At 39.6% G+C, this 536,910-nt stretch overlaps 53 protein-coding genes and 3 non-coding genes across 79 annotated transcripts; 25 read left to right on the forward strand and 31 right to left on the reverse strand.

Annotated features, from left to right (window-relative positions):
- Positions 1-17,534: 17,534 nt before the first annotated feature.
- Positions 17,535-42,345, reverse strand: LOC111593262 (dopamine receptor 1). 2 transcript variants are annotated; one of them, XM_023305930.2, is made up of 6 exons: positions 41,866-42,345; positions 29,308-29,368; positions 28,719-28,898; positions 25,338-25,467; positions 19,719-19,964; positions 17,535-18,072 (listed from the first exon to the last, which is right to left on the reverse strand). In XM_023305930.2, exons 1-6 carry the CDS (start codon positions 42,154-42,156, stop codon positions 17,535-17,537), a joined length of 1,446 nt encoding a protein of 481 aa, XP_023161698.2. In that variant the 5' UTR covers positions 42,157-42,345. The 2 variants fall into 2 exon arrangements, with proteins under 2 accessions (XP_023161698.2, XP_023161697.2); XM_023305929.2 differs by having other exon boundaries at positions 29,263-29,368.
- A 1,336-nt stretch (positions 42,346-43,681) lies between these two features.
- On the reverse strand, positions 43,682-46,052 carry LOC111593270 (serine protease gd-like). Its single transcript, XM_023305941.2, has 4 exons — positions 45,753-46,052; positions 44,968-45,133; positions 44,271-44,910; positions 43,682-44,207 (listed from the first exon to the last, which is right to left on the reverse strand). Exons 1-4 carry the CDS (start codon positions 45,969-45,971, stop codon positions 43,781-43,783), a joined length of 1,452 nt encoding a protein of 483 aa, XP_023161709.2. The 5' UTR covers positions 45,972-46,052; the 3' UTR covers positions 43,682-43,780.
- A 9,305-nt stretch (positions 46,053-55,357) lies between these two features.
- LOC111593271 (serine protease gd-like) lies at positions 55,358-57,810 on the reverse strand. Its single transcript, XM_023305942.2, has 4 exons — positions 57,478-57,810; positions 56,626-56,791; positions 55,936-56,569; positions 55,358-55,871 (listed from the first exon to the last, which is right to left on the reverse strand). Exons 1-4 carry the CDS (start codon positions 57,685-57,687, stop codon positions 55,460-55,462), a joined length of 1,422 nt encoding a protein of 473 aa, XP_023161710.2. The 5' UTR covers positions 57,688-57,810; the 3' UTR covers positions 55,358-55,459.
- A 900-nt stretch (positions 57,811-58,710) lies between these two features.
- LOC111593253 (tryptase) lies at positions 58,711-60,627 on the reverse strand. Of its 2 annotated transcripts, none has more exons than XM_023305912.2 (4): positions 60,299-60,627; positions 60,046-60,211; positions 59,240-60,002; positions 58,711-59,167 (listed from the first exon to the last, which is right to left on the reverse strand). In XM_023305912.2, the coding sequence occupies exons 1-4, from the start codon at positions 60,500-60,502 to the stop codon at positions 58,759-58,761; spliced, it is 1,542 nt and encodes a 513-aa protein (XP_023161680.1). In that variant the 5' UTR covers positions 60,503-60,627; the 3' UTR covers positions 58,711-58,758. The 2 variants fall into 2 exon arrangements, with proteins under 2 accessions (XP_023161680.1, XP_023161681.1); XM_023305913.2 differs by having other exon boundaries at positions 59,240-59,991; positions 60,299-60,431.
- Positions 60,628-60,823: 196 nt separating this feature from the next.
- Positions 60,824-62,710, reverse strand: LOC111593251 (brain-specific serine protease 4). Its single transcript, XM_023305911.2, has 3 exons — positions 62,474-62,710; positions 62,229-62,400; positions 60,824-61,993 (listed from the first exon to the last, which is right to left on the reverse strand). The coding sequence occupies exons 1-3, from the start codon at positions 62,681-62,683 to the stop codon at positions 60,876-60,878; spliced, it is 1,500 nt and encodes a 499-aa protein (XP_023161679.1). The 5' UTR covers positions 62,684-62,710; the 3' UTR covers positions 60,824-60,875.
- A 1,613-nt stretch (positions 62,711-64,323) lies between these two features.
- On the reverse strand, positions 64,324-65,640 carry LOC111593266. The gene is made up of 2 exons (XM_023305933.2): positions 64,572-65,640; positions 64,324-64,439 (listed from the first exon to the last, which is right to left on the reverse strand). Exon 1 carries the CDS (start codon positions 65,551-65,553, stop codon positions 64,666-64,668), a length of 888 nt encoding a protein of 295 aa, XP_023161701.1. The 5' UTR covers positions 65,554-65,640; the 3' UTR covers positions 64,324-64,439; positions 64,572-64,665.
- Positions 65,641-79,184: 13,544 nt separating this feature from the next.
- On the reverse strand, positions 79,185-88,307 carry LOC111593250 (methionine--tRNA ligase, mitochondrial). Of its 2 annotated transcripts, XM_023305908.2 has the most exons (6): positions 88,116-88,307; positions 87,768-88,048; positions 87,288-87,710; positions 86,954-87,218; positions 79,938-80,135; positions 79,190-79,752 (listed from the first exon to the last, which is right to left on the reverse strand). In XM_023305908.2, the coding sequence occupies exons 1-6, from the start codon at positions 88,207-88,209 to the stop codon at positions 79,274-79,276; spliced, it is 1,740 nt and encodes a 579-aa protein (XP_023161676.2). In that variant the 5' UTR covers positions 88,210-88,307; the 3' UTR covers positions 79,190-79,273. The 2 variants fall into 2 exon arrangements, with proteins under 2 accessions (XP_023161677.2, XP_023161676.2); XM_023305909.2 differs by lacking the exon at positions 88,116-88,307 and having other exon boundaries at positions 79,185-79,752; positions 87,288-87,705; positions 87,768-87,903.
- An 82-nt stretch (positions 88,308-88,389) lies between these two features.
- On the reverse strand, positions 88,390-89,655 carry LOC111593249. 2 transcript variants are annotated; one of them, XM_030224925.1, is made up of 3 exons: positions 89,641-89,655; positions 88,730-89,560; positions 88,390-88,524 (listed from the first exon to the last, which is right to left on the reverse strand). In XM_030224925.1, the coding sequence occupies exons 2-3, from the start codon at positions 89,489-89,491 to the stop codon at positions 88,483-88,485; spliced, it is 804 nt and encodes a 267-aa protein (XP_030080785.1). In that variant the 5' UTR covers positions 89,492-89,560; positions 89,641-89,655; the 3' UTR covers positions 88,390-88,482. The 2 variants fall into 2 exon arrangements, with proteins under 2 accessions (XP_030080785.1, XP_030080786.1); XM_030224926.1 differs by lacking the exon at positions 89,641-89,655 and having other exon boundaries at positions 88,390-88,644; positions 88,730-89,638.
- Positions 89,656-89,805: 150 nt separating this feature from the next.
- LOC111593272 lies at positions 89,806-91,255 on the forward strand. The gene has a single exon (XM_023305943.2). The coding sequence runs from the start codon at positions 90,358-90,360 to the stop codon at positions 91,162-91,164; it is 807 nt and encodes a 268-aa protein (XP_023161711.2). The 5' UTR covers positions 89,806-90,357; the 3' UTR covers positions 91,165-91,255.
- A 1,523-nt stretch (positions 91,256-92,778) lies between these two features.
- LOC111593273 (histone-lysine N-methyltransferase trithorax) lies at positions 92,779-113,555 on the reverse strand. 3 transcript variants are annotated; one of them, XM_030224958.1, is made up of 10 exons: positions 112,950-113,555; positions 106,789-107,249; positions 104,668-105,761; positions 103,364-103,914; positions 102,657-103,234; positions 102,407-102,589; positions 93,800-102,344; positions 93,608-93,741; positions 93,368-93,543; positions 92,779-93,298 (listed from the first exon to the last, which is right to left on the reverse strand). In XM_030224958.1, the coding sequence occupies exons 3-10, from the start codon at positions 105,640-105,642 to the stop codon at positions 93,125-93,127; spliced, it is 11,316 nt and encodes a 3,771-aa protein (XP_030080818.1). In that variant the 5' UTR covers positions 105,643-105,761; positions 106,789-107,249; positions 112,950-113,555; the 3' UTR covers positions 92,779-93,124. The 3 variants fall into 3 exon arrangements, with proteins under 3 accessions (XP_030080818.1, XP_030080819.1, XP_030080820.1); XM_030224959.1 differs by having other exon boundaries at positions 104,668-105,764; XM_030224960.1 differs by lacking the exons at positions 104,668-105,761; positions 106,789-107,249.
- Positions 113,556-113,860: 305 nt separating this feature from the next.
- On the reverse strand, positions 113,861-115,206 carry LOC111598071 (bromodomain-containing protein 3). The gene has a single exon (XM_023313105.2). The coding sequence runs from the start codon at positions 115,153-115,155 to the stop codon at positions 113,911-113,913; it is 1,245 nt and encodes a 414-aa protein (XP_023168873.2). The 5' UTR covers positions 115,156-115,206; the 3' UTR covers positions 113,861-113,910.
- A 1,205-nt stretch (positions 115,207-116,411) lies between these two features.
- Positions 116,412-120,501, forward strand: LOC111598072 (prolyl 4-hydroxylase subunit alpha-2). 3 transcript variants are annotated; one of them, XM_030224933.1, is made up of 8 exons: positions 116,412-116,591; positions 116,643-116,794; positions 116,852-116,999; positions 117,055-117,248; positions 117,315-117,841; positions 118,978-119,031; positions 119,120-119,285; positions 120,344-120,501. In XM_030224933.1, exons 1-8 carry the CDS (start codon positions 116,419-116,421, stop codon positions 120,412-120,414), a joined length of 1,485 nt encoding a protein of 494 aa, XP_030080793.1. In that variant the 5' UTR covers positions 116,412-116,418; the 3' UTR covers positions 120,415-120,501. The 3 variants fall into 3 exon arrangements, with proteins under 3 accessions (XP_030080793.1, XP_023168876.2, XP_023168877.2); XM_023313108.2 differs by lacking the exon at positions 120,344-120,501 and adding an exon at positions 119,420-119,797; XM_023313109.2 differs by lacking the exons at positions 118,978-119,031; positions 120,344-120,501 and adding an exon at positions 119,420-119,795.
- Positions 120,502-120,851: 350 nt separating this feature from the next.
- LOC111598073 (lachesin) lies at positions 120,852-165,692 on the reverse strand. The gene is made up of 11 exons (XM_030224934.1): positions 164,869-165,692; positions 123,830-124,215; positions 123,614-123,732; positions 123,437-123,537; positions 122,146-122,252; positions 121,909-122,082; positions 121,718-121,846; positions 121,454-121,652; positions 121,239-121,387; positions 121,109-121,168; positions 120,852-121,025 (listed from the first exon to the last, which is right to left on the reverse strand). Exons 2-11 carry the CDS (start codon positions 124,140-124,142, stop codon positions 120,916-120,918), a joined length of 1,461 nt encoding a protein of 486 aa, XP_030080794.1. The 5' UTR covers positions 124,143-124,215; positions 164,869-165,692; the 3' UTR covers positions 120,852-120,915.
- A 26,801-nt stretch (positions 165,693-192,493) lies between these two features.
- Positions 192,494-221,792, reverse strand: LOC111602731 (fatty acyl-CoA reductase wat). The gene is made up of 11 exons (XM_023319981.2): positions 221,682-221,792; positions 221,355-221,570; positions 196,539-196,649; positions 194,767-194,841; positions 194,572-194,684; positions 194,235-194,483; positions 193,823-194,078; positions 193,560-193,752; positions 193,259-193,498; positions 192,934-193,191; positions 192,494-192,876 (listed from the first exon to the last, which is right to left on the reverse strand). Exons 3-11 carry the CDS (start codon positions 196,621-196,623, stop codon positions 192,786-192,788), a joined length of 1,560 nt encoding a protein of 519 aa, XP_023175749.2. The 5' UTR covers positions 196,624-196,649; positions 221,355-221,570; positions 221,682-221,792; the 3' UTR covers positions 192,494-192,785.
- A 10,673-nt stretch (positions 221,793-232,465) lies between these two features.
- LOC115483355 lies at positions 232,466-233,137 on the forward strand. Its single transcript, XM_030224969.1, has 3 exons — positions 232,466-232,570; positions 232,613-232,930; positions 233,003-233,137. The coding sequence occupies exons 1-3, from the start codon at positions 232,466-232,468 to the stop codon at positions 233,135-233,137; spliced, it is 558 nt and encodes a 185-aa protein (XP_030080829.1).
- A 5,707-nt stretch (positions 233,138-238,844) lies between these two features.
- Positions 238,845-241,915, forward strand: LOC111602807 (SCY1-like protein 2). Its single transcript, XM_023320104.1, has 6 exons — positions 238,845-239,089; positions 239,160-239,759; positions 239,814-240,689; positions 240,753-240,972; positions 241,039-241,227; positions 241,290-241,915. Exons 1-6 carry the CDS (start codon positions 238,963-238,965, stop codon positions 241,837-241,839), a joined length of 2,562 nt encoding a protein of 853 aa, XP_023175872.1. The 5' UTR covers positions 238,845-238,962; the 3' UTR covers positions 241,840-241,915.
- Positions 241,916-242,193: 278 nt separating this feature from the next.
- Positions 242,194-243,528, reverse strand: LOC111602814 (beta-1,4-N-acetylgalactosaminyltransferase bre-4). The gene has a single exon (XM_023320117.2). It carries the CDS (start codon positions 243,389-243,391, stop codon positions 242,423-242,425), a length of 969 nt encoding a protein of 322 aa, XP_023175885.1. The 5' UTR covers positions 243,392-243,528; the 3' UTR covers positions 242,194-242,422.
- Positions 243,529-243,943: 415 nt separating this feature from the next.
- LOC111603044 (probable cleavage and polyadenylation specificity factor subunit 2) lies at positions 243,944-247,291 on the forward strand. 2 transcript variants are annotated; one of them, XM_023320488.2, is made up of 4 exons: positions 244,067-244,179; positions 244,233-244,508; positions 244,776-245,109; positions 245,160-247,291. In XM_023320488.2, exons 3-4 carry the CDS (start codon positions 244,961-244,963, stop codon positions 247,273-247,275), a joined length of 2,265 nt encoding a protein of 754 aa, XP_023176256.1. In that variant the 5' UTR covers positions 244,067-244,179; positions 244,233-244,508; positions 244,776-244,960; the 3' UTR covers positions 247,276-247,291. The 2 variants fall into 2 exon arrangements, with proteins under 2 accessions (XP_023176265.1, XP_023176256.1); XM_023320497.2 differs by lacking the exons at positions 244,067-244,179; positions 244,233-244,508 and adding an exon at positions 243,944-244,042.
- On the reverse strand, positions 247,290-249,474 carry LOC111603052 (pre-mRNA-splicing factor Slu7). The gene is made up of 5 exons (XM_023320510.2): positions 249,393-249,474; positions 248,663-249,324; positions 248,374-248,602; positions 248,129-248,312; positions 247,290-248,070 (listed from the first exon to the last, which is right to left on the reverse strand). The coding sequence occupies exons 2-5, from the start codon at positions 249,261-249,263 to the stop codon at positions 247,342-247,344; spliced, it is 1,743 nt and encodes a 580-aa protein (XP_023176278.2). The 5' UTR covers positions 249,264-249,324; positions 249,393-249,474; the 3' UTR covers positions 247,290-247,341.
- A 28-nt stretch (positions 249,475-249,502) lies between these two features.
- Positions 249,503-251,166, forward strand: LOC111603071 (histone H2A.v). The gene is made up of 4 exons (XM_023320533.2): positions 249,503-249,662; positions 250,038-250,115; positions 250,376-250,489; positions 250,737-251,166. Exons 1-4 carry the CDS (start codon positions 249,660-249,662, stop codon positions 250,965-250,967), a joined length of 426 nt encoding a protein of 141 aa, XP_023176301.1. The 5' UTR covers positions 249,503-249,659; the 3' UTR covers positions 250,968-251,166.
- A 216-nt stretch (positions 251,167-251,382) lies between these two features.
- Positions 251,383-254,926, reverse strand: LOC111603060 (SPARC). Its single transcript, XM_023320521.1, has 3 exons — positions 254,830-254,926; positions 252,323-252,498; positions 251,383-252,249 (listed from the first exon to the last, which is right to left on the reverse strand). The coding sequence occupies exons 2-3, from the start codon at positions 252,473-252,475 to the stop codon at positions 251,497-251,499; spliced, it is 906 nt and encodes a 301-aa protein (XP_023176289.1). The 5' UTR covers positions 252,476-252,498; positions 254,830-254,926; the 3' UTR covers positions 251,383-251,496.
- Positions 254,927-257,135: 2,209 nt separating this feature from the next.
- LOC111602898 (ribonucleoprotein RB97D) lies at positions 257,136-259,312 on the reverse strand. Of its 2 annotated transcripts, none has more exons than XM_023320247.2 (6): positions 259,142-259,312; positions 258,766-258,995; positions 258,427-258,671; positions 257,656-258,366; positions 257,436-257,595; positions 257,136-257,254 (listed from the first exon to the last, which is right to left on the reverse strand). In XM_023320247.2, the coding sequence occupies exons 1-5, from the start codon at positions 259,223-259,225 to the stop codon at positions 257,441-257,443; spliced, it is 1,425 nt and encodes a 474-aa protein (XP_023176015.1). In that variant the 5' UTR covers positions 259,226-259,312; the 3' UTR covers positions 257,136-257,254; positions 257,436-257,440. The 2 variants fall into 2 exon arrangements, with proteins under 2 accessions (XP_023176015.1, XP_023176007.1); XM_023320239.2 differs by having other exon boundaries at positions 259,082-259,312.
- An 80-nt stretch (positions 259,313-259,392) lies between these two features.
- Positions 259,393-263,410, forward strand: LOC111602912 (oxidoreductase-like domain-containing protein 1). The gene is made up of 3 exons (XM_023320259.2): positions 259,393-259,513; positions 262,998-263,101; positions 263,154-263,410. Exons 2-3 carry the CDS (start codon positions 263,009-263,011, stop codon positions 263,373-263,375), a joined length of 315 nt encoding a protein of 104 aa, XP_023176027.1. The 5' UTR covers positions 259,393-259,513; positions 262,998-263,008; the 3' UTR covers positions 263,376-263,410.
- On the reverse strand, positions 259,833-264,952 carry LOC111602921 (homeobox protein rough). Its single transcript, XM_023320271.2, has 3 exons — positions 264,514-264,952; positions 260,391-260,625; positions 259,833-260,166 (listed from the first exon to the last, which is right to left on the reverse strand). Exons 1-3 carry the CDS (start codon positions 264,950-264,952, stop codon positions 259,833-259,835), a joined length of 1,008 nt encoding a protein of 335 aa, XP_023176039.1.
- A 635-nt stretch (positions 264,953-265,587) lies between these two features.
- Positions 265,588-266,531, forward strand: LOC111602822 (transcription initiation factor IIA subunit 2). Its single transcript, XM_023320130.2, has 2 exons — positions 265,588-265,756; positions 265,976-266,531. Exons 1-2 carry the CDS (start codon positions 265,685-265,687, stop codon positions 266,225-266,227), a joined length of 324 nt encoding a protein of 107 aa, XP_023175898.1. The 5' UTR covers positions 265,588-265,684; the 3' UTR covers positions 266,228-266,531.
- Positions 266,532-267,044: 513 nt separating this feature from the next.
- On the forward strand, positions 267,045-296,308 carry LOC111602879 (protein pellino). 2 transcript variants are annotated; one of them, XM_023320227.2, is made up of 10 exons: positions 267,045-267,348; positions 268,167-268,302; positions 291,414-291,506; positions 294,202-294,433; positions 294,895-295,086; positions 295,152-295,340; positions 295,427-295,525; positions 295,588-295,741; positions 295,806-295,983; positions 296,056-296,307. In XM_023320227.2, the coding sequence occupies exons 2-10, from the start codon at positions 268,292-268,294 to the stop codon at positions 296,180-296,182; spliced, it is 1,275 nt and encodes a 424-aa protein (XP_023175995.1). In that variant the 5' UTR covers positions 267,045-267,348; positions 268,167-268,291; the 3' UTR covers positions 296,183-296,307. The 2 variants fall into 2 exon arrangements, with proteins under 2 accessions (XP_023175995.1, XP_023175977.1); XM_023320209.1 differs by lacking the exons at positions 267,045-267,348; positions 268,167-268,302 and adding an exon at positions 291,275-291,324 and having other exon boundaries at positions 296,056-296,308.
- Positions 296,309-297,487: 1,179 nt separating this feature from the next.
- LOC111603086 lies at positions 297,488-297,653 on the reverse strand. The gene has a single exon (XR_002751658.1). It is a non-coding gene; the product is annotated as a U1 spliceosomal RNA (small nuclear RNA).
- A 397-nt stretch (positions 297,654-298,050) lies between these two features.
- Positions 298,051-300,597, reverse strand: LOC111602700 (larval serum protein 1 beta chain). The gene is made up of 2 exons (XM_023319936.2): positions 300,388-300,597; positions 298,051-300,323 (listed from the first exon to the last, which is right to left on the reverse strand). Exons 1-2 carry the CDS (start codon positions 300,595-300,597, stop codon positions 298,167-298,169), a joined length of 2,367 nt encoding a protein of 788 aa, XP_023175704.2. The 3' UTR covers positions 298,051-298,166.
- Positions 300,598-302,843: 2,246 nt separating this feature from the next.
- On the reverse strand, positions 302,844-327,175 carry LOC111602707 (protein Skeletor, isoforms B/C). 2 transcript variants are annotated; one of them, XM_023319948.2, is made up of 14 exons: positions 326,480-327,175; positions 315,441-315,517; positions 315,226-315,377; positions 307,129-307,240; positions 305,763-305,896; positions 305,603-305,687; positions 305,314-305,514; positions 305,097-305,117; positions 304,688-305,012; positions 304,417-304,631; positions 304,080-304,351; positions 303,883-304,013; positions 303,655-303,818; positions 302,844-303,590 (listed from the first exon to the last, which is right to left on the reverse strand). In XM_023319948.2, exons 1-14 carry the CDS (start codon positions 326,691-326,693, stop codon positions 303,423-303,425), a joined length of 2,271 nt encoding a protein of 756 aa, XP_023175716.1. In that variant the 5' UTR covers positions 326,694-327,175; the 3' UTR covers positions 302,844-303,422. The 2 variants fall into 2 exon arrangements, with proteins under 2 accessions (XP_023175716.1, XP_023175726.1); XM_023319958.2 differs by lacking the exon at positions 305,097-305,117.
- Positions 318,050-318,215, reverse strand: LOC111603092. The gene has a single exon (XR_002751659.1). It is a non-coding gene; the product is annotated as a U1 spliceosomal RNA (small nuclear RNA).
- LOC111603082 lies at positions 320,150-320,315 on the reverse strand. Its single transcript, XR_002751656.2, has one exon. It is a non-coding gene; the product is annotated as a U1 spliceosomal RNA (small nuclear RNA).
- A 3,324-nt stretch (positions 327,176-330,499) lies between the features above and the next one.
- Positions 330,500-339,273, forward strand: LOC111602837. Of its 2 annotated transcripts, none has more exons than XM_023320160.2 (6): positions 330,500-330,578; positions 332,150-334,008; positions 334,289-334,450; positions 334,509-335,432; positions 335,502-336,637; positions 336,709-339,273. In XM_023320160.2, exons 2-6 carry the CDS (start codon positions 332,169-332,171, stop codon positions 339,028-339,030), a joined length of 6,384 nt encoding a protein of 2,127 aa, XP_023175928.2. In that variant the 5' UTR covers positions 330,500-330,578; positions 332,150-332,168; the 3' UTR covers positions 339,031-339,273. The 2 variants fall into 2 exon arrangements, with proteins under 2 accessions (XP_023175928.2, XP_023175921.2); XM_023320153.2 differs by having other exon boundaries at positions 335,499-336,637; positions 336,709-339,272.
- LOC111602853 (shootin-1) lies at positions 330,500-348,436 on the forward strand. Of its 5 annotated transcripts, none has more exons than XR_002751645.2 (8): positions 330,500-330,578; positions 341,010-341,216; positions 341,269-341,455; positions 341,522-341,819; positions 341,887-341,999; positions 342,067-342,256; positions 342,351-342,581; positions 348,073-348,144. XR_002751645.2 is itself a non-coding variant. In XM_023320172.2 (8 exons), the coding sequence occupies exons 2-8, from the start codon at positions 341,030-341,032 to the stop codon at positions 348,240-348,242; spliced, it is 1,548 nt and encodes a 515-aa protein (XP_023175940.2). In that variant the 5' UTR covers positions 330,500-330,578; positions 341,010-341,029; the 3' UTR covers positions 348,243-348,436. The 5 variants fall into 5 exon arrangements, 3 of the variants coding, with proteins under 3 accessions (XP_023175940.2, XP_023175965.2, XP_023175948.2); XM_023320172.2 differs by lacking the exon at positions 342,351-342,581 and adding an exon at positions 342,804-343,206 and having other exon boundaries at positions 348,073-348,436; XM_023320180.2 differs by lacking the exons at positions 330,500-330,578; positions 342,351-342,581 and adding exons at positions 340,334-340,943; positions 342,804-343,206 and having other exon boundaries at positions 348,073-348,436.
- Positions 348,437-349,295: 859 nt separating this feature from the next.
- LOC111602637 (dedicator of cytokinesis protein 1) lies at positions 349,296-372,051 on the reverse strand. 3 transcript variants are annotated; one of them, XM_023319810.2, is made up of 17 exons: positions 371,517-372,051; positions 363,700-363,811; positions 358,680-358,836; positions 358,350-358,619; positions 356,982-358,281; positions 356,619-356,907; positions 356,204-356,554; positions 355,957-356,131; positions 354,022-354,135; positions 352,532-353,375; positions 351,147-352,472; positions 350,844-351,075; positions 350,695-350,778; positions 350,416-350,494; positions 350,183-350,359; positions 349,974-350,118; positions 349,296-349,915 (listed from the first exon to the last, which is right to left on the reverse strand). In XM_023319810.2, exons 1-17 carry the CDS (start codon positions 371,560-371,562, stop codon positions 349,587-349,589), a joined length of 6,030 nt encoding a protein of 2,009 aa, XP_023175578.2. In that variant the 5' UTR covers positions 371,563-372,051; the 3' UTR covers positions 349,296-349,586. The 3 variants fall into 3 exon arrangements, with proteins under 3 accessions (XP_023175578.2, XP_023175570.2, XP_023175587.2); XM_023319802.2 differs by having other exon boundaries at positions 349,297-349,915; positions 350,695-350,781; XM_023319819.2 differs by lacking the exon at positions 354,022-354,135 and having other exon boundaries at positions 349,298-349,915; positions 350,695-350,781.
- A 234-nt stretch (positions 372,052-372,285) lies between these two features.
- On the forward strand, positions 372,286-379,659 carry LOC111602931 (nuclear pore complex protein Nup98-Nup96). Its single transcript, XM_030224970.1, has 9 exons — positions 372,286-372,947; positions 373,254-375,791; positions 375,848-376,375; positions 376,445-376,615; positions 376,741-376,928; positions 376,995-377,280; positions 377,351-378,362; positions 378,427-378,836; positions 378,901-379,659. The coding sequence occupies exons 1-9, from the start codon at positions 372,668-372,670 to the stop codon at positions 379,401-379,403; spliced, it is 5,916 nt and encodes a 1,971-aa protein (XP_030080830.1). The 5' UTR covers positions 372,286-372,667; the 3' UTR covers positions 379,404-379,659.
- Positions 379,660-379,907: 248 nt separating this feature from the next.
- Positions 379,908-381,062, forward strand: LOC111602655 (uncharacterized protein C11D3.03c). The gene is made up of 3 exons (XM_023319831.2): positions 379,908-380,051; positions 380,112-380,253; positions 380,316-381,062. The coding sequence occupies exons 2-3, from the start codon at positions 380,131-380,133 to the stop codon at positions 380,997-380,999; spliced, it is 807 nt and encodes a 268-aa protein (XP_023175599.2). The 5' UTR covers positions 379,908-380,051; positions 380,112-380,130; the 3' UTR covers positions 381,000-381,062.
- A 487-nt stretch (positions 381,063-381,549) lies between these two features.
- Positions 381,550-385,936, forward strand: LOC111602675 (helicase SKI2W). The gene is made up of 4 exons (XM_030224932.1): positions 381,550-382,357; positions 382,935-384,515; positions 384,572-385,639; positions 385,698-385,936. The coding sequence occupies exons 1-4, from the start codon at positions 381,632-381,634 to the stop codon at positions 385,899-385,901; spliced, it is 3,579 nt and encodes a 1,192-aa protein (XP_030080792.1). The 5' UTR covers positions 381,550-381,631; the 3' UTR covers positions 385,902-385,936.
- A 45-nt stretch (positions 385,937-385,981) lies between these two features.
- On the reverse strand, positions 385,982-387,950 carry LOC111602676 (dnaJ homolog subfamily C member 8). 2 transcript variants are annotated; one of them, XM_023319890.2, is made up of 4 exons: positions 387,872-387,950; positions 386,966-387,165; positions 386,494-386,814; positions 385,982-386,437 (listed from the first exon to the last, which is right to left on the reverse strand). In XM_023319890.2, exons 2-4 carry the CDS (start codon positions 387,032-387,034, stop codon positions 386,063-386,065), a joined length of 765 nt encoding a protein of 254 aa, XP_023175658.1. In that variant the 5' UTR covers positions 387,035-387,165; positions 387,872-387,950; the 3' UTR covers positions 385,982-386,062. The 2 variants fall into 2 exon arrangements, with proteins under 2 accessions (XP_023175658.1, XP_023175667.1); XM_023319899.2 differs by lacking the exon at positions 387,872-387,950 and adding an exon at positions 387,306-387,387.
- Positions 387,463-388,169, forward strand: LOC111602686 (probable oligoribonuclease). The gene has a single exon (XM_023319911.2). The coding sequence runs from the start codon at positions 387,484-387,486 to the stop codon at positions 388,123-388,125; it is 642 nt and encodes a 213-aa protein (XP_023175679.1). The 5' UTR covers positions 387,463-387,483; the 3' UTR covers positions 388,126-388,169.
- Positions 388,170-388,228: 59 nt separating this feature from the next.
- LOC111602791 (lipid storage droplets surface-binding protein 1) lies at positions 388,229-390,312 on the reverse strand. Of its 2 annotated transcripts, XM_023320068.2 has the most exons (7): positions 390,291-390,312; positions 389,928-390,226; positions 389,640-389,850; positions 389,175-389,368; positions 388,712-388,902; positions 388,471-388,648; positions 388,229-388,414 (listed from the first exon to the last, which is right to left on the reverse strand). In XM_023320068.2, the coding sequence occupies exons 2-7, from the start codon at positions 390,213-390,215 to the stop codon at positions 388,268-388,270; spliced, it is 1,209 nt and encodes a 402-aa protein (XP_023175836.2). In that variant the 5' UTR covers positions 390,216-390,226; positions 390,291-390,312; the 3' UTR covers positions 388,229-388,267. The 2 variants fall into 2 exon arrangements, with proteins under 2 accessions (XP_023175836.2, XP_030080801.1); XM_030224941.1 differs by lacking the exon at positions 390,291-390,312 and having other exon boundaries at positions 388,492-388,648.
- An 864-nt stretch (positions 390,313-391,176) lies between these two features.
- On the forward strand, positions 391,177-393,621 carry LOC111602778. The gene is made up of 4 exons (XM_023320049.2): positions 391,177-391,357; positions 391,457-391,875; positions 391,930-392,741; positions 392,800-393,621. Exons 1-4 carry the CDS (start codon positions 391,309-391,311, stop codon positions 393,380-393,382), a joined length of 1,863 nt encoding a protein of 620 aa, XP_023175817.1. The 5' UTR covers positions 391,177-391,308; the 3' UTR covers positions 393,383-393,621.
- A 148-nt stretch (positions 393,622-393,769) lies between these two features.
- LOC111602977 (succinate dehydrogenase [ubiquinone] cytochrome b small subunit, mitochondrial) lies at positions 393,770-394,727 on the forward strand. Its single transcript, XM_023320371.1, has 4 exons — positions 393,770-393,923; positions 394,010-394,125; positions 394,187-394,377; positions 394,440-394,727. The coding sequence occupies exons 1-4, from the start codon at positions 393,881-393,883 to the stop codon at positions 394,636-394,638; spliced, it is 549 nt and encodes a 182-aa protein (XP_023176139.1). The 5' UTR covers positions 393,770-393,880; the 3' UTR covers positions 394,639-394,727.
- Positions 394,728-394,811: 84 nt separating this feature from the next.
- On the reverse strand, positions 394,812-396,106 carry LOC111602970 (phosphatidylglycerophosphatase and protein-tyrosine phosphatase 1). The gene is made up of 4 exons (XM_023320359.1): positions 395,938-396,106; positions 395,554-395,697; positions 395,096-395,413; positions 394,812-395,025 (listed from the first exon to the last, which is right to left on the reverse strand). The coding sequence occupies exons 1-4, from the start codon at positions 395,947-395,949 to the stop codon at positions 394,897-394,899; spliced, it is 603 nt and encodes a 200-aa protein (XP_023176127.1). The 5' UTR covers positions 395,950-396,106; the 3' UTR covers positions 394,812-394,896.
- A 304-nt stretch (positions 396,107-396,410) lies between these two features.
- Positions 396,411-399,726, forward strand: LOC111602945 (protein sel-1 homolog 1). 2 transcript variants are annotated; one of them, XM_023320318.2, is made up of 8 exons: positions 396,411-396,678; positions 396,738-397,215; positions 397,269-398,014; positions 398,086-398,260; positions 398,340-398,488; positions 398,558-398,892; positions 398,960-399,164; positions 399,223-399,726. In XM_023320318.2, exons 2-8 carry the CDS (start codon positions 396,789-396,791, stop codon positions 399,646-399,648), a joined length of 2,463 nt encoding a protein of 820 aa, XP_023176086.2. In that variant the 5' UTR covers positions 396,411-396,678; positions 396,738-396,788; the 3' UTR covers positions 399,649-399,726. The 2 variants fall into 2 exon arrangements, with proteins under 2 accessions (XP_023176086.2, XP_023176077.2); XM_023320309.2 differs by having other exon boundaries at positions 396,412-396,678; positions 396,773-397,215.
- A 97-nt stretch (positions 399,727-399,823) lies between these two features.
- Positions 399,824-401,476, reverse strand: LOC111602962 (26S proteasome regulatory subunit 6A-B). Its single transcript, XM_023320345.2, has 3 exons — positions 401,109-401,476; positions 400,626-401,046; positions 399,824-400,575 (listed from the first exon to the last, which is right to left on the reverse strand). The coding sequence occupies exons 1-3, from the start codon at positions 401,316-401,318 to the stop codon at positions 399,920-399,922; spliced, it is 1,287 nt and encodes a 428-aa protein (XP_023176113.1). The 5' UTR covers positions 401,319-401,476; the 3' UTR covers positions 399,824-399,919.
- Positions 401,477-401,559: 83 nt separating this feature from the next.
- On the forward strand, positions 401,560-403,257 carry LOC111602955 (ran-binding protein 3). The gene is made up of 3 exons (XM_023320331.2): positions 401,560-401,642; positions 401,790-402,226; positions 402,283-403,257. The coding sequence occupies exons 1-3, from the start codon at positions 401,627-401,629 to the stop codon at positions 403,147-403,149; spliced, it is 1,320 nt and encodes a 439-aa protein (XP_023176099.2). The 5' UTR covers positions 401,560-401,626; the 3' UTR covers positions 403,150-403,257.
- A 562-nt stretch (positions 403,258-403,819) lies between these two features.
- LOC111602661 (3-hydroxy-3-methylglutaryl-coenzyme A reductase) lies at positions 403,820-426,040 on the reverse strand. Of its 2 annotated transcripts, none has more exons than XM_023319846.2 (6): positions 425,346-426,040; positions 406,744-407,293; positions 406,351-406,438; positions 405,714-406,289; positions 404,058-405,644; positions 403,820-403,990 (listed from the first exon to the last, which is right to left on the reverse strand). In XM_023319846.2, the coding sequence occupies exons 2-6, from the start codon at positions 407,165-407,167 to the stop codon at positions 403,918-403,920; spliced, it is 2,748 nt and encodes a 915-aa protein (XP_023175614.2). In that variant the 5' UTR covers positions 407,168-407,293; positions 425,346-426,040; the 3' UTR covers positions 403,820-403,917. The 2 variants fall into 2 exon arrangements, with proteins under 2 accessions (XP_023175614.2, XP_030080805.1); XM_030224945.1 differs by lacking the exon at positions 425,346-426,040 and adding an exon at positions 407,619-407,773.
- Positions 426,041-426,501: 461 nt separating this feature from the next.
- On the forward strand, positions 426,502-428,043 carry LOC111602771 (26S proteasome non-ATPase regulatory subunit 13). Its single transcript, XM_023320037.1, has 4 exons — positions 426,502-426,782; positions 426,838-426,951; positions 427,005-427,535; positions 427,597-428,043. Exons 1-4 carry the CDS (start codon positions 426,673-426,675, stop codon positions 427,988-427,990), a joined length of 1,149 nt encoding a protein of 382 aa, XP_023175805.1. The 5' UTR covers positions 426,502-426,672; the 3' UTR covers positions 427,991-428,043.
- Positions 428,044-428,205: 162 nt separating this feature from the next.
- LOC111602798 (SUMO-activating enzyme subunit 1) lies at positions 428,206-429,503 on the reverse strand. Its single transcript, XM_023320092.2, has 3 exons — positions 429,304-429,503; positions 428,791-429,219; positions 428,206-428,729 (listed from the first exon to the last, which is right to left on the reverse strand). Exons 1-3 carry the CDS (start codon positions 429,414-429,416, stop codon positions 428,252-428,254), a joined length of 1,020 nt encoding a protein of 339 aa, XP_023175860.1. The 5' UTR covers positions 429,417-429,503; the 3' UTR covers positions 428,206-428,251.
- Positions 429,504-429,888: 385 nt separating this feature from the next.
- On the forward strand, positions 429,889-432,161 carry LOC111602720 (MAU2 chromatid cohesion factor homolog). The gene is made up of 3 exons (XM_023319969.1): positions 429,889-430,231; positions 430,309-431,567; positions 431,628-432,161. The coding sequence occupies exons 1-3, from the start codon at positions 430,079-430,081 to the stop codon at positions 432,091-432,093; spliced, it is 1,878 nt and encodes a 625-aa protein (XP_023175737.1). The 5' UTR covers positions 429,889-430,078; the 3' UTR covers positions 432,094-432,161.
- A 239-nt stretch (positions 432,162-432,400) lies between these two features.
- LOC111602744 (zinc finger protein with KRAB and SCAN domains 7) lies at positions 432,401-434,706 on the reverse strand. Its single transcript, XM_023319999.2, has 3 exons — positions 434,479-434,706; positions 433,420-434,422; positions 432,401-433,349 (listed from the first exon to the last, which is right to left on the reverse strand). The coding sequence occupies exons 1-3, from the start codon at positions 434,596-434,598 to the stop codon at positions 432,685-432,687; spliced, it is 1,788 nt and encodes a 595-aa protein (XP_023175767.2). The 5' UTR covers positions 434,599-434,706; the 3' UTR covers positions 432,401-432,684.
- Positions 434,707-434,826: 120 nt separating this feature from the next.
- Positions 434,827-435,399, forward strand: LOC111602763 (transmembrane protein 141). Its single transcript, XM_023320025.1, has 2 exons — positions 434,827-435,125; positions 435,180-435,399. Exons 1-2 carry the CDS (start codon positions 435,011-435,013, stop codon positions 435,374-435,376), a joined length of 312 nt encoding a protein of 103 aa, XP_023175793.1. The 5' UTR covers positions 434,827-435,010; the 3' UTR covers positions 435,377-435,399.
- LOC111602755 (putative GTP-binding protein 6) lies at positions 435,387-437,182 on the forward strand. Its single transcript, XM_023320012.2, has 3 exons — positions 435,387-435,622; positions 435,677-436,565; positions 436,621-437,182. Exons 1-3 carry the CDS (start codon positions 435,411-435,413, stop codon positions 437,089-437,091), a joined length of 1,572 nt encoding a protein of 523 aa, XP_023175780.2. The 5' UTR covers positions 435,387-435,410; the 3' UTR covers positions 437,092-437,182.
- Positions 437,183-437,715: 533 nt separating this feature from the next.
- Positions 437,716-442,806, reverse strand: LOC111602829 (dihydroxyacetone phosphate acyltransferase). The gene is made up of 4 exons (XM_023320141.2): positions 442,714-442,806; positions 440,681-441,260; positions 439,338-440,617; positions 437,716-439,272 (listed from the first exon to the last, which is right to left on the reverse strand). Exons 2-4 carry the CDS (start codon positions 441,240-441,242, stop codon positions 438,943-438,945), a joined length of 2,172 nt encoding a protein of 723 aa, XP_023175909.2. The 5' UTR covers positions 441,243-441,260; positions 442,714-442,806; the 3' UTR covers positions 437,716-438,942.
- A 357-nt stretch (positions 442,807-443,163) lies between these two features.
- Positions 443,164-445,238, forward strand: LOC111602691 (fatty-acid amide hydrolase 2). Its single transcript, XM_023319924.2, has one exon. The coding sequence runs from the start codon at positions 443,560-443,562 to the stop codon at positions 445,135-445,137; it is 1,578 nt and encodes a 525-aa protein (XP_023175692.1). The 5' UTR covers positions 443,164-443,559; the 3' UTR covers positions 445,138-445,238.
- Positions 445,239-455,689: 10,451 nt separating this feature from the next.
- On the forward strand, positions 455,690-457,576 carry LOC111602937 (NEDD8 ultimate buster 1). The gene has a single exon (XM_030224971.1). The coding sequence runs from the start codon at positions 455,690-455,692 to the stop codon at positions 457,574-457,576; it is 1,887 nt and encodes a 628-aa protein (XP_030080831.1).
- The last annotated feature ends 79,334 nt before the right edge of the window (positions 457,577-536,910 follow it).

Below are 536,910 nucleotides of genomic sequence, written 5' to 3' on the forward strand. Positions count from 1 at the left end.
AAATTTTTATTGAAAAACGCAGTCACCAACAGTTTTTGTGTCTCATCAATTTAATGCTTACTCAGCTTTAAGCTGTCGAATAAACGTATTACTGTAACTTTTTAATAAATTTCTATTCGCTGAGCAAATGGTTAAAAGCAAAAATGTACATATGTATTTGAAAATTTGCAAATAAAACATATGAAAATATATAGCTAAGTGAGTGAGCTTACTATTCATGACATTGTTCAAACGTTGATTAATTAAGTTCGTAGTTATGCAGCTGCCCTTATGATATAGAATTGCCCACGAGAATCGCCAGGCTTTGGATAGCCAGCAAATTTGATTACATGACACTATTTGAGGGTATTGCTCATTTAGACGGCATCCACTTAACAGGGCGATGCACTTGGCGGCTTCGTAAATCCCTCGAGCACAGCCACAGCACAACACACCAGAATCCTAACCAATTTCTTATCGCCTTAGCTGCCTTTGATGTGCTCACAAGCTGCTTAGCGTACACCTTTAATGTAAAGGACTCTCGGGACTCTAAGCATGTCACATTATTTCACCTCATGTCCCTATCTAAATTAAGTTCATGTTAATTACCTTTTCCCCATTACTATGGCGTTTACTTCAGAGACATAAGTGTGCCAATTATATGTGCCCTGCGCATCTATGTTTCTCAAAACTGCAAACTTTAAGAATTCTTGCGCTGTCGTATCCAGGGAAACTGTAATAACCGAAAAATAATAAAATATAAATATATCTGATATATTTGCAAATGCTATCCGGTAAATGCATGATTAACTCGTTTACAAGTGACTTAATAGTTCAATAAGATTATATTTTTGATCACAAAGCTTATGACTGCCAAATTTGGAAAATGTTAAATCTTTGCCAACATAAAGGCTAGCGAGGATAATGATAAAAGCTTAATACTCAATCAAGGATAATCAGTTGACACAAAAAAAAGATAAAATTTAACAAAATGAAAAACTGAGATTTTACCGTAAAAGCTTTGCATAAAGAATAACTAAATAATTACAAACATATACATACATAAAACACACACGCATATATTATATATATATATATATATATATATATATATATATATATATATATATATATATATATATATATATATATATATATATATATATATATATATATATATATATATATATATATATATATATATATATATATAAATAAATATTTGCACTTTAGCTTTTGTAGTTAAGGTTAAATCATAGCTCGAAGCAAATGAATGAATAAAGCTCGGTCGGCAAACTCAATACAAATAAATACAAATATATTAAAATATTCAGAAAACTTAAATCATCACAAAAGCATAATGTTTCAGTATTCAATTGTTAAAATTTAGTAAATCACAGTGAAATACATTTTTTATAAATTATTGAGGCTCACATTTAGAGAAAGTACAGCTATTGACCAATATAATATGTATATAAATATATTATAACTTGTTATGCCAAAACTGTGTGGCACAGCAGCTAACAAACACTCTTCAAATCAGCTCTCCTCTATTCTGCCAGCTTATCTGTTAATCAAAAATGGTTTTCATGCGCAGCAGCTTTATTGGCCACGATCTTGCCTTATAAATCAATAGATCAATAAATAATAATCAAAATATACTTAATTAACTGAAGTCTTCCTATTCCTAATTTACTTACCTAATCATTATAGCTCTTTGAAAATAAGGTTTTACAAAGGTAACACTAGTTGGATTAAAAGTTGACTAGGGGGACATATTTTTAAAGACTTCAACAAATCGTAAACAAAAGCTTGCAATATTTTGGCCTGTTGTATGTGTTTACACCGCAAGTTAAAGCACCACAAATACTTTATTTTATATATATATTGACACATATATATGGCATCCGTACACCTTCACTCTAAGCAGTTCACTCTCCAGTTCTCGTTCGATAAAGTCCTGTGCGAATGGCGAAGTGCAAGTCTGTGGCTGTAGTTGTGGCTTTGGCAGGCCACAAGCAGATTCTGTTGCTGGTAGACAAATGAGCAATGCCATTAAATGCGTTTGAAATATGCTGGCAAATCATTTACAGCAGCCACAGCACTGCATGCCTGCCTGCCTGCCTGGCTGCTTGCTGGCTCCAGTAAATCTGAAAATGCTGAAACTGACATAGCTTAAGGCTGTGAACTAAATGAAAATCGTTGCAGAGTTCAATCGAATTTGGGTTAGGCAACAACGCGCACTTTTATAAATATTTTCTGGCTTTAACCTTTTGGACGATTCAATACACAAATATACTGTGTCTACATATACATATGTATATATATATATATATATATATGTATTGTGTATATATCATTATATTTAGCATGCACATGTTCGATTTAATTCTATTTGGGCAGGAGCCTTTATTGCTTTCTCGAGTTGGCAAATGCTTTTCTAGCATTTGCACGTTGTCTTTCCGTCTTTTCACATGAAGTAACATGAATCTGCCTGACGATCGAAGAAGCATTCTTTGCATGTCGAAACTCATCAAACTAACGAAATAGTTTATTTATTTTTACTTTTTGCCTGTCTAAATTCTAGCTAATAAACAGCATAAACTGAGTGAAATAATTTTAATTGGGTTGTAAGTTCTTTGCTTAACTGGGCTTAAATCTTGGACTTGACACACTGAATTGAAAATCCATTGGGCTTTAGTTAAAGGTCACAGAATTTAAATTTAAACTGTTTCTCTTGAAAAAGAGTATGTTATTTACATGTAGCTTAATTATTTTCTATAGAGATTTATTTTCTTAATTAAGTTTTTAATAGATCGTAAAGAAATGGTTCTAGCTTTCTAAGAAAGGCATAGTGTAGTTTTTGTGCTTTGACAAGGCAAGACGTTCTCCGTATATCACTGAGTGACAAACTTCATCGCGATTTGTTGTTTGCCAGTTGATTATATATGTTGGCTGCCCTCCAGATATGCAAATTTTTTGGGTAACATCTGCTGACTGGTTTTCAATACCCTGTTGAAAAATTGGTACACAGGGTAGAATGATTTCATGTCAATGTATGTAATTGTAATTGTTTAGTTCCAATATTTACCTAAATTTATCTGCTACTTTTATCATATGTGATGAAAATATAATAAATCTTAATATGTACAGGGTATTTACTAGTCGGTAGCGACCATTTATTTTTTATTTTTTTAGATTATGTGGATCATGTTTTTCATTAAAATTTTTTGCTCATTTTAATGTGTTGCGTTCTCGCATTGCCTTGAGGTTATTTGAACATTTTATTTGAATCCTACTGGCATTGCCATTGCCATTGCCGCAGTTGGTCTGCAAGCTAAATAAAAGTACATATAACATTAACCTTGGAAATTGGATTCGTGCAGACAAATATATAAAGCACATGTGAACCAGACAAAAAGTGCACAGTAGAGCCTTTGCTTGGGAACTAAATTTAAATAATTTCGATTTATTTTTATATATTGAAAATATATATATTATATATATTTAAGAAACCAGATAGAAAATGTGGGATAGTCGAATTATACTGAAGTAGACTTTATAATACATTACGGACATTGTGTACAATTAATTATAAGGCAGGTGAGATATTGCTTTATTAAAGTCAGAAAGAATATATATGAATATATTATAATAACTCCTGTGAAATGAAAGAAATCCCCAGCAAAAAATCGCACACTGTGCGATGGCCCATTAAAACGAAGTAAGTTCATTTATTTTTTATTTTTATCTGGCTTAGCCATATGCCCTCATAAATGTATATTGCTAGACTGCATGTAGACCCGGCCCATTATGGTTGGAAAAATATTCCTTTGGCTTTTGTGCGTTCGTTTTTTTAAGCACTTGTGCAATATACGGGCGGTAGACATTACGTCGAGGTAAACAAATTTGGGAATTGAATATTTATTAGAAATAAAAAATTGTTTAGATGCTGAGCGGGTTGCCATTGTTGAAGGCTTACATCTTGACAAAAGTATCTACATAGAGAGAATTGCAAATAACATTAATAACAACAACAATGCCAGGTAGAAATCGACTTGAGAATTACATTTAGCCAGTCAAAGCTTGGCAAAGCTCGTCGCCATAGAACCTATCAATAAGTATTTGCAGTTCATTCGGGCTCTCTCTCTGAAAAGCCTTAAACATATTTTAATAAACTCATATGCTGGGCCACATGCGGCGCTGTTAACAATGAACGTACAGTATGCGGCATTTGGGTAGAGCTTAGAAAATAGATAAGAAGTGCTTTGAGTCAGATATCTCATGGGGGAGAAGGAGAGACGGTGGCAGAGAAGGAGGAATGTGGTAGGGTTGATAATGGTTGAATGGTAAAATCAGATTTCTTTGATGCTCCATTGTGAGACAAACTTCTTTTAAATTCAAAGAGTTGTGGCAAAAAGTTGTGCGTTCTGAAATCAGTTGATCATCTCAATAATAAAAAGAAATTATAAATAGTTTTCAACTGAATTATGCCAAATACTTACCCAAGATATACGATAACGGACAAAGCCTCCCAACTCGGTCCGCTTGAATAGTAAACACTTCGTTTGCTTATTAATATATTCAGTATTTATTTAAGTAATGCTCAGTAGGTTTTTAACTTAACAATAAGTCTGAAATGTACAATTGATAATAATCAATAATTGAATTAATTAAGCGAAGAGAACAGCTTAGGCATATGCCAATAGGGTGATCCAAATTGTTCTTAAATAAATATGGATTATCATCTGTATCTGTATATAGACATTCACACATAGAACTAATCGCTAGCTCTATTCGAGTATTCTGCTGGGAGCTCTATTTATTTCATATATTTTTGTTGTTGCTTTATTTATCCGATTATACTACATGCTTTTATATATGAACGCACACATTTACGTCAATGCTATAGTAGACAGTAACAATTAACTATATTTTCTGGCTACATCAAAACATAACACACATATATCAGTAGTTGTATATACGTATATGTTGATAATCCATATTAAGTTCTTACTATGCTTTTGCAATAATCAATTTGAGTTGAATTATTTTATTATTTCCATTCCGCTTTAAGGTATATTTATACTATTAAATGCTTTTAGCATAGTTTTCACTTATGATTAGCCTGTGCATTGGTTTAAGCAATAAAATTCATTTCTGTTGTCAGTTTCTTTCAATTCATATAGTAGTATATAGTGGTTGTTGCTTAGACATATATATATATATATTATTTTATAAGTTATACTTAGCGCTTTTAGTTAGTTGTAGGGTTCATTAATAAATTCGAAAGTGGGAGTCAGAAGGTACAAAAGAGCTTTTGTTATACACATTCATGGGTCTAGTATTATACATACATTTATACTGATAAAACACACATTGATATTATTTATATATATATTTAGTAATAGTCTCTATTTGCGTATATTTTCTGCCATCAGTTTTAGTTAATATCATATAACATATTATGCAGATATATTTTTTCTGCTATTTCGAGTTACAATTTACGTTTTTTTTTTATTAGTTATATTTTCTTTGGTTTTCTAGCCAATTCTGGGCAAGTTTTTCAAGTACTTATTTACATTTTGCTATTTAGTTTGAAGTAATTTAATTAGCTTAAGTTGGTAAGGTGTAAGGGAATGTATTCCGTAAACCTATTTGAGTATGTTTGCACATCTGGGGTCTGTGTGTGTGTTAAAGATATGTGGCCAATGCTATCAGGGTAGCACGAAGAGTACTTCAAAATTGAGAGTCTTCTGATATGTCTCACAATGTCTACGTGGCATTCCTCTAGTGAAATTGTGTGTGTGAGTGAGTTGGAGCTGACAAACGTGTGTCGACACTACACCGCATTGTCATTTCCGCATCCGGCATTCTTATTGACATTTGCACTAATGGCACAGACGCTTGCCTTCTGCCGTCTGCATTTGCCATAACCCAGAAAAACAGAAGTCTATCCGGGGAGTCATGCGGTTCGTTATTTTATATTTTATAAAAGCAACATTGCAATATCTATTCGTCAGTCGTCTGTCTGTTGTCTGTTGGCTTTCCTGACTGTCAATGACTGTGTGCATCTCTCTGCCTGTCTGTCTGCATAGCAAAAAGTAGAGCTTTGCTAAGGGGAATATCCTATAATACTTTGGCGCTTCGCTCGCATTGGTGCCAACACTAAAATAAATATAATATATAACTGTATAATGGCATACACACTGTGTGGAATATGTCAACTTCTGTGCCAATTGTATGGCCATTAAACTATTGCGCTTCAGATGTGATGCTGGCTCAGCAGCGCATATCTCACTTCTTCTGCTCAGGTGGATATAAAATTCGACTTCTTCGACAATTTTCAGCAAATTTGACATTTGGCAATTTCATGTTATCTCCCAATGCAGGCATCTGCACGCCAATCGTTGAATGTTTTTGTGCTTTATTGCGGGTCAACAGGACCATTGACAGCTTAAGCTATAGCTAGTTTAAATTTTGATAGTCAGACACTTAAGTCGAGAGAAATAAATGCTGAAATTACATATTTTAGAGTATGAAAAGCTTGTGACTTGTCGATTATATTTTAAAGAAATTATTTGCTTGTGCCCAGAATAAAGGTTAAAAGGAAACCGAATGTTTTTGAAAGCAATATACTGGTCAAAAATGCCCTGAACTAGCTTGAAAAGAAACTCCTTTCAAATACTTTCAGCGAAAAGCAATTAAGCACCAAGTCTGCACAAAGGCTACGCAGCCCGTAGCATGTAGCGAAAGCTTTTTGAAAAAATATATATACAAACGGCTGATTGTTGCGGTTTAAAGTATATAAATATTTTACGAAATAAGAAAAACAGGCAAACAAACAAATAAAAAGACAAGAAGATTGGAAAAAGAACATGCTAGCATTAATTTATGTACGTAAAGTGGACGCAAACGTGTCGAAAGTTGGTGGCCGATGTCGAAAGGGGTGTGGCACGGTGGCAGACCGGCCAGAAATCTCGCACAGCATTGTTTGCGCTGCTCCGCTTTCAGTTTTTTACTGCGCCAATTGCAGCAGAAACACAAACAAAAATAACATCACAAAAAAGTGCGGCGCATATATTAAGCAAACAAAAGCAAGGGAAAATAGTGGCGCAAATGGTAGGCGTAGTGAGGCCTAGTGGGGCGCATAAGCAAACATTTCAGAATGGTTGCTTCCCCTTTTTTGTGGGTCGTCGTTAAATGAAAAGTAGTGCGAAATATTTAAGAGAAGTGTATGTCAGTAACCATTGGACGCCTGGCCCCAAGTTATAGCCAGCCAGCACAAGAATCTCAGCTAACTTTGACCCTCGAGTTCCAGCTCAGCACTGCAACTTGATCCGTTGCACTCAATTTGATACTTGTCGCAAAAGTTTTTCAGTTTCATTTAAGTATTTATTAGTTTTAAATTTCAAACAATAAATTCTCTATTTACTAGAATCATGACTAAAGAAAATAAAGTTAAATTCAAAAATTATTTCGAATACATTTTCATTCCTTATAATTTCTTAAGGTTCACATGCAGCCTATATAAACTCTTATACATCTGTAGCGCAGATGAAGCCCGAGCTGAACAGATATATCACTGATAGCGATTAGCTCGAATGATGTTGTATTTGATAAGCTGCCAGGGAAGTCAGCTAATTTATATAATCTATTTCAACCCACTTTCAACTACAGTCAGTGTGCCTGGGGTAGCTGCTCTATCTTGATTTAACTTCGGGCGGCATTTAATTGAATGTTTGGATGCAATTTATTTAATGCCAAGTGGAAAGCACTGGTTGCGAAAGTGCACGCGAAAGAGGAGAACGAGAGAGAGGGAGAAAACTTTTTAATGATGCTTATTGATTGGTTTATTGGTCAGCAAAGCCAAATCAAAATCAATATAACAAAGTTTTGTTAAGTTCGCATCTTCAAATTGGATAATTGAAGTAATGGCAAATGGTTTCGCACAGTAATTTGCGGACAATTAATTTATCATAGTCGTTGAATTGTCCTGGCTTCATTTGGGTTAATTACTTTAAGCTAGGGGAAATTCAAATTATTGGTTGACAGCCACAGCCACAACCACAGCCTCAGCACAAAATCTCTGATGAATGGGTAAAATCTTATTTAAGTCGGCCAATTAAATTTCTCTATGCCAAATGGCCATTGAATTGGGTAAATCAACTTTAAGTAAATGCCACATTCTGGCAAAGGTCAAGCGAGGTCTCTCCGACTTGAGGCATTGTTGCTATTAGCCGACTTGATTAATGATTGTTGCCTCAGAAGCAACAGGAAAAAACATTTAGACAACAGTTTCATGATTTATATCAAACAAATGATTCACACTTACAAACACATGCACACGCAGACGGACGGGGCGTTGCCATTGCTGAGCTGACCAGCAGCTAGCAAGAAGCACCGAGGCAGCCCCCAATTAGGGGCGCGTCAATTCGCAGAATTCGCTCAGACGTAGGTCTGGCCTCTGTCAGAAGAGTATTAAGGGACATTTTTAAAAGACGTCTTGCTGCTTAATAGGCAATTAGCCAAAATAATAAAGAAACGGTTTACATTACAATGAAACTTCAATGGGAATGCAGCGTAAACAGCGCTCGGGGAGCCTTCGCAGACATCCCCATTGAGCTGGAGCCTGCCAGCGCGTATAAATTACAATTAAGTGTAATTAATCATACGCCGATGGCCGGCCGAGGCGAGGCTGGGCTTACTGTCCTGCTACAGTTCAGTCAATGTCTACTTCTTGGTCCGCAGGCGTTTGTAATTTATTAGTCGAAGCCACGGTCAAGATATCAACATCAACATCAACATCGTTGTCGACATCGTTGCACAAGACGCAATATGCGGTCCAGCCGCACCTTGCCCACTTGTGGGCCGCGCGGGTTGGCGCTCGATTGGTCAATCACACGGCCACTTAGCAGCTTAGCAACAACAACAGCAACACAAAATGTATGGAACAGTGCAGGTGACTTACAAACGCTTTTAATAGCTGACCAAATGGTTTGCTTTGCCTGGGGGCGCACGTTCTTCTGCGCTAGTTGGTTCTAGCAAAGGCAAATCAATGAATGGATATTCATTCAGAATGACGCATAGCCAAAGGGTTGTACGGACTCTTGGGAACAATGCCCCTCACAATACTGTGGACTAGCAACACCACCACCAGAAGAACAGGAGCAGGAGGAGGACCAGCAGCAGGAGCAGGAACAGGAGAGCGACAGCATCAACAGCTCGTTCGGCTGGAAAACTTATTGCGCCAGAAGTAATTCTATAAAGAAAGCTCAGTTGCTATCTCTCTCTCTCTCGCTCTCTCCCTCTCTCTCTCTGTCTATCTTTGTCACGTGATATCTTTCCTGCTTTGTCTAACCAAACGGCTCGTTTAGTTTTCCTGCTGAAAATGATGAAGGCCAGTGTTTTGGTTGCTGCGGTTGTTGCTGCTGCAAACACCATGTTATTTTGGTTGCAAATACAAAATCGAAATATAGAATATGGAATACGTTCGCTGCATATACATATAAATATATATAAATATATATAGCTTTATATATGTGCATGAGCGATCGATTTTTTGAGCACTTGGGCTATTTACAGCTCGGCCAGCGAGCCAGCCCTGTGGCAAGAAATTTGACTTGGGGCAGTAGATTGAAAAAAATATTCGATTTCCAGCATCGAATTTTTTGGTAATTTGCCTTGCCTTGGTTAGGGTTTGGGTTTCGGTTTGAGTTTGATTTTGGTTGAGTTTGGTTTTGGTCTTGAATCTGGGCTTGGGCTTTGTTGCTTGGCTGTTTCGAATTTTTCGTTTCGTAAAAATAAACTTAATCTGATTAGTTGGGTTCATTCGCACGACTCAAGCGCACAGTTTGGCCGCAACCCGTTGGCCGTCTGCTCGAAATTGATTTTTCTTCAACAGTTTAATTTGACAACATAATTTAATAATAAACTTTGGCACTTTTAGCCATTACAAAGTCTGTAAATCGGCATGCAAGCGGAACTGCTGGCTTCGCAGCGAAGTCGAGTTGGGGCTCGCTGAAGCTTGAAATTCAAGCCGTAATGCCTGCATTGTCAGCCCACAGCTAGCCCAACACTCACTCGCTCTTACCCTCGTCCAGCTGCCTGTCAGCGCCATGCTCGTATCCACCGGCGGGCCTTGGCGTTAGACTGTGGCTACAACTGTGCCTGGGGCTGTGGTCGCACTCGCATATTTATGGCATTTGGTTGGAATTCAAATATTACTATGCGAGCAAAAAATGATTATTTAAAATAGTTTACTCGTATTTCATTCAGCTTAAATGCTACTCTTATTGCTTTATGTTGCGGTTGACGCAGCTGACGATTGTTATTGTTTAATTTAGGGACAACAGCAGCTGCTGCGGTTGCAGCCAATAAAAATATTTATCAATTAATGAAACACTAATGTGATCTGAGCATAAACACAATTTGTTCGCGTAATTTATGGGAATCTGTCAAATCTAATTTATGCTCAAATTGTCACGCGCACAGCAATAAATGCAAATTATTTGATATATACATTGCGGAATTATTTGCTAATTATGAATTAAGTGGGCGCAATTAGAATCAATATATTGGTGTTCATTCAAATTGATAAGTCATCGTTATTATTATTGCCCATTACCATGCAAATGTGTTGATTTTAAGATTATGAAAGCGTGAAATATGATTGGTTTCACTACCTGTTGTATGACATTCAGGTAAGCTAGTTGTCGAACATCTAAATTTACTATTTCGAATGGCTTTAACTTCCATGACCAGAAATTTAAATTAATTTACATAATATATATTTACCAAAAGCTGTTATAGCGTTAAGGCAAAAAATACTTTATTTTTTTTTAAATATTGAATAGAATTATAGATATAAGAGAAATTAGATGGAAAAATGAGAGAATGTTGTATACACAAATGTTGATTTAACTTTAGAAAAATTTTCATGGGTTTACTTTTTTATATTTTAATTCATTTTGAAACCCGTAATTTATGAGCTTTTTACTGAAAGTAACTCTTGGAGAACTCTTGTTATATTAAATAATAGAAAGGCATAAGCATATCTTTAATTTTGTCATAATCATCGTGATACATATGAAATTCATATTGAACGCCAATAATGTAGCTTATATAAATATTTTTTATTCCATACTACATAAATCGATTACTTAAAAAGTTACAAGGTTTGGTAAACAAATTGATTTATGAATATATAAAAAGCTAACACATCAACTATACAACTTTTTTGATTAGTGCATAACTTAAATTGTGAGTGAATATGGAAAGCTGCATCAAATATGCTTAACAACAGTTTTTACACCACGCAACAGAAGCCACCAAGCGCAAGACTGCAAAAATTACATATTAAAGGCTAGCAGATACCCTGTAAATTATGAGCGTGACTGCAGCTATAGGCTACTCAGCTGAAAATGAGATTTTAAATATATTGAGTAACAAAGTGTCCTGAGAACTCTATCTATATCTTGTGTTTGGGTATTTTCTACTTCTTTAAATGGAAATACCCATGGAAAGATTAGGATCGAGCGCCTTTATCAACACATTGTCTACTTCTTTCATAGTACAGGGTATGAAGAGGTTCGTTGTACACAACTTTGCCCTCAGGGACAGTGGGGGACGAGAACGATAACGCGGTAATTCAATTTGGGTTTAAAATTGCAAACTATATGTCGTTGGATGTCAAGGCGAGGTTTATGCTTACATATATATTCATATGTATCGGTTGATAACGTAAAATGGAAAGGCAAAAAGCAGTTGGTGCGTGGCAAGATATTCTCAGGATGCTTCCCCTCAACTCTTTGCCCTGCTGTCCCGTGGTGTGCTTGTCGCTTGCCACGGCCTTTTTAATTAAAATGCATGTCAGGCTACTGTCTGTGTACTATATGTACTTGTAAATCGATTGAGTGCAGTTTGAGTTAAGTAAGCCGTGACGTAGCCACGGGCACAGCATGCAGAGAGTGCTGTTATCCAAATGAAAGATTAATTAATCAATGTTTTTTTGTGTGCGCGCAACAATTAAAATAGCAAGAAACAGAACTATAAGGAAACTTGACTCGCCTTATAATTTACAATACATTTTTACTTAAAGCCGTTCATCAAAAGTTCATTCAGCCGTCAGTCAATTGTAGCGAAACGCCTAGAAAGCAGCGAAAACTTTCCATCAGAAGTAAACTTCGAAATTGAATTTGTTTTTCAATTAAATTGCCATAATTGAAATGGCGAAAGCCAAACACAAAATAGAAAAAAGATTCGAAAATCGAGAAACTAGCATAGAGAATCCATTCGAAATGTGCATTATGAAAATGTGCAGCAGCATTGAAAAACTTTCGGCTCTAGGCGGATGTTATGAGCAGTTTGTTTCCTAGATAATAGGTAAAGCAAGGTGTGGCCCGTTGGCCAGGTGGCTGAAGCTGACTAAGCCGCCAGCTACCCCCAAGGTGGGCTGAGGCGTGCTGTCAAAACTTTCTGCATTGTTATTGTTGCAGCTGGAGCAACTTTTGGCGTCGCAACTTTGCCACTGCAAGAAATGGTAAAAAAAAAGACACAACGAGCGAAACTTTATGTGGGAAACGGAAAGTTGCTGTAGCAGCTTTAAGCGCTTTAAGTTTTGCTAAATGCCAAAGATTGCGCATTCGCAGAATTGCCCTTGTCAAAAGTCAAAGTAGCTGCATTGCCAAGTCAATGGAGCAGCTGCCCTATAGCATCTGCCACAAGGTCAAGGTATAGGTCGGGCGTCTGTACTGCAGGCGGCCTTATCTAGCTCGAACATGTATGCAAAATTTGTGACATCCATCAAACGCTTAGCGAAAATCCAGGCGCATAAGCAAAAATTGTGATTAAAAGTGTGCTTTTATGAAGCATTGAGTCGTGACCCGGGGCAATAAACGGTGCCCGGTGCTTCTATGTATAAATTAGCACGACCCACAACTCCGGCAATAAAACGTTTCTGGGCGACTTATACGTGGCGTATACGTAATACAAGCGACGCTCCGCTCTGGCCAAAAAATGTAGGCAACAGAAGGACACGCGCCAACCGAATTTGTAGAAAGTCGTAAAACGAAATAAACACTTTAAGGCGCAAAGTCATAAAAACACCGAAATAAATTCAATGCCCGAGGCTAGGAGCTGCTGGGAGTATTATGAGTGGCGAGCATTTCACGTGGCTCTGCGTGCCACTAAAGTTTCACTAACAACAAACTACAGCTCCGGGCGACATTTTATGTTAGTTATTGGGCACACTGTTGACAACTGTTGCTTACAGTGCCCGGGGTGCAGAGGATGGGATTTGGTAGCAGCTGCAATTTTCTCAGCTCAGTTGATTACGCTTACGCTTCGCAAATGAAATGTCAATCTGGGAATCTGAATCTGGGAACCACTTAAAAAAAACCTCTCAAAAAACGTTCCAAATGTAACTGTCAGTCAGCGCTCGCCGGCACATCAGGCATTTATCCAACCATCAATCAATCAGTGCGTTTGGCGCGCCTGATGGCCAACGCTACTCGTCTCCTTGGCAATCGACATGCAATTTATGCAAAACGTTGACATTTATCGCCCAGCATTTGGAGCACTCAGCACTCGTCTTATTTGACTTTTAGCTTTGCCCAAATGGCACGAAGAGCGACATGAAGAGTGTAAATGTACCCAAATTGTATACAAACATTTAAAGGGTCGCAAAGGCCTTAGCAACTGCATATATATAAAGGATTTGTCAAAGGGCTGATGCTGCTGCTGCTGCTGCTGCTGGCTTGTTGGCTTTTCATAGGCTGTATTTAAGGCCAGATTTTGAATTAATTTTAAATCTTTCTTAAGCCACGATATATTTTTGCTATTATCTGTCTTAAAGTAAGCTTTTCGGACAACAGCAAGACCACAAGCATACGCATTAAATGAGTTTTTATCAAACAGATTTTAAAGCCAATAAATTGTACGCAAAACAAATAACAACAAATGGCAAAAACGGACATAAATGAAAAGCAATTTCTCATTTAAATGTGTTAAAGCCCCTGAATTCAATGAAAAGTGTTCTCAATTGTGTCAAGCTATAAACGCAGTGCAGTTTTTTTTAAATGATGCTTTAATTGGAGGTAAATGTTTATTTAACATTCATTTGTGCTGTTTTTTTAATCGAACACGCGCTGAATTGTAACTGAATTGTATTTGTATTTGCATTTGCTTTTTATTTGTATTGGAATTTTAATTGTTTGCGCTGGCTGTTGACACTGATGGTTGTGTATGTTTTTCTTTCCTTTCTCAACTTTTCTTTGAATCTTTGTGGCAAATAATTGAATTGCGAAAGCAATTACAAGAAATCTGTTTGCTTAAGCAGCAGCCAACGGTGCAACGGTGCGTATGAGTAATGCCCAATAGGGCATCGAATGCCGTCAGCTCTGTTCGCCACAATCTTGAAGCACGACCGATTCTTTGTTAAGCGATTATGGTAATGAAGGGGCATCTTTGGTATGTTTTATGCAACGCTGCGCTGATTTGGGCCTGAATCTGCCCAGACCATGGGAATTATTTGATTCTTGTTATGCACGGCACGTCGCTGAACAATTGTATATATATACAGAGATGTAGCTTGAAGCTTGGCTAATATAATTAAAGAGCACGCAACGTAGAATTGGTCGACTTGGTTCAAATAGGTCGACAAATGTTTCAATTAAAATACGCAAAAAGTCGATTCGTGACCAGACCGAAAAAATGCATTGAACGGAAAAAAGTCTAAAAAATGTTTTAAAAATTCTAACTGATTGGAATTGAGGAATTGCGAAAAAAAGGAATGGAAAGAATATGCAGGCAGGTGACGACAGTGTGAGGCTGTCTATCGGGCCCTCACGCCCCCTAATGTCAAATACATAAATAAAGAGTTTGGCAAAGACAAAAAGGCAAACGATGTAGCAAATTCGAGGAAAAGTGGGCGCAATGCAATATTGTATCGAATTCTTTAAGCATTGAGCACAGCAATGCGGCTTCTAAATATAACCACATATTACTGGCACGTGGCATTTGCTTGGAATATTTATCATGCCTTTTGTCATTTGCCATTTGCCATTTGCCATTTGGGCGGGCTGTAAAACACCAAAGTCAATGCCGATAGCAATGACAATGGCTCGAGTTCAAGTTCTTGCTGCCGCCTGCTTCTATGGTGCGTGCCGGGCACAGTAGGCGCAGAGCACAATTCAAGCCTTTCGTTGACTTAGAGCCACAGTTCCTAAGCCCCGATGCCGGAAAACTTGGCACGTGCGATCAGCATGCGCACGGCAAACAAAAGTGGAATTGATTGCGTGCCAGATGCTGAAAGGAAATGAGCCAAAAAGCTTGGGCAAACCTTGCCATAGGCTCACTTTCGGTGGGCGTGGCGGAATGAAAGAATGAATTCTGTCGCTCTGCGAGTCGGTATAAATAAGTATATTGTAATTAAAATGACGACAGCAGCTGCTTTGAATAAACTGCCAAAACAAATGAAAACCAAAAAAATGAATAAAAATATTTTAGCTTAGAGTGCACAACTAGAAGATACCCTAGTAAAAAGTTGGAATGCTTAGGAATAATATTTGAGTATTTGTTCAGAAGACTTTTTAAAATAAAACAACAATAAAAGTTAAATTGCTATTAAATCTATAGTTAAGGATATCATTTAAAATAAATGCTAAGAGAATTTAAAATTTTAATTTAAATACAGATCGAAGCCGAAAATGGTCTGAAATTGAAGAGTTTATGATTCTAATCAAGATACGTGAAATTAAGGCTTTAAAAACGTCCATTTGTGAACAAAATGATAAGCTCAACGATTATACTCGACTGGGTAATTTCAATGGGTATAAAAAGATTGATTGCGAATATTTGAGCGGATTGTCAGGGACTACACATAATTAACAGAGCAAAGAGTTGAGTTGCGGTAAGGAGATGGCTGAAGGGCGCCGCAAGGGATTTCAGCATACACAAATACTTAAGTGAAAATGTGTCTGAAGCCTCAGACCGAAAGCAAAACAAAGAAGCAAGAAGAAAGAAGAGAAGCTAAGGCAGCGTAATTTTTCATTATATGACTACGGATGGAGAGAAGTTGGTGTTGTCTTGGCATGAAATGCAAACTGTTTACATTTGTTTCCCCTTCAGCTCAGCGAATGGCAGCAAGCTGGGTAGCCGTAGCCAGCAGGGCCACATGTTCATTATCTGCTGGCTGACAGGCAGACACGGGGGTGGGAGTCGTTGAGCAGTCGAGGTGTTATCGCCGTCAACAAAGCGAATCCGCATTGCGGCGCTTCAGGTGCGGCTCATTAAATCATTCGGTAATCAGGGACCAATGCGCTCCCTAACCTTTGAGCAACTCGACTTTTTTATTACGCCTCAATTTCGCGCCTGTCAATCACAGTTGAAGGCCAATTAAAGTTCCAAGTCAGCTCATATTAAATGATTGTAGCTCTTTTTACCGGAAATCTGACATTTGAATTGGAGCAGAGTTTGTCCTTGTTAAATGAATATTAGTTTATGTTCAACTGGAGCCTTGCAGCCTGACAGCGCAAATGAATGAAGCAATAAATTTGCATAAATATAAATCAGATTGCGCAATTCGACACTAACATAAGCTGAATAGTAAACTTTGGGGACTTCAACATTTTACTTATAATGCTCCCAAATCGACATCATTTTTTGACTGATTTATGCGTGGGGTTGGCACGCTGAATGTTCAACGGGTACCACTTGGCCGCTGCTCAATGGCAAATAAATTCCCAGCAATAATTCAAATCAAATGCTTTGTTTGCTCTCCGTATGTGGGCAATGCGAGCGGTCGCTGAATTTGTTGCCAGTCTTGAATAAAACTCTGCCAATCCACGTCTCTGTGTGGGTGTTTGTATATTGTCCGATTGTGAAAGATATTTGACATGCGCCCTTATTTGGCTTAGTCATAATAATCATAACTTCAGTTCCTTGTTAAGATATTACAATGGTAAACGTTATCCATTCGAACTTTTGACCACATGCAAATTGTGTTTCATTGTTGTTAACGGTTATTGATTGTTGCCCTAGCTTGGCTAAATCGTAACAAAAACCTAACGGGTCAACTACTCGTATTTAGAAGCTCTTTGGTGTGTGTGGGATCTTAGACCTAATCACGACTCGGTTGCTAATTAGTAAGTTGTCTCATACATCTATGAAGTTGTAACTTAGAGATACGATTAAGTATAAACACTGTTACAAATTACGGCTTGTTAGTACATTGCTTAGGATACTGGGATACACTGATAATACTTACAGGCTCTTTATTTGCTTTGGGATTTCGGTAATCGTGCTTTGGGCTGGGATTGTTACGCACTGATAGATGCGAGTAGGAACCCAATTGCTGACCAATTTTAGACAAGCTCCGTTTCCATATGTGCGGCCTCCACGGTCTCCACGATGGTTGTTGTGGCCGCCGCGACCGAATCTCATGGAACGTATCTTGTGGTCAAAGCGCCATCGTCGTCATCGTCCACATTCAAGCCACTTCCGGTGCAGCAGCCACTGCACAAGAGCCAACTGGTTGCATTGCCGGTGCGTTTTGGTCAAATCGCAGACACCTGCTCCAATTCGGCACTGGAGCGGCCCGAATTCATAACCACCACATTCTTGGCGGCATAGTCTGTAATGAATCGATCGCTATTTCGTGGATGTATATTGCCCACGTCCTGGGCGCAGCACCATGGATTGCGCATGGTCAGTATGCGCTTGAACGCATCCCTGAACTCCTTGTTGAAAATCGAGTAGATGATTGGATTGAAAGCGGAGTTCGAGTAGCCCAGCCAGGTGAGTATCTTGAATGTTTGGCCGCCAATGCAGGTCTTACAGAAGGCAGCTGTAATGTTGACACAGAAGAATGGCACCCAGCAAATTAGGAAAACGCCCATTATAACGCCCACTGTTACGGCTGCCTTGTGATCGGATACGTGATATGGCGAACTGTGGTGCAGATTGCGCACCTTAAATTTCTTCGGCTGGTTCTTGGGCCGACGTATGCTCTTGTATCGTTGCTTCTCGGCCACCTCGCCAGGTCTTGTCACCGCCTTAATAGACTTCACATGTTTCTGAGCATAGCAATAAAGCCTGAGAAGTGAAGAGCACCAGGATTCAGGTAATTAAGTTGTATACATAATAAGTTAATCTAATATAAACTGAAATTAAATTAGGTCAATCAAATTAATTTATAGAAATTTTTGAAACTGCTCAAAGCTAATCTTCCACTTTATAGACATAAGTCAGCTTTTTACTTAGCTTCAATTTAATTGCTCCTCTTGGTGTCAAATCTATTGGAAATTGATTTGATTGGCCTTAGGCAACGTTTACCTAACGAAACTTTTCAAAATGAAATGCTATCCGCTCCATGTAATTGCAGTGAAAGGGAATTCGATTAGTGACTGCCTAGTTGTTGACCTGAGTGGTTCCTATTGTTGTAAGTGATATGATAATTATTTACTTTTCCAGCCATGCCAATTATCGGCCTGCCCCAGGGAACTCCCACTGGGTGGGCCGTACACAATCGACAACTGTCTGGGTCATACAGTGCGTATACTTAATATTCAGCGTATTTCCCATACCACAGGGCACGTTCTTGGTGGGTCGTTCAGTGAGCATATGGTCCGGATGGCCACATGAAAAGGATAACATGGCTACGTACAAATTATGACGATAAAAGTCCATTTATTCTGTAATTCAACCGAAATTTGATAGAACATTCCAATGACAGCCACTAGATACTTTAGTAGATGCCTTGAGCCCCACCCCGACGAGGGAACAGCTTGTCTCCATTTGCTGCCTAGCCCATTGGCCGCAAATCTCGTTAAGCTAAAATGGCAACGTGCCTTTCGCCGTCGGCTATTTTGCTGATGAGCGGCCATATCGCAATGCTTTTGTTGTTGCTTGCGATGTTGATGTTGGCATCCTGTGGCCGTCCTTACACGCATTGTCTAGCCCTTTTCGCACACGCCCATGTTCTTGGTCCGCCTTTGGCTTAGCTAAGGGATTACTTAGCCGGACACTAATGCGTTTGCTTATTTGTTTGCCTTATTTGCTTGTTTCAACCAACTCCTAGCCCACACTTATCCCAATGCAGCCGATCTCGTGTCTAGGCCACATGAGGGTCGAGGTCCTTGCGGCCTTTCAGCATTACGAAAGTAATTTCAAAAGTGTTCGCCATTATTTTATTATTTACGTCTTACAACTTTGCGCAGCCTATAAAAATATTCAAAATGTTATTAGTTTTCCTCGAGCCATATTTAATTGTTGGCCAAATCGGACTTGACCTTGTTCCCAACAAACTTGTGAGGCTAATTCGCCTAATTAATTATTTATAAGCTAGCTTCAATAAATTCTATCAGCTTGTTTTTATCAAGTAGCTTTGCTATTTATTTAATTATTATCGCAGAAGTGCGAAAAGATCTTGAGCTAGATAGAAAAAAAAATAAATAAAAAAGGCTAACAGAAGTCGACGTGGCTTAATGCAAATGTAGAACAGATAAAATTATAAGTACGCATATATAATAAATAAGCTCTATTTAGAGCTGTTGGCTCTACAGATATCTATGCATTGCTGTGCCGACCGTTTCCATTTCAAAGTTTTCGCATTACATTTACTTTTGTAGCTTTTCTTTTTGTTTTCACTGTCGCATTTTAGCGCTGAATAATTGTGCCGCAGCAAGTTTTGGGCCATGTTTCAGAGAGTTTTATGACGGTACTTATTTTCCCATACTCACCGACAGTAGATGCCAATCATGACCACGCACGGAAAGTAGAAACTGATACAGCTGGAGACAACGGCATACGTGGGTGTCAGGTCCAGTGCGCATGTGGGATACTTTTTGCCATTATCCTCAAAAATCAGCGGCTGGTCGGGTCGATGGATCCCCAGCGAGATGGGCACAAACGAGACGAAAGCGGCCAACAGCCAAATAGCTGCAATGGTTATAACAGCCACCCGGCGTGTCACCCAACGGCCGTATCTGTAATGAAAGTCACAAAGTGGAAAGAGGAGCACATCAATTTGGAGTAAAGGAAGTGCTTGTGATTGTCCCCTGCGGTTGCCTGCAGTAAAATGGTAAAACAACAAGAGCAAGAGTTGTTCATGGTGACAGCAGCAGCAGCAGCAGCAGCAGCAACAGCAACAATCAGAAGAAAAAGCTCCACATTATGATTGCGGCTTTGTTTGCTGAAGGCAGTTGGGGCGACATCAATTTCGGGCAGAGTGCGACAACTGTTGCGGTGCAGTGGTGGAAATTCAGCTGGCCAAAGGTGTGCATGGAACATTCGTGTAATGGTCACTGCGGCCTGCCTGCATGTCATTAATTACCCGAACAGAAAGGGCAGCGCCAAATCAGCCTAAGCCGAAACCCAACCACAGCACAAACCATTGAACATTACGCATTCTCTAAAGGCAACGTAGGGATAGGTCTACCTCGGCGATATACATATGCAAATCATCGTGTATGGATTTTTGTGCCACTTCGACGCTGACAGCGGACGCACAATTTACATTTACAGCAACGGAAATGAGCAGGCAGCAATGTAAGGCTGTTGGCATTTTATGCCCACTGTGGTTGTGAGGGTGTGCGTGTGTGTGTGTGTGTACACATTGGCATATGCTGCCGCATTTTGGCTTGTGTAAATGTAACCGCTGGCTGTGCGGTAGACACGGCCAGGAAATCAAACAAAATAATTCAATTTCAATTCAAAGACGCACTCAGTCAACGTGCCGACTGAAAATACTAAAGATGACAAGAGCGCCTGCAGTAGCTGGGAGGGTGGCAGGACAACAAACGGAAAAGGAAGTTTTGGTAATTGTATTCACAAACAAATTCGATTTCATGTGGCAGCAAAATTGATTTCTATTCTAGCAGCAACGACATCAGCCCGCACCGGTAGCCATTTAGTTGCCACCCAAGCCCAGTAGCCCGTTCAGTCTTTTGAGCCACAGGAACTGGCATAGACGCCGATTGTAAGTGCAAATACCTGACACCCGTATCACTCCAGAGACTCTGCTATGCAAGTGCCAAGTGGCGCCACACGCGTCCATTGATAGAGCAACCAATCATACCCCAAAGAGCTAATTGAAATCGTGTGACTCTCTGTGTGGGCCACAGCACCAGACCGAAGTCAGCCCGCATTTGCATTTAATGTTGCCCCTGTGTGCGTGTGTGTGGGTGTGTGTATGTCGCACGCACTTAAGAAATTAGAGTCAGGCACGCACAATGCGACGACGTGTGTGGGTTGGGGTTGCATAGCTCGACTAACTCTGGCGTTTATTTTGTTTGCCTCTTGTCAAATGTGGTTTTATGAGCGCAGTGAGTGCTTGAATATTGCAAGCACACGATGCTGCTGCCAGTGCTGTTGTTGCGCTCAAGTGTTGCAGGCATATGACAGTGTTGTTACCCAAACCCAACCAGGCCAAAAAACACAATTACAAACATTCCCCAAAGCGACATTCTCGTTGGCTTTTGTCGCTTAACTGTTATACCTCTCGCTCACGCATGCATATAACACCTATTTGGGGCCGTCTCTCCCCTCCTTCCCTCACCCCCTTTCCCACTCTTTCTCACTCTCCCCTCCTCAATGTGGATGACATAAAAAGTTTGCGTCGCTTTTTATTGCAGTTTAAAGTGAATTTTATGCATGATACGAGCATGCACACATATGTTATGTTTGCTCTGCGTCTGACAGTTACGATGATGACAGGCGCCACCAGATTCAACTTTATCGCATAAAACAAAAAATTGTGCCTTAATTCCGGCATAATTTTAACTTTGTCAGCGCCTGCTTCTAATTAGATTTCCACGCGCTTTTCATTCAAATTATTTCTTTTTTCGCCAATTTTCGCTGGCAGTGCACAAATCTTGGCAGGCGCAATTAAATTAAACGCTTGCAATTATTCTAAGACGCTGGGAAAATACGACAAATTTCTCAGCGTCAGAGGTGGGCACCCTAATGAGACGCCAGCCCAAAACAGTTCGCGAACTTTGACACGTCGCGCAACGGCAGGAAAAACTGACGAACACAAATGCTGTCCCTACTTTGACATGCAAATAAATCAGATTTGCATAAAGAGCAACGCCATCCAGCCAACGCCGTACCCGCTGCCAACGTTCTGGCAGGGCCGGCAGTAATACCGCTAGACACGCAGCATTCAGAACCAGACTCTGACACCATCATCCGTGAGCTTCTTTTTTTTATTATAATCTATCTTCAGACGAAGATTAAATACTCTCAAAACGATTCTACATGGAAATGCTTTCATTTCAGACTCATTGTGTTTGCTCGAAATTAGAGTAAATATTTCGAGTGCTTGCTCAACAAATGTTTAAGGTATATTTATTGAGCCAAGACATATAGACACTGCATTCCTTGACTTATTCTTGCATAAGATATGAATATATATATAAGATTTAAATCGAATATCTTGCCTGCAAGAAAGATACAACAGATTTGCAAAGCTTGTGAGAAATCTCCTTCCATTTCCTTTTCTATTTCCATTCAATTCCATTATATTTCCAAGTTCATATTAGTTATGCTACTTTAAGAATTATATGCAATATATTATTTACAATATGACATTGTTGTAAGGGTATACAGGGTATACAAGGAAAATAGTGTAAAGTGTGTTGGAATGAGAATTTTGATGCCTGTGAGATTCATAAGAGACTGGGCGTGGTATACTCGTAGGAGTGCTAGGCCAGAAGCTCGACGCTTTAAGTACGGGCGCAGACACACTTGGGGCTCACAAGCATTGCACGTCCAGCACTGTGTAGGGCAGAAGCCAAACTCAATTTGAATGTATTCAAATTGAACCACAGGACGCACGCAAACTTGCAGTAAAGTACCCAATGCTTTTGTTAGCGCCTACGCTAACGCTCTGAGATAATTTAAAATAATATTAAGTTTTATAAGCATTGCCAATGAAATTATTTCTTGGGAAGGAATGGTTGATTATCGAGCTAATCTACAATGGAAAATACGAAATACAATGATGTTGCGGCCAACCCAAGTCAATTATGCTGAAGTGGCAGTTACTTCCAACTGATAACTTCATGAATTTTCACTTAATATAAAAAACTTTTTGGCTACTGTGGCAGCTGTGAATTAAAAAGTGCAAGCAAACTTTTCGCATTCAAATATTTTTGCTACCTCAGTTCGCAAAATTTACGAGCACGTCAACTTTGGCAACTCCATGAAGTGTGCTGCTCCAGCATCAGCTCATTATGTTCAAACAGTCTTGGCAATAAACAAAAAATATCATGACTTAATTTATAAAGCGCTGCAGTGGTTGGAGCTTCAGTAGAAAAAATTCTGTAACATTTTTAATAAACAAATAAAGTTTCTAACTGGACCTGGCAGGTGCGACAGGTAACAGTAACCTAGAAACCGTGCACATAAATAGAGAGTTGACGGACAGCAAGCCAAGGGGTATGCTGCGTGTTGAGTAGAAAATATTTTTCCACTTTTGGCTTGCACTGAAAATAGCATCAAAGCATTTATTACGGCTATTTGCAACAGCAGCTGCTAGCATGACACTCACAGCCAGAAGTGTCTCGTTGTCATATGTGTACAGTAGCTTCGTTATATTTTCTTTTTCTTCTTCCTTTGTAAATACTACTGCCTGAAATCGCTCGCCGCTGGCTTCCCCATGACCAGGCCCTTCGCAGCCATTGAGGCACATAAATTTCATTTCTGTAGCTGCTGTGAATTTTTCTTTGGCTGTCAGATACTTGGCCAGCATCATTTTTAACAAGATCCACACACACACTCTGATATAGTAATATAGCTTGTGTTCGTGTGTGTGAACAATCTATTGCTCACTGTTTGACGACATGTTGCTGACATGTCATAAATTTTCGTTTGATTTTGTCCAAAAATTGTTTGGCTTCCTGAATTTGTTGGTTTCTTTTTTGTGGTTGCAGCATTGCCAAACAAAATTTAATTAACTCACAATTGTTAAGCCACAAGGCGAGACACAAACGAAACGCTGATATAGTTGTTTCCACTTGGCGTATTGTCCCTTGTGCCTGTTACCTTCTCTGATAGTCAATTCGGATTGCAGAGCCAGAATCTCGGCTGTCGCAAAGCAATCTGACACGCAACTTGCATAGTGCCCGCAGACGACAAAACTGACAAAATGCAGTAGAAGCGCCCAAATAAGACATTATGTCATGCCCAGCCACAGGGGCTGGCAGATGTTAAACTGAGTAGTTGGCACAATTTCATTGCCTTTGCACACTCACACCACACACACATGCTTGTCTACTAGTGTGTGAAATTAAATTGGAAGCAGGTGAATTTCGTGCGACTTTAAGAAATAATGGTCGTCGAGCAGTCCTAATGGCCGGAATTCTTTATTGCCTGTGCTAGAAGAAGCACATTAAAATTGAGTGGTAAATTATTTCAGAGCTCTTGCCACATACACAGCTTGGAATTTGCTATTGTTTGCTTTTCAATTTGAATCAAGTGACCGTGCAGAACTACAAGTTCTAATCAGATTTGTCTTAAAATCAACAAATTTTAACACAAATAATTGACAATCGTTAATTTATTACTGGAAATTACAGTCGAGCGACTTTAAGCAGAATGACTTGCTGAATAAATTTAAGTATAGACTAAGCTAATACTTTGCCAACTAAGCCAACAAGTCAGTGTCTGTGATGCAGCAAAAGTGCTTAGCAAAGTTTTGCACGCAATGGCAAAAAATGAAGTCAGAGCCAGGTCCGGGAAGTCGGCAAAAAAATGAGAAGAAAATATCGTTAATCCCCAATAAATCTGTTACTAATGAAACAATTATGTGCTGCGATTAATGAGAGATGGCGCCATAAACAAGTCGAGTGCCTGTGGAGCCACAAAATGAACGACCAAAACGCTGGCAATGAGGAACGTGACGTGCATGACAACGTGGCGGATGAGTAATATGCATGAGACAGGATGTTGCTTTTCTGCAAGTTAATGGACTGGAGGCAAGTTGAGGGGATAGGAGCGTTACTTATATCGGTTGGCAGGTCTGTTTTTAATAAATCGATATTTAATCGGGCATCCATCGAGAGCGTCAATGTCACATCAATAATATTTTCCACTCATTTGCTGACAGACAACAACAGCTATGTATAAAACTGAGAGTCAATGCTAAACTAAATAGGGTTCACGCTCTGCTTTACTCTAGTGTACTCCACTCATATTTTAGATTCTACTGACCGAGACACTCCATGCACAATTAATTTTGGTTAGGCTCATGTGAAGGGCGCGATGACAGCCAGTTGGAGCTATTGATAAATTGTGTAATTCATGCATGTGACAGTGTCATCAAAGTTATTGTCGTCATGATTAGTTACGGCCCTCACCTGAGTGGATCCTTGATGTGTATGTAACGGTCCATGGATATGGCGCACAGATTCAAAATGGATGCTGTCGAGCACATGACATCAAAGGCCACCCACGTATCACAAAACTCGGCGCCAAAGATCCAATAGCCTGTAATCAAAGAAGTAAAAGATAAATTATTGATTGAATAATTGATTGATTGGCGTATGATTGAATAACTGTCGTCCTGATTGCTTGTTTAAAATACTTAATAACTTCTTGAATAAGACCGAGTCACTGTACAAATGCAATTTAAGTGACTATGCATGAGCTGGAGCGGAAATTGCCACGTTCCGGCCGACAGGAGTCGCAGGAAAATTCTTAATTTACCCGACAACCAGCAGACGATGTAACGAGCAAAAGAAGACCACAGAGCCATATAAATGTCAAAGCTCCTCAATCAAGCTACCACAAATGGGTATGGTCAGCAGACATAAGTGCTTTGCGTTATGTGAGAAAATATGTTTATTAAAATCTTGTCTTATTTATGGCAAGCTTACATCAGGCAGTTTAACAAACATGGGGAAATGAAACCTCTTCATATAAGCCGCAGTCTTCTGGGAAGAGAAAGTTTTAAAATGCTTTTCCAGCTTTCAGCTTAAAGGAAATACATAGCGGATTGCCGCATGGAATGCAGCTCACTTGCACTTCGTAACTGGCACTAGTTAAAGCTTAAAACAATTTCATAAACTCAATCAAGTCAAATTGCTCTCGACATAGTATATGGTATCTGGCTTTCGATCATGCTTTCACAGCTGGAGTGCTCGTGCTAACATGAGTGCTTCTGTTTACTTATTCATAACGTAAATTGAGTTTAAACGATTTCATAAATTAATTTCCGTTTCCTTTTTCGCTGCAGACTTCGGATTGCTGTCTGCAAAAGTATGTCTCATGCGTTATTCACATTTGATTTTAGCTGACGATACAGCGATCCCTTTTTGATAGCATTTCCGTAAATGCATTGCAATTACAGGAAAGGACTCCGAAAAAGCCCATCGAAGGAATATACGTGCTCTGAACCCATAACCCGTGCGGATGTCCGGTGCTGTGTCCACTGAGCGCGTGAAGGAAATCAGCGTCGCACGCAAAAAATATATGTTGAATGTGTTGCTATGATAAATTTAATATCAGATCTCAAAGCCAAACATATTTATTTACGATGCGTGTGTGGGCGCTGATTCCATGCTATCTGATGGAAGACATACATCATGCCTATGCTTATGTTCGCTTTTATGCCACATCAGCCATGTCACAGGATATAGCTCTTTAGCGCACAGGATGTGGTGTATCAGCAAAAAGAGCTTTGCTCATCTTAAGCGATTATCTGCCGTCGCTCACTGCAGTGAACGCAAGATATCGATTACGTCATGATTTCTCTTTCTGACTGTGTCGTTGCCCATAACTCCGACTACAGCCATTAATCCATCGTTACTTTTTAATATTTTACTACACAAAAGTAAAGCTCATTTCGTGCAACAGTAAAAACAGCTGCCCGAAAGTTTGACGAAACTAAAGTTTATTGCTTCTATCCATTCATAAAGTCTGCTCACTATAATTTTACTGATTAATCCATCTACTAAACGTAAATCTCGCGCAGTAAGCCAATTAGAATTATATTCCTTTCAGGTTATAAAATATATTGAATGGACGACGATGTGCAAACTTATTTCCACAGTTCCATATGCTTGAAAGCTGCATATAAAAGAGAGACAGTAATGCTGGCCCAGCCAGTAAGTACTATACAGAGTTATATGCTTGACAATGTCATTGTGCGAAGAGCGAAGAATCGTCAAGATATTCATTCAAAGTACTACTGCAAAGTATACTGCAGAGCCATACATATTTATAAATACTTATTGGTTATGCGCAATCTGGTATAGCACTATATATATACATGTATATATATATATATATATATATATATATATGTATATACACACATCTTCAATGACTTGGCGTGTGTATTTTTGAGCTGGCGCAGCTGTTGCCACCTCGCAGAGTCCCTGTGGCCTGTGTTGTTGCTCAAATTTGTATAAATATGCTGGAGTTTGTGCGCTTATTTGCTGATTTGCCAGGGCTGGAGTATGCCAAATGTTGTTTTACTGGCACCAACACAGGTTCATGTTTGCCGGCACTTTGTCGAAAATAATTTGGTTCAACAACTCTCGATTCACATGTGTACTTCGGCATATATGCTGGCCCTTAGGCACCTCTGCTGGCACTCCAGATGCTGTTTGTCTTTAACACTCTGCAGCCAGAGCGATTTTATTTATTTTTTCACACTTTGTGCTTACGCAGCAGCAGCAGGAGCGCCGCCTGGATTCGGAATCAAGCTCTGGATCCATCTCGAAGTAGCAAAGTCGTTTATTATTTTCACGCACAGGCAGACAAACGGAATGACACACATACATCGAGCCACATATATGGAGCACACATCGAAGGCAGCCTGTCTGCCTGTTCCTGTCAGCGCTGTTACCGAGGTAACGCATCACTAGACCTCAGCACATTTCCTTCAAGATGCCTGGCCTGGCCAGCTGCTTCCCATTTTTCTTTTTTTATTTACATTTGCTGTTGGTGTTTTGCCCTCCCCATTGAATAAATACTGAACAAGCATTGATGTCAGCTGCATGCGGAACATTTCGCTTATATGGGCAATTATAGCTACCGGCAAGTAGCAGGTCTTCAAAGTGATTTGACTGCTGCTTACTTAGCATTTGTACTTTTAATTTTCAGCTGGCGCTTTTCATACTTCGTTCTCAAATGGCCAACTGCTGCTGCTGAGTCCTGACGTCAATGCCAACTACTTGGACGGTTTTATAGCTATGTCAACGTCGAAAAATTCTACAGCTGCGCATCTCTTCAGCTCCACAGTTATGGCCAATAATAATTCCTGCTGGATGTATTTATGGCAGCAGGTGCATTTTCTGTGTTGGCTGAGAGCAATGAAACTCGGCCTGCATATGAAACACATGAAATAAACATTCGTGTTGGCTGGGTAGCTTCACCTTTTTGCCGAGCGAAAGTGCATTGTGCACTCAGTGGAAGACAGGCTAATACTCGATGTGCTTTGCGACCACTCAACCGACTCGCCCGAGCAGCCGTCACTTTAAGAATGCCTCTTATCAAGCCGTACAAGGAACCCGCTTTAAGCGCTGCCAGGCATGTCAAGTGAGCTCGTATGAGCGCCTCTTCTACCCAACTAACTATATTTCCATTAGCCCCATCGAAGCATGCTTCGCTTTTGCATATTGTCGTGGCGTTTGTTTGTGCGACAGCCTGCAGCATTTTACATAAATTTATTGCTCGACAATTTCAATTGCAAATTTTGTGCTCAACTGTCTGCGTATGATATTCATACTTACCCAGCAAATCGTTGACGCCCGCGAATGTCATCACCAGAGAGGCCACAAAGAGATCCGCAATCGCTAATGAGGCCAGAAACAGATTGCCAATGCGGCGCAGGCTGCGCTCCGTATAGATGGCCAGGCAGACGAGAATGTTGCCGGCGACCGAGAGGAATATCAGCACCGATAAAAAGATGCCTACGGCGGGATAGAGAGTGCCAGATTAAATGTATATGTATTGGAAGGAAGAAACGTGAACATTCATAAACATAGCATACTTATGGGGGTCGAGCCAATGACAAGCATGTTTGCGTGGGCGTAGGCGTGTGCGTGTGCGTGTGCCTATACGAGTATACATGTATATGTGTATACGTGTGTGTTTGTACAATAAGCCACATGCGTTTCTCTGCACTAATTGAAGAGCAAATATTTTGCTGTCTGTATACTGTGAAAAGTGGACAAGTGTGCGAACATGTGGTGATGCTACGAGTGGTGCGGATGGTGTGGGTGGCGATGCTGGTGTCTGTTTCGCTGGTTACACGTTCAACGACATTTACTTTACCAACAACTACAATTGACACAAGTGAGAGCTGTTCCGGTTCCTCACCAACTATTGTATCCATTTCAGAAGCGTTAGTCCAGCTCGTTTCATTGTAGTACGATGTCAGCTGCAATAAGAAAATGAAATTTATGTGATCAAAATAGAACCATGAAGATCTCTCAATTGGCAGCAGCTGCCAACATATTATCCTTTCGCTTCTAATTACGTGGCGTTTAAGTTGCCACATAAAACATAAAGCAACGCGAATTCTGAAGCATAACGAGAGCACGGGGCTACGACAACTTTTAATTAACATCAAAGGCTTTGACTTGTGCTTACGCTAAGCTAATTAAATATATAAATTCTGTGCATGACACGAACTGCTGCAGAATGAAACATTTTACACTAATTAAACTCCAGACATTAGTTTTCGCATGCGTCCAATTTTCAATTACGTCGTGTCTGTGTCTGCCTCGACTCTGGCCCCGGCGTGCAGGGCAAATTCTTTGACAGCTCGAACCCTGTGGCTTGTGGTCTGTGCTCCACATGCATGCTGTTGTTTCTACTGTTGACTTGGCCCACACAGCAACTATCAATCATTTGGCACATGCGGTTGCCCAGGAGCGAATCACTTTGCCGGGGCCAAGACATAGGCCACAAGACGCACTAAGCCGCATTATTCATAATTAAAATCGACAATCTTGTGCCGCTGTTTCATCACGTTTTAAATGATACATTTCTGGGCTATTCTATAATTCATTTGTACTACTAGTTGGAATATATATGCCTGTCAGAGCGACTTTGCTTTGGGGTTTTGTGGCAAGTGGGCTAGTTGTCTTCTCTGTGTGCTTGGCATTTGGGCAATGGATTTGCATTTGGCTCATCATCGCCCTTGGCTAGCTGGCCTATGTTGTGCCTGCTTAAATTTAATTCGATTGCAAGCCAGAACAGAGTATTTTGGCAACATGTGGATCGATGTGAGTCCTTTTTCGACAACCCGATATGAAATACCAATCCAAAAAAATGCAATTAAAATGCCAAAAACATTTGAAAGCTCAAGGATTCCGAATTCCTAGACTAACCTGCAATGACCACTCGATGGCATTAATATGCATACCAGACAAGCCCAGTGAATAATGATTCTTGCGTTTTCAGCACCAGACGAGGGCGTAATATTTTTCATTAAAGGCTCATAGCACATTGCGATAATTTCAGGTTTTGCTATCCACACTGAGCATCCCGCCGGGTAGCATATGCATGAAATCATATTAAAGAATTCATTTTTTATTTATTTTACCCCTAGAATATATAAGGGAAGTTCATCCAAATGCGAATGAAAGTTCGCTTCTTAAGTGCAAAAGTTAGACTCTTTGCAACTTGCAGAGTATTCAAAGTTGTCTTCGCTTAAACGTTCCATTTAGCGCTTTCTGTTGGCGTTGAGCCCACGCGGCGTATGCGAAACATTTATTTGCCACAGAAATGCTCGCACACAACATAAGCAACGAAAATGCAAATGAGGTTGCTAAAAGCCAGCCTCAAAACCGCTGACATATGCAATTAATTAATTTCAACATAAAAGCGCTGTTGCTGCAAAAGTATATTTAACTTGCTGCCAGCTGAAAGGCGAACAGGTAGGCGGCGAGTAGGCAGCGGCTTACGATTTTATTAAATTAATTTCAGGTTTTTGTTAATACATATTTTAAGCGGCTTAAAAGCGGCTAATTAGCTTAAAATCTTAGCATTTCTTACACGATTCGATCGGCATTGTACCTATATTGAGGGCATAAACAAAAAATGGACATCGTATAGTTCAAGTGAGCACTTTGTATGTCTACGAGGCTCCTTAATTAAGTTCAATTAATCACAAACTGTGTTTCAGCTATTCCATTCAAGCGCCAAAAGTACCAGCTTTAAGTGGACGATATGAGCATAGGAGGACTCATTGAATTCCACAATATTGAATATTAAATCATTATGATCTGTTGAGTTGGCGAACATGCTAAATGGAATTTGATTTGAATATTTCATAAGCATAATTTCAATTTCAATATTAACACAGGCATCTTGAGCCAACAATTGCCGCTTTCACAATGCTCGAGTCAAGTGCATAATTATATAATTACGTCCAAAGGAGTAATTGACCAGCTCAGAGTATGCCCAATGGCATCTTCAGCGACGACTTCATATCGTTGCTCTGCATGCAGGCAATAAGAGCAGGCCACAATTTATTGCCTGGCAATATATATTCAACTAAGTCGGCTAACAATATAAAAGCTTTTATACATCATAATAAATGCTAATGGCTGAGATATTTGAGGATTACGCATGCATCTGCCATAAGCAAAGTTAATTGGCGCACACAGCTTTAGAGATTCACTCCCTTGATTATTAAACCATCGTGTGCCTTATACAGGCACTTAAGATTAAAAACAAAATACATTAAATACTTTTCTGTTTCATGGGCTGACAGACACATATCCATTAAATGAGCAGATTTTAAATGATGCCAGACACAACACCATTATTATACCCTGCACACACTGCGTGTGCTAAGCGGCTGTTATCAATACTTTGACACGCAAAGGGCACAATAAACGGTATTTTTATGATATTGCATATTTCATATTATTTTTTATATATTATAATTTTATAGCTGATATTCAGTCACATTATTAATGATGAAAAATTAGTATTTCGTCGGCTATCTTGCTGCTCTACCTTTTGTCATTGATAATAAGAACTTGACAACCTTGTCATAGCATAAGCTGTTTAGGTTCTTCGCACCATTTAAGTCAAGGACTTTTAATTAATATTTAAATTAAATAAATATTTCATAGACACACGAATCACATAAAGCTATAAGGTTCAACGCTTGGGCTTAAGTTGCAACACACTCAATCACTTCAACTTTGTCATATATTCACCTAGGAGATAACAATAAGCATCTACTGGGAGTAACACTTACTATAAAGCTTGAAAATATACTTAAAACTTAAAACAGGGCAACGCATAGTCGAGCAGTGTATTGCAGTTGCTTTTAATTTGCTGAATTCGTTTTTTCTTTTGACAACATGTAAATGCCATCAGCAATCGATGCCAAATTAAAAATAATTGAAGTAGCCAAGTTAAATACCCCCAAAATGCATGTAAAGTTACACTTGATGGCATTGCATGTTGGTAATTAAATTTATATTTTTAACTATTTTGCAATTAAAACAGTTAGCAATGTGCAGAGTTTAAGCCAAATCTGTTTCATATACGACACAGCATTTTGTGAGTGAATGTGTAATAGAATTAGAAAAGTTGGATTCCAGAGACGAGAGCTAAAACAGCAGCTGCAGCGTTTAATTGCCAATAAAAAGTGAACAACAAATGTCATGGAACAGCAAGAGAGGGTCGCCCTTAAAGTATGTGTTTTATTTCTATATGAAATTTTAAAGCAGCTTTTAAGCGTCTGGTAATTCTTACAGAACGAAATGAAATTGAGAAGACGAGCCAAAGCATGGCAATAAAAATGCTTAAGACCGTCTTTTTTAAATAAAATTTTAAAATTTAAAGATTTGTTTATTGCTTTCGAATAGGTTTTATTAATTTCTTTTACGAAAATAAATGATAAAAAATCCTTCAATCTGTAAACAAATTAGATTTAGTGGTAGAAGCTCAAGCCTTCTTTGGTTTCTCGCGGCTACATAGATATTTATTAGAACATCTCTGTATGGGGCAATACAATTAATAATTAATAACCTTAAAGGTAGGTAGCATGAAAGAAAGAATAAAGTATTTTCCTTTTCGTTGTATCTTAACACCCAAAAAGTTAGATATCAAAAATTTTTTTTATTTTTATTTTATTTTTAAATGTATATGCCGAATGAATCGAAAGCAAGCCGTTGAAAGACTTTGTTGTTTTTCGGATAAATTTTTAGCAACAGTTCCGAAGAAAACGAGATGTGAAATGTCATACATTTTTAAGGAGCACTTTCAAGTATTTTTATGTGGCCGGATTGTTATTAAACTGCTCCCGATAAGGCAGGCAAGTACGTATACGAGATAAGCAAGAGACAGAAAACGGGCACAAAAGCAACACGCCGCAGGATGTTGCTTTGAATTGAAGTGGGCGCTTAGGTTTTGCTTGTAAAGTTAAATGGTACAATGCGTTGATTAAACGCATACCCACACCCACACACACACACACTGAATAAAAACGGACTCTAACACTTACGCACACACAAATTGCCCGATGGCGTCGGCCAAGCGAGCAACGCAACAAAGTCGACTACAATAATATTGCGCAAAAAGCAAGTCGCAAAACCTGTGCACCCAACAACAATGACAAAAACAAAACAATAACAAGGAGAATAACAGCAGCAACAACAACAGCAGCAACAACAACAGCAGCTTCTGTTGGAACTGTTGCCCACGGCAGCACGCCTCTGTTGTCTGTCTGCCCAATTGCCTGTCTGACTGTCGGCTGTGTGCGTTTACTTGTAGGCGAGTGTATAAGTGTAAATATGAGCACCCGACGCGTCGGAAGTAGTGTGATTTACAAGCTCGACACGACAACAACACCCGAACGCGCATAATAAGCCAAGCCAGCAGCGACATCAAGCTCTGCAACTGGGCTCCAATTTTCATTTCATTCGCCAGCTTAACGGCCCAATGGAGCCTGTTTACCTTAGTCGTTTTACAGTGTCACCAAAGCAGTTCCGCCACTTGAACTGCTGTTTTGTTATTTCCAGCACAAACAGCACCAAGAATACCAAAATAGTTGCTTAGGTTTCAAAAAGCTGCTTTCAAGTATTTCATAAGAATGCAAATATTTTAATGAAAAATTACTTTGATGTCGGCTCATCGAGCAATTTACAAATAGCATAGAAATATATTAAAGTAATGTTTATTAAATCAATTTTACTTTGCTTTATTATAAAAACATACATAACTAAAGTAAATTCTGTTGTCAAGCTGCAGAGTAGCCGAAGTTTGTTCAGGATATTGAGTAGTATCTTCTAAATCATAAGTCAACAGAATACTAACCAATATCCGGAATGAATGCCTTATAAATCTATAAGATACTAGCCAATATCCGGCATGCGAGCCTTGGCTATCTGTATTTGGCGCATTTCTCACATAAGCAAATATCCTAGCTCGTGACTCAAGTGAGATGTATTTGTCTACGATAGCTACTCGATATTTTCATGTGTGTTGTTGGCATTTGCAACCATTGCAAAGACACAAATTGTGGCTTGTATTATTAACACAATCAACATCTCCATATAAACAGTACTTGACATATACTTCGTAAAGCAGTTATCCTTGTATTTATTAGCTGAAGTTCGTTTATGTTACTATAAACTGTACTAAAGCATGTTAACTCAATCCATAGTTTCTCTATTAATCTTAGTAGCTATCAATTCATTTGTATTTCTTGCAGTCAAACACAGATATGTGAAACTTCATAGCAATACAAGATGTTCTTCATCAATATCTGAGATAGTCCCAGGACTGCAAAACTACCAAGGCTAAAGAATAGATACAGATAGAAACAGTGTTTGATGTTTACAATAGTAATATAATAAATATATTAATAAAACGAGCTTTGACTGAATTTAAGTCGGTGCTCACGTAGCAGATATATACAGATAAATAATACTTAATTTTATTTATATTTTTTGCATACTTGTGACTAGAGAATTTCTTAGAAATCAGACAATAAATTGCAAAGCGCAAAGTATTTCCCTTATCGAGCGAGAGCTATCGCTCTAAAAGAATAATTGAAAAAGCAGCTCAGTCGGTGACAAAGGGTATTCTGAAGTCACGCACTCCTGACTCGAGCATTGTTAGGGTCTCTATTTTATTTCTCTTGTCCTTTCGCTTGACACCGCTGCAACTAAGCTCGTTATTTAACTGGCTGCTTTCAGTCGACAGTTTTATTCGAATTGACTTCTCTGAGATTACATTGGCACATTCCGAACGAAGTGCTAGATTTCCTGTGCATAAGCAATTTTTTTCAGTTGGCTGACTGCGCTGAGCTTAATAGAAATCAGCTAACAAAAGTTTGCAGCTTCTGCCAGCGATGATTTAAAGAAGTCTGCAATGCCTGAATAGTTCTGGTTTCATGACAAAACTCTAGCCCATGTGGAAGGCTACATATGCATTCACAATATGTATTCAATATGTATTCAGTGTTAAGCTCACAAGCCGCAGGCAGTTGCTATAAATTGTGGCATGGTTAGCTTGCACTTTACGATCAGACAAGCCACAACAATGATTAGCATAAATTTAAATTCACATAATAAACATGAAAATTCGTAGGAGTTTCCTCCTCAGCTCTATTTACTATACATACAAGAACACACACACATAGGGGCGCACTTGAACCACGTATTTAGTTTGCCAAGTCGGGAAATTGGGCAGAAGGAAGTGCCTATATATGTATAAGTGTATGCACAGCATGGTCCTGCTCGACTTGCTTATAGATATGATAATAACCGTGCTAACATGCTGATTTATGCGCTGCTCAAATATTTGCTAAGGCAGCCCAAAGTCTGAAGTCGACTTTAAAAAGTTTCTTAAACTTGAAGTCATCTCTTGGCTTGATTGTTGGCTCACATATAACACATATGTGTGTATGTTGACATCAGAAAATATTCAATAAGTAGACACTTGAAGTTCATCTACGACGAGATACCCTGTATTAAATTAGAACAAAAATGTGACCATAGTGATGATAGCCTCTTCAGCGATATCACTCACAACTTGACTGTGCAAATGTTGTTTTCAATATATAAATAAATATACATATATCAGAAATTAAATGGCAAAGCCGTGTAGCTTACCTGTGGATAGCCTACATTTGAATGAAGACATTGGCTTCTTTTTCTGTTCAAATGTCTATTCTTATATTTTCGCTTCTTCTTTCAGAAGCCTTTCATTCCGACTCCACCCACTCATTTAAAGAAAATGTATGCTGCAATAACAATTGTCAGAGTGTTCGTTGTGCCATTGTTGGGGCTGTCAATGGCTGTATGCCAGTTGACAATTGCATACAGCTGGCAGGCCAGCTCCTTATTCCATGTTCTCGTGTTGCAGACCGTCTCAGTCTGCTTTGTGCTGTCCCTGTTTGCATTTGTCTACGATTGTCAAGGAACAATTTGTGAGTGTGAGTACATATGTTTGCCTGACACTGTCTGCGACTTGTTTGTGTTCATTGTTGGCATTTGGCATAATTAAACGCAGCTGAAAGTCATGTCAACATGGATGAAACACACTGACAGCAGACACAACGTTGTAGCTATTGTAATTACGCAAATAGACACTGCGACACTTGGCCTCTCGTTCTCTTGGGCTCTCGGGCACGCCTAAAAGTATGCAACAGCCGCTCCACATGTGCTGCCTGTCAAATTTAGCAGCTCATCATAATTGAAGCAAAGCATCTATGAAATTTTCAAAAGACTTAACGAGCTTCTGCATAAATGCAAATGAGCATTTAATGGTTAGAAATGCCATGGCAAAAATACGATAACAGATTTTATAGCCAGAAAACGAAGGCCTACAAAAAATGTATGCGCTGAAGGCCTGATAGCAATTTCAATTATTAAAGCATTAATTTGATAAGTTTCGCACGCCAACTGAACATTATCTGCTCCCAGGACACTCTGCTCTGATTTGATCTTGGACTCAGCCAACTTCCGAGGCGGCAGCTATCACGCCCAGCATAATTTCGTTTGCACATATCAAATTTTTGCACTTGATAAATAATTAAAAAGGTTGTCAGCCCTACGTTTGGGTGACTGCCCCAATGCTTGTGAATGCATAAAAGTTATTAAGATTCCTCATGGCCAGTGCTACTGCTAACTAAGCATATTCCTCGGAATCTCTCCCTCTACACATCGCCCTCTCGCCCTCCTGCCCTATCGCCCTCTGAGCTTGTGAACTTTGCAGCTGTCAACTGACCCAGTTTGCAGCTTATCTAGAGGATTTGTTATTTTATGCAGCCTCACATTGAATATGTTCTAAATCAACTACTAGCATGAGCCAAGCATGATAATTGTGTGAGTGTCAATAATTGGGTAACGTGCGCAAATAAATTTCCATATATACACACATACACATATATATTTATATCAGTGTGTATTTTGGTGTGTGTGCTTGCAGCAGCGAGGCTAATTCATCAACTTCTGTGTTGCGGTTCTCTACCTACAGAGCTGCTGCGGTAAACTGTCAATTAGCTGCGTAATTGGTTAGCTCTTTACCTGGTCTAAGATGAAGCTCTAGATTGGTGCGCAGATTTCAGACTATCAACAACACAATAATTAGCTGCTAGAGCACTTGGGCTTCTTGCACGCCACTCGAATTGCCAAAGCAAGTTGACTTAAGCTGATTGCGATTTGCAGACTATCAATCGACGAGTCGACTGCAGATTTCAATCTGCATTTCCTGCTGCTGGTGTTGCTGGTTCATCACACTTTAACTAGAAGTGAAAGCCAATCGATTTTATGCCATTTGCCGTTTTTTGCACTTGCCATGCAAGTGAATTTGAGTGGAAGACGTGTAAAGCGACTGGCACTGGCTGGCTGTGCCGCAGCGCGCTAAAGGCTTGGCAAACTGCGCTCCACTGATACATCACCAAAACACACACCCTCGCAGCAGCAAGTCTTTTTTGTGAGCTTCAAGCCGCATATGTCTGCTCTTGCCATTCTTTATATTCGTCTCTTGCTAAGCTCTATTTATTGTTGTTACCCAAAACACACCTAAGGACTTAAACAACCACAGACTGTGCTACAATAAGCTTCCATTGAGGCTGCCCAGTGGCAAATTATAAATAGTTCTCGATTTATTTCCGCTATCAACTTTTTGAAAATTATCAGCATCAGACTCGGTTTTATTGCAAATTTCTAGTCCAAGTTTTTTGTGCATCACTGCGAATGTCTGCCTGGATGAGAGCGCTCATTGTTGTATCGCAATTACATGCTCAACTTGCAGGGCTTGAGCTGCACTTATCGATCCCGGCATGAATAGAGCAATGGCTGTAAGTCCACAATAAAAAACGTAATGAATGTAGCAAAAAACCGGCTCTCGTTTTATGGTCAATAAAAAGAGAGCCTTTCGGTTTATTGAAACCCTTGGACTGTGCCATTGAAAAATCTTTTCCTGCCATCTGACCCTCGTCAAAAGGAGACGACCTATCAGTGAAAACTGAAATGCAGACAACATAAAAACAACAGGGCAGCGAGAGAGAGAGAGAGGGAGAGAGAGAAAAAAGCAGACAGATATATAGAAATATATATGTATAGTGGCAAAGGACATAATGTTCTGCGCAATTATATGGCAACATCTATACAAACGTTGCGGCTACTGTGGCTGAGCTTAATGGGTAAGTAGAGGTGTGAAAAGACCAGAGTCGCTTCCCCTAAGCGGCTAAATGGCAGTCGCTAACATTCACACCTACACATAGATGAACAGAATTGCAACTGGCCAACGAGCTATGTGTGAGTGTGTGTGTGTGTCTGTTTGCATTCCCTTTTGCGGTTTATATTTGTGACCCAATTTATGGTCAGGCTAGAATGAACGCGTTGCACCCAAACATGGTGCTCATTTGTTCCCATAATGATGCCAGGCATCTGCCAACAACACGCACACACACTCACATGCACACACACAAATGGTGAGTCGTATTTAAATCCAGCTAATTATATTCAATTGCAGCGATTTTTTTTCACATTTTGTGATTATTTAATTCAGTTGTTTGCATGTGTGTTTTAAGTAAACATATAAATTAGATGAGGTAATTTTTAATTATAGAATGAATAACTCTATTGGTATTCAGCTGATTAGCTTGAAGATGTACGACGAGCAATATTTCTGGCCTGAATTATGTGATGGATATGGATATTCAGTGAGCTACGTAACTAATAGGCCAGCAAATTACTGTCACACAATTATAAGTGGTATGTGTTATTCCATTCACACTCTGATTGACCGGTAATCAATGCCATTTGTCACGCCCACTGGCAGTGATACAATCCTAATCGAATTCAACAAATTATTGGCGGAAATGTTTGCCCATTTCAATTGGTACGAATGCCCATGGTGTGTGCGCTTCTGTTTGCATTGTATTGGATAAACAACAGCCAATGGCCTGTTGGCATAGCAGGGCAAATATGGAACAATAAGTGCGATGTTATGCCATATCAACAATGCCTAATGCTATTAATATTTTATTAGTATTATTATTATTATTTCTCGGCTATGCAAAGACGCCGAACAATGGGGAAAACTGGACATTTCCTGCACCTACTACCGGGTAATGAAGAATATGGAATCAAGTTCAACACAGTATCACAGACAAATAAGAATGGCAACAATAGCGCGATTTGCTTGTGTGGGTGACTATACTCATCCCAGAGCAACTGAAAAAGTCGGACGTGTGGATTAATAATTCAATTGGATTGCACAATGCGTCGCATGCGTTTTGCACTCTAAATGCAAAGTGCCTGCCAGCGCGAGAGCTTAGATAAGCATAAGCAGAAGTCGGGAGTGCTCAGCTAGCAGATTGCATAACCAAATGCCAAAGCACTAATATAGTAAATGTGTGTGTAATAGAATATAAAATGTGGATACTATGTATCTTATATGGCTTCACCTTTTATAATTTCATAATTTTACTTCAAAATTTTAATTTTTCCTGCCTTTCATTAATTTCTCTTATATTATTTGCTTAATTTTCATAAGCGAATATACCCTTTTCTCTTCAAGTTCAATGGGCTAAAAATTCATATACATGTAAATTTAATATGAGCAATTTCTGTTCCTTCGAATGATTATGAACAATGTTGCTCCATTGCAATACCAATATCAATGGGAGTCTACTACAAATTGTTCATCAAAAATGTATGCAGACTGCAATTTATCGATTAGATGTGCTTTTTGAAAGTTATGCAAATGTTTGACTGACAATTAGGTTGACAACGTTGCAAAGCAAATTGACACAAATTTCGTTATAAACAATGTTGGCATAGTTTATAATGTTGTTTAGGGCACTTCCACTTTTTACTTATTGCCTACATACATATATAAACTAGTTAGTAGTCTATTTAGACGTAAACTGTTTAACGACAATATTGCTCATTGCTGGCTGTTTGGACTTGGGCAGGTGCCTAGGTGGGTCGGGATGCTCTAAGCACTGAACGTCAACTTGGTTCTAATCATTATTTACATTCGATTGAAAGTTAAGCGTGTAAACAGTTCAACACAGAGAAAACTTTATCGTTGTGTAGCCGGGAATCGGGTTACGAGTAAATACTATATAACGCTTGCTGAATTCGTATCTGTGTGCCAGCTTCTATATATTCTGAGCACTTTTCATATCCTTTACGTGGCACGTAAATTTTTCGTTTGCCAAATTAAGGATAAAGTTTGGCGCAACCGAGCATTGCTCCTGCCATCTGTGCACCCTTTTCAAAAGTGGATTATGCATCGATATACGCAGACATTCAACTATATATATATATATATATATATATATATATATGACATTGCCCATATCTGAGCCGGGCAAAGTTTCGCTTGTGCGTGCTCTGCTAATGAGTCCCGCATTCATATCCATTTAGCACCTGCTAACTGAGTAATGAAACAGCAAAGACACAAACTAAATATATATTTATATAAATACATAAGCATTTCCCAACTATATTTCATAATTATTGCAATAAACTATATTAGGAGTAACTATGGCAAATTAACTTTAACGTGTGTGGATAGCCATAATCTAGCTTAAGCGAATGCTTACTAGAAAATAAAATATTAAATTCATTTGTAAAGCACTTAGACGTGATATCAAATTTATTGTACAACAGTCAGCTTAAAAAAATACTTTATATCTTCATCAAGACTGATTGCACTTTCCAGTCTAACAAAAAAAAATGTCACTGGCATTGACAACAAGAACTTTATATCACAGACCGAGTTGATTTCCTATTCATACATGCCGCAAGAATTCAAGAAAAACGAACAGGTTTTCATGCCCAGCCTCTGAATGTCCCAACTCTTATCAGTTTTATTTTCGAGTTTGTCTTGGCAAGCTAAAGCACAAACTGAAACAATTTTAATATAAATTTTTTAATTTATGGATACATTTCTGATGGACTGTGATCAAATATCGGTTACTCATACAAAACGTGTCACAAGGTCGAGGTGACGCAACTTGTTTTGTGTTTTGGCACTTTTCTATTCTTCGGGCTTTTCTTGCGTTTGACAACTCGTACATCATACGAGGTTAAAGGCTAGTGCAGATATTTATTACATGTACGCTCCATAAACCGCATGCAATCAAGCTACAATGTCTAAGGATATGCGCGCGCGTAATAAAAGTGAGTTCATAAAAGCTGATGGCTGAGGGCTGATGGCCGATGGCGGAGGGTGGAGGGGGCTGCCTTAGTCATGTAGCCGATCAAACAGTAAATTACAGGAGCATCTGAGTCAAGCAGTAACAGCAGCGAATACCTGAATCTTTTGTGCGGCAAAGGATAATTTTACGAGCATGCCAAGGACATAAAGACCCTAAGGCAAGCCAATAAACCCATTCACAATCGATGTGCAATGCAACGGCATAAATGCCCATTAACTTACCGTGGTGCCGTCATAGCCATTTGTCAGCAGTTGAATGTCGATTTCCAGATCCAGGTCCACTTTGGCGGTTGTCAGTTGCAGCGGCAGGTGATCAGCAGCCAACAGCAGCCCACTGTGGTTGCGGCGGCTACCAGTGCCACTGTGATTGCTGCTGCTGCTATTGCTGCCAGATAGCAAAGTGTCCTGGTCGAGGGTTCGGTTGCTGCCGCTGCCATGATTTGATGCAGCCGCAGCCGCCACAGCGGCGGCCAGAGCCGCGATGGCCGTTGCGGCACTCACGGCATTTGTCATATTGCTTTCGAGGAAGGTAAGGGCAGCTAGGTAAATTGGATGAGGGGATTGGAAAGCAATAAGCTGGCTGCTTCTTTTACAGCCGCTGCGTGTGGTAATGTGTGCTCGAAGTGAAGTCTCAGAATGAACAATAATTTGCCAGGCGACTGTGGCATGGCATTTCGGCCTCGATTGTTCTGTCTAATTAATCCGTCCGTTGGCTGAGTGGCTTGACGTGTGCTTATCGGCTCTGTGCATATCCTGTAGAAAAGCATTGGCTGCAGCTGCTGCTGTGCGCGATTGTTCTATTCATTAGCCCTATGCTCACATGAATTTGCCATTTTGCAGTTGCTAGCCGACGGTACACACATGCAACACAATGTGTATACAGCATAAACACTATGTAAATCTACATGTCCTAGGCGTACGTTGAGCTGTGCCCAGTCATCGTCATGCCACATTTCCCAAACGGAAATTGCATATTTTCAACAGTTTTTTTGCCGTGTGCCTCCGACTGCAGAGTCATTTATTATTAGCCACGACTATAACATGGCCAAGACGTGACCATTCAGTGGCAACTGTGCTTCGCTTTGTATGTGTAACAGTTCAGTGGAACGTCAGTTAGGCCATTGCCTTTGCCACGCCTCGCTGTAGTCAAGCAAATTATCAAATTGTTGCCAATTGCTGCAGACCGTTTGAGCTTGAGTTTGAACTGGGCCAACAGGACCATGCAACGCTTTAGATGCCTTCAATTTGTTATCGCACTCGTATTTTGCACTCGGTAGTTTAGTGCTTGCACTTCGCGCGCTGTGCAAGGCAATTGACATTTACGGAAACAACTGATCAAGAGTCACTCACGCATACGCACTCATACACACGCACACAGGGACTGCTTTGAGTTGTGCGTCGGCTACTGTTTCGGCTGGTGGGAGCTGGTGCCGCGCCGAACTGCGCGATTTGAAGGCTGAACGTTGACTGCCCGTTAACAGGCACGCACGAGCGACACGTTGCTCTACGGCGGACACACAGGCGGACAGGCAGTAGGCAGGCCGTTAAACGGCGGGCGGAACGCAGGCGAATGCCGTGCGTTCATTTGCCAGTGCCGCTCGGTATGCAACAAATTTGAGGCGATTTCTAACGCGACTAGCGGCGAAGGCTCCGACGATTCAACAGGATGTGCCAAATGGCTTGTAGCATAGGCGAAATATGTGCGCAGCGCACAGCAGAGCGAGCTTTGCCGAGCGAAAGAGAAGCTAGAACACGAGAGAGCGGCAGATAGGGAGCGCGAGGCGAAGATAGCGGGAGGTGCGCAGAAAGCACGCGCTCTTATCGGCTAAGCACCTGTTGTACTTCACTTCACATTTGACGCGTTTTCCGCGCGTTTCATACGCGATTCCCATATATGCCTGCGTCCGCAATTTGGGCTCGTTGCCGCCTGTTCGGCTCAGTGCGACAGTGTGAAGTGCAAGTGTAATGAAACTAAATTGCGACCTCTGACAAATTGCACTTGCCCAGCAATTTTTCAATTTCATTTAACCTAGGCTGGCATTTATTGTGTCATACAATTTAAAAGTTATCTCTCTCTCTCTCTCTCTTTCTTCTACTTATCACAAGTTAACTTAAGCCTTAAAAGAAACGAGTCGACTCAAATCCAGATGTGCTGGCGCAGCCAACTAATATGCCTTGCCAGATCCGTATAAATGACGGGCTGCGTCAGGTCGCAGCGATTGGTGAACACCTGGCCAGCCGAGACGACACCGCGCAGCAGCCAGACATTGTTCTCCTGGAGCATGAGGCCGCCACCGGAATCGCCGCTGCAGGGTCCCGCTGCCTGCTTGTTGCTCGCACAGAGCGTATTCGGCGTGACCAGTCTGATGCCCTCGGTAGATCTCAGATTGCGCAGGCACTCGGCTTCAGTGATGATATCCGTATCTGTCATCTTCGCCACTCGCGTATTCGGGTTGCCATGCTCATCGGATCCCCAGCCAGCCACATAGGACTTGTAGCCAGACGGCAGCTGCAGCAAAAAGTTCTCATTCCACAAGCAAATGGGCTTGATGTATTCGCCAAAGCTGCAAACGAAAATCCAGATACAATTCGATTTTTCAGAAGCTGTCGCCGTAGATAAAGCCTACCTCACTGGAGACGAAAGCTTGAGCAGAGCTATGTCAGCATTCGAATAGTTTCTGGGCGAGTACTCCTCGTGTACCATCAGCACAGAGACCTCACCCAATAATCCGTCCGACACTAAATCCAATGTGTTGCGGCCCAGCGAGACACCTACTCGGCTAGGCGGTAAGTTTCGCTCAGCGTAAACGAAACAATGCGCCGCCGACAACACCGTTGAGGCCGAGATGAGCGTACCACCACAGAAAAAGCGAAGACCGTCAGGACCACGTTCATACAGGGCCGCCATCCAAGGAAGCTGGCCGCGACGGACCTGACTACCAAAATGGAGAAGCGGCGATGTGACAGGCCCTTCGCGTCCACAGATTGTTGAGAGCTGGCCAAGTCCCTGGCCACCACTACTAGGAGCTGGCTGTGGCCTTGGGCGTGGGCGAGGTGCAGGTTGGGTAGGTGCTTGACGCGGTGGTGCTGGCACAGGATTAGACACTTGTGGTATAGCCTTCTGAGGTTGGACAACATTTCCTTCCCAAATTGGTCGCTGCGGCCGTCGGTTTGTTTCCTGAAGTATCTGAGGATTTTGAGTGAAGAGCGGCACTGTCGTAGAGCGCAGCGAATGGGATAGAGTAAGCGTAACACTGCTAGGAGGATCTGCAAAGGAAACGGATTAAGCTCATGATCGTCTTCGATAAGCTTTCAGGCACTTACATGGCGAAGCTCTGCATAGGACAACATCGTTGAGCATAAGCAATGTCAGCTTAGGTAGCACACCGGGTGTGGGAAAATCAACGCGATATTGTATAGGACGTCCATAGCGGAGATTAGACTTGGTTACCTCTTCGCCATCCCACAGAGTTAGGCTGCCACCGTAATTCTAAATAAATAAGATTATTATTAGTAGATGTTCGAAAAAACCGGAAACATTGCTTCATTTCGCGATGCCGCTCTGAGCTCCTCTTTCATTCCCTGAAGTTTATATCGATAATGATGTTTTATAATTGAGCTCTGTCGCAAACACAATAAAATAATGTCAAGCTTGGTCTTTTCTAAATAAATCTATTCATGAATACATATATAAATAATTGATTTGGTAAAACCAACACCTCTGCGGCTTTATTATTGAAGCAGCAGGCAATAAGATTTATGACAGCAAAGTAAATTAAATGATACAAGCAGGTGGAAAGAAACCGGTCACACAACTTCTGAAAACTAAGTCTCACAGCAAGAGAGCTGCGTAGTATCATCTAGAAGCCTTTGTATTATTTAATATTTTTATTGGCCACTATCTAATATGAAAAGCAACGTGGAAACTGAACACTGATCACATTCATATACAGCAAGCAATAAAAATAATAACAACATAAACAATGCATTTGCGAGGTCGCTGCTGTGGGAAAAGCTCAGAAATCTAATCTTCAGTTGGGGTCAGTTGTGATAAGCGCATCGAACAAATCAATATTACTTAAGCAGGGGTTTTAAAGGGGTTTTCTTACCGAACTTAGAAATCCTGGTTGCGAGAACTCGAGTCGGAGCGTGTTTTCCTGGTACTGTGCATCATGCCGTATAGAAATACGACCCACGTACTCCTGATTGTATGCCAGATACTCAAAGTATTCCGGACAGGCGACAGGCGGCACTTGCTGTGCTGAACTGGGCCAAGGCAGAAGCAGCAGCTTTAAAAAGATGCCGAACACTAATAAGAAATGTTTCATTTTCTAAATGATCGAAGACGCGAAACCAATTGAACAAGCGCAGTCACGATTCAGACCTCTTTGAAAGAGCGCCAAGCGGTGACTATTTTTTTTTTTTTTTTTTTTTTTTTTTTTTTTTTTTTTTTTTTTCGTTTTTATTTCTTTATTTTGTTGCAGCTTATTGTCTTAGACTCTATAGCGCATTTAGCTCTAAACCTTAACTAATGGGAGGGCAGATATGCCAATTATTCTGCACTTGTAGCTACTATCTTAATTAGTTCTAATATTGTCTAGAGGATGCAATCTCTTCAGTCTTCGCCTATTGTTGTTTATAGCCAGGTTGCTTGCGAGATGGTTAGGATGCGCTGCAAGTCTGTCCGCGTATCTTGAACTGTGTCGCCCAATGAGTTCAGCAACTGTGGGAATTGCTAAATCCCTATGTAAGACTGAGTTTCTTACAAACCAGCTGGCTCCAGTCCATCTGCGTAGTGCTTTATTCTGCAGGGTCTGAATTTTGTTCCTTGTAGTCTTCGCCGAGGAGCCCCATAGAGAGATACCATATACGAAGGTTGGGACAACTATTGCCTTGTAGATGGCGGCCTTGCTGCTGTAAGACAACTTGCTTGAAGCTCTCAGCATCCAGTCGAGGGTTTTTAGCTTGCTTTTGCATTTTGAGGTTACTTGACTTATGTGCGCTTTAAAAGTCAGCCTTCTGTCAAGAGTGATACCAAGGTACTTTACTTTTGAGGCTTTGGGAATAGTGGGCCCCAATGCAACGCTTGGGCAATCTCCTCTTCTAGTGGCGAAGGTAGTATGTACAGACTTTTGTGCATTAATGGTGATACACCACCGTTTTGCCCAGCGTCCGAAAGAGTCCAGATATTTTTGTAGTGAGTCTGAAGCTTCTTGCGCAGATACGTGACGTGATAAGATGGCGGTGTCATCTGCATAGGTCGCTATGAGTACTGCATCTGTACTTCCTATATTTGGCTCGGGAGTTGGCATATCTCCTGTGAATAAAGTATAAAGTGTTGGGCCTAGAACACTACCCTGTGGTACTCCAGCCATAATTGGTCTAGTCAAGGATACTGTTTGCCCCCTTGACACTTGGAAGGTTCTTCCAATAAGGTATGAGGATAGCAACGCGAAAAATGGGGCTGGAAGGGTGGTCCTCACTTTCTGCAGCAGTCCCAGGTGCCAAACTCGATCAAACGCCTGTTTGATGTCTAAAAAGACGGCAGAGCAGTACATCTTTTCTTCAAAGGCTCCAAGGATATGGTGCACAACTCTGTGAACCTGTTCCGGTGTTCCATGCTGTCTCCTGAAGCCAAACTGATGGTTTGGAATGGCCTCCTGGCGTCCCAGATGTGTCAGTACTCGTTCCAGAAATATTCTTTCGAATATTTTGGAGAGTACTGGCAACAGGCTAATTGGTCTGTACGACTCAATTTCTCCCACGGGTTTGCCAGGCTTAGGAATCATCACAATCACGGCGCGCTTCCAGCAGGCTGGAAAGTGCCGGATGCGGAGCATGGCGTTGTACACCATAGTTATGTAGTCTATGGTGGAGTCAGGCAGTGCTCTAAGGACTCTGCCGTTTATTAGATCATATCCAGGGGATTTTTTTGCCTTCACTCTTCTGATGTGTTCAAGAACCTCTTCTTTTGTACATCCAGTTATCTGGTCTTCAGCTGGGAGGGGCGAGAGAACGATGTCTTCTGTTGCTTCGATTTCTGAGGCCTCTGCGGTAATCACCGGCGTGAATTGGTCTTGAAGGTGGTTTGCAAAAGCCTCAGCTTGAGCTTCGTCTCCAATGTGCCAGGAACCAGAAATGCTCCGAATGGGATGACGTCGTATTGGCTGCCGTTTGAGCTTTCTTGTAAATTTCCATAATTGAAACTCTGCGTCAGTGGGCGATTCAGCTCGTACCAGCGCATCGCTGATACACCTCTTTTGAAGCAGGGCGAGAGCAGCTTTAAGATGCCTCGTGGCTTCGTTGTACATGGATTTGGCATCAGGCGTGCGTAATCTTAACCAGCGTCTCCTGGCCCATCTTTTGTGTATTAGTAGGTGTTGGGCCTCCAAGGTGAGGGGGATGTTGTACGGAGACTGTTGTCTTGTTTGGCAAGATGGTGGGGCGGCTTGGTGCGCAGCTTTGACTATTTCTTCCTGCAGTTTGTTTGCTGCGTAGTCCACGTCTTCAGGAGTGTTAAGTTCCATTTCTATGTGCAAAGAGTAATGGAGCTCGCGCCTAAAGACTCCTAAATCTGATCCTGCTGGCAGTAGTTGTTTCCTAATGGGCAAGGGCTGTGGCTGCGCGTGGATTGTGACTATTAGTGGCAGGTGGTCAGAGGATAGGTCCAAGGATTCTTCAATGGTCAATTGCCGGTCACAGATGCCTTTGTAGACAGCGAAGTCGATTGCCGAGGGCCTGTGTCCATTAATTGGGTAACGGGTGGGGGCTCCAGTCGCCAATATGCTGAATTGTAAGTTTTGAATCGCCTCAAATATGACTTCTCCGCGACGATTCGCACTATTGCTTCCCCAAAATGGGTGCCATCCATTCCAGTCGCCGCCGATGAGGGTCTTATTCAACCTTTGGCCTAGAACCTGTTCCATGTGATGATCACACAGACCAGTGTTTGGCGGAAGATAAATTGACGCAACTTCGATCGCTCCAATAGACGTAGGCAGGGTGATGGCTGAGACCTGCATTGTTGCGTTGCAAATTGGCAGTAAAGGTGTATGCGGTATTGTTGCTCGTATGAGGATTGAGGATCCACCAAAGCAGTTTGCTCCTTCACCATGAGCCTGATAGTGTTCGTATCCGAAAATTTGTGTAGTGGGGCACTCATGAGTTTCTGTTATTAACATTATATCTATGTTTTCTTGTGAGAGAAACGCAGCCAGTTCCTGAGTCTTGTTTCTCAGGCCATTGGCGTTCCAGATACCCACACGTAAAGCCATTATTTGTAGGCAAGCTTGGTTATGATGGCCATTAAACTGTTTAGCATGGTTGCTTGTTGGGATTGTACTTCTCGCATCGCTTTGAGCTCGGCATTAATTGCGTCAAACTGACGTTGTTGTTGCTGAAGCATTTCAGTGAACAAAGTGTCACTTGTGGTATTCTTATTTGACGGTCCACCTCTAGCGGCCTGTGCGTAAGAAACACCACTAATAGGCGTTGCAAAGCTCGTGGCTTGGGTAATGCTCCGGGGCCTTGTAATTTCGGAAGCAGTACTCGGACCCGTAGACGGTGTTTGTGTGGGACTCCTTTTTTGTGCTGGGGATTGCAATTTGCGCAACCGCTTGTATACTTGGCAGCCCTTATAGTTGGCTGGGTGCTGTAACTCACAGTGCACACAAGTTGGTGCCTGGTCCTTTTCGCGGGTGCAGTCTTTGGATGCGTGTTTCCCGGCGCAACGCACACATCTGGGAGCTTTGTGGCAGTAGCGTTGTGTGTGTCCAAATTCTTGACAGCGATGGCATTGTGTCAGGTCGTTGTATCTTCTTGGCAGTTCCACTGTGCAGCGTTGCCTGCAGACAACTCGAATGTCCAAAATTTCTTTGTTGTTGGGGGCCTGAGCCACGTCAACAAAAAATATATTTAGCGGTGTTTTGTCCATACGGCTCAGTGGGTTGTGCACATTTGTAATTGTGTGGCCTTTGGTTTCCAATTCCTTTTTAATTAGTGTTGTATCAGTGCTGGAGTGAAGCCCTTTGAACACGACTCTATATGGTTTGTCCTCCTTAAGCTGGTAGCAGTGGAACTCCAATTCCAGCTTAGTAAAGTGGTCTATAACTCTGCGATAGTCCTCACTGCATTGGGTTAATACACCTATGTTATTCTTCTTTGGCTTAATTACGTATGATTTAGCATCAATTACTTTATCTATTATCTGTTGAAGTAGGGCCACAGACTTGATGTTTGGACACCATATGGGGGGCGGACGAGGTTTCGGTGTAGTTTGCTGGTCGGTCAATACTGGGGCTTCTGGAGCTACAGGTGATTCGCTGTAGTCTTCATCTTCTTCTACGAGCAGTGAAAATCGATTTTCTGATATTAATGCTGCATTGCTGGTGCTTGGTTCGTCGAAGATGAGCCTTTTCTTGATGGTTTTTGGTGAATTTGGCTGTTTACGTTTCGTGTTTTTGTTGTTAGTGATGCCTTGCACGGAGGCGATATCTATTTTTGAGTTTATTGGCATGATGGAGGCTTGCCTATTTGCCATCACAACGTTAAGCTGGGCTTGCATTTCTGCATTTACCTTTACAGCTGTAGCGAGGTTATTGACATTAGATGTCATCGCGGATTGTGCTTTTGAGTGCAGGCGCACTCGCGCCAAGCGACGAAATTTCGTAAATTGCAATTAAAGCAATTGAGTTACGCGGAAGCAAGCGATAAGAAAACGCTGCGTGTGCGGTTTTTGTTGCTGTTGCGTTGAAGAATGCACCGCAAAGTTCTATTTTTAGAACTCTGCAGCAGTAGAGCTTAAGCGAAGGCTGTTCGAATTCACGTCTTTACAGGTCGAACGACTGATCGCGATTGCGGTGACTATTGCATGTGGAGTTCTGTTCCGACAATCAGTGGTCAGCAGATCGATGAGCATCGGTGATCGGGGTGAAACCCGTTTCATTTCGCTCTGTCTCTCCCACCAACAACAAAGCTATAGCTAGACGATCTTTCGGTCGCTCAGTTGCTCGGTCTCTCGTGCTGCTGTCAGACTGATTTCATTGTATTAATTTCTCTTTTTTTTTTTTTCAATCGCGATCAGTTGTTCGACCTGTAAAGACGTGAATTCGAACAGCCTTCGCTTAAGCTCTACTGCTGCAGAGTTCTAAAAATAGAACTTTGCGGTGCATTCTTCAACGCAACAGCAACAAAAAACCGCACACGCAGCGTTTTCTTATCGCTTGCTTCCGCGTAACTCAATTGCTTTAATTGCAATTTACGAAATTTCGTCGCTTGGCGCGAGTGCGCCTGCACTCAAAAGCACAATCCGCGATGACATCTAATGTCAATAACCTCGCTACAGCTGTAAAGGTAAATGCAGAAATGCAAGCCCAGCTTAACGTTGTGATGGCAAATAGGCAAGCCTCCATCATGCCAATAAACTCAAAAATAGATATCGCCTCCGTGCAAGGCATCACTAACAACAAAAACACGAAACGTAAACAGCCAAATTCACCAAAAACCATCAAGAAAAGGCTCATCTTCGACGAACCAAGCACCAGCAATGCAGCATTAATATCAGAAAATCGATTTTCACTGCTCGTAGAAGAAGATGAAGACTACAGCGAATCACCTGTAGCTCCAGAAGCCCCAGTATTGACCGACCAGCAAACTACACCGAAACCTCGTCCGCCCCCCATATGGTGTCCAAACATCAAGTCTGTGGCCCTACTTCAACAGATAATAGATAAAGTAATTGATGCTAAATCATACGTAATTAAGCCAAAGAAGAATAACATAGGTGTATTAACCCAATGCAGTGAGGACTATCGCAGAGTTATAGACCACTTTACTAAGCTGGAATTGGAGTTCCACTGCTACCAGCTTAAGGAGGACAAACCATATAGAGTCGTGTTCAAAGGGCTTCACTCCAGCACTGATACAACACTAATTAAAAAGGAATTGGAAACCAAAGGCCACACAATTACAAATGTGCACAACCCACTGAGCCGTATGGACAAAACACCGCTAAATATATTTTTTGTTGACGTGGCTCAGGCCCCCAACAACAAAGAAATTTTGGACATTCGAGTTGTCTGCAGGCAACGCTGCACAGTGGAACTGCCAAGAAGATACAACGACCTGACACAATGCCATCGCTGTCAAGAATTTGGACACACACAACGCTACTGCCACAAAGCTCCCAGATGTGTGCGTTGCGCCGGGAAACACGCATCCAAAGACTGCACCCGCGAAAAGGACCAGGCACCAACTTGTGTGCACTGTGAGTTACAGCACCCAGCCAACTATAAGGGCTGCCAAGTATACAAGCGGTTGCGCAAATTGCAATCCCCAGCACAAAAAAGGAGTCCCACACAAACACCGTCTACGGGTCCGAGTACTGCTTCCGAAATTACAAGGCCCCGGAGCATTACCCAAGCCACGAGCTTTGCAACGCCTATTAGTGGTGTTTCTTACGCACAGGCCGCTAGAGGTGGACCGTCAAATAAGAATACCACAAGTGACACTTTGTTCACTGAAATGCTTCAGCAACAACAACGTCAGTTTGACGCAATTAATGCCGAGCTCAAAGCGATGCGAGAAGTACAATCCCAACAAGCAACCATGCTAAACAGTTTAATGGCCATCATAACCAAGCTTGCCTACAAATAATGGCTTTACGTGTGGGTATCTGGAACGCCAATGGCCTGAGAAACAAGACTCAGGAACTGGCTGCGTTTCTCTCACAAGAAAACATAGATATAATGTTAATAACAGAAACTCATGAGTGCCCCACTACACAAATTTTCGGATACGAACACTATCAGGCTCATGGTGAAGGAGCAAACTGCTTTGGTGGATCCTCAATCCTCATACGAGCAACAATACCGCATACACCTTTACTGCCAATTTGCAACGCAACAATGCAGGTCTCAGCCATCACCCTGCCTACGTCTATTGGAGCGATCGAAGTTGCGTCAATTTATCTTCCGCCAAACACTGGTCTGTGTGATCATCACATGGAACAGGTTCTAGGCCAAAGGTTGAATAAGACCCTCATCGGCGGCGACTGGAATGGATGGCACCCATTTTGGGGAAGCAATAGTGCGAATCGTCGCGGAGAAGTCATATTTGAGGCGATTCAAAACTTACAATTCAGCATATTGGCGACTGGAGCCCCCACCCGTTACCCAATTAATGGACACAGGCCCTCGGCAATCGACTTCGCTGTCTACAAAGGCATCTGTGACCGGCAATTGACCATTGAAGAATCCTTGGACCTATCCTCTGACCACCTGCCACTAATAGTCACAATCCACGCGCAGCCACAGCCCTTGCCCATTAGGAAACAACTACTGCCAGCAGGATCAGATTTAGGAGTCTTTAGGCGCGAGCTCCATTACTCTTTGCACATAGAAATGGAACTTAACACTCCTGAAGACGTGGACTACGCAGCAAACAAACTGCAGGAAGAAATAGTCAAAGCTGCGCACCAAGCCGCCCCACCATCTTGCCAAACAAGACAACAGTCTCCGTACAACATCCCCCTCACCTTGGAGGCCCAACACCTACTAATACACAAAAGATGGGCCAGGAGACGCTGGTTAAGATTACGCACGCCTGATGCCAAATCCATGTACAACGAAGCCACGAGGCATCTTAAAGCTGCTCTCGCCCTGCTTCAAAAGAGGTGTATCAGCGATGCGCTGGTACGAGCTGAATCGCCCACTGACGCAGAGTTTCAATTATGGAAATTTACAAGAAAGCTCAAACGGCAGCCAATACGTCGTCATCCCATTCGGAGCATTTCTGGTTCCTGGCACATTGGAGACGAAGCTCAAGCTGAGGCTTTTGCAAACCACCTTCAAGACCAATTCACGCCGGTGATTACCGCAGAGGCCTCAGAAATCGAAGCAACAGAAGACATCGTTCTCTCGCCCCTCCCAGCTGAAGACCAGATAACTGGATGTACAAAAGAAGAGGTTCTTGAACACATCAGAAGAGTGAAGGCAAAAAAATCCCCTGGATATGATCTAATAAACGGCAGAGTCCTTAGAGCACTGCCTGACTCCACCATAGACTACATAACTATGGTGTACAACGCCATGCTCCGCATCCGGCACTTTCCAGCCTGCTGGAAGCGCGCCGTGATTGTGATGATTCCTAAGCCTGGCAAACCCGTGGGAGAAATTGAGTCGTACAGACCAATTAGCCTGTTGCCAGTACTCTCCAAAATATTCGAAAGAATATTTCTGGAACGAGTACTGACACATCTGGGACGCCAGGAGGCCATTCCAAACCATCAGTTTGGCTTCAGGAGACAGCATGGAACACCGGAACAGGTTCACAGAGTTGTGCACCATATCCTTGGAGCCTTTGAAGAAAAGATGTACTGCTCTGCCGTCTTTTTAGACATCAAACAGGCGTTTGATCGAGTTTGGCACCTGGGACTGCTGCAGAAAGTGAGGACCACCCTTCCAGCCCCATTTTTCGCGTTGCTATCCTCATACCTTATTGGAAGAACCTTCCAAGTGTCAAGGGGGCAAGCAGTATCCTTGACTAGACCAATTATGGCTGGAGTACCACAGGGCAGTGTTCTAGGCCCAACACTTTATACTTTATTCACAGGAGATATGCCAACTCCCGAGCCAAATATAGGAAGTACAGATGCAGTACTCATAGCGACCTATGCAGATGACACCGCCATCTTATCACGTCACGTATCTGCGCAAGAAGCTTCAGACTCACTACAAAAATATCTGGACTCTTTCGGACGCTGGGCAAAACGGTGGTGTATCACCATTAATGCACAAAAGTCTGTACATACTACCTTCGCCACTAGAAGAGGAGATTGCCCAAGCGTTGCATTGGGGCCCACTATTCCCAAAGCCTCAAAAGTAAAGTACCTTGGTATCACTCTTGACAGAAGGCTGACTTTTAAAGCGCACATAAGTCAAGTAACCTCAAAATGCAAAAGCAAGCTAAAAACCCTCGACTGGATGCTGAGAGCTTCAAGCAAGTTGTCTTACAGCAGCAAGGCCGCCATCTACAAGGCAATAGTTGTCCCAACCTTCGTATATGGTATCTCTCTATGGGGCTCCTCGGCGAAGACTACAAGGAACAAAATTCAGACCCTGCAGAATAAAGCACTACGCAGATGGACTGGAGCCAGCTGGTTTGTAAGAAACTCAGTCTTACATAGGGATTTAGCAATTCCCACAGTTGCTGAACTCATTGGGCGACACAGTTCAAGATACGCGGACAGACTTGCAGCGCATCCTAACCATCTCGCAAGCAACCTGGCTATAAACAACAATAGGCGAAGACTGAAGAGATTGCATCCTCTAGACAATATTAGAACTAATTAAGATAGTAGCTACAAGTGCAGAATAATTGGCATATCTGCCCTCCCATTAGTTAAGGTTTAGAGCTAAATGCGCTATAGAGTCTAAGACAATAAGCTGCAACAAAATAAAGAAATAAAAAAAAAAAAAAAAAAAAAAAAAAAAAAAAAAAAAATTTCTCTTTTTGTTTTTTTTTTGTTTACTCTCTTATTCATTAAAGATTAACAATGTTTTGGATCGTAAATAAGCTAGAGCTTCGACTCAGCATGTTTTTAAAAGCGTGCTTGACAAATAATTTGCATATGTATTTATCGCCGATGACGTTCATAACTATAAGCTATACTTCTGACCGCGAATCATCCCGTTTGGGTATCGAACAAATATGCATATAAAAATTTGGTTTATTTATAAATTATTTACAGGCAGAATTTGACTTAGAACTGAGTACATAGGTTGAGCGAAATGCACCTCTGGCACTATTTGGAGTTTGGCTATTCCCACATGTTCTGACGCAGCCAGGTAATGTGCTTGGCCACATCTGCGTAGAGGGAAGGCCGGGTGAGATCACAGGTATTGTTCTTTTGCAGGCCGAGTGAGATGACTCCACGCAGAAGCCAAATATTGTTTTCTCTCAGCATCAGTCCGCCGCCACCATCGCTGGCGCAAGGACCAGCCCCCACGCGTTTCGCACAGATCGTGTTCGGCTGCACCAGAGAACGCACACTCTCGCGCAGGCAGTCAGACTCGGTCACAATGCTTGTGTCCGTGATTTTCGAGTACTTCGTGTTGACGTTCCCGTTCTCATCGGCTCCCCAACCAGCCACGTACGTTTTGTAGCCTGACGGCAGCTGCAGCGCATAGTTCTCGTTCCACAAACAAATGGGAACAATATAATCGTTGAAGCTAACAGAGAAGCCAAGAAGAATTAGGTAATCTAACAGACGTGCATCGGGTATTATCTACTTACATGATTTTCTTGGCTAGTCTGATGAGCACCATGTCTGCATTCGCGCTGAAGTGTTCGTATGCTTCATGGAAGAGCAGCTGCGTTACCTCGCGCAGTTCGCCCTGCGAAATGATATCGATGGTGTTGCGACCCAGAGAGACAACAGTGCGGTTGGCCGGCAGATCGCGGCCAGGCAAACGGAAGCAATGTGCCGCCGACAGCACTGTCGTTGACGAAATTAGCGAGCCGCCACAGAAGAAGATCAGACCATTGTCTGTCGCACGCTCGAAGAGACCAACCAACCAGGGCAGCTGGCCCCGCTGCAGCTGCTCTCCCTGGAAAATGAGAGGCGTTGTAACGGCTCTTTCGCGGCCACAGACTGTAGTCAGCGTTTGATCTATCGGCTCAGGCTTTGGACTCTCTCTGGTGTTCACATTAGTTTGCTGCTGAATGACGGGACGTGGCCTGGGAGTTGTTCTCGGCACCGGCACTTGAATCTCCGGAATCATGTAATCCGGTTGCTTCACGGCCGAAACGGATGGTCTGAAGTCCCACTGTGGAGCGTTCTGAATACGTCTCGAGTCCAAAAAGGTAAGCGGCACCGTTGTGGACAGCAGAGAATGCCTCAATGAGATCTCAGTTTTTGGTGGTAGATCTGAAGATAGACTCGAAAGTTTGAGCCAGGAACTAAGCGCTGCTGAAATTACTCACATTGTGGTGCACTGCAGAGCACCTCATTATTGAGAGTGATTTTTGTCAATTTTGGCGGCTCGCTGGGTATGGGGAAGTCGACGCGATAGTTAATGGGCTCGCCATTAGCTATATGAGACTTAGTGACTTCTTGGTTGTCCATTAGTGAAAGGCTTCCAACATAGCTCTAATGGGATGGAAATGCAAAAAAACAAATAAATTATTGATAATCGATATCAACATCTTTATGAGCTACATGTGATCAATATACAATTTCTTTTTTTATGGCGATTCATACATTATATAGAGCCGGGGATCCACGATTGGGTTGGTAAAAACCAAAACAAAATCTTTGTATAAGCTGGTCAAAGTTGTTTGTGTAAGCAACCAATACATGCATAACTAATATCACCTCGGCAAACCACACAGAGCGTAGCAGAAGCAAGCACACAAGGGAACTACATCAAATTGCGAAGCTTGCTCTTTGCAGCTATTAATAACTGTTCTCTAAGGTTTTTGCTCTCATATTGACATAGTCAATTAGACATCCCATTGATTGACTACTCATTGCACGCAAGCTAAGAGCAATTATTCACCTTTGTTTTTGCACTCTCTGACTGCTGCCAATTTCAAAATAAATGATTCTGGAAAACTTGTTTTTGAATGGGGGTTTACCACGCCTATTAACTAACACAATTGTACGTTATCAATTGCCATATTCGCATATGTTGCCATCAGTATTCACAGCACATAAAGACATTTGTTGAGGTCAATGTGTGATAAGGCCAGAAAAATTAGCACGAGCAAAAAAAAAACAGCTACAAATGAGATTTTAGTGATGCGCGGCTGATCTGCAGCAACCCGTTTACCTACCCATTGATAAGCTCCGTACTGTGAGAATTCCACAACGAGCTCGTTGCTCTCATATTGAGGGTCATGTCGTACAGCAATGTGCCCTATAAACTGCTGATTGTAGGATAGATACTCAAAGAACTGCGGACAAGCGATATTCGGCAGGCGCTGAGCCGACATAAGTCCAAGCAATGACAGCAAGATGCCGTATAAGAGCAACGCACTCTCCATATAAATTGCTACTATTATTGATTTAGCAAAAGGAAAATAAACGAACAACTAATCGTAAACTACACACGCGATGGACACTAAAGCGAATGTCTAAATGGAGCACAGCCGCACCTCGCGCTTTGAACATCGGCAAACGAATGATTTGTGTTTACTTCTGAGCATTAAATACGAATCTCAATCACGTTCGCTGTCCAGCTACACCTCAGCGAGAATCGATTTCTTTCACTCAGACATCTCGGGCGAAACCGGATAGCCAGCATCACTTGCGAGCATCGACTGGTAAAACTCTACTCTTTCAGCTGGAGTCTCCCAGCTGGCAAATGATATTTCCCTCTATGAGTTTATAGCTCTTAAATTTGATAATCCGCTTACTATTACTTAGCTTATAAAGAGTTTTTGGCTATAATATTGTCAACTTTTTTATTTTATTGCATTTAAATTAATGAATTTGAAGCAGATTTATTTTTCATATTTAGTTTCAGATTTTTGTGTTATTTCTTTGGTTGAAGAACTCTATTCTATTAAAAATATTAATATATATATCATTAAATTATATTCTGACAATAATCGTTTATACATTTTCGATTTTATGAATTTTCTATTGAGCATTAGAATATTTTTTATTTAAATTGCCCTTGACCTTATTAGAAATAAAAAGGAATGAAATGTAAACAATTAAACAATTGAAGAAACTAATTTCACAGACTAAGGAAAGCACATTTTCCTATACCTTCTCCACTAAGAGCTGAGTTAATCCATCAATATAACAGTATAAGAATCCATAGTAAACTGATGTAAGCTAGCATTATAGATACAAATCTTTTTATTTTTTATTTCATTTTTTATTATTTTTAATAATTTTGGCTGTCAAATTAACAAATAAAGAGCATTGAAAAGTCGTTGTATAATTTTTTTAACAAATTCATTCTTTACAAAAATTATTGACAAAATAAATAATTAATATGCATATTTAATATTATTTAATTGCATATTTATGCTGATATTGAACTGTAGCAGCTGTAGCATAAATTTACATATTGTGTTGATTTCTTGAAAACAGTTTGATAGGGACTAGCTTATGTATTGCCTAATCCAAGTCATATGCTTGGCAAGATCGCAGTAGAGGACATATTGGTTGTTATTGCAGTGGTCCACTGTACTTCGCTCGCCTAGGGAGACAACTCCACGGAGCAGCCAGCGATTGTTGCGTTTAATCATCAAACCGCCACCGGAATCGCCGAGGCATGGCCCAGAGCCATCCAGATTGCCAGCGCAGAGCGTGCGATCAAGAATCTTCTGCACCTTCCAACGGCGGGCGCATTCCCCCACAGTGGCAATCTTCGCGTCGACGACACGCGGATAACGTGTCATTGAGTTGCCGTTCTCATCCGTGCCCCAGCCTGCAATGGAGCCAATTTCGGCCTCAGTTTCCGTCTCAGCCGTCTCCCACAGGCAAATTGGACTGATGATGTCATTGAAGCTGTAAGTCAAGCAAAAGATCAATAGCCAGACAATGGATTATGAATTATAACAAAAAGTCGGTTTAACCCACATGACTGGACTATCTAATGTGATCAGCGCAATATCCGCATCGGGCTGTAGCTGCAGGCGCGAGGAATATTCTGGATGCATAACAATGCGCCTAGCGTCTCTCATCTCTGCACCATCCTCGCTATAATTGTCCAGGTCATAGCGACCCAGGGCCACCAACACGCGATCCTCTCTTATTTTGTACACACAGTGGGCAGCCGTAATGACTAAGCTGGTCGAGACGAGCGAGCCGCCGCACTTGAAGGCAAGTGAAAAGGACTCTTTGTGATACACAGCTGTAAGCCAGGGATATCTACCACGAGGAAACTCCATGCCTCGCTGAATATAAGGTACGCCCGTGCCTTCTTGGCCACACACAAATGAAGGCCAGGGTACACTTGATGGAGGACTTGCACGAATCCCATTTGGAATGAAAGGCGAGGCAGGCGTTGCTGGCTTCCAAGGTGCGGGTGCAATGCTGGAAATTGTTGGTACTGAGGAAGTGGGCCACCTCTGACGAGGCACAGCCGATGAGCTTATGCTAGTTATTGCCGGTGACTTGGGCGCCCAATCAGCAGCTGAGGTGGCGGTCTGTTCATTGACGAAATCGGATAGAATATGGGAAATCGACCTTTCCGAGCCATCGAAGACCACTGTCTTAATCTGCACATCAGTCTGTCCCTCTGGGAACTTATGAATGACAGGTGTGGGCGCCACACGATGAGGTGATTGTGGTCCGTTTATGTGCAGCTCGAAGAAACGATTGAAGAAACTCTGGGGATTATCTACAAATGCAATCTAAACTAGAACTCAATAAAGATTACTCACATTCGCTGGCTCGACACAGTTCGTTGTTATTGTATACCAATCTCGTGAGCTTGGGCAGCACAGCCGACGCATCCGCCCAGAGGCTAACTCGAAACTTAGCGGCCCGCAAACTAGCTCGCACTGTGACCTCATCGGGATACGGCAGCAGGGCGCCCACAACAGATTGCTGTCGAATCGTTTTGGAATTTTGTGGCGCAATCAGTTCACTATTTGAATCGCAACAATCTAATCAGCTTATAGAGTAACTACATACATCGTGCGCGCCGAGCTGCGAGAATCGCACATCAATTCGATTGCGGCCATTTTGCAGGCCGAGTGTCAGCTCGCCTTGAAAACTGCCAATGCCACTCTGGACATACTGGAAATACTGAGCACACGAGTTTTCCGGGAAGCGCTGAGCAACGGAAGCCATTAACACCATGGCCAGTAGCAGCAGCAGCAGTAGCTGCGTGTCCATTGGAATGTTAAAAAAAAACTGTAAAAATACAAATTCTAGTTAAAGTCTCGTCCAATTATTTAATGCACACGCGACAAGCGCCAGTGGGCGAATATAACTGCATTCGATATTAGCAGCTCAATTGGCTGTGAGTGTTGAGCCAGTATGCTAAGCAACTGGAAATACTGCATCGTGCTGAAGCTGATAAAGCCGAGATCTCCGATACGGAAGAGTACATAGAGAGAGAAAGAGAGAGAGAGAGACTACAGAGGGCTGAGTGAAAACTGAAAGCAGAAAATGCGAACCCCTCCGGAGCGTAAACTATACATAAGCGTGGCTCTTACGAGATAAGCAGGCAGCTTTTTGTTTATTTAGTTAACTTATTTGTTAGCGCTCATCTCACAATATTACGTTCTATCCAGCCGAGATGTCGGGCAACGTCACAGTAGATGACGTATCGCGACAAATCGCAGCCGTTGCCAGAGCGTTGGGCTAGCGAGACAATGCCGCGTACGAACCAACGGTTGTTGCGCAGCACCATTAATCCACCTCCGGAGTCGCCGAGGCAGGGGCCATGACCCTGGCTGTTGCCTGCGCAGAATGTGCGAGGCGTCAAAAAGTCCTTGGCGGTAACCATCTCACGTAGGCATTGCTCCTGGGACACTTTCCTCACGTTGACTGTTGAGGGAAAACGCGTTGGCTTGAAATTCGCATCGATTCCCCAACCGGCGACGGCAGTCTGTTCGCTGTCATCGATGCCAAGCGCTGTTTTGCTGGTCCACATGCAAATGGGACGGACATAGGTTGAGTATTGGACCCGCTCGGTAAACACCAGCAGGCCCACATCCAGATCAGGCACCAGATTGCCCACAAAGTCGGGATGCGTGTGCACGGACTGCACGGCCATCAGAGTGGCGTCCTTTTCGGGATGCATGCTTATGTCATGGCGTCCCACATAAACCCTTAGTTGTGCCGGCGTCATGCCGTAGATGCAATGCGCCGCTGTTATCACGGTGCGTGCCGAGATCAGCGTCGTCACGCACTTGTAGGACAACTCAATTTTATTGGGATCCACGTTGATGTCGTGATAGAGCGCCGCCAGCCAGGGGAAACGGCCCCTGGGCAAGGTTTCGCCTCCAATCTGTAAGCCAACGAGACCCTCCACGCCGCACTCATACTCCACTGGCTCATGACGCGTGTCCACCGTAACAATAGGCTTTATACTTGTCAGCGGCTTCAAAAATGGATTATCATTCGATACCCATGATGTTCCCGGACTAGCTGCGACCGGTCTAGTGACAGTCGTGGTAGGCCGTGGAGTCTGTTTGGCTGTTGTCGGCGCTGGGACCGATGCATATGTCACTAGCTGATTGTAGAAAGATTCTGGATCAATCGAATCAAACAGGGGAATTGTTCTGGTGGGCAGTGGCGGCGACTCGTACATTTTATATGTGGTCGTTGACGAAACAGCCATGTTCAGCTCTCGCGTCGATGTGGTGGAAGACCCTTCATCTGCGAAACAAGAGTATATTAATATTAAAAGTGAGAATTTCAACTAGAGGATTCTAGCACATTTGCATTTGATGTGTAGGGTGAATAAAGAGCTTTGTGCAAGCCACAATTCAAATTTCGTTGCATATTGTTAATTACACATATCAAATAGCATACCATTTGTCCAATAATTGCGTTTAATGATACTGCTTAGCCACGTAATTGCAACCCTAATCAATTTTAGTCGATTACTCACATTCGCTGGCTGTGCATAACACTTGGCCGTTCAACTCGATGCGCACTATCTTGGGCAGCTCGTCGTCGAAGTCAGTAAAGCGGACAAAGCATTCGGCACGGCCACCGTCGTGCATATTTTGCAGAGCAGTCTTCCTATTCGGATATGGTGCCATGGAACTTATCTTGCCGGGCTGTAGGCGCAATCAAAGACTGTTAGAAATGACCTTTGCCAATGATACTCGGTATGTCTACCTACATACGTACCCTGTTAACGCCATGCGAGACAAACCGCAGCGTCCAGCTGACGCTCTTGAGGCCATCTTGCGGCGGGGTGACATGACCAATCCAATGATCCCCCTGGCGCCGATACTGAAAAATGTTTCCACAGCCATTGGGTGGCAAGCGTTGGGTCAAAGCAATGCGTAGACAAAGTGCTAGCACAGCGAACCTCAGCGTTTGGCTCACGATTCCCATTGAATGGCGTTTCAGAACTGTAGCTGATAGCAGTTGAGCAAGAACTGAGCATCTCAATTCCCCATGAAGTTGAAATTATCACAAAATTCCCGCTCAGCGCTCGCCAGCATTGCGCTCTCTGCGTAGTGTGAAATACCCGAACGTAAGAGCGACTGACGAAGCGCACAGCAGGACAGGTTTTCGGGCTTTGCCCGGTAAGCCCCTCGGCAGTCTGAGCTGAAGTTGATGGATCATGGGTCATGCCAGAAGTATACATAGTATTTTCAAGACTAAAACACATGTTATGTATAATGTCTGATTAGACTGATGCTTGAATGAAGGCACTTTGTTTACGTTTACATTACAAAATAAAAACTCTCTTCTCTCTGTCTCTATCTTGACTGCAATTTCAACCGGTTTAAATTATTCTAACCCTCAGCTGTGCTGTGCTCTCTGATTCGCTCTCGACTGCATTTGAGCGAAACGAGTTTGACGGCAGAGGCAAAGGCAGATGCTACCTGCATATTACCTACTTTTATATAAATAGAGTCAAACTGACAGGAATCCCCTTATCGAGGCATTTCCACCTTAAAGAACATTTCTCTGGTTTTTACTAAAAACCTGGCACTGATAAAACTTTGCACTGGTGCCACAATTTTCACTTATTATACGAAAAGTTATAGATTATATCAGACAAGTTTGTATGTAAGTACAATATTGAAAATTGTGGTACACGCAACTGTCAGTATGTACTTGCTAAAGTAGCAAAACTTTTAACAACAATAAACGCACCCAATTCCAATGGTTAGCTGGAGGAGCGAAATTCCTACACCTTTGGGGATGGATGACATTGTTGTGGCTCTGGCTTGCAGAGGGCTTCTTTTTTTCACACCAACTTTTATAATCAGCTCAAGTTTGTTAAGCTTCTGTGGTAATTTGTTGGGATTTCTCGTAAATTTCATTCGTTTTGCCAAATATAATAAATTGAAAATGAAATATGCCTCGTCTTGGCTGGCAACTTGCTGCCAACTTTCGGGGCTAATGGCCGACAAAGTTGACGCCGCTGGCATTCGTGACAGCCGCTAGCATGCCCCGAATGCTTCCACAAGCACATTGAGACATCTATATCCGACCAATTTGACTGCTCCTCAAGGCGAACTGCTTCCGCAGCGAACAGCCAAACAGTCAATGCCAGTTGCCCATTACCAGCTGCAGGAAGTGCATGCGCACTGTAAATTGTGTGCACTCGAAAGACTTTGATTGCCTTTGCGGGGTTATGGCATACGTTAATTGGAGCATTAGGCAGCCACTACAAAACTACTTCGACATAAATACCTAGCAATGGGTCGCTACGGGCTTGAACACTAAGATCGATTGACGTTGTATGCGAATGTTCTGTATTTTCTACTGAATAATTGCCAAGTGAAATGGCTTATATTAGAAAACAACTTACACTTCTGCACTGTATAAAGACGTTTTCCCAAAAATTCACAAATTAATTTATGACATTTGATTAATCCCATTATTTATTTATCAATTTTTACAATTCCTTTCAACATCAATTTTATTACTCAAGTTAAAAGTCTTTAATTTCAATTTTTTAATACATATGAACACTTATTGAAAAGTTCAAATATCTGTTTGAAATATACGAATATGAATTGTGTAGTAAAATCACAGTTCCAGTAAATTTATACCAAAAAACCAAAGGAGTTCTTGTCGTCTGCTTAGGTATAGTAATTTAGGTCCTTACAGTTCTGTGTATCTTCTTTGCCTTCTGATTAAAATATTTTTTTTACAGTTTTTGATTTATAATTAATTAATATATTATTTATATTAATAAAAAATTTGCCTGCTCAAACATGAAAATATATATATTAAGCCTTGAAGACTTCTGTAGTAGACTTACCTTATCAGACATAGGTTAATTTTTATTTTGGACACCACTCGTGAAATGAATTAATATTTGAAATAAGTAAATTTTTCAATTAGATTTCCAGTAATCAACTGCGGCGTAAAACTTTGAAGGTGTCGCAAGTGCAAATGCCGCGATAACGCGAGAAAATAAAAACAAATGCATCGGCGCAGTTTTTCAAGAGCTCCAATTTCCTGGCCTCTTTGAGTCCCGAGCGGAGCGAGCAGTTCAGCTCCTCGTGCCAAGTATTGTGGATGTTTTCCTCTATTAGCATAGTGTGGAAAACATTGAGCAGCTGCAGATGTCGCTGGACACGTGGACAGCGCACAAGGCACAACATCTGGACATATGGCCGGAACTTAGTCCAGCGCAGAAAGTCGTCGGCGCAGACTTCAGTGCTGGCATCAATTATCATTAGCTTGCAGTCATAATGATAGACACCTTCCAGGATATCACGCTCCATTGGACACGGAAAATCTAAGCATACCTCATCTGTGAGAACAAAGCTGTTCTCATGGAGCGGAGTTTGCATGGTCCATGGATATACACGATTGGCAAAGGAGTAGGCCAAGCGTTGGCGGCGCTCTTGCTCCTCGCATAGATGCTTAACTTCGTTGTCAATACGCCTGATAGCACGCGAGCCACATGGTTGATAGTCGCTAAGTGCCTTATCGTTGAGTTCTTCAACGGCCTTGTTAGTTGCAGCTTCGGCCAACTGCTCGGACTTTTCTTCATCCTCGGCAGCCTGGCAGCATCGCATATCATGCGGCTTCTCGTACTGTGGATAGCCTACCTTGGCCAGAAAGGTGTGCCAATGCAAATAATCAAATTCAATGCGAGGTATAAAAAATCTAATCGATTCGCTTTCCACCCGACACTGATTGTCATCCAATATCAGTGGCCAAAGCGTCTCGAAAAACGAAGTATCTAACGATTTATTGTCGTCCCGGCCATTGCTGTCTGAGTCTGAGTCCATGTTGCCGCCTTTTCCAAAAATAAAAAACTTGGAATTTGTATGATTGTTATTTAGTACTTTGAAGAATGTAGTCGTAAGTAGTGCCTATCTGACAGGCAATGCCAGAGTGCCTTACTCTAGTATACTATTTGATAGTCCGTACAATACGCACACTTGTTGTGCTCCCGTTCAACGAGGCGTATGAGCAACAATTTCCTTTTATTATCAGCTCATAAATCAGCTGCTGACTCGCATTCTCTGGACATTTGTTTATATTTGTCTCAAATTTATGTACGCCCATAGCAATAACAGCATCAACAACAACAACAACAACAACAGCAGCAACAACAACGATTTGCGTACATTTTATGCCATTTCTGTCGGAGGTAGCCGCCGATCGTCGTCATTTTATGGGCTCGCCTGTGCCTGGGCTGTCCTGATTTTATGAAGCAATGTATGCGCGGCAATATGCCCACGATTTTCATTATGTGATGAAAGCAGCGATGGGCGTGGCTGCTCTAATAACACCCACGAATTTGTGTTTGTTTTTTTTTTCTGTTCGGCTCATTAGCTTTAATGCCTTGGATTTTATTGCCACGCACGCACAGCGACATTTGGAGCATGCCATTTGATGCGACGTATCAAGCATGCAATGCACATTACAAAAAAAAACAAACAAAATACAACAGATAGCAGACGGATGACAGACATGGGCTTGCCGAATTCGCCCTTGACAATGGACATCAATAAAATAGCAGTTAAAAAGAATACATTCATCATTTTGATTTCAAGCAAATGCAAACAAAGAATCGAATAAGCGAATATATGTTTATATATATCTAAAGAAAGAGCAATAGATTAACAGATTAGATAGATAGTAAAGATGCTTTCAAGTGGTATAATAATAAAGTAAGGAGCTTTTAAGGTTATTTACAAGAAAACCTTAAAAGCCTATTTCACTCAATAATTTTCGAGATTTATAAGAAAGCCAATTAACATATAGTCCAGTAGCTTCAACATTGAAACAATCAAGTCGTCATATACCGCAGCCTTTTAACTCCATCGCATCGTTGTTGCCGTTAATTATAGTGTTTTGGGCTTGCTGTGGTGACGTGTGCATATCCTGTGTGCCACACCACAGAAATTGCGTATACGCCACATGTGTGCAATAAATTTTCATAAATCAATTGCGCGTGCTGCTCTTAACGCGCCCCACTGACTACCGACACGCCCCTTGTCCGCCCACCTGATGCCCACCAGCCAAATTGAAATCAACATCAGATCCGAAACCTCTTACACAGTGATTGTTGTCGTACCTTTTTCAATACCCTGTACTTTATTGTTGTCGGGAGACTATCACACATTCTGATTGTGCTTTAAGCATACAGTGTGTAGGGTATATTCCAGTCGATTATTCTCGTCTCATGCGCTGGTATCAAATTTATGTGCACACAATTATTTCAAGTTCGTTGCGGCAGCCAAATGTAAAGAATAAAATTTAGTGACGAATGCTTATTTTACGCTTCAGTTTTCGACAACTTACGGCAAATGCGATTTCGTTTCCAAATTCTGTTATTCATTCGTTTTCCATTCTTTTTTTTGGCGTCACGGTGCGAAAATTTGATTTGTGCTCTGAAGCAGAAGCTGCCGTTTTAATTTAATTCTGTTTGGATTCTTATTGCCTTCCACATGTACGAGGGAAGATTTATGGCAGACCGTTTTACCAACGCCGGCTGCTATCGAAGGCTGTGGCGGGATAGAGAAGAAAAAACTTGTGGCATGGGTGGGTTTCGAAATGTATTTTTAATATTTAAGCCAAGTTCCCCTGAAATAGCTGAACAGCAGTTTGCTCTTGACCTTCTACTTGGACTGACTGAACTGAAAGTTGCAGCAAAGTCTCTCCATTTAAGCTGAGAAACATCCCCAAGCCAAATTACGTGAACCAACATGTCTGAGCGCTATTAAAATGCGACAAGAATTTCGCGACATTCGCCTAAAGGCAGCCAAAACGAATAAAAATTATTTGTATGTTTATTGTCTTCTATTGAAGCACTCAAAATTCAAGCTGCCCGAGAATACACAGCAAAACAAAAATAAAAATGTGAGAGATGCTCAAGCGGAAAAAAAAACAAGGAAAACAAACGCCAAAACCAGCAAGACAAGCGAGAAAGACAAGTAAGATCCATATTGACATAAAAGCCAATCATTTTAAAATAGCTTTAAGCAGAGTCTACGAGCAGGCGGAAAAAAACATCAAAAGGTTGTTGCCAGAGCGGAAAACAACAAGTACACGTCCAATTTAGGGCCACTGAGAAGAGTTGGTGTTGGGTAGCACGGTCTCTGCCTGGGTGGCTGGCTGAAAGTGTGTCGTGGAAAAAATGTATGCATTTTTCTGCATGAGTACAAAAGCCACCGCAACGCTGACAGCACCAGCAAGCACCACATCCGCTACAAGCAACATTTCGGTTGCAGTCAGCCACAGCCTTATGCACTTTGAACTATCGCCAGTCCTTGGCCGTTGGTCTCTTTGCCAACCAAGTCCCACGGCATATAAAATCAAAAGACAATATTAGCAAGTGAAATTCACAACTCTGTTAGCAATTCATGGCATAGCTGGTTGCAAACTTAAGGCCGTCAAAACTGTGGGCTATGGCAAATCAATCAATTATCACTGGAGCGTAAGACTTGATGATTGCTGTGCCCGACGCCCAACATCAATCATCGTACAACTTAAGTGTAATGCTCTGTGTCGAGTAGATAAATCAGTATCAATACGTTAGTCAACTGAGCTGCCGTTGCAGCTGCAAATGCTATTCATATATTGCAGATTCAAATGATAATGCTGATCAAATAAGAGTCATCTGTCTGTCTCTTACTCTTACTCTTACTCTTACTCTTACTCTTACTCTTACTCTTACTCTTACTCTTACTCTTACTCTTACTCTTACTCTTACTCTTACTCTTACTCTTACTCTTACTCTTACTCTTACTCTTACTCTTACTCTTACTCTTACTCTTACTCTTACTCTTACTCTTACTCTTACTCTTACTCTTACTCTTACTCTTACTCTTACTCTTACTCTTACTCTTACTCTTACTCTTACTCTTACTCTTACTCTTACTCTTACTCTTACTCTTACTCTTACTCTTACTCTTACTCTTACTCTTACTCTTACTCTTACTCTTACACTTACTACTAGTCTTTGCTGTATTTTGAACTCTATAATGCTTTTCGGAGGCTAAAAGAAAACATTAAATCATTGTTATTCAATTGGAAGTTTTTTATAAAACCGCGCAAAACCTCCAAAATTATTTGTTTTAAGCTGATTATAGTCTAGAACACAATAAATATGACTTCATATTCAGAGACAAAGTCTAAAATTAAACAAAACAAAAATTAATAAGTAAATGCCATTCCGAGCTTTAGCAAATTTAAGTAATTCCCAAAAATATCGTGTTTTGCTAGATGTTAAGTGATTAAGATATTTCTAGAAATATTTTATGCAAATAAAGTAAATTTTGTATAGTATTTGTACGCCATTTGAGTGATTGCGTATCTATAGCTATTATCCTGATAATCGCTTACACAAAATAAGAAAACAAAATTTAAGCGTCATTTTTCTTACCTGCCTCCGTGTCTGTTCGCTTGTGCATATTCAAAATGATTTGGCAAGGTTAAACGGCTTCCAAATTCTGGCAATATTCCTAGGTAAATATTTGATGTTTGCTTGCTGGTGCATAAAAATAGCTCAGCTTTTGCAGCATTAAATGCATTCAACTCGAGCATATGTGAAAGGTCTTATTGAAATTGTAAGGCACCACTTAAAAGCTGTATAGATAAACAGTTCAAGTCCTGGGCAAGTTGAATTTAACTGTATATTTAACTGTATATATTGTAAAAAATGGTGAAGCTGCAAGAAGCATTTGGTGGCAGGTCGCTAACGATGATTTTAGCGCATAGTTTGCCATGTGAAAATAATTTTATCAGTATTTTATCTGACTGACTGACTTGAAGAGTGTTCGTCCCTTTGGGCAAATATAAACTTTGTTTCAGTTGCGGCTCAGAGTTTATCGATCTTGCGTCTAGCACCTGGCAATCAGTTTTCGGAAAAGCTGCCCGCACTAGTAGTAAAAGTTACAAATATTTTATCAGCTGGCAAATTGCTTCTCTCGTTGCACAGATAATGACCACAAGTATTTACGATGGCAGCGCAAGGAAGCAATCAGCTTTGCCAATTGCATTTAAAAGTTTCATTGCAATTGCTTTTCGCTTTTAAGTCAATCGGCTTTAAGGTCAGCTGGTCAGCTGCATTGGCCACATGCTCACGTTAAGTGCACATCAACTGGCGAGCAGTAATTGCCGCAGGCATCTTTGCTCAATGAGCTTCATTATGCTGTGTTTGTGCTTAGCTTTGCACAAGTCCAAGTTTGCAAGCTCGTGATATTGTTGCCAACCAGCCTAAGGTGCCCACAGAGCGCACAAACAGTTTCTGGTCTTGTCGACTTCGCCCATATCGAGAGCAGCATAGGCCACAGCTCTGCGGGCTTGTGGAGATCCACTGCACTAAAGCTCGATTTCTGTTAAACGAATTATAAACGTTTATAATTACGATTCACAAATGAAATTAGATTAACTTTTTATTTCAATTTCAAATGCACTTAGCTCGATTGATTGCCTGCATGCATATGTTATTCATTTTTTGCATTTTTATTTCTATAGAACTGTGAATTTCAACAAATATTCACGCCTTGCGCGGATCAAACTAGAGAGCATGCTCAACTGGAAGATACCCTGTAATTCGAAAGTAAGCCCATACAAAGTTATATATGTGAGTTCGAAAGAAGTGAGCTGCATTGGCAGCGGCTCATGTCCGTATGTTTGCCTAAGTATTACGACTAGCTATAACTAATACGAGTCAAATGTGAAGAAGGTATATACATCTTACAAATGAGCAGCTTGTCTATTGTGGTATGTCTAGAACCTCTCGCTTCTGCGGTGTCGACCTCTCATGAACCCACCCCAATTGTAGTACTAAACGAACTTAGCTACTGCTAGATAGAGTTTATCTCCACGTTTACGATTACAGGGTATACAAAAAACAAATTTCAATTGCATTTTTTTGTGTTTTTGCCTTTTGCTTGCAGTGCTTGTTGTCAATTTGTGTGGTCGCCCTCAATGCTTCTGCATTTGGATATTCGTGTGTGCGCGTGTCAATTTGTGATTGTGTGTGTGTGTATGTGTGTGAGGGTGCGTGTTTGTCGCTGCTCGGAAATCAATATTTAAACAGCGTATGCTCGTTTAGTCCTGGCTGCCGTTGCTTCAGCCAGTGAGCGTTTAAAAATAAAATCCAAACTCATTCAACTCGTTCAACGACTCAATAAATGTTGCAAATGTGCTCGTTGTCGCTGTGGTTGCTTATTCCAGTTGTTGTTGTTGCTGTTGTTGTTGTTGTTGTTATTGCTGCTGTTGATGCTGCTGGTGTTGCTGCCTGGTGAGCGTGCTGTACCATTTTATTTATATAGAGGCCAGGGGTATGAGGAGGCGAATAAGAAAATATCCTAACATGTCTGCGTTCTGCGCTTCACTCGAGTGTGTAACAAATTTTGTTTCAGTGAAAAGCAACAGCAACATTTCAAACGTTATTTATCTTGATTTCTCTAGCTCTGGCTGCAACTCCGGCTACGGCTCTGGCTGTTGCTTTGGGTCCTGCTCGGGCTGTGGCTCGCTCTGATATTTGTTATTTGCTAACCGAAATGATATATACATTGCTGGCCACAGTTATCATTAATCATGCTTTGTTTCACAGACAGACACACACACACACACTAGCACACACACATTCGCAAACACATCCTCTGGGACGTTTAGCCAGCATTTCGTATACTTGATATAGCGTATTGTTCGTGCCCCGGCGTACGTCGTTTATCGATTAGTAAGAACTTTGCATAAACTTTCTGCATAATTCAAGCGAATTTTGAACTTTCTGCACATTTCAATGTTCAAGTCTATAAATGTACTGAGCCCCCGAGAAGGCCGTCAACAAACGTTGCCGTTAATTACTCGAAATTTCAGTTGTTCAAGTGCTTTAGCTAAATTAGCAACAACTTTTCAAAATATCGACAGCACCAAAAGTTTTCTTATGGAAGGTTCGCCCACAGCATTAAGCGTTTTATTACCAAGCATCTACGGGTGGATGGCAAGCGACAATCTAGCCATTATTAGCGACTCGGCGTGGCTTTAACTGCAATTGACGTTGGCCCAACGTTTTTAATATTTCCTAGCACACAAATGTCAAGTGTCAAGCAGCAGCTTGTTGGGCTATGATCAAAATCTATTAACGTCAGCTCAGCTGTGCCCCACTCAACGTAATATTGACACAAATCGACTCATAGCTCAGCTAAGTAAACCAACTGCTCGGCGCTCGCGTTACTAAATAATCTTAAAGCCATCTGTCGGTTCATAAATAATTCACTTACCTAAAAGAGCGCAAAGGATGCGTGGCCAAATTACGTTTGTCAAAGACTAATGCTTTCTACTTCATTTAAGATTAAGCTTTAAATTTTTGCGCATCGTCTGATGAACCCATTTAAACATAATATATAGCAAACAAAATAACTAGCTAATATTAGTTAGAAAGCATAGACTAAATAATGAATGAATATAAATTGAATAAAACTAAATTTGTTACTGTTGCTTTAGAGTCTGGCAATTGGCAGTGTGACTCGAGTTGCAGCTATAGAATTATTATTATATAATATTAATAATATATATATAACTAATTGCTTCGACATTATGAATGAAGTATAATGTTTATAGAGCACAATCGACAAAGTATTGTTAGTGCCTAGATAAATCTTTAATCTTATATAAATTCTTACGCAATTATAAATATTATTTTGTACTCGTGAGGGATTACGACAATCCCTAGAAGCTCCGTATACTGGGCAACGCACAGATCGCTGTATCAACGTCTCGTGATCCGAACAACTACAAGAACTGATTCTGTTCAAACTTACAATGTTCATTTGCTTTTTTATTTATATGTTCACTTCGACATTTGTCTTTAATCCTAGACCTACTGCAAAACTGCTATTCATTTAAATATGATTTCTTTTATTAGTTTAAAAACTATATTCATAAATATTTCTATTTTTTTTTAAATATATTTATATAAGTGCATTAGCAGCACACAATAGAAATACAAAACAAAGCAAACTAAAAAATGGCATAAATATTTGAATCGATGTTTAATTATGGACCACAGATTGTTACATATAGTTTTAGGACTACAATAGACTTTAAAATGCATAAAAAAATGTTGAAGCATTTGTTTTTATGAATATAATTTGCACTCAATGGACTCTGAAATTGTAATGGAAGAGCGAAAAACAAGAAAATAAAACAAAACAGCCCCAAAGCTGCCCCAATGCTCGCATTGCATAAAAATATACAAGTCACATGTAAAATTTAGTTATAAGCCCGAAACAAAGCTGGTTTTACAATACGATTCCGGTTGAAGGCCTGCCGGGGGCCGCTTTAACTGATTGTAACAATAAACGAGAATAGTCCCAAAACAAAAAGGGTCGAACCCTGAGAGCTGGTCGAGGCACTTGCAGCTTGGAGTTTAGTTGAGCTATCTGCTTTAAGCTGAGCCGATAACTTTATGCGCACAATTCCATTTGATTGATGAGATTTATGCTCACTACGCCCACTCCGATTTGTAATTTATTTTTATTCTCATTTTTATGTAGTGGTGCCTCGAAATGTAGCTACAAATTTAAGGCTGTTGCTTGTTTTTTTCTGTGCAACTTTTATTTCCCGGTGCCCAAAACAAAGCGACACAAATAAAAAACATTTAAAGCGGCTCAGCGCCAACTGTTGAAGGGCAAGTCCTTTATTCCGGTCGCCTTACACGGCAAGTCAAGTCTGTCTGGAGCGCCATACGAAAGGAAATCAAGTGGATTTACTGTCAAAAGACGTATTAAGGCTTTGTCTTTATGTCATTGTCATTTTTAATTGGCTTCATTGTGCTCTTTGATATGAAAGCAACCCGGTACCAGGTGGAGTGGCATTAATTAGTAACTGCAGCAACGCACCTCTCGGTCCAAGGCCCCAACATTTGGCATTGCTGACATACCTCATACCTCATGTCGAATGCCATGGCAACTAGGCTCTCTGTAAGCGATACTCAATCATATTCAAAAATACCTCGTAATACGCCGACTCGCCTCGCCCTCGCACAACCCCATAGATTATAGACTGAGCGCGTGGTAGGCAAACGTCTTAGTTCGAGTGCTCTCACAGCTTCCTATTTGTCCTTTAGCTGGATATGCATTGTGTGCCAAGCAATGCCTGCATGCTGCCTTTGACAGAACGCGCTCAGGATTCATTCTCGGAGGGGGCTATAAATCGAACTGCCATAATTCTGAAAGTTCCCAAGGTCTTCCATGTATTTCAACATCAAGCCCAGCCAGACTAATCTAATCTTATATTATTTCAAATATTCACAATTATCAAGCACATATTTAACTTACTGTTCCCAAGATAGTCAAGCCAACTCTTATACATATTTGTACCTTACTATTTAGTTTTTGTTTTTTTTTTTTTGTATATTTTTATATGTAATATAATTATTTTATATTATTTTTAGTTTATATTATTTTTTGTATATATAATACAATTCTGTATATATAAATCAGTTAATCAATGAACAAATTGATTCTATACATATAGATAAGGATATTTGCTCAAGCCCTGGCGGAATATATATGATGAGCTTTGATGCAAATATTTGGTTTAATGAAAGTAATTGTTGCAGACAAACCTTGACATCGCACAAACACGCAGCACAGTTCTACAGCTAGACATCTACACACACATACACTCAAAGCTGGAGAGAGAATACTGCAGTTGAAATTAATTTTCTTGCGCTCATTTGTCGACTGTCGGCGCCTTTGTCCTTGTCGTCCTGCGCGTCTTGAGCTCAAGCTGTTGTTTGCCCACGCTTTATATTACAATTTTGCATAGCATTTTTGCTGCTCTCTTTGCTGTTTCCCTGCTGTTTTCCCTGCTCATATTTATTGCATTGTCATCCACGCCAGCTGGCAAACAATCAAACAGAACAAACTCCAACTGCAAAATGCAAAATGCTGCAAATTGATTCACCTTAGTTTATCAGCAAGAGTATGCTCTTGACTAATAGAAAAAAATATATAATATAAGATTATTTGAAAAACATAAAATCCATATGGACATATTTAAAGTCGTAAAAAGTGTAATTAATTGCACAAGCAAGCAATAGCACCTATTACTGACCCGATACCACATCCGACGAGAGCCAACACTTAGCTGCGTTTAGTGTTTGGAGTAACCAGACCAAACACCAATACTCGAGCAGCACACGCAAACAGACACCCTTTCGGCGTGAGGTTAATAAAAGTTCTACGACATTGTGACCTGAAAAAAATATTATAAAATAAAATGGCTACCAGTCTGTTGCTTCCGCAGTGTTGGTATTGTTGTTGTTGTTGTTGCTGCCGCTGCTGTCGACTCTCCAGCTGCGCCGACAGCCTGAAAGTATGCTTCAAATAGTGGCATAGTAAAATATTTACTTTGGCAACGGCTGCAACGACAAGTGGGCCACAACCAGGCGGAGAGCGGGGCATAGGCAAAGGCAAAGGCAACGGCAACGGCAAAGGCAACGTGCGGCTGCCACTGTTACCCACTATAAAATGAAAACCAAAAGCCGGACAAGCAGAAAAAATTCATTAAAAGGGATAATGACTCACATAGTTTGCAGCGCTCGTAGTATGTGTGTGTGCGTGTGTGTGTGTGTCTGTATCTATGCTAACGGATTAAGGATTTTGGTAGCATTTTTGAGCGAAATTTAATTACAAATTATGTGAAGCGGCAAAACAGTTAGACAGTGGACGATTCGGCTTTAAGTAGGCCAACCAAGCGGTTAAGTGCCATTCAGCTGAATATCCAACTGGCTAACATAGTTCACAAAAAAGGCTTATCCTGACATTCCTGCACACTTGAAATTGTCCATGTTTTGGAATTTGTTACTGCTCTGGCCGCATTGTCCACACAAAATGCTGCGCTAATTAAAGAGCTTTTCTAATTAAAAGTCAAATATGCTTTATTTTATTTACATATTTAATGGGTTTTTTTATTAAATTACATGGCATTGACTCGCTAACCCTTGCACATTTTGTTACAATTTAACTGCATATCCTCTGATAGCATTTTTGCTATATTTGCACTGAAATTATAAGTGTAATCGATAGCTCGAGTTTTGCTAATGACTTGTGTGAAAAATAAAACGAATATATAAATTTATAATTGTTGCGTATATTTATATTTATATATATATTTTAAATATATCATGCAGCAGTAATTTCGCATCTATGCAATTTAAAATATTTACACTTTTCATATAAACATTTGCAATTTAATATTGCTTTGAATATCAGCTTTATATTTTCATTTATCTTAACTAAATGCCTTCATATATAACACAATATATACTCGTATTTCTAAACGAATTTAACTAAAATAATTCAAATTCAAATCTTAAGTATTCCAAAAGAAATGAGCTTAAAAAGCTCTCTTTAAATTAAAATTTAATAAAAATGCAGCAAACAAATAGTTAAAAAGTTTGAGCATAGCTCGTACAGTGCACATCACCTAAGTCAAACAGTTGAAGCTATACAAATTTTAAGGTAAAACTACATTCAAATTTCATTCAAAGCATGGCTGCAGAACATATTGTGGAAACTTTTGAATACGATGCACATTCGACTCAGTTAACTTTCTATACTACTAATGTTCATTTCACAGATGCCTGACTGTTAATACAGTTGAAATAATGTATGCCCTGCTTTCCATTTGTTTCATATTTTAAAGATTATTTTCGCTGGCTTCTATAAGAAATCATTCATGAAATTAAGCTCACTTCATAACGGATGTGCTTGAGGCACACTTTAGTCATGACTTGCCACATGCAGCCCATGCAGCTGCTCAACTTGCCGCATCACTCCCTCAAAACTGCAGTCAGAGCAGGCCCCAGAATGCTGCTGACTAAGCAAAGCAGCAGAAGCACCACGAATACCACGGCACAGCAAATGCAGCAACAACAGCAGCAGCAAGAGAATACCACAACAAAAACAACAACAATGTTACTTTAATCTCTGACAGTTGAGCTGAAATTAAAGTGCTAGAGAAGCTCTACGATTTTTAATCAGAGCGCAAAAATGTACTTTTGAATATTAAAGAAGGCAACGAACGGACAACTTAACTCAAAGCAATCAACGCTCTATAAGTCAAGCGGCGTCTCCCATTTGCTGCTGCTGCCGTTTCTGATTTTGCATCAGCAGCTCGTTCCGCTGCTACTCCATAAGTTGTCTGTGTGCACTCCATTCAAGTGATGCACGTGTATTTTTTGGCATTTGCAAGCGAATGCAGCGCACAAAAGCTCAAGGATACCGTTGCCATTTGCCAGCATCCTTAAGGAGCAGACGGAAACGAAATCAATTTGTGCTTTGATCTCGTACTGTAGCTCAACTCAATCAGCGATTGTAGTGCGACTCAAGCCCGAAGCACATTATACCTGCCCATCTCAATTAATTCGTAGTATCGCGTATACGCCGTGTAAGACCTGCACGCAATTAAATTATGCACCACACTCAAAGGTAATGGAAGCGATAGCAACATCCACGCATACATATCCAATTAATCAAAGTGAATCGACAACAATAAACCGTTAACGCTTCTGCTCAAGATTAAGCAGCATTAAGCCTGAGCACTCGTTAAACGCATTACCTACTGCAGCAACCACCAGTGCTCGGTGTCCTGCGGCTAGCGCTGCCCGTCTGCTGCCACTTCATCCGTCATCCACTGCCACAGCATCCAGGCTGCCGGCTGTTGTCATAATTAAATTTATTATGCAAAGCCAACAAGTCAAGCATGTTGTTGTTGCTCTCGCAATCAGTTTAAACTAGTCGCGCTTCCGTATTCTATCATACGCCTTTGGCATTTTCTGACCGCTCTGACGCCTCTCGCAGCCGACATCTGCTTCAAAAATAACTGGAATATTATAATTTTATATATAACGCCCTTACACATACAGCGCATATTTATTCACAGGAGGCGCCGAGCTGCAGAATGGCGCAACTTATGTGAAATACTCAAGATGCCAGGCATTACACATGCCATGCAGAGCAGTTACGCATAGCTCATGGCAGGACATCCTGCATGAGACAAGCTTTATAGGCATAGCACCTATTGCTAGCCGATGCCAAACAACTGACCTTGCACACATTCCACTTCATTGAAACACAAAAGCGCTTGAAAGTTGGCGGAAGACCCATCACAGAGTCTTAAGTTGCTCTGAGCTGAGCTGCTCTTCTGCTCTGTGCATAAGAGCGAAGAATGCAGAGGAGAAATATTGAATACTCTATGAAAAGTTAGTCATCCACTTACATCATTTTTTGTATATAGGCCAAAGCTCCCTCTTCTTCCTACCTTTACAACGGGCACCACAAATGAGACTTCATTTCGGCTCTTTCCACGAAATCTGTTTTGTTTTTGTTTTAATCTAAAATATCTCCTGAATTTAAGGCATGTAAAACACATGCGCTACTCTGCGCCTGTGTGTGTTGTGGGCCTGTGTCTATCTCGCTAATTAGACTCACTTCATGTTGTTGCCAGCGCCTGGATGCAAACAAACCTGAAAGTTGCAAGAGCCCTTCAGCTGTTGGCATTCTACATACACGCGGCGGCTAGCTGGCACAGCAGCCGTGAGCTTGCCGCAAATTGTGCGACGCGTTAGGCTTATTAATTGGCAGACTGAGCGTATGGCCAGCTTGGCTGCAGGGACTATTGGCAGGCAGCGGCATCGACTCGCATTATTGTTTGCAGGAACTTTGTTGCAAGAGGTACATGAAACGTTTACACCCAACACTCTCAAGTTGCAGTTATTCAGGTGCGTAACACTAGGCGTATACGTAACGTTTGTTTATTGTTCAAATGGCAGCATTGGCCAGTTGCCGTGTTGCGCTATTACCTAGTCATAGCAGCTACTGAAGCTCAACTAAAGTGCGTTTAGGCCATCTCCTGCTGACGCCATTGTGTGTTAAGCTGTTCTTTGACAGATTTGAAAGTCGTTTGGCTCAACTTTCTATTAATTGTCTTTTGTTTCAGTCTCAGCTTTTGCAAATTAAAATATATTAATAGGCACAGCGACTAGCCAAGTAGCTGGCAGACCTGCAAATGAAACCATTTCCCCTGTAGCTTATATCATTAACGGCGCAGCTGCTTTATCACTTGGCCCAACTGCCCATAAATAAGGCTCGAGCACCTGAACGAATCTCAATTATGTGCAATAAATAACAAAATATGCCGCTGATATGAGACCGGAATGCGACTACAAGATAGATTCTTGTATCGGACAACGGAGTTCCGCTCTTGGCGCATAATTAAGTGGATTTTAATGAGCGTCGGGCCAAGCGGGAGCCTTGCCAGTCGCCAGTAAATGGAATGGACTCAGTTGCGCGCTGCTTGGGTTTGATTTGTGGCCACTTGGGCTGGCTATTTAGATTAAGCATACGCAGCGCGCCACGAGTCCCAATTCATAAATGTCACTGCGAAACCAAATGAATATATTCAGTGGAGAGTTAAGAGTCGAGTTGAACTACTCGAGCTTGGCTACAGTTTATTACAGCTACGTGCCAGGCTAACTCAAGACATGGTCGCCGATGTCTTGCGCTCTTTCTTGGATTTACTTCGCTTGGATTGCGTCTGAGACTGTGCTCGCTGCTCGGTTGGTTTATCCGGTTGCTCTACAATTCGTTGAAATAGACGTGCACTGCTCTGCTCATCCAGCTGGTGATTCTTAGGCCCGTTGCCTGGACTGGCAGTGGCGAAGCTCTCGCTCAAATGGCGCCAGCTGCGCTGTGAAATGGGCACGTTTAGCTTATCGAGCAGGCGGCTGGTCAGCTGCGGCATCATTGGCTGTAGCACAATGCCGCAAAGCCGCAACGCGTCCATTGTCATGCTGATTATTGTCTGGAGGCGTTGTGCATTGGGTGAGCTGCCGCCAGCCTTCAGCTCCCAGGGCTTGGCGCACTCAAAGAAATTGTTAGCCGCATGCAACGCTGCGATGGCCGTGTCCGCCACCAAGTGGAAGTGATTGCCTTCGTAGTGCTGCTCGCAGCGCCCTGTAAATGCAAATGGAAATGGAGGGCATTACTTCGCTGCTTTCTGGCTGGCCGCACTCTCAAGTGCACTTCTCGCATAGTTATTGCCCGGAAGTGTGCTTGCCAGCGACATCCCGGCAACAAACTTCACTCAGCCACTGCGGAGCGGCTGCTTAAATATTAAAATGACAAACAAGCTGACTTACCAGCCAGGTGGAAGAGCGTCTCCTGCAGCCGTTTGGCAGCATCCAAGTGCTGCAGCAGCTGCGACAAGTGCTCCACATGCGGCTCCGGATACATTTGATGTGGGTTTAGCGACTTGGCACAGGCACGCGACAACAAATTGCCCAAAGTGTCTGCCAGCTCCGAGTTTAAAATGCGCAGCGCCTTCACGTGACTGAAATCTGCAACGGTTTAAACAGTTTCGTAGCATCAGCAAAGCCTCTCCATGCAGCCTTGTTGGAGCACATAATGCTCGGAAATCAAACTGGGCGTATGATTGATGTTCCCTTATCGACTGCTAGCTAAGCTCCAATGGCCAACCATTTAGCTTTTAACTGCCGGCAACATGGCCTCTGCTGTTAAACTTGTTCTCCATTAAGCAGATTATAGCAACAACAAATGCCAAAACAGAATAATGTTGTCTGCCACGCTCAAAGGTTGTTCGAGAGATAAACTCATGCTAAAGCAAATACGACAAGGGCAATAAATATGTATGCGAATCACTAAGCGAAGGGGTGGCCACAGACACTTACATACTTACATATACATACATACATACATACATATTCTTATGTACAGCTAGAAGTTTACAAATGTTGCCACAGCTCTAACAATTTAGCTTGAAACATCGCATTTCTCAAATCTGCGACAAATATTTTAAGTCGTTTTAAGTCGTTCAAGGGCGCGATTTGAAATGAAGCTGGATCAATGTATAACTAATACTAGTACAGGTAACGAACCGTAATGGATTTGATTATAAGTTAATTAAAACAGAGATAGATAAATAGATTAAATAAATAAATAAAAATTGTAGAATACTTGCTTTAAATGACTTGGCTTTACGAATATCATTTTGACTAGTTATCTAAGCTGATACAGCTTGACACAACAAGAGTGATACTATTTGCTATAACTATTTGGTGGCAGCTGTTTAAGTTATTATAAATATGCAGCTATTCGAATACAGAATGCCACCCAAACAAAATACATGTATTAGAGGTCTCAGAGCTGCTGAGTGTTGCCTATACAACAACATATGCCTACAAACTGTTCTCCCTTCCTAACAAACTAACCAGAAGAAACAGCCACAGAAAACGACGCAATAAGATCAAGAGGATATGCCCATCACGGTTTCCAAATCACTTCATTTCATTTTCAACTCAATAATAAAATAACTCTGCAAGAAGTCTATTTTTTCTTTCAGCTTAATTTAAAAAAAATAATTTGCAAATGTTGCCGAAATTTCAACTCAGTTGCGCAGCATAAATCCGAAAGCAACGCAGTTTGATGAAAAGGGTAAAAAACAGCCGCCGTAGCAACCAGTATTAATGAGGATCCAAAAAGTGAATTCAGCAGCAACATTCGATATGCTAATGCCGGAATAACAATGCATAGATTGCAGCAAGGCAACCATAAAGCGAAGTCCATAGAGGCATGTGATATTCCATACATAACGAATGAGAGTGAGAGAAAAGTTTAAATAATTGTTTAATGAATATTCAATATTCAAAGCTTTTAAATTTGAACAATTCTGACTCTGATTTATTGTGATATTTTCGATAGCAGCCATATAGATTAGCAAAGGCGAACAGCCCAAATAATGAAATTGATAGCAATTAGCAGTGTTTCGGCAATGCTCACCTGTTCACTGAAAGCGACCATATTAGTTACGTTTAAATCCCAATTAGCGATGCTCATAATAACCGAAATCATTATCTGGGCAAAAGCATCAGATTCGCTTAAGCAAAACTTGCACTGACAGCTGGCCACTGGCTGCTAGCTGCAGGCTGGGGGCCAACTGATAACTTTGGATTTCGCATGGGGCGTTAATTAAAATACATGAAATTTGATTTCCATGCGGCAGACGCGCTCGTAGGTCACAGCACAGCACGAACAATGGCCGCCAATCAAAGTTGGCCATTGCATAATTTTGGGCATTGTCGTTGCAGCAACGCGCAGTTGTTGTTTGTCGTTGTAGTTGTCGGATTGGCAACTGTTGTTATAGGTAATTACAAATTTGGCGCAGTGGACGTAGCGATTGCATGAATTGCACCTGGCATGCGGACAGTTGCTGCGTCAATTGATTGACATTGGCTTTTTCAATGCAAACAAATTTCAGTGCTAATTAGGTGTAGCCATTTCAAGCGGGGCAACTGCGTGCAGCGCACTCGAGTTCTAAGCTGCCACCACAGCTGTAAAAACAATGGCACTTGTTATTCAAGTATGCATAAAACTCGATGTGGTTGTACAGTACAGGGAATTGCATTTCCATGTCAAGAACTTGAGCCCAGCCACCGGAAGGTGAGCAGCTGTCGTGTGTTCCAAAAACAACAATAACAAGAAATGCATATGCATTACACCTACACTAACGAAGGTGGGTGGTGGGTGTTTCCCCATCTGTAAACAGTGTTTTTTTTGGCCATGCAGCTGCAGCTGCCAAAAGTGTTGCCTGCTTCTGGGCGCTCCACATCATTAATGCAATTGTATTGTCGCTGCCTGCTCAACCTTTGACTGCAGAACTCTGCTCCAAAGTCAAGTTGCCAACCTACGGAATTTGAATGCCAAAGCACACGAGCGTGTATTCACATGCATAAATACTCTATATACATATACATATATATACAACATGGCTCTTGGTGCGGAACAAATGAATAAATGTTGGCTAGCCAATGGCTTGACTCTTGATACCCTGTACAGACAGACTGTATGTTTCTTGTAGTATTTCATTCTATCTCGCTCTCTCGCTCTCTCTCTCTCTCTCTCTCTCTCTCTCTCTCTCTCTCTCTCTCTCTCTCTCTCTCTCTCTGACAGCCACTTGATATCATACTGTTTCTCCCGACTTTCATCTGTCAGGAATAGCAGAATTTTATATTATATATTTTTGGCTCAATTCTTTTGCAGCTTCTCTCCTCCCCATGAATTCTCTCTGACTCTCTCACTCTCTTTCAGAAAGAGTGGCTGTCTGTATGTCCCTCTCTTCTTCAGGGAAAATATCATTTAGTGTCCTTCTCTCAGAGGAAGTGTGTGCATGTCTCTCTCTTCTTCAAAGAGAGTATCCGTCTGACTATTTCTCTCAGAGACAGTGTATGTAGATAGTCTCTCTCTTTCTCTCTCTCTCTCTTTCTCTCTCTCTCCATTTCTATGTCTCTCTCTCTCTGTCTCTCTCTCTGACAGTAACAATATGTGTCTGCAGAGAGAGTATTTAAGTTTCTTACTCATAGAAAGTATCTGTCTATATCTTTCTATCAGTCACAGTGTATATCTGTCCGTCTCTCTGTCTCTCTCTCCCTCGTATATCTTTGTCTCTCTCCCAGTGATCTCTCTCTGCTGGTATCTTTTTACCTCCCTCACTTTCACTTCTCCCACTCTTTCTATCCCTTCCGCTCACTCTCACACTCGCTCTCCTGCTTTCCCACTGATGTTCCTTCCTTATCTCTGAGTGTATCACTTAAACTTTAGAGCAGCAGCTGCACCAAGCACACGTACTGGAACAGTATTATGCTACAGTCTGGTATACCCATTTGAATGATGAGTATTGCAAAATTTATGCAATTTGCTTAAACGAGTGTTGAATTGAATTCAATTGAATTTTCTGTTGAGCAGCATTTGATTTTCTATGCATTGCATTGTGAGGGCCATGGCATTGCCGGCTGCAAATCAATTGCAGCTGCGATTGGAAATACGAAATACGAAATACGAAACACGAAATGCGAAATGCACTTAGGCATTGGCTGGCCCAGTTTACAGCATTTGGCTAGCAATTATGCCGATGCAGGTTAGTTTTTAATGCGATGGAGCAAGCCAGGAGACTCGCAACACGTGTCCCAGCAGCGACGGCAATCGTAATCACAATCGCAATCGCCATCGCAATCACAATCGTAATCGCGCTCCAGCCAACTCAGTCTGCCGGCCGGGCCATGTTGCTCCTAACTGCTTACGTGTGCAGCTACAAATTGCTAAGCCGGCAACAGCGGCAACAGGGGCAACAACGGCAGCTCTTTGTTGCTGGCTTCTGGCGACATGCAGCGCATTTCAGTCCTCGGGGCACATGCAGTGGCAGGTGCAACAGCAACAGCACTCGCCGCCACAACAGCCGTAATTTCGACAAAGTTTTGCACATGTTGCACAATGGAGCACGTGACTGCCGCACTAGATGTGGGTCGGTGGCCCATAGACAAATGTTGTTCCATTTGTTGGCCATAACACACAAAATGCTTTTACCCTACGCGTTTTTGTTTTTGTTTTTTACTTTTAGCCAACTTCAGGCGCTGCAAATCGCTTAAATGACTTGTCGCATGTTTTTCGCTGTCACCTACCCAACTTCTTGGCCTTTTTTCTGCCTGCCACTGCTGCGTGCAGCAGACTATCCATGCCTCAATGTCGCTGTCGCTGAGTATTTTTTGCAAACTACATCGCAGTCAAACTTGCAGCTCCGCCCGCCGGAATTTCGGCTGACCCCAGGGCGTGGCAAAGCCAACCTGATAAGTGTCGACATCAACTATTTCAGCACTTTCAAACCGACCAGGCCACCCACCAAATGTAACGTCGCCCACAGCGAGTCTAACTCAAGCAGCCCAGGTTATTGCATCTGGAATATTTATGTTATATATTTACTTAAGGCCCTTATGACATCGTAACTCTCCTACTTTTTCTTTACTATTTACTTCAGTTTACTTTATAGAGCTGTCTAATTTCGCTCTTAGCGATGGCTTTGAAGCAAAGTATGCAGACAAACGGAAATCAAGAGATTAGTTATTATCGTTGCAGTCAAATTTTGAAGTATTTATTATATTCCCCAGGCAACACGTATATCTCCGCTAACTTTGACAATTTTGTACCTATTTTAAAGAGCCAAACCGTGTCTATCTCTACTAGCAAAGCTGCATGCCTTTCTCTTTAACTGTCGCAGAATTAAGTAACTTTGCTTTCTAAATATATTTCGATATAAAATCCTGCCCTAAAAGATTTAAGTATTTTGAGCATTTTAATAGCAACTTTATCAAGCTATCATCAGACGGTTGGCTGCAAGAGGTAACACGATAACTGACATTGAGCACATATCATATTTATTTATAAGCTGTTGAGGCGCTATTCCCATGGAGTTGGACAGAATTTAATGCGGGCAAGTGCTTCGGTCCTCAGATAGTTGTGCAAGTGCTTGATATTTAAACTGAATGACGCCTTTGGGGGCTGCGTCAGTGGAGCTTTCTTTATTTGCGCGTGTTCTTTCATTTCCATAAAACTTGACGGGGGACCGGCGGCATATTGGAGTACTCCGTCAACAGGCGCCCGGACACTTTCGCCAAATGCAGTTCCAGTGTCACGACAGCTCAATAGTGGCGGAACGGAAGTGAGCCGGCGGCACTGATGCAGCGACCGCAGTGACAGAATTTCAAAATTAAATTGTTGGTAATGAAAAGTTGCGCACTTAATGATGTTGCCTCTAATGCGGACGATGATTGCGCCGCTGTTGACGCGTGTCCTCGTCATAAAAACTACGCTCAAATGCCGTTAGCTGATGGAAGCGGATGTCGCCAATCAGCGCCGCCGGGAATAAACGAACGCAATCCAAAAACTTATTGAAATGAGGCGGAAATGTTTGCCCCCTGCTCAGTGCCCCACATTATTCAATAGTTGACGAGTGAGGGCAGCAAATCTCATCTCAAATCATAGAACCAATATCGAATAAAGGTAAAAAGTATATAAAAAAGCACCTCAAATGCGGCCTAATTGAATTTTGTATGCAGTGCGCAGCAAATTTGCTGCTTTTCTTTTGAATATGCGCAATATTAACGAGAAGCGCGCAAAATGCAATAAAAATGCAATTAAATTAGCCGCAAGGCAACAGGCCAAACAAAAAATAACCCGGAGCCGAACGGAGCGCCGCTGGTCCATAGTCGACACAAAAATTCATCAAGCATAAACTGTGGAGGTAAATTGAATAAAAGTGGGGGTGGGGGCGTGGCCGAGCATAACGGAAAGGCAAAGTCGGTAATAATTGAAAATTGAAATTAAATTTAAATTCCTGCCAAACAAAGCAGTCGAAAAGCCATTAAGCTTCAGCCTCAGCAGCGGCCATTTATGCAAATTGAAAACCAAAAAGGTTATGGAATCAATCAAATCGCATCAAAAGTGGGCGTGACAAAACAACAACAACAACGTCGACGACGACGACGCACGCAGCAGCAACGACAGCAGCACTCAAAGTGACTTTGATGACTTCTGGCAGTGCGTCGAGCCGTGTTAATTGCTTTAGCAAAATGTTGTGCGTGTCTCTGACGGCTGAAAGGTGTCCGGCAGGCCCTTTGGTAACAAAACAAATGAAATTAGTTGTTCATGGTGCTGCACGGCAGGCATGCATCCATGCACAAGTTGACATTGGATTCGAGATCGGCATCCGACTATAAAATCATTTCACAATCCATTGTGCCACAGGGTCTGCTCTTGAACGAATTTTACGGCTGAGCGAAGAGCAAATATTAAAGTGCGGTGGAGGCAAATGACAAACTAATCATATCTAGCATAAACTTGCCCTAAACTTTCGACAGCCAGCCACAATCTCGAGTGGGAGTCAGCCCCAAGAATTAGCCAGCGGTGCTCTTATGCAAATGCGCAAATCTTAAACCGAGTTCAAGATACAAAAACTTTGCAGGCAAATAAACAAAAGTCGGCAGCAACAGCAACAGCAACAGAAGCGATGGCGCCTGCAACAAACCAAAAGTTTTTTCCTCCTTTGGCATAAAATTGAAATGCAAATTCAACTAAGGTACAAGCAAAACTAACGAAATCAGCAAAGTGACGAAGCAGGTTCATTCAAACAGACATATTTGCATGCACAGATGTGTAAGTGTGCCAGCCCTAGAGGGAGATGCTCTGCTCTCCTCTGCTGATAGAGGAAAGTAAACTCTTAAAGTAACCGCGGGTGGGTTTTGGTCATTCTGCTTGACACATTGCATTAACTTGCACAGCTCAGAAGGTTGTGTGCGTCGTTTTTACTTACTGCCATCGCTGTGTGCCACGCCTTCGCGCAGCAGAAAGTAACGCAAGCCTTCCATAGTATACTGTTTGGCTGCCTCTACGGGGTCTACGACATTGTGCTTGCTCTTGGACATCTTCTGACCATCGACAGTCCAGTGCGAGTGCACATGCAGCTGCCGTGGCGGCTCCAGGCCAGCGGCCATTAAAAAGGCGGGCCAATAGATGCCGTGGAACTTGAGTATGTCCTTGCCAATGACTTGCTGCGCTGGCGGCCATTGAGCTAGATACTAGATAAAGGTAAAAGACAACATTTAGTCAGCAATACGTTTAGGATTGGCTTTGATAGTTGTGCTTACCTGCTCATTAGGATAGCCGAGGGAGCTGAGATAATTAATGAGAGCATCTAACCAAACGTAGACCGTTTGCGTTTCGTCATTCGGCACGGGTATGGCCCAATGCACACGATTCGCTGGACGGGAGACGGACACGTCGGGCAGCGGTTCGCTTAGCGTGTCGAGCAAAATCTTTTCAAATTTGGCAGGGCGGATGCGTGCTTCCTGCTTAACCCAGTGACGCACATCATCCTGAAATTGGGATAACCGAAACATGTAGTTCGTCTCCTCAGTCCACTCGACGGGATGACCAGACTCCAAGGAGTAGCGTGTTTCATTGGTCTCGTCTAAGCGCAGCTGTGAGTCGGTCAGAAAAGTCTCATCAGATACACAGTACCAGCCGCTGTATGCCGCCGAATAAATGTGACCACGCGATTGCAGTCTGTGCTGTGGAGGATGCAAAACTGATCAGTGAACTAACAGTTAGCCACGGACTCAACCAACCCAGAAGTGAGACACAGCCAGTTTGTGTCGCTGCTCGGTGGTGCGTATGAAATCATCGTATTCTATACGCGCCGCCTCGAACACTTCGCGATAGCGCGACGAAATCTCATCGCAGTACTGCCCCACGGGCACCTTGTGCGCAGCTGCCGCCTGTTGAATCTTTGTGCCGTGCTCATCTGTGCCGGTGCAGAGGCGCACTTCAGTGTCCGGATAGCGCAGTCGCTGATAACGGCAATGTGCGTCGGCTATGACTGCAGAGTAAAGATGTCCAATGTGTGGAGCTGCTCGAAAGAATACGGTTTAATTCCGCCTAAACTCTTATTCAATATCCACGCGCCTCACACATACCTGCATTAACGTAGAATATAGGTGTTGTAACATAATGGGAGCTTCTGCAACGCACTCCAAGTAATTGTATATGCCTTATTTTACTAAATAACATTTTAAAATAAGCATTTAGCTTATAAATTTATGATTTTATTAAATAAACTAACATAACAATTCGCCGGCTGGTTTGGTTACGACCAGCTGATTTGGCAGTGCTGCCCATCGCTAAATTGAGCCACCAGACATTAGTGGGCAGCACTGGCAGATTTAAAAGTGAAATAATGCAAGTGCAGTTGTAGTATTTATTTCGCATATATACAAAATATATATGTAATAGCATTGCGTACTTGACTATGCTTATAAATTTGTTCGTTTCAGTATGCCAATTTTACTGAGAATTGTTCACAGCGCGCATCAATAAATTGTTTCGCTGTTTATAGCAGGTAGATAAATGTTATTTAACAGCGCTGCCAGTAATTCACCACAGGGGAAATGTATAGTTGAACAAAAATCCCAAATGGGAAATGTAACATGAAATTTAAATTTAAAACTAAAAATGAAATAAACAAATGCCAAATAAAAAACGAAGAGAATAAAGAGAAGAGAATAATGGAGAATAAATACAGTTACATTACCTTTGGCTGATGCCAACGAGCGCTCATCCGACGACTTCTGGAAGCCTTCTGCTTGGCCTCGACTGCCGCACAGGCGGCTTTGTATGCAGCTTTCTTCGTCTTCTCACAGTCCTGGCTGGCCTCCGTGAGTTGGCGATTCAAATTCTGCACACGATTTTTGGCAGCCTCCAAGAGCTGCGTTTTCTCAGCCAACTCCAGCTGAGCACCGTTTGCCACATTCTGGATATTGACTAGATTCGCCGTAGACGAGGCTACCAAACGTTTCAACTGACTGAGCTGAGCTTGCGCCTCGGCGACAGCTTCTGCTGCGGTGTTGGCATTAGCCTGTGTGCTCTGTAGGGATGAGGTTATCTCCGTGACAACGGCGTCCGCTTCGCACATTTCGTCTTGCAGTTGCTCCACGATCTGCTGTTTCCCGGCCAGTGCCGCCTCGGCGGCACGCGCTGATTGCGCCGCCCTCTCGGCAAGCTCCTGCTTCACCTGCGTGGCAGCTGCCTCTGCGGCGGACATTTGGGCATCGCTAGCTGCTCTCGCCTCCTGCGCCGCCTTCTGCGCAATATTCGACGCCTTCGTCTGGGGGTCACTTTTGTCCAGCATATTGCCGACCTTTTTGTTACGGCCGTCCGTCGAACATCCCATTGCATCCTTATCGCCATCCTCTCGCCCATTCCTCTTACCAGACTCGTCGTAGCTGTAGCTGTCCAGCTTCGTGATCGCCTGCAGCAAAAGAAGCAACAGCAGCAACACGGTCCGACAAAACATATTCCTAGCAATTCAGTCCAGTCAAACTCATTTCGACACATGGCGCTATATTGACTACGTTCCTAAAGCCTGAGAACAGCAAAAAATCCTCATATCTATAAGTCTATGTATTCCTGTTCAGCATCAAAGTTGAATCGATATTAACGTACTTTTTTATTCACAAAGTTACACAAATTCTCAGCGATCGATGATCGTATTTTATCATGTGTCTTATATCGCATATCGTATGGTGAAATTTACGATATTTTTCAAACTTAGTCGCTGCCTCCACACGCCTTGCTGCTATAGTTTCTTCTATAAATTATTAGGCTTACGAAATCAGTCTGTATTTTAGAGGCATTGGGTGATTATAGATAAAAATACATAGAACGTGTTCATTGAGATAAATCATCAAGGAGAAGAGGATTGTGGTTGTCCGACTCTTCGTCGATTCCTATGCGCTTTTTGTTTGGCCAAGCTCAACTCTCCACTCGATGCTTAGCCGCTTCCAGCAGATGCGCCAGCTGCTGTGCTCCGCCTGATACGATGGATGGCTGCACCTGTTCCGAGCTAGTTTTTCGCTTCGCTGGTTGCATAGTTGGCCGGCATATTCAGTAGGGAGTTACTTACATCACGAACGATAGGCTTCGCTATGCTCCGTCTCCAGTTGATCCATGATTTGTTTTTATTTTTATTTGTGGCTTTGGTTTTGGGATCGGTCACGACAAGTCTTGGGTTGCTTGCAATCTTCGGGCACCTGAGTTTCTCCAACTGACCACAATTGAGAGCATTGTTCTGTCCTTTGCACATTTATTATTATAGGAAGCAGCTGTCAAGTGGTACTATGTTTCAAAACTGTGAAAGTTAAATCTTTTTTAGTAAGGAAAATGCGACTATACTTTCAAATCATGTGGTTCATTATATTGTGGTGTGTTACACAAATAGAATTCGCTTGGGGCTACTCATCTCGCCGGGATCTGTACAGAGCAGCGCATCAGGGTCGAGCTAGGCGGCTGTTAAACCACAACAGCAAAGTCGTCGTTGACAGAGGAAGATTTCAAGACGTTGGGGAGGGCGATCAGTCAAGCTGTGATAATGATCGCGCTAGAGCGCCGCAAGTACCTAAAGGCAGAAGGATCAACTCGAAGTCCTACGGCATGGGCATAGCGATGAAAGCAGCGATAGAGGCCAAGCAGGCGAACGATCATATGGCTGTTGCGGTGAAGGAGGCATCCGACCGGATTAAGATCGAGTATTCGGAAAAGGCGTCCGCAGCTGCCAGAGCTGCAGAGGCTGTGCTAGCGGGCAAACGGCAGGCGCTCAAACAGCTGGAGATGGAGGTGCGTGAGGCCGAGGTGATAGTGCAGGAAGAGTCTATGGAGCTGAACTCAGCTGAGGCCAACATCGAGTTGGCACTCAAAGCACACCGACAGTCTCAAGAAGAGATGAAGCTGCTTATTGCTGGGCTTAAGCTGGCCAAAGAGAATTTCGATAGCGCAAAGCAGGTCTCCGCCGCCTGCCAGCATTCCATGGCGGACAAGACCAGCCTTCTCCAAGCTGCCCAAAAGCGCGTGGCCATTCTGCTACGCCAACTGAGTGAGGCCCGTAACGACTATGCCAAAACCAAGAAGGCGGCCCACTCAGCGTTATGCGCGGCCAACGAGGCAAGGCAGCGAGTTGACCACGTCCAATGAGTATCATTTAAGCATACTTGTATATATATATATAAATATATCTATATTTTTGTACTGATCAATCTGTATAATAAGAAACAATGTAATCCCTTGATCACATCTTTTATTCTCCTCCTATTGGCATGCCTCAAGCTGCCTCAACATGGAACACAGTTTTTCCCGATCGGCCACGCCCACTTCACTGGGTGACCCTCATATACACATCTATATTTTCGAAATGCCAGAAAAGAGAAAAGCACATTGTTTAAAATAATTTATTCTGTAGTTTATTAAACTTTTTTCTTTAGGGAATAAAAATATAAAATTCCTTGACGTCGGACAAAAAGTGCCCGCGTCTGAATGGCTGCCAAAAATGCTGCGGAACTTTGCCTGTACATTCGTTTGCTTGCTAGCTTTCGTATGATTCCGAACCGAACTATGTAAGTTATATAGATAATGTGGTTGAATTTCTCAAGCCGACTTTCGACAAAAATACAAATATAAAACGAGCTAAACGTAGGCTTAACCGAATCAATACATATTACAACTAATAGAATACAAGGGAGCTGCTTATCAATTAAGGTTTACTTGTAGAAGCCGGCAATAAGAGGCTGATGTTACGCAAAAAAAAAACAATTTTACATATTTAAACTAATTATAAATTTAGAACACAATCTTTTGTTTTTAAGCGATTACAAACGATTTATAAGAATTTACATAGACACAATTCAAAACATTACAAATGGATAAGAGATACATAAATTAAAAGCACGAATACGTGCGTGCCTCAAAATTATAGCATAAATATGCGTTTGTGTATCGCTTCTTTACAATTACATTAGTGTTTTCTGTTCACAAAATAATTTCAAAGGTGATGCTTAGTTACTTTTTGTTTAGCCAATACTAACATACTCATGTGTATGCGTGTTTGTGGTGTGTGGTGTGTGGTGTATTGTGTGTATGCATGTTTAAGTATATATATATATGTATATATTAGATTAGGCCAGTGGATTATTATTATTTGTAATAGTTAGTAAGTTCAATTGCAACAAACGTAAATACTCAATTTGCATGTGTGCATATATCTACATAAAATAGTTTAATCTGCTTTTTGTTTTTATATAATTAGAGATTTGTTGCTTCTTATGCATAAATATTTAATTACCTAACACTTTATATCCTTTCTTTTTCTTTTTCTTTATTTACAATCTAACACAAGCCCCTGTAAATAATCATTAAATGGTTGTCCACCGATTTGGCCATTAATGGGTTGATAATCTGACCAAACAGCTAACATATCTAGTAACAATACATATATATACATAAATATATATATATATATTGATCTTGACCGTGTGATGTGCAACATAGTTATTAATTTTGTTAAAATATATAGAATCTGTCAAGCCTTAATATACTGAATTCCATATATGGTAGCTAATACATATGTATTTTAAACATATTTCATATACACTTAAACCATCTTCGCCGAATACTGAAATCATCGAGTTTTCCCATGTTATTGTATGTGTTTGTGTTTGTATGCGTGTGTGAATGTGTAAATATACACTTTTAGTAACAATATATATATATATATATATATATATATATATATATATATATATATATCGCACAGGTTATATCAATGGGTTTGCCATATACGGAAGTCCTATATGAGCACAAGTCGCGTAATATTGTGGTGTTATTAGTTGTTTATATACGAATATGTATGGGATATATATTTTATATAATATCAACGTTTTAACTCTTACATCTACAACTGTTTTATCTACGTCTACTTAAAATATATGCTATCAAATGAAATGTATCACGATTGACCAAAAATTAGATCGAAATAACCGTTAACTACACATGTTGCTTGTTTCTTCATTGAGTATGTCCTGGACAAGCGCACTGCGCCGTCCACTTCTGGTATTATATATATATATATGTGCTTATATATATGCATATTAACTTTTGCCTAGTTTAAGTACTTGCGGCATCGCTTTGAGCCGCATGAACAGGGTATTTTCTCATCTTCAAATGGGAATTTGTAGTCATACGTCAGCTCCTCGCCCTGCACGATGCGACGCAGGGCAAAGATTATGATGTGCTTGTGCCCAAGTATATCAACGACTTTCGAGTAGCAATTCGGCTGCGGAGGACGGAATCATTAAGATTATAATATCGATTTACAGACTCAAACTAATGCTCTGCTACTCACCTCACAAGAGTGATTGATAAAGCGTGCCGCATTGCCACGCATTGTGGCATCCACAACGAGATTGTCGTCAATCTTGAACATATAGCAGCCAATGCCGCGGCTGTCATAATACCGTTCCCGCTTGTCCGTCAGCGTAGATCGTATCAGTTCTCCGGCGTACTCGATAACCATTTCACCTGCGTAAAAATAGTTACTTAACAATTAGCTGGAGTTGACGGCAAGTTTAGGGACTTCACGTACCCGCTTCAATATCCTTAGTGCAGTAGAGACCTCGTCCATGGATGTGTGAGCGAAATACGCCAACGTAATCCTTGTAGGTCTCCTTCAGCGTACGGTATTTCATGGCCATGGGAAGATTGCTGCCAGTTCCACGTCTACAAAGTCAAACGTGAATTAGTTAAGTTCGCCAATCAGTCAAAGTAATCAACCTACCTGGGCACCAGTTCGTTATCTGAAGGTTGCACAAACACCTGTATGGGCTGCTTGCGATGCCTGGACGCCAACCAGCTAAACATATCATACTCGGAGCGACTGCTGTACGGCTCGCAGCGAGCACATTCGTATGCGTTCTCCTGCAGGTCCTCCTGATCTGAGCCGTAGTCAATAAGCGCCTGACCATCTGTTCCAGCGCCAAGAATTTCCGCATTGTTGCCAGCTACGCTGGCCACATGTCCAGCTCCGGAAGATGTGGATACATTACCATTGCGCTTATGATACTTGGGCGTGTATTTGACGCACTTTTCGACCCCTGGTAGCTGCTCGATTAGATACTTCAGTGCGTTGGTCTTAAGGCCAATCATTTGCACACCGCTCATATCAGCCAGCGGACCCTCGGGCAGCGGCGTGAGACCGTGAGCTCGCCGTGCGACTTGCACAGCTTCGAATACCTTTTCCCAGATCTCGGCAATTGAGCTCGACTTGTAGGTAAAACCATCTTCGCTTTGAATCTCGTACAGCAGATGTGGCCCGCTTATCCTCTTGGGGTCACGCATTGACGGCGGTTGCTGTGGAGCAGCTGCTGTAGGCACCACATTAGGCTGCACGGTATCCGGCTGCTGTGGTAGATCTAGTTTGGGTTTCTTCAAATCCAGCTCAACGCCCGCCTGTAGCTTCAGTTGCAGCTCATGTGCTTCGGCCATTTCGTTAATGTAGCTGGCCGCTGCTTCCACTGCTGCCGTCTCCTCTGCGGTGGCTGTGAAGGCTTCATCATCCGTAGCCACTGACCCAGCGCCAGTCGAGGCCAGCACATCCTCAACCATTTGCTGATACCCAGCGCTCGCTTCGACTGTAGTCGCCGTGGCTATTGAATCGGCACAATCATCGTTTGTCAGATTGTCTAGAATTTTGCTGATCTTCTCCTTTACCGCCGGCTCCTCGCTATCGGACATCTCGTGGTCATTACATGCTGATGTTGCCATCTTTAAACTGAAATCGTCATCATCTTCCTCATCCTCATCGGCATCATCCAGCTGACTGAGCCCCTCATTACCGATGCCGTTCTTCAGACTGCCATAGTGATCTTCAGTCTCCATAGGCACCTCTTCAACATGGAAGCCATGTTTTTCAAGCAGGCAATTCTCATTAGACGTTAGCTGGAAGCCATTATTTACTATATCCATATGCTGTTGCTGTTGTTGATGTTGCTGTTGTTGGCACGATGTGGACTCCATGAGCATGAGATCGTTGCTTTTGGGCTTCTCCAGCTGTTGCTGTGCCTCCGACTGCTTCTCGAAGACGTGTTCGCTGTAGATAGGCTCCTGTTGCTGCTGTTGTAACTGCAGCGTGGTTATAGAATTCGTCTGCACTAGACTATCCAATGTGGCGCTCGTCTTGAGTTCCGTATCGTAGCCAGGAGATTTCTGTTCCTGCTGTGCGTAACACTTGACCACAGGTTTCTGGGTGGATGCCACCGAGGCAACTGGCTCCTCTATGGGCTTAGGTGGCGTTGGCGACTGCACCACGATGTCGCTGTTCAGAGACGCCGGCTCCTGACGCTGTTGCATGGGCAACACCCGGTTCGTGGGCCGGCTATTTATTGTTATGCTATTCTGCGGCGCCACAGTGGTGCTGTTGTTAGCGTTAACGGCTATCGGCTGCTGCTGCTGCAGCGGATTGACCACATTCGTGGGTAACGAATTGCTGACATAATGCTGCAGCCTTGTAGGATTACCATTTATGAGAAGATCCGTCTGCTGCTGTGCCTGTTGTTGCTGCAGCTGCTGCGGCTGTTGCGACTGCTGCTCAAGCAGCTGTATGGGCTGTGCCTGCACCGTCGGCGTCATCACGAACTGTGTGGTGGCCTGTGGCTCCGATGCGCCCACTATGCTGATGATGGGCTGCTGTGTGGTCAGCAGTTGCGGTACGGATAGCTGTTGCTGTTGTTGTTGTTGCGACTGCAACTGTTGTTGTTGCTGTAACTGCTGTTGCTGCTGTTGTTGCAGTGGTGCGGGCAAGCGCTGTTGCAGCAGCGACACCTTGGGCACTTGATTGGCCACTGCTGGCGACTGTTGCTGCTGCTGATGCTGAATTGCACCTGCTGCCGTGGGCAGTTTGGATGCCGGCTTCATAAGCTTGGGCTTCACCTCCACCTTGTGAATGGGCCTGATCAAGTTGGTTTTCTTCTGCAGCGGCTTCGATGCTATGCTGGGCGGGGCGCCACACGTGGTGCCCGTCTGATGCACCGCTTGTTGTTTGCTCTTTAACTCGTTAGTCAGCTGTTGCCGCTGAAATTGTGACGTAAGTTTCGCACTAGCATGTCCCGTTAGTGGTTGCTTTGACTGTGTCTGCTGTTGCTGCTGGTGTTGCTGTGACTGTTGCTGCTGCTGCGTAACCACGTTGGTGGGCAGCACCTTGTTGACCACTTGGGGTTGCTGTGACTGCGGCTGAACCTTACTTAGCACCGAGATATTTGCTTTTGTCGCATTTGTATTACGCTTCATCTGTGCCACCGGCGGTATTTTTGCTGTAACCACCATTGGGGCCACATAGTCCGACATGGTCTGATGCGTGGATGTGGTGGGCGTAGTCTGAAACTGAAAGCCAGCATTCTGCAGCAGCTGTGTAGTGGCGTCGTCGGTTGTCTGCGACTGGCTCTGCTGCAGTACACTGGACGTATTCCAGCCCGAGCTGCTGCCCGCATCCACAGCATTGTTGAGCACCACATAGCCAGCGGGTAGATCGACAATCGGTTCGATTTTGCTGGCCTGGAATACCTGCGTCGTCGTGGCCGAGAAACTAGCGTTCTGGCTGAGCACTCCCGGCATGGCTGTAGAAACGAACTGTTGGGAAGACATCACCGTGTTTTGGACTATTGTTTCCAGACCGTAATACATGGGCTGCGTGGCCAGTATGACCTGTGGCGTCGTTGTGGCGAACTCCAGACCCGTGGCACCACCATTAGTAGCGCCGCCCAATATGAGCGGCTGCTGTCCTGTGTTACTCTGCGTTCCATCCGTTCCAGTGGTTAGCTGCAGAGTCTGCGGCTGGATGAGCGTGCCAATGACCTGAGGTTGTGTCTGCAGCATCTGCAAGCCCGAGTTGGTTGGAGCGGTGGTTAGCATTAGATTTCCACTTGCATCTGTTTGCAGAAACGTTGCACCACCGCCTGGAGCTGTCAAGAATGTGGGTGTAGCCGTCGTCTGCTGTGGCTTATAGTCGTTTGCAGTGGGTATCGAGATGTATTGCAGCGGCTGGTTCTGGCTGCCATCTCCGGTCACAAACGAAATGATGTTTTGTGCCTGCGTTTGCGGCAACAGCAACTGCGATGTTTGCGGCTGTGCGTTGCTCTGGAAGAGCAGCTGTGGCTGCAACAAGTTCTGGCCAAGCAGCTGGGTGGTGCCAGCGGTGACTGTGATGGGCTGCTGTTGCTGATGCTGCGGCTGCTGTTGCTGGGGCTGCAGCTTCGCCTGAATGGGCTTCACGCCTTGCGCTGATTTCAGCTGCTTCTGTTTAGCCGCCGCCGTTGCCTGCTGTGCTGCTTTAGTGGCCACCGTCTTGAGCGGCTTGCCTGTGCCACGCAGCGGCAGAACGATTTTCTTATCGCTATTGGTCGCCTGCAATGTTTGATATGTGGTCGTCGGCATTGCAGTCGGCGCAGTTGTCTGCAGCAACTGTGTCGCACCTCCATTGCTCTGTGGTATCTGTATGAACTGCTGCGTTCCATCCGGATTCGTGGACAGGGCTATCAGCTGTGGTTGCGCTTGCGTGCTAACAGTTGGCTGTGTCAGCGTAAAGCCGCCGCCCAGGTTGGCCGCCAAATTTTGTAGTGAGTTCGCATAGAGCTGCAGCTCATCGTTGCCATTGGACGTGGCTTGTGTGGCATTCGGCTGGGAGAGAAAGAAGCCATTGCCCAGAGACTGTGCCTGCAGTTGCAGCGCTTGCAACCCCTGTAGACCTCCGAACTGGCCCAAGGTGGCCAGGTTCTGGACCTGAGGAAAGGATGTCTGCAAATAGTTGAGTCCGCCAGTGTTGCCTAGCGTGGCAGCGGCAAATGCCTGTTTCTGCAGTTCATTGAGGCTCTCGGCGCTAAGCTGAGTGGTGCCCGCTGCCGTTTCGGACTCCGATTCGCTGGTGGACATAGGCTCACAGCTGGCCAAATGACGCTGAAAGGAATCGTAGTTGCGATATGTGCACTGGCAACGCTCGCATTTCACCTGACCCGTGAACTGAGCCGTGGACAAGTTGCCATCGCCGCCAATTATACGATACTCGGTGATCGAATCGTCCACGCCATCCATTTGCATAATCTTCAACTTGGCAGCCTCATCGCGAGATTCGCTCTTCTCGAAATACCGCTTTGCTGCACTCCACGTAAAGCTCTTGGTGCGCATGGCTGCATTTCCTTCCACGGGCAGCTCGTTGCTGCCGCAGATAGACTGACGCCGCGTGATGCCGGCAACGGTGGCCATTTCCTTTTTGTTGCGCTGATTGAGACTGAGGAGCACGCCCTCTGCAATGTTTTTGGAGAGCTTGCGCCGTTTAAAGACCGCAACACTGCTGCCATCCATCTTGGGCCAAGAACGAGTCTGGGCCGTGGCTGTTTTTTTGAGCGCTTCGCTGCGCTGCTTCGCCTGATTGGAGCAGCGTGCAGCGGATAACATGGCATCTTCAACGGGATTGCTGGCTGGCCAGCAATTGCTTAGCTCCAGTTGCTTGCTTAAGCTATTTGAGTTGCGCGTATCATCGTCGCAGATGCTCACTGAAGCACCCGTCGCTTGAGATGTCCCCGTTGTGCCATCCTTGGATTGCTCGCTCATGGCGAACAGTTCGGTCTTGTCGCCCAGATCCTCATACATAAATATGTCCAGCATGGAGATGCCGTCGAGCAACTCGTGCGGCAAGTCCTCGAATATGGCATCCTTTATCTCTGGCGGCAAGAGGTCCGTATTCTGTTGAGGTTCCTCTTCGGTGTTCTCATCGGGGGAAACATAGGAATTGGGGAACTCGGCCCAATCCGTTTCCAGCAAATCGCTACGAGCTAGACTGCTATGCCAGCGCGCTATCTGCGCCAGTCCTAACTGCACTAGGGAGCAATTGGGATTGGTGTGGTCCACAGTGAAGTTTCGCCCCGCATCCAGTGTCAGCGTCGTCGAGTAACTGTTCTGTATCGTGGTGCGCACCGTGTATTCCACGATCTTCCAGGGCTCCTTGGACGACCAATAAAGTCGGCTGCACAGGAAGTTGATCGGAACAATGGCTTCAAAGGAGTCGGAGAAACGCGGCACAATCGAGCCCAGTTGTCGCACCTCTAGCGATCCAATATGGAATTGCACTTTAGCGGGCTCAATCAGCTTTTTGCGCTTACGATCGAGCTCAACATAAACTGGACGCGACACCTCGAAGTTCGTTTCAAAGGTAACGCCCGGAGAGCCATTGGCTTTCAGCGCATTGCGGGCATGTGCCGGACAATACATAGACTTGTCGGTGAGGAAGGCACAGTCGATGCTGCGCGCACAAGGATAATGATAGTGCTCGCCGCACGACTTCACATTGCAACCAACTGTGGCGCCTCGATTTCCGCAAACGGTGCACTTAATCATGCGACCACGTGCCACAGCGCTGTGCACATTCTGCAGCGAGCCGTCAATTTCCTCAAACACCTCGGCGGACCACATGGCGCAGTTCGTGTGCACCCAGCAGTCGTGACCACAGTAAAGCAGACGCGCTTCCTCTCCAGAGAGTCTCTCGCCGCTCTTGCGGCAGAAGAGGCAAACGCGCGTATCAAGTCGCGTCTTGACTGCACAACCGCCCAGATCATCTACGTCATCCAGTGGTATGTCCAAGAGACCAGCACGCGATGGCTGCGTTGCTGTATGATGGTCGGCATATGTCGACGGTGATTCCTCCAGTTCCTCGTAGCCGCACGACTCAAACATATCCTCTTCGAGCGCATCTGTGCAGGCTTTGGTCTCATTCTGGAACCAGGGAAACTGTTCGCTAAGCAGCTCCTTGTAGGCTATGTCTAGCTCATCACAGTTGCTCTGCTGTATTACCTGGCTCATGTCGTAGTTAAACTCAGCCAGCGAAACGTATGCATTGCTTGCGATCTTTTGCTTAATGTCAACCAAACTGAACGATTGTGACTGGCTCAATGACTGCAGGCAAGTGCATGGCACCGGCGTCGACGGCTTTGGATTGGCACAGTGCTGCTCCTTGAACTCGTAGACGTCATCGCTGTTCTGGCTCTCACCATCGCTGCCCAGCCCGTTATAGGTAAACTGTAACGCCTTGGGCTGTAGCTTGCCTTGACTATGAGCCTTGCCGCCCGCACTGCCTACTCCATTTGCACAGCTACAACGCAGTTTCTTGCGTGGACTGAGTTTTAGCAGGGCGCAAGCTTGCCGCGATTTGCTGAGCAGCTTAAGCACACTGTACAGACTCGACTTGAATTCCTCCATAACAGCTTGTCGCCATTCGTCCGCTTTGTTGCGGGAGACATCGCAACGTCGAGCACATTTTTTGCATATGAATTCAATGGATTCGGGCAGCGTGCTCAGGAGATTGTACTGTTCGTCGCTGAGGCCCTCGCACTTCGAGTGCACCCACTGGTTGCAGTCGCCACACTCCATCATCTTTAGGTCGAAGTCGTTGTCGTCATAGCACTTTTGGCAGATTGGACAAAAGTTGCCCTTCTTGCGCAGTTTAAAGCAAGCGGTGCACATGGGCAAATTGCCCACAAACTTGGATACCTTGGTGGTGGCGCAGGACTTACACTTTAAACAGTTCACGCAGATGAGAGGCCGATCAGCCCCCAGGAGCCGCTTGCTGGTGCCCAGGCAGGTGCTGTGATAGTTCTTCTGGCACTTTTGGCACTTCACCTTCGATCCGGACGACATGTTGCACGTATAGCATACGGTACAACGTGGACACAGCCAGTTAAGCCGTTGCGTCAGCTGATTCAGTGCCGCATTGGAAGCCGCTGAAAGGGCGCAAGCATTATTGGACGTATCCAACAAGCTGTTCATCAGCGTATCCTCAAAGGAGCTGTGCTTCAGATTGTACTCGTCCAGCACACAATACTGATGATAGGGCTCGCAGCAGCAGGCGCAAAAGATAAGGGGATCCAAGCCCGTTGAGCCGCACAGAAAACACAGTGCTCGCTGCGCAACTGTTTCCGTGACAATCAACCCAAATCCCGTTTGACACACCTCAGCCGGATCATAGTTCTCCCAGAAATCGATTGAAATCAACACCTTCAGCCGATTGACCTCCTTGGCCAGCGCACGACGACTTTGAGGAGCAGCCGCTTGACTGCCAGCACTGCTGCTTGCCTCGTAGTTGCGCTGCTTTTTGTTGGCCACCAGACCGCTAGCAGCTGATGTCACAGTTGCCGTCGCATTCCGCGTGGTAACCTTGCCCTTAGACGAGCCCGATGTAGCTGTCGTCTTTTTAGCCTCTGTTTGCGTACTTGATTTGCCGCTCTTCGATTCTAGCACACTCTTAACAACTGGTTGGGCTTCCGCTACGACTTCATTAGCTGCTGGTTTGCAGGTGGCACAATTATCGTTTTCGTCGATGATCATTTGCACGGGCAGCGGCGACTTAGGCTTTTTGACGTTGGCCTCTGATGCAGTGGTTGGTGGTGCTGCCTCTACCGCAGCCAATTCATCTTCCTCGTCGCCAAATGTGGCTAGCGGCTGCCCAAGGACTATGGACGCACTGCGACACACGTGTTTTACACGTGGCCCCTTTAAATCAATGCGTTGCCGCTTCAAGTTATCCGGCGCCGTCGTTGTGGAGGTTGCCTCAGCCGTCTCCATTGCACTGTTGGTGGTCGTGGCGGAGTTAGTTTGAGATGTAGAAGAGCTATTGACAGGTGTTCCAATTGCAGTTGCTGGTTGTTGTTCATCCTTTTGAGTCTCTGATGTGTTGGCCTCAGTCGCCTTTTTGACGCTAGGGCTGAGCTGCTTATCACCTTCCTGCTCCTTTGCTTTCTCCTTGTCCTGCTTGGCTTTTCGCGTTGTTTTGTTTGGCGCGATTGCCGGTTCACTGATGCTGGGCCCAGGACTTACACGAACAGCCTCCGTGGATGCGACTTTCAACTCTTTCGGTTTTTTATTATCGTTGGCAATTTTTAAGAACAGCGGCTTTTCGAGTATTGCGGGACGAAGCAATGGAGTACTGCCAAAGGTAACATTATTCTCTGCAAGAGGATTCGACTTGATGCAGTTAACTGCAGACTCGCCACTGGATTTCCACATGATGGTCGAGCTTGAGCTTGCAGACGTTGCTGAGCTAGTCGGCGCTGTAAAGCGCATGCTTGCCGTTGGCGACAACAGCTCCGTGCACTTGTCATCCTTGGGTGCAGTCTCTTCGCGCATATTGGCGGGCAAAATGGCACTCAAGCGGCTTCTATGCGCCGTGGGCAGCTGGAATGCTGACATGCACTTTTTTAGCCAGCACGCCGTGCAGCGCTCCTTGTAGAGCTTCTTGAAGTTCTTCAATTGGCTCTTGGTCGATTGTATGCTGCAGTTGCCACCTGTATTGTTAGGGTTAGAAATTATTTATTTGCTTATTACAACGATTTCAATAGCTGCATACCGTCTGTGCCTCTGCACTGTAGCTGCTGCACGGGCTGTGTGGGCGTTGATTGCTTGGATATCTTTGTCATTCTGGAGTTGAACTTGCGACAAACCTCACAGGCAATTGCACCATATTTTCGCGCCAGCGCCGCCTCCTTGTTATTTACTGGTGCTGAGCAAATAGCACATGACGTAGCTACGGCTACACGTACGAAAACGAAATTTATAAATCATATATCACAAGAACTTTGATGCCATGATTCCCATACCTGAATTTGCATTATTGAGAGAGCCAAAGGATAAAGCATTTACTGACGAAATGGCACTTGATGATGCAGGCAATGGCACCGCTGTGGCTAGCTTAGCGCCTACAAACGATCCACTCTTGTCAGTTTGGAATTGCAGGCGCGGCTGACGCATCACAAAGCTGCTGTTGAGCTTCACGGAGCCAAAGCTAGGAAATGTTTCCTTCAAAAGCTTCTGGCCTAAAGCTGATGACGTTGATGCTGACGACGAAGACGTCGAGGCGAGCGTTTCGTTGGCAAAGTCACCAAGCCCAAAGTAGTTCTTCGGTTTGGGCTTGCTAATGACATCGCTGGTGCTCTTCTTGCTGCTTATCCCGCCCACGTCCAGCAGACGCTTGTTGGGCTTTATGATGCGAGATGAACGCGTGCTTCGTTTGGGCAACACGAAATGTTTATCCATGACCAGCTGCCTATCCTCGTCATCCTTTTCTTCCAGGCTAGCCGTTGTTTCGGCATTCTTCTCCGACGGCGCCTGGTCGTTGTCGTCCACCTCTTCATCATCAACGTCCTCATCATCCTCGATATTATCGCTACTTGCCGAGCTACAAATGATAATTAATGTTTGTGTCTTGTTAAGTATTTCATAATATTTGATACGTGTTTACGGAATTCATATTCCGTTAAATATTTCACTAATTAGTATAAAGTTTTATATACTATTAATTACTTACCCATCATCGTCGTTGTCTTCAGATGTTTTGGACGGAGGCTCCTGCTTTCGAAACGTGACACCCCCCGAAACGGCGTCCTCATCGTCGATTGGGGCGCCAAAAGCTCGCGACAGGCCAGAGCCAAAGAGACTTGTGGAGCTGGCTTCCTGTACGGAGGATGACGACGCATGCACCGAGCGAAATTTCAGCGAGTTGAGCTTGTCGATGTTGGAGTTCTTGTTGAGTATTTTGGACAGTATGGAGGGACGCACAATAAACTCGCTGCCTCTGCAATAAGTGAGCGGTCGATTGAGGCTATCCTTCTTCATGATCGAAACGAGCGGCACCCGATTGTCCGGATTATAGAAACGCTTCACGACCGACTTGTCATCACTGGTTTCGAGTATGTTCTTAAAGGTGACCGTTTTCTTTTGCTTTGTCGCCGTTGGGGCCCCTGGGGCAGCGCTCGTGCCGGCCACGACATTGGCATTTGGACTGGACCCATTCGATTTGACTGCAGCGACAGTGACTTCTGGGCCGGCCTCATTGCCCATTTCGATTGAAGTCTTTAGCTGGAAAAACGTAAACGACAGGTTAGTCATAAAGGTTCCACTCGATGTCTTTTAGCCAATCAATAATGCATGCAAGTAAAAACAACTAAAAAATGAGCAAATAACAACTACATGCATGCTCGTAAAAACTAAAGCAGGCGAACAAGCATGCAAAGCAAAACAAAGCAGAACAAAGCAGGGCAAGGGATATGCGAATAGGAGTATGGGATGCAGATACAGGGTACAGGGTACAGGGTGCAGGGTGCCGGGTGGGGAAAGCAGTAAGCAAGTGCAAGTTTTGGGGGAAAAACGAGTTATGTGCAGGTACAGCCAGGTAGGTAGGTAAGTAGATAGGTAGGCAGGCAGGCGGGGGAAAGCGCGAAAACGTCATAAGAGCCAATTAAGCAGGTAAGCGAGCAGCTCACAAGCAATAGGCAGACAGGCAGGCGATAGGGTAACCACTAGTTAGTTAGCAAGTAAGTACAATTCAAGTCCGGGGCGCATAATTTAGCGCCCGACTTGACGGGGTTCTTATTTACATTGCCTGAAATGGGGCAGAATAAGCAAATAACACGCAACACACAAAAGACGAGACACCAAACAAAAAAACAACAAAAAATCACTGAGTTAAATCGGCTTTAACTTATTTATATACACACATATATATAAGTATATGTATGTGTTGCATGTAGGTGTATGTGTGTGTGTTGCATTTATAAAGCGGGCGCGTATCGTGTGTGTACAGTACAACATGATCTAAAGAAATCCACTTACCATTGCAACATCTTCGCCAGCGCCTGCTGCTGCTGCTGATGCGGCTGCTGCCTCGACCACTTTTGTCTCGACGCTGGCAAAGGGGTTCGCTAGCAGGCCAGTAGCTGTGCCTCCCCCGCCCCCAGCAGTTGCTGCCAGTGACGTCCCAGGCATGCTTGACGCCGACGTCGACGTTGACGTCGTTCCCGCTGTCGCCGCCAGCGCAGCTATCGCTAAAGCCGTCGCCTTTGTTGTCGTAGGAGCAGATGATGATGAAGACGATGAAGGGCAATTAAGTTGCAATTGCTGTTGCTGTTGTTGCTTGAGTTTCGACGTTGAAGGCAACATCACCTCCGCTCTGGCCAGATTCAAGTTTTTGAATTTTTTATTGCCTCCTTTGCGTGCACGCTGCAACGCACCGAGCCCAGGCCCAAAGGCGGCAGCACCAGCAGCCGCAGAGACAACGAGGGCAGCAGCGCCGGCTGTTGCCTTCTTGTCATTGCCGCTGTCATCGTCGTCATCGTTATTTGTGTCCTCGGCCTCATCGGGCCCAGCGGCAATGCAGTTGTTAGGCTCGATATTGTTGCCTTGATTTTTGCATTCCTTGACCTCAGCCGGCCCTGCGGATGCCGCTGTGGCGCTCTTGTGGTGACTGCCTCCATTTACATTGCCACCATTTGTAGTGCTGCCTCCGCTGGATCCATTCCCGGTGCTGCCGCCACCTTCGGCTGTGGCACTCGCAACTCCACTTGACGCAGCGCTGTTTCCGCTGGTCGCCGCGCCGCTTGGCGCATTATCATCGTCATCGTTATCACAATTGTTGCCTTTCTCCCGCGACGCTGAGCCGGCGCTCTGTTCGCCCTGCTGATGCTGCTCTGTTGCCGCTGTGGATGCAGCGCTAGCCGCCGCCGCTGCATCATCCTCCAATTGCAGGACACTTATCCGTTTACGATTGATCGACTTCGATGGTTTCCCGGGGAACTTAGAGCGGCCCATAATATACGCACTTGCTGATCTTTGATTTTTTGCATTTGTATTTGCATTGGCAAATCGTTTATGTTGACCCGGCTGTATTTGCAACGCGTTGTTGGCGGCACAAACTTTCCTTGCAGCGGCTGCTGGGAACAATGCAAAATACGAAATAAAATAACAACGTTCACGTGAGTCGAAAATACCGGTATTAGCAACGCGGGACTACAATATCAACAAAAGCAGCGGCAACAGCTACAAGAGAAACAACGTCAGCCAATGCCTGTAACCGAACCGCGTTTGGAATGCGTCAATTTCCCCCTTGAACACTCACAAGCACTCTCTCACATACACGCACACAGGCAAACACCCGTGGGCCGTTGTTGCTGTGGTTACCGATTCCACTCTACTACCCTCTGCTCCCCTCTTCCAAAAGCGCTTTACTCGTTTCGTTAGTTCGTTCCTTTTTCGTTTTGTTTAGCTCGTTTTCGCGCGCGTTCCTCGCTCCTTGCTTTGCAAATTACAACTACTAAAGCCGAATGGCCGAAGGTGACGTCGCTACGCGCGGCAGTCGCTTCGATTGCTTCGTTGTTTTGCTTCGGGTCTCGTGTATGCTCTCTGCCGCTCGGCACACACGAAAATATACACACAAACCGCTCTCTCGGCTGTCGCTCTTTGGCGCTCCTGTCGCTGTCGCTGCCGTTACCGCTGCCGCTGCTGCTAAAGGTGCAATTGCAGCTGCCTTTGTCTCGCTGTTATTATTGGTTCGGCTCCTGCAGACGATTGCCACGTCTTGCGTGACCACCAGCACACACACCACCTTTTCACTCAGCTACCACTAAATATATAGTTTACAAAAAAAATCGTCGCAATAACAACAACGGCTGCTTCTTAGCTCCTTAGCACGCGTTCGTCTTTGTCGTTTGCAGACTCCTGTCGCGCCCTCCCTTCCTGCTTCTCCTAACACCTTTTTACGCTCTCGCTCTAGCTAGTGCTCGCTCTTGCGACGCGTTAATCGCGCCGCTCTTCCGACTCCGTCAACTTCTCATCGATGTTTTAAGTGGTTTTTCTACTTCGGACTTGAACTTTTTTCTACTTCGCAGGATTTTCTTGTTATTCGCTGTTGTTGTTGCTTTTGTTATTTTTTTTTTAGCTAGAAATTGAAATTCTTACTGTTGTTGTTGGTGTTGTTCTTGTTGAAGCCCACTACCCTGTTAAGTGGTGGGTTTTCCTTTATGACTGCCTTTTTACGACAGTTTTTCTTTTCTTTATGATGTCTTATGGTGACGCGAGCATGAAAATTCTTCTTTTTGCGCGTTTAGTTTTTCTGCGTTTTGAGTTTTTGGTCGTTGTATTTACAATTTTCCACATTGCTGTACTTTCGCGAAACGTTGCTCAACTATGTTAGCAGTTCGGTCGCGTCTGCCACATCAAAAACATCATCATCATTATTATCATTATGATCATTTTCATTATCATTGCAATCATCTACATCATTACATACTAGCAACACACTCACACTTATACTAGCACACTTTTTGCGCATTTATATACTTTAATGTGTGCGCGTATGCGTATGCATGTGTGTGTGTGTGTTTGTGCGCGAATTTTTGTCTTAGCGCGATTTCTTGAATCTGGAAAAATTATTGAAAAGGGGGAAAACAAAGTAGAAATTTATTAGTTCGCTTCGTCGCAGTTGGCAAACAAGTTCAGATTTTTACTGTGTGGGTGTGCGATGACTGTATGAGTGTGTGTGTGTGTGTTTGTGAGTGTGAGAGTGAATGAATGAATGGGTGTGAGTGCACGGGTGAATGTATTTTATGTGCTACTGTTGTTGTTTTTGTTGCTGCTGTTTGCAGGAGCTGCATGTGACGGTTAACCAGGTTTGCTGCTGAACTACTTAATGGCTGATGGAATAAGAATGAGGTGAAAAACGCTCAACTGCGTGTGCGCCACTCCACTCCACCCCCACCTCTATACCCATCTCACTCTAGCGATGACTTGTTATTGCAGTTTTCCTCTTTTTTCCTTTTTTCTATATATATATTATTTGTTGTTTCTGTTGTTTTAACTAGCTGCTGCTGCAATTGAGTTGAGCCCGAGCATTGGATGCATGCATGCATGAGTCAGTTCGTCAGTTCGTCAGTTGGTCGGTTAGTCTGTTGGTCGGTTCGTCAGTTCGTGCTGGGCTGATTGTTTTTGTGCAAAAAGGTGTTTGTATTTGCCTAGAGACACACGACACGGCACGACACTAGACGACCCGGTAGCGGCACCAATTACCACAACAGTTACTGCTGTTTCTGGCACCACTGACTTGTCGGCCTGGCCAAAGCTGGTTAGCTGTTAGCTAGTTAATTATGCAGCCAGTCGATCATGTCAACTGTACCCCAAGTGCAGTTTTGCTTTATAGTTTGTTTTTCTTTGAGTACCCTGTATGCAGCAAATTGCTTAAGCAGGGTATGTGCCTTTAGTTAACCATCTACAATTTGTTAACTTGGAGTTTAGAAAAAAATAACTTCATTCCATATTATAATATTATCTAAAGATTCCACACACAAATATTATTTGAACATTGTAAAGGCAGATATCCAACTCTTATTAAGAGACTTTTTATATACTATACAAATTTATATATGTATATACATATGTAGTGTTTTTCATTGACTTCTCATTAGACAGAATATATTTAAGAAGTGCGTTACAGACATGTTACAGGATAGCTTCTTAGTTGATCAGTCTGAATCACAGCACTCCAGTTTTATATTTTATATATATATCTGGACAGTCAATAATTTAGCTTCCCATATACATGCATATATACATACATGTGTATGTAGATAGTCTACAAGCAACTGTATCTGAGATTGCAATTTAATTTGAAGCTTGAATTGCTCGTAGTCCATTTTCTTTTTATCTGCGACATGTAAGCATTAAGTTCAATACGATCGAATATCGCTTAAATGTATATAAATACATTCGATATATATGTGTAATTATATGTAAATGTGCATGCACATTGCGATTGCACTAATTGCAAACCGAGATTGATATGAATTATATTTTAAGCGATTTATAGTGTGATATATAGAAGTTTATCAGGTTTTTACATGCTAAATATATTCAATCCATGTAGTGAATATTAGCAGTTTATTTACAGCTGTGATTTGTTATTGTTCTTTATACGAGATAAGCACATCGTATTGCATTGACTTCTTCCAAGTTTCTGCTGAACTGAACATGATGAAATGCATCTAAATGTGCATTCCGATTGAGTTGTCTGATGATGTCATGATGGGCGCATGCAAATGATTTTAATTGTGAGACAGAATCGATGGCAATTAAATAATAGGTATTTTAATCTATGTGAATATTGATGCACATATTCACATAACATGACAGATGACATAACAAACTAAAGGTTAATTTGCTCAAGCTCAAAACAATTGTCAACAATTTAATACTCTCCAAGTCGTTCGCACACAACACAAGCGTAACAAACTACAAACTACGCTTTAAATTGCAAATTGAATACAAAGTGACACATAAAACTTTGCCTACTAGAATTAATAACAACGCGGCGTTGACATCAATTAAGTAAATCGCTGTAATTAGACATACATATAAGCATATGTATGTTTGTATATGTATGCTACACTGCACTGGGGACCATAGTGGAACGCTGCAATATTGAACTAATCAATAAAATTTCTATAGACGACAAACTGCGATTGAATGACATTCAAAAATGTCCACAAAACAGCAAGCGAAAGCAAATCAAAATATTGATAGCCGAGAGAGAGTGGGAGAGCAACGACTAAGATATATCCTGTTGTGCTTATGGTTACAGGAGGAAGACACCGAATCAAGGAATTATCTCTCGAGAAAGACAGACTCAACTCGGGTTTGATTTTTAAACTTAATAGTTCACTTGTCAACAGCATTTACATTTACTATAAATGCTAATAGGAATTCAATAAAATGAAGAGGCTTAAGCTGAAGTTTATTTTTCATAATCTAAATACTGGTCTAACTCGGTCGAGCTCATCGTCTCATCATCAACGCTATCCAAAGAGCAAGCCCTTCATTAAAAGTGTATAAAATAAACAACTGATGAGAATAATTTGAATACTACAAATAAATAAGAGTCACGCGAGTTGCGTGGCTTCAGGTGGAGACAACAAGCAACACCCATACACACACATATGTATGTGTATGTGTGTACGTATTTGACAATCTCCAGACGCCGATTTACGAGCGAGGCAATGTATGCACACGAATCGAGACGACCGAAGCCGAATCGATACGAAGTAGGAGCCGAGCTAAAACGATGGCAACAGCAACGACGTCAAGGCGCGAGGCCGCACACACACCTTTAATTTAATTGCCATCAATTATGGTAAAAAGATTAAGAAATCAAAACAAGCGCAAAACGTACAACACAACATGAATAAGGCGAATGAGAAGCAAAACGAAACGAAACATGAAGACAGACTGTCACAGAGACACGCACAAGCACAAGCACAAGCACACGCACACACGCTCAGACAGGTAGGCAACAGCATAGACAGAGACAGAGACAGCGACAGCGACATACTCAAACAGTCGCACACACAACTTGCAAATTGCGAGTAATTGAGCAGATTAAAGTCAAGCAGCGACAGCGACAGCTACAGAGGAGGGAGCAGACCAGACAGTCAGGCAAGCAGGCAGGTAGGCAACAACAACAAAAACATCAACAACGATGCCAGCGAGATGTCGATTGAAAACCGAATCGACTGACGAACGATTAAAAACGTGAGCACGACAATCACAACGAACTACTAAATAGATACATACATACATACATAAACTCAAATATGTGCACAAAGAGCGCGACAAAATATGCACACACATACACAGTATGTTAATTTGCATGAAATTATGCAAAAGTGCCCAAATTATGTGTACGTATGAAGGCATGTGCAGGCAGCAAGAAAACATGAAAAATGAGACCAAAGACCAGTGTAAATAAAGAGCGCAATGGAGCCGAACAAGAGAAAGCCAAACAGGCCAAGCGGAGCAGCTGAAGATGTTGAATTAAGCAACAAAAGACAACAAGCAACAAATGTGTCCCGTCCAGAGATTAAAAGAGAGCGGCTAATACCAAGAGATAGAGATAGAGAGAGCGCGCGACAGATGAGAGATGGAGAGTGCCGAGGCCAAAACGAACCGAAGGTGGGGGCCAATTAATGAGCCTGAGAGCACATTTGCGGGGGTGTGGGAGAGTCTGAAAGAGAGAGAGAGAGAGAGCAAAAACTTGTATGTGTGTGTGAGTGCGGCAAAAGCGATTGAGGAGGCCAAAAAGACGTTCAAATCAAAACACGCAGTAAAGGTGAAAGAAAATGTGCGCGCCAATATGTGGGAGCGCAGCCCAGAACTGCTATATGTATGAATGTGTGTGCCTATGTGTGTTTGTGTGTGTGAGTATATGAATGAGCATTAAACGCTGAGCGCGAACTGATGTTTGGTGCTCAATTGCCACGAATACGAAAGCAACAACATCAACAGCTGCAGCAGCAGCCAATTTTAGCTGTTGCTCTGCTACTGTTGTTATTCGAATTAAAGATGGGTGTTAGATATTTTGTTGGCACGATATGGAGGCACACCTCAAACGAGATTTTCGTTTCGTGATTTTTCTATTCATTCAAAATGGGAATTTGCGCACATTAAATTGGTTTCAAATATTAAGCGCAATCACGCAAATATTTAGGCATCTCGTGTATGCCCGTGTCACGACACTCGCCCAACTCTAGTTTGATTTGCTTTTGTTGACGTTAGTAATTGGTGGTGTTGGTGGTGGGTTCTTTTCAAGTGGCAGCAGCTGCTGCACGTAATGCAAAATTTCGGCACAAAATCTAATAGAAATGAAAACTAATATTTGGCCAAGCAAATGTGTATTTGCGAGAGGTGTTCATAAAGTTGTCGCTAGTTGCTGTTGCCGCTGCCCCAAACTTTGCGTCTGCTTAGCAGAGCGTAAATATAGGCGGCAACATACTTGCGACGTTCCAATAATTCAGGCATTAGCCTATGGCCCACCGGCTGCGGCTGTTAACTTTTGAAAGACAAAATGTTGCATACATTCAAACCTGCACACACACATATCCACATTCAAATGCAAATACTCAATATGAGCAATTACTCATTTCGCGCATAGTTCAAATGCTCACAGATTCGGAATTCGCCGTTTTATTTTTTTTTTTGATCGACAAAAAATGCCAAAGCTAATATGGTGTCAAATGAGAGCACGCGTGAGAGCGAGAGAGGGAGGGACACACACACAAACAGGCATACACACACGCATACATGGCATATGCAAATAAATATAATAAAAACACGTAAAAAATATTTCGTAATTATTCATCAAAAAATGATCATCGGCGACCACAGCGGCGGCAGCAGCTATCAACGCGGCCGGCCACGACTCAACAACAACAATAAGAATAACAAAACAAAACTGAGAGAGCAATAACAACAATTTCGTATTGTCGTAAGCACGACTCGGGCCAATCGATTTGCCAGTTATTCATTTTATTCTACACACACCCATAAAAATATATATTGTACATGTATATGTGAGTGTGTACATAATTTATTAAAAAGCTTTAACAGCAAGGCAAGCGATCAGCGCATTTTTAGTTATAAATACAAACACTTGACCGCATTGGTGCGTGCGAGATGCAAAATGTGGTAGACAGCGGGAGAATGAGAGCGAGATAGCACGAACATTTGATTTCAAATGAGAGCTTATAACAAAAACAATTAACTGTAGGTACTCACTAGACACATTAAACTGTTATTTATTGATGCTGCTTTATTGCTTTGTTTGTTGCTCCTAACTGCAGCGTTCTCTCTCGCTCTCGCATATACTCACACATACACTTAACACTTAAATGTGCTGTGTGGTGTTTTCCAACATGCTTTCTATAGTATTTAATAATGCGCGTATATTTGTAAATAACTAAACGACGTAGATACAAAAATATTGTATTTAGATACAGGTAACAGTATAATTTGTAGACTTTTGCTATTGGGCGTCGCGTCGCGCCTTCGGTTCAATGTAAACTAACTACAACTACACATGACAATTATCTAGCTAAGTACGTTTGTATATGTATGTAAATGAGTTGTTAGTTTAAGTGTCAAAATGCATTTGTTAGAAACGATACGATTTGATGACTACATTAGGTAAAAAAAAAAAACAAAATTAAAAAAAAAAAACAAAACTCGAGCGTCTGACTCATCGACCAAAACAAATGCGCCGACAACGCCTGGATGTAGCCTTATTTTGTATTTACCTTTCTCTTGTTCTTCCAATATGATATTACGTTGTATCCAACTATTTTGGGTTTATGTCAAAACATAATTCACCTTGCAGAAATGCACAGAAACTCACAAACAATATTTAACATTCAGCATTCAACATTTAACGCACACGACTTGTTCGATATTCGGTATTTTTCGTTTTTATTTTCGTTCACTTATTTGTTGGTTTTGCTTTGCTCTCGCATTCGCCTGCTTGGCGCGCTGCTCTCTCACCGATACGAGCACACAAAACAGCGCAACAACACTCACGCATACAATTGCACATTCGACTCTACTCACGCTCTTTCTCTCTCTCGCGCCCGCGCGTTATTTATACATATATACAGCTGCGTGTGTGTGCGTGAGAATGTCTGTATGTATTTTACGACGATGAAAAAAGCCTGCCTCTTCACAAATCAGGTTTGCAGCCTTTTGATTTCACATTTTTATGCATTTTCCAATGCAATTTTCATTTCAATACACTTAATAGATCACTTGTAAACACTTTTTACAATTAATTATCAATTTATTGCGACATTTTAACCGTTTTCTACGAAATTTCTCGAGGAGCTTCTGAACGCTCGCAGTTGCCAGATATCTTCGCGTATCGATATTAAAATGTCATCCCTGCGCAGCTAACATGTAATCGGCATAATAAATACGCTAATCGGAACACATAACTATCGAATTTATTGGAAGTGAAGTTAATCCTAAGTTCCTCCAAGAATGAAAATGAATGAATGAATGAAAATAAACTAAGCTATCAGGTATGATTTACGCTTTTGTTAAGACTTACTGCAAACTACATTGATGTTAAGCTCATATGGTAATGTTACACGAAACAATTAGCGACACCTGTCAGAATTAAATGGAAACATTTGAAGCGGTTAAGTTCGAATGAAGGGAAATTATTTTACATTTGTTTCATTTAGTGTTTTCAATAAAACAGTGTAATTACTTGTGGCTTTCAACTCCATATGAAAAACTCTCTTCAGAGTTAATAAAACTCTCCTGTTGCGAAACAATCAAGTTGTAACTCCGAAGACTTTTGTTTACCGAATGCCGAAGTCGCGTCTTCTTCTCAGCCATCGAACTACGCAAATCATCCAAGCGCGACTCCAGCAATTCGTTTATCTCATTGACCGCTGAGATCACGGTCTCATCAATCGGAAAACACGTCAAGGCGTTCTGGAACATTGTTCGCAACGTCTCCACAAACTCCTCGAAGTTATCGAATTGATTTTCCTCCAGTTTGATTCGCAGTGTTTCCCAGTCCAGTTTCTCCTCGGCATCGTGGTCGTAGTGCAGATTCTGGCCATATTCCCGCCACAGATCACAGCACCGGAAGGGCCAGTTGATGCTGCTGCGCTTGCGCTTGGTCAGGCACCGGAGCAGCCGCTCCGCGTGGCTCTTCTCCACGAGGTAGTTTTGCCACTCGAGCGTTATGTTTGGGTTCACCTCAAACTCAATGGGCTCCGAGTCAAGCAGTGGATCGGGCTCGGCTTCTGGTTCCGGTTCGGGTTGGCGCTCAGACTCCGCCTCGGCCTTCCACTCGGGCTTGCCTTCAGCCTGGGGTTGGGGCTCATAGCGAATCGCAGCCTCGACCGGCGCCATCGGCCACACAGCTTCCTTGGCCACCTTGGCTGACTTGGCTATGGCTGGCTCCACATGCTCTCGGATTGTTTGGATCTGCTGCGCTGGCTCCGCCTTGCGCTTCCTCATCGCCGCCTGCGGCACCAGCTCCGTCTCGTTGTTCAGGTCGATGAAGGAGAGGCGCGTGTAGAAGGCGCTTCGCAGCTCCTTGCCAGCGCTGTGCACCTCGGTGCCCTCCAGATTGTACAGCATGCAGTTCTCGAAGATCAGCTCGAAGTCGTCCAGCGCCTCGGCCGCCTGCCAATAGTAGTTGTTGTTCAGTCGCCGGCGTATGGTGGTCAGGTCCATGGGCTGCCTGATCACGTTGTGATAGTCCGGTATGCAGAGAGCCACTGCGTCCACGGGATACCTGAAGTAATACGACCAGCGGCTCTTCCACAAAAACTTCAGCACGGACTTCAGGCTCTCCAGCACATTGGTGCGCCGGCCACGCCTACCCGGCGGCGGCATCACTGGCGGCTGAACGATCCCATTCACCGGCTGCACGTACGGCTCGAAGCGTGGCGGCATTTCCTCCTTGCGTGGCGCACCCAGCCCCAAGTCCATCTTCACTTGATTACTTTATAAGCCTTGAAGAATAGATAGAACTGACGCCAGCTAAGCATTCGCTCTCGACTGACAACAAAAGCGAAGTCACCAAAAATTGTGAACAAATTTTTGAAATCATTTTGAATTTTAGAAATCTTAAGAATCTGAGAATCCAATATGCGGACTTGGCTAAAAAAGTTAACTCTAGGCGAAAGTTCAGCTCTTCTAAATAGTATTTTTAAACATTTTTAGACACTTTAGGAGTTTTAAAAATAATAAAATAAAAAATATAATAAAAAACAAGTAACAAAAATATTAAAATTAAAAATAAAATTTGACTTAAATTCACAAGACGCAGTCTAAATCATAAATTAGAACTTAAATAAAAAAAGTTAAATTTAAATCTTATATTCTTTAAAACCACTTAATGCTAATATTTATATATTTTTAGAATAAATAAAAATATTGCCAATTACAAATTTTGTAAAGCAAATTGCTCAGAATCCTTTTGAATTATATTTTTTAAATTAATAAGTTAATAATTTAATTAAGAATTATTAGCTTAATTTTAATTCAAAATAAATAATGAAATAATTTATATAAATAAATTAAAAAAAAAGTTTTATTATTTATGTGACTAATAAAGTTTTCGTAAAGAGCAACGCTTAAAAATGTTTGACCCCTAACAAAATTGAAATGAGTTCAAATTTCTGAAAATTTTACTAGGCCATAAAATTATAATTAAAATATTTGAACTGTTAAAAAAAAAAAAAAATATATATATATATATTATAATATTTAGTATTTTATTTAATATTTAGTTTTAAGTATATTTTTTAGTTTTTTAACATTTATTTTAGAAACCCAATTTTTTTACAAAAAAAAATTTTGTAAGAATTGTAAGTTAAATATTTTTAAGTATTTGCATATATTGTATTTTAGTATTTTATTTAGTATTTTATTTAGTATTTTATTTAAAGTAATTTTTTAATTTTTGAACCTTTAGCTTAAAAGGCTCACTTCATATATAAACAAAACCAATTCAAACACTCAAATGATTTGCTCTGAGCTAACCGACAGTTAAATAGATGTAACATCCAGTTGACAGCAGGTCTGTGCCGCTTTAGCCAAAGCAAACTTAGTTTTAAATGAACTTCAGATAGATTTGCAGTCTAGCAGCTAGGCAAATTGAGGTCGCGAATCGATTCGTTAGGGGTATTCCACAGCGCAGGGACTTCGCTTAATTTATATTATTTATATCAGTTCCAATTGGCTTGGAACATGTTGCCGTTCTGCCTGCTGTTACTGCAGCTGCTGCCACTGGCAGCTGGAAAGAAGAACGTGGCCACGTCAGCTCATGATATGATACGCGTGCTGGAGGGCGAGGACGATCTGCTCAAAGATTTGAGACTCTATGTGTGGGCGCTGGAGCGCAAGGTGACGACGACTCGAGTGTGAGTGAAGCAGTCCAAGTGAGCTCTCTATGTACATCCATGTTCTTATAGGATCCTCGACGATGCCATCGCAAGACAGCAGCAGTCGCTGAGTGATCCTGCGACTTATGTCGCGAATCCTTTGATCAGTTTGCCACTGGTGCGACGCATGCACATGGATGCGGGCAAGATATTGAAATATCTGAGACAGGAGGCGGGCGCAGGTTGAGTAGTTGACTAAAGGCCACATCGACAGTTACTCGAGACTCAATGCCCCACAGATCTACAACGCATATCGGACTATCGTCTCGATGTCATCACTGAAGCGGATCTGGAGCAGGCTGCTCAGGGCTTGCTGCGCACACAGCAGTTCCATGGCCTGAGTGAGCGGGACTTGGCACAGGGTCTGCCAGGAGCGAAGCAATACAAGTGGGTCTCTAGTCTGTAGATCGCATAACTGAACAGCTCTAATCTTGCTTTGCAGCGCCAGGCTGAAAACCCCGGACTGTGTGGCCCTGGCGCAGCACCTGTTCATGAAGGGGGAGGATGAGCAGGCCAAGCAGTGGCTAAGGCTGGCACTAGATCTCTATGGCGGTGTGCCGGAACGCGTCAACCAGCTGCTGCAGATCGATCGTAAGAGCATTTTACGCGAAATAGTCGAGACGCATGCTTCCAGGGGTTAGTGAACTGAATAAATAATGAAGCAGACTCGACTTGATGGGCGACTAAGTGACTTTCTTGCAGAGAATTGGCAGGGCGTTCGGGCGGTGCTTGAGCAGATGTTAGAGCTGGGGCAGGACAAGCAGCACGTTTCAGTCCTGCTGAAGACCGTGAATCATCATCTCAGGCACTGGCAGATCTGTCGGGGACACAGCCAGTCGCTGGTGAGCGATTCGCTGCGCTGTCGCTATAATACGCAGAGTGCGCCTTTCCTCCGACTCGCTCCACTCAAGCTCGAGCAGCTGAGCATCGATCCCCATGTGGTGCTCTGCCACAATGCCATCCATGCCACTGAGCTGGAGCACATCATCCAGCTGAGCAGACCCCATCTGAAACGTGCCCTCGTTGGTCGCGGCATTGTGAACGAGAAGAGGTTCACCATGGATGCGGCAGTCGACTTAAACGCTACACCCCAGGGCAGGACTCTGCGCCAGCGCCTCGAGGATATGTCCGGCTTCGATCTGAGCAACAGCGATAAACTGGCCCTCATCAACTATGGCATTGGCGGCCAGTACTCCATGCACATGGACTGCTGGCATAGCAAAGACAATGTGAGTTTTGAGAAGGTCTCTAAGATTATAGAGGGAATTTCAGTGATTGACTGGATAGTTGATTGATTGATTGAAAGAGAACAAGCTTTTTAGCTTTAAGCTTTCATTAGTTGACTGCCTGATTGGCAGAGTAATTGAGACCCTGAGTAACTGACTGACTGACTGACTGATCAGTTTGATTGATGGAAATAGATAGAGTGACTGATTGGATTGATAGCTTGGTTGACTGACTGATTGACTGACTGGCTTATTTTCAGCCTGATTGACTGATCTGCTAAGCGTTGAGTGATTGACTGACTGATTGATTGATTGGCTAACCAGTTGACTGACTGATTGCCCCTATCATAAATTGACTGATTGACAGATTGATTGGGTTGACCAATTTATTGACCGAGAGACTGATTGAATAACTGATTTGCTGATTGACAGACTGATTGCCTAACTAATTGATTGACAGATTGATTGACTGATTGATAGTAAGACTGATTGATATCATGATGAACTGATTGATTGATTGACTGATTAATAAGCAGACTGATTGATACCTTGCTTGACTGATGTACTTATTATTGATTGGCAGACTGATTGACAGATTATTTGACTGATTTATTGAGCAACTGATTGGCTGACTGAGTGAATGATTGACTGATTGTCAGACTGACTGATTAGTTGACTCATAATTGATTGATGATTCTCTGAGTAATTGAGTAATTGATCTGCTCTCTTATTGACTGACTCGCTGACTGAATAACTGCGTGACTGATTGACTGATTTAATCGACTGATTAAAAAGGGTTTCCTTGACTGATTGACTGACGGCATGACGTACAGATTGAACTGATTGACCTGTTCTAAAAATCAAAACTAAATAATATTTACCATTTGAATCTTAAGTGTTGTAGCTAAATTTGCGAGCTAAATATTCCTTTTAGACTAACCTTTGAAAAGGCATAAACGTTACCTCTTCGTCTTGCTTAATTATTAAACTAAAAAGCTTTTAAGTTTTCAATGTAAGTTTGAACTGGGAGGTCTTTAAGCAGAGCCCGACTTGTCAAAGCCCCACGTTGAGCACATCGTAGTGGAACAGCCGCTTATGGATGTTCTGTACTTATGTATGTAAATGCTCCTTTTTGGCAGGCAGCCTACGAGGCTTACATCAGGAATAATCGCATTGCTACCATTTTGCTCTACGTAAGTAGACGGCTTAAAACGCATATTGCGCGGCAGCACCTTGCTTACGCCTGTCTTTGTCGACTCCTCCTCTGCTCTGCATTTCCAGCTGACCGATGTGCAGCTCGGCGGCATTACCTCCTTTCCCGCTTTGGGCCTGGGCGTGCAGCCAAGCAAGGGCTCGGCCCTGATCTGGCATAACATGGACAATGAGGCAGAATGCGACCAGCGAACACTGCACGCCGCCTGCCCTATTCTGCTGGGCAATCGCTGGGGTAAGCTAATTAATTGAAATGTGCACGAAATGTCTCCACGAGGGCAGTTCCCAAACTAACGAATCAGCCCAACAGTGAAGACACATACAACCTGCCATAACAAATTTTTATTTGTCAACCAAGTCCTTTTGCAGCTCGATACAGTTTTCCCAGCCATGTTCGACTGCTTCAATTTCCTGTCTATAATGAGAACTGTCCACCTACGCTTGAAAGGCATTCGCTCCTGGTTCTACTTCTTCATTGTGGCAAATTTCTGTTCGCCAAGTTTTTTAGTTCGGGGAAAAGCAAATATGCCGAGGGAACTTCAAATGATGAAATGGCCATGGAGAATCAATTCCAATTTTAATTCCTTGTTTTCATCTCGTTTATGAAGTGAAAAGAGTCCATGGGGCATGTGCCGTGTTCTTCGTGCCGTTCGCTCGCCTTGCTCTGACTCCGTTCGTCTTGATGCTCGACCATCCTTTTGTCCATCCGTCTGGTCGTTCAGATAGACGTCAGTCTGATTGAATAAACGACATTTTGCTTTGGTGTTTGACTTACCAAATTGTTGATATCATTATTCTATAAAATATTCCGATTTTTTGGAGACACAACTAAGGCACGATTGAGCCTGGATTCTTGAATCGGGAATAACTGAGGCTTTCGCTCTTTAATTCTTTTATACATCAATTAAAAAATATATATATATTTATATGTATTTGCCTCATAGCTAGAATCACCAACTTTTGCCGATATATATCGACTGCAGTCGCTCTCAGATGGAGCTCTAAATAATTTTGTTTATCCAACAAGGCCTGGTAATACAACTTAGCGTAGCTCATGAAATTCCAACTCGAGTCGACTTCAATTTTATACCAGCTCCACATAGTCCATACCTGTCATACTCACCTCGTCCACTGCGAACCTAAGTGCACTGCGATAATCTTTGGAATAAAAGCTTTGACATGAACGCATTGAATTCACGTGTCTCTGTGCTGGTGGCTGCCTTTGGGAAAACCTATGTGTGTCCATATACCTTTATATAACTCGCATATCTCGTATATGTCTTATGTATGCAGTGGCCACCCAGTGGGTTGACTTGAACGGGCAATGGCGTAAGAAGCGCTGCCTGCGCAGCCCCGCGAATTGAGAGGAGAAAAACGCATTCGTGTAAGTTTTGCGATAATTTATTCAATAAGTTTTCGGTAATTATATTTATGCACTATTTTATAGTTTTCGTGTTTAATCATATGCAATGTAACATTATGCGACATATTTACTTTTATTTTGGCTTCGTTTTCCGTTCGCCATTTTCGTTTGCATTCCGATATTTGTGAGGGGGAAAGGACTTTGAACAACAATTTTCGTGATACGTATTTAAATGATATATGCGGGGTGGGGTAACCTGGTGCCCACGGCGCTTTGGCAATATGTTTAGCAGTACGTAGCATATCAAAAACATTAAAAAAACCAGAGGAAAAATTGAAAGCTTTAATGAAAACAAACAACACAGACGCCGGTGTGGAACGATTGGGGTTGGGTTCGAGCTTGGGGCTTGAGCGGGAGCGTAAGCGGGGACGGGGGAATCAGCTCAAGGGCTGGGTAACACCTGTAGGAATACTTGATTGCCGGCTCTCGCTCAGTTTTGATATCACGCGTTCCATGCGCACAGCAGCAGCAGCAGCGGCAGCGGCAGCGGCAGCATTAGCCAGGCTGCCTGCCTGAAGGCAGCAGCCACATTGCGTGCCGCATCGTCCAGTCCTGCCAGCGGAAATGAGAATTCGGAAATCGGCGTCAGTAATTGGCTTGAGAATTGAGGAGCGTATGAAAATTGTTGAGCTTACCGCCTATGAAATTGAGACTTTCGTCGTTGCTGGCCGAGGCGCCCGGATGTAGCTTGATTTCTGCAACATTCGCAAGGTCAAAGGTTAGACAAATCACATGGGGAATTGCAGGCAGATAACGCATACGCACCGTATAGCCGCAGCGTGCCCTCGGCACGGCCCAGCGAGTTTGTGCTGACGCAGTGATAGGTGCCCACATCGGAGGCAGAAAAGGAACGCACCACCAGCAGCATGACGCCGCGATAGCCATCGCGCTTTTCCGTGATGCCATATTTTGGCCTGGATAGCGATTCGTTAGATTGTTTGACTTGTGCAGGGCTAAAAACATTGGGCTTAACCACTCACCCATCCAACAGCATTTCGGGTCCGGGCGAGCCGGACTCCAGGCTGGACGTAGAGATGCTGGCAAAGCCGTTCGAAGTGCGTGCACCCTTCAGCCAATATGAGACAGGCGATGGCGATGCCTCCACCTGGCACTCCAGCTGCACATCGGAGCCGAGCGGTGTGCCCAGCAGCTGGCTGGGCGCACGCACCATGGGCGCAACTGTGAATGACAAATGCAACATTTCAATGGCTGATCCCACAGACGTCGCGGCGATGGAAGCTTACATTGCACGCTTAGCGAAACGCGTTTGCTAACCGCCGGCGGCACATCATTCGAGGCGATGCAGAGGTATGCGCCCATCTGGCGGCGCTCCAGGCGCAGCAGCCGCAGCGAGGAGCCATTGTACGTTTCCACTATGAGCGAAGATTTGTGATGGAGCTTAAGCTGTCGGATGGCATGTTCATGTGACACTCACCTTTCATGAGCTCGCGGCTGCCCGGCTTACGTATGAGTATCATTTCGCCATCCTCACGCCTCCAGATGACACGCGGCTGCGGATTGCCCGTGGCCTTACACGTTAGCGTCGCATCCTCGCCCTCCTGCACGGCCAGATCTGCCGAGGAGTCCTCGTTGACGATGTCCGGCGGCACTGCAAGCAATCAACATTACATCAGCACTATTCCACTCAATTCAGCCACACTCTACTAGGCACCTTGCACGTCGATGCAGCCCACTTGCTTCTTCATGGGACTCGTGTTTATCTGGCACATATAACAGCCACGATCGCTCTCCCGCAGCTTGCTGATCTTCAGTTTCCAGCTAAATGTGTACAATTATATTCGATTATAATTAGGTGGAAATATGCAGACTCATGTCCATCTGCCTTGCTGTCAAACTTGGCATAGATCATACTGAATTGTTTGCATTGATTTATACGATTAATGCTAAGGTAAATATACAAAGTGAAGTCCAATTTCATTCTCATTGAAAGAGGATTGACTTTACTTGAGATTTCCCACCGATCACAAGTGGTAAAAACTACTAAAAATTGTCGCAGCACAAGTCATGAATAGTTTCGAAATTAGCTCAGCATAATTAGACAGTTGGACTATCTACAAGATCAGGCTTGTTCTTCAGAAAGTTCGGTCTGCCTCATAACGAACAAAATTTGGCTGAAAGCTGACAGAAGAAGACTTTCTTTGTAGGAATAGAGCAAGGCTTGACGTTGATACTAAGAAAATATATATGAACTAAAAATAAAATGTTTTACTTATTTAATTATTATTTAATTATTTAATAACCACAATTTGTATATAAACTATGTACAAAACTCTTTGCACTGCAAACAACTTTAAACTTCTCTGGCGATTAACCCTGCGCGTCAAGCTACTAAGCTACAATACCATACTGAAGCCCACTTGGACCTATGGAATGCCAATCTGGAGCACTGTCAGACGTTTTAACTGTAGTATTATATAAAATATATCATAATAGTGTGCTTAGAATGATCATTAAGGCATGCCTACTCCACTTAAACAGGAAAATCTACGAAGAGTCGGGAATCTCTTGAGTTCATCAAGAAATTTCCAGGCTAACTAAGACTAGAGACACACTCAAACCCACTTGCCATTAACTGTCACCTGCTGGACCATCCACACCTTTACGATTGAATTCCCAAACTGCTCTAAGTCAACTATTTAGCTAGACTGCCCGCTTAGGTTTATCAAAGCTTAAAACTAAAACTGTGACCTAGAGCTATACATAGCATATTTTTCGTCCACATTGGTAAACGATCAGGCTAGCACTTAAGGGCCTGCAACTTCCAGTTCACTTGCTCACTACATTTCTAACTCTGTCTCACCGAACTCCGAACAAGAAAAAAAACAAACTTAGCGAAGTGCTCAGCAGCTCAGCGATTATCAAACAGCTAACATAACCTGAATTAAATACGTTATATATACATATATATATAAGTTAGTTCTCATTGTATGCCCCGCACTTACGTGTGCATATCCTGATGCATTACGCTGATCCTGGCATTATGCGTTACGACACGTCCCTGCAGGGCAAGAACCGTTTGATCGGATGCGCGCAGCCAGCCGACCTGAGAAGCATAGCAGAAAAGCAGATCAAAAGCAAGTTGGAGCTGAGCACCTGGCTAAGCTGAATTGTTGACCTACTTTATTCTTGCCCAGATTGCGCACGGAACAGGCCAAAACGGCCTCACGACCAGCCGGATACGTGACATTGTTGATGAAGCCAATAAACTCCGGATCGGGATCCAGCTGTGAGTTTAACTCTGTGCACAGCACGTGGCATTAAATTGAATTAGAATTTGATGTTGGGGCCAATGGGGCAATTGAATGCTTGCCCCCACCTCTCAGCTCTCTACTTACCATGATGCTGACTCTGTGGATTGCCATTGGCGCATTTGGCGGCCATTATCAAAATGACAAAGAGCAGGCCTAAATGGCTTTTCATTTTGTTAGTGTTGTTGCTGCGCTTGCTGTTGTTGTTGATGTTGCTGCCGCTGCCGTTGCGGCTTGTTTTTGCGCTCTGCAGCTGACGTTTGTTATTCGCAGCAGCTGTTGCTCGACTCGCTGTTGCTCCTGTTGTTGCTGCTTTTGTTATTTTATGGGTATTTTTTGTAGCGAACGCCACAATTTCTATTTGCATTTGAATTTCTATTTCTATTGCTATTTGCCGCATGCGTTGTTTGTGCAAATTGCGCAAGGGGCTTTGATTTCACTGCATCTGCATCATTCCCAAGTGCTGTTGACATCTGCAAGCAAATAGGAAAAAAATAAAACAACATCAGCATAAAACACCCAAAACAAAACATCAAAAATTTCAACCAAAATTTATTTCACAAAACAACAACTGCAATTGAGTTTAGTTTAAGTGCTGCAGCAGCAGCAGCAGCAGCAGCAGCAGCGGCGGCAACAACAATGCTGCTACAATAGCAATCAAGTGCTGGGTTGCTGGGTTGCTGGGCTGGTTGTTTGTGGAGCTCGCTGGGGCGTGTTAGGGGCTGCGGCTCTGTTAACTTGATTATGTGCGGCGCACAGTTTAACAATGTTTCGTTGCCTGCTTTTAGGCGCGGCCAATATGGCCCCGAGTCCTGCTCGTGGCCCGCTATCGTCGCTATCTTCTTTAGCAGCCGCTCAAAGTGAACGCAAATGCAATTTTCAACACAAACACAAATTTATGGCATGGCCACCGTGCCACGCCCATGTCAGGCCCTATTTACCAACCATCCACCCAGCCATCCACCGGGCAATAAAAGCTCTGGCAGCGAGCAGAAAAATAAAATATAACAGGAACAAAATAAGAGTGCGAGCTGTGAGCGCCGGCTAAGGCCAAAGGTGCAAAATATGAATGTAAATATTAAAAAAGTTTCAAGACGCAAAAACTAACGAGGTGTTCTCTCATTTGCCCAGCTCCCACCCAGCCACTGCAGCCAGCAAACCAGCCAGCCAGCCAGCCAGCCAGCCAGCCAGCTCGCGCGTGTTGCTGCACTTTGATGCATCTGTAATTTAATTTCTGGGTGAAATTGAGCGCTGGGCTAATACTGAATTTGCACTAAACCAGTTAGCAAGCCAGGCCGAAGTGCATTCAAGTCAGCTGCGAGGCGCTGGCGGGCCAAGGGCGTGCCAGGCGGCAAACTTTTGACGAGGTGTCAATGCGATGCCACGGGGCTAAAATGCGCGAAATGCCGTCGGTGGCTGCGATGCCAAGGAAATGCGATTTGCTTATTGAATTACCCTTTGGCTGCACAGAGTGGCGACAGTGCAGCTGCCACGACCAGGACCGGAGCTCTGCTCGTGCACACCACCATTGATTAAATAATATTGTTCGCCTACTCACATAATTGAATTGCTGAACAAAGCACTGAAGAGCTTTGCGACAGAAATAGCTGCGATGTGCACTGCTGAAAGAAGTGACCAGGTTCAGCATCGAAATAAGTTAGTTAAGATGAAATAGGAACTCTTGTCTTCAAATCGATATTTATCGATACTATTTTAAAATTAACTGACTGCAGAGGCAGTGATGGCAGCTCATGACAAGGAGCCTTATATCACTCGATCCTAATGAAATTTTCTGCTCATAAATTTGCCATTCAAGATAAAAACTTCAATATTTGAAATTATATATTAGAAGAAAAATATTAGAAATAATATTGGGCGAACTGGTAAAAATATCCAAAGCAGAATCACGTCTAAGGTTCATAGCACTAATAAGCAAAATTAACTTATCAATTATCAATTATCAATTTTTATCGCTAATTGGTGTGATGAGAAAGATAAGACAAATTATAAGACTTTTCATGGTATGAGTATGTCTTGTTGTGTTTGAAAGTCGAGAAACTTGAAATTTATAATATATACTCGTAGGTATTCTCGTTTGCTAAGCTCTTAAGATATTCTTCATATCTCCACTAGGGGCGTGGCACATCGGTAAATACTACTTCTGGTAAATCGCTACAGACTTGAAATATATATATTTATGCCCACAGTGGGCGTGGTAATTGGCGAATAACTGTCACTCTAATTTCAATCATACATCTATATACAGTGCATAGTTGCATCGTATAAGAAATATATTATATTATATTATATATATATATATATTATAATCTGAACTATTTGCAATATATAAAAATAATAAAATAATATAATAAAAATAATTTCTTCATATTATCCTTAGGCATTTAGCTAATTAGAGCAACTGACAAATGAAAAATATAACATAATATATAAATTATCTACATATATGCATATGCTTAAATATTTATAGCTAATTCCAAGAAGGCTTCGCGCAGCTGTCTATAGAGTCCTTAAGAGCATAAGCACAAAACTTTTTTGTTTTTTTTTTATGAATATAAAGCAAAACTAAATGTTGCCTGCAGCTCATCCACAAAGTTCTATATGTAGGTGTACGTATGTATGCGTGCATACACGTATGTGTGGGGGAACATTTAATTTTTAACTGTGGCGCATCGTCCGAGGCAATGCAATTTATGAGCGAGCGAAGTTTTTGTGAAACTGCCAGTGGAATTAAAACTTGAAATGAAATTTCAACTCATCAAGTCTAACAATTGTGTTTGTTTCCATAGCTATTTCGGCGCTTTCGCAGCTGTCAGGAAAAACAAATTTGCATCCGCACTCAAGAAAGGGAATATTTAAGAATGGGCCCCAAAAAATGTGCCACAGCGCGAACATAAATAAATTTGCCGTGTAAACAGAAAATATGGCGAAAAAAAGAGTGCGGCAAACAAATGAAAAGTAGAAAGTAGAAACTGCAAATCAGCGCAGTTGCAGCTGCAAGGTAAGCCAAGAGAAAGTCAGGCAGCGAGAGCGATAGAGAGAGAGAGAGAGATGAGACAGCATTAGAGTGAGAAAGCGCTGTGGCAAAGTGGCAGCTGAGCCGGCGGCAATAAAAAGAGCAAAGGCGAACTAACACAGCGCCAAATCCTTTGAAGTCGCACAGCTGGCAAAAAGAACACCGAACCAAGTAACAAAAACAACAATAACAAGGCCGTGCAGCATGGCGCAGGCAAACACTTGAGCGACAAGCGTCAGCAGAACTTGTTCGCTGACAGCTGAGCCAGGTCGTGCAGCCAGCCAGTGGCGAATGTCTCAAATGCCTATGCCCTGAGCCATGAACGATTCCCTGGCAGCAGCTAACACAAAATGGCGGGTCAGCGGCGCTGCCAGCTAACGGTAAACGGCAAACGGCAAACGGCAAATGGCAAATGGCAAACGGTAAATGGTAAATGACCGACGCTTCTAAGCGGCAAAGCAATTTGACTTAAAAGTGCTGAGCACTTGCTCGGACAGCACGATGGGAACGAGCGTGGGCGGGACTCAACTTAACTGAGCTGCTGTCACAGCGACAACAGCGATGCCAGCAGCTGAGGCAACAGGCAACAGGCCTTAAAGGATCAGGCTTAAGCTCATTTATTTAAATTAAAACAAACACGGCTGGGCTAAAAAGCCAAAATCAAGTTGCAAAACGGGCTGCTGGGCTGGATCTCAAACAATCCCACAAAGTCACGACTGAGTGCATGCAACTACACACATTGTGCGCTCGACTCCACGACTGTGTGTTGCCATGCGTTAGTGTGTGTTTTAGTGTGTGGTGGTGTGTGTTGGTGTGTGCGTATGGGTTTTGTGTATGCCTGCAAGGCGTCTGTGTGTGCGGGCATCTCTGTGTGTGACTGCCATAGAACTTTGGCAACATTTCCGATTGCTAACGCTGGCTTTAGTCGCAATTCTGGCATTGTCCTTTGTCCTTTCGCTGTCTGCCCAACCGTCTGTCTGCCTTACTGCCTGCCTGCCTGTCATTTGTCCACTACACAAACAGGGCAAATTGTTTGCAATAATACGCGTGCCAAGTGGGTGGCTGCTCCACCCATTAGCCAACGCCCCCGTTTCGCCTCCAGCCACGCCTATTAACACATACACCACCATTGAGATGACAACAGACGCCCGCTGCAGTCATCCCACCTGCCTTTCAGTTGGCCATTGGCACTAATGAATTTCGCTGGCAATTGCATGGCGACAACAACAACCGCAACAGCACTAACGACACTAAAAACAATGATAACAACAACAACAACAACACTGACAAGTGAAATAAATAACAGTGCAAAGTTTAAGCAGAAAATCACAAAATGAAAATGTTAATTGTTTGGCTCACTTTTGTATTGCTTTGTTTACGCCTTATACCCACGGCAAATGCCATAAGGTAGCATATACACTTAGGGAGAGCGAATGCAACAAAATTTTGAATAAAGTTTAAATATAAATTTTAGCAGAATTCCCAAACAACTCGTTGAAGTCGTTTTTCTACAGCAATAAAACTATTCCAATTCTTTTTTACTTTTATTTTAAAAGGAAAAAAAAAACATTTTTTTTATATTTCAAATTCTATAGGTTCCAAGACTTTGTTTATTTTTTTGCTTATTGTAAATTTCCAACTATTCAACTACCAATTTAATAAATTAAGTGAAGTTAAGTTCATTTAATTAAGTTAAGTGTAGTCAGCAACAATGATATTTGCTTTCGTTTAGCAAATGCTGAAACGCGTTGCGCTTGATTATTTTATTTAAATGACAAACTTAAGTAAAGCTAATGAAAGTGCTTTTCACAATAGCCTTTCTAGACTGCTAGTAAGCGCCGGCAAAGGAGTCATGAAGTGGAAGAGTCTGGAGTTAATAAAGAATACTTTAATACGCTTCATTTTCAAAAAGTTTAAAAATATAGAAATGATAAACTTATATAATGACAAAGTAAATAAAAACAGATATCTATTAATAAATTTTTAAAAGTTTAAAAAATATATGTTTAAATATTCTTATTTATAAAAATAATTTTAAAATAAAATGTATAAACATATTATTAATAAAATAAAATGCTATATTTGTATATATATTTACTTTTTTAACAAATTTTAACAAATATTTTTTATTGTAATAATTTCTTAAAATATATTTTTCAAATAATTTGAATTTATAAAATATTATAAACTTTACTTTAATTATATGCAAACAAACATGTAAGTTTTATAGCCATTCGCAAGCAGCCTGCGCGCCGATTACAGGGTATCAAGTAGTCGTGCACTTTACACCAATTTTGTTTGTTTGGTTTTTTTTGTATGCAGAAAAGTTTTGCAGCATTGCTCAATGAGATTTTTTATTGCAGTCGGCGAAAGTTTTTATGTGACGCCATTAGTAGCCAATTATTGGCGACTTTTTACGCCCGAACGCTTGAAGCTTAGAGCTCTGGCTGACAGAATGGACTTACAGCATGGCAGGCTGGAGGCTTGGGAGCCTGGCAGCTTTGCAGCTGGGAAGCCAATTTATATTCGATGTCAGCGGCTGCAAACTATTCGACTGTCTGCATTAAAAAGTTCAATAATTAGCTACTAATAACTCAATTTGCGATCCGACCAAAATGGGAGCTGCTAATTAAAACCGCTGTCAGAGTACAGAATGTCGTTTAATTCAGTTGCACAGAGCGCAAAAGAGTGCGACGTTGCATTTTAGCTTAATTAAACATTGGCGCCTCCGTTTTAATTGATTGTGAACAAACTGAAAAGCAGACATGGCTGATAGAACGACGCAGCACTAGACAGCGGACTGGATGAGTGAGTGGGCGAGAGGCGGGGAAAGATGTAAATAAACAATTTAACTAAATGCGCCGCAAAGTAGGCAACGCTGCCGACGCTGACGCTGATGATGCTGCCACAAAAGCCTTCAGCATTAGACGTGGCATAGAAATGATGCTTTCAAAGTGTAAATGTAAACACAGCTCTGGAACAAAAGGCCGGCAAGGAGTCGAGCACGAACAATGCGTAGAGCCAAATGAATGCGATGCGAATGGGTGTGCGTGTGCCTGTGAGTGTGGCTGTGGGTGTGGAAGATGCTAGTGTGGCTGTAGGCTGCTAGCTAGCGGCGGCTGTTCGCTGCTGCACGACTGAATGAATGAATAGCAATGGCTATGATTGTAGGTTTGGTTTTCACGGCTGCCGGCGTCGACTGTCCCTGCCCCTTGCCTCAGACAACAACAAAGATAACAATGGGAGCGGCGCAGAGGGTGCAAGCGCAATTGTGATAATTGCCGTTGTCTCACACCTTTTGCCAGCAGCAGCGGGTCGTGAAATGATGACAAGCAAAAGCTCTTCCGCTGCCTGTTTGTCTGCCACTCGTAGGCATAGCAAATAAACGTGTGCCCCGCTGCCCCCGCTGTTTATTTTATAATTTCATTGTTTACATTTATGTTTTAGCTTCAGTACACATACAGACACAGTCGAGCACACACCGAGACAGTGAGAAGCGTGCATAAGCCTTGGCATCATGTGTGTGCCACGTCTATGCATGCGGCACAAGTTTCTCAGGCTCCTTGCTGCTAGTCGCATTTTCTCTCTAGTCGAATTTTCTTTCGTTTTGGCGCTTTCTCAACTTTTTTCGCGCACAATTTGCATGCGAATTTGCCGCTGTCTGTTCGCCCAAAACTTTGCCCCGTCCGTCTGTTCGGCTCGTCCTGCACATCTGTCTGTCCCTGCCTTTCGTCCGACCATTTGCTGTCCCCCGGCTTCATGCGCGTGCCTTTTACTGCACGACTGCCACTTGGCAGTTGGCTGTCGCCCCTGAACCTCCTCAGCCATCCCCTGTCAGCTGTGGCCCCCAACTCTGCATGGCCGCCTGCCTGGCCTCGTGCAGTTTTTCTTTCATTTTTTATGCGCCGTTAACAACTTTTGCTCGGTTTACTTTTTCCGTGTCGGGCGGCGACGCCGGCGTTGCTTCTTTCAAACTTTAATTGTTGTTGCATGTCCTTTAGCGCACTCCTCGACGGCATCGTCGTCGTCGTCGTCCTCCCTCCATTCCTCTCTCTCCCTTCCGCACCATCATCGGTGTTCTCATAGCTGTTACTTTTGTTGTTGCCCATGTTGTTGTTTTTCTGGCGTAAATTGTACGCCTCACGTTTTTACGCCTGCAGCCAAAGGACACCCATCTGCATATGTGTGAAAGTGTGTGTGCGTGTGCACGTGTGTATGTCTGTGGCGACGGAAGTGTGAAACTGAAATTGAGCAACTAAAGGACCGAAAGACTCTGCAGGTTGCCTACTTGCTGAGGCTTAACACTGGTTTTAGCTCTGTTTAAATTATGTTCAACAAATATCAATTAATTAAATAAGTAAAAATTGTTTTTCCTAAGAACAATTATCTTTGAAGATTCGCTTTTTAATTCGTATAGTATTATATAATATATTATTCATCATAAAATATTTAAGTTTTTCAAGAGATTATTTTCACTTCCGACATTTGCAGTTTTAAATTGATTTAAATATAAATAAATAATTATTTATCTATTTATATCTATTAAAAATAATATAATTTAATTTAAATGTAATATTTTATATAAAATTCAATATCAATGCAGCCCAAAAAAAATATATAATCGAGATTTTGGTCTACAATTCCGAGTAATTTTCTGACTTGAATTTCTGAATATGGATATCGAATCAATAATTTCATTGGCTCATATTTTTGTATATATTGTAATTTTCTTATGTATTACAGAATATACTTAAGCATATATATTATTCTGATCTAGTCTAATCTACAGTTTCTTACTTCAAATACTCTGAGTTAAGTTAGTAAATATAGAAATAGAAATTATTTTTATTTTTAAATTATTTGAATAAAAATCTATAAAAATGTAATTAAAAAAATAAATAAAATTTGTATTTGAAAATATTTATTAAATATAACAAATATAAATACAACTAGTGTCATTGATTCAAAAATAAACTAATAAATTATATTATCAGAGGCATAAAAAAAAATATGAAAATTCCCTAGAGTTCCGCATGAATTGGCCCACTGTGCGTGGCCTGTGCATTTGTGTTCATTGCCAACGTCTGTTACTGTTAAATGTGCGTGCGTGTAAGTATCTGTGCGAATGTATAAGTGCTGCGTGCGTGTGTGTATGTGTATGTGAGTTTGTGTGCATGTGCTCGACTTTATTTGGTTTTGCGTAGCACTTGGCATTTATTTGCCCACACCGAGACATGAGGATGCCGTCGCCCTGCCGCGCGCCGCCCAGAAAACAGAAAAAACTTCGTTTTGCCGTTTTGTGTTTTTTTTTTCTGAATAAAAGTTGGTTTCGAAATAGCTTTAGGGAGTTTGTAAAACGCATTGTGCTGAACGCTTTTAGCAAAAGCCCCATTGAACTGGGCACGCGTGTTTGTGCTGTCTCCCTCCTTATTTTTTATATCTGTACAGCTAGGCAAGCTGGAGTAGGTCGCTGCGATAAGATAACTCATATGGCTGTGTAAAGGGCTCCATTTGTTTGACATGAGTTATCTAATAGTCGTGATTGCTCAATCAATTCGCAAATATCATTATAATTGAAAGCTACTCGTAAAGGATGATTGAGATCGGAGTGTTTCCATTAGATACTGGAGAAGTTGACATACGAGAAGAATTATGGCAAGTTGTCAATGAACTCGGCACACAGGTTTTCAATTGAAGCACAGCTGGTTGCTGTTTGGGGTTCAAAGGAACGCGCCATTGTGTAGGAGCCAGATTGTTTGCGGCTTTAATGGTTGAAAAATTCTTAACAACTGCTGGATTGTAATTGCCGCTGCTTGCTGCATTCGTTACCATAATTGCTGTTGGCTTAATTTCAACTGCTGACTTCCGGACCGGCAACTTCAACTGCTTCTTCTTCTTCGGCAGCTGCTATTGCTGTAGGCAGCTTCAGACAAGCCAACGATGGCGACAACGACGACAACAAGAAAACCCATTTGACTTACAATCTTGTGAATGTTACTTATATGTGCGGCAGCAAATGTTTGTGTGTGTGTGTGTGTGTGTTGCTCATTTGGTTGGCTTTCTCGGACTGCAGCACTCTCCTCGGCTGCTTGGCTTGGCTGCTGCAAATGAACTTGCTTTCAACTGCGTTTGCTTTTGTTATTTTTATTGTTGGCTTCTGGTCGACTCCGTGTGTGGGCCTTGTCGTTTGGTCCCATTGAGTGCTCTGTGTGCATTGCCTTTAGCTTCGTGTGTGATTCTGGCTGGCTTGAGTCCCGCTGTCCGTTGTCTTAAAACTGCGGGCCTCTTCGTCCAGCTGCACCTTGCAACCTTGCATTCACATTCAACGCTCATCAACGCCACATTTACTGGCCTCGCTCTCCACTCGTTTCTGGTTGCAGTCCTTGGTCGTTGGTCCTTAGTACTTGGTCTTTGGTCCTTGCTCCTTGTCCATTACCGTGTCTCTCTGTCCGCAAGCATTTCAGCTGCGCATTTGCCTGCTCGCTTGAGCAGCAATTCAACTGTGCTTTGGTCACAGCCAGCAAACGCTGCTGGCGCCACCCAGCTCCCCCCATTACCATAGCTCACCTCAGCACCCCTTCCCCCACTGCCCCTGCGTCTGGCTTCTGCATCCTTTTTGCATAAATGACTGCGCCTGTATATTTGGCATGACTCTTGAATTAATTTTGCAACATTTTAAATTGAGCGCAATTAATTGCAAAAATGTTTTATTTTTACCCACTTGCGCTCGTTTTACCACTCACGAACACCCACACATAGAGTGTGTGTGTGAGTTTGTGTGGGTGTTTGGGGTTTTCAATGGGCTGCTGTGCATTTGGTGTAGTCGCATTCGCTGCTGTTGTTGATGTTGTTCTTGTTGCTTTTTGTGTGCAAGTGCGAACACGCGCATTCAAGCATATGGACGTCGGCCCGACCAAACACTATATGCATGCACACATTCACACTCAGACACACACACTCACACTCACATGCATACATACAAATAAATTTGCATGTGTGCGTCGTAGCTTTTTGTGCTCCCATCGTTTGGACGTGTTGGCTTTTTGCATTTCTTTTCTCTTTTATGCATTGCTTTTATCGCGCTTTCCATGCGTCTCGCATACATTCACGTTCACTTACCCCCCATCCATTTACTAGACACACACATACACACACACACACTTGCCAACTTGCAGCACGCATCGCCTAAAAGTATGCAGCATGCATTGAAAGCCTTTTTACATGAAACTCTCCCTCACTCAGCTGGCGGGCCCAATTTTTTGTGCCCAGTGTATGTCGCCATTTCTGTTATTGTTTTTGTTGTTCGGCCTGCAGTTGCTGTTGTTGCCGACGCTGCTGCTATTGCTGTTAATTTTTGGGACGCTTCTGTTGCATTTTTGCCATTTTGTTGCCTAGCGCATTTCATTTTGGTCTCACTTTACATCCGCCTGTGCCCCTCTCTCACACTGCCCCACTCTGTCTCGCTCGCTCGGTTAGTGTGTGCGCTGGCGTACAGTGTCGCTTATTTATATCCAATTGTTCATTTGTCTTTGGTTTATGTTACGCATACGTCATGTTTGCCCATATTTTATATTTATATATATATATATATATATACACATGCATTATAGTTGCACGCTTCGCTTCAGCAACAACTGACTGTCCCTATGAGTATTTGTGTGTATGTGTGCCTGTGATCGTGTTTGTATATCTGGGTCTTACAATCAGAGTGGTGGACCACAAATGTAAAATATTTTTCGTTATATTTATGCGTGTTTTCAGTTTTCCTTTATAAATTAAATGTGTCAGCCTTTTGCAAGGAATTCCATATCGTTGATGCCGTGCATTGGAAATGCATTTCAGCTTTCGCCATGCTCGCAGCTTTAAGCAAATGGATTAAAAATTGTATATGCAATTATTGCGAGTTTTCATATGTAGCATGAACAAGCATGAACAGCCCAAATAACACACTCGCAAATTGTTGTCATTAAAATGTTGTTTAAAGTCGTTTGACAATTATTTATGGTCATCTCTTAATAACCAATAAATTAGTTAATTAAACCCTTGGCTAACAAATGTCTGTGGCGAAGTTGAATAAAGAATTAAATCGGTTTATTTACGAAAGTTTTCAAATCCAATATTTCCATAATAAATTCAATATCCAAGCAGGCACACACGAGCAATTCATATATATATTGTGCGCGTGTGTTTACTTAGTTCGACTGTCAGACATTTGTCAAAAAAACACTGACAGCTGTACGTATCTATCGCATCTGTCAATCCGTACAGTCAGTGCTTAATTCTATAGGGTATATTCACTACGCTTCGCTTCGCCAATCTCGTTACACATGCATACAATTTTGCACTTTCGCTACGGTATAAAATACAACAACAGCAACAAAACGAAAAAATAACAAAATCAATGTAATTTTTCTTTTCTGCATGCAATTTTTTATTTTCGTTAGCTGAATGGGTCTTATATTTCGTTTTCGTATATTCGAAGGTTGATTTTTTAGTTTGTTTATGGCTTGTCCTTTTATGTATATATATTTGAATTTTTTATTTAGCTTATACTTGGCAAAAATGACAATAATAAATACAACAACAACAACAAAATCAGCAACGACAACAAATTTGTCTTGCAAAAAGTTTTATTTTGCTTTTTTTGTTTGCGCTTTGCACAATTTCTTATTGTAGCTGATAAACTTCCTACTTCGTGCCCCAATCTGCAGCAAAAGGCCATGTCCAAGTGTCTATGACTGTTTATGGGCCGTCAGTCAGTCTGTCACTCTGTCACGCTCCCTGTCTGCATGTGTGTGTGTCTGTCTACATGTTTTCGTTTTTTATTATTCAGTAAATCAAATCAGTTTCCTAACAACTCAATCCAAACACTTGCAGCACGCTTCATGGACATGGTCCGAACACCTCGCTTCTCGCTACTCGTCTCTCGCTCCTTTCTCCTGCCTCCTTTCTCTTACCTCACACTCTCCACTCCCGCACTGTGCTGGACTCGACTAAACTTACTCGCAGGACAGTTCGCATTGCCTCATCTTTTTTCCCTCATTGATTCACTCACTCAGTCAGTCAGCTGCAGCATGTATTTGCGATATCTTTCTGTCCGCCAGCCTCTGCCTGTCATAGCCATGCTTCTTGTTGTATCTGTTGGATGTTGTTTTTGTATATTTCTGTTGCTGTTGCTGTCGCTGTCGCTGTTGTTATTTTTACAGTTAAGTCAATATGCAGCCGTCAAAAGCAACACTTGATACTTTCATGTGCTACTTGGGTTGCCCAAGTCCGATTTCGTTAGCAACCTCCCGCATAGCAGCTCGCCTCTTTGATGACTGTCGCAGTTATTGCGACTTTTTCTTCGTTTTGTTTGCGAAAGTTCTCTGAGCACAGACATGAACATGGCAATAGAGCAGCATAACAAATTTATGCTCATATGAACAAAAAAGATGCACACAACTAAGTACACACACACACACACACGCACACAGATACATTTACTCACATCCACTCATTCAGAGAAGAAGCAGTGGTTAGGCAAAGGGTGACCATAATCGACTTATGTGCATAAGCCATCGCCCAAAAAGCTTGAACTATCAACCTAAAAAGTTAGTGGACTCCTGGTCCATAAGCGGCAACAAGATGCCGTATCAGACAGGATTGCCAGTCGGATAGCCAGTCGGTCAGTCAGACAGTCAGTGATGTGGCTTTGATGATAGAGTTGCTATTTTTTTGGTTTTTTTCTGCATTTAGCTGCAGCTACTGCAATGTAAATATCATGACTTAAATTCGTGGAAAGCCGATTGCTATCAATCAACATAAGTCATAAAGGTGAGCATACCGAGCTCCGATAAGAAATGTAGACCATTTGTTCCACGTTGTGTATGAAAACTTTTGTTAGACTTAAGCTGCCTTAAAGACTTGACGATTTATTAAAGTATTGCCAGGCAACGTGTGGTCAAATTAAACTAAAAATGTTGCAAGCTAAACTAAAAACACTTCAATGTTTCACTGAGTTCAACATATTTCTTATTATTTAACAATATATGGTCCTTTTAATTAAGCGCAAATATATTTACTTTTCTCCAATTTCGAACTTCAACGAGCTGGTCAGATTTTCACTATTTCCCAACTTTTATTAAACAATTGAAGCCCATCAAATATTTTAGCTAAATCAAATCATTACGAAATTTGAAACTAAATAAATAGTTTTAGCAAAAAATTAAATATCATAAATAACAAAATATTCTCTCTTTGTAATTCTGATTTAATTAATAGTCTAAAATAGCTGAACATCAGCAAAACTTGTAAATATTTTTTGACATTTAAATTGTTAGAGCTTAACCGGTGGCTGTGGTCAGTGAACTCTAATCTCTTCTAAATCCATCTGGAATCCTTCATTAGCTAAACAAGTATCAATTGATAGAGCATGTCAGCATACTAACAAGATATTCGTCAGTGAATGATGTGAGAATCAGTGTGGATTTGCTTATTTTCTCATTAGAGTTGAACTCTGTTCACAGTGCTCCATTGTTGACACGCTGAGGCTCTTATTGATAAATTGATGATAGCCAAAAGCAGAGTTCTCTATCGACATGGCATTTGATTTGGAAAACACTAGTGCAAAGATGTTAATGACTGGCGAGGTCTTTTTTCAAAAACAATTTGCCGACAATGTCTAGGCGGAGAATCCACAGTGAAGTGGCTGCGTCACGTAGCTGCCGTCCGCCATGGCGTTTCGTCCTACACCTATCGTCGTTGCTGCCGTTCGTCTGGGTATTGTTCTGCTGGAAACCTTTTTTTACGATTTACGTGCCGTTTCCTCAGGCAGCGGTGGCTGGGCCACTCTCAGATGTCCGTGGCTCATGCATGGCTTTTAATAATGCTCATATTTTTATGGCTCGCCCGGACGAGGCGACGGGTGGAACGTGGTGGAGTCGGGGACGTCATCACATTTCGTGTGATTTTCTTCTTCTATTTTTTCATTTTCAGTTTCAGTTTCATTCTCATTTTTATTTTTATTTTTGTTGACTTTTTTCCAGTTGTTTGCAACTTTTGTTGCTTAAATTAACAAGTTCGTCCGGCGCTTTGCCACGTATGGGCCAATAGCAAACATTGATGTTTGTTCAGTTTAACCTAAATCCACTTTAATTGAACTCTCCAAAGCCGCAAAACATTTAAGTTATTAATGCAATGCAATTTTAATTATCAAATGCGCATTTGTGTTCCCATTTAAAGTCATGGCCGATTTGCCAGCCATTGGCAACGAAAAAAATCCACAAAACCAGCAAACGAAACTCATTCAAAGCGTTTGCTTGCTGTGTTTATACTCTTTCTTATGCAGGATACTATCGGCTGATCTCTAAGCTACATTATATAACTGCGTTTGCATCAGCAAATAAAGTTATGAAGGCCTGAAGCTAGTCTAAAAAATATTTCTGCATTATATTTGTCTTTAGAATTTTGGATTTGTAAAACTTTAAGTAAATTCTGAAACAAAATATTTTTTTTAAATTATTAATTATATATTTTAAAACAAAAAATTCTTAACGTCTTTTTTGTGAACTATTTAATTAAAATCTGATTTAATTATAATGTTGACTGTTGATAGCCCAAGGAATATTTCGAAGTTAGAAAATATTTCAGGTAAATTTTCTAGACTCGAGCAGCTATGAAACTGAAGTTGAAAGCTTGCTATTCTAGTATTTAAATAACGAAGTCTTAGGTCAATAAATAGGAGAATTCAATGTATTGAGGATAATTATGTGAATATTCCCAAATGAAATGCATATAATGGTATGACTTCACAGTTTCCAATTGAAAGCAAAATTAAGGCCAAACAAAAACTTGTTTTTTTTTTTTAAATTTCAAATGAAGTTTTTAAAATATGTTTAGTCTTAATATTATTCAGTTATACCATACAAATATAGAAACAAACGATCTAAAATGAATTTATTCTACAAGAACCCGAGCCATTCATTAAAATCGCTCTACTTCATCCCAGACCTCCCACGCGTGCTAGGGCATCGGAGCTGCGGCATTTCAAAAATAAATGTTGTTATTTCTAGTTATTGTCGACATTGTTATTCATGCTTTTGTGTGTGTTGTTGGCGTGGATGTTTGCATGTGTGCACATGCCTTGGGCCTGTGTGTTGTAATTCAATTTGATTAAACAAACTTTGTGTTGATCAGCTCAGTTGAGTGGAGTTCAGTTGATTATTTAAGCAACACCGCATCAGCGCATTACCTGCCAGGCTCATTTGCTGTTACGCTGCATATTTAATGCAACAAATTTTTATTATCCTTATGCGCTCGTGTTTATATCCCTGTGTTTGTGTGTGAGCGTGTGGCAAGGCACAAACAAAGCCAAGAAAGTTTAAATAAACTTTTAACTTGAAGGCATCAGCGTAAGTTCGGTTCGAATGTCAAGCATCAGACAGGAGGCGGCAGAAGACAGGAGGCAAGCGGCAGGCAGCAGGCAGCAGCGTCAGCAGCACCATCAGCAGCAGCATCAGCATCCATCTAGGGAGTTGTCAGTGTCGCTCTGCTTCCGTTCCATGCTTTCCTATGCTCGGTCCTGACTTGCCCTGTGTCGTCCTGCAGCGCCACGCCAGTGTCCTGTGGCCCATTTGCCACTTGCTGCCGAAACAGAGGCGTCATCATCTTGCCCCCGCCTGGCCATTGTTGTTTTTGTTGTTGTGGTTGCTGCCAAGGGTTGGCAAAAATGAAGTTTTTCTCTTGCCATGAATTGATAATGTACACATGTTCATATATGGGGAGGTGCTGATACGATGCTGATATTTGCATAACCATATACACTCTAGCATCTATGTGGGTGCGTTACTGTGTGTGGGTGTGTATGTGTGTGTGCAAGTGTGTTTCCAGATTATTTAGCCAAAAGTTGAAAGGTATTCGAAATGCTGCAGCTAAACTAAAACCAAAACAAACAAAAATAAACCCAAAAACTTTTATTAAGTTGAAGATATTTTGTTGAAATTTATACACATTTGCCATTTGCCATTTTTCTTTGCACATTTTCCCGTTTTTCCGTTTGCCCATTTTCCACTTTTCGTATTGTTTTTGTTACTGTCGCTGCTGCTGCTGCTACTTCTTTTGCCATTTTTTGCAGTTGGCCGTTAAAAAACTACAACCAAATGGCTGGGTACAACATTTGGCATTTCTTTCGCGTGCATCTCGCTTCAAGGGGATTTATATTTTCAAATGGAAAGTTAAGCTTATAATAAACTGTAACAAAAAAGGAGCTGCTTATATTTGTGCTGGGCATTTCTTTTTCTTGAGTTTTTATACGGTGTCATTGGTTGTTCGTTTCGCTTTTGTTTGAGCTAAGCCGAAATATTTGCCAGTCCATCTGGCCCCCAACAAAAACAAAAAATATTGTGTTCGTATTGCAGGAAAGTTTAGCTGCTAACAAGAATTTGCTGGTATTGCCCTAAACCAATAATGAAATCGTAAAGGATTTTGGTTTTTGGATTTAGCTATCCATTTTCAGTCCACCCACAAATACATGCTGAACTTAAAACTGCATTTGAATTCCTACATGCTCGCCGGCAGTCGAACTTTTCAAATAGGCAATCAAAATGCGCATATTATTCACAAATGACACTAAACAATTATATTTTCGATTTACATATAAATTGAATAATAGAACAATTAAGAGTGCTCCAGTCGCTATTGCCTGCACAGTAGATACCCCCGAAAGCTGCCTTCCATGTATATATCTACTGTAGATAGACCATAAACCACATACATGAGCACACGTGACAACATATGCCATAAACTGTGCGCTTTATGCTGCTGGACTGGGCTTCTTCTGCTCTTATCCTCACACTATTTGATATGAGTTATTGAATATAAGCGGGGCTTCCTTTACGAAATATGTGTGTACAGAGACATGCATATGTATATGTATTTATATGTGAAAAGTGGTAAATATGTTAAAAATTAATTTATTTTTTATTGAAGGAAAGGAGTTCATGTACAAATTTGGAATTTTGTGAAGATTGCTTCAATAGTGATCGATTCTTATCAATTTTTGTTTACTTCAGCTGAAAACTATCTTTAATTGAATGAAGTCTTTACCTCTGACAACATATACAATATATATGGAAACAGCGGAAGGTACTTCATACTAATATATTTTATTTATGAAGTATGAGAGATTAAGTTCAAAAAGATATGTAAGAGATATCTACGCCATGTAAATCGTGTAAAACTACATCTTCCACAATTTGAAAGCTAAAAGCCAACGAGGCACATGAGATTAAGATTCTCAACAGATAGACGACCAGGAGGCATGACATATCGGATCTACTGGCGTGAGAGACTTTTTAATTTGGATAACATATTCGTGCGACCAAAGCCATTTCTAGATAGATTTTCTCTAAATGCTCATAGGCGGCGCATTATTATTATTATATATTATTATTATATACATAAGATTCATTTGAAAATTACTTTTAAAGATTTATATATATATATATAAGAATTAAATGACATTCTAGAATTCATATAACTTACTGCACACAACTTATAAATATAATAAATAATAATTATTTTAATTTATTTGTAAAAAGTTAATTAATTTTTTTTTTTGTGAAATTCTAACTAAAACAGAAATACTGTTTCTGTACTTTCAGCAGTATTAGTGTTTTAACTTTACTATACGATCAAACTAATTCTCTTTTAATCTCAAATAATTATTTAGCAAACATTTTGATTTCAGTAAATCTTTATTTACAATGTATTTTATGTTTATTTAATTTTATCTGCTGCATGATTTGAGAGATAAAAAAAATAAGCAAAAAATCGATGGTTTCTAAAGTAAGTTTATCACAGATACCATAGAAATGCAGAATAATCTGTTTTTTGCTGATAAAGCAAGAAGAGATAGAGTCTTGACAGTCAACATAACTTTAAGATAAGAAATAAAGTGAGAAGCCCATAGAAGATGGGACTTTTAGTAAAATAATACATACTCTGACCTTGGTGAAAAATTAAATCTTTAAGGCAATAAGCAGCCTAACCCAAGCTAGATTTATCTCAAATACGAACAACTTAATATCATTTGATAATACTGATCAAAATCATATTCTGCATCCCATTTCGATCTGTGGCAGAACTTTCCTTAAACGTGCGCATTCCCATAAATTATGCAGGCGCAGTTTGCAGGGTATCGAAACATAGCAAAATATCTAAATCAGATGAAACAAAATTCATTAGGAGAAATCTGAATAATATTTTAGTCAAAGCGAAAATCGATAATGAAAAGCGGACAATAAATTATAGAATTATTATAACACAATGTCGCAATTCCAGTTGCAAGTGGCATGGAGTGGGCAACATTGGCGCTTGAAAAACATATTTATAAATAATTTCCATGCTAATATGCATTTTATGTAATTAGCGGTTAAAATAATAAATACACTACATAATTATCGCCCATTGGCTGACCGCATAGCACGGCAGCGATAAAAATGAACTCGACAGAGAAAACGGCAGCAGGAGCACAACAGACACATTGGCAGGGAGCGAGTGGGGCAGGGGATGGGACACAGATAGATACACATACATTATGTACATATTATATCTGTAGTCCGACACTTATCGCTACGTGTGCACCACCAATTTATGTTTGTGTGTGCGGATGGGCGTAGGCATTAGCATTAAGGCATTAGCACCGCAAAAACATCAACTAATTGTGCATTTTAGCGATAATAAACATAGGCAACAAGAGTTTATTATTTCAGGCTTCGCTGCGTATACGCAATGTGTCCCAACGAAAGCTGAGAGCTCAACTATGTGACAAAAGTTTGACGCACGCAGACACACACACACTTACACAGGAGTGCGCGCGTAGGGCCAAATTAATAAGCATCGCATTTATTAGCAGTCAAATAAAGAGATAAATGTCACTCATACGCACCGTATGATGCGCCCAACAGCAGCTGCTGCCAGGCCCCAGTAAAATATTAAAATATTTAATTTGAATGGCAACTGTATGGCATGCCACCCAAATACCCAAACACCCAAAATACCACCCACCCAGCCAGCCAGTGGAGCAACCGGCCATCCAACCACGCCCATACGGCATATATTTCAAGTAGTTAAGCGCATTAGCGGCACTTTTGGTTGGCTTTGTCATGAGAGAAAGCGAGCCAGCCAGTGGGTGTGGCAAGTGTGGGCCCTTTTTGCATATGGCAGTTATCGTACATCGCGCATACGCAGCGGGTGTCGCAGCCAATTAAAGTTCTTAAGCCCCTCGGTGCCCATAGAGCAATCTTGTTACATTCTCTCACCCTCGTTCTCGCTCGACACTCTACACTATTTACGCCTCACCTCCAACTCGAGGGGGGCACAAACAGAGTTGGCAACTTGTGCATTATCCAATGCGATTGTTTAATGAACTTTTGCACGCTCTAATGACTTCATTAACAAGAATCAAAAACGAAAAACTTTCCCATTGAGTCAACGTAATTTTGTTGGCATGTTGCAAAATGTTTTCCATACATTTTTAATTTGCCCATATGGCATGTGTGTGCTTGTGTGTGCTTGTGTGTGCTTGTGTGTGATTGTGTGGGACATCAAATTGAAGTCAGCCAACGAAATGCACTAAATGCTTGCACACATTTAGCTATTTTAATAAATCATTTTGTGTTTTAGTGATGAGCCAACAACTCTCCAGTGTCGGAGCGCAGCTCAAATATTAATGTCATGTCAAACAGCAATTACAACATGTAACAACAACAGCAATAGCAACAACAACAACAGCAGCAACATGCAGCCAACAAATGTGGCATTCATTCTTTGACATACGTACACTTGAGCAATTTGACAAATAAATCATTATTATTTCATCAAATTTGTCATTGATAATGTTCAAATATTAGGCAAGGCTCTCTGTGAGTGTGTGCGTATGTGTTAGATTGTGTGCACTGAGTCGAAGAGAGCTAAAAGCCATTTGAGTAATTCATTGAAGCAATAGATATCATGCGTCTTTAATTTGGCAATGTTTTGGAAATTTGCATATTCAATGCATTCTATAATGCATTTCAAGAGTCTTTATCAAGCCGGACGCTATTGCCAAATCTTTGTAGCTATCAAATTTGCACAATGAACCTGCAATGCAATGACAACTACAACAAGCCGCAACAGCAGCACCAGCGGCAGCAAATTCAGATAGCAATGCATGTTAACAATATTACTGACAATTATCAGTGTACATACATACACACGCACACACACAGTGGCCCAGATGGGCCCATACAAATTGTAATTTAATATGAAAATATTTTGGACTCCAGCCAGCCACAACTACAGATTGAATTAGAGGCAATGGACGCACAGGCAGACACAGGCGACTGTTAATTAAATTTATATAGAGCTATCTTTTCGGTTGACTTTTATTAGCTGATTTAATTTCGGTTAATGCGCATTGCACATTTGCATTCGCTATTGCCACATTTGTTACTCAAATTGTCAGCTTGATTATTGCATATGACAAGATGGCTTAAAATATTCCAGCTATCTGCCGACCTCAATGGACTGACGTAGCTTTAAAGCAAATTTCAAGCACTAAATCAAATTAAATTAAATTATCAAATGGCCCTGTGCATGCACGAAATTCCATTAGCTTAGCATTTCCAATGTAATTGGCCAAATAATATTTACAAACGCTGGTCAAAAAACAAATATTGAATACCACCAAATTTGTCATAATTTATTATGTGGCTTATTTACTCTTACCTTTGTAAATGTTTTAATTATAATTATAAGTTTATTAGTCCTATTAGATCTCCTCAAATAACTGATTACTCTCATAGACTTAGATTCATTTATTACTGACTTTAGATTAACAAAGAGGATATAAATGTTGCCTCAATTTCTATGCTAAGCAAGAAAATATTTAGAAATAAATTATGATCAATTTATATTTAAATCTTTGACTGGGCTGCATGCCTTAAATTAATTGTAGATGTTGAAGTTTGTGATTCAACCCAACTGGCCTGAATATGCTATTACAAAGCCTTATTTTCAACTTTACATACACTGCTCGTCATTAGGTTAGCGCTGCCTTTTTACTCTTCGTTCATGTTCTAATATTTTTCCATTCAACTTCTATAAAATCTTTTTGAAATAAAATATAATTGGTTGCTTTAACTCTCAACATAATATTAAAACAATTATTTTTAGAAGCAGTATAAAGCAGTATAATCATTTTTCTTTTCGAATAAATAAATCTGAAGAACGAGCAAGCTTAACTCGTTTCAAAATTCAATTTTAAATATTAACAAGTATGTACTATTTGGTCAAGAAGATCACTGATTAGCTTTAGATTAGAAAGCTTCATTAATTGCCAAGCATTTAATAAGATGTTCTCTATGAGATTTGCTTAGATATGGAACTTGAGCTCTTGACAATTCGTTTGGCTCATATAGCTATTTCATGTTCAGCCTCAACAGTCGTCTCAGTAAGTTGTAATTATATTTAGTTTAAAACTAAGCTAATTGAAGTTGTTAAATTTATATGCTGCAACCTCAAAACTGTTTAACCTTAAGCTATTTCAAGTCTTTACATGCATACAAAAACAAAGCAAATCCATCTCAAGTGATCCAATTATAAAATAAAAATATATAAAATGACGCTGCTTATCTTATAAAAGTCAGCACAATTTCTATTCAGCCTTTGTTCGAACATCAAGAGCAGCATAATCGAAGTGCATTACGATGCAAATGAGCCAGAAACTAAAAACAATTCAAAGGAAGCAGAAAGCAATAATTTATTTGCTTTTGGAGTACTTATCAAAATTTATGATTCATCGATTTGTGCATATAATAATAATGATAATAATTTTAAAAATTAACTATGTGAGTGGCACAGGTGAGCGCAACTGCTTGCCGGTTGCGTCTCATTATGCAGTACGGCCAATGATTATCCACGCATACACACAAATGTGTCATTTGCATAATTCATGGATGCCATTAGTGTGTTTGTGTTAGTGATAAAGTGTCAGGACATATAGCTAGCAGTGGAATACAAATCCTTTTCACTTACCCACACCGCAAAGCGCGACACAAACGGATTTCCGTCAATGCCAGGCACTTGAGAATTAATATCAATTTGTATTCATTTGTGAATATTACAAAAGGATTATACAAAATTAATTAAAATTTGCACAATTTACGTTCGAAGGCAACGGCTACGACATCGGCATCGGCTGCGGCAGCGGCAACGGCAGCGGAATCGGCATCGGCATCGGCGTCGGCATCGGCTACAGCATCGTCTGTCGCATCCACAGCGACAAAGATAACGCGAGTATCGCTGATGCTGATGCTGTTGCTCGTCGTTGGAATCTGTGGGAAAAGTTTTGAACAGCTGGCGAGGCGCGAGTGTTGGCGCTTAATGGAGTTTAATCGCATTGATGAGCATCAATTAATCATGCCTCAAACGCAAATGACAACGCGCACAGACCAATGCGCACACCCAATTGTCCTAATCCTAATCAACGCCCACTAAGCCCGCACATTACGCATACGACACGTACGCCAAGCAGAAGCAAAATCGAATTGCCAATTAAAAACTGAGCAGGCCGAGCCAACACTTGGCAATTACAACATAATCGAAAGCAAACACCGACTGCTAACTGCACAACCCCTGCCTCAAATCACGCACACACACACACACACCCATTCACCCACACAAAGCAAGTCAAGGAGAAACCGCACAGTTAAAGCACTCAATAAACGGCATCATTTGTGCTGGCTGTCAAGGAACTGTGAGCTGAGCACTGCTCGCCGAGGACTTAAAGCCCGGCGCACCTGTCGCCAGGAGAGGCAATTGCCAGCGATTGTGACTATATACAAACGAAACAAGCCATTATCATAATGCGACGCAAAGATGCCGAAGGAGTGTGACAGCCAAAGTCGACATCGATGACGATGCAGACTTCCACCCAAGCACACAAACCTTAATATATATATAAATATATATATATATATAGAAAGACATGCACGCAAACACCTTTAGCGATTCTGGTTAAGTGGAGCACGCGAAATGACGGCAACAGTTCGTGTTCGCATAACTGAGCATAATCGACGCCTTTCGGTTATAATTAACTCATTAAACTGAAACGTCAGCCGCAGGATGTGGCACCGCTGACAGAAGGCAAGCCATCAAAGCGCACATGTAATCCTACTCAGATGAAGCCGATATCGACAACGGCAGCGACGGAGACGGCGACGACTGCGACTGAGCAACAGCTGCTAATAGTCGCAAAAGGTGGAAGCTAACCAAGCGTAAGCCACACATACTCGTAAATAAGAAATGAAATCAAAGTAAACATTTTGTAAATCGGGTTTTTATAACTTTTCCTTGCGCCACATACAAATACAGGTTTAAGACGAACACACACACAGAGGTGGAGAGAGTTCTAAAGCACACGAGATGTGAAATTGCAATTAAATTAATGTCACGCATACGCCGCGTATAGCACGCATGCTCTCACTCTGTCTGCCACGCTGTTGCGCCCAAGTGAAATGGTACAGGAATTGCGGAAAAGCGGGCAACATAGCTCAGGTTTTATTGCTGGGCCACAAACAACAGTAGCAACAACAGCAACAACAACAACAGTCGCAACAATTAGTGCGTGTTGGCAACCAGCAGCAGCTGCTACTCCCGCTTGTTATATGTTGTGGGCGTGAGGACGCGGCTGAGTGTGATGGGTGTCATGCGGCTCGGGATCGGGCTCGGGCGGCTTGTGTGCTGCATATAAATCGATGCTGATGCTGTGAAAATTTGCCAAAATAACTACAGACATACACTTGCCAAAAGCAATTAAACTGCTAAAACCACATTTTGTGCGAGAAATAATTGCAAAAATGCCAAAACATAAGGCCAAAGCCAAACAACAAGCATGCTATTGGCAAAAACAGCCCAAATACATATAACAAATCCAACTCCAACAAAAACAGAACAAAGCAGGCAATAACAAAAACAGTCGCCAGTTGCCAGTTGCCAATCGAGTTGCCAATTACAATAAAGTATAGATGCGATGCGTGGCACTGATCGACGTAGCCCACAAAAAGTCAAGCCAAATAAATAGGCCGACAAAAAAATAATATATAAATATATATATATATATATATATGTATATCTGCGTATATATCGAGGCAAAAAGAAATAAACAAAACGACAAATTCCAACAACAAATCAAATATATTATAGCACAAAAATAAACGAAAGTCAACGCCACTTCCAATAACAATAACCCAGCCTATGCGTTGTGGCGTTGGCTAGAGGCGGAGCAGCGGTGCGGCGGTGCGGTGGTTGCTCTTTGAAAGGCAGCACTGGTGCCACAATTCACTTGCGGCGGCTTTGTTTACACTTTACAAGAGGATTTTGTGGGCATTTTCAAAAGCAAAAACATTTTTGTTTTATTCATTTTTCGTTAGCGCAAAGCTAATGCGATGATCGCGTGCAGCTGGCAAAACTGTCCAAAAATCATATGCAATTCATCAAAAACGATTTGCAGAATAAATAAAAACTTGCAATTTTAATGAACGTAATTGAAATGTGATGGCTCCTTTACACTTCTATGCAAATGGACTAGGAATCAACTCTTTAGGTGTCTGTCATAGTTGATTAAAAATGTATGAAAGATGTGAAAACAATGCCTTTGTTCACAGAATTTCCTTTCTTTTTCAATTGAATTCCTAAAACAGCTTTGAATCGAAACATTAACGTCGTTCAGTGTTGTTAGTTGCATATTAAAGTGTCTTTGCCAAAGTCTCGCCTGCTACACAATATCCATGAACTTTTTGCTTATACAATGGGCAAGGATTGTATTTCAATCTTTATAATAAGATGGAAATGGGAGTGTCAAAATGTGGCTAGGGTTAACATGACTTAAGCAGGGAGGCAAGAAACGAAAAGGATCCATTACAGTTTGACAACACGGAAAAGTGGGCAACAATTTATCAGGTGTTCAGTCGGTTATTGGACAGACCGACAGACAAACAGACAGATAGAGAAGAGATATAACCTGAAGATGTCTCAGCTGACTGAGAAATTCCAATTGCCGCGCATGGTAGAGCACAAGAAAAATCACAGCAGCGAAGAAACAAAAACAACAACGACAACAACGACAAGTACAAAAACAACGAGAGTGAAAATGAAAACGACAAAACAAAATGAATGGCAATCGCGGTTCAGTCGGCGCCAGTCGCGCGAGTGAAAGACAAATTAAGATTATAAAAAAAATAATAAAAATACACAACGGGGGTAGAAAAAAAATCGAATTGATTGATTGATCTATCAAAAGTATATATGTATAAATATACATATATACATATATTTATTTGGCTTTGTGCGTGCGAGTGTCACTCAGAAGGTGCGTGAAGGGGAAGTCCTGCGGCACTCCATTGTGAGTATCTGTGCCTCTAGCGGCACGGCACGGCGCGCGCCTCGCCTTTGTGTTTTGACAGACAAACTGACAGCAAGACGCGGGCTAAAGGCAATGCCGCGGGCAGTGCCAGACAAACAGGCACAGGCAAGTAGCGACCTGTGACTGACTGTCGCCGTTTATGTATTCGCGCAATTCCCTGCCCAGCCGCCTCTATGTACCGCCCGCACCTGCTCAGCCAGCCTACGCATTGTGTCAGTGTGCGTTAGGGCCAGTGCGTCGGTATGTGCCTATGAGGCTTTGTGTGTGTGTGTGTGTCTGTTTGCGTGTTTGTGTGTGCGACACGTAGCACATTTTATTTTCCAAGTAATAAATCAATTTTCCGCACCACTAAAAATGAAAACGAAAAACGAATTGAAGCTGAAGCTGACGCTTCCTATCGACTGAAGTGTGTGTATGTTGGGGGCGTGGGTAGGTAAAATTTAGCCAGGGATGAGTCTTGGATTGAGCCGGCTGCCAGGCGGTCACAGCTGCTTGGGCTGCTTCGATATATCGGTGGTTGGGGGCAACAGTCGGTGCACCTGAGGAGAGCGTAAATTAAAGTCACTAAATCAAAAAATTCCCAAAAACACAGCACAAAATGAAACGGAGCAAACGAGAAAGTTAACATTTGTTTACGTAGTTCTTGGACGGCCGCGCCTGAAACTAAGATTAGCCATGAGAACAGCATGAGGCAGGTGGGGTTGCCCAAAACTTGGCACGGCCAGCTAGCTCCACGGCTGTCCAGCTCGAGTCATTTATTGGCCAAACTTGGCCAACAAACACAGCGCATAAAGGAACGGGCTCCGGCAGCAAATGAGCAACTTGGCGCACAACAAAAAGTAAGCAAAACAATTTGCTGTTTGTTTTTTTCTCCTATTTTTTTTTCTTGTTGCTTTCCTCCTTGACTTCTACTTTGCACACTTTTGTTGCCTTCAGCTTGGTGCGTCCAGTGCGGCAATTTGTTTTGAGTGGGCTGTGTGGGTGTCCAGATGGGCAGCGGCACAACTTGGAGGCTGGGGCGGCGTCAAAGGCAGCAAAACAAATCAAGTCAACAATCAGCAGAACACACACACTTACACACAGAGAGAGAGAGAGAGACACACAACACATATAGACGTTAAGGTAGACACTCTGTAAAAGTTAATGTAACGGCGCATTTAATTGCACGCACGGCACGAATCTAACGCGCCAGACTGCCCACAGTGTGCCCCTTGGCCTCTCTCCGTCAGCACAGGCTGCTACAGCCAGCCCACGTTGCCCGTTGCTTGAAAAGTGGACAAGCGTAACTTTTTGCCCAGGGCACTTACTTGGCTTTTTGGCCCCGCCATTTCAGGTGAGACTTGCTCTCGCTCAAGTAAGTAAAAATGGCTATTAGCCAAAGCATTTTATGTGGCTCCTTTTACTTGGGCACGCCCATTGGCTCGGCGGCAGTGCAGTGCCAGTTGGCCAGACAGTGGAAACTTGAACGGCTGCCACAGGCAGCTTTTGTTGCCTAATGCGCTTTGCTATTTTTTTGTCTTGTTCTCTTTTTGTTTTTTAATTATAACGCAAGTTACCTGCGAATGAAAAGTAAAAGGGCTGCCAAGACGACAGCAGTGAAGACGACGTCGACAACAGAAAGGCCGCATCCCCATCCGCAGCCGCATCCGCATTCGCATCCTGGCGAAGGAAGTGGAATCAGCCAAGACACGAAAACGCTGTAACAGACACACTTAAATGCCTTTTAGCTGCAGCAACAGCGAAAAAATCGCTGGCAACAATTTTAATTGCGTAAAGTGTGCATTCTCCTCGCACACTCGCAACGCCCCTAACTGCTATTCTCTCTTTCCCTCTCTCTTTCTCTCTGCTACTATCATTCGGTGCACTACGATTTTCGCCGTCTGTGCTGTGTCTGCGACGCCAAAGGCCAAGCTGCAACAAAATTAAATTACTCATTCGCTCAGTTGGTCAGGAACGGCAACGCCTGCACTCGAGACTGCAGCGGATTTATTGTTAATTGGAAATGAGGCATGCTCGGACTATTTGATGCGCAAAATATTTCCGCCACTCAACAAGAGACCAAAACGGCTTCTCATTTCTCCAATACCAAAAAAAACCAGCAAAATTACAACAGAGCACAGAGAAATCCGAGAAATTCTGAGACCAGAGACGAAGAAAAATGCTGACAAATAGCACGCGTAATTAGAAATTAAGTTGCCGTTGCCGTAACCGTGTTTTCGATGATTAAGAGGAATGATAATCGAAATGTGGCAAGCACAGACTGAAGAGAAATCCTAATAGGTTAACATTCAACTGCCTTCACTGGTAATCAATAGTGACTTTGATATATACCTAAATACAAATATAAATTGAATTATTTACTATTGAAGCTGGTATTTAGATGCAAAGATTGACATGGGTTCTAAGGAAGTTTACTTTAGAGACTCGATTTAATTTTGTCGTAATAGAATCTAATTTATTATTCGAACAGTCTAAAATCAAAGCTACTTCAGCTTGAGGTAAGCTATTTATAATGTTTCAATATCTATGTATAAGTGTATAAGTATAAGAGTAAACACTTTACTCTCAAGTATTTAACGGCCTGGTAGATTTTTTTCAAATAGTATAAAATATTTCGGTGTATAATTAATTATGTATTTACATTTATTACTGTGTGCGAGGTGTTTTTTTTTTTTTTTTTTTGCCGCGCGAATCAAGAAATTGGATTATAAAGAATTTTTTGCCCAGATTGCCGAACTGAAATTCGTTTTATATATAAATAAATTACAGAAGTCGGAAGCTAATTGAAATGCGATATATTTTTTTACGGGCTTTGAGAAAGTCATTTTTTTATTTTTATTCGTTGCCAATTGGATTTATTGGACAGATATATATATATAAGGCTTTATCTGCAAGCTGTAATTGAAGCCTAATTTGATAATGTTGAACCGTTGCATTCAGTTTTTACGAACCTTTTTGATACTTTGTCGTCCGTCATACGATTGAGCTGCAAAAGTGCATATTTAAGTAGCAATGCAGGGCTTCACAGTATCATGAGCTCGTTTATTCACATTGAGTCAAAGCCAGTCAGTCACATGCAGTGAGTGTTTTTCTTACTTTCAATTAAATATGGTAGATTCAATAAAAACTATATCAATTTGTCCCATGAAATTCAGTTTTTTACAATCAAAGGGCAAACATATCATTGAATGCAATTAAAACGTAATTATAAACGAAGCAAAATGTGCTAAAATGTGGAAAAAATATGTGTTTTTGGAAAATTTGTTGATGTTTTTTATTTCTTATGTGTGTTGAAAATTTCAGATAATCTATAAGTTTGTGTCTAAAGTGATCAACAAAAGTTTGTGTCTAAAGTGATCCATTCATATTTGATAGGAGTTCAATAGAACAGAATTTGTTTTGCAAAATAACTACGAATTCTTTTCACTTTTATCACATTTGTTGAAAATATATGGAATATATGTTTCACTCATTCGAATAATAAACCCTAAAAATTAAAAAAAAAAACATCTATTCGAGTCTTAAACACACTCAAGCAAATGTTATTTTTATATTTGCAAAAAAATTCAATAAAAAATTTCCCATAGAGTAAACTCAAAAAAGCAAAGGTGTCCGAGTGCACTCATGTAACAGAAATGTGTTGTTACAAAAGTGTTTACGGTTTAATCCGCTTTGCTGTTAACTGAAAATAGACAGAAGTTTCTTTGCTGAGAAAACTAGTAAGTGTTTAAATATTGGTTCGAAGTTTTCAAGCAATAAGTGTAAATGACTTTTTCACTTTGACTTTTAGTCAATTAGTTTTTAAGCTATGGATTTATATTTTCTCGTAAAAACACTTCACTTTAAAGTTTATAAAATTAGAAATTAAAAACTATATTACTTCAATTTGTATATCAGAATATGACAATTGTGGTCAATCAATGCTCAACAGAAAACAAAGAAACTTTGTCAACATGTTTACAAAACATTTCCCTCTCTTTTGCTAACTGGGTTAGTATTTTTGAGCAATTAGCTCTATAGCCGAGAGAATGACCAATTGCTGACTGCACACATTTTGCCTTGTTCAGTCCGAGGCAAAGCAAAAAACAAAAAAAAAAGGGCAGAAGTACTCTCAGCCCGTGGCAAATGGAACTTTCGAATTTGTACAATGTCCTTGTAATGGTGGCAATAGTGACCAGCAGTTAAATTACTTCTCGTTTATTTTAAATTGTGAAAAATATGTGCGAATGTTCGGCCAGCAGCAGCAGCCATTACAAGATGATGTCGAACGGATACGAATCCGAATGCGAGTGCCAGTGCGAATAGTCTGAATAGAAGTGCGAATACCAGCACGAATACAAGCGCCGAGACAAGTGCCGATGAAAGTGTTTTGCACAATTCGCTGCGAAATTTGCGCGCTGTATTTTCAAATAATACGAAAACTTTTCGACTATGTTATTAGGGGTAGAATCGGGTGTTCCAGTTGCACTTGGAAGCAACCAACCGGGAGCTTTCAATATACTACGCTTTTGTTGCCTTGCTCCTATTGTCCTGCATTTCAGCGTTTCGGTTGCGTCAAATGCAATTTCTCATATTTGCATAACTGCAGACAGCAGATAGCTCAAAATAAAGTTGCAATTTTAGTGCAGCGGCTGTGGTTGCAGCCAACATAGCGGCAGCAGTAGCAGCAACAGCAGAAACAACAAGAGTAATAACAACAACTTTAATATCGCCAGACTGTGCTGCGTAATTGCCCCCCTTACGCCACGCCTCCTTTGCAGCCGTAGCAATGCACGAACGGGCCAACAGTGGCGTAATCCTTCCGCTTGGCTCATGTACGCAGCGCATTGCTTTCCGGCAGCAGTTCCAACAATACGGCACACGAACTGCAGCGGTATGGCATCTAAATTCAAATCAACGGAGTTACGCACACTCACAATGGCAGCTTTAATACACACACAGCCGCGAGTCACATAGTCATACACGGGACGTGTAAGACAAAGCATACTTTCGAGCGCAAATAACAGGCGGAACAACGAAACAAGCGAGAAAGCTAACAACTGCGCCACCCCCGCCGGATATCGAGCTCGGAACTGCGGCTATTCTATTAGGACATACACACACATACACACACACACATGCACACCCATTTACACACAAATTATAGCAGCAGCTAGCATTCCAAATTATACGCACAAAAGCAAACAAGTGGACCAAGCGATGTGCTCTGCGTCTAGCGTCTAGCGTCCTGCGTCCTGCGTCCTGCGCCCAACAGCCTGTGTCCTGCCTCCAGTGCCAACATCATCGATGGCCAAAGCAAACATAATTGATATCGTAATCAATTCAAAAATCCAGCAAAACTAAAAACAGCAAATGCTGTGAAAACAACGTCGTCGTCATCGGCGTTCTGCCTGGCAGGATGCGGAGCACATGGCCACAAACATGGCAGCGTATGGCCACAGGCATGTCAGCAATGCGCACGTAGCCCTCGACACTTTACCACGCCTCACGCCCCCGCTCAACAAGCGCCCCCGCCCTCTTTTCTATCCCAATCATATATGTATGTTTATATATGTGGACATTTGTGTGTGTGTGTGTGTGATGTGTGGCAGTGCGTGCCACTCAATCAACTCTGAAAAAGTCTACAAATATTAGCCCCTAATGCCATTGAGACCAGGACCAAGACGTAGCCGAAGACGGAAGCTACTGCACACACATGCCCATGCCCATGCTATGCCCAAGTCCGTGGCCATAAAAAACTGGAATTGTGTATAAAAATGAAGCAGCAAAAAAAGTGGCAGCTTCAAATAAAATTGTTGCGACAAAGGCTCAAACAACAACAACATCGACAACGACAGCAGGCGCGGCAGTTGAAGGAGCAGCCAAAGAAGCTGCATCGGGCACGACGATAACATTAAGACGAAGTATCGAAAAAATGTGTAGTGGCATACAAAGAGAAGCTGAGGCAACGGCATCGGCATCGGCATCGGCAACGGCAACGACGGCGACAAGGACACAAAAGCAGAATAACAACACAATCAAGCGAGGCGCGCGCCACAGCCAGGACATACAGGAGCGGGAAGCGTGTCCGGGCATAGGCGGCACTGCATAACTTGGCAGTGCCAGCGCCAGCGCCAGCGACAGCCTCAGCACCAGCGAAAGCGGCACGTAATAACATTTTTCTAAAGAAAGCAAAAAAAATACAAAAAAAAATAAAGAAAAGACCGTTACACTCGCCTGCCAGGACGGCGACACAGATGAAGACGCAGACGTCAAGCGAATCCAGATCTAAGGCCGAAGCCGAGCCATGCCGAGCCCCGAAGTCGTGCAAAAACGTGCGTGGGGTGTCCCGGCGCTTGTGGAATGCTGTCAGGAGACAAGTTATTGTTTTTGATTTCATTTTTCTTGCGTTTTTTGTGGCTCCTGCTCACTTTACGGCCAATCCAAGGCTGGGGCCCGAGCATGTGGATTTGACTGTGGCTGTGGCTGTGGCTGTAGCTATAGCTATAGCTGCAGCCCCGGCTGTGGCGGTGGCCGAAGATGTGAATGAGAATGTGAGTGTGGATATGAGTATATGCGAATATGTGGAGCTGCTTATTTCCATACAGGAATGTGTATGCTCTCTGGCTGCTTCGCCCTCCCCGCTCCCACGAAATTGGCTAGTTTGGCTAATCGAGGCATTTGCCGGAGGCATAAGCTGGATTTTTTGGATTTATATTTTTATGACTAGATGGAAAATTGCCTCCGGCTGCGTTCTTATTATTATTAGTATTATTATTATTATTATTATTTTTATTAAAAGTGCGCATAATCCAAATGGACCAATATTTCCAAAGTCAGCAACTTGGAAATAGTTCCAAATGGGCAGGTGGAGGATTAGAGTTGAGCCGACTTAAGCTTTCCAAGAAAGTCTTATCTGCTTATCATATTGAAATATTTAAATTTAGTATTTGCTTTAAGCTGGTCTATATATAGATAGCAAAGTTAATCATTTTGACATTTTAAGCTTATCGACGCCTTGTGTGCTCAGAATTTCAACTCTAGATGCCTAGTCACAATCGTAATAATTAGATGAACGGCTAGGAGTGTCTCGGTATACAAATTTTGATTGAGATATATTAAATAACGTGCAAGTTTTATTAAATTGCTTGAATATAGTTCATAGATAAGAAGACTAATCCCTCTATAGGAAAGATAGTAATCAAGAAGAGGAATGAGAGCTATATTAGATGCTTTAAAATTTTAATAGCTTGGCTCAAAAACTGTACAACAAAAGCTAGATTGGCATAAAAGGGAACTTTAAAGCGAAAGAAACGAATATAAATTGTGCAAGAAGAAAGAGAGAGAAAGGGAGAGGGAGCGAAATAGAGGTAAGATTTAAGTTAAGAAGGAAAAGCAGGGAAGAGGGGAGACAAAAAGGAGAGGAAGCGAGATATCAGAGACTTTTAAGAAAATGAAAGAAATATACAGAGAGAGGGAGAGGAAGAGAAATAAAGAAAATGTTAGAACAAGAAGGAAGAAAAGAAAGAGATCACTGATATTTAAGATAAGAGAGTTGCAAAGCATAGCAAATAACGAAAGAAAGAGATCATGGAGAGGTAAGTAGTAGGATATAGAGAAAGCAAGAGAGAGAGAGAAAGAGTGTGTATGTCGAGAAGAAAAATAAAGAGCGAGAGATAGAAATAGAGAGATCGAAATCATAAAGAGTTAAGATGGCAGAGAAAGAGAGAAAAAGCTCATGGAGAGAGAAAGAATGAGAGTCTGAGATGAAAAAATTGGAAGCAAGATATCGTAGACATTTTAGATGACAGAAAGTAAGATATGGAAAGATAGAGAGAGATAAAGAAAAGAAAGGGCAACAGAATACAAAAACAGAAAAACCTTTTCTATGCTTCCATTCCGCATTACCAGCTTTGACAAAAACACACACACCCAGTCGAAGGGTCTATACGAATTCAATCAAACTTTTAAGTCAATGAAATTGGCAAGCTGTGAGTGGAGTAGAGTAATATACACTGTAATTTAGAGCCATCTATAACAATCAATCATTCCGCTGGCAATATAACTTGCGCTATTTCTCTTGTCGCTTGTCTGTTGTCAGACAGAGCGGCATCATTAGGCTTGCAGCATTTCAGAATTTTGCCCGCTACTCTGGTTGTGCAACACTCTCAAACTAACTTTGAAACTTTCTAATAAAATAGCCCTAGACCGCTATAACGCTACTTGACGCCAAAAGGTCCAATGTACCCAGGACCATAACCACGATGACGATTCAGTAACGACTCAGCCTCTCTGTAGCTAATGTCGTTGCTGGCGGCAGAAGAAACGACCAAAACCGCAACAACGGCAGCAGCAGTAGCTGCAGCAGCATCAGCTAAGGCTATACTCCTTCGAGCGCAACAGACAATGATGCCGCATTAAACCAAACCTGCAACACAGCGCAGAGCCCAAACTCCAACTCTGACTACTCTCCCTCTCACTCTCCATCCAGCCAGCCACCCAGCCACCCACTCGCACAGTCACTACACACGCAACAGACTTAAATGCAGTTTCTAGTTACAAGAGAGCACAACAGAGAAAAAGCTTTTTTACAGTCGTTTCTCTTTCTCTTTTGGTTTTGCCTTTGCTTTTGCTTAACGCTCAGCGCTCCTTTGTTCGTTTCCACTTGTTTCAGTCGGTGTGCGTGCGTGTGCCCGTTTGTATGTGTTTGTTTGAGTACAGCACATATACATGGCCGCAACATCCGTTACAATTTTTTACGACTACGACTCCGTCTGGTGCTGGTGCTGACGTTGATGTTGATGCTTTTGGCGGCGTCGGCGGCGGTAGCAGCAGCCACTGAGATGCTTTGTGGTTGCTCTATGGCTGCCCTAAGTATGCGTGTATGTGTGTGTGTGTGTGTGTGTGTGTGTATGTGTGTGTGTGGAGGGGATGTAGATGCATGGGCATGTCGTATTCAAGGATTGAGTAAATTTTTGTGGGTTGCTTCAGTAATGATATGGAATGTGTTGGAATTTCAAGAAGTTACTAGAGATTTCTTTATTTATTTAAATGAGCAGCCACTGAGATGCCACTGTGTCTGCCCCGCCAATGTCTGTATTTGACTTCAGCTCCTCCTGTGGTTGGGCAGCCAGCCAACCAGCTAGCCAACATCTTCAATTGACTGACTCGCTGTCTGTGACGGACTAACCGACTCCCTGACTGAACAGCGTGCAGCTAAATGAGCGTGTTAGCAGTCTGTGCTGCTCCCCATGCAACTGTCGCTCAGCTGGAATGTCTCTAAGCGTGTGTGTGTGTGACTGTGCGTATAATTGTAACGGTACGAGCAGCGCTGAGCCAGCAGCCGGAAACGGCAATCGCCTAAGAGAAACCCCACCAGCGGCGTCATTGAAATTTATGCGCGTTGTACATTCGTGTAGTGATATTTGTATTGGGAATTAAAACTATGCCCTCGGGATTATAGCCTAATTTTTGGCGTTGTGCGTTTTGGCTCTTCATTTATGGCACGCTCCTTCCATGCTAAAATCCCTCCTGGCCGCAAGCCTGTTTGCCTGTCTGCCTGTCTGGCTGTCTGTCTGTCTGGCTGCCTGGCTGTCTGTCTTCCCGTTGCCATTTTTACTTTTCATTGCTCTTGTTGCCGTGTAATTAAAATAAAGGCGTGGAGTAATTGCTGAGGTCAGTGAGCAGCAGCAGCAGCAGCAGCAGCAGCAGTCGTCGAGTACTTTGCAACGTACTCCTACATAATGCTAACTAAGCGCACAGCGCAACGCTGAAATTAACACTTTTTTCTGCCAGCTACTCGGTTTTTGTGTATTTTTTTCTCTTCTTTTTTTGTTTTTGCCTGGTCAGTGTATTCCTTGGAGCTGCCCCTGAATTACCGAATTGCAGATAAAATTCTCAGTTTAACACTTTGTTAAAATGCTGCCCAAAATGCCATGCGGTGCGGCCCTTCCGACCATAAAATGTGCCCGTTCTCCATTAAATGGGTAAGTCTAGCCTTGGGTCAAACTAGCTGGCCATTTGGTATGGCATCGCATCGACTTGGACTTGGAATTGGAATTGAAATTGCTACCGGGCCACACTGATTCTGGCAATGTTACGCTTCTTCGTTCTCGGTAAATTTCATTTACAGGCCATCAATAGAGCATGGCATTTAGACCCAAAATTTCCATGCTAATTGGCTATCCAATGCATACAAGAGTTGCAAATCGTAAAGCCAGGCTTAACAAGTCTTAATTGGTCAGCAAGCTATGGAGTTAGCTTCTCCTCGCAGTCCCTTTCAATCACTCAAAAATTATGAAATGTGATTTATGCAGAGCATATCATAACTGAGCACTTGCTTCTTTCTCACTTTTTATTGCTTCAATTCTAACATTACCATTACCAGCATTAACCAGTCTCCCTAGCTACTGCGAGATGTGAAAGTTTTTTATGCTATTCTCAAGCTTAATTATCTGAGTTATGGTTTTTTGATTTATACAAAGTAACATTGCTAAGCTATATAAGCAAATAAAATATATACAAACTCACCCATAATAAGATAGGAATAAATTTTAGAAAGAGATTTGTTTGTTGTAAATATTAAAATATTAAAATATTAAAATATTAAAAATAGAATATTTTAATAATTGAATTTAATTATGATTTTTTTAAAAATGTTTGCAGTCGTTTCTAAATTGTTATGTATATTATAATCCCATATATATTATTATAATCCCATATATATTATACATAACAATTTAGAAACGACTGTAAACATTTTTAAAAAAATCATAAACAAAATCAATTATTTAAATATTATTTTTTATTTATATTATTTATTATTTATTGAAATTGAACTAATTATATTAATTATGCATTATTCATTATGATTAGGACTACTATTATTATGAACAAGCTAAGCAATCTGGTTGTATAAGTCAAGATTGTCATAGAGCTGCATATTGATGTATGAAACGTGGCACATAAACTGCTCAATCCTATACTTTGTTCATATAATAATATTATAATAATTATATTGATTATTTATTTTATTTATAAGGATTAATGATTAAATAATTATTATGAACTAGCTAAGCAATCTGATCTGGTTGTCATAGACATGCACACTGATGAAAGTTTGGATCCTTGCACATAAACTACTGCAAATTAAAAACAATTTAACACTTTTGTAAACAGTTTAAAGAAACTTTTACACAACCAGCAAACGTTAATTTATTCATGTATTCATAATAGCAAAATTAAATTCGCAACTTCGTGTTGCAAACTTTTCTAATGCTGAGCAATTAACAATTTTTAACTAAATGCAATTATGCGAAACAATAGATATTTAAGTGCGATGGCATGACTTACTCGTTAGGGCTGCCCAAATATCAAAAATAGAGAACGATGTGTAAACTATTAGGCTAATAGGATTGACTGCAAGCTGCATGGACTTTACAGAAAATAATATCTAGTATGTTGCTGGAAATGTAATATTATTGAAGGTGCTAGTGAGCCAACCACTATGCAATTAATCTGTTTCATTATCATTTATGACCATGCAAGCAGCCCTGAATCAGCTCAATTACAAATTGCCACGAAAGGGACCAGTGGAGGATACCCAGTGGAGTGAATAGCATCTGCTGGCGACTGGCTATACGTCTTGTGAATGGGAATGGTCACTGCTGAAGAGCTCAACTGCTAACTAAGCCAAATTGTACGCTCAAGTGCCATAAAGCCATAAAGTAATCAAAGTTGATATCAAAGTACCAAACTGCTAACTTATGCTCTCATGTATTCAATTAGGACAGATTTCAAATGGGGCTGTCCTCGTTCATTTTGAAAGAATTAAGCACTTTTGTGGAGCGCAGCTGTTAAGAAAATACCGCAGTTCCAAAAACCAGTTTCAGCTGCAGCTCCTGGTCTGCAGGTCGCCCTTAACAGAAGTTTCAACAACTTCCTATGCTCAAAGTTTCCACAAATTAGTTATGCAAATTATGTGAGTCGCCTCTACCTCAGCGGCAGCAGTCAACCGCCAGCTACAACGGCAACAGCAACAACAAGAACAACAGCAAGAGCAACAACTTTAGAAATCCGTATTTAAAACAATGAAGACTCAGTCCATCTTCCCATCCACATCCATCCAAACGTGGCCCTAAACTCAAAACTCAATCCTCAGCCCGATTAGGGCGCATAACAAAGCGGAATTTGTGTAAGTTCCTATTTAACATGCTTTATGCATTCCTCAATTATAAATAGATTAAAGTCCAAAATAGAGTAAAGTTAAATGTTAACTTTCCGGCCGAGCCGGACACCATTCACAAAGCAATTAACGCGCCCCAAGGAAGCAACGCCAACGGCAAGGGCGCCGCCAAGGGTCTACGGCCAACGGCGGGGGCTAAGGGCGACGCCTAAGCAGAACTCAATTTAACTGACTGCCAACTTTCACAATCACTGCCCATCATCAATTTCAGATTTTGCTGTATGTTTTATGTAGTAGCTGAAGAAGGGGCCGCTCCAATTCGTCTCTCATTCAGTCAGTTAGTCAGTCAGCCAGTCAGTCAGTCAATCAGCTAGTCGGATTGGGGAAAAAAGTGAAAACAATGCCGAAACAGAAAACTCGCAAATGGCTGTGAATGGTTGCCCAGGGATGCGACCGTCGAAGAGGCCGTAAGTGTGTATGTGTGTGTGAATGTGTGTGTGTGTGTGTTGATCTGTGTGGCTTGGTGTGTGTTTACTTAAGCGTAAGTCTCGCGCCGCCCCTGGCACCAACTTGCGCTAAGCTTAAACCACACAACAATGGCAGCCAGATAAAACAGCGAACGGACAAAAAGGGTTTGCTGTTCAGCAGCGTCTGCCTGGTTGCGTCTTAAAGGATTGCTCAAGTTTTCGGTAACCAATATGTAAATGTGCGTGCTGTGATTAAGCACAATGGACCTGATCAAACCTTGCCAAGAAAACATAGACGCACAAGCAGACAAACAGACAGACCGACTGAGGTACAGACAGGGCTTTGCTTAACCTAAACCTAAAACCCAAACCCCATCTGAAACCTAAACCTAAACCTAAACCTAAACCGAAATCTAACCACAATTTGAAGCGCACAAAATGTGAAACCAAAACAAACTGAAAAACGCAGCCAAGTCGATGGCTGGACAAGGCCAACTTTACACACCTCAAGTGTTTGTTTAGGCTGCCAAAAGTCGGACCGCATAGTGCGATGGGAGAGAATGGGAGCATTTCCATGACCATTTGCTGTCTTGCTGTTGTTGCTCTTGGCCAGCGGCAACATAAATCTTGTCTTGCCAAACAAAGGCTCGCACCAGAGTTAGCGATATGCCACCTCGGAATGATGCTCCACCCGCTCCCCGCAGCACCCAATAAACGGCGCTAAAGACAATGCCGGACTCGTCTGCAGCACCCGAAACTATTAGCGAAGTGCCTTCGACTCGAGCTCGCATTCCGAACCCATATCCACCAGCAACTTGCAAGATGTGTGCGAATTTTTAAGGAGCACGCACATAAATTGCAACCGCCAGGTAAGCAATGGCGCCACAATGTGTAGGTGTGTGCCTGCCCCGCTGCCGTTGCGCACCTTGATGTATCACACAAACAGACACAAATGTATTTATGCTGCTGCTGCTCAGCTTTTTGGGGGCAGCAAGACCCGCTTCTTATGGGCATCAGCCGCGTTCCAGCCGTAATAAAAACTAAAATCCGCACAACAATATGTGCGAGGATAATGCCATTTCCGTTTTATGTGAAATCCTCTCAGCAGTCCGTGTCCACATATTCGCATATCTGTCGCCCCTTGCGCCCACCACTCGCTCACATGTGTGCGGGCGGCTTCAGCTCGAAGGTGTGCTACGTTCGGCCTTGTCCAACCCGTTGGCTACACAGTGCCGAAATAGGAGTACGGCCGAAAAACTTTTTTTCGTTATGGCACTTTTGGAATGCGGCTAGCTAAATGGATAGGGCCAGCTTTTATGGATTGACACGCCTCTTCAGGTCAGGCACACCAGACACCATTGAAGAGCCCCGACTGCATGCGGCTAAACAAAAACTTTAAGGCAAAAGATGATGATGATGATGGCTATGATAAGGCGAGCACATTATAACTTTATCAAACACATTTTTAAAATTGTGAAAACAACTGTAAATATTACTATTAATGTTGTTAACAATTTGTAATTATCAAAAAACTTTTTTAAATATGATTATTATTTTTGTTGTTCTAGAGCAAAAAGGACTCTCTTATAAAATAGTAGATCACGCAATATGAATCAGATTTATGAAGAATTATTAAATTAAAGCAAGATTTTTAATAAATGAATTAAACTGTTCATATTTTTAAGTATTTTCTATATTTAATTAAACAATTTCTGATTAATTTCATGCAATTCATAAGTTTTGTGAAAATAATAAATTTCAATTAAAATATTTATTGTCATTTGTCACATTTTAAATTTATTACAATTATATTCAGTGATTTATAAATGAATTAATTTTTATTGTAAATAAACAAATGTACAAAGTAATACTTGTGGTTGACGCTTCACAGTTCGTTTGATTGTAAATAATGAATTAAAATATTATTATCATTAACCAGTTATTATAATAAAAATCACCAAATATAATACCATTTCTCAGAAGCATTTTTGATAGTCCTGAGTCTAAGATCTCTCCATATAACCAACTTTTTGAGGGGCTTCAATCAAAACAAAAGCAAAGAATTTAATAGGCAAAAAGATTTTTTGCTCTAGACATTAATAAGTCGAACTTTAACTTCTTTTCTTCCATCTTCAATCTCTAAAGGGTTTATGTGACAGTTTTTGCATCGCATTATAATGGCCCCTCATTTGCTACATTGTAAACTTATGTTGTAATCAACATGAAATGGTAACCTTGGAGATGCTGTAATCGCTCAGCCCTGCCATAACCGAGTGTAAAATGTAAATGTGGCACAGTTTTTGCTCAGTGTGCGAGCGACAAGATGAAACAAACGTGCATCTTCGAGTGGTAAAAAGCGCAGCCAGCGTGCGAGACGGCAGAAAATGTAGAAAACAGAAACGGAAGAAGAAATACCATAACTAAATCCATTGCCATACCCAAATCCAAAGCAAAGTCTGCGATGCAAATAGTAGAGATTATGGGGCTGCCGCTGCTGCAGATGAATAAGAACAAGGCAGCCGCAGCGCTGGTGTTGGATGAGAGATTCTATTCGCTACTTGGGCAGCGTTCGAGCTTCAGTAGGTGTTTACTGTAAGTCGCTACGTGTGTGTCGGTGTGTGTGAGTATGTAGCAACGTGGCTATGTGTGGCACAATAAATCTTACAAGGGTGCCGAATGGCCGGGCCTGGCACGATGTCGAAGCCATTGGAGTTGCCACCCAATGCTGGAATAGAATTGCGACCGAGTGCCGCCAGTGAAAACCAAAACCAAATAAAACTGACATTATGCGAAAAGCGAAAGCCATAACTAAAAGTTGGGCTAACGTGGCATGATGGAGCAGCACTAAAGTTGATACCGGCGCAAAAGGAGAGAAAAAAAATATAGCAAAATAGAAATGATAGCTGAGATATCCAGCAGGAGCTGACTTTGGAAGTCAAAGCAAAGATAAAGAGGCCATGCGGGCGGGCAGGCGGAGCATGCGATCGCCCCCAAACGGAAATCGACTTTGGCCCTTACCTGACTGTGTGTGCCTGCGTAAGTTGAACTTGCTGCAAGTTATGCAAATGCCCTCAGTTGCCACCAATTCACTGACTGCTGTTGCTCGCTGTTGTTGTTGTTGGGGTTGTCGTTGGTGCAGTTGTTGCTTTTGCTGCTGCTACTGGTGGCGCTATCAATCGAAAACAGCGACGTTGACGCTGTGTCGTGTGCTAATGACATTTGCTTTGATTGCGACCAGAACTTCAAACTGTCATTTTCACTGGCTGAGAATTATTTCTTCTCCTGTTCATGCTGTTGTCCTTTGCAACTGTGTTGTTGTTGTTGCGTCTGTCTATTTATTTAATTTGCATGCAATTTTCAATTTTTATGTGAAATACTTTGAATTGACAGCAAACGACGCGCGCCAACACACACACACACACTCGCACACACTCGCTTGGCCCATGCACAATAGAAATTGAATTGCAAAATTTGTTTGCCAGTCAATCGATGGAGCAGACGGTGAGGCTGATGGAGTTTGTGTACTTGAAAGGGGGGAAAGGAGTGCCACAGACAGCACAGGCAGCGGCAAAGTGCGCCACGTTCATGGCAATGTCACAGCCACAGCCTGAAGAAATCGCACAATTTGGCGGCGAAAATGTCAAGTATTCAGAATGCCACGACCGCCTCGTCTGGTAGGACGGGAGCGACTGTCACTACAATGGGCGCCAGCAACAACAATGATGCCGGCAAACATGCACAACCACACACACTCTCACTGGCACACAGATACTGCAATTCACACGTACTGAACCAGAGTCAAGTCGAAACATATATTGAAAGCAAATGAGTCAGTCAGTCGTAAGCCTCTGAAATTTACGCAACTTGCACAAAAAGTCAGTTAAACAAAGGCGCGAAATCACGGCACTAAACTCGAGACACGTTGTCGCTGCGTTCAACTGGATGCTGTCTATAGGTCGGCTTGGTTGTTCCGTTAGTGCGACCGACTGCAACGACGAACGCTCCGAAACTGAAACACAAGTTGAAATCTAAAACCCTGAAAGGATGCTGAACAAGTCGCACAGATGCCGACGACGACAACGGACCCGATGCTGTTGCCGACGATGCTGGTGCTGCTGGCCATAAGAGAGTGACAAAGCGACAAAAGAGAGAGCGAGCAAGCTAGCATGAGAGCCAGTCAGCAGCTGTTGGGATGCTGCTGCTCTCCAAGCAGCGACAAAGTTGGCGACGGCAGCGACTAACGTGCGACTTCGTTAAATTTCTGCGGCGACAGCACACAAAACGGATTCGGAAGCGGAAGTAGCAAGTAAGCGAGCGAACGAACGAGCGCCAAAGGGAGGGAGGTGCACAGTCAGTGGGCTTATGAGGACGCCGATGCTGTAGATGAAGCTGAAGCTGAAGCTCAAGCTGGCGAGCAATCAGAAAGTAGGCGAAGTAACGCGAAGTGGCTGCCTCTAGTCGAGTGGCCATCGCCAGCGACGCACGCGAGGAAGCATTTCTGATTTTTTCTTCATGTGGGCAACCGGGAAGCAGCTACTCGAGGAAGAGAGAGAGGGAGATAGAGAGGAGAGTTAGAGTGTGGGTGGGCGCGTGCAGCATCAATATTCACATTCGCACTTGTGCGAGTATTTTCTGATTTGCTGCAATCGTATTGCCAACAATCTTTACAATAGCAACAACAACAAGGACGAATAGAACAAATTTTCTAACGGATGCTTAGCAAATCTTTTCTGCGCCGGATACTAACGGTGTCTTCGACACAGCCAAACACGGCCATACACCCATGCACACACGACATACATATACATATACCTATACCTATACCTGTATGCAGGCAGGTGTGCCTGTTTGTGTATATCGATAACTAATAATGGCATTACATTTATGTTGGCCAAACACACGACAAGCTTCTCTACCTGTGCACTCCGCCTTGGCTAGAACGTTTGGCTCGTTAGTCCTTTGGCTGAAGCGTCGCACAATATTTCAGTTTTTAGTTTTCCGTTTTCACTTCTCTCATGCCCATTTTGTCTTCCCGTCTCTTCTCTTGGCAGTTGTTATTCTCTCTGTTTTTGTTAGTTTCTGCAATTGCAGTTGTCCCTTGCCCACACACACACACACACAGACACACACAGAAAGACACCAGCAACTAATTAGAAACACTTGCCATACGCTGCAGTTGCCATGGCCAGTGTTTTTGTCCAGCTCATTCTGTGTATCTGTGTGAGCTATGAGTGAGAAGCTTTAACTGGTATGGAATGGGGGATTGGCAATTGCTTAGTTGATTTTCATTGACTGCCCTTTGGCCGTGTGGACAGATATTGTAGTTGTTCGCTGTCATTAATTGGCTGTTGGTTGTTGTTGTCATTTCCTTTTAGTGACAGCTCCAAATGATCCCACCATGGATAGAGCTGCCCATTAAGCTAATGGAACTAACTATTTTCTGATTATCTTTCTATATGCTTTGCATGATTTTTAATTAAGTTTCATTGAATTTTTGCATTTGACAATATTAATTATCGTGTACCTTTAGCAGCTCAGTGCAGCTGAGTGCAACTGTTGGTTGTCTTATGAGAATCATGGTCCTACTTAATTTCCTCGCTTCACTGGCAGCTCATAATCAGCTTCCGACGGGGAAATTTCAAAGGCATTATCAGACTTAACGTCTTCCGGTCTCTGGTCCTGTCGGACCGCTTTCTTATTCACAAATATTAAAGTTCTTCAATCGAGAACACTTCCGGTTTTTCAGCCGCATATTGCAGTTCTTGCCCATGGTGCACTGCTGCCCTACTCCGGAGCGGAGTGGCCCAAAACAAGCACTAGCACGAACATTGCCACAACCACAGCCACAGCCACATACACAAACACAAGCACAGACAAACAGGACATTGAATTTGTTTTGGGTTTTGATTTTTCGATTTAAAATTGTCCGTTTCAATGGTCTGGTCTGGTCTGGCCAAAGCCAGCTGGCAATGGGTCGACCCGATTGGTCGACTGGTCGACTGGTCTAGTTGCCTGGTCGAGTGGCTTGATACTGGGGCGATTGCTTTTTCTCAAGTTGAGGTGTTGCTTTTTACACATTTATTTCGAGACTGCACTGCTCGCTGCCCATGATATTTCCATTGACAAAATATTTAAAGATTCCATCGCCCAACGCTTAGCTCCCAGACTCACTTATATAGGCTATGCAATAAAGTAATTAAGTTGTATGGCAACTTTCTATGAATTTGAGCTTGCTGCCAATATTTGCTCTGTCAAATTAAGTAATTATAAAATTGCAACCAGATTCTCTCAAAATTGTAATTTTAATAATAAATAAATGTTTTTAATGCAATTCATCAGCAATATTTGCATTCTATATTGATATCGAATCGTATAATTCTTTTCGAATTACAGCTGCAGCCACAACAGAAAGATGAAGCTTGTGCGTAATTCGATTAATTTACATAATCAACACCATGAGAATTCATTCGGTAGCTGTCTATCGCCTGAAACAAGTAAACTGATTATGAATGTGTAATCTAATTATGCCGTTTGATTGCAAAGTTAATTTTCACCAGATTATATTACAGGCAAATAGTATTGAAACAAACTTTTATATGATTTTCATATATCAATTTATGCATATATATATATGCTATATATTCTGATCAAATTAACTTTTCAATCAAACTGCAGAATTTGATTTGGTTGTAAAAATTTACATATTTCATTTAAAAATTGAACCGATGAAATTTCTTGCATAAAGCATAAACAAATGAAGTATTTTTTACATTTTTATTATAAAACCTATTAACATATTGATATATGGTTAATGATATATTTTTATTATATACAAATAATTGGAAATTAAATGAATGTGCTCTCGCCGGCAGTGCCCGACCAGCTGATACCCTGAACCATGCCCAGATTTGCTATTCCAATCATATAAAACAGAGCTAATATAAATTATTTACCTACTTTTATTTGTTGAGTAACTTCTTTTGGCTGGACTTTCTTAATGTTAATCTTTTCAAGAATTTGAAATTAATGAAGGGAAGTAGCCAATACGAAACAAGCAAAATCTATTTAATCATTAAACTCATATTGCATATTCAGAAATATATATTTAAAATTTCAAGTCTATAGCTTTTGTTGGGTTCATATATTATTTGTCACATTATAACGAGTTTTGAATTTATAGTTAAATGGCAAATTGGCAAGACTATCTGCTATATGTAAGTACCATTTTTAAAGTCTTTATTTTTTTCTATTATAATTTTGTCTTTATCGGCTCTTTGTTAGTTACTTACTTCTAGCTCTAGATTCTAGTTTCAGCTGCTAGAAGTCAGTTACTTTTACCATATTGCTGAAGGAGATAGGCCTGGCCTGCATACTGCACTCAACTCTACAACAAATGATATAAATAATACAAAAATACAAAATGTATGTTTTCTGGTAGCTTTAAACTGTAATTAAAATGTAATTTGTGAATCGCTTGAAAATGCATTCAGTGAGTTGATGATCAGTGTAATGCCAGTTCCAGGCATGTTATGAAAAAAAGTAAATGAAAGCAAGGATTTTTACGCTTTCTTTAAATTTAAATGTTACCTAGTAGTTAAACTGTGCTAAGCTCTGCCAATGAATTGACAGATTGTGTTTAAAAATGCAGCACTCAAAGCTGTTTCCGTAGCATTGCATTGACTCTTACCATAATTGTAAATGACGTTGGCATGGCGTTCTTTAGAGCCTGGCATGTTATTGCTGCAGCCTTTGGCATTAAGCGTTAGGTGGGTCTCAAAGTCGACTGAGGTTGGGGACTGAGACTTAAATTAAGGTTGAAAGTTGGTTGTTACCGCGACTCAAAAAAAAACGAGCTGCGCGTGGCAATTGAAAGAGAAATGTTTCCAGTTGCAGTTGTCGCCGCCACCGACGTCGCACTTGTCGATGCTCTGTTGTCCTGTGCTTGTTGGTTACGCTAGTTGCACTCGTCATTGCTAGCGCTGTCGGCTGCCTTTGAGCGGGCGCTTTGACTGCCACTAACAACGCTTTATTGTTCATGTTGTTGTTGTAAGCAGAGCTGGTCACGCTCATTTGCGCTGTGCCGTGCCATGCCGTAAAAAGCAAAGATGAAAACTTGTTTACCAGTTTCTATTGCTGGCTGCCTCTGGCTTTGCTTTTTGCCATAGTTGGTGTTATTGTTTGTTGCTGCATATCCGAGACTATTTGCTGCATTATGGGTATAATGCGCACCCACACACGCATATCCACACACACAGACACCGACACACACCATACACAAATACCTAATACATATACAGAGCTCACAATGCGACTGTAATACATTTAAACTTCTTAGGGCTCACTCTGCCTGAAGGCAGGCAGCCACAAAGTTTCGAGCTGGCGAGCTTAGCAGTTGGGCTTAGTTGGGGCCAAGCGCTCTCAGCCGCATCCTCATGCAGCAGGCAAAGCTTGAGCCACAGCCATAGCCGCAGCGTGCGCCAATGGACGCAAGTGAGCGGCTTTTGGAGGCAAAGGATAAATACGGATTGAAGTGAGCTGCATCGACTTCTGCTGCTGCTGCTGTTGCCACTGCTGGTGCCACGGCAACTTTTGTTGCCTCTGCTTTCGCCTGCTGCTGTTGTTTACTAAGTTCTTTCTTTGCCTTTGCCGCTTTGGTGCTCTCTGGACTAGAGACGAAGCGCAACGCCTCAATTCGCCTGGTTTGAATTCGGGTTCGGGACTTGTTTGTTTGTTTGTTTGCCTGGTACCCGGGCGATTCGGCGTTTGGCTGCCTGGCCGCAATCTGCCCTCCCTACCGGCAGCCCTGCACACAATCTGCGTTATCGAGTTGATTGATATTTTTAAATTATGTGCCGCAGTCGGCATAAATTTAAATTTTCGGCTGCTGATGCTGTTAATCCAGAGCGGCTCAAGGCACCGTCGCAACGGGCACTGTCCAGGGCATCGTGTCAAAATGCCAATCGAGCGTCGAGCCCTGATGTTGGTAATGATGACGCTGATGATGATCCCGTTGATGTTGATTGGTATTGGGCAGCCCCGTAGCCGCTGCGGTTGGGCTGCGCTGCCATTTTCTTGGTTACATTTTCCCCGTTGTCGATTTTAGCATAAAATTAACATTAATTTACTTGCGGTCTTTGAAGTTATTGTCGGCTGCGTCGACTTCTTGTGCTTTGCTGGCACAGCCGCCACAGTCTTGCTTGCTTTGTTCTTGTTTTTGAATTATGGAGCATTTTTGATATTGGCCTGAGATTCAGGGCCGACCAAACAATGCGCTGCCAGCCATTACGCACCATGCATTTGGATTTCTACAACAAAATTCACGTTGGCGCCGACGCTTATCGAAGCATGGCACAAACGTTATCGGCCATTTCCATTAAGAGGCGGCCGTTTAATGAATTCTAAAGTGCTGCCAACGACAACGCAGCCAACGATAGCAGCGCTCTAGACGATGGAGACGGCGACGCCGTTGAAGGATGCTCGTCCGGCTTTGAAAAGATTCGATTTTGGCTTTTCAATTGTTCGCACGGCAGCGCGGCCCAAAACTAATTTGCGGGTAACGTTTTTGGGTGCCGGAAATGGCTGAAGCCATTAGGCTCGGTCTCTGGTTGCGTTAAGGCCCCTGTCTCCCGCTAGAGTGCCGCCATCGAATGGCTTATGTGGAATGGATGCCATTGGCATTGGCATTGGCATTGGCATTGGCATTGGCATTGGCATTGCCGTCGTCGAGCACATGACGATTCTGAAATTTTGATAAGCCAGCGGAACAAATTTAACGCTTCGGGCTAACTGGCGGCTGGCATTGATTAACTATTTCACCGTTGCCACTCCCCCAAAGCGTAGGTAATGGTTTTTGAAACCTGATTACGTGATGGATTCGAGTCATTATGACTTGAAGTTAATTTGCATTGTTTTTGCTTAGCTCTCCGTTTCAAGCCTTACGTGGCGTATACGTTATGTACTTAGAGAGGGAAATTCTAAGATTCAATCGTTTCAACTTGACATAACACAAGCTCAAGTGCATAAGCTATTCATAAACTGACAGGAATCTGTCACATCCAAAGAGCTGGTGCAAGCGCACGTCGAAGACAGGGGGCGTATGCGTAATATTTGCACAACAGCATTTCCTAGAGTTTCGCAACCAACATATAATAGCTCTGCATGCTGCCACAAAATGCATTCAAACGTACGTATCAAATTCGATTCATAATCGCACAGCCACACAGACACAGAAAGAAGGAGTGAGAGAGATAGAGAGATAGAGAGAGAGAGAGAGTGTCAGACGGTGGCAATGCTACTTACTTATTCAAATCAACAAAACAAGCCAATGCAATTAAATCAAGTGTGTCGTATGAGCACTGCTCACATATTAGCCAAATTAAAATGTGCTTCAAATTATGAAATGAAATAGTTGACGTTGTTAAGCACATTGTTGAGATAGCTTTTGTTACTTATTAGCAATGGGTGCGATGGGCTGGGCCAAGCAATGCCAAATAAACAGTTCAAAGTTGGCCAAGCCACGGGCCAAAGCCATGGGCCATTGCCGAGTGCAGTCAAACAAATGGCAGTTCAAAAGCGATTTGAAAATAATGCCAAAGACAAATAACATTAACTGTTACATACGTTCACATTCACAGCTCACGCACACACGCACACGGGCAGACAAATATTTTGGAAGAGCCTTGGGCGATGTCGGCTTATTTATTTAATCAACACTCCACAGTTGGCTTAGTCAGGTTTTTTGGTGTGCCTTTAAGCCAAATAAAGTGCGGCGCTTAATCTTTGCCACATTTTATCAATTTAATTATTTCAATTTGAGCGTAAGCAGCAACAGCAACAGCAACACCAACAGCAACGACAGCCACCGACAATTTCAGTTCCAGATGCGGCACACACCCACACACACAGACACCACAGGCACATACTATATAGACAGGCAGCCAGGATGCGGCATGGAGGCATTCACTAGCATCCTGTCTGTCCTGCCATGCCCTGCCCCGCTAGTATTCCTCCTGGCTAAAATGCGCGCAATCTGCGCATCAATAAACGCTTTAATCTCTACTTGCCTGCCATGTTGCTGCTGCTGTTGCTGCTGTGGCTGTTGCTGACTTGTTTCGTGTTGTTGTTCCTCTTGTTGTTGGCTGCCTAGCTGGCTGGATGGCTGTCTGGCCGGCTGGCTGGCTGGCTGTCTGGTTGTCTGACTGTTCGTGAGCTTTGACCTAAAGCGATTCAATAATCAACTGCCAACAATTTTACCGTACTTTACTTTATTTTCACGCTAAACTATCTCAAAGATGCGAGCTCAAAGATACGCTACAGCGATTTTTTGTGCGGATTGCGAGCACACCCTCAGTACCATCCACACAAGACACACACACACAGACACACACACGCACACAACCAAGTGCTGGCTGTGTGCAGCCTTAGGCCAAAAGTTACCATACTAACTTGTTTTTAGTTTCGAGTTCGTACGACATCATTTTACTTTAAGCACTTAAATATACTTTGTGCCCACACCCCGAAAACAGCCAGCGGCCAGGGCGGCAGGCTGGCAGCCAGGCAGCCAGCCAAACCGCCTGGCTAAGCTATTCCGTTCTATTCTATTCTGCTTTGCTCTATTTTATTCTATGTCTGTGAGGCGGCCACTCGAGCAGTCCACACTTTTTATATCGGTAAACTTTTGTTGCTCGCCGGGTTGTTTGTGTTTTTCTTTTGCAGTTTTCAGTTTGTTTTTCCGTCTCTTTCAGCAACTCTACTTCTATTTTTCTCTCTCCCTTTCTCTCTCTCTCTTTCTGCTCTTTATATACATATATCTTTATACATATATATATAAATATCTCGCTTGTCCCCGTGTTTGCCTTTGGTTGATCTAGAGATTTCTGTGCAGCTACCTAGAACCAATGTGCCTGCTCCTCCAACTGAGCCTCCTGCTCCAACTGTTTATAGCGGGGGATATGGGAATGAGAGTGGTCCCTGTGCCTCGCCAAAGGGAGGCGTATTGAAAATGGCATAAAAATCGCATTTGAATGTAGACGCCTTCTCGGCCCCTTGCTACTGCTGTTGCTGTTGTTGTTGCTGTTGCTGTTGCGTATGCCGTCCAGAAGTTGCTTGGGGGGAGGTTCTGGTTGAACGCGCCACTTTGGGCAGCGCGTTAAGTCAACGACGCGGCCGGTCGACCCTTTTAGAATCTGCAGCGCATATAAATTTTTGCTGGCGGGCAGCCCACACGATGTTGCTATTGCTGTTATTGTTGTCGCAGTGATTGTTGTTGCTGCTTTTGCTGCTGCTCTTGTTGTTGATGCTGGCGACATCGGCAGAGCCATTGCCATCGCCAGCGTCGTTTTCGGCCTTGTGGAGCATTAAGGCAAATCGGGCTTAATTGAAAATAAAAATTCTTAATGGTCTTTAACCCAAGATTATGGGGCTGTATTGCTTGCGCCTTTTAGTGGCCTCTTTTATTAAACGGATGAGTGTGTGTGTGCGACTGGAGCAACCCTTTGCGCCCCAACTGCCAGGATGTGCCTTGGACTCCGCGCTGGTCAACGCCAAGCGCCATTTTTATGTCGCCGGAAGTGGCGTGTAATCGTTTTTATTTTGTAATTGTTTTAGTGGCACTTCCTTTCGTGTTTTTTATGTGTCGCCCGCTTGCCGCATCTTTCGGCTTGGTCCTTTTTTCATTCTTGGCTGCTGTTGTCGTCCAACGATTTTATTTTTGTTGTTGCGTACTTTTGGGGCAAATAGGTGGCCTCATAAATCAAATATGTCACAGCAATTTAGGTGTCAGAATTTTTATTTTTTATTTTTATAACGTTTTCTGGCCAAGACGCAGCCCATCGTTCCCAAAAGGGGCCACCACGAAAGGCCAAGCAAAATGCGTAAAACCCACAAGAAAAATATATATATATATATATATGTATATATATATATATATATATATTTACCCTGAATGTATAGCAGTGGGTTAAACCAAACGGGGTGGGCGTTGGCCATTCGGTTAGCTGGCACAAATATTTCTAAGGGTTCGAAACGCCGCACAAGAAAAACGCTAAATTTAATGAAAAAAGTTTCATAAATATCGCAATGAATTTAATTAAAATACAAAAAAAGAAGAAAAAACAGCGAGCGAAAAAAAGCATGGAAAACATGCCCGAAAATGTCGGCGCACTAATTACGCGAATTAAACGTCAATTTGCAAAAACAATTCGTTTACGAAACGAGTCAGAAAACAAGTTGAATTTGAAATGTGCCTAAAGTTGTAAGTGCCGTGCTGCAAATACTCTTTATCCCTATTATTATTACTTTAATTTCCATGCCCACAAAATTTCGGACCATGAAAGACCCCATTGATTATTTTACTGCTCTGTATACTCTTTATGTATGTGCTCTACATATATATATATACTATACTCACTCAGCATATGTATAGAGTATATTCATGATTAAATGTTCACATGATACAATCAAAATTATATCGAGATATTTATTTTTAATTTTTATTTTTATTTATAAATAAATTTTTATTTATAAATATATTTTAATCTGTAACTGCGTTTCATTTGCCCTTAGAACAATAACAATAAAAAGAACGCTTTAGTTCATAAGTATTAATCCTGAAAGACCCAAAGAACAGAGACAGACTGTCTCAATGACCAATCAATCATTAAAAAGCCTTTTTATGCAATAAGCTTAGTAAAAATATATAATACACAGTTCGTTTAATTCAATTAACTTATAAGTGCTTTATTATTGTTAATAAGAGATTATAAATAAAAACATATTTGCAAAGTCAAGAGCTTTTTGCGCATAGCTCTGATTTTTTACATTTTAAATTAAATATATAAATATTACCTACATAAAAGTGCAAATATTTGGTATAAAGGTATTTTTTAATACCGCAAGCACAGACAAATATATTTATAGTAAGTCAAACATTACCGTACTTTAGTCTTGCGTTGATAGTTTGATGCGTATATATTTAATCTTGACATATCGTAAGATTCGAAGCATTAATTCGCCTTAACAACCCTCAGATTAACCAGAGCTATTTAAAGAAATTCTAATTCCTACTTTTTTATATAAAATTTAACATATTGACAATAGAAATTTTTTTCAGTGTTCAATATTAAACAATTTTATTAGCAATTCAATAAACTTCATTTTCTTACTACAAAGGATATATTGTTTTTTTTCTTCTCTTTTTTGTGGAATGTAGTTAATCTGGCTGTCCGCTCGTCTGCTGAGATACGATCGGAAGCTATTTTTGCTATTAATAAAGCTTCATGTTTAGAATTTCCATACTCATATCTCGTTGATAAGAACGTATAACATTTATTTGAAATTATTATTTTTTTCGAAGGGCACTTAACATACTCAACAGACACATTGATTCAGTAAATGAAGTGCATAAAGCCCTGATATGAATTAAATCGACATAAGCTCTTTTAATTAAGAATCATTGTTGAATTTATGTAACTTTTTAAACACCTTCGCCAATTATGAAAAACACTTAACACGCATTTTACAAATTGAAATTCAATTGTTGAGCTTTGCGGCACTTGAAAGTTAAAGCTGTTGTTGATGTTGCTTCTGCTGTTGCTTTGTCGTTGGGGTCGTGCCTGGAGTGAATTAAGGCGAATTATCTTTGAATATCTTGCCGTTAATGTTGTGGCAGACGCCACAAACACACGATGCGAACGTGAGCAACTTAAAGCAGCCAACAGGCGAAAATCAGCCGCTTGGATAGAGATTCATTAACTGAGTACCATCACAGCCACGTTTTGTTGTTCTGTTGTCGAACTTTCCTGTTCTGGCCGTGGCAAAATGTTAATGAACGTACACGGACAACATGGCCCGTTACTAGGGCCAGTTCGAATGACTGTCTGACTCGCTGGCAGTACATCATTGTAATTGAGTGTTCATTAGCGGGCGGGTCGAAACAATTTTGGCATATTGGTTGCGGCCAGAAAATCGGCGCTACAATGTCATTAACTTACAACCCAGTCATGTGGGCGGAGCCATGCCATGCCATGCCGTGCTACGCCCCCACATCAAGCCTCATTATCGTCATCAAGTCATCATCTTTATTCGCTAATATTTGTGATGTACGCGCCAACTTTGGCCAATTTTATTGTACATTAAAGCCAACTGGGGGTGGGGCGCTCTGAAACGACAATGCGGGCAGGGGCTGAATTGGGCTGGGATGGCAGAACGTGGCAGAGTCGTGGCTGGGTGTCGAGAAGTTTACAAATATAATTTTGTAAATGTGCGTTATGGCAATGAAAAAGACGCTAACTCTTTGGCTAAAACGTTGCCGGGTGAATGCCAAGTGGACGAGTGGCTCAAAGCAACCACGGGACTGGGGCCCAGCGCTTGTTAAGGACCGACTGCCGAGAATAACAACAACAAATTGCTGTCGCTGTTGTTGTGCTCAAGTTTTTTGGCAGCGCGCAACATCTGACTTGGATTTGATTAATTCTGAAGTCGGTTTAACGGCAATGCCACCAACTGAATGAGGAGGCGCTGGTGGCGCTGGTGGCGCTGAGGGGCGGTCGGCTTCCGGGTCGGGGAGCTGCTCATTCATTTTGCTGTGGCTGGTGCGCTGTCTGTTGGGGTAAACTTTGATGAGCAACAAGAGGACGCCAACAGACGTTAAACCGAAGTAGCTCGAATAACAACTTTGATTATAAAATGCAGCAACTGTAAATGTTATCATAGCGAATATGTACGTGCAATACGGGCTAAAGCAGACTAAACTGACAGCTGAGACATCTTAGTCCCACACTTATTCACGGCATTGCTCTATTCTTTTAAAATTCTCTTGCTCAGCTGTCAGGTCAAATTAGCGCCGTCGAGGTGCGTCTGCCATGCAATATTACATCTTACACAATTCATTCCAGCTTTTCACACAATGGATACCGTTAAGATTTAACCATTATTAAGTGCAAAAGAAAAAAATATGAAAGTAACAATTCTTAACCTAACACAAGTATGTCAACTCGAATTAATTCCTTATATATTATTTATAGGTATTTATCACTTCATTACATTAATCACATTAATGAAGAGCTGGAAAATTCAACGTAACCCAATACTTTTCAGAAGAGAATTCTAATTGTAAAGTAAATGCTTCGCTCCATAAGCCATATTTTCGAAAATATTTCGAAACATATTCCGAACGTAATCAATAACCAATGGAAAGTAAAACGTGCTAAAGAAAGAAAGACTGCATTTAAAATTAAAGAAAATTAAACTAATTAAAATAAATTCTGTCAAAAATTCAAATTTATGAATGATTTGATATTTGCAATTCATGGAAATTTAATTCTGGACTTTCATAATGTTAAACGTTTCCTAAGTTTATTATTCACCAATTTAATATTATCTTATTTTATTCACAATATTTTTGTGCCTGCTCAGAATTTCCAATACACAAATTAGACTTCGATTGAATTCTCTTTTAGTAGTATTAAAAAGTTCAAATCACTCACACAAGTTAACTACTTGAGTTGAAATGCGATAATGGCAAATGTGGGACAATTCAAATGCAAATTGCAAAAATCGCATCTGACACCGACTTTTGCCACAAGAAGTTTAGTGATAAATCCACTTTGAGAGTCAGATAATCAAAAACAAGTTTTAAACTTGCTAAAGCTCTAATGCACTATACGAATAAAGAATTATATTGCTAAGCTTGACATGAGACAGACCCTTGTGATGCTTCCGCTGGTGCTGCTGTTGCTGTTGCTGTTGCTGCTGTTACTGCTGCTGCTGCTGCTGTTGTTGCTGATGCTGCTGCTTCCTGCTACTGTTTGGATGTCAATCCACAAGCAGCTACAATAGTCAAGTGGGAGCACAGCTCGAGTGGCAGCTCAGCCATTGGGCAGACCACTCTGCTGATAGTTAATTTCAGTCATTCACATAGAACTGGCTGCATTTGTTGCTGTTGCAAACTTGAATTATGTGCATGTCATTGTGTAACTACACTCGCATAAAACTCATTTGCCATTGCCACCAACAGTAGGACGTACGGCGTACGGCGTACGGCGGCCATACAGCTCAGCGTAGTTGGACGCGAACCCAAAGTTGTACTTCAAGTTGTAGTTGATGCTGGAGTTGGAGTTGGTGCTCATCGTTGTCCTGGTCATCGTCATTATCATTCAACTATCTAACTGCGACAACGATCAAAAAACACCAGAATATTTCCCTTTTGCAAACAAAATAAATTAGAATTGAAATAATTCGTAGCAAACTTTGCGTTTTTCCTAGTTTTTAATAAAGCAAACGGCGCGCTCTGCAAACTTTTACCCTGCGGCAACGTTGCGTATGGGCAATATGCAAAATGCCAGCAGACCAAGTCCTCTTACAATCTATCTACTCCATCTATCTCGTGCTCTCTCGCTCGCATTTTGGCTGACTGTCTCTCTGTCTGCTGGCTCGTCAGCGCTACCCGACTGGGGCCGGATAGATTTTGCGGTCGGACTCATAGCTAACAAACAAACAAGCATTACAAAATGAAGGAACAGCAAAGGCAAGGAAGCAGCAGCAGCAGCAGTAGGAAAAAACAAGAACCCACGACTCGGGACAAGCGGGCAGCTGGCTAGCTATAAATAAATAAAATTTCAAGGATGCGTGCGCTTTTATCTTCGCAACTAGGTTTTGCCTTCAGTGGTTTTTATTACATTTTGCTGTGTGCACTTTTTCATATGTTGTAAATAGCTGCGTTCCAAAAAAATTAAAAAATAAAAAGGAAGCGAATGCGGCTCCCCCCACAAAACTTTTTGCGGCAATTCAAACAAATGATTAAACATTTTCAATTCTGCGCTTTGTGTTTGTGCTATGACATTTCAGCATGCGACCGTTTTCTATTCATGCCTTGGCTACTGTCCTACTGTCTGCAGGACATCCCTGCACGACTTGTTTTTCATTTTCTTTCTTTTTTCTTTTTTTTTTGTTGTAGGCGTCGCTTCATTCATGATGACTGTCTTGTTGTTCGGTCAGCAACCGCAATTTGAATATATAAATACATTTTAATGATGTCGCCGCTCATTAATCATAATCTATTCATTAATTTTTGACCCATCTCTGACTCTGATTGCTCCTCTACCCAGCCGCCCAAACGCCCAGCCGAGAGGCCGCCTGCCTTAGCTGACATGCCATGCAAATCTTAAACAAAAAGTGAAATGTGTTCAAATGTTTAGACCTTTATTCTACATGGAATTTAGATAGCATCTCGGTCGAAAAGGAAAGACAGCGGCATGGCAAAAACAAATAGAACACGTCATGCCAGCTAATTAACGAATATTTTTCGCCAGGCACCAGACACCAGCACCAACACCGGCTCTAGACCCTACACCTGCCCAATTAGTGAAAAACGAGCTTCGCGCTTTGCTTAATGGCAATGACAAATTTTGTTTGTATAAATTATGTATTAGCTGAAGTCGCTAAACGCTTTTCGAGACAGCCGGCAGAGCCTCTTAGCACCAAATACTCTTAAATATTTCAAAGATAAGTAGAAGCACAGCCGGACCAGCTAAGGAGCCAGAGCCACGACCAAGGATGACGCTCCAGCTACATAGAGTGTGACCCATTAGCCGGATTTTTTATTTTCTTTTTTATTAAATTCAAGCACAGTTGTGTTCGCTTGGTGCTTGATTTTCCCCTTCTTGCCATTTTGTGTGTGATTTGATGGGTCCCGAGAAATCGAAGCGAGATAATTTGTCACCAGAGAGAAAATGGTGAAACATTAAATTTGCCAAATAAATGGACACTTGTTTGTCATAACGTTACAAATGCTTCCAAATACGAGAAGAAATAAAAATGAACAGCCGAAAGCAAGCAATACCAATGCCAATGGCAATGGCAATGGCAATCGCAATGGCAATGGCAATGGCAATGCTAACGGCAACGGCGACAGCTACGATGCTATCCTAACAGAGAACATTTTTTTAAAAAATGAAAAACAAGACCATTTTCATTTTGTACAATAAAATAGAAAACAACAACAAACGTGAGTGTGTGAGAAAAAATAATAAATGACTTGCCATGGCCAACTACTGAAATACACTAGCTGACAATGACTTAGAGCAACTGCAGAGATTGGTAAGAAAACTCTGAAAAATCTTTAAAATTTATATGAGAAAATCGAATACTGAACTATATAGAAATATAATGCTTCCTTTTGCTGTCAATTTATGATGTAACAATATAAAATCATCATACATACATCGTATTATCTTAACAAATTTAATTTTTTATGCTCTCCAATGAGAATATCATTTAAATCAAATAATTCAATAAAAAAGTATATAGAAGTTTCTTAAAGAAATTCCTTAAATTAGATCAACTTCATACGATCATTTCACATTCGAATCGTTCCAAAATGATAGTCGCTATTAATATATAATCATACGAGTGAGTAAAGCAACTAAAAGCGATAAATTCATATAAATATCTAAATAAATTCTACGGCGTGGAAACGCTTAAGGATTTTCGAAAATATACAGAGCATAAAATCCAGATTAAAATTTTTTTTTTTTTTTTTTTTTTTTTTTTTTTTTTTTATCTTTATTTTGTTGCAGCTTATTGTCTTAGACTCTATAGCGCATTTAGCTCTAAACCTTAACTAATGGGAGGGCAGATATGCCAATTATTCTGCACTTGTAGCTACTATCTTAATTAGTTCTAATATTGTCTAGAGGATGCAATCTCTTCAGTCTTCGCCTATTGTTGTTTATAGCCAGGTTGCTTGCGAGATGGTTAGGATGCGCTGCAAGTCTGTCCGCGTATCTTGAACTGTGTCGCCCAATGAGTTCAGCAACTGTGGGAATTGCTAAATCCCTATGTAAGACTGAGTTTCTTACAAACCAGCTGGCTCCAGTCCATCTGCGTAGTGCTTTATTCTGCAGGGTCTGAATTTTGTTCCTTGTAGTCTTCGCCGAGGAGCCCCATAGAGAGATACCATATACGAAGGTTGGGACAACTATTGCCTTGTAGATGGCGGCCTTGCTGCTGTAAGACAACTTGCTTGAAGCTCTCAGCATCCAGTCGAGGGTTTTTAGCTTGCTTTTGCATTTTGAGGTTACTTGACTTATGTGCGCTTTAAAAGTCAGCCTTCTGTCAAGAGTGATACCAAGGTACTTTACTTTTGAGGCTTTGGGAATAGTGGGCCCCAATGCAACGCTTGGGCAATCTCCTCTTCTAGTGGCGAAGGTAGTATGTACAGACTTTTGTGCATTAATGGTGATACACCACCGTTTTGCCCAGCGTCCGAAAGAGTCCAGATATTTTTGTAGTGAGTCTGAAGCTTCTTGCGCAGATACGTGACGTGATAAGATGGCGGTGTCATCTGCATAGGTCGCTATGAGTACTGCATCTGTACTTCCTATATTTGGCTCGGGAGTTGGCATATCTCCTGTGAATAAAGTATAAAGTGTTGGGCCTAGAACACTACCCTGTGGTACTCCAGCCATAATTGGTCTAGTCAAGGATACTGCTTGCCCCCTTGACACTTGGAAGGTTCTTCCAATAAGGTATGAGGATAGCAACGCGAAAAATGGGGCTGGAAGGGTGGTCCTCACTTTCTGCAGCAGTCCCAGGTGCCAAACTCGATCAAACGCCTGTTTGATGTCTAAAAAGACGGCAGAGCAGTACATCTTTTCTTCAAAGGCTCCAAGGATATGGTGCACAACTCTGTGAACCTGTTCCGGTGTTCCATGCTGTCTCCTGAAGCCAAACTGATGGTTTGGAATGGCCTCCTGGCGTCCCAGATGTGTCAGTACTCGTTCCAGAAATATTCTTTCGAATATTTTGGAGAGTACTGGCAACAGGCTAATTGGTCTGTACGACTCAATTTCTCCCACGGGTTTGCCAGGCTTAGGAATCATCACAATCACGGCGCGCTTCCAGCAGGCTGGAAAGTGCCGGATGCGGAGCATGGCGTTGTACACCATAGTTATGTAGTCTATGGTGGAGTCAGGCAGTGCTCTAAGGACTCTGCCGTTTATTAGATCATATCCAGGGGATTTTTTTGCCTTCACTCTTCTGATGTGTTCAAGAACCTCTTCTTTTGTACATCCAGTTATCTGGTCTTCAGCTGGGAGGGGCGAGAGAACGATGTCTTCTGTTGCTTCGATTTCTGAGGCCTCTGCGGTAATCACCGGCGTGAATTGGTCTTGAAGGTGGTTTGCAAAAGCCTCAGCTTGAGCTTCGTCACCAATGTGCCAGGAACCAGAAATGCTCCGAATGGGATGTCGACGTATTGGCTGCCGTTTGAGCTTTCTTGTAAATTTCCATAATTGAAACTCTGCGTCAGTGGGCGATTCAGCTCGTACCAGCGCATCGCTGATACACCTCTTTTGAAGCAGGGCGAGAGCAGCTTTAAGATGCCTCGTGGCTTCGTTGTACGTGGATTTGGCATCAGGCGTGCGTAATCTTAACCAGCGTCTCCTGGCCCATCTTTTGTGTATTAGTAGGTGTTGGGCCTCCAAGGTGAGGGGGATGTTGTACGGAGACTGTTGTCTTGTTTGGCAAGATGGTGGGGCGGCTTGGTGCGCAGCTTTGACTATTTCTTCCTGCAGTTTGTTTGCTGCGTAGTCCACGTCTTCAGGAGTGTTAAGTTCCATTTCTATGTGCAAAGAGTAATGGAGCTCGCGCCTAAAGACTCCTAAATCTGATCCTGCTGGCAGTAGTTGTTTCCTAATGGGCAAGGGCTGTGGCTGCGCGTGGATTGTGACTATTAGTGGCAGGTGGTCAGAGGATAGGTCCAAGGATTCTTCAATGGTCAATTGCCGGTCACAGATGCCTTTGTAGACAGCGAAGTCGATTGCCGAGGGCCTGTGTCCATTAATTGGGTAACGGGTGGGGGCTCCAGTCGCCAATATGCTGAATTGTAAGTTTTGAATCGCCTCAAATATGACTTCTCCGCGACGATTCGCACTATTGCTTCCCCAAAATGGGTGCCATCCATTCCAGTCGCCGCCGATGAGGGTCTTATTCAACCTTTGGCCTAGAACCTGTTCCATGTGATGATCACACAGACCAGTGTTTGGCGGAAGATAAATTGACGCAACTTCGATCGCTCCAATAGACGTAGGCAGGGTGATGGCTGAGACCTGCATTGTTGCGTTGCAAATTGACAGTAAAGGTGTATGCGGTATTGTTGCTCGTATGAGGATTGAGGATCCACCAAAGCAGTTTGCTCCTTCACCATGAGCCTGATAGTGTTCGTATCCGAAAATTTGTGTAGTGGGGCACTCATGAGTTTCTGTTATTAACATTATATCTATGTTTTCTTGTGAGAGAAACGCAGCCAGTTCCTGAGTCTTGTTTCTCAGGCCATTGGCGTTCCAGATACCCACACGTAAAGCCATTATTTGTAGGCAAGCTTGGTTATGATGGCCATTAAACTGTTTAGCATGGTTGCTTGTTGGGATTGTACTTCTCGCATCGCTTTGAGCTCGGCATTAATTGCGTCAAACTGACGTTGTTGTTGCTGAAGCATTTCAGTGAACAAAGTGTCACTTGTGGTATTCTTATTTGACGGTCCACCTCTAGCGGCCTGTGCGTAAGAAACACCACTAATAGGCGTTGCAAAGCTCGTGGCTTGGGTAATGCTCCGGGGCCTTGTAATTTCGGAAGCAGTACTCGGACCCGTAGACGGTGTTTGTGTGGGACTCCTTTTTTGTGCTGGGGATTGCAATTTGCGCAACCGCTTGTATACTTGGCAGCCCTTATAGTTGGCTGGGTGCTGTAACTCACAGTGCACACAAGTTGGTGCCTGGTCCTTTTCGCGGGTGCAGTCTTTGGATGCGTGTTTCCCGGCGCAACGCACACACCTGGGAGCTTTGTGGCAGTAGCGTTGTGTGTGTCCAAATTCTTGACAGCGATGGCATTGTGTCAGGTCGTTGTATCTTCTTGGCAGTTCCACTGTGCAGCGTTGCCTGCAGACAACTCGAATGTCCAAAATTTCTTTGTTGTTGGGGGCCTGAGCCACGTCAACAAAAAATATATTTAGCGGTGTTTTGTCCATACGGCTCAGTGGGTTGTGCACATTTGTAATTGTGTGGCCTTTGGTTTCCAATTCCTTTTTAATTAGTGTTGTATCAGTGCTGGAGTGAAGCCCTTTGAACACGACTCTATATGGTTTGTCCTCCTTAAGCTGGTAGCAGTGGAACTCCAATTCCAGCTTAGTAAAGTGGTCTATAACTCTGCGATAGTCCTCACTGCATTGGGTTAATACACCTATGTTATTCTTCTTTGGCTTAATTACGTATGATTTAGCATCAATTACTTTATCTATTATCTGTTGAAGTAGGGCCACAGACTTGATGTTTGGACACCATATGGGGGGCGGACGAGGTTTCGGTGTAGTTTGCTGGTCGGTCAATACTGGGGCTTCTGGAGCTACAGGTGATTCGCTGTAGTCTTCATCTTCTTCTACGAGCAGTGAAAATCGATTTTCTGATATTAATGCTGCATTGCTGGTGCTTGGTTCGTCGAAGATGAGCCTTTTCTTGATGGTTTTTGGTGAATTTGGCTGTTTACGTTTCGTGTTTTTGTTGTTAGTGATGCCTTGCACGGAGGCGATATCTATTTTTGAGTTTATTGGCATGATGGAGGCTTGCCTATTTGCCATCACAACGTTAAGCTGGGCTTGCATTTCTGCATTTACCTTTACAGCTGTAGCGCGGTCATTGACATTAGATGTCATCGCGGATTGTGCTTTTGAGTGCAGGCGCACTCGCGCCAAGCGACGAAATTTCGTAAATTGCAATTAAAGCAATTGAGTTACGCGGAAGCAAGCGATAAGAAAACGCTGCGTGTGCGGTTTTTGTTGCTGTTGCGTTGAAGAATGCACCGCAAAGTTCTATTTTTAGAACTCTGCAGCAGTAGAGCTTAAGCGAAGGCTGTTCGAATTCACGTCTTTACAGGTCGAACGACTGATCGCGATTGAGATTAAAATTGCTTTTAATGTCCATATGCCAGTGTTTGTTGCTTGCATTCAAAGAGAGAGAGAGAGAGAGAGAGAGAGAGAGAGAGGGAAAGAGAGAAGAGAGTATTTGCCAAAATATATACGACGGAAAATGGCAATGGCAAAAAGTAAATAAATCGCTTCAAATTTTCGCATGGGTTGCGAGTCAGGGGAACGGACCAAAACTGCTGAGCACAACGCTCAACTGAGCTGAGTCCCCATCGGCGGCACATAGAGAGAGAGAAAGAGACAAAAATGTAGCCTAGAAGCGTGGAAGCGTAAGTAGAAGAAAAAGCCGGCGTAACTGCAGTGAAGCAGGCAAAGGGAAGTGAAGAACTGGGAAACTAGGAAACTGGAAGATGGGAACTTACACCAAGCCCTCTATACGACTTGGTCCTTTATTGTTTTTGTTGAATGTTGTTTCTTTTATTTTTTGCTTTTGTTGTTTGCTGGTTTTGTTGGTGTCGTAGGTTGTAGAGGTTCTGCCTTTGGTTCTGGTTAGGGACATTTTCTTCGTAGTATGTACCAGGTGCAATCTATCGATTCACTCCTTGGCCCCGCAACAACTTCCTAGTCCTAATGCTCTGGCGCTCGCTCGCTGCTGCTGCTGCTGCTCGTTATTGCTGCTGCTGTCCATGTTGCTGGTTGCTGTTGTTGTTGCCTCTGCTGTTGCTGTTCCCTAGTTGTTGCAGTTGAAATATTTACGATGTACGTTGGGCTATTTCACTATTTGTAACACCCCAACTCGCAGTTAAACTCGCACTCGTAGTCTCGGAGACACACGCACAAGTGTTGCCATCCATGTTGCTGTTGTTGTTGTTGCTGTTGCTGGCTGTGCGTCACCTTTTTTATTGTTTTTTTGGCTTGTAACGACGAAAATGAAAACAGTTGCAGTAAAATATATAAAATTATCAAATAAAAGCTAGCCAAAAATAAAAAAAAAGACAACAAAAAATTTCAAATAAAGTGCTTAACGAAATTGTTTCAATTCAGAATGTTTGACTATGTTATACTCTATTGACAGTATTCTTATCAGTTAATAGTGAATTCGTGTGATCAACAGAAACTAGTTCTAATTAGATTAGAGCTACAAACCAGTTTAACATTATTTGATAGACTCAGCGGCGCTGCAACTCAGGCCAGTTTTCACAGTTTTACTGTGCAAAATTTGTTTACGTTTTTTAATTCTTATTTTAAAATTTGACTATTTTAACTTTTTACCAGAATAAACAAATATATCGCTATTTTTTAGATTATATATATATATATATATATATATATATATATATATATATATATATATATATATATATATATAATCCATACTGTATGTTTGGTTATTTAGTTAATCTCAGTTACTTACCACTTCTGTGCGTAAGAGTATTCTGGAATTTAGCTTAGAATTTTAGTCAAAATAAAGCAAAAAGTAAATAAATTCGCATTCATAAAATTTCGTTTTGTTTTCTATTTTATCAACGTTTAAAATACAATTAGTCTAAATGTTAACCAATGTATAAAAAATGCATTAATAAAAGTAGCAAAGGAAAAAATAGTTGGGCTTAAATGGGAAAGAGCTGTTTTTTATGGAATAACAAAGCACTGTAAAAGGATAAATAATATATATATATGACATATATTTGGCATGGTTATTTTATGAACTTGCCAAAGTTAACTATATTTGAAATTTCCCATAGCACGCCCGCCTGATTGGCTTGCGAAGTAAAGCGAGTATGACTCCGTCTTACTGTGCGTTCGCTCCTCTGCTTCTCCGTTCTTATGAACGCAATTTATTTCGCTGTTATTGAAGCTAGGGAATAAGAGTTTTCATGATATATGCTCGTTTGCTACCCTTTTCTTTCATAAATTCATATGGCCACAATTCAGCTCAAAAGTATAAGGAGCTCAGTCGATTCTTATAGATCTATTCTATTGTTCAAATCACAAAGCTTTAAGGACAGACATTAGACAACCTTCTTGAAGGATCGACTGATTAATTATGTATCCTCTTCAGCTTGAATTTAGATTTATATAATATTTTAACTTAAAACAATAAAGACTTCAAGAATGATTGATAATTTAAAGATCCCTTTTAGTATTTTTAAGACTATTTTTACTTTCATTATTTTCACATGAATTATTTTGATACTTAATCAATTTAAAAGTTGAAAATAAGAAAGACTGCAAGTAATCTCGTGTTAGCGATATACCCCTTATTTGAGGAGCACCGTAGAGGGTATATCGTGGAGCTGCACGCGTTGCTTTCATTTATAATTTTGTTTATTTTCTCAATGCATTTTGCGCAAATAAAGAAATAAAATAAGCGCAAAAAATATAATAATTTGTGCAAATTTTATTTGCCGGCGCTTTTCATTATTTTTATTCGCAGTTCCAAACGGCGAAGGGATGAGGGAGTAAAGCAACCGCAGCGTCAAACAAGAAGAAGGAGTAGGAGTATTTTAATAAAACCACAAACACACTTACACACACACATACACGCATACAGTCACACACTTTGTCAGGGGCAAAGAAAGCAATTGAGTTGCGTTGAAGTGGCATAAAGTAGTAGCAAGTGGCGGCTGGGCTGGGTTTGGTGTAGTTGTTGGGCTGGTTTGCTTTTTAACCATTTTGTTTGGTCTATGAGTTTTCCCTTTGGAAGGGCATACGCGATGCTCAGGTGAAAACACAGCCAAAGCTCGAGATGGTGGCAATGAATGCGGGATATCCCCAGCGCTGGGCTGTGCAAATGTAATGGGAAATGAAATGAATGAATGAGCATAAGCACTTCTTTGTTTGTGTGCTTGTCTCTCGGCCCGGTCTATCAGTCTGTCTGTCTGTCTGTTTGTTTGTTTGTTTGTGGTCGCAGACGCATGCAGCAAGTGCAGCGGGGTATAACTGAGATGCTGCACTTCAAATTAAAATGCGAATGCAAGCGAAAACTTCAAAAGAAGCACTAGAACAGAAAACAGGAGCGCAAACGAGATACTAATAGACAATGGCAAAGCCAAGAGCTGAATAAGCAGGGGATAGCGGGGGTTAGACCTGCCAAGGGCGGTAAGCAAGAGGGGGCGTGTTGCCAGCAACGTATACGCTGCAATTGAAAAGCACATAAACACACTAACACACTGCGATAGCGAAAGTGTCTCTAACTGTGCATGTATATGTGTATGTGTATGTGGGTAATACCAGCCAGCCAAGGATAAAGTTAGCGACAGCAGCAGCAGCAGCAGTAGCAGCAGCAGCAGCATCAACAGCATCAGTAGCAGCAGTAGCAGAAGTGCAGGACATACAAATGCACTTTGGACGTGGACGACGCGCACTAAATTCGCTTTAATTCACTTTTCATACAAAACAGCAGCAGCAGCAGCGGCGCCGACAGTCGAGGCAGTTGAGCCACAAGCACAAAAGCACGCGCCACACACACAGCCAGTAGCACAGGCAAACACACTCACACGTACACACACACACACACATACACCAGCGCATGTTTGTTGTAATTAATTTAAAATATTATTATATGCGCGCGCGAGCGCTAAACTAAAGCTACGAAACTAAGGCAAAGGAGCTGGCAGCACAGAGGCAGAAACACAGCCAAGGAACGAGTGAAGCAGAGAGTGCGAGAGCGAGAGCAAGGGAGAGGGAGGGAGCGCGGGTGTGTGCACTGACAAGGCAGGGCTAAATAATTATAGCCCACGCGAGCTGCACACGGAGCGGCAGTCAAACAAACAAAACAACAAGCAAAACCAACTATGGAATTACAAGCAGATGTGCAGAATGTGTATTAATGTGTGCGTGTGTGTGTGTCCGTATGCTTGTGTATATGTCTAACCTATGAAGTTAAATAGAAAACCAAGTACTCCAGTCAAGTTTTTTAATTGACGTGCAAAACGCGACTAGGGCAATGCCGCCGTCCCACTAATAACTAACAACAAATTAACAACTGACTGCAATGCACAGCACAAACACAAAATTAGTTCAAAACAACAGACACTCACTCACACAGACAGACAGACAGACAGACAGACATCGTATACGTAGAAGCTCGACATGCCAGACTGTGCGCCAAATGCCAAAAATACCGAAGACGACGAAATTGAAAAAAGTAATAAACGTAAAGCTATTACAAAATCTGATAATGGTCTACTACTGGCAATAGAGCGAAAATGCCGGCACACGGGCGCAAACACATAAGCATAAGCAGCACACACACACACACACACGCACAGTAACACAACAGAAAGAGCATGAAATGGAATTGCCTAAGAACTAAGAGAAGGGCATAGAAAGAGAGCAAGGAACAAGATGGAATCGGAACACAACAACTTAGCGAAGGGCAACGCAAATGCTACAGTATGCAGGCAGCGAGAGTCGGCACATAAAGAACTGTTACAATATGCAGCTGCAGCGCCAACGCTACAACAACATGCGATGTCAAACATAAACATTGTGGCGCGCGTGCTGCTGCTGCTGCTGCCAATGCCGCCGCCGTCGCTGCTGCTGGCTTGAGTCGTGGCTGGCGCAATATTAATTTCACGAATGAACAACCCTTGAATAACCATACACTTCATGTCCCGTTATTATGGCATTGCTACGTGAGGAAGAGAGCCGCAGCGAGAGCAACGAATGCACTGAGAGCCGATACTCCAAAAGCTTTCAATTTACCGAATACTCACGACGTAAACAACGACAATGTTGCTTCGTTTTGTTTGTTCGGCTTTGTAGAGCCGACAGCTTCTCGGTGTATGTGTGTCTGATGGTATTGGCGTATCTGTGTTTTGTGGGTGTGTGTGTGAGTGTGTTTGTCCGTGCTTTTTCATTGTGCATTTCCCAGAGGTGCATTTTTCTGAAAATCTAATTTGAGAGATTGAGATTGTTTGGTCTTTCAATGTTCTGCTCGCTCGTTCGTGTTGCGACGCTTGCAATTTTAGCCCCAGCCACAACAGCAGAAACCATTCTTATATTTATGTGTGTACACATACATACAGACATATGTACATACATACTTACATATATGTAGGAATGTACACACAAATGTATGCAACATATTGGGGAGTTATTACTCAGCTACCGCACATTCCGCTTGTCTGTCTGTCAGTGCTTATATACACTCTCACACACACACACGCATGTGTGTGTACCGTTTGCCGCTTACTTTAATTGGACGCGCGGGCGTTACGCTGTCGTAATTTTTTGAAAAATTTACATACTTGGCTTCAGTATTCGCATCCGCATTCGCATCAGCATCCGCATCTCAACGATAACGATGCGACGCGTCGCAATGGCTTCAATCATTGCGCGCAGCGCTCACTGCGGTTTGACAAACATTTTTCACTGGCTGCGCAACGGTAACTTTGGGACATCGGGACGTCGGGGACGTCGGGGACGTCGGGGACGTCGCGTCCTTCCACAACATATCTACCGTACACATGCAGACACGCACACACACCCCATCCGACGCTACGTGTATGTTTGATGAGTGTGCGAGAGTTTTATGGCTGTATTGGGAATGAGCCGTCCAGGCTGAAGCCAGCGAATAGCTCCAAGCAGGGGCTGGGCCATTGGGGCTACGGCAGAGTAAAGGCTGGGGTGATTGGGTTATGCTCTGATTTTAATTTTGAAATCATACAAGTGCAGCAGTGCAAAGTGATACATGCGGATTTATTTATTTATATACGTAAGTGCCCATTCATATATATATGTGTGTGTGTGCAGATACAAATGCGTTTGCTTGTATCCCTCACTCCCAGCCTCTATCTCTCTCTCTCTCCTCTATCTCTCGTTTTCTCGCTATGCATGTGTGCGCGCGATACGATAAAGCGACTTACAGGATTTGGATGATGGCTGAAGGCAATGCCGCTTCTGTTTGCAATTTGATAAGCTCTCTGGCATTATTTTTACGACATTTCTTTCTGACAAGCCGCTCGCCTGAAAGTATGCCATAAAAATATCAATGCTAAGTCAATGTGTAAATCAGTGAATCTTATTGTTTAAGCATTTTCCATTTTCCTCCTCTATTGCTGCTATTTGCTTTGCCAATGCTAACCACCTCTTCCAATAGCAACTTCGCCTGTCCATTCAATGCATTTCATCTGCAGCACTAAATCGTAAACTGCCACAAAATTGCTAAGTGTAAAAAAAAAAACAAAAAGTATACAAATCGGAATATCCTGTACTATTAGTTGCTATCGACGTTTTGTTCTTATTTTTGTTCAACTTTAATCCCATAATCTTTAATATCAAAATATGCTCTCTGTAAAAGTAGTTTAAGTTATTTTCATGGCACTTAAAAAGCTTTGCATATGCCAAATGCCACTGAGTATTTCAAGCTTAGATTAGTTTCATCAAATTAATACCTGAAAGAATTTTGAACCTGAATTTTATTGCTGATTATTGAGCTTCAGTTAAAGAAAGTTTTAGATGAAATAAATAGTCATAGCAAGCACAGAAAGCATATCAGATACCCTAAGGTGTCGATATTTTGATCAGCAGTCTGAGGTCTGTCCGTTTCCGCAAAATAAATACAGTTAACATTTACAATTAAATAGAAGTAATCTGGGATATTTTGAGAAATGAGTCTAGAAGAATACCAAAGTATCTCAATAATGGCAATCTGTTTTCCCTCCAGAATAAATAGTTGTAATTTGGATATAAATAAAAAGCAAATTTTAATTAACATGTCCCAAAAAATATAAAGCGATTTTTATTGCAATTCGATTAGGTTCGTACATAAATATATACACAGTATGTGTTACATGATCGATCAACTTTAGTAGTAGTTGTACTTTTACAAGCTAAGACTAAACAGAATATCGGATAGAGCGCTTTAACCATAGGACTAAACGTAATCAATGTGTCGAGATGCACTACAAACTAGAACTAAGCTAATCCGAAATTGAATTGTTACAAAGACGATATAAGAAGAGAAAAGTTAACCTCGATATACACATAGATGCTTTAAGAAATTCCATAGAAATTAGAAGAACATTAACTTCACCAGTCCGTAGAGCGCCCAAGCTGTTAACGAGTAGACGATGGCCAGTGTGCTATAGTGCAGAATCATCATGCTGCAAAATCGGACGGCATATAGAAAACGATATATATTGAAGAACCTATGCACTTACCGCTTAATGCGCCTAATGGATTCAGGTAGGTTGTTGGGATCATCCTTCACAACATACAAGCGCAGCCCATATAAGCTCACCCGGAATAGATTTGTCCAGTCCAAGTCTCGCATATCGAAGGCGAATATTCGCTTGTCTCGCTCATCTAGTTTATCCACCAGTCGCCGCACATTGTCATTATCGAAACGGAACTCATTTGAGCTGAAGAACTTGAGCACATTGCTGAATTTGTGTATCTTGCGATAGATTTTCATCATTCTAAAGGGAATAATAAGGCATTAGAAAATTAAATGCAAAGCAGAAAAGTTGCCACGTCACGTCTCACCTTGGTTTCTTGCCCATCAAAACCATAATTAAATCCATGAACATGGCGGGCAATGTGTGATATAAAAAGCAGAGTATATGATACTGCCACATGTGGGGCACGATGGTGAAGCACGGATACCAGATGGACTTTCGCATGGGTATATCGTTGACGTGCTTGAAACCCGTTTGCATATAGTTCCGCCAGGTGACCATGTTATCCGCGTCTGGCACATAGTTATATATCGGCGGTGTTTCGTATCTATTTCAAAAGACCTTTGAATACCACAATGTTGACACCGCATTGATGCTAGTTCACTTACGTATTTCGTGCCACATCCCAGGCACTGGCCAGCAAAGCATTCACACACAAGTCCACTGGCACGATGTGAGCTTTGTTGTCCATGTTTCCAGTAAAAACGCGCAACACGCCCGAGCCAATGCCCACGATGACGCCGCAGGGTCCATACATATTGTCAATCCAGCCAGTCACTGGCTCCCGATAGCTGGTAATCACTAAAATTCGAACAAAAGTCGCCATTGAAGCAGTGCAGCTGGCTTGATCCTTTGCCAAATTTCAACTTACCAATGCCCGGTCGAAATATGGTTACGGGCAACTTCTGTGCATCTTGCTGCACCACATTCTCTGCTAGCACTTTGGTGTAGGTATATGTATTCGGATATCCCTTTATAATCGTCGGCGTCAGCGTATTCAACGTATGCTCGTCCAGGCACTCAGTCAGCTTGAAGGCATTGTCGCCAGTCATTGTGCCGCTGTAGAACTTCTCCTGGATGTAGCGCAAATTGCAGTGAGCAAATGCGGTCGAGACATGCACGAGAGCCTAAGAAATGGAATTGTATTAATTAAACTAAATTACAACAATCAGCTTAGTCTAAGATCAGTCTAATAGTCTAAGATCATATGAGATGTCTTATCTCCGACTCTAGATCTAAACTAGATGATCTGTCTTTACTCAAACTAATCCCATTGAGCTCACCTTCAAGTTAACAATCTCTTTGGCCAGCTTGATTATCTCCTTTGTGCCGTGCACATTGATTGCAATTGCCATTTTGAGCTTCTCATCGAAGCGCACTGTGGCCGCACTGTGTAGCACGATGTTGACATTCTCCTTAATGGTCTCACGCTCGTTCGAGGAGATGCCCAGGCCAGGCAGCGAGCAATCACCGCTGATGATTGTGATCTGACAGCGATACTTTGGATTGATCTGTTTCATTTTGGCAAAGACCTAATTGAGGCAAAGCAAATGCGAGCGATTAATCGGAATTGCATATTAGACAAATCGGTGAGTTATCTATATTGGACAAATTATTTACCGGATCGTTGAACAAATCCTCAATGCGTGCATGGGCATCCTTGCCCTTTTTGGTGCGTATCAGCAAATATATTTGGGCCACCTCCGTAACGCGCAACAGTTTCTCAATAATAACTGCGTGCGAAATCAGTTCGAAAGTATTCAATTATTCAAGTCACGTTCGTGTTTGCGTTTGGGTTTGTGTTTGCCAACTTACTTTTGCCAAAGAAGCCGGTGCCGCCAGTGAGAAAGACGCCCTTATCCTTGTAAAACATTTGCATGGGCGACTCATCTGCAAAGATCAATGCAAACAGCCATTAAACAATTAGCCAATTTGATGCGCATCATTGTGCCACTCGTGGGCCTCCACTCCCAGCTCGCCATGCTCAATGCTTGTTTGCCACCCACTTGACGCGCGTCACGAATTTAAATGCGCGCCCCAAAAGCCACTTCAATTGCGCATAATTCACGCCGTCAGACACACACACACGCACACACAGCACGTACACAGTCACATAGAGAGTAACACCCAGTCGCACGTAAAGAGCGTTTGGCATGTGGCTGCATTTTGGCCATATGTCAAAATGGCAACAACAACACTCAAAGTTAACGCCAATGCTGACATTGTTGTCGGCTGCTGCTGCTGCTGCTGCTGCTGCTGCTGTGGCTGGCTGCCACTTGTGGGCCACTCATAAATATTTGCAAGTTAGCAGCTCGTCGAGCTATTCATCTATCGTACATATCGTACAATACACACATTTGTATGCACACACTCACACACACACACACGCATGCATGCATGAATGTAGATATAAATGTGTAGAGCGTGTAGGCACATTCCTGTGTCTTCAAGGTGCCCCTGCTGGTCTGGCCTAATTGCCAATCGACGACGTAAATCACTGTCACTGCATGGGTTATACAGGCTATGCACACACACTTAAACACATTGCCCACTCGATAATTGCATAATAAATGCAACATTGTTAAGGACTTAAACTGGCCCATTGGCTGCTTGGCTGCGGCGTCAAACATAACAAGCTCACTCACGCACACACGTACATTCATATTCATACAAATACTGACACTTAGTGGCGTTGACACCTATACACCGTATAGATGTATAAAATCCACCCCTAGCCCCATCTCAGGGCGCCTCCCGTTCAGCAGCAGCACCCCAGGGGTCGCACTCAACCAAAAGCACTTGGCGCGCTCACTCAAATGTTTTGTTTACCTATGCTAATTGGCTTAAATGCAACTCAAGCGCACTTCTCATCGCGCCAAGCCGAAACTGAGCCGCCGCCAAAGCCAAAATGCCTCCACCCTCCTCTGCTAGCCATCCAGCCACCATTGTTTATGAGCGCTTCGGAATTGAGCTCCAGACCCCAACGCGTGGCCTCACTTGGAGTGCGGCATGCGGCATGCGGCATGCGGCAAGCGGCGTGCGCATTTAAAGCTTTTGAGCGCTTTGGGGCATTTGTTCAGCGACAACGCCAGCACCAACAACACCAACAGCAACAACAACAGCATTGCCACTTTGAGTGAATTGTCAACAATTGTGTTGGCTCTTTGGATTTGCGCGCCACCGTTGTCGACGTCGCTGTTGCTGTTATTATTGCTGCTGCTGTTGTTGTTGTTACTGTTGCTCGTTGTCTCTGGCAGACAAAAAGTCTGTCACATAATTTGTCAATTTCAACAATTTTGTTTACCACCCCCGCACACACCATGCAGTCTCCGGAAGACAAACGCAATTCTTCATGAATGCTTATTGTTTTTAAGAAACACAGAACGAACTGCTTGCTTGTTTGCTTTGTGTTTGTATACATTATGTATTTACAAAGTAATTTCGTATATTCACTTTTTGCGGCCATGTCTGAATCTGACTCTGACGCTGACACTGACTCGGACAGCGACACTGACACTGACACTGGCACTGACACTGACCCTGAGCCTGACCGTGGCAATGCCCTTTAGACTCAACCGGTCACTCACCCTTTGTGCCAGTAATAAGCTGACAATGATCGTCCAATGATTTCGTAAATCCATTCCTCAGGTTCATTAATTTTGCCTCGTCCATGTTAGCCAGACTAGGAGTTTGCCAGGCTGCAAAACAAAAATTGAATTTAATTCAATTTTATTTAAAATGTAAATTTGGGAAATTTGCGGCAAAAGAAAGAATATATATTTAGCTGCAGTTTATTTAAAAAAATTCAAAGCAAAATAATTGACAAATTAATTTTAATTACTTTTAATACGATTTAAATGTCAAACAATCTGATTATGCCATTTTTAGAATATTTATAAATTCAACTAATGTATGAAGAGACTAAATATATAAGTATCAATAGAGAATTGTGGACTTGCATGCTGCACTCTTTTTCTGCGTAAAAGCTTGTACTAATCCTTCACAGTGTAAGCCCTTAAAAGCTTTTTAGTTATATTTAACATAAACATATTTGAAAATAATATTTATTTTAGGGAATATATTTAAAATTATTTAATCAAAGTTTATAATATTAAATGCTACCTTTGCATGTGAGTAAAATTCATATGCAGCTTCTTCTTGTTAAGTTCTCTAAATGATTTAAGTTGTAAAATAACTTTGAAAGCTAGCAAATTACGAACTAGTAATATCTTTAGATTTCAGTACTCTGCAGAGTAAAAGCAATTAAGAATTCATGTTCTCAATACTGCAAGCTCCAAATATAATATAGCAAATATAACTTTTACCGTTTGGCCACGCCTTCAGAGAGCATTACCAATCGATAGAGGGAGTCAAAAATAACGTAACGTAAATTTTAAGACAGGATATATCGAAACATAACACGCTCCGAATACGCCGTCAAAATTTTGTTGTTTCTAATTTTTAAAATGTAATAAAATATAGATTTTTGTGGTTTACCATGCCCATTCAGTGTCTATATATTTTTAGATGCCTATTGTACTCATGATAATATATTCTAAATTTTATTTATCTAAATACTCTAAAAAAATGCTCTAACAACTTGTCTTAAAGAAAACCCCTTTCTGCTGGTCTAATGAGCTATATAAATGCATATAGACTCTGAAGCTTCTTTATTTTATCCTTAATCGAGAGGTATACAATATGTATTTTCAAATATTTGGTTTTTTATTATATTACCCGATTTCTTCAGTGATATAAATTCCGGCTTGGAATAGTTTTGCATTTGAACAATTTGATGTTGCGCCATTTTTGTGCTCAAAGGTTGAAATCCTTTAAAGCAATTAATTAGTTCTGAAGTGTCCCTCCAATTAGGAAATGTTTCAATTGAAATGGCAAACTGTGTTGAGGCAATTACAAGACCGACGGCGGTCTCTATGCGACTGTTTCGTGGCGACTAAAAATCAAATATAAGTGAATTTCATTACAAATTTAATTAAAACTTTACTCTGTCTTCTTGTGCTCGACAAAAATGCCACAAGAGTATCGCTACACTAAAAATTTATAATGAAGTGCCAGACGCACCTGTTGACAGAGGGCGACAAAAATAAAATTAAAAAAAAAAACAGAAACCAAAACGAAAACCAAACCCAACTCGGGTACAGTTTTAATAAAATTCATATTAAGCGGCAAAGTGAAAGGCAAAAAGAAAGTGGATATCCTCTATGCAAAGGCAAGTACTGAGTGCGTTGTTCTTGGATTCTTTAATTAATGGTCAATCCGAAGTAAAGCCATTGAACGCTTTAGATATACAAAACTTTTTATTGAAATTACGGGAATAGAAATAAATTAGAATATACATATCGCAGAACTATTTCTAGATAATCATATTCAATGGAAGGCATAAATAATACATAAAAAAAGCTGCCTTAAAAGTGAGATTGGTTTACGAATCGATTTATAGAATAGAATTAGAATATACTCCATTTATCATCTCTCTATATGGTCTTTACTCAATATAAATGAAAATGCAACAAGTTCTATTTACTTCGTTGACATAGTAAATAAGGCATTATTCTGTGCAAAAGAAACCCTTTGAAAGAGTAATGCGAAACACATTTCGCTTAACTTTAGTAACCTAGAATAAGTCTATATGTTTAGTATAGACTACGACTATATCTCAGTGATAAATAATAATATGTTCATAATTTAATAGATCAATTTATCGAGCAGAGCAATTTAAATATACTCAATAAAACAAGTTGTGTAAAAAACCAGACTTGATTTTTCTATATTTGTTTCAGCTTGAGATTGAGCACGGGAAATTCTTTTGTTATAAATTAATTATTGGCTACTGAAATAAGAAATGGCTAACTGCTAATCAACTCAACCAATAATTATTCTTATGTTTATATTTATATTATAATTCACTTTTAAATCTATGATACGACAAAAATAAAAATAATAAACATAGTCTAAAATCTTTTTGCCAATTCATCTACATCGATTAAATATTTTCCAAAACTTTATATATCTATATGTATGAAAATATTTCGAAATATTGCTGAATATGCTTTAAGTTATTCTATGGTTTTTTGTCTGGAGTAAGATGACCACAAAAAGCTGTTCATTGTAACTTATTGGTAAAAAGCTGGCAAATCAATTGAGGCTCATATTAAATTATCATTGCTTCAAGTCAAGATCAAGTCGAAATAGTCAATTGAAATTTTTAATATTAAATTTGTTCAGTAATAAGAATAACAATAAATTAATGCTTCATCCCTAATAGTCTAGCTTACAGCTATATTGCCTAAAAAAAAACCAGTATGTTTAACTAATAAGAAATTAACTAATAAATAAATAAATAATAAAATTAACTAATAAGTGGTAAACTTAGTCCCTTTAAGAAATTTAATTACTTCAATTAAAAAGAAATCCTTTATAGAATTATTTTGCACCAAAGGAACTTACCTTAAATAATTTTATAAGTATCTGAAATTTATTTCAATCAGAAACATGGGAATATATTTATGTATGCACAACATTTTAGAACCCTTCAAAATGTATTAAAAATAAATAAAAATATTAGAAATAAATTTTTTTATTCACTGACATACAAAATGAGGCAAACAATTATTGATTGATACTGGGATTATCAGTCCCATATTTGGCTATGAACATGTTATGGACACATCGTCTTGGGCTTTTCCTTAATGGAACGGCACACAATTGAAACTGATCAATCATTTTACTTCATGCGTAACATTGATGCTAATTATATTTGCAAAATAATAATAATAACAACCAATTACATTGCTACTGTGCGTAGCCGACTTCCTAATACCCGCTCAAGGCACAAAAATAATTAAAATCATGCCTAAATCTATATTTTCCACTCAGGCACGACTGCAATTTGACTTTGTCTACCTTGACTTGTGCTACATAATTGAAGAAAATTCAGATTTATCGTAAACATAGTAGCTCTATTCAAAACTTTTTAATATTAGACTAATCTCGAGTATTTAGAGAATATTTCAAAACTTATTGAATTGAGATTATTTAATGCTAATATACTCAAAAGTCTCTTCAAAGCTAACATATTTTTATTTAGAATGCATATTAAGTTTTAATTAAATACTTCTGTTTCTAATAGATTTTTGTATGCATATTTTCCACTGCTGTTTGGTCGCGCTGAGCGAATAATTAGACAATCAAGTTGAAAAACCAGCCAAACAGAAACAATGCACGGACAGCTGGGTAGCTAGGCAGCTAGGCAGCTGGGCAGCTGGGCAGCTACTCTGAAGTCTTGAATAAAATTTAATTGAAGTGCTCATGTCGATGACGCTGTGGAATTTCAATTGCGCACAAATTAAAAGCCAAAAAGTCATCACCCAAAAGCAAAGCAAAAACAACAACAGCAGCAACTAGAAAAAGTATAATGACAATTACTAATAATGAAAATTACAAATTCGATGACAACGAAATGATTTAATTACTTGATTATCGACGACTAGCTGACAAGTTCAATGAAAATCTGTATGTAAACTGTATGTAAATGGCGAGCGTGTAACAATGGCAGCGTTGCCAGACTCGTGCAATAAATGTAAAGAAACGCGATTCGCTGCACACCAGACAATGCAATCTAAAGTGTGGGCCGGAGCAACGGGGACGATATGATACTGGACATTAAATAATTTGAGTGTCGAAGCCGCGCACAATTAACCCATATTTGCAATGGAAACCAGCCAACAAGCCACCCAGCCAGCCAGCCAGCCAGCCAGCCAGCCAGCCAACCAACCAGTCAGTCAGTCAGCCAAGTAGCATGTTGAATTTCACACCAATTGAGGGAATTTTCACCCGCTTGGCTCGGCGCTCACTCAATCGTATGAATGACGAAAGCACTGGAAGGTGAGGGGACATCGCATAGGCAGGTGGATGCCTGGGCAGCTTGCCAACCTGACTAGCTGACTGACTAACGGGCTAACTGACTCACTGACTCGCTGACTGACTGACTGGCTGGCTTGAATGGCTGGCAATGTCGGCCAAAAAGCCACAGCAACTGATTGCACCACACCGGCAACCACAACGCCACCAACGCCAACATCAAAATTGGAGAACGCACTGCACGAATTCTCGGCTACTTCAGCTATGATCGGGGCTTGATGGTGTCAGGGGCAGTTTGTATCTAGGGGTTGGGGTGGTTTTTGTATGCGAATTTATACATTGTTTAACTATAGGCCACAGCTGCAGGCACTGCCTGCGCCTTTCTATTGTTGTTGTTGTTAACTGTTTTTTGTTGACGTTGTTGTTGTCGTCGTTGCCTGCGTCTGCTGCTGCTGCCGCTGCCGCTGTTGCTGTCGCTGTTGCCTGTTGTCGGCGATGCACATCGAAGCGCGGCTAATTGAAACATTTGGCACAGTGTGTTAAAACTATGCAAATAAATTTCCAATCATAAATATTTATTCAACATGCATAACAATCTGCTCGATATTTATTTTTCTCTGATTTGTTTATTCTTAAAGAAATTTAGCGCGTTAAATGCTATGGCTTTTAATAATATTTAGATTTTTTTAAAATTATTTTGCTCCATGTTTACATCAAACAAAATATATTTTGATCAATTTTTAAAATAAATAAAATGCATTCAATATCTGAAAATTTGATTGTTCATTATTTTTATTATATTTTATATGAATTTTATTTTATTATTATTACTATTCATTATTTAGCGTTCACATTTTCAATTCTATTTACTTATTCGTTTTATAAAAATTATAAATTTCTGTATTTTATTATTCATTACTTTGATTTTATTATATATATATTTAAATTTATTGCTATTATTTATTATGTCATAACTAATTTTTTATACTTTTTTTATTAAAAATATTACATTATTTTTTATTTTTTTATGTTTTATTATCTTATTATAATTTTTAATAATTTCTTATTTTTTTAATTTATTTTGGTATGTTATTATATTTACTATGTTATTAATATTTATAATTGTGATACTAAAACATTTGTAATTAAAATTCAGTTATTAATTCAGTTTCCAATTGAATTGCTGCCTATGTATAATAATAACATAATTAGCATTATGGTAAATTTCCCATAATTGCAATTACACTTATTTATTTTATTGCAAGCATAATGTAAGCATGCAATATTATTAAATTATAAATATAAAGATTGAATATTAATTAAAGTTAATTTAAAGTTTCACTAAAAGTGGTTGACTTGACAGATTAGATTAATATGAAGCCAAAATTTTAGCTCAACTGTAAGCCTGATCTTGTCAGCTAGTTTTTAATCTATTATTAATACTTCAACTACCAAGAGCCCTTACTAATCTGGACTGCTTCTAGATCCAACACACATCGACACCGTGACCAATTCTTTTATATGCTTTTGTGGATTCTATAATTTCTGCCACGACTTTCAATGACTGGAATTACCACAGACCTTGTGCGACACTGTTGAAAACTCTTATCCCAGGGTTTTAATGCTTATGGCACTTTTGATACAGATACTTGGTTGTGGTCCTCGTACTTTAGCGCTTGTTTACCGCCGATGCTGTGGCAACAGCAAAACTCCAAACAATGGCCCAAAACAAAAGACAAAAGTATGAACCGCAACAATAACAGCAACAGCAACAACAACAACAACAATGGGAATAACTGAAAGCAATGCAACAAACATTGCAACGTCAACGACTGCGCCTCGCATATTTCAATGAACCCAAATGCGAATCGAAGAGGCAGCTCCTTGCTGCCCCGTAAACACCGTTTACCCCCACAGCCACATGCCTCTTACAAGGCCCGCATTTGCGAGGCTCATTCGCTTTGAATTTTATTTAATGCTTTTGTAATAAAGTGTAAAATGGTGAAAAAGTGCAAACAAGGGCTTTGGGAGCGGCGGTGAGGCAGTGGGCAAAGAGCAGTGAGCAGTGAGCAGTGAGCAGTGAGCAGTAAGCAGTGCACAGGGAAGCCCCATTGCATAATATCAACAACATCATCATCAAACGCAACAACAAACAACAACTACAAGCAACAAGAACAAGGCAACAGCAATAAGAACGACGGCAGCAGCAGTGGCCACATTAAAAGAAGAAGAAATAATTAACAGCAACAGTTTGAAAGTCCATAAAGCGAAAATGGTTGTCGTTGCCATCAGCAGCGCAAAGCCTTCCGCTGCGTCCGTCCGTCCGCCCCTAGCCTCCAATGCATACTTCATCCCTCATTGGCTCCACCGCATGTGGCATGGCCATACAACTTCCGACTTCCGACTTCCAACTGGCTGACCGGTCGCATCGGCCAACAGCTACAACAGCAGCTGTATAGCCGGACTACGGTAGATTGTTTGTTGTTCTGTATCCTGAAAGTGGGATTGGGATTGGCGTATGGATTGGGTGGCTTTGGTACTGAGTCCGTGCCGTGCCGTGCCGCCCAAAGTAGAGTAAGGACACAGGCTAAAGTCAGTGAGAAAAATATTCGTTAAATCTATTAAAAGATAATTACGTGAAGACAAATGAACGGTAGGTTGGGCTTGGGACCGAGAGCCAGGGACCGGGACCGGGACCGGGTCTGAAGCTGTTATCTCTGCGGTTGTCTGCGGTGCACACAGACATATGTACGCTGTTATTATTTGAGTTCGTTGATACGATAACGCTAATGGATATGGATATTGATTATAGTTTTTTTGCTGCTTACTGAAGCTGTCTGCCCGTGCTGCCACTCCCCACTGCCCGGATAATGATCATTTTGATTATATTGATGCGTCATTTTATGAGCCGCAATGGTATTGAAATTGAGTGGCTTGTGACAGCTTCTAGTTTATGGCGACCCATTAATGGTCCAGGCTTGAAACAACATATTCATGGTGGTCCCTCGCGCAAGGGAATCTCAATTATTAGCAGCTCTAATATGTCTATGTGTGTCTGGGGGCTGCTGCTGCTGCATGTGTGAGTGTGTGTGTGCGTGTGTGTGCTTAGCTTTAATTAATACAGCCAAATACGTATGCGTATACGTAATTATTTGTAGAGACTATGATATTGACTTTGCTCATTTGACGCACATAAACATTTCAATTAGAATGCGCATAAAGTGTGGTGGGAAAACTTTTTGAAAATCTTTAAACAAAATAAGTTAATAAAGACGTATGCTTAAACAAATTATTAAGTAAATACATTGAACAAATAGCACAATAGTTAAGTGTCGTCGAATGTGATAATGTTTATCACTAATTGCGAGAAACATCTTTAGCCACGTCGTTAGCAACGAGGTGTGAAAGGTTGGGGTCAGCTGACAACCGTGAGACCTTCTCAGCTACAATTTATGTAGAAAGTGTGTATGAATTATTTGGATTGCATAAGCAGAATGCACTCAAATCGAACTGTGAAAGTTCTTGTCATGCTAATTAGTTTAGCTAAGCTAGTTATGGGGGCACGTGTGAAAGCTTGTATATGCCGTTTATTATCCAATTAAGAGTTTCATGCAAAGCAGACAAAACATTTTCAATTACAATGCTACGTGTCTATCGCACTCTGGTTATTCCCAATGCCAACTTAAAGCTCTTATCAGCTTTGCATCTGTCGAGCTAAAGCCAAAGTGTTGCGCATGCGTAAAGCGTTGAAGGGCCTGCAACGGTGGCGGGGTGGACTCAAGCTAATGACCGTTGGCGTCAACGTCACATGGTTGATATGCCTCATTGATGCCATTGCGGTTGCGGTGACTGCCACACCTCTCTCGCTCTCTGCCCGCACACGCATATGAAGATACATGTGTTGTGCGCACCTGAGTGTAACCAAATTGTTGTTGCTGGCTAACTGACTATGTTCGCATTGCTATTGCTGGTAATGGGCCTGGCCATAACATTTATCTATTAGTTAGACAAATATTCATAAATATGGCCAAGCTTTCGCATTACCACATGCTCCATAGCAATGATATCAAAATACTCACATAGCTGTCAAACGTAGTGATTGAGGCAAAGCCTGACACGTTTAGCCTGTAATACCTAATTATGAAACTGTTCAATGATAACTAAGCGACAATTGGAATAAGACATTAAGTATACGCGGCATTGCACAATCAATATGCACGTATTACATTGTAATCAATTGCATTCAATCTGTGTGTGTGTTTTTTAACCAGCTTACGCTGGTGCAACTATAAAAGCAATTTAATTATTGCTCATTATATCATTTGAATTATATGCCATGTTCATTTCGCAACGCAATTAATTTCTTATAATTTAATTTCGCTTTAATCAATTCCGCGACGCTTGAGCTGATTCAATTTTTTTTGTGATTTGTGCGAACATTTTCTAAATCAAATTCAATTGTTTCGTTGCGCCATTATTACACCAATTAATTTATTGCTAATATTTCAACATTGAAAAAAGCCCACGCAAAAAAAGAGAGAATCACAAAAAAAATCCACATAAGTCGCATACTGAAATTTTAATTACATAATTCGCGCATTATCAATGACAGCGCCAAAAAAAAAAAAAAAAAAAAACACAAGTACATACACACACTATAATTTAAATAACGGCAACAACAAACACGAGACCTTACAAAATCTATTTGCAACAATAACATGCAATAAACATGGCCCGTTAGACTCGTAATTTATATTAATTAATAGGTTTTTTAGCGCCATTATTTGCAGCCAAAAATCAATGCACGAATGACCAATAGGAAAGAGAACCAAAATAACAAATAAAAAATATGCAAATAAACAAATAAATAATAAATAAATAAATAAATAATACATAAATAAATATCGAGTCGCTCTTAACCTGAAGCAATTTGATTTGCAGCGCATTTATTATTATTTCTACTTTTTTGTCGTGCTGCGCTGCTAATATTTGTTTTGTTAATATTTATTCACGAATAAATATACATAATTTAATAAAATCTACACTTGACTTGTTGTTGCTGCTGTTTTTTTTTATTTTTTGAATTTTATTAATCTTTATTCGTTGATTTGTACTGTGGACGCCACTGACTTTCCGCAGTTAACTATATTTTGCTTTAATTTACATAAACATAAATACTAAATGAAGGCAATGGATAATGGCAAGCAAATGAGAAAATTGTATTGCAATACCAGAAGCTGCAAATATTTAATAACAAATTTTAATTACCTTTGCGATCTGCATAGTTGTAGTTATAGTATTTTTAATAAAACATACTTTTGGATGGAAAGGGGAGAAGCATACTCAATCCAAAATATACAGAATCTTTATAGTTAATACAGAAGCCTACGCAATAAATGTGAAGTCTCCAGTATTTACGGTATTCAAGCTACGTTTTAAAAACGAAGACAAATTAACGATTTTTATTGATAATAAAAGAATAAAGTGAGTTATCGAAAAAATAATAATACATTTTCAATTTCCAAGTCTCCTAGATCGACTTCGCAATATATATTTTTCCACATGGATACTCAGAGTTTACGAAAAACTAAATAAATCTCTCATTGAAAGAAACTTTTTTAATGAAAATATTTTAATTTATGATATTTAATGTAAAGTGTAAAAGAGTAAAAATATATCAATTAAATTAGTTGTTAAGGGCAGAAATAAAAAGATGTTTTCAATTTACCTCATTACAAAGAACATGAGAAACAGAATTAAAAGCAAATTATATATCTAGTTACTGTAATAATCATTAACGTTCTTTAAACTTTAAGCGCATGTTGTCGTTGACCCGTGAACTGTTTTACGACCTTTTTTTTTTAATTTTTCTTATTGTTTTGCATTTTTCGAATTACATGCAATGCGGGTTAAGACACAGGCTATGTAATTAGCAGAGGTCAAAGATGAAATATTACAGTAAAGTTGTGGTAGACGTCTTAAACATTAATTATATATAAACAATTTTAGAGTTCTAGCTGAGAACGGCTATTAGGAATTATTCACGATTGTATTTAAAATTTAAAAAATTGGTAAATATTACGCCTTTCATCACTTTCAATTGCATCATCTATACAGATAGTCCCACCTCACAATTCTTGAGAATTCCAAATTAAAATGGAGAGGTTTTATAGCTTAAAATTACTATCAAGATGTATGCATATAACAATATTGGTCCTAATGTAAGAGCTGACAAGCAGAAACCTATATAAGCACTTTTTGTTTAGTAGAAAGTTTTAGAAAGTAAAAAAAGATGAGATATTACATTCCCAGAGTTCAGCCAAATGCTTAGTGAGCAATAATCTGATTAACTCCGATACAGTAACATTCTGATTGTGCTAAAAGCATGTTATGCGATGCATCCTTTTTAATAAGTACTAATTCCTTTAAATCCTGAATTCCCATTTTATTATTAAAACCCTGCTAGCTGAACAATATAAACTGTGGCTCGCCCGCTTGCTAGACAAACAGTGGGAAGCCTTCCGCCCACTAGAAAGCTGAAAATTTCATGTTGCTGCTACTGAAAAGAGAAAAATTAACTCTAATTTTGTATTAAATTATTTTTAACAAAGTTTATTGCATTAAAGATCATTCATGCCATCCTGAGCGAGCATTTAATGATTACGGTATGGATGACTTCTAATGCAACAAAATTATATCTTGTTTAGCAAAAACGTTGAAAAGTAGCGCGATACATAATACCTTTATATATATAGTAATAATATATATATATACATATATACATACATTTCTATGTTCGGGTATGCGATGCGTATTATTTAACCACTTTGTTGTATCCTCTTACACTAGTCATGTTTGTCTTATCTGTCTTACTAATTAGTATAACATAGCAAAATCTTTTCAATTTCAGTCAAGCGCCTAAAATGTAGCCATCTACTTAGTTTTCAATTTTTTTTAGTGTAATGCAAAACCAGAAACGAACCAACAGCCGTTACAATATAGAAACGTACGTAAATATATATATATATATATATATATACATATATACATAAGTGTGGGGAGGTGTGAAGGTGCATGAATAGCTGAAGAAATCACGTCATAAACGTGGCGAGCACGAATTATTTACAAAGCAAGCGAAAGCCCAAAAGAGGTCCCAATAAAATAACAATAAACTATGTCACACTTTGCTGGATAGCCTGGAGGTAAGTGTGTGTATGTGTGTGTGTTGGTGTGTGCGGCAAACCATAAAAACACAACAACAACAGCAAGAACAACAACAAGAAGCCGCAAAAGCAAGAGCATAAACAATTGTATTACAAATGCGACTACAAATGCATAAAGCAGCAGCGCCTACAAAAGCAACAACAACAAATAACAAAAAGCTCCTCTAGACGATTATTTATTGTTAACGATTAATATTTGCTATTGTTGCTTTTGTTGTTGTGGATGATGTTTCTGTTAGTGTTGTTGTCGTTGTCGCTACTCAAAGTGCTCAGATTTCAAAACTGGCAGCTATAAGTACGATACGACTAGTTATGTGTGGGTGTGTGTGTGTGTGTGTGTGTGTGTGTGTGTGCGTGTGCGTGTGCGTGTGTACGTGCGAACGTTTGAGTGCGAATGCCAGATTGCAAGCTACGGGGGTCGATTGTAGCGTGAGCGTATGGAGGAGCTCTTGGGGTTGCCTACACATCAATTGAGCCCGATTGCCGGCTCAAGTGTCAGCAGCGACGCACGGATGAAAAGACTGCTGGGTGTGGCATGAACACAGTGGGTGTGTGGGGGCAGGGCTGACATTTGGGTATTTTGCGTGCTATGCCAACGCCTGGATAAATAGATGAGCTACCTCTGCAGCAACAAAACTGGCCGACTTGACTTTACTAGAGCACACCCGGGCTGCCACGGCGTGGCATGGCATGGCATGGCATGAACTGGCCGTAAGGCGCAAATGTTACAGATTGTTTTCCCACACGTTGCCGCATTGCGTTTCGTCATCGTCAACTGTGCGGCATGTTTGACAGCAATGAGGGCTTGACACGTACAAAGGCTTTTGTTTGGCCAAAGTGTTCTCCTCCTCATTGTTTTTGTTGTTGCTGCTCATCTGGCCGTTTATCTTGCCATTGTGCATGTTATTTAGTGTTCACTGTTGTTGCTCTCGCACTCGAATCAATGCTGGCATTTTCTGCAGACGCATCTCTCCGTGGCTTTATCAATCCACGTCGAGTGCTTGTTCTGTGTGGCTGTGTTGACAAGATTTTTTTCGAAATTCATTTGCTACGCTCGCTTAAAGGGCAATTTGTTGCTGTTACGCCCAATTCATTGAGAGTACCACCCAATCTGGGCCGGCGTTCGTCAACAACTGATCAAACAACCAATCTGGCAACAACCCCATCGGCTGTATGAACGACCGACTGACCCAGACAAAGTAGCACAAAGATGTTTTACTGCCAGACTTTGTTGTTGTTACAATTTGCTCATTATTTTTTATCACTAGTACATCACCGCATAGCCACACCCGCCCATCGAGAGACAGCCCCACCATTCAGCCAGGCAATAATAGCCTTTGGCCCCAAAGGAAATTGTTGCCCCTTTTTATATGTATATATATATATATATATATATTTTGGCTGTTTGTTGGCAGTCTCATCTCTTGTATTTTTTATAGATGTTTCACTGATTTTTCCATTGTTAATTCCAATGATTGCGTTGCTTCTGCAGCGCACCCTCAAAGCCAACAACGAACTGCAAATAGACCAGATTCAGCCAGCAAGAGCCAACAACAGTTGCTGGAGTTCGAATTTTGGCGTGTGGCATGTTTTGTGGCTAGAAGCATTTTGCTGCTACGAACATATAATTATACATTTGTGCATCCGGATACTTGATACGAAATATGAACAGACTAAGCTGGATATGGGACTCATATGCATTCGGTCAGCCGGTTGGGCGCTTGGGCGGTTGCCTGGTTGGCTGACCGGTAACTGGATTTATGTTGCTCATTTTTATGCGGCCCACAAATTGCATGCAATTTATTTTGCTTGTTGCAAATCAAAAATTTCCATAAAATCAAATGCTTGGCACAATGTTTGCGCAGCGCAAAAGAACATATATACATATTTATATATATACATATATATATATATATACAAACATATGCACATATATTTAATGCAGCATAAAAGTTATTACTTCATCCATTTTGAAATGCAAATACATTTATTTGTGGCCTTTTGATTTCATCATTTGTTTATATCTTTTCAAAATCGAGCAGCATATTAAATAAATTAGAATGTTGCGTTCGAGCAAATAACATTAATCTTCAGTTACGCCATACTTGTCGTATCTCTTCCCATACAAATACTTTCCTGTTGAAATTGTGAATTCAATAATGCCCAATTGATTGTTGTTCGTAAACAATTTTCTTCATGTTCATAAATATTTCGATATGCAAATGGAATATTATTCGAAATTAAATTTGACTTTATTTCCATCAAATCTATAGACGAAACTGCCTCAGCTACTTTGGCCACGTGTAGCGTAATTGAATATCAATTGGCTGCAACAGCAAAAGTAGAAGATGCACAAAAATAATAACAATTCACATTGTAGTTTACAATTCAGATTCAGTTTTATAGGACCTGTAAAATATGAATCATAGAGGAAGGCCATAACTATTTCAGTGGCCAATTATGTAACAGGTAGAGAGAGATATTCTAGACGACGGCTTGTCCAATCGACTGTCTTTCCTTCTATATGAACTGTCTGAATAACTGAAAGGAAATCTAACATATATATACAACTTAATATTCTTGATAAAAATATGAAACCATGAATCTCTTCTGCTTCTTCAATATTTTTATTTTTCTATAACAACCGCTTGGCTTAGGGTATTTCCCTCGTTGTGCACTCCCGACTCAAACATTCTGATTTCCACTTGATTTCTTCAAGTTATATTTTTTAATAAATACTAAAATAAAATCCAAATAAGTGCTTATCCCTAGCAGTAGCTTTAACTCAAACAAAACTCGCACACACACACAAGCACGAGAGCAAGTCAAAATAGAAAATGCTTTGCGTATTTGCATAAGAAAACGAAGTTGAACCGAAATCAATGATTGCTCAAGCAATACTTGTGAGAACTACAAATGCCACGCCTCCTGCTTCAATGCAGCCGCCCACCCGGCTGCCCGGCTGCTCTGCTGCCGCCTCTAGCTAGACATATACATATATATATATATATATATATATATATATAGTGAAACACTGGTAGCTGCTGTGCTGTAAGTTGTTATCGGGGAATGGGTTTGGGGCATGCCGCTTTCATATTATTACTTTATGGTTGCCTCCAGTTATGCATACTATAACCATAAATATGCCCCAGCAGAGGGCATGCCAGCCAAGTCATGTGGGCGTCCAGCGACAGCAGCAACAAAAGCATGTGAATCATATTTTGTGCTTGTATTAATACATCCCCATATTTATACTATAGCTCAAAACAATAAATAGTAAAAGCTGGATTATGATTAAATCGATTTCATGGTGCCTTTGCGATACTTTCATGCTTGCGGGATGGGCCAAACGCTCGTCTTGCTTGTAATCCTGCGAATACATGGCTATATATATACATAAGTATAGGTATGTGTGTGTGTGTATTTATATGTGTGTGTGTGGCCATTGGTTGCTTCCCTTTGACTGCAATTCGCCCAAAGACAGGCACCGCCCACGCACGTTTATCGATTTCACTTGCAACAAAATATAAAAAACAATAACTGCAAAGTGCAAACAAAACGGCGTAAGAAACCATAAAAAATAACTGAATCGTTTGTGGAAGGGCAGCCTGGAGTTCAGGCTGTTGGTTAAAGGGCGCATCTATATATTTATATATATGCATATACATTCATAAATGCAAAACAAAAATGTATGTGCGTACATACAAAACACTTTGTGCGCAAAATAAATATAAGAACGCAACATTCAGGCTTCATAAATGAATTGCTTGGTCGCCGCCAAGCCATTGGCCATTGCCCATTGGCCGTAGCCCCCACCGCGCCCAATGCCCCCATCAGTTGAGTAAGGGACCAGACAAATTGAATGATTGAATCCAATCGCATGCAAATGCGATTGAAGTGCTGCAACAACTTCCGCTCCCGCCCCCTGTTACTCTCTCTCTCTCTCTGGAGCTTTGTAGATGTCCACTTAGCTTTTGACAGATTTTCATTTGAAATTGTATATTGAAAAAACGGAGACTTTAATATGCTCGGAATTCGTTCGTTTGGGGTTCGCAGCAGTTTTCGTCGAAAGAAGTCGAGAGAACCACAATTAGCACTAAGCTTGTTGACATAATTGTTTGCTCAAGTCATCCGAAAATCAGGTATCTATTATATATTTATACATTTGCCATCTCATCTGGCCATGTATTTATATTAATGTCGCTGCTTATTTACTCAACTGTTTAAATAGCCAACACTCACGTTCATTTCAGACATGGCCATTAACCAAGCGGTGAATGCCATCAACTCACTTTATTTTTGATTTTAATACAGACGGATGTCCTTCTCTTGCTTCTGAACCCACTTACTTTTCCACGGAACGCTCTTTGATTTTGTGATTTAGCAGCGAACTATTTTATATATATATATGTATGCAATACGTATTCCTTTATTTAACTTTTTTCTCACTTTTGTTTTCATTTTATTTTCCACACTTTTACCCCAGAGCACTTTGCATTGCGATATGATCTGTGTGTTATCCGCCGCAGCGGTTTCATTTCCATTTATATACACTACTCCAGAGAGTAGTTTAACTACTCGATAAATATTCACATTATAGAAAAAAAATTTAATATAATTAGTTTTATCTGTTCAAGTCACAAACAACACTTAATGTGACAGATTTGTGAGGAAAAACCCTCTGACATATATATTAAAAAATATTTAAAAAAAAAAAACTTTTTATTATATTAAAAAAGTTAAATAAGAATATTATATATTTTAAAATTATGTTTTACTTTTATTTATTTTTTATCAAGTTTAAATATATTTTTAAAAGATTTTAAAAAATTTTGAGATTTAAATTAGAAAATAAAGTAATTTCTTACATTTAAATTAAAGAACCTTTAACTTTTTATTGGGTCTCCGAGGTGTTTGAAGTGTTTCTTGTATTGTATTATTGTGGCTTTTCTCTTTGGTTTGATGTACTTCTGCCAAAGGCATTCACTGCATATAATAACTTAAACCGTTATACCAATCAGCTTTGGCTTACCACATATAAAAACAAATTGCTCAATGTCTAATAGAGTAAGGAAAAATTGCTCTACTAGTTGAAAAAAAACCTTGAACCGGTATAAAAATACATTATAAATAAATTATACGCGCTTATGCAAATTTCGATTTAAAGTAAATGTAACTGCACTTAAGATAAACAGCATTAAATACGAGTGTGGAGAACTTATCAGACAATGATCAAATCTATTAATATATACAACGGATCTGAATATGCTCTGAACTCAGAATTGATTTATTAAATTAATTGAAATAGAGGCCAGTTGCTAAGCGCGCTGCGAAAGTAGCCCACAAATTATATCACGTATATTGACGAAAATGCTGAAACGGAAGATTTTGAAACTGGGACTGGGCCGCGATTGGTAAGCGAAGCACAGGAAGAAAACTCGCGCACACGCTTCAACATCACAGCGCTGCGCAATGCATAACAAAATTTGTATAAAACCAAAAACAAAAAACAACAACAACAACAAACAAACAAATTAATGGAAAGCCCAATCGCAACACGTTTTGGGGAACCGTTAAGAATCACCTATGTACGCACCATGACCGCTTGTTATGGGCATCTCACTCTGGTCAACACAACAACTTTAAATAGTGTGTGTGTGTGTGTGTGTGTGAGTATGTGTATGTGTATGTGGGTGTATGTGCATGTCTGTGTTCGGGCGTCAATGGAAGGGCTTGAGATTTAGTGGGCAGTTTATTTTTTTATTTTTCTCTTTTGTGGTGAGAACCCCGTGCAAGCACCACTCCTAGCAAACAACTTTTATTTTCACATATATCTGTTAGATACCACGTACAACTGTGTACGTGTGTTGTCGTGCGTTTTGATATTTTAAACAAATATTTAAAACAAATTACCAAAGCGCAAAGAAGCACGCAAACGTATATAAAAAGCTAAGGGAGGCGAACGAGCCAAGCAATGTACAGTGGCTGGGATCCAAGATGATATATCGAGTATATTTGAAAATTTAATATAAAATTAGTAAGGTTGTTCTTCAAAAATAAATTAAAATTGAGATGCATTTAGCTAATATTGTTTAGATTATATCAGTCAATAAAATAAATATATTTTCTAATCATTTTCTGTCTCTTTCCACCAAAAGCAACAGACAAATTACTTAGATCAGCTACTTGTTCTACAAGTCTAGTCAAAGGCACTCCTATTTCTGATCTGAGACCATCCAATTACCATGAATTGTTGTCAGTTGTATTAGGAATTCATATTTGCAAATAGCTCTCAAATTGTGTTCTCTAGCTGAAAGCAAAATATGATTCAATTAGAATTTGTGTTCATTCGATTTCCTTTAGATTTGATGTTCAGATTTGTTCTCAAGTCTAGGCAAACACATTTTATTTCATTTGAGAACTTAATTGGCTTAAGCTTTAAAGCAATATTTGCTTTATTATGCCAGATACTTTGTTGTTTGTGCCCACTGTGCGCTTGGCATTGCTTTGATTTATTTACGAGCTGAAAGTTGGTAGTCACTATGGTGTTGGGCTTTAGTTAGTATCAGTGCTACTACCAATGCATACATAGACACATAGTTTTGGATGTGGTTTCTGTGGCTAATATGTGCACACACAGATACGCACGTCGGTTTGGGTTGGAAATTCGAAAAAAGATACAAACTTTTTGGCTGGCCATTCGACTGTGGACATGGGACAGCTGTGCGTGCGGCACTTTGTGGGAAGTAAATGATGTGGGGACCAAGGGGAGGGGCAACGGCAAACGACTGTGAACCGACAGCATTGGCGACTGTTGCGCATAAATTGTGCAAACAAACTGAAACTGAACCGAAATGGTAGTGGGCCAAAGATATAGCAAAGCCAAACAGACAAATGTGAAATGCAACACAACGTATCCATGAGATACAAATAGGCAATGAGATTCAAGCAAGCGGCTAACTGGCCAAAATACACTTACTCAATAAAACGCCGCTGCCATGCGTATGCCATACGTTTCGATTCGCGAACGGTTAGCAGTCTTAATCAGGTTGGAACCTGTCGGACGACGCGCCTCTCTAGCAGTCAGTCTGCTCGGTCAGTCAGGTGTTTGAGCGGCCAGCGTCGGTTGTCGGTTTGGCCACATTTCGTGGCTGCGAAATGATGTCAAGCCAGCTGTTTGGATAGAGACTGCAATTGGCTCGCCACACGATTGAAACTCAGAAATTGTCTTGGAAATTGTTCGCTCGCGGTATTTATTGTGGTGCAACCGACTTGATCTAGCGTAACGTAACCAACAGCCGGCAGGCCGCCAGGCAGGCGGGCAGACCAACTCGCCAACTCCAGCCGTAAATAATGCTCAGTGAAAACTTTTGTTTGCGGAAGTTGCCGTTCAATGGCAGGTTTCAGTACTGTTTTCTGGTTCTCAAAACCGGCTTAATCGATCGCTCATATAAGAAATAAGCATAGGACAATGCGCTTGACTCAATGCTATTCATGCCGAAATAAAAATAAACTCATATTAAATTTCCATTATTGAAATCATTTCGCTTATCAGTGAATCTACGATTGCATTTTTATGTCGTTGACACAAGCCAAAAGAAACAAGTCCGGCTCTCTACATGTTCATGACCAACGAGCAGATGCCCTAAGTATTTTACAAATTGACTAAAGTTCATGCAGTAGCCAAAGATCGAGTTTTAGCTTTGAAAAAGATTGAAATTTTTACATTAAGGTCTTGGACTAGTTATACTAACCAACATGATTTAATAGTAGAGATTATTCTGAAGGTTGAATACAAATCTATCACACATTCACAACTAAGACAAGTTATTATAATTTAAAAATTATTTTTGAAATAGGTTAACAAATCTTTGTTTAGAATTTTATTTTATTATGTAGACAACTGTCTAATTTCTACTCTCTCACTCGACCTCAATTTTCTTGGCACTTTGAAATATAATATTGAAAGTACAAATATATAATAAATCTAGCTCTTTTTGAATATAACAAAAAGAGCAAAATATTTACATAAAAATAAAAGTAATATATATATATATATATATTATATATATATATATATGGGTAAGATAGTCTATCTTACCCACTTTATAAATTTTCAATATTGTCAGTGTATAAAAAACCTACGAAAATTGGCGACATCATGTAAAAATATATACAAATGTATGTAAAGCTGTGTATGTAAGTACAAACTGTATAAATGCTTCCTGAATGGAATTTAATTGTATTTGTTACTCCATATGCGAGTGTATCTTTATCTGCGGACGTATCTATAGCTGTATCTGTAACTGTAATTGTAGCTCTGACTATATTCGTATGTGTATCAGCATGCTTGTCCATCCATCTGTCAGGCTGTCTGGTATTTGCATCCGAAGCTGCGGCTTTCGGGTTTAATTGGCTGCGGAAATATTCCATGTGATTACTTAATGAGATCCAACTCATTTTTATTACTCCCGGACTCAATGCGGCTCTCGGCTAAAGTGCACAAAAGTTAAAAGGTTAACATATTCAACACGCAACAGCAACGCCAACTACAGCAGGAGCAATGACAACAACAACAACACCAACTCGGTCAAAGCGTATCTAGGTACAAATATGTATTCCCGCGGGGGGGCCGCGTGTGCATGTTGTTTATTATTCAATTATGCATTCATTAAGGTACAGAATTATTAATTAAATAAAAGGAACAGCAACATGATTGCCTCGATTTGATTTGCTGCCCACTTAAATTACGGAATTTTTTGTGTGTTTCGTTTAATTTCACTATTCGCTAGACGGCAGCTACTTTTTAATTGCCTCTGTGGTATTATCTAGATACTAACCACATGACAGATAATGCACATAAAATTAAACAATGTCAGTGAATCTGTGATTAAAGCCAACACATAGTCCGCTTAAATAACGTCGAGAAACCCATAGAATAATATTTAATAACTAGAAAAATCAAATTTGCCAACCTGTGTAAGGAAATAATGAACTAATTAAATTTATAAGCACACAGTATAAAATCCATTAGAGTAATAATATTAAGCCAACCTCTTTTAGCTCTCGAACAACTACAGGAATATTCAGTTTATTTCACAAGCTTGCTGAATTACATGAAAATGAAGGGGAATCTCTCATTTACATACTCGTTCGGATGTCAAAAGAGTATATTGATTTTTCAAATGTGATGTCAGGGCATATTATTAATGAAGCTAAGCAATTAGAATTTTAAATAGTTATATTTGGATAAAGCAACAAATAAATTTTATTTAACTCCAGCTCCAGGAGCGTAAATATAACTCAGGCCTGCAAAGCCTCAGAAGTGATTTCCTTTATAGATAAACTTAATCTGGTATATAAATTGAAAAGACTCAGTCTATAATATCTATAGATAATCACAACGTTTTGCAGATGGCTCACTTTTAAGATGTACTACAAATCGAACCACATAACTTAAAGCTTCCCTTAAGCGAATAACCTATATGAAAATATAAATTTTATCAAAATTTAGCTTTGCAAGCAGGGTGAACGAGTATAAAATAGTCGATTGCACCCGACTGTCGTGTTCTTTCTGCTTTATAACCACAATGAGAGCTATGTGCGCAAAAAGTAAAGAAGCTTAAAACGAACTCATATTAAGCAATGTTAGTACAAATGAAAAGATTACAATTTATGTGCCCACGCTGCATAAAACCAGTTTGACTTTAAGAAATTGCACGGAATTCAACATTCAAAAACTGTTAAGCATTACATGCAATAATAATATATAAAGAAAATATGTTTATTATTATAATAACAATAACAAAAAAAAATTTTATACAATTGATAAACGACTTCAGATGATGCAAAAAATACTATTAAACGAAATAAACCGTGAATTACTGTGAATAGTCTGCCCGTTAAGCATGATTCCTTGGATGCACGTAAGTTTTAGCACAGTGCTCTACACGTTTGATGACCTGTAAATCTGCGTGTTTATGTGCACGTTAAGTCAAGGTCTCAGGCAGCAGCAGCAGCAGCATTAGCCAGCTGGGCTGAATGGTAATGACCCAATTGCTTATGCTGGCAGACAAAACGTGGAGCTGGCCAAAATGTTTATGGCCAAATGTATAATTAAGAAGCTATTACGGGCAGTAAATGCTCGCTGGCCTATTAAATGCGGCAGGTAAATGCTAACCAAAAACTAGTTGACAAAGGAAAATACAACGAAATTGAAAATCTGAGAGACACTTTAGCAATTGAACGTGCTGCATGGATGCATTTAACACGTTTAACCTTTCATAGGCCACAGCCAAAGGCATAAATAATTTAATTGTGAGTGCGCTTTTTGGCCACGCGATAGCTGGTCAATTGTGGCTAGCAAGCCATCGAAGTGCCTGATTTCAAAAGCAAACTAACCCAGAGCTCTTCACAATTTCAATGGATCGCCATGTTCAAGCTCAAGCTCAGGCATCGCATAAGCATAGTCAAGGTATTCCGGTGCATTTATTGCAATTAAACATTTGTTAATGCCAAAGCTGTTGGCCACTAAAAACAAAACCACATCTAACAAGAAGCTGGCTACACACACATCTCTGTGTGTGTGTGTATTTACTACAAAATTAATACTTGGCATTGTGGAATGAATCAACGTTTCGTTTAGAATTCATTGGCGACCAGCAGAAGCCCCAAATAAACGCCAATGTGCTAACCTTGTCACTAGCAGCAGCTACTTGCAACTGCTGCAGCTACAAATGCAGCGGCGGCTGCTGCAGCTCGAGTGGTTTTCCTTGTATTTGATTTTTCAATTTTTACAGTAGAAATAGGCAGCGCGACCAGGCAGAGTGCATGAGCACGGCCGCACGTACATAATTAAAGTGCCAAAGAATTGGCGTGGCAAAGTTTTACCAGTTGCTAGATAGACATATAATCTATATATATTTATATATATAGAGAGAGAGAGATGTATAATTGTATCTTTTGGTATCGTGTGCATGCAAAATCGACAAATGCCAAATGTTTTGATTGTTGATTTAAACGTATGCGCAATATTCGCACATTTATCGATTACAAATCAATTTTATACTATTGCGCATCTCACGTAGTAGCTGCGGGAGCAGCTTGGCGGCGACCTCGACTTGGACTCTGTTGGCGTTGCCCAAGCAACGGAGCTGGGGCTGGGGGCTGTTTGCCAACTTTGTGCAACGCATTGCTGCTGCCGGATTACACTATTAACGCCAGTTGCATACAAATTGGCGCATTTCAGCATTTCAGGTGTGTGTTACCTGAGCTGAGCTAACCGTAAGATACAGATACGCGGCTGCACTCGTTAGCGTTGTTAGTCGGTGTCGGTGTCGGTGTCTGCCTTTGTGTTTACGTGTGTGTGTTTTCCATTACTGTTGCTGAATCTGAATCTGAATCTGCATCTGCGCCTTAGTCTGGGGGCATTGTGCGCCCATTTGCTTGCCTGTGGTGTGCGCCTCGAGTCGCAGCTTGCATAAACAACAGCAGCAGCGGCTGCAAACGAGCCAAACAAATTGAATGCTGCAAAAAGTGCACAAGGTGCGATATATAAATTACACCTCGATTAAATTGCAATGCAAATTTCAGTTTCGTTTTTGAAACTCCACCTTGGTCAATGGCAAACTGGAAATACATGCAATACATATATGCTTGTGCATGCATGTGCTCTCATCTAAGAAGACTTTCGGCTTCTGCTTCAGTTACAGCTTTATGCTGTCAGCCGCAGCTTCCAGCAATCCTCATCAGTATGACTGGCCGGCAACCCATCGAATTCAGACGTGACGACAGCATAAGTAAGCAGCGCATTCGCGGGATTTGTCAAATATTTGCGCTACGCTGCGCTCATTCATAAAACCTTTGGCTAAAGCCTTGGCTCCACACCTCCACAGCTCTGACACCAGCCACAACCTTAGCCTGCCAGTCTATGTGTCTCTCGATCTCCCTCACACTCCCTCTCTCGTTCCCTCTCTGCCTCTCGCTCTATCGCTCGTCTGTCTGCCTCGCTGCTGATGCAGTTTTTTACGCCTTTTGCAAGGAAAAACAAACTTTTTCAGACGCTGGGTAAAGTTCGGCAAGTTTAATGCTGTTTGACTTTGATTCAATATTTGCATCGATTAAGCTTTTCAAGGTTTTTACTTAGCTGAAAATCAAAATGGCACACACAAACATGCACATATAACTTGATGTCTGTATGTAAGTACTTGATAGTTTTACGTGCAAAATATTAACATGCTTGAATTAGCCTCAAGAGAACGGCAACTGCAAAAATGCGCGTCAAAATATTTTCATTTTATGAATTCAATTTTAAATACACATTGCTAAACTGGTCAATTGAATTCAATTTACGATTGCAACTCCATTTTGATTCTATCAATAATATTTTTAGTATCCAAAAATATTTAATGTTTAGCAATAGAATACTCAAAGCTAATCAAATTAATTTGTAATATAATAATAATAATAATAAATAATAAATATAATTTTAAATTTAGAATTCATAACAAAATATTTATTACAAATTATTATTGAAGTATAAAATATATATATATATATATATATATATATATATATATATATATATATATATATATATATATCATTTACACGTAAATTATCTTATTGTTGACTTAAAACTTCGTATAATACGTATACGCCATGTAGCATACCCATAGACTGAATGCGTGGAACAATTTAGGCATCAAGTGCTTTTTCGTATTCCCACTAAGCTTCTTTGTTCACTTAAAAAAACACAAAATTATTTAAGTTTGTACAAATTTGGCTGAGAAAACTTTACTTTCCTAGCAAAATCTTCCAGAGAAAACATTTGCTTTGGTAACTCAATATTAGAATATATCAATTAAAATATGTAGAATAAAGTAACTATAATTTTCACTAAGTGAGCTGGGAAAAAACAACAAACATTGTGCAACACGTCGTATGTGTAGTGTGTTCCGAATGAATGTTCATATACCAGAATTACTGATACTCATAATAAAAATAGTGTTCAAGAATAATTATTTTTTAGTTTCACAACAGGTTCTGAAGAATAAAAATGCCATAACGATAGAAAATTGATTTATCTAACAACAAGTTTGCGTTAATAACAAATGCTGAACTTTAAATTTCATCATTCAGCAAATTGCGAGGAAAAATTTTTCTTTACTCTATTTCTGATTTACAATAAAAGTGTCGACTAAACTCTCATTGTAAATCAGAAATAGAGTAAAGAAAAATGGTTCCTGACTGTATTTTTATTTAGTAGTAGTAGTAGTGATCATTTTGAAGTCGGCTTACTCAGTTGTAGGAATTTCAGAAATCCAATCCAACGACTTCAAACGAAACTACTAATTATACTTGATCTTTAAGTTTCGATCTGACCAAGTGAATCAAAACTTCCTGTATGCAGCAAGTGTGTGTATCCAAATTCGTGTGTTCGCTGCAATCGGTTGCGCACTTTCGAAATTTTCACGATTTTCACGCAGAGCCCCGATGTTACACAATTGAGCTGGCCTGTGGTAAAAAAAATCCAAATTCCCGAATTAGCAGCCAACTCAGCGTCGAAAACGTATTTCAGGAAAATCAACTTGGAACTTTTTCTTGGCATTTAGTGCGACAGCTCACCACCGAAACCACCGAACCAGCGAGCCGAGCTTATTTTCCAACGAATTGAACGCGTTTCAGAACCGCGCTGCCAGGCAGACGAAAACCGACTCAGCTCGAGTGCGGCTTGCAAAAACGACAACACCTGAACAGGGGCCCAAACGGTTGCCTGAACGCTACTTGGTAACAATTGACGCTGCTGCAGCCGCTGCCGCTGTCGCTGCGTTTGCTTATGATGTATAGCATCGACTGCAGCGTCAGCGAAGCCAAGCCTAGCTTTGGGGTAGTAAGCGTGCGCCTCAGTCAAGATTCAACGACTCTGACGCTCTCTCTGTTACAACCGCAGACGCCGTCGTCGACTCCGTCAAATTGAGTGGCACTGTCAATAGGCAGAGCAACAGCAGTCAGCGTCGCTAAAACGAAACTGTTAATTAAAAACCTGAGTAAGCCTGCAAATGTTATTCGGCTGTTGGCTTGATGTTTACTTTCTCAAGCGTGAATTAAACGAAGCTTTTTACGCCCCGAAATAGATTTAGTAAGAAGAAATCTTTCAAAGCTATGCAGAAGATTATATGCTGATTCTCATACAGAGGGCTTTTTCCATTTAGCACTCTCGACTACTTGTTCTCTTCCAACTTATGTTGCTCTATGTTTTTGTAGGTCTATTCGAAGCTTACATTTTGGAAACTTGTAATATTATTAATCTCTTGTATAGAATATACCTAGATTTGGCATTCTCGTTTGTTAGTCGTTTTACTTATATGTAACAGGCTACAATTTTGGTTTATCCAGCAGCAGGGGAACGCCAAGTTGAGCCTGTGAAGTGATTGAATCATCGCCGTACATTGTCCAGTTCACATCCGTCAATTGATCCTAATTGGTATGCCTGCATTGTCCGCCCGAGACGTCGTTTGGAGTTGTTCGCTCATAAATATACCAGCTCAGTAAAATTGTTTTCTTTTTATTTTTCTTGCCAATCTGTAGACGGCAAAGTGAATATTCTACAGTACACTCACTCTTAGAACCTTAATCGCGGCGCAGCCATCAATCACGTAATTGCCAGCGTATTTGTTGTGCTTTTTGCATCTGTATCTTGCTTTTATATCTTTTCGCACAACAAAAAGCTAAAATCTATTAACTAAAATACAAATGTACAGAGAATACATAAACAAACAAAAGACGAAATAAATCATGACGCCTCACAAGCTACTGATTATGCTTTAATGATGTGTGTAAGAAAACAATCTTTTAAATATACATTCATTTTATATTCTTATAAAGCAGGTATGACTTTAACATTAATTCGTTATACAGAAGTAATAATTAGAATAAGGAAGAAATTATTAATAACAAATGCTCGATCGATGAGGCATTCACTCATATATCCCCAATTCTCAACCATATATAATTTATCCTCTATCCTCTATCCTCTATCCGCTATCCTCTATCCTCTATCCTCTATCCTCTATCCTCTATCCTCTATCCTCTATCCTCTATCCTCTATCCTCTATCCTCTATCCTCTATCCTCTATCCTCTATCCTCTATCCTCTATCCTCTATCCTCTATCCTCTATCCTCTATCCTCTATCCTCTATCCTCTATCCTCTATCCTCTATCCTCTATCCTCTATCCTCTATCCTCTATCCTCTATCCTCTATCCTCTATCCTCTATCCTCTATCCTCTATCCTCTATCCTCTATCCTCTATCCTCTATCCTCTATCCTCTATCCTCTATCCTCTATCCTCTATCCTCTATCCTCTATCCTCTATCCTCTATCCTCTATCCTCTATCCTCTATCCTCTATCCTCTATCCTCTATCCTCTATCCTCTATCCTCTATCCTCTATCCTCTATCCTCTATCCTCTATCCTCTATCCTCTATCCTCTATCCTCTATCCTCTATCCTCTATCCTCTATCCTCTATCCTCTATCCTCTATCCTCTATCCTCTATCCTCTATCCTCTATCCTCTATCCTCTATCCTCTATCCTCTATCCTCTATCCTCTATCCTCTATCCTCTATCCTCTATCCTCTATCCTCTATCCTCTATCCTCTATCCTCTATCCTCTATCCTCTATCCTCTATCCTCTATCCTCTATCCTCTATCCTCTATCCTCTATCCTCTATCCTCTATCCTCTATCCTCTATCCTCTATCCTCTATCCTCTATCCTCTATCCTCTATCCTCTATCCTCTATCCTCTATCCGCTATCCTCTATCCTCTATCCTCTATCCTCTAACCTCTATCCTCTATCCTCTATCCTCTATCCTCTATCCTCTATCCTCTATCCTCTATCCTCTATCCTCTATCCTCTATCCTCTATCCTCTATCCTCTATCCTCTATCCTCTATCCTCTATCCTCTATCCTCTATCCTCTATCCTCTATCCTCTATCCTATATCCTCTATCCTATATCCTATATCCTCTATCCTCTATCCTCTATCCTCTATAGAAAATTGATTTATCTAACAACAAGTTTGCGTTAATAACAAATGCTGAACTTTAAATTTCATCATTCAGCAAATTGCGAGGAAAAATTTTTCTTTACTCTATTTCTGATTTACAATAAAAGTGTCGACTAAACTCTCATTGTAAATCAGAAATAGAGTAAAGAAAAATGGTTCCTGACTGTATTTTTATTTAGTAGTAGTAGTAGTGATCATTTTGAAGTCGGCTTACTCAGTTGTAGGAATTTCAGAAATCCAATCCAACGACTTCAAACGAAACTACTAATTATACTTGATCTTTAAGTTTCGATCTGACCAAGTGAATCAAAACTTCCTGTATGCAGCAAGTGTGTGTATCCAAATTCGTGTGTTCGCTGCAATCGGTTGCGCACTTTCGAAATTTTCACGATTTTCACGCAGAGCCCCGATGTTACACAATTGAGCTGGCCTGTGGTAAAAAAAATCCAAATTCCCGAATTAGCAGCCAACTCAGCGTCGAAAACGTATTTCAGGAAAATCAACTTGGAACTTTTTCTTGGCATTTAGTGCGACAGCTCACCACCGAAACCACCGAACCAGCGAGCCGAGCTTATTTTCCAACGAATTGAACGCGTTTCAGAACCGCGCTGCCAGGCAGACGAAAACCGACTCAGCTCGAGTGCGGCTTGCAAAAACGACAACACCTGAACAGGGGCCCAAACGGTTGCCTGAACGCTACTTGGTAACAATTGACGCTGCTGCAGCCGCTGCCGCTGTCGCTGCGTTTGCTTATGATGTATAGCATCGACTGCAGCGTCAGCGAAGCCAAGCCTAGCTTTGGGGTAGTAAGCGTGCGCCTCATTCAAGATTCAACGACTCTGACGCTCTCTCTGTTACAACCGCAGACGCCGTCGTCGACTCCGTCAAATTGAGTGGCACTGTCAATAGGCAGAGCAACAGCAGTCAGCGTCGCTAAAACGAAACTGTTAATTAAAAACCTGAGTAAGCCTGCAAATGTTATTCGGCTGTTGGCTTGATGTTTACTTTCTCAAGCGTGAATTAAACGAAGCTTTTTACGCCCCGAAATAGATTTAGTAAGAAGAAATCTTTCAAAGCTATGCAGAAGATTATATGCTGATTCTCATACAGAGGGCTTTTTCCATTTAGCACTCTCGACTACTTGTTCTCTTCCAACTTATGTTGCTCTATGTTTTTGTAGGTCTATTCGAAGCTTACATTTTGGAAACTTGTAATATTATTAATCTCTTGTATAGAATATACCTAGATTTGGCATTCTCGTTTGTTAGTCGTTTTACTTATATGTAACAGGCTACAATTTTGGTTTATCCAGCAGCAGGGGAACGCCAAGTTGAGCCTGTGAAGTGATTGAATCATCGCCGTACATTGTCCAGTTCACATCCGTCAATTGATCCTAATTGGTATGCCTGCATTGTCCGCCCGAGACGTCGTTTGGAGTTGTTCGCTCATAAATATACCAGCTCAGTAAAATTGTTTTCTTTTTATTTTTCTTGCCAATCTGTAGACGGCAAAGTGAATATTCTACAGTACACTCACTCTTAGAACCTTAATCGCGGCGCAGCCATCAATCACGTAATTGCCAGCGTATTTGTTGTGCTTTTTGCATCTGTATCTTGCTTTTATATCTTTTCGCACAACAAAAAGCTAAAATCTATTAACTAAAATACAAATGTACAGAGAATACATAAACAAACAAAAGACGAAATAAATCATGACGCCTCACAAGCTACTGATTATGCTTTAATGATGTGTGTAAGAAAACAATCTTTTAAATATACATTCATTTTATATTCTTATAAAGCAGGTATGACTTTAACATTAATTCGTTATACAGAAGTAATAATTAGAATAAGGAAGAAATTATTAATAACAAATGCTCGATCGATGAGGCATTCACTCATATATCCCCAATTCTCAACCATATATAATTTATCCTCTATCCTCTATCCTCTATCCTCTATCCTCTATCCTCTATCCTCTATCCTCTATCCTCTATCCTCTATCCTCTATCCTCTATCCTCTATCCTCTATCCTCTATCCTCTATCCTCTATCCTCTATCCTCTATCCTCTATCCTCTATCCTCTATCCTCTATCCTCTATCCTCTATCCTCTATCCTCTATCCTCTATCCTCTATCCTCTATCCTATCCTCTATCCTCTATCCTCTATCCTCTATCCTCTATCCTCTATCCTCTATCCTCTATCCTCTATCCTCTATCCTCTATCCTCTATCCTCTATCCTCTATCCTCTATCCTCTATCCTCTATCCTCTATCCTCTATCCTCTATCCTCTATCCTCTATCCTCTATCCTCTATCCTATCCTCTATCCTCTATCCTCTATCCTCTATCCTCTATCCTCTATCCTCTATCCGCTATCCTCTATCCTCTAACCTCTATCCTCTATCCTCTATCCGCTATCCTCTATCCTCTATCCTCTAACCTCTATCCTCTATCCTCTATCCTCTATCCTCTATCCTCTATCCTCTATCCTCTATCCTCTATCCTCTATCCTCTATCCTCTATCCTCTATCCTCTATCCTCTATCCTCTATCCTCTATCCTCTATCCTCTATCCTCTATCCTCTATCCTCTATCCTCTATCCTCTATCCTATATCCTCTATCCTATATCCTATATCCTCTATCCTCTATCCTCTATCCTCTATCCTCTATCCTCTATCCTCTATCCTCTATCCTCTATCCTCTATCCTCTATCCTCTATCCTCTATCCTCTATCCTATATCCTCTATCCTTTATCCTCTATCCTCTATCCTCTAACCTTTATCCTATATCCTCTATCCTCTATCCTCTATCCTCTATCCTCTATCCTCTATCCTCTATCCTCTATCCTCTATCCTCTATCCTCTATCCTCTATCCTCTATCCTCTATCCTCTATCCTCTATCCTCTATCCTCTATCCTCTATCCTCTATCCTCTATCCTCTATCCTCTATCCTCTATCCTCTATCCTCTATCCTCTATCCTCTATCCTCTATCCTCTATCCTCTATCCTCTATCCTCTATCCTCTATCCTCTATCCTCTATCCTCTATCCTCTATCCTCTATCCTCTATCCTCTATCCTCTATCCTCTATCCTCTATCCTCTATCCTCTATCCTCTATCCTCTATCCTCTATCCTCTATCCTCTATCCTCTATCCTCTATCCTCTATCCTCTATCCTCTATCCTATCCTCTATCCTCTATCCTCTATCCTCTATCCTCTATCCTCTATCCTCTTCCTCTATCCTCTATCCTCTATCCTCTATCCTCTATCCTCTATCCTCTATCCTCTATCCTCTATCCTCTATCCTCTATCCTCTATCCTCTATCCTCTATCCTCTATCCTCTATCCTCTATCCTCTATCCTCTATCCTCTATCCTCTATCCTCTATCCTCTATCCTCTAGCCTCTATCCTCTATCCTCTATCCTCTATCCTCTATCCTCTATCCTCTATCCTCTATCCTCTATCCTCTATCCTCTATCCTCTATCCTCTATCCTCTATCCTCTATCCTCTATCCTCTATCCTCTATCCTCTATCCTCTATCCTCTATCCTCTATCCTCTCTATCCTCTATCCTCTATCCTCTATCCTATCCTCTATCCTCTATCCTCTATCCTCTATCCTCTATCCTCTATCTCCTCTATCCTCTATCCTCTATCCTCTATCCTCTATCCTCTATCCTCTATCCTCTATCCTCTATCCTCTATCCTCTATCCTCTATCCTCTATCCTCTTCCTCTATCCTCTATCCTCTATCCTCTATCCTCTAGCCTCTATCCTCTATCCTCTATCCTCTATCCTCTATCCTCTATCCTCTATCCTCTATCCTCTATCCTCTAGCCTCTATCCTCTATCCTCTATCCTCTATCCTCTATCCTCTATCCTCTATCCTCTATCCTCTATCCTCTTATCCTCTATCCTCTATCCTCTATCCTCTATCCTCTATCCTCTATCCTCTATCCTCTATCCTCTATCCTCTATCCTCTATCCTCTATCCTCTATCCTCTATCCTCTATCCTCTATCCTCTATCCTCTATCCTCTATCCTCTATCCTCTATCCTCTATCCTCTATCCTCTATCCTCTATCCTCTATCCTCTATCCTCTATCCTCTATCCTCTATCCTCTATCCTCTATCCTCTATCCTCTTCCTCTATCCTCTATCCTCTATCCTCTATCCTCTATCCTTTATCCTCTATCCTCTATCCGCTATCCTCTATCCTCTATCCTCTAAGCACTAAAGAGTTTTTGTTGAATATCTACATATTAGCTCATGAGCCTTTAAGCTGGGCTTATGCTTTGGTTCACGACCAAATGTCGTTTGGAGTCTCATGTTTGAATCAGTTTTATCAACTTTGATTAAAAAAACAAATAATAATTCCGGTTTCAACGTATAGCGCATAATCAAAAATATAAAATTAAATTCTCACTTCGTCTCTGCCGCCAATTATAGGCATTTGCATGATGAAGTTGAACTATTTGTGTGATAAATAAAGGTACATCCCGTTTTGTGCTTCGAATTTAACTAGCTTCATTTTGCATTCCCCCTTTGCCACCCAAGTTGCCACTTGAGCTAAGCACACTTGCCTATTACCTGTAATTATGATGAATAACATTATATTTTTCGGCCAGTCATGGTGTCTTTGGAATACCAAACTCGAGCTTTGCCCAGGCAACCGAATGTACAAAACGTAAACAAACAAAATAAAGAAACATATAAAAGTCAATGTCTAAATTAGCAACATTTCTCAGAGGTAATTGCTATTGCCGATTTCGATGGCACAGACATGTGTGTGTGAGAGTGTGTCTAGTAGCAATGTATAGATATCCGTACTACGAAATGGCAACAGGGTGGTTCAATTGCCTGGAACCCTCGATATGCCATTGACGTGATTTAACATCGACGCTTGTGTCAAGCTCTCTGATTTATTTTATGACTCAACACATCAGCCGTGCGGCGTACGACTTTAATTCCCTCCATATAAAAATACCTGTCATGATAGAACGCAGAAATTACCCGCACTTGTCCAAAGCGTCCACACACAAAATCCATTGAAATTCCGGACGAGTTCAGCATGGGCCACAGCTACAAATCGCGTAAACAACTCCACTGCATTTCGTGGCAATGCCATCTCTCACCAGGCGCTCAGAGCGAGGCTAAGCTTCGAAATACTGTTGTGTGGGTATGTGTCTGGTAGCGTGTGTATGGCAGCCACCAATAAAGCCCTAAATGCAATTTTTCTAAATGCATTCGAGTGTTTTATTTATTGAACTGCTTCGCGTGTGTGCCTGTGTTCAGGTGTAAATACCTCGATAACTATTCATTTTGCGCGTAAACAAATATATTTCCAGTGTACTTAAGCGCTGGCAAGATAGTTACCGTTTGACAAATTATAAGGTAAACATGCAAAGAGTAGCCTCACGGCTAATCGATTACTAGAAATACATATTTAAATTACTCATCCAACTTCTAGACGAATATTCAAAATTTATTCTCAATATCTTATTTAATGTTACTTCTAGTTTTCCTTACAGTCATTTTTATTGCTGAATATATTAATGTTTAATTCCTTGTGCATTTCAAAAACGCATCACAAACTTTTTGTTTACTTTAAAATTTCCAAGCTAAGTTCAAAATATTTGCCTTTAAATGAAATGGGCAAACATTGTGTTTATACTTGATTGCACAAATTGCTACTTTATTGAATATTTACATTGCAATTCGAAGAAAAATTAGCTATACTCTGTACAGATGAGAAAATTGGGTATATAAACAAACAGAGTAAAAATTATGAATTGATATAACGTATATAAAAGGATGTAGTTAGCCTTTTTCAATATCAAAGAGACATGTGTAGAGTCTTGTTTAAAATGAGTTGTCGGTCTGTAAGACAATAGTTTTGGATTTCGGGATTCCATTTTTAATATAAGCTATAAGCAAGACTGGGCTAAAGATGGTTTCAGACTTTTTTCATCATAATAAAAATCAGTCTTTTTCATATTTTTATATATATTTTGATATTTTTTACGCCTAGATGCAGAAAAACGTTCAAGCTAATTACTGCTTTCATATCCAAAACTCGATTATTTAAAGCTAATCAAACCAAGCACTGAAGTGCAACTAATGTGTAGAATTTCGCAATACAATAAGAATAGAATGATATTTTTATACGTAGTTACGAAAATATGTTTAATACTCGTTTACTTTTATCAAAAATAGTATAATGGCTTTGTCCACCTATCAGCTTGAGTACATGTCTTTTAGCTACATCGCCGCAATATCGATATTTTAAAATTATTATTAGACTTTGAACGAGTATTATGAAGTCGATTGTTACTTGTTTTCGCTTTAAGTCTTTTTATAGAATTACCATTAATAAATTTATATATAAATTAAAATGTTGCTACAATACTAAAATACATTGTTTTGATTTAATTTTACATTGATCAAAAATACATTTTTCAACCTAACGATAATAAAAAATTGAAGCAAGTTGCGAACAATTAAGTTTACTGAAGCGCAGCTATCGTATTTCTATTTGAAATTAATTATGAATGCCCCGACGAGGAAATACCCTGGGCCAAAATACAATTAAGATAATTCTAACTAAGACGATTTCAGCTCGCTATGAAAATCAGTTCTTATTAATAGTCTAAGTGTAAAGGCTTTACTCCATATGCAAAATGCCCGATGGATAGTGTTTGATCCAGTCGTATTTTAATCATAAGCACAGAGATTAAAAATTAATTATATAACTATTAAATATCGTTTAATTTCGAATAAATGTAAGGTATAAAAAGGTAGCATAGCGTAATCAATAAGCATTTATAAACATACACCGATCGCTTACGACATCAAACGTAATGTATAGAATTTATTGGAATAATCTGCTTGTGTTAAGTGTTCTACTGATTTTAAACACAAATTTGAATGTAATGAAATCAAATGAAATATGTGCGAACTTAACTAAATAAACACTCTTCACTTTCCAGCATGGTGTTTCCATTAAAATGACAAATGCAGTCTGTAATTCCTATAACAAATCTTGGATCGTTGTAAATCATTGCCGACTGAAGGCCGTGCAACGAAATAAAACCATATTTAACGCTGACCTGGAATTTTTACATCCGGCTAATGAAATCGATATGAGAGTGCAAATCCAGAAGAAAGCAAGTGGCTACAAGCCTTGGCTTATCGATATCTCATTCGATGCCTGCAAATATATGCGAAAGCCCAATAATCCCGCTATTAAAATGATTCATGGAGTTTTCAACGGTTAATCATACATGTCCATATAGCGTAAGTAAAACTAAGACCTCAAATGTCGAAAATCGTAATGTCATTTTTTTAACCAACAGGGATATCAGGAAATAAAAGATTTTTATCCTACCGCCGAGGCGCTTCCAGTCCAATTACCAACAGGAGATTATTTACTAACACTCACTTTTATATTTTCAAAGCAACGAACGTTTGATGTAAAAGTTTACTTTTCATATATTGAAGATTTAATATAAATTCTTCAATATAATACAAAATAAAGCATATAATAAAAAAACACTTATTAATATCATTTTATTAACAAAAGAAAAGGCTTTGGTTATCTGTGTGTGGGTGTAAATGGACAAGTAGATCTGATGAACTATCTCCAAGTAATTTTCTTCAATATAAAGTCATGCAGGGATATCAATGAGAATTCCTATTAACGTTGCCTTTAGTGATCATATCACCTTTGTTTTGATGGTGGTCTTCATCACAGTAGAATTTTATAATCGTTAACAAAATAATTATATTTTGCAGTCCATTTGTTTCGGATATATATATATATATGCCATTATATAACAATAAAGATCTGATACAAATTTCAGATTATATTCCGAGAACTACTTAAGCATGACATGCAAAACAATTATATTTTTTAGGAAACAATAAAAATTACAATATTTGCCCACCTTTGTATAAACTTTATAGAATTAGGAGCGAATTCTACAATATTATTAATGGGAATCGAGTAGAAGTTGTTCTTGTGAGCCTTGAACTTGAAGATATTCTTAAGCTATTAAGTAACAGATCTACATATTATTATGCTAGATTCTTTTAAATTCTATAATGCTTTTCTGTGCGATTTAGAGTGAACAGCTCTTAAAATTGCTTAAGTCAACTCAAGCATGTACATTTTCAGGCAAATGAAAGGAAAAGACGGGTGAACCGACAATCCAATATTCCTCGATTATATAAGTAAATTATATCACACAAGCATTTCCAAAAAACCATTATACCCTGATCTGAATAGGTTCGCTGTATAAAAGTAAGTGTTCTTGAAGGAATAATGAAGGAAGGAATAATAATGACAAGCAGTCATGGACAAAATTTCATGGAATTGTCTGCTTTTGTCAAGTACTCTACTGATGTTGAGAACAAATTTGAACGTAACCAAATCAAATCAAATCAAGTGAGTTAAGTGTTAGCTAAATATAAAATCTTATTTTTGCAGTATGGTGTTAGCATTAAAATGACAAATGTAGTCTGCATTTCTTATAACAAGTCTTGGGTTGTTGTAAATCATTGCCGGCTGAAAGCCGTGCAACGAAACAAAACCATATTTAATGCTGACCTGGAAATTATACATCCAGCTAATGAAATCGATATGAGAGTGCAAGTTCAGAAGAAGGCAAACGGTTACAAACCTTGGCTTTTCGATATCACAATAGATGGCTGTAAATATTTGCGAAAACCCAATAACCCCGCTATTAAAATAATTTATGGAATCTTTAAAGAGTTTTCAACGATTAATCATACATGTCCATATGTTGTAACTATAAGACTAATCTAAAGTGGCTCATTTAACTTTATTTCTTCGCTGTTTGATGCTTTATATTGACAGGGTCATCAGGGAGTTGCAGGCTTTTATCCTACCATCGATAAATTTCCAAACCCATTACCATCTGGAGACTATTTTCTAATTCTAACCTTTATACTTTCAAAGCAACGAATCAAAGCAACGGATCCAATATATTAAATAAACTTATTTACAAAACTCCAGATAAAGCATATAAATGTAAATGTCTACACCTAAATAAATTATTTATTCTGATTTAATAACATAAGAAAAGAGGTCATGTGACAATATCAAGTATTACTGTGCTTGGACTATCTATGTGTGGGTGTAAATGGAGGAGTTGATATCATGAACTCTCTAAATAATTTTCTCCAATATAATGCCATGCTGAGAAATCAATGAGAGTTTATGTAACGTTGGCTTTGGTGATCATATAGCGTTGGTTTTAATAGTCGTTAACAAAAGTGAATTTTATACTCGAATATTGAATTTTATACACAAAACAATTATATTTTTTTCAGTTCATTAGGTTAGAATAACCAGGTTGGTATTAACCAGAAACACGAAATAATAATATTTTTTTGGGAACAATAAAATTTAGAATATTTGCCTACTTTTGTATACACTTCATAGATCTATAATTCACTCCTCACACTTGCAAATTAAAATCGCGTGCAAGTAGTTCTTGTGAGTCCCGAACTTGGAGATATTCTTACACTATTAAGTAGCATAGATATACGTATTTTTAACTAAAGCATTACTTACTCAAGTCCAAGCGAATCCACATTTCAAACTATATTTGCTTATTGTACAGAGAGAATGGCTCTGACGATCTATAAGGATTTTGATCTTAAGAGAAATAACTTATTAAGTCCATCATACATTCACTTTTATAAACCCATTGTACCCCATTTTCGATAAGTTCACAATATAAAAGTGAGAGTCAATAAAGCAATCATGAATAGAGCGCGGCTAACAATCGATCGATATAGACGAGTCGTTCACATTTGGCTTCAGAAGTCATGCATAAGATTTATTGGATTTATTGGCTTTTGTCACATGCTCTCCTGATGTTGAACATAAATTTGAATGTAATCAATTCAAATCAAATCGACGAGGTAAAGTCTTAATTAAGTATACATTCTTATACTTTCAGCATGGATTTACCATTAAAATGACAAATGCCGTCTGCACGTCATGTAATAAATCCTGGATTATTGTGAATCAATGCCGACTGAAGGCCTTGAGCCGGAACAAAACCATCTTTAATGCTGAAATGGAAATTATACATCCAGCTAATGAAATCGATATGAGAGTGCAAGTTCAGAAGAAGGCAAACGGTTACAAACCTTGGCTTTTCGATATCACAATAGATGCCTGTAAATATTTACGAAAACCCAATAATCCCGCCATTAAAATAATTTATGGACTATTCAAAGAGTTTTCAACGTTTAATCATACATGTCCATATTCTGTAAGTAGAAAATTGAGCTGAAATGGCTAGTTTAACTATATTTTTTTCTTTTTTTGCTTTTAATTACCAGGGTCATCAGTTATTAAAAGATTTTTATCCGGCCGTCAATAAATTCCCAAATCCAATGCCATCTGGAGACTATTTACTAATTCTAACCTTTAAATTTTCCAAGCAACGAACCATCGATGTAAAAACTTACTTTTCATTTATTGAGGATTTAATATAAATTATTAAATATTTCGAGTAAAGTTATTTGTAAAACTCCAATAAAACTATAAAATTAGTAATGTCCACAGTAATAAACACGTCATTATTTATTTATATATTTATGTATAGTTTATATAAAATAACAAAACAAAAAATAACAAAATCCATTCATCCATACTGGATTCCCAATCCTAGCTAAGTTCCTTCAAATTCTGTAGAGCTCACATGTAAAATAATATATATATATATATATTTAAATATAATATTCTTCTATGGACACGAATTTTGATCTTGAAATAAATACATAATTTATTCTAGCATACGTACAGCAATATAAAAGCAATATACCCCATTTCCAATAGCTTCCATGCAACTGGACAAAACCGTATGTAATGCTGATCTAAACTTTTGGTCTTTTTTTTTTGTCACTTTGTTTTAACTGGCTCATCAAAGAGTAAGAGATTTTTATGGCATGACCCATAAAGTTCCCTCCTCATTATCAACTAACCTTTGTTTTTACGACTACATGTAAATCGATCAATATATGGAATAAAATTAAGTACAATATTTAATATTTATCGAGTTCTTATAGTTCCTGAGATCGACGATATCATTCGCACTCTTACTCTATGTAAAAGCTTTTACACAAAACTATTCTATTTCGAAAGTAAATAAAGATTTTGAGAACAATTATATATGTATATATATATATATATATATATATATATATATATATTTATACATTATATATCCTTTGATGCTTGTAAGTATTTTCGAAAACCCAACAATCCCTCCTTCAAGATGATACATGGAATTTTCAAGGAATCTACAACTTTCAATCATGCGTGTCCATATAGTGTAAGTAAAATATCATCATACATAATTTACTTGACTCTGCTTATTTTCTTAATTAAAGGGAAAGCAAACAGTTAAAGACTTTTATCCTCGCACCGAAAAAATTCTGATTCCACTTCCAACAGGGGACTATTTACTAAATCTAACGTTTATATTCAAACAACAACACACCATTGATGTCTGTGTTTACTTTACTTATGTCGAAAACTTAATTTAAGTAATTAAGTAATTAAGTATGTTCAGCATTTTAGTTCAATGTCATTTAAAAAGTCACTGAAATAAATAATAAAAATTGCAGACTTATGATTAAAATCATCCTATATTAAAAATCATAATTAAGGATCTCTTTTTTTTCTAAATCGATATTTAATAATCTACCGGATAATTACAATCGACAATTAAATCAGAAAATCGCATTGTGCCGACTTAAAAACTGAAGAGAAGCAGAGAGAGAAAAAATGTTAAATATATATATATATATATATATATATATATCACACAGGGGCCTCGAAGTATGACCAACTTCAGATAGTTATAGCAGCTGTTGTTTGACAGCTACATAATGATGCTTAATGACAGTTTTGAATACAGTTTATCATGAATGAAGCCGAATGACAGTCACAGTATTGTTTAGAAACGTGTAAAAGAATCTTCCCAAAAAATGAACATAAAAAATGTATACTTGTGATTGCATTATACTTAGCTAGAAAATCGCAACCATTTTTAATCTAAAGATTCTATGTTGTAAAATTTGGAGCTTATATTTACATTAGAGGTATAGTTTAGATGTATAAATGGAATAAAATAAATGTTATTAATGTTATTACTTATTAATGATAGCTGTAAAAGGGTAGCAGATACAGTTTCATCTGATTTACTAAGCCCGAATCTATGTATATATATAACAGACATTTCGATTTTGGGATTGCTAAGCACGTGTATATATATGTTTATTTTAAATTTAAATCTCTATTATTATCTATCGGCATATCCAAAATACTACTCGTGTTATTAAACTCCAAAAGAAAATGAGTTCAACAAATGTGCTACAAACTAAAATTAAAATGTTGAAAACTGATAAAGTTATCTACGAATTAATAAAGAAAAAATCTACTCAACAAAATACTAACTGTTGTAGAATCCAAAATCGCCTTCTTCTGCCCGTTACATATATTTTAACAAATCCATTATACTCTGTTCTCTAGTTCAGAGTAAAACTAATGTTAAATACCAAAGCAATTGGCAACAGATTATCTAAATATACATATTTTTATTTTTTGTTTATTGTAATATTCAATAGCATAAGTTAATTCAGTCATTTACATCAAATCATACTCTTTGGTCTTACGGACACCGCAATGGGAAATATATCTAGATATTTTGTGGTATTGTTGGCACTTCTGTTAATATTTAAACTTAATGTGAGTGCTTGAAAATTTACTTTGAAATATAATTAATTCGTTTAATATGACAAATTTACAGAACGGCGTCGTTATTAAAATGACGAATGTCGTTTGCGAGTCCAAAAACAAGTCGTGGGTGATAGTTGAAAAATGTCGCCTTCGTGCATTGCAACGCAACAAGACCGTTATAAATCTGTTCATAGACGCGCTACACCCTGTATATAATATAATCGTGGGCTACGAAATACAAAAACGGGCCAACGGCTACAAACCTTGGGTGATAAAAGGTGCATTTAATCTTTGCAAATATATGAAAGGATTGAAAGGAAAATTTGAGAGTATAGTTTTTGATCAAATCAGAGAATATACAACGTTGAACCATACTTGTCCTTATGTTGTGAGTAATACGTGTTATTTTACCATATTATTATTTGAAAGCGGTATTATATATATACATATATATTTAGGGCAAGCAATACATTAAAGATTTTTACCCGAATACTGAGAAGTTTCCCTTGATTTTTCCAACTGGAGAATATGTCATTCTTGTGAATTTCAACGCTTCTGGAAGAACCCAACTTATTACAAATATTTACTTTACATTTGTAGAGAATTTACTAACTGCGTCTTAGTATTTTAAATATTCTAATTGCATTACAATTATCAATTTGTTTGTGCTGGTCTATGTTTGTTCACACGTAACTAATAAATGTTATTCAAAGTAAAGTCTTTTGTATTTAATATGATAAGCAAATGAGAGACTGATATCCCTATTAAGTTGTATATAAAGGAAATCATATCTAACATATATATTTATATAAATATTGAGAGTAAACACAAAAGAGAACCTTGCATAGAACTAAATACTATAGAACTATACTATATGTCGACTGGAAAAGAGTGCAACAGATAATTTCAGATAAATTTCATATGCATATATAAATATATATATATAAAGAGTACAAAAAATAATTATTATACCATCAAGAAAATTTCAGTATGGCATATCAAAATAATTCAAATGCAGTCAAATCAAACCATCGCGATAACAAACACATCTCAATATTTGTTGGTTCTATAAGGAGTTCTTAGTTTACTAAAGTACAATGTAAGTGCCGACAGTTTATATGGAAAATGAAATAATTGAACATTTTTTAGAGTGGAATCGTCTTTAAAATGACGAATTGAGACTTGTCGCCTTCACGCATTGCAGCGCAACAAAACCGTTTTAAATATGGTAGTAAATTTGATAGAACAAGTCAATTATATAATTCTGGAGTATGCATTTCAGAAAAGAGCCAATGTCTACTAACCTTGGGTGATAAATGGCGCATTGATGTTTGCAAATTTATGCATCACCCGAACGATAAGTTTGCAAGTTGCTTTTTGATCAAATTGAAGAACATACAATGCTCAACGATTTCTTTGTTGTGAGTAATGAGTTTAATTACCATAACAATATTTCAATAGATCATTTTTCGAATCTTTATAGGTCATCAAATCTGTTCAAAAATATTACTCGAAAACTGATAAGTTACCGCATTTTTTTCCAACTGGAGAATATGTATTTTTTCTTAAATAGCAGCTTAAAGGAAAACTCCATCTGACTACTAACATTTATTTCATATTTGTTGAAAATCTAAAAATTGTGTTCCAAAAATATTTTAAGTATTCAGATAGTTTCAAGTGTAACTAATGCAAATTTATTATTCAAACCCAAAATTAAAATCTTGTGTATTAATTTAGTATTTTTCTTTGCAAATTGATATCCCAATAAAATTTTGGCAATCATTAACTGCAAAACTGACAAACAAACAAAAAAGTAAGATCAACGACTTATTTGAAAAAATGCGCGAAAGCTACAAAGCGTAACTAATTTCAGTAGTTCGATTATTCATAATACTTGGTCGATAACAGTGCTCAGCTATCGAGAAGACGAATGAACGAGCCGGTTCTCTTGTGAACTAACTCTATTGATTACTAAAACAAAAAGAATTTGGCAAAAACATTTGGGATTGCTGCAAAGCTGCTGAAGAATTCTATTGTAATCATTATAAGCAGCAAGCATGGATGTGATTAACAAATTCTATTCGTCCGCCGTGCAAACCGTTTCGCAGCTTTCAGGCGTGTTGCCTGGAAATAATGTTACACGGGAATATGAAGTGTTGGACCAGATATGCACAGCGGGTGTGGGTAAGATGCAGAAAAATTCGCTAACATATGCGCATACTGTCAACCAGTTATCAATATTTTAATTATTTAGGACTGATGTGGAAGGTTTACAATGGCCACAAGAAAAGCACCAAACAAGAAGTATCTGTATTTGTGTTTGAGAAAAAGGTACTAGAACGCTGGTCCAAAGACGACCGAGAGATTATGCTCGAGACGTTGCGCCGGGGCGTGCAGCAGCTAACGAAAATTCGACATCCACATGTGCTCACCGTTCAGCATCCGCTGGAAGAGAGTCGGGACTCATTGGCTTTTGCCACAGAACCAGTATTTGCATCCCTCGCTAATGTTGTTGGTGACTCGGTGCGGTCGGAGAAGAAGCTCTACGATGTTGAGATACGGCATGGCTTGCTTCAACTGTTTGATGGCCTCCAATTTCTGCACAACGACGCTAAGATTGTGCATCGCAATATCAGCGCCGAAACGATTGTGATCAACAAGAACCGTAGCTGGAAACTGTTTGGCTTTGATTTCTGCATAGCTAATCAGCCAGCAACAAATGGTACACCTCACTGGCCTTGCAGGGAGTATAGCACGTCACTTCATGTACTGGCACAGCCCAGCTTAGAATATACAGCCCCAGAGTTGGCATTGAACAGTGTAAACACGCCGGACAGTGACCTTTTCTCATTAGGTATGTTCATTTTTATATGACTTCAATTTCGCTCTGTAAACAATTATATTTTAGGCGTGCTCATATTTACTATTTACTCGGGAAAGCCGTTGAAAATGTTTGGAAGTGATTACAGTAGCTTTCGCCGTTACGCAAATGAGTTGAATCAGCGAAAGTACCCACCAATGAATACAATACCGGGCGAACTGACAGAAAGCGTGAAAGCCCTGCTGCATCCCAGCGCAAGCTTGCGGCCAAAGTTGCATGAGCTAAAAACGATTGCGTATTTTCAGGACGTTGGCGTAAAGACACTAAGCTATTTAGACTCCCTTTATCAATGGGACAATCTACAGAAATCAAAGTTCTATAAGGGTCTGCCGCAGATTATACCTACCCTGCCCCATCGAGTTAACTTACACTCGATATTACCCTACTTGATAAAGGAGTTCGTCAACTCTCCCATGATACCATTCGTTCTGCCCAATGTTCTGCTGATTGCCGAAATGAGCAGCCAGCGAGAATATTGCGATCACATATTACCGCATTTGAAGCCCATTTTTAAGCTAACGGATCCCATACAGATTCTTTTGATATTCATGCAAAAAATGGATTTACTTCTCAAACTAACGCCGGCAGAGGAGGTAAAGCAGAGTGTGCTGCCGCTGCTCTATCGATCACTGGAATGCGACATGCCACAAATACAGGAGCTCTGCCTGGCTGTACTACCAACCTTTTCCACTCTCATTGACTACAATGCCATGAAAAACTCAGTAATTCCACGTATCAAGAAACTCTGTCTACTCAGCAACAATGTTTCGGTGAAGGTTAACTGTCTTATATCCATTGGCAAACTATTAGAGAACTTGGACAAGTGGCTGGTTCTAGATGAGATTCTGCCCTTTTTGCAGCAAATACAAAGTCGCGAACCTGCAATTATAATGGCTATAATAGGTAATTATATTAATTTAATGATATACGTTCCATCTTCGTAACCTTATAAACTCATTACTACAGGTATTTATAAAATCGCTATGACGAACACAAAGTTGGGCATCACAAAAGACGTAATGGCGCACAAATGCATACCGTTCCTTGTGCCACTGAGCGTGGAAAATGGACTAACCATAGCCCAATTCAATACGATTGTGGCTCTAATCAAAGAAATGTTGGGAAGAGTGGAACAGGAGCAGCGTGAAAAACTGCAGCAATTGTCCACAATTCAGAGAGACAACAAGTATGCGTCAAATACCAAAATATTACAATTTATACAATATAATATAAATATAACTATTTCAAATAGACCTAAGGATGCTTCCGAGATACTGGCCAATGAAATGGACAACAGTACGTTGTCACCTGCCGGCAGCAATGGCAATAAGAGTGATGATGATATGTTCTCCGGCTTCAGCGTGGGTCAGACATCGCGCACTGTAACGCCAAAGCCTGTCGCTCCGGCACTTGCTCCTGTCAAAACTAAGGAACAGCTCAAGTAGATGATAATTCAAGCAACGCTAAATTCTGTAAAAACTTTCTCAATTATTTGATTTTCAGAATAACGCACAATACAACGACGGAGACAGCACTTAAAACGGATATGCTCTCATTAATGCAAAGCAACATGAGCAGCTTGAGCACTGTCCAGAGCCCACCAGCGGCAGCAGTAGCTACTCCACCTCAACTCGCGTTGCCCTACAATGCCTGCGGTAATAATAGCAATAATTGGCATAGCGCAAATCCATTGGTCATGAATCATCAGCTAGCCTCGCCGCAGGCTAGCAGCAACAACAACTTCTCTTCGTTGGACGATTTAGATCCATTTGGATCCGGCGGTGGCGCCAGTCAGATTGCCAAACCGAATAATGCTAATAGTGCCAATATGTATACGTTGCAGCAACCCACTGTCAACTATATCTATCCGACGGGTTACAACTCGATAAATAGTATAAACAGCATGCAACCTGGCATCGGTGTTAGCAAGCCAATGAATCTGGGTGCAGTTGCCACAACAACGCCCACATTAATGCCACAGATGACTCAGTCTGCGGATAGTAAAAATCTAAACACTTTGTCTCAACAGGACATACTCAACTTCTTGAATTAGACACATCACAACGGCCGCATGCAGCCTAATTGCCAAATGTTTTAAATAACCATTCCATACTATATATCCATATATATATTATTATAAATTATAAATGAATGTATGTACGATTGTGTGTATGTATGTGTTGTGTGTGAGTTAACGTTTCTAAGAAGTTTTGAAGTTTTTTCTCGACAAATATCAATTGAAAATGTGAACGTGCATAATTTATTGTTAGTCTAGGCAAACAGTCAAGCAAACCTATTAAATATAGATTACATTTAGATGTGTATTGTGCAATTTGCTCCTTGGTGTAACTCAGCGTACACAAATTAGTTAAAATATATACATATAATCAATTAAAAATACCAAACTTTAATTTATTATTATTTATTTGTGTGCGAACTCTCTTCAGTTTGGTGTGAATAGTTTATGCTACAACAAGATAATTAATGCAGTACATTTAACAAAGCGTCTTTCTTCCTTAAACATAAATGGATATTTGCATTTGCCATTTGCTGGGGTCGCAGAGATTCACCTATACCTAAAAGCTAAGTAACAAGCTTGACAAAGCTGTAGCTAAGTATTTACTATCGATCGTGAGCTATGTCTCGACTAGGATGAGCGTAAAGAGGCTATGCATTTTGCGTTCCACTTCCTTATAAGCCAGCGAATTGAGACCATCGGTGTGCATGCGCAATGAGGCAGATCGAAGTAGCGCCATTCGATTTTCATTTGGTATTTCGTGTTTGTGCTTGAGCATTGTATATTCACTGTAAGCCGGATCAAAGCGACAGATTTCTATACTTAGGACTTTCAGACGCTCGTACAAATCATCATCCTCGCCACCCCAGCCATGATACAAATTTGACATGCCGTTTATCATTTTAAACTGGGAGGTGCTTATTGCCACGACGCCGCCAAAGAGTGTGCGATACGGCAAATGGAAGCGCCAGCTGTCCAGTGCCGAGCTCATATGTCTGGGCAGAGTTGTGCATGCATAGATCTGCCCGGAGTTGAGTGGCATCAGGTCAACATCGTGCAGTATTAGGCATGGAAAACCATAGCTGTTGGCCACTTTGGCGCCAATATTGAAGAGCATGGCCCGGTTAAAAGGTTTGCGGTCGCTTTGCTCCACAACAAAAATTCGATAATGGATTTGCTGCAGACGCAAATAATTGTGCATATAGTTGAGAAATGCAGCCAGCTGTTCCTGACGATCCCGATAGGGCACAATAATAGCTGTGCTGTATCGTGCACGGCATTCTTCTGGCTGATATTCACCGCCCAGTCGTATTTCCTCACCACGAAGAATTTTTTCCCGATGGAATGCATCGTAGACGAACTTGCTGTCAGCTAGCGTCTCCTTGTATGTGCAATCGATCGCCTGTTGAGATGAGATGTTTGAAGTGGTGACTGCAAGCAGCGCATCCTCCATTCTCTCCTTGTCGATGTAGTCATAGCGCAGGGCAAATCGATGAGGCAGTAGAATATAGACGAGTATCGTTAAAGCGGCACTGAGAAGAAGCAAGTCAAATATATGAAAGCTGTGCTGGCATAGCCGTACAAACATTATTCACTATTATAGTATTAACGCTAGTGGAACGCTACGGCTCATAGCTTTAGTTTAAATATTCGTTTGCAAATTGTATGTGAGAGCAGAAATGAGCAAAATTGCAGCCAGCGGAGCAGTGCAGAGAAACAAAATAAAATCTGCAATAGCATAACAGAATATGAGAAGCTGTTAATAACATTTCGATACCTTAAAATTGCTGTTTACTTTTGAATTAAAATAAAATATGGTGAACATATAAGTAATATACTTAAAAAAATTGTTTTTAATACAATTTGTTAGTCTTCTGCTAAATAAATGGCAAACATAAATGCAACTTTGAGTTAAATTAAGTTTAATATACAGCATTTAACATGACATAAACGCTCAGCTGTTTAATACGTGAACTATTGTGAATGGCTACAGTGGTTGGCAGTAAGATTTATTGGTATGTATTCTTACACTTTTGAAATATAAACATCCAACCGCTTTGACTTTTTAACAATTTTTTTTTTAATTCAAATAATTTAATATGAAACTGTTCTGCATCAGATGCTTGAAAAAAAAAGATAAAGAAGAAGAACAACACAAATAGCTTCATACATATTTTAGTTGATAACGCTGTGGCTGATAAGAAATTCACTTTCAACTTGTGGCAGTTATTCATCAGAGGTAAACCTGTGTACACTTATCCCTATTTGCTTAACAGGAATCAGCGGAAATGTTCAACACATATAAATATTCTGTTTACCTAGTCATATGTTGTTACTTTTTTGGATTGCGCGCTGACAGAGATCATTCACTGCGATGTCAGTAAAATATATTTCGATATAAAAAAGTTTCTTAATTATATCCATAATAGTTAAAAACTGCACAACGACAGGGGACTGCCCTGATCATTCCATATGTTCTAAAGTCGATGGCAACTACAATTGCATCTGCGGGCAGGGATATCATTGGAATCCCGACTGGTCAGCTGGAAACATTGATATGAGTGACGCCGACTATTGCTACAGCGAGCCGGCAAATAAAACCGGTACAACTGAACACAATCGCCTACCCGCTAAGAGCGAGCATCTGGCAGTCGTCGTTCTACTCGTGTTATTTGCAGTCATCATTGTCACTCTCATACTATACGGTATTGTCGTACTTCGCCCAATTAGTCGAACTCAAGCCATTTATCATCGTATAAAATTGAAGCGTTCGAACCATAATCGGCTCGAAGAGTTTTACGATATTGACATGACTTTCCGAGGCACGCATACAGCGGAAGAACAAGCTTGAATTAACATTTCGATATTATATCAATTTGAAAGACTGCAAATATATAATATTTACGTGTGTAATACATAAACATTATAAGCAATATATAATAACTAATTTTTCTTTACAATTTAATTTCTAGTGTGCCACTGTTAAGCATTCTTTCATTTTTAGTGCTAAATGCACTTTTAGTATATCATAAAAATATCACCATAAAAATACCAATTTAGATAGGTCTATCGTTTCTACGGTATTAACGCACAGAACCGGCTGAGATATAATTCCTCATTATTTACAACAAATGATTAAAGACCCAAAACTTGCCAAATGACATCAATTATTAAATTACACACCATATCGGGTGCAATGGATGAATCGCCGCCGTGCTACATTCTACAAATAGACGATGTCCGAATATTGCTCGACTGCGGTTGGGACGAAAAATTTGATCCAAATTTTATAAAGGAATTGAAAAGGTAAGGGACAAAACTGAATAAATATTAAAATTGAACGAATTTTATTTCAGGCAAGTGCATACACTGGACGCCGTACTGCTCTCACATCCAGATGCATATCACCTGGGCGCGCTACCATATCTCGTTGGCAAGCTGGGCCTCAACTGTCCCATTTATGCGACGATACCTGTCTTCAAAATGGGGCAAATGTTCATGTACGATTTATATATGTCGCATTTCAACATGTACGACTTCGATCTATTCTCATTGGATGATGTAGATACAGCCTTCGAAAAGATCACACAATTGAAGTACAACCAAACGGTCTCCTTGAAAGGTAAAGGCTATGGCATTTCCATAACTCCGCTCAGCGCGGGCCACATGATTGGCGGCACCGTTTGGAAGATAGTGAAAGTTGGCGAGGAGGATATTATCTATGCCATAGATTTCAATCACAAGAAAGAAAGGCATCTCACTGGCTGTGAGCTGGACAGATTACAAAGACCATCGCTGCTAATCACCGACGCATACAATGCACAATACCAACAGGCGAGGCGACGAGCACGCGATGAAAAATTGATGACCAACATTTTGCAAACTGTACGCAATAATGGCAATGTACTCATCGCTGTGGACACAGCGGGTCGCGTACTGGAGTTGGCGCACATGCTTGATCAATTGTGGAAGAACAAGGAGTCTGGACTAATGGCCTACTCGTTGGCACTGCTAAACAATGTCAGCTACAACGTAATTGAATTTGCCAAGTCGCAAATCGAATGGATGAGCGATAAGCTAACGAAAGCCTTTGAGGGCGCGCGTAACAATCCGTTTCAATTCAAGCACATCAATCTTTGCCACACGCTAGCCGATATATATAAGCTGCCCGCGGGTCCAAAAGTAGTGCTGGCCAGTACACCTGACATGGAGAGTGGATTTACCCGCGACCTATTTGTGCAATGGGCGGGAAATCCAAATAATAGCATTATTTTTACAACACGTACCGGTCCAGGTTCCCTCAGCATGGAGCTGGTGGAAAATTTTACGCCTGGCAGACAGATTGAACTGGATTTGCGGCGACGCGTTGAACTTGAGGGCCCTGAGCTGGAGGAATATCTGCGAACGCAGGGCGAAAAGCTAAATCCGCTTATAGTGAAACCAGAAGCGGAAGAGGAGAGCAGCTCCGAGTCTGAGGATGACATTGAAATGAGTGTGATTACAGGCAAGCATGATATTGTGGTGCGGTCCGAGGGGCGCCATCATTCCGGTTTCTTTAAGTCAAATAAACGGCATCATGTGATGTTCCCCTACCACGAGGAAAAGATTAAGTATGACGACTATGGCGAAGTTATCAATTTGGATGATTATCGCATTGTGGATGCTGGCTATGACTACGCACCCATGGATGAGCAAAACAAAGAGAATATCAAAAAGGAGGAGCCACATGTCGAACAGCAGTCCAATGGCAACTTAGATAACGATGTCCAAATGCTGGAGAAACCCACAAAATTGATCAGTCAACGCAAAACCATCGAGGTCAATGCTCAAATACAACGCATTGATTTCGAAGGACGATCTGATGGCGAATCTATGCTAAAGATTCTCTCACAGCTGCGTCCGCGACGCGTCATTGTAGTGCACGGCACAGCGGAGGGCACACAGGTAGTGGCCAAGCACTGTGAGCAAAATGTAGGCGCTCGCGTCTTTACTCCACAAAAAGGCGAAATAATCGATGTGACAACTGAGATTCACATCTATCAGGTGCGCCTAACAGAAGGTCTCGTCTCCCAGCTACAATTTCAGAAGGGCAAAGATGCGGAAGTGGCCTGGATTGATGGTCGCCTCGGTATGCGCCTCCAGGCCATCGATGCACCAACTCAATCGGAAGTCACTGTAGAGCAGGATGTGGCAGCGCTAGAAGGCAAAACTCTCACGTTAGAGACACTTGAAGAAGACGAAATACCCGTTCACAATTCGGTGTTGATCAACGAACTGAAATTGTCCGATTTCAAGCAGGTGCTCATGCGCAACAACATTAACTCGGAATTCTCCGGCGGCGTCCTCTGGTGCTGCAACGGCACTCTGGCGCTACGGCGTGTCGATGTTGGCAAAGTGGCTATGGAGGGCTGCCTATCCGAGGAATACTACAAGATACGCGAACTACTCTATGAGCAGTACGCTATTGTATAAAGAATAAAAAATTATTTCCAAGTTTCTGCTTTTTCATCTATTATTTAGTATTTAGTGTTCTATTGTTTATAGAAATTGTAGCATGGGATCATCGGTGCGAGTGCGTTTTCTCTTCCATTCCTCGATTTCTTCCTCGGTGGGCGCCTTAACGTCGTACATGCTGTTGTATGGACGCTTCCTATCATCAACCTCTTCAGATATATGCTTTGATTTGGACGTGGACGTCTCTTTTTCTTTAATTTCTTTGTGTTTCTTTTTGTTTTTTCGCTGTTCCTTGGCCTTCTTTTTCTTTTCGCGTTTCTTGGATTTTTTCTTAGATTTTTTGCTCTGCTTTACTTCCTCTTCAGATTCGGAAGACTCTTCTGTACTGTGCGCAGAGTCTACTTCGGAGTCAGCTGCTTTATTCTCAACATCCTCTTCCGCCTGTATGCGTGGTACAGCATCTACAACTGGAGCTGCAACAGAAGCCGCACTCGATATGGTATGCTGCTGTTGCTGCTCTGAGTAGCCTTCCGGTTCTTGCATACCCACGCAATATGAGTTCTTAATGAAGGATTTGCAGCATTTGTAGCCCCAACGACCGGCATTCCAAAAACTACCCCATATGGTCGTATGATTGTTAATGTACACATCCTCCTCGTATATGCTGCGGGCTTTTGGTTTCTCAATGCCTTTAATGACCTTGCCGCTACGCGAATACTCTACGTATTCCTCGGTCTGGGCGAGCAGCAGCGATTTTGGCGGCGCCTGTAAGTGCTCTTCGCCACCGTACTTTTCTACAATATCCGTTTTGGTCTGCAAAAAAAAACAATATTAGTTTTCACTTGGTAAAGTTTAGTTGTATTTCACTCACACTTGACTTGAACTGTTCCTTTTTCTGTTCGTATTCCTTTTGGAGCAGCTCCAGCTTTGTGGGCTCGGCCAGCAAGTGCACATCAACACCCTTACCATGCGCCTCCCATGCAAACAATTGAGCAGTTGCTTGTGCTGTGGTGTCCCCAGAGAAACGAACAAAATTCTCTCCGGCAAATTCCGCTCTACAAATGAAATAAAATCATTAGTTAAAGATTTTAGAAATGCACAGATAAATTCACTTACTCCTCCGCAGGTACGGCTGGATTGGGATTATCTCGCATAGAGCGTGTCTTCGGGTCATAGTAAGCTGAATTCGGATCCAAATTACGCAAATATTTTGCTGTATCCTCGCGTATACGCAAATTACGCACCGTAATACGCTGCTTCGAATCGACTTTTGTGCCAGGCATGTCCACCTCGTCAACGTATTTATCTTCGTTACCCTCATCACCAGAGATTTCAGCATCAGGATCTGTGACAAATATATGTTTTTATGAGATGCTAGAATTTAGATTAGATTTAGATTACTAACCATTCTTTAGTTTCTCAGCCTTTAGCTGTCGTTTTGCTTCCTCTACTTTTTCATACTCCTCGATAATTTCTCGATGGTTAGCCGGATCGTAGGAGCTCCAGCGATCTCTCTTCTCATCGTAGTTAATCGAGGAATCGGTCACAATATGCTCGTCGTGCACCACAATCGATTCGGCGTACTTGGCCTGGACTTTTCGCGGCCTTTCCAAGCAATCTTTTTTCTTGTGCGTCATGGCGCCACAATTTTCGCAGGCGCCTTTACGAAACTTCGTTACGAATTTGGTCGTGTCCAGACCCTTGGGTGCTATGTTGTCCAATTGGCCACGTTCATCCTCATGCTGTGGGCGCTGATGTTTCAATGTGGGCCCCTGTGAGCCATAGTACCAGGGCGCATTGGAAATGTATTGCGGTATATGTGGATTTATGTCACGACCCTCTTCGTCGACTGCGGCTGGTGCAGTACCCGCTTTTCGGGCCTCTTCCAGCTCCTTTGCCTTGCGCCAATCTTCGCGTGACTTCTTCTTTGGCTCGTCATCGACATCCTGATCATCTTTGTTGTGAATTATTTGGGAAACAGGTGTCCGAACAGCACCAGAACTCATATTGGGCGTTGTTGGTAATTATAAATCGCATAAACAATCAAAAAATATTGTTTTCATATCGCTGGTACAATGGAAATGAGAGAAACGTACAGCGACAAAGTAAATTAGCAGATATATCGATAAATTTACCCAAATGTCATGGATGGACGATAAGACATACATGCCATTCGATATTAACGTCGACACATAAATAGCAATACGCGACCGTCAAGTGACTGGCAACCCTGACGGCGTCTCATTCGTGTAAAAATTATACTACAGTGCGGACGCGTCTAAATTCTAAAACTACTAAGTTTCAATTTAGTTATTACAATCATTCCACGCATAAACAAACAAACTACGTGCCTTGTGCGATTTTTATACTTTAACCACAACTGAAAACTCAATTAAATAAAAATGGTAATATTAATAACAAAAATAGTGTTGCGGCCCATCGCAATCTGCTTAGCGAAAGCAGTTTGACATATATTATTGCGCGTGCCTTGCCAATAGCGAACTGAAATATTAATGCTACCACCGCGAGCTTAGCGTGAATATTAGGAATTGTGACTGACGTTCGCTATTGGTGTGCGGTAATATTTAAATTATGAGAAATTTAATGTGTTATTTTGTGGCGGGGCGGCAAAACGTTCAAACTTAACCTCAAATTTCTGCTCTTAAGTCGATTTTGCCGCCACCATTTTGTGTGGCGCATTTCGTATTCTGTTTGGCTTATGTTCTTTGTGTGCGTGTTATTTGTGTTTTACTAATTCTGTGCGTAATTCTGTTCTACAGGCTGGTGGCAAAGCAGGCAAAGACTCTGGTAAAGCCAAAGCGAAAGCGGTTTCTCGCTCAGCGCGCGCGGGCCTTCAGGTGAGTTACTGTTGTTGTCTGTACTAAATAAATTTTGGCGCCTTTTTTACCATCGCACATACATACATATATATATGCACACACATTGTAAACAGGGTGCGTTTCAAAGTACCGTATATGCGTGTATTTGTGTGTTCGCTTGTGTTGGTGCGCTGAGAGCTGAGAAGTAAATAGCTTATGATACATTGGGGGTAGCAAAACATAAACAAGAGATGAACTTTCCTTCTAATGCGATTTTTATGTTCCTTAATACCAAACAGTTTCCCGTTGGTCGTATTCATCGCCATTTAAAGAGCCGCACCACATCTCACGGGCGAGTTGGTGCAACTGCTGCCGTCTACTCTGCAGCCATTTTGGAATACCTAACTGCCGAGGTAATATTTTCGCGCCATACAGATTTGTATTTCGTTTATCAATTTCCTATTAGCAAATGTAACGGTTTTTTAACCTATCAATGCAAATGCAGTGCGTGTGTATTAGTAAACGTTGACAACTTTTGTTTACATATGCTAAACTGTTAACATTGTACTATATTACCATATCAGTGCTATGTTAGTTAACATTCTTATTGGATATGATGGTCTTATGTGATACTTTAATCTATTATGGTTATTTTTGCAGGTGCTGGAATTGGCAGGCAATGCATCGAAAGATCTAAAAGTAAAGCGTATCACGCCGCGTCACTTGCAGTTGGCCATTCGTGGAGATGAGGAGCTCGACAGTCTGATCAAAGCAACCATTGCCGGTGGCGGCGTCATTCCGCACATACACAAGTCGCTTATTGGCAAGAAAGAGGACTCCGTGCAGGACCCACAACGAAAGGGCAATGTCATTCTGTCGCAGGCCTATTAATATATATTTTCTACTTTTTGACCATTTCGGAATAAACAAAATTCACATCTATGTTTAAAAATAAATTACAAAACTTAATGACGCGTTGTAACATTTCTGTGCGAAGCTTCGAGGCCTAAGCATAACTTCTAATTTACAACAATTTCAAACTAAGCCACTTCTACCGTCAATAGGCAACATAAATAAACATTCAACATAACCTACACCCACACATACACACGCATACACATACACACACACACACTCACTTACACACAAATGTAAACTTAATTGTCAAGCAAAATGCAATGTTAAATGAGATACGAAGATTAAACAAATACAAAACTTAATTTAGAGCAAAGTAAATTACACAAATAAATTTAATAAAACTTTAAATACAAAATAAAAACATCGAAATGCCCAAATTGTTATTGGAACATTTATTAGACAATTATTTGTTGAAATAAACTTTGTGCACAAAATAGTAAAATTATATTATTTAAAATAACTGGGCATCCATGAAACATGGGGCACGCGGCATGGGGCACGCTTAACCCAGCAAATGTGGCACGGCATTTTGCACATCGTCGCAACGCTCCTTGAGGTCCTCGGCATCCAGTTCCAGGCAAGCGCCCCACTCAATCAATGTGATGCGATGATCTTTGTTGGAGTCGCATGACTCTAGGAATGGTGCGATGCAATGCTCCAAGCTGACCAACGGTGCGCGTATGGGGAACAGCTCGTGGCGGGAGACAGAGCGATCGGTGTCGCCATCCAGATCGCACCATTTCCACACGGCTGCGTTGGCCCAACGGCGCGAGTTGTTCGTCTCGGCTTCCAGCTCCATTTGCATGTAGTGTTCGGTCAGTTCGTCGCGCTCGGCCAGATCGCGCATCACGTTGAACAGCCAGTCGCGCATGCGACGCGGGAAGTCCTTCAGATCTTCGCCATCGCACACACGTGACTCATGGCAGGCGCCATAGTAGTCGATATGAAGATGCGAGTTGTCCGGATGACGGCAGCCGGGATTCTTGATGTCGCACCAGCAGCGCTGCTGATAGACAGCGCAATCGGATGGCCACGTCTCGTTCTTGTTGGTGCACACATGACGACGCGTGTCCGATTCGTCGGGGCAGTCGGGAATGCAGATGCACTCAGGCTTGCCATCGCTCAGCTGGCAAATGCGACCAGCGCCGCAATGCATGGTCTCGCAGGGATCAACCTCGACAACCGGATTCAATAGATTGTGCTGTACATCCGCCAATTTCTGGGCCAGCTCATTCTCGCGCTCCAAATCCTTATTCTAAGATCAGATAAAACTTTCGGACATAAAAAGTTTCTGCAACTGAAGTGAGTTGAAGTGAAGCAGTACACACCTTGGCCTTCTCCTCCAGCAGCATGAGAAACTCTTCATCGTTTTCGTCGAACTCGGCTATGTCCTCCAAGTCGAGATTGTCGTCGGACTCCTCGGCGCGCACTTGCGACAGCGCCAGCAGCCCCAAACAGAGCAGCAGCCAAACAGAACGCATCTTGCCACGAGTTTCACTCAAAACTAAAACAGGTCCAGCATATTAATTATATATATATGCTATAAGAATATATATATATATATATATATATATATATATATATATATATATATATATATATATATTCTTATATATATATATATATATATATATATATATATATATATATATATATATATATTTCTAGCTAATCTCATGTGCGACAGGTCGTAAAGTTCAGCGATTATGCTGAGCCTTTATTGGCAAACGCAGCTGAAATTTATTTTGGAATTTAGCGCCAATAAGAAATTCTTGAAGTTCTGGGACTGTACTGCTGCTGTAACGGTAAGCAACCCCCTTATTGTATTGGGGTGGCTTCCAAGACATTTCATTACATGTATATATACACTTATATATATATAAGTATGTGTGCATGCTTATATATGTGTGTGTGAAAGGTCAAATTGAAGAAAGTGAAGGAATTTAGTGGAAACAATGCGCTTTCATTGTTAAGAATTATGAAAAACAAGGCAAATGAAGCCTATAAATTATACGCACTGATATGTGTGATTCCAGAACAGATTTCAACATTTTGTTGGTTTTCAATATTAGGAGTAAATTATTTTTAGAAAAACTAAGTTTGATAGTTGCCAATTTAAAAAAAAAGCAGTTAGAAAACATTAAAATCTTTTGTTTTTGCAATTGAACAACTCAATACGAAGTTAGCTAGAAACAAAAAGTGCATGAAATATTATAATATTTTATAGTAGTTATTTATAGTTTTTTTGAATTTCGCTTGAGGGAATTATAAAATAAAATAGTTTTTGTTCAAAACCTTTACAATAGATTTATAATAAAATTTTTTTTTATAATTCCTTCAAACGAAATTAAAAAACTTAAAAAAAAAATATTCTACAAAAATATCAAATAATTTTAAAAAAATTTGTTAATTTTTTTAATCAGTTTTAGATCCAGAAAATCAATTTTGAAGTCATCAATTGTCAATCAGAACTAAGACAAAATTTGCAATGAAAGTTGATTCAGTTATAAACCTACGTCTTCCTAAAACCCAACCCCAATTTAGCTGCAATATAAACATCTTTTGGGGCATATTCAAGCAACTTTAATGAAACATTCGCAAATTTCGAGTACAAATTATTTGGGGGCATGTTGAACACATGTTCCACAGTTCAAAGCATTTGAAATTTTTTGTGAACGCAATTCTGAAATCATTTCTATATACGAAATGCTTATATGCAAAACTCGCCTCTCTCTTCATCTCTTTTCAGTTAGTTCTGATTAGACTTGACCTCAATGCTGGGGTAACAAAAAAATTGTGGGTCAATAGTTTTGTGATGAAGCAATATTTTAATCTGTCAACTAAACTTTATATAACTGTAATATATATATATTTATATATATATATATATATATATATATATATATATGTAAATCTGTATATTTATATGTGGGCTCATAACGACAATGACAAATGTGGAGCGTGTTCTGTGGCTTATCTCTAGCCTGAGCTTCCGTTTTGGTACTTGAGATTTGCTTAATCGCCGCCTTTTGAGCGAAGCAAAACGCGCAATGGTTTGATTGTGCCACATACAATTCCTATATACACAGTCAATTCATATCTATATATACACATGCATACAGTATTCATACACACACACACACATTCACACACGGAGCATATTTAGATGCATCTGGACAATGCAACAGTTTTCCAGGAATATTTCCGCCGATGCTGCGTGGGTGTGAGGGAGAGAAAAAGAGTGTATGTGTATTTGTATGTGTATGTGTGTGTGTGTGTATGAAACGATGCAGTTTAATTAGAACATAAACCGACAAAGAATGACGTGATGCAGCGCATATATCCACAGATATTTTTGTTTGTGTGGAATCCAGCAATTCATTTACACTGCAATCAGAAGCTACACTGAGCAAAAAACCGATGCTAACAACCGAGACAAACTGAACAGAGACAATTTTCACTTAAATTTAGATTACTTCATGCCTGAATTCATTGCTCGCTAGTTAATAAACTCAACTGAAATCAACGCAAATTTCTTCAAGTGTTGCAAGGGAATTGAATTTACGGAACTGCACTTAGATTGAGGCACTTCTACGGCGAGCGCTAACCTTGGAATGGTTAAAAACTAAAAACTTTCGAGCAATTCAATGAAATCAATTGGCAATATTTGCTATATATGCCAGAAAATTGAGTTCAATTAACTGTTACTTTGAACCTGAATATCGGAATACGATTTAAAGCTGAGGCACGCAGAAAGGCAACATCACTCGAATTTCAAAACTTTTCGATCAATCACATTTTCTACCAGAATTGTTCTTTTGCCACACATACTTACAATTGCCAACGAATTTGCTATTTGAATTCCTGGACGATTTGGAGAATTCGTATGTCCGAATGCGTCGACGGCAGACGTATGACTGTTGATTGGGGCAGCTGTTGGTTAGGCGACGCGGCGATTACGGATCGCGCATTAAATGCCCACATATCACTAAGCTGGCCAAACTTGTTGGCTGCCAACATGTTCGGTGCAATAACAACACAGATTTTTCTTACTCAAATAGGTTTTTGATTTTATTCATAGTCAATGGAACTTAAGCAAATATACTCTATTTAGTGGCACGCCAAGCAGAGTGCCGAAAGTCAATCGTAATACAAGTCAAATATAATAGAATAACTTACCTTCACAGATCTATAAAGATATTCTGTTCTAGCTGTGTTTGGCTCCTCATATCCAGCAGTGCTTAAAGGAAGTTTTTCATTTGGAAAGAAATATTTTTGTGATTCTCTTAGAAAAGCTGCATAAGTGTTTTTTTTTTGTTTTTTGTTTTGGTTTTTTTTTTATATAAATAGCGATACTTAAGTAGGACTACGAACTAGATAAATGTAATTAATTAAAGCTGTGTTCAACTAAAATTGTGCCCAACTAACTTACCTTAAGGCTTGATGGAAGCTCTTGCAAACAGGATCTACGCAAATCATATATGTATATATACATATATACATTCTATATACATATATACATACATACACTTAACATAGATTTAACTATATTTAAAAATGTTAATTAAATTAATTGTTGTTTAAACAATTCGATTTTTATGTACTTAGTTTGCTTCCGTTGTTAAACAAGACTTACTTAAAAGATTTCGACTATATCTCAGCGCAAATAAATATTAAGATATACATAGTGTGGGTTTTAAGAATTTATTTATTTAAAAATAAATATATATTTATATAGATTGATATTTGAATTTCATATTGTTATTGTAATATAATAGTTATAATAGGCTAGAGCTAAATTAAGTGGGCAAATTAAGGACTACGCTCTCTTAGTTAATCCATACATAATTTAATCCATATCTCATATAACATATATAATAAATTGAAACCAAAAAATGTAGATTCAAGCCTTTGGCGAGTGCTATGAAAAACGTAGAAATATAAACAATACATATGAAAATATATATGGTTATAACATCTGTATCTGTAAACTAAAGCTAAACTTAAAGTTCATGTCGTGGTTGAATTCTTAACAATAACAAATCATCTATTCAATTGCTTTGTTCTTCACCTGTTTTGTTTTGTTATAATTGTATATTGTATATATACATCTATAAGTGCTAGATCTGAAAATTGTCGGATGTGGGAATAATGCGCTCTGCGGCAACAGTAAAGTGAGTTTCAGTGTAAGGAAACCGTTGACAACTTAATACAACTGTGGATAGAGTGTATATCAGACATATATATATATATATATATATTTATATACATGTATATATATAGATATTTCTGTTTATAAAAATTGACAGTAAATTTGATATCAACTCGTTTAGAATTATGCATATAATATGTCTATCATAATAATTAACTTTTCTATATATTATATTAATCGCAGCCGTGCGTTGCCTAACAGCCTTTCGATTTGATTTGATTTAAATTTACTATTACTGGACGTATCTTGTCATTTGTTATTATCCCCGATGGCCAACATTGGGTTAGGCGAGCATTAAGGCGTCTAGTAACTAATATACTATTCGAATATAAGAGAGCTATGCGAGCTAGCTCTATAAGCTCTGGCTAAAGTTTGAATTAGGTTTTAATTCGTTTACAAAAATACATGCTTACGATTTGTTTGCAGTTGCTGAGCTACGCACGGGCGACAAATTTGATTTCCGTTTACACACTGAGTTACATTTTAAGCATAAATTATTATAATATTTTAAGCTAGATAGAGAGAAGGTAGAAGATGGAGAAAGAGAGCTCTAATTGATTAAATTCTAAATTGGAGTTTACAATTTGTATTCGCCGAACGCAAATATATTTCATATTTTTTGTTTTTAAAAAAATAAAGCATGGCAAGTTAACACTAAATTAAATGAAACGCAGTTGACTACAACTCTCAGTTGCATCCAGCAAAGATCTTAAATATTAGTTTCATCAGATTAATTGTCTTATTTATAAGCAAAATAAATCGCTTTAATATAAACATAAATTTGTCAATAAATAACATGAGAGCTTAGTTCCAAGAATTAAAAACATTAGTGAGTTGTTGTTGTTTGCTCAGTTAGATATATATGTATATATAAAAAAAGGAGCAACGCAGTTAATATATATATATATATATATATTATATTATCCTGTTTTTAAGTTACTAAGCGAGTGTGTGTCCTAGCTTACAACAAGCCTATTTAATTGTATCTGTATTTGTATCTTGTTTTCTGAGCTTTTGTGTTACACTTAAGGCACACACAAAAAGGTATCTATATTAAAGAGAATTATAAAGATTAGTAATTTGACATAACTTATAAGAATGGGGCACAATTGGAGTCAGTATTTGGTACCTTAAACTTCGCTTTTATTACCGCATACTAGGTATAAACGTACCATAACAATGACCGCGCAATGGTGGACAGATTTATGATTGTCTCGCGCGTTACTTACCCGAACTAACGACGATATTTGCTGTTCGCACTGGCACAGGTAGCTACCGATCCATTAGAAACGTTTTTAGGCACAGGCCCCGAGGCAGGACCATTGCCACAAGGCGGCGGTGCAGCAGCATTGTACGGCGCATAGCCGGGTGCCGTTGGCTGCTGGTTATCTGCAAACAGACAAGACTTGATGCTAAAGCACAGGATTGGAAAGAAATACCACTACTTACGATAGCTGCTGGGTGGTGCAGCAGCGTAGGGATTCATGCGGTTGCCATTCATGTTGTGCTTGGTTGGGCCGCCGCCATAATTTTGTTGATAACCACTGCCAAAGTTTGGCGGCGGCTGCTGCTGCTGTGGTGGAGGTGGCTGATGCGGTGGTGGACCCTGTGGCACCGGCATAGAACCAGGTACGGGTGGAGCCCCAGATGGCGGCATATTCCAGTTACCAACCGCCGGTGGCGGTGGACCACTGCGATGATGGTTAACGGGTGGTACGCCAGGTGTAGGCGGCTGTAAGTTTGGCGGACCGCCCCACTGATTGCCATGCCATTGTGGAGCACCTGGTGGTGGTGGCGGTGGTGCATTCCAGCCATTCTGAGCAGGTGGATATGCGTTCCACCCATTCATTTGCGGCGGCGGCGGCTGCTGATAATAGGGCTGCATAGGCGGCGGCGGTCCCCAATAATTGTAGTTTGGTGGTGGAGCTGTCATTGGTGGTGGAGGTGGTTGATGTTGATACGGCGGCATTTGCTGCGGCGGAGGTACTTGGGGACGGTAGCCAGTTGGGGGCATGTTGGCCTTAGGTGGAGGCTGCTGTTGAGGCGGCATCTTGTTGCCATTGGCTGCAGGATTCTGAACAATTCTGTCTTTCTTCTCCAAATTATAAATTGACTTTTTGACGTCCACCAACACATATTTGATAGAGTGCTGTCTCTGAACTGTGTGGATTCAATTGTTTGTCATCAACGGCACGTATTAATTGAGTTTTTTATACTTACGAATGGCCTTGTCTACGGCATCGTAGTCATCAAATTCGATAAAGGCAAAGCCTCGGCGCTTGCCGGTTGTTTTGTCGGTGAGCAATTTTACAGACACCACATTGCCGAACTGCAAGAAATACTCCCGCAAGCAATCTTCATCGTGATTGTCTTTTAGTCCGCCAACAAAGAGCTTCTTAACAGAAATATTTGTCTCTCGTGTTTCGCGCTCCGGACGCGGCAAAGCGCGCTTTGCCTCCACGGTTCTAGAACAAGATTCAGAGATAAAAGTAGATAACAAATAATGAGATTATGTCAATTACATCTAATCATACGAATATCATTGCATTGAAAACATACTTGCCGTCTATGATATGCGGACGATTCTCTTGCGCCGTATCTACCATGGCGGACTTTGTATAGGTAATAAAGCCAAAACCACGTGAGCGCTTTGTGGCGGCATCTCTCATTACAACAACATCTACCACCTTGCCCCACTGAGAGTAGAAAACTTTGAGGCTCTCCTCTGTGGTATAGGGTGCCAGGCCGCCAATGAACAGCTTGCGCAAGTGCTCCAATTCACAAATGTCCTGCAGAGCAAGTTTCAAATATATTTGTATGAGTGAATGTGCTTATTGTTTTGCGAGCAAAATGAGCTCAAATTTTTTTTATGTACCACAGCGTGCGATTCCATGGAGTGAGTGAGTGCAGGCGCCGCACTTTTAGTGATACTTACATCCTCATCTTTGATTTCGAAAATTTCGGGAGTAGTTTCCTCTGAGGAATCCTCTAACTTAATTGACTGCGGATTGTTTGCCATAGTTGGCTCACGTTTAATTATAGTTAATAAAAAAAAAATCTAGTACCGCTGCTCTTTAGACACGCACGCCAAGAAAAAGTTAAGGATGTGCAAAATATATCGTTACACGTAACTATCGATGAGTGCATATTACCGATATCTACTTTTAACTTACTCATGTTATCCAGCCCTAGTTTGTTTGTTGTTTTCATTACGTTTGTTTTGTCAAAATTGTAGCATTCTTAAACAAAATATTATATTCATTTGGTTTTAAAAAACTGGCAGATACCACAAATGCAGTAATCTGAGGTAAGTGCATTAAAGCACTTATAGCGCAGAAACCAGCTCCAAGTAAAAAATAAACTGTTGCCTTAGATATTCATAACCAACCACTCAGAGCTGCGAGCTTTGACTTTTTTATAGCTAAAACAAACTTAAAACTCGCTAAAAACACCCACAGATATGTAGGACTCAGAGTCACTGCTGTCCGTTTTGGTAAAGCTAAAACTGGCCAAAAAGACCAGAAACTCTTGTAATTAACCTTTTTTTATTTTATGATTTTTATCAGTTAAATAAACTTAAATTGTGAATTTGCTTAGATATTAAATATATTAAAGTTGGTTTAATGCTAACACGAATTTATAAGCGTTGGCGGAGGCACTAAACGGCTGCGGCGGTGCTGCTGCGGCTGCTGCTGTTGGTCAGATGGCACATGGTCTTGATGTTGTTGCTGGTGGTGGTCCGCGATGTCAACATAATTACCATTTGCACTGTGTGCGTTATTTATGAGCCTATCCTTGGGCAGCGGCGTAGGCAGCAGGGACGGCAATGACGCCGGTGCTCCATAGTAGCTACTGCCTAACATGGCCGCTGCCGCCGCTGTGCTGTTAGCCGGAGCAGCCGTCGCGTAACTCGTTTGTCCCATGATAGTGCTCATAAAACCATTGGCCACGACAAAGTTCCTGCAAATTGATTGTATCTGGTATTACATAAAAATGAGCACAATTGAACCCAAACCCAAGCCCCAGCCCCGATTAGACCCTGGCATTGTCTAATTGGCCCGTAAATGTCGTAAAATTAATTTCGTGTTAATTTTATGTGAGTACATCAATTAAACTTGTGACATTTCTTTGAATTACTTCCGTTACAAAACGTTCAGCCCACCGCCTCATCCCCTTTGCCTTACCTGTAATGCTGATCGATTTGCGCCTTCTCAATACGCTTATCCTTAGCGCGTCGATTTTGAAACCATATTTTGATTTGTGTTTCAGTCAAGCACAACGTCTCCGCCAGCTCAAAGCGTCGGCTTCTTGATATATACTCGTTCCGATGGAATTCCACCTCCAGCCGCAACGTTTGCTCCGTGCTAAATGTGGTGCGCTGCCGCCTCTGTCGCCCCTCCTTGCGTCGACGTCGTGCCACTGCCAAACAGAGAGCAGATATTCAAATTGTTACCACACAATCCACAACAATGATATATGTTTGTAAGTGGGTCACACGCACACACAGACGTGGCAGGCGCTAGAGCGAAATTAATCTTACATTAATAAACCATCAAATTGCCCACAATCTCTAGCACTATTTGTATCCGCTAAATATCCTTGCGTGTGCATAAGTTAAACAAATAATTAACCATGCTGATGGACCCTTTCCATTGCTGCTCAACGAAAATTTTGATCGCGTTTGTAGCGCACATTAAAATGCATTTTACACGTGTTCCTAGACTGTCCATCACCACCGCCTCTTAATAGCATCATAGCATTTGCTCCTTTTTGGGCAATCTGAGCCGGGAAATTTTCAACAATGCCTGCAGCTGTCTTCCAACCTCCCATTGTTATATTTGTACTCATAATTATACCCTAACTTGCAGGATATGACGAAATTTTAGTACGTAGCTGGCCAAAATCTTATAGGATAATGTTGAGCTTGTTTATAGTTGATAAAAAAGGAATTAAATTCCATTTATATAAATAAATTAATTAATTATTTTTATTTAATAAAATTAATATAATATACGACTATGATTTTTGAAAGATCTTTATGTAATTAGAACTGACAAAAATAGTTCAAAAAATCAGTTCTCCAATATATTTATATACATATACATATATTTCTTTCTAACTTTATGCGCTTATGTTAATTTCAATATACGGAAATTTTTTACATCCACAGTATTGGAAACTATTTTGTTCAAAACATTAGAGTATTTATTTTTCGATATGCTGCAGCGTCTGTTTATTATTTGTTTGCATTTCACTGTAACGGTAACGTCAGCCAAGCGCATATTATGCTACAGCCACGCCCACTTTCAGAATGAGTACTCTATTTCTCTTGCCTGTCCGACTAAATGTTCATTAATTGTTGTTTTTTGTGCTCCCCCTCGCGATGTACGCTCTCCATCTCTTTCGCGCACATTGACCCTTGCGAAGCTGTGTAAAGTTTTCATTTGTAGGCAATTTCGTTGTGTGCGAGCGAGCGGGCAGGCGACTTAATCTCAAGTTTTCGCCTGATTACCCTTTGGCTGACTAACTCACAAAAGACTTAAGCTCCGCTTGCGGCTTATATATGTGTATGTATGTATGGAGATATGTATATTTTTGAAATCACGTGTGAAATTCAATACGACAAGTGTCCTTTGAGCTGGCGCAAGTGTCTGCCAATGTTTTGTTGTGTGTTTTTTAGGTTTCCTGTTAAGCTCAATTACAATGTTAATTTTTTAGATACACTTTTTTCTTTTTTTTTAGCTAGCTCAGAGAAAGTTATGTTTATTGGGGTGCCAAACAAGTGAATAAAGCCTCATGTGGCTTGCAATATCATCTCCCCTTATCAATCTTGTCTGCGTTCTTAATTTCAACATCATTTTTCCATACATTTTGGAATGGAACAATGGGTATAACGTTTTGCATACATTTGTGTAACAATCGAAGGGAGACATAGGCGACTTTGAGTCGATCTATATATATATGTATATATCATATTGATTACTATCATAATATCGACTAATTTAATAGCTCGCTAATAATAATATCTCGTATATAAAACACTTCATCTCACATTGAGCGAGTCAGAGATGCGTCTAGTCGTGCATTCACCCAAGGAACACTCACACTTGTTCCCTCCCTTTCGCTTTTGCATTTATTTGCAACGACCTTTAAGCGAGATTACCACAAGTAAATGAAAATGTTTACGGCTGAATGAGTTTTAATATTTTGTTAATTTTTTCTTTTTTTTTTTTTTTGCTCTTTCTTCATCTTATTGCTTCCCTTTCCCTCACTCTATCGGCATTCTTTCGCAAGTTGCTGCTTCGCTTTGCAGTTTCCTTTGGTTTTTTGCTTTAAGCGTTTGGGGCAAGTGCAAGGATATTTAATAGCCTAGCAATAGGTATTTATTGCATAATTTTTTTCTCAGTTCCTGCGGAACTTATTTTTTCTTTAATTTTATATTTTTTATGTTAATAAGCTTTTGTACCTGCATGTGACAGCGTGAGAAAAATCTTAAATGATTTGTTTTAATTGCTTTTCGCTACACACACACACACACACACATGCATATGTACATAGAATAGGCCGTGGCGGATTGCTAATTGCAATATCTAACTCACTCGCGTCGTCTCGCTCTAACTTACATAATTCTCCGTTCAAGTAATAATTGTAAAATTTAATTTAAAATTGTCACGCACAGATATGCACTTGTATTTAAGAGAATTTAAGAGAATTATGAAAATTTAAAAGAAGACAGATGGTTTAGTTATTGACAAAGTTGATTAACTTACAGATCTTTGCTTAACTTACAGATCAATTACCAATGCCTGTTCCTCTGCGCCTGCTTGGCCGTGCCAGAACACAAATAGCCGCAGCCTATCAGGCCAGATGTCTAGCGAATAACTCCGACATTGAGGTAAGCCCTGCCTATTAATCTCGTGTTTAAAGCTCATAATCTGCCAATTCAGCTACCACCTGAACCTACTACGTGCTGCATGTCCGGATGTGCCAACTGCGTTTGGGTGGAATACGCGAAGACTGTGGCCAAGATCCTCGGCGACAACGATGATCGTGCACGTGAATTAGTTTTGGCTAAGATCAAAGATCCTAATTTGCGCGTGTTTTTGGAAATGGAGCTGCGAAACTTGAAGCAATTGAGAGAGAGCAGGCCAGAGGAACCAAAGAAATGAAGCCAACTAGTCCAATGAATAACATAAAATTATTTTAGTAATATAAATTAGTTTGTTGAAATACAATTTTGAAAATGAGAAATGTTTTTTTTTGCTTTTTTTAAGATTTGTTTTGAAAAGTAGCTGAAGTAAATAATCTATCAGTTAGTTTTCATAGAGCTTTCGAGCTTCATATAAAGTAGTACATTATACCAAATATAGCAATAAGGAATACTAATCCTAACTTAAAGAATTTTTATAGTTTATGCAAGTGGATCCTTTATCCACGTTATCAGATCTCTGGAGTAACTCAAGGAATCTCCTTTTAACTACAGGAGCGAGTTAAAATAGAGCTCCAAACAAAATATTCAAAGGCTAATTTTGCTGTTACCGCTGTTATCGCTTAGTGTAGCTAGATACCCATCTAGTAATCATATTTCTAAAGACTTTTCAGTTTTGAATGCAGAATTAGTTTAATTAGTTTGTTATTTGCTTCAGATTGAAGAAAGCTTATAGAATATACATAGATTTAAACAGTTCTTGTTTCCTTTCGGTGTTGCTTTTTGCAGAAATCGGGGCTGCCTATAGTTTGGTCTTTAACATTTAATAGATTGGTTTTCAATTAAAGCAGTTTGATCTTAATTAACTAATAATGTAAGCATAACTATCAAAAACTACTATTTTATAAATTTCAATAATAATATTAAACGAATTCTATCCATATCAATAAAAACTTCTTCTGGTTTTGTCCTCATCATCCCCACAGCATAATGAGTCCCTGGTCGTAGAATCCTTTCTTGCGTAGATTGTACTAGATGGCTAACAAATTGATAATTACTTATAAGCATTAGAAAATAGTAATTCTTTTCCACAAGTAAAATTACTCTAGACTAGCTTCATTTCGATGTACACTGACCTATTATGAGATCCAAATGGGCCAAAGCCGAAGACTATTTGTAGACTATTTGTAACTAGAAAAATCTAATCATCTGAGTTTAGAAGTTTAGGTATATGCTTAATATAGCCGATCAGTCCTGATGTATGAATAAGAAGATGCATACATATGCACTTTCATACACTTTTTTTACACATTTCAAGGAATTTTTTATTTGACCTTTGCCTTTCCCCAAACTATATAAACTCTATATAGAATACTTACGAAATGCTGAAAATCCAGCGTTGATTTGAACATCAGCAGAAAATGTCGGATATGGTAAAAGGGACGGTGAAGCTTCATTTGAAATGGTTCTATAGCCATTATATTCCGGCGGAGGAGCGATTAGTTCGTAAGACGGAAAACTGATAAATGAGCCGCGTTCGTCACTTATCGAAATATCTGGAGAGGATGCGCTGCCAGCATCGCTCTGGTATAGCGTCTCATGGTGAGTGCCCACATCGATGTCATCGCTTTCGCTATTGTGTGTTCGTGTCTCGAGATGACCGTAAAGACGTTCGAAGAATTGACGAGGCGATGAGGGACGCTGCGGCGCGGGCAGCGCTGTCATCTGTGTGGGTGTGGGTGTTGGTGTCGGTGTGGAGTTGGAGGACTTAATAACATTCTTCACATCGAGTGACATTGATTGGTTTTGCTGCAGCATTTTGTGCGCCCGTCTTGAAACGCTATTTTAAAACAGAGGCTATAAACTTATCACTTGAAAAATCGACGTGCGACTGAAACTAAAATTTGACGTTACTTCCGACTTCGTGGCTGACCAGTAGCAGGCGCCTTGGTCAAGCGTTAGCGCTTATCCTGCGCGCGGCACAAATTATGCGTCGCATCAACAATCAACAAGAAGGTGCTTAAAATTGTCGTTAATAAAAAATATTACTAGCGCCACACCTGAGTCGAAAGTGCGCTGATTGGTTGAAACTCTGCAACCCTTAGGCAACTTCCGCTTCATATTGTTCCTTAAGGGTAGCTATGAAGGATAAGCGCCGCCCATATCCACAATCATAGCAGCTAGCTTTTTGTCAACAACATATATGACAGTTAAAAGCTACTTGCTACATAGTTCAACTACTTTAATGACATGGTGTGAATACACCACTATTCATATCGGTATTTTTAAGAACAAATAAGGTATGATTTATAGTTATAAAATTGTCAGCAAAAATTAGTTAAAATAAACTTAAAATGCTTTACAATTACTCACAAGTGATTTCATTTAAACACCGTTTGAATTATCAACATATCGAGCCAGCATAAATTACTCAAAATACGACAACTATCGATAGAATATTCTGACATAGGCATTTACTGACATCGCTACATTAAATTTTGGCTGCTCAATAAAATAACATTTTAATTTCAACAATTTAGCGACTTAAATATGTCTTATCAATTATATCGTAACACCACGCTTGGCAATACACTTCAAGAAAGCTTGGACGAATTGATTCAGGTGAGTACCGTAAACGGAAGAATTCAATATTCAGTTGCTCAAGGGTGCACCAGCTGCGTCGTAGACATACGCAGTCTTGTCAAATTACGATTTACCTACATACTTAAATTCTGCAAAAAAATATGATTAAGATATAGGTATTGCGTAGTTAAATTAATATGAATGAATAAGAATGATTATATAAGGATCTGCAGTAATCATATTAATTCATATTTGCAGTACGGACAAATAACACCTGCATTGGCCTTCAAGGTTCTCTTACAATTTGACAAGAGCATTAACAACGCCCTTAACCAGAGGGTCAAAGCACGAGTTACTTTTAAAGCGGGCAAACTGAATACATATCGATTCTGTGACAACGTGTGGACCCTGATGCTCAACGATGTGGAATTCCGGGAGGTGCATGAGTTCGTTAAAGTTGACAAGGTCAAGATTGTGGCCTGCGATGGCAAAAGCGGTGATTTTAATTAACATCTAAGGACAGCAAAACAAAGGATACAAATTTGAACGCATTATACTTTTTAAGTTTCTAATTAATAAGTCAGTTGGCTGATGTTCGCTGTAACTACAGCAATTCGGGGAAGTAAACTGTTAACACATAAATAATATAAATATGCGATGGATTGTTTTAATATATCTTAAAATATGTACAATTAACTGATCTGACTTACGTCAGACCTCTAAAGATGCCTTAAATCATATGTGTGAACATTTTACACCTCAATTCATGTTATTGTATTTATGCCCAACAAAAAAAAGAGAATTGAAAATGACTATATAACTTTAAATTTGCTGTTTAACTGACGGATTTCCTCGCTCTAACGATTTCCTTATACGCACTTTTACTTTTTAAAGTCCCACCAACCACGTCCGTTTTATTTTTAGTAAAAAAAACTTGCAATCAAATTTGTATGTAGAATTATTTTTTAAATTTCACCAGTGGCCGATAATGTGTGATCGATTTATTTCCGATAAACGAAGATTTAGCATAATGGTTAGTTAAAGTTCTCTTTGAGTATGTAATACTACATTGAAAATCGATAACAGCTGTTAGTTTACAAAAATTATATTAAAATAAACTGATGATTATATAGAATAGAAGTTAAATTTAATAATGAATATAAAATGACAAAAATTTATATTCAATGCAAACTGTTATATTTAAAAATTTTTAAAACATATTTTAAAATTTTTTCATATCAATATCGATATTTATGGTATCGTACGCAGTATGATGCATATAATTAATTTTGTTTGGTATATCGATATAATGCTATAAAACCCACATCCCTCGATTCATTGTACAAAACGCAACAACAGCGCGTCGCGTTCGCACGGAGGCCGCTTTGATAACAAATTTGATATATTTTGAAACGGTCAAAGTTATTATTATTACAATTCTGGGTTATTATTATTCATTTCGAATTTGTTCGTGGTAAACCAAACAAGGGCTAAGCGCGAATGCATATCACAGGCAAACTCGTGAAATGCAGAATAAATTTAACTGCGACAAGTGAATTAAAGTGTAAAATCCTATGAAAATACGTTGTCATTTTGCAAATAAAGCTGCTAAATAAATTATTTTTTAAAAGGTAAAAATACAGATTGTGCTCGTAAAGTCAAATCACTTGCCACTTGGCTTTGAGGTGTGCGTACATTTATATGCATATAGCTGTGTGAGTGTGTGTGCGAGTAAGTGTGAGCGGATGAATGTAGGTGTTGTATGTGGAAATATTATTTGCTGTTGTTGCTGTTGCTTCTACTGTTGGGCTGACTGAGCGCAAAGAAAATAAAAAAAGTAAACGCGTAAAATAGGAATAGTGCACTCATCTCCAACAACAGCGCGTGTTTATTTAGTGTTTGGTTTAATCGAAAGCAACCAAGTTGCAATAACAGTGAATCAATAAATGTTACTCTTATTGTTATTGTGGCCTTTGCTGCAAAGCCCTTGAAGTGTTGCAGAAAATAAATTACAAACATACATAGAGTACGCCGAAAGCTAAAGACGGAAAACAAAACGCACACGAGGTGGCTTTTGTTCTTGCCTATTGCGATTTGCAGCTAACTGAAACTGAATGATTAAGCCATATATAAAACGTGAATAACAAACAATATAATAATATGTATATTTATACATATATGCATGTGTACTACGCAGCACTGTAGAATAAAGTTCTCCATTTTTTGTTTTTGTTTACAGTGCGTTTTATGGCATTCGTTTATTTTTGTTTGCGGTTTGCTTTTGCGTTACCGTTAAGTCTTTAATGAGTCCAATTGGACTCTCCTACTGAGAATTAAAGGAAAAACAAAGTATTCCGAAATGATTAATAGAAAAACAAGAAGAAAACAAAAATGTTTTTGAGTTAATAAATAAAAGTAATCGAAATAAATTTTATTAAAATCTAAAAAGGTTAAACCAGATACACCGCCAAAATTGATTTCCGTCGCATCAAAATCTTTACCTCAAAACTGGATTATAATAAATCCGTTGATATTGGAACGCAGCAGGAAAACAACTCTGGGGTAACCAACAAAATGGTCAAACGGTAGGTACACACATATACATTTATTATTCTTTTATGATATATATTTTTTACGATCTGAATGCATTTTCTTATCAACCTCAATCGGTTCGTTAACCTGTGGCTAAGAAATTAGAGCTCGGCGCTGCGCTAATCCGTCGTAGAAATATTTTAAGAGTATTTTTAGAATGGAATTGGATTCAATTACCAGAGTCTATTGAACTTGATAAAGCTGAATTATAACGCAATTTATTTCTGTTAATTGTTTTTATCAGAGACAGCGGCAGTGGATGGAGGGGGAGGGAGAGGGCCCGATACGTAGGGTTGCTTTTAACTGCGTTGCTGCTTGCATTTGAATGTTGTTTTCTTGTTCCTTTATGTGAGCACATTTAGTGCTCCAACAACAACCCCCAACGCTGAAAAAAAAGCAAAAAAAACACACCCCCTCGAGTGCAGCCACCACCAGCACATGACATCCAACATACAACAACAGTGTTGACAAGCGGCATCGCATAAATTTGTTGTGTGCGTTTGCCCAAAATCAAAATGTAAAAGCACTACAGCAACAACAGGAACACGTACAGTGGCAGCAATAACAACGATGAAAAGCCCAACGCGGCATTTGGCTAACGCATGCGCCTTGAACCATAATAAATACAACAACAACAGCCGCTCCGTTTCTGTTTTGTCGGCATTTTGCTTTTCTACATGATTTTCTTTCTTTTCCTTTTTATCTCATCTGTTGGGCATTCCAAAATAGCAGAACACACTGACAACGCTCTGTCTCCACCTCTGCCTGCATAAATAACTGCATACGCTGCGCTCTCATTCTCGCCTTACTCTAGCTTGTGTTCACGTTCTATCTTCATGATTCTTTTTTGTTTTTTGTTTTTGCTTTGTCTCTTACAGTTTCATGCTGTTATTTTCGACGTTGGCGGTGCTTTTCCTTTGCGCCTGACAATATTTAACATTACTTTGTGGTGTTGTTGTTGCTGTGGTCCCCGAGTCTTAGCAGGTTCTTTCAGTTGCATTTTTTACAGTTGCTTTTTCGTTTGTCGCGCCCCCACAGACACACATACACAAACACACTCAAGGAGAGTGTATAAACAACAACGTTTTTCTCTTCGTGTATTTATTGTTTTGTTTTTTTTTTTTACTTGCTGTGGTTCGCCTTTTGTTTTGACTAGATTCTGCGTTCGCTGCATCGTTCATATATCGATATTTATCAGAATCCGTTTTTATCGTTGAAGCTGCCTCGTTCTTGCATTGACTTCCTGTTGCTGTTGCTTGTGTTTACCTGATGCTGACCTGTTCTCCTGGTTGTTGTTGTTGCTGCTGTGCTCGTTCTTGCTTGTCGATCGCCTCTCTTTGCTTACAAATCTTTAGCCTTGTAGGTTTACATGCACAGACACACATACACACACTTTTATATATATATATTTTATTTATATATATATATATATATATATATATATACATACATGCATACGCATGTGACTGTGTTGGTGCTGTTTCTGCAGATCTCGCTGCCGCCTGCCTGCGCTGTTTTGTATATTGTGTTTATTAAATTTTCTTTTCTTTATACATACATACAAATGTATGTATGCGTGTATGGCATGCATGCAGTTGCCCATACGGCAGGCAATGTTGCCCTGCTTGAAAATTTATTTGTCTGCACGCCATTATCCATTATGTATGTAAGTAGATATACATATGCATGCATTTCTGTATATATGCATTTATGTTTGTTTGTATATTGTACGTCTGTCAGTGTTGGGGAGTGTCTGCGTAGTCAATGGATAGGCTTGCTGGCCCCCTCTTCCCATCTCTCTCTCTCTCCCTATCTCTTTGCCTGCCTCTGTTGCCGCTGTTTGTTCTTTTCATTTCATTTTGGCGATTAAAATTAAATTTTAATTCCGTTGTTGTTGTCTGACTGCTGTTGCTGTCTGCTCATCTCTTTTATTGAGCATTGCTTTGTTTCACGACTTCCTTGTTGCCTGGCAGCCAATCTATGTACATACACATATACATATGTGCATATGTATGTACATTGCTGTCCCTCCGCAACCGTTCACCTTAAGAGTTCAGTATGCTGTGTATATGCCTGTTGCGCTTAGTAACATTCTCTTCATTTGTTAAGTGCAAATTTATTTATGAAATAACCCTAACACGCACTTACTACGCTCACAGACACACTCACATGCTCATTAATTAACCGCTTTTATTCATGTTCATGATTCATGTCACTGTTTGGTGTGTGGCTTTTGTCAAAGCGTGGGAGAGACTATAAAAACACACATATGTATGTGTGTATGTGTGCATGCATACATGTTTGTATGTATATTTAACAAGATTTTCACACTATTTTGTTTTGTAGTGTATTTAGGTATGTTAGTTTTCCCCCAACATACATACTAATTTACTCAGCAAATTAAATATATATATATATAAATGAGTCAAAACTCGTTATCAATTCTGGAATAGTTTCAAAAATTATTTTTGGCGAGTTTTGTTTGTTTTCTAATAATTTTATTAAGGTCAATAATTGTTTCAACAGTTCAGAAGTTGTGGTACTTCACAAAAATTTAAGCGTATGTTGTATAATTAATATATACTAAACAGCTTAAAGTAATCATCTAGAAAATGGCTTCCTTTATCTAAGAATAAATATTTTTATATGAAAATATATGAAAAATTATCTCTTTGTATACATACACACACATACACAGACTGAGAGATTGCAAAGCCGCAGGAGACATTCAACTTGATTTAATCTACGCGTAGCAGTTCTAAAGACCAAAGGAAAGTCAAACTCATGAACATGAAAATAAAAAAATATGCTATAATCTTTTCAGTTTTTACCATTAAGCTATACTGTGATTAGTGAAAATACATATACAGGATATTTTTTGGCCGGGTACAGCCACCTCAAATTATTCTAGACCATAAATTGATAGACAGAAAGCGTCAGCAAATTTAATGCATGGCAGACAAAATCAGGTACAAAAACTGATAAGAGATCTACAGCAGCATCAGCATATAAAGAGAAAGAGACAGAGAGTAAAAATGAGGCAGTGAAATGAAAAAGTAAATTTGAAAATAAAAAGCAACAACTGAAAATAGTTCAAGTTAAAAGACACGTGACCTGGTTTTAAAGCTAAATGCACGTGGACCTAAATTACGACTGATAAATGCAACATGTTATGTGTGTGTGTGTGTGTATGACTGTGATAAGAAATGTGAACAGGAAACGTCAACAGCAGCAAGTGGAGGAGGAGGAATAGACAGCTTTTCATTTCAACAGCTGCAAATGCGAACTGAGGCAAAAAGTAAAGAAAATCTTAAATAAATTAATCAACATTCACTGTTTACTCCGTCAACTGTTGTGAACAGTTAAGCCTTGTCTAAGCCCCTTCTGCGCCTCGACCGCTTTGCTGTCAAGGTTCATTGTCAGATCAGCTGGAATATTGGGTACTGACCGAGCGACGGTTCAAAGTTCATGTAGTGCATCTTTTATCAGCGCACATCTCAGTCAGAGATTATTGTTTTTGTTGCTGTTGTTGCTGGGCGCCAATTGGCTTTGCGTGCATTGCCATTTGAACCCAAAGTTTGAGATAAGCCCAAAGATTTTGCACAGCTGCTTCGGGCGAGCTTTTTGACCCAAATAGGGCAGGAGCTGATTTTGATGCCTTTTAGCTGCTTCGCAAGTGAAAGTTTTTTGGTCAAATTATTGTTGTTGTTGCTGTTGCTGTTGTTAAGCCACTTACAACAATTTACGACAAATTTGCATCAGGTCGGTAATTTGTGTGTAAGTGTTGTTGATGTGTGCCTGTGTGTGTGTGTGAAAAATGAAAGTGAAAATAGAAATGAAAATGATTTTAATAGGCGATTGGATAGTTAAATTCAAAGTTTTGCTGTAGCCAGATCAAACCAAATTGGAGATTATAAAATGTGTGCGTGTGTGTGTGGGCATGTTCATTGGGGGTGGTTAAATAAAACTAGTTTGAGCAAGATACCACAAATATGAGTTGGAATATTAAAGAAACTAAACTCAATTGTTAATCCAGCCTTTTATTAGCTATATTATTTAATCAGCAAAAGAAGCAAATAAACAATTTTTTTAAATACAAAAAATAAAACTTCTGCTCAATTGTTACACGTACAAATAAGTTCCCTGACTTATCCATAAACTGGAAAAGTCCAGTTGAGCAACATCAATTTACTTCTGTCTTAAAATATACAAATTGCGAACTAGACTTAATTTGAGATATAGAAACTATGAATGTGTATAGGTTGCATTCATTGAAAATGTATATAGTAGGCAAAAGGGGCGCGGCATATGATATAACCTGTCCACCTGTCCAGAAGCTAAGCTGTAGATCTTCCTATAGCACGCCCCTATCAATTTTCTCTGAAATCATTTGATATCTTTTTCGTTTTCATGTAAAGTAATATCGTTGTTAAATTTTAGTTATTTGAGTATATCTTGAAGAGCGAAATTGAGTAAGTAATTGAAGTAGAACGCAGAGGATGCCTAGTCGGGTATGTCCTGATTCCTAGTCAACATATTTCCTAGTCGGATACTCCCCACTTCTTTTGAATAGCATAGGAATAATATATAATATTTACTATCATATCTCTTTTAGTCTTTAGTCAGATATATATTTGTAATTCTACTAAAATCTAAATATATATCTGTTACAAAAGTAATATTCGCTTGGTGCATATGACGAGGGCTGAGCACCTGCAGGATATGTGCGTCACTAAGTTGCAGCTGCAATGAAAAAACTTACTCACATCCTGTCTTGCAAAAACAACAACAAGATGTTGTCATTAATATGGTAAACTTTACCAGGATACGGACGTCGCGTCTTGTCTGAGTGAATCGGGTTTGGGGCACCGAACTGGGGGCTGGGGAGCGGCTGTGCTTGCAGCTTATGTGCCGCATTTGACCTTAATTCGCTGGTGGCACATTGCGCCTTAAATGCATACGCACAGCCGGTATATTCTTTAAGAACTTGCAGCTTTTGTTGCAAGTGTTTCCGGTTTCTGCGTACTTCGGTCCGAGCGTCTCGCATCCTTGTGGCCACTTGCCGCAGAGCTGGAGCAGAGCTTGAAACGCCAAGCGCCTTTTGTGCTCTGCTAGTTTGCTCGGCTACAAAGCGCCCGCAGGAAAGTGAAAGAGCGCGCCACAGACGGGCAGAAGGATGCGAATGGCAAGTTGGAGACGGCAGGATGTGCAATGTGTGGCATTGCCCGCAAAGTTTTGCATGTGTGTGGGTGTGTGTGCGTGGGGGTGTTTTATACTTGGGTCATTGCTCTCACTTTATGCTATTCGCTGTTTGCCATTGTCCCAAATATATTCTCTATAAATTTTCTTAACTTATTTCCTTTCTTCTTCTTTGCAGGTAAGTTACGCCTGAAAACTTCTGAACGCAAATATAAAATTGGAATTGGTCTTGATTACTGAAAAATGACAAGTTATTATATTAATTTAGGAGTGGACTTTTGTTAAAAGAATCTAGAGGCTGAAGAAAACTAGAAATTGATCAATTTGAATCGTGGACGCGTATTATCTAGTCGACTACGGCTAACTGCAACTTTCTTGTCTTTTTCGTTGCGCTTTTGAAAACTCATTTGAAATAATTTGTGTTGTTTTTTTTTGCAAGTTTTAAACTTTTGTTTAAACAATTACTTTCCCACACACTGAAAATGCCAAACAACACAAAAAAAACTCATAAGAAGCAGTCAACACGTTCAGAAATGACAAAGCGCCAAAATGGGGAAATTCCTAGCCCACAAATAGAGACGAGAGACAAAAGTACATAGACATGCGGCTATACATAAATATATATTGTTTTTTCTATGTCAGTTATAAATATGTATGCTCAAACAATGTTGGGTACGTTCGGCTCGTTGGCGACGTTGTGGGCTGTACTTTGCACCGCCAATAGGTGTGAGAGTAGGTGCCACTGTGTGTGTGTGTGTGGGGGGTATTTGAGCAAAAGCTCTTGGCTCAACTCAAATAACTGAAATTGGCCTTGTGTGTTGTAGCTGGGTCTCCTTGTACTGTTAGCTGACCGAATTCAAAATATTGAATCATGGGAAAATCTTAGATAATGCCAACTTGCGTGTAAGACTTATCTGAGGAGTGAATAGCAGGAAATGTGCTGAAAAAATAAAGATTTATTTTGTGCAAAGTAAACTAATAGTCATACAAGTTATTTGTTTACAGTTAACATGGATATATTGAAATACTCAGGAAATAACAAGTTATGTGCATTCGATTCTACTCAAATTATTATTAATTAAAGTTTAGTAATACTTAATTATCACTATGATGCAGTCAGGCAAACAAGAATTTGTGCTATGCTATTCAGAAAGTTGCTTAATTTTGTATAACTATATGCTATATTATAGAATATAGTATTAGTATAAGAGTCTAGGCAGGAAGCAAGTGTTCATGCTAAAATTATCAGGTTTTAAATATAAATAATTCAATTTCAATATGTTCTATTCGATTTCCTTATTTGGCAACTTCCTTCTTTTCTATAGAAAAACATATTTTTCATCTAACCATTTAAAGTGCTTTTCGAGTGGCTTAAAACACTTGACAACTAATTAAAAGTGAAAACAATTTGTTCTTATCAAACCTCTTTAAATGGGATTTACTTCGCATACTAGTTCGAAAATTGAAACAAAGTATATTGGTCCTATGAAAATTAGGAAATAACTATACAAAATATTTTACTTAATATCTTTCCATTTACATTTAAATATAATATATATTTATATATTAAATAAACTTAATTTTGTTGCCAATCGAGCGAGTATTAAACAATTTAATTGCAATGCGCAAGTTACTTTAAAAAAAATGCTTTTTTATCAAGTTTTTTCCACTTAGAAACAGTTTGCATAGCTGAATAAAAGCGGTTACTTAAAAAGTTTACCTGAATCATGGGATGTATATAGTCTTTAGTATTTGTATGTTAACATCTTAGTCAACCGGATGTTATCTACTACAGATGCATATAGATATTCCTGTTTTTGCTGAGGCTGTTGATAATTACAAACACTGAGGAAGCCAAGCGGCTGGAGAGAGAGAGAGAGGGATATATATCCCTCTTCCCGTTGCAGCTTATTCGTTAACTTTGCTCTGGTTATTATCGTCAGCTTCGTTGGCGGTGTTAACCTCATTTGTTGACCCAATTAATCTGTTTACTTGCATAATTTCCACGTTAGTTGGCGTGTAATTGCATGTGTGTGTGTGCCTGTGTGTGTGTGTATAATATGCGCGTTACATTTCGCGCTGTTTTTAAAACGCAAACAAAGTTGATGAGCAACAGAGGCGTGTCTCTGGTTTTTGGCTGGGCTTCGTTGTGGGTAAATTCTCTAGATGGGGGACTTCGATTTGTAACTGCAAAACAGGCGCATACACACTCCATACATACATACACACACACACACGCAGTTCATACATACAGACAATGCTTGATAACTATCATTGTTGCGTTTATTGGGTGTTATTGTTGCGGTTGGCTGTTGACCCACATTTTTGCCAATATGTTGCATAGTTTATGCTGCTTAACAAGCCATCCCCAGCACAGCGCATTCGAACGTAAAGGTACTCATTTCATTTCATTTCAGTTCATTTATTTATTTCAACTTTTGCTATTGCAATGCCTCAACACAAAAGTGGAACAACTACAAAGGATTGCATTTATTATTTATTTATTTATTTGTAGTGCAGCCAAAGTGGAGGAATATACAATGTATCTTTATAGTAGTTACCCTCACTTACATACTCTTGCACATAGTTACAGAACTGGATACTCTGAACCCATTGGAAATTTTTGTTCAGGCAGAAGAAGGCGTGGCAAGCTATTGCCGCTCAGATATTCTCCTGTGTAAGCACTTTGTAAAGAGAGCGAATATATTTAATATAGATTAGTAAAGATAAATTATCAAGTACGTATCTTACAGATGCATTCTTTACTAAATGCAACAAATAAGTGAAGGGTAAAAAGGAAATTAAGTTGTCAGCTTGCTCGACTGGCCTCGTTTTCATGACATATGTATGTATGGGCATTGAGGTATATTGATTACTTGTGTATTTGTCTTGACCTTTGCGAAAATGACGCCTATACAGTGCTCACGTTGGCTGCTGCACGATGGAGGTGCAGCAGATAGTCGCGTCATCGCTGAGAGTTATTATTTTCCACTCTTAATTTAATGCAAAATGCATAAAAAAAGAAACACATCATCAAATTGCCGCAATTAACTAACAAATTGTTGGGGCAGATCAGTAATTAAAACACGAAAATGCTTTTATTTTAAGTAAAGCAACAGAAAAAACAAACAATGAAACCTGATTACATATTCAGTTTACCAACAAAATGTACATGAGTAAAAGTTTTAATTTGTATTAAAAAAAACAGAAGTGCAAAATTAAATTGAATATAACATTAAAATGCATGTATATATAGTGGGAATATTCGTATAATTATTTAAATTATTTACAATTTACAGAAACGAAAAAAAAAACGTATCCTTTTTAATTCATTTGATAGATTTTATCTAAAATTTAATTTAGGATGCAAAATATAGAAATACAAAATTTTATTTTAAATATATTATTACTAATATTTGATGTATGTTATAAATGCTGACGCTTATGAATAATGTATTGAAACAAGCTGTGTCATTAAGAAACTTTACTTTTAAAGTTTGATTGATTCAGCGACCCAATTTACAGTTTTTTGTCTTTGAACTCAAGTGTGAAATGCTGGAACAAAGCAGGCATCAATGCCTGTTGTATAAGTCGCAAGTGGTAGCAAATCAATTGAGGCTCTTCATAAGCGTTATAATCAATGAATCTTTTGGCATACTGGGAACTGAGATGAGAAGAATGAAGTAACAAATACTCAAATGCCTTCTTTATGCAAAAGCATAGTTAAATTCAACTCCTAATAGCTGAACATTAAGTGTTAGTTGATTATTGCAGCTGACGTTTTTAGTGATAGTTTTTAGTTGCTTTGTTGCGATTAAATCATTTGAAATAAAAGAAAAGAAAAGAAAAACAAATTAAAGGCCAGCAACGCATGCGTCATAGGTGTAGAGAAACTGGTTTTCTTTTGCTGCTCGATGAGGCAATGTTAGCTGTTAAGCTTTCAGGTGTGCCCAGCTCCACATTCGCTCTTACAACTTCACAAGTAGAGAGAGAGGGAAGCTACACTATTTGCTCACTCTCTGACTGGCTGCATGAAAGTGATGCCGCCGTAATCGTCGCTTGGCCTTTGTCTTTGGCTTTTTGCACTGATTATGGCAATTGGCGCTGCAAACAATGCGAAAATGAAAAGCTCGACGCAATAGCAAAAGTAATGTAAAGAAATGCAACTTGTTTTGCTCTGTTTGCTTGCTATTGTTGTTGTTTGTTGTAGTTGCTGTTGCTATCGCCTTGAGACTGTCTGCTGCTGCTGTGAGTTCAGCGTCTGATTATTGACGACGTCAAACAAGAGCGTCGCCAAAGTGTTGTTGACATGGCCGCCACGCTCTGTGCCTGTCTTCCAGCTATATCCATAAATCCATGCAAGCAAAGGTGCAGTCGTTGCCGCTGTCACAGTCGCAGTCGCAGTCACTGTCGCTGCCAACGTCTCTGCTCGCTGTGTGCACTGCACTTGTCAACTGAGTTTGCGGCTTCAAAGCCGATCGGCTACTTGTCATGGAAGCTGTGTGTGTGGCAGGCAGCTACCTAGCCTAGCTGACCATATGCGTGGTGCCTCCAACATTGGCTATACAAATCCCAAACATGAGAGAATGTAATTGCTTTTTTTGCTTTATCTTTGCCTTTTTCCAATGTCCATGACAATTAGATATGAATTATCTGCACGCTTTGACGATTTGAGTATTCATTGAACAGTGGAGATACGAACGGATAGTTATATGTTCGATTGTTGGGCGTCGACGGACGGCATGTGGCTCTGAAATGTGTCAATCTCTCTGTCTGGCAAGTGTGTCATAGATTTAATTAGATTTGTTCCATTTGTTGGCTGGGAACGAGAAGCGTAATCTCCCGAAATAGACAACTCATAAAATTTGACGCCCTCCGACTGTGGATGACATATCCGTTCATTTGTTGTGAATCCGCCACGATAAGTTTAGAGATATGAGAATTTATGGCCTGCAGTTCGGGCAAGCTATGGGCTTAACAAATTTGCACTTTTTAACAAAATCAAAGTCTCCTTAAAGAATAGTTATGCATATCCATAGACGGAAAAGTGATTCCTGATTCGGAAACTGAATATCAAACAGAATTTATTAATCATGAATTACATTAATATGTTAAATACATTTACACTATAAGCATATTATAACAAACACGCAATTCTCTCGATACACAATCGAAAAAGGTAAACTAAGCAAAGAAATCCGAAATATTCATTGCGAGATCTTGTATCATGATACTAAAGCTATGCCTCGAAAGCCAATTTTAAATATTACTACTTTATCGATAATTGGGAAATAAGATTAGTTATCGAATAACTATCGATAAGCATGTTTCGTGTATTCTATTTGAAATTTCAAGTCTCTAATCTAAATTGATTAACAATATATCAACTTTATAGTGTCTGCCGTGCCTTCTTCTGTCTGTCAGAAATATTTACACAAAAGCATAAAAAGTTATATCGTCATCATACTAAATATATTGTAAATTTGATTGGCCACAATATATATAATTCTTTATGGTCTCTATATTGATGAAAGAAAAAGGTTTTATGTTAATAAAGTTTGCGATTCTTATCGATCTTGGTAATTTTCATTGATGAGAATCGCGTAGCACACCGGAAACATGCGCTAAAACTAAATGCTGCTTAACCAAATTACAATTCAAATGCTTGCGATAAGCCGCTTCCGTTATATTTGTGAATAGTTTCCAAAAAGCAACCTGCCTTGGATATTACTTTTAGTTTCTTACGTACTTAGAGGCAAACGAACGTTTCTGTAGCTTTTCGTCAATATCCGTTCCAAATTCGACGCAGGCCAACAAAAGAAAACAAAATTGAAAGTTCGCTTTCGTAAAATTTCAATAATACTTTTCTAACAGTACCATTAGGGTGCGCCGACGTCCACCCAAAAAAGAAAGAAGAAGAAAATGCTTGTGTACACTCTTGATAACCTTTGGCACTCGTTCAACGTAATCGCATCAACAATTTCTTGGCATTTCGTAAGTCAGCCGTCAGCCTTGGTAAACTAGAACGGAACTGGAGCTTTAAGAATGTAAAACGGTTCTTGCATTAGCAAAATTGAAACTGCAACAGCAGCAAGTGCGACACGAGCACACAAGCAGGCTAAAAATATCATTCAAATGTATTAAATAAGAGAACGGACAGGCAAAGCGAGTGCGACAAGAACAGCAATATCAGTGTGATTTAAATATTTAAAATATGGGCGGGTGGGTAGTCAGCCAGTGGTTGGTGTCGCCAGGGGGCGCCACTTCAAACTACCATCCGCCAACAATTAAATTTATGACTACCCAAGCGAGCGCCATCTTTTGACATTAGCACTTAAGTTTGAAATGGGGCCGGCCGTTAGGCAAGTGTCAACTTTTCTTCTTTTTTGATCTTACTGGGTCACTTTACGTTTTTGGAGTCTGAGCTTTGACGGTTTTAGAATAATTTCTCACATGTCACTTGACGCGTCTTCATTTCACTCATAGGTAAGTTCGGGTCGTTGAGAAATGTTTTAGTAAATTGCGCCTCCGACTCGGCTAGCAACTCAACCCATTTCTGTCCAGATGCAGGGCGACATAAATGCCACAAAACACGTAATGCTAATAGTATGCAGCAGAAAGGGCACAGGCAACACAGAATGTCGTCGGCCGGGTTACCTGGGCTGCTTGGAGTGTGCGCGCGTGAAGACAGACTTGCTGCAGCCCGTGAAGCTCAGTGACATAATCGGCACAGTTGCCCTGGCAACAAATGTTTTGCAATTTTCAATGGTTGTTTCTCTGTAGGTTGACGAGGCTCTTAAAGCTGTTGCTAAATAATCCAAATTTATTTTTCAACTTATGTAGAACAAATCTTAAGTATTAATAGTAGTCTAGCTTTTTCTTTCTTTAAGGAGACATTGGTTTTTCCAATCTTTGATTAAATCCATTTTCCATTAAACTATTAAAGCGATTAGTAGGAAAATGGAAATTGTGCATTTATCTCTTAAATAGACGATTCTTTTTATTGACGTTTTTTCTTAGGAATTTTAAATTTAGATTTTCTTTATACTTAATTCAATGTCTATTAGAACCTGTCATTTTCTGACTATTTCGCTTTGTGTATTTGAAAACATTTGTGTTTTAATCTTGATCTCAAATCAATAGTTTCTTGAAATATATACAAATTAACAATAAATTTAATACAAGCAACAGAGTTTATTTATTGACAAATTTATTAAAATCAAAATCAATTTAATTTATGATTTTTTGTTTGTTTTTGATTGTTTGCGTTGCTTACTATAAATAGTAATATAGATTTGTATTGATTTAATTTTTTATTCAAATTTGCTGCTTATAAATATATAAAATCTTGATTGGCATTTATAGGTATTAAACGAAATGTATGTATGAAACAAGTTTATTGCCAAAAGGGAACCCCACAATTTCTTCTTTCAAAATAGAAAAGTTAAAATTTCCACAAATAATATGAAATCGTTAAGTTCATTTTTGCAGTACATCTCGCGCACGCAATCAAAACTTTGATTTGCTTAACTTTTCTGAATATTTGTGCTTATTATAAGATGTTGGGTCGCTTCGTGACTGACCCATGATTCCTTTTTTTAGCACTGTAACCTTTGACATTTCTGACCCTTGACTTTTGTACGTTTTATTGCTCGGATCTGGCTTAGTTTGATTTGATTGATATGTTGGGTACATCAAGTAAATGTCATACACAGCGCTAAGTGTCAGTGAACCAAACATATATATATACAAAAGATATATATATATATCTTTTATGTAAAGATATGTGTACATATTTCTAGCCATGCGGGTGTCCAAGGGTTTGAGTTGGGAATTCACTGAGTAACAGCGGGCCATGTACATATTTTATGGCTTTATATCAATTCGGCATTAATTGGCGCACGAATTTGTGAATGTTGCTTTTGTTGTTGTTGTTGCTGTTGCTGTTGCTTGTATACAAAATGTATTTCATATTTTGTTGCTTTCCTGCATATTTATGGCTTTCGCTGGCCCGCGAGCGTAATCAGCAATAGCAACTGAAGTGGAAGCCTCAGAGTTGGCTTGGATTTGGCTGCAGCAATTGCAAAAAGAGTAGCTGGAACTGTAGCTGTAGCTGGAGTTGGAGTGGGAGAGTCATGCTTGAGTGACGAACGCAGCGGCTGGCTGCTTGGTTTGCCTTGTTTGGGCCCGGGCTTGGGCTAGATTGCTGCTGGGCTATGCAGATTGCCGGCTGCAATTTTTAATGCATAATCAGCAGCAAAGACAGCAAAGCAACGTTTTGCTACGTGACGAATTACATGCAAAATAGCCTGCTAACAAATAGCCAATGCGGCATCTACATAGAAGTTTGCGCTCTTCAGTCAAGTGTGCTCAGCGAAAGGCAACCGTAATTAGAAAAGTCCCGAACACTTTTTACAGCAACTATGTGACAAAAGTAGATTTCAATGTATTCAATAAATAATTTATCGTAGGATTCTCTTGACCAGAAAGTTCGGTATCAACAGTCTCTCTATTTTGTTTCATAATCATAGTTAAAACAAAAGTAATCAAAATAAAAAAATGCTAAAAATTGATTATTTATGATAGCAAAAGAAACGTGACAAATATAAATCTTTAAATATTAATGACAAGCATAAGATATTTTTAACAATTTTATCTGTTAAATTTAACAGTTTCGCTGTTATCTAACTTTTATATAGCATTAGATAACGTTGGCTTTTGTTCTATTTTTTTTTTGGTGAATATAATATAATTATCAATGTTGTTTTAATGTCAATTTCCATTTATTGTCCCTTTTATTTGCTCAATATTCAGAATTATGGACCTTGGAGTCAAACACCTTTCTAATGCGTAGATTCTGAAAGCTGTATTTCTAGCTGATGTAAATTCAGCTACCGAAAGTCACGTAGGCCAGACATTCGTTGTTATGCCAAATGTTGTGGTAGCCGCAATATCTCCGGATATCGCATTCTCCCTCTATCTCTGTCTTTCTCTCTCTCTCTTTATATATATATATATATATATATATATATATATATATTTGTGGGCACGCATGCGCTGCTTATATACACGAGCATAATTTTTAATCAAATTGCAATTTTGGTCAGAAGATCAGCCATCTCTGCTGCAATGCAGTTCGGCATGGTATGTTTGGGTTCGGTTAGGCTCGGTTTGTTGAGTATTCCTGACCAAGGAGCTGGATGGCTGACTGGTTGCCTGGCCAGCTGGCTTTCAGGTGAAATTGTGTGCAGCGCAACGTATTATTAAATTGGCTTGATTATGGGCATGGACAGAGCAACGGCAAGAGCAACACCAGTCGCAGTCAGTCTAGGCGGTGGTGGGCGTGTGCCATGGGCACGAAATTGAAAAAGCGAAAAAAAGAAACCAATTTTTAGTCGGCTCGAGCATTTCCTGTCGTGCCATGCTGCTGCTGCTGGTGCTGCTGCTGTTGCTGTTATTGTTGCTCTGGCTGTTCCACTCTGAGCAATTAAAGTGTGTAAACATGGCTGAGTAAGCCGAATTGACTGTCGGAGTGGCAGACGTTTGGCCATAAATCTTCCAGTTCAGCCAGAAATAGAACCGCAGCTTGCTCAGCTTTTGGGGCATCTCGCCCGAGAGTGCAGCGCGGTTGTGATAAAGACCTAAAAGAGTCGAATACAAAATAAAAGCAACAACAACAACAGCAACAAATGCAACGCACCAATCAATAAAAGCACATAAAAAACAAAATAAATAAAATGTCTTGAGCGCATTTGTGATTGATCTACACGTCGCCGAGGAGCGTCACAAAGGCCCTAGCGAGACTCGCATTCCCCCAAAGTGCCCCTATGGGTGCCTAACTGGGTCAATACTTGGTTCTTTACGCCTCGCCGGTCCAACTCAATGCTACATATCGATAATGGCTGTCTTGATAAAGTTTCCACGCCCGTTCCACTTTCGACTGCCGACATAATATATATTCCAAAGTCTATAAATATATTTTCTTGTGTTTTTTCCTACTCATAGAACTCTTTGCATAAGATTCGTCTAGTTTTATCTAGATTCTGGACATTTTCTTAGTTTCTGGTTGCCTAATCTGGCTGTTATATCATAATGATTTCTGGTCACGCATCTAAAACGACATGTTTATAAATTTTGTTTTGCTTTTCGCTTTTCTTGTGCCAGTTGTGCAACATTTATAAATGATGTTCGCTCATTTTCTTACAGTTAAAGCTAATGTGCAACAATTATGTCACCTACCTTGCTAAAATATATTTTTGTTTTGGTTTTAAAACTCTGCAGGCTTGAATTTCCGCTTGGGGCCAACAAAAAACGACTTAATTAAGTGAATTTAACTAGGGAGCAAAGCAAACAAAAACTGACCAACACCCACGCAATAAATTACCAAATGGCTCATGAAGTCAATTTCGTTTGTTTGCCTTTTCTGCTCATTAAACCGCGATACCCATTAAAAATGCGTCAACAGTGTATATTGGTTCTGTTTAGTATCTAATTGAAAGAAATCTATTAGTGTCAAATTTAATATAATTTAATTATATTTCATATATATATATTATAGAAATTGCCTTTCAGCAGACCCGAGCTTCAATTTACATATCAATATCCATATGCAAATTGAAGCTCGCATCTGCTGCTAGTCTGAAATGCCCGTCTAGTGTATTTGTTTATTTATCGCTTTTAATTTGACTTTGTGTGGTTTCGAGCTAATGAGTTTAACAACCTGTCGTCATTTGGTTTCCAAAATATATAATGCTATATTTCTACTGTTCAAATAATCTACTGAACCTTTGACATGGAAGATGCTTCACGGTTCCACTTCTTCAAATTAAATTTACAATATTACATATTTCAATATATGAATGTTTCAATAAAGTTTTCAATGTATTGACTTCTTAATCTAAGAAATATATGATTTGTAATTTTATTTATCATTCATTCTGTATCCCGTTGATTCTCTGATTCCACTCGTTCACAAGTTCTTATTCTAAAATAAACTGAATGATTGATGTACAAAATAAAGTAGTTCATAGTGTCCATAAGTCCATAGTGCGCAAACATATTAAACCCTTAGTCTATGCAATTCGATTTGCCGGTTCAGAGTCCGAAGTCATGTTGTCAACTACATTCATTATCACTTGATTTACGATAGATATCGTAAAATAATCTATTTCCTTTGTGCTCAAACAAAATTTAACATATCGTGACCTAATGAATTGCTTTAGGTTTTAATCAATGAAAAATGCCGAAAAATAAGCGAATATAATACAGATATATATATATATATATATATGTTGTGTGCATGTGTGTATATGTAGTTGTCTTATCTGAGCTGTTGTTAATTAAAATGCCATCGATTTTCGTAGCTCTATATAATGGCATATGTCCATTACTAGATGACAGCATATGTTAATTAATTAAGTAAAAAGTTTCAAGCGCACATGAAAATGCCACAAGTAATGCAATTGTCTAGCGCTGATGATGCCCTACCAAGTAAAATTTTTAGAATTATATATTTATATTTATATATATCTTTTTTTTTTATTTATATATATATGTATATATATATATATATATATATATATATATATATATATATATATTTATATTTATTATTTATATGATACTATTTGTATTATATCTAAATTATATTTATTATTATAAATTTTATTTTTTAGTATTATTGCTGTGTCCGACCCATATGAACCTTTACCTCCTTTTTCATGCGGTTATATCTGGTTCTAAAAACTAGGAAAGCATACCATCATTTAATTAATAATTTTCACATTCCCTTTTCATCATTAGGGATCATTGCGTAAAGGCTTAGCCAGTCAATAAGTTCGTAATCACGCGCAGCGCATCGTCTGTCATTGTTCTATGGCCCAGCCCAGTTCAGCACCAGACCCCAAGTGGCATTTGTATATTAAAATTGCGACGTCGTTGGTCATAAAAGATGATATTTGCATATTCATGTTTTCATAGAAAACAACAAAAGTGCAGTTGCGGTTCGATTGGCGTTGAGCGTTTGAAGCTCGGGCAATTTCAGCGAGTAGTTGCCCATTAGTTCGTTTCAATATGGCTTTAACTCTTCCGCATTACGAAAACGAGAAATTGTGACAGTCATTGGCCCAAAAATATATATATATATACCTAGACAATGGCGAAACGTTGACAAAGCCTGCGCCTGGCAATGCTCCACAATGAAAAGCGAAACTATTACCACAGCAAATGTTTTGGTTAAGCAGAGCTTTGTGCGAGTGGCTTCGATTCAATTGGCGTTTTCTGAGCTTATTTCTAGTCCGAATCGAGCAACAAAACAGCGAAAATTGTCAGCTGGCAAAAGAAAATGCATAAACAGTGACCAAAATCTCGCTAAGCCCAAAGAAAATAAAAATAATATAAACAACTTTATGATTCTCGTGGCTGCAACGACTTTTCAATGCTCTTTGAAAATATTTGATAATTTGAAAAAATTTAAGGTTTTGTTATTAATAAAAAATATTTTGGTAGATAAAAAATGTTTATTAAAATTAATACAAAATATTTTCATTAAAAAAAAAATTTAAATAAAAAACAATTCTATTTTTATACCAAAATTATTTTAAAAACTTTTATATTTTTTATTTATTTATTTTTTTTTAATATTGTTATTGTACAATTTTTTTAATGTTATAAATATAAAAAAAAGGTTTAAAAAATTATAAAAATGATTTTAAAAATTAATTCTTTATGAATGTACATATTTCCATTTGTTTTGACTTGCAATTGCAATGTGCATCATGCAACATGCCCTGCTCGTGTGAGGGTATCAGGTCTAACGTGGCAACAGCTAGAGCGTGCACAAGAGCAGTCCTCAGTGTGGCAGAGTAGCGAGTCATGCTTGGCTGGCTGCTTGTTGTTGTTTCTCTTTCGCTTTGTATAATTTTAGCCCGGCTTAAATGTTGCTGTGTAGCTGCTGGAGTACTTGCAAATTTGTTGTTTGGCACAAAACGGCGGAGAAAATAGTTTGAAACGTGCTGCTGCATAGCCAAACGAACAAAAAACAAACAGTTCAAACCAAAAAAGCTTCTGCAGAGCAAAAGCCGGCCAAAAACCAAAGAGTCTCTGGCTGCTATTGTTGTTGCTGCTGCTTGTTTAACATAAACAAATGTTGTGCAAAAAGATATTGACAGAGAAATATATAGAAATGTACATTTTTAAATGTTTAAAACAAGCAAGTTAAACCGAACCTGCGTTGCTTATGTAAGAAACAACATCAAATGCAACAATAATACAACTATTTTGTTTGTTAGCCAGGCGGATGAAAAGTTGTTTAGAAATTGACATGGAGATTTACATAAACTAAATTAGTAAGCTGTTGCTAACAAGTCTCACAGCTCACAGCTCACAGCTCAGGGCAAAGGGCGTGCCAAATGGGCGTGTTAGACTGACTGATAATGCTGTTGTTTATCTATATATATATATACGTGTGTATATATGTAAATTTGTAGTGTGCGTCTGTATCTTGAAGACGATCTTTGTGTATGTATGTGTGTGTGTGCATGCTTATCTGTTTGCGCATCTGCATCTTCAAAGCATCTTAATCCGCATTTGGCCTGCAAAGTTCTAGCTGTTTCGTTGAAAACAATCTTGTGGCCTGTGAGTTTTTCGCATTATTTTTGGATTTCAGCTGCGCATATTTTATGCTCTGCAATTTGTTACTCACTCCACGCTTTCTGCTCAATTTTCGCTGGAAGAACCAGTTTTTTCCCGCTGTCTCTCTGTTTGGCTATTCGCACGTTGAGAATTTCATTCTTGAAATGTAAACAGCTGTGCCAAAGGCCGCCAGATACACATACACACACACACACAGATACATAATGCCCACACATACAGATACAGATACATTTGCAAATACACAGATAGAAATATATACAGCTGCTACACCTTTGGCATATGAATGAAGCAGTCGTCTGAAGTGCCATCAGCCAAACGAAGCACAGCCACAAATTTGGCCATAAAATATGGTAACGAAACACCTGCCATACCATGCCATGCATCAGGGCAAGGTGTCCTCTTCCTCCGTCTCTTCACCTGTGTTGTTGTCTTTGTCCACTTGGACGACCCTACGATGCCATTGTTTCCTCTGCTTATTGTTTAATCTTTCATTTGCACTTTTGCTGACAAGCGGCGAACTTGCAGGTTGCATATTTCAGTTATTCAGCAGGCATTTGACATGCTCACACTCAGCTCGAATTACAGCTACCCAAGCGAACACTAAATACACATGTTATGCATTTATTTTGATTGAAAAACTATAGCCCACGGAGGCCAATCTCAGCTTGTCAACTCAGTTCTAAGAAACCAAATATTAATGCTCGCATTTACCTGTCGAAAAATTCATAAAGAAACTAAAGTTTGTAGCTTTTGTGATTGCATTTGGATTTAATCTTTTGAACTGACTTGTAAGTTAAATATTAAATTATCATAAATTTTCGTATACTTTGGTGGCTCAAATAAAAGGACACCCATCGAGTCTGTTTAAATGTAAGAGCATTCAAAAGCTAAGTCGAGGTGTCTATTGTACTTGGAATCAAGCTGAACCGCACATCAGTTATTTAAATTGATTCTTAGTTACTGTCGCTGACGCGTTGACCTTTAGAAGGTCTAAAACACTAAACTAAATTAGCTAAAAGCCCTTCATAAGGTCAATTAAAGGTAGCCATTAGCATCTAAATACTCAGCTGTGCGCGTAACCAAATGAATATATAAGCAATAATAATCTATTTCATTTACATAAAAGGCATACATATATATGCTTATACACATATATATATATATAAATATAGCTATATTGTGTGCTTGCACTCGTGACATTAAAATCAGGCCAAGTGAAGCACGACCGCGTTCCTTCAGTGCACTGATTTTCTGTATCCTTTGGCCTGTTCCTGACATTAGCTCAGAGAAGGGGCCACAATGCACTTGTTAGTTTGGCATGCAATGGTCCGCCTTTGAGAGCTGAAAAGGTGAATATATTGTAATGCGATTGCCGCGCCATTTGCGTTGCATGTGGCAATACACAAAAAGCAAAAGCAAAAAAAAATATCGATTGCGGCATGTTGTCAGGCAATAGCTAAACACGCGCGTGTGTTCGGGAGTCTAACGTATATACTATATACATTTGTACGCCTTTCGAACCCACACACAAACTTGGTTAAAAATTGATTTCCCTTCAAATGACGCTGGTGGCAACTAAGCAGACACAAATACGGATACAGATACAGATACGGATACAGACACACACAGTTATAGATACACCAACAAGCAACGTTTCGGTATCTAACTGTGCGCCGTCGTATCTCTTCGATACGTGCGGTCGTCTGCGTGTTAAATTCTACTACTTACTACACAGTTCTATCGCAACATATACTCTATATATTTATGTATATATAGATATATATATACAGTTTAAAGAAGAAAAAACCAAATGAAATGTATGCAAAATGCCTTCACAGTTTCGTTGCCAGTTTGAAAATCGATAAGCACTGTGGCGATACAAACAGCTGATTGTGTGTGTGAGAGTGTGTGTGTGTGCGCTTGTAGCTAACAAGAAACGCAAATAGTTTTTCCATTTTGTAACGGAAAATTCTGTTAAAGCTTTTAAGCATTTAGATTTATAGCTGTGGCCCTTTTCTTTTTTTGGGTCCCGCATACTCCCTCCCTTTCAATTGACAATTGTGCCATTCGGGCAGCTGTTATGAAGCTTACATTATTCTACTCTATACGCATATTTGTGGCAATTGTTATGTGTTGTTGCCCAAATATTTACTTTAATTTAAGTACTCTACATGGATGAATACACTCAGAGTTGATTGTTTATGCTGCGCCATGTGACAAAAACTGCTTTTATTCTTGCTCTTTGTGCGCTTTTTTTCAAAGAGATTTCTGTGTAGTGTGTAGTGCGGCTTTTACACTTTTTGTTGGTTAATTAAATTATTATACCATATGACTACTAGATAACGGTGCTGCAGCTTTACAATTTAGAGTAATGCATTTACTTAATTAAGTAAATTAATTTAACCTAGATTTATTTAACTTTGGCGGCGTTTGTAAAGTCCTGAACTTGTTTGCAAAGTTTATTCAATTCAACTCAGATAAAAAGAGTTAGATGAAAATTGGACTTGAAATTTTAAAGAGCTTTTTTCATTCGTCAGCTAAAAGTATAATAATGTAAGAAGCTTCAAAATGTTTGCTTAAAATGTCAATTTAAATTTGATCGCAATTGGATTAGAAGTATATTTAATATACTTAAGATACTTTTAGCATTCACAGCGAATACTTACTCTACTCTTGTCATGATACCCAGTTTTAATATAATTTTTCCTGATACACTTAAGTGAAAATGTCTCTGATTTCAAATATTCTTATATATCAGTAATCATTTCATTTCTTTTTTTTTTTTAATATTTTACATATTGATATTGTCTCAAAAGTCAGGCACGATTGCAGTTAGCTTAAAGTTACTTGAGACCTATGTATTTTAAAGATATTATTTAAATTATGAGCTTAAATGCATTTTGGCCAATTGTGTGAAGTAAACAAGTCTGCAGGCAGAGCTCTGTTAGGTAACAGCGCTGCAGTTGGTTAACAGTCAACTGTTAGCAGACATTGAGGCACTGTTAATAAGTTTTTCATTTGATTTACGGCCTCTGGCTGAGTGAGTCAACATTATGTTTGGATTAAGCGGCAGATCAGACTGTACACACACACGCACACACACACATATATATATATATATATATATATATTTACATTTATATTTATATACATATATTTATATATACATCTACATCTATCTGTTTAAATGTACACCTTTGCATCTAAACAACGCTGGAGCGCTAATTTGATGCCAGCAACATGTCGACAGTCATACAGCATTTCTATTTACCTTGCACACGCCACAGTCTGTGTGCCCCGCCACCGCACACACTCTTTATGCGCACAATTTCTGTCTGCGCTGCACAATTTGAAGTGCCTACACCCCTCACCTTTCGCCTCTTGACCCGCTGCTTGCCAGCAGGCAAAAAGGGGAGCAAGTTTAAATGCAACGAGCAAAAATCAATGCAACCCCAAAGCATTTCGTCAGCCAGGCGCCCAGGCCACCCTCTGGCCCAGTCTAGTCCAGCTGAAACCGGGGTAAAATTCATTTGCCCGTTGCCAGTTGCCGGTTGCCACGTGGACTGGTTGCAGGGATCGGGTGAGGCGTGTCTCTTGTTTGTGTAGGCGTCAACCGGCGCCGAGCTGCTTTATTAGATTGCAGTAAATAATTATATGACGTGCCCCAAAAAAAGAGAGCTTGCCGGCTCTCCAGCTAATGAGATACAGAGCTATCTATTCTATTGCCTTTTCATTACTAACACTTTGGCCCCAAAAGCGTATAACTAGATATTAGTGTGGACTGGGCAGGTAACATGAGGTGTATGGAAATTTCTATGACTTCAGCTAACAGAGTCAGTGTCAAATTTACACATTTATGAGTTGAACAAAAGGCAAACTAAAAACGCATTGTAATGCATGTTGCACATTGTGAGAGAGATAGAAATACGGAGGGGACTAGAGATAGAGATAGAAATTCTCCAACTGACAGCGAAGCAAATGCTTGGAAATGAGCAATTTCTTTGGCATTTCTATTTCGACTTTGAAATTGTTTTGCCTTCGCTTTGCTTTACAAAACAAAACAAAAAAAGTATCTTTTATTATATTACTTTTATTGTGTTTGTGTTCCCCTTCAAAGCCCTAAGCAAAATGGCGCCGGCTCATATTATATCATATGATTTGAGGTCAGCCTCAGCAGTTACTTAACTATTTTGTGCACTGAACATTTCATTAGATCTAATTCAAGATTTATATTCTTTATTTGCATCAACAGCACCGACGGAACAGAATCTCCCATACTGGCTGAAGATGCTGGCGATGGGCATGACAAACCCCGATTGCGATACGGTGAATTAGTTATACTTGGGTAAGTACAATGATTAAACGGTATTGACAAGATAAGTTATAATATTGATAATGCAGTTTCTATACCCTTGCACTGCTACAACAGGTTTAATCGTTTTTTTTTTTACAGATTAAAGACAGTTAAATAGGGCTTTATTTAATTTCAGCTTAAAATCAATTGTGTAGATGGGAAAATAGTTGTACGGCTTAAGCGAAGTCCCTAGCTTAAAGTTCTGCTGATTAATTTTTGTTTTAGATTACATTTATTTAAGCAAAAGTAAAATTTCAAAACAAATATGTCTAGCTTAGGACTGAAGTTATAAATCATTGTAATCTGGTATCTCTTAAAGTATTGTACTACTGATGCTGGGTTTTCGTTCAATTGATCTATTGGTAACTTCAGCAAGGCACTGATTGACTCACCATTTAAAAAAATATCAAAAATAAAATAAAATAAATTAAAAAAATAAAAAAAAAACAATAAAAAAAAATAACAGTAAAATAACCCAAATCCAAATAATAAAAAATAAAATATAATAATAATAAAAAATAAATAAAATAAAAAAAAAATAAAATAAAATAAAAAAATATATAAAATAAAAAAATAAAAAATAATAAAAATAAAAAAATAAAAAAATAAAAAATAATAAAAATAAAAACAAAAATAAAAAGTAATAATAAAACTACTCAAAATCTCACAAACTATAATAAAATTTATCTTTATTGTGTACTTCATTATTTTGTTTTTGTTAAATTTTCCCATGCTCTTGCCCCAATGTGCGCTGCCCTGACTGCCTGCTGCGTACAGTGTTGCCTGACCTGTGCAAGTCAACCGTGTTGCCGCGTCTTTAGAACAAAAGGCTTAACTTGTGCTCTGTAACGTTGTAAGCCGCAACCAGTTTGGTTTTGGTTAGTCAGTCAGTCAGTGGGAGCAGCAGCCGGCCAGTTAGCCACATAAATTAGATTCACGCTGCAGAGCCGGCAGCGGGCTGAGATTGATGATTTCAGCCGGCAGCTGCGTCGGCCGCTTGTACATCTTGTTGGCGGTCCAGCTGTCTGTTTGTCTGTCTCGTTGTCTGATTGTCTGACCAAAACGCTTGACATTGCGCTGATTGCCCGGCGCGCACGCGTTAGCTGACTCACACGTGAGCCAAATGTGCTTGAGCCTGAGTCATTGTCATTAGCTCTAGCTTATCGTTGTGTAAGTGCTGCAGTGTGTCTTCCTCATTTACACAGGTCTAGGCTCAGCGGAGCCTGGTCTACAGCTGCTCAATTTTTCATGTGCTGCGTACTGGGAGACAGACAGATTATTACCCATTTGCTGCCCATTCTAATGTCTTCTTCCCGCTGCATAGTGAAATATGACATAAAGACAATTGTGAAGGCATTCCATATATAGTATTCAAGAGCAGTCAAGGCATTTGTCTGATTTTTTTACCAAGTCTTAATTGTGCCCGTCAAATTTGAACAAAACAACTTTCATTTCTGTTTAGGTTTTTGTTTTGTTGTCTTTTCGTTTCGCTAATGCGTTAAATATCATTTACAACTTCTTAAATGTGCCCATTAATATATCATAACATCACAAGCATTAGTGTCCATATAATTACGGGCCTCAAATGTCAACAATTCCCACTATGTTCAGACCTTGTTTATTTTGTTCGAATTATTTCTGTTGTTTTTTCACTTTGATTTTCCAAGAACTTCATGTGTAGGCTTTTATATATCCCGTGTTGGATATACTATTCCATAGAAATAGCCTAGTAATTATTGTTTTTTTTTATATATATTCACAATGTTTATGCCGTGTCTGTAAAGGCTTGGGTTCATCGGCACGTTTGTTAATAAAATCGTATACATTATTATTGCTACTTTATGTGGGCTGTCAGCTCATTAGATTGTCAAAACTTAGGTAGAAATGGAACTGTTTTTATGTGCTTAGGTATTTATGTGTTCTGTTAGCTAATGCTTTGGAAATAAGTGTAAAGAAATACTTTAAAAATAATAGAGAAAAATACAGTTAATACCTAAACATTTAACAATAAACCATTCAAGTTCCATGCTATGAAAAAGAGCTCAATTTGTTTTAATTTAATTAGTGAATATTATTATTTTGAGCAATAAAAACTATTTTTTTGAACTCAGATAGACATAGACATATCGAAATAGTTTCTATTAGCGAGTGTTCACTGTGTTAATAAACTCTTCGATCTAACCCTTTGATGGGCAGCGTGCGTGTCTTTTGGGTAATCAAAGAGCGATGTGTGTGCGATCGACAGCCGCAAATGCTATTAAGAGATCTTTTATAGCGCAAACCATTTGACAACTTAAATACTTCTGCCTCTATGCCAGAGAAGCCCATAGAATTCCACTAATGATCTGGCAATTAACTTATTGACTCGCCAATGTACTCTTATATACAAAGTTCTCTTGTGGTGTTTCAACTCATTATTCGTGCCTTAGGCAGGGGCTAGGGCTGGGGCTGGGGCTGGGGTATGACTGATTCTGTATACACATTGCCGACCGAGGCAGAACTTGACCCATAAACTGAATGAAACAAATTGTTCTCGCTGTGTTTCGTAATAGTCTAGGTCCCAAAATGGAGGCTGATGTGCTGACTGGGGCCGTCTCTCTAACGCAGCAGGCATGCATTGCCTTTATCATAAATCAGCCCCAAAACTTCAGACTCATTCAGTGAAATATTGTTTCGTTTCTTTCAGCTACAATGGCTACTTACCGCAGGGCGATCGCGGTCGTCGGCGCTCCAAATTCGTGCTGCACAAACGCACGGAGCCGAGCGGCGTCAAGCGATCCAAACACTATATCGTACAATCACCACAGACATCGAAAGCTATACTGGATGCTAACCAGCACTCAATATCGTATACACTGTCGCGCAGTCAGGCCGTCATTGTTGAGTACAAGGAGGACACAGAAACGGATATGTTTCAGGTGAGTTTATAAAAAAGGAATAAAATGTCAATAAATTAAAGCGATAAAACTCTGAAAGAATCTCTCCTTTCTCCTTTGACTTTGCAACTGAAATCTGATTGACAAATATTTAACACTCCTTCTATAACGGGGTTTAAAGCTCAATAAGAAAACGGACATGTAAACTACGAACACATATTTGTTATTTATATTGATTGCCTTTTCGAGTCCGGCATGGCAACGCGTCCAATTTCATTTGCACTTCCTTACGAGTTTCAAGTGAAATACTAATATTGCATGATTTGGCATTTATTTGAACATTGATAGATTGATCAAACGACGGTTGAGTGCTGCATTAAGTATGCGTGTGTGTGTGCGTGTGTGTGCGTGTGTGTGTGTGTATAGATATATACTAGGTCAACCAAAGGGGGCCTAATCAGCGATTGCTTTGACTAATCAGACCTTTGTTCAACTATTTTTAGGTGGGTCGTTCGTCAGAATCGCCCATTGATTTTGTTGTAATGGACACGTTGCCAGGTGATAAGAAGGATGCGAAGGTAATGCAGAGCACGATTTCACGTTTCGCGTGCCGAATTTTGGTGAATCGCTGTGAGCCCGCCAAGGCAAAAATCTTTGCCGCTGGATTTGATTCGAGCAGAAATATATTCTTGGGCGTAAGTAAACTGAACTAAACTAATTATGCAACTTTCATACTAATGAACCTCTTTTATTGTGGCAGGAAAAGGCCACCAAATGGCAAGATAATGTGGAAATCGACGGTCTGACCACAAACGGTGTGTTAATAATGCATCCCAAGGGCTCGTTCTGTGGCGGCAACGCCAAGTGCGGCCTATGGCGCGAGTGCTCCGTGGGTGGCGATGTCTTCAGCCTGCGCGAGTCGCGTTCGGCACAACAAAAGGGTCAGCCTGTACGTTGATTATATATATGAATATATATGTTTATAGGATAAAAATGAATTGTATCTAATCTATATGTATGCTCTTTTTTGCACAGATCTATGACGAATGCAACATTTTGCAGGATGGCACACTCATTGATCTCTGCGGCGCAACGCTGCTCTGGCGTTCCGCCGAGGGCTTGCAGCATTCACCGGTAATAAACAAAAATGAGCCTTGATTTCTATTGACTTTAATAACAACTCGTCTTATTTGCAGACCAAACACGATTTGGAAAAGCTTATCGATGCCATTAACGCTGGTCGTCCACAGTGCCCGGTGGGCCTCAATACATTGGTTATACCACGTAAAGTAAATATTAGTGATCAGGTTAATCAGCCTTATGTGTACTTAAACTGCGGCCATGTGCAAGGTTTGTTAACGAAACATTTAATAGACAATTTTGTATTGAAAATCACGAATCGCTTGTCCAACAGGTCATCATGACTGGGGTCAGGATGAGAATACTGGTGCTCGCCGTTGTCCTATGTGCCTAGAATTGGGGCCTGTTGTTACCTTGTGTATGGGCCTAGAGCCGGCCTTCTATGTGGATGTGGGTGCACCCACATTCGCATTCAATCCATGTGGACACATGGCGACTGAAAAAACTGTCAAGTTCGTACAATTCACATGTCAAACTACCCAAAGAAAGAAATCATTCTAAAGTGACTATTTGTTTATATTCAGGTACTGGGCAAATGTGGAAATACCGCACGGAACTAATGGCTTTCAGGCCGTTTGTCCATTCTGTGCGACACCGCTGGATGGCGCGACTGGCTACATTAAATTAATTTTCCAGGATAATTTAGATTAAAGTTGTATATGTATATGCACATCTTTATAGTAGATATGTATTTGTAGTAATTGAGCAATGTCGAAGTTTGAAGCAGGCATTAAAACTAGGCTTTATTTATTATAATTAATTAATTATATATGTATTAATACGAAAAATTCAAGAAAATATAATTTAAAACGAAAGTAAATTGCATATATATATGTATTTTGCGAAAGTTAATTGCTTTAATTGCTCTAATACAAATGTTTAGTAATTATTTAAACGCAATCATTTACAATATCAATTATATGCAACAGACCCCAAATTGCATGTCATATATACAAACATCCACACATTTTTTAAAAATATTTTGTTTCCTATTTAAATATTTGCCTGTTGTATAAATTATTTCCGTAGCGATGATGAAAATTCAATTAACAAATTCAATGTGCATTCAAAAATCGAACTCATAATTGACTTGATTCGTTTAATTAAATTGTACTCGTTTAAGCTTATATCTGCCTAAACTGTATATGTAATTCTGTATTAGATTAAATCATAATTTCAACATAAACAAAAACAATCGCAGCAAATATGGTATCCCCATTTTGCACAGACAAGCAACTAACAAATTAATTTATGTATTTTTTACCAAATCTAGAGCTTACAACTAAAAAACAAAACAATTACAAATACCACTTCACACACAAAAAAAAAAACGGAAAATTCTAAAAATATGTACAGTTTAAAAAGTTTGTCGCCCGACTTTAACAAATATTAGAAGGAATTGGAAGAAACAACCATATACAAACAAAATTTCTGCCTACACACATTATAAATTATTATGTTACATGAAACAATTATTTGTATTATAATTTTGTATGCAAAGAAAAACAAACAAAAAACGAAAAGTTCAACAAAAAAACACACTGTGTTCAAGAAATATTGCGGACGCGATAATGTTAACAAATACCACATTACAAATAAAATTCAATAAATATAATAAACTGTAAAATAAAAATCTAGCGATACACATACAAATTACATACGCGTGTATATTTTGATTAAAGCGTGCATTGCATAAAAATTTTATTTGTGTTTGAATTTTGGGCGCCAAGAAGTTTCGCCAGGGTTGCGCAGTGCTTTCGATTACAGCCAAAACCTATCGCCTAACCGCCGAACAATTGCTATCGAAGCGCGTATCAAGTTTGCCAATGTAAGCTGTGTCTGTAAAACATAAGTAACTCTGTTAAGTTTAAACTAACTGACAGCTGTCTCTATATTATTGTTGTTTTAGTTTACAAACATATTCCAGTTCTTTCTAACACATATTGATTAAAGTATGTCGGGACGGCGCGTACGCCATTCCCGGCTACCAAAAATTACACGCACGAGTTATTCACATTAGGAATAATCGCAGAGGTCAACTCAGCCGAATGTGCAATGACCAAGCCTCACTCCGGAGGAACCGCCTTCGTGATCACGGTTAACCTCTACGCCAGGTAAGTATGCTTAACTCAGCTCTCACTTCGGCATACCATGTTCTTATTGTTAAAACCGCTTGAGAATTATAAGTTCATTTTTATCAAATACATTCCCTCAAAGTATGCAACACAATTTAGTAGTGTGAATGGTGGTGAGTTTGTGAACGCAGAAAATTATTTATGCAACGGAATTTTTGACTTTTATAAAAGAAAATACATCTGAGTTTATAAAAACATAATTGTGTGCAATATTTTTTTGACATATTTTGGTATGTAAGTTGTTGAAAATAATCATTTACTTGAAGATCTTCTGGATAGTCCTATTTTATCTTCCTGCAGTCCGTAGATGGGTACAATGTTTGCTATTCTGTTTCTACTTGGAATATTAAATATATTAAAAATAAAATAGTGTTGTTTGTGTTTTTCGAAAGTTTATTTCACTTTTTGCTCAGCTTACAATCTAACATTTGCAATCATTTCCACATATGAATTCGGTCGCTGTCATCAAAAGTGTCTCGTTATGTCGTCTATCGTTCCACTTAAAACTTGAAGTACTTGGTGTAGTAGTCATGGAAGAAAGTGTAGTCGAATTGACCGTAGCTGGTGTAGCCCTTGTACTTGTAGTACTGCTCCATGCTGTCGACGTGGTAGATGGGGACATCCTTGAAGTACATGTTGGGCACGTAGAATTCGTACTCATCGATCTCGCGATCGAAGGGATATCCGAATGGCATATCATCGATGAAGCGAGCGCCGGATCCAATGCCGCAAGAGTAGGTGTAGTCAAAGGTTGAGAACTGTTCGTGTTTAGTGGGTGCGTTGTATGGCATAACCATGAAGAACATTTGCATGGGCATGCCCTTCTTCCAGCCCATGGGCAAGATGAGACGGTCTGGGAAGCCGCAGTGGGCCTCGCTGATGTCCAGAGGGAAATCGTATTTGCCATCGAAGGCCATCATTACGTAGTAGTAGAGTTCGCTGTAGCTGGTGCGGTCCTTGACGGTCCAGTAGAAGTCGTTGGACTTGCGGGTGATCATGTTGGTGCCAGCCTTCAGTTCGTAGTAGAACTCATCGATTTCCATGAAGTTCATGCGGTTCTCTGTGAGCGAAATGATGCGGCCGAATTCGTCGAATTTGGGTCCAATGAATGCGCGCAGAACAACCTTCTCGGGCTTGTCGGACTCAACAGTGTAGGTGTAGGTGAATGGCTTGTGGTTGAGACGCATCTGGCGAGCGTATAGCGACTTATCCCAGACAAACTTGCCATCATGGAAGACCATTTTGTCGTTCATCAGGTTGGTCACATCAAAGTCAACCAGATCGAAGTAGGTGACCAGCTCGGTGACTTCCACATGCTTCAGAGCGACGCCGGGCATCATCAATTGCTCCTTGGTGTATTTGGGCAGGTAGTGCATGAACTTGAAGTAGATCTGGGCGATCGACTTGTAGAACATGTAGTACATAGGATCACGCATCATTGTCTCGAAGTTGAGCATCACGTTGGGGTAGACCTCCATCTGGTAGTAGTCGGCATCGGCGAAGTACATATGGGCAAACATGTACCAGAATTGATAGAACATCTTGTCCATGCTGTCAACATTGCCCTGCATAACGCTGCCAATGTATTCAATGGATTCGGGCTTGCGCAAATCGATCATGTGTCCATCGGCGGTCTTGTAGTAGCCCATGTCAACAATGTCGTGTACACGCTTCATGAAACCGGTGATCTTGTCGAGCATCTCGAAGTTGCCGTAGGTCTCCAACTCGTAGTAGTTCTTGCGGAAGCTGTAGCCAATGCCGTTGTAGTAGATCAGTTGAGGATCGTAACCCATCTCGATCTGGCTGTACCATGAGAATTCAGGAATTTCGCCATAGCCATGAGACAGGCGCTCCATGTAGTAGCGGGAGAGCAGTTGGTGGACGGTGTACAGCCACAGCTCACCACGACGATCGTTCTTCAGTCCAAAGGTGTTGCCATCCAGGAAGAAGGAGTAGTCCAAGTTCAGGTAGTACCAGTATGCGTTCCAGCCCAAATCCTCGGTAAAGTAGGACAGCTTGGATTCCTCGTTGTACATATTAAGATCGCGACTGTAGTCGACTGGCATCCACCAGACCTGCAGATCCTTCATCATCTGTTGCCACTTGGTGTCCTGGTTAAACTCGTAGATGTTCTCACGGAGGATGAACTTGTTCTCGCTGTAAAAGTGTTCGCCCAAACCCATCAGCTTCCACCATTGCCACATCTTCCAGTCCTTCATGTACATGTAATCGCTGGTCTGATACATGTGGGAGTGTTTGTGATCCTTGTAGTAGACATCCATATACTCCTTCTCGTACATGTTCATCTTGGTCCACATTTCATAGTCGAATTTCTCGGCCTCGTAAACAAACTTGCTGTTGAAGAAGAACTGTGGGAAGATCTCGTAGATGGAGGGCAGCATCAGGCCATGGAAGTCCTGACGGTGGATGACGGCCAGAGTCAGAGCATAGACAAACATGCCTTCATTGACATGCATGCGTGCCCAGCACACGTTGTGGAAGAATGTCTCGAAGTCCTTGGCATAGTAGAAGAAGTTGAAAAGACCGCGTGCCTGCTTGGCGTGAGCCTTGACTAGCTGGCCGAAGAACTCGCCCTTGGGCAGCAGCGAATGCGCCTTGTAAGCTTCATAGAACTTCTTCATGTAGATGTCATAGTGCTGTGCCCCGGCAGTTGAACAATGTTAAAATATAGTGATCGAGAAGGATAGCCGAGTTACTTACAGTATAGTAGGACTCATCGAAGTAGAACTTATCGCCCTTCTTGATATACTCTTCAAACATCAAAGGATCCTCCACACGGTAGACGATCTCAAACAAAAACTTCTGTTTGGCTAGGAAGGCTTTGTCAGCGATCTTCACCTCGTGCGTCTGATGGAAGCTGGCCGCAGCGACCAGACCCAAACAGGCCAGCAATGCAATAGCAATTTTCATGTTGAAATGTCGTAGGTACTCCTGCTCCTTCTCCTTCTCAACTGCTCCGGATTAGACACACAACTGGGATCCAATGCCTAAAGACTGTTGCTTTTTCGGCACCCAGCCCATGGCTTATATAGCCAAAAAAAGAACCTGAACGCTGACGCAGCTTTCAGAATCTAGCGCAATTGTTGTGGGTGAAGGTTCACAGTGTCACCTGAGTGTATCTCAGGTGCTTCGAGCATCTGTTGTCGAAATTGCTGCGCATCTGGCGCATCTTATCAATCGCCCCGTTGCCATGCGATAATTGCAAGAAATTTGAATAAAGCAACAACGAAGAAATCCGGTGTGTCTGCTCTAATTAGTATAAAATTGAATGCAAATTTTATTTGTTTTTGTTTTAGTTTTTTTTTATTTTCAAGTTTATTTCTAGAATATGTTTTGTAGCAGTTTTGAATTAAACTTTGTTGAAGCTGCTTATTGACATCAATGTTTCAATTGTCTACCACTTAGTTATTGTTGTAAGGGCTCGCCTCTATTGAAGCAGTTTGTTAATGTGATTTTTGATTTTTGATTTTCGCTTCCACTTACAATGGATTTACATGATTTATATTATTGTCTGAGGCTTAATAACGTTTAAAATGGAGTAGTTCTTGCATGCATATTATCTATTAGTTAATTATGTCTGGAGACTTCAATGCAAGATTATGAAAGTTTTCTTTTTATTTTGAAAAATGATTTTAGGTTTTTTATTTTTATTCTTTTTTGCAGAAAAATGTTGCTATCTAAGTTTACTTAAGTACAGAATGAGCTGTGTAATTGATAATCGACATGAAAATTCTTCTATAAACATATATATGTAAATATATACATATATGTATATTATATAGAAATGTTTGTATGTATTTGGATTATTCATTGCAAGTCATAAGTGTGTATATTGATATTACATTTATGTAGATTAATTCAATACTATACGAAAATGTATTTATAAATTGAGTTTGCTTTTGTTTTTTGTTTTTTTTTTTGTATTTTTTTGTTGGACTTTTTGTGCGCTTAGCAGCAAAATAATCTATACAAATATTCAATTGCCTTACAAACTCAATCGAGCCCCAGGTCGTAAGCCTATTCCTCTGTATATATATATACGTAAATCTCAAATGTTGTTATCAAAATCTCTAATAATTTGATGGCTCTGTTGCTCTGCTTTCGCTATTCACTTCAATTTCCATGCAAAATAGTTCAAAATAACGTTACAAAAATCGGGTTTAAACAAAACCATATAACGGAAACTTAAAATACTTTTTAAGGATTTTATGTACTAAAAAGTTGTTGATTTTTTAATTTTTTCTTTTGTATTTTATCGAGAACTAGAAATGTTTAGTATATATGTTTAGTATATACAATTTTTATATATATATATATATATAGTATATAGATTCTTTTCTTTGTCTTGTGTATAACAAACCCATGCCCAAACTTGCGTACAGCTACCAAAAAGGTATTTAGTACAAACGTTACTTAATTGCAAAAACTTTTATATTGTCTAATATTCCATTTTGATACACGTATTCAACAATCATCAAGTGATTTGTTGTTAATTAGCATTTATTATTTATTCGACATTTGTTTATTGTCCCGAAGTTGAGATGATCTTTACATAATGCATTCATTTCATAATTGCAATGAACCAAAGTTATGTATACATTTATTCATAAAAAACATTAACTAGTCAAAGAGTTTTTAAAAGTTACAAGAAAAACATTCGATAACAAAAGTTGGAATCCTTTCCATGAATTCCGATCGTAATTATTATTATTATTATTCAATACTCCCGAATATTGTCAATGATATTATTACATGAAGCACCACAGTAGTCAGTAGCAATAAAAATAAACATCATTCCATAACAAAGTGTCGTAATTATATGAAAGTATTGTGCTTTCTTTTAGTAATACATTTAAAATGTGTAGAGTTTTATATGTGTTTGTGTGTTTGTATTGTCCTTTGAGATTAATATATATGAATTACTTTTATTGTCATATCTCTCGTGTTAGCAAACTCTTAACATTATTAATTCCTTATTGTACAACATTAATCGAGCCTTAGTCTCGGCCCAACAAATTGTTTTGCGCACATTTATTGTCATTTATTGTCATCGTGTCGCGTTTTATTGTCGGTTTACATTTACATAGAACCGTCTTATTGAGACATATATATATGTATATATATATATCTATATATATGTATACGTGTATGTGTATAAGTAGTAGTTGCTTCTAGAAAAATTACAAGTTTTACTGTAAATGTAAGTGTATAAGTAAGTTTCGTATTCCCGTTGCATACACGTAAAAAAGTAGAGTTCCATATACGTAAATATACAAAGAGTTCCCTCTGCGCTTCCCGTTCCATTCCATTCCATTCCAACCTAAGCACAATCTACTGGCCTTACTGTATGTGTCTAGAGCTACAGCTACAGTTGGCGCAGTAAGTAGGCACCACTGCCATTTACAGTAGTTCTTAACAGTTTTGCACCTTAAAAATTATGATGAAGATATGTTTTTTTCTCAGATGATATTAGCCTGATTGTAATTCTCGTGAATGCATTGAAAGTGTTCCCAGGACTTTAGCAAGCAATAAGTTGTTGGAGCTTTTTGAATTTGATATTGCAATAGTTGATGAAATTATAAATTCGTTTAGAAAACTTGTTTAAAAAATACTTTCAATATGATTCAGGATATGTAGACTGAGTATGATAGATATGCGTAAAGCAACCAATTTGTCAAGTTGTGCCAAAAGATCTGGGAACACGCCTCAACAGCAGTTTACTGACGATCTGGCTGTCAAGCCAGCAAACCATTTGTCAGTCTAGAACTTGCAACCAGGCTCAAAACTGTTAGCATAATGTAGAAGAGCCATTGATTCCGACCGAGTTGACGATGCACAGGTGCGGTACTTGCGCCGGCATCCACCACGTTTATCTTCCAGCCCAGATTGTTGTGGGTGAAGCACTGAAATAAGCAATGATTCCCGTAAGTAAAAGAACCTCGGCATACTCTGAGCAAGTGGATCAACCTGATAATATAGTGTGTCAGGCGCATTCATGGGCACCGTCCAGTTCATATAGCCTGGCTCGCCATCCTCACATTTGAAGACCAGTGTGCTCTTGTATTGCTCAAAGTCATCGAATTCAGCAGATCGATCGACAGTTCGATGCTCCCATTCACAATAGCGACCCACTGTAAATTGCATCAGTCTCAAGTTAAAAAAATCTCAAGGATTTGCTGGTTATTGACCGCTTACCGCCTGTGGGTATCGCATTGCCGTCTTCGTCATATTCAACGCCCGCGTAGGCCTTTTGCTTGCGCGCCTCTAGGCCAGTCTTTTGGCCCAGGCCACCCTCCGGCGAGTCCGTGATGTAAAATGGATGATATCTATGGAAGATCACATGACAGTTGACATTATTGAAAAGCCCAAGCTAAGTCAGAATTGCAACTTGCCTGGCTGGCTGTGCAGGATCGTTGCCGCCTTCGATTAAGAACTCATAGGTCAAGCCACGTTCCACTGTTATTTCCGGAATTAACAGATCGTTGATATACCAAGCAATACCCCATGACGGCACGCCCGTAATGGCTGTATAGCCACGTTTGCCCCCTGTGGCTCCGATGCTAGCGCGGAACTTCTGCTCCCCTTTGATCTTGCGCGTAGGCCACGGCTTGGGACCGCTCTCGTCCTTGACGTCATACAGCGAGTTCTTGCACGAATGATCGTTCTGCAAACATAGTTAAATGCCTGAGTTAAGCTAGCTTAGTTTTTGTAGACTGACTTCCTGCTCACCCGCTTCGAAAAGTTGATGCGTATGTCGTCGGGATTGTGATCGCTGGAAGTGTGCGAATGCGCGTTGGCTTCCTTTCGGGCATTGAGTGGTCCCACGGCAGCTATGATCGACACCTCGCGATCAATGGGTATTGGCATATCGTAAATGGCTTCATTGGTTTGCAGCAGCCGCTTGTAGCGAATGCTGGTGACGCCGCCTTTGCGATCCCCACTCACTGCATGTTCGAAATCTAAGTAAGCTCGCCTGAAGAAATTAGCTTGAATAACATACCCACAACCACGTTGTTGCGCGCTCCAAGCCGCTCATCCGGACAGACACCGCGATGGCCGTCGCACTGTGATAAATCTGAGATGAAATAGTCCTCAGCGCGGAACACTCGAGCATTCGTATCGTAGAAGGCCACCACAACGTCAGACTGGGCCATTTGGGCCCGCCCGTTGGCACCGGACAGACCGAAGGCCATATACTGATCCTCGCTGATGCGACCGAAGAGCTCGATCTGCACATATTCGCCTTGCAGCTCCCACTTAACCTGCAGCTTATTGGGCAGAATCTCGCGGCAATTGGAGTAGACGGGCCGCGGCGTTGTTGTGGTCTGAAATCAGCAGAAACGAAAACTAAGTTTAAAGGATTCCTCTAAACAACTTGCAGCATGCATGTGGCCAGGGCTAGTACTTACGGGTGAATACCACCATGATGGCTAATGCGGCGCGAATGCGTTAAAGAGATATACAATTATGAGTTGTGTGGGAACGAGCATATGATTAAGTACAGGTGTATGTTAGTGTGCGAATGTGTGAATAGTTAACATATATATGTATAATTATATATATTTATATATATACATGAATGGCATTTGAATTTAATTTCTTGATTGATGACCACTTGGCACCTACCGTAATTTTCGTTTGACCCAATGCAGGCGGCACATCCAAGTCCTTGGGTATGAAGACGTGTCCAAAGTTGTGCCTGAACTCCACGCACCACACTGCCAGCCAGTCAATATCGTAAACGGTCAAACTGCCGGGCAGCTGAATCTCGATATCCTCACCCTGGTAGCCGCGCAACGGTTCCAATGATCCAATCTCATTGGGAACCTAAAGCATAACAAAAGTATAAATTGCAATGCAAATTCAATGATTCGTTCAGCTGTTCGGTATATTTGTAGAACTCTTTAAAACACACCTTAATGCCCATAATGTTAGGTTCGCTGCCATTGCCAACCCAGAAATAGGCATCGGGTCCAGCGCCGTCATAGTGCAGATTGGGACTGTAAAATGAATGATATACAGATAATGCCAATCTGGTAATAAAATCTAAGTCTAATTGTACAGATTAAGCTTACATATAAAATGTTTTGGCGTCCAAAACGCTTATGTTGCTGGAGCGAAGTCCGTGGGCCAGACGTCTGAACTCTGGCAATACACGTGGCTTGGGCACATCTATGCCAGGCGGTATAAAAACCTCACCAAAATCGACCTGAAGAGAGCATGCAATGATAAAGAGTTTCCAATGAATAGTGTATGTGCAAGGTCGAATTTATTTCAGTTTTCCCTCTGCTGTTGTTGTATACCAAATATTTGTATATAAAACCTTATATATGTATATGCAAGGCATCGGACTTGCGAAGCCCCCCCAAAAAATAGGTATGCGCGCGCAGAACTCCATAAAACCACACATACACACAAACGAACAAACCCCCAATCTGAGCAGCCAGCGCTTGTGTGAGTGCCAGCCCCCAAGAACTTTTTGGCTGTCAGTCAATGGATGCGGAGAAACAGAGAGCGTGCGTAACACAAATACAGCTACACACACACGCATACTTATACTCATATATATCTATATGTGTACGTATACGTATTTAAAACAGTAACAACTCGACACCCTGTATAATTCGTCTCTGTATTAGTGTGTGTATATGCCAGCGTGTCTGCGTGTATTTGTGTGTGTTTTTGTGTGTACATGCAACCACTTGAGTTAATCAAAAATGTCTGCTGTAATTTATTTTACTATGGCGGCCATCTTTGGCTTCCACAGCTCCACCCGGCCACATGCAACGGCAACCTCAACTCCACGCCCTCAACGTCCCAAGCTCCAATCCCCGAGTCCCCAACCCCCAATATGATTAACCAGAAAAATGTTGCTGAACGAGTGCTGATAGCGTTTGCAGATTTATTTCACAATATAAATGCATTTTATTTGCCGAACTTAAACAAAAGTAAATTTCAGTTCGGCTCCAAAGAGAATTTCATTTTTGTGTATGTACGCCAGGACGTGGATAGAGGCAGCATGAAATGAAATGGGGTGCGGCTAGGCTCTTGGCTTTCGGATGCGCATTTGTCTATGCAAAAATGTAATTACAAATCTAAAAAGTCTAATGAAAACAAACTTTTCACTTGGCTAACAAAACTGACCCACATTTAGCAGCAGTAGCAAAAGAGCAAAAAAAAAAGAAGGGGGAAAATAATAAAATAAATTAAAGTGAGAAGCAAAAGTAAATCGATGCCTGCAACTTTGGTCTGAAAAAGCGTAATGCACACAGTGAGTCGGATAAGGAAGGGTGGGGAAAAAACCTTTATCCAGCTGCAGTTAAATTACAAAAATGTAATTACAAAATGGTCTTGGTCCTCACTAACAACATACATAAATCTATTCGGACGGCGCGTGCCGTTTCGAGCATCCAAGAAAAGCGGCAAAATGGAAGGACTTACCGTAAAGCGTCTGCACCATACCGAGAGCCATCGAATGTCCTTAATCCTTTTGCCCATGGGTAAACGCAGTATGATGTCCGTATTGTTGTGCGCCTGCAGAACGGGCGGATCACTGCGGGCCACCATGAAAAGAGAAAGAAAGAAACAGTAGATAGTCTATAGAGTGTAAGCTTTGTTCGAAGTGCACCAATAAAGTCCTTCAAAATCCACCTAAGAAGCACTTCGCATATATATCCCATCCATTTACGTCTATACATGTGTTCATATCTATTCAGCGAGAGCTGAGCTTAAGCAGCGTTTATTAAAAGTGCGCAGCTATCAGCACAATGTCCTGCATGCCAGTCTGTCCGCCTGCCCACTGCCAGCGATTGCGAATGCAGTCCTGTGGCCTCAAGGCTGGACTTTGATCCAATAATGGACAACAGAGCACGCCTCCAATTTGCACTGTCAATATTGACGAGTGCTTGTAGTTGCAGTGTCATTAAAATTAAAGCAAAACCAACCGGAAAATTCCACAATGTCAACCATGTACATGGCCTGTCTATGGTTGTGCAGCAAGCCTCTATTCCCGTCGCTCGCGCCATCTTCCTCGGTCATTTGATACAGGCGAATGCACAGCCAATTAATGCATGCAGTATCCAAATGCCAGTATTCTGTGAAATTTCTCTCCTTTGATCAATTAAATCCACAGAGCACAAGATATTAGGAATTTCAAATCAATTCAGATTGCTTGCTTTGCCCACAGACAAAGCTAATTCATTTTTATATTTATATTGAAAATGCTCTCAGCAGGTATAAAATTGTCTTTTATATCTGTAAATATGAGTCTAGGCTGTGAAACTAGTTTTAATTAAAATTTGCATGGACGCAATATTATTTATTTATTTCTGATGCTGATTTCATTTTTCATTTCTTTCGGAGAGCAATAGAATACCATTGAGTTAATAACAAAATTTCATCGTTTTTCTGGCCTTTTCGTACTCTGATAAAGATTTATGGCCAATTCAACGATGCGAGCCATGTCACAAAGTTTGCACTGCATATCCGAATAAACGTGTTTGACGCTGCACAGAAACACATATTGGCAGTGGAAATGGAGTTGCAATTCAACTGCGATTCATGGCAAATGAAAAGAATCCGTGATTGGCTGTTATTTCGAAATATCTGAATAAAAAGCCAACTATGCAACTTGTGAAACTGAATAATTAAAAATTGATGCCAGCTTTCGAAAACTATCTGAAAATGTTTATTTATGTATTTTTAATTTACAAGGAAAGAACAGCCTAACGTTTTCTGCTTAAGGAAAATTTTTTATGCATTGAAATACAAAAATCCTTTGAAACTAGAAATTGAAAGAGAAATCATTTTTTCTTACACCTCATTCAGCGAGCCAACAGTCGGCATAAATAGACTTATACTTGTACTTGTTCTCGCTCTATCTGAACAGTCGAGTCAATAAGTCTAGCCTGTGCTTCTGTACTATAACATAAAACCTATATACTTAATGTGTTGAACCTCAAAACCAACACATGGATTATTTATGAAGGATAGGTCAATAAAGTCCTAAACTTTGAAACTGAGAGAAGGAGAAGCACAGCTAAACGAATGCTTGAATAAGGCCAGCATATTTGAGCTCAGCTCAAATTAGCTTATTTGACTAGCAGAACTCAAACTTGATTCTATTCTATATATTAAGAAGGATGTCAAAGAGATAAGAGTGTCGTTAAAGTGTTACTGCCTGCCACTTATTATTCCACAGGTCAATCTCTCCTTATACATATACACATAATTATCTATCTTAATATATGTAATACAAATGTTGACTTCAATTTAAGAAATTTCAGCCGTTTCAAAATAATACAGATAATTTTATTAAAGACTGTTGGAGTTCATCTAAAGCCTATTATTAATATTTTCAAATTATGTTGAAATAATGCAAACTAACTTAGATTGCATAAGCGATAACAGCAACAATAACAACAACGCTCAGTATCTAGTCATAAATCAATATATTTAACCTTATATAAGATGAAAATTTTCATCATAGTTTGATTCATAGCGCGTCTCGAACTATTATACAGCTCTCACTAAGATTCCACTGTAATTATCAATTTGAAAGACTTCCTAAAGTCAATTGTATTAAATGTTTGCTATATTTTGTTAAAGCTCTATTCAGATCATAAACCTCATCTTAGTTGTAGTTTGCATGCAAGTAGAACACATATCAAGCCCATAAAGTTTCTGAATTTCATCCTAAGTTGCTCTTAAGTATAACAACAACTGACCAAATGAGGGCGACAAGTAGTGCCAGTTAGTCAGTCCGTCAATTCGTCAGTTTGTGTGTTGTGTAACAAGTGTCAGACAGGCCGCAATCGACATTAAACATTGGACACGGCTAAGCACTTAATTTACACCCTCGACAGACCTTTCAGGCTGAGGGTGTGGCGTTGCTTTGCGTTGCGTTACGCTGACCTTTAATGAGCCCAAAATAAATTGAATGGTTCTATGTCAACAGCGCAACGAATGTGTGTATCTGTGTGGCTGTGAGATAGATTCATTTTGATTTCGTCCGGCTGTCAAGCAGCCTCAGCCTCAGATGCTGCCTCCCTTGGGCTGCTATTTGCCTTTGACTTTGGTTTTCGCATTGCAAATATGTTTGCTTGTATCGTACTTTATTTGAGTTACTGAGTTCCTTTTGCTACCGCTGCTGCTGCTGCTGCTGCTGTGTGCGGGCTCAAGATTCAGATACATTGATGCACTCAGCACACAAATCCATAAGGATTTATCGATTTTCTTATTGTTATTTGTTCCCGATGTTGGTACACAAACCCACACACACCCACAACCACTCAGAGAGAGACGAACTTTCGCCCAATTAGTTTGAAAGCCTGCGAGTGTCTCGCAGGCAGGCATCCATGTTTGTTTGTCTAGAAACCAAACCAAAGAGCAGAGCCACTGCGAAACGAGCCCAGAGTTCAGTGTGTCAATCACTAGTTATTGACTTGGCTGCGCTCACAATTTTCGTTGAATATTTCAACAAGGCTCAAGCAACTTGTTGCTCTGTCATATTTTTGCTTTTTCGAATTCTTTTGGCTTCTGACTGACATTTCGCATTTGCTTGCGCTGCAAAAACGCACAACCATTGCGCCTGGCCACAATCCGGGCAATGAAACGAGCCAACTCAGCAGACAAACAGTAAACGGCAAACGGCAATCGACAAACAGTGCCCCCACGCAGCGTAGCTCAATCATCCTCCCCCAAACAAACGTCAGACTTGTGTACATGTATATCTACATATATTCGCAGAGATACACCCATCTATTTTACAAATTATTATGAATGTTTAATTTTCGGCGGTGATGCTGCACCCCAACTACGTCACGAACAGCAACAGCATCAGCACCAGCAACAGCCAGATGAGTCCGGGCAACGACCACTCAATTAAATTTGTCTGAAAATATAAGCCGTGCTGTAAGGGCGGAATTCGAGGAATGCTTTATGAGTCACGCCTCTTGGTGGATACCCTCCACCCCAAGAGCTGCACTGCATAATGCTGCTTATTCAATAACATTATTTTGAACTACTCAATTTTTATAGCAGCTATATAAATAGTCACCTGACATTTCAAATATTATGATTTAAATTTAAAAGTGTTCAAATGTTGGCATAGATGGTTAAATTATGCCTTAAAAAATATTTATATTGTTCAACCCTTTGACGACATATCTTAAAAGAAGATTTGAACAGTTTACTTTATTAATGTTTCCGTAATATTCTATAAAATATTGAGTTGTCTAGTTCTACTTTCGTGCTAAGCACAAATCGAACAATTAAATTTTCAAACTGAATGTTAAATATTTGACAAGCAGTTAAGCTGCGACAGTTTGTCAATTAGTTTGAGTCAAATAGTTATGAATCCAGTGTCAAACGTAGGTTTTCCTATAGTCTTAATGACTTTCTGTAAAGCCTCTTTGAATGATATTTCCATGATATTTAATATCATATCACTTTCGAATCCTCTCTTCATATACTGCTTCATAAATTCAAATTTGAAACGCGCAAGTCTTCAGAGTGAGAACATTTTCGAAGCGGATACAGAGTGAATTGCTTAGTTTCTTTTATATTTCAGCTGGAGGATGGCTAAAAGCGTTGCCACTTTTGAAGGTGCCAAAGCGAAAAACTGCCAGCAACAGGCGTAACTACTTGAGGCATTTGCCCGCTTTGGGTCTGTCGGCGCCATCGAGTCATTTCCAGGGCTGAATATAATTTTTTTTCGCTGTTGATTAATTAAGTTAAAGGCATTAAAAGCGAACATCAGCCGTTGGCAGATACAGCAGAAAGCATTTTCGCGCGTTGCGGCTGCTTTGTCAACGTTGATTAACATTAACACAATGAGTGATGGGCCTTGGCGCTGCCATGTTCGGATAACAGCCGCTGCTGCCGTACCACCAGCCAACACTTTCGCATTGACAGTGCTTGACAATGGGCATAAAAACTAAAAACTTCGTTTTGCCACTTTGCATGCAACACATTTTAATGAGATCAGCATAAATCAGTATCAGCCTCATCAACAGCATTGCGCAGTGTCAGGTTTAGAGGAGGGTGGAATTGCATTGGCCATTGTACAATTTGCTGGAAATGCAAATGAGCAAATGAGCAAATGAGCTGCGGAGCAGCAGCAAACAGGCGCCGTCATCGTCATGGTAATGGGGCGTTAATCAGAAGCGCGTCACAGCCGCTTTTATGCTTCTCAAAAAATTCTAATTTAATTACTTATGCTCGGTGCATCCATTGTGACACACACACACACATACACACAGCTGAGCATAAAAAGAAGTGAGCAGCGCTGTCAGGAGCTCTTCAACTGAATGCTGTGTTATATAATTAAGGCTGATTGGCAGGCGTTCAAGTCCAGGCTCAAGGCAAAGTCGTAGAAGAGGCTTCACTCTTAGCTCTAGTTTGCAGCTTAGAAGTCAGCTCACATTATAAAAAGCTGACAGGCTGCAGCAAAGCAGCTTCGGCAATTGCATTTAGCTTGGTCTCACTCTCTTTTCACTTTTTATGTATCTATATACAAGTATACATGTATATATTTATATAGAGTGTGATATGTACACATCTTTATATATAAATAAGCTTCTAAATGATTACACACAATAAATGCGCGCAATTAGTTCGCCCAAATGTATGCTATGGTTAGCACTTAGTAACGGCGCCACATAATACAGCAATCATTTGGGCCCACCTGCCACCCCACACACATGTACACACACACACACACACACACGTACGTCAAAGAAGGTGCATCTGGCCTGTGGCATGGGTAATGTGTGTGTCTGAAAGCGTAAAAGCGTGCAATCGCTGCTGCGGCGCGTCTCATTCCGGCCAGGAACTACGGTGCCACCCCATATTTATGCACACACACACACACACACATACAGTAGTGTCGCCTCATGAGGATGAGGCCTGCCAATGTTGTACATTGAACTAATAAAGCTCGGCACGTGGCATCAACAATGAAACGCATTAAAGTCGATTACAATACGAAGCTGACGACGGGTGTGGGCCGCAGGGTTTTTATTTTCAGTTCGATAGAATGAGGTAGCGATGGGGTCCATAAACTCCCTATACTCGTATGCCCGTGCACATCATCAAACAGGAACACAAACCGCGTGACAATCTCATAGGCAGGAGAAAGGTCTAAGCCGGATGTAAAACGCGCTTCAAAGGCAGCGAAAACAAAATTTCAAAAACTTGTTCATGCCTTAAAATTGAATTTAATTAAATATATGGAAAAGCGTCACATAAAAATATGGGAAATCTGTCTGATTGTCTTGCTCGAGTCTGTAGTCGGAAGCGGCTTAAGAAATGTTTCTAGTTTCAGCTTAGAGTAGAATTGTGAAGAAAGATGAGAATGTGGCCATCCATCCCATGGTTCTGCCTTGATGTAGCTTTAGCTACAGGTTCAAATTGTAAACGTAGAATTCTGTTTATTGAAAAGCCAAATTAAAGATTTCTTTTCCAATCACAGCATTTTCCAATAGGATCTTCAAGAAAGGAAAGTCATTATTGTTATAATAGGATCAACAATTCAAAGAATTTGTTGACCAGATCAGTTGACATTTTTCATCATATTATTAAGTTGCATCAATCTTTTACTTTTATTTATATATCTCTATTAATTACTTTTATATGCGGACTCCCAAAAAATATATGCAAATATATGTATTTGTATATAACTGTTTTTATAATTTTCTTTCTTATATTTTAACATAATATTTTTCTACTAAAGATGTGAAAAACTAACTAGATTCCTTCAACTAACTTTTTGCAAAGCAAATTTAAAAGAGCAGCAACTAAGAGTGTTACATTTGGGAGACGAACCGGCAAAGTGATAACCTGGCCCTGCTCCAAGCTGTTGTTACAGAATTCTGCTTTCTTTCCACATGTTTGTATATATACAGACACACACACGCACACACACGCACTCACACACACAAGCCAACATAAGCTTGTTGATAACTTCGAATCCTATTTTGCTGACGTCCTTTAGACAGACACTATACAAATGCAAATATGGCAAAAAACTTAAGCATTTACAATTTTAGTGAAATTAAATTTGTTTATTTAATAATCAGATAACTTTTAGTAAAGGCTAATTTTTTATATGTTAGAATAGCACTTATATATTGTCATCAAGCACAGTTCAAAGGTTCAGGAATTGATATTTGTCGATATGAAGAAGATGTACTAAGTGCTACGTGTAGTTTACGAGTTATTTAAGGAAGCACACACATTTTGTAGACACGCTTAGAAAGGGACACAAACTGACGGAATATATATATATATACATAAATATATATATATGTATGTATATATATATATACATAAATATATATTCTTTATGGACTCAGACTCTTGGCGGTTGCACACATTTGATTTGCCATTCTCAATGGGTTCAGGGTATAAAAGGCTTTGTTATATACGCATGTATATGTATTTACGTGTTCGTTGTACACAATGATTGTTATTTTATGGTAGTTCAACAAGAGTTTCGCTCTCGCAGCTTGGTCTGACAGGTAAGCGATGCATTGGCATGGCAGCTTTAAATATGCTTAGGGCACGGGACTGAATGTCAGTGACAAGTGTGAGTACTTTACCTTTACCTTGGTATAGGATGAAAGGTGACTATATTCGCAGTGAACATTAGAATGATATCTAAATGATAATAATTAAAAATATGCAGCAGCTAAGTGCCCGATGCTTAAGCAGGCATCAAATGACGTCAAATTGTGTGCGCTGCGTCAGTGCACGGCTCGGAGCAAGCTCAGCAGCTCAGCACGGCTTAGTGCAGTTCAAGTAGCCGGCAATTCTGGTATTCGCTAAGTAGGATGAACAAGGGCAGAGGCAGAGGCAGAGGCAGAGGCGGGTGAAGAAGCCGCTGAGAAGAAAGCAAGGTAAGTAAAATTCGCACTAGTATGACATAACCTTGTGGTTGGAAGGACTTAAAGTAAATACACACAGAATGCGGCTAAAATGTGTTCGCTTTTTCTTACTTTCTCTCGTCTCTATCCAACTCGCTCCCAAACACACACAGCGGCTGTCTCGCTTGGGCCTGCACTTGCGGCACCGGCTTTCATTGTTTGGTGTTGTTGTGGGCTGTTGCCAATGCCACAAGCTTTCGAGCACACATACACATGCTCGCAAAATACAATGCATACATATGACCGCAGATCTAATGTAAAGAAATAAATGAGTTTTTCGCATTAGGAGGCAACGAAGCGACAACAGCAACAACAGCAACAACAATAAAGCATTAAGCGAACGGAACGAAGGCGACTTCGCAAATGGCAGCCAAGATGAAAAATGTTTTTTAATTTTTAAAAGTGGTTTCATTGTCAGGCGTGCGTAACGTAAAATCTGTAAGGATATACACACACACATACATATATATAGACACACACACACACACATGCCTATGCAGACGCTGAGTGTTAGGAAATGGCCCGTTGCGCTCGAGTGGCCGCCGTCGAAAATATCGCCCAATGCTGAAACCCCAAATATTTCAACCAATTTCATTGCATCAGCGATACATACGAGCCGATATATTCCTCCGGATAGGGTATTATATAGCCCTCGGGCGATGGTCTAGCCGTTTTGCCCACCCAGAAGAACGCATCCGGTCCGGTGCCATCGTAGGCGAAGGACTTGACAAACAGCGTTGACTCGTCCACGGCATAAATGGAGCCCTGCAAATGACAAAAAAAACCCAGCTTGTAATTTATATAGTGGAAGCCATGCAGTTTACCTACCTTAATGCCATGCGCAAAGTTCGTAAACTGTCCAATGTAACGGCCAAAGTAGGGTTCCGGTGGTGCTCGTCCTGCTCCTAAAGTAACAAAGATATGAATGTTAGTCAAAAAACAGTTTGTTGGCAACAAAACAAAACCAAATTAAGTAACTTTCATGTTGCAGTTTTTGCATATTAATCCATCCACACACACGCGCACAGACATTTACTCAGATACAGATACAGATACAGATACAGATACAGATACAGATACAGATACAGATACAGATACAGATACAGATACAGATACAGATACAGATACAGATACAGATACAGATACAGATACAGATACAAACACAGACACAGACACAAATACAGATACAGGTACAGGCAGCTACATTTACATCGAGTCAAAGCATTGTAGCTGTAGTTGGTTATTCATAATCCTGAAGCTCTTGAAATACGCCAGGCACGAACAAAAAGCGTTAGCTGCTTTACAAATTAATCTGCTTGCCGAAACTTTGCCACACAAAATGTGCACGTTGCAGAAAGTTTCAGTTTTAGTTTCAGTTCCAGCTTCAGCTTCAGCATCAGTTGGAAGTACAATTCGTATCTCTCCATGCCCTGCGCTGCTTGCTTACCTTCAAAAGACTATTATTTGCTTTAAATAAAGCAGCTACTGCTTATGAGAACAGCTATGAAAATGATGCTGCTGATGCTGATGATGTTGTTGATGATGGCAGACTTCTACTCTGTTTGCAAAACTCTTGACAGGTCCACTGGGAGTTGCTGCTACCCCGCTGTGACTTCACCATGAAATTGATTGAAAACCATGAAATATATTGAAATTCAATGCTAATGTCGAAGGGGCATCACGCCGGGAATTCTAACTCAAATGTTGCCTCTGCAAGCAGACTTCATTAGAAATTTAAATTTACTGCAAGATGATAAGCAGAACTAATTATGAGCTCAAATTGCATGCGAGCATATCTAGGCAAGACATCGCCCAAGTAATAAGGAGGAGATTAACTCTCTTTGTTCATGTCGCAAGCTGCAGCTAACTGATAATCGAATTTAACTAGAATGCTATGAAGTATAACAAGAATATAAGACGGATTAAAACTAAGCCAAACTGCATGCTCTGACAAATTTCTTACCACGAAATTCAATTAATACGCAACACTCAGCGAAGTGTATACGCAATTCGTAGTGCCTTAGTGCATCTATTCTTTCAAGTGACTCCTACTTACACAGCTTTTATGCTTCTCGGTAACAGGGACAAGAGGTAGCTGAACAAATGAATGCCAGGGTATTCCCCAGAATGTCTCAATTGTATCGACGACAAAAGCGACGATGGTAGCCAAGACGACGGCGCCAGCGCCAACGCCAACGCCAACGCCAATAGCAATAGCAACAGCAATGGCAATAGCAATGGCAATACCCATTCAAATGGCAATCGCAACAACATGAACAGCGACTAGGACGACTAGGACGACGAGGACGACGCGCGCTCAGCGTTATATGCATTAAATCTACTAATGCGTGCATTAATCTCTGACGATTTGGACCGGCCCGCAAACATGCAGCACGTGTCTCCATGAAATATACGTGCTCGAGGATATTTATACAATGTGATGACGAGCACGTTGATGTTACTGTTGCTATTGCTGTTGCTGTTGATGTTGTGCCCGCCTTCGTGCCAACACCCGCTCTCAATGAAGCACTCATAAAGGGCTGGCGACTGGCCCTGAGGCTGGAACAGAGTATCAGCTCGACTTGGACTTGTTGTTGTTGTTAATAACGTTGGGTAGCCTTTAGGAACGGATGGGCATTGACAGCGACAGGAGGCTGCATGCCGAGCAAATAATAGTCAACTGGCCATGTCTATCTTTCTGCCTGACTGCCTGAGTGTCTGACTGCGGCTGTCTGCTGATGGATATTTCATCATTGAGATTGATAAGATGTTCCACAACTGATATGGTGTATGAGCGTGGATGTTGCCAGGCAAAATGTCTTTTTATATTTCGTTGCTTGACTGTGACACAGATTTCAAACAAACCTTAAAGGAAAACTCTGTATATCTGCCAGGGAAAGCTACATTTGGGGTAAAATATTCGGGTTGCCATAACAATAATCACACTTAAGCCCGAAGCAACTCCTGCATATCGCAATTGCAACAAATCTCTTAGCATTTGCATCTTTTCATCAGACAGTTTAAGCTCTATAAATTAACTGGTTACCATGGGTGTCACGCTGGCGAAAGGGGTGTAACCGCACGGAAGCGGGGACGCACGCAAAATCCGTATATGTCTAGAAAAAAATGAAAGCTGGTCAAACAAAGGGTTGGCATTCCCGAAAACATCCCCCTCATCAACTTGCAAAAGCAAGTGCGTCGTCGTCTCGTGTCCTCGTCATCGAATCGAATTTGGCCATGACAATGACGACGAGCCCGACATATGACGGGGCATATCGCCGAACGCCGTAACCACAGGCTACCAGCAGCGCAGCATTCAATCGGAGCTAAGTAGATTTACAGAAACCTTATTGACAATGGCTCGCAAGGTAACGAAACAAAATGACATAACACAAACAGATGCTAAAAATAAAACAAACTCATATTTATTAATATATGTCGGGACGGCGCGTACGCCATTCCCGGCTACCAAAAATTACACGCACGAGTTATTCACATTAGGAATAATCGCAGAGGTCAACTCAGCCGAATGTGCAATGACCAAGCCTCACTCCGGAGGAACCGCCTTCGTGATCACGGTTAACCTCTACGCCAGGTAAGTATGCTTAACTCAGCTCTGGCCTGAGAACTCCAATGCTGGACTGCTAGAACCGTTTGGAAATTGCAGCTCACAGCATTGCTATGATCTAAAAAGTAGGCAACACTTTCATTGACTCTAGACTTTCTCGACATGCACAGATATGTATCTTGAGTAAGTTATAATCCAGGGTATTTATTGCAATTTCCTCGCTGAAAGGCGAGGGCCACGGATAATGAGGTTATAAATGCCACGCCGGGAACTGCTTCCTATAATCTATATGCACGGTATTTATTCTATTTATTTACCCATAGCTACATCAAAGGAACAAATGATAATTAAATTCGCACTAATCTGCCCGTAATTTATTTTATCACATGCCCATCTTCGACTTTGACGTCGTCATCAACATTATCGTGAAGAGGGGATCTTCATGAAGCACAACGCACGACGCACGACGCACAACGCACACGAAATTCCAAATCAAATTTTCATTTACTTCCCAAATAGACTCTCGGAAAACAGGTTACCCGACCAGCTCCGAACCACCGTCTGCACCACTGCCCAAGCCAAAATGCCTGAGAAGCCGGCGGGTTCATTGGTTGGTCGCTCAACATCATTAAAGCTCGAAAATATTCCTCCCCCACGAGTGTTGTTGTCTATGCTGTACAGCCCTCCTGTCACGGGGGATGCGTGACTGTGTGCGTGTGTGTGTGTGTGTGTACAAGTATTTGTGTTTTGTGTATGTGTATGGCTGGCAAATCGAATAAAATTTAGCTGACTCAATAAAAATCAAAAAGCGTTAATGCTAACGATATGACTTTAACCTGAAACCGAGTAAATTGTTGCTTGTGTCAAAGCCAGAAAAAGGGGGTCGCACGTCGTCGTCGTCGTCCTCGACGAGGTCGAGAACGACGTGAGCTTAGGCGGAAAGGCAGCAGGATATGGCAACTGGAAGCAATATTGCACCGTAATCTGACAGCGACAATTTTCGGACTCCTTTCTTTGGGCACGGGCTTTAAGGCGTGCCACAGCAGCGAATCGCTTAAATAAATGATGATAAATAAGAAAACGCGCAAGAGGCAAGCATGAAGGAAAAGAGCTAATGAAGAGTATCAAATGAAATCGCTTGAATGGCATTGGGTTGGCTTAAGATTGCCTTCGATTTCTAGCTGCATCTCTGCCGCTGCTATTGATCGATGAACCAGTTGGCTCAACTGTTGCCAATGCTAATTATTGAGAGATCTGATTTATTATATATATTACTATGAATCGCTTTGATTCTTAAAACTGATTTAATACAAATAAAAATTGTTTTTAAAGAGTTTTGAGTTGGTTTTATATATGACAAGAGCATAAGCACGGAATATGGCAACTCTTTTGTATGAATATTTTATTATTGGACTCAATATTAATCAAAATATATGATATCTTATCAATATGTAATTAGATCCATTTATGGAGGATTACCTAATGTATTATGCACACTTGTTGATTGTAATAAATTATATAAGTATATAAGAAACTTGCGAATTGATCTGTATTCCTTGTCTATATCCGTACAAGAGTTATTCTTACTTGCAAGTAGTTGCCATTGAAATAGTTTATAATATATTATAATTATTAATATAATATCTATATTGGATTGTTCCCTTACTTTCTTAATAACCCGAATATACACTCCAAAAGCAAACCCACAAAACAATCGTGCAGAAGAAAGTAAGCGCACTTCAATTCTCAATGTAAAGCTGGAGTTGGAAACAACGTTCAAGAAGATTTCCCATTTTCTAATTACAATATATATTTAACTTTGGAATAAATCAATCCTTAAGTAATATGTAATAAACGCAATTCTATTTTAATTCCTAAATTATGATGAATTCTTCCCGTAGTTCGTCTACAATTTCTATAGTTTCGACATCAAATTTCTCTATTATCTAATTTAAATTTATTCACATATGTCGGGACGGCGCGTACGCCATTCCCGGCTACCAAAAATTACACGCACGAGTTATTCACATTAGGAATAATCGCAGAGGTCAACTCAGCCGAATGTGCAATGACCAAGCCTCACTCCGGAGGAACCGCCTTCGTGATCACGGTTAACCTCTACGCCAGGTAAGTATGCTTAACTCAGCTCTGGCCTGGGGTTTCCATGTCGAAATCGACAAAACTCTTTGAGAATTACATGTGAGAACGCATGTAAACTCCCTTAAATATGCTATACGTGGAACTTTGTCATAGCTGAACTCAGGTAGAATTATGAAGACGTCTGAAATTCAAGGAAATAAAACTCAGGATATTTATAAAAGTATCTTTCGTAAGGATTGGGAACATGTTTACTTACGGATACAGTTCGCAGCTGCAAGAAGATATATAATTATATTCTAAATATATACTTCTCATGAAATTGCTTTTCATTTTTTTCAAGTCGTTTTCTCTTCCGGGTGGCTCAGTTTTATTTCTGATCCGATTAAGACATACTTATATATATCATACCTTGGGAGAATCCCATTGAACAATGCAGCAATATTTAATCTTTGCTCCCCAACATATCATTTCCTTCTTTCCGGATTTGAGCTTCAATTGTTTCTTGGTAAGCCAACACTCGTGGGAGATTTGTAAGCTACACGCCAATCGCCCCTGTCCCCCACCAATGCTTAAGAAAGGGGCGTGGCTGCTCAGTGGAAAGTCAGCGTAGCTGGCATTTATATTTATTTCAATTTTATGACTTCATGTTGCCTAAAAAGCAAACCACAAACGAAATGAAACTCAAATATGTGCACAAAGTTTCACAGCGGTCTACGGGGGGTCCGCTCGTGGTCTGAGAATTGAGAGTTGGGAGCTGGGAGTTGGGAGTTGGGAGTTGGGAGTTGGGAGTTCGCAGTTGGCAGTTGGAAGCTGAAACTTGTGTAGCAGAAAGCTGTACAATTCCTAAATCCAGAGTACAGATTAGAAATTTGGAGCGGCAACAGCACACAAAATGCGAAAGAAAGGGAGAGAGCGATAAGTGCTTTGGGTTTGGGCACAGCTGAGCCGGGCTCTGGTGAGATGAGGGCAGAGGCGTGGCGCATTAACACCCACACAAAAGTTGCGCAGACATCGCTGTCTCAGTTCTACACGCAGCCAGTGTCGGTGGTGGTTTCGTATGCAACCACAGGCACCGGCATGTAGCCTTCACGGCTACCAGAAGCAACAACAACAAGAACAACACGAATAAAACGTCAGGGATTGCTTCTTGCTTGGCAGCGCACGCTTCAGCTAATTTAATCTCTGCAAATTGCTCAACAATCTGCGCGGCATTAGAACTACACACGTGAAAAGTGATACATGCCCCGACCGAAACCCAGTCCCAGACCCACAGCATCCACCGACCCCGTGCCCCAAGCATTCTCACTGGCTCACGCTGAGTGAGTGGCTGGTGCGAATTAGATTACATTGGATGCTGAAAATTTGCGAGCTTAGTTTTATGGCCATCGTTTGTTAAACGCCGTTGACTGCAAATACCCGATAAGACTGTCAGCGCATTGCCACAATCGCCAAACCCCATCTCAATGCCTAAATCAGAGCCCAACCATCTCCCGTAATAACTACATTGGTACGCCATTCGAGTAATGGGCCACGGGCTATTTTGATGAATTTGCCACGCAGACTCGTCAATTGGAGCTGCCGTCCTATCGCCAAGGCAACCAGTTTCAATAGACCTAATAACTCCCAAATTATAATCAAAACCGCGCAATGAGCTCAGTGTCAATGGGCCGGCTTCAACAATAGAATAACCTTAAGCAGCTAATTAACATTCAATATGTTTGTAATTAACTACATACAATGTCTTTTGTCTGATGACTACAGAGCTAAGCTGCGGTTGCATATACTATTGATATCATTTAATATATATATATATATATATATGTCTGAATCTTCTGTGAACTTCGTTATTTCGAGCAATTCAACAAAATCCAAGTCCCAAGCTAATATAGGGATTCAGATACATTTGTTTTGCAAATATGTCATCTTAAACCCACTAGCAATATCTCTATACAAACCTGGGAATTATTAACTAAGCCTAAAGTTATGCAGGACATTTTTTAAATGAATTAAAAACTTAAGTAGAGAATCGAGATGACTTGAATGAACATCTTAATTTAGCAATTCAGTGTCTATATAAGCCTTATATATTATAATTTTGAAAAGTTTATACATAATGTATATCTATTTAGCGAAACAGTAAGAACTCGCATTATCTTATAAGAAAAACCAATAGATATGTCTATATAATATGAGGTTGTATTGATTTTGATTCTTATACAAATCGTTTAGCTGCTCAACTTTGGGACTTGCTGTAAATGTGTAAACTGAACCGGCCTCAAGTTATTGTGTGAAGCGGCAGCCCTGATTACGTTCACTTGACTAGGTGAACGAGTTCTGCAGTGGCTTCAGCAAAGTCAATACAACATTTTGAATTTGAAAGTCTAAGGCTGCTCAGCATTTATAAATCTGTGCACACTCAAAGCAATTTCAGTTGAGCTCATGACAAGCCAGCATTCAATTTATATATCTATATATATATACATACATATATATTTATATATACGAGCTTGAATATGTAATGCCACATACGCACTTTCGCTTTTTGCAAGTTGTTACCTGCTGCTCATATGTGCAGCATGATAATTAGCCGCCAAGATGAACAACTGCATGCCAATGCAGTTGAGCTCAGCCTCAGCCGCAGTAGCTGCGGACTGCGACTGCGCTTTTCATTTTTTTTTTTTAGTTTCGGGCTTATGTTTATCTATATATATATACATATATTCTCTCTCTCTCTCTCTCTTAAAAGACTTGTATTACGTAAGCGGCATATGGACTGACTGACCCAGCTGCCGAGTCACTTCTGTTTGTGGGCCGCTCGCTAGCCGCAAACAGCTCTTGCTGTCTTACTTTTGGGCCAAGTTTTCAGCATGTGTGTCTATGTATGTGTGTGTGTGTTTGTGTCAATGCTGGGAATAGTGTGCCAAGTATGAGTAGACAATCGTCAACCAGTTTTCCATATCACTCCATTCGCTTGCTGGCAGTACGCGCAATTTGTTGTCTCAGGAAAGGAAACGCCAGCTCGCAACGATATGAATGATTTAGCTTGTTGCGGTTCATTGGCCTCTCTAATGTCTTATCGCAATGATTAGCATAATGCGAATGGGAATACGAATGCGAATAATTTGTGGCCATAAATAAAGCTTGTAGCTAAAATATATTGGGCCAAAACATCAACAAATGCGGCTCATTTAATGATTATTGGAAATGTAAAAGAACTGAAAGGAACAACACAAATATCAATCAAGCTTTTAAATTATTAATCTAAGTTAATTCAATGCAAGAAGTCAACAGATTATCTGTTTGAGTACACAAATTTCTTAAAAATGTTACGAAAGACCCTATTTATCTTTTATAAACTGTTTAATAAAACTAACTTTGAAACGGATTTCGAAGTCCCTGAGTTTGAGTTTGTCATAGAGCTTCAACGGAGCAGTTAATGTGGTTAAATGACTAAGAACTCTACAACATCTCTCAGAGGATCTTTAAAAATTAAATTGAACAATTATATTTTGTAGTCAACAATTGTATTTTAGCCTGAGCTTTGACAGCATCTTACGATACCAATCGATTGGAAAATACTTTAAGTATTTGATTTAATTTGAATATAATTCAATTTACTTCGAAAATTAAATTTGTCTAACTATATAAACATTTTTCTAATCTATATATAAAGCAACACTGGAAGTATTGCTTTTCTGTATTTTTCTAAATTATTAAAGATAAATATATAAAGAAAAATTACAAAACAGATGTGAATTATGTTGCTAATTGAATTATTTGTTATAAACTGAATAAAGGCCTGAAGCGCACTTGTTCCCTAGATAGGAGCCAAAAAAGATTTTAATTAATAAAAAATATATTACTGTTAATATTCATTTCCAAAGTGTAGTCCAACCTCTGGTGCACAGGCGCATTACTATTTTTGTTAACACAACTGGATGTTCTTTTTGTGTGTTTCCATCTTACAGCAGAAGCCTGAAGGCCAGATAAGAGCTAGATAATTTGCATTTATTAAAATACAAATTAGTTGAAGACACATACATATGCATTATGAAATCGAGTTGGAGTTAAGCTTTCAGGTTGTAGTGATTACGTTTTTACATTGATACAGCTCAAATGCTCAGCACATAATGGCATGGAGGAGGCCAATAGCGTGACCAGGCCAACGATGTCAACGGTTCAATGAACCAAAATTGTCTCCGTTGGCTGTTGGCTGTTCGCTGTTGGTTGTCGGCTAATTATGATAATTAACTAGCCCAAGCCCAAGTATTACCTGAGTTTAGAAACAATGGCTATTCTTTGAGCTCAAAATTAACATTTAAAGCCTTTACTCATAAATGCTAAATGCACTTAAGAATGGAAATCTTACACAAAGAGACAAAAAGTCCATTCATATATATATATGCATATATTTATATAAATATATATTATATTATATATTATATATATATTATATATATTATATATATTATATATATATATATATATATATATATGGATATTGACTATGATTGTCAGCTCAGCGAGCATGCAATATGCTTCGATTTTGCTAGATGAATTCGGCTCGTTACACCCAATTATGCCAGCTTTTACTCTATGAAAAATCACATTTGGTCGCATCTATTCGCTAAAGCCTAGTAACGCTTTTTAATTGGCTTTGTGTGTGGCTCTATGCATTGAGAGGCAAAAAGTAAAAGCGCTTGAATTGGGCTTGCTCTAAAGCATATTAACAGTGCATATTTCAAGTCCCTGACTTTCACAGAGCAAATATACTTTTCGCATTTATTGAAGAAGTATTAAAAGTCTAAAGTTAATTATTTTATATTTATAATCTTTCAGTCCAATAGCAACTTTGCTTTAAATTATTTTCAAATATATATAAGATTTAATTTTGATATTTCTCACATTTAAATTTGTTTGCTAAATACTTTTTAATTATTTTGCTAATGATTGTTTCGTATATTTATAATAATGTTCTCAGGCTTCAGTTATTTATAGAAACTCACAATCAATGAATATTTGAACAATTAAAAACTTGCGATTCGATTCAATAATAATACACAGGCCAACACAATTCAGTGTTCAAAGAGTTGACAAAGGTTTTTGGCAGATAAAGTTCATATAAAGATAGAAATTGAAAAGTTTTTCTTTTGCATTTTAGTCTCTACAAAAGTAAAAATATTAAGGCACTCGCAATGAAATTGTTTTTATTAAAAAGACTATTAGGGACACCGATACGATACTAAATATGAAAAATAAAACGATCTCGGTCTCCCCGAGATATCGTCTGTTGAATCTGTTCTGATCTGTTGCCCTACAAACCCTCTCAAATCTCTTTTGACAGACGATATTTCAATAACGAAATAAATAAACATATTAAGATGGAAGAGATAGTAATTGAAATTAATTAATTATAACAATATATTGAGAAAATCAAACATTAATAAGTTATCCTTATTGTACCCGAAAGGACTCAAAAAAAACACATTTTCTGCCTTTGAGCTGAGAAACCTCAAACTGACAGATTTGAGATATTCTAATTTCAGATTGGATGCCTGTCAAAAATGTCAGAAAATAAAAATTATTAATTACGCAAGCCTGGAAAACGATCTGCGTATTCTACGAATCTGGATTCGGATATACAACACGAAAGCCCTCTCAGAAAAGCATAATTCGATACTTCAGTTTTGTTGACCAGTCTATTGATTATATACACACAGACCCATTCAGAAGAAGCTGTTAAAAAACATTAAAATAGTTAACTATGGAAATGACGCATCATTATTTTGCTAAAGCGTAAACAGAGCTGAAATCGTTGAGTTTTGGGTGTTCATAATTTCGTGGAACTCACACTCGACGGCGGCTTCAATTGCACTTGAAGAGCTGAAGACCTTGAGCTGAGCTGAGCTGAGCTGAGCTCAGTGGAGCTGATAGATAATTGTTTTATGTTGTCAATGTCTAAATTATGTTCAACAATTAGTTGAAGACTCTTCAAATATTGTCTAGACTCTCGTTGCGTCTGCTGGCTGAGCTCAAAGTATTAAATATTTTCTCAACTAAGCGACTGAAATTCTCTTTCATTTGTTCATAATCTCCGACAACAAGGATTTAAAGTTTGCATTCCGTTATTTAAACACGCCCACCCACAAGCACACTCCCACTCATACATATGTACATATATACGCAATGTGCTACTCACCTTGACAGACCTGGCAATTTAGCAGCATTGCAACAGCTACAGCAACGACAAAAGCATAGAAATGCGACCAAATGCTGTTTAATCCATGCGTTGTTGTGGCGTGTGTTGTTATCCTGGATCGACTCATGGCTGCAATTGTTGTTGTTGCTGTCGCTGCTGCTGTTTCTGTTTGTTCCTGACGACGCGTTTTTATCCACATTGAAAGCGTTTCCATTCCGAAGTTTTGGTTTTTTCTTTAGTGATATTTCTTTAATTTCCAATGCGACCAAAAATCAAAAAAAAAATATTGCGGAGAACTTGGCGGCTGCTGCTGTTGTTGTTGTTGCCTCTGGACTTGCGCTTGCGTGGGCGTACTTTTGGATATAAATATTTTTGGCAGGTGTTATTGGGTTCGAATTTCAGGTGGGCTCGGCTTTAAAGCAAACTAATTCCGTGTCTGCAAGCTGCTGCCCCTCTTGCTCTCCTTCCCTCTACTTCTCCCTCCCTCTCTCTCTTTCTCTCTCGCTTGGTGGGTGTTGAGATATTTTCGAGTTGGCGGCAAATTATTTGAAGTTTTTCCTGTCCAATTCAAAGTCTTAAATAGTCTTCGTATTGATTCAATCTTTTTATGCTTGGCTACAATTGTAAGTTTGGTCTACGAACTGTTTTCAATTTGTATTCGTTTCTTATTTGTTTAATTTTGCTAACTACATTGTATTAATTGATATTGATTAAGTTTTTCTCTCGCTTATTTAATTTCTTATAGAAATTTTTCTAAATTATTGCACAAATTTCACTTTGTTTGATATTGTAAATTTTAAATACATTTTTTAATTATGTAAGGTTTTTATTTTTTATTATTAGCTTTTTATGTTTTTGTAAAGTATATGTAGAAAAAAAAGAAAATGTTTTTAATTGGGCTATGCCCATTGCAAGGGAACGTTTAAAACGTGCGATTTTTTATTTTGTTTTGTTCATTTCACAGTTTTTTATTTGTTAAATTTGTAATTGAAAAAAACGAAAGTCTTTAACTTTTAATTATAAACAATATGACTATCGTTGTTGTAGTTGTTTTGTTGTAATTTCTTCAAAACTCCAAATATGTGTGCGTGGAAATGAATGAAACGGAAAATAGCGTTTTGAACGCCGCGGCTCATGAAACGCGCGTCAGGAACAAGCTTCGGCCTCAGACTGAGTGCCGCGCAAATTCCAATAGGCAATACTACTTGGCAATAAATTCTGGTATTTTTTAGGGTGTTTATATGCTTAGTATTTTTTACACTCAGACAAAACGGGTACGCTTTATTATATTACAAATGTTTTAACAATATCATAAAAGATTTCACACATCTTGAGACGCTCTATCTGTTGATGTTACCCTGTAACAAAAAAAATAGTACTTACAAATTCATACATTAGCAACATTCAATGTTGGTCACACTGAAAATGAGCAAGGCGCCTAATATTAAAGATAGATGGCGCTTCAAAAGATGTCGTTATATTCAAAAGAATAAATAAATAAATTAATAAATTACGTTCTCTTATATTTGCAGATCGACATCTAAAGCAATGCTCCAATAAACAAATAACTTTTGCTAAATACATGCAATGTAACTTTCCCAAAAAGTGTGTGACTTTGTATGTGGCTTGCGGTTGTGTTCCCTGTGGTTACTTTCTGAACTTTACATATTTCCATTTGCGGTTAGTAGCCTTTTGTAATGGCTTTGGTAATAGGTTTATTTAGATATGTGCTTCGTCTGTTTTGTAAATAGTTATAAATTGAATATATGCGTGACCAATGTCAAGGCTCAAAGTGGAAAGACCCGCAATGTAATTCAGCTGATAAATACCTTCAACAAGAGCAGCCAGAAATGCGACAAGCCTTGTGACAGCACAGACCGGGGATATAAGATATATACATGCATACACATATAGATATATATATAGAAAATGGAGGCCGGGCTGGACCGCAGCAATGGCCCTTCTGGCAGCACATCCGGCAAAATGCCGAAATGGGGAGAAAACAGTTTTTACTATGACCCCAAAGAATTGGGCGCGTAAATACTGCAAGCCTTCCAGCTCAGAGTTTCATCAAGGCCATACAGGGTGCTTACTATGCAATGGAAGCAGCAACAATGCGCATGCGCATAAAAATAAATATGTACAAATTATACAAACATAAAAGTACATACATATACATATGTATTTGATTTGTATTTGCCGGCATTTTTTACGTATGCAAGGGCAATAAATCGTTTAAGTAGGCGTTACTTCTAAAAAACTGAGTGATAATCAACAACAATCATTTATAACAAAAACGGGTTTTAAAATTATTTGTTATTTTTTGCCATTAGACAACTTTTAGAAAGAAAAAAATTTAAGCATTTTTATAGCATATTCAATGTATGGTATGGTATTCTATCTAAATGATACTTGGGAGTGTTATAGCAGACAGAATTTGATTACTTGTTCAGCAATGGCGCAGTCTCTTCAAAATAATTTCAAATCAACACAGTGTAACCGTTTGTTCATTACAAATATCGATTAAATCGAAATGTGTTGTACAATAATATATATTATTATCACTTTGATCTATTTCAGTTCCAAAATTATTTACACTACATACGTATATGACTCTAAATAAATATATACACATATGTGTATAATAAATGATTTAAATTATAATCATTTACAAATTAATTGTTTGTGAGAATGGATAGGAGTTCGACTATGTTATGACTTAACTTGCAGTCATTAAAGAGAAATTGATATTAAAATTAATTTCAAGTCACATTAAATATTTTTGTAAAAATAGCTTGACAACCATATACTGTAAACATATTATTAATTATTTAGTTATTTTTTCTACTATTACATGTATATGGAAAAATTAAAGTAATACTGTCAGATTAACAGTGAGCTTTCTGTTGAAAACAGTTCCGAACCTGTTAGCTTTTTGATGGCAAAACATATGTTATTCGAATAACAATCGACTTAATCGATAACATTCTGTTAGTGAAGTTGTCAAGAGCGGACGTGTTTCTGTAGCGTTTTTACATTTTACAAAATTATTTGTAATAGGAAGATATACAGATTATACTAAACCGTAAACAAAAGAAAAAACAATGAACTAATGTAAAGACACACCGCGAGTACCTAATCGGCGTGTTCCCCACGTGGAACCCAATTTTTTCATTTTCGTTCATTTTATGATGTGTGCCTGTGTGTAGCAGCTTTGGGCGGCGAGTAAGTACCACCAAGAAACCTACCGACCGACAGCCGAGAAGCAAACGCATCAGAGGCAAAAAAAAAAACAACCAACGCCTCGACGAAAGTCTCTGTGTGGAAGTGTGTGTGTGGCTATGTACGTATGTATGTGTGGAAGTGTGTGTGTGTGTGTGTGTGAGACAGAAAAACAAATTCAATCGAAAACAATATAGTAAGCTCTGCCTAACAGTTCCATGAATTGACCAAATTGTACATGCAAAATTAAAACAAACGTTTATCTTTTTCTTTTAATTATAGAGAAAATTACCGTGAAATTTTAGCAGTACTTATTTCTATATTTTGAACGTATATATGTGCGTGCTCGTTTTTCGTCCACTTAAATGTCGATGTGCGTTAACATTTGCATTTCGTTAATTATACATGCAAAAAGTTTATAATTCAACAAAAAATCAAACGCGGCCACGTAAAAAGAAAAAAAAAGAACGCATCAATTTTCGCAAAAAAAAAAGCTAGAGTCTGCACTTCGGCAGCTCGCAAAATTATAAACAAAGCGAAACAAAATCGAGAAAGAGTTGAATTATCATTTGAGTCTGCGTACTACAACAAATTGCAGTCACAGAGCCAAAAGAAATAATTGTGAAGGCATCGTGGAACGGTACTCCATACAAGAAAGAAACGCACGTCGCTTTGTTTTGCGCCCTCGTGGGGCTCTGCAACGGCAACAATATCAATAGCAATTGCAAAAGCAAAAGCAAGCACGAGCCTGTAGCAAGCAGCAGCAACAACAACAAAAGGCAATAAGAGAAAAAGGGACAAACGCAATTGCGGTAGGCGACAACAATAACGTAAACGGAGGTGCGAAGCGGTAGCAATAAAAATAGCGCAGGAAGCGGTAAGTAAATATAGCCTTTTATCAAAAATAATTAAATTTAGAAAATACGCTTTCTTGCTATTGTGCTGGTCTTAATCATACCCTATTGTAATGTGCTAGAATATGGTCAGAATCGTTTTTATCGCCAATCAGAACCAAACTCCAATCAGACACCCACACATTGAGGCCAGAACTGGTTTTTGTTTACAAACAAAGGCAAGTGCAAATCTTTGGCCAAACGGGTTTCCATTTCGGCTTTTCTTTGCTGGCAGACACGTAGTGAAAATATTACAGTAACTGTTGTTCAGAAACAGGTTTTCCACCAAGGGACACCCGCGAAAGCCAGTTCAGTGGCTATTTGTGCCAGTTATTGCCCACATCCTCTGCTGAAGATGGGGAAACACTTGTACAGCAACCGAACTTCCCACGCCAAACGACTTTTGCTTTTGCGTTTTGCTCACATTTTTCATAGTGGTTGTTGCTGTTTGACATGTCGCTGACTAAGAACGCCACCTGTTGTTGTTCCCTGTGTGTCATCCCGATGGCTCTCTTTATATTAAATTTTATTTATTGTTGTTGTACTGTTGTGTATGGCCAATATTTTTCAATACTATGTGATAAATTTTGATAAAAGCAACCGATAAGTGAGTGCGCCCCAACAGCTGTATGTATTTATCTTTGTGTGTGTGTGTATGTTTGCCTACTTCACACGCCCATACGTGACATCATGCTAATGCATGAGCTCAATTAACTGCAAAAATTAAAATAATAAAGGCTACCTTTTGTACTTTCTATATATATATATATATATATATATATATATATATATATATATATATATATATATATATATATATATATATATATATATTTAAAAAACCAACGAAACGTGCATTTTGAACTATTGTAAATTCCAATTCAGTTAGCAAAATTGGAATTTATTGATTCCGTTTACAAAACGTTTGACACTCGTTAGACATTCTGAAATTAAAAACAATTGAATGCAGAAAACTTGATTAATATCGTTGTCTCTTGGTCTTTGGTTAACCTGTGAAAGCGATAGGTACAGCAATCACTCGGAAAACTATAAATTGGAAATGTTTAATGAATTATAATAAATAAACTTAGAATTATAATAAAGAACACTTTTAAAGGAAAATGATTTTCTAAATTCCTAACATGACAGGATTCCGAACAGTCCAAAGCTCTTTCACTTGATTTACATTTTGAATCCCTTTAGTTCTTTATATTTTTCTCTGTTAGTTTTAAGTTGTTTTTATTCTATATAATTTGCATGCGCTTTTTTGCTTAAATTTCGCACGATCATTCACCACATTCAATGACCTATGGCTTTTATTTTAATGCTTTTCATTTTTTCCCATTTTCATCTTACTAACAATAAAATTTTGTACATTTTGTTCTGCTCCACGGCGCAAACGATATTTGTGGTTGTCTCCACATGATCGTGTGCTCCTCTCTCCCTCTCTTTCTTTCTCTCTACCTCTTGGCTTGCGTAACACACACACATGCACACGCGCGCACAATTAAACACACTATTGGTGTGTGTGTGGGTTACGTGTGCTTCTGTTTAGATTCTACGAAGGTCCTCCTATGTTCATGCCAACGGGAGGGGGTGGGAAGGGAAACAGACCACAGTCAACACACCAGCAGAACCACAACCACCAGACCCAGCACCACCAGACGTCACACGGACACTCGCATTCGCACCACCATCATCAAAACCAGTCGCAGCAACAGCCGCCGCAACAACAGCAACAAGCACGCATCTCCCATCTGCATCAGCAACAGGATCAGCAGCAACAGGCGGCGCACGCAGTGTTTGTTCCACAGCAGAGCGGCGTATCGAATCTCGGTAATCTTCATCATCACCACCACGCCCTACCGCAACAGCAGCAGCTGCAGCAGCAGCAACAGCAACAGCACCAACAGCAACAGCAGCAGCAGCAGCAGCAGCATCTTCAGCAGCAGCAACAGCAGCAGCATCATCTACAACAACAGCCGATTATCTTCTATCCCAGTCAACCACCGTCGGCATTGCCATATGTGAACCACGCGCAGCATTCGTCCAGCAGCAGCAGTAATGGCAGCAGCGGTGGCGCCGCTCTTCAACTGAGTGGCGCCGCCAGCACTAGCTCGCTGGGACATGCCCATGGCCATAATCATCATAGCCATGGTCATGGTCACGCGCATGCCAATGGCGTCCTTACGCCAACCAGCAGCAATACAAGCTTGGTGTGCGCCCTTAGCAATTCGACGCTTCCGCCGCACTATACGCAATCAGCTGGTCTGATCGCGCCCCCTGGCAGTAATGGGGCTGGGGCCGGCACCACTTACATTTCGACAGCCTACTTGCCCTTCAAACATCCCGGACAAATGGCCATGGCGTTCGCATCTAACGGAGGTTCTGCAGCGCCCGCTGGCGCATTCTATGCGGCATCATCTCAACAAAAACAACAGCTGCCCGCTGGCCAGCAGCACGGCGTGACCGCTGGGCCGGCAGCAAATACAGGGCAACAGCAGCCCATAGCCTACTATCACACGGCGTTGCCGCCAGCGCCGCTCAATAACAACAACAGCAACAGCAGTGCGGTAGGCGGCGGAGGTGGCAATGGCACACATCGTGGTAATATGCGTGGCGGGCAGCGTTCGACGCCGCCCCAACAGCCCTACTTTACTTACGCAGTACCCTCGGCAGCGCCTCAGCCGCGTCCTGCTTTGGTCAACAACGCCGCAGCGGCGGCTGTTACGCCCATTTTGAATCCGCGCAGCACTCCCCTTAACGGGACAGCGGCATTTCACATTCCACCGGCATACTGCTCGAACATACCGATAGTACAGCAGCCCAGCTTAAGTACGGCTCCAATGCTAGCGGCCGCTGGTATGACAGCAGCTCCGGCGGCTCCCACAACCGGGCTGCATACGTATCCACCTCATTTGCAGAGCACCAGCGCCACAGCTGTGGGTGCTGTTGCGGGTGTGGCTGGAGCTTTTTCGTCAACCTCGCTGACGACGGCCGCCCAGCTGGCTGGCGCTGATAAGGTGAAGGAGCGCAAGCATGCGATACCCATCATACATCCAGACACAAAGGAGAATGTCCTGGATCCCAATTCATCGGTTTTCATAAAAAAAGACTCCAACTGCACACTCACATCAAGCACGGGAAGCGACAGCAGCCTTCCTCAATACCAAACAACCGGTATATCAGATTCAGGCTCCACAACTGCTTTAATTACCGGCGTCATGGTGGATCATCAAATGCAAACGGAGAAAGCATTGCAACCGGTGGGCACCTGTCATTCAATTGCAGTTGCAACTGCAACTGGAGCACTCCCATTGACTGATGAAGACAAAGTCAGCGTCATTGTCAAGGACATACTGGCCCACTCCGGCAATCCGGACGAACACCTTAGCTTTTGGCAGTACAATGACGGTAAGATAAAATGAAATTGAGTAAAAAGTATGTAGTAAATTTAAGGTTGTCCTACATTATATCCCTTTCAAATCTGGAAGCTCAAGTAAACAAGACTATAAAAGATTTAAACTAATACTTTCATATGAAGTTTATTAGATTTTTGCAAATTTATAAATATTCATTGTCTTACTTACTACCTAAAGTCTGGGAATTTTAAACACTCAAGATATGCTCTATCTAGTTCTAAGTGCACAGTACTTTATAAACTAATTCAAAAATGTTCCATCTATTTTTGTAGTGGATAACCCCTCAGAGAATGCAACTGAGTCACCTTGCGGCAACTTGAACGTTAATTTCGATGATTTGTCAACTGCAGCAGCTGGCAGTACAAACGTCCCAGTGCTATTCAAGGAATCGCTAACGACCAAGAAACAGCGTCCCAAGTCGGCGAACAAGCAAAGTTTGTGTATATATCATATCGGATTAAGCCTTTGTTTAATTGGCGAATTGTTTTACAGGTACAGCCACGCCCACATCTATAGCCAATGCTGTGGCAGAAGCATCAACCAGCAGCAGCAAGAGTATTAGTATTCTAACTAGTATCAAACCTACTTTAGCGCCACAACAACAGCCGCACCAGCAACCGCTCTTGCAGAATCCAGCGAAACCAATGAGCATTAACTTAGGATCTGATACGACTCCGGCTAGTCCCTCAAAGATGATGAAACCGAAACCTGCTGGCCAGTACACCCAGCAGTTGCAAGCAAAAGTTGAACTGCCGCTTTTGCCTTCGACTTCTTCATCAGCAACGTCGACGCCCACGCACCTGCCGAAAGCACAACCGCTTCAACTGCCGAAGCAAGTTATTAGCGTCAGAGGAACACCAGCAGGATCAGGCACAGGACGACCGCTAAGTCCAAGTCCTGCACGCGCAGCTTCGTACAGTGCAGCGTCATCTGCTTCAGTGTTGCCTCCAAACAATATGAGCCGGAAGAGTCAGCGAAAGGCTCAGAAGCGCAAGGAGCAGGAGAAGAAAAAGCAAAAGGCTTCAGCTAACATCACAAGCACCGCAGCGGCCAACAGCGGTTGCAGCGGCAGCGGTGGCGGTGGCGGCAGCGGCAGTAACGTGACCAACAACAATAATAATAATAATGGCAGAAGTGGCGCCACAAGTAGCTCAAAGAGCAACGGCAGCAATAACAACAATGCTGCAGGTGGCGCTGACACCATCATCACATATGTGACAACAACTAAAGCGACGGCCGCAGTCGCGTCCGCAATGCTGGACAAAGCGGCATCAACGATGACTGATAAGCTTAGTGCAACTAGTAATAATTCTAGCTTAAGTTCTAGCGTAAGAGACAAGAAACCCAAAGATCAACAGCAGCAGCAGCAGCATTCAAGCAACAACAATGACGATGCAGCTGCCTGCGAACACAGATGTAAGTTAACATAATCCAATTACACTCACTAAACTTGAATTAATTTCTTGTCCATTGATATTTCAGTAGACTACAAGGATGATGCAGCACAACAGCTAGACAAGCACATGGCCAATGAGGACATTGTAGCAAAGTTTCTTCAAAAGAGTTTTGACGATGCACCCAGTCCACCAGATACGCAGCTGGAGTTTCTTAATAGCAGCAGTTCCATGTGTGAGGATGAGGACTTGATAAGTGGTGCTGTTTTTGCCGATAAGTTAACAGAGAGTAATGCTGGAGGCGAAGCGGACGGCAATAATACCAGCAAATGCGTTGATAGCAATGTGGGCGAATTAAAATTTGGTGACTTTAATGAGGAGCCGCCAGCTCATAATACCAGTTTCATATGCAGCTCCACCTGGTCCAGCTCACAACCAATTGATGCGACTAGCTCACAAAGCACTATGTCTGAAGATAATGTAGATTGTGCACCTAAAAGCAGCACCCAAAAGATTGAGCCACCCATTAAAAAGAATTCCCCCATTCATCAGACGAGCAAAATACCTGGCTCAATTCAGAAGATCGCAGCCGTTAAATTATCGTTGGCATCTTCAAAGAGCGCTAGTGTTGGCAAATTTATACGGTACAACATTGATGAGCTGCGCGAGCTGTCAAAGCTCAGTGATTCACGGAAGCCTCCGTTAGTACCCTGTCAGAAGGGCGATTGTATTGCACAGTTATTTGTCTCGCGACAATCGCAGCAACAGCAGCAGCAACACCATCACGGACACAATCCGCATAGCCAGCAGTATCAACACGCACATGAATCGATGGAGTATGGCACAGGAAAACGCGGTCGTGGTCATGGCCATGGACCGAATAAGAAACATCATGAGGGGCATCAGCCAATGGGCGGTAACTCGAGTGCAAATAGTTCTGGTCCTGGCGGTATGAGTAGCTCCAATCAGCGACACATGGATATCATACGTGTGCAGCTATCTCTGAAGGAGGAAATTAAGTTATCAGAGTGCGAGAATGCCTGGCAACCGGAAACGTTGCGTCGCATGTCCATGTTCAGCACAACGGAGGTAGATCAAGATGATGATATGGATGTGGTACTGAAGAAAGTTCGTGGCATACTCAATAAGTTGACTCCTGACAACTTTGAGGTGCTACTGAAAGCAATGTCCAGCATCAATATGGATACCCAACGCAAAATGACAAATGTGAGGAACGAATTCTTACTTATGACATTATTTTAATTTTCTGAGATGAAATGTATTTTTCGCATTAACAGGTTATGCTGCTTATCTTTGAGAAGACCATCAGTGAGCCCAATTTTGCGCCCACATATGCTCGCTTCTGCAAGGTGCTATTTCATGAGATCAAGGCAGAGAACAAATCTCTGTTTACCAGTTCGTTAATCACGCGCATTCAGCACGAGTTCGAGTCGAACGTGAATGATGCAAATGCCAAGGCCAAGAAACTGCAGCCCACCCAAGAGCGTATCAATGCGTGCCAAGATACGGCCAAGAAGATCGAATTGCGGGCTGAAATGGAGGACCTTGAGTATCAGTTCAGACGTCGTGCCTGGGGCACTGTGCGGTTCATAGGCGAACTTTTCAAGCTACAATCACTGACCAGCGATCGTGTGCTGCACTGTGTTGAGTCGTTGCTGGAACATGGCTGTGAGGAGAAGCTGGAGTATATGTGTAAGTTATTGACAACTGTTGGTCATCTGCTGGAAGCCGGCCCGCCCGAACAATACCAAAGCGGTGCGCGCATCGAGAAGATCTTTCGCCGCATACAAGATATTGTTCAACGCTCACGTAGCAGCAACAGTAGCAGTCGGCAGCATCAGTTTAATATTAAAATAAGCAGCCGTGTGCGATTCATGATGCAGGATGTACTTGATTTACGCTCACGTAACTGGGATCAACCAGTGACAACTCACACGGCCTCTGGCAGTCGACAGCGTCACAAGCAACACGACGAACCCAAGGCGCAACAACAGCAGCAGCAGCAGCAACAGCACAGCTCACGTAGCAGTCATTTGCCCCAACAACAACAACAACAACAATCAAACTACCAGTATCAACAACAGAAGCAACACCATCACCATCATGGTTACAATGAGAGCGGCAATTACTTTATGCAAAAGCTGCCTAAGGCTCAACAGCATGAAAACCAATCTCTTAGCATAGATCCCAATAAGCTGCGCTTTAGCAGCAGCAACAATGACGATGCAGTGACCGCCAAGCTGGGCAATTCCTCACATTATCAGTGGCGCAACGCTAGCAATCGTCCGGTCAGTGGTACGCCAGCGACACAACCCAGTTTACTTAAACGCTTGCCGCCAACGAGCTCCTTTACCTATTCACCTTATCAGCAGCAAACGGCGACACCGCCAGGTGTACCTATCGCAGGTACCAGAAATCAGAATGCAGAACCGATCGCTTCGGAAGTTGAATTTGATAGGAAACAGTGTCAGGAGCTGCTCACAAAGCTTGTCGAAGAGGTGCTCAGCACACGGGAGTGGCAGCCAGAGGTGCTGTTTATTTGGCGTAATTCTAATGCCAAGCAACAGGCGGCAGCAGCAATCATACACTATATCCTGATGGATTATGTTCATCGTGCGGAAGTCAAGCGACAGCAGCGCTTGGCATGTGCCAATGCTTTTTCGTATCTAATGCAACAGGAGGCTTTGGGCAAATCCGCTTTTGCCCTGGCGTACAGTCGCTTTGGCGAGGAGTTTCCCGATCTGCTGGTAGATGTACCTAATGGCTGGACCTATGTGTTTGAGTTTCTCGGACCCATTATGCATGAGGGGGGTATCGTGTTGAAAGATATTTGGCAGCAGCACTGGTTGGAGGATCCTCAATTCACCGAACGTTTTGTACGCGCCTTTGTCAGCTACTTTGTGCAAGAATTTGGCGCCGGATACACACACAAGCTATGGCATATAGATAACAAGCTGGATCGAGGCCAGCTGTTTTGGAGCGATGCTCGCAAGTATCGCGACTTTTTGCAGTCGAATAGCTTTCAATTTCTGGAGCCCAACAGCACAGCGACAGTTGGTATGCAGCGGCAAAAGGTTACACGTACCCAGGCGGAGCATGTGGAGCGGATAAGCTATCTGCTGCGGCTGTCTAGTGACACCGCCATTGACTATATTAATACCAATGTGCATATAAATGCGAATTTTGTGCGCCATCTTACCAAATACCTTTGCTGCGATTTCGCGCTAAGCAATCCATCAACAAAAAACAATAACAACAATCATAACACAAACCAGAATAAACTACAATTGCAACTGAATGTGGACAGCTTCAGGAGGCATTGTACTCCGCTATTGCGGTTATGCATTGATGCGCAGGAGGCGCATGAGATCGCATGCATTGAGGAGACGGTCGATGCACTGCAGGAACACTTTAGTCTCGAGTTGGACGATGAGATGGCTGCGGGTGAAACAATCTGTAGCACCTGGAGTGTGCTCTATGATTGCGAGGTGATATCCCGAGACACCTTTGAGAAATGGTTCAAGCAGGAATGTGAGCATTCCGCTGGATATCCTCGATCTCTAATGGACAGATTGCGTGCTTTCATTGAGGAAATGTAACAGCCCCACTACCAATGCACGAACAACCACAAGAACAACATCGAAGCAAATCGCAGGCAAAAAAATAAACAAACCCCATATTTATATGTATATGACAATTGAAACGGCGCCCTTGGGCCTTTCAATCATACACCACGCGCGGTCGTATATGCATACACATCTATAAACCATAACACATACAAACAGAAACAGAAACAGAAAACACTTCAAAATTGCAATCTAAACAAACAAACAAACAAATGACAAAACGCAAATATTATTAACTATTGCAATAAACAAAAAGCATACATTAAACAAAAAAGCAAATGGAATCTCGGCGACAAAAAGTATTCTCAAAAATCAAATATATATATATTTATAAGCCAGGGTACATATATGAATATGTATATATATATACTCACATATATCTATATATATAGAATCTATGATTTTTTTTATTTATTTGAAAAACAAAACACTCGACAGTATTTAATTTACCTATATTTCCTTCAAGCAAAAGTCAAAAGTCCCATAGTGGATCTGTCCAAATAGCCAACTATTCTTTTGTTTAAACTAAACAAATGGCATATTTTACCTTTCAGTACAAAAATTTGTGAATTTGTATTGTTTCTCTAATTTTATATTTACTTATAAAAACAACTATTTATTGTGAAATTTGATTTATGTAATTTTCTCATCCGAAATCCGAAAGCAGACCACATTTATTTTCTCCTGAAGAAGCTAAAAACTATTTGAAAAAGAAAAACAAAAATTTCGAGGCTTAGACTCAAAATAAATACATGTATACAAAATTATATAATTACTTAATATATATGTTATACTTTAAAGAATGTAAGTTTAGATGCAAAAAAGAAAAGACATGTAAAGTATGTATGTATTTAGTATGCATGACAAAAACAAAAATTATCCAAAGATAAAATTTAAAATTAGTTGTAAAAAGAAAGAAAAAATACATAAAATATAATTAAAAACAAAAAAAAAATAGCAATTCAAACCAAATTGAAAACTATATTTATATATTCACATCATAAAAAAGAAAAAGAAAACGAAAAAAACAAGGAAAAGCAAAAACCAAGAGCTCTAAGCCGCCTTGAATTAGTTATTTTTATAAGTATACAAAAAAAAGATAAAATTAATTTTAAAAATTAATACTTCAATAGCAAACAATTTTCACAGCTCAAAAATTTTTTTTATGTTAATATTTTGATTTTTGATTTAAACACTGAAAGTGGCAAAAAAATGAAGAAAAAAAGTGGCGCGGCAAAATGCAAACGAAATCAAATAAATTAAATTAATACAAAAGTAAAATAAGAATAAATTATTTAGCATGAAATACAAAAAGAATGTAAACAAATAAAAGGAAAAACCATTAGTTAAGGAATTGTCGAAACGCTTCTGCACTGAAAAGCGAATAGTTTAAAGCCAAGCTAAGTAAATTTTGAGAACTTCTAGCATTCGTAGCATATTTGCAAGCATTTCAAATGTGTAGCCAAATTCTGGGATAAATTGAGACAAAATAACTGTGAGCATTTTAGCAAGGAAGCAAAAAAAAAAAACAATAAAAAATTAATAACAAATACAATTTAAAACTAAAAAGAAACGTTAATGAATTAATAGAAAAAAATTTGAAATAACAAAGACCTTAAGCTAGGGGCCGCAATGGGGACGTCTATAAACTGGTATCAATTATAAACAAAAAATAATAATAATAAATGAAAAACAAAAACAAACAAAAAAAAAACAAAAGAAAAAATAAAATTGAAAGGCGTTTCAATGTGGGGCCAGCCAATAGGACAACCACAAAATCATCCATTCACACATACATAGCACACACACTCACAGTCACAGAATTCATGGTGTTGGCAAATCGCATCTAGCATAAGAGGTTTAGCATAATGCTTTAAGTCACGAGCGTAAGCAGATTTAAGACAATTACAACAAGAACTGTTCTAACTTATGATCTCTTTCTGATCCCTCAGATACTAGGTACTAAGTCATCATGGAGCGACGTGGACGCATTCCAGTGGCAAAGTTTCGTACGCAGGAGGCCAAGACGCGCAGTCGGAGTCGTGTGAAGGAGCCAGATTACAATGAACAGGATCCAGAGCATGATATGTTTACGCTGCTGGAGGACAACATTGCACTGAAAGAAGAGAACAAGGCGCTCAAGCTTGAGATTGAATCACGTAAGTTATCAAGCTCTCAAAGAAAAATCAATTAAACCAATTCCATATCTAGACAAAACCACGCAGGAAGAACAACAGGCACAACACGAAAAGCTATGTGTTCAAATGGAACTGCTGCAGAAGCAGCAGGTAAAATTTGAGTCAGACATCAAGGACCTCACTGTCAAGTTCAATAAAACATTGAATGAGCGCAATGCGCTCGACAAGCTTCACAAAATGAAGGTCGATCAAATAAACAAGTGAGCCAAGTCACAGCATTTGAGTACACAAAATGAGATATCTAAATTTTTTATGCCAACTAACAGTCTCTCAACCGAACTGGATCACATGCGCGAAAAGCAGGTGGGACAACAAGGTGGTGCCTCACTCGTCGGTTCTGTGGAGCTAAGGCGTAAGCTGCTAAAGATCTTACAACAGGACAGCGGCGACATTGCTAACGATTTGGACAGTCTGGTCGATGTTGATGCTAATCTGGATGTGCCCATCACCAATGGCCATGTGGAGCGGCTAGTGTCTGAATTTTTTACACTCAAACATGCCACCAATGCCGTCGAGCTGCAGCTGTATGAAGCCAACGAGAAGATAGCGGAGCTAGTCGAGCACGTGAGTAGACCAAGAGGTCCTGGCAGTAATAGTTCAAGCTAACAGTTCAATTGCTTCACCTACTTAGCAACACCTACTCGAGGAGGAGAACGAAACGCTGCGCACCGAGAACGGCAATTTGACTAAGGTGGCCAAGCTCCTGACCGACAACATGAAGGAGAGCGTGGAGACAAGTCAAAAGTAGGGGAATCTTTAATAATTTTATGATAAGATCAGTCAACGAGAATCTTTGGCTTTTTGATTGCAGAATGGAGGCAGCTTTGATAAGATTGAAGCAGAGGAATGATGAGCTAACTGCCAATGTACGCGATCTTCCCGATGGACAGCCACAGGCAACACCCTCGCCTACAACTTTGCAGTCGCAGGTCGAATTCGAGGAGATTACGGATCAGGTACAGCATCAGGCGCGCGAGCACAACGAGCGCATTGTGGAAATGGTTAGTAAAGAGTTTTTAATCGAATGCCTACTTAATTTGGTGATGGTTTATCAATCTATCTGTCTATTTGTCTATCTACCCAACTATTCCAAAGCAAACACGTAGCGTGTTTAACATATTCAAGCCATTTTCGAGTATATTTAAGAGCAACTGAAATTGGCACAAATGGCACAACTCAAGGCAAAGTTTATTCGATTTACACAAATTCTTAATTTTACCAACACCTAATATTAAATATAATAATACGACAAATGCATGGAATGCTCCAACTGGGTTTTAGTTCTGATACCTTTCGATAAATTTGGTGATGGAATCCGAGCAAAACGTAAGCGCAACTCGCTTGCATTATGCTTCAGCCATAATCTTTGTCTCTCTCTCTCGCTCTATACTAAAAAAAAAAATATATATATATATATATATATGTTTACCTATATATATTGCTAGCTGCACTAACACGCAACCAACGCGTTGAAACTAATGTTTGTTCTACTAATTTTCGTTACCTTTGACCCCGCTCTGCCGTCCACGCCCGCTCTCATTTACGTAGAAAAACCTTATGGATGCGGCTATTGCAAAAACTACTAACGATGAACTAAAAAAATTACAACTTAAGTTGGAAATACTCGAGGAGCAGCTGCATCAGGCGCTAACACGCGCCGATCTGGCCGAGGAGCAATTGGCACGCTACCAGCAAGCAGAACAACACGCAACAAGAGTTGCAACAGCTCCACCTGCACCAGCACCACCACCACCACCACCACCGCCCCCACCCATGCCCGCCAAAGCGCTTTATACAGCAGCGACGGGAGTGGGTCCGTTTGGTGCTGCTGGTGAGCATGGGGATGCTGGCAGCTTCAGTCAGCACATAGCCGCGCATAATTTGCACAAAGGCCTCGGCGATAAGATTATCGACAACGTCAAGCAACAGGTACAGGTGCAGGCGGCAACAGGTATGTCATACAGCTATCAACATTCCCATAATCCATCCATTAGCCCACTTCATACAGTTGGAGTCGCTGCTTGTGTGTGTGTGTGTTTGTGTTACATTTTCCACGCAATGTCAACACCTGCAACAATAGACAGGACGTGCTCTGAGGAGAACTTTTACTTTTTGCTTGGAGTTTCTTATGCCATAAAACCTTTTACGTTGCCAGCCTTTCCGTACACATTTGCACGGAGTTTTACGGGTGTGCCAACTGTATGCGTGCGTGTCTCCATCTACCTGGCGTATACGCAATCTGCCAACCATTGTACCCATGCACACATCACGTATACGTACGTCCACTTTTTGTGCGTTCTTGGCTTGGTTCACTCCTCGCATTGGCAATTTCGTAACAAGATTTAAATTTTATAAACTTTTCATTCTTCCAATTTAACCCCGATGTTGAACAGGCAAAACATGAACCAGACAAGAGCTAAAAGATGTGCAGTCTTTAAATTGCATATAAATTATTTTAAAGTTCTTGGGAAAAGTATGTTAGTAGATATTGCAAGGCTTCAAGTAATGGAACCGATGCTTAGCTTCACTAGCTTCTAGAAGCTCAAAGCTTTTAGATAATAATCTCTGTTTAACCATTAAATGATATCTGCTCAGTAAAGACAAGCATAGCCACATTTAACTAAGTACAGAAATGTTCAGCCTAAAATTGTAAATTCAATTGATAAAATGCGACAAAATATGTATGCTTGCGTTAAATAATCAAAGAAATATTGAAGAGCTGCAGCTATTGATGAATTACTGCTCTTGAGTGACTAAGCTATATACTATACTAGATCATGTTTCATAGATGATTTCATTTTCGTCAATATCCATGCTCTCTATCTGAGCAGCAGATACTGTGGCTAATCCCTGCGAAATCCATTCGCATGCAAATCCTGTCCTCGTCGTCAACTTGTTGCTGTCAGTTGTCAGTTGTCAGTTTTGTTCCACGCAATCTGTCCTTGGCACTTACGTTTATAATTGATTTTGTGCGTTTTTTACTGCCGGTGATGCTGCTGTTGCTGTTGATTTTTCCTAAGCGCTGCTACGCCAACCGCAGGCACAGGGAAGTTGCAAGTAACCATGCCAAGCCATGCGCTGCTCACTGGTGCCCAGTTTGGCTGAGACTTGTTGCAACAGGAGCAATTTCTTAATTAAGTTTTCCACGACAAACCACAGGTTACCTGCTGCCACCATGTACATACACTTACAAACACACACACACTTATTTGAGTGTGACTGTGTGTGTTTGCTGGTTGTAGCACGCCTGTAAAAATCTAATTAGCGACGGCTTTACACTCCAGGAAAAGGGCGCAGAGCGTGCGGTCGGAAGCTGAATTTCTTTTTAGCCATAATACACTTTGCAATCAATATGAAACCGCCATATTTTACTCTGTATATGTGTGGGCGTATGCGTATGTGTATGTGGTCTATTTGTTGTTGTTGCTGCTGTCGCTGCTCATTTTTCTATTGTACTTGTAGGCCATCTTTGGCATTTAATTTCCGCTTTTATGCCTTGAAACAATTGTTTGATATTGATTTCAGTTTAGATTCAAATTTGAGCTTCAGCTGAGGCCTGATGAGATTTGCATATAAATTTACTTTGAGCCTAGCACCAAAATAAAATTAGTTCAGTTGCTTAAATAAAAGCCTTACTAGTTAGAAAACTTAACTTCAGCTTGAAGCCAATTAGCATGAATATTTAAAAGTCAAATATCGAACATAAATTATAATTATACTTGGAATTTACGAAATTCACATTTTAAAAACTATTTCGATAGTAGTGTCTCAAATATAAAATTAAAGTTAGCTTTGTATTATTTATTATATTTCTATAATTTTATGATTTAAATTCTTCCAGATTAATTATTTGTATCAAACTAGTGGAAAGCGTATCTAGCTTCTCTGTGAAATGGCATGTTTCAATTGTGAAGAAAAAAGTGGTTTAATTTCAATATACTTTTTCTCTCAGTTTATTATTTGATTCATAATGCTTTTAAGGCTTTTATAAATATGCTGTTATTTAAGGATCTGTTGACATTAAACCTCACATTGTGTATCACATGATGACTCCCAGCAACCACAACATCATCAAGCATACGCCATGTAAACAGCATGAAAATGAAATCAACTAGTTGTAGAGTAGAAAGGGTTATATTACACACACAACTAGACACATAATTCACATATGAAACAAGCAAGAGCCCTCTTGGCGGGAGTGACCGACTAGACGCTGCACTGATTGCTGATTCGGGAAACTCGGGAAACTATTGAATAAATTTTATTCTAAATTAATTTTATTAATTCTCAGAGAGTAATAATGAAATCCAGATGTTTATATTTGCCTTAGCACAATTCTTAACTATTCTTAACAATTCTTTTTACTATAGATTCCTATAGTCAACATCAGCCCGAAAAACAAAATTAAATATTCGACTATTATCAATAATAAGGAAATATATATTTAAAATTTCCAGCCTATAGTTCGTCGTCCTGGTCAAGCATATATGTACGTATACACAAAACTAATATGCTCTGAATGGGCATTTTCAATGGGTTCAGGGTATACAAATATAATGCAACCATGTCGCATATACTAGAACAGAAATGTGCAAATGTCTGGTTGTGAAAGGTACTCTGTGTGTGCATGTGTGGGTGTCTGCTGGCAAAAGAAGAGATGCGTATATCTAGCTGAAAATACGTTTAGTAAATATGCATTTATAAATGTAAACTATCGACCCATAATAAATGAATACATTTCGTTGCATTCCAGGCAAAAAGAATGCAATACATTAGAAACTCTTCAATTTCAAACATTGCCTGGTAGATTCGAGGGCTTATGTCGTATAATCAGCTAAGTTAAGGCTGATTATCAGTTAAGCTAGGGGGAATATAATAACATTCAGAAAAGAAGAACCTGCATAAGCTTGGCACATCAAAGGAACTTGAGCTCTCATGTCCATAACAACAATAATGCCAACTAATGTTGCATAGCTCCGTGACAACAACAGACACTTTCACTGATTGACTTACGCGCTTACTCAATTACAGGAGCCTCTCGCACACTGTCGCACTAAACACATCCGTTTCCGGTTGGTAGAGTTGGCGTTGCTTGCTTTTTGGCGCGCGCACATCGCGACGTATGCGTAACGAGCACACATTGAAATCAATCAGGATGCATATTGTGCGAGCCGCGAACTATTAAGAGACGTTGCTACAGTCGTAGCACAATCTATATGCTGCGTGGTTGTTATACCATAACCTGTTCGATAAACGCCGTGCGATGGTTGCGAAAAACGCGCGCGCGTCACTTGAAGCTCATGAAGCGTGTGAGCTGGCAGCCAAGTGAGCAGCAAGTTTACAGCTAGCCAGCATGCTGGCATTCGTGTCCTGGCGCTCGTCCTCGTCATGGGCAGATACACCAACAGCAACAGCAGCAGCAGCAGCCTCTCGTCATCGCACTCGGTACAACAACAAATGAAGCGAACTGAGCGAATAAGTTTCCGACAATATTGTTGTCGCTTGCCAGCGAAGCCAACCTGTACTTGTTTAAGTGTGTGTGTGTGTGTTTCTATGTATGCCATCATGCTGTAGAATGCCATGGCAATGTTTGATACATCAGCAGTGGCGCTTGGCTTGCATCAGTCACTTGTCTTTTTTCTGATCATTATTACAAGCTCTTCTCTCGCAGGTTTCAGGGAAAGGCACTTAGGCCAATTTCCGCTAGTGTAAATTAATTGACTTTGAAAAAGAACCAGACCAGTTTATACGTAGAATTTCCGATTCCAAACGATACGTAACACACATCATGCATATGTGTGTATTATGCTTGGGACGTGAATTGATTTAAGTTTGTGCTGCTGTACGCGCTGAAGCCGGAAGCTAGGGAGCTGGCTGCACGCTATTAGCTGGCTTCCTGGGCAAGGTACGTGGCTACTGCCCTGGCAACAACCACAAGGATGATGCGGAGCGAGCAAGAGAGAGAGAGAGAGAGAGACAGAGCTTGAACGAGCAAGTAGACATTGAGAGAAAAAGGAGGCATGTTGCCATTGTGGCCGTCGTCTATGCGACAGCTTCAGCTTCAGCTTTAAACAACCATCGGACGTTTACATGTTTCAGTCACAGTTTACTGCGCTTTATGTTATCCAACGCTCGACGGTCGCCAGCGTATCAAATTCGATGAAGGCAAGGACTATGCCATTTATTATTTTACGAGTAAACTGAACAACAGACCAAACGGCGTTGCCGCATTCCAAGCCCAGCCAAGCTAACTCAAGTCAAAGTCTGCCACCTTCAAGTCACATTGTTGTTTCCGCTGTTATTGTTGTTGGCGTGCTATGGCTTATTATTATTATTATTTGTGCGTTTTATATTTCCGTGTTTTATTGCGCCACTTTTCTTATAAGCAGACACACACACAGAGCCTCCTCCCCCAAACATACCTAGAGACCATACATTTTCATTGACTTCGTTTGGCTACCACAAGTCGCATACGCAACGTGAGCCACTTCATTTGTTGTCGCTGACAGTTGTTGAATGCGTGGGCTTAGTTCATACCCCTTTCCGCTGTAGCTGCTGTTGTTGTTGCCAATTGACAGTCAGATGTGATTTATGTATTTTTGCCACAGCATCAAAATCCGCAATTTAAAATTCTTAGCTCCCTTGATTAAGTCGCTTGCAACTGCCTTAAAGGTAGGTGCTATATTTTCGCTTGGGCAAAGGTTATTATCAGTCTAATAAGCTAACCGCATGTCGTTTAAATTTCTACAGTTGGCTTAACATCAACAAACATAAGAATAATTTTATAGCATGCGTTAATTTCGTGTCAATCTTTCAGGTCTTGACGCTATAGTGCGCGAATTTAAATCTGGACGCGTAACGCTGCGCCGCAACCGTCGCAAAACCAATACGAGCGAAGCTCTGAAGGAAATGTTCCAAGTACTCGAGATAAGTCAGAAGCAGAATCGCAACTCAAAGATATGTGTCGATCTGAATACAACATTATAAGACTCTCTATGTCTCTTTTACTTTGGTCTCAAATCTAAAGTCTACGCTATGCTTTAACAACGAAACATTCCGTGCATTTGAATATTTATTTATTAGCTGCTATTTAATTCATTAATTGTGCCTTTCCCTGGGGAAAACAAAAAACAAAAAGCCATTCTTTATCTGTATCAAATTGTCCTATTACCTAACATGTATTTTATTTTTGATTTTTTTAATGTGTTCATGTACTAATAATTATTATTATTTATACTCAATTTACAATGCAACCCAACGAGATATTTTGAATAAACTTTATAACCAAATATATCAAATTAACAAATTATATTGTTTCAATTATGTGGGGTCTACCTTTTTGGAATGTTCGCCCATCGGCAGTGTTCTGTGCACAAATAAATATTCATATGATTATCAGGCTTATTGTACTTTATTATTACTTAATCTTTGGCCGATGCACAGATCGAAAATTACGTGAAATTACACATAGTTCTTATAGCTAATTGCAAGTGTATACATCAAAAACATTTTTGTATATCTTATAACAATATTTAAAAAGTTATTTGTTCATTTTAAAAGTACACGAGTAAAGTTTACGTATTAAAATTTGACTTTATGGCTACAGTAAAATATGCATGTAAATATATTTTCTTTATTAGATTATAAAAATTTGGCTAATTGTTAACAACGTGTTCAAAGATTGTGTATTGCATGCACTTTGACTTTAATTGCATTTTGTGGTTTAAAATGACAAATTGACAAACTTTTTGTTATAGATTGTGTGGCACTTGTTTGCGTAAGAAACTCAAAAAGTTGTTTTTACTGTGATTAGAGCTTAAAACTAATTAGATACGCTTAAAGTATTAAAACAATAATGTAAAAATTTTGATTTTGTATAGCAGAATACAAACTTGTGGAAGACAAGAAGCATTTGAGTGCGTATTGCATTTTGTTCGAAAACAAATTAGAGACATAGATTTCTCTTTTAGATAAATAAACTATCAACTTAGATAGAAATGATGACATGTTCAACATAATATCATTGCAACATTTAACATTAAATATAATTAAACTTTGATTCTTACAATGCTGATTAAAGACATTTATCTTAAATTTAGTGCGATCGTTTTGTTAAGACACTAATGCCATTTAGTATTTGGTAGTCGGTCATGTGAGGCTATTGTTGTGTGTGAATTTCGCTCAATTGTTGCTATATACATTTATATATGCATATAGTAACACAGGAATATTTGGCACTCGATGCTTGCTCGTTGACAACGGATTTTGTTATTTTCGTTTCAATTATGGCGCACCGCGGGAAGCAACAGTTGCGACTTCTTTTACTTTTGTCTATGGAATGTGTTTACTGTGACGCGATGGCTTTGGCGGTGGAGTCGGGGGACGCGGTTTGCTTGCATCGTTAATGCCCGGCAAACTGAAATTGGTCGCTTCCACGTACTCATACGTGGCGTTTGTAATACTGGTCTTTGTCATTGTAGTAGTGCTGATGCTAATGCTGCTGTTGGTGTTGGTGTTGCTGCTCAGTACATTTAGCATTGTATAGCCATTGGGGTTCCAGTCTAGACTGTGGGTTAGACTGCTAAAATCTGTGGAATCACGTGTCTTGGCGGGCAGAGGCGGTGGTCGTATGTCCTCCTCCGACGTGGAATCGGTTGTTTCTGTCAAATTAAAGCTGAATTATAAACAATTCAAAACCAATTCCCTTGCAGTGCTTACCAACTGAATTGCGATTGCTGCTCTCGGAGAGGGATCGTATGTCCGCAAAGTTCTTAATGCTAGCCGAAGGCGTGGGAATGCTGACTGGCCGTGAGAGACGGCGTTCCTTTTCTTTTTCAGAGCGCAGTGGTCGTTTTGGCGTCAACTATTTGAATATAATGTGAACATCAAAATTGTTCAGCATGAAGCGGTGGACTAACGTCACTTACCTCTTCTGTGAGCACGCGTGGATCGGGTGTTTTTGGTCCGCATAGAGAGCTATTCGAAGCACTTGCCAGTGAATTGACAGAGGTGTTGATTTCCTTTTCGGGCGTTGAAGTTATGGTGGTCAGTGGCGGCGTATACCACTGGCAATTGGCTACTGGCAGACTTAATACATCACGATCCTGCATAAACAAATTACTATATAGTTGAAAATTATATAAAGAAATAGTTCAGTTACCTTTTTCATAGAACGCCGTTTGGCGGGCTTCTCTTTGTTCTTGTTGCCTTTGGTGCTGGGCGTGTGTCCCAAGCTAGGTCTAAGTGAGCGTAAAGCAACAAAGGTAATGTAAACAAAAGTAAAACAAATAAACCAAACATGCATCAAAATAAAATTAAATTAAAAAAAAAAAAGAACTTAAAGTCTCAAACTAAAATCGGCGAGCAAAATTAAAGTGTGTTAAAAAGAAGTATTAGAGTTAGTATTAGTTTAGATAGAATAATCTCAACTATAACTCACCTGGTGTTAAAGCTTAAACTCGCCAGCGTGGACTTGATGGAACTTGTTGGTGGTCGCGGCAGGAAGGTTGACTTTGACAAGCCGCTGCTGCAAGTAAACCAAAGATTAGACTTCATTTACTATATATGGCATCAGCTCTTAGGACTTACTCTGACGAGCCCATGCTGGTCTCGGAGTGTCGATTGTTGCTGCCATCGAAGATTGCGGGCAGAAACGAGTTCGTGCGTCGCATAATCACCGAATCTCGTTCGACTTGCAAATCGCATGATTTACGTCCATAGCGCGATTCCACATGATGCTGCATATCTGCAAAGCAACCCTCCAAATGATCCTGCAGCGCCTTTAAGCTCTCCGGCGCCTTTTGTCTATGCAATCGTATAGCTAAAGATTAAGAAAATAATAAGAATTAAATAAATAATAAATAAAATATACATAATAAGAGGCTAACATACCACAATGCAGTAGCGGTATTTGCAACGCTATCAATTCCTTTAGCTCCTCTACAAGATCTTTGTCATCCGGATGCTGCACCAAATACTCGTCTGTTAGGAATGCTTCCTCATATTTGGCAAATCCGCCCATAACGGCAGGATCCACAATGCCGTTTAGCTTCATGCTTAGCGGGTTTATGTGTAGACTATGATCGTTTTGATGCAATATGACCAGCTGTCTGATATCCTTATTGGTGTCTTTCATAATCTCCACGGCTCGTTTAAGTGGTGAAATTTTAAACGTATGTGAATCGATAACGGGAAACCAGCGTAATATTCCAGGCAGTGGGTACTGCGTGATGAGCTCGGTGCGTTCCAGCCATAGATTGCGCACATCGTCCATGTTACCACCGCCGGAGCTGTCGCGGAATGGACGCGAAAATTGAAACTTTTGCACATTGTTGAATGTAAAATACTTGACAATCTCATTGGAGATGATCTTATCATTAAACTTGGAGAAGGCCGCGTCCATTATCGGCTCCACCTTATTGACCTGTATGTACTGGCCGTCGCTGTTGGTTATATCTTCTCCAGGCGCCTCCAGCGTTTGCATAAGCTCTGCCTGTGGATGCTGCACCAGCATGCGTGAACAAAAGTCGCTATGGCGTTCGTACTCCTTGCCCCGAAAGATATACACTTTGTTCTGCAATAGACGTGGAAAGCCGAGTCCATAGAAGCACACACGGAAATACTCGGAGGTATGGCGCAGCTCCTTAACGATCTTCTCAAAGAACTGAGCCATACGCTTCAGCAGTTCCGCCAGCTTAATGTAATCATAGACCTCCTCCTCGTACTGTTGCGCTAGTATTTTGCACATAGTAATCGCACACTCCCACTGCTTGCCCCTATCAAAGTAATCCATGATCTCAAAGTACAGGGCCTCCTTTAGTTCGCGATGGGTTCGACAACTGCCATGGCGATAGCTGCGCAACTGAGGCGACAATTCAGTATCGGTCCAGTGCAGTAGGTCCATATGCAGCTTGAGTGTAAATGCCGCTTCCGTATAGTTCTCGAATTCCATGTGTAGGGCGCACAGCTTGTAAACGTAGCGTATGTACATCTCCTTGAGGTCCACCTCCGAATAAAACTGCAGCAGCGAGAATGTACATGCCATGCGATTTTCCTTGCTTTCGTCTTGTATGATGCAGCGATACTCGAGCAGTTTATCCATCAGCTTAGTCACCATGTTCACAAAGGTGGTGCCGTCCACATTGAGCGTGCTGTGGGCGGCACAGAATTCCAACATGATCATTTTGAACAGTTCCTTATACTCTACATCGCCCTTGCCTGAGAAAGAAGAAGAATTTTTTTACTACCTAACAAATGGCTTCAAGCTAAGAACTTACCAGCGCCTATCAGTATGTCTAGCTTTTCGATCATTGCGGTCTTGAACTCAGAAAAGTTACCCTTGTAGTGGGCGTTGTTTTGCTTGGTGTCGCCGTAGCTTTCCAGCTCGAAGCGCGAGCTATAATATTCGCATTGCATCATATCAAAGAAAATGGGTATAGTCTCGCGTCGGAGGTCAGTTTCGGGTATCATGCTCATCTCCAATATGGGCTCCACTAGTTGCGGCACGAATTTGGGCTTGTGCTTGCCCAACTGGAACCACATCTTGCGTATCTCCTTGGCCGTATCCTTTCGAATGTCTCGATAACGCGCAAAAACTATCTGTCGCTTATTGTCATTAAAGTCGTTCAGTTGCAGCGGCGATTGCACCAGGAACGCAATCGAGCACTGGAAAAAGTTTGACCAGATTTGTTTATCGAACACTGGGCACAGAAAGTAGTCCGTGATGACCATGCTCAACTGCTGCAAAGCGCCGAGTATGACCGTATTCTGGTGCATGATCATGTCCATCCAGTCGCGCGGAAACACTGCCTTCTGATGCGGCGAGACCAGCTCCTCGAAGACGAGTAAAATCTCGATGACAAAGTCTTTCAACTCGCCATGCTGATGCAGATCGTTGACAAAGTACTTGTAATGCTGTGCATCCAACCGCTGCAGTATACCAAGCATAATGGCAAAGAACTGACCCACCACGCCAGTATCCCGATCCAGAGAGTGCGCCGCCTTCATTACGGGACGCAGCAATATGATCATAATGTCGCGCACATCGTTATGTGTGGGTCCCACGTCCTTCCGATAAAGCAACTTCAGTATGTTGTTCATTATGTTGATGCATTCAGCGATCTAGCGACAAGAGTTAACAGATTAGAATACATATTTTGTTTATGGAGAGGTATCTGGAAATGTACTGGAAATATTTAATTTGTATCAAAAAGCTCTCAGCTGTTGACCTAGCTATGCTTCGCATAAGAAATTATATTTAAATTAGTTCATTAAAATAGAAAATAACACAAAAACATATTTAAATAAAGTTAAGAAAAAGAAACATTGAGGGCTGCATTAACGTAAACAAACGTGGCGTACACCAACACACGAGCGGTGCACTAGTATTCGTGAGCTTTCAGAACACCCAAATTGCAGCGATACACAACAGAGCAGCATGAAATCTGCGTGCGGCTGTGTGTGTATGTGTGTGTGTGTGTAAAAGCTCGCACACTGGCACAATAAAAAAAGCTTAAAAAATAAAAGCCATCGAGTGTAAAGTGCGCAAATCACCAACAATGCAAAATGGCATAAAAGAAGCTAAACATAACTTAAACTAAAATAAAACAATAGAAATTTATAGATAGGGCAGCTGATGCTCTGTTTTGGACGTGCGTTACATAGGCCTGATTTGTATTTGGTGTGCAATTTGATTGATAGATATTCGTTTTGTTTTTTTTTTTTGTACTTTTGTTTTGGTTTTGTCTTTTCTGTTTTGTTTTTTTACCTTTTTATTGGCAGTCGTTTCACGAGTGTGCAGGTGGGATTTTTTTTGTCCGAGCACTTTGGCGGCTTTCGAAAGATTCTTTTCTTGCTGCCAGATATCGGTTTTCGAGTCACCCTATTTGTATAACACAAGTTATGATAGTGAACCAACAACAACAACAACAATAGCAACAGCCAAAAACCACGATCTCAATGTCGGATTTTTGGGGTTTGAAACACGCACATGGTAGAGACATAGGAGATATATTGAGAAACATTTAGTTGATCATGATTTCAAGGCATTTTTAAGTATAATTCAAGATAATACGATTAAAATCATAAAGCCAAAGATATTACAAACAAATGAAGTGTGACAAAGAGAATAGAGAGAATTAAAGAGCGATATACAGTAGAGAGACGGGCGTTTCAGATGTGCATACATACATTCGCATTATATACGGTGCGTGTGCATGTGCAGTTGAGTGTGGGTGTGGGTGTAGGTGTATGTGTATGTATGTGTGTGTGTGTGTGTGAAATCTTTACACATACAATTGTGTATGCAAGTATGCATGGTGCGCGTAGAGCTAGAACCATTTTGATCTAGTAAGGTGCGTAATCGAATGGGTGCGGTATATGGAATATGTATGTATGGATGTATGAATGTATTTATGCATGTATGTCTGGTGCTTTAGTCAGCTGCCATACGTAATGGCAATTTACTACAGATATGACATCAGAAGTTGAACGAGCCCTCAACTAACATCTTAACCACACAGATATCTTGCACGATCATGATGTATGTACGTATAAACACATAAAATGTCTAAGCGAAATAACTAAACGAGAAACGACGTTGATGATCGAGAGATCTTCTCGCTAAACACAAACAAATCGAATGCTAACTAAATAATACTACACATATATATGTATGTATGGATGTAACTAGCACGTGGCACAATACTATAGTTAAGATAAAACACATATATATAGTTCAGATATGAAGTGTTTCGGCATTGCTGTGCGGCTACTTTAAAAAGTGCTTAAGACTAGAACAATCGAACACAAACACAGACACATAACAAACAAAATCAACAAATAAATAAGTCAATTGGATGCAGAATTAACCAACATACTTAAAGTAAAACCCAGATAATATATATGTCTCTTCGGCGGGCCGAATTTTAAATACCCTTGCAGAGCCTTTGGCAATTATACAATACAATAATCTAATCACATTAAGAGTAAATTCAATTTTTATTATAAACTAAACAGTTTAAGAGCTTTTCGGACCAATTAAAACTGAGGAATGTTTAAGATTTTTAGTAAAGATATCAGAAATTCAAAGATGTGTGTTAAGGCCAAGCCATAGAGCGCTCTGCAAGTGTATAACGAACACATATGGATGCAACATGCCAAAGACTAAACTAACATATCATATCAAAAGCTACAGATACATATGCATTTATACTAGAAATATATGCTTAAACATTTGCATACATATATCTAACCTGAAACATGGCAAAATTAATACAGGTCACATGTCAAAAAGGTAGATTTAATGATCTGATGCATCAGATGGTATTTGATTGCTGTTTATAATTTATATATATATATATATATATATATATATACATATATATATATAAATATCATTAAGCAACATTACAATGACAATTAAGTAAATTGAGTGTGTTTGAAATTGTTTAAAGATCAGCTAATTACACCATTGCACGAATTAACGCAGAGCATTTGCAGTTAATTAAAATTAGTTACTTTTGAGCAATTATTGACTTGAACATGTGTTGGGTTATGTTTTAATTTTGAGCTTCAGTTTTGCATTTAAAAGACCATTTCTTAAACACATATTAAAACGATGCAATAGATTAAGAACAATATGCAATTTCCGATGGTTAATTAGCGGTATAAGCAATGCATTATGCAATGGCATAAAACATACCTCCTCCTTGCTTTCGAGATGATCTTTAATGTGCTTGCAGAACACCGGCAATAGGATAGCACGGCAGTTGGGCGAGCTGAACAGCTTCGTTTCCACAAAGTCCTTGATGCACCCCATTTTCGACTGGGTGAGACGACGTGGCGGAAACTTCTCCAAGATATCCACTATAGCAATGCTGTGAGTATAAACAAAATAAATTTTATATTTGTAAACATTTTTAATAATCTATAAAGCAATATTCACGCACCTGAGATGCACTTGATCGAACACCTCCATCAAATCGGTGGCTATGATATGCAAATTCTTCAATAGCGCCCCCTCCGACTTGAGCAGATTGCTGGGGCAACCGATCATATCGATGAACATTTTTAGCAGCTCCTGCAGACGCGTCGCAAAGTCCACGTAGTCGTTATTGCAATTCATCGCCGCATACAGAACACGCGATCTTATGACAAACTTCATCACATAGTGGAGATAGCGCGTGGTCTTATAAAGACGCCTCACTGCAGCGCTCTCCTCATGCTCAATGCCATCGGCCGATTTTTCCCTCGGTGTAATGGCATCGCTTATATTGCGCTGTAGCACATCCATCAGTTTCCTATTGAATACAAAATAAAAGATGTTTAATTACAGGCGTCACACAATATGATGGCTGCACTTACGTATAGGCCAACGTAGCAGAGAAACTCTCATTGATATACACATCGAGAACGGTTAAAAAGTGTTGGTACTTTAGGTCGGACACCGTTTCAATGAGATGAATGATGCTCATAAAGACCAATTGATCGTACTTCTCCGGGTTATCGTTCTCCACTAGGATGTTAAACAATGCATCCAATATATCTTGCAGAAACTTGACGACCTCCTCACCGGGTACCGTGGATAAAGCATTTAGCGATTGCTCTAACCTCTCCTTATGCGCCGACCAGTGCAACAATCCCAACAGGCTTACTGAAAAAAGCCAAGGTTGAAACAAAAATGAATTCAATATAATATAAATTCATAAAAAATAAATAAAGTCTTACCGCTCTGCGTTAGCTTAGTGCTGCAAAGATTGACATCTATGGTAAATTGGTCTTTGGGCAAGAGACTTAGGCCAGTTATTGATGGCTTGGTGCCCATCAGCTCAGCTGTGGTGGCTGGCAGTTCCATGTAACTATTGGCCACTGTTTTATCGAACTTTTTGTGGTCAATCTTATAGACAGCAAGCACGTGCTGTCCCTGTGGTATGGTAGTGCCATTTGCCTGCATGAGACGCACATAGCATAGACCGAATGGTTTCTCGGAGCGATCCTTTTGCTCGTTGCTGCTCCGATGCTTGAGCGTGAAGCGCAAATGGCATTGCTTGAACTCTTCGATTGGCACGTGAATCTTGAACGTCTCCTGCCACTTGGGCTTGTCGTCGTGGTAGTACACCACCGACTTGTACTCATCGATAGGCGGATGGCCGGCGCCAATGCTCATTACGCCAGGCACCAGCTGCCCCTGTTCGTTGGCAACGCATATGGTCACCTCCACGTTCTTCTCTGATGTTTTGGCAATGCGTGCAAATTCGCCGCTGCAAATGGTCAAATAGAGATCGTTGCGCACGTCGCCCGGCAGTATAACCTCCGGGAAACCCATTTTGCGGGCCACGGGTACATTGGTGTGCACGAGACGTGGAAAGTCCTCCTTGATCTGCTTAATGTCGCCGCGCAGCACCTCAAATGTTACAGCCATTTTGGATTCGATTTTGCCAACGTCTTTGTCAATCAGCTTGCGTAGCGTGCCATCCAGAGTGTCCTTCTCGCACATTATGAACGGCAGATCGAGATTGCCCCGAAATTCCTCTGGCTTGCTAATGATAGGCGTTAGATCCTTGCAGGCGACACCAAACGGCCGACGCATCAAGTACTCAATCGTGCTGCCAGAGGAGCCATTCGAATTAACCGACAACTGTGAATGCTTTCTGCTGGCCGCCGTAAGGACACTGTTTGCAATGTTCATGCTGGTGCGTTTCGAGTCCATCGAATCCTTCATTTCCATGGAGCCAATGCGTATGGCATAGCAAACTAAATACATCTTTGAGATACTCAAATCACTGCGGCTGAGATCGGTAAATAATACACGATTATTATCGAATTGATCGATGTCTCTCGCACTCCCGGTACGCGACCACTTCACCACATAGTTTTCGCTGATGGGTTTGTGTGTGTCGCCATTGAAGAGCGTAAAAAGCAGATCCGAATCCTCTTGAAATTTGCATACGAATGCATTCACATGCAGCAGTATGTTGTGTGAGTATTTGTTGTGGGAACGCATCGTCTCGCGATCATTGGACAAGCGCTGCATATGGATAATGTAGATAAAACTTAAAGAGCTTCAAGTAATTGTGTGAGAATCCTTCAACTTACATTGGCCTTTTCTATTCGCTGCACGGCATGCACATGGTTTTCGTACAGCTCGGTGCTGCAGATGGAATTGGTGTCCAGTATATCGCCGCTCTCGTCGCGCACGACCATGTCCAGACCCAACAGCCTGTTGCCGGTATCAATCTGTGCGGTTGCCTTCAGCTTTACCTTGCGCATCTCGTCCAGCGGCAGATTTCCAGAAATCAAGGCAGCCCTATTATTATTCAGTTCATTCATTTTACGTCGAATCTTCTGAAAGTCTGGATTTGTGGTCTGCAGATGATAAATTATATTTAGTCAGTTTGCAGTCAGAATCAATATTCATCAACATACCAAAAAGTATCTCTTGGCAATGATGCCCCACTCCAGCATCACTTTGGTGATCTCCTCAACGATGTCAGTGCGCTGTATACAGTACTCGCCATTGACAATGATGAACTCACACAGATGCACATAGCTCTTGGGGAAGATGCCGCGTGTTTGCTTCTCCCTGCAGCGGAAACAGAGCCAAAACAAAGTCAATATTAAAATGTGGCCTGCACATGGTGGCTAAACCAACAAAAAGTTATGCATTCGTAATTATATATATGTATATAAAGGCATGTTTATATATGAAAATATGTATAAAATATATATACAGAAATTAAAAAATAAATTGGGCAACTACAAAAGTTTTATTTAATATTAGTTTCATGGAAACTTTTATCTAAAAAAAATAAAAAATTTTAGAAAAATAAATTTTAGCAAATTGCTGCTTTCGTTAAAGTTTGTTTATATATATCTTGATTAAGATCTTAATTAAATTAAAAATTAATTAAAATATTGCTAACATTTTTACATCAATTTTCTGAAGACTTAAATGTTAAATATGGTTTTTTGACAATGAGATAAAAACTCCGATAACACTATAAAATGATTAAATTGTATATCAAAGTTCTAACTAAATTGCAATTTTATATGAACCTGAATTTCAAATTGGGAACTCTCTATCTCATAAATATATATATAAGTTAACACATAACATTTAATATAGGGTATTTCATAAGTTTATAATCAACCCTCGCTATCGCGTGTTTCGTAAGTTAAGAAACAGCCCTCGCAATTGCGACACTGCATACTTTGTATCAGCGCGCTATAACTGCAATGGTCAGCGGCGGTAACCAGATACTTTTGTTTACTGCAAGAGTTTCCGTTATTGCCTAAGATTGCTGAGTCGGCTTGCCGACCATGACATTGTGGTGTGATGCGAGTTTTGGCTTAGCTTAAGTGAAATATTCTATGTAGCTAAAAATCAGTTTTGCATTGAAGTTTGAAGAATAAACCCGCACTACTCCGGCACACCGCCGTAATCAAATTGTTATATTTCTGATCATTGCTGAGCCACAAGGCCAGTTAATAGAAAAGGGGGTGAAGTCAAACCCTCCAACATAATCATCATAAGAAGATTATAATTACCCGATCAACGCTGGACCTGCCACCGACGCCTAGCTCATAGCTGGACCAGCAACTTATTGATTAAGACTATAAATACCCGATCAACGCTGGACCTGCCACCGACGCCTAGTTCATCGCTGGACCAGCAACATATTAATTGGCGCCCAACGTAAAAAAAAAAAAAAAAAAAAAAAAAATTTTTTTTTTTTTTGGAATTTAAATCATATTAAACAAGCTTGCAGAAAAATTACGATTTATCCTGTCATTCACAAGAATTTCATATTGCGATTGCCTGACAACGTCATAGCCGAATGCGATGGAAAAACCCACACACTGCAGAGTTGCACCGCTTCACCTGGAGCCACCTTTTGTCGTCTGGCATTAGAGAGTTCATGTGCCAAAGAGCTCCATGCAGGTGGCACGGCACACTGTGAAATCCAGCCGAGCAACCTGGAAATAATCACCCACGTAGATGATGGAATCATCATTCTTAACGACGGGTCCGCAAGGATCCAGGTGGATAACGGCACTGAAATCCAAGTACACGGCACGCATCTCATTACGTTCGGGGACCGAGTCGCGATCAACGGGACTCTGTTTTACAACCACAACAACGTACGCAATAGAGTCCCGGGCATTGCCAACTCTCCCTTGCTGAACATCACTGCCAGCCAAGATGTCCTCAGCCTCCCTTATCTTCATCGTTTAAATGAACGTAATTTGGAGGAGATACAGCAATTCAAGAAAGACGCCGGAACTGATCAAGCTTATCGTGTGGCATTCATCATTGGAGGTATATGCTGTGCTTTAATCTGCATTGGCCTCACCCTTTGGCGGTTCATCGACGCAAGGAAGTCTGCGAAGCAATTACGAGAAGTCGTCGCCGGAATTGGGTCGGCCGAGGGCGGCCTTACACTTGAAGGGGGAGTAGTTAACACATAACATTTAATATAGGGTATTTCATAAGTTTATAATCAACCCTCGCTATCGCGTGTTTCGTAAGTTAAGAAACAGCCCTCGCAATTGCGACACTGCATACTTTGTATCAGCGCGCTATAACTGCAATGGTCAGCGGCGGTAACCAGATACTTTTGTTTACTGCAAGAGTTTCCGTTATTGCCTAAGATTGCTGAGTCGGCTTGCCGACCATGACATTGTGGTGTGATGCGAGTTTTGGCTTAGCTTAAGTGAAATATTCTATGTAGCTAAAAATCAGTTTTGCATTGAAGTTTGAAGAATAAACCCGCACTACTCCGGCACACCGCCGTAATCAAATTGTTATATTTCTGATCATTGCTGAGCCACAAGGCCAGTTAATAGAAAAGGGGGTGAAGTCAAACCCTCCAACATAATCATCATAAGAAGATTATAATTACCCGATCAACGCTGGACCTGCCACCGACGCCTAGCTCATAGCTGGACCAGCAACTTATTGATTAAGACTATAAATACCCGATCAACGCTGGACCTGCCACCGACGCCTAGTTCATCGCTGGACCAGCAACATATTAATTTATATATATATCCATATTCAGACTTAGCTATTGTAGGAGTAACCCTCGGATACTGTTCTATATATGTATAACTATAAGTTATGTTCATAACTGCAGAATGACACAATTCATCGTCAACGCTGATGAATTACCCAACTCAAACCGAACCCTCGTGTGGAGCTGCGTCTGTGGCTGCTATTGTTCGGGATGCCCTCGGGCAGAGGAAGTGCGCGCAAAGTGTGACACTCGCAAATGAAATGGAATGCTTCAATTTGGCTCAATTCAGCATTTGACATGCGGGGTGGCCGCCTTAATTGTGAGAGGCAACTGCAGAGAACTCGGTAGCCCATCAATCAGTAGGCCTCCGAGCATATTTAACCGATAGTTAACCGACTCTTCGCTGCTGTTGAAACTGTGACAAATGATACCATTGAACTTCGGTGGTCAGGTATTGGATCTGATGTGACCTTCGTCGTTGAGCACCGACTGCTTCAATTGATTGGCCATAAACGGGCGGCTGAGAACTCATTCGTTTTCGTATTGCTTATCGTTTGAAAATCGTGAGAAAATGCACAATTAAAATTGATATTTCCATATAAATAAACAAGCGCTGGCAAACGAAAACAAATACGAATTTCGGACCCAAGAGGTTATCACACGACGCATTGAATTTCTTTTTAAATGCCTCACACTCACAGCACCCGTTTTTTTTATCGCTCAACATTCTTAAGTGTAGCAGCTACAGTGGAAACCTGCGTGAGCGAACAGCTACAGAAACTATAAAAGAAAACTAATGCTCTACTTGATCTTTTAGCATTATATCATTGATCGATATTTACTTTAGCAATTGCTTAATTTGACGTTCCTCTTGGGCTTCACTGTATGTTCGACAGTTTGTTTACTTCACTTCTTGTACTTCACTCATTCGTCTTGTCTGGCTGTGGCTGTGGGTCTGGGTTACGGGTCAGCAGAAATATGAAAAAGGTCAGCGAGACAATCATGATATTGTTGCTGTAGATTCTTATGGCTACTGTATCTCAACTGTTGTTTTCTTCGCTCGCTTTGAACGATAAGGCACATCAGCGCTGACTCAAGCGAACGTCCAATCACAGACACCATAGATAAATAAAAATAAAAATAAAAATACTCTACGAACCTCTCTCGCCCATTCGGAAAAGAAAAAGAAAACAGAAGCACACAGTAAACCCACCACGGCAAAAGGGTCAATCGAATCGGACACATATTTTATCTTAGAAATTCTTGGAAATTCCTATGAAAATTTCTGCCACATGGCCGCATCTGTTTTCGCCTGGAATAGGGTTGAACTAGGAGGAATGCATCTGGTTTGTATGCTTTGTACATTGGGCAACGTGGCACAGATTCCAACGGATTGATTCAGTAAACAATACCCCAAGCGGGCAACATATTGGCCAACAGCTGGTTACCTGATTTATGCATGTGAATAATTCTGGTCTCATTTCCGTTTTCTGCTCCACAAATATAGGTTTTGTTATAATTATTAATGTTCTTGTGTGAATACAAACAGAGACGCAGCTGCAACGTGCAGTCTCTGTGTAATACTCGCTCCCTTTACAGCACAGGTGGTATATCTTGTGAATTTTCCAGCCGATTTGCAAAGTTCAACAATGTTTCAAGAATTTCTACGACCCCACGGAATGTCTTGAAATAATGATAGTATTTATAACTCTATGGATTAAATATATATATTAATATATTCCAAGTCTGTACACAATTGTAATTGAGGAAATTGTGGGAAACTTCAACTATGAATTATCAAAATTATTTAGATTTTGTATGTAAATAATCTGAACATTGCGTGTTGCCTATGAGAGTTTTTACTATAAAAAAATTATTTAATAATCTATCTAGCATAAATTATTTAAATTCCTTTTCTTAGTGTTCAATGACAAATATTATATTATTTACATCAATATCTATTTTATTTAAATTTTGATGAATTTTGAAAGAGGTCCAATATTTTTTACATTCACATTCGTCCGTGTAATTACAAATGTTGTAATCCAATATTTAATAAATGATAATACAAATGCATGTAAAAGTTGTTATCGCTTGTTAATCTAGAGTCTATCAGTATTTAAAATAAATATTTAAGTTTAAGTCAAGATAAGGGGCCTCAATAAAGAATCGTGTATTTGCCGCAAATTTGGCACTGTCACTATTAAAGGGTTTCCTCTTGTTGCTTTGCAGTAGACACAGACCTCATCAACTCTACAAATTGCTTCCTCAATTACAACTGTATAAATAATTTGATCTATGCCGTTATATACTGAGCTAACATGACAAATACACGTGTGCATATTCATTAGATCGATGTGAGCAAAGTGAAAGTGCAGATGCGCATTTTCGATTAGAAGAAAATCAATTTACATAATCAGTTTACGTACTTTTGCTTGTAGCCGTAGTACCAGTGTGTGGTCTCCTTCAGTATTATGACAGCGTCGCCCACATCCAAATTCAAGCGATGTGGCTTCCGCTCCTGATCAAAATTGCATTTGGCTGTAAAGAAAATCAAATAAAGGGGAATCATATATAAAATAAATTTAATTTAAATTTTTATAAATTTTATTAGACTTTTGGCTTTTTATATACCGACATCACCTGTTGCGACTCAGTGGCTATGCGAAACTGAGCAGCGAACTGGCAAATTCAAGCTCACTTGCATTAAAGCTCAGCCAAAGCCCCGTGCTCACATTAGGTGAATCTCTCGATGGGGCATTTTTGGGGTGAGGGTTATCAATTACCTAGTTAGCACAAATACAATTTCTCTATATACTCTATATAGATGTGTATATGTTCCCTCAGATGGAAATCGGAAACTGTGCCCGGCGGATGGGTACGCTGATAACGATGCCCCGTTCTACGTGAGATTTATCTAACTATACGCTTCCTACAAAACCAAATCCAAAGCTGATAAACTTCTAGCTAAATGACGCACTTTAGATCACAGCTCAGAGAAATGAAGAAAGGCAAAGCACAGACGCAATCAGTGCAGCATTCGGTGGGAGGCGAAAGGAGATGAGGGATCGAGACAAAGCCGCATTCACAGTCTGACGTGCAGCCAAGTCGCTGGCGACATCGTCATCACTTCCTCGCCCGATAATGAAAGCAACACACAAGCATAAATATATATATATATATATGTATATGCATGCATATATATATATATATATATATATATATATACATATATATATATATATATATATATATATATATATATATATATATATATATATATATATATATATATATATATATATATATATACATGCATTTATGTGGACAAAATTATGCCGCAGCTGTAGGCAGAGACAGCAGCAACAACAACACTAAAGTTGCCGCCATCGCGTAATACGGCCCGGGTGGTGCTGGTGATGGCTTTGTCGCCGTTACCGTCCCGGTCCAATGACCGATGTGCGGTCCCTGCGGCTGATGAACAAGCATAACCAGCGAGAACGACCTCCACAACACATAAATCAACAACAATAACAACAACAATAAGTGGCAACAATTTGCAAAGGTATCTTTATACTCTGTAAATGTTAAATACATGAGTTGTATGTGTTTGTGTAAGTGTATGCAACAAGTACATACAGATACACAGGTACACATATCACTCTAGTAAACATAAGAAGTTTGTCGTATATTAAGTCAGGTATTGTACCGTAAATTTAAGTTCTTGTGCTACTTAGGTAAAGCCAAATTCGTTTATCGAATTGCAGCTAATGTAAACTCAAGGTATAATGTATAAAATAATATATACTCGAGTACAGTTATATATTAAACAAATGTAGAGTATTTCTCCTTAGGTTATTACCCTACGTATGCATATATTACATTATTATACATTATTAATTGTGAATAAATAAATCAAATCAGACTAAATAAAAAAAATAGTTGTGCATACAAGTCAGGGTATTCCCAAGTCGAACACTTCTTAGCTGAGCACTTTTACTTGCTTACTTCACTCGCATTTGTTGGAGAGTGAGAAAGATTTTCATTATCTGCCCAATTGCACGGAAAGTTAAGCCCGGAGTGGGTCAATTGCAAAAACCAGTCGAGCTTAGCGAGTTTCATGCGAACCATTTTATTTTTTTGGATATTTGTTTTGTTTTTAGTCTAGAGTTCCGTGCATGGCGCGCGAGTGCAAATGCGATGTAATGCTCATTTAACAAAAGTAATGCAAAAGTAACGCTTTGGGAAAACTATGAGGAAATTGGTGGTATTTCAACTGCCTGTGTATTAAATTGCAGTGGACTAAGCAAAAACTTAACTTGCGACATTCGTTTTAAAAAGTTCTTAAACGCCAATGCGTACGGCTCGATTTCTGAGAAATGTCGAATGATTCATGGTGATGTTGATGACGATGTCGACGACTCGGATGCCGATCAAGCAATCAGTCATCGGGCGTGGTACACACCTTGCTTCGAGACACTGACTATGAAGGGGCATATTAAATTAAACTCATTTCCCTTATGATGCACGCGATAAGGCAGGAGCGATCGAAACTATAGCTGAATACATGCAACCAATAACTATCTGGAAATTGTTGAGCTAACGGAAACAATCGTGAATAATGAAATGCAACCGCTGGGCTATAAATAAACGCGGCAACTGGCCAAGTCACGGCTGAATGGTGTGAGAAGAAAGGGTACACTGCACACACACATCCATACAGCGAGCCAGGTAGACGAGAAGGAGTACCACTCTAATCCACACTCAATGGCCTGCCAGACTGTGGACAAATTGTGAGGCAGCAATAACAATGGCTAGAATTGTATGAGAGACATTGTTGGCTGGCGGATGCAGTTTTGCCCCGCCACCCACAACCGCTCTCCCTTTGGCTAAGGCGGGGCAGCACGTGCACATTGTGTGCCTGGCCGAGGGTCGTAAAGGTAGCAATGCAAATGCAAACAAAACTCTGTGTGAGCTGCTGCCAATATTGCCTAGCAAATGCAGCAAAACAATCATCATAATAATAACAATAACAACAAATTGCCAACAAGTAAAAGCGACGACGCTTCGTCATCTTCCCGCTGACAGGCCACAAACATACACACATACACACACACAAACATACTTATGCACACAATCGTGACTGGACGCCCCAACGACAAGAGCGACAGCGGCTTGGCTCAGCTCATTTGGATATTCAGGTTTATATGGCACGCGGTTTATATACGTTTATACATATATACATATATGTTAAGTATATAAGCAGATAAGCACAATAGCACACCTCTAGCACGGGTGATAGTGTGCGACTGTTTCCGACTCCCAGCAATCATAATTGTGATTGTTTACTGTGAATAGATTTAACGTTTTCAACTATTCTCCATTTCTACAGGGAATCATTTTTTAACTAGTTCATAAGTACTTGCGTCTTAATTAAGCACTGAAATTTGGTTTATTACCATTGGGTTCATTAATAATGCAATTTTCTTTTTGTTTACTTATGGTTGCAGCAAACTAAAAGCTATCAAAAATAGGTTTTTCATTAATAAGTTTTGCTATCAAATCTTATTTTGATTCAAATGCTGGATGTGTTTTATATTATTATTTCAATACAAATAAAGTAAAGTAAGCACAAAGTTAATTTCAGCAATGAAATATATTGAGGCTTCACATGATGTTTGCGGTCAAATAGTACAACACAAATATTTTTTCAGTAAATTGTGACATTGATTCCAAATGATGTTCATCTCTAGTTGATCGTGTACTCTAAATTGATTTAGTCGTGATTGCTTAAGTCAAGTTCTCTTAGTTCATTTGTTCTGTGTCGACTGTTCATCACTAGTTTTCCTTTAGTTGTTTGTTTCCTCAAAGTTCACTTATTTCTCATCTCTAGCTTAGATCGGTCCTCTTAGTTTAATTGCTCATCTCTAGTTACCGTGTTCTCAACATTCATTCACACTGTGACTACTGCTCATCCCTAATTCTGTTTTGTTTTAGTTTTTGTTGTGGCGCATTAAGTCAGCGTGTTCTCCAAGTTCATTTGTTCTTGGCGCTCCGTTCTGTAAGCTGTGAGCTCAGCTATGGCTAAAATATATATATATATAAATATATACATGCATACATACATATATGTATGCATATGCTTGTGAGCATGCGTATAAATGAGTTAAGTTTTGAGGGTCAATTATAATGGATCTCAAACGGTTAAGTCGCAGCTTGTCTGGCTAATAATAGCTGCTTTTTTTCCATACATACACATATACCAACATACACGCGAACGCGTATGTATATGGATAGATATGTATATAGTATATTAGATTGTTAGCTCTCTCAGAGCTAAGCGAATTGCTTTTTATGGGCTTGTCGAAACAGAAATTCCATTGTGTTCTCTTCTGTAAATTTTTTCTGCTATTTCGCAAAAGTTATTAAACAAACAAAATATACACAGTGAGACAGTACGGCAAAAGAGAAAAGAACAAACCCTATTTGTAGATAAGATTTTATGGCCAGTTGACAGTTACAGTTAATGGCGCCGCACTCGTAAAACCCACTAAAATGACTCCAAAAATTAGACACGGTAAAGAAACAAAAAAACATTGTTGATAGTACTAACGAGCCATAAAAACTGACAATGTGAAAAAGTAAACAAAAACTTGACCCATTTAGGTCAACAGATTTAGAGAACATATTTCTAGGTAATAAGGATACCAGTTTCATAGCTATAGTAACATTATTCGTTTAATGTACTGATTGCCTATAGTGTTTTACGGTGCTACAATCTAAAACACTTACATCAGACTGTCAAAGCGTTTGGAAAACATTATTAAGCCTATTTCTATATATATTCTATAAGTAAACTTCCAGAAATTTAATAGTTCAACTAATAATAACTAAAGAAAGAATTTTTATTATCAGCTCATAGTTCTGAGAACTTTATTTATAATTCTCAACATTTCAAATTGCAGCAATATCATTAAAATTTTGCTCCACTGAAATGCAAATAACTAAAGATATATATATATATATATATATATATATATATATATATATATATATATATTTCACCTCTGAGTCATGTGTAGTACTTAGTCTTGAGCTGAGGAACATGGACTTTGACCGCGTGCTCGTAATACTAGAAATTCAATAAAACGAAACCGATTTCAACTGACTTTTTCGAGAAATATATGCATGACTCAGTCGATTTGGATGCAAAGACCGCCTTCAACTGGAGCTCCATTACTTTCTACTTAGATGTAATTCGCAACAGAAAACAGAAGAAAAAACGCTCTACACAATTTATGCTTAATTAACAGCCATTTTGCTTTCCACGATTGGAAAATGTCAATTTACAACGAAAAGATGCGACAATCTTTTGACATTGGCAATTTATAGAGCAATAAAATCTTATAGCAGGAGGGGGCTTGAGTGATGGCGATGTCTACAATTAAGTTTCAATTTGAATTACAAAATGGAAAGCGCAGATTGGCTTTCGACTGATACTGCAGAGTTTATAGGGAAGTAGAACTGGAAGTAGATATCTTTAAGTTGCTTGCACAATTGTCTGGGGATATGCGCATGAATGTGAATGGAGATGCGGACGAGGCCTACTTATACTCGTCCACTAAATGAACGGAGTATATTGGCTTTGTGAATTTTGTATTTATATATTAATGTTAAAATTTATTTTTATATAGTGAATGAGTATTAAGTAGTCGGCTAGTTCTTGTTGTTGTATTTGATGCTGCAGCAGTAGATGGTTTCAAGCGTTCCTTCAATGAGCGGAAGGGATGAAAAACTATTTGACAACAACTTTGGATTCAGCAACATGAGATGTATCTTAATTGTACATACGTACATACATACATATGAACGTTGGGGTCAACTGCATTAAAGTTTGCTTTATCATGTTAGAAAAATGGAAAGCACTTTCAATTATGCAAATGAAAAAGCATTTCATGCACCACAAAAATTAATGAACAAGAAAATTTTAATTAAATAGAAAATCCAAATTTGAAAACCAACAGAGCAACTCATCAATTCGACTCCAACTCAACGCAACTCAACTCTTCTCCCTCTCTTTCAGTCTCTCTGGTCTCACTTTTCAATTCAGAGCCTCATTAAGTTTTACGTTTGCTTTGCTCTTGTTGCTTTTGTTGTTGTTGCTATTCAAATTTAGAAGTAGAATGCTTGGCTACCTACTCCTACTCTTACTAAAGAAAGTGGCGCATAAAGCGCTGAGTCAAGTGTAAATAGGAAAAGGAGTAAAAACAAAATGTGAACAGGCATGACAGCAAGGCAGACCGAGAGTGAGCGAGCAGGGGTAGCCGCAGGTGCAGCAGACGCCCAACTAATGCCAATGAACAGTGAAGTAGCAGGGCAAATGCCTGGCAGCGACTGCATGTCACAAATCATCACAAAAAGAAAGACGTCGAAAGAGAGTGAAGAGTGTGAGAGCCATGGAGTACAAGTGTGTGACTGTGTGACTGTATGCGTGTCCATGTGCTCACGCATTGGTCAGCGAGGGCGGCAAGTGGGACAGTGTACGCTCTTCTGCTTTACATTCAAATTGAAGTTTTTTTCAAGCATCAAATGACAAATGAACAAAATAAATGAATAAATACAAACAAAAGCTTAAGAAATTTTTCTATTATTTGCTCAAATGTGGGACAGCGAATCGCATTTTTATCGCATTTCGAAATGCGTTGCATTGTTGTTGCTGTTACTGCTCACCACACATACATGCATATGCTAACAATAAATACACATACATACATATTTACTGAGCGTTTAAAGTATAAGACGCAAGCGTTAAAATATATAAGCCGGCGATAAGACAACAACAAACTATAGTTGATAAGGGAACAGTTTGCGCTCTTTTTTATGGACAAAATTTCATGGCTAGAAAATGCAGCAAGGATAAGTTAAATAAAGGATTAAAAACCAGTTTTTTGCACGTTTACGATTTGTCTACTACACTTACACATATGCATATATGCATTTGTATAAGTATATGTATTTTTACACATATACTAAGATATGTATGTTTGTATGACTTGTGTTAATTATGTGAGCGATAAATGTAACTAAGCTCAATGCCGTTTGTAATCTAACGTTATATCTTTATAACATTACGGACCGAAATGCCGAAAATGTTGATTAAATTTATGACAGCCACGCCCATTGCAGAGACATTGGGTGCATGCAATTATTAAAATAATTTCGACAGTGCAAAGCAGGTAGAAAGAGCAGGCAGCGCGGAGACGGAGTCAAGCACGTGTAAATATTTAGAGTAAATAATGTGAGTGTTTTGAATGAGCAGCTATAACTCGATTACGAGACAGTGAATTACGCGAGTAATGTGTAAATACATCACACATATACTCGCACATATACACATATGTATGCGCTCTACCTATCTATTGAACATCGAAAAGGTCAACAAACAAAAGAGCCGACAATTATTATAAAAAAATAAAATAAAAATCACACGTATACAAAGGTCGATGAGAGCATTTCAAAGATATTACTATTGCCATTTCATGGTCATTGCCAATGAATACACTAGAATTTGTTGTGCATGAATAATGGATGTTTGTTCTCTCGCATTCACACATCTGTAGGTGTGTGTATATGTGAGTGCAACCAGGCGATAGAAAACAGGTTACAGCTACACGAGGTCTTAACGCAGACGCAAAATCTGTGTTTTTATGCCTGTGTCGAAAAGTGAAGCGAAGAAATGCAATGGAGGCTGGAAAGAAATAGGATGAAATTGAAAGAAAAACGAAATTAATGTGACCGAAGAGGAAGAGAAATGTCTGCGTCTGCTGCATGTTGACAGCGACCACATGGTCGGCGAATGCAAGGGAGTGGTGCAGCAGCAACAGCAACAATAACAAAACTACCGTAGCATCGCAGCAGGGGAACTAGAGCCTAGAGACTCACACTTGAACCGCAAGGTAAGAGTGAGAGAGCGTAAGATAGTGATGTTGTTGTTGTATACAGTCTTCATCCTCTCTTGTTGCTTTTTTTTGGAAATGAGCAACACGCATCTCACCCACACAGCATGAATTGTTTGTTGTTCTAGGAAAATGTAGGTACTAAATAAAGCACATTGTTTAAACAATTTTGTTGCAGCGTTGAAATTTAAAAGAAACAATGTTGTGGTTGTTAAAATTCGTTCGACAACAAATAAATTTATATTTAATATAGTTTTTGCTTCTTTTTTTTTTGCTTAATTTACACTCACCAATGCCAAATGACTGCTTAGCATTGCAGTCGCTCCACACAGCCATTGTGAATGCTTGTTGTTGTTGTTATCGTCGTTGTTATTGTTAACTTTTACCACACTAATAAACACTTGCTCACATACATATATACTTTCGTTTGCGAAAAAATAAAAAGAAAACGCGTCGCAAATTATGAGTATAGAAAATAAAAACAATTAATGTTCACTTATAAATGTAAGCAACACGTAGTTGAATGTGATTTAGATGTTCAGAGCCGACAACATTGGCACTTTCTTGTATTATTTGTATTATTTATTGCACAATTCTCTTGCCGTTTTATAATTAATTAATTAATTTTTTATTTGCACTTGTTTATTAGTCGTTTCAAATTGTTCTCATTTTGGGAGTTGGCCGAACATAATCTCTGCTTACGCTCCCGCACTCGTACGCATACACACTCGAGCGGGCATATTTCCACTTCGCTGTCTCGTTCACAATTAATTAATTAACCGGAATGAACCCCGCGCGGAGCAATAGTAGTACTCATTTCAACTGTTGCTCGACTTGTACTGGACAATGTGACCAGCCATGCGAAACTTTAAAAATACCTAAAAGTTTGATCATTCAAAATCAAGTGTAAATAATAAAAAAATGGTTTAATACATTAAAGTTACAATTATTATACATATTTTGAATGCGATAGTCCATTAAACATATTTTTTAACATACTAGTATTTTAGTTAGATAGTATTTTTGCTATTTCAGGGCTGCAGAATACATATACTCGCATTTATAAAAACCTTCGAAGGTTGATACGAACGGTCGCATTGTTTTCCGCCAGACAAGACATCGTGAAAAATATTCGGCGCGCCATTACTGTGTTTGTGCTTCCGAAATAACTAAACGGACAAATTATATTAAATTTGTATTATTATTGTTGCTCAATCAATCGTTCGATATTGCACTTGTGTGCCTCACACAGAAAAACAACACAAGAAACGCACTCACAAACACATATATGTATATATACATATATATATATATATAAACATATATTTATTTGCGCAACCCGAGCTCGTGTTTCACTCCTTTGTGAAATCATTTGACGATTTGCGATTAGTGTTTAGTGTATGTTTGTGTGTACCAACAGCTAGCCGGCGGATCAATCAAGATGTTTGGCGGCGCTAAACCCACATTTGGCACGGGTGCCGGCACCACGGGCTTCGGCACATTCAGCAACAGCGCAGCTGCAACGCCTTTTGGTCAATCGGCGTTTGGAAAGCCAGCGACGCCAGCTTTTGGTGCCACTTCCGCTTTTGGCGCGCAGCCGACTCAACCGTCGATGTTTGGCACTACGCCGGCAACAAATCAACAAACTGCCGGCCTGTTCGGTGGTTCAACAACAACCAGCGCATTTGGCGGCACAACCACAGCACCCACATCATTTGGAGGTTAGAGACGAATAGAAAAGCCGATTTAATACCCTTCGAATAGGCCACGATGATTTTTTAGTGAATTATGTTACCATTTACAGACAGTCGTAAAGTATAAACACATGAAGCTCATCTGCTATAAATAGAGCATTTTCTGCTCTTGCAGATATACAAATTTATTTGTTTATATTTTAATAATATAATTATATAATATATTTTTGTACATATACATATTTGTGATCTGTAGAGTCTCAATGGATGTCTGATGGTATATATTCCATTCAACCTATTAATACTTTTCGTGATTTTGTTTTTCATTTCCAGCATTTTCACAAGCTCCGCAAGCATCCAACATATTTGGCTCCACACAGGCAGCTCCAAACACTTCGCTGTTTGGGCAGGCTGCTACCAGTGCCTTTGGCGCCGCAAAGCCCGCAACACTAGGCATGAGTAGCTTTGGACAAACTCCGGCAGCACAGCCACTGTTTGGTCAGCAAACGACTGCTGCGAGCACTTCGGGCTTTGGTAGCTTTGGTCAGGCGGCGCCAACTACGACAAATGTGTTTGGCAGTGGCGCTGCGTCGGCATTTGGACAACCGCAGGCAGTGACCGTAGGAGCTGCGGGGGGTGTTAATCCGGGCACCTCTCTGGTCAAATATCAGCCGACCATTGGCACGGATACGCTAATGAAGGGTGGCCAGGCGAACAATGTGAATACCAAACAACATTGCATTACCGCAATGAAAGAGTATGAGGCTAAGTCACTGGAAGAGCTGCGCATGGAGGACTATCTGAGCTCACGCAAGGGGCCACAGGCCGGAAGTGCACCGGGTGCCTTTGGCTTTGGGAGTCCAGCTGCCGCTACGCAGCCGGCAGCTACCGGACTCTTTGGCTCACCGGCACAGCAACAGCAAACCACTGGCTTATTTGGGCAAACAGGCACTGAAAACAAGAGCCTATTCGGCAACTCAGCCTTTGGGCAGCCAGCAGCAACTAGCGCCTTTGGCGCACCAGCCCAACAGAACAATTTCATGCAGAAACCGTTTGGAGCTACCACGACCAACGCATTTGGAGCAACAGCTACAGACGCTTCGAATCCGTTTGGTGCCAAACCCGTGGGCTTTGGTCAACCCGGCGGCAGCATGTTTGGCCAGGCGACTGCCACGAGTGCAGCTCCAGCCTTTGGACAAACAACGACAGGCTTTGGGGGCTTCGGCAGCACCGCTGGAGCCACCACCCAGGCAACTCCGCTATTTGGAGCAGCAACTGGTAATGATCCGAATAAAGCTGCCTTTGGCCTAGGCGCCTCGGTGTCGGCACCCAACAGTGGCTTTGGTGGCTTTGGTGCGCCGGCAACCAGCACAGCTGGCGGCGGCCTCTTTGGCTCCAAGCCGGCTACGAGCTTTGCAGCGCCTGCCTTTGGTGCCAGCTCCACAGCAAACACGGGCTTCGGAAACTTTTCATTGAGCAACACTAATGCGGGTACCGGAGGCGGCTTATTTAACTCTAATCTCAACAAGCCAGCAACCTCAGCGTTTGGTGGTTTCGGATCCACCACGTCGGCGCCGCTCAACTTTAATGCCGGCAACACAGGCGGTTCTCTCTTCAGCAATGCTGGCAAGCCGGGTGGTCTTTTTGGCGGTACTTCTACCCTTGGCGCGGGCACTGGCGCGGCTGCCGGTGGTGGCAGTCTCTTTGGCACTAGTAACCAAGGTTGTTTCGGGTCGACATTAGGCGGCGGCTTTGGCACTCTTGGCGGTGGCGGTAATACGGGGCTCTCTGGATTAGGTGGGCTGGGAGCGGCTCCAGCTGTTGTAATGGTGCCTATACACCAGCAGATTTTATCCAAGGTAACATCTCCATACGGTGATACGCCTATTTTTAAGGACTTGAAGCGCAACGATGAAGTGGACGCCACACGTGCCACAAACCCCGCTGCTCAGCAGGCGATGTTGGATCTGAGCAGTAATCAGTATAAGGTGACCAATAAAGACAGTCCATCCAGCATTCGTGTTAAGGCGCTGGGCACATCAAATAATCGCAAATCCATGTTTGACGGCCTTGAAGAGTTCGATGCCAGTGTGGAGGGCTTCAATCTTAAGCCCAACGTCAAACGGCTAGTGATAAAGCCCAAAGTGAAAACTCAGGGTCCAATTGCAGGCGAGAGTAACAGTCCTGCCACTGGCAGTAGCAACAGCAACAACAACACCGCAATAGTGGGCATAGTGCGTCCGCAACGTGAATCATTCAATGGTGTCATATCCAACGAGCCAACACAAAGCGGTAATGCTCATAGCTCACCAGGAATTGTCAAAGCTGATCAGGACAGCAGCCGACGTGAGTCGTGGCTGCATCCCAATAATTTGGCCAAGGTGCGCCAGCATAATCTACAGTCGGGCATAGATCAGGCACCTTTAAATAGCACCCTCACGGAATTAGTGCCACGCAAGCCCTTGGAAACCTACATAAATGCAGCACCAACACGTCTGTCGGTGTCGACCATACCGGAGAATCCTTTTGAGGATCAGGCCAGCAGCGTTTTGCGACGCGACACTTTCAACTCAGAGCATGGAAATGATACTACACTCTCCATACGTTCCCTCGACTCGGAGCAACGTTTGGCCATAGAACCAACTTCGGAAGCAGATGGAAATGCTGACGCTGACCAAGAGCCCCATCCAACGGGTATTGTGCTCCGACGTGTGGGTTACTATACCATTCCTTCACTGGAGGATCTCAAGTCGTATCTGGCAGAGGATGGGTCCTGCGTGGTGCCCAATTTTACAGTTGGCCGCGAGGGTTACGGCAACGTTTACTTTGGCAAAGAGCTTGATGTGGCCGGGCTTAACCTGGATGAGATTGGTAGGTACACTACACACTTGTCTCCAAACACAGTAATTTAACCTTCTTTCCCGCAGTACATTTTCGCAACAAAGAGGTCATCGTATATCCCGATGATGACAATAAGCCGTCGATTGGCAATGGCTTGAATCGCGACGCTCAGGTGACATTGGACCAGGTGTGGCCGTTGGACAAGACCAAACATGAGGCCATTAAGGATCCGCAACGTTTGCTCGAAATCGACTGGGAGGGCAAATTGCGTAGAGTCTGTGATAAGAATGCAACGCGTTTCATTGAGTACCGGCCAGAGACAGGCAGCTGGGTGTTCCGCGTCAAACATTTCTCCAAGTATGGTTTGAACGACAGTGATGAGGACGATGACGAAGTGCCCACGGATCCTAAAAAAGCCAAAACAGTTGCCATGGATGCGCAACGCATTGCTGCCGCTTCAACCGATAAAATGACTTTGACATTGCTGCACAAGGCGCAACGGATTTCGGAAGAGGCTGCACGCAGTATAGATCCAAAATCGTTGGCCGCTGGAGTTGCCAGTGGTTTTCGCCCCATGGACAACTCGTCGGAGTTCCTTATGATGGACAAGACTCGTAAGTAGTTTGATAATCGTTTCTATAATGAAAGGAACTGAAATTGTATTGTTGTTTCCCACTTCTTAGAGTTCTTTCAGGCCGGCAGTGGTACGGATTTATCCATGTTTGATGCCCCACGTACTGTGACTAGCCCAACGGCCGCTCTGGCACAGGATGTTGTAGGCAAAGAACCGCACAAAATGCAATTGATGAAATCATCGCTGTTTGTAGAAGATCAAGGCAGCGACGAAGATATAGGTATGCATACGTTTAAAGGATTTCAGTATATAATGAAATTCCAAAGAAAGGATATGAAGAATATGAGATCGTTTTTGTATCCTATATTGGCCAATCTCATGTCATAATATTTTCTATCTCCAAAGACTCACAGCGAACGTGTATTCAACCACAGTTGAAACGTTCACACAATTTGTACACCCAAGACACACATATGTGGAAGGATGCTCCAGTATCGGAAAGCTCAAGTGATTATGGTCGTCAATCACCTCTATTAGCTGTGTCTTCATCCGCTTCTGTTACCAGTATAATCCGCGACGTACAATCGGAAGAGGTAATACAGTCATATAGATATATATCTAGTTATTTTTTATATCTTTTTGATTTCTTATCCTATCAGGCTTCATCTGTGGCAGCTGAAAGTATTAAACCAGCTCAAAAGAAGAGTCCTGCGACATCTTTAAGTGGACTCAAGCCATTCGATTTTATTATAAAACCCAAAGTAGCGCCTATTAAAGTATGCGGCTTTTCGGTACCGTTGTCGCGTTCCATAGCACGTGATCTCCACGAACACTGGGTTGCAGATCTGGGCTTCTATAAAGGACGGGGCTTCAAGCTCAGCTTTGGACCTCAAAACACACTCATGGTTCCAAACACGTTCAACAACTTACGCAGCGCTCATGAAGGTAACTGACAAAATTATATTTTACTCTAGATTGTGAAATTCTTATAATGATAACTATACATTTTTTATAGTCAATGAACAGGTGTTGCCTGCAGCGCTTGTGTTTGCGCCACGAGCCTCCAATGACTTCTCACCGAATCTGTTGCAGCGTGTAAAATTCAACACCGTGGATATGTATACACATTTTGCTGAAAGCATTGTGCCACACTTGACAGTGCAACTGCAAGACTGTACCTCAAATCAGGTAGAAGGTAGCGGCTGTCCTTGGCTGCAGTCGAGCAACGGAACAGAACTGATTGCGAAGCATCTGGCTGAAGCCATTAAGTTGAACAATACCAGCAGCATGGCTGACTATGGCGTGTCCGTGTGGTCGCTTCTTTTTGCTCTGTGGGGAGAGCATGAAGAGCTCATTGGACAGGATGTCAACTCACACTATGTGATCATGTGTCGGCGCAATCTGCTATCGGAGTGGCTGGAAAATACGCTGGTTAGCAAGGACCTGTTATCAAAGAAGGTCAGCAGCAATAGCTATCTGGAGCACATGATCGATTTGTTAAGCTGTCATCGTGTAACCGAAGCTTGTGAATTAGCGTTTAAATACGATGATGCGAATTTGGCTTTGATCCTGGCACAGCTGAGCTCAGGAGCTGTGGTGCGTCTACTCTTAGAAGAGCAGCTCTTTGCCTGGCAGCAAAGCAAATCCGATAAATATATCAGCCTGGAGCGTATTAAAATGTTCATGTTGGCCGCAGGCGTGCCATTAATGACGTCCTCACATGGCCCCATTAATCTGCTTGAGGACGGTAACTGGTTGAACGTTTTGGCACTGCAGCTATGGTACTTTACTGCGCCCACGTCTACCATAACAGATGCCCTGCTGGAGTACGACAATGCCTTCCAAGCCGAGGAGCTCTACGCGAATGAGCCAAAGCCCAGTTACAATAAAGTCCCCTACAAGAGCAAGAAGCCTGTATATGATCTACGCTATCACCTGCTACAGCTCTTCTCAAAGCGTAAGCATTCCCTGGAGCAAACATTGAACCCAATTACACATACATCCGATCCGATGGACTTTCGCCTTAGGTAAGCTCTTTACAAAGCAAAGCGTAATTGCAAGACAATTGAGTAATATTTCTTGAATTTACAGCTGGATGCTGCTGCAAACTTTGGAAGCTCTAGGCTATCATCATTGCAACTCATTGACAGAGGCGCAGCTGCACGTGGACTTTGCCAGCCAGCTGGAGAATGAGGGCTTGTGGCAATGGGCAATATTTGTGCAGTTGCATATCAAGGATCGTAATCAGCGCGAACGTGCTGTGCAGCACACACTACAGCAGCATGTCACCATAGACACTCATGTGGAACTGAGCGAAGAAGAGCAGTTTATCATTCAGCAGCTTGGTGTACCCGAGTCTTGGGTGGACTATGCCAAAGCGTTGAAAGCGGGAGCCCAGGGTCAGCGCCACATGCAAGCAAAGTATTTACTAAAGGCCAAACATTGGGTGCTGGCCCACGAAATCATATATCAATATATTGCACCAGATGCCGTTATAAACAGTAATTTTCACATATTTTTTTATTTGAATTTTTTTTAATATATGAATATAATATTTTCTTACAGGTAATTTGCAGTATTTGTATAATCTGTTGAGTCAATTTGAGTGTGCGGACAGCAACAACGTCAAGGTACCAAATTGGACAAATCAGGGTCAAATATTTCTGGATTACATTGACATCAATGAAAAGTTCAAGCATATACACAACGTCAATAGCGTGGAGGATATACAAGCACGTTGGGAAAATCTGAAGCCGCAGCTTAGTGAGATTTGCTCACGTATCAGCCTGCTCCCATGTCCCACATCCAAGCATCGTCTCTGCCAAAGCGAAATAGCAAAGAGCTTAAGTTGCCTGGTGAATGGCATGTGCATCGTCTGTCCTGAACTGGAGCCATGCGTTGTACTAAAAATGGCTTTAGAACGCTTGCCCATGCCCCAAGAGTTTTCCACCAAAGAGCTGAACAATCTGCTCGATGAGCTGATGTACAAGATACAGAGCCAAGGGCCCTTCACAGGATCAGAGCCAGCGCCACTCCGCACCACCGAGCGCATAATGATGCAAACCTAAATAATATGGAAATATTCATAGCTATCTAAGCAGGGAAAACTAAAAAACAGACGATATATAGATTAGCCAACCAACCACTTCAATTAGATGTATTAATATATATATATAGATATACGTATACAAATGTGCATGCAGTTAACTGTTATGACCAAACAAACATAAGTAATAATTTAAAAGAGAAAGAAAAAAGAAAACTTGTAAAATACGTAACGTTTCGTTACAAACATAAACTATTAATTCCCACTTGATATGTTGTTAATTTGTTTACCATTTAAAATTGCTGAAATGTGTGTAATTATTAACTACGTATTCTTGATAAATAATAAAATTGATATTTGTTTTAGTCGGTTAAACTATGAAGTGAATTATTCATTTTTCAGTAATGATCAAATTTAATTTACCTGATATCAACTATTGTAAACAAAGCGGTTTCATTGTTAATCGATAACTCCTTTTTTTTGCAATTGAATATTTTTAATAAAAGCGGCACGATGATCATCGATATCGGACAAGCTTGAAAGCCCCGACTATAATCTCACCTGTTGCTGCCGCGGTTCATGACTTTATCTTAAGCGGTTTGATCAGTCGACGATGGACTTTTGATGGGAGTGCAACTTTTATAATCGGTAGATCATTACAACGATTAGAGTAGGTGTAACTAAAATTCCGTTCAAAGAATTTCTCATTAAGTTGCAATATATTGCTTAGAATTCAGCAGGTGAACATTATGGAATCCAAACAAAATTCCTGGTGTGGACGCGGCGACAAGCCACGCGAGTTTGCTAAGCACCAGCCTATCATATGTTATGACAAGCCGGCGGCCTCCGTTGTTTCCAAAGATGAATACGATGTAAATATGTAGTAAATGGAATGCTGTTAAATAAATTAAAGCGATTGTCTTTTTCTGTGCAGAATAAGCGCTTCCAAGCGTTGACTGGCGAGCTGGTAGAGACACTGGTGGTGCCCAAGCGTGAAGCACGCACCTGGACCATGCAAACAGGTGATCTCTGCCGTATTACAGTGCACGAGGGCGCACAGGTGGGTGATGTCAACTTCTGGAACTTGGACAATCGCCAGGAACGTTTCTACTCGGGCAAGACGCGCCAACTGCACGCATCCCATCTGAAGGTATATGACAGATTGTGGAGCTGTCTACCTTACCTTCGCCCCATGGCAACCTTCGTGTTCGACACCCTGGCCAAATATGGCATCGATGAGGACGGCGGTGCATTGCACGATGTTATCGGCACACGCTGTGACGACTACACCTACAAGCTGATCACCGGGCAAGAGCGTGTGGGCAGCTGTCACAGCTCCCTCGTCAAAGCTGTAGTAGAGGAGCGCGGCATGACCGAGCAGGATGTACATGATGTATGGAATATTTTTATGTGCACTGGCTTCACCAAAGATACCCACCAGTATTTCTGTAAGCCCAGTCCCGCTCAGAAAGGCGATTTCATTGAGTTTATAGCCGATATGAATCTATTGGTGGCACTCAGTGCGTGCCCTCAAGGTGACGTCTCCATTCCGGTGGGTACCCAAGTGCCCGATGAGAAATGTCACCCATTAAAGGTTGAGATATTTCGCAAAAAGTAATTAAAAATATAATTGAATATATGAAATAATAAAATATGATGAAATCAAGTTCTTATAAACTGGAAACTAAATCTCTTATTTATGTTGATAATTAAAAGTATTCCTTATAAACATCAGATTGACTTTATTATTTATAATAAATATAATTATAGCTTTATTAAAGTTGTTAAGTTTATGTATACATATTTATATATATATATATATATATATATATATATATATATTACACATATAAAGGTCGTTACCTAGAGCTATTACTAGTTTCTTATTTCATCACAGAAACTACAAATTTCAACTTTTCAATTTTTTTTCTAGAATAATGGCTTATATGGCTTAATGGCTTTTTATATACAAAAAATATCACTATTGTAAAATGTTTGTATTTTCCCTGAGAATTTTGTAATTTTTATTTTTTTATGAATTAAAAATTTAATTCAAATAAACTCATGTTTACACGATGAAATTCAAGTAAATAGTTTTCCCAAGTGAGTGTCACTACAGCATTTTGGGTATTTTAGCTTTTGGTATTTTATAAAAATTGATATACATTGCATGGTCACACTGACTAGTACGCAAATATTCTTCTGTCGCTTTGTGTTAATGTTAGAAAAATAGATTTAAGTCGCTGCACAATGAATGACATTCGCGGCGACGACAACTATGGGAAGCTTCGCAATTATATACTTAATCCAGATATATCCATTCATGATCCACTGCCCGATGTGGTGCCGCGTAAATTTAATGAAATGCGCCTGTTGCACATTCCCAAATGCCCGGGAAGTACAAAGCTAATTCCACGTAGAGATTTTGTTACCGGCGAAATACTCGAGTTTATCGAGGTGGATGTGGAGGATGTGGGCGCCAATGCCAATAACTCCATGTCCATGCAACGCGAACCGGGTCTGTTGGAAGAAATAACACGAGGATCGCACATGAACTATCCCTTCTGGCCAGGCGGCTTTAATGCAAAAGAGCAGCCACTGGAGATTGCTAAGCTCGTGGTGGACAACTTTGAACTGGGCGATAAGTTGCTAACCGTGCCGCCAGGCTTTGCTAGTGGTCATGACTTCTCATTGGATAAGAAGGTCAAGGAGCCGGCTGACACAAGTAGCAATGTGGATTTGCTAGAGAACTTGGAGGAAGACCTCGACGTGCAGCAGTGGCTACAAATGACGAGAAGCGACAGCGAAGCCGTCAGCACAAATGCGCCACAGAAAGATCTCCAATTTCCAGCAGAATTCAAAGACGTTGATGATGATATAATGAACGCGGATCTGAAGCCTATCCTTAATATATCCACCACAACAAAAACCTTTAGCAGCGACTGGGCAGAAATGGTGGACATCAGTCAGCCCATCCTCAACTTCAAGGAGCAAATACTATATCAATAATCCCGAGCGAGGCCATGTTTGGGAGGAGGAAGTTATCATATTACTGCCAGACATGTCAATATTATCATGTAGCGCCACTGTTCCTAACACCATGGAACTTGCCGATTGGGTGGGCAGCACAAAGAAGCGTAAGGTATACGTCATAAGCACGCTGAAACGTCCAGTGCCACTGATGCATTACCTTTATAATGGCGCCGGCGGCAAAGAGTCGTGATGATATCTTTCTTTTGGTCGATGCTCAGGGTAAATTTATGCAGGGCAACTACGAGAAGGTGGAGCGTAAGAAGGAAATGCAAAGCAAATCTAAAGCGGGCAATGCCAAATAACTCCATGTCCATGCAACGCGAACCGGGTCTGGTCTGTTGGAAGAAATAACACGAGGATCGCACATGAACTATCCCTTCTGGCCAGGCGGCTTTAATGCAAAGAGAGCAGCCACTGGAGATTGCTAAGCTCGTGGTGGACACTTTGAACTGGTTCCAGCAGATATCCAAAAACCTTTAGCAGCGACTGGGCAGAAATGGTGGACATCAGTCAGCCCATCCTCAACTTCAAGGAGCAAATACCCTGTCCGGCCATGGAGTTTCCCTTCGAACTGGATGTATTCCAAAAGCAGGCCATTCTCAAGCTGGAGCAACGTCAATATGTATTCGTCGCGGCTCACACATCTGCGGGCAAGACCGTGGTGGCTGAGTACGCCATTGCATTGTCGAAGCGCGATTTAACGCGCACCATTTACACGTCTCCCATAAAGGCGCTATCCAATCAAAAGTACCGCGACTTTCGCAAGACATTCAAAGATGTGGGTCTCATCACAGGTGATCTACAAATTGAACCAACCGCCTCGTGCCTTATTATGACCACCGAGATTTTGCGTTCTATGCTGTATTGTGGCAGCGATATAACACGTGATCTGGAATATGTCATTTTCGATGAGGTCCACTATATCAATAATCCCGAGCGAGGCCATGTTTGGGAGGAAGTTATCATATTACTGCCAGACCATGTCAATATTATCATGCTTAGCGCCACTGTTCCTAACACCATGGAACTTGCCGATTGGGTGGGCAGCACAAAGAAGCGTAAGGTATACGTCATAAGCACGCTGAAACGTCCAGTGCCACTGATGCATTACCTTTATACTGGCGCCGGCGGCAAGAGTCGTGATGATATCTTTCTTTTGGTCGATGCTCAGGGTAAATTTCTGCAGGGCAACTACGAGAAGGCTGTGGAGCGTAAGAAGGAAATGCAAAGCAAATCTAAAGCGGGCGGTGCTAAAAACTATGTCAGCAGCAAGCAGGATCAGTGCACCTGGATTGGTCTAATTGATTTTCTTAAGCGCAACAATAAGATGCCAGTGGTAGCCTTCACTCTGTCTCGCAATCGCTGCGATGCCAATGTGGCTGCCCTGCAATCTGTGGATCTCAATACGGCAGTGGAAAAGGGCGCAGTGCAAAAGTTCTTCCTGCAATGCCTGGCCAAGCTAAAGCCACCCGATCGTACTATACCACAGGTGCTGTCACTGAAGGACGCACTGGAGCGTGGCATTGGTGTACATCATAGCGGCATTTTGCCAATTCTCAAGGAGATCGTTGAGATGCTCTTCCAGAACGGGCTCGTCAAGCTGCTTTTTGCCACAGAAACTTTTGCCATGGGCGTGAATATGCCGGCTCGTACAGTAATTTTTGACTCGCACAAGAAATTCGATGGCATTGAGATGCGTAATCTAAAGCCGGGCGAATACATACAAATGGCCGGACGCGCCGGAAGACGTGGACACGATGAGAATGGTACCGTCATCCTGCTGTGCAAGTCTCAAGTCCCACCGTCTATGGAACTGCGACCTATGATTCTGGGTCTGCCAGAAAAGCTACAGTCGCAATTCATTCTACGTTACGCCGTAATACTAACATGTCTGCGCATTGAGAGCATCAAGGTGGAGGACATAATGCAATTCAGCTTTAAGGAGTTCAATCAGAAATTGCAGCTACCTACGCAGAGAAAGCTTCTGCAGCTGGCCGAGGACAAATTTGCTACGCTACCCAACCTCGCCGAGCACCTTACACCGCTGATATATTTCTACGACAAGTCCGTGGAATACTGGAAGGAGAAGCATCGCATAATGGTGAGTAACAATCAAGCGATTGGTTAACCTAATTATCTACTTGCTTCCATTTACAGAAATTCATTTTAAGCCAGCCGAAAATTCAAAAGGAACTGAAAGTGGGCCGCATCATTGTCATCACGCAGGGCAAGCACTACAATAAGCTAGCCCTATTGCTTAATGTCAAGTCCGTGCTGGGCAAGGATACCGTGTACAAGGTATTGGTGCTGGACCATCAATTCAAGAGCAACGACTGCGAGAACGTCAATCGCGGCGAGCTTTATTACAAAATTCTCTCGTTGACGCCGCAGAACAAGTTTTTCCATCCAGAGGGCATTGGAGGACATACCGTCCTGGACATCAGAGCCATTGATATCTTAACGATTACAAAATCAACAATTAAAGTGGACGCCGATGTCATCATACGGAATTGGGAGCAGCGACAGTTGGAACGCTTTAAGGATGCGCCTCTTGGCGCAACAGTCGTTAAAGCCGTCACGGAGCTACATCAGTTAAACGAGGCGTACAACGCCAATCCGGATAGCATTAAATACATCAACATGTCCAAGGAGATAAACGTGAATGCGGAAACCGAAGTGGCCATGCTGAACTATGTGGATCATCTCGCACGCCAGGTGGGCGATGTACTCCCCCACACTAATATTGCCGGCTTTGAGCAGGAGTTCGCCAAGGTGTACGAGCGTCGTGTGTTGGAGATCCACATTGAGGAGTTGCGCTTCAAGAATTCGGCTAAGAACTTAACCCTATATCCGGATTACTGCAACAAGCTGCAGGTGTTGCGGGCTCTCAACTATATCGATGAGCTAAACGAGGTGACACTTAAGGGGAAGGTGGCTTGCGAAATGGGTCAAAATGAGCTGTTGATTACTGAGCTAATACTGTGCAATATGTTTAATGATCTGGAGCCAGCGGAGATAGCTGCGCTATTGTCGGGCCTGGTGTTTCAGGCTAAAATTCAGGGAGAACCTGTTATCCCAGAGCCGCTTAAGAAATGTGTTGCTGCATTCGAGCAAATCAACGACACCATCTTAGCCGAGGAACAACGCTGTCAAGCGGCAATTGAAGCAGAAAATAATCTGAACTTTGGATTGCTCGAAGTTGTCTACGAGTGGGCCAAGAATAAGGTGAGATTCAGAGCTTGACTCAAATTTTGTTTACCAATTCAAAAATCGAATTTTGCAGCCCTTCGCCGAAATCATGAAATTAACCGAGGTACAGGAAGGCATCATTGTGAGATGTATTCAGCAGTTGGACGAAACACTTCGCGATGTAAAAACTGCAGCCATACGAATCGGAAATCCCGGCTTGCAGTCTAAAATGGAAGAGGCCTCGGCGGCTATAAAGCGTGATATTGTATTTACAGCCAGTTTGTATACGGAACTCTAAAAGAAAGAAAATCGAATGAAGACATGAAACCCAAATGTTTGTTTTACCTAAAACTATAAATTATGATCATGTCAATTATTACAATTCCAAAGGATACTTATAAAAATGTAAAAATATATGGGTAAAATAATGAGGCGGCTGACGACAGTCGCAAACGGATTTCATCGTGTCTCCGGCTTAAACTTTGGCGGCACCATCATGCCGGTCATATGCTTTTGTTTTTTAGTCTTCTTCGATTTGCTAGCGCCAGATTGGAAGTCGTGCCAGCTGTTGACTCTACTTTGACGGGATTCCTCAAAGTTTTGCTGCCACTCACGATCTGCTTTGACGCGTTCCTCTTCCTCGATTTCGGTTTCGCGCTTTCGCTTACGCTCCTCCTGATCGCGCTGATCAAGCTTTTGCCGTCGCCGTTCCATGTCGGCAAAAAGTTTCATGACCATAACATAAATTGCATGTTTATATTTTGCAGGATCGTCTTCAGGTATTAGTTCAAACGATCTACCTTCTTTTTTGAGTTTTTTACGTTTTTCGGCAATCTAAAATACGTAAGTTTCGATAAATTTTCTTTGAAAATATATATGAAAGTAATTACCATATGATCTGTACGGCCCTTAGCTTCCTCATACACCTCCAAACACTTTTTGCGTGTTAGGTCGTTTTCCAAAATTTTCCAGGAACGAGCAACAATGTCGAATGCCATTTGGGCGCGCTCCTGGTTATCGTGATTCTTGTCTGGATGTACCAGTATGGAGAGAGTACGATAACGTTTTTTTATGTCGGCCACCTCGACGTCGGGCTCAATCTGCAGCACCTCGAAAGGATTAAGATTGAAGTATGTGGAACCTGGACGAAGTAAACGATCAATTTGTTGAGTAGGAGTTAGTACTGAATCGCGTTTTTCAATTTCTTTCACCTGCGAAAATAGTCACAAAATCGTTTATTTATGTGTATAACAAAATTCTTTTTTTTTCTGTCTTTCGATTAGCCTTTGCCATTGCCGTTTGCATTTGCGTTGGCGTTGGGTTTGGCGCTGGCACGGCATTGAATAGGATCACGAAACTTACTTCGGTGTAGAAGTCCTCAAACGATTCTTTTGAAGTGCCGGGTTCATCTCTCAACGTCGAGGAGGACATTTTGTGTTTCTTGTTTCAGTTACGTTGTATTCCTTTCTTGTTACAATTTTTCGATTTGCTTTTTGTTGAGAAAACGCACAATGTACGGCCAGTGTTAACAAATTGTGTTTCAATTTCAGTGTTCTATAATGCTGAAAAAATATGTAACTTTATATTTTGCTAAAATAATTCAGTTAATTATAATTTTATTCAACAATTAACCTAAACCGAAACTAATAATAATTTTTCATACAATAAATATAAATAAATTTATAAATATATACATATTTACATATATTTTACCACACGCCAAGTGCCCACAAGCAGCTGTTTCTGTTAAAATTTCCCCAAATTAGAAAAAGCATGGATTGTGTTAACATGAGAGTTAACTAACTCCGAGTGATGCCGGCGTTGACTCGCAAAGTACAGCAAATATAACTAGAGTTTTTTAAATTTAAACTCTACCTGAAATGACATTTAAGTTCAATCGGCTGTGTACAATACTCAGTAAACGAACTGCATCGTTGTATCATACTCAATATACCAAAATGAGCACGTGCAAAAATCCTGTTGGCGAACCATCGGACATTGTATGGATGGATTTGGAAATGACCGGACTGAGTATAGAGAAAGATCAGATATTGGAAGTTGCATGTATTATAACGGACAAATATTTGAATATTAAATCTGAAGGACCTTGTTTTGCAATAAAGCATGCAGATCATGTTTATGAGAGCATGAACGAGTGGTGCATTAAGCATCACAACGAATCTGGTCTGATAGACAGGTGTAAGAACTCAGATGTGACGCCCGATCGAGCGGAAAATCTGATTCTTACGTACCTGAAGGAAAACATACCAAAGCGAAAGTGCCCATTGGCTGGCAACTCCGTCTATATGGATCGCTTGTTTCTACGAAAGTTTTTCCCCGTTGTCGATGAATATTTACACTATCGTATCATAGACGTTTCTACTATAAAGGAGCTGGCAACTAGATGGAATCCACAGGTTGCTAATAGAGTTCCACGCAAACAGCTCGCTCACCGCAGCCTCGAAGACATTAAAGAGAGCATATCAGAATTGAAATACTATAAGGAGCATTTATTCAAATGAATTTGTTGTTATAATAAATCTATGAACTTTAAAACAAAAATAAACAAACAAATAAATCTGTTTAATTAGTACGTAAATGAAAGCAAAAGCAAAACTCTATAATTAGAAATAAAAATACGACAACAATAAAAAACTCGGCTTCTCAATAGACCCCATTTATATTATTTTGCGCGGGCGAGAAATTATTTGCCTCTTGACGTCTTCTCGAGGATCGGCTAACCGCGTTGCTCTCGCTACCCGTCACCTTTTCCGCTTCAATGCGTCCCGACAAAAAGCTCGCGACACGTTCCTTTAAAGAAGTTCAGATGAAAAATATAAAACTCAATCAAAATCAAGCTTATTTACCAGATAACCATTCGAGAGTACCTGCAGGTTGCCATAGAAGGCGATCATACGTTTAATTAGAGATTCGGCTTCTTCCTTGGATATATTTTTGACCTTGTCCAGGCGAGTTATTGTTATAATGCGATTATTAATGCATATTATTTGATGTATAACCTCATTGGTGGTGTGTGCCAAATTTCTAGAATAACAATTATTCGTCAGTCCCTTCTAAAAATCGTCTATTTGTTAAACGTCCACTCACCTGGGTAAATTGTTAGCAACATGCGCGCTATAGTTGACGAAGTGAACAACGCGTCTGGCTGACTCTCGAGTTAGCAACACAATCAACTGTTCCAGGGTGACTGGCCGAGCTTGATTTTCCGGCTCGTCAGCACTTAGATATCCCCACAGTTCCTTTGCCTTTTGCATGGCCTGCTTCGGATCGGTGGCAATCTATGAACAATTTAAATAAATATTTGTATAAATTAATCAGTATTCATTTTCTAACGTGATTTTCATGTCATAAATAATTATATTGAATTATAAAATATTTTATAATTAAATATTGTCTGACACAATTGATACTATATTGGTGTACCAATACGTTTTTGACACACTGTACTTACGGTATGCTCGTGATGGTGCAATAAGCAGACCGATTAGTCTTGACGATAGTAAGCACGACAATAGAGTAACCGTAAATTTGGCATAATTTCTCCACTTACCAATTCGGCTGCATAGATAAGCACATGGATCGCTTCTTTGCTTTGTTTCTTAAGGGCTCTCGCCTCGGCGAAAGTTCTTTGCGTTAGTCTGCGTGTGAGCTTACGTGAGAAGCGTTGACCGTGATGAATTGCTTTAATCGCGCCCCGCTCGTTCGACCCTGCGGCCGCTGGTTCGTTATCATCGTCTTGAGGCGCTGCAGTGCGGTTAAAACAATTTTTAAATATAATTCTAGGTACCTTTTTTGTTTTTTTGGTAACGTTGAACCGCAACAAAGCCGCGTCTTATCGCACGACTTATTTGCGGTCGGCGCTTAGGCAATCGACAAATAGAAAGTCAAATATATTCAAAATTCAAATGGAACACGCTTGATAACCTCGGTAGATCACATTTTTTACATGAATGTTGACTACATATTTTAAAAATAAGCCATGAGCGGCATGGCATCATCATCAAACTATACTCACCATCTGTCTGATCCTGGTCTGTGGGAATGGGAACAAGGTATTTGTCGACGAATTTGTCGCCTGCTGTAAAGGCTCCATCGATACGATCTGCTGCGTAGGTTGTCAGAGAACTTTCAAGCACCGCATTGCCAATTTGTTTAACGGAGTCTGCACGCTTGAGCACAGGTCGCACCAGATGATCCGACATATACTCCTTGGTATTCCAATACATCTTTAAGCACAAAATAATAGCCTATGTCAGCGAATCTCAAGTCACATTGGCATCTATGCTGTCGCAGCTGAACTTACCATTTCGGGTGGCAGATAGACAAGTGGTATGCGTTGCTCCAATATATCAAGGCTTTTGCACATCACATTGTCCAGTCGTTTGATGGGCATTTCGAATAGCTTAACAGCCGGCTGGACCGTTTCGTAGGCAGCACTAATTGTGGCCTCCGCTGTCTCAAAGTACCAGTTGAAGAGCCTATTGTTATTCTTGACTTTGTCGTAGATGTGCTCAACACGCTTAACGCTCGACTCCACCAAGGGAATTGATGTAATTCGATCGATAGCCTCCATTCGTAGTCCAGTGACCATGGTTGCAGTTGCTTTAAAGAATTGAACACATATCAAGTTCCCACTTTATTGGAAATTGTTAAACAGGCTCCCTACCTATAATATTATAAGCAAGTATATAGATTTAAAAATATTTAAGGGCACAATAGGGTTTCCTTTTTCAATTACTCGTGTAGTTTTTTACCACTGGGAGAGCGCACTTCCCTTTTAAACGGGCTATGAATTGAGACTGCGCCAAATTTGCATCGATCGCTTCATAGACATTGTGGATGACGGGTGGCTTGTCATGCACAGTGTGACCTTTACCACCTAGTGATAAGGACGGCGCGATCCGCATAGAGAAGTGTGTACCTAGACTCTACACTTATCAACAACATGCCATTTGTTGAAAGTTAAATAAGTTCCAAAGTGCGATCAGACTCGGATTCCAATAATCCTAATAAAACTAGGGACTCCATAAATGCAAGCATGAATCATTTCGATGATACAAATGTTCTTTTATCTGAATCCATATTACAAACTGAAGCAAAAAATGATGCTGAGGTTTAAAGTCTAGCTTAAAGGTATTTGTCACTGGGTGTCTTAGTCATGATTGTCGGGGGCGTTCGGGTCGTTAAGCGTGCGACAATTGGACTACCACAGATAGCAGCTGTCTGTTTACATTAGAAGCAGCAGACGGCGTTAATTTTAGCGCAATTGTATTGTTTTCCCACAGGCGTGCATGGGTTGCATTTGTTGCTAAGTTGTGATTACTGTAATCAGCCAGACATTTTTATTACAGCATAAAGCGGTTAAACGAAAATATAATCAGAGAATATGTCTGCAGCTTGTCTGTTTTGTCAGAAAAAGTTGAAATTTGAACTTCAGACACAGTCTTCTAATTTGAATTTTAACTGAATATGTAAATAAATCGATTAGAGCTAGTTGAAAAATGGTTTAAGTGTTGTAAAGCACTAGACTGTGACTATAGTGCTGTAAAACGCAGACTTAGCATTTAGGAAATTTGTTTCTTGCGTGTTTTTATAAACGCAATTTGTGTTAATTTTATTTGTTTGATAGTCTCGTTTAACTAATATAATGTTTGCAAAAAATTAAATATATTAGCGGTTTTAAAATGAATAAATACTTAAGTTTTATCTGCCTTGTAGGCCTATCCAGCATTGGTTAGTACATCGACTACAGCTACAGCCACACCCAAGTGTCTAAGCGAGGCTTAAAAATGATTCATGAAGAATTTAGTAATACCATAATTTAAATTACAGCCCAAGCACAATACAATGAACTAGAGCAGCGAAACTGTATTATACCGAAAATACTCCAAGGTTCATGGTTTTCATGGGAAGTGGGGTTGCCCACTCAAACGATCATCGATGCTACATCAATGTCGAGGCGTGGCTACTGCATCAATTACCAACGACATCACGGTGATGAATACTCGTTTGTGTTTAAAGAACGGTCCGTAAATTGTTATCATTGCGTGCGTACAATAATACGTACGTTGAACATCTTTGAGAAGTTTGAGGGACCGTGTGTAGGCTTGCCAGCTGGACAGGAACCCACAGTCGAGAATGTTTGCAAAGGCATTAAGGATGATCAGCAGCTGATAACATTGTTCAATGAAAACTTTGTGCCAATTAACTGTCGTTCATCACTGGAGGGCGTTTGGCATTTTACTTATCAGGCAAGTTTTTGTGCAGTTGTGTAAATAATTAACTGTAATTAATTCTGTTTCTAGAATCGATTCCGCTTCACGGGCGTCTGTAACAAACCAGATGCACGCATCCAATCATGCCAAACTGCTGGCACACAGTTTCTTATCCAGAATCAAAAGTTTAATATTACTTATCAGAAGTGTGAGGGAATGGAAGGCACGTTTACCGGTACAGTGGAGTTTAGCTGTCTCGGTGATTGGTTTGTGGGAAAAAATCATTATTTTGCTGTTGCCAATACAAAGGAATCACGTAAGGATGAAAAATATCGTTGCTTCCTCAAGAATCGGGATGATGATCTTTATGTGGGTGTTTCCATCACTGCTGAATGCAATACACTTAAGACACCAGAAAACTCGCCAGAGCGTCTTAAACTAACACCAGTTAAGGCCGAATTCGTTGAGCCTGGCTGCACACTGCCCCAGAATTTCTCTGGGGAATGGGTGAACACGGCCAACATTGATGCCGATGTGTCCATTAGTGAGACACACATCAATGAGACATATTATCCTGATAGGGCTCGATACCGAAAGACGATTTACGTGTGCCGCGAGCGTCGTGGCAATCGTGTTATGATGGCGCGTCTCACTGTCGACGGTTGCCAAAAGGATTATGTATGCTTTGACTTTATGCCCAGACACCACAATATCATACGTTATCGCAAGGGCTTAGCTGTTATTAAAGATGATTTCAGTACAGTTTGCTCCTGGGTACAATTCCCAAATTCAGAGGCATGGAAATATGATTTGTTCTTAGCAAGAAACCCGGTTCCTGTCCGCTGTCCAGTTGCTGGAAAGTTTAATTTCACACAAAGGGGCGAGCATCCCTTTAAAACAAGGTTAGTTTCTTATTGAATAACAATTAGAGAAATGCGACTAATCCGAAAAATATTTCAGAATCCTTGGTGGTGTTACACTGAGTCCTCGTCCCGATATCCACTGCAAGCAGAACATATCCGATTTATCAGTCTGTGACACAGACCAAAAGGAGTTGGCTGTCGATGAGAACTATTGCTTGTCTGTGGATCATTTGGGACGACCTGTTGATATTTACAGTGATCCCGATTACCGTATGAAATGCATTGGCTTCTGGAAAGAAAATCTAAAATCATACCTAATCACTTACGATGACTTGGATCCCTTATCTAAATATCGCTGCTGGGTATATCAACGTGCAGACCTAAACCGCGTTCTCATGTCCCAGGCAGTAGGGGCATTTTGCAAACTGAACCAAGACGTGACCTCATGGAATCACTCCGAAGGCGCTGCAGTCGCCATTGATGCCGTTGAGTATGAACGTGAACGCGACGACTGCCCTATGTATTTCGACGATGGACTGAATCCTTGGAAACCGTCGGATGCTTCCAATATTGTCTTTGAATGGGACTTTTACAAGGCTGGAGTAGATCGTTTGGCTTTCCCAAGTGTTACCTTCGCCATTGTCGGAATTTATATGGTATCTAAATATTTAGTCGCTTAATGAGTGTAGTATAAGTTTTACAGTACCGTCCATATTTGTCTAGAAAAACTTTTTAGTAATATGTAATAATGTGCCTTTGATGTTCTGTAAAATTATCGACTTTCTTAAACAAATTTACAACATATCGATCTAGTTTATAAGTACAAAAGTAATAGAATGACAATGCAGCTCGAAAATCTCGACATCATTTTAACATTCCGTCCGCAAACGAATCTCAATGTTGTGTACAAACAAATAAAGCAGCTTAATATATCTTAAATGTTTTTTTTTTATAATATATATATTAAAAATATAAATACATATAAATGATCAAATATTATTGAAATTAACATGAATGTTGGGCGGAACCCAACATTCGATAGCTTTTCCCATCGATAAATAGTAGGCATCAACAATTTCAGTGCTGTAAAATACTCTAAATGTCGGTAGTTGACTGTTCGAGCCAATAAGTGTTTTTATATTTTCGACGAAACAATATTTTCAAATACAATAAGAAACATGTTGTCTACTGTGCTTCTACGTGGTGCAGCTCGCGGTAATGGTAAGTATTGTATTACAGTGTAAAATGACTTGTTTTAGCTGACAAATGTTCTCATTATATAACGGCATCATACGACACACCGACAGCTGCAGCACTTCTTAAATCCGTGCGTCTCACGTCCTTGAATTCCTACTCCACAATTGTGGCCAACACGCAACGCCAAGCTGTGAGCAAACCTCTAGCTCTAGCTAAACAAATTTCGGTATTTATTTAAAGAATCGTTTGTGAGATTTTGATTTGATCGCCTTATCTAAATTTTTCAGCCCATCGTAGTGCGTAATATTTCAGTAAGCACCCCAAGAATGGCTTCGGCGACAAGCAGTCACACTCGTTTATGGACTATTGAACGCATAGTGTCGGCTGGCCTGTTGGCAGTTATTCCAGCAGCGTTCATAGCTCCTTCGCAAGTCTTGGACGCTCTTTTGGCTATATCTGTAGTTATTCACACCCATTGGTAAGATGCTTAAGATGGTAACCATTTGCGATTTAATTGAACTAACCGTTTTACAATTTTAGGGGTGTTGAGGCTATGGTGGTGGATTACATGCGTCCATCAGTTGTTGGTAATATTCTACCGAAAGTTTCTCACATTGCTCTTATTATAATGTCAGTTGCCACGTTGGGAGGCCTCTTTTATTATATCAAGAACGATGTCGGTCTGGCCAATGGAATTAAACGCTTCTGGGCTATCAAGGGCAAGGACTCCAACCAGTAAATGGATAGCCCACTTGCTTATTGTGTATACCCACTCGACGTTTGGGTCTTAGTCATTAGCAGTAAATAAAAGTAACTTGAAACAAAAAGGAAAAAGGGGCTCACTTACTCAACAAACTTGTATTTAAAACTTTTACTTAACACGAAACTGCACTAATTGGTTTGGTAAAGGCAACAAAAAAATAAAAAACGTGCACCATATGTTATGCTTTGAATAAACATTCAACCGATTGTATATCAGATTTCAGTCCGGGCTGGGTCATGACTGGGGCTCCACATTATTTGCATAGAATATTCTCAAAGCATCCCATTGTTTGGTGTGCAGTAAGATATGTGGACGACATTGACGCATGTGCTCGACGGCTTGATCTGGTGTCCATCCGTTTTTCTAAAAATAAATACGCATTGTTAAACAAAGGCTTTAATGCGTCATCGGACGCAATTTTTATAAAACGTACCAGCATTAGGTAGCATCCCACTAAAGTGGCACTGCGTGTTCGCCCCGCTTTACAATGTACATAGACCGAACCAATATTTTCGGCATATTGCGACGAGTCTATTTGCGATATGCGCTTCGACAGTGGTAAAAAGCGATTTATGAACTCTACGCCACGGTAGAGCTTTTCTTGATTGGGTGACTCGAATATATCTGTGGTAGCCAGTTGTAAAAATTCAATGCCAAGGGCCTTCCATTTAGGTAAATCGTTAGAAAAAGCGGTAAGTTCGTAGTCTTCATTCATTGACACGACAGCTTTCATGTTCTCTTTTTCAATTAGCTGTTGGCCACAAACAATTTTTATAAAAAAATTTTAAAGTTACTTGGGGTTTACACAGTTAAAATTTTTTTAAATTGAACAAAAGTACCAAAAATTAAACTTTTAATAAATTTATTTTTATCTTAAATCACATAACTTACGTCATTTGCTTGGCTTCTAAAGGGCAGCGCTCCCAGTATAACATTTTCATCAATACGATCGTACCAATTCCTTGCCGTCGCCTTTTCCATTAGCACATTGTAGAGCAGCGTTGGATAAAAGGAGACACGCGCAAGCATAGCCGCCTTGAATTGACACACAGGTGGGTGGGGAGAAGTTTAGGATTAATAATCGACGCTCTACGTTTTCGAGCCTAGCGTGTATGCAGCAACAGCTGGAAACTTTCACCAGCTTACGAAGTTAAGCATGAATAACTTAATGCGTGACTGTCTGAGTCGTTTGGAGCGCGGCTTGGAACTGGTTTCATTGGCGTCGTTGAACGCAGTGCCAGTACCTGATACCTTGCAGCCGCTGCCGTAACTTACACTCATTTCCATGCTTTTGTGTAGCTTCTTTGGTTCAAAAGATCAATGACTCACAGCCTAACAATGCTTCCTTGTATATTAATTAGTATATTCATAAATTATCACTATTGTTTTTGTGCTGCTGCTTTAGCAATTTGCATTATGAAATGGAACAACAAAAATGGCTAGATTAACTCTGTAAAATTTTCTAACACTAGAAACGTCGTAGAGGTGTGCATGCCGGTATGTCAGTTGATGTTGTAAGAGACAACAAAGCCAACTATCGCGAAGTGTTATCAACATCAACAAAAATACTAACCCAATAAATTAAATTCACGTCAGAATTTCTTCAATTTACTATCACAGAAAATATATAAAATGATGGATGATAAGTTTTTTAAATTGGTGTGTACTTATGCACACCAGACTATATTCTAAATTTAGGACAAAAACTAATTTAATAACATTTTACAATTCAAGTTCTCACTCATTCATAATAAAATCAGCTGTGACAGTTCACTTGACATTACAATTTTGCTCATCTCTGTCATTGCGTCGTTGGTAACACTGGACAGCAATTATTGTTGCAACAAATGAAAGGTTCTTTAATCTTACGTGTGAAAATAATTAAAGCTGTCAAAAGACAAAAAAGACTACACGTAAAGTTGTTGCACTGTTAAAAAATGCGCCAGCAATAAAACGGATTGGAAGCACTAGGCCCTACGAAACGGTGAAAAAACAATCAGTGTGTGCACAAAAAAAGTAAATAACACAACACGTCAGACTTAAAGAAACAAGAAAAATATTACCGAAATTTTAAGTATTCATAACATTAATATTCTTACCGAAAATCTAGAGACACGTTCCTCACGATGAGACTGCCAAGCATGATGAGCATATTGTTGCTCCTTTTAGTCCAGAGCAGCCAGCTGTTGCGGGCGGAGCTACAGGGCCCACTCTCTGAAATCGCCAGCGCGACAGCAATGAACGAGCCCACGGAGTCCCATAGTCAAACCAATACTGAAGCCGATGAAATAACGACAGCCGAGAAAGATGCTAAAGCCCCTCCCATTGACCCGTCATCGTCAGCAACAGCACCAGGGAGCAATGACCGGAAGGCGTCCAAGCTAAAGGACACGGAATTTGCGCCGCGCACAAAAGTAATGCCTGCTGCATTGTTTGAGCGCCTATGGAATGACAGTCTAATGAAACAGCAAAAGCTAAAAGCTCAGATCGAACTCATTGAAGCGAGAACAACGCCCGCTGCCGTAGCCGATTTAACCCCCGAGCAGATGGAAGGTAATCGATTCGAGTAATATAACTATTCGTGTGTTGCAATATTTAAATTACAGCTCAAGGGCTTTACGAGAATGCCATGGAAATGCTGGCCAAGCCGCGCAGTGATAAACGCGTTGCATTAACACTGCTTCGCAAGGCAGCCGCTTTTAATCATCCCAAGGCACGCGCAGAACTGGCCTGGTCCGTGCTCTTGGGTCATTGGATGCCATTTGATTTTCACCATGCCGCCGACGAGTTCGAGAGCTTGGCAAATGAAGGTGTTCATGAGGCTCATTTAGGTCTGGGATTCCTATACTCGGCGGGAGTAGGTGGCAAGAATGTCAGTCAACCACTGGCTCTACTACATTACACGCTTGCTGCACTTGGCGACAATACGCTTGCCCAGATGGCCATGGGCTATCGGTATTTGTATGGCATCAATGTGCCAACTAGCTGTGAGAAGTCCTTAATTCAATACAAGCGTGTGGCTAAGAAGGTAGCATCAAAGATTACGTTCGCCAACGGGCCGGTTGTGCATCGAGTCCGTCTGCTAGATGAGCTAGAGAATCCAGGCAGTCATGAAACGGAAATTGTAGACTATTATCAATTGCTCGCCGACAAAGGCGATGTGCAGTCCCAAGTAGGCTTAGGTCAGTTGTATTACCAAGGCGGGAAGGCTATTCAGCAAGATCACCAAAAGGCATTGGAGTATTTCACGCTTGCAGCCAACGCAGGCAATGCCATAGGTTTTGCATTTCTCGGCAAGCTCTATTTGGAGGGTAGTGAGCAAATCAAGGCGGATAACGAAACTGCCTTCAAGGTAAAAGAAACATAATGAATGAATATCTATTCGGTTGCTAAATATAATTAATTTTTTTATTTCATTAATAGTACTTCTCCAAGGCTTCTGAAATGGGTGATCCGGTGGGTCAAAGCGGTCTAGGGCTAATGTACTTGAAAGGTCTTGGTGTGCCCAAAGATTCCATCAAGGCTTTGTCGTACTTTACACAAGCTGCAGATCAAGGCTGGGTTGACGGACAATTGCAACTGGGCACCATGTACTTTAGTAAGTTATTTATTTCAAAGTTTACAAAAGATTTCGAAAATTTGTAATAATATTTGTTTTTGCTATTATTTAATTCTAGCTGGCAATGGCGTTAAGACAGACTACAAACTTGCGCTTAAATATTTTAATTTGGCCACACAGTCAGGCCATGTTTTGGCCTACTATAATTTGGGTATTATGCATGCTTATGGCATGGGCATGCTGCGATCCTGCCCAGCTGCTGTTGAGGTGTGTTTGGCATATGTTACAGTGTTTGCAATTATAATTCTAAATATCCAATATTTTTAACCATTCCAGTTCTTCAAAAACGTCGCAGAGCGTGGCCGTTGGAGCAGTAGATTGATGCACGCCTATAGTGATTATAAACAGAATCGCATTGATGAGGCGTACATGCAGTATTCCCTAATGGCTGAAGTTGGCTATGAGGTGGCGCAGAGCAATGCAGCATTCCTTTTGGATCGAGAGGAGGTTCATGTGTTTAACGATCGACATGAAGATTTGATTCGTGCATTTTATTATTGGAAACGAGCTGCTGGCCAGGGTTATTCAGCGGCTCAAGTGAAGCTAGGCGATTACTATTACTATGGCTGGGGTACTAAAACCGATTTTGAAACTGCTGCAGCTCTTTACAGGTGCGTAGCTATGAAATCAACTAATTTCGGGCATTACAACCTTTTCCTTATTATACTTGCTGTGCAGAAAAGCTTCAGATCAGCAATACAACGCGCAAGCTATGTTTAATTTGGGTTACATGCACGAGCAAGGATTGGGCATGAAGAAGGATTGGCATCTGGCTAAAAGATTATATGATTTGGCAGCAGAAACAAATTCGGATGCCAAAGTGCCTGTCGCTATTGCACTATTCAAGCTTCAGATGTTAGCCAAGATTGAGTCAATAAAACAGGTAAGAATTATTATACATCCCACCTCGCCCTTGATCAATTCTAATCGATGCCATTCAGTCGCCATACAGATTCATCTTTTATATGGATGAAAATATTGCTGCCAATTGGGATTTATATATGATTACCGTACTAACCCTGCTATTGGGTATAATAATGTACACTAGACGACCATTCCAACAGCCAGATCAACCTGCACAGGCACCCCAGCCATTAGGTAATGATATAGCAGCTGTTCCCGTGAATACTGCACAAGCAGTTCCATTAGCACCAGTAGGAGCCACAGCGACAGCAGCAGCAGCTTCCGCTTCCGGTTCTTCTACTGGAGCAACGGTCGTTACAGAAGTATCCTCCACATCCATAACTACAACGACTGCAACCGTGTCTAGCAGCGAATCGTCCAGCCCAACAAATACGGCAAGCAGCTCATCTGCAGGGACAAGCAGCAGCAGCAGCAGCAGCAATACGCTCGATCCCACTGATTAGGCTTAACAAATTGTTTAATCATCCCTAGTTTAATTAGTGACCATGTAAATATTTATCATCTATTTTTTATTATTTCTGAATGGAATTTTTAGATATTTAAAAATCAGAAATATCTTACTCAAAAAATATATATGTGTTGTACTGATAAAACTGCTTATCCATGCGATACGATTCCTAACGCTAAATTTCTTCGAAAAACATTTTTTGTTTAATATATTTTCTTGTTTAATGTTGCAAGATTACAAATAAATTTAATTTGCGAGTTTTTAGTCTAGGCATAGTAGTTAAGATTAGCTTTCTTTTTGGACTGCACCTCCATGATAGCATCCATAAAGTCCTCATGCGTCACCGATGTAGCCGAGCGCCGCAGAGCAATCATGCCCGCCTCTACACAAACAGCCTTGCATTGTGCGCCATTGAAGTCGTCTGTGGAACGAGATAATTCTTCAAAGTTTACATCGTTGCTAACATTCATTTTACGGGAGTGAATTTGCATGATGCGTGCACGCGCTTCTTCATTCGGATGTGGAAATTCGATCTTACGATCCAATCGGCCGGAACGCAATAGGGCAGGATCAAGAATATCGACTCGATTCGTGGCTGCAATCACCTTAATATCGGCAGTTGAGCTAAAGCCGTCTAATTGATTTAGGAGCTCTAACATGGTACGCTGCACTTCACGATCACCGGCTTTCTCTGAATCAAAACGCTTTGTACCAATAGCGTCCAACTCATCAATAAAAATTATAGCGGGTGCCTTCTCCTTGGCCAGCGCAAAGGCATCCCGCACCAGCTTAGCACCGTCACCAATGAACATTTGAACCAGCTGGGGTCCAGCAAGCTTAAGGAAAGTAGACTTCGTTTGGGCAGCGCAAGCACGAGCAAGCAAAGTCTTGCCAGTTCCAGGTGGTCCATACAATAAGACACCTATGAAGAGTTATAGATTATTACATTTATTTCAGTCTAATCATACTGACCTTTTGGTGGATGGATGCCTAGATTCTTGAACTTTTCCTTGTGCGTCATGGGAAGTACCACGGCTTCGATGAGCTCCTGGATCTGTTTATCCAGGCCACCAATATCGGAATACTGTTCTGTGGGGCGCTCATCAACTTCCATAGCTTTAACACGAGCATCGTATTCAGCTGGCAGAGTTTCCAGAATCAGATAAGAGTCCTTATTTACTCCAACTAAATCGCCGGGTTTTAGTTTTTCGGCATCGACCAGGCCAATGACTGGCAAGAAATATGCCTGACGGGTTGAAGTTTTTATAACAGCACATTTGCCTTTGCGTTGGTTGTCCAGCACAGTAACAGAGCCATCATCCTCCTCTTCTTGCGGATCAACATCCAGCAGCTCGATGACATTGGACACCAGATATGGCAAAGTTTTATTAACCTAGAATATATATTTATATACATTAACTTACTGTTTCATATTAGTAAATACACTTTTCATACCTTTATTTTTTCTGTGTTGTCCTTAATTTTCTCGTTTTGTGCTTGAATTTCATGTGTGATCCTCATTACCTCGCTCTTCATTATTTTAATTTCGTTATCCATAAGTCGAGTCCTGCTCACAATCTCATCAGTGGACATTCGCAGCACCTCTTCGCCCAATGATTCCTCGCCATCCTCCCATATTGATTTGTCCTCAAGTGTTTGGGCCATTTTTAGTTAACTTGTTTTAATAACAAACTTTATTAAATAAAACTTATGTTGTGGCTAGTTGGTTTCTTCGCTTTGCCTTTTGAGTCGATGACTTGTAAAATTTCGTGTTTTTTTTCCAACCTTTAACAAGTTTGACAGATACATGTGTTGTACAATCACCAAATGTTATCGATGTTAAAACAATACCAATGCTATTTTGGTATCGATAGTCGATCGTTTTATAGCACTAATATAGGCTTGAAGAGAACGCTTTTTTCTTGTAAAATTTTTTGGCTAACTATAAATCACAATCATATATTTTCATTGCCATGTCCGAAAATAATGGTAAGTGTGATAGCTATGCCACTAGATACCGTTTGTCGTGCGTATGAGTCTTGGACATGTTCCAGAGTGACAGAGGTTTAGCTCGAATGAGCCAATATAAAGTGAAGTTAAAGTCAAATCTTTGCTTGTTCTTGTTGTGTTTTGTAGAGGCGTCGGTTGAATCCAACTGCTTCAGAGGCGGTTTTACTTTGAAGGCATCGCGCCTTGGCGGAGCCGTGCTGCGGCCACCTGTGCTCGGCGACAGTTCTATAATAAGCTCGGCTCTTAGCAATACCAACAGCAACAACAGCTCTACAACGTTAGCCGGTGGAAACGAGAAGACTGATGAAGATGGTATTGTAGGTAATCCGTTTTTACGTGAGCAGAGGGAAGATGAAGACGAAGCTGGCGCCCAAGTGGTGGAGTCCACAGAGAATATTGATAAGGATGACGATGAAATCGATGAGCGGCCGGATCCGCTCTCAATGCTGCGCAACAACGGCATTGAGCGCTCCAACATATTTGCTGCGGCTAAAACAACTTTGCCGCGTGTACAGACAAGTGGATTTATTTTCGGCCAGAATGTGCACGAGCGAGTCGTGGGGGTATGATTTAAATTTAAAAACATTTCTTAGATATACAAATATTAAATGTATTACAGGAAAACGTTAGCACAGAGTCGAATGCAGAAGCTGCATCGTCGGGAACAGTGGAAGCTACCTCATCGCAATTGCTTTTTTCCAGCGTCATTCAGAAGGCTGCCCAATCGACAGACAACAACAGGGAGACGTCTGAAGCAAAGAGCCTCAATGAGGTGGCTCGTGAATACGAGGAGAGCCGTGCACAGAAACGGAAATATGAAGAGGTTGAGACCTTTACCGGCGAGGAAAACGAAATTAATATTGCCGATGTTAGCTGCAAGCTATTTGCATTTGTCAACAGCAATTGGGAGGAGCGTGGACGCGGCAGTTTGCGTCTCAACGATGCCAAGGATGAACGTGATTGTTCGCGCGTCGTCTTTCGCACGTCGGGCAACTTGCGTTTGCTAGTAAACACTAAAGTCTGGGCGGCAATGGTGGCCGAACGCGCCAGCCAGAAATCGCTACGTCTAACTGCCATGGACAACACAGGCACCGTAAAGATCTTCTTGGCAATGGGCCGACCCGCAGACATTGCACAAGTGCACAAAGCGCTGAGTGAGCGTATTTCCAAGCGCAAGCTGACGCATCCAGAGGAGTGCGCGGTGGTAGAAGCCAAAAATGGCATTTCATCTGAAGCCTGTGCCGTCAGCGTACAGCCCGAATCAACAACTAACGATGATGACGAGGATGAGGCAGTGGGCGGTGTAGTTGACTTAATGCCAACCACTGGGTCCAACACAGCCATTGCCGAGGCGGATAGTAATGAGCCCAGCCCAAAGAAGGCGCTCATGCTGGCAGACAGCAGTGTGGATGCAGTCGTGTCAGCGGCAGATAGTGATGCTGATGCAGAACCCAAGGTGCTGGCTGAAGAGGAAGAAGGGGCTTAAAAACACTTGGCCTACGTTTTCGCTCTTTTTTCTCATTATTTTATTTTGTTTCAAATAAAAAAAACACAAATGAAAAACCACAACACACTAAATAAAACACATTGTGAGTTATTATCAATTAATTATAATAATTTATTAATAATTATTATTATTAAAGTAAAATAAATGAAGTTCCGAATTGAAAGCCCGGGCGCAGCGTCTAAAAAAGACATTTATCAATTAAAACATTTCGTGTTTTTCTCGCTTGGCACCCTCTATAGTCTCGTCTACTAAAAAAACCATTGATTTTTAAACTTTAGTCACTAAAACTAGTTCGCTTAAGGAATACTTTTTACAAGTTTTTGCGCTTGCACTAGAAATATGTTTGTAGAAAAAATAGGCTCATTATCGTATGCACACATTGATATATATATATATATATATATATATTAAATACCTATATATATATTTATATATATATACATAGCTATACTCGTATTAACTAAATGGAAATTGCAACAACATTGAATCCCAGACTGCGTTATACTTGATACTAGTTTTAACAATTACAACAAATATGTATACCGCATACGGACACAAAAGGCTTTGGCTTTGGCTTTAAACAATCGCTTAATGCTGCTGCTGAAGTTTGGCCTGGCCAATTGATTAATTACAATTATAATTATAATAATTAATTCAATAAGCATTCGTTTCAACAAAATAATTTTAACTTGAACGCCCCACTCGATCTGAGCGCCTATGTACAGGGAGGTAAAAGTGGCGTCAGTTCTAGCTGATTGTGCTGCAACTGGAGACGGTCACGTTGAGCGGATTGTTGGCGCTGCTTACAGCAATGGATGACCTAAAAGTGAAACCGAACGACAAATAAATTAGTCTTTTACGAAAACGAACATCGCTTATACTCTTACCGATTGTGACGCATGTGACTCTTGACTAGATCGCTGTTAACCAGCGCCGCCATTAGGCTCAGTTCACCGGCCATCACGGTGGCACAGACGATTTGTGCCAGTTTCCGAGCATTGTCGCCGGGGTGGGTGGCATGGGCGCCGCGCACGCCCAGCAAGTCGAGGCAGGCACCCTGTCCGGGCAGACCTGTGCCTCCGCCCACGGTGCCCACTTCCAGCGAGGGCATGGTGCAGGTCATATATAGATCTTCACTATTCTCGTTCCAGCACTCCATAGCAGTGGAACAATTACTGGATGTGACATTCTGTGCAGGATCCTGACCGGTGGCTAGAAACACAGCGGTGACCATGTTGGCCGCATGCGCATTATTGCCACCAATGCTGCCTGCCATAGCGCTGCCAGACATGTTCTTCAGTTTATTACACTCGACCAGCGTTTTCGCGTCCGTTTTCAAAACTGAACGTAATGTGGCTGCCGATATGGTGCACTCAGTGACTACGCGCTTGCCACGCCCCTTAATCCAATTGATTGCTGCGGGTTTCTTGTCGCAGCAAAAGTTTCCGCTCAACGAAATGATTTGCATGTCGGGAAATTGACGCTTAATGCAACGCAGGGCCATCTCCGCACCCTTGGACACCATGTTCATACCCATGGCATCGCCAGTAAGAGCCACGAAACGTATATACAGTTGCGGACCATCCATGGCTATGTGACATTCTTTCAAACGACCAAACCGAGACGTCGAATCGAACTCTGTCTTGACCACTTTATAGTTTTCATCGCTCTCGATCCACTTCTTGGCTTCGGAGGCACGAGCGACACTAGGGAAGCGTACACAAGGTGCTCGCGTCATGCCCACATCTTCCACCACAGACCGAACGCCGCGCACAGAAAGTGCTTTGCAGCCCCGATTCGTGGATGCCACCAAAGCACCCTCTGTTGTGGCCATAGGCACATAGTAGCTCTCTCCATCCAGCAGCAGTGGGCCTGCATATCCAACAGGTATTGGCACATAGCCCAGGACATTCTCGCAGCAGGCATTCATCACTTTTCGGTAGTCAAAATGCTCATAAGGCAGCACTTCGAGGCGTGACAAGGGCAACTTGGCACGTTCAGCTATTAATTGGCGACGAATGCGTATCCCACGTTCTGCATCGTCCAACACTGACTCAATCTTGTAGAGCGGACAATGAGGTCCTCCTGCTTTGACAATGACAATGATTTCCTCATCACTTAAAACGCTGGCGCCGCCGATGCCATCGGCTTCGTCGGTGGAGTTCAATAGCTTCAGGCATTCCTGAAGTGGACGTGGTGGGCGGGCTGGTGCTCTCAGACGCTGTCGCACGGATACCACGTCGGTTTGAGTGGATGCATTTGTTGAGCTGTGCTCCTCAATACTGAATAGTGGTGTGTGGTTTGGGCTCTGCTTCGGCACTTCCTCCAGTGGCGTAGTCTGAGAAGCCTTCGCCGTGGTCGACTGAGGAAGCTGATTCGGCAGAGTATCCCGATGGTCAAAGAAGATTAGCTTAATCACAAGGGCAATCAAGACAATGAAGATGACTATGTGATCAGCGCTCATTGTTAGCCATCTGAAAAAATAAGATTGGAATCAGTTAAGATTTTATTGATATGGTCACATTCCCATGTTGACAACATACTTGATAATAATATCAGTTATTTCGCCCGATTCTGTGCGATTGTTGTTTACATTCAGATTTAGCGGCGGGGAAAGAGTCTTTTCCACAGCATCGTAGTCGCTGTTGCTGAACACTACCCGACTGTAGATGTGGACTATCATCAAGCCAGTGGTCATGATAAGTTTCACGCGCTGCAGCACTGGATTCGCCTTTTGTTCCTCCTCGGTGAGAGATTTTAGCAACAGCGAGCCTTTAGCGCGCTCTCTCACGGCTGATATATCGACACCATTGCGCGACAGATCAAATATAAGCGAAAGACAGGCGGGGTAGAAGGTCATGAAGACCACATAGTTGACAAGCACCGACAGTACAGCAAACATGCAAAGCACCTCCAGCCGTTGCACACCCGACAATGTACCCACACCCACCAGTAGTACCTCCACAATGGTGTCTAGTGTAATGGTTGGACCCAACAGTTCCAGGCCCCTTGCTATATTCTGTGTGACCTCCGCCTGGCTGCTGCCCGAGAGGGCCAATTGTGCCAATCGACCCGAGTTCGATAAATCGATAACCAAAAGCAATACGAAAAGCGCATCTCTACAAACAAGGAGGTTTATACAGTTAATAAATTGGACTGATTTAACTGCGGTTAACTCACTTGAGATCCGATATATCGCTGCCCAGAAACTTGATAATGGCCGTCGTGAATATGAAACTGGAAAAGAACGTAAAGAGACCGGCAATACCTGCAAACAGAAACAAAAGCAAAAAGTCAGGAGAGCGCACTTGAATTTGAGTTCGAGCTGGGTTCGTCAACTCGTATTAGTAGCAGAGGTCGTTTCACTTAGAGACCGCGTGAGAAATACCGCCAAAAAAATAATAAAAAAAGAAAAAAGGCAGCTAAAATATTGCCCAAACATATCTCAAAATAGTGGCCGTCCAGATAAACAAAGCATATTCTTCAGACAGAAGCTAATCGGTTGTGTCAACACACGCGCCCATAAAATCTTAGAGCCATGACGCAATCCCCAATCAAGTCAGACGCACTTACCTAGCACATATTTGGAGCCGAGCCTATGCAGACTGCAGAACTGATAGTAACAGTAGAGCACCGCTGTACAGCGCACAATGGTCATTAGGATTACATCGGCGGCATTATATTCAGCCTCGAGGCCATCGCAGGATTGTCCCCAGCCATGACAGGGGCGGTGTCGACTCGACGTCGCCGATGACGTTGTGCTGGCAATTATTGGCGGCTGCGTACCACTCGCTGCAGATGCTGCTCCAGCACTGTTAGCTGCAGCAGCTGCAGCCGCTGTCGTTGCACTAGCACTGCTAAGACCATTGGTCGGCTCTACGGTGCTGCCCTTGTCCAAAGTCAGCATGCATGCTGTGATGGTAAGTAGGGCGACTATCACCTCCCAGGGATGCGATGCACAAAATTCGCCATGGGCGCGAAACAAACGTCCAATCATCTTTGCTGCCGCTGCGTTCAGTGAGCTCCTCCAGGTCTCTGGGGTTAACTTGGCCGGCACCACGCTGCTCAATGGTCCAAACACTCCGGCTGGCAGCTGGCACTACTGCGAAACTGCGTCCAAGCGCTGTAATTAAAAGACCCAGAGTAGTTAAATTGCTGTATCATAGAGTAAATCAAGGACTAGAGGACACAGGGCAATCAACTTGCCTGCACCACATAATAGTTGTGCCACCCGAACGAGGGGAACAAATTAAACACAAAAACTAAAACAACAAAATTTTTATCGATTGCTATTGACACATTTGGGCGTCCGCCTGGGCCGTTCGTTGGATTTCTTCTCAACATGATAACAAAGAACGAAAAGCCGATATATGTATATATATTCATAATATATAAGTTGGCAGGATTCACAACCAATAAATACCCTACACAAACTGTCTTTGCATTACCAGCAGGTTTCGGTTACAGAAGCTTGAAATTTGATGTTAAGCCTGGTAGTACTGAACAGTAGTCATGTTAAGCCATTGATAGCAAGCGACCCGCTATGTGAGTTAACATAACAAACCTCTGTTGTTTTGCTACTACCAAATAGATTGGGATGTTAATGTAATATTTACTTTTTGAAAAAAGCTAACGTGACTCGCTGTCAACAACAAAATTATCATATATGTTAATCAAATTATGTCGCTGATTCGCCTTTTGCTCATTCAAAAATAATAATCCAAAATTCGCGCATAAATTAATAGAAATGTTATTAATTGTAAGCAGAGCAAATTTTGCATTGTTATATTTACTTTTATTCTTATTCAAATTTAGTAAACACAATTTAAAATTTTTAGCTGACTTTTGCTTTCAGTGAAGCTTAATCTAAACAAAATTTATTAGAACTGCTCCATTTTTCATATTTTTATTTTTATTTTTAATAACTAACAGTGTCTTAACATAACAGGCCTGCGCTTAATACACCCCTCTTCTCAATGGAAAGCTGGGTATGCGAAATAAAACTTGATGCTCTGGTTATTACACTAAGCTGCTTTAATCGCGTCCTTGGACAAGCATTGTGCGTATAGTTTGCCAATATACGCGTGTGTATGGTTGTATGTGTATAGAATGTCTGTAGGTAGGCTTTTGCCTTTGGGTTTACCTTTCGCCTACCGCCTGCCCACTGATTGATGGCATAAGCCAGTGCGGCGCCTACAATGCGATCAGCATATCCGCATGCTTACGCCAGGCATTGCCGACTGAACGGCTGCAGCTGCCCGAGTTAATAAAGCCAGCAATGCGATTTGCTCGCTACTTGGCACTAAGCACTTGGCTCTGGATACAAATCTCACTGAACGATCGCACGCAACGTGCCCAGCATAGGCAAGCATCCTCTCTAGCAGGCGCCATAAATATTCAAAAGTCTGCCTGTGCCTACGTCTGTCGCCGAGTTTGAGTTATGCGATGCTGGACTCTGATTCAAGTACCGTTGCTAATCGTGCCAGCCATAAAATATATCTTTTTTTACTTTAAGAAAAGGAACGAGCCATTTTTCTGGGTTGTGTAACTCGAAGCCTCTGGTCATAAACTATGACTACTGCAGTTGCGCTTCCATTCTCTGAGAACTGTTTGAATATCCATGAAAAAAAAAATATATATATATTAATATATATATATATATATATATATATATATATATAAATATATATACATACATATGTTGCATTTTGGGCATCGTATGGGTGTTCACTCACTGGCACTGGCTCTGGGGTGCAATAGAGTTGTGGCGATCGTTAAAATTGTTGGGTATAAACAATGATCTCATATAGATACAGAATGTATTTTTTTCGTCTTCATTTGCTCTGGCTAAAATAAAATTCAATGTAATTGTCCGATGCTATTTCCAGCTACTACGGGGAGCACAAAATTTTATGGCAAAAGTCAACCATAACAGAACGCCTCAGAGGCCATGGATGAAAGAGTAGATCAAGATCATGATTACACAAAGCTAAAATCTGAGTGCAACATATGTACGCGCATTTAGGAAATATTTTATGGCTACGGCACCTTGAAGTGAGCCAAGAATCTGTATGTTTTCTAGTCTGATGCATTGTTACAAAGCCCGCTTTTCCAAGCAAACGTCAAATCTGATAGAATTTCAAGTTAAAACTTAAAAAGTTCTAACCTTTCCTAGCTAAACATATATTTAATAATTACCAAATAAGTTATGTGTCTATTATCATTTAATATATTAGACTTTCGGTGGATAAATTTTACACTTAAAAGCCAGCCGAAGATTTGTGACTAATGCTTTTATTTAAAATGGGAAATAATTTATGTACATATATTGTACTCAACAATTGTGTTCATGAATTTTATGGTTGACGTAAGCTGAGAACTTAAGTCAACAGCAATAAAAAGATTACTTGAATCGGTGAGCAGAGTAAAGACCTTAAGAGCTTTCTAGGCCCATTAAAAAATTTTGCAATTAGAGTTATATATGGAACTTCTCTTATGTATATCATTAAAGTTGAGTATTTTATCAAAATATTACAACTTTCCAGTTGTAGAAATTGCCACAAAATATATTAAATCTGCAGTGCTGTATGATTTGTAATCTTTTTTAAATATCTAAATAATAGTGGTCATGCCCTTCACAGCAATTTATGGGATTTTTTTTTATGACGGGTAATTAACATTTTAAAAAGAATTCGCGAGGCTCGAAGTACACATGGAGATGGCAACCAGATCAAATATTTACATACCGTCAAATGATTCGAATCTTTCGCTTTGTATTTAAAAGCTTCGCCTCGCTCAGCTAAGTAAGCTAATGTCAAAGCTAATAAGTCACGATTATGTCTATTATGTTGTGAATTTACATAATATTAATGGATAAATTAAAAGTATACAGTTGTTCTATATAATCTATTGAAAACTTTCTTAACACGTGAATTAGATTGGAGATAAGAGACTTGACCCTATGACCTCGACTTGGCGTACTTAACTACTTTTATCAATATGAGGAACAATAAAATTAAATCGACCAATTTCAGTTTCCTGCCTTGAAACTCATCGCATATAATTAAACTGATAATGATGATGATAATAATGACTCTGAGGACAATAATGATGTTGAGCTGAGGGGCAAAATTTGCAATAGTGGAACAGATGAGCAAATAAAAACAAACATTTCAAATTGCTGCTTGTTTTGTTCTGCCGTTCAAAGTGCATCAAGTTGATGTTAAGGCTCTTGACAAGAAATGAGAAGTGTGAATGATAATTGCAAAATAGTTTTGAAAAAGTAATTACCATTTCCATACGAATGTTTATTTTGAGAAAATGAAAAAAGCCAACAGCTATAACCATAACAATAACAATAATAAGAACAACAACAACGTAGACAAGAATAGTCCGGCCAGGGCGCCGCTGTGTGGATAAACCAGTGAATGGCGAAATGTTAAATTTAGCGATGAAATTGTGGCAACTGGAGAATCTCAAATAGTGTTGCTATCCATGCTTGTGTTCGTGTTGCTTACGTATGTATGTGTGTATGTGCCTTGCATTGTTTTGCAGGCTTTTTCGTTTACATTTGAAAAGCACTCGCCAAACGGAAATGGCGCTCGACCTCAACCTTACGAAAGTAGCCCGCGGCAGACAGCTGTGTGTGAGAGAAAGGGACAGAATAGAAGCCGCTATGTTACACAGAGAGTAAGCGCAATAGGAGAAACTCGCACAACAAAAGCAGAGGCTGGTCAAAGAAGAAGAAAAGAACTTAACAGAAAGAAAAAACTTAACAGAAACAATGAGCCGCAAGCAACGAAAAATAACAGATCCACAGACCAGAGACCAATTGGGCCATTGTTTTTTGTACATGGGTGTATACATACATGCTTACATACACATAAATAGCCACAATTTGGTTTTTTCAAAAAAAAATTCTGAGAAAATTTCAGACAGTGCTCATATATAGCATTAACAGGCTTTCCCCGCGCCAATTATGCCAATTGCTGGAAGCCTGGCTAATTAAGATGCAACAAGTGCGCCAAGTGCTACCAGGAAAACATAAAGTGAATCATTTTTAAATATTGACAAAAAAATTCCATGCTCATTTTATATTGTTTTTGTCGAAAATGATTTATATGATTAACATAGGGCTGTTAATTGCGAGCGATAAATTTAGTTTTGAATCATCAATTGGCCAAAATACGAATAAATATTCTGCATATATTAATAATTATATTATATATTTTATAACTTTTCTTATATACAGATTTATTTATATATATAAATATAAATATATTTTAGTTGAATTTGAATATTTCTTGGAACTAAGTGTCGGCACGGATTTTTGGAAAATTCCCAAATACCGGAGCAAAGTCCAATGCAAATTTGTAGCAATTAGCGCCTCAAATAATTTGTTGTTATTTATATCGTGATATTGTTTTGGTTCATATTTTAAAATTCGATTGGGTTTAGTTTTTATCATGCGGACTTTTCTGGATTAGTCTACCCACTGCTTGAAATATCGTTGCTAATTCTGCAGTGAAATTCGTATTGAAAAAATTCAATTCGATTTTTCAAATTATTGAGATTTCGAAATCATGCGCCCGATCAAATATTTCCTATCTAAACAATGACCTAAGCAAAATTCAGAATAATATTTTGTTTATATTGATTGTATCGCAACAAAGTGCCTTAAGTGAAAAACATGAGTTTGCATTAATTATAATACTTTGTATTTATTTTTATAATTTTCTATTTTAATTTTAAAAATATTTCCCTCAAAAATGCAAATTTATACTGACAGAAACCCTTTTTGGCAATATATAAGCTAGAGATGGATGCACAATGGAGGATAAGTATATGAGCACAAAAAGCAAACTCCATCTTCGAAAATTAAGTTTCTCCTAGTTTCGTTAGATGTATACATGAGGTAACAAAATATTATTGGAGAACAAAAAATGAAAAAAGTTATCGATAGCAAGAATATATTTTTAAAATGGAACTCTTATAGATAGACAGGTCCCTAGGCTGTTCATAATCATCAAGAATTTACTCATCAAATTATAACCAATTCAACCACGCCCAATACCTATTAGATACATTTTAACAGATTTTCAACGATGTTCAGGCTATAAATATACATCAGTTTTTATCAATCTGAATATAGACTCCAGCAATAAAAAGAGCCAGAACAAAAAAGTGACTCAATTATTTTTCTTCTTATGACCATTTTTGTGGTCATAAAGAAAAATGAAATTAATATTTCTCTGAAAAATTGGTTTGTTTCTTTGGCATACTGCAGACATAAATTTCAATTGTGATTTCTTTTTGTTCAAACGAATTCTTTAGAAGTTACACAAACTGTGTGCAGATTTTCGACACATTTCAGTTGCTGTAGAAGAGATTCAAATTGGTTTGCTTAAAGCTATTTAAACAGATGACAGATGAACAGAAACAAGTGAGAGTGCTATATTGAGGAGTGATAAAGAGATAAGGTATCAAAAATCGTAATAGTAATCTAAAAAATCTGTAGACAGGATTAGATCGACTCACCTCGGCGTGCTGATCAAGTATATATAGAGTTTATGGAATTTACCAAGCATTTATCTACCTGTTCCATATATTTTCCCATTTATCATTATACTCTGAATTCCCTTTTTAATGAATTCAGCGCATAACAAGGATAATGAAGGTCGAACGGAAATTTAATAGAGTTAACTTTTGTTTTCATATTTTCATTGTGTCATTGTTCTTGTCATCTACAGTTGCAATTTTAATTAAGAATGCATTAATGCCAATCAGCATTAAATAACTTATATAATCCACATCGACATAAGCTTATTTGTTGCAGAGTTCGCTGTGTTTTGAGCGAAATTCAATAATTAATGTTGTAAGGTCAATTTAATGGCATATTTAATGTCAAATACTTGTTTGCAAATAAATCGTATCATCAAATAAAATAGTTTCAGAAATAGCTAAAAATATTAAAAGAACAGCTCTGTACTGAAATCGGCTAAATTCTCAGCACTGATAGGGGTGCTAAAGTTCGCAATGGTCAAATGACGTTAAGGAATTAGTCACGCTGTGCCATGGTATATTTTGTTTACCCTGAGCAAATTTAAAATGATTTAAACCTGGCATATTGGTTTCTTGTTAACATATGTAACATATAGAAATAGGTATATTATAGAACAAAAACAAAAAGCTTAGTTTAGCTGTGTCTGCCTATCTGCACTAGACTACGTTACACTAATATGAGATCCGCTATGACAAGGTCATGAATATATATAAGCTGGAATGCTTTACTAGTGCTCAGGGTATCTCCTAGTCGGATAGTCTTGCTTGTTTATATATCACAACTTTTTTACATACATTTGTCGTTTGTTCCGATAAGACGATAATGCTATTGCTCGAGTGAGAAAACGTAGACAGAACACAATTTCAAACATAACATGAATTTAGCTTGGGGGAAATTAGTTTCATGATGAATTGTTGCCATTGATAGAATTTTATTTTTTTTTATAAGAGTGCTGCAATGCAGTTGAATACAATATTTATATACACATATATATGAACAGTTATGTGATCATTTTGATAGCAGTCGATGAATTTTGGTTGCGGTATGAAAGTTGCTCTATTTCCAGCTAAGAGTTTGCTCTACTTTTTTTGTACATCAATGGCATGAAAATAGTTCAAATCGTTAGATAATAAACAATGTCAATGCCACCTTATAGCATGTGCGTGCACAGACTGACGTACCTATGTACGAATTAGAGAGCAGGTACATAGTATTCGAGATAAGCTAACTAACATAGCTGGCATTCAACTGTATAAACTCGCTTCTCGGCCATTGAATTGATTGCTGAAAGTCGCTTCTTTTGTAGCTTTCCCCCAACCAGCCATGTCAACAGCTACGCACTATTCCAATTAACATGGTCGGCAGCTAGTTTGCCAGATAAAATATCTAACTAATTAATACCACTTAGTCTGTCACAACTGCAATATCAAAAAAATAAAAGACCAAAATGAAACTGGTTCAGATCACTCAGCGCATTAAACATGATTGAAAAGAAGATTAATGTGCGGACAATAAACGAAACGTTTCACAAAACACAAAAAATGATTACCAAAAGAAACCTATTTGTATACCCCTTACTTATTATATGCCTCAAAGCGGTCATATTAGACAGTTGGTAATAATTGATAAAGTTAATTAGTTTAATGAGTTGCATAAGTCACTTGACATTGATTTACTTTTGCATAATATTTGCATAACGATTATTGAAATATGAATATATATTTAACTGTTCATTAGCTTAATATTTGTTCAGCATTAGAAATGAGATTTATTCTCTTTTTACTGCCCAGGTAATTTTGCTAAGCAATAATAAACAAACGGACTAAACTTTTCCACTGCTTTTTGACATTTTATTACTATAATTCAGACTCATTAGATTTCGCTACTCGAAACAGTTTAAACTAATTCTTGTTCTTGAGTGTCATAATAACTTTGTTGGTCTCTATTATTTTATAAATATTTTTTTATATATATGTATAGAATATTATATTATTATATATAATATATTATGATATCCGAGAACAAGAATTACTTCATTTATATATATATATATATATATATATATAATATTTAACAAACTTTCTGTTATGCTCAGGCTCGATATCTAGAACTATAAAGTCTATCGACAGGGTACCTAAAAGTCGAGCAATTTTTTGCCTTCGTCTTTTCTTTTTTTGGGTATTTTTCAGCTTCTTTTGAGGCGAATGTCTATGTAATTTACAAGTTTCTGAAGAAAAGTAAAAGTTGTCGTTAATGCCAGCAACGCCAACAGCAACAACCTCTACAACAACAGCAGCAGCAGCTACAAAAAATATCTACCAAATAAATAAATTCAATAAAAACAGTTTTACTTTCTACCGAAAATGCGAATACCGCTAATTTGTATGCAATCAAAGTCAGGAAAAACTTTAAGCGCCAAAAAGCAGCTAAAACTGAAATCAGAGCCCACACATACGCTTACACACGCTGGTTATAATTTGCATTCAAATATATCTGCTGTAAGAGATTTATATGTGTATATGCAAATTTTACATATCGTTAAAACTTTAGATGCTCGAATCACTTCAAAAGATTTCTGCGGCAGTGAGCCAAAAAGTTTTACAAAGCAAACAATTTCCAATTAAAAGACATCAAGTTGTAAACCTCTTTTTTATGCTGGCCAAAACAGAACAATGAGCTAAAACGAGCTGAATGTCGCGCACGACAACCGACAAGCGACGGACGACACGTGTGCCAAAAGCCTTCAATATGAAGGGAGAGCATCGTTTGATAAATATCGTTTCGGCCATGTTAATGGAAGCCAGTTTGGGGCGTAAATGAAGATATTGCCTTCAGCAGCATCATCATCATCGTCATCAAGTTTATGATTCAAATCGAAGTTGGTCCAACTGAACGTATTTGACATTGACCCAAATGCAACGACCATTTATTGATTTTATTTGATTTTATTTGTTCAGATTCAGATCGCTGAAGACCAAACAAAACACAAAAGAAACACCGCTTACATTAACGATTATCCAATAAACAGGAACTAAAAAATAATAATAATATAGAAAGTTTTGGCAACGGCGACCAAAGAGTTAAGTTTGATGCTGAAGGTGCTAAGTTCAACAAATTTAAATAGGGAATATCAATACTTCAATATTAATGCAGAAAGTGAGAGTGGAGAAAACTTAAAATTAAAAACTAAAGCAAAAAAGAAATCTATAAACAACTTTAAATTTAGATACAAAATAAAAGTATCTAAAAAATATAGTCATCTGAGAGAACTACCAATATTGATTCGAGGAGGCTGCGCACAGACGGACGTAATGTTCTTTCAGATATTTATAAAAAATATAAAATTTTACGATGATCAAATATTCATCTTCATCTTGTGAAACAAATAAAAACAGAAAGTGATTTAAATATTGACGGCTCTTTCACTTCACTTGAGCAAGACCCACATCAGTCTCTTACATTGTGACGTAACTATGACGAACTTTGCGAAAGGATCTTGATCTACATTCGATACAAAATACAAGAACTGAAGCCGCTTGACCATTTAAAGAGTCAACAGCAACTTGACGACCTCGAAGCAAACATTGAACGTGAAATTGCTGCTGCATCAGGCAACTTGCGTGAAAAATTGATCCAACATTTCAACATGCCATGGCAAAGAAATTGAATTTCATTTATTTTGTAATCAAGTTAACTCATCGATATCTCAAATGTTTTCCCTTTTATCAGCATCACGAAAAATTCGCTCTTAGATATGTAATATAAAAGCCGTAAGCTGACGGCAATATAAATTAGGTTTGTCAATATTATTAATATGATAGAAAACATAAATCAAAAGATCTATCAGAGTAGATAATAGATTAAAAAAAATAACAAATTATATAAATATATATATGATATACTTTCAAATTTCAATTTCAAATTTAATCCATGCCAACTTGTTTAACTAGTCAAAGGGTACTTGGTATAGAGTATGGCCATGACAGCTGTAAAGTTCGACTTCGAACTTGAACAAATGTTGAGTAAAACAAATGGAGTATGCGAATTTCATTTCAAGTGCATAATACAGGCAGTTTGAAGGCAATCAATTTGGCTTCCGAGTCTAAGCGTCTGTAAGTGTAGTCTGAACAGGTCTTCGGGTAATTGGCTGGCAACGCCGGTTAATTGCCCATTAACACGAGTCGGGACATGAATATGTATGCACATTTATGTCTAAATGCAAGCTTATAAAAATCTTTGTTAACAATTTAAGCAATCGGAGGCTATAATTAACAAAGACCATAATTGAAATGCGCTAGCCCAAGGCTGATGCGGCACGGCACGGCACGCGTGGCCAACTGATCCGAGGCACGCCTTGAGATTTTAAAAATAGCATACGATGCTATACGATGCGATTCACATCGGCTTCTGGCGCCGATATGCAATCACGCTAAGTAATGCCAAAGCTGCCTTCATGCTCGGTTAGCTCGGTTTAGTTTGCCGCACCAAAGCTCTTAACAAAGCTTGCAAAACACTTTAAACATCCTTCTAATCGCACACGGTTACCCATCGAATCATCAGCTAACTACCTACACATACCACAAACTTGCACACTCGCACACATACCACACGTCATCATCATGCTCATCATTGCCCTATCATCGTAATCATCATTAATGTTGCCATGGCTCGTAAAATCGTTGAGTTTTCCCTCTGCTGTCAGCTTCAGTCTTGTAAATTCCAATTTTAATTTTGCATGCAGAAAAAGTGAACAACAAAACATAACTAACCGACTTAAATACCCTGTAATCACTTTAAATTCTCATTATATTCACAATGTTATCGTTTGAACTCATTGAACACAACTATATCCTCATTTAACATTCGCTGTTCAAATTTGCTTCGTATCATCGATAACTTTTTAATCGATTAGAAGCGCAATCAAACTGCAGTTTTGAATCTTCAGCCTACAAATTTGAATAGAAGCCTTTTTTCGGCTACTTGCCAATGACTTCAAGAGATAAGAATAAAAGAATATATAAATTAAATAATTTTTGAGTTGAGTGAAAATTTCTGTTTAATTCCCATTTTTATATATAATAATTGATCAGCTTAAGACATATATCTTTTGTGGCCTATATATTTCGGTGTATGTTTTTGTTTTTAATAAATTATATTTTGTTTACATTTGAGCGAAAAACCGTTTACCATATACATTGATAACTGTTTACTGATTGAAATCCCCAATCAGCCCATTTGTTATTGTAGGGTATATGAAGGAGCATCGCCAACGCCATTCAGTCACTGATATTTGCCGGATGCAATTTCAAATTTCAATCACATTCATATTACACGGCTGCATGCTCGCTGAGGATTAGGTGGAGAGCAGAGCCCACCCACGCCCAGCTCCTGCTTAATACAAATTGATTCGTGTGGGCTAAATTGAATGGTTGCTGGGATTAGGGTATGGCATAGACCGACATAAAAGTGTTAACCGAGGAGAGTGCGCATATTTGAAAACACACACAAAAACAATAACAATTCGAAAAGAAATCGAAGAAATTCTAGAATAAACTTTTCGATACTCAAACGCTGCTAGAGAAAATCACATGAGTCATGTTTTAGCGAATCATGGCGAATAACGTATAGCGAATCTTTCCTAGAATTGAGAAAAGCTTTAAAAAATACATGTTTCACATCGACTCTTTAAAGATTACACAGACATTTTACGAATTGGCACGCAAACCACTAGATACATTATGTACATACAGATAAATATAAATAAATAAATATATATATATATATATATATATATATATATATATATATATATATATATATATTTATGTATGTGCTATATACTATGTTGTTTGAGTTCGCGCTAAAAAAAAGCTTCCTCAAACACTTTGTTTTTGGCCAACCCAATATTAGATCATTGCACAGATACTTGAGTATACAAGATATACACTTAAGTATCTTAAACAAATTGATCTGCTGCAATATCGATTGGCATCCGGTGTACATGTAAGTGTATTATATTTTGTAATACTTTTTTGTCTAGTTCTAACTATAAAACATTTCCTTTATCAGTGTAGCTACGCACAAAAGAAATGTTATAATACATAGATATTTTTTGTAGTTATGGCTAGTTATATATATATATATATATACTTTTGCAGATACTTTAGTATACATATATATATATATATACATATATCTATAACTACTTTATGTCATACCCCAAATTTATTAAGAATTTTTCTTTTCAGCCACTTTTCCAGCTAGTTTCAGATACTTTTGTATCTTTCAGATATCCTTGGAAATAAGGCGGAAATCGTTTGTATATTAATAAGGTCAGATACAAGAAAAGTTTAATATATTGCTAAATACTTGTGCTATTTGTTTATTATTGATTCATTTATTTACTTTTAGTTATTTTTTTTTTGCCATGCACTTGGTAGCTTATTGGCATTATTATGACAAGGCCTAACAATAATTGCTGGTTGACTTTGAAGTTTGATTATAAAGCCTATGCGAGGGTCAAATCACTAGTACAGCTATAAATACAAATACAGTATGTTAGTGTGTATAGATCTATATAAATTAATATGTTGCTGGTCCAGCGATGAACTAGGCGTCGGTGGCAGGTCCAGCGTTGATCGGGTATTTATAGTCTTAATCAATAAGTTGCTGGTCCAGCTATGAGCTAGGCGTCGGTGGCAGGTCCAGCGTTGATCGGGTAATTATAATCTTCTTATGATGATTATGTTGGAGGGTTTGACTTCACCCCCTTTTCTATTAACTGGCCTTGTGGCTCAGCAATGATCAGAAATATAACAATTTGATTACGGCGGTGTGCCGGAGTAGTGCGGGTTTATTCTTCAAACTTCAATGCAAAACTGATTTTTAGCTACATAGAATATTTCACTTAAGCTAAGCCAAAACTCGCATCACACCACAATGTCATGGTCGGCAAGCCGACTCAGCAATCTTAGGCAATAACGGAAACTCTTGCAGTAAACAAAAGTATCTGGTTACCGCCGCTGACCATTGCAGTTATAGCGCGCTGATACAAAGTATGCAGTGTCGCAATTGCGAGGGCTGTTTCTTAACTTACGAAACACGCGATAGCGAGGGTTGGTTATAAACTTATGAAATACCCTATATTAAATGTTATGTGTTAACTACTCCCCCTTCAAGTGTAAGGCCGCCCTCGGCCGACCCAATTCCGGCGACGACTTCTCGTAATTGCTTCGCAGACTTCCTTGCGTCGATGAACCGCCAAAGGGTGAGGCCAATGCAGATTAAAGCACAGCATATACCTCCAATGATGAATGCCACACGATAAGCTTGATCAGTTCCGGCGTCTTTCTTGAATTGCTGTATCTCCTCCAAATTACGTTCATTTAAACGATGAAGATAAGGGAGGCTGAGGACATCTTGGCTGGCAGTGATGTTCAGCAAGGGAGAGTTGGCAATGCCCGGGACTCTATTGCGTACGTTGTTGTGGTTGTAAAACAGAGTCCCGTTGATCGCGACTCGGTCCCCGAACGTAATGAGATGCGTGCCGTGTACTTGGATTTCAGTGCCGTTATCCACCTGGATCCTTGCGGACCCGTCGTTAAGAATGATGATTCCATCATCTACGTGGGTGATTATTTCCAGGTTGCTCGGCTGGATTTCACAGTGTGCCGTGCCACCTGCATGGAGCTCTTTGGCACATGAACTCTCTAATGCCAGACGACAAAAGGTGGCTCCAGGTGAAGCGGTGCAACTCTGCAGTGTGTGGGTTTTTCCATCGCATTCGGCTATGACGTTGTCAGGCAATCGCAATATGAAATTCTTGTGAATGACAGGATAAATCGTAATTTTTCTGCAAGCTTGTTTAATATGATTTAAATTCCAAAAAAAAAAAAAAATTTTTTTTTTTTTTTTTTTTTTTTTTTTTTTTTACGTTGGGCGCCAATTAATATGTTGCTGGTCCAGCGATGAACTAGGCGTCGGTGGCAGGTCCAGCGTTGATCGGGTATTTATAGTCTTAATCAATAAGTTGCTGGTCCAGCTATGAGCTAGGCGTCGGTGGCAGGTCCAGCGTTGATCGGGTAATTATAATCTTCTTATGATGATTATGTTGGAGGGTTTGACTTCACCCCCTTTTCTATTAACTGGCCTTGTGGCTCAGCAATGATCAGAAATATAACAATTTGATTACGGCGGTGTGCCGGAGTAGTGCGGGTTTATTCTTCAAACTTCAATGCAAAACTGATTTTTAGCTACATAGAATATTTCACTTAAGCTAAGCCAAAACTCGCATCACACCACAATGTCATGGTCGGCAAGCCGACTCAGCAATCTTAGGCAATAACGGAAACTCTTGCAGTAAACAAAAGTATCTGGTTACCGCCGCTGACCATTGCAGTTATAGCGCGCTGATACAAAGTATGCAGTGTCGCAATTGCGAGGGCTGTTTCTTAACTTACGAAACACGCGATAGCGAGGGTTGGTTATAAACTTATGAAATACCCTATATTAAATGTTATGTGTTAACTTATACACATATGTCTGCATTTCCAGACCAACATCGACAGCAATTACATCTTCGTACATCAAATTCCACATCGAGTGTAGTTCAAACATTGTACGTTTGTGCAATATTTGCGAGACCTTTGGTAGAAACGCCGCCCCGTCGAGATCTGAACAAACATGCATAGAACAAGAGACGATAGAATTATGCACAGAGAGCCACAAGATAATTATATGGAGAGGCAATCTCATCAGCAGCCCTCTACTTTTTTTTCTTTTCTCATCTTCCATCTTGTGTGTATTTCAATATTTGTGCCGCTCATTGCATTCACTTGGCAGACAACAGCAGCTAACTACAGTGAAACCAAACTCTATATTTTGTGTAGTAAAGCGTGAGAGGAAGAGCTGCTATTGAAATACACATTTAATAATGTGAAATTCTCGAACCAAGCATTTGATATATAACATTTAAGTATTATATTTTCTCGTATGAGGTTTGCCCCACTGTGCACTGTGCAGCGACCGCTGTTTGGCCAATGCAAATAACAACATGAACCGCTGTGACGGTGGCAATAAAACATGAGGCAAAAGCATGTGACATAGACAACTTGGCAGCCCCACTAGCAGACACGATGAATGGGAAGTGGGAGCTACAGTGACTGCTCCTCAGTGGTGCGTGGCCCAGTCTGGTGGTGCAAGTAAAAGCCACTTGAGCTGCAAACTTGATTATGCCATATGCCTTACGCCAATACAAAAAATCTAAAACGCGCTCGTTTTCAGTTGCATTTAGTTGTTGTTGTTGTTGTTGTTGCTGTGTTTTTTTGGGTGCGGAATGTTGCGTTGTTGTTCGTGTGATAGTTTTTGATGTCGTACCCAAAAGCCATTAAGAGTCATCAGCATGCATGGCGGTCATCAGCTATTTGGAGTGCCAATTGCACGGCGTATAAAATGCTTTGAGGTTGAGGCAACTGAGCAAATACCTGCCCACCAACAATTGAAGTTGAAGACACCTGGTGAACCCTGAACATGAAAAAATTGAAAGCAACTGGTTTTCCAATGCGTACTGCCGACCTCTTTCACATGGAGCTGGAGCAGCACTAGGAAAAGCTGCCACGAGGCGCGCTTATCTTTAATCAGAGATTTGCATAAGTTGCTCAGCAGACGTTGCGGCTCTAATAATCATAAAATTTAATATGTTTATGGCTAAAACGTGTGTGTGTGTGTGCTGCTGTTGTTTAGGCCTGGCACAGTCGTGTTTATATTTGCATTACAAAGGCATCTTGAGTGCTGCCTCTTCTGGCACTGGCTTTGCCATTGAACTGATTTGATCGAACAACAATTTAATTGCAATTTTTTTATGGCCACCCACAAATGGATACACTGGAAAAAATCAAGTTATCTTCAATTCAATTTTTCCTCTTCTCGAAGAAAGTTCTTTAAAGCAGGGCTACAATTAAGTCTTAAGTCGATTTGAAATCGATTTTAGTCAGTTACAGGAAAACAGACTTTGGTCATAACACTTTCATTTATTTAGTCATATATATTAGATTTTAATTAGGCCTAAATAAGAGGACTATCATTTTGAGATAACGATGGAAATTCACATGGAAGACTACTTGAAATTTACTTTGTCACTTGATTTTATAACCACAGTCAGCCTATGGACTGAACTGGCCTTCGCCTTGGTCTTAGTTAGCTGCTGGACGAGGAAGTTACCTGGTTTTTACCTGTTCGCTTTGAGAGATTTCTTGTCTGATGGGAATCGATTCAATTAGCACATACAGTTTGACTCAGCTAGCTAACTGCGTATATGATGATGATAATGAAGAGGATGATGATGATGTCGCTGTCGCTGATGATGCGAATGAAGATTATGAAATTGCAGCTTGAGTTCGAAATTCGCGCGCACGCGTTTTGAATGCGGGCTTTGCTAATCGCGCAATCAACTGGCACGCATAGCGCGCATATCAAATACAACAACATGACAAATGGAAACACTCACACATACATACACACACGCACACACACACGTACACACATCTATACATATACATAAAAACAGTTGTTACTGACAGCGCTAGCTGAGCGCTCTGCGGTTTTGGCAGGTGGTTGAGGAGAAAGTTACCAACATTGAAACAACTTTTTTTTTTGTTTCGTGTGTTGCCATTGTTGTTGTTGCTCAAACTTAAAGCAGTCCCAAAAAATCAAAAGCTAAACACTCACATAAAAATGCTACCAAGCTATATACATATACGTATATATGTAAATATATAATATATGTATATATTTAAAAATAAAAAAAGTCAGCTGAAGAAGCAACAAAATACGTAAAAAAATTAAGTAAAACGAGGGAAGCGGCGTAAGCGATTATGAAATCGCCGCCAATGGAATTCGAATCAATGTAAATACATACACAGCCGTGCAAGTGTGTGTGTGTGCGTATAGTTATGAGGCATGCGGCTTGACTTTGGCCAAGTCTCCGGCTGAAAAACTCTTTCGCAATATATACGCGCCGAGCATCGAATTGAGGCTTGGGCCTGGCACAGACAACTCCTCAACTTGGACTGGATTGGCCTGTAATTGAATCACACTTACACGCACGTACACACACACAGGCAGCCACATTGACACACACTCATACACTCATGCACACCCTTATGTATATTCAGTTGGTTGGCCACATAACGCACCCAAAGAGGAAGCGACAACGCACTTGACAGAGTTGTTGCCGTTGTTGGAGTAGCTCTTGCTGCAGTTGCAGTTGCTGTTGCGGTTGGCGTTGCAGTTGCCGTTACAGTTGATGCCGCCAGCGTCTCTATGGAATTTTTCACTTTTGCTTTTAATAGCCAGTGTAACAGACAACAGAAAAACAAGAGCAGTCAACATTCGATGGCAACGCAAAGCAAATTGCACTTTAGGAATGTATTTTTTTCATTTATACCCTGTGTGAAGTGCAACTAGTTCGTAAAATTCGTAGATATATTATGTGGAATTTCCGTAAAAACAATTGGGAATCATTTTCATAAGCTATTTAATTTGAAACCCGATATTGTTTAAAACTTTGGGATTGTTAGAAGAATATATTAAGTTTATTTTAAAAAAATTAACTATTATTATAAAACAATTAATTAAAAAAATAATAAAAACTTAATTTAATTACAATTTCGATGTCATTAAATATTCAATTTAAATATAAAACTAAGTAAATTTTTGTTAAAAACTGTTCGGATTTTTAAATGTACTTATACAGACATTATTAACGAATTATAAATCATTTAGTGAGCGTTAAATTATATTAGCGTTTTGGCCTAAAGTAAGTTTATATAAATGAAATCAATTTAAAAATTGTATTATTCACTCGAAATATAGAGTATTTATTAGTTAATCATGAAACAAAGACATGTCACACTTGTACAATATTGTTGTATTTTTATTTATTTATTTTTCATATTTGTGTTGTTTTTTCTTTTCTTTTTATTTGGATATTTGTAATTGCCGCTCTTCACATAACTGTAAACTGAATTCGAAGCAGGCAGACAGGCGGGCAGTTCCGCCCGTCTACGCCAGATGTCGCACGTTTCAATTTGGCGAACGCATAGCCTACTTGGGCTAGGGTACTTTAGCAGGGGCCTGGCCAAGGAAATATCAACTGCGCTGACAATGATTTTGAAAAAGTGGCAGAGACTTTCGAGCACCAGTTCGACAGTTGCAGGAAATGGGAAAAGTTAAGAGCGCAACAGGATACAACATACCGCTCTCACCCTCTCGTTCCCCCTTGTAACAAAATCATTTTCGTCGATGGTAGACAATAGAAATGTGCGTCCTCGACTGCCTCAAGTGCGGCCAGGAAATGCACTTACAATAAGCATGGGCAATAGGCAATAGGGACGCTGAACGGAACATGCGGTGCACATGTTGCGCCCGCAACATAATGGGGCAGGCAAGCGCCACGATAAGTGGCGTAAACAATTGAATGGAATTGGATTGGACAGTTGCATAATAGTTTGCTGCTCGGCCAAAGATTAGCCAATTGATAAGATTCCACTGCAACGCGACAGTACGCACAATTGCTAACAGATCTATAACTAAACATATGGTAAAGAGAACTAACCTCGCTTTTGATATATTCAATATAGATGCTTTCTGTTGCTGGGTGGCTGAACACTTCGATGTGTTTTGTATCTGATGATTGGTCACGGACAAAACAAATGCAAATGAAGCCGCTTATTTCGCTTTCAAGATGAAACGCTGGTGTTTGCCGATTGGCAAAACACACACACCACAAACTAGCTAGCAACTAGTTAAGAGTTTTATTTCCAGTTTATATTGTGGAGCACGTCTTTTTTCGTATTTAAAGCACAAAATCTATTGAGTTATGCGTATAAGTTTTATTTATTTGAACACTTTGCAAACAAATCCACATAATGGTTCGAGTGTGTGTGAAATGTAGTTAATAAATTTTTAACATTTATATAACAATCACACAATCATTAACATGCTATTGCTAGTGCAGACAATTTCGTTTTCTATTTTGTTTAAACAATCAGAGTGTTACTTTTCTTTTCTTTTCGTTTTTTTCCTTTTTTAGATACGGGTGCTCTTTGTAGTTATTACTAGGTGCGCATGAGATTTGATTGTTAAAATAGAACTGCACGGATTTGCACTAGTTGAGTTGGAAGTACTTGCGGTTAAGCTGAATTTAAACTATCTGACGTGTTATATCCTTTATCGTTCACGTTTATAAATGTTTGGAAATACGATTATATTTTTTCCGTGCACCACGACTTTCACGCTCAGCTGTTCTCATTGAACTGAACTCCCCACGCAGTGCCCAACAGCTGTTCGTTCTGTTAACAATGAACAGCTTAACAGTGGCAATTAGATTAACAGTCTCTGCTTATAACATTGCATCGAAAATTCTAAGTTTCTCGCAATCGTAATATATAAAATTTGATTCTTCCTTTAAACGAACGTTACATAAAAATATCGAAGATCGCTGCTAGGCATTTATTTTTATTTACAATTTGATAAGTGATTTCATCTTTTTAAAGTTGAGCGTTGCCAGTTCAGTGCATAACAGTTGCTTTGTTAGTGCCACCACTTTAATGGTTTATGTCTTTGCTATTGTAAGTGGAGTATGTACGATACCTTGTACTGTGGAAATATTTTGAGAGCACATCAATTTTCTGATCTGGTGTGCATGAAAACTTACAAATTTATTCATTTATTAAAATTAAGGCACATTTCAATGTAAATCAGATATTTTACTTTTACAATATCACGTTCGCAAGTAATCGATATTGATATTATATCGATATTTTAGGCATCTCTAATTGTGATTTGCAATTTCACATTGCCTACTTCATACGCGCATATTTTTATACAAAATTAAATTAAATATATATTCAGAACATAGCTCAGCTCAGGATATAGCAACAATGTCGAATACGCAAGCGACAGTTACTGCATACTTGGCAGCACAAAAGAAAACAACAAACAAAGAGCTCGCTGCCGAATGGACTCTAATTGAAGAGCTGCACAATGAAAAGTAAGCGTTTTTAATTTTTTTTTTAATTATATATAATATTTTGTTTTTTTTTCAGGCTATGGAACGAGCTTACGATTAAGCTAGTTGCATTTGTGCGCCATGAAACTCTGCAGGACGAGAGCGCTCTACTGCAGCTGTACCAAAATTTTATCTCTACCTTTGAAACAAAGTAAGTTAAACCCGAATTAATCAAGGCTTGGTAAATATGATATATAATTGCAGAATAAATCCCTATGGTCTGATTCAAATACTTGAGGTAGTCGTGGATAATATCAGTGACAAAAAGGAGGCAATCGACTTTTTGGAAAAAATGAAGGATAAAGTTAAAATATGTGATGAAGCTGTCTGGTATCTGCAAGTCATGCAAGGCAACTTATATCTCAGCAATCTGAACGATCTTACTGCCACCAAGAAAATCATTGAAGAACTGCGTGATGTTCTCGAAGAAGCAGGCAATGTTACTCCCGTGCATGGCAAATACTATATGCTTGCCTCCCAATATTATCGTCGTGTGGGCAAGCACAGTGAATATTATCGTTGTGGCTTGCAGTTCCTGGGCTGTTCGCTGGACGACTACCCTCGCGATCAATGGGCGCAACAAGCTTTCTTTTTGGGGCTGGCCGCTCTATTAGGCGATGGCGTCTATAACATTGGCGAGCTATTGGCGCATCCCATTTTGGAATCACTTCAAAATACGGAAAACGAATGGCTGGTCGAGTTACTAAAGGCATTCAACATGGGCGATATTAATAAGTGAGTGCTCCTAAGTTATTTAATAATTTTAAATTAAATTTGTATTTGTCATTTCAAATAGATTTAATGAAATGAAAAATATTTGGTCGAAAATTCCCGATTTGGCTGCGCAGGAGGTTAAACTGCGCCAAAAGATTTCATTGCTCTGCCTTATGGAGATGACTTTTAAACGTTCGGCCATTGAGCGTGCAATTTCCTTTGCTGACATCGCCAATGAAACAAAGCTGCCACCCAAAGAGGTTGAGTTTTTGATCATGAAGGCTCTGGCTCTAGATCTGGTGCGCGGCGAGATTGATCAAGTGGCTGGGGTAGTGAACATGTCTTGGGTGCAGCCACGTGTTTTGGACCGCACGCAAATTGTTGGAATGGCCAGTACACTGGACACATGGATGGGTGCGATTACAAATATGGAAAAACTTATGGAGAATCGTGCTGCAGAAATTCTCACAAATTGATAAGTTTTCTTTTATTTCCATTTGCTTTTTGTATTAAACCAACATGCATAATGCAAAACTTAACAATTGTTTTACTACCAATTTTCTCTAATGATAAAAGAGAAAAAGAAACGAGTTTCATCAGTCTGTGTAGAAGAGTTTGCAAGGATGTTGCAAGTTCTCTTTGATAGTGTTGTCTTAATATCTTGAGTATAAAATTAACTTTTTAAGATAAATTATGAATGAAGTTTTACTTTATTTATGCAATAAAATTGGCGTCAATTAGTTGACACCAATTGCTTCCACATAACCCATACAAGTTTCCGGATTGAATATAAATAAATTGCGATGAGGAGCTTCCATTTTAGTCACTACTTTAATAATCTCCTGAGCTACAACGCCACCAACGACAGCGACTGCTGGCGATATTTGTGCAAAAAGTAAGCCAAGTGCATCACTGGTCAGTGCAGAGTTTGGCACAAGCTCGTCTCGGATTTGTTCCAGCAAAGCAATATCTGCTTCTCTGGTCTTATAGTTGGGATCGCGATTATGTGTGCTGCGAAAGTTTTGCAAAACGCGCAACAGTATGATGCCTGGTCCATCGCGCTTCAACTTGCGTTGATAGTTTGGGGCATTAATATTGAAATCCAGCCAATTGGAATAGGCTGGATACTCGACTTCGCGTTGGACTGGTGTGGAGACCGTTTCATATTTAACCTTCTCATTTGGCTTCGATATTACCTTGTACTTGAAAACGTTTCTAAAAATAATGAATACACAATATTAAAGAGGTCTTTCTATGTGGACTTCAAACCACTTACTCTACGTAGCTATGTTTCTGTAAACCAGCATAATGAAAACCAAACATGCCCCAAACATCAGTGGCAAAAAACTTAACGCCCAACTCCCGGCAGATTGTATCAATTCGCAACAGTTCCTCGTTGTTTGCCCCGTTAATAACTACAACATCAAATTGACCAAAAAAGTCCGCATTCTTCTCGATCAATGGCTGCGTATCCGCAGATATGTCCACCATGGGATTAAGAGCTCGAGCGCGCGTTAATGAGGCTTCGGCGCGGTTATTTCCTAATTCTTCACGTGCCGCCAAAAATTGTGAGCAAAAATCTTCTTCGGTGACCAATTTGTCATCATGCAATTTCACCAAGTTAACACCGGATAAAATGATATTCTTAGTTATTTCAGCACCAAGCCCATTCAGACCAGAAATCAGTATATTGGCTGTGCGCAGTCTAAAAAATTATGTTTATTTAACATTTATTACTTTTAATTGATTTAAAAAAAAATGGAGATAGCCGGCTAACCGGCAAACTAACCTTTTTTGGGATTCCAAGCCCCAAAGTCGAATTTGTCTATCATATAGTTCATTTTCTGCATCTGTGAGCTCAACGCCAGTCCCTTCTGCATTTTTCTCAATGTCCATTTTCATATTTTCACGAAAATTTATAAAAATGTCGCAAAAAAGATGAACGCCAACAATGCTAGAGAAGCAAGAATATTGCGAAACTATCGATGCGTCATGAATAAGATATCGGAATACCGTACCGTACAACCACTTGCATAGAAGACATTGCATTACTCAGTTTTTATGATCATTTCATTTCAGATAACGGAGACTAACTTATGAAATTTGACAATTTCAAAATTTCGATATCGTGTTCGCGGCACAATTGCTAAGTGAAGCATATATCACTTTTGACTGTTGATTAAAGGTACTACGGTTCTAGTATTTTTATTTGGCGCAACTATTTTCTTTTATTTAAAGGTGCTGAAGAAAAAATTAATTTTTTATATTATATAAAGTTGATTTGATTAATATTCAGTTTTGGGATTAGCTTAAAAATTCATTTTATAGATCGTAACTTAAATAACTTAAAATATGATGTATGCATGTAACAATTCTTATCGAATTTCAAATTGTGATTTATTTTTTATTTTTTACAAAATAATTTATCGATGGTGTACATAGCAACATTGCGCCGCAATGTTTATCAACACTGATTAACAACCACATTACCCACGCAGCGGTAGCAACAACAACAAAATTACGCGATAAACAAAACGAAGCCGATTTCCTAGCAATTAAACGCAATGAGTGTTGTACACACAACAGCAGCTTCACAAGATGCCTGTTATATATCGCTGCTTGGACTCGCCGAATACTTTCGTACCTCACAGCCGCCAAACATTAAAAAATGCATACAATGTTTACAGGCGCTCTTCACTTTTCAGCCGCCTTCAAAGGTAAGTGTACTACAAGTGAAAGTCAATAACAAATACAACAAATATCCAAATCATGGATATTGACATCTTCTATTTAGGTGGAGGCGCGTACACACCTGCAAATGGGACAAGTTCTAATGGCGTACACGTGTAACATAGAATTGGCGCGTCGGCATTTGGAACAAGCATGGAACATCGCAGAGCCACTTATGAATTTTGATGATGTTAAATTTGATACTGCCTCACTACTCGCCCAGCTGCATTTAAAAACGGAGCAGGGTTCACATGCCAAGGCGATGCTGCGACGTGCCGTCGAACTATCACAAAACAATGTTTATTGGCATTGTAAGCTTTTACTGCAACTGTCCCAAATCCATGCGAATGATCGTGAGTATTCGCTAGCCAGTGATTTGTTGGCTGTTGGAGCCGAATCGGCTGAGGAGGCGGGCGCCACATACCTTAAAGTGCTGTTTTTGCTCTCACGGGCCATGATCTTAATGATTGAACGGAAAACGAACGACGTACTGGCTTTGCTCAATTCAGCGGGTCAAATCATTGACAATAATATACCTAATCCTCATCAAAAGGAGTATCTGAAAGTGTTCTTCCTGGTGCTACAAGTGTGTTACTATCTGGCCCTTGGCCAGGTGAAGACTGTGAAGCCCAGCTTAAAGCAACTTCAAATGTCTATACAAACGATTATGGCACCTAATTGGCCAAGTGACGAGTCGATCTTTGGTGGCAATCAGTTGGAGATGTTTGTCTGGCTTCCCAAGGAGCAGCTTTATGTACTTGTCTATCTGGTAACTGTTTCGCATTCAATGATGGCTGGCTATATGGATAAAGCGCAAAAGTATACGGAAAAGGCGTTAACACAAATTGAAAAACTGAAACTTCAGGAGGACAAATCCATATTATCCGTATTTAAAGTCATTCTGTTGGAACACATCGTGATGTGCCGTATGGTCATGGGTAACCGCGAGCTGGCCATACGTGAGATAGCCGCTGCACGCGATGTGTGCCTCGCTGTGCCACATCGGAACCTCCTCAAGCGCCATTCGGCACAGCTGCATTGCCTTATCGGTTTGTATTCCATGTCAACGAGCTTCTTTGAACACGCAGAACGACAGTTTTTGGTATGCGTGAACGAGACGACCGAGCGGGATCTCAAGCTCTTTGCCAATCTCAATCTGGCCATAATTTATCTGCGCACAAAACGGGAGGCTGACCTCAAACAAATACTCGACGCCGTGTCCACGGAAAATACGCACACTTACAGCAGTCAAGCCTTAATGGGTGGATTTTACTATGTACAGGGATTACACGCCTTCCACAAGAACAGCTTTCATGAGGCCAAGTAAGTAGAGAATGATATAATTTTAACGTTTATAATGCAATAAACTAATTATTTATACAGACGCTTCTTGCGTGAAACGTTAAAAATGGCCAATGCAGAGGATTTAAATCGCCTGACCAGCTGCTCCCTGGTGCTGCTCTCACATGTCTTCCTTAGTATAGGCAACTCCAAAGAGAGTATGAATATGGTAACGCCAGCCATGCAATTGGCAAGTAAAATACCTGATATCCATGTGCAGCTATGGGGTTCGGCGATACTGAAGGATCTGCATCGCATGTCCAAAGATGCGCAACACGAGAAGGAGGCGTATGCCAACCATGTGAAATACTCAGAAAACCTGATTGCTGATCAGCGAAAATGCGTTCAGAGTGCGCACCACGAACTGGTCAATTGGTTTCAAGGCAATCCGCCTGTCACCAGCAACACATCACTTAATCCTTCCGTCGCTGTTGCCACGACGGAGGCGTCCACATCAGCGATTCAAACGCCGCAGCAACCGGCAGCGCAGTACGGACAATTCTATTAGGCGACCAACTTCATGTATCGAATCATAAGCATTTTAATAACTACTGTTGTAAGCTACAAATTAAAGACTAAGGAATGCTACAAAATTATTTCATTTTTTGCAATAGAACTGGGAAACAATCGAGGTATCGATAAGATATCAGTTTTATGTTTCGAAACAATACAATCTTACGCATATTGTCTAGCTTATGCGTTGCGAGGCCCCAATTGTATATACTCCGCATAAATATCGACAATATCAGTAAGCCCTAATACTATTGATAATTTCCGACTTCACGAATATCGATCGACAGTAAGAACAGTAAGCCTTAACTTTCTAGTGACAGACTAGTCCACCAAGCGATCTTCGAATTATAATCGCATTTTATTTGTCTTTTTATCTTCACCCACTATATAACAATAGCAAGGGAATATTTATTAAACTTATGTTCTACATACCCTTCAAATGGATTATCGATAAATACAATCGATTCAACCTGACAACTCCTGTTGCTAACTATTGAGAGTATTTCAGCTAAATTTTTGCCTTTACCAGCTCTAGTCTATGCAATACCCCCAGCTTATTTAAAAATCCATTTGTGAAAAAACTAGCCTACAGTAAATCAGTTGCATCCGACTCTTCCTCATCAGCCTCTTCCAGTGTCGACGCGTTCCCGTTCTCCTTGTTACTCAGCAGGGTGAAGTGGACCAGGCGCTTGTCATCCTGCTCGTGCATTGTTAGATGCGTGCGCATATCGTTCATCGTTTTGAACTCCTCGCTGCACACCGGGCAAATGTAGATTTTGTCGCCTTGATGAGTTCGCTGATGCATCTGGCAGTCGCCACGTTGCGTAAAGCTTTTCGAGCAGAAGGGGCAAACGTAAGGACGTTCCCCCGTGTGTGTACGTCGGTGATTCTTGAGAACATTGAGAGCTGTAAAGCGCATGGGACATAGATCACAGGCATAGGGCCTTTCGCCGGTGTGCTTGCGCTTGTGCTTAGCCAGGGAACAGCTCGTCGTAAATCTAGAGGAACAGACCTCGCACTGATAAGGCTTGACGCCAGTGTGGGTGCGCCCATGAGAAGTTAGCTCCGCTTTGGTTACAAAGGAATGATCGCACAGAGTACACTTAAATCGCTTTATGTCCGAGTGTCGCATCTTGTGCTGTCGCAGATTCGCATTTTGTGTGAAGCCCTTACCACAGACATTGCACACAAATGGTTTCTCGCCGGTATGAATGCGCATGTGATCTCGCAACGTAGACAGCATAGTGAAAACTGGAATGAAAAGAGCAAGTTTATCAATTTACCAGTTTTCAACATTTTGTCATCTGGTTCATCCACTTACCCTTCTGACACACATTGCACTGATTGCGTAGATTCCGTTTGTGTGTCTGCACCATGTGCCTGCCCAACTGTTCCATGGACTCACAGCGCAAGCCGCACTCCTGGCATATGAACGCGCCATGCGTGGCCTGATGCTCGGTTAGATGATCAAGCGAGACGAACACTCGCTCGCATTCATTGCACTTGAAGTTGCGATGGGTACAGCTGTTCTGCCTTCGATGTATGATCAAGGATTTTTCCAACGCAAAGCCCGCATTACAACGATCACAATGGAACTTCGCCTTTAGCTCATCGACGTCGGCTGCGGGTGTAGGCTTTGATTTCTTTGCATCCAGCTGCTCCTCCAGCTGAGTGCGCGTGGACGTTGATTCTGAGTCCTGCTGAGTCGATTGCTTCTCTTTCGAAACTGGCTCTCGTGAGATGTATGTATCACCATTACCATTGCTAACAAGCCGATATTTGTATTCCTTCTGTTTGGCAATAGTTTCCATAGACTGTTCAAGCAACTCTCCCGTATTCTTATTGTATACCATTTCCGTCTCGAACTTGATGTTGTCTTTTTCCACGTGCAATATTATATTTCCAGCGCTGGCCTTGGTCGGTGTGTCATCTGTTTCTTGCTCCTCGGTAAATTCGTAATCATATTCTTCCTCCTCCTGACCCTCCTGTTCCTCGTCCTCCTCCATTACAGGCGTTGTCTCCGGCTGTTGGTGCTCTTCATTACTTGTATTTTGCTCCGCATCTGTTTTTGGTACTTCATCCGTTTGTGCCTCACTGCTGACTGTTGCCGTTACATACGTTTGCGATGAGCTGTCGGATGTGGAGACTGCTACTCTAGTCGGAAGTGGGACCAGTTGATCGGACTCCTCGGGCAGTGCATTAGGCAGCAGCTGTCGCAGCGTACGATTAGAGCTCTCACATTTCAGTTTAAATGAGTAACAATGGTTTATTTCGCTGATGCAGCTAAGGCAAACCCTGGCTGGCAAATTATCCTCGCGTCGCGGCTGTCAAGGGGAGAAACAGAAACTGAGCTTGAGACGTTTGCTTTGTTTCACCATACCTTAGTGCGCGTGAATTCCCGCAACATATCGACCAAGCAGCTGCCAGGACCACCATCGTAGATGGACAAAAATGGACCTGAGAGACTTAGGCAAGTGCGACAAATCTTCTCCACATCCATTTTGCAGCAGTCGTGAGAAAACGCTACAAACAAGAACTACATTTAATGTCGTTGCCAGATTGGTTGACATTAATATTAGAAGGTGCTGTCATTCGTATACTTTATTGAACTGAGTCGTACATGTGTATGTCATGCAAAAATCGAAATTAAATGTGGACTTAGAAAAATGATCAACCAGATTGTATAACCAAAGCGTTTATTATTTTAATCAGAGTTTTTCCACTTTCAGCATAAAATATTAATCATTTATTATAATTTTATCATATTTACGCTGATAAGGTGCAGGCTGTAATATTGCCAGATCGTGCAAATAGTGTTGCCCATTGAAAGTATAGCTCAACATAACAAAATACAGCCGGTGGGTCTATTTTAACAGATTGAAATCCAATTGAAGCACAAATAAATAACTATTATGAACGATATAAAGCGTTTGAAGGAACAGCAACGCGAGAAACATCCCGGCTTCGACGGTTATTTGGATTGCATGACCCGAGCTCTCTTTACGGGCTTGGCATCGTTTTGCTTAGGTAGGCATTTCATGTATTGTCAAAATAATTGCATAATATTTATAATTTTTAAAGGATTTGCAGGGACCTACTTCGTTCAAAAGGCAGTTCAAAGCAAATTACGCTATCCAGCTAAGTATAACGTACTATTTTCCTCATTGGTAGCAACGGGCGTGGCATATCAAACCACAAGTACACGCACCAAATCCTGTCAAGCTGCTTGGATGGCATTTGAGGACAAACACACGGTGCTCAAAGAAGAAACCTACTAACAAAAAAATATATCAAAAATTTATAGTTTAAGTCATGAAAAGTCTGCGTCCGTTGCTGCGCGTCACCCAACTGCGTACATCAACACTTCTTATACCACCAACGCGTTCACGGTACACACAGCATCAAGGAGTCAAGGGAATACGTAAGCGCAAGAGTTTCTACGAGGCTCAAATACAGGCGGGTATGCGCGAGCAAAATGAACCTACTGTTGTGAATACAGGGGGCATGGGGTTTTTGGATGATCGGTGGGTCACAGTGAACTATATGACTTAATCTCATATTAAAGTATGGTTTTACAGTGCATATGATGAAGTCGTAGGGGGAGCCATGCGCATCAGGCGTGATGTGGCCATATCCCAGCACGTATTTATCCTGCAACCTTATATCAAGTGGTCCGCCAAGCGCACTACGCCCAACAATGTGACGCCTGATGATCAGTTAGCTGAGGCGACAGCGCTTGTCCACTCATTGCCTAACTGGCAGGTGGCTCGATCCCTCAAGGTGCCACTGGAAAGTCTGGAGCGTACAACGCTCTTTGGTAGCGGCAAACTAGCAGAGATTAAGCAACTGCTTACGCAACTACGTCAAGAACGGCAGGTCAGCTGCTTATTTGTCAGCAAGGGCACGCTCTCGTTTGCTCAAAAACAATTCCTCGAGGCCGAGTTTCAACTGCCCGTGCTAGATCGCTACTCGTTGGTCATACAGATCCTGCGTCTGCATGCGACCAGCTCGGAGGCCCGTCTACAGGTGGCTATGGCAGAGTTGCCTTATATATGGGCGCAGGCCAAGGATGCCAGTGTCACACAGATCCGACGTCAGGGCTACTCTCTAAGTGATATGCAGAAGGAAATACTGCGCTCCAGGGAGCGCAAATTGCGTGCGGAACTAGAAGACGTTCGCCGTCAGCGGCAGCTTCGGCGCCAAAAACGCAAACAATTAAACTATCCTACTGCAGCGGTTGTTGGCTATACAAATGCGGGGAAGACTTCATTGATAAAGGCGCTCACCAAAGAGGATGCATTGCAGCCACGCAATCAGCTATTTGCCACACTGGATGTGACGGCGCATGCCGGCTATCTGCCCTGCAATCTGCAGATCATCTATATGGACACTGTGGGCTTTATGTCCGATTTGCCGACGGGATTATTTGAATGTTTCGTGGCCACATTAGAGGATGCAATGCTTGCGGTAACTATACAATTTTGTTAGTATAAATACATCTGGTAATCAGTTTTTCTTTTAGGATATCATTATACATGTGCAGGACCTGTCACATCCCTGTCATGCGGCCCAACGGGCCCATGTGGAGTCCACACTGCGAGCCTTGGCATTGAGCGTATCCGGCGACAATGCGAATAGCGGAGAATTGCCTCCGATCGTTAATGTTTTTAACAAAAGTGATTTGCTTAAGCCGAATGCTCAGATAGCTGTACTAACCCAACATGAGAACACGAATATTGGTCACTTAACCTCGGCGCGCAATCACACCGGCCTGCATTCGCTGCTTAAGGATGTAGAACAGAAAGTTTTGGCCGTGACCGGACGGCGTAAATTGCAGGTGCGTGTGCCCAGTGGTGGGCCGGAGATGGCTTGGCTCTATAAAAATGCTGCCGTTGTGGAAACCAAAGCGGATGAGCAGAATGCGGAAAAGATCCTCATGCAGGTCGTCATTAGCCAGTGCACCTTAGACCAATTCATGCGCGAATTTTGCTAGCTAAAGAAAAGTATCCTCTCTTGCCTAAAATGGGAATAAATATATTTATTCTTAATTTCAGTTTGGTTTTTATTTTTATATAATATTTTGCAAGGGCGCAACTAGCACCAATTTAATATATGTTATTTTTGCTATTAATGTAGTGTATAAATTAGTGTATTGGTGTTCGGTTTCTATAATATACATTTTTATATATAAAAATTAGCTACAAAACACTTATACCACAAAAATATATTGTTTTTTTTAATGTTTAAACAAAGAACAAAATATTGCACTTTTTGTTGCTAGACTTGTATTTGTGCTACGGTTGCTCACGTTTGTTTTATTTTGTTTGTTTCGGTTTTATTTTTCAGGAAATTCCTATACATTATAAAAATATTGAGAATATATCAAACTATATATATATAAATATATATATATATATATATATATATATATATATATATATATATATATATATATATATATATATATATATATATATATATATAGACATATACATGCCAGCTCTACAGAGAATATAAACTAGAATTCATTTGCTTATTAAAAGTGCATTTCAATTGGCACTTTTATGCTCCATGACAGAAAATACCTTTGGGAATTTAATATTCTAAAAACAAGAAAGGAGAGGCCATGGCAAATTATAAATACTTCTCCATTGAATAAATAACTGACAAAATAAACAGCTTATATGTTTTATAATGGTTGTATACCTTTGTGCATATAATAAATGGAACTTATCTTAAGTAAAATTTTCTATGTGTGTTAGACCTGTCAAAAACTGTTATCAAAACTATATAACCAACTGTTACACCATGCGGCAGCCATCATTAACATAGTTAAGATTTCAATTAAAAATTATGCTAAGCTGTCAGGTGCCAGATAATCGCATCAATATTAGGACTAAAGCGAACATTAAAATCGCTGTTAACATAGCTATGTAGTGCTGAGTATAGCAAGATTTTAGTGCGTTGTTAGTAACATATATATGTTCTGTTAGCAATAAAAATCACATGTTAAATAACAGTTCATGCTCTTGCTAACATTGCATTTAAGGTTAAGCTCACATTGTTAAACTTAGCTTAAATGACTTGACTTGAATTATAATAAGCTAATTGGATGCAACGACAAACACAAACATTGACATAACTTTACATTAGTTGAACATTTGGTTGCTTAAAGTAGAAAACCCGGCTATTAGATATAAACATACATGTAAATAACTTAAAACTACACAAATGAAACATATAACATAACATTAACATACAATAAATTCATTTACAAAGGTGTACGAGGAATGCATCGAAGTCTACAAATTAGTTAAATGGTTGTTAAAATAAAAGGGAAGTTAGGAACTAATACATAAACTTTGAATGGATCTCCGTGCATAATTAAATGTTTGCTCTCGTTGGGATCTCTAGCTTTATGAAAAAACCATGTCTTCCTTGGACAATGTAAGCAGTAAATCATTTTTTGTATGGCAACAATTTAAAACTAAACATTATGAATTATAATAAATGCTTAAAGGACTAAACAAAATACCCTCGTATACACAAATGCTATATTCCCATATATTTTCCACACACGCACACTCGCACTCTTACTTACATACACACACACACTTGAGTACACTGACTACGCGACTGAGCAGAAAGTTGCTAACAGCCACAGTAGAAATTGCCAAATGGGTGCGACGAGCACAAAAACTAAGAGTATGCAGATGATGCGACAATTCTTGAGCAGGCCGACAATGGATTGAATGAATTGTGATATTGTACTATGATCCTGGGTCAAGGACATCGTTGTAGGCAGCGGCGTGGAGGCAGTCGCCAACCGCTTGCCATTTGTCAGTTATAATTTGGCCATATGCGATTGCGCCTGCTCGTTGGCAGCCATCGAGTATTGGGTAAATGGCATTAGCTGGCAATACTCCAGCAGCTGCAGCTCTAGTTGTCTGAGGCACTTCATCGGTGTTGCTGCAGCGATGCTCATCAGGCCCGTTTCTCGGGACTTATGCAGATAACCGGACTGTATTAGTGCATAGATGGCAATGTTCAGATTGTCCAGGGCCAGACAATAGGGATGGACATGTGAGGCGGTGCCGCCTGGTTGCTGCAGCAGCTGTTCCACATGCTCTTGCACGCGAACCAACAGATCCTTCGAGTTGAATTCGCCAGACATCTATATAATGAAAAACCCAAGATAATAGTTAACATATTTCATTTTCTCTGTAACAGTTTACTCACCTGTCGCAGCGTCACCGCCAGTTGATAATAGAGACAGAGAAATGGAGCCAGTGCAGCCAGTATGACCCTGGTGCATTCATTATCCTGTACACTAATTCTGCCCGTGTGTTCGTGTAGCTGCACAGCACGCTCCTCAATCAGCAACTGCAAATGCGTTTCAAACTCGACCGCCTCGCGATTCGATTCGACGATGAACTCATGCTGAAACAGTGCATCCATGCTGCTCACATGATTGTGCAGTGCAGCTCGTGTCTCTTGGTACGTGCTCATGTTGTCCAGTTGCTGCTGACGCCGCTGCTCCTTGAGCGCTGCAAGCAGCAGATAGGCGGGTCGAGCCAGCCAAAACAGGCACGGATTTATGTAGAGTTGCAGCGCAAGCATCGGCACAGCTACCGCCATCGTTTGTGGACACAATGCATGGGCCTTCAGCCGTTTGACATCGATCTGTGCCGCCAGCTGCTCTGCAGCTACTGGCGTGAATTGAAGTTTGGCTACACGAAATTGCAAAATGTTGCTATGAATTTCGATAGCATCAATGACGTCCGCCTTGATGCTGTTCGTGCTGGTGCTGACATGAGCGCCAAGCTTCTCAAATATTCGCTTTAAATGAAGAATACCTCGGGAGAGTTCATCCAGATTGACGCTGCACTGTCCATATAGCTTGCTGGCATAATATAGACTTAGCAAATTAAATGTGGTGATGACAATGCGTCGTTGTTGCTGGTAGATTATCTCGTTAGCCAGCTGTTTCACCAACTCGATCTCCTGACGATTGAGCTTCTGCAGGGATCCACCAAGTCCGGAGCGTTGCATGCGCTGCGTGCTATCATGGCCAAAGAATTCACGCACTGAAATTGGGGCACCGAAGTCCAGAAACATTTTGCCAAATCGTTCGTCGATGATTTTCAGAGCCTTGAAGAAACCCTTGGTAGACTCCTTGGGTTTGGGCACGCCCAGCAGTTCATAGACAAACAGCTGCTCCTCTAGTACACGTTCATAAGCCACGCTAACAGGCACAATCATCACATCCGGCACCTCGCCCGTAAAATAAGGCAACAAAGCCATTGACAACAGACCCACCTTGGGCACCAAAGCTTTAAAATTTCGGGACCGTGTGCCCTCTATAAAGAACTCTACGCCAATGTGATAATTGGCGACCAGGGCGTACATATACTCGCGAAAGATGTCCCAGTAAAGCTCATCGTTGGAGAAGCTGCGACGCATGAAGAAGGCGCCCGTCTTCCGCAGCATTGTGCCCATGCCGAACATGGAGTGAAAATCTATTGATGATTAAGCAAGCAAATAAAGGGTATATATTGAATGGATATTCGATTCGAACTCACCCATTCCGGCTGCTATTCCTGGTATTTCGATATCATAGTAATAACATATATAGCTCATCAGTATGAAATCCATATAGCTGCGATGGCTGGGCAAATACAGCACCGGACACTGACCCATATCCTTCCGCACATTGGCCATACTGGCCGAATTGACATAAAACCCATCACAGATGCGTTTACCTATTGCTGTTATCGCAATGCCACACCAACGTATTATGGCCATATTTCGATCCAGTCCGATCTCATCGATAATCGCACGTGCTTGCTGCTCTAGCTGCTTGATCGGCTGCTCCGTCTGTCTCGCATAGTGTTCCAGCAATGAACGCAGCTTTTCACTGCGTAGCACATGCTGTTTGAGCTTTTGGGGATTTAGGTAGCGTTCAAACTCATAGGCCACTTGTGGCTTGAACTCCCGGGTCATAGATGCCTCATTTCCCGGTGCTATAATATTTTTAAATTGTCGCATGTATGCAGCGGCTGTCTCAGCCGATGCCGATGCCGGTGATTCATCGCTAGACGCGGCCGTCGCTCTTTTTACCTGGCTGGTTGACTTCATTTCCATGGAACGCTTGACTTTTAACTGTAAAATGTGTAATATGTGTATATATAAATATATATGTGTTCATGAATTTATGTATATATATGTTTATTTGGAGTATAATTTGAGCTCTTTCCAGTGTATTTTGTCGTATGGTTTGCGTAGCTATTGACTGCTTTGGCCTAAACACACAGCTGGCACACGCCCTCTCTTCTATACACGATTTCGTTTACTGCTTTCTTATCGGCCTAGTTCGATTCTAGATAGTCTTTTGCCATACCGGCTTTTGAGCAATCAGGCGGCAATCGAATACGACGGCTATGCATCACCATCAAGTTTCTAGTAAGCTCGTAATGGACTATCACGTGCGAATGAAACAGCAATAAAAATGATTACAGTATTTGTTATCATTGGCAAGACGTATAATACAGTATGCCCCAATGCGATATGCAGTGTATATATGGGGCAGGTACGCAGCTCGCGCGTGTGCTACTTGATAAATAAACAGACTGAATGATACTCTAACTGCGGCATTTTACTCCGAATATTCAGTACACATAAGCCAGGTGTGCAGCTTGCTTGTTTTGCTTAAGGAAAGCCTGAGCAAGTAACGTGCTCGCCGTTTACCTTGGCTATTTTTAGTTAGACAATGTTTCCTTTGTATAGTTACAAAAAGTTCGCCAAATAAAGTAATTTTTGCCGTTGAAAACTAAAAATAATAATCAAAAAATTAATTAAATTTAACTTTTTAATTAATTTTAAGTTATTAAAACCAAAAATCTTATATAACATAACAATCAAAATAATGATGACTTTAACTTTTGCGTAATACCTATATATCTAATTTCACATATGGTGAGCAGCGTAACAAATAATAAACATTTATTTTCTATTGCTTAAACATATAATTAACACGCTTTTTCCATTACGATTTGTATATACATAAATTTTATTTATTTATTTACAAAATGAACTGCGTATCAGCCTGCACGCTGCAGTAGCTTGCAATTAGAAATTAGCAAAAGCAACGCGGGATAGTTTGTTTATCAAGTGACTTACGAAACACACGGAAAATGCAAGCGGCGATTGGTTTTTTTTTTGTCTTTTCTATTTTCGTATGCGACAAGTAAACAAAAAACACAAGCACACGCTGAGCAAACAAATTGCAGTTAATCATAGACAGCACGCTTTGAGTCAAGTGATTTCCTAGATCTATCTAGACAAGTGCACTATGGGTGCAGTTCCTTGAATGATAAATGAATCTAATATGCAATTTAAACAGTTGCTGCGTTTCTCAGCTAAACGCACACATGCAGTCACAGTCACACACACGAATGCACTTTATGTGTGATGCAAAATAAAAAGATGAGAGAGGTCATTGCAGTCGATGTTTTGCTTTAATGTTATTTAACACAGTTTTTAGCATTTAATTTAAACGAATTTGCATTAAAATGAGTTGACTTTCTATTTTGGAAATCGTTGTGTTTAAACATACAATGCAAATTCGATACAGGTACTGTGACAGCGAATCGGCGACGCTTTAGCAGCGCGACGGTAAAGCAACTACCACTCCACATCTGCAGCGACAACGTCAGCGACGGGTCGATATTTATTTTTGTTGCTGTTACTGGTGGTGGTGTGTTTCGTGCTCGAAAGGTAGTCACGCACGACACAACTTATCGTATGTGTACGTCATGCAGGGAAGAGGCAAATGATGTATGATAAGAATAATTATTTTAATATAGTTAACTTATTCATTAATATTTATTTTCATTACATTTTATTTAATTTGTGAGCTAGTGCAACTGATAAGTTAACTCATTGATTTTTAAGCATTATTTAAGTAAATATAAAATGTTACGTTGTAGACCCCCTAGTCTCAACGACTGTTAAAACATTTAAAAGCGCAGCTTTTCGTGCTCGGCTTCACTGTGCTTTGAAACTTTTGTGGATGTGGCAACGTTAGCAGCACACCTCTGGGTTTTGGAAATCATCTGTTCACTTTAAAGTTGTCGTGTTTTGCGCAAAAAGGAAAAGTATAGATAAAATAAATCATTGTGCTGATAACGCTTCGATCAAATGATAAGCGATCACTATTAGGCTTATCTATCATATGCAATCGTAACATTGTAGACGGCCGAGCTCAACGGCTGTAGTTCCATTTAAAAACAGCTTTTCAATCAGGTTTTTGCAGTTTTCTTTAAATTTTTGTTGAGGTGGCAACACCAGCAGTAGAAACATTAAAATTGTATACATATCTAATTGGATATCTGGTCACTTGAAAGTCGCCGCATTTCGTACAAAAAGATAAAAAATATAGATAAAAAGACAAACTTTGAAGATGGCATTTTGGCCGGTATTACTGGAGGCGCTGATAACGCTGGTGCACATTATAACCGATCGAATCTTGGAATTTGCACTGGGCTGGTATCTGGGTCCCCATAAGCGTGTCGCAACAATTTCCTCAGTGGATCAACAGGTCATATTGACTAAGAGCGCCGTCGAGTTGGCAACAGCGATACGCGCGGGCAAGTTGAAAAGTTACGACATCGTCAAAGCTTATTGCGAACGCATTGATATTGTAAATCGTGAATTGAACGCTGTTGTCGATGGACCTTTCGACACGGAGGCGCTAGAGGAAGCCCGCAAAATCGATGAACGCTTAGCGTCAGGTCAGTATACCGATGAGGAGTTGTTGGCGTTGCCCTTTCTGGGCGTGCCCTTTACCACCAAGGACAGCACGTCGGTGGCTGGCAAGCTGCTCACATTGGGCCTGCTGGCACGCAAGGATATGAGATCTAAAGAGGATGCGGAGTGCGTGCGTCTGATGAAGAAGAGCGGTGCAATTATCATTGCCACGTCCAATGTGCCGGAAGTGAACAAATGGATTGAGTCACGTAATATGCTCATTGGTGGCACCAATAATCCGTACGACTTGAGACGGTCAGTGGGCGGCTCCTCAGGCGGCGAGGGTGCTTTAATTACGGCCTGCTGCACAGGCTTTGGACTAGGCACTGATATCGGTGGGTCCATACGTATTCCTGCATTCAATTGTGGCGTCTTTGGTCACAAGCCCACCTCGGGTGCCATCAACATGGCCGGCTGCACCTTTCGCACTGGCAAGGAGCTCAACACGATGGTCTGCGCAGGCCCCATGGCACGATTTGCTACCGATTTGCGACCCATTATGAAGGTCCTGGTGGAGCCATCGCTGCAGAATGTACTCCAACTGGATAAGAAGGTAGATGTGAAGCAATTAAGGTACTTCTATGTACCTAGTCTGGGAATGCGCCAGTGTAATCCCATTAATCAAGAGACCGAGCGAGTCATGTATAATGTGCGCAAACATCTGGAGCAGCTGAGTGGTCAAGAGGTGCATCTGGCCAAGCTGCCGGAAACGCAGCTGACAGGCAAAATGTGGCGTTACTGGATGACCCAAGAACCGGCCAGCTTTAATCATCTCCTGGGCAACGGCGTCCAACTGAATCCGTTTGTGGAGCTATTTAAAAAGTTGTTGGGTAAGAGCGAGTACAGCATGGCGGCCATTTACTCGCTAATTGATAGCCTGCTGCCCAAGGAGAATGAAAAGTTAATACGCTCGGCCACCAAGAAGTGCAAGGCAGCTCTGCAAGAGCTGCTGGGAGAGAATGGAGTGCTGATTTTCCACAGCTCTCCACGTACAGCCCCATTCCATTACTATCCTTTGTTTAAGTTTCTGGACTTTAGCTACTTTAGTCTATTCAATGTGCTCGGACTACCGGCGACACAGGTACCCATGGGACTGGATAGTCAAGGCATGCCACTGGGTATTCAGGTCGTATCCAATCACAATAACGACCGCCTTTGTTTGGCTGTGGCCGAGGAGCTGGAGCGTGCATTTGGCGGCTGGGTGGCACCGTTTCCATTGAAATCCAAATAAATTGATGGTGACCATCTTTTTTTAATACTCATCCAGGTGGTGGGGATCCTAAGGCTGTTTCTATGAACAATAATCTAATAAACAATTTGCTTTGATAAAAACCATTCGGTTGAATTTGGCGGCATGTAAAAGAATTGTTTTACGCTTAAATTTACAACATTTATCTGGCAGCGCTATCAAGTTATTACAACTGGGTGGCAGCACTAATGACTATTGATGGGCAACACTTTTTCGTTGCTTCTGTGTGCGGGCAATTTTTAAAACTTGTGTTCGCTTAAGAAAAATTGTGAAATAATTTCCTTGTAAATATATATATATGTATATATTTACATAATTAAAATGAATGCCTATAATAGTTTTTTTGATATAAAAAGTGAGCGAGAGCAAAACAAGAGGTAAGTGCAAATATCTGTAAGTTGCTAATTGAAGCGTATGTAGGAAGTTGGCGACATCCTTTGAACTTTGACCAAGCAGGTGATTAATGATCGCTTAAGCTCCACAAGCAGCCACTGCAGAGCGCTGTCCACAATTAATTTGCAGTGTCGGCGCCCTTCTACGCACATGCAGACAGAGCCGTTGCAAATGTGCGTGCGGCGCTCAGGTTGAATGTAACCTAACCTCCTCACATTGGCTCTGGCCATAAATTACGTGCAACGAGCATCTTCCGTTTGTCTCATTTGCTGCTGGTTGCCACTTCTACTGTGCCCCTTGTTTCGTCTATTGTCTTGTTGCTGACCAAGCGACAAATATGCCTTTTAATATTTTCGCATAGCACAAGTCAAGAATGGACACGTGCAATTGTGTAAAGTGTTTTTGCTATCGTTGTTGTTGTTGCTGTTATTGTAATTTGCCGGTATGCTTATGTTATGTCTCTCTATGTTTGTATATGCGTGCATTTGTATATTTGTGCTCCGTTCTGTTTGGCTGTTTCTGTTTCTGAAATATTAACGACGCCCTTTTGCTGTTTTTGTCTTTGTGCATAACTTTTGCCTTTGGAGTGTTTTTGCCTGCATTTTATGTGCGCCTCCAACCACACACGCATACGCATATTTTACATTTACATAAGTGTGTGTAGCGTGCAAATAATGCGTAGTAAGCAAATCAAACTTAAGTTGCCTATTTTAAATACGATTTAGAGATGTGCAAGTGCAGTTTAATTAGTGATGGTCTGAATAGTTCAGTACTTTAAATAACTATCGAGATTTCAGTCATGAATTGAATTGTCGTTTGAAGCTCAGCCAGACGCTCCCTCATATGCCCTTGTCGCAGGGTCGCAAATGTAAAATTATGAAAATTGCCCAGTCGCGGCGGACTTTGCACGGCATTGTGTGCGCGCCTTTGACAAATCCCAAATCCAGCCACTAAACAGTCATGTTTCATTGCCATCGTCTCTACAAAAAAAAAAACGCACACATTTGCCTATGAGCAAGCAGCACAAAAAGAAAAAAATAGTTGGGAGCTCTTTATTTTTTTAGCGAAACTGCTGCTACTGCCGTTGGCCCCAAACTGTTGTAAAAACGTCTACATTGTTGAAATTCCTTTTGCGAAATTGCCACGTGACACAAAGGCGTCTGGAGCACATATATAGAGTGAACGCCTTTTATTAGCCTTGCCGAGGGCCGACCCCAGCCGAACTAACCGACACAATAGGCCCGAAAATGACGTTGCAACAATTAATGTGAACATTTTCACAGTCGTCGTCGACGTCGGCGTCGTCGTCGTTGCCGTTGTCGTGATTTATAACGTGCATAAAATTTGCGGTCCTGGCAAAGCACCTAATACGGTGGGGAGACCAAAAATTAGTCAGTTTGCCGTTTCCTGTTTGGCTAGTGTCTGTGTCAAGGGGGTGGCGTTGTCAACGACTTTATAATTTATCGATAGTTGCGTACGTTTGCACCCGAAACACCCTGTGCGCCGGCTGTCTGCATATTTGAAAACTATTTTCATTGCGTGATAATTTATGTGACATACAAATTACACAATCGTTGGCCAGTTATGCAAATTAATTACAAATATTTACGGCTCCTAACACTCAAGCTCCCTCTTATGTTACACATGTACATATATATCTATATATATAAACGTAGTTTTCCTGTTTATCCGTTCAATTTGCTAGCAAATCTCACTTTATTTTTTTAAGAAAATTTCATCCGTGCCTTTGCTTCGACATTTTGCAGTTTGCAGCAGCTTTTTTTTCAATTTACAATAAAATTCAATAAGGTGTTGCCTTAATGGAAATTGACTGACAGCAGCTGCCAAATGTGTACGTGTGCATGTGTGCACCTGTCAGGTGTGTGTATGTGTAAATCTAAGGACGGGTCTTAGCTTCTTGTTTTGTTGTTTGCTTTGGCCATAAAATGCATTTGGGAGCCAAAAATCTACTCGATTCAAATATCGAAAAAATAATTGAAAACCTCTATCTCAGCAGAGAGTGTTGAAAATTTTAAAATATTCAAAAAATATATTTAAAATATTTCTGTATATTTCTTAGATTGAATTGTTGGACTGCTGACACTTGGGCAATGTTCTCTTGTATGAAAAGATGCAACTTCATTAGACCTATGAAGCCGCTTGCTCATTACAGTTAAACACTCGGTTAACAAGCACACGCACTGTTGAACATAAAATATTACGTATGCGCCCATTATACATAACCTTGCGCTGAGTACAGATTTTAATGTTCAAAACTAACAAAAATATACGAAATGAATTGCAGGTGCAAATGTGATGAGTGGGGGGTGGGTTGGCTGAGGCATGGCAGGGATGGATCTGCAGCATACACACATACATGCATAGGTTGCATGCAACAACAACTACACCTTGTTACAGTTTGACGCTGGGTTCTTTCCACTGTTGCACAATCAGCAAAAGTCAGCGAGCTATGAACAAAAGTTAAACAGAGAAAACAAAGTGCAAAGTCGTTTGGAGGTGGATCGGGCCGTTGGTGGCGTGTGGGCGTGGCCGGGGTGACACAGGGTGTTGCAGTTGTTGTCGCTGTATATCGCGCATGCAGCGAGCGTGAAAAGCCGTCGCCATTTTAAAGTTAAAACATTTGCGTAATTAGCAGCAGTAAAAGGTAAAAACAAGACAAGTCAACAAGCCTGGCCGAAAACTACTTTAAGTGCCAGCACAAATTGCGCACCAAAAAGTTAATTAAATTGTTAGCAGTTTGCGATTTTTTTGCTTTTACGGCTCACCGATTTATCGTTTCGGGTCGTGTTGGCCGTGTTGGCTTTTGGCCAACTGCATGTTTGCTAGCCGAAAACCTCCAAGCTGACAATTAACAAATGTCAACGGTGCAAAACTTGTACCAAAGATGCGGGTGGCGCTGCCATTGCCAACCTTCGAGGAAGCTTCCTCTTATGACACCAGCGCTTCGTTCGCGTTGCTAGCAAAGCAGCTCTGCTACATTTGTTTGCTCACACTTTGTGCCACTTTTCCATTAACTTTTTACATGAGTTTTACATGTGCTGCTGCAGTGGTTTTTACTGTGCTTAACTTTGCTTGCACTGAGCTGATAGAAAAAGCTCCACCATTTGGCTGATAGATCAAAGTTTTTCTCTAGCTTTCAAGCAAATTGATATGCCCTATTAGAAACGTTGACATTTTGGCATATTTATGATAACTTGAATCCGGGTTAATAATGTTGCATGTACATATATATGTTAAATTAATTTGCAAATATTTTATTTGATAATTTAATTTAACTAATTAATTTAATTTAACTAATTCGTATTTCCTTATTTATTTTATATTTTTATGCCTTTTTTAGTCGAATCTAATCAATGAGTTTTCATGCTTGACTTCTAGGCTGCTTCACAGCAGCAGATTAAGAGCCACGCCTTCTTCTGGCTGTTACATACACTTTCAGAAAAGCTGATACCTTTAAGTCTCATTTTTTTTAGATGTGTTGGCATGGAAATAGTAAAGTAAATTACATCAAGGAAATATTAAATACTTTATTCAATGTCTTCCAGAAAAAATCACATCAAATTCATTAGCTAACTTCCCAATCCATGATCATTGATCTAGATAGCTTAAAAGACATTTAATCAATTTTTAGCACAGCTTTGACTTGACTTGTTGTTGATTGCTTTAGTCTTTACTTTACGTGCGATTAAATGAAAACAAAATATTTCAGGCATTCATCTTTCAGATATTAAAAGGTTCTTCATTAAATATGTGCGCCCTGTCGACATCATTTAACATTGCCAGCTGGCTGCCTTGCTATATTGTGCGTAAAGTTCAGAGATAAGCTTGTTGCCACCTTTTTTTTTTACTGTTGCCTGGGCCCAGCTCAACATTCATCAGTCATTGAGGTTGACTCTGCGACACAGTTCACATTAAGTATTATCAATTGCGAATCGTCAATTGTTGTTGCTGTTGCTGTTGTCGTCGTCATCGACATTCGAGTCCCGACATGTTGGACGCGTATGGCATTATATCTGCATTGTCACCTTGTTGGCCATTTACGCCCTCTCCTCAAACCTGCCGCTGGATCTAAGATTGGCCTGAACTCCTGCCTGACTTCGGTCTGTGGCTAAAGACGATTCTGTTTTATTTGCGGTCTCGTTTGTAGCTTAGTCGTATTCAATTAGTAGCTCGTACAGTGGGGCAAAGTTGTTTAGTTATTGGTTAAATTTGTGGGACAAATCCTTTAAAATATAAAAGAAATCTGAAATGAGCTCCCTGTCCCTTACACAACTGTCAAATGGAATAGGTCTTTATGTCTTGCTGAGGCTATTTCACGTTGACAGCCTGTTAATATTTAACAAGCATTACGTTTTTAGTATACTGTTTGGCAGTAGAAATATGGTCTCTGTTGTTGCCTGCTGTCATCTGTCATGTTAACATTGACAGCCACTTTTTATATTTCTAAGCAAGGTTAACTTAACTGTCTGTTTAATTGTTTAACAAGCATTTAGCAAGCAGCTAACAATTTATGAGGAATGTGCATAGTTTTGTTGTGGTTAGCAAACACATTACCTTCTGTCAAAGTTGACAGCTACATGCCAGAAAATGTCACCAGCTGCTAACTATTTGTTTGCCAAGAATTCTTTGTGTAGTAAAAATATAAGAGCTTAGTAATTTTGTTGAAGTACAAATTAGTTTTTTTGCAAAGCAAATCAAAATTGAATCTAATACTTCACAGCTTACCAAATGAAGATATTTTGATCCATTGTCTTTGCCGTTTCACAAAAAGCTAACGTGGGTGGTGCACCTTTAAAGTCGGCAACGCCTAAAAGCAGACGACGAAAATGTTGATGCCAGAGATACAAAAAAAAGGAAAACAGAGAAAAAAAAGAGAAAAAGAAGCAGCATCACATTTATCCCAACGTGCTCATTTAAGTGGAATCACTTAATGGTTTTATACGCTTATCATTATCATCCCAACGGCAACTCCGCCTTCGTCTGCTCAGTCCCCGTTCCATTGCCGTTTCGGGCAGCCGTCCATGTCCAAAGAGCGAGAGCCACGCACAATGACAAAGCGCATAACATAACAGTGGATAGCACCAGCCGCACCACCCGCTGTCATTGAGTCCACGAATCCACGAATCCTCGCGTCGTTGATTCAATCAAATTTCGAAGTGTGGAGCATTTTTATCTGGCGGATGTTTGGCTCGCTGTCAGCACAAAATGTTGCCGTCCAGTCATTGTTTTAACGCGCATATTTACCAAACACACACACACACACACACACAACAACAGCAACAACACACATCCCATCCCCATTTATTCACACATCTTCGTTGCTAAATGCATAATTTTTAGTGGAAATTTCGGCACGAAATGTTTCACTTTTTGACTGCGTGACGCTTGTTTGAGGTGTGTGTGTGCTGTTTGTGTTGTGTGTATTGTGTGTGTGCTCATGGGGTTGCTGGGGTATGCCGCTGTTGCGAGCCAAAGGTCGTTTGTACGGCCCACAAATAAGGAAGTAATATGTCGCCGTTGCATGGCCATCAAAGCCAGACGCGTGAATACTTCACTGGGCTTGTAAATGACAGAAGCTACCGAAGCCTCCGCCGCAAGCACCCCATAGAGTGTCCGCCCTCACCGCCCCGCCCCTTGCACTGTGTGGGAAGTGAATGCTCTTTTTTCTGTCACGTGACTCGTTCCATTGTCAACGATTTGACTACACTGTTAAGTACAGGGTATGCGCATGTGTGAAGGGTAGTTTGATTTGCAACACATTTGAAATTAATAAGTACATATATACATATATACATATATATACATATATTACAATTTATTGCAATATATATATATTATATATTTTATTATATATATTTGCCTTTCAACTTTGGTGAATAATATTAAATAAATAAATCAATATTTATTACTTAAAATAAAAATAGAAAAACTGCACAGCTTAACTAAATAATATATATTTTGATCTTTGCACTATTTATAAACAAGCATTATTATAATAAATTTGCGTTTTTATTACGTAAAAGTGGATTTGTTCTTTATTTTGTCTTATATTAAATCAAATTTAGGTGTATTATAAGTGGAGAAGGGAAGAATAAATTACCTTACCTTACCAACTCTGATATTTATGCAGAAAGCTGCATCATGTGTTCTAGCATTTGCTGCTTAAGTTGCACTGATTTTTCAATAAGTTTTCTGATTCTCTTTATTGGTTGAGATTTCTTTGGTAGAAATTTCTTTCTGCTCTCATCATAGTTTCGCCGAAACGTGGTCTGCTGCTTTGTATGAATAGTCCGTTGTTATTGTGTAATCAGTGGAGCTACAGCCCTGCATTTTACACATCTAAAATGCTTGAATTTTATTAAGTATTTCTTATTACCGATAAAAATCGATCATTTTTAATAATAATAATTTTTAAGCGTAGCTTGAATACAGCAAATGCTGGAGACTTAAGATTTTCTGTGTTGGTTTCTGAAATAAATAAAACGATATTCAATATTTATTTATCAATATTTATTTATATTATACCCACCCCGAATACGAATTTTAAAAGCTTACAACTTGTGCTTTGACAAAATCTCACATACATTTTAAAGTCATTAACACGCTCTGAAATTTCGAATAAATAAAGTCCATTTAGAAGACATGTTATTCAATAATTAGTTTGCCCAGGGCTACAGACCCAAGTGCAGTCGCTGCATAAGCTGCGCAGTAAGCAGAGCTTGTGCTTATGCGTGCGTGTGTGCATGTGTGTGTATGTGCATGTGTTGTTTGCAATAATTAGATATCAACGCTACGCAGCGTACAGGGTATTTCCTAGTCGAATCCTCTACTTTTTTGGCTTCTTTCTTCTACGCCGTTGTCAAAAACATTGAACCGCATTTGTATTGAAAGATTAATGATACACAATTGGTCGCATCATCCTGATGTCTGTGGCTATTGTTATGCGAATTGTTGCTCCTGTTGTTGTCGTTGTTGTTTTTTTGATGATTTGCGCAAATTTATGATCCTAAAGAGATTGTCACATTTAAAGTTCCAAAGAAGATCTCCACGAATAGAAAGGTTGGGTCGCCGGCAAATCATTTCATTAACTTAATGTACCAGAATGTGACTTGTCGGTTGTCAACTTTGTGTCGCTTGCTTGAAGGGTGTATGTGTGTTTGTGTATGTGGTCCTGGCAGGATGTTGTTCACTTTAGTTTAATACCAAGTGCCGACTGCCGAGAACGACAAGTCAGTTAGTGCAGCAAAACTTTGCCAGCTTTGGCTCGGCTACAAGGCACTGATTTTATTTACAGGCTAACAACAAGGATACACTTGTGACGACAGGGCAAGTCAAGTCGAGTCGAGTCAATGCGAGTCGCTCCGGCTCGGGCAAGGGTGCTAAGAAACACAGCAGCGCTCGGGGCAGCTGGTTCTGCAGGCAGCAAGCTGCCAGCAACACTTACTTGACATTTAACTTGTGTCAGTTCCAGTGGCAACACCAGGAGATAGTCAGCGAGCGGCGAGGATAATGACAATGCATGCGTATCTGTTGCCAGATGACAGTGGCTAAGCAGCTGCCTGCAATGACTGCAGCAGAGAGCAGTGTTAATATTGTATATGTATATGGTTGGTAAGCGAACAAAACTAAATGAAATATGAGATAATTGTATTAAAAATATAAATTATAAACTCACGAGTAAAAATATGAGAGCAAAACAAACTTGAATATTGATCTATGGGCAAGCTGAGAGTTAAGCCAGTTTTCTCTCAGAACAATTTGGATAAAGCTCAAATATTCATTTGCTTAAGTAGCAGGCGAAGGCATCTCTGTGCCTGTCTGGCTTCAATATATAATATGAAGTGGAAAGGCAGCAGGAAGGAAAGCAGAAGCAAACAATTATACACCCATGGTGCTTGCCAAACAACAAACTACACACACACACACCTAACCACACTCGCACCCCAAACCCATCAAAAGGACACAGGGCCAGGCTGGCTACTTCATCATGGGCAGCCGCTGCATTAGAGATTCATCCATTTATTCACACCACAAGTCAGAATTGGAAGTGGAAGATGGCGAGTCAGGAGACGAAACAGGACATTTAGCAAAGAGGACAATTCGGACGCGAGGCGTAAACTTATTCCGAACAGACATTCATTCTTTTCTTTTCGTTTCTTTTTTTCGTTTTGGCCATACACAATAAGCCGCGGCACTTTTCATTAGCAGCCACACTTTGGCAACAGCTGCGAGGAGACAGGGTCAAGGCATGCACTGAGAGAAAGATTTTGCTGAATAACTGTTGACAATAACTGGCAACTATATTTTGAGACTTCACATAAGAACTGTTATCAAAAAACAGATATACAAATTTCACCACATACCACAATTTCAAGTTAGTCAAATTTTCTTTAAGTGTATGCAATGAAATAGCTTAGATAATTCAAAGAGTTAATTTAAACTCGGAATTCTTACTTTTCTTTTTCAAGAAGTACTTATATTTAAGCATATTCTAAAGTAGTTTTTATACAATATTTTGTAACTGCTTGCCGTTTTCTCTTAGTGTAGGTATTGTAGTGTATCTATAAAATGTCTTGGCCTTGCCGGGCTTTACTTCTTACTTTTTGTGGTGCCTTTGTTGCAGTTATTAACCCTTAACCTCACATAACATTTATTACCCACATTGTTCCTCACTCACACTAATGCACACACACACACACACACACTCACTATACACACTGGGCCAAACAAAGTCGCCTGCGTTAAGCTGACAATGACATTTTGCCCCTCTCCTCGTTCACTTGATTGTATTCTGTGAGGACGACAAAAGTCTGTGGTTTATCGCTTTTAATTTGTCGTCGCGTCTTTGGGGCTCGTTAAGTCGCCCTTTTTCCAATGCTTTTGCTTTGCTTCTTCCTTTGCCTCGCGCTGACTGAATTTTCGTGGCGATAATTGGCTCTGTGCGCAAGGCCAAGAAAATTAGAGATTTGTTGCTTGGTAATTCGTTACAACATGTTGAATGCCGCGAGCTTTGCTCTGCGTTTTTCTCTGCTTTCTTGAGACTCTTTGAGCAACTGAAGTGAGTTTATTGGTTTCGTTCAATATCCGGGTTGCCCTCTGTCCTTCCGTCTGTATGAAAGCAAAGTAGTTCGCCGCTAAGTTACCCTGAGTCTGGTCGGTACTTATCTTATGTGCTATCGGGAATTATAATCTTGAAACTCAATCCAAACTAGATATATTCTTAGCGTAACAAATTTAATGTTATACAGGTTTAAGAAATCGATTAAAACTGGACGCTTCACAGCTTTATTGGGTTTAATATGATTGATAATGCCCAGAACATTTTTAATAATTAGATATCTGCGTGATAAATCAAAATTGGAATACATTTGAAATTAGCTACAGTTGACCTAGTCTATAGCTTGTCTGCAAATTATGTATCAGACGCAATAAACTCGGCAGATATAATATCGTCAGATAGAATTATAAATAATACGATCTATACTTTAACATAACAAATCTGATAATATCCATATTTAATTACATCTTTCTGCATTAGTTCATAAATCAGTATTAAGATAGGGGCAGCAACTGTGCTCATGGTATTGCCTAGTCAGGCACTCCCGCCTAGAGCACACTTACACGATTTCTCGCCTTGTGCCCTAAATGTAACCATATTTTTCATAAGTAATCAAATTATTTTGCTCTGCTCTAGACATATTTTCTCATTATTACCGGACTTTAATGGAAACTCTATGTTAGCAAAGAAATAAGCAATTCTCCTTATTGTAGTATGAATTAAATAACTTCTGTTATGATATTCTTCCATATATCTAATTCTTAGTTTCATAAGGAATATCTTTACAGAGGGAGCTCTCAAAATTGATTCTGAATTCAAAGTCGCAAGTCAAACTTTGTAAATTAACTTCATAAATTGTATTTTAAGCAGATGAAATAATGAGTTTTGTCGGGGTTAAGAGATTTTTAAGTCAAAATTATTTTTGTAATCAAAAATGTTCAAATGCAATTTGACAAGAAAGTTCAATAAAAACTGAATTACAACAATATATCAATACAACAAGAAAAGGCGTTGGCTCAACTCCTCGTCGCCACTGGAAGTCGAGAGGAAAACGTTGTGGAAATGTCCGAAGTGGAGAATAATCTGGTGCAACTGCGTGCCCGCTTACAGGAACGCGGCGTCAAGTTGTGGGAGTCGCCGTATTATGTGGAAAATGTGGGCAGCAGTGACTCGGCTGTGGAGGTGCTCGCCCAGGAATTGAGTCGCGAGATGCATATAACTGCGGCGAGCTGTAAGAACACACTGCTGGAGCTGCAGCAGCACGCACTGCGAAAGTTGAGCGCTCGCCGCGAGTTCAACGAGACGGGCCTGGCCACCTTCCATGTGCGCTGCGTGGACAGCCAGGGAGGCACAGTGCATACGCTGGAGGTGAAGTGTAAGCTTGCCGAGCTGGGCGCCATGCTGCAGCGCAAAATTGCCAATGAACTGCAGTTGAGTGAGGCGGATCATGTGAAGTGCATATCGGCGGGCAGAATGGTGTCGCCACAGGCGACGTTGCAATCACAGGGCTTGAAGAACAATCAGCAGCTGCTCGTGATTGTGGGTCAGGCGGACGCCCAGGGCGAGGCGCTGTATGAGCGCATACGGCAGATACAGCGCGATGTCGAATTGGTTATCGATTCGGATCATCATTTTGTCGATCTGGAGGATCAAGATGGCAATGCCATGTTTTTGCCGCCGCACGAGAATCGTGCTCTCCTCCTGGGCATGGCGCTGGGCGAAAAGGCGCGCGCTGCCATGCGGCGGGAGCATTACGATGAGGCGCTGCTGCTCTTCCTGGAGGCGGACGAGAAGTTCAACAATTGTGACTCCAAGTTTCTGGAATGCGTGGACAACTATGCGCTGCTCAACCTGGATATTGTGTGGTGCTATTTGTGCCTGAAGAACATAACTCAGCTGCCGGATGCCCAGCGGCGGCTCGATGTCTGCGAGCGGATTCTGCAGCGCAGCTACGGTCCGAACTTTAGTCGCTTGTACGCCCTGAAGGGTTCGAATTGTCCGGAGCGTGCGATTATTGTGCGGCTGCAGCTGCTCCAGGGCGTCATCTTTTTTCATTCCAATCGTCGTGATGAGGCGCGGGCGCGCCTGCAAACTGCAGCCACAGCTCTGGGCGAGCTGAAGGTAAGTAGCGAACAGTTGGCGCTGCTAATGGAAATGGGCTTCGATGCCTCAGCGGCGCGCTTGGCTCTGCGCTCCAGCAATGGCAACGTGGAGCAGGCCGTGCAGTTTATCCAGCAGCGCAGGCTAAGCGTGCAGCAGGCGCGTCTCAACTCAGACTCGGAACGCAAGCTGAGCCGTCGACTGGCCCAGCTGCAGGTGGGAAGCGATGACAGCGATTGGGTGCATCCGCGCAGCGTGTGTCGCCTAATGGAACTGGGCTATGAGCGTTCGGTCGTTGTGGAAGCGCTGCGTCGCACTGGCAACGATGTAACCAAGAGTCTGGACCTCCTCCAATCGCATTCGGAAGAGCTGCGTCGCAATCTGCCCGCCACCCAGGCAGCCGATGAGCAAATGCTCTACACTCTACGCGAGCTTGGCTTCAGGTTGTCCGCGGCTCGGGCCGCTCTAGAAACTACTAGTAACAATCTAGACAGTGCCATAGACTTTCTGCTCAAGAGTTTTGCCACCGAGGAGGAGCTGAACAGCGTCATAGAGCACATGGCCACATTGACCGCTCAGGCAGCTAACACAGCTGCGGCAGCTGCCAATGATGCATCTTCTGCTGCCTCAGCGTCTTCCACTTCAGTCTCGCGATTATCAGCGCTGACGCCCAGCAAGCTGGCGCTGGTCAAATCCGTGCTGGGCAAGGCCAAAACGGAAATCGAATCGTATAGCGCCTACAAGCGCTTCAATGAGGATATTCCCGACATCGATCAAGACTATTTGGACTTACCTTTGGAGCAGGAGGAGCAAATACTTAACGAATACCGACAGCTATTGGATCATTAAAGTTTCTCTTTTATTCTGCAAAACAGTTTGCTTTCTGCCTGCAGATGCTAGCACCAGTCGGGAGTGCTCGACTAGGATATGCTCTGAATTCCGCCAGGCGAACGAACAGGGCTAGATCAACTCAGCAGAGTTGGTCCTCATTTAGAATGTATATAATCAATGGGCTCTGACACGCTGCCTTCTGCCTGCTACATGCACTTTAACACTCTAAATTACTCTAAATTCTATTTTCTCAAGGGGGTAAGAGAAAGGCAAATAGGCATTGTTAAAATTATGTCCCTTAACTCTTTCTGCTTAATTTTCTATGGTATTTTCAGCAAATTGAAAGTTAAAATTTATCAAGCTTAGCTTTGATATAAAAAAGCCATGCAAAGTACTTTTACCTTTTACAGTTATTAAATGGCTACCGGGACTGCATGCGCTGTAAAAGAGAGCTAAGTTTGTTACTTTCTATAAAGAATCAGATAGGATCTCAGAGCTGCTTTGGCTCTGGCATTCGAACATATTCAAAGGGTAATACAATTAATTCTAAATTGCTGTAAGAGCTGATTGTGAGCTCATTGTTCAATTATTGCCAGATAAGCTAGTCGAATATTTTCAGTTATATAGGCATTTGAGGATTTGATTTGGCTCAGGTTGCTTCCTTACTCAGTCTTTTATGTGAAGAGAATATCCTATAAACTTTTTGAAATGTCTATGCTTATAGAGTTTTTGAAATGCGCTTTTAGGCGTCTGCTTTCACTCTAGCTAAAAACATCTACAAGATGATGTTTAATGTTGTCTTGGAGCTCGTCTGTCAAGGTGGAGCATTAGCTTTTTAGCCAACACAGAAAGGCGCCCAACTTTTTTTGCTTATAGTTTTAACCGAGTGGCCAACAATTACTCATAAATTTGCTAAGGTTTGGCTTTACCCCTCCCCCCCCCCCCCTCACACACACACACACACACATATAGCCGCATGCGCTGAAAAGTATGCTATGCCATTTTTTGTTGGCTGTTTACTCATGTGCATAAACATGTCAGTTCTGGCTGTGAAAATTAATAATTTTTCAACAAACTACAACGTCGCTCGCACGCAGCCCCTCTCCTGGAACTCATCTCCCCTTCACTCGCAGTGCAACTTCTGCGCTTGATGGCCAAATAATTTGTCGTCTGTGTGTTTGTTTCCGAATCGTTAAATCTCAAATAAACTTAGTTGGCATTGTATTTTGGCTGCTTGTTGTTTGTTGTCGTTGTTGTTGTTGTTGTTGTTGTTAGGTAGATTTGTCATGCCATGCCGCACATTTTTTTGAGTGGCTGACATTTCACTTGACTGAGCCACGACTTTGGCCCGCAAATTTCTTTCGAATTGGGATTAAATCGTGCGTGCGGCCCGGCAGGAAAAACAATTTTCTTGAGTGTGCATTTCCATGCAGCTCGGCTTAAACACTTTAAATTGAACATTTATAAAGGAATATATAGTATATATATAATAGGTGGCTGCACGACTGCCTGACCAAATGCAGGCTGCATATTTTTTGCTGCCGCCTTTTGAGCCAACAAATTATGCAGAGCTATAAAACGACAGAAAAAATACCGCAAAAAAAAATGTCAAAATGTTGGCAACGCGCTGCAGTTGTAGTGCATTTCGGGGGCCGAAGAGCCAGAGCCGTGCCTGTCTTATTTAGTAGCGAAAATGAGCAGCGGCAGCGGCAGCGCTTAGAGTCCTGCAACCAAGGACTTGCCGCGAAAAAAAGGGTTGCTTGAGTGAGCTGCTGCAGAGGGTGCAGTGGAGCTGGAGGCAGGGCATGGGCGCTTGGTTTGGGCTGTGCATTCACTGGCTGATTTCCGTCATTTGTTGCTGCAACTGCCACAGCTGCGACAGGCACAGGCACAGTCACAGTTGCTGCCACTGCTGCTGCAGATGCTGCTGCTGTTGTCATCAACAGTGAGCAACATTATCATTGTAGTTGCAAGTGCTGCAATACCCTGTATTCATTTACAACGTGCAGGGTAGCAGCACATACAAAATCACTGTTAAGATATCTAAATTATAATGCTATATAGAGCAAGCGCTGCTCATGTTCGTGTTCTTGTTCTCTGAAGCAACTCGAAGCCTTTTAAGTTTGGTGATTATAGATCTTAAAGCATATATTTTGTGATTTAAATCTTAGGCTATATTCTTAGTGAAACAAGTACTTAATTGTTGCCTGATCTAATCTGTTCATTCCTGATTTCTGCATCTCCATATTGCCTGCTATAATATAACGTTAAGGTCAAGCGCTAGATTTTGCTTTAGGTAAGAAGATCTAATCACTGGGTAGTTGTACGTAGAGCATGCCGCTTCTAAACACATTGCCTTTTGTTATTGTTGTTGCTGTGTGTCCTCATTATCGTTTGTTGCTTGCCATGCTCTTCTCATGTCTTTTGGCATTTACATTCCATTTTAATATATATTTTTTTTTTTGTATTTTTCGCTTCTTATTTTTATCAAGTGGCAGGCTGAAGAACTTTAATGGCTTTGAAATGCACTTGGAAGTGAGCAGGAAAAAGATTTTTTCTCTCTTCTTAATTTATTATACAAAGTGAACAAATGAACAAAAAAAAGTAATTCTTGCATCAATTTGAAGTGTGAGTGTCTAAAACGTTATTACTCTAGGCCAAGCTGAACAGCAGCTTCATACGACTTAAAGACGCTTGAAAATCCAATTTGAGAACTTCAAACTGTTCTGTTTTCTGCTCTCTAATTTTATTCTACTTTTCCTTTTACTTTTATTGAATTATCTTGAAGTAGAGCTTCGTTTACTTGAATCTTTCTCTTCATTCTGCTTTATATTATGATTTGGTATTAAGCTTAAGCTGTGCAAACTTTGCTTGGTCAACTTTTGCTTAACTTTTTCTTAAGTTTTCTGCAGTTAATTAAAATAGGGCTTTCTTTCATATATTTATCTATTTTTCATATTATTTTTTTTGGCTGCATAAATTACAAATTAGTCGAGTCAAAATCAGCTTTCACGCAGCCAGCCGCAACTTAACCCCCATATTATTATCGTTCCCGTTCTGTTCGGACGGCGCTTTGTGCTTAGAAAGTGAAAATAATGCAAATGATAAAATTATTTAATGATGCGGAAGTGCGTTGATAAGCAAACGACAAATAATACCAACAAATGATGCTGCTGCTGCTGCGGCTGCGGCTGCTTAGCGTGGCATTCGTTTACCCTAACTGTGGGGTATTTTGATTTTGATTTTGATTCTGACTGCATAGTCAATTGCTATCGGGCTATAAGATATCTTAACGATTCTTATTAATTAAATCTATCTATCTATATTTAAACAATCGATAACTACGCTTACCAATTGCTTAGCACTTCCTATTCCTGTAAGTGCCTTGGCTTCTTTTCAAAAAGCTTACAATCTGAGTTGCTATAAAGTATGAAAAAGAATTTTAATTTTCTATGCCCCGTTGGCTATCGATATTTTTGTACTAAAGTATCTGCGGAAGTTTTGCTTATAAATATAAATTTATAATTATATATAGATATATATCGATATTTAGATTACGATACATGAATATAGTAGTGAGATATTCTTTAATTTAAAGCAAATAACTGAGCAATCAGTAGAGTTATTTGTCAATACAATCGATAACTATCGATATTTGTCAGTATATGTAAATATTAATATGTAAATTATATGTATTATATTTAAAAATATATTCAAATACTTTTATTTATATATTTTTATATTTTCTTATATTTACGTTTTAATTTACAAAATAATATAAAAATTGCAAAAAATGTATAATATAAAAAACAGTAAATATAATTATTGTTTATATGCGCTACTTTTAAATACCAAATCCTTACTAACGATAGAGTTTTTAGGTAAATAATTTGTTAGTGTAGTTAATATCTCGTTCAAGTTTCTTATATTTTCAAGCTGATTGTTAAGATGAAAAAAAGTTTATGGAAAATTCGTATTTAAACTTGTGCATTACATTTTTTTTTCAGTTTAAATGTTTTGAAAAATAAAGAAAGAGAAAATGCCCAACAGCTGCGGCTACGCCCGCGTGTATGCAGCACATTTCGCTTTCCACTAATTTAGGTAAATCTATGAGGCTATATCCAAAGTTTCGACGCTTTCTAATGAGCGAGACTCATGTGGCTGGGAACTTTATGTGCTCGTAAAACGTTTGCCAAAGAGCCAACTGCCGAGTTCTCCATTCGAAATTGAGGACATAACTTCGCAGCAATTTACATACTCATTATGGCACTCGCTCAGCGGCTGAGCGACAAAAAAAAAATGTCAAATTAAAACTGCAGCACAAAAAAAAATACAGTTTAATTAAAAGAACACAAATTCGTCGACTGTACATTTCACTATATAAATATGTATATATATATATATATATATATATATATATATATATATATAAATATATATATACGTAAAGCAGTCAACAATTTGTCACATTAATTACTCTTCTCCACTTAGCTTACTCGTAATTTTATTTGTTCGCCAAAAGAGTTGTTGAAATGTTCAATTACAAAAAAAAGTCTTGCAAATGTCAATTGGTGTGTGTGCGTGTGCGTGTGTTGTGGAGGGTGACTTTATTGATGTGACAGGTGCTTTAGGGGGTTGCGCTTTTCCGTGTCAACTACAGCGGGTCTTCCTTGCAGTCATATGATATCATTTTAATTACGCTTTAATTAAACTTTCACTTTTATATTATACTCTGGCAACGCTGAAGGCCTTATTAAGTTGGCTGCGCTCAGCATAAAAGTATCATATCTGCACTTACATGAAACAAAGTTTTTTTTGTATGAAAAGAAAATATTTTTAATGAGAATTTATTTAAACAAAGAACTATTGGATATTATAATTTAAAAATAAATCAAGTTAAATTAGATTATTTTCATAGTTTTTCATAATTTTTTTTGACAATCCTAGGAAAAAATTAAAAAATATTCGTTGTATTGTTTTTAAAACAAAAAATAAAATAGAAATACTTTAGCTCCAAAATTGGACATTTAAGCTACTGCAGACTCCATCTTGAGATTGACCAATAGTAATAGCTAGCAGATCGCCTGCACATGCGAGGAAATTTCGATTTTTGAATACATTTATTAATATTTTTGTGCTCTTCATTATGCTGAATACTTTACAAAATACCAAAACTTTAACAACTCAAACAATTTTGTTCAAAATATTTTGAGCTCCTAACAAATATCTGGTAAAAATGTATTCTTTTTCAGATAGCCCCGAAAAGCGTGCTATACATATGAAACTTTTAGATACAAATCTAAAAGAAATAAAGTTTTTATTCAACTTTTGAAGCGGTTCTATTGTTTGGCTCTGATTGTGGACTAACTTAGGGGTACTTCATGCTGGGGAAAGTCTGTTGCTCATTATTGTCGCCAGCAGCTGTTGGGGCTCGTTGTCCAGTCGCACTTTGCGGTCGTGTTGCAGCAATCGTTTGTGCAACAGCATGTTGTTGCTGTATTATGTTGCACCTACATAAAATGCGCAAATGATGCGTTCCGAATGGCCAAGCCAATTGGAGTGGGAGTGGGGCTGGAGCTGGTACAGAGGGACGAACACCAAAAACTGTCGCAGTCACAAATTTTGCGTCTAGCAAACAAAACAAGTTCGAGGCACCCACAACTACAACAACAACAATAACAATTGGTTGTAAAGTACAAGAGGCAACATTTGCTAATGACAAACATTGCACCAGCAGGATTAAAGGGGGTTGGTGGCGGGCGATTTGTGGCACGTCCAGCCATAACAATGATGACGTCGGAGGCTGTGAATTTAAACGTGCCTCCTCCCAATGGGGCAGCAATTTTATTATTATGCAGCAAGCGTTTGTGAAGAGAAAAAAAGACTAGAAGAACAAATGATGGTCGAATGCTAAATACCCTATAATATATATAATGTGAACTGCTAAACAACTGAACTAGTTCATCTTAGGAATTCTTCAATCTTAGGAATTGAACTTATCTTATTCATGAACTATTAAATAATTTAAGAAGTTTACTTGGCGAAGGATTTGAGTTTATTTATAAAATTCAAACTTTAAGTTCATAAATGGTTCCGACTCGATTGAACATTTTTAAAAAAAATTTAGCCGGAATTCAAGCTAATGAGTTGCATTGCTGAACTAGTTCACATTTCGCTTCAACTTTTTAATTTATTCATTAAAATAGGCTGGAATTAAGGCTCATGAGCTGCTGAATAGTTGAACTAGTTTATGATTCGCTTAGGCAACTGAACTTATTTATTTAGTGAAAATTCATGAAATATTGACAAAAATATAATGGTTAATGATTGATTGAGCGACTACGGAAATGATATGGTTCGTGATCATTGATTACTAATGAAGTGAAGTATTTTTGTTTATAATGATTTATTATATTGAACTTGTTCTACTAGACAGATAATAGCTTTAGGTATTTTGAGTTACCTCTACCTCTGCTCTATAGGATTAGAACTATTAAGTGAACTGAAACTTTCTTAATAAAATGATTACGAATTTGAATCTAAATTAGAACAATTCAAAAAATTACACTTATCAAATGATCACTGTGCGCACAAAATGCGCCCGTTACGTAGTTAGTATAAAATCGGCAATACCCTGTCAGACAGGGTGCGCGATGTTCATTCAAAATCTATAGGTACAGTCGCATAAATACGCCTAGGACATATGGTGCACATAAATATTGCATGGTATTTTTTATGGTATTTTTTATTATTATAGTATATAGTATTTTTTTTCGGTAACTTTTAATTGCACTGAAAGTGTGGATAAAAAATTAACTTGTGCTTTTCATGCATTTTTAATAGCCGACCGCCTCGTCTGTCAGACAAACCACTGACCGCACACACACACATACACGCACGAGGAAATAGTGTGTGTGTGTGTGAGAGAGAGTATCTGGCATTCCAGCCTTTGGGCGACACTGCGACACTCGGCGCGCTCAGCTATGATTTGTGGCATATTTATGTAAATTTGCGGTTTTTTCTGTTAAACATGCTCCAAGCCGCAAGCCAGCAAGGAAAAAAAGGATCTATACATATGCACATATGCATATATATACATATATATATATATAAAGAGAGAGAGAGAGAGAGACAGAGAGATAGCTCGAAAGAATGAATGCCGAAAGCATTTAAGCTTCCACCTAAGCAGCAGGTGCTGTGGCCAAGCAATTAGTGCGAGCGTGACTTATTATTATGAACAGCTGTTGAGCCAAGCACTCGAAGCATTTCACATAGGCTTTTAGCTCTATAGGAATTCGGTATTTGATATTTATAGCCATTGGACAATGCGCACATATTCATGAGCGTTTAGCTTAAGAGGCATAAAAAACTCGATTTGAAGGGTTTCGTTCTTCAAACTTTTTATAGAACTTATGAAGAATCCGAATTGAGGCTTATTTAATTTTCCTAAGCTATCGATAACAAACACTTAAGAGTCATTATATTTTAAGTTTTGTTACTTCATTTGAGTCTTCGTCTTAAAAAGGTTACGACTGCTTTTTTACAGCTTCACTAGTTTAAATCATAATAAAACAAGGAAATATATTTGCAAAATCAATGTAACGAGCTTAAGTGAATAGAATGACATGAAAAAAACTGCCCTTATAGATATTTACTGTATTATTTAATTATCGATATGTTCGATTTATAAAAATCCGATTGTGGCTATTGGTGTTGAAATCGATTAAACTGAAAAGTAAGGCAAATCATCTATCAATTTTTAATGATAAATTCAAGTTATTTAAAGAATTCTAGCAATGAAAAAAAACGCTGGCCTAAGTTCTCAGATAGGTTGTGATAGGTTTGCGCGAGGTAATGAATTTAAAACCCCACAAAAGATCAAAATTCTCTTGTAATTTATAATAATTTACAGCCTTTATAGTGACTTATAAATCCAATTCTCTATTTTTCCCAGTTTCTGCTACTTAATACCAATAACTAGCCACAGTTGCAACATTTTGTGAGGCACTTGCTACATCTGCACACACTTTGTTGGCCGTTAGTCAGCAATCATTTGCTACACGTGGCTAATCAATTTGTAGCGTGTCACGTGCCTCCCCTTTTTATGCCACTGACTACATTTTTTGAATCAAAGACAAGGCAACACACGCCCAAAAAGGCTTGACCACACATCCAACACACACACACGACGAAAGCATTTGCGTTGACAATGTCGTTGATGCGGCTGACCCGCTGTCTGCCTCCTCATCTGTTCAGCTGTCCGCTGTCCTGGCTGGCTGGCTGTCAGCTCGTTCTGCTTCTGGTGCTTTGCTGCCATTGAGGACAGGTGTGCATGATTTATGACATTTACATATCAGCGCGCTGATGAAGCGCGTTGATGCGCTGACAACGACAGATGCTCGAGGATACCGCCCATACACATAAACATATAGCTATATATAGCTATATATATCTACATGTGTCTAAGATTTACAAATTTGTGCACTGATTGAATGATGTATTGCGCTTGTTATTGGACAGTTGGGGCAATACCTGCTTTGCTTTCATTTCGAAAGTTTCGGCACTTGAGTCTACGAACTTTCACATATGAATAATGAATGAGCTGAAGTTTATAAAACTTTAACTCTACAAGTATATAAAAAGTTATGTAGGGCAGCGCCTCCCTTTGTGATTCGCAGGAATACGAGTGGAACCAAAGATATGTTTCCTTTCTACATAGTTTACTGTATATGTAATTCTTGCATATTCTGATTCTGTTATTTGCTAATCTCTTTCACTTTCTCCGTTTCTCTTCTGTCTTTCTCTCTATTTCCTATCTCTTTTTAAATTTTTCTTTTTTTGTGTGTTTTATAATTTTTGTCTATTTCACACTCTCTCACTTTCTATATATCTCTCTCACCCTCTCTCTCCCTCTTTATCTAATTGTCTCATTCTCTGTCTTTCTCACTCTTTCTAGCTCTCTCTCCCTGTAAATCTCTCTCTCTCTCACTATCTCCGTGTATCCCTCTCTCACTTTATCTCACTTTATCGTCCTCTATTGTCTCTTTCTGAGCCTCTTTTCGGCTCTTCTCTAGAGCTGTGCGGTCGGTAACCGGTCGGGGGGGAAAGCGAGGGGGGGGGGCAGCAGATCGGCGGGGGGAGCGATCAGAGAGGAGGAGAGAGAGAGCATAGGGAGGAGGAGAGAGAGAGAGATGAAGAGAGAGAGAGAGAGAGAGAGAGAGAGAGAGCAGAGAGAGAGAGAGAGAGACGAGAGAGAGAGCGAAGGAGGAGAAAGAGAGAGAAGAGCAGAGAGAGAAGCGATTGCTAACGAGAGAGAGAGAGAGCTAGCGAGAGAGAGAGAGAGATCTCTCCTATATCTCCCTCTCTCTCTCCCTCTCTCTCTCTCTCCCTCTCTCTTTCTCCCTCTCCCTCTATCTCTCTCTGTCTCTCTTTCTCTCTCTCTCTCTCTTTCTCTCTTACTTTCTCTCTCTGTCTTCCGTTCAATTTTCCCTCTCACTCTTGAGTTGGTCTTTTTTAAGATTCACCAAGTTTTCGCTCTATATCTTCCATATTGATAAATGTTCTGCTTATCATCTTAGTCTGGATATGTCAACATGTTTACTCAGTCAAATTTTAGAGAATCCACAATTGGGCGAGCTTTTATGGTCAAGAGCCAATATTCAAATTAGCTCTCAGTTTGCATAATTTAATGCTTTATTAACTGCAATTTTCGAGCACAAATCATCAATTGTTTCTTGGATCGTTTACTAATTGCTTGTTTGGTTTGTGTTATCTTCCAGTCAAAATGCTTATTAGGAAGACCTAATGATGCTTTCTATGCAATTGTCTATTTGTCCATATGTCTGTTTGTCTATTTGCCTGGCAGACGACAGAGCTCAAATTCAGTTGACTATGGCAACACATGTGGCTGATATCTGTTGCAGTTGAGGCCGCAGCCTCTTGGCTAATTGTTATATGCGCCCATCACAAGCACTGAACAGCAATGTTGACAGCCGCAACGACAATAACAACAACAACCAAAAGCAACAACAAATGCGAAGGACATGTAAATAAATGACTGCGAGAGCCAAGCCACTTCTATAAAAAAGCAACGTTTTTTTGTATGTGCCAAGGCTTAAAAGTAACTGACACAAAAAATATATATATATATTATATAAGTATATATCATATATGATTAATATATATGCAAAAAATATATTAAAAAAAATTCAGAAAATCTAGTAGAAATATTATATTAAATTATAAAAAATAATATAATAAAAATATTGAATAAATATAATAATTATATTGAAAACAGTTTGCAATAATAGTTGCATATACCTATTTTATATTAACAACGAAAACTAGTTAGAGTGCAACAACAAGCTATGAAAAAAGGAATGAATATGTTTAACAAACTTTCATTTTGTAGATCTAACTGTGTGGAAACGATCAAAAGCAATTGAGTTAGATATATAATTTTTTATGGACATGGACTTAATTGCCAGAAGCGCTACATGGCACAAAACCAATATACGTATTTTCATATCGTGAGCCCGTATGAACATCATTAAATGTACTCCTGTAGCTTGGCAGCCCTGGTTTTGCTGTAATGGCACGTGATTTAAGGTTATGGCAGTTTAATTAATAGACTAATAGCCGGAACTTTGGCTGGTTAAAGCTCACAGCTGTGAGTGCCTCTGCCACTTTCTCTCTCTCTTTCTCTGCCAACAGCGGCGCCTTCTTCCCCTCCTCCTCTATCCCTTTGCTTCCTGTTCAATGGAAAAGTGACCTGAAATTAACGTTTCTATTGCCAGACAAATTCTGGCCCGCCAAAAATTTGGCAACCAATTAAAAGTGCCAATATTCTCTATATTATATAAAGTAGTAACAGATTTCACTAATTACTTTTATGACCCAATTTGTTTGGCAGAGATTTTTGTGCGCTCTTTGTTATAAATTTTACCTTGGCTACGGCCATAAAACGTAACCCATTCCCAATGCGTTTCTCTATACTTAAAGCCGTTCCAAATTTACCCATTCCGGCAGCTAATCGAAGACGGGCGTTCCAAATTTATTGCTGTCAGCTAGGAGACACTTACAGAGAAGAAGTGAGGGTGACAGAGAGAAAGGGAGGAATGAAGAGAGGTGTAGAGGCGTGTCTCGTCTGCTCCTTTGACCTGTCTGCCTCCCTCGCACCCATTGCTATTTCAACTGTAACTTTTGCAGTAGTTGTTGTTGTTGTTGTTGGGACTCTTGTTTTATATATCTTAGTTGAATTTAGTGCTTTAGGCGCAACAAACAAGTTTCTTATGTTCCGTTTTTCCGTTTCTTTGCTGCCTGTTCAGAAAGAGAGATAGGCAGATAGGGAGTGAGAGAGAGAGAGGGAAACAAACAGCCGCCGTCAGCTGCTTTGCTGCAGAACTTGTTGGGGCTGCGCTTGTTGCTTGTTTTATTATAAACTTTATAAAGGAAAAATTAAGCAATAAAATAAAAAATTCAAAATTCTCAGCTTAGTAACATTTGATGTTAGGCGTTGCAACCAGACGACCGCTGTCGGAAAAATTGCTTTGCCCTATTTACATTTTTGCATATAATATGTGTTTATAATTTTATAGTATGAATTATTTTTTAGCCTTAGCGAAAAAAGTCCTAAATTCAAATATCTTAAATTACCCACAACTTATATTGCATATCCAGCGTAAAACATCTTATACTACATCAATATAAGTTCCAAACGATGCTATACTCAGTTTTATCCACACCACAAGCAACAACAAGATTCTTAAAGAACGGAAGTATAAAACTGCAGGCATTGCTGGAATTGTCTGGCAGTGCAAGTGAGCTAGCAATATAAACGCCAACACATTTGTCTCTCACTGGTTTATCCGAATAGGCGAATTCGCCGCATACAATAAGCAAAACAAACTGCTACTCTCAACTCAATGAGCGAATCGCAGCGAATGTTTATTTGTTGCACACAACAACTTTTGGGTGGGTGTTTAGAGCGGAAGAGCAGCACTTGAATGAGTAGCATTTTGCAATGGTCGCCTCACATGGCGATCCCAAAACCGAGCAAGAAAGAGAGCGATTCAATATCTCGCGCTCTTGTTTTGATTTAATGTTTGCCGCAAGAAATCATATTCTATTCAGAGTGAGAGAGAGAGAGAGAGGACTGGTCGAATTGTCGAGCGAATTGGATGCCATGCTTTCCGGCACTGCTAGTTGTCAGTTTGGTTCCGACCGTTACAACGTGAAGTTTAGCGTACGGTGATTTTTGTGCGTCGCATCGTTGTCGTCGCCGTCGTTGTTTACAGTTGTTTTGTTACACAGCGCGTCGTTGTTAACGTCGTTTCTTTTTTTGTGGTCGTCCCACATAAAGTTCTGCTACTTGGGGAAAACTGCCGTTAAAGGCTCGAAAAGCGGCAAATTAAAAACAAACAAAGTCTAGCTTGTTTGCATTTTTTGGGGCGAAATATTAAAGTAAATCCTTAAATTTGTCACTAGTTTTGAAGTGCAACAAATTGTTGTTGCTTTTGTTGTCAATTTGTTTTTAATAATTGCAAAGAGGTAGAGAAAAAGTGTTCTTTTAATTAATATGCGATATCGCTTGGCGTTTTACATGAGCAAAATTAAATTACGTGTTAAATTGCAATAGCAACAACAACAGCAACAATCAAACATCAACAAAAGCTGCCCTTGTGATGCATGCAAATTAATTTTTTCTAATTAAATGTTTTCATAAAATATATTCACATACACATATAAAAAACTACACAACTACAATGCTTATATAAGAAATGTTTTAAATTTAAAACAATTTTATTTATTATTTTAAATAATTATAAGTTATACCAATAAAACATAATACCAAATGCATTTTTAAAATCAAAATTATAATTCAATAAATAAATTAGCATAGCCGCAGGATAAACCATGAATTTAAAAACATAATTAAAATAAACTCTTAATAAATAATAGGAAGTTTTTTCCGTTACTTTGAACTGCCAATGTCATAAATGTGAAGAGTTTGTGCTCTTGTTTTCTTTTATCGAATGTGCGATAAGAAATCGGAGAAGAAGAAGCACTTGCTCGCAGCATACGATTCTTAGAAACTGTTGTATAGTGTAATTGAATATACAGGGCTGCCACAAAAATTCTACGAAAAAAAGAATGAAACATGTGATAAATTATCCAAGGAACTTTGAGAATGTGCTGCATAAGATTTGAAAATAGAAACTGGCCGAAGCTTATGTAAATAACGGTTCCAGGCGCAATCTGTATAAGAGTAGTAGGTTACGCTAAGAATCTGAATAAATTTTCAAGTTCAAATGCGAAAATTAGATTAAAGTACAAAAAATGCAAATAAAGCTCAAGAGCACGCCGGTTGGTGCGTAGCTTGCATAAATTTTATTTCAAAATTCATATAAATCAAGTTGCCTGTCTATATGTGTATGAGTGAGTGTATGTGTGTGCGAGACTGAAACGCATTAATAAATTAAACAATTATTTTGCGCTCTTATTGTTTTAAAGTCAACAAACGCGTCAGCTTATCCGAAACTGAGCTTCAAAATAAAGGCAGCAGCGACGGCAAAAGAAATGCGAGCAAACACAAAGCGCGCTAAATGTGAGAACAAAGCATTATAAAAGACGCGGGCGGTTGTTCGTCACTGTTGCTCTCACTGCGTATCCAGTCCTATTGTTTTTGTACAACTGCACACGTCGGAAATGATTACGTGGGTTATATGGAAGAGCTGGGGGTAAGGCGAAGAGGCTAGCGGTATCTGAATCTTCGTCATCGACTCATGTTGCATATGGGTCTCATGTGTGTTGCATACAGCAGCCGTCTGAGACGCTTGGAATTTTACCCCAACGGCTTGCCAAACGGCGAATATGATTGCGCGCTCTTTCTTTCTCTCTCTCTCTCTCGCGTTGAGTGTGCTCCAAACGTGGTTGTCCTCGTGAGAGCGGGCTTATGTGAGTTTTTCGGCGAACTGGCAACTTTTGCTCTGCTCTTCGCTTTAGCCAGCGCTTCAGCACTCCTGTGAATTCAGTTGACAAAAGTTCCTTGCGCTATACGGACATCCAAGTCTTGACGTTTTTCGTAATCGCCGTCGTCATATCGTCACGCGTCGTTACTTTAGTCGAGCCGTCTTTGTGTACGTGCGTGTGTGAGTGAAAGAGTAACTCAAGTATACATATACATAAGTGGGGAGACAGAGAGACGCGTAAGCTACCACTGCCGCTGCCGCTGCTTTTAATTTTTTGGTAGTTTAGTTAAAGGCATCATACATACATACATACAACTGTATGCGGCGAATTCAATGACGTCGCAAAAATATAGCTGCCGTCTTTTGCTTTGCTGTGTTTGTGTGTCTTTAGTGTTCTTATGCATGGAAATCGATATAATTTATGTAAATAAAACAAAATCCAGATCTATTAAAATAACTTCATATATAATGTTATATGGTCAAATATCTTGCTACATGATATTGAAATTCATATAAACACAATTGTGTGTGTTTATCAAAACGCAATAACAGCAAAAGCAACTGCATACAAAGGCAATTTTTTTTATCACAACACACGCACCTAAATATGTATACATCAATACAATCACAATTCGCCGTTGTATGCGTTAAAAAAGCCGGCAATGCCCAGCGAATGCGACGCAAAGAGCAACACCAGAATCAGAAGTCAGCAGCAACAAACATATAAACGAAAGTAAAAGCAAAAATGAAAAAAGAAGAAATACAGGCAGAAAAGCAGTAGAGCAGCAGCAGCAACAACAACAGCAAACTAAGAAATTAAAACAAAACTAGTTGATGATTCTTTTGACGGTCCGAGACAACCGCAGCAGACAAAAGAGAGAGAGAGAGAGAGAGAGAGAGAGAGCGAAAGAAAGATATATGTCCAGAGGGGGAATGCGTAGAGATTGAATCGCAAAAGAAGAAATAGAAGAGGATAAGAAAACATGTGCTTGTCTTAAGATTTGCCATAATAAGGGGATACTTACATGGAAGTAAAGGGAAATGTTCAATCTAGCTAAACGTACTTATGCCACATATTATTACTTTTTTATTTTATTTTATTCGATTTTGGACTAAAACACCCGTCATTAAATGTTGAAATATTTTTAATAAAATATATATTACTTAAATATTCAGTTGAGCAAACCATATCGGGGTTTTCGAAGAAGAAAATGTGCATAACTCAAATGAAATCATTGAGCAAATATTAAAAATAAAAAAGTTTTACGAAAATAAAAAAGAAAAATAAAATACTAAAGAAAACGTTGAAGGTGAAAGAAATTAACACGCAAAAAAAAACTAAGAAATAAGTTTAGTGATTTGTGCCGCGATACGGAAGTATATCAAAAGCCAGCAAAATTTACCACTATATCAGCTACAACAGAAGTAGCAGCGGCAACAACAGCAACAGAATGCTATTCGAGAATCCAGCCGTTGCGGCCAAGCTGCCTTTTCCATATAACGTGCCGCCGCCTCTGCAAGCGGCGGCCGCTGCTGCCGCAGCTGTGCCAAATTTAAGGTAAGAACCTAAAGAAGCTGAAAAAATACTTAAGAAAGAGATAGCAGCAATAACAACAGCAGCAACAACAACAAAAATAGCTACAACTCGGTCTCAAGGCCATTTAAGCGTTAATGCGCTTTGTGGTTTGGCATCTTTTTTGTTGTTTTTATTCTGACTCTCCCCAATTTCCCTCAGTGGCATATTTTTTTTTTTTTTTTTTTTTTTTTTTTTTTTTTTTTTTTCGTTTTTATTTCTTTATTTTGTTGCAGCTTATTGTCTTAGACTCTATAGCGCATTTAGCTCTAAACCTTAACTAATGGGAGGGCAGATATGCCAATTATTCTGCACTTGTAGCTACTATCTTAATTAGTTCTAATATTGTCTAGAGGATGCAATCTCTTCAGTCTTCGCCTATTGTTGTTTATAGCCAGGTTGCTTGCGAGATGGTTAGGATGCGCTGCAAGTCTGTCCGCGTATCTTGAACTGTGTCGCCCAATGAGTTCAGCAACTGTGGGAATTGCTAAATCCCTATGTAAGACTGAGTTTCTTACAAACCAGCTGGCTCCAGTCCATCTGCGTAGTGCTTTATTCTGCAGGGTCTGAATTTTGTTCCTTGTAGTCTTCGCCGAGGAGCCCCATAGAGAGATACCATATACGAAGGTTGGGACAACTATTGCCTTGTAGATGGCGGCCTTGCTGCTGTAAGACAACTTGCTTGAAGCTCTCAGCATCCAGTCGAGGGTTTTTAGCTTGCTTTTGCATTTTGAGGTTACTTGACTTATGTGCGCTTTAAAAGTCAGCCTTCTGTCAAGAGTGATACCAAGGTACTTTACTTTTGAGGCTTTGGGAATAGTGGGCCCCAATGCAACGCTTGGGCAATCTCCTCTTCTAGTGGCGAAGGTAGTATGTACAGACTTTTGTGCATTAATGGTGATACACCACCGTTTTGCCCAGCGTCCGAAAGAGTCCAGATATTTTTGTAGTGAGTCTGAAGCTTCTTGCGCAGATACGTGACGTGATAAGATGGCGGTGTCATCTGCATAGGTCGCTATGAGTACTGCATCTGTACTTCCTATATTTGGCTCGGGAGTTGGCATATCTCCTGTGAATAAAGTATAAAGTGTTGGGCCTAGAACACTACCCTGTGGTACTCCAGCCATAATTGGTCTAGTCAAGGATACTGTTTGCCCCCTTGACACTTGGAAGGTTCTTCCAATAAGGTATGAGGATAGCAACGCGAAAAATGGGGCTGGAAGGGTGGTCCTCACTTTCTGCAGCAGTCCCAGGTGCCAAACTCGATCAAACGCCTGTTTGATGTCTAAAAAGACGGCAGAGCAGTACATCTTTTCTTCAAAGGCTCCAAGGATATGGTGCACAACTCTGTGAACCTGTTCCGGTGTTCCATGCTGTCTCCTGAAGCCAAACTGATGGTTTGGAATGGCCTCCTGGCGTCCCAGATGTGTCAGTACTCGTTCCAGAAATATTCTTTCGAATATTTTGGAGAGTACTGGCAACAGGCTAATTGGTCTGTACGACTCAATTTCTCCCACGGGTTTGCCAGGCTTAGGAATCATCACAATCACGGCGCGCTTCCAGCAGGCTGGAAAGTGCCGGATGCGGAGCATGGCGTTGTACACCATAGTTATGTAGTCTATGGTGGAGTCAGGCAGTGCTCTAAGGACTCTGCCGTTTATTAGATCATATCCAGGGGATTTTTTTGCCTTCACTCTTCTGATGTGTTCAAGAACCTCTTCTTTTGTACATCCAGTTATCTGGTCTTCAGCTGGGAGGGGCGAGAGAACGATGTCTTCTGTTGCTTCGATTTCTGAGGCCTCTGCGGTAATCACCGGCGTGAATTGGTCTTGAAGGTGGTTTGCAAAAGCCTCAGCTTGAGCTTCGTCTCCAATGTGCCAGGAACCAGAAATGCTCCGAATGGGATGACGTCGTATTGGCTGCCGTTTGAGCTTTCTTGTAAATTTCCATAATTGAAACTCTGCGTCAGTGGGCGATTCAGCTCGTACCAGCGCATCGCTGATACACCTCTTTTGAAGCAGGGCGAGAGCAGCTTTAAGATGCCTCGTGGCTTCGTTGTACATGGATTTGGCATCAGGCGTGCGTAATCTTAACCAGCGTCTCCTGGCCCATCTTTTGTGTATTAGTAGGTGTTGGGCCTCCAAGGTGAGGGGGATGTTGTACGGAGACTGTTGTCTTGTTTGGCAAGATGGTGGGGCGGCTTGGTGCGCAGCTTTGACTATTTCTTCCTGCAGTTTGTTTGCTGCGTAGTCCACGTCTTCAGGAGTGTTAAGTTCCATTTCTATGTGCAAAGAGTAATGGAGCTCGCGCCTAAAGACTCCTAAATCTGATCCTGCTGGCAGTAGTTGTTTCCTAATGGGCAAGGGCTGTGGCTGCGCGTGGATTGTGACTATTAGTGGCAGGTGGTCAGAGGATAGGTCCAAGGATTCTTCAATGGTCAATTGCCGGTCACAGATGCCTTTGTAGACAGCGAAGTCGATTGCCGAGGGCCTGTGTCCATTAATTGGGTAACGGGTGGGGGCTCCAGTCGCCAATATGCTGAATTGTAAGTTTTGAATCGCCTCAAATATGACTTCTCCGCGACGATTCGCACTATTGCTTCCCCAAAATGGGTGCCATCCATTCCAGTCGCCGCCGATGAGGGTCTTATTCAACCTTTGGCCTAGAACCTGTTCCATGTGATGATCACACAGACCAGTGTTTGGCGGAAGATAAATTGACGCAACTTCGATCGCTCCAATAGACGTAGGCAGGGTGATGGCTGAGACCTGCATTGTTGCGTTGCAAATTGGCAGTAAAGGTGTATGCGGTATTGTTGCTCGTATGAGGATTGAGGATCCACCAAAGCAGTTTGCTCCTTCACCATGAGCCTGATAGTGTTCGTATCCGAAAATTTGTGTAGTGGGGCACTCATGAGTTTCTGTTATTAACATTATATCTATGTTTTCTTGTGAGAGAAACGCAGCCAGTTCCTGAGTCTTGTTTCTCAGGCCATTGGCGTTCCAGATACCCACACGTAAAGCCATTATTTGTAGGCAAGCTTGGTTATGATGGCCATTAAACTGTTTAGCATGGTTGCTTGTTGGGATTGTACTTCTCGCATCGCTTTGAGCTCGGCATTAATTGCGTCAAACTGACGTTGTTGTTGCTGAAGCATTTCAGTGAACAAAGTGTCACTTGTGGTATTCTTATTTGACGGTCCACCTCTAGCGGCCTGTGCGTAAGAAACACCACTAATAGGCGTTGCAAAGCTCGTGGCTTGGGTAATGCTCCGGGGCCTTGTAATTTCGGAAGCAGTACTCGGACCCGTAGACGGTGTTTGTGTGGGACTCCTTTTTTGTGCTGGGGATTGCAATTTGCGCAACCGCTTGTATACTTGGCAGCCCTTATAGTTGGCTGGGTGCTGTAACTCACAGTGCACACAAGTTGGTGCCTGGTCCTTTTCGCGGGTGCAGTCTTTGGATGCGTGTTTCCCGGCGCAACGCACACATCTGGGAGCTTTGTGGCAGTAGCGTTGTGTGTGTCCAAATTCTTGACAGCGATGGCATTGTGTCAGGTCGTTGTATCTTCTTGGCAGTTCCACTGTGCAGCGTTGCCTGCAGACAACTCGAATGTCCAAAATTTCTTTGTTGTTGGGGGCCTGAGCCACGTCAACAAAAAATATATTTAGCGGTGTTTTGTCCATACGGCTCAGTGGGTTGTGCACATTTGTAATTGTGTGGCCTTTGGTTTCCAATTCCTTTTTAATTAGTGTTGTATCAGTGCTGGAGTGAAGCCCTTTGAACACGACTCTATATGGTTTGTCCTCCTTAAGCTGGTAGCAGTGGAACTCCAATTCCAGCTTAGTAAAGTGGTCTATAACTCTGCGATAGTCCTCACTGCATTGGGTTAATACACCTATGTTATTCTTCTTTGGCTTAATTACGTATGATTTAGCATCAATTACTTTATCTATTATCTGTTGAAGTAGGGCCACAGACTTGATGTTTGGACACCATATGGGGGGCGGACGAGGTTTCGGAGTAGTTTGCTGGTCGGTCAATACTGGGGCTTCTGGAGCTACAGGTGATTCGCTGTAGTCTTCATCTTCTTCTACGAGCAGTGAAAATCGATTTTCTGATATTAATGCTGCATTGCTGGTGCTTGGTTCGTCGAAGATGAGCCTTTTCTTGATGGTTTTTGGTGAATTTGGCTGTTTACGTTTCGTGTTTTTGTTGTTAGTGATGCCTTGCACGGAGGCGATATCTATTTTTGAGTTTATTGGCATGATGGAGGCTTGCCTATTTGCCATCACAACGTTAAGCTGGGCTTGCATTTCTGCATTTACCTTTACAGCTGTAGCGAGGTTATTGACATTAGATGTCATCGCGGATTGTGCTTTTGAGTGCAGGCGCACTCGCGCCAAGCGACGAAATTTCGTAAATTGCAATTAAAGCAATTGAGTTACGCGGAAGCAAGCGATAAGAAAACGCTGCGTGTGCGGTTTTTGTTGCTGTTGCGTTGAAGAATGCACCGCAAAGTTCTATTTTTAGAACTCTGCAGCAGTAGAGCTTAAGCGAAGGCTGTTCGAATTCACGTCTTTACAGGTCGAACGACTGATCGCGATTGAGTGGCATATTTATGAAAATTGTTTTGGCTGGCGCCCGATCTTAAATTTTTCATATGGCACTCAGCTATAGAGTCCCTCTACTCGGGCGCTACTATATAAACCTATAATTTTTATAAGTTACTTGTACAAATTGCATTCATTTGTTGGACCCATTTCGGTTGCTTATAATCTTAAATTTTTTATATTTTTCCAAGTTATCGTATTAATATTCATTTGATGCCCACAGTGGTGCGAGAGCTTACAACTTTGAGGGTATAGGGAAAAGAGAAAAACATTAAAAAGGGAAATTTAATGTTTTCAATGTTTTAACATATAAATTACATTAAATATATATATATATATATTTTTTTTTTTTTTTTTTTCTGTATAATATAAATTGTTTTGATTTCAATGCAATTTGTTTTACAAATCACTGTGCCTGAGCGTCTTATACTAACGAGCTCTGTAAATACTCGTAGGCGGATTGGGCTGGATTATAAATGCACGGTACTTGCCGCTGCTTGACGTTTATAATGGGCCATTTAGGTCAAAGTGAGAGCGTAAACAATGCGGGGACTTGCTTGGCCTGAACCTGGCATCTGGTTAAGTTGAGCTTAAGATGAGCTTGACTTCCTTTATGTATTATACCATATATATATATATATATATATATATATATATATATATATATATATATATATAAATCGGGTGACGACCGTCTGGCGCCAGGCAATTAAAAGAGTTTAAAGTTTTGCGTTTACTTGTCAATTAGTCTCTGTTTTTTTTATTATTTTGTATTTATAATAATAATTTTGCATGTGGCATTTCACACTATGTGACTGAGAACGGAATGTGTCAAGCCAGAAATTAACATTAAATCTATGTTAATAATATTATGACTATAATATATATTGCAATAGTTTTTTGTGGCACAAACAGACGTACATACATGTATCTGTCTTGTTGTTTTGCCCAATTGTGCGTGGCACAGACAAAATAATTAAAAAGTATAATTAAGCTAATTAGGCTCGCATTTAATGCCACGGCGGCACAATTAAGCGGACCACAGCATCCCTCGATCCCCAGAGTATTTTCTACTCGGATACTCAAGAATCTTACATGCCCACAAATAAACGACGTACACTGTCCATCATTATACCCTGTGCTGATTAAATGGCGCATATCAGACCTGGCATTAGAGTTGCGCCTGGCAAAAAGACAAAAACTATACTTATTTTGCGACTTACTTTTGCTTAAATTAGTGCACTAGGTATCTTTCAGTCGATCACTACCCATGGTATGCATATTACAGCGACCGTTGCATAGCGTTGACACTGAGATAATGAAGAAACTGAGAGAAACAAAAATTAAAAGCCAAAAGAAAAACGACTATAAACAAAAATATAAAAATAAAAACAAAATATAAGCATGAAAATAAAAACAAGCAAAACGAAATATGAAACTCGAACGATGAATGGTTCCCAGTTTCCCCTTCCATATATACCCCCAGCCAATCCAATACACTGCAATTTGTTTGACTTGTCAGTGTCAGAGCGTTCTAAAATGCGGCGACCAACAATGTCTGTTTACTTAGCCCAAAGTCTCCGACGTATTTCAGTATTCTAGGTTTCTTCCTTCTCTCTCTATTTCGTATTTTCTGGTACGCTTTCTTCTAGTACAAGTTCAGAGAGTGCTCAATAGCACTCGGCTATTGCGTATGCCTTTGCGTATTTATAAATGAAACACGCCTTTCTTGTCATTTATTACTGTCACTTTAAATCCAATCAGCGCTTTGTCTATGCTCGGCGTCTGGCTGAGAGCATTTCTTCTCGTCCATTCCAAAAAAAGAAGAAGAAGAAATGAAAAAGAAAACGAAAAAATACATAATACGTAATACTTCATATCCGCCGCCAAGTGTCGTGCTGATAATTTTCATTTAAATAAGAAAAACAATGTTGCGTTAAAAATAAATTGGTATTTATTCAAGGCAAGCCCCAAAAGAATAATATTGGAAAGCTTTATGACAGCAAGCTGACAGCGCTAGATTGTTGGGCAGCCAAAGATAACTTGAAATCTGGGATTTACGACCAAGCGTGGTTTCTTTAAGACAGCCGAAGAAGACTAATTGATATAAAGCTTTTATGAACTTGTATACAAATATACCGAAGAGAGAAAAAAGTTTTCAAAATTGAGTGCGATATCAAGAGTGAGCACCAAATAACTGTTTCAGCATTAAGTCAAGTATTCAAGTCAAGACATCGTTTTATATCTCAACTTCGAACTCTTACACACATACAAATCTTAGGAAAGCACATGACAGTTTGGAAAGCTCAGGTAACACCTCAACATGTTTATTAAATAAAAAGCTTGCTTTAATATAACTAATTAAAAGTCAAATCCCAATATACTTGTACATTGTTAAATAGCATTGAGAAGTTCTTGAACTTGTAAGCTGCTTAAAATGCAAAGCAAGATTTCAGCTCAAGTGCACATTTTATAAATTAATTAAATTTTCAGGCATGCGACGCAAAGGAGTGCAGCAAATCAAATTCAAACTTCCGCATCAATTATCATCCCAGAACTCTAGACAAATTCATCCGCTTAACTGTTTTAGCTGTAATCATTTACGCGCGTGGCTGTCTGCTGCCTGTTGTGAGTGTGGGGACAACAATGATAATATATTACGCATATTAATCAAGATGCTATCCACATCCCCTTCCTCTAGTACCTTCGAATCGTATAAATTATTATATTACAAGTTAACGCACGTGTTGTTTAAGCCCGATCTTATGTAAACACTAGACTAAAAACTTGACTTGAAAACCAATTTGGAAATTGATGTAGACTCTTCTTTGGTTAATTTGCTATATGGGTAGAGCACACACGAGATAGTCTCTGTTGCTTGTTAATAAATTATTTATATATATTAAAATTTCAGCTTGATAAAATTAGCCACATTTTCGCCATGTGCTTAAAATTTGTCTGAAATTCACATAATAATAGTATGTCAAGTGCTCAGAGGAAGGGAGGAAAGGTGAGCATCAGTCACAAGCCATTTAAACCCTGTAAGAATTGAAAATGAATATAAAAAGGTACTCAAACTAGAGACTTAATATGTTATACATTTTTAAATATCTCATTTAAATCATAGACCAGAAAATTTAGAGATAACAAATTTGGAGAGTTAGGGTATCTGCTAGCTTGATTAGAGCATTGTTACCTGTTAGCACGTGGATGGAAACTTGTAATTAAGCAACTACCCCTAGATTTTGTTCATGTTAAAATTTCTTTTACTTTTTTCTGTTTTTTTTTGCCACTTTTTGTCGGATTTGCATTGAAATGCTGTGTGATTATTCAGAAGGTATTGTAAGTGTGCGTGAGTGTGTGTTTATGTGGGAATTTGAGTGACAGCTACAGGGGCAAATAATTATAAAAGGTAGCTGAAACACCTACTTGCAAGTACTTATAACGTATGTATATATATATATATAGTAAATTAATTATGTTACTACATGCTTCTGGCTTAAATGGCTTTTCTTTTAAAGAACTTTACTGAGATTCTCATTGAATTCTTGGGAATATTTTATTTTTTGTGTGTATTATTCTTGCTGTACTTTCAAAGCTATTTACTTGGATTTGAAAGGTGTCATTGGACTTTTTGGTATTCTTTTTAGTTGTTTTCGCCTTAAGACACGATTTTGAATAATTTAATATTGTTGTTTGCTTGTTTTCAAAGCTCTTATGGTTAATCACATCAAATGGGTGCCATATAAAATTCTCGTGTTAGTTTTAATATGTGCTTAACTTGATGTTAAATTAGATTAAATGATACAAGTTTCAACATTAGCCGTTTAATTTAACCTTAACCTTTCATGATTTATGCAGTTCTTCATAATGAAGAGATGCTCGGGCGTCAGAGCAATTTGTTGAAATTTGTATTGTGTTGTTCTTAAAGCATTAAGCTCGTCCTTATTTATATTTAGTTATAAGTTATATTAAGCAATGCACGGCTAGCACAAAATGCTAGCAGCATTTCGTTTAATTGCTATAACTGTACAGCTATGTCTGGCTTATTGACTAAAAAGCCGCATCTAATTGGCCAGCCACAAAATTCAATTTCTTTGTGTATAAATATATTTTTTATTTATTTTATGTTTATGGACACTCATCTTCAATATGGCATGACATGCAATATATTGTGGTAAAAGTTGCCTCAAAAGCAGCTTTAAAGTTCCTTGACTTTAATGCCAATGTGCTGATATATAATACCCATCTACCTACCTGTTCATGAGTATATAAAAGAACATTCAGTTACGTGCTTCAACTGTTTTTTCTTTTTATTTGTTGTACTCATTTGAACTGTATTGAAGTTAAGCTTTAACCTATTCCCATTTCTGGTCACATGTGCAATACATTTATTTCCATATGATCCATGTCATATGTGTGTGGGCTTTGTCATAACTTTTTGTTTGAGCTGTAAATTTCAAGTGTCTTTCGACTCTTCAACTCCGAAGGCTTAGAGCGACTCTCAGGCATATATATTCATACTTATATATATGTGTATACTTTCAGCTATTTCCATAGACATTTTTTAGATAAAATTGTAAAAGTTTTTCCTTTCAGCTACTGTCAAAGCTTCCTCTCATCATCGTGTGGGTGTATTTCAATTATTTGCACGAAATGCAACAGTTGCCGCTCCGGAGAAGGTGGGAAGAAGAGAGAGGCGCTTTGTTGTGTGCGTGGGCGTTTGCGTATTTTGTGCAGTTTAATTGAAATGCCAAAGCGTACACTTGTGGCAAACAATATAAGGAGATATATAGCTGGCAATGGAGCAAGGGAGAAATAGATAGAGGTAGACAGATGCCTCTAATAGGGGCTGGGGCTCTACACAAAAAGTGCATTAAGTGTTGTTGTGTGATCACATTTCGGCATTCTATATATTGATAGCTTAATGTTGGACCTTCGGGCATTGCATGATAAAACAGTTGGCCAATTTTAATTCCCTCTTATCACTATTCTATATTGAGCTTAATTAGATGCATGTGATTCAATTGATTGGCATAAATTGGTTTGTGCTTATCGAAATATATTTAACACATATGTAAACATAAAAGTTTATGAAATGAATAAATGACAAAATAATGGAATATGTAAACAACAATTGAAACAACTCATAGAAAACTATGTCTATATACATTTTATTTATATCAAACGAGTTTCATATCAAACGCGAACCAACATTTACTTATAATTAAGACTTTTAGCTTGGGAATTATAAGAAATGTGTTTGTTTTTACGGAATTTCAAATTGAATTGTCTTCATATAAATCTTGATTACATATGCTAGAGTTTCTGTCTGAACAATAGAGTCGTATATATATATCAAGAGAAAAAACATAAATTGTGGCCATTCTTAGACAACGGTTTACAGGTAGTTGCTCTTATAACTAATTTTAAATAATTGCCCCACATTATGATATTATCCCAGCAGCAAGAGACGCTATTCCTGCCCCTGCCTACTTTATATAGAAAAGTGCACGCCCCCATGCAGTTCGCCAAGGCAGGCCTGGCCAAGTCGAGCTACTTCGCTATCTGAGTAGCTGCTGGTCGCACTTTAATTGGCATATCAGAGCATGGCGGCACTTATTTTTTTCTGCCTCTTTTTTTATTAGTTTGTTAGGCCAACAATTGGCGGGTAGCTTTCTAGCGGCAACAATGAGCGAAACGAGGGAGCCATCCGCGGCAGCGACAGCGGCAACAACAATAGATAGACAATAACAGCACGTAAAATTTACAACAATTGTAGTTGAGAGGTTAATGAACTAAATGCGCAATGGGCCAAGCCAAACTTATTTACAACAAAAAGAGCCGCGCAAAAGTTTAGACCACAAAAAAAAAAATAAAAAATTAAATACCAACCACAATTAATGAGACGCTCATTACGCGCAAGTTTCTTGAGGATTGGGCTAAGGGGGAAAAGAGTGATAGAGAGAGTAGGAGCTCCAATGCCCCCAATGGCTTCATTTGGCAGCATTGCGTGGGCCAACATCAATTGCTCGCATTTAAGTTGGTTTTACTTTTTTTTATTTCTTTTCCGTACACTTTTAATTGCGTCCCATCAATCAATTGAGTTAATAAGAAAGTATCCAAAATTTGGTGGTCCACTTTTTGTTTTTTTGACCAGTCCCAAAATTGTATTTGATTAATTAACACATGTTTAATTTCGGCCCGCAAAGGCGCACACAAATATTTGTATATAAGTTCAAAATATTTCATACATGAGAATTTCTTGCAAATTTGTTTTGGCACATAAAAGATATTTGTCGCTAGATCTGCGCTAATATTGCTCAAAACATTTAACAAAATTGACAACGACATGCGGCTAAAAATATATATATATATATATATTTATAGTTCAGCATATATTTGATGCGACTGACCTAGTTTAAGTACCCTCAAAATACAAACTTTTGGGTTAGATATAATAGCTATAATATATGACACGCTTTTTGGAAACAGAAAACAAAATGAGTTCTGAAAGAGAACATAATATATCTACTACTTTGGTTTATTGAAGTTAATTTACCTATTCGACTATTGACACATTCGAAAAACACATTTATCGCAATTTATTCAAGACTTAAAGGTCTTTTATACTAAAGTGTGAATTGGTCTTGCAATTGCTATTTAATTTTTTATGTTCGTATTTGTTGGTTTGCGAGACGATAAAATTCTTGAAAATTCAATGCATCCCGTTGGCTTTTTTTTATTTACTGCGTAAATTAAATATAATTTTTATGTACTTGAGCAATGCAGTTCTCAAATTATAAACAACAAAGTGATAGATATAGAAATGTATATTTATATATAGAGAGAGTATCTTTATGTTGATTTTGTCACTTTGCATTTGCATATGGAATGGGAGTGCTCTATAATTGGACTTGAATTCACATTGACTAAAGTAAAGAGTATGTAAAATTCTAAAGCCGAATGCGACACAAATAAAGAAAATAAGCAATATGTTAAAGGGAGAACCAAATCGAATGATAACGTTCGCTGCATTAAGGGTCTGAGGGAGGCCAAAGTCTGTGCTATTGAAATTCAATTGGATAAACAAACAAAGGAATATTTCGTATCCAAAAAGATTTGTGCAAAGTTTTCGTTTGTATGGCAATCAAATACTTACAAATAAACAAAAACTTTGATTAACTATTAGTGTGAGGTTCAGGCGATGTTTGTAAATATTTATGATCATCAAAAATTGGATTGATTTAGCTGTTTTGATTAGTTTATGAGCTAAAGTTACGTTAAAGTATACAAATATAGGAAATATATACTAGAAATTGTTCTTAATTTGATTCTTATTTTCAAATAAAAATAAAAACTCGTCAGACTCAAATGTAATGAAACTGAAATATAAAAGTTTTGATAATTATTATTATTATTAAAATGAACTTAAACATTAAATATTCTTTTACAATAGTTTTTTTTCTTAATAGCAGTAAGGTAGTTCCCTAAAAATGGAGTCGGTACTCCTTCCCATTCGCCACAAGCCAATTACAACTCTTGACTTGACTTTGTGGCACAACATGGCAGAGAGACGGCAAATGGAACTGTGACAAAACAATTTCATTTAATTAATGTCAAGTGCAAAGCTGTGTATACTTACGTATATATATATCTATATATACATATATACGTAATGCGTTTGTAACTGTATAATGTATATGCCTTCTAGCTGTGATATACATATGTAGAGCCAACAGTTCCATTAGACGCGCACATAGGAACACAGCTGTAATTGTCTATTTATCATAAGTCTGGTTCGCTCACAAGAGAGGCTGACTGTCAGGAATTTATATTATCGATAGGTTATAAATTGAAGACAATGAAATCAATTGATTGGCATTTGTGAGGCGTACTGCCCCACCCTCTCACCCATTGTCATGCAGCCCTGTCTGTGTGTGTGTGTGCTTGTCGTCTGGCACATGCAATACTTTGACCCCATTTGGCGCTTATATAAAGCCCGCTTTATAAATCGCACAATACAACTGTGATTACACGTTAAATATCTTAATTTGTACTCAGTAGAGAATCAGACCGGTTTCCTAGTAAGCAATCGCAAGCGCAAAAGTATTTCAATACAAATCTCTCCAAATGCAATAAAAATATTTTTAAAACATTTACAAAGTGCTCAAGCCGCAATAACATTTTATGTATAAATATATATTTTATAATTAGATTTATAATATATGTTAATATGGTTATAAAAGAGACAGAACTGAAAGTAATTTAAGTTAGATTTATTAATTTTCAAAGATTATTTATATCAATTATTTGGTACTCTGCTATATTTGTAAATATTTGTATCTTTTATATTTCAGTTAAGTTCATCTGTACATTGTATTTGTTTAAATATTTATATCTTTGCATTTTATTAAATGCAATTTTGGCAGCCTTTTGCCTCTATGATTTGTCACCTACGCCATTTGGTTTCAATTTTTGGCTTATGTTAGTGCTAAAAGTTGTGCAAAATGTTTGCCAACTAGCTACATTTTATGGCATTTAATTTTGTCATAAGCGTAAATAGTTTTGCTCGTCTGAGTGTGTGTGTAGCTGTATCTGTATCCGTATCTAAAAATGTTTCTCGCCTGAAGGTTGACTGCGCCCAGCTTGACGTCTTTGATGCCAGCCGACTGATACATAAATGCAATTATTTTGATGGTTATTTCTCAAAAACTTAAGCCATTTGCAATTTAATTGACAAAATATGATTTAAGCCATCCGCTAAGTACGACATTTAGTTGACTCATGTATATGTAGTAATCCATGCGCTCATTTCGAAGCTAGTAAGGTTTCTGAAGACTCTAATTAGATTGAGCAACAATTATATATCCACAAAGAAGCTGTGTGGCAAATCTGAAACAATCTGAACTAAAATCAAATCAAAGTTAAATTGCAGGATAATCATAAATATAAATTATTTGTCACACCTTTTGGGTCTTCTCAAATTGGGAAGTATTGATTTTTTAATACATTTAATTGAGAACGAGTTTTGTGGAGTCGATGGTATCAAACTGCAAAATTTTTATTTGTTAATTTCCGTCAAATGGATTTGAATGGATAACACAAAGCCCTGTCATCAATTAATTCTGTATGTCTCTCTCTTGATTCAGTTTACTTCGTCGTATGTTAAAATTGAACTTTTTCTGGTCAGACAAATAGATCCTCCGTTGTCAGTTTAATCGGGTTTATCCTAACATTTTCATTCCACATACAGCCGGAAGTACTGTCAACTTTTTATTTCGCTCTTGACATGTGGGCATTAAATGTTTATTCGCTTAGAGAGCTGCCCAATTTCATACACGTAGATGCACCATTGTCAGCTTAATCATGGTCAGCTTTCGGAGCCATCTACTTCTCATCAAATAAACCACAACAGAAAAGTTTGTCAAGAAGCATTGAGTAACTGCGAGCACTTAAGAACATTTCGTATCCACTTGAAAGCAAACACAGCAGCACAACTGAAATGATAGATAACAAAAATTGTCTATCAATAGCAGCAAATGTGGACAAAAATTGACTTTTCTAGTTTTCTCTCTCTATATATTTTTTTGTTATTTGTAGGCCACAAAAAAACAGCTTCGCTTGATTGGCTGGCATGTCAAATGCAATGAACTCAGAGCACATTTCTCATTTTATAGATAAGTTGTAATCAAGTATCACGAACTTGGGCGTAAGTCGACCCGAAGTCGCCACGTTCTAGCTGGGTGGTGGTATAAAGACTTCACGTCTAGCATTATATACAAATTGAGTATCTAAACATCCGTAAAAATTCGATAAACATGCAATGGCTCAAGCCCAAGACAACAAATGCAACTGGGAGACCACAGAATTTGTTGCCAACTCAAATATGATATGCTAAATATATAGATATATATACAGATATACATATCTATAGAAATGTATCTCGTGGATAAATAGAATTTAGCTGGCAACTGTCAACTGGCTGCCAGGGCGTTTTGCATGACAGTTGCATATACAGTTATATATACAATTGTGTGTTGTTTGTGCACTTAGCGGTTTATATTGCTAGTCTTTACAGTTTAGCTATTTTCTTAGTGGTTCGTTTGTGTTAAAAACTACATCCATTAAAACTGATTCAAGCGCCTTCTTATAAAATTGTGTCGAAATAATTGCTAAGCTTAATTAGACTACAAGCCTTGGTAACCAGTTCATGAGAAGCGCCGCTATAGGCGTTTAAATTTTGTATTGTCTTGCAATTGAGTACGTTCATATTACATAATAAATGCCTAGAGCATTAATTATAAACAGTAATACATATGATGAGAATCGCAGAGAGAGCTAATTGAATAGCCTCATTAAAGGAAGACCAGCTCAGTTTAATAAGATATATGCAACTGACGTTAAACATGTAGAAATTGATTTGAAAGGTATATAATAAATTCGAAAACCTCAAATGTCGAGAGTTAGTTTAAAGCTTTTGCAAATAAATCTATTCATCGAGTTATTCATAGGCATAGAAACTTTTTTTCAACAGTTTTTCAATGCTGTCACAAATTCTATGCAAATAGTTTTCAGCTTTTTACACTTAAACTTTACCTGCAAATGGAGGTAGTTCCAAAGGGGGAGGGCGACTATATAGCCCGAATTCGTAAGCTGACAAATGCGCATTTAAAGGGGGAACTTTTCTGAAAAGTTTTGCTGTTCAAGTCGAGACCACAATCGCTGTGTACCCACATTATCTGTATTTTTGTACTATCTGCTGTATTTTATTTACATATAAGGCTTGTATTTGGTTGTATTTTTTTATATGTATATGTATATCGTATGCTATGCCTTCTATTATTTGTATGTTTTGTGGTGGCCTGCAACGACCGGATGCATAAATAAGTGACAACCGGCCGTTGGCAATGTAGCTTTTGGTATGTTTCCGGCGTTAGTCCAAATACAAAAAAACTCGCTCAACTTTTAGTTTGATTTTTCTGTACAATCCGATTTTTTTTAGGTTTTAATTTTTTTGCTGTTGGTCAATTCGTAGATTTACGAAGGTTTTATGTAAATCACTAAAATTGACCCTGAACTTCGCTGAATATGTTTGTATTTGAGGTTGCTATTTAATGGCTTAAGGTCAATTCGAGAGAAGTGCAGAGAAGGGTACTAGCCTCTAGCTGCTATCTGTTATATTTTTAAATATTTAACTAACAAATTTTTGTTCTTCCGAATTTCATTAGAAAAACGCTAAACATGACTTGCTTATTATTTGCCTACATTTTCAATCGAAACTTTGAAGAATCTATCATAATATATAAATAAATTTTGGAGTGAATATCTAACATGATCATGCGCAGAGTAAAAACTGAATTTTCTTGCTCCATTCATTTTGTTTGCTTTAATCCGAGAACTCTTTGAAATTAATTTGCCATTTTGCTTAATTCGCGATTTTGATTGTTTTGCCATAAGCCAGAGCTCGAATCGCTGTAATTCGATTAGGTAAAGTCCATATTGGGTCTCCGGCTCTAATCATAATTGAAATCTTCTTAAGCATTATGCAATACGATTGCCATTGCCCATAGCTCGAGGCACTACAAATCAAAGCATAGCAAAAATTTGTTTGGATTACATTTTTGTGTGCGCGCACTTGAAGCCAGCCGCTCTTTGGGGCCACTGCCCCCCATTCGACTCCCTCACCTCCCTCTCTCTTTTCGCCATGCTCCATAAAACACAATGCAAGCCAAGAGCCGTAAATAAAAACTGGTTTTTCGTTTTGCAGCCTATAAGACAATAGAATTTGACTTGATTGTCTCTTGTGGTTTTTGAGTATTTATTTTCTAGTATATACGTATTGTATATATATGCATATGTATTTGTATATTTGTATATAAATAAATTGCATTTCGCGTAGCGTGGTTTTTGGGTGTGAATCGAATTTGTAAATCGCATGCATGTGAAATGCTTCATTGGCACACAGCGCACTATATACACTTATATGAATCTATACATATATATGTATATATATATATATATATATAAGTATATATATATATATATATAAGTATATATATATATATATATATACTTATATATATATATATATATATTATATATATATATATATATATATATGTATTTTGTGCTGATAAATATGGCATAAATCAAAATGGATATTTGGCCAAGTTGCTGCAGCTGAAGCAAATGTTGCATCAATGCAATGCAAAATGCAATTAGTTCGGGTCCAATTCATAAAATTGCATAAATATTTGACAATTTTGTGGCAGCTGCTATTGGTCATCGATGCCGCGTTCTGCACTTCTCGTTACCCCAGGCCGTGTCCATACCTCTACTTTTCACCCAACTACATCCACATTTTCCTGCTAATGGGCAGACGTTTAAAATTTCACTCACTCAATATGAGCTATAAAATGTTTTGAGGCAGTATCCAATTAAACTACTAAACCGCAATAGCAGCAGCAGCAACGACTGCAGCAGCCGACGCCAACTCAACAAGTTTCACTTTCACATAATTGCTAAATAATTAGCCCCAGCACCCAAATGCAGCCTCAGTTTTTGTTGCACAGTGTAGTCCAGCAACAGCTGCCAGTTGCTAGTTGCCAGTTGCCAGCTGCCAACTCGTTGGCATCCAGGACTGTTATGCTGCAAACAAGTTTACCAGCACTCTACGTGTGTGTTTGTTTGCTGGTGTGTGAAAGTGAAAAATGCATTGGGTACACAATCTACAGTAAACAATGGCCAACACACGAAACCCCAAAGACACGCTAACTGCTTAACTTATTGGGCCAAACATTTGAAGAGGGAGAGAGTAAAAAGCTAACTGGTTTATTGAGATCAAATGCATGTTATGATATGATATGGAATGATAAACCGTTTAACAAATTTTGTAATATGATAGCTGATTTACTTAAAGCATGCCCTTCTACTCGATTTTCAAATTGTCGTCAAATGCTTTTTAAAAATATACAAATGTATGTTATGATACGAGGTGGTAGAGCTGAATATACTTCAATCATACGATCTGTCTTCTCTTCCTCGATTCGATTCGATTCTCAAAACATAAACAATGCCTTTAATTCGCATAAACAGTTATATATTAATATTGCGTTCATAAACATAGGCCTATAAATTTCTTATAAGCTGAGAAAAGATATCTTTAAGAACAACTGTGTAGCTTGCAATTGAATGTAATTGACTGAAGACGAGCCTTTTTGAATATATTTGGATCTTGTGGTACCTCAAAGGAAACAGACATTTATACATTCTTCAGTACTTAACTATTTATATATTGAACTACTTGACAATCCAATAAAATGTACTTACCTAGTATTTACATAAATTAAAACTTCAACTTTTGCCAAAAGCTTATTCCTGTCTTTCTGTCGTCTTCTTCGTTTTGCGTTCATTTATTTTGCTTAACTGCCTGCAACAATAGACATTTACTTAATTCTGTTTGCGCTCGCAATTACTTTTCCTACTTGGAGACCATCAAATTTGATGGCTCCCCAATGGGAGCCCAAGAGAATTGGCTCGCCATCGTCTTCTACGTTCTTTCCCTTGGTCATCTGGGTTGCATACTGTGCTGGCTTTAATTAGAGCTAGCTGATGCTTCGCACTCGAAACAGCCTATGTTTTTGTCTCACTCTCACTCAATCACTCTCTCTCCTTCTCTCTCTCCCTCTCACCCCTTGTCTATCTCTTTCTACCCATTATCATTTCATTAACATATACATAAATAGGCCAGCCTCCCTCGCTGTCTCTCTTTCTCTCTGTGTGTGTGTGTATATTTAAATGAAAACACGTGTTGTGGCTATAAACAAAGAAATTGGTAACTGTCGGCCGAAAAACTCGCCAAAAACTCAGCTAGCGTGAAAAATAAAGCGCCCAGCAATTTTCTTGATTTTTCTTATTTTTTTGCCTTGGGTTTTTTTTTGGCTAAATAAAAGTTAAAACTCCATTGTGCTTAATGCCCACATTTTGTTTTTTTTTTTTTTTTTTTCGGTACACTGAAAGAAGAAGTTGGCTTTTATATGCAATTGGAGCAAAGCTTTTCACTTTCTTTAAATTTTAATTATATAATATGTTTATGTATTTATTATACACTATAATAATTTACAAATATAAAGAAATGAAAGTCTACAAATTAGTTTGGCTTTTTTTTTATGTATTTTTATAACTGTATCAAGAAATATATGTTTATATATGTCTACCATCCTTAAAAATATATAATATTATTAATTAATATATAATCAGTATCTAAACAATCAGTACCATACACAAAATTTCATTTAATTTGTTAGAATCTAACTCTATATCCTCAATGTAATGAATTGTTCTACAAATTAATTTTTGATAAGAAAATCGAAAAATCCTAAAAGCCTGCAATGAAAACATTTAATTTTAAAATATGCTGTCTTTTAAAGAGAATGTTAAATGTTCGACATGCTACGTATACATACCTTCTGCCATGTTTCAATCTCTGTCTTCGCTGGGGGTTGTATTTTGTAAAAAATTATTTTTATGCGAAATTACGTGACGCCGAAGCTGCCAACGAAGCCGCGTGCTTGACAATTTCCGACATATCGACAGTTGCAGCAGCATTGACCCCCATCCACACCCCCACCGGGCTTCTCAGCGTCCACTTACCATCAGATATAAGCTCTGCCACTCTTCTCCCTTGGTTTGGCCGTGGAAGTGTGAATAAAATGTAATCCGCCAAATGCGTATGTTTGGTCGAATAGAAAAAAAGAAAGAAATAGAAAAGTAAAGCGCGAGCGAGCCAACATTCAACTTATAACTGTCTGTTTGAAACAGCAACAGTAACAACAATAACAGAAGCAGCTGTGCTGGCTGGCACTGTTTGTCTGTTGATTTTCATTTTCAGCACACTAGGCGTCGGCCACGCCTACTCTACAGCTCTACTCTGGTTTTTCGCATTGATTGCGTTACAATTTCAGGTTTCTGGTTTTTCAGTTCTCTCACATTCGAACTTCTACTTTTATATATGTATGCATATACTATTTTTTTTACCGGCTGCCACAAAACGTGTCCGTTGGGTTTGTTGTTGCTGTTGTTGTCTGCCACAGCGTTGGAGTTGATTTTTATCTATATCTCCGGTCGTTGGTTCAAGCATTATACGACTAAAGTTGGCTCTGGTTTTGGTTTGGTTTGGTCTGGCTTGGCTTGGCTTGGCTTAGCTTGGCTGTGCTGTTGGCCTGGCTTAAATGCTGTTGCTGTTTGCCTGCCTTGCTGCCTGCCTGGCTGCCTGTCTGCCAACCAGGTTGGGCGTCATTTAACCGGTTTCTGCTCGTGGCTCTCATTTCGTTTCGTTTTCATTTCGATTTACGAGCGCAAAAATTAAAAACCAAATGTGAATAGAGCAAACGACAAAAAAAATGCTCTCAATTGTCATTGTTGCTGTTGTTGTTAGCCTCCCAAGTCAGAGATCTTGAAAGGTTTTAGCTTGTGGTTAGCTCCGATTGAAAGTTATTTGCATGTCACTAAAATTCAACTAGATTGTATATATAAATAATTATATATATATATAATTCTATATATATATATATATATATATATATATATATATATATATATATATATATATATATATATATATATATATATAATTATTATTTTTTTATTATTCCACCTACATATTGTTTTTAACAGAAAAAGAAATCAGTTTTAATTTGTATCGTAGCAGTTCATAAAATGGCTCTATTAAGTTTTAATACAGCTGAAAAAAATTAAAAAAATAAAATAAAAGCCAACTGCTAATCTGCGAATCGGTTCATTTTCATTATACAGTTATTTATGTATATATATATATATATATATGTGTATATGTATTTAAAAAATGGCTCATAAATTGGACTCGCTGTAAATGGTTTTTGTTTATTTGTCATGCATTGTCTTTATTTGGCTGAAAATAATGGTGAATTAAATAAAGTATTGCCATAGTCTGCATATATACATGTGCATAAAGCTGACTTTCATTTCCTGAAAAGTTGACGCACTAATGTGTGGGAGTTTACTTTATTTGGTTTTTTATTTTGCCAACCGTTAACGGTAGCCCATAAGCTGTCTGGAGTTCTTTATTGTTATTGAGAAATTACGCATATTCACTGAATTAAGCATATGTATAAAAAAGAATATGCTTTATATATATATACTTTGCAGCAAAATAATTAATGTTTATTATTTAATATTTTTTTTTATAAGAAATTTTATAAGTTTCTTTTATTTGAATTTAGATCGAAATAGAGAAATAGAGAGGTATAGCGATAAAATTATTGAAAGATTAAGATTTAGATAGAGATTTCTTTCTTTATTTTATTTATTTTTTATTTATTTTTTATTTATTTACACATATAGAAAAGAAGCTATAATATTAAAATTTACACATATTTTTCTTAAATCCTACTTTTATCGCATTTCTTAAGCTGATGTGTGTCAAAAACTAATTATCTTAGACTAAAAGTTTGTAAAAATGTTAGCCTCAGCTGTGTTCTCATTTATTTATGTCTTTCTTTCAATTCCTGACCTTTTCATGCTTAGTTATTATTTTATTTTTTTGTGCTGTCATGTCTTAAAAAAATATTGTTTATGTTTTTTCTTAACCGATGCCAAAAAGACCTTCGTGATGACACACCCCACAAAAATCATACACGAAACTCAGCCTTCAACTAAAAACTAAATCGAAAAAAGGTTGACTCACACAAATTTAATGTGTGAATTATTAAAACTAAAATAAAACATCATGTTAAAAGTATCTAAATATAAAATTATATATTCACAATTTATTATTCGATAATTCTCGTGTTATTTTATACATTGCTTTGATTGTTTTTTTAATTGATGGCAGTTTTGGCTTTGCTTTTGGCCTTTTGTATTTCTATTTTTGAGCTATCATTTAATGGGTCAACATTTGAAAGCAGCTGAGTGAATTAGCAGCAAGATTTCAGATAACAATAATTTATGGCCTAACCAGATAAATGGTTCAGATTTGTTATTTAACTAATTTGACTTGACTGAAACGCTGAATAGGTTAATTTGGTTGAAAAAGTAGTTCAATCAACTGTTCCTTTGAGTGTCTGCAAATGAAAACCCCTCATAATTAATAATGAAAATGGTTTCCAGTGGAAAAATCACAAATCGTCGTGACTTGACTGAATGCGCAAAAGAGCAAACGAATTCCTATTTTTTCGTAAGCCCACGCACTGAGCCCGCAACAGCAGCAGTTTCACAAATGTATAAAAAAAAGAAAATGAAAAAGGGGTTCAGTCTGCATTTGACAGCTACATGAAAATTGATTTTTACAGGGCAAATGCCAAAGGGGCGTATAAGTAACATTTTGTATTCGAGAAAGTGCGACAAAATCAATCGGAACGTGAAAAATATATGTATATATGCAGTACAGACTTTTGGCATTCGCTTTGAGGCGACTCTGTTGCGTCGGAGACTGGGCAACGACGTTATTCCATCAATATGCAAAGCGACTTTGACGTAAGGTCTTATATATACTTTATAAAAGCATAATATATATGCCTGCTGCTGCTGTTCTTGTTGTTGCTGCTGTAATTTGGTTCTTACATTCGAGGCCAACGGCAACAAATCTCACCTGAGTTGCCATAAAAATTGAGGCTGTGCCTGCCTGCAGTCAAATTAGAAAACTGTGCCACAGCCCACAAAAATTATGAGGCACATTGGGACACACAGCCTCTTCTGCTGCCGCCGCCGCCACAGCCGCCTCCTTCTCTTTACCACACAGCATGAAATTAAAAACAGACTTTTTGGCGACTCGTTATTGTTGTTGCTGCTGTGGCCTGCTTTTTGCATAACACAAAATCAATTACAATTTTAATTAAATATGCAAAGCTCAGCAAAATTTAGATGAAAAAGAAGAAAAGGAAAAGATCAAGCAGCAGAAGGGCAACACAACGGAACTCAATCAGCTAAATGTCCCAGGCGGGCTTCTAAGCGTTGGGGTAATAACAGCAGCAGCACCAGCAGTTACAATAAGGACGTAGACAGGGTCGAGGCCATAAAAAGCAGACACATTGATGCCCTTTTTGATAAAAATGGATCAGCTGTTTAAATTAGTTTATCTACTTTAGAAGTATACATAGAAGGATATGTCTTATAAATAAATTAGATATAACTGAAATAAATAACAGTTGTATCTTGAAACTAAATCAATTGATATAGTTGAAAATAGATTTTATATAAAACTTTATATAAATGTGCACACATAGCAAACAAGGAGCATTGATACTCTATAAAATTTATTACTCTCTCGCTTATGTCAACCAATGCGTAATATAAACAAAAATTATGCAAAATGTACGTATTTATAAAGCTTTTAGGTGCACATTTCCTAATTAAATCTAACTGTCAGGATGAGAGAGAGAGCGGGCGGTTACAGAAAGAAATAGACAATTACTTTCACATCAATTACAATTTGCAAAGTGTTCAGACTATGCACCAAAATCTTGGGCAGAGGATATATGCAACTTTCATGAGCGAACTGCAGAAACCAAGCTAAATGGAAGTGCGGTTCGCAATGCAGTTGAGAAATGCTGCAGCTGCTGCCAGTTGCTGCTGCATTTGGTCAATTTGCATTTGCATAACGTTTGATTGGTATCCAAAATTTGAGGCACTTATCTCGTTTGCCTGCCTCCATTGGCCATTTTGACAGTTGGCAGGCATCGTTTGACGCAACTGGCACAAGAGTCAAATGAATCAAATGAGCCAAACCAAGTCGACTTCGAGTTGAGTTCTTCGTTTAAATGTTCAGACAGTTAATTTGGCAAAGTGCGTTGCCGTCATGTATCGAAAAGCTTAATTAATTTTCGTGTTTGTTTTCTTGCTCTCATTGCAGGTATGTTGCGCCTAAAAGCTAGGCTCTCGGTTCCTCAGCGACGGCTCAAATAGTGCCAATATCGATTAAGGTCACGTTGGGTATACGCCAAGCTATGCCATTGACGACGCGTGGCATAAACACGTTTGTACATAATCTACGCATATTGCTTTCGACTTATGATTTGGTCAAGTGGCAGAAGGGGGTAACGGAGAAGCGTTCACATCATATTTCTTATTTGACTTTTTGACAGTTTTTATGGATGTTACTCAAATTTTGAAAGGTCTGCGTGGAGTATTTATTTAACTTTTTTTAATTTAAATTATATTATACATTTGTTATATTTCATAGATGAGCGAAAGGTTTAGTTGGTATAATTGAAGAAAATATTGGGAAAAATCTAATTTCAGTATGCTGATATGTAGTATACTGATAAAATCTTAGGACTGAAGTACAATATAACTTAAATTGTAAGAGTTCGTTTATCTTCTATAAAGTCAGTTCTCGTATTGTCTCAATCTTTCCCAAGCTCATGCTTAACAACTTCATGGCACTTTGAACTCTGATATTATTGTTAGGCATACGATAGAATTCTCAAGCACAGATTTGGGCGTCCAGTCATTAATAAAGTTGATTCATTTTCTATTATGTAGGTCATTCCATTAACTTATAAAATATATGTAAAATATATATCCACTTCAAATGCCGTTTTATTAGAAGAATGTTAAGTTTTTTGTTCGCTTTAGACTCCCACGTAAAATTGTGTTGTCTTTGTTCTCTTTCTGCCCCTGGGCAAAAGCGACCAAAGTGCTAAGTTTTGTTATCGTAGGCGCTAAAAGTAGTTTGGGTTGTTAGCGGGCGGCACAGCTGTGTGGACAACACTGAAAGCTGTGCTTTAAACGAGATTTTAATCTTGAATCAAAATTAATAAACTTAAATTTACTTTGTAATCAAATGGTCAGCAGGAAATGAGAGCTGAAGTGAAGTTGATAGAGTAGAAAATTAATGTGGGTCACAGGGCATGAGAGTAGCGGCTTGTCGGCTGAATATAATCTTTATATAATATTTAAGTTGTTTTAATCGCTGAGTAATGCGTTGAAAATAAATGTAGACGAATAAAGTAAACACTCAACAGAATTAGTCTAGTTCTTTCAACTGGAATACTTTTTTGTTGTTTATAAGCCCAAAATCTATTTAAGCAAAAGCATAAAACAGAAACACACAATGTATAGGTAATCTCGCAGTCTAGCGACTTCAACTAGAGCACTCTTATTTGCACTCGATTACTTTTTTAAGCATGTTTGACCTTTTTACGTTCGTTGGGCCTCATGAAAAGCGCATATTAACGGCTTGGCAAACAGCAAATGAAACGCCTACACAAAGGCGGATCATTAAGGCGGCTCGACTCTTGGCTACAAAGGTTGGCTGCCTTTTGGTTCAATATGTGTGCTTTATGAATAAGTTTTTATTTTTCTTATTTATTTAATTTTAATTTTTTGTTTTTTTCCCCTGTTCATTTCGTCTTGCTGCAATTGCTCAGCTGGTAAATATTTACCCAGTCTGACAGTTTGGCTGAGAACCGCTGACAGCTGATGGCCATCATCATCATCGTCATCAGCGTCTCTTCACAAATTTACAGAAATATATTTTATGTAGATATATATCTTTAAGCCGTATGGCAAACAATTTAAGGTGTAAACTGTAGAGGCATCCGCACGCTTGGATAAACTAACAGAGTGCGGCATACATCATATATCATTAAAAAGCAAAAGGCAAACGAAATAAAAAGTCAGCGCCTATATCATTTGATATTTATGTTTGACTAAGTCAAATGCTGCCCCATCAATGTGCTAATATATCATTTAAAGGGCATTGGCTAAGACTTTATCCAATAAATATTTATGCTCAAACAGAAGTGATAATTAAACTTAAGCGGCAAGTGACAAAAATGACAAAAACTATCAAGTTATAGACTCTATTATAAACTAGTTAATCAAGTTGAGTTGTTAACAGCTTCAGGCTTGAATTCGTTTTGTGTATTGAATGTTTTGTTTTTATATCCTTTTGCACTCATATCAGAAATGATATATTCACCTTGATTTATATATAAAATTGCATTTGTGGAAAGTCACTTCTGCTAATTTGATTCTGCGTATTTCATACTAAAGTATTTGCCACACATTCTGTTCTCTATAGCCATAAGTTTGTCCTTTTCGGCATGCTCGATGACCATTTGAACTTTATGTTCAGGCTCATGCAGATCTCTTAGTTCTTTCCCACGCTGCATGCAACACATATTCGAATCTGTGTCACGACAGCAAAATTGTTGCTTCCAAAGCTGCTGCCGTAATACTTGAGAGTCGAGCTGCGTTGCACTTGCAACCAACATGAGTGGTAGCTGGCGGCGGCAGACACCGCCTATATGCGACTGAATTTTTGTTTTTGGGCTGAGGCAACACACATCGCAGAACAGCAATTTTTCTTTGTTGTTAAGTGCTTTGAAATGGATTTTTACTTAGTTGCGCCAAGCTCTTGAGAGCTGAAGTTGGGTCTGCGGTCTGATTTGCTTGGGCTTTTCTGTTGCTGCTGTTACTTGTTTGATTCTCGAGGTCGTCTTGACGCCCACACGTCACATGCCACAGTTTTGCCAGTGCACTAAGTTTACTTTAATGAGTTTTTATAGATTTTTTTTACTTTTCTATTTTATTTTTTTCGTATCTGCGTTGCAGTTGCAAATAGGAAAAATGGAAACTTTTCGCTTTCACATTGGCTCGCGTGTGCAGCGCTTGACGCCTTTCAATTTCGATATGGATTTTACACTTTGCAAGGACACTCCAAATTGGTGTAGTCTAGGAACCTTCGACGTCACGAAAAATAGAGAAAAAACCTGCCTAGAAGAGACCTAAGTAGGTGAGGCATGGTTGAAACAGTAATACGAACGATTCGCCGTCATAAAGAATCAAGAAAAGGTCATAAAAGCCAACAAATAACTATAGTTTGTTGATTTAACATAGTTAATGCGCATAAAAAAGTATCCTGTGAGTGGAAAGGGGGGCGACCCCAAACAATAAACAGGCCATAAAATGTTAGTGCGCTCTACTATGTTGACCTGCTTTGAGACTTTTCCTTCCTTTTTTTATATGTCTAATAAGTACCAAACCGAAAAAAAAAACCAAATAAAAATGTAAATAAGTAGAGACTATGTATGAATTAAATGCTCTGCTAAAAGTAAAAGAAGAGGAATTATGGAATTAAATATAGGTAATTTCACTAGTATATGCTTCAGCTTTCGAGTATAGATATCTTGAGTTCAACTAGCTTCTCACTTGAAATTTGAATAATATAAAATATAATTTTTATCACAGAATCTTAGATAAGTTTAACTTTTTTCTCTACACATTCAAATGCATATACTCCATGACATATTTGATCGCATAGTTCAGATTCCTTTACTCTGCCCTGCTCACCTTTAATTCAACCTCTAGGGCTGCACGCCAAGCACGGTTTATATATTTTTCCAGGAAGCCATTAAATTGAAGCACGTAGTAAGTAATATTCAATAATAAGCGGTTCAAATGTGAGGTATTCCCTGTTCTGGCAAATGGCGTAAAATGAAATTTTTTATATATATGTAGAGCATTTGAACTATTTCAGGGTTGATGGTAACCCTTGGCCAGTTTTCTCCCCATTGGCAAGGACACTGAAAAGGCGTTAGGCGAATTCGCTGCGTCCTGACTCTTGGGCATTGATTGATTTCCCGTTAACATGTCTTTATGTGATTTTTCTTGTGTGAAATATGTTTACTGAAAATAAGGACAACATGCCGATTTGATCAAGTTTTTCCGTGTTGGGCAACCTTAACGTATACCAATTAACGTGATTGTTGGTCAAATGGGTCAAATGTTTAACCTTGAGACAGCTGACAGTAGCGTATCCATCTATTTACTACTTATCTATGCCAATAATTCAACATAAAAGTCAAGAATGCCAATGCCATAAAAGCCAAAAAAATGATAAGAGGAAGAGGAAGTAAAACGCATGGGAGGCAGAAGGCAGCAAACTAAAATCAACGTCAAACACAGACGAGCCCATTAATTTTTATTGCGTACAAAAAGCCCAGAAAAAGAAGAAGAACGCCGAAAAGGGACTGGGAGAAAGAAAGATGGGAACCATAAGAAAAATTTGAATAAAAATTAGCAGGCATACATTTAGTCGCGGCACAGCCATAAATCCCATAAATATACCAAGCGGCAACTGTTACGAACTGAAATATATCTCCAAGGTAATCTGAGCAGAGGCACCCTGTAAACGTATTTATGTGTATCTAGGCATATACATATCTACATCTGTATATGTTTAGGAATTGCGTGTGCTCTGTCATCGCCAATGGAAGAGGAGCTTTTTGTACTCTTGCCCTGGGCGTATCCTGGAGTACCACAATATTTCGATGCAGTTTGTAAAATTTTCTGTTTACATTTGCTTCGACAAATAACTAATTTTACAGTTGATTCATATTTACTCAAAAAATTAAATTGGAATATACAATAAACAATCATTCGTTTTTATATGGTTAATTAATGACTTAAAGTTTGTGTTATGTATTGCTAAATATTAAAGCGAAAATACTGTTGATTACTGTTGAGGTTGAAGAAAACACACCTAAGTGAATCATTAGAAAATTAATTAAAAATTAATTAAATTAATTAAGCTTGATTGTTTGTACTTTTGTTGCGGAATTTGTTTCGATCGTTGTTTTAACTTTAATGACACACTAATTTAATATAATTTCATGGTTTTTCTCTTCATGTTATCGAAAAACTGTTTTAAAATAATAATCATCTATCTTGAAATTTAGTTAAATAGTTATTATAAATTGCAGTAAATTCATTTTTTTATTCTATAAAAAAGCTGTTGTTTTTTTTTAAATTTTGTTTAATTTTTACTTATATATATAATATATAAAACTTAATATATTTTATATGTTTCTTATTTCACATTTAAATTATTGTATATTCTATATTTTTATTATTTTTTATTATTTGAGAGTATTTCTAAGTCAGTTTTAGCTTATCTTCCAGTTTGTCCTGTGGGTACTTTCCTTATATACTTTTTTTTTGTTTTTTTTTTTCTCTGTTTAAGGGGCGCTTCTGCAGACAAACAAATAAATTGGCGACTACTTTTGTGTGACAGGTCCAGACTTTTTGGCGTCGCTTATTTTGCCTGCTTTGTTCATATTTAGAGAACATCTAGCACATACCATCAACATCATAAAATGAAACTTTAGCTGTAGTTATTGTCCTTGGCTGGAGTTCGTAGTTTTTAGTTTTTGATTTCTAGGGGTAGCTTATCCCACATTGTCTTTCATTTTTATGCCTATTTCCTTTTTATGCCTTTTATTTATTGCTTCTGACAGAAGTTTTGTCCTAAGCCTATGCTGAGAATTTCAGCTTTTGTTGTGGAGACTGACGTCAGCTGCTCCAAGAGGCTGGGAAGGAGGCTGTTCGAGGTTTTTGCCACTTGAGACACAAGCAAAAGCCTTGCGCGGCACCAGAGCTTGGTTTACCTGCGTGCCATAAGTACATCGGGTATTATGTGGTACTTATCTTAGGCTGCTTAGAGAGGATTTGCGTTACGTCGCATCATGTCGGCTCGCCTCGCCTCACTTTGCTCCCGTCCATACCTTATAATTAAAACTTATGGTTTTTTGGTGTGTATAAAAGCATCTTCGGAAAATGCCAGGGAACAACACGTCCCACGGCCCACGGCTTTAACATAAACGTAAATAACGTGCATTTATTTTTATGCCAATATTACCTGGGATTCTTTAACAGAATAATACTTATTGGGAAATGGCGTTGCCTGCGACTGCTGATGTTGCCATTTTGTTGGTATTTCCACTTGATTGATTCTGTTATAAAATAACCCTCAAACCCCTGATAAAAACAAATGGGCATCTAAAATTTATTTCGGTAAATTGGGCATTTGCATTTGGCTAAAATATGAGGCTACGTTTTCTTTTCGGGTTAAAATTACATTACTAATACGCTACGTTACCAGATACCTGTTTTACATGCCAACACAAAGGCGTGTGCACTGCAGGAAAATAATGCAAAATGAAAACGTGCCTTTTATTATTAAATAAATTAAAATTTTCCTTTAAAATTATTAGAAATATTTTATTTTTTTATTTATATGTATATATATTGACTTTTGCTTAAAATTAAATTTTTACTATATTTAATCTATACTCAGGTATGCATCTCTTAGGGTTTCGCTTTGTTCAGTGCAGAGGAGATTTTCGTCCCTGAATATTCCCCCCTGCTCATGTCATGCTTTGCTGCTCTGCTGCCTGACTTCCTGTGTGCGCATTTATATGTATGTGTGCAAACGTTTCCTGCGTACATGTGCTTGCTCATTTGACACACACACGTAAACACACGCACAACCTAATACACATGCATTGCTTGTATCGGCGTGTGTTTGTATCTCGTTTCCATTTTGTTGAACTATGTGTTGTGCATTTAAATTTCAATGCCTGGAGGCCTTTTAACACAGTCTCCGAGCTCGAAATTCAGTCGGAGAGCCTATAGTCCCTCCCGCATGTTTTGTGCGTTGACTCAAAGTTAGCCTTATAGTCCCGTCTCACCTGGCTGAAAAAGAATTTCTATTTTCTTTTGCTTTTGTTTTTATATATTTATCTTTTCTTGTTGTGACATTTTTCGACAACACTCGCATTGCAGTTTATGGCGTTAAGTGGGTGTGGGTGTGCGTGGTGTGTGTTATTGTGGGTTTTTATTGTCATTTTATATCATTTAATTTGGCAGCTTGTTTGGCATCTTGTCAGGAATTTTTTTTATGCTAATTTAGCATGCTCGACTACAATCGTTTGGATTGAAAGTTGCAGTTTATTGAAACTAATGTATCTACAGCTTTTCTAGCAACCATCCGCTGGAATATGTTTATTTAATAATATTTAAAAGCTTATTAGTTAGTTGACAGACAAAATATCTTTCGAAAAATAATCTATGAGCATTTTTCACATATGTTGAAACAGATTTGCGACTTAAAGCTTTAAGTGTGTTTTTTAAGCATTTCGAAGATTTGTATGCCATAAATTTCCAATTTTTTTTAGACTAAACATGTATCTTTAGAATTTATATTCTGCTTGTCGCTTATAACTCAGGTTTTATGCTACCGTTTGATTACTTCGCATTCATAACGTTTTTCAACCTTGACCCCGTAAACTAATTGATTTCGTTTTTTCTTGACTTTTTCATTTATTTACTTGCGCCAAACCCCAAAAAGGCCAATCAATTAGTGAAATATATTTATACACAAATTTTTTTCCTATTTGGTCTTTTTTCTAGCGGAATTTATGGATTTGTTTTTGTGCCAAACTGAAACACACTTGAAAACTCAGATGGCGGCATTTCTCTTACATATTTGCTGCTGTTGCTTGGTTTTTTTTAACTTTTTTTTATTATGATTTTGATACCTTCGACAGCAACAACAACGAAAACTTGTTTAAAATTCCAAAGTTGTTTTTCAATGTTTTGTTTTTGTTTTATGTTGCGTGCAGCACATTTCATGTTAATTGTTTTGCGTTGCTTTTGCCACAAAAAGGAAAAAAGAATTTGATTGATTTTAATCTTTTATTATTTTTTCAATATCAAGTTCAGCGCACATAAATAAATATTTGATTTCGCTTCAGTTTAAATAACCCGCAAATTGAATTTGAATTGAAAAAACTATTAAAAACAACAACAATGCCAAAATACCACACTATCCATCCCTCAGCTAATCAAGAGTTCTACTTTGGTTAGCTTTGTCATGCTAATTTCTCGTGCTGCATTCAATTAGTTTCCGAAGCGCCAGACAATAAAGATTCTTTACTCGATTACTGAATACTCTAGTCTTGGTCATTGCTTTGAGAAAAGAGAAACATTTTTAATGGGATGCATATCATTTCGATCAGGGTTTTAGATTGATTAATTGATGCGGAATCCAATTTTGAATATCTCTTAATTATTCGAACTTTTTACTGTTCAAAATAGTAGAAACTTGGACTGAAAAAGAGTTTTAAAAGATATAATTTTTTTTATCTGTGTTAAATAAACTGCCAGACTTAATCAAATCAGAGTTTATAAAATGCATATACTATAAGTATTATATAATATATATCATATAAATATATGTGTACTTAAATATGAAGCTGTGAATTTTTCCATGCTTAATTTTGTTGAAATGTTCACTTTAAAATTTATTAAAACTCTTCGAGTTATTTGTATTTTAATCAGTTTTCCTTTAGCTGGAAATCTTGAAAAGTGGCTTCGTTTACTCGTTTCGAGCTGTTGGACAAATGCAGCTAGCTACTGGCCACTAATGCCTGTTGCTTGTTGACAGTTTGCAGTTGTTGTTGTTGTGTTTGCTTTGGCTGATTGGCAGCCGCCAAAGTGCCATTAAAAATGGCTGGAATAAAATGCTCAATGCTTAATATTCGGTTTGACACTTTGGCATTTGCTGCAAATGAATAAATAAACATTTTTGCAGCAGCCGCCTCTTGGTTAAAGTTGCTCGATTTCAATAGCGTTGAATGCAGGCGTTGCCACTTTGCAACATGCAACCTGCAATTTGTACGTTTACTTTAGCCTATGCATAATCCTAAATGCTGCTTTTACTAAGCCGCTTTTGATTCTGGCGCTGCGGCAGCTGTTGAGTTTTGGCTGACAGTAAGGAATTTAACGCCTACGACAGTCTTGCTACATTTGCTGCAATGTAATTCGAGTGGAATTTCGTTGAGACAATGGCATCCTACACCTAGCAACTCGAAAGATTTCGCCCGCTTCTCTGTGGTTTCACAGTTTCTCAATTGCCGCCAGCTGCGAATTGTTATTCGCCAACAATTTCTTCTACTATTTTGTTGTTGCTTTCGGTCATGAAATTGTAGCGTGTAATCTGAGGCATGTTTTAAGTTTCGCTTTCTTTCTTCCAGCTGTAGCCGTCATAGATTTGCAAAGAAATAGCTTTGGCTCTCTGCTATTTCATTGTTTTTTTTGTTTTAGTTAGCTGTAGGTACTACGTAGCTAGGGTTGACAGGTTTATGTCGAGCCGTAAGTATCACATTGCTATTTGGCGTGCGTTAATTTGTTGCATGTCAACCACGTGAGAAATGAACTAGAAAAATCATTTACACGCAAATTAAATAGAAAAGTAAGGTAAAATAGGTTATTAATTTAAATGAAAACAGTTGAGAATTATAGGCGATGGAGAAAGTAGTAATCAACCTTAACTACATATCACAGGTGTAATTATTTCTTCTCACTTTTTCCACTCCACTTAAATACTAATAGCTTGATTAAATTTTTAATAACTACAAATTATACATATATATGGCTGGGTCTTACACAATATGATTTTAAATTTCAATGAGTGGGATCACTGCCTAAGCAATTAGGCATTTTATAGTAGACCATCACCTTTATTTGGAATGCATGAATGAAAACCACTGATTTACCTTTGACTGGCTGTTCAATTATCTAACCACAACACCTATTTATCGCACACACTGTGTGTATGGTCACAGTGTGCAGTCAGTGTCTATGCCTTCATAATACGAAACAATTATGAATTCCCCACACGCACACCAATCAAATCGACATGTTACCACCATTAGCTGCTCTACACCCCCGCCTCACAATAAAAAAGCAAAAAACAAAAAAATCAGAAACATTTCAAACGCAGACAGCTATAACAATCGGTAGTACCATAAATACTTGCTATTTTTGATCGGAGCGTTGCGATAAATACACGAAAATGTGACACGCGCCCACGTAATTAGAACATTACCAACACTTAGTCCAAAAGGTAACTATAAATTATGTCTATACGCTTTTGGGCAGTTTCCTTCTTCTACTTCTTTTTCTTCTTATTTGAAAAAGTTTCCGTTTCAATGAGCTGTAAACGAAATATATTGGGTATATTGTAATTAACGAAAGTTTGCTTACTTTTTGTGTAAGGTAAACCTTTCAGAGGCAAAGTTGAGTGAGGTATAATGTTTGCTTCTGACTCTTTTCCTCCGAGATATCTATAGAAATATACGAAAGCTTGGCGTTATTAATAGTGAAGTTATTTTATCAATTTACTTGATATAGAGTTTTTAGCAGCACTTGTCTGTAGATAAGTCAGAATATATATAATAATTAATATTGATAAATGTAAAGTGAGTAAATTACGATAGATATTTACGAAATAAAGAACATAGGGTATCTTGAGAATAATAACTCGGTTATCTCTTTTCGAACTGTCTATTTAGCTATTTTTATTGCGTTAACCACCGCTCACAGAAATATTTTTTGACAACGTATTTGACAGGTATCAAAATGAGTTGCGTGTCAATCGGAACAACGGGTCATACACAGCAATGGAAACATAAAACTTTACCAATTTTAGAATTCAATTACGCATTGAAATAATTATTATTTATTGTTTACACCTGAATGTTTCTTGTTAATTTGTGTTTTTTTCTTTTAATTTTCAATATCTTAACATTGCGTTTGAAGCTTTTGACTTTTTGTTAGAGATGTGGGACGTGGCTTATCTCTACATGGACGTTAGGCTATTTGCCTTGACTTAAGAGCGTGGAAGCAAACACATTCGAGTGAACGCTCGACTGAAATTTTGGGCTGCACTTTATTTATCTTTCAACTGTTCGCTCAAGTGCTTAAATGGAGTGAGTGTTTACGAAGACAGTACAATCGAAGGAACTAGAAATGCAGATTTAATTGCATAGCTTTACAGCAGAAAGCCTTAGAAGTTCGTATATAACTTAGTTGAAATCTTTCTCATTTTCATATTAAATGTTGTTTTGAATAGTTTGCCCAAGTTTTCAAGTCTATGGCTACAGCAACTTTTAACAAAGTTTTGAGCAGCGTGTTGAAATTATCACTGGCAGAAATGTTCACCTTTTAAATAATATATATATATATATATATATATATATATATATATATAATATAATGTTTTTATGCAGACAATGTAAGGAAGAGATAAAAGAAAGAATTACATTTTTAATTACATAACAATAGCTCTGGATAAAGGAAACGGCCAAAGATGCAACCTTATTTGCCCGAAGCTCAATGACTTCAAATGTCAAATAAGGTATGCCTAATAAGGTATGCGTAAAGTATCTTAACGAATTCAGTCTATTGATATACATGAAAATAAATATCATATGCAACTTAAATTTTTAATCGCATACTAATAGAAGCCTACCCTATCTGTGTTAAAACATAATCTGCTTTGATTGACTTTGACAATATAATTGAAATTGGCATTAGGATCAGGCAGTTCATTCGCAGTGAAAATTCAAATGTAAATTTGAAATAAAATGTTAATTGTCAACCGTTTTACAAAATGGTGAAAAAGAACATTTAGCACACATTTGTGATGTCCAAATGAAACTAGTTTAGTTTCGTTGCCGTCGTTGTTGTTGTTTCATTATTTCATAATAGATTTTTGCTGTTTCAATTAAAAATCAAATGTGACTAAATTGCTTAATTTATGCAGCATTATTCATAATAGCAGCTACTGCAGTCGACTTAGTGACGGTATTGCTTATAAAACATATTAAAAAATCAAAAATGAGATAAACGAATCATAAAAATTTTAACAAATCATCTCGGCTCATGTCGCATTATTTATGAATATGTCTATGCTTAAAACGCTTTTTACATTTGCTTAATAAGCACGAAAGATTTGTAAATCGTAGCATAAATTTTGCTGGGTCTCAAATAAAATTAACATAATTTATATATTCAATTTATAAAGAACTGGCCAAAGTGTGGAAGTAATACTTATGGATTATGGATTATGGGCGGCTTTACATTAATCTAATTGATTATTAAATGTAATAATAAAAGTAATATAACTATGCTTTACTCTGTCTATTAATCTGGCTATTATCCCACGCAAATAATAATTTACTTAGTATCGCTATACACCGGTAAGCCATTTTATTGTGAACTCAGTTAAAGTCAAGTTACTTGGAGTTGTGGTATGCATTCGACTGCGACATACTCGTCCAAGTTTGATATATAGTGATATATCTATAATTGTCAACTTTAGGATTTCCCAAAAACTAATATACCCTTTTTTTGTTCTTAAAGAATCAGTAAACATAGTAACCGAGATTTGCATGTTCGAACATTTAGTTTTAACGGCTCGTTTATTGATGCTGAGTGCAGTTGCTGTTCACGCCCACAATGTCGCCAATTTGCAGGCAGCTGTTGATGATATTGACTGTGTTTAGGTAGCCCATATATATATATATATATATATATATATAAACCCATAAATATTGACACTGAGTTATGGGGCCATGCTGCGCAGCCATTTGGTTAATATCGTATAGATTTAATATAGCTAAGTTATATAGCTCGCTTGGAGTCTGGGTGGAGACAGGTCTGTGTTTGGGACGAAATGGCGCAGAATATATAATTAATGAGCTGTTCTAACTAGTTGGCATTTTAATTGAAAGCCATGCACGTGAAAATCGTAAGTTAAATTTATTCGATATGCAATTAGGACAATGTGGTGCCAGATCGATACGCCCGCATCTTTTTTGTGTGTAAAACAGGTAGCTATAGTTATACATAATATATCTTCTGCCTATACAAAATATATTAAGCATATTTGGTCTGTTTTTTTTTTTATTCAATATTATCTTGATTTAATTATGCAGTTTTTGTGTTTTAATCTTTATCCATTTTTATAGATAAGCCAGTTTTTATAACGTTTCTTACCGGCTTTGTTGGAATTTTTAATATTGAAACAAACGAGCTTTAATTTAAACGAACCCGTCAAATGCTTAAGCAGTTCGCTTCAGTCGCCAAAAAAAAAAAACACATAAAAATAGGTTTTGCAAGGTGAATGAGTGACAAAAAAGGAAAGAAAAACAGTTTAACTAATGAGTTTTTATTAGATAAAAGTATAAGTTCTTTGAGTATATACATTAATATTGAACGAATGATATATACTATATACCATACAATTTGTTGCAGTCATTTGTTGAAATAAAATCAGTTTTTATGATTACAAATTCCATTTTAAATGTATTTCTAATTAACTTAATAGCTTATTTGTTGTTGTGGTTCTCTCTAATTTCAGGTAAGATTATGCTCAAAAATTGAACTTAATCAGGCGTGGTGCCAAAAACAAGTAAGATATTATTATAACATATACTCCCTGTATTCAGGGCTTCATTCTTAGGGTGTGGTAAGCAGAGCAATAGAGTAGGGATAGACATGTATCGATAATTCAACAATTGTTGTAATCGATATACTATCGATTATTTGCATGAGATCATTACAATTTACATAGTCCCTTATGTACAGGGTGCCCACAGAGATATATTGTTCTGTGTCCATTAAACAATTTCATGCCCATTAAACCATCATAAACTTTATTGGTGTGCAATTAATCAGGTTTCCAAAATACACTTAACGAATGAGTGTGCGCCCTCGAAAAGTAAAAGTGTCAAAAGATTTGAGATCAAAAACAAAAATCTAAACATAACCAACTCAGTTCGGTTCCCGTCTCTGGGTTGTGCGTCACAAGGTTAGCCACTTCGACATGGCTAAAAGATACAAACACAAAATATAGATATGGGAAATACTTGCGCTGATTTTTATGGCCCAATATGGCGGACGGTATCGAGTCGTATGCATATTTATAAGTCCAGCAAGTAGTTGCCTTTGCCTCTAGCTCTGTTATTTGCCTTTAATTTATACTTAATTTAAATCGTTTGCGAGCGATATCCGTTTTATGACTTCTTCGAGTGCTGGGAGCAAACAAATTAACTTGAAGAGATTTTCAATCAAAAAACGCCGCGAAGTAAATGCGTAGGTTTTCTGTTGTTTAAGCTAAGTTGCTGCTGATGATTTTTGAAGGTTGCCTTTGTGTGTCATCACTTCATAAAACTTGTTACATTTGCGAGACTCATTCGCCTAAATAGGACAACAATTTGTCAAAGCAGCCAGCAGCTCGACTGAATGCTCTCTTTATGAACAGGCTTTGAATGTGAAGTGTCTTTGTAAACTCACTTTAATTAATATTCAAGCGATCAAGAAGGCCCAAAGAAAATAGAGTAAAAGCTGTAGTAGAGGATAGTTCATTAATATATACCTTATAAAAAAGAATGCAGAGTGAGTGGCTTTAATTATGTTATAGAGTACACTTTTAGTGATAACAAATTATTGGTATAGGGCAATAGACAAATGAATCAGATGTTACCGCTTAAGCACATACAGATGAGTCCTATATGCTTCATTTAGTAATTTCTGAAGTTGAGCGAGATACAATCATTAGACTTAGCAATGAAGAATAGCCTATTTATCGATTTTGGCTATCGATACTTTATATATATGATTATTATGTATTCTATTGTGTGAATTAACTTATAAACAAAGCACTTTAGGTTTCACAGCTCTGATAAGAAACTAACTGTCCCAAGTATTCCAATTTGCCTACACTTTATATTCGTTAACATTTTTACTGCTTGTTAGCGATTTATATTTTAGAGGGCATAAAATATAAGTAATTGAAAATCATGTATCAAACTCCACTCGAAACTACTACGCCAACCCTTGCAACTAATTTTTCTTCGGTTTGATACGCTTTCTTTTAAGTCTCTGACAGCTGCAGCTGCTCCAACACTTGAAAGCGTTCCGTAAAAAGAATATTTATACGAGTTAATTGTATTGAACTGAATATTTTTGTGTGTTCAGTGAGTCCAGTGTTCGTGTCTGTGTGTATGCCTGTCACAACATTTCCATGGCTCATAATCATTATTAATAATATTTTTCTACATTAATTGGAAGATATTTCCCGGAAAACAATTGTGCCCCACAATTTGATTCAGCGCGAGATTACAGAGCAAAGAGTAAACCATCATTGTAATCATCATCATTTGATTGGCATCATCATAATCGTGATGGAGAATTTGAAATGTTTGTGCTTGTGTGGCATCATATGCACTTTTGCTTTCAATTTACAAGTGGTTTTTTATTCCTCATTTCTTTATATCGCTCATATTTGTATTTCTCTCTCACTCTCTGTCTGTCTGCCTGTTTGAATGCTTTCTTTATATCGATTCAATGGATCTCATCTGGATTCACTCTGGGCGGCCAAGTTGAAGCATTGTAACTGTAAAGTCTTTAATTATTAATTTCTCCAACATTTTTGAAATATTTTTGTTGCTGAGCGTGTTTACTTCCACATCTATATGTATATATCTATATATACATATATACATATGATGATGCTGGCGTTGATTTCGTGTAAGCATGCGGAAGCCTTACGATATTTAATTGAGCATATTAATGCCGCTGTTAAAGATTGTGTATGACTACAGTTTGGTGTACTTTTTAAATGTGGGATATTTCAGTCTGAAGCTGTAAAAAGAAAGTGTTACAGATTACTAAAAGAAATTGAACTCAGATGAATATAGAGCTCTAGCTTAACATATTGAAATCTTTACTAACGTAACTACAACACTAAGAGTTGTAAATGCTTGCAGCATTAACTTGAAAACAAATATACATATTGTTGAAATGCTCACTCAACACTCACTCAACAGATAAATTCAATAGATATTTGCATCATATTAGTAGCTAAATATTCCAAGAAATTTAATTTATATTTAAATACTACTTATAGATATATACTCAGTATAGTATTTAGTTTCTTTTGCAACATTTGACAAACTGTTTTGTGTATTAATATTATATTATTAAATAAAGGAACTAATATCTAATATCCAACTAAGTTTAGTTAGCTAAGGCTCGCACACAAGCAGCAATTAGTAAGTTGCTTCACTGTGACTTTTGCCTTTAATTTATGCTCACACGTTACGTTTACCCATGAGTGTGGCCGTGTGCCTGTTGATGTGCTTTCCTCTATGTACATATATATATATATATATATATATATATATATATATATATATATATATATATGTGTGCGTATCACTTTTAGCCTCTTGTAACTGTTTGTAAGTCGTTTAATTGCATAAATGAAGAAACAGGCTTACGCCTCCAATTAATTTCTTACTATACGCTAGAATATACATATATAAATATATATATAAATGTATGAAAATATATATTTATAAATTACTGAATAATTACTATATGTTTATTTTCTGACCAAGAAATTTATTTTAAGGAACTTAAGAAGACAAAGGCACATTTCATTCTCAAGCTACTTTGCATATCTTATGCTTAATATATAAGAACTTTAAAACTATAAATCTAATACTAGCAGATGGTAATAGGTTGAAACAAATTCATATTCCTATCGTTTAATATATAATTTAACTCTTATACATTTATTAGTATTCAGTAAAAAGTGTATTTCAAATTCTATAATTGGAATATTAAATATATTCGCTGATGATTTTTTAATAGCCAAAAGTTTTGAGTGCCTCGATATGAAGAGGGGCAAAGTAGTTTCGTGCTGGGTGACGAAACGAGGCGGAACACAGGCGTCTGTTGACATTTGACAGCTCCTCGGACAACAATGAACTAATTTATGCAGCGTATAGTCATACATCAAGATGTTCTGGCCGCTGAAAAGAGTGCGCTACTTTTAAGTTAGACTCCCTTTACCGAGATTTCGCTTTTTCACACATTTAGCTGATCGCATGTATGCTAAAAACATATTGAAAAGCAAGAAAAATTAAAGCACACATGCTTCCGGCACAACATGAAAAACAGACTACATAAAAAAAGAAAAAAAAATGAAACGCAAAAAAAAAAAACAAAAATCATTCCAAACATTCAACAGCTGCTGCCCGCAATCAATTTCCATGGTTAACCCGCAAACGACATGGGCATCTTAAAAGTGCGGGAACTTCTTCTCAGCTAATGACATGTGTATATAAATCAAAGTTTTCTCTCTCTCTCTCGCTTTATTTGGTTGTCGCCAACGCAGAATATGAAAAACACGCATAACATATTTGTTAAATATGAAAAAAAAAAAAAAACAAAATATAAATTAAAGATGCGCTACAAAGTATTAAGCGTAGTTTTAGAAAACATGAAAAAATTGTGTGCATAACAAAAAAAAAAAAGAGGTAAAAATCTGTAGGAATGACAGGTGCTGCAGCCTTGGCCTCTGAGCCCTTTGGGCCCTATATTTTTTTTTGCCTTTTTTTATGGCTTGGCGAAAATTGTAGGTTTGTGGTCAGTGAAGCGCAATGCCAAATGCAGTTAGTGGCTGCCGCAGTGTATGCCATAAAAATCCAAATGCAATTGGCGCCAAATGTTGGAGCTCCGCCGCTCAGTTGCCGCTGCTGCTTCTGTTCCCACTGTTGCATGGCACGGCATGGCCACGACATGGTTGCCCCCACGAGTCAGTCACTGGGGATGCATTTGTCATCAGTTGGGGATTTCGCGGAGGCGCTAAAAAATGCTGCACGCATAACTTGGCCTTTAACCGAGTTGCAAAAGCGAAATCAAAAAAAAAAAGACAAAATGTTATAAAATATTTTCTACACTGTTTTTTTTTTATTTCCAAGAATTTCGTTGTAGCCGAGCATTTGTGCAGTTATGCGACTCTCCGCTTCGCTTCATATGCGCCCAACTGAGAGCAATAAAGTGCATTGGCAACATGCTCGCGTTGCCAACTTCATCATCAGGTGCTTATGTCGAGAACTTGAGTAACGACCCATACACCGCAACCTTATATTCCCTAGTGAATTTCACATTTATACATCCTGCTAGTTGTTGAGGTTTGCTGTTTGCAAACAAACAAATCGGATTATAAGACTAAATGTATATTGCTATATATATAATTGAAGTAAAGGATATATTAAACTAACGCTACAATCTATCAGCTCCATCTATGTCTGTGATCTTGATTGGTCTCATTCGATAGACATTCTTTGTGCAGCACCTTGTCCCGTTCTACTGTCAATTAAATTTGGCCTACTAAAAGCTCTTGGCTGATGCATCTTGCATATTTACATTGCTCTAGAAAATAACTCAAACCATAACAGCAGTAACGTTAGCACCACTAACAAGAACACGCCAGACTAATTAGACGGCGTCTGGTCTTTAGCCCAGCTTAACTCAGCCACAAGTTAATTAAGTTATTTTCAACAAGCGTAGCTTCAAGTTTCCCCTCAAGAAATAATTAGCGTTTCCAATATTTTCTTTTTATCTTGTGGTTGGCATTCATTTGCGTAATCTTTCAATCAAGTTGCCTAAAATTCCAACACTTTATATATGTGTGTATGCATATAATTATGTATATATAAAATATTATTTGTCAGATCTCGACACTTAAGCCCCAGCAGCAGTCGCAACAACAACAGCAGCAACAGCAGCAGCTAATACCTGTCATGAGCAAAAAAATCATAGCATAATTTATGTTAATTTTATGCGCACTTTTATTGGTGTTTTTAAACATCGTTAGGGCTGGCTTTATCGATGAACGAGCTGAATTTAATATGCTATGAATATATCAAGTTAATTGGGTTAATTGACACCGTTCGAGACGCCGGTGCCCCAAATACTGACCACATAATAGATTTAACCACTGAATTTTTTTGTCATTAGTTTTCAATCCGTTTTAATGTCAATCTCAATTAATAATATGAATAAATATATATATTTGTATAAATATGTATAAATATAAATATATATATATATATTAAATTAATCAAGTGTTAAAAAATGTGGGAGTTGTAAGCGTTACTATTAATAGACGGTTTATTAGGAGTATGTAAAATATTTAGTTTATATATACAAGATTTCAGAAAATGAATTTTGATGTCGACAATATATCGATCCTAACTCAACCAACTACAAATGAACTACGGCTCTTGCTATGGCTAGTCCAATTAGCGGTTCTACTCCATATAAACTATGATAGTCGTTAATCAAATTAAATAACATTTGTCAATTGAAATTATTTTACATATTTGACAAGTCAAATCTAATTACTCACATCGAAAATGCCTTTCTCTTGGAATTTATTAAGATAAATTATATTAAATTCTGTTATTCTTTGGGTTGTTTTGGCAAATCAATGAAAGAGAAAAAGACAACATTTAGCAACAACAAAAGCTAAATGCGAAATTAGCATAATTTGTACATTTATTTTCGGTTCACTATGACGAAGCGTGTGGCGAGCGCCTGAAATGAAGTAGCTGATAATATTTCGCTACATAAAGCAACCCAATTTCAAATCACAGATGTATGCCATGTATATATATATATATATATATATGTTATATAAGTGTCTGTGTCTTGTGCGACTAATTTGCGTAACAATGGGCATCAACATGCTATAATTCGCTTTTGTTTTTGGTCGATAGCTTTTAACAAGAAGCTACAGTCTGCCGTCGAATGATAAATGTCTAAAATTTGGTCCCCTATTTGCGGCTCAACATTGTCTCAGCGCCCAGTGGTTCACACAGTTTATCATGTTTAGAAAAACCAGATCTGTATGCATCTATCAAGTTTTTGTTGTATAAAAGCTGGCTATTGAAATGGCGCAATGCGCTTTGTTGTTTGCTGCACTTTCTTTTTTTGTTGTTGTTGGTTGTCTTCCATATTATGCTGCATTAACTCTTTGTCGCGGCTTCCGTGTGTGATTTGTGAGTTTATTATCTCCTGATTGTTGGAAATTTGAAGTCAACTGCCATTTGGCAGTTGCAAGTGCCTCGTAATAATGTTAATGTTCAATTTTTCCGCTACAACTATTTGAATGACTTGACTGTTTTGCGTTAACTTTATAGCTGTCTATAATAAAAAATGCAATAACATTTATTGCACTGTCGTAACTGTGCCTCAGGTCGCGTTGGGGTTAAGCAATTACCGGAACTATTTTACACACTGCACAGCAAATAAAAACATTTTCAATCATAATTTTTATTTGGTATCATATCTGAGCTAAATATTGAATTTTCAAACATTTGTTTTCCATATTTAAATTGCTTAAGCAGTCTTACAAAATCCCAAAATAGGAAGTATCTCGTTTTGTTTTCTTTATTACAAACAAAATTTAAATTCAGGTATTGCCTTTAGTGGACGTTGTCGGTTTATAAAAAATTCTTTTTATTTTTCTGGGCAGACTTATTTTTAAACGAATTCAAATCTTTTCCTCTCACACTTAATCATGTCAAAATTTTCTTTAGAATTTAGTTCAAGTTCAAATGCTAGCAATCAAATTTAAAAAATATTTTAAAAATTTTAATTTAACTTTCATATACAAAACTCCAAACAAAACGTGTATACCTTTTTAAGTTTACGACTAGAGTATATAAATGAAAAGAAAAATACTCCATCATTATTCAAAGCTTTTAATTTACGATGCGTGGCTAAAAAGAAAAAAGTTATTATTTTTATTTTATTTTTATAAATGCATGACGCTTTACTGATGGCTCGATGACGTTTTGTCAAAGCCAACAGAGTCGCCTCTTTGTAATGCCAAATAAATAAGGTAACGAAAAGCGAATACCACAAAGCTTAAACTGGCTATGACTGGTCAGGTTTATTTATTTTTGTTTTGTTTTTGTCTTTATTTTATTTTTTGCACTCCGAAAATTATAGCTCCTCCGCATACCTTGCGGCTCAATAAATTACAGGCTAAGAAAAAAGTCAAGAAATTAAATTGATGATTTGATTTACTTATACATATATATGGCTTATTATATAAATATATATATATATATATATATATATATATATATGCCATTCAATATCGTGTGTGTGAGTCATATATTGCAAATTTCGCTTTTTGACTTTGAATTTTTTTCGTCATTTGTTTTGACTGAGGTCTTCGCTTGAAAAGTGGGAGGTTAATGTACCTGAGCAATACGTAACCCGAGTTATGAATTCTTTTTGTTTATTGCTTTTATTTGTATTATTATGTGGGTTAATTATTATTTTGAACCCGACAAATTTTGAATGTATAGTGTAGTTATTCATTTTTGTGAAAGCCTTCGTGCTGTTGCTGACCCGAAATAGATTTCTATGGCAAAAGCCATTAGGCAAATTGCGCGAAGCTGTATTTAGTGCAGTAAGTATACGTATATATATATATATATATATATCCTGCAGAATTCCGACAAAGCAATACGAAAAATATTTTCTCATAATTAATGACTGCAAATAGTTGGAAGACTCGCAGAACAATGACAGTTGCAGTCGCATGTAAAATGTTGCCGGATATATTTAAAACGCCCCGTTGGCTCCAAAAGGCCAGAAAGAAAACAAAACCGAAAAGTCAGACTGAGTTTTTCTCTTTTACTAAATTAGATAACAACTAGTGCAGGAAGTTGAAAAAAGATGCTTGAAAAGTAAATGGCAAATGCCAAACTGACATAATGAAAATATGTCTTGACTGGAGTGTTTGTTGTTTTTGAAAGGCTTATGCTTTTAAAAGAGGCATGGTCTCTCTTTCGCTGTCCATTTAATTTGAAGGCCCATTCTCATTGCTATGTCAGCAGAATAAAATAAACGACTTCCGTTTTATGTCTGCCCTTCGTGTCTCCACCTTTCTGTGAGCAGTGCGTAAGGATTCACAGTTTGTGTGGAAATGTTCTTGGCCAGTTTTGTGGAATAATAATCAGTCATTAATTCATCAGGATATGCAACAGCATGAATATAAAGATAATATTGAAAATGAGTATACTATACATTGCTTCCGGGGCCTTATGAAATGCAGAAGCAACAGATTCAATTGTGTTGATCCCAAGCAGAAATTGCAATTTACTGAAAAGCAAATTGTATATATGAATATTGATATTAAAGAAAGCAACGATGTGAGTGGCAGTATTATGTACGTAATCTTATGTGCAAAAATAAATCGAATTATTGTGAGATATCAATACTTTTGTTGAGTATGTCGGTAGTTTTTTTGTTTAAGAACTTTTATTTTAAAATTATTAAGCTGTATTGAAACTGAAATAATTTCCTTTGTTTGGTTTTATTTGATGTCTTTTAATTGAATTAATACATCAAATGTTTGTACATCAACTTTATCAACGTATTTTAAATGTAATTTTAAAATTTGCATTTTAAATTTTTGTTTTGGTAAATTTCAGTTCAATCTGCATGGGAATTGATAACAATGACAATGCAGGCAAATAATGCATAAATTTATTGAATAAATCAAAGCTTGTAATGTTTCAATTATGAATGCGCCGACAACTGTGAACGCCTCAATGAATTCAGCTGATTTTTACTTGCTAACAATTTACTGCATTTTTGGGGACCTTTGGCATTCTATTAAACATTTATGAGTTGTGTGAACACATGCAATATTTATGTTATCTTTATGAAAAAAAAAAAAAAATAAATTATTGCAACATTTTGATCGACCATTTTACAGTTTTCATAAATTATAGCATTGAAAATGCATTTGGTCAAAGCAAAAAACCAAAAAAAAAGAAACGTAAATTACATAATGTTGCAAGTACGTGTTGCTGTTGTTGGTTGCACGCTTGCCATATTTGGCGACTACATGGCTGCAGCTCCTGCTGTTGCAACAACAATAACAATAACTACAACAGTTGCAAGCAGCGATTTAATGTGCGATTTGGTCGTATCTGTTCCGCATTTACCCAGAGATTGACAATTTTTGCTTCAACAACAAAACAAGCTGCTGGCTGCCGACTGCCGCGGGCAAATCGTTTTTATGCTTTTAAGGAAATTACACACAAAAAACGAAGAAGAATGAGAAGAAGGAGAAGAAGTCGGTGTATATATAGCTCTTTGGTTGGAGTAGGGTATTCGCATGGAGTCTATATTTTTGTCGACTTACTTGAAGAGAGAAAGGGATTTGACTAATATAATGAAGTGAAATGAGTTAGATAATTGCTGTAAATATTACATATACAGTTATAAATAGCTCAGATCGGCTTAGGCTATAGTATGCTGAGGAATGATTCATTCAAATAAATTGATTTAAATTGAACAAGTTTGCTTATTTCTCAAGATTTCTTTGAGTAAAATAACATTTCAATCAAAATTTGTATGATTTTCCAACTATAATTGTGAAGTTCATATATTATTTGTTTCAGATTTGAAATAATGCTGAATTAAATTAAAATTATTGAAAATGATTTTGATCAGATGAAAACAGTTTAAGTCCGTTTTAACAAACTTGGTAAGGGTATTTAATATTCGACTGCTGCGGCCAATGTTTCAATACGCTTGTTATTATTTGTTTTTAATTTTTTTGCTTTTCTAACTGTCGGCTGAGTGACACATATACTGTTGTTGTTGTTGTTGTTGTTGTTGTGTATGTTGCTGTTGTTGTTGGATTGCTAATAAACTTTAGTGCAATATTAGCTGTGGCAACAAATTGCGCCTGCCTCAGTCCTGCCCTCCTGCTAGCGCCGCTGCTCATCCGACTTTGGCTGCCTTTGTACAATGTGTTGCATGATAATAAAAATGTTTGCCAAATGGCGCGCACAACATTTATACAATAGCTCTGAGGCCTTTTACGTTTGGGGGGCTCTGTTTGTTGGCTATTTGGCTCTAGAGCTGTGAGCGGGTAGTAAGGGAAGGCGGCTTGGGGGTGTGGCAGTGCCTATTGTTGCTGTTGTTGCCACTGGCACTGACTTGGCATTGTTTGCTTTGCAATCATCAGCTGCCACCCAGCTCAGCGATCTGTTTCTTTTGCCGCTGCTACTGCTGCTGTTGCTGCTTCTTCTTCTGCCGCACAATAGGGAATATGCATGTTTCCAATTATGGCGCTCAAAAGCCAGCAAACAGTAACAACAACAACAACAGCATCAGCAACAACTATGGAACAAAAGAATCTGATAATTTTGTTCATGTTGATGATGACGATTGTAATGATGTAGCTGTATGTTGACTACAAAGCGGTTGCAGCTACTTAGCAATGCAAATGTACATTTCCACACATCAAATATGAAAGTGTGTATAAAACAAAAGCTTTACAAAAATGAAAATTTGCAGCTAGTTGCGGCTGCCTAATGCATTTTTCCACTTGCAAAACGCATTGTAAATATTTGTACTCTTTTTTAGACGCATTTTATTTGTGGTTTTTACTTCTATTGAAATACATTTTTTTGGGAACAAGCATTCCATATGGCTGCATAATTTGAGAATGAGATTTTGGAAAGGCAGCTTTAAATAATTTATATGTTAAACTAAGGATGTATAATAAAATTTTGAAATATAAAAATAAATATTGTATTAAAAATAATAAGAGGACCAAAGCATCTTTGCGTGGATTATCTTATATTTGCTATAGTTTTGTACTTATTTTGTTAATGTTTAATAATTTATTTTTATGATTTAGTTAGACTTTTTTATGAAAAGTTAATTAAGAAGAATTTATATATATATATATATATATATATATATATATATATATATATATATATATATATATATATATATATATATATATATATATATATATATATATATATATATATATATATATATATATATATATATATATATATATATATATATATATATATATATATATACATTTTTATGTTTTTGCTGTTTATCCTAGTTCAAGAGACGAATAGAAAATGGAATTAAAAAATTAACGTGATTGCAATTTTTCACTTGAACTTCGGCTTGCTATATGCTGTTTTAATTGTCGTTTCAAAAAACCATGACTGTTTGTTAAATCGGCTGGCAGTTTACTTTGTAAAAGTCAAAATAATCCAGTCAAATTGAAGGTAGAAAAAACACGTCGCACGTCATCGTCATTCAAAAAAAAACATGCAAAACTTTATCGGAACCATTCATCATGATTCAGACTGTTAAACAAACAGCGGATTTCCATCGAATTGCATTTAAGCCAACGTGCATATGCATATCACTATATTATTCATATACATATATATATATATATATATATATATATATATATATATATATATATATATATATATATATATATTTATATATATGAATATATGTGTGCAGATTGTGTTGGGTTATTCAACTTCAAGTTCGATTTACTTAGCGCCTGAATGTCATGCGTGCGACTTTATACAAAATGTATTTATATATATATATGTATATACACATACTAACTTTCATTATCATAAATCCTTTTGCAAATAGCGAGTGCATGACCTTGTCAAAAAAAAAATATATATGTATATATATATAAATGAAATTGAAACGTAATAAATAAATTGTAGTATACATGTTTTAGAGAACAGCTGCTGTAAATTGGGCTTGGCCCACAACTCGATGTACATATATATATCTATGTGAGACACTTGCCTCAAGCCTTAATTTGTTGTTGTTTCCGTCGCTTGATGTTGTCAACGAATTTTGTATCTTATGGATGCGCAGCACGTTTTCAATTGGAGCCGAAGAAACCCTTTTGGCATGCATTGTAGCCAGTAATTTGATGGCAAATTAAATGCAATTAAGTGCAAACACCCACACACACTGTAGTTGTGCCAGATTGATGCTGCCATAAACATTTTAAGTGCACTCGAAAACAACCAAATGCCAAATTGTCATCGAATATGGCTTGGCTGCAAATGAATGGACGAATTTGCAACGCAATTAATTTTTATTGTTGACAAAATTCTCCCTTAGAGTCACTTAACACCTCATTCGACACCTCATCTGCGAATGTGTTATAATAAATGAAACAAACGATGTATATTATTACATATATATATATATATATATATATATATAAATATATATATATATATATATATATATATATAAATATATATATATATATATATATATATATATAAATATATATATATATATATATATATATAATAATAATCAATTAAACTTAAGGCAATACCTTGTGGTAAAAAGATTCAATTAAAAATGCATAGGCTTCATTTAATGCCCTGGATAGTTTGGTTGAATAACGAGCTGATAGAACATATATATACATATGATACTGGTTTATTATGAAGACTTCTATAACAGGATAACTTGCTATTCGCCCTTTTTTGCTTTAATTGAGTTTGCAAGATTTGTAATGCCTGCTGTTGCCACAATGCTTAAATGTGTGTCATAATGTATAATCTCAATAAAAATGAAAACTCAATTCGTCATGCGATGTGTCGTCTGAAAGGTTAAGCAGGCTCTTAACTGGGTCGGCTCTAGGACTCTCCACAGCTGCCACTTCTGCAACCTTGACAAGTGAAATCTAAAGGCGGCGCACACACAATTTCCGCAAGTGGCTTTTGCCAACTTGTTATGAAAAACCTGTTAAGGGCGGGCCGAGCAGGACCATATGTATAAAACTCTGGGCCAAAAAGGAACCACGCACAAAGCTTTTTTATTTTTTTATTTTGTTGTATTTCTACTTCTTTTTGTTAAAAGGAAACGACTCGAACAGGCTGCCAGTTGGCCACCACAAGCACATGCAAAGCAAACGTGTGCAGTTGCTTACCTGTTTCACACACACGCACACACAGCTCAGCAGCTCTTCTGATTCAGTCCAGTCATGGCAGTCGGCTGCCTGCGAAGTTCACTAGCTGAGTTCAAGGTGAAGCGACCAGAGTTTCTATATGTATACCTCGCTCCACTCATGGGAGCTCTGTTTGGGGTCTGTTCTTGGCATAGTGTCATTTGCTGTTGCTGCTTCCTCTTCTTCAGCGTCATCGTCTGCTTGGCTTCCTTTTGGACTGTTTGTCTGTATCTGCTTCTTTTATTTTCTTTTTTTTTATATTTTACTCCACTGCTGCCTGCTCCCATTTGCTTGAGCACTGTCTTTAGTGCCAGTTCTGTGGGCACATAATTACATACTGCTAGCATATTCCAATATGTGTATGTATATAGTGCCGAATGCAAATGCTTCAGCGGCGAATAAGTACTTCAAGAGTTATACGTTAAGAAAAATAAAATGAAAGACAGACATCCCAAAACGTAACTCCCATTGCATGGTATAGACAAATTGCAACTGTCAAATCAGACAGTTGGATTGAACAGCTGCAGATGAGTTCGATCGAAAATCAGTCACTAGAAACTTTTGGACCTTTTGAAATATAACCCAAGCTTTATTACTTACATCTTATATTGTTGCTAGCTCTGTTTATTGAACTTTGATTAGCAAAGAATCCGTTATAGGACACTTGTTTAAAGCTTGGATTATCAGCTGCTCTTTCGGTCACGTTTTCTCAGAATTTGTCCTCATGCTGTTTATAGCGCATGTGTCACGGATTAGACGAAATATGTTCGTTCTTATTGCAATCATATTTCTAGTTTGTCTGTCTGCCTCATCTCTTCGCTTGAAATGAAAACATATTGAACCCAGTTGTGCTCATTCATTCATAGCTCATTCAATTAAACCGAATTTCAGAGATGAATAATCGCATAGAGTGAAACTTGGGATTTGGTGGTTCAATGAGGTCATCCACAAATTGCGTCCAATGCTAGGCAAAGGGTATCAAAAGATTCGCATAATAAATGAATATATATACGAGCCATAAATCACATACTCTGCTGCCTCTCTGAGGTGCCCATGCCCCATGTCCCAGGCCACGGGGACAACTTGGCAGGTAAAAAACGTGTGTGGACAAGGCCGGAAAGCTGCGTCAGCGAAGCGCCAAGCGTCAAGCGTTGTGGTGCGCATCAAAGCGTATGAAACATAGCTGAAGGCGTTTGGCAGGGGGTGTGGCAGACCTCAGGTATAGAAGTGCAGAAAGCGAAACGCTGTCAAACTGTGTTAAAATATATAACTGTTAAATCCGTAAAGAAGTGTATTTATGTAGTGTATTAGTAAATCGGCTATTGCGACATACAAATCAAATTAGTCTGCAAAAACATTCGCAATAATCAAACAATTTGCTATTACTCAGAGTGTGCCCACAATTCAAAGGAGAGCAGAGTAAGAGGCGTGGTATGCTATGTTGCACAAGCGTAATTAAATTTCAATTAATGATTTCAACGAGAGGTTGTTGCTGCTTTGAGTCTGTGTGTATGTGTGTATGTAACAATATTAATTAAAAGTGTTGAAGACTCATAAAAATTAAAAAGTGTTGCAGAAGCAACAACAATGACAACCGCAAAATCGTTTATTAAAACGGTGTTGATTGTCTTTGTTTCTGTTTATTTAAGTCAACAACAACAACGCGTTTGTTGCCTCGAGTCCGAATGCGCGTGTTGCAGCTGTTGTTTTGACCAAAAACAAAATACACTTTTCCTCATTGTTGCTGCGAAACGTATAACAAAGTTATTCATATGGATGCTGCTGAAAATAAAAGTTGATTTGCAGTAAAAAATATATTTTATGAAAAAAAAATTTACATCAAAAATGGAATCAAAATCAAAAGTACAGTCTATTAGGGGGACACATGTATGGTTAAGAGATTGTGATATTGAATTGTGAATTGAATCATATTTAATTTAATCTGAACGTAAAGTGTTTAAATTAAAATATGATCTATTTTAAAAAATATTCAAAATGTACTAAAAATTTCTATAAATATTTTTAATTTTTGTTCTAATTTAAAAAGTATTCAAAGGAAAAGAAAGTAAGCAAAGAAATTTCCACAGATAGGAATAGAAAATTTAAGGCATTTTGGCTATAAATATTAAGCGTTGCTAAGAATTGATGTATGCCTAAAATAAATAATCCAAATTCTCAAATTCCTTAAATACAATTTGCTTCAAATAAATTTCCATCTCGGATTTCAACATAATTTGTTGCCCCCATTGTTGCTCTGGCAGCCTTCAAGCTGTACAAGTGATGCCGTTTCATAGCATGGAAATGTAATTTGTTTCAATACTTTTTGGCTTAGCATTTGATCCAACCCATAGGAATGCTTTTGGCATTCTCTAAATCGCCCCGAGCTCATTTTTGGCATTTTTGCAAATATTTACGAATTTTAACACGTTTTGTTTACGTCCAAAATTTGACACACGGAGCCCGGGGCAAAAATTTGGATTTTAAAAGCGAGCAATCAGGAAAAGTAAATAGAAATTTATAAATAAATATGCACAATTCGAAAAGGTCAGAGAGATTATTGACTCCAGGCCGAATCGAAATCTGACATATATCATATATACGCTTTGAAATAAACATATAGTCAGTATTTGTTTTTGTGTGATTACTTTAATTTCTACTAGCTTTCATTAATGAGATACGGTTTACCCATTCAGCTTGTTGGAGGAATATGGTTTCCCACCAGCACATCTTTGGCTTCCCCTCAGCTTAATTGACCGCCAAACAGTTTCAATGCCCATACATATATATATATATATATATATATATATATATATATATATATATATATATATATATATATATATATATATATATATGAATATATATATATATATATATATATATATATATATATATATATATGTGTGTGTATCTCTAATGTGCAGCGCATTCTCATATTTCTCATTATATCCAACTTGGGGGCAGCTTAGCACTTTTATCTAAAGCGTAATATTATGGAAGCACACAGTAATTGGATACCCTAGCTTTGGGTCATTGCAAAGTTGTTACATGCGAACAGGATGTTTATAAGTCTCATATATCTTTCGTCACATATTTGTAAATATCGGAAAAGTTTTTTTTTAATTTTCTTATTTTTTGATCTCAAAAACATTTAATTAACTTCTAATACGTTCTTTCAACTAGCTGACACAGGAATTCAATTAATTTTTCCTGCCAGGGTATTATTATTTGCGTCTTCCGTATGACAGCGCAGTTCTTGGGGGTTTCGTTGTAGTTATGAAATGTTATTTCTATGTAGACATATCTAACTATTAACATGGGCACATGCCCACCAAAATCTAAGCCGAGAAAGTAACAATAACAGCAACAACGATAAGAAATACCCTTTTTGGCCCCTATATAAGCCTAGTCATGTGTGTAAGTGTGTATGTGTGCATGTATGTGTATTTGGGGGTTCTTTTGTGCCATCATGAAAAGCAATTTCATGTTATGAATCCTTTTTTCTGGCCAAGGCGAAGTAGCGCGCCATTTCTGTATTTATTGTACAATAAAATATTATATTTACAGTGAGCGAAAATGCGGCCGGCTCGTGTGCTCCTGTGTATAACCCTTCTGTTTTGTGTGTGTGTATGTGAGTGCCACACTAATAGCTAAAAAGTTGCTCAGCTGCCGCAGCCCTCCTGCTGTAGCTAGCAATGCTCGTCCTTCGACATGAGAGCACAGCGCGCCCGCGTCTCCTTTTCTCGTCTAAAGGCTTTGCCTCGCTCTGCCTGCGGTTGGGTCTCGCCAACTTTTTGTACTTGAGCTGCCATTTCGCTGTTTCTCTAGACGAACAACAACAGCAAAACCAACATCAACAACCAAGGCAACTGCAATGGGCAAAGCGGCAATTCGTTACGCCTCACATATCGCACTCCCGCAAAAACACATACACAAGCACACGAACACTGTTATATAACGTACATATCCGTTTTGGCGCCCCAAAAAAATGAAATGGATATGGCTTAGATAAGAAACAGCGACCGGAATACACTCTATACTTTTGTATGAAGTATTTCAGTATAGATACTAACAAGCAACACTGATACATAGTGTAAGTAGTAGAAGTTTAAGCTAGCTTTGATTTCTTGGTTCAAATTATTTTTACCACAAATAGGGTATTCAAAGTCTGATATACTTTGCTGCCTTGTCAAAATAGATGTGAAACTATTTTCTGCGTATTTGTATGATTTCGACAAACGGATAAGGTTCGCATAAAAAGACAGCGAAAAAGCGTGGCCCAAAAGTAGACTATATACACACATACACACATGTGTGTGTGTATGTGCGATAAGTCCAATTTCTATTACGATTTCGATTATGTATTATTTGTTATTGTTGTGTATTGTACTATGTTGTTCTCTTCTGCTTGAAGCTGTTGTTGTGGCTGTCTAGGTTGCTGTTGCTGTTGCCAGCCATGTGCTCTGCATTTTTTCTTTGTAACTGACAACATTCGTATTGTTCGCTCTGCCAGTTGCATGAAATTTTATACTTGCCAAAAAGTTCCTTCACATCACATTTTTTCTGCAAGCAAAGTGATAATGTGTTGTGTGGGCGTGTGTGTATGACTGTAAGTGTGTGTATGGTTGTCTAACTTGATACAGTAAAGATGCTTGTGCCTTAAAGTGTAACTTGTTGCGAAGTTGATTCAAAATTTCTACAAATAAATTTCTTTATTGTGATAGAAAATGATGTGCGTATTTAAATAAAGTTCCCGATTTATATTTCATTTCTTTAATACAAATTAAGAAGTTAATTATAAATTTAAATTATATATTTGTATTTTTTTAAAGAGTCGATTTTGTTTTTATTCTTTTGTTATATATATATATATATGATATATACAAATGTACATTATTGCCTCTTATTGTTTATGGCGAATAACTGTTTAATAATTCTCTTTGTGCTGTAATTAAATGTTTCCTTGAAAGTAACTTTCAGTCAAGTCTGTAGCTTTCGCTTTAATTTTATTTCTGTGTCAGTCTAAGCTGATATTTCTTAGATTCAATTTGCACATTTTCTATATGCATTAAATCAAACTTTATACAAATTGATCCAATTTGTATCAATTTTTATTTTTTTTAGCTTTCAAGTAAAAATAAAAGAAAACAAATGTATAAAAAACAACTAATTTGTTACGACAATTCGAAACTTTTTACCGCAGAATATTTTTTATTTTATTTTATTGTATCTCCTATTATATTTAGGACTTGTCACAAATGTTGCCTATTTTATTTTTGAAATGAATGGACGTTAACCTGATACTTTCTAACTAATCGACTTATTGGCAAAGACGCCATGGTGTATCAACCTGGAGGGTATTGACATATCCGGTGGATAGTTGTCAACAACAATTCTGTCGAAAGCTCTGGGTGTAACATGGGAGATTTTCCATTTTAATAGCCCGTATATGTGTTCGTTGTGGCAAAGCCACGAGCCATTTAAAAATTGATGAGACCTCTTAACGATGGCAATTTAACGCATATGTCTCGGATGCGACACGCTTTCAGCTGGCCATAAATGGCATAATTAACGCATATTAAATTATATCCATAAAACTGTTGAGTTTGTCCTCGTTAAACTGCACAAAATCGATGAAATAAAATTATGCATGCATATACCTGCCTATATATCGAGTATGCTGCAGAGCTTACATTTTGTTTATGAACAATGAGTTGATGGGTTTGACGACAAGCGAAAATGTGCGGAAATAAAAGGAAAAGGAAGTTTAAACATAATAATATAAAGAAAATAAATAAGGAAAAATTAAAAACAAATACGTATAGATTGATGAATTTAAAAAATAAAATAAAATACAATCAAAAATTCATAAAAAAAAAAAACAATTTATGAACCGAAAACTCAGCATATTTTAATAGATTAAAAACAATTGAATTGAATTTAAATAAAAATATTATTAACAAAAATTAATTTAAAAAAAAAAAAAAAACATTTTCTTAACGGAAAAGTCGTATATTTTTACGCATTGCAGGAAGTGTAAGCCCAAGTCAATTCCAATTTCAAAAGAGCGAAAAACGCAGTTCAGCATTTTTTAACGATTTTAATTTTTATGAGCAATTATAAATATTTTATTTGAATTTTTTGTTTGTTATAAATGAGTAATGTATATATATATATATATATATATATATATATATATATATATATATATATATATATATATATATATATATATATATATATATATATATATATATATATATATATATAATAATATATATATATAATTTATATTCTTCGACGCATATCTGTATTTTGCATATATGTTCATAACGTCAAGTAAGATTGACGACAAGCGCAGATAAATACATTTTGCATCGAGCTGGCGATGTATGTGGGGCGCGCTCTCAAGGTTAACTGCAACAACAAGCAAAGCGAACTGAAATAACAAAGCGAATGCATTGCAATTAAAATGCAGTTTATGGTTACTGTAATAATAATATAAACAACAACAACAGTCACAAAAGCCGCGTAACCAGTCAATCGCAGAGCCAGGCAAAAGAAACAGCAAAAACAACGGCAAAGTAGAGACGAAAGCCCCACAAGTATTGTCAGTAACAATTCGTCATTCATGGATTTATTCAAATATACACAGCTATATGTTGTATTCAGATAAATATACGTATATACATACATATATAGTTCACTCTGTGCCAGATTTGTGCAAAAAGCGCGCTGAAACGCAGAATTGACAACGAAAAAATAGCCTGAGCTTATACAGCAAAAGCTGACAGGGTTGTCAAAAAGCGCAAAAAGCTTACAAATAGAAGAAAGTAAAAAGAAAGAAATGTGCTTGGTTTTTGGTGTGGCATTTCAAGCTGCTTAACAGTAAAGCTAAAGAGGTTTTTGCGGTGAAATCATAGTTTATAAGGATAGTACACTTAATAGTGCACTTAACCCACTAACACTAATCTGAAAGTTTCCATATGAATCTTATATTTATTTTATAAATACTTTCAGTATCTTAGTTTTTATCCGCTTAGCTCTATCAAAACTACAGAAATTTTCAGTAGTAAAGTTATTTGTTAGGTAGTTTCTGAAATTTTCAGTAGCAAACTCTGGTGCTTAAGCTATTGACTGATTTAAGTGTTTTACTTTAGATTTGATTATTGGTTAAATTGGTATCACTTGAAGAATTAGTATTAAATTGTAATGCATTTATTTTAGTCTGAATTTTATTGTTATTTTTTTTTGTTTAAAAATGCATTGCAGTGAGCTGCTCTTAACATTTAACTAACTATTCATATATGATATGTACTGCTCGTAGCCAAGAGACCTTTTCCCTTAAATCAATTAAAAGTACAGCGTAAATTTTTAAAGCCGGCTGTCGGAAAGGCCGCAGCAGCTATCTGATAAAAATACTTGAAAGTGCGTAACATTTAAATAAATAGATATTTTTGTTGATAATCATTTAAAGTTAATAAATAAGTTAATTCCTTATACTAATTAAATGTTTTTTTTTCGTTTTCATTACAGGTAAGCGATAATTCTGTTTGGGCGCAACTAAAAGTCGTAAATAAATATTAGAGCTACATTATATCGTATTTGATATATAACATATATTAATATATATAACAATCAATATAATTTGTATGCATTTAACCTTATCTTATTTATAATATCGGAATACTATTTATAAATTCATATAATATGAATAATAACAACCAGCTCCTCATACACCCGCAACATTTGTAATTTGTATTTACTGTAGTTTTATTTATTTAACTTTTCAACAAATATATTATTACAAAAAAAGCAACACTAACCATGTGTATACCCTAACCGCAACCAGAACAAAGTCCCGTCCCTTCTCCCACCGAAATACCCAATTTTCGCTTTTATCTAGTGCAACAAATCGGAGCAGCTGTGGGGGTAGAGGCAACGGTTCTATTATATATTGTACATTTGCATAAACAATTTATGGCAGGAAATTAAAAATGCTTTTTGTTTGACAATTTGCCAAACATTTTGTATCCGCATTTAGGCAACAAGATTCGTAACATTTGCGCCAAATTGAAATGCAAATGCCAAAGCTGATGCCAGATACATTTTATTTAAATTTCTCTTATCAATCAGCTTATTCAAATATAATAAACTAATTATATTTTTTGGTTTTAATTAGCTTAGTCAAAGTAAAATGCGCAATAATATATTCCTGGAGCTCATATGAATATTTTGCTGTATTCATAAGTTTTTCACTTGCCTGAATTTCTTTCGTAATATGCGAAAATTCATGAGTGCAATTTACGCTCCTAATTATGAGCATGCCGCAGGCATTTTCCGCCTCATGCTTTCCACTTTTTCTCTCTCTATCTATCTCTCAGGCTCTTTCACTCATTAGCCTTTTCAGTCTAGAGCTCGAGCGATGGTGCTTGTTGACATTTTGGTGTCACGGATTTATTTGGTCGGCGAAGCTTTAGCTAGCTAACGGGGTTTTTAGCCTACGATGCGAATAATTAGGATAGAAGATGCATAAGAGCTTGTCAGCTGAAAAAGGTGCCAAATTGTGTGGGAGCTTTAAGAGCTGTCAGCAGTAGTGTTCCAAATTTGAGCTAAAATGTCTTAAATCTGTGTCACATAACAGCAGAGTAAAAGTCTCTGATTCCAGAAAATAATATGACTTTAAATGAATACAAGACATATCTATATTCATATCATTCTATAATGAACTACTAATAGGTGAATGTAGGTAGTATTATTTATGTATACTATTAAGAGATCTTACTTAAACTGTTCTTTTACATAGTTTAGATGCTGTCATATAGTTGGGATCTTAAAATTACTTAGTGGAGTTGAGCACAGTTGAGATTAATAGTAAAAGGGAGTGTTCTAATAGATCCTAGACTTGCTTACATAAGCCAATCATAATTAAGGTATTATTAGTTTTCTATGCTTGTTGCTCTATAGATCAAACCACAAGGCTGCTGAAGTTATTAGATTTTATTTAAGAGAACAAAGCCTGACAGCGTAATGTTAAAATATATTAACACAACAATGGTTGTTACCTATTCAAATTTTAATAACAAATTAAATAAAATAATTTTCACGAATACAATAGTTAGCTAGTTAGCGGTTTTAGCTTCTTATAATTGGCCATTAATAAATTGAAACCGAATCAAATTAAAATAATATCATCCCCATAGTCATACTGGTGTATTCTGGTGCATCATATTTATATAAATATTTAAATGAACACAAACTAATGTACAATTTCTAAATGTCTATAATATAATTCGTATAACAATTGTCATCGCTATTGTTGTTCTTTTTTCTAGCTATTTATTATATGTGTATTGCTGTTGTTGATCTTCTTATTGTTGTTGGTGTTGTCTCTAAATGTTAATTGTAAGCAGCTCGTTTTAATAATATATATTGCCTAACATATTATAGGGGCTGTAGTCCTACATACATATACACATATATATCGTATCTCTATGTAGTCTAGTTTTAGCTGTTGGTTTTTAACCCCAGTTCCACTCGTGCCCCCGCAAAGTATGCAAGCATAAATGAAACAAATATAAAATGCATTTGGAAATTATATGTATACATTATGCTAAATTTATGGCATAATTTATGTGCATAAATAAGCAAATACAAACACGAGCAAAGGGAAGGCTTAATTATTAAGCCTGTGAATCGGCATAGCTTACATATGTTTATTAATAAATTTAAAATAAAAAAATCAACAACTTTTGTGTTTGATCAACGAGACTGTGTGCGCGTGTGTGTGTGTTAATATATAACTTTTCCTATATGTAAATGGTTTGGTTTTGTAATTTATTAAATTTAATCGTTTTTCTGCTAGCCACAAACATGTTTGCATTTTACATCAACATTTTTAACAACTCAAATTATATTTATTTTTTTATTTATTTGTATGTTTAAAGCTTAACATGTAGTTGTCCCCGTTTTTGTGTGTACACCGTACAGGTTGTATTGCTTTTATGTGTGGTAGTACATCATTTCTCCTAGGAAATTGGCAATTGGATATTGGAAATATTTGGACGCTGATCAAAGTGGAGTCGGAATTAAAGGTTCCAAATATTTCTAAATTTATACAACCATCTATTGACGAACGTCTGCTTCTCTTAACCATTGTAAATATTCATTACTAAATCCTGAACATCTCCTAACAATATTTAAAACTTGTAAATATAATGTCAATAAAAGAACGAATATTTCTTTACGTTCAATCGAAAAGCATTCAACACAAGTGGTCGGCCATACAACATGTAAATCCATTTATTCTTCCTCCACACACACACACATATATATAATACTCTACTTACATATACATATAACTATGCATAGCAAAATGTGCAACCAGAATGTAGTTCGCATCTATAGACAAAAATAACATGTGCTCCTATCTCTCACCCCCTAACCAAAAAAAAAGTAAATTGCAAATATTTTTGCCAGTCCAATACCAAATATCAAATTCCTCAAAAATACACAAAAAAAAAAATAAAATAATAAATAAAAGAGAAAAAGTATAAATCGACAATAAAATCTAAATAGAGAGCAATCGAAAATCTTTATACCAGTGGCGACATTTTCTTTTCTGGTTTTTTTTGTATATTGCAGATTTCAGACACCAATAAAAGCGTTTGCCTGCCTGACAGCAACAAGGTAAGCTCTAAAGCTGCTACACCGAACACAATTATAAAATACCTTTAATTATATACATAACCTCCATCTAACTGCATTAAAACCTCATATTTTTTTAGCTAGTTGCATTTATATATCTATATATCCATATATATATAAACGTATCTATATATATAAATGTATGCATATGTCGTTCTAATAGACTTGACTTGATATTTAGCGCTTAAATGTGTTTTCAATTGTCAAATTGAAATTTCTTTTAGATGAAAGTAAAAAAGTAAATTAATAAATTCAAATTATATTTTCAATGTGTAGTAAAAAAATTTCTTTAAATCGGTTATGTAATCAAAATGTTTTTAACATTTAAAATTAGCATTTTTCGATATGTGTTAATCTTCATAGCAGTTATTTTTGCTAATGTTGATTTCGGTTTTTTGAATTTTAAAATCTATCAAATATCACATATCCCTTAGCAATCCTTAGACATTTTTTTATTGTCAGCGATGGGAGCTTCACATACTTTTCAGAATTATACTTTTTTTAAATACTTTTTTATTTTCTATTTTCTTAAAGGATAAATGTCTTTTCTGAAATGTAGCTGAGATTATAAGACCATTTGTTTATAGATTTTGCTTCCATTAAATAGCAAAAGAATAATTTCAATCAATTTATAAAACGAATTCCATACAATTTGCATACTTCATTCTTTGGTGAATGCATTTTCCTCATTTTAACATAGCAAATTCCAGTTCAGCTGCAATCCTTAAATTTATCGACATTTTGTCATTGACACTGCAAAGATTCAGTCACTTTGTTATTATATAACAATTTATAATTGAAACATTCATGTTTAAATCACAGAACAATTGGCTGTAATTGTTTATTGAATAGTGTAAATGGGCCAATTATATAATTAAATATTGGCCTCATACTGTGCTCTTGAGCCAGCCTCATATTTCTGTGCATTGCGCACAGAATCGCTTCGAATTCCAGAATTGCCATTACATATACAGTTACAGAGCTGTCTGTGCATTTTGTGGCCAAAAGACCAACTAGCAGCCAAAAGGCACTTTAAAATGCATTTTCCAGTGGCCATAACTTTGATTGCTCCTGATTCGTCCTGCTTCGCCTGGTTACTTGGGCAAGAAAATGTGTGTCTGGGCAGGATAGCAATTATTGGGTGTAATCGTTTCTGTTCGTTATTATAATTTTACTGCCACACACATACGGATAACACACACACACAAATGCCTAACATGCCAACGTGCAACAGATCAAAAAGTGAGTTGGACTGTGGAGATATTAGAACTCGTTTGTTAATACTTCAATCCAAAAGACGTTTTAATGTTTCATAAATGCGTGCTACGTGCTTATGGACAATGACGTGTGTGCGTGTGTTCTTGGTTGTGTCTTAACCAAACACTTGATTATTTGTTATTACTTGATGTTGCTAATGCCGGTCAAGTGGCACGTTTTGGTTGTTAAATTGCAAAGGTGTTGTTCACAGGGCCATTTAAATGAATTTAATGGCTATACTGTAATGTATTATAGTTGTTATATATAGTATGCGCTTTGTATTTTAAATGATGAACGCTACAGCAATTCCATTCCCATGAATCATCGGAGAAAAGCTAACTTAAACTCGGTTCTTAAACTGTACTCAAAGTTCAGCATATTGAAGTGGGAAATAAACGTTGCAATTTGATTGCTGCTGCTGCTGCCAAAAATCGATTTTTATTTCATTTGCTTTAATGCATATGTAAAAGGAGCTTTGGGCTACTATCTCTTTTATATATTGGCTATTTTGCATGCATAGAGAAGAAGCTTGAGCTGACTTTTAAATCTGCAGCAGATTTTTGCCTTCACCGTAGACTAGAAACTCAAGGAGTTTTTATTGAAAATAACTCAGTATTTTAATTTATACATATCTAACAGAGACAATTATCTAATCGAATATGAATTTCTTCATACATTCATGAAATAATTTTTAAAACTTCAAATAGTTCGCTTTAACTTTATGCATTTATAGTAGCCAAGGCCATGCAGACGCTATCAGTAAGCCAATTACAGGCATGGACATATATAATTGAATAATCGCAATCGTAATCGGCGATAATGATAAACAGTTTAGCGCACACATACCACATCATAAAAAACATGTGTGGGGGCGCCATAACAACATCAATTACAGTGAAGGCGCCTACTCTGCAGTAGAGACAGAAAGAGAAAGAGAAAGACCGAGAGAGACTGCCAGACATGCAGCTAGCACAGACTGCACACAAGTCACAACACACTCACAAAACACGCACACTGGCATACTCGTTGTGGCATGCGCAATATTTTATCCGCTAATGTGTAATTATAAACAAATTTCGTTGTTTGTTATTTAAAATGCGGTAACAACAAAACAAAAAAGGGAAACTAACACTAAAGCACGCCTGTTTGCTGGTTGTTGTTGTTCGAGTTGTTCGCGTTGTGGGAGGGCGTCATAAATAGTGTGTGCATAGTCATGCATGTCATGCAATGGCTTAGCGGGGACACAAACCTACCGAGCACAATTGGTCGAATTGTCGCTGGGTGCGTGCAGCTGCCACATTTGCCACATGTTCAGCATTTGAAAAACAAGCAGGAATTTCCAGCGATCAGCTGGCGGCAAGTGTTTTTGCTATTGCTGCTGTTTAAGGTGCTAAAATGTCAGGCTTAACAAAATGTTGTAAAACACGCAAACAACTGCCGCAGCACTGAGCACGGCAAACTGAAAGCTGACATCCACAATTGTGCAATTTAATTGCTTTGCAATTTATATCATGTTGTGGCAGCAGCTGCTGCACCAAAAAGTAGACTACACAAAATTCACAGCGATTTCGCAACAAAAGCCCAGCCCAGGCAAACGAAACAACAGGTAAGAGCTGACATTGCAGCTGATACAGCACGAATTACAGAAAATATTTTCAGCACAATTGAAAAGAAAATAAATCACATATAGTCTCAGAATAAACTCAGCATCAGTACGATTTTCGATCTTTAATAATACGTTCGCATACGTATTACTTAACTATATTAATAATAATAAATTATTTATGATAAGACTGGTCAACTAAATTGGAAACTTGAGAGCTTTTTGCCATAAGATACAAACTGTTTATTATAAAAGAGAAAGGAATTTTCGTTGATTTTTAAAGATTTAAGAATTTAAAGATA

Source organism: Drosophila hydei, unplaced genomic scaffold (assembly GCF_003285905.1).
Source record: "Drosophila hydei strain 15085-1641.00,03,60 unplaced genomic scaffold, DhydRS2 tig00008121-arrow-pilon, whole genome shotgun sequence".
Classification (NCBI taxonomy): domain Eukaryota; kingdom Metazoa; phylum Arthropoda; class Insecta; order Diptera; family Drosophilidae; genus Drosophila; species Drosophila hydei.

Bases quoted from the DNA above. Each gene is read 5' to 3' on its own strand.
- LOC111593262 (XM_023305929.2), bottom strand. From the start codon at position 42,156: ATGACAAATGCCGTGAGTGCCGCAACGGCCATCGCGGCTCTGGCCGCC. The intron at 29,369-41,865 runs GTAAGTTAATGG...TTCTTATTGCAG, and splicing joins ATGGCTATGACGGCACCACG to CTGACATCGTACTACAATGA. The intron at 28,899-29,262 runs GTAAAGTAAATG...ATCCCGCCGTAG, and splicing joins TGTGTCAATTGTAGTTGTTG to GCATCTTTTTATCGGTGCTG.
- LOC111593270 (XM_023305941.2), bottom strand. From the start codon at position 45,971: ATGAAACATTTCTTATTAGTGTTCGGCATCTTTTTAAAGCTGCTGCTT. The intron at 45,134-45,752 runs GTAAGAAAACCC...TTATTTATTTAG, and splicing joins AACCAGGATTTCTAAGTTCG to AATTACGGTGGCAGCCTAAC. The intron at 44,911-44,967 runs GTAAGTGCCTGA...TTTCCTTTGCAG, and splicing joins CCTATGCAGAGCTTCGCCAT to ATCCTCCTAGCAGTGTTACG.
- LOC111593271 (XM_023305942.2), bottom strand. From the start codon at position 57,687: ATGGAGAGTGCGTTGCTCTTATACGGCATCTTGCTGTCATTGCTTGGA. The intron at 56,570-56,625 runs GTGAGTAATTTC...GTCTATCTTCAG, and splicing joins GCTCTGCAGTGCACCACAAT to ATCTACCACCAAAAACTGAG. The intron at 55,872-55,935 runs GTAAGTAGATAA...CTTCTCTGTTAG, and splicing joins AGACTAGCCAAGAAAATCAT to CTTCAACGATTATATTGTTC.
- LOC111593253 (XM_023305912.2), bottom strand. From the start codon at position 60,502: ATGGACACGCAGCTACTGCTGCTGCTGCTACTGGCCATGGTGTTAATG. The intron at 60,212-60,298 runs GTATGTAGTTAC...ACGATTCGACAG, and splicing joins CGCAGCTCGGCGCGCACGAT to CAATCTGTTGTGGGCGCCCT. The intron at 60,003-60,045 runs GTGAGTAATCTT...TTGCATTTGTAG, and splicing joins ACTGTGTCGAGCCAGCGAAT to ATAATCCCCAGAGTTTCTTC.
- LOC111593251 (XM_023305911.2), bottom strand. From the start codon at position 62,683: ATGGGAATCGTGAGCCAAACGCTGAGGTTCGCTGTGCTAGCACTTTGT. The intron at 62,401-62,473 runs GTACGTATGTAG...TTGCGCCTACAG, and splicing joins TCTCGCATGGCGTTAACAGG to CCCGGCAAGATAAGTTCCAT. The intron at 61,994-62,228 runs GTGAGTAATCGA...CTTGTTTCGCAG, and splicing joins GTTATGCACAGCCAGCGAAT to ATGAAGGGTCTTCCACCACA.
- LOC111593266 (XM_023305933.2), bottom strand. From the start codon at position 65,553: ATGGACTCAGACTCAGACAGCAATGGCCGGGACGACAATAAATCGTTA.
- LOC111593250 (XM_023305908.2), bottom strand. From the start codon at position 88,209: ATGTTATTTAGTAAAATAAGGCATATACAATTACTTGGAGTGCGTTGC. The intron at 87,219-87,287 runs GTAAGCACAACT...ACCTTTATCTAG, and splicing joins TCGGCTATCCTAATGAGCAG to TATCTAGCTCAATGGCCGCC. The intron at 79,753-79,937 runs GTAAGTCAGCTT...TTGCATTTACAG, and splicing joins GACGCTCTTCCACCTGGCTG to GGCGCTGCGAGCAGCACTAC.
- LOC111593249 (XM_030224925.1), bottom strand. From the start codon at position 89,491: ATGTTTTGTCGGACCGTGTTGCTGCTGTTGCTTCTTTTGCTGCAGGCG. The intron at 88,525-88,729 runs GTAATGTAACTG...TGCTATAAACAG, and splicing joins CTCGTTGGCATCAGCCAAAG to CGAAACAATTTATTGATGCG.
- LOC111593272 (XM_023305943.2), top strand. From the start codon at position 90,358: ATGCGACTATACTTTCAAATCATGTGGTTCATTATATTGTGGTGTGTT.
- LOC111593273 (XM_030224958.1), bottom strand. From the start codon at position 105,642: ATGGGCCGCTCTAAGTTCCCCGGGAAACCATCGAAGTCGATCAATCGT. The intron at 103,235-103,363 runs GTAAGTAATTAA...TATCATTTGTAG, and splicing joins GAAGACAACGACGATGATGG to CTCGGCAAGTAGCGATAATA. The intron at 93,544-93,607 runs GTACGTGAAGTC...ATTTTTACGCAG, and splicing joins CACTAAGGATATTGAAGCGG to GTGAAATGGTTATCGAGTAC.
- LOC111598071 (XM_023313105.2), bottom strand. From the start codon at position 115,155: ATGGACTTGGGGCTGGGTGCGCCACGCAAGGAGGAAATGCCGCCACGC.
- LOC111598072 (XM_023313108.2), top strand. From the start codon at position 116,419: ATGTTGCCGTTCTGCCTGCTGTTACTGCAGCTGCTGCCACTGGCAGCT. The intron at 117,000-117,054 runs GTGGGTCTCTAG...CTTGCTTTGCAG, and splicing joins CCAGGAGCGAAGCAATACAA to CGCCAGGCTGAAAACCCCGG. The intron at 117,842-118,977 runs GTGAGTTTTGAG...CCTTTTTGGCAG, and splicing joins GCTGGCATAGCAAAGACAAT to GCAGCCTACGAGGCTTACAT.
- LOC111598073 (XM_030224934.1), bottom strand. From the start codon at position 124,142: ATGCGGCAAATAGCAATAGAAATAGAAATTCAAATGCAAATAGAAATT. The intron at 122,083-122,145 runs GTGCCTAGTAGA...GATTGCTTGCAG, and splicing joins GGGCTGCATCGACGTGCAAG to TGCCGCCGGACATCGTCAAC. The intron at 121,847-121,908 runs GTGAGTGTCACA...CTTCGCTCATAG, and splicing joins CAGCCGCGAGCTCATGAAAG to TGGAAACGTACAATGGCTCC.
- LOC111602731 (XM_023319981.2), bottom strand. From the start codon at position 196,623: ATGGACGAGGCAAAATTAATGAACCTGAGGAATGGATTTACGAAATCA. The intron at 194,685-194,766 runs GTAAGTTGGCAA...TTTCGCACGCAG, and splicing joins CACCGGCTTCTTTGGCAAAA to TTATTATTGAGAAACTGTTG. The intron at 193,499-193,559 runs GTAAGTGAACTA...CTTTTGAAATAG, and splicing joins TGGGATGTGGCACGAAATAC to ATACGAAACACCGCCGATAT.
- LOC115483355 (XM_030224969.1), top strand. From the start codon at position 232,466: ATGACAAGCAGTCATGGACAAAATTTCATGGAATTGTCTGCTTTTGTC. The intron at 232,571-232,612 runs GTGAGTTAAGTG...TTATTTTTGCAG, and splicing joins ACCAAATCAAATCAAATCAA to TATGGTGTTAGCATTAAAAT. The intron at 232,931-233,002 runs GTAACTATAAGA...TTATATTGACAG, and splicing joins ATCATACATGTCCATATGTT to GGTCATCAGGGAGTTGCAGG.
- LOC111602807 (XM_023320104.1), top strand. From the start codon at position 238,963: ATGGATGTGATTAACAAATTCTATTCGTCCGCCGTGCAAACCGTTTCG. The intron at 239,090-239,159 runs GTAAGATGCAGA...TTAATTATTTAG, and splicing joins GATATGCACAGCGGGTGTGG to GACTGATGTGGAAGGTTTAC. The intron at 240,690-240,752 runs GTAATTATATTA...TCATTACTACAG, and splicing joins AATTATAATGGCTATAATAG to GTATTTATAAAATCGCTATG.
- LOC111602814 (XM_023320117.2), bottom strand. From the start codon at position 243,391: ATGTTTGTACGGCTATGCCAGCACAGCTTTCATATATTTGACTTGCTT.
- LOC111603044 (XM_023320497.2), top strand. From the start codon at position 244,961: ATGACATCAATTATTAAATTACACACCATATCGGGTGCAATGGATGAA. The intron at 245,110-245,159 runs GTAAGGGACAAA...ATTTTATTTCAG, and splicing joins TTTATAAAGGAATTGAAAAG to GCAAGTGCATACACTGGACG.
- LOC111603052 (XM_023320510.2), bottom strand. From the start codon at position 249,263: ATGAGTTCTGGTGCTGTTCGGACACCTGTTTCCCAAATAATTCACAAC. The intron at 248,603-248,662 runs GTTAGTAATCTA...TATTTGTCACAG, and splicing joins GGCTGAGAAACTAAAGAATG to ATCCTGATGCTGAAATCTCT. The intron at 248,071-248,128 runs GTGAGTGAAATA...TTTTTTTTGCAG, and splicing joins AGGAACAGTTCAAGTCAAGT to ACCAAAACGGATATTGTAGA.
- LOC111603071 (XM_023320533.2), top strand. The intron at 250,116-250,375 runs GTGAGTTACTGT...AATACCAAACAG, and splicing joins CAGCGCGCGCGGGCCTTCAG to TTTCCCGTTGGTCGTATTCA. The intron at 250,490-250,736 runs GTAATATTTTCG...TTATTTTTGCAG, and splicing joins TGGAATACCTAACTGCCGAG to GTGCTGGAATTGGCAGGCAA.
- LOC111603060 (XM_023320521.1), bottom strand. From the start codon at position 252,475: ATGCGTTCTGTTTGGCTGCTGCTCTGTTTGGGGCTGCTGGCGCTGTCG. The intron at 252,250-252,322 runs GTGTGTACTGCT...ATCTGATCTTAG, and splicing joins TGCTGGAGGAGAAGGCCAAG to AATAAGGATTTGGAGCGCGA.
- LOC111602898 (XM_023320239.2), bottom strand. From the start codon at position 259,225: ATGGCAAACAATCCGCAGTCAATTAAGTTAGAGGATTCCTCAGAGGAA. The intron at 258,367-258,426 runs GTAAGTATAAAA...GAATCCACACAG, and splicing joins TGCCGTAGACAAGGCCATTC to TTCAGAGACAGCACTCTATC. The intron at 257,596-257,655 runs GTAAGTAGTGGT...GTCTGTTTGCAG, and splicing joins TGCACCACCCAGCAGCTATC to ATAACCAGCAGCCAACGGCA.
- LOC111602912 (XM_023320259.2), top strand. From the start codon at position 263,009: ATGCCTGTTCCTCTGCGCCTGCTTGGCCGTGCCAGAACACAAATAGCC. The intron at 263,102-263,153 runs GTAAGCCCTGCC...CTGCCAATTCAG, and splicing joins CGAATAACTCCGACATTGAG to CTACCACCTGAACCTACTAC.
- LOC111602921 (XM_023320271.2), bottom strand. From the start codon at position 264,952: ATGCTGCAGCAAAACCAATCAATGTCACTCGATGTGAAGAATGTTATT. The intron at 260,626-264,513 runs GTAAGTATTCTA...TCTGTTTGGCAG, and splicing joins CGCTGGATTTTCAGCATTTC to TGGCACGACGTCGACGCAAG. The intron at 260,167-260,390 runs GTAAGGCAAAGG...ATCAATTTGCAG, and splicing joins CAAATCGATCAGCATTACAG to GAACTTTGTCGTGGCCAATG.
- LOC111602822 (XM_023320130.2), top strand. From the start codon at position 265,685: ATGTCTTATCAATTATATCGTAACACCACGCTTGGCAATACACTTCAA. The intron at 265,757-265,975 runs GTGAGTACCGTA...TCATATTTGCAG, and splicing joins GCTTGGACGAATTGATTCAG to TACGGACAAATAACACCTGC.
- LOC111602879 (XM_023320209.1), top strand. From the start codon at position 291,290: ATGGCGCCGGCTCATATTATATCATATGATTTGAG. The intron at 291,325-291,413 runs GTCAGCCTCAGC...TTGCATCAACAG, and splicing joins ATTATATCATATGATTTGAG to CACCGACGGAACAGAATCTC. The intron at 295,742-295,805 runs GTTTGTTAACGA...CTTGTCCAACAG, and splicing joins AAACTGCGGCCATGTGCAAG to GTCATCATGACTGGGGTCAG.
- LOC111602700 (XM_023319936.2), bottom strand. From the start codon at position 300,597: ATGAAAATTGCTATTGCATTGCTGGCCTGTTTGGGTCTGGTCGCTGCG. The intron at 300,324-300,387 runs GTAAGTAACTCG...GCCGGGGCACAG, and splicing joins TCGATGAGTCCTACTATACT to CACTATGACATCTACATGAA.
- LOC111602707 (XM_023319948.2), bottom strand. From the start codon at position 326,693: ATGGAAACGCTTTCAATGTGGATAAAAACGCGTCGTCAGGAACAAACA. The intron at 305,013-305,096 runs GTAAGTACTAGC...TGCTGATTTCAG, and splicing joins CATCATGGTGGTATTCACCC to ACCACAACAACGCCGCGGCC. The intron at 304,632-304,687 runs GTATGTTATTCA...TCGAACATGCAG, and splicing joins GCGCAACAACGTGGTTGTGG to TGAGTGGGGATCGCAAAGGC.
- LOC111602837 (XM_023320153.2), top strand. From the start codon at position 332,169: ATGTTCATGCCAACGGGAGGGGGTGGGAAGGGAAACAGACCACAGTCA. The intron at 334,009-334,288 runs GTAAGATAAAAT...CTATTTTTGTAG, and splicing joins CTTTTGGCAGTACAATGACG to TGGATAACCCCTCAGAGAAT. The intron at 334,451-334,508 runs GTTTGTGTATAT...ATTGTTTTACAG, and splicing joins CAAGTCGGCGAACAAGCAAA to GTACAGCCACGCCCACATCT.
- LOC111602853 (XM_023320172.2), top strand. From the start codon at position 341,030: ATGGAGCGACGTGGACGCATTCCAGTGGCAAAGTTTCGTACGCAGGAG. The intron at 341,820-341,886 runs GTGAGTAGACCA...TCACCTACTTAG, and splicing joins TAGCGGAGCTAGTCGAGCAC to CAACACCTACTCGAGGAGGA. The intron at 343,207-348,072 runs GTATGTCATACA...TCAATCTTTCAG, and splicing joins ACAGGTGCAGGCGGCAACAG to GTCTTGACGCTATAGTGCGC.
- LOC111602637 (XM_023319802.2), bottom strand. From the start codon at position 371,562: ATGGCTGTGTGGAGCGACTGCAATGCTAAGCAGTCATTTGGCATTG. The intron at 358,620-358,679 runs GTATGTTGATGA...TATCATCTGCAG, and splicing joins TTGCCAAGAGATACTTTTTG to ACCACAAATCCAGACTTTCA. The intron at 356,132-356,203 runs GTGCGTGAATAT...TTATACTCACAG, and splicing joins TTCGATCAAGTGCATCTCAG to CATTGCTATAGTGGATATCT.
- LOC111602931 (XM_030224970.1), top strand. From the start codon at position 372,668: ATGTTTGGCGGCGCTAAACCCACATTTGGCACGGGTGCCGGCACCACG. The intron at 375,792-375,847 runs GTAGGTACACTA...TCTTTCCCGCAG, and splicing joins GCTTAACCTGGATGAGATTG to TACATTTTCGCAACAAAGAG. The intron at 377,281-377,350 runs GTAACTGACAAA...CATTTTTTATAG, and splicing joins CTTACGCAGCGCTCATGAAG to TCAATGAACAGGTGTTGCCT.
- LOC111602655 (XM_023319831.2), top strand. From the start codon at position 380,131: ATGGAATCCAAACAAAATTCCTGGTGTGGACGCGGCGACAAGCCACGC. The intron at 380,254-380,315 runs GTAAATATGTAG...TTTTCTGTGCAG, and splicing joins TTTCCAAAGATGAATACGAT to AATAAGCGCTTCCAAGCGTT.
- LOC111602675 (XM_030224932.1), top strand. From the start codon at position 381,632: ATGAATGACATTCGCGGCGACGACAACTATGGGAAGCTTCGCAATTAT. The intron at 382,358-382,934 runs CTCAACTTCAAG...AGTCAGCCCATC, and splicing joins TGGACATCAGTCAGCCCATC to CTCAACTTCAAGGAGCAAAT. The intron at 384,516-384,571 runs GTGAGTAACAAT...TTCCATTTACAG, and splicing joins AGGAGAAGCATCGCATAATG to AAATTCATTTTAAGCCAGCC.
- LOC111602676 (XM_023319890.2), bottom strand. From the start codon at position 387,034: ATGTCCTCCTCGACGTTGAGAGATGAACCCGGCACTTCAAAAGAATCG. The intron at 386,815-386,965 runs GTAAGTTTCGTG...CTATTTTCGCAG, and splicing joins TTGAGGACTTCTACACCGAA to GTGAAAGAAATTGAAAAACG. The intron at 386,438-386,493 runs GTAATTACTTTC...TACGTATTTTAG, and splicing joins AGGGCCGTACAGATCATATG to ATTGCCGAAAAACGTAAAAA.
- LOC111602686 (XM_023319911.2), top strand. From the start codon at position 387,484: ATGACATTTAAGTTCAATCGGCTGTGTACAATACTCAGTAAACGAACT.
- LOC111602791 (XM_023320068.2), bottom strand. From the start codon at position 390,215: ATGGTCACTGGACTACGAATGGAGGCTATCGATCGAATTACATCAATT. The intron at 388,903-389,174 runs GTAAGTGGAGAA...AATTGTTCATAG, and splicing joins TTATCTATGCAGCCGAATTG to ATTGCCACCGATCCGAAGCA. The intron at 388,649-388,711 runs GTGAGTGGACGT...TTGTTATTCTAG, and splicing joins GTTGCTAACAATTTACCCAG to AAATTTGGCACACACCACCA.
- LOC111602778 (XM_023320049.2), top strand. From the start codon at position 391,309: ATGAATAAATACTTAAGTTTTATCTGCCTTGTAGGCCTATCCAGCATT. The intron at 391,876-391,929 runs GCAAGTTTTTGT...TTCTGTTTCTAG, and splicing joins TTTGGCATTTTACTTATCAG to AATCGATTCCGCTTCACGGG. The intron at 392,742-392,799 runs GTTAGTTTCTTA...AAAATATTTCAG, and splicing joins GAGCATCCCTTTAAAACAAG to AATCCTTGGTGGTGTTACAC.
- LOC111602977 (XM_023320371.1), top strand. From the start codon at position 393,881: ATGTTGTCTACTGTGCTTCTACGTGGTGCAGCTCGCGGTAATG. The intron at 393,924-394,009 runs GTAAGTATTGTA...ACACACCGACAG, and splicing joins TGGTGCAGCTCGCGGTAATG to CTGCAGCACTTCTTAAATCC. The intron at 394,378-394,439 runs GTAAGATGCTTA...TTACAATTTTAG, and splicing joins GTAGTTATTCACACCCATTG to GGGTGTTGAGGCTATGGTGG.
- LOC111602970 (XM_023320359.1), bottom strand. The intron at 395,414-395,553 runs GTAAGTTATGTG...TGTGGCCAACAG, and splicing joins TTAGAAGCCAAGCAAATGAC to CTAATTGAAAAAGAGAACAT. The intron at 395,026-395,095 runs GTACGTTTTATA...ATTTATTTTTAG, and splicing joins TGGGATGCTACCTAATGCTG to AAAAACGGATGGACACCAGA.
- LOC111602945 (XM_023320318.2), top strand. From the start codon at position 396,789: ATGAGACTGCCAAGCATGATGAGCATATTGTTGCTCCTTTTAGTCCAG. The intron at 397,216-397,268 runs GTAATCGATTCG...TTTAAATTACAG, and splicing joins AACCCCCGAGCAGATGGAAG to CTCAAGGGCTTTACGAGAAT. The intron at 398,893-398,959 runs GTGCGTAGCTAT...CTTGCTGTGCAG, and splicing joins ACTGCTGCAGCTCTTTACAG to AAAAGCTTCAGATCAGCAAT.
- LOC111602962 (XM_023320345.2), bottom strand. From the start codon at position 401,318: ATGGCCCAAACACTTGAGGACAAATCAATATGGGAGGATGGCGAGGAA. The intron at 401,047-401,108 runs GTATGAAAAGTG...TATATATTCTAG, and splicing joins ACAACACAGAAAAAATAAAG to GTTAATAAAACTTTGCCATA. The intron at 400,576-400,625 runs GTCAGTATGATT...AACTCTTCATAG, and splicing joins AGGCATCCATCCACCAAAAG to GTGTCTTATTGTATGGACCA.
- LOC111602955 (XM_023320331.2), top strand. The intron at 402,227-402,282 runs GTATGATTTAAA...AATGTATTACAG, and splicing joins TGCACGAGCGAGTCGTGGGG to GAAAACGTTAGCACAGAGTC.
- LOC111602661 (XM_023319846.2), bottom strand. From the start codon at position 407,167: ATGATTGGACGTTTGTTTCGCGCCCATGGCGAATTTTGTGCATCGCAT. The intron at 405,645-405,713 runs GTATGTTGTCAA...TTATTTTTTCAG, and splicing joins ATAACTGATATTATTATCAA to ATGGCTAACAATGAGCGCTG. The intron at 403,991-404,057 runs GTAAGAGTATAA...TTTCACTTTTAG, and splicing joins AGTCACATGCGTCACAATCG to GTCATCCATTGCTGTAAGCA.
- LOC111602771 (XM_023320037.1), top strand. From the start codon at position 426,673: ATGTCGAATACGCAAGCGACAGTTACTGCATACTTGGCAGCACAAAAG. The intron at 426,783-426,837 runs GTAAGCGTTTTT...TTTTTTTTTCAG, and splicing joins GAAGAGCTGCACAATGAAAA to GCTATGGAACGAGCTTACGA. The intron at 426,952-427,004 runs GTAAGTTAAACC...ATATAATTGCAG, and splicing joins ATCTCTACCTTTGAAACAAA to AATAAATCCCTATGGTCTGA.
- LOC111602798 (XM_023320092.2), bottom strand. From the start codon at position 429,416: ATGAAAATGGACATTGAGAAAAATGCAGAAGGGACTGGCGTTGAGCTC. The intron at 429,220-429,303 runs GTTAGTTTGCCG...ATAATTTTTTAG, and splicing joins GGCTTGGAATCCCAAAAAAG to ACTGCGCACAGCCAATATAC. The intron at 428,730-428,790 runs GTAAGTGGTTTG...CATTATTTTTAG, and splicing joins CAGAAACATAGCTACGTAGA to AAACGTTTTCAAGTACAAGG.
- LOC111602720 (XM_023319969.1), top strand. From the start codon at position 430,079: ATGAGTGTTGTACACACAACAGCAGCTTCACAAGATGCCTGTTATATA. The intron at 430,232-430,308 runs GTAAGTGTACTA...TCTTCTATTTAG, and splicing joins CTTTTCAGCCGCCTTCAAAG to GTGGAGGCGCGTACACACCT. The intron at 431,568-431,627 runs GTAAGTAGAGAA...TTATTTATACAG, and splicing joins AACAGCTTTCATGAGGCCAA to ACGCTTCTTGCGTGAAACGT.
- LOC111602744 (XM_023319999.2), bottom strand. From the start codon at position 434,598: ATGGATGTGGAGAAGATTTGTCGCACTTGCCTAAGTCTCTCAGGTCCA. The intron at 434,423-434,478 runs GTATGGTGAAAC...TCCCCTTGACAG, and splicing joins GGGAATTCACGCGCACTAAG to CCGCGACGCGAGGATAATTT. The intron at 433,350-433,419 runs GTAAGTGGATGA...TTTTCATTCCAG, and splicing joins GTGCAATGTGTGTCAGAAGG to TTTTCACTATGCTGTCTACG.
- LOC111602763 (XM_023320025.1), top strand. From the start codon at position 435,011: ATGAACGATATAAAGCGTTTGAAGGAACAGCAACGCGAGAAACATCCC. The intron at 435,126-435,179 runs GTAGGCATTTCA...TAATTTTTAAAG, and splicing joins CTTGGCATCGTTTTGCTTAG to GATTTGCAGGGACCTACTTC.
- LOC111602755 (XM_023320012.2), top strand. From the start codon at position 435,411: ATGAAAAGTCTGCGTCCGTTGCTGCGCGTCACCCAACTGCGTACATCA. The intron at 435,623-435,676 runs GTGGGTCACAGT...ATGGTTTTACAG, and splicing joins ATGGGGTTTTTGGATGATCG to TGCATATGATGAAGTCGTAG. The intron at 436,566-436,620 runs GTAACTATACAA...TTTTTCTTTTAG, and splicing joins TAGAGGATGCAATGCTTGCG to GATATCATTATACATGTGCA.
- LOC111602829 (XM_023320141.2), bottom strand. From the start codon at position 441,242: ATGGAAATGAAGTCAACCAGCCAGGTAAAAAGAGCGACGGCCGCGTCT. The intron at 440,618-440,680 runs GTGAGTTCGAAT...AATCATCAATAG, and splicing joins AGGAATAGCAGCCGGAATGG to ATTTTCACTCCATGTTCGGC. The intron at 439,273-439,337 runs GTGAGTAAACTG...TTCATTATATAG, and splicing joins TGGCGGTGACGCTGCGACAG to ATGTCTGGCGAATTCAACTC.
- LOC111602691 (XM_023319924.2), top strand. From the start codon at position 443,560: ATGGCATTTTGGCCGGTATTACTGGAGGCGCTGATAACGCTGGTGCAC.
- LOC111602937 (XM_030224971.1), top strand. From the start codon at position 455,690: ATGTCCGAAGTGGAGAATAATCTGGTGCAACTGCGTGCCCGCTTACAG.